The sequence below is a fragment of the Salvelinus fontinalis genome, chromosome 18 (assembly GCF_029448725.1).
Source record: "Salvelinus fontinalis isolate EN_2023a chromosome 18, ASM2944872v1, whole genome shotgun sequence".
Lineage (NCBI taxonomy): Eukaryota > Metazoa > Chordata > Actinopteri > Salmoniformes > Salmonidae > Salvelinus > Salvelinus fontinalis.
In genome coordinates this window covers 59,242,644-59,677,643 of record NC_074682.1, presented here as the reverse complement: position 1 = coordinate 59,677,643, position 435,000 = coordinate 59,242,644, and the positions used below count along the sequence as shown (strand labels likewise).

Here is a 435,000-nt window from a genome sequence, read left to right as displayed (position 1 = left end):
GAGGCAGGGAGGGAGGGAGGCATGGGAACATGAGAGGGAAGAGGCAGGGAGGGAGGGAGGCAGGGAGGGAGGGAGGCAGGGAGGGAGAGAGGCAGGGAGTGAGGGAGGCAGGGAGGGAGGGAGAGAGGCAGGGAGGGAGGGAGGCAGGGAGGGAGGGAGGCAGGGAGAGAGGGAGGCAGGGAGGGAGAGAGGCAGGGAGGGAGGGAGAGAGGCAGGGAGGGAGGGAGGCAGGGAGGGAGACAGGGGAACATGAGAGGGAAGAGGCAGGGAGGGAGAGAGGCAGGGGGGGAGAGAGGCAGGGAGGGAGGGGAACAGAAGAGGGAAGAGGCATGGAGGGAGGCAGGGAGGGAGGGAGGGAGGGGAAGATGAGAGGGAAGAGGCATGGAGGGAGGAGGGAGGGAGGCAGGGAGGGAGGGAGGCAGGGAGGGAGGCAGGGAGGGAGGGAGGGAGGGAGGGAGGCAGGCAGGGAGGGAGGGAGGCAGGGAGGGAGGCAGGGAGGGAGGGAGGGAGGCAGGGAGGGAGGGAGGGAGGCAGGGAGGGAGGGAGGGGAACAGGACAGGGAAGAGGCATGGAGGGAGGGAGGGAGGGAGGGAGGGAGGGAGGGAGGGAGGGAGGGAGGGAGGGAGGGAGGGAGGGAGGGAGGGAGGGAGGGAGGGAGGGAGGGAGGGAGGGAGGGAGGGAGAGAGGCAGGGGAACAGGAGGGGAACAGGAGAGGCATGGAGCTAGCTATAGCACAATGGGAGATGGGTCAACAAGACTGATTGCGTCCAAAATGACATTATAGGCCTCTTCTCAAAAGTAGTGCACTAAATAGGGAATAGGATGCCATTTCAGATGCACCCACTGACTTTACTTCAGCCTATAATGAGTTACCAGATCTATACTTGAGCCTATAATGAGTTACCAGATCTATACTTCAGCCTATAATGAGTTACCAGATCTATACTTCAGCCTATAATGAGTTACCAGATCTATACTTCAGCCGATAATGAGTTACCAGATCTATACTTCAGCCTATAATGAGTTACCAGATCTATACTTCAGCCTATAATGAGTTACCAGATCTATACTTCAGCCTATAATGAGTTACCAGATCTATACTTCAGCCTATAATGAGTTACAAGATCTATACTTCAGCCTATAATGAGTTACCAGATCTATACTTCAGCCTATAATGAGTTACCAGATCTATACTTCAGCAGTAGGACAGAGCCACTGAAAACTAGTGGAAAACATAACACTCTATTAACAGAAACTTGACAAACCATGTCAATAATAGATTGGGCTTTTATAGAGAAAATTATAAGCACAGACACATTGAGGTAAATGCATGGACAGCAGGGTGTGTTCAGCCTAGATGTAGTATTGTACTCTGTATAGCTAGCTGTCTGATTTAAACATTACTAACAGTTACCCATTGAGACTATAGGTCACTGCCCCCCCCCCCCCCTCCCCCGTTAAAGTATTATTGCAGTAATGGATACTGATACGTGCAGGAAGGGAGGGGTGTGGAGTAGAGGGGGGAAGGAAGGGAGGGAGGGAGGGCTGGCTGGCTGTCTAAACTGGGGAGGGAGGGAGAGCTGGCTGTCTAAACTGGGGAGGGCTGTCTAAACTGAGGAGGGAGGGAGAGCTGGCTGTCTAAACTGAGGAGGGAGGGAGAGCTGGCTGTCTAAACTGGGGAGGGAGGGCTGGCTGTCTAAACTGAGGAGGGAGGGAGAGCCTGCTGTCTAAACTGAGGAGGGAGGGAGAGCTGGCTGTCTAAGCTGAGGAGGGAGGGAGAGCTAGCTGTCTAAACTGGGGAGGGAGGGAGAGCTGGCTGTCTAAACTGAGGAGGGACGGAGAGCTGGCTGTCTAAACTGAGGAGGGAGGGAGGGCTGGCTGTCTAAACTGGGGAGGGAGGGAGGGCTGGCTGTCTAAACTGAGGAGGGAGGGAGGGCTGGCTGTCTAAACTGAGGAGGGAGGGAGGGCTGTCTAAACTGGGGAGGGAGGGCTGGCTGTCTAAACTGGGGAGGGAGGGAGGGCTGTCTAAACTGGGGAGGAGGGCTGGTTGTCTAAACTGGGAAGGAGGGCTGGTTGTCTAAACTGGGAAGGAGGGCTGGCTGTCTAAACTGGGGAGGGAGGGAGGGCTGTCTAAACTGAGGAGGGAGGGAGGGCTGGCTAAACTGGGGAGGAGGGCTGTCTGAAGTCAGAAGGACTGAGTTGTCTGCAGGTCTGTATCTGTGGAAAAGTACAGCAATCGACAAGAAGAGGCGTTGACATTTTTTGTAGTTTAAAACAGACAGCTTGGTTCATTCAACATGTCAATACTTATTACAAAAACAAGGAGTGATGAAGTCCACTTTGAGCCATGAGAGATTGACGTACATATTATTAATTTTAACTCTCCGTGTACATTTAAGCACCAGACGTGCTGCCCTGTTCTGAGCCAAATGTAATTTTCCTAAGTCATTCTTTGTGGTACCTGACCACACGACTGAACAGTAGTCCAGGTGAGATAAAACTAGGTTCTGTAGGACCTGCCTTGTTGACAGTGTTGTTAAGAAGGTAGAAGCTAGGGCCTGTAGGACCTGCCTTGTTGATAGTGTTGTTAAGAAGGTAGAAACTAGGGCCTGTAGGACCTGCCTTGTTGATAGTGTTGTTAAGAAGGTAGAAACTAGGGTCTGTAGGACCTGCCTTGTTGATAGTGTTGTTAAGAAGGTAGAAACTAGGGCCTGTAGGACCTGCCCTGTTGATAGTGTTGTTAAGGAGGTAGAACCTGGGCCTGTAGGACCTGCCTTGTTGATAGTGTTGTTAAGAAGGTAGAAACTAGGGCCTGTAGGACCTGCCTTGTTGATAGTGTTGTTAAGAAGGTAGAAACTAGGGTCTGTAGGACCTGCCTTGTTGACAGTTTTGTTAAGAAGGTAGAAACTAGGGTCTGTAGGACCTGCCTTGTTGATAGTGTTGTTAAGAAGGTAGAAACTAGGGTCTGTAGGACCTGCCTTGTTGATAGTGTTGTTAAGAAGGTAGAAACTAGGGCCTGTAGGACCTGCCTTGTTGATAGTGTTGTTAAGAAGGTAGAAACTAGGGCCTGTAGGACCTGCCTTGTTGATAGTGTTGTTAGGGAGGTAGAAACTAGGGTCTGTAGGACCTGCCTTGTTGATAGTGTTGTTAAGAAGGTAGAAACTAGGGTCTGTAGGACCTGCCTTGTTGATAGTGTTGTTAAGGAGGTAGAAACTAGGGCCTGTAGGACCTGCCTTGTTGATAGTGTTGTTAAGAAGGTAGAAACTAGGGCCTGTAGGACCTGCCTTGTTGATAGTGCTGTTAAGAAGGTAGAAACTAGGGCCTGTACGACCTGCCTTGTTGATAGTGTTGTTAAGAAGGTAGAAACTAGGGCCTGTAGGACCTGCCTTGTTGATAGTGTTGTTAAGAAGGTAGAAACTAGGGCCTGTAGGACCTGCCTTGTTGATAGTGTTGTTAGGGAGGTAGAAACTAGGGTCTGTAGGACCTGCCTTGTTGATAGTGTTGTTAAGAAGGTAGAAACTAGGGTCTGTAGGACCTGCCTTGTTGATAGTGTTGTTAAGGAGGTAGAAACTAGGGCCTGTAGGACCTGCCTTGTTGATAGTGTTGTTAAGAAGGTAGAAACTAGGGCCTGTAGGACCTGCCTTGTTGATAGTGTTGTTAAGAAGGTAGAAACTAGGGCCTGTAGGACCTGCCTTGTTGATAGTGTTGTTAGGGAGGTAGAAACTAGGGTCTGTAGGACCTGCCTTGTTGATAGTGTTGTTACGAAGGTAGAAACTAGGGCCTGTAGGACCTGCCTTGTTGATAGTGTTGTTAAGAAGGTAGAAACTAGGGCCTGTAGGACCTGCCTTGTTGATAGTGTTGTTAAGAAGGTAGAAACTAGGGCCTGTACGACCTGCCTTGTTGATAGTGTTGTTAAGAAGGTAGAAACTAGGGCCTGTACGACCTGCCTTGTTGATAGTGTTGTTAAGAAGGTAGAGCAGCGCTTTATTATGGACAGACTTCTCCTCATCTTAGCTACTGTTGCATCAACATGTTTTGACCATGACAGTTTACAATCCAGGGTTACTCCACGCAGTTTAGTCACGTCAACTTGCTAAATTTCCACATGATTTATTACATAACACACACACACACACACACACACAGTCAAAGTATTATTGCAGTAATGGATACTGATACGTGCAGGAAAGGAGAAGTGTGGAGTAGAGGGGGGAAGGAAGGGAGGGAGGGCTGGCAGGCTGGCTGGCTAAACTGGGGAGGGAGGGAGGGAGGGCTGTCTAAACTGGGGAGGGAGGGAGGGCTGTCTAAACTGGGGAGGGAGGGCTGTCTAAACTGGGGAGGGAGGGCTGTCTAAACTGGGGAGGGAGGGCTGTCTAAACTGGGGAGGGAGGGAGGGCTGTCTAAACTGGGGAGGGAGGGAGGGCTGTCTAAACTGGGGAGGGAGGGAGGGCTGGCTAAACTGGGGAGGGAGGGCTGTCTAAACTGGGGAGGGAGGGCTGTCTAAACTGGGGAGGGAGGGCTGGCTGTCTAAACTGGGGAGGGAGGGAGGGATGTCTAAACTGGGGAGGGAGGGAGGGCTGGCTAAACTGGGGAGGGAGGGCTGTCTAAACTGGGGAGGGAGGGCTGTCTAAACTGGGGAGGGAGGGCTGTCTAAACTGGGGAGGGAGGGCTGTCTAAACTGGGGAGGGAGGGCTGTCTAAACTGGGGAGGGAGGGAGGGCTGTCTAAACTGGGGAGGGAGGGAGGGCTGGCTGTCTAAACTGAGGAGGGAGGGAGCGAGGGAGGGCTGTCTAAACTGGGGAGGGAGGGCTGTCTAAACTGGGGAGGGAGGGCTGTCTAAACTGGGGAGGGAGGGAGGGCTGGCTGTCTAAACTGAGGAGGGAGGGAGGGAGGGCTGTCTAAACTGGGGAGGGAGGGCTGTCTAAACTTGGGAGGGAGGGCTGTCTAAACTTGGGAGGGAGGGCTGTCTAAACTGGGGAGGGAGGGAGGGCTGTCTAAACTGGGGAGGGAGGGAGGGCTGGCTAAACTGGGGAGGGGGAGGGCTGTCTAAACTGGGGAGGGAGGGCTGTCTAAACTGGGGAGGGAGGGCTGTCTAAACTGGGGAGGGAGGGATGTCTAAACTCAGGAGGGAGGGAGGGCTGTCTAAACTGGGGAGGGAGGGAGGGCTGTCTAAACTGGGGAGGGAGGGAGGGCTGGCTGTCTAAACTGGGGAGGGAGGGAGGGAGGGCTGTCTAAACTGGGGAGGGAGGGCTGTCTAAACTGGGGAGGGAGGGAGGGCTGTCTAAACTGGGAAGGGAGGGAGGGCTGTCTAAACTGGGGAGGAAGGGAGGGAGGGCTGTCTAAACTGGGGAGGGAGGGAGGGCTGGCTGTCTAAACTGGGGAGGGAGGGCTGTCTAAACTGGGGAGGGAGGGAGGGCTGTCTAAACTGGGAAGGGAGGGAGGGCTGTCTAAACTGGGGAGGAAGGGAGGGAGGGCTGTCTAAACTGGGGAGGGAGGGAGGGCTGTCTAAACTGGGTGAGGGAGGGGGGGGCTGGCTGTCTAAACTGGGTGAGGGAGGGGGGGGCTGGCTGTCTAAACTGGGGAGGGAGGGAGGGATGGCTGTCTAAACTGGGAAGGGAGGGAGGGATGGCTGTCTAAATTGGGAAGGGAGGGAGGGATGGCTGTCTAAACTGGGAAGGGAGGGAGGGATGGCTGTCTAAACTGGGAAGGGAGGGAGGGCTGTCTAAACTGGGGAGGAAGGGAGAGAGGGCTGTGTAAACTGGGGAGGAAGGGAGGGATGGCTGTCTAAACTGGGAAGGGAGGGAGGGATGGCTGTCTAAGCTGGGAAGGGAGGGAGGGAGGGCTGTGTAAACTGGGGAGGAAGGGAGGGTTGTCTAAACTGGGGAGGGATGGCTGTCTAAACTGGGAAGGGAGGGAGGGATGGCTGTCTAAGCTGGGAAGGGAGGGAGGGAGGGCTGTGTAAACTGGGGAGGGAGGGAGGGCTGTCTAAACTGGGGAGGGGGGGGCTGGCTGTCTAAACTGGGGAGGAAGGGAGGGCTGGCTAAACTGGGGAGGGAGGGCTGTCTAAACTGGGGAGGGAGGGAAGGCTGTCTAAACTGGGGAGGGAGGGAGGGCTGTCTAAACTGGGGAGGGAGGGAAGGCTGTCTAAACTGGGGAGGGAGGGCTGTCTAAACTGGGGAGGGAGGGAGGGAAGGCTATCTAAACTGGGGAGGGAGGGAGGGATGGCTGTCTAAACTGGGGAGGGAGGGAGGGAGGCTATCTAAACTGGGGAGGGATGGCTGTCTAAACTGGGGAGGAGGGAGGGCTGTCTAAACTGGAAAGGGAGGGAGGGATGGCTGTCTAAACTGGGGAGGGAGGGACCTGCCTTGTTGATAGTGCTGTTAAGAAGGTAGAAACTAGGGCCTGTACGACCTGCCTTGTTGATAGTGTTGTTAAGAAGGCAGAGCAGCGCTTTATTATGGACAGACTTCTCCTCATCTTAGCTACTGTTGCATCAACATGTTTTGACCATGACAGTTTACAATTCTGGGTTACTCCACGCAGTTTAGTCACGTCAACGTGCTAAATTTCCACGTTATTTATTACATGATTTAGATGGTTTAGGGTTTAATTAATGATTTGTCCCAAATACAATGCTTTTACTTTTTAAAATATTTAGGACTAACTTATATCTTATAACTGTTACAGTCCATCCTGCCCTGCCTTTCTAAGGTCTTCGAAAGCCAAGTTAACAATCAGATCACCGACCATTTCGAATCCCACCGTACCTTCTCCGCTATGCAATCTGGTTTCAGAGCCGGTCATGGGTGCACCTCAGTCACGCTCAAGGTCCTAAACGATATCATAACCGCCATCGATAAGAGACAATACTGTGCAGCCGTATTCATTGACCTGGCCAATGCTTTCGACTGTCAATCACCGTATCCCTAACGGCAGACTCAACAGCCTTGGTTTCTCAAATGATTGCCTCGCCTGGTTCACCAACTATTTCTCAGACAGAGTTCAGTGTGTCAAATCGAAGGGCCTGTTGTCCGGACCTCTTGCAGTCTCTATGGGAGTGCCACAGGGTTCAATCCTCGGGCCGACTCTTTTCTCTGTATATATCAATGATGTCGCTCTTGCTTCTGGTGATTCTCTGATCCACCTCTACTCAGGCGACACCATTCTGTATACTTCTGGCCCTTCTTTGGACACTGTGTTAACTAACCTCCAGACGAGCTTCAATACCATACAACTCTCCTTCCGTGGCCTCCAACTGCTATTAAATGCAAGTTAAACTAAATGCATGCTCTTCAACCGATCGCTGCTCGCACCTGCCTGCCCGTCTAGCATCACTAACCTGGACGGTTCTGACTTAGAATATGTGGACAACTACAAATACCTAGGTGTCTGGTTAGACTGTAATCTCTCCTTCCAGACTCACATTAAGCATCTCCAATCCAAAATTAAATCTAGAATCAGCTTCCTATTTCGCAACAAAGCATCCTTCACTCATGCTGCCAAACATATCCTCGTAAAACTGACTATCCTGCCGATCCTTGACTTCGGTGATGTCTTTTAAAAAATAGCCTCCAACACTCTACTCAGCAAACTGGATGCAGTCTATCACAGTGCCATCCATTTTGTCACCAAAGCCCCATATACTATCCACCACTGCGACCTGTATGCTCTCGTTGGCTGGCCCTCACTTCATATTCGTTGCCAAACCCACTGGCTCCAGGTCATCTACAAGTCTTTGCTAGGTAAAGCCCCGCCTTATCTCAGCTCACTGGTCACCATAGCAGCACCCACCCATAGCACGTGCTCCAGTAGGTATATTTCACTGGTCACCCCCAAAGCCAATTCCTCGTTTGGCCACCTTTCCTTCCAGTTCTCTGCTGCCAATGACTGGAACGAATTGCAAAAAGCTCTGAAGCTGGAGACTTATATCTCCCTCACTAACTTTAAGCATCAGCTGTCAGAGCAGCTTACCGATCACTGCATCTGTAAATAGCCCATCTGTAAATAGCCCATCTGTAAATAGCCCATCCAACTACCTCATCCCCATATTGTTATTTATTATTATGTATTTTTTTTCTCCTTTGCACCCCAGTATCTCTACTTGCACATTCATCTTTTGCACATCTACCATTCCAGTGTTTAATTGCTAAATTGTAATTATTTTGCCACAATGGCCTATTTATTGCCTTACCTCCCTTATCTTACCTCATTTGCACACAGTGTAAATAGACTTTTTCTCTATTGTATTATTGACTGTATGTTTGTTTATTCCATGTGTAACTCTGTGTAACGGCTGTCTAATGCAGTAAGGGTCGGACCAAAATGCAACGTTGAATGTAGACATAATTAATTTATTTGACAAGACGAACACTGACACGAACTACACTTGATAATTAACAAAATAACAAACCAACGACGTAGACTGACCTGAACATAAGAACTTACATATAGACACGAAGAACGCACGAACAGGAAAGACTAGCCAAACGAATGAACAAACGAAACAGTCCTGTGTGGTGCAACGGTCTTTCCTGTTCGTGTCTATATGTAAGTTCTTATGTTCAGGTCAGTCTACGTCGTTGGTTTGTTATTTTGTTAATTATCAAGTGTAGTTCGTGTCAGTGTTCGTCTTCATTAAAGAAGATTTATTCATATCACGCTGCGCCTTGGTCCTCTCTTCAAAGTTACGACGATCGTGACACTGTGTTGTTGTTTGTGTCGCACTGCTTTGCTCTATCTTGGCCATGTCGCAGTTGTAAATGAGAACTTGTTCTCAACTAGCTTACCTGGTTAAATAAAGGTTAAATAAAATACATTAAAAAAAAATCTTGCCACCCATTCTGAAATTAACTGCAGCTCTTAAGTGTTGCAGTCATTTCAGTCGCTGTAGTAGCTGACGTGTAAAGTGTTGAGTTATTTCAGTCGCTGTAGTAGCTGACGTGTAAAGTGTTGAGTCATTTCAGTCGCTGTAGTAGCTGACGTGTAAAGTGTTGCAGTCATTTCAGTCGCTGTAGTAGTTGACGTGTATAGTGTTGAGTCATTTCAGTCGCTGTAGTAGCTGACGTGTATAGTGTTGCAGTCATTTCAGTCGCTGTAGTAGCTGACTTGTAAAGTGTTGCAGTCATTTCAGTCGCTGTAGTAGCTGACTTGTAAAGTGTTGCAGTCATTTCAGTCGATGTAGTAGCTGACGTGTAAAGTGTTGAGTCATTTCAGTCGATGTAGTAGCTGACGTGTAAAGTGTTGAGTCATCAGCATATAGTTCCAGTCCAACACCACACCTACTCATACCATGTTTTATTTATTATTTATTTCCAATTTTTATTTATTGTGACTATGTTCTACATTGTATAATAAATAGGTAAGACATCAACACTATGAAATAGCACGTATGGAATCATGTAGTAACCAAAAAAAGTGTTAAACAAATCAAAATATATTTTATATTTGAGATTCTTCAAAGTAGCCACCCTTTGCCTTGATGACAGCTTTGCACACTCTTGGCATTCTCTCAACCAGCTTCATGAGGTAGTCAACTGGAATGCATTTTAATTAACAGGTGTGCCTTGTTAAAAGTTAATTTGTGGAATTTCTTTCCTTCTTCCTGCGTTTGAGCTAATCAGTTGTGTTGTGACAAGGTAGGGGTGATTTACAGAAGATAGCCCTATTTGATAAAATATAAAAGTCCATATTATGGCAAGAACAGCTCAAATAAGCAAATAGAAACAACAGTCCATCATTACTTTAAGACATGATGGTCAGTCAATCCGGAAAATTTCAATAACTGCAGTCACAAAAACCATCAAGCGCTGTGATGAAACTGGCTCTCATGAGGACCGCCACAGGAAAGGAAGACCCAGAGTTCATTAGAGTTAACTGCACCTCAGATTGCAGCCCAGATAAATGGTTCACAGAGTTCAAGTAACAGACACATCTCAACATCAACTGTTCAGAGGAGACTGCGTGAGTCATGTCTTAATGGTTGAATTGCTGCAAAGAAACCACAACTAAAGGACACCAATAAGAAGAAGAGACTTGCTTGGGCCAAGAAATACGAACAATGGACATTAGACCGGTGGAAATCTGTCCTTTGGTCTGATGAGTCCAAATTTGAGATTTTTGGTTCCAACCGCCGTGTCTTTGTGAGATGCAGAGTAGGTGAATGGATGATCTCCGCAAGTGTGGTTCCCACCGTGAAGCATGGAGGAGGAGGTGTGATGGTGTGGGGGTGCTTTGCTGGTGACACTGTCTGTGATTTATTTAGAATTCAAGGGATACTTAATAAGCAGCATGGCTTCCACAGCATTCTTATACGCCATCCCGTCTGGTCTGTGCTTAGTGAGACTATCATTTGTTTTTCAACAGGACAATGACTCAAAACACACCTCCAGGCTGTGTCAGGGCTATTTGACCAAGGAGAGTGATGGAGTGCTGCATCAGATGACCTGGCCTCCACAATCATCTGACCTCAACCCAATTGAGATGGTTCGGGATGAGTTGGACCGCAGAGTGAAGGAAAAGCAGCCAACAAGTGCTCAGCATATGTAGGAACTCCTTCAAGACTGTTGGAAAAGCATTGCAGGTGGAGCTGGTTGAGAGAATGCCAATGGTGTGAAAAGCTGTCATCAATGCAGAAGAATTTTAAATCTATTTTGATTTGTTTAACACTTTTTTGATTACTACATGATTCCATGTGTTATTTCATAGTTTTGATGTCTTCACTACTATTCTACAATGTAGAAAATAGTAAAAAATAAAGAAAAACCCTTGAATGAGTAGGTGTGTCCAAACTTTTGACTGTTACTGTACACAGATATACTGGCTTTACTCAGAGCCAGTGTGTCACGTTCGCCATACGAATGAGACCAAGGTGCAGCGTTGCATGCGTACATTCTATATGTATTAAAAGAATGAACACTGAACAAACTAACAAAACAACAAAACGAACCGTGAAGCTAATACGAATAGTGCAGACAGGCAACTAAACATAGAACAAGAACCCACAAACACCAAAGGGGAAATGGCTACCTTAATATGATCCTCAATCAGAGACAACGATAAACAGCTGCCTCTGATTGGGAACCATATCAGGCCACCATAAACATACAAATACCTAGACCTACAAAAACCCCATGACATACAAAACCCCTAGACAATACAAAAACTAGCGTATCCACCTTAGTCACACCCTGACCTAACCAAAATATAAAGAAAACAGAGATATCTCAGGTCAGGGCATGTCATTAGTTAAAGACTGAAAAAAGTAAGGGGCCTAGACAGCTGCCCTGGGTAATTCCTTATTCTACCTGGATTATGTTGAAGAGGCTTCCATTAAAGAACACCCTCTGTGTTCTGTTAGACAGGTAACTCTTTATCCATAATATAGCAGGGGGTGTAAAGCCATAACACATTATAGCAGGGGGTGTAAAGCCATAACACATTATAACAGGGGGTGTAAAGCCATAACACATTATAGCAGGGGGTGTAAAGCCATAACACAATATAGCAGGGGGTGTAAAGCCATAACACATTATAGCAGGGGGTGTAAAGCCATAACACAATATAGCAGGGGGTGTAAAGCCATAACACAATATAGCAGGGGGTGTAAAGCCATAACACATTATAGCAGGGGGTGTAAAGCCATAACACAATATAGCAGGGGGTGTAAAGCCATAACACAATATAGCAGGGGGTGTAAAGCCATAACACATTATAGCAGGGGGTGTAAAGCCAGAACACCCTCTGTGTTCTGTTAGACAGGTAACTCTTTATGCACATCATAGCAGGGGGTGTAAAGCCATGACATATACATATTTCTAATCACAGACGATGATCGATAAGCCAATCAGCCAATCATCTGTCATTTGTGCTAGTGCCATGCACGTGAAAGGTCCTTCCTTATAAGCGTGCTGAAAGTCTGTTGACAATTTGTTTACTGTGGAATAGCATTGTATCTGGTCCCCCAAAAAATTCCCCTAAAAATTTACTAAGTGTTGGTAACAGGCTGATTGGTCAGCTATTTGAGCCAGTAAAGGGGGCTTTACTATTCTTAGGTAGCGGAATGACTTTTGCTTCCCTCCAGGCCTGAGGGGGCGCGCACTTTCTAGTAGGATGAAATTGACAATATGGCAAATAGGAGAGGCAATATTGTCCGCTATTATCCTCAGTAATTTTCCATCCAAGTGGTCAGACCCCGGTGGATTGTCATTGTTGATAGACAACAGAAATTCACCTCTTTCACACTACATTTTTGAAATTCAAAATGACAATGCTTGTCTTTAATAATTTGGTCAGATATACTTGGATGTGTAGTGTCAGCGTTTATTGCGGTCATGTCATGCCTAAATTTGTTAATCTTGCCAATGAAAAAATCATTAAAGTAGTTGGCAATATCAGTGGGTTTTGTGATGAATAAGCCGTCTGATTCAATGAATGATGGAGCTGAGTTTGCCTTTTTGCCCAAAATCTATTTTAAGGTGCTCCAAAGCTTTTTACTATAATTCTTTATATCATTTATCTTTGTTTCATAGTTTAGTTTCTTCTTTTTATTCAGTTTAGTCACATGATTTCTCAATTTGCAGTACGTTTTCCAATCGGTTGTGCAGTCAGACATATTTGCCATTCTTTTTTGCCTCATCCCCCTCAACGATACAATGTTTCAATTCCTCATCAATCCACGGATATTTAACTGGTTTTTACAGTCATTTTCTTAATGGGTTTATGCTTATTAGTAACTGGAATAAGCTATTTCATTAATGTGTTCAAGTGCAGCGAGCGTCTGGTTACTACTCATTACACACCACAGACCAGCAATTATTCTTTACATCATCAACATTCGGCCCACTGTATTACATATAGCTGCATAGAGACTAGCTAGCCCACTGTATTACATATAGCTGCATAGAGACTAGCAGGCCCACTGTATTACATATAGCTGCATAGAGACTAGCTAGCCCACAGTATTACATATAGCTGCATAGAGACTAGCTAGCCCACTGTATTACATATAGCTGCATAGAGACTAGCTAGCCCACTGTATTACATATAGCTGCATAGAGACTAGCTAGCCCACTGTATTACATATAGCTGCATAGAGACTAGCTAGCCCACAGTATTACATATAGCTGCATAGAGACTAGCTAGATAATTGGCACATTTAGTTTGAATGTTTGGCAGTGTTAGGAGAATGTAGGGTAGGATTCACAAATGAACAGATCCTTTTGATTAAATATAACAAATAAAGACGTTAGTTGGGAAATGTTTTAAGGCTTCCTCTGTCATTCCCCTACGGGGAAGCACTGGACATGTACTGAGTAACTAAGGTTCCCTTTCCTTAGAAGAAGGGGAAATGTTTTAAAATATATTGTAGTAATTTCTAATATACTTGTATGAAAGTGCTAATTATGTATAATTAATGTACTGATACTATTTAATGGTAGGAAGGCTTTCTGCGAGACGGGCCTTTAAAGCTTGTGGTGTGTGTGTCTATGTACAGGCTTGCTCACAGTGTCTGCACACAGTGCAGGCAGGCATTTCTGTGTCTGTATGTCAGAGAGGGGGATGGTTGTTATTCTGGTAGCAGTAGGCCAGCCCTCCCTCTGCTGTGTCACATGGTCTCTAGGATGCATCTGAAATGGCACCCTATTCCCTATATATAGTGCAAAGCCATTCAAAAGCAGTGCACTAAATAGGGAATAGGGTGCCATTCTAAAGTAGTGCACTATATAGGGAATAGGGTGCCATTCTAAAGTAGTGCACTATATAGGAATAGGGTGCCATTCTAAAGTAGTGCACTATATAAGGAATAGGGTGCCATTCAAAAGCAGTGAACTATATAGGAATAGGGTGCCATTCTATGTGGGACACCTCTCTGTTGGGAGAGGCCCAGTAAAGAACAAAAAGAACGATAGAAAGAGATAATTTCTCTCTCTCTCTCTCTGTCTGTCTCTTTTTAATCAATACAAACCTTGTTGTTTAAACTATACTAATAAAACCCAAGATGTGTCCCAAGTGACTACTTTTGGCCAGAGGCCTATGGGCCCCTATGAGAGGCACTACCTTCCCTATGGGCCCTGGTCAAAAGTAGTGCACTATACTGAATAGTGTATAGGATGCCTATTGTGATGAAACACCAGTGCAGGCAACAGTTGGGGAGGTGGTGCTCTACTCTCTGACGTTCTACCGGCCGTAGAGGACCGCGGGCTCTACTCTCTGACGTTCTACCAGCTGTAGAGGCCCGTGGACTCTACTCTCTGACGTTCTACCAGCCGTAGAGGACCGTGGAGGACCGTGGGCTCTACTCTCTGACGTTCTACCGGCTGTAGAGGACCGTGGGCTCTACTCTCTGATGTTCTACCAGCTGTAGAGGCCCGTGGGCTCTACTCTCTGACGTTCTACCGGCCGTAGAGGACCGTGGACTCTACTCTCTGACGTTCTACCGGCCGTAGAGGACCGTGGACTCTACTCTCTGACGTTCTACCGGCCGTAGAGGACCGCGGGCTCTACTCTCTGACGTTCTACCGGCCGTAGAGGACCGCGGGCTCTACTCTCTGACATTCTACCGGCCGTTGAGGACCGCGGGCTCTACTCTCTGACGTTCTACCGGCCGTAGAGGACCGCGGGCTCTACTCTCGGACGTTCTACCGGCCGTAGAGGACCGCGGGCTCTACTCTCTGACGTTCTACCGGCCGTAGAGGACCGCGGGCTCTACTCTCTGACGTTCTACCGGCCGTAGAGGACCGCGGGGTCTACTCTCTGACGTTCTACCGGCCGTAGAGGACCGCGGGCTCTACTCTCTGACGTTCTACCGGCCGTAGAGGCCCGTGGGCTCTACTCTCTGACGTTCTACCGGCCGTAGAGGCCCGCGGGCTCTACTCTCTGACGTTCTACCAGCCGTAGAGGCCCGTGGGCTCTACTCTCTGACGTTCTATCAGCCGTAGAGGACCGTGGGCTCTACTCTCTGACGTTCTATCAGCCGTAGAGGACCGTGGGCTCTACTCTCTGACGTTTTACCAGCCGTAGAGGCCCGTGGGCTCTACTCTCTGACGTTCTACCAGCTGTAGAGGCCCGTGGACTCTAATCTCTGACGTTCTACCAGCTGTAGAGGCCCGTGGACTCTACACTAAACAAGTTTATACGTTTACTCGTGCTATTTGGGTTAATACTCAAAAGAAAGACATGAAAATCGAATAGTCCTAATCTCTCCTAAAAAAATAAGTGTAACACACTTTAAAACACCTTGTGACAAATGTCAAATATAACATGTAAAATAATAACACAAGTGACTTGTTATTTCTTTAAACATGTAATAGTTTCTAACTGGTGCAACCTGTTATTACCACAATAAACATATTTATTTATTAAAGAACAGTGTCAGACTGAACAGATCCTGCAGAACTAAGCATATGCTCAACAGTTCTATAGCTGACCAGCACACAGCTTTATAACACTTGTATGACAGCTGGCATGAAAGTGTGTGTGTGTGTGTGTGAGTGTGTGTGTGTGTGCGTGTGTGAGCGTGCGCTTCATCTGCTCTTAGTGTCTTTCTCTCCGTGCGTTTACCCCAAATGGCACCCATTTATATAGTGCACTACTGTTGGTCACTACCCTGTCCAAAAGTAGTGCACTTTAATAACTAATAGGTGGCTATTTGTGACTCAACTTCAGTCTCCCTGTGAGGAGGACATGGCTGATGTAAAATGGCAGTTGGTTCTTTTGTGGTGTGTTTTTTTAATGGCATGTCATGGCTGCTGTGAGTTGTGCTGGCTGCTGTTTTGTCCCCACCCCTTCTTCTCCTCCATGCAGGCATCTGACGCAGTGATGTCACAAAGGAGGCGGGGCTGAAATAGGAAACCACAGCTTCCTGTTGACGAGACTGAGCCATGAAAGGGAAAGGCTGTGAACGCTTTAAATAGTGACTTTAAGCCCTGTTTAACTAAACGTAAAGCTGAGCTCCAGAATGACCTCAAGCCCTGTTTAACTAACGTCAAGCTGAGCTCCAGAATGACTTCAAGCCCTGTTTAACTAACGTAAAGCTGAGCTCCAGAATGACTTCAAGCCCTGTTTAACTAACGTAAAGCTGAGCTCCAGAATGACTTCAAGCCCTGTTTAACTAACGTAAAGCTGAGCTCCAGAATGACTTCAAGACCTGTTTAACTAACGTAAAGCTGAGCTCCAGGGTGACTTCAAGCCCTGTTTAACTAACGTAAAGCTGAGCTCCAGAATGACTTCAAGCCCTGTTTAACTAACGTAAAGCTGAGCTCCGATACAGCTCTGTATTCTCACTGTAACGCTCAACAGCTTCTTTACACTTTAGGAAGCGTTGAATATAGGCCAAATTATTTCAAAGACAGGATGTCATTGGTAATAATCTGAGTTTTGTATTCAATGTTAAGTTAAACAAATGAAATAGTTATTTAGCAAATTTGATAAATTCCCTATATTTCTACCTTGTACTTGAACCTGGCTAGTGGTAAAGACTTAAAATAAGCGTTACCTAACAAAGTAGACGTCAGAACCCTCAAACCATTTATAAAGTAGACATTAACTTTGATGATTTATCAAGTAAACATCATAACCCTAGTTACAAACTATAGTTTTGGCAAGTTGGTTAGGACATCTACTTTGTGCATGACACAAGTAATTTTCCCAACAATTGTTCACAGATTATTTCACTTATAATTCACTGTATCACAATTCCAGTGGGTCAGAAGTTTATATACACTAAGTTGACTGTGCCTTTTAAACAGCTTGGAAAATTCCAGAAAATTGTGTCATAGCTTTAGAAGCTTCTGACAGGCTAATTGACATAATTTGAGTCAATTGGAGGTCTACCTGTGGATGTATTTCAAGATCTCCCTTCAAACTCAGTGCCACTTTGCTTGACATCATGGGAAAATCAAAAGATATCAGTCAAAACCTTAGAAAAAAAATCTATATCCAAAGTAAAACGAGTCCTATATCGACGTAACCTGAAAGGCCGCTCATCCCAAACGTGAAGCACGGGGGTGGCAGCATCATGTTGTGGGGGTGCTTTGCTGCAGGAGGGACTGGTGGACTTCACAAAATAAATGGCATCATGAGGCAGGAAAATTGTGTGGATATATTGAAGCAACATCTCAAGACATCAGTCAGGGAGTTAAAGCTTGTTCGCAAATGGGTCTTCCAAAATGGACAATGATCCCAAGCATACTTCCAAAGTTGTGGCAAAATGGCTTAAGGACAACAAAGTCAAGGTATTGGAGTGGATTTCACAAAGCCCTGACCTCAATCCTATAGAAAAGTTGTGGGTAGAACTGAAAAAGCATGTGCGAGCAAGGAGGCCTACAAACCTGACTCAGTTACACCAGCTCTGTCAGGAGGAATGGGCCACAATTCCCCCAACTTATTGTGGGAAGATTGTGGAAGGCTACCCGAAACATTTGACCCAAGTTAAACAATTTAAAGGCAATGCTACCAAGTACTAATTGAGTGTATGTAAACTTCTGACCCACTGGGAATATGATGAAAGAAATAAAAGCTGAAATAAATCATTCTCTCTACTATTATTCTGACATTTCACATTCTTAAAATAAAGTGGTGATCCTAACTGACCTAAGACAGGACATTTTTACTAGGATTAAACGTCAGGAATTGTAAAACTGAGTTTAAATGTATTTGGCTAAGGTGTATGTAAACTTCCGACTTCAACTGTTGGTGTTCCTGAAGGCTGTGTCTGTAGTCAGATAACTGTTCCTGAAGGCTGTGTCTGTAGTCAGATAACTGTTCCTGAAGGCTGTGTCTGTAGTCAGATAACTGTTTCTGGAGGCTGTGTCTGTAGTCAGATAACTGTTCCTGAAGGCTGTGTCTGTAGTCAGATAACTGTTCCTGAAGGCTGTGTCTGTAGTCAGATAACTGTTCCTGGAGGCTGTGTCTGTAGTCAGATAACTGTTCCTGGAGGCTGTGTCTGTAGTCAGATAACGGTTCCTGAAGGCTGTGTCTGTAGTCAGATAACTGTTCCTGGAGGCTGTGTCTGTAGTCAGATAACTGTTCCTGAAGGCTGTGTCTGTAGTCAGATAACTGTTCCTGAAGGCTGTGTGTGATGTTAAGTAACACAGAAGACTGATAAAGCTCTGAGACACGTTGACAGCAAACGGTACAGGTGGAATAACATACAGTTAACTGCAAAAATACCAAAAACACCAACAAAGTGTCTTACAATCGGATGTTGGGCCACCATGTTGGGGCGGCAGCGTGGCCTAGTGGTTAGAGCGTTGGACTAGTAACCGAAAGGTTGCAAGATCGAATCCCCTGACCAGGTACAAAGGTACAAAGCTGACAAGGTACAAATCTGTCGTTCTGCCCCTGAACAAGGCAGTTAACCCACTGTTCCTAGGCCGTCATTGAAAATAAGAATTTGTTCTTAGTTGCCTAGTTTAAATAAAGGTAAAATACATAAAAGTCACAAGCTGCCAGAACATCTTCAGTGCAACTTGGCATCGATTCTACAAGTGTCTGGCACTCTATTGGAGTGGCTATTGGAGTGACACCATTCTTCCACGAGAAGAATGGTGTTTTTGTTGATGGTGGTGGAAAACACGGATCTCATTCTCTGCTTCAGAATCTCCCATAACTGTTCAATAGGGTTGAGATCTGGTGACTGAGACAACCAGATCTACATGCTCATCACACCATTCAGTGATCACTGGTGCCGCCAATAAAGGTGTAATTTAGATATAGCCACAGACTCCAATAAAGGTGTAATTTAGATATAGCCATTGAGACTCCAATAAAGGTGTAATTTAGATATAGCCATTGAGACTCCAATAAAGGTGTAATTTAGATATAGCCACTGAGACGCCAATAAAGGTGTAATTTAGATATAGCCACTGAGACGCCAATAAAGGTGTAATTTAGATATAGCCATTGAGACGCCAATAAAGGTGTAATTTAGATATAGCCACTGAGACGCCAATAAAGGTGTAATTTAGATATAGCCACTGAGACGCCAATAAAGGTGTAATTTAGATATAGCCACTGAGTGTCCAAAATATTAAGGACTGTACTCTGTAGTCACTGTACACTGTTCACGTATTAGTAAAGATAATTGGGAAAAACACACAACCCATTAAAATTGTCCGCTGAAATCTCAAAATAACACAAAGTCCTTTCTCCACCCAGTGATCCAAATGGCTCAAATAATAAAATCACAATTGAAAGATATTCTGGGTTTTAATTCTCCATAGAAAAGAGCCATAAATCAATTACAACCATGCAATTCTGTAGCACAGATCAGATTCACATCATTATGTATTGTAAACGGAGTTAGATCTAGATGTGGACAGCAGTATCTCCCTCACTCCAGGGTGAAGTTTCCCCCTAGGTACAGATCTAGGATCAGCTTCCCATTCCCCAATCCTAATGTCAAACAATTAGCGGGGGGGGGGAAATGCAAAACTGACCCGAGACCAGCGTCTATAGGGGCAACTTCAGTCTCCCTCACCACCTCAAGGAAGTCAACAACACCATCGGAGTTAAAACGACACTGTCCTGCCCCCTGGTGGCGGAAAATGGAGCTGGTTTTATTGGTAAAACGGCCATGTTTCTTTACGATAAAAAAAAAAACTATGCTGGTAACACGATTGAAGTTGTAGGTTAGAACTTTTAACATAATAAAAAGTAACATCCCTCAAGTCAAAAAACATTAATTTTGAAATGATCCGAGGAGAAGTCTTGACTACCATGGATCGTTTGTCATAACTCGGTCGGGTAAGACAAGATGTCCTCTCAACGACTTGTGGATGTTGCGCGTCAGTTTCTCTGGGAGGTTCTCAGCTTCCTTCTGGCATCTTTGTGTTTTTTACGGTACTCCTGGGGGGGGGGGGGGACATCAGAAAAACATTGGTCAATTATCGTATAAGTACTTTTTTTTTGTTGCTTTACTGACAATCCTTATTTTACAAAAGGAATCATTTTAGTTATATTGAAAATCTTATTTCATGTAAATTTGACAGAGTACTATAAGCAACCATTTTCTAAAAAAGTAAGTGTAGAATAGTTTTAAGTCCATTAAAGTGTCAGAGAGACAGGGCCTGACCTCTATGAGCCCGGTCCTCTTCTCCTCCCACTCCTCTCTTTGGTCCTCCAGCTTGGATGACCTGCAGAACGCTTTAGGCCCCTCTGATTGGACAAAACAAAAAAGTGTGTCATGTTGATATTGTGTTTATATGTTTTATACTTTGAATTGTTTTATTTTTTTAATTATGTTGAAACGTAACACAGTTCCCTTAGCAGAGCGTGTTGTGACTGCTAAACAAGGCCTAACGTTACCTTTTAACCGTTCATCGTCGAACTGGAAAAAGAAGAAGGCCTTTTTTGATGCCAGCGGCGCTCTAATGAACAGAAACAAACAGTTTACAAAATCAATACACTGATAGCAACCCATCTAATGCCATCATAATCAATATCCAGAAGTTCCCAGGTTGAATAAATAACGATATTATTTTCTATCAATGACCATGATGTATTTACCTTATTACTGTACCGATACAGGTAAACAGGGACCTAACTGTATCGATACAGGTAAACAGGGACCTAACAGGTAAACAGGGACCTAACAGGTAAACAGGGACCTAACAGGTAAACAGGGACCTAACAGGTAAACAGGGACCTAACAGTATCGATACAGGTAAACAGGGACCTAACAGTATCGATACAGGTAAACAGGGACCTAACAGGTAAACAGGGACCTAACAGTATCGATACAGGTAAACAGGGACCTAACAGGTAAACAGGGACCTAACAGTATCGATACAGGTAAACAGGGACCTAACAGGTAAACAGGGACCTAACAGTATCGATACAGGTAAACAGGGACCTAACAGGTAAACGGGGACCTAACAGGTAAACGGGGACCTAACAGGTAAACGGGGACCTAACAGGTAAACGGGGACCTAACAGGTAAACAGGGACCTAACAGGTAAACAGGGACCTAACTGTATCGATACAGGTAAACAGGGACCTAACAGGTAAACGGGGACCTAACAGTATCGATACAGGTAAACAGGGACCTAACAGTATCGATACAGGTAAACAGGGACCTAACAGGTAAACAGGGACCTAACAGTATCGATACAGGTAAACAGGGACCTAACAGGTAAACAGGGACCTAACAGGTAAACAGGGACCTAACAGTATCGATACAGGTAAACAGGGACCTAACAGGTAAACAGGGACCTAACAGTATCGATACAGGTAAACAGGGACCTAACAGGTAAACGGGGACCTAACAGGTAAACGGGGACCTAACAGGTAAACGGGGACCTAACAGGTAAACAGGGACCTAACAGGTAAACAGGGACCTAACAGGTAAACGGGGACCTAACAGTATCGATACAGGTAAACAGGGACCTAACAGTATCGATACAGGTAAACAGGGACCTAACAGGTAAACAGGGACCTAACAGGTAAACAGGGACCTAACAGGTAAACAGGGACCTAACAGGTAAACAGGGACCTAACAGGTAAACAGGGACCTAACAGTATCGATACAGGTAAACAGGGACCTAACAGGTAAACAGGGACCTAACAGTATCGATACAGGTAAACAGGGACCTAACAGGTAAACAGGGACCTAACAGGTAAACAGGGACCTAACAGGTAAACAGGGACCTAACTGTATCGATACAGGTAAACGGGGACCTAACAGGTAAACAGGGACCTAACAGGTAAACAGGGACCTAACTGTATCGATACAGGTAAACAGGGACCTAACAGGTAAACGGGGACCTAACAGGTAAACGGGGACCTAACAGGTAAACAGGGACCTAACAGTATCGATACTGGTAAACGGGGACCTAACAGGTAAACGGGGACCTAACAGGTAAACGGGGACCTAACAGGTAAACGGGGACCTAACAGGTAAACGGGGACCTAACAGGTAAACAGGAACTTATTACTCGATAATTGATGTTACTCTGAAGCTGTAAGTAGTTAATAAAAAGACAAGTGGCTATAAGGTATTACTCTGTGGGTGTAATGGTGTCAGTATGTTCCTTGGCCTCCTCTTCTTCCTCCTCCTCCTCATCACTGCTGTCCTGGAAACGAGGGTCCACCTGCCATGACACCTTGGCCCCCTTGAGCGTCTCGATACGGTACTCCTCTGGAGAGGGACAACCAGAGACAGATATAGACACTAAACTTGACGTCAAACATCGCGCCACTGCTGTGGGTACTGACAACTGGCAGGTGTGGGGCTAGGAGGGTCAGACCAGAGGGAAACCCAGTAATGGGCCATCACATGGTCATAAAAACGACTGGTCCTGTCTAATGAGATTGAACAGGGGAAGATGCCGTTTACAGAACGCCAAGACTTGACCGGCAAGAGCAAAGACAGCTGGTTACATTAAAAGAAAACGTAAACACACAACGCAAGTACAGTCCATTACCTTTTTCAGTGTTGGTTTCGGCTGCCGTGTCACCCCCAAAGAATGAGAACTTGAAGCCTGACGATGCCTCTTCCTCATTGGTTAATAGGTGAGATGACACCATCACTGGATCTACTGCCATAGGCTGACTGGTCTCTTCCTCTTCTTTATCCCAGGCCACATTCTTCTCCTCCTCCTCGGTTTTCTCCTCCTTGGAGATTCCAAACACCTCCTTCATATCCATGGACACATCGTAATACATCTCCCCGGAGACCTCTGGCAGCTTCTCAGCCTCCTTCCGCTTCTTCTTCTTTGCCAGTTTACTGTGATTAACACACGGGACAAGAACAACTTAGTAAAACATGTACCTCACCTTCCTACCGTACCTCACCCTTCCTACCGTACCTCACCCTTCCTACCGTACCTCACCCTTCCTACCGTACCTCACCCTTCCTACCGTACCTCACCCTTCCTACCGTACCTCACCCTTCCTACCGTACCTCACCCTTCCTACCGCACCGCACCTCACCTTCCTACCGCACCTCACCTTTCTACCGTACCTCACCTTCCTACCGCACTGCTGCACCATACCTCACCTTCCTACCGCACCTCACCTTTCTACCGTACCTCACCTTCCTACCGCACCGCTGCACCATACCTCACCTTCCTACCGCACCTCACCTTTCTACCGTACCTCACCTTCCTACCGCACCGCTGCACCATACCTCACCTTCCTACCATACCTCACCTTCCTACCGTACCTCACCTTCCTACCGCACCGCTGCACCATACCTCACCTTCCTACCATACCTCACCCTTCCTACCGCACCTCACCTTCCTACCGCACCGCTGCACCATACCTCACCTTCCTACCATACCTCACCCTTCCTACCGCACCTCACCTTCCTACCGTACCTCACCTTCCTACCGCACCGCTGCACCATACCTCACCTTCCTACCGCACCTCACCTTTCTACCGTACCTCACCTTCCTACCGCACCGCTGCACCATACCTCACCTTCCTACCATACCTCACCTTCCTACCGTACCTCACCTTCCTACCGCACCGCTGCACCATACCTCACCTTCCTACCATACCTCACCCTTCCTACCGCACCGCTGCACCATACCTCACCTTCCTACCATACCTCACCCTTCCTACCGCACCTCACCTTCCTACCGCACCGCTGCACCATACCTCACCTTCCTACCATACCTCCCCCTTCCTACCGCACCTCACCTTCCTACCGCACCTCACCTTCCTACCGCACCGCTGCACCATACCTCCCCCTTCCTACCATACCTCCCCCTTCCTACCGCACCTCACCTTCCTACCGCACCTCACCTTCCTACCGCACCGCTGCACCATACCTCACCTTCCTACCATACCTCACCCTTCCTACCGCACCTCACCTTCCTACCGCACCGCTGCACCATACCTCATCTTCCTACCATACCTCCCCCTTCCTACCGCACCTCACCTTCCTACCCCACCTCACCTTCCTACCGCACCGCTGCACCATACCTCACCTTCCTACCATACCTCACCCTTCCTACCGCACCTCACCTTCCTACCGCACCTCACCTTCCTACCGCACCGCTGCACCATACCTCACCTTCCTACCATACCTCACCCTTCCTACCGCACCTCACCTTCCTACCGCACCGCTGCACCATACCTCACCTTCCTACCATACCTCCCCCTTCCTACCGCACCTCACCTTCCTACCGCACCTCACCTTCCTACCGCACCGCTGCACCATACCTCACCTTCCTACCATACCTCACCCTTCCTACCGCACCTCACCTTCCTACCGCACCGCTGCACCATACCTCACCTTCCTACCATACCTCACCCTTCCTACCGCACCTCACCTTCCTACCGCACCTCACCCTTCCTACCGCACCTCACCCTTCCTACCGCACCTCACCTTCCTACCATACCTCACCCTTCCTACCGCACCTCACCTTTCTACCGCACCTCACCCTTCCTACCGCACCTCACCCTTCCTACCGCACCTCACCCTCCTACCGCACCTCACCCTCCTACCGCACCTCACCCTTCCTACCGCACCTCACCCTTCCTACCGCACCTCACCCTTCCTACCGTACCTCACCCTTCCTACCGTACCTCACCTTCCTACCGTACCTCACCGCTGCACCTACTCTATGTTTTTATGATATCCAAATAGGTAGTTACAGTCTTGTCTCATCGCTGCAACTCTCGAACGGACTCGGGAGAGGCGAAGGTCGAGAGCCGTGAGTCCTCCGAAATACAACCCAACCAAGCCGCACTGCTTCTGACGCACTGTGCTCGCTTAACCCCGGGAAGCCAGCTGAACCAATGTCTCGGAGGAAACACAGTACACCTGGCGACCGTGTCAGCGTGCACTGCGTCCGGCCCCGCCACAGGAGTCGCTGTTGCGCGATGGGACAAGAACATCCCGTCCGGCCAAACCCTCCCCTAACCCGGGCGATGCTAGGACAATTGCGTACCGCCTCATGGGTCTCCAAGTTGCGGCTGGCTGCGACACAGACTAGTATCGAAACCGGGTCTGTAGTGACGCCTCTAGCACTGCAGTGCAGTGTCTTAGACCGCTGCGCCACTCAGGAGGCCCCATGTACCTTACATTATTTAGTTTGTACAAGGATGACGTTAAAAGGCAGGCTAATGTGTGCGTTGTAGTCTGGCTAATGTGTGCGTAGTAGTCTGGCTAATGTGTGCGTAGTAGTCTGGCTAATGTGTGCGTTGTAGTCTGGCTAATGTGTGCGTAGTAGTCTGGCTAATGTGTGCGTAGTAGTCTGGCTAATGTGTGCGTAGTAGTCTGGCTAATGTGTGCGTAGTAGTCTGGCTAATGTGTGCGTAGTAGTCTGGCTAATTTGTGCGTAGTAGTCTGGCTAATGTGTGCGTAGTAGTCTGGCTAATGTGTGCGTAGTAGTCTGGCTAATGTGTGCGTAGTAGTCTGGCTAATGTGTGCGTAGTAGTCTGGCTAATTTGTGCGTAGTAGTCTGGCCAATTTGTGCGTAGTAGTCTGGCTAATTTGTGCGTAGTAGTCTGGCGAATTTGTGCAAGGAATCACTGTTTGTACATACAGGAAACTTTTGCCATGAAAACATTTGACTTCATCTAAAAGAAAATGCATAAAGGGCTTTTTGGTCCAGCTCTACAAATCACATTTCCTGATTTTCCTTTTGTTACTACGACAACGGGCTCTTCGTTCTGATGAAGCGGCTACCTGTCTTTCTTGGGCTTGTCATTCTTAGTTTCAAAAGCAACGTGCTCCTCGTTGGTTGGGTCATACTGCAACGCTGAGATATCTCTGCAACAACAGAAAAAAGCATTACAACATTAAACAAGCTGTGAAAATCCAAAAACATCAGAAATGAGGAACAAGAACATTTGACGTGCATCAGAAACCAGGGCCCCCATAGTGCACTACTGTTGACCGGGGGCCCCCATAGTGCACTACTGTTGACCGGGGGCCCCCTAGTGCACTACTGTTGACCGGGGGCCCCCATAGTGCACTACTGTTGACCGGGGGCCCCCATAGTGCACTACTGTTGACCGGGGGCCCCCTAGTGCACTACTGTTGACCGGGGGGCCCCCTAGTGCACTACTGTTGACCGGGGGGCCCCCATAGTGCACTACTGTTGACCGGGGGGCCCCCATAGTGCACTACTGTTGACCGGGGGGCCCCCATAGTGCACTACTGTTGACCGGGGGGCCCCCATAGTGCACTACTGTTGACCGGGGGGCCCCCATAGTGCACTACTGTTGACCGGGGGGCCCCCATAGTGCACTACTGTTGACCGGGGGGCCCCCATAGTGCACTACTGTTGACCGGGGGGCCCCCATAGTGCACTACTGTTGACCGGGGGGCCCCCATAGTGCACTACTGTTGACCGGGGGGCCCCCATAGTGCACTACTGTTGACCGGGGGGCCCCCATAGTGCACTACTGTTGACCGGGGGGCCCCCATAGTGCACTACTGTTGACCGGGGGGCCCCCATAGTGCACTACTGTTGACCGGGGGGCCCCCATAGTGCACTACTGTTGACCGGGGGGCCCCCATAGTGCACTACTGTTGACCGGGGGGCCCCCATAGTGCACTACTGTTGACCGGGGGCCCCCATAGTGCACTACTGTTGACCGGGGGCCCCCATAGTGCACTACTGTTGACCGGGGGCCCCCATAGTGCACTACTGTTGACCGGGGGCCCCCATAGTGCACTACTGTTGACCGGGGGCCCCCATAGTGCACTACTGTTGACCGGGGGCCCCCATAGTGCACTACTGTTGACCGGGGGCCCCCATAGTGCACTACTGTTGACCGGGGGCCCCCATAGTGCACTACTGTTGACCGGGGGCCCCCATAGTGCACTACTGTTGACCGGGGGCCCCCATAGTGCACTACTGTTGACCGGGGGCCCCCATAGTGCACTACTGTTGACCGGGGGCCCCCATAGTGCACTACTGTTGACCGGGGGCCCCCATAGTGCACTACTGTTGACCGGGGGCCCCCATAGTGCACTACTGTTGACCGGGGGCCCCCATAGTGCACTACTGTTGACCGGGGGCCCCCATAGTGCACTACTGTTGACCGGGGGCCCCCATAGTGCACTACTGTTGACCGGGGGCCCCCATAGTGCACTACTGTTGACCGGGGGCCCCCATAGTGCACTACTGTTGACCGGGGGCCCCCATAGTGCACTACTGTTGACCGGGGGCCCCCATAGTGCACTACTGTTGACCGGGGGCCCCCATAGTGCACTACTGTTGACCGGGGGCCCCCTAGTGCACTACTGTTGACCGGGGGCCCCCTAGTGCACTACTGTTGACCGGGGGCCCCCATAGTGCACTACTGTTGACCGGGGGCCCCCTAGTGCACTACTGTTGACCGGGGGGCCCCCATAGTGCACTACTGTTGACCGGGGGGCCCCCATAGTGCACTACTGTTGACCGGGGGCCCCCTAGTGCACTACTGTTGACCGGGGGCCCCCTAGTGCACTACTGTTGACCGGGGGGCCCCCTAGTGCACTACTGTTGACCGGGGGGCCCCCATAGTGCACTACTGTTGACCGGGGGGCCCCATAGTGCACTACTGTTGACCGGGGGTCCCCCATAGTGCACTACTGTTGACCGGGGGGCCCCATAGTGCACTACTGTTGACCGGGGGTCCCCCATAGTGCACTACTGTTGACCGGGGGCCCCCATAGTGCACTACTGTTGACCGGGGGCCCCCTAGTGCACTACTGTTGACCGGGGGCCCCCTAGTGCACTACTGTTGACCGGGGGGCCCCTAGTGCACTACTGTTGACCGGGGGGCCCCTAGTGCACTACTGTTGACCAGGGGGCCCCATAGTGCACTACTGTTGACAAGGGGGCCCCATAGTGCACTACTGTTGACCAGGGGGCCCCATAGTGCACTACTGTTGACCAGGGGGCCCCATAGTGCACTACTGTTGACCGGGGGTCCCCCATAGTGCACTACTGTTGACCAGGGGCCCCCCTAGTGCACTACTGTTGACCAGGGGCCCCCTATATAGGGCACAGGGTACCATTTCAGACACCGTTCTAACATAGTGACATGAACTCCAGTGAATTCTGACTGACCTGAACGTCTTGCCCTTGGCTGTAGGTTTATTAGGGTCAGATGGTTTTACGTTGATGTTCAGGAGACTATTTAAGATGTCTAGACTTTTCTTCTTCTCCTCCACCAGCTCGCACTCTTTCTCCGGCTGAGACAACTCTATCTCTGTCGAGGAAAATATAAAAAAAAAAGGAGTAAACAAATCAAAAGGTACTGAGAAAAAAAATAAAATAAAAAGGCAGTGTCTGGAGAGGGTTTAGGAATGGGGCCTAAAGAGAACGAACGCGCCAATAGGAGAGTTGATCAGCCTCACCTGGTTCCTCGTCATCGCTGTCAATAAACCTGTGATCCATCTGGAATCGCTCATCCGTTCCAAACCTCGACTGCAGCTTCATGAGCTACAAACAATTTAATTCATAAAACAGTTAGTAAGTTAAGATGATAATAAGGTGGTAAATAACACATATACGTGACTGAATATGCTGTTTGCTAACAAGTTCTTGTTAAGTTGTTTTTGATCAAAGTGTCTGTTAAATGACCATTTTCTCATTATTACGTCGGCTATTTATATTGTTACAGATCAGACGCCCTTATCCAGAGAGACTTACAGTTGTCAACAATAGAACGTCAACAGTTAGCCAGACGCCGCCCCCCCCCCCCCCCCCCCCCCCCCCAAAAAAATACAACAAGTAAAAATAATGTAAATCTCTCTGGATAAGAGCATCTGCTAAATGACAAAAATGTAAATGACAAAAAATGTAAATAACCCGAGAATAGGGTGTCATTCCAGACGTAGGCACTGACTGATGTCACCAGCCTGAAACGTGTCTAATGTCAGGCTAATGTCAGTCTAATGTCAGGCTAATGTCAACAGCCTGAAACGTGTCTAATGCCAGTCTAATGTCAGTCTAATGTCAGACTAATGTCAGTCTAATGTCACCAGCCTGAAACGTGTCTAATGTCAGTCTAATGTCAGGCTAATGTCAACAGCCTGAAACGTGTCTAATGTCAGTCTAATGTCCGTCTAATGTCACCAGCCTGAAACGTGTCTAATGTCAGGCTAATGTCAGTCTAATGTCAGTCTAATGTCAGTCTAATGTCAGTCTAATGTCAGTCTAATGTCAACAGCCTGAAACGTGTCTAATGTCAGGCTAATGTCAGTCTAATGTCAGGCTAATGTCAGGCTAATGTCAGGCTAATGTCAGGCTAATGTCAGGCTAATGTCAGGCTAATGTCAGGCTAATGTCAACAGCCTGAAATGTGTCTAATGTCAGGCTAATGTCAGGCTAATGTCAGGCTAATGTCAACAGCCTGAAATGTGTCTAATGTCAGGCTAATGTCAGTCTAATGTCAGGCTAATGTCAGTCTAATGTCAGGCTAATGTCAGGCTAATGTCAACAGCCTGAAATGTGTCTAATGTCAGGCTAATGTCAGGCTAATGTCAGGCTAATGTCAACAGCCTGAAATGTGTCTAATGTCAGGCTAATGTCAGTCTAATGTCAACAGCCTGAAACGTGTCTAATGCCAGTCTAATGCCAGTCTAATGTCAGACTAATGTCAGTCTAATGTCAGTCTAATGTCAGTCTAATGTCAGTCTAATGTCAGTCTAATGTCAGGCTAATGTCAACAGCCTGAAACGTGTCTAAAATGTCAGGCTAATGTCAGGCTAATGTCAACAGCCTGAAATGTGTCTAATGTCAGGCTACTGTCAGGCTAATGTCAACAGCCTGAAATGTGTCTGATGTCAGTCTATTGTCAGTCTATTGTCAGTCTATTGTCAGGCTAATGTCAGGCTAATGTCAGGCTAATGTCAGGCTAATGTCAACAGCCTGAAACGTGTCTATTGTCAGGCTATTGTCAGGCTATTGTCAGGCTAATGTCAGGCTAATGTCAGGCTAATGTCAGGCTAATGTCAGGCTAATGTCAGGCTATTGTCAGGCTATTGTCAGGCTATTGTCAGGCTAATGTCAGGCTAATGTCAGGCTAATGTCAGGCTAATGTCAACAGCCTGAAACGTGTCTAAAATGTCAGGCTAATGTCAACAGCCTGAAACGTGTCTAATGTCAGGCTAATGTCAGGCTAATGTCAACAGCCTGAAATGTGTCTAATGTCAGGCTAATGTCAGTCTAATGTCAACAGCCTGAAACGTGTCTAATGCCAGTCTAATGTCAGTCTAATGCCAGTCTAATGCCAGTCTAATGTCAGTCTAATGTCAGTCTAATGTCAGTCTAATGTCAGTCTAATGTCAGTCTAATGTCAGTCTAATGTCAACAGCCTGAAACGTGTCTAATGTCAGGCTAATGTCAATCTAATGTCAGGCTAATGTCAGGCTAATGTCAACAGCCTGAAACGTGTCTAAAATGTCAGGCTAATGTCAGGCTAATGTCAACAGCCTGAAATGTGTCTGATGTCAGTCTATTGTCAGTCTATTGTCAGACTAATGTCAGGCTAATGTCAGGCTAATGTCAGGCTAATGTCAGGCTAATGTCAGGCTAATGTCAGGCTAATGTCAGGCTAATGTCAGTCTAATGTCAATAGTCAGCGAGACAACTGTTGTAATACCAGCTCACCTTCGCTCCAGCTTTCCCTTCAAACTGAGGTTTAATCTTGAACCTGTCCCCATCTCTCTTCTCCTCATCATCATCTTCATCGTCGTCGTCGTCAAACAGGTTGCTGCCCGCCAGCTTCTCAGATTTCTGGAACAGGTAACAGCTAAATGAACGTGTGAAACAACCAACGAGCCTGATCTCAGATTACCAGCCTGGGTACAAGTCTGTTTGTGCCATCCTGCCACTCTTTGTGACACCAAACAGGGCAGTGATGGCACAATAAGACCGGTACCCAGGCTAGTCAAACAACAGATATGAGACCATGCTACCAATCATGTGTTTAGTATTGTAAATAAGACGTAACTGTTCAATAAAAACATTTCTTCGCAGGGTCGTAGGTTACGGATGTTATTTTGCCGTGGTTCAATGACTTTCATACTAGTTTATAGTTATAACCTTCGTCAAAAACCAAGTACCTTGTCTTTAAGGCCTGGTTTTCCATCACGAGAGTCTTCCTCATCAGACTGGCTGTTCTGGAACAGTTTCTTCTTGGGGTTGGGAGGTTCGGGGGAAGTCTGTTCTTCCTCATCTTCCTCATCAGAGCTGAACTTGATGTGGTGTTTCCCATTAGCAGCTGAATCCTGCTCAAAACACCATGACATGGGTGAGGAAAGTCTGACTAAATCATTTTTCTTATTTTGTTGAAATATTAGGTACAATTTTGTTTCTGGTGTCCTTTGACAGCTCTTTGGTCCTGGCCATAGTGGAGTTTGGAGTGTGACTGTTTGAGGTTGTGGACAGGTGTCTTTTATACCGATAGCAAGTTCAAACAGGTGCCATTAATACAGGTAACGAGTGGAGGACAGTGGAGCCTCTTAAAGAAGAAGTTACAGGTCTGTGAGAGCCAGAAATCTTGCTTGTTTGTAGGTGACCAAATACTTATTTTCCACCATAATTTGCAAATAAATAAATAAAAAATCCTACAATGCGATTTTCTGGATTCCCCCCCCCCCATTTTGTCTGTCATAGTTGAAGTGTACCTATGATGAAAATTACAGGCCTCTCATCTTTTTAAGTGGGAGAACTTGCACAATTGGTAGTTGACTAAATACTTTTTTGCCCCACTGTATATATACACTCTCTATGTCCCTGGTATATATATACCCCCCGGACTATAGAGTACTATGTGTAAGATGTGTTGATATCATGACAGTGATCAACAAGCCAATAGCCACCCCCAGATAACAACGTAAGCAGCAATCACACTCCTTACTGGTGGCTCTGACCAGGAGAAGGGCCTTGTACTGTGTTGTTGACACTCGTATATGTGTATGTGACAGAGTGACATGCTACCAGTGACTTACCAGTTTAGCCAGAGCCTCCTGGATGAGCTTCTTCTGCAGTTCAACCTCCTTCTGTCTCTGTTCCTGAGCGGCTAGACGTTTCTGATTGTCCTGCTGCTGAGCATCTACCACCGCACTCTGGGGCTTCTTAGACACCTGCAACAAGTAATACATCATATACATCTACACTTTATTTAAAGTGCACTTATTTATTTAGCCTTTTATTTACCCAGGTAGGTTTGGCTACTGACATTAGAGATTAAAAACAAATACAAGTCAATAAAAGAACAGAGATACGCGAACAGAGAGAGCGCGAACAGAAAGAGAGAGAGAGAGAAGAGAGAGAACGCACACAGAGAGAGAAAACGAACACACAGAGGGAGAAAGAGCGAGCCCTGGTAGTAAACCCCAAAAATACTAAAATAATGATTTTCCAGAGAAGATCCAGATCTCAGGGAATTAGACCAAAGTTCTCAATTGGTACAAAATATATAGAGTACTGCACACACTACAATTACTTAGGTTTAAGTATATAGAGTACTGCACACACTACAATTACTTAGGTTTAAAAATAAGCTCAACTGGACCCCTTAATAAGCCAATGAATGAACTGAGAGAGAAAGCACACACTGGAGCCTCAGTCCCCTCATCCAGCTGGTCCTGAGTTCACTAACCTGTTCTACTAACACACTGGAGCCTCAGTCCCCTCATCCAGCTGGTCCTGGGGCTGAGTTCACTAACCTGTTCTACTAACACACTGAAGCCTCAGTCCCCCTCATCCAGCTGGTCCTGAGTTCACTAACCTGTTCTACTAACACACTGAAGTCTCAGTCACCTCATCCAGCTGGTCCCGAGTTCACTAACCTGTTCTACTAACACACTGAAGTCTCAGTCCCCTCATCCAGCTGGTCCTGAGTTCACTAACCTGTTCTACTAACACACTGAAGTCTCAGTCCCCTCATCCAGCTGGTCCTGAGTTCACTAACCTGTTCTACTAACACACTGAAGTCTCAGTCCCCTCATCCAGCTGGTCCTGGGGCTGAGTTCACAAACCTGTTTTACTAACACACTGAAGCCTCAGTCCCCTCATCCAGCTGGTCCTGGGGCTGAGTTCACTAACCTGTTCTACTAACACACTGAAGCCTCAGTCCCCCTCATCCAGCTGGTCCTGAGTTCACTAACCTGTTCTACTAACACACTGAAGCCTCAGTCCCCCTCATCCAGCTGGTCCTGAGTTCACTAACCTGTTCTACTAACACACTGAAGCCTCAGTCCCCCTCATCCAGCTGGTCCTGAGTTCACTAACCTGTTCTACTAACACACTGGAGCCTCAGTCCCCTCATCCAGCTGGTCCCGAGTTCACTAACCTGTTCTACTAACACACTGAAGCCTCAGTCCCCTCATCCAGCTGGTCCTGGGGCTGAGTTCACTAATCTGTTCTACTAACACACTGAAGCCTCAGTCCCCTCATTCAGCTGGTCCTGGTGCTGAGTTCACTAACCTGTTCTACTAACACACTGAAGCCTCAGTCCCCTCATCCAGCTGGTCCTGAGTTCACTAACCTGTTCTACTAACACACTGAAGCCTCAGTCCCCTCATCCAGCTGGTCCTGGGGCTGAGTTCACTAATCTGTTCTACTAACACACTGAAGCCTCAGTCCCCTCATCCAGCTGGTCCTGGTGCTGAGTTCACTAACCTGTTCTACTAACACACTGAAGCCTCAGTCCCCTCATCCAGCTGGTCCTGAGTTCACTAACCTGTTCTACTAACACACTGAAGCCTCAGTCCCCTCATCCAGCTGGTCCTGAGTTCACAAACCTGTTCTACTAACACACTGAAGCCTCAGGACCAGAACATCCAATCAATCAGAATAAAACAAATTACAACAGTCAAAACAAAACTACATTGCTTATTGGGAAACACAAGCACAAAGCAAAATTCAGTGCTATCTGTCCCTAAATCGACAGTACACCGTGGCTAACTATTTGACTATGGTTACTGATCAAAACCTTAGAAAAACCTTGACAAAGTACAGGCTCAGTGAGCACAGCCTTGCCATTGAGAAGGGTAGACACAGGAAAACCTGGCTCCCTGTAGAGGAAAGGCTGTGCAACCACTGCACAACAGCAGAACCTGAGACGGAGCTGCATTTCCTGACAAAATGTCAAAAATATAAACAATCAGTGTCATTTCCCCAAATTTGAAACCCTTAAAAGGTTTCAAAGACCTCTCTGATGAGAATAGGCTACCCGTCCTGTTGGGGGAGGACGCAGAGAGCTGTGGGTTGGCAGCGCACTACATTGCTACCTGCCATAAGTTGAGGGACAGTGTCTGACAGACCAATCAACCTGCAATGTATGGTTATTTTGACCCTAGGTTATTGTTGTTACTGTTGTCCCGTTGACAATTTTGATTCTAATTTTTTTCCCATATTGTAAATATCCAAAGAAAGCTTTGGCAATTTGTACATTGTTAGTCATGCCAATAAAGCAAATTGAATTGAGAGAGCACAGAGAGAGCGAGAGAGAGTACAGAGAGCAAGAGAGCACAGAGAGAGCGAGAGAGTACAGAGAGCAAGAGAGCACAGAGAGCAAGAGAGAGAGAGCACAGAGAGCGAGAGCACAGAGAGCGAGAGAGAGAGCACAGAGAGCAAGAGAGAGCACAGAGAGCAAGAGAGAGCACAGAGAGCAAGAGAGAGCACAGAGAGCACAGAGAGAGCACAGAGAGAGCACAGAGAGAGCACAGAGAGAGCAAGAGAGAGCACAGAGAGCAAGAGAGAGCACAGAGAGCAAGAGAGAGCACAGAGAGCAAGAGAGAGCACAGAGAGCAAGAGAGAGCACAGAGAGCGAGAGAGAGCACAGAGAGCGAGAGAGAGCACAGAGAGCGAGAGAGAGCACAGAGAGCGAGAGAGAGCACAGAGAGCGAGAGAGAGCACAGAGAGCGAGAGAGAGAGCACAGAGAGCGAGAGAGAGAGCACAGAGAGCGAGAGAGAGAGCACAGAGAGCGAGAGAGAGAGCACAGAGAGCGAGAGAGAGAGAGCACGGAGAGCGAGAGAGAGAGAGCAAGAGAGAGAGAGCACAGAGAGCAAGAGAGAGAGAGCACAGAGAGCAAGAGAGAGAGAGCACAGAGAGCAAGAGAGAGAGAGCACAGAGAGCGAGAGAGAGAGAGCACAGAGAGCGAGAGAGAGCACAGAGAGCGAGAGAGAGCACAGAGAGCGAGAGAGAGCGAGAGAGAGCACAGAGAGCGAGAGAGAGCACAGAGAACAAGAGAGAGCACAGAGAACAAGAGAGAGCACAGAGAGCAAGAGAGAGCACAGAGAGGGAGAGCACAGAGCGAGCGAGAGAGAGAGCACAGAGAGCGCGAGAGAGAGAGCACAGAGAGCGCGAGAGAGAGAGCGCGAGAGAGAGAGCACAGAGAGCAAGAGAGAGAGAGCACAGAGAGCAAGAGAGAGAGAGCACAGAGAGCAAGAGAGAGAGAGCACAGAGAGCAAGAGAGAGAGAGCACAGAGAGCAAGAGAGAGAGAGCACAGAGAGCAAGAGAGAGAGAGCACAGAGAGCGAGAGAGAGAGAGCACAGAGAGCGAGAGAGAGCACAGAGAGCGAGAGAGAGCACAGAGAGCGAGAGAGAGCACAGAGAGCGAGAGAGAGCGAGAGAGAGCACAGAGAGCGAGAGAGAGCACAGAGAACAAGAGAGAGCACAGAGAACAAGAGAGAGCACAGAGAGCAAGAGAGAGCACAGAGAGGGAGAGCACAGAGCGAGCGAGAGAGAGAGCACAGAGAGCGCGAGAGAGAGCACAGAGAGCGCGAGAGAGAGAGAGCACAGAGAGCGCGAGAGAGAGAGCGCGAGAGAGAGAGCACAGAGAGCAAGAGAGAGAGAGCACAGAGAGCAAGAGAGAGAGAGCACAGAGAGCAAGAGAGAGAGAGCACAGAGAGCAAGAGAGAGAGCACAGAGAGCAAGAGAGAGAGCACAGAGAGCAAGAGAGAGAGCACAGAGAGCAAGAGAGAGAGAGGAGGGAGCACAGAGAGCAAGAGAGGGAGAGAGCACAGAGAGCAAGAGAGGGAGAGAGAGGAGGGAGCACAGAGAGAGAGAGAGCACAGAGAGCAAGAGAGAGCACAGAGAGCAAGAGAGAGCACAGAGAGCACAGAGAGGGAGAGCACAGAGCGGGAGAGCACAGAGAGAGAGAGCACAGAGAGAGAGAGCACAGAGAGCGAGAGCACAGAGAGCGAGAGCACAGAGAGCGAGAGCACAGAGAGCGAGAGCACAGAGAGCGAGAGCACAGAGAGCGAGAGCACAGAGAGCGAGAGCACAGAGAGCGAGAGCACAGAGAGCGAGAGCACAGAGAGCGAGAGCACAGAGAGCGAGAGCACAGAGAGCGAGAGCACATACCTCAGCCTTCTGAGTCTTTTCAGCGGGTACACTCCTAGAGGCGCTAGGCTCCGACTCCAGACTGGAGGAACCACTGCTGCTGCTGGATGTAGAGCTAGCCTCTGGGACACGCTTCTTCTCTGCCTTGGCTTTAGAAGTAGTTTTCAGTTTGAGGGCTGGTGCCTCGGTTGTATCTTCACTATCCGAGCTGCGGGGAGGACGAGTTGTACCTTTAGTTTCTGAGGGTTTTGTCACAGTCTTGACTAATCTGTCTTGTTTCTGTTTCTTTGTGGACGTCTCCGTTTTACCGTCCTCCTCAACTTGTCTTTTTAGACTGCGTTGTCCGGCACTTTGTGATGACGTGGCTAAGAGAACCTTGGTGCCCTGGAAAGCAGGAAGAGATGACGCATTCGTTTTCTTCTTCCCCTTCTTCTTCTTCTTCTCACTCACCTCGTCACTGTCGTCCTCTTCAAAGATGGCCGCCAGAATCTCCTCTGGTGTGTTTCCATTTCCTGTCTTAGCCAGCGGTACCGGAGCCTTAGAGGCAGTAACCCGGGGTTCTATTCCTAGCACCTCAGACACACGATTTGGTCCAGGTTGTTGTGAATCAGATCCCGGACCGTCGTCGTCGCTGTCCTTGTCCAAGCCTTTTAAAAATGATTCTCTAACCAGCTGCTGCAGATCGTCCAGTGAAAACTCTAACCTCTGACAGTTAGTAAACATGGCTTCGTATTCAGAATCGGCGCTAGCCTCAGATGTATCTTCATATGATTCGCTATCGTCAGATGATGATTCTGAAGGAGGGGTCTTCTTTTTAGAGGCAAACTTCTTGCCGGGCTTTTGGGCTTTTGAAGAGTGAGATTCACTCTCTTCTTCCGAATCATCATCAGATTCTGAAGGGCTGGTGGATTTCTCAATAGCCTTTTTCTTAGGGAGGACGTTATAAGTCTTTTTGGCTTTTGAAGAGTTGGATTTCTCACTCTCTTCTTCCGAGTCATCATCCTCACTATCACTCTCTGACGAAGGGGCCTTCTTTACAGGGAAGACTTTCTTTACAGCCTTTTTGGGGAGGACTTTGTTAGCCTTTTTCTCTTTAGTTCTGTCTGTTTCCAGGTTGTTGGTTTGCTTATTCACCTCAGCTTTCTCCTGTGTTTTCCTGACCTCAGGCAGTTGGTCCTGCTTGGTACCGCTGGGTGTTTTCCTGGAGTTGAGGATCTCATCCGTATCAGCGGAGTCATAATCCTCCTCGTTCTTCCCAGAAGACTCACCTGGAAGCTGGCAGACATCTTTAATCCTGTGCTGCGTAAAGAATGTTCTGGGTATGTAGTTATCGCCTACCACCACCAAGTCATCTTCATCCTCGTCTACTACTGGGCCGTCCGCCGGTGCACTCCGCTGTGCCAACATCCTAATGTCACCGTCTGAGTCATCGCCACTGTCAAAAACACACACAGAGGTTTGTGTGTGGAATTTCTTAGAGACCGGTGTCTGTTTAGGTTTATTTGGAGGTCTGGTTTCTCCCTTAGACTTCAGAACCGTTGAACCTTTCTCCGAGGTACCACAGGACTTCACACTGTCGGACTGTCCGTTCGCAACGACTTGGTTCGTCGTTCCAACTTTCTTCTTTTTAGCGGGTGGTGTTTTTTTCTGTGGTGGGAACTCTCCTCTTCTCTTCTTGCTGATGTCGTCGTCTCCGCCTGACATTTCCCACGTTAGTTGGGACACGGGCGTCGGGTCTAGGACCTCAGCTGAACTCTCTAGTCTCTTGATGTTGTGGCTGTGTTTCGACGGATCATACTTGATGAAGTGATACCGGAGTCAAGGGGAACTAACATTCTGTTTTTGTGACAATTCAAATAAATAAATATTTGTCACATGCGCCGAATACAACAGGTGTAGGTAGACCTTTACCGTGAAATGCTTACTAACAAGACCTTAACCAACAATGCAGACTATTTTTTACAAAGAAATACTTCCTAAGAAAAGTTATAATTAAAAGAAAAACTATAACAAAGCTATATACAGGGGGTACCGGTACTGAGTCAATGTGGAGGCTATATACAGGGGGGTACCGGTACTGAGTCAATGTGGAGGTTATATACAGGGGGCACCGGTACCGAGTCAATGTGGAGGCTATATACAGGGGGTACCGGTACCGAGTCAGTGTGGAGGTTATATACAGGGGGTACCGGTATCGAGTCAGTGTGGAGGCTATATACAGGGGGTACCGGTACCGAGTCAATGTGGAGGCTATATACAGGGGGTACCGGTACAGAGTCAGTGTGGAGGTTATATACAGGGGGTACCGGTATCGAGTCAGTGTGGAGGCTATATACAGGGGGTACCGGTACCGAGTCAGTGTGGAGGTTATATACAGGGGGTACCGGTACTGAGTCAGAGTGGAGGTTATATACAGGGGGTACCGGTACTGAGTCAGTGTGGAGGTTATATACAGGGGGTACCGGTACTGAGTCAGAGTGGAGGTTATATACAGGGGGTACCGGTACCGAGTCAATGTGGAGGTTATATACAGGGGGTACCGGTACTGAGTCAGAGTGGAGGTTATATACAGGGGGTACCGGTACCGAGTCAGTGTGGAGGTTATATACAGGGGGTACCGGTACTGAGTCAATGTGGAGGTTATATACAGGGGGTACCGGTACTGAGTCAGTGTGGAGGTTATATACAGGGGGTACCGGTACAGAGTCAGTGTGGAGGTTATATACAGGGGGTACCGGTACAGAGTCAGTGTGGAGGTTATATACAGGGGGTACCGGTACTGAGTCAGTGTGGAGGTTATATACAGGGGGTACCGGTACTGAGTCAGTGTGGAGGTTATATACAGGGGGTACCGGTACAGAGTCAGTGTGGAGGTTATATACAGGGGGTACCGGTACAGAGTCAGTGTGGAGGTTATATACAGGGGGTACCGGTACAGAGTCAGTGTGGAGGTTATATACAGGGGGTACCGGTACTGAGTCAGTGTGGAGGTTATATACAGGGGGTACCGGTACTGAGTCAGTGTGGAGGTTATATACAGGGGGTACCGGTACAGAGTCAGTGTGGAGGTTATATACAGGGGGTACCGGTACAGAGTCAGTGTGGAGGTTATATACAGGGTGTTACGGTACAGAGTCAGTGTGGAGGTTATATACAGGGGGTACCGGTACCGAGTCAGCTCTTTTGTCTCGATCACATTGAGGCAGAGGTTGTTGTCCTGGCACCACGCGGCCAGGTCTCTGACCTCCTCCACGTAGGCCGTCTCATCGTTGTCTGTGATCAGGCCTAACACCTTCGGAAAATTTAATGGTGTTGGAGTCGTGCACTACCAAGCAGTAGTGGGTGAACAGGGAATACAGGAGGGGACTAAGCACGCCCCCCTGAGGGCCTCCTGTGTTGAGGATCAGCGTGGTGGATGTGTTGTTACCTACCTTCACCACCTGAGAGGTGGCCCCGTCAGGAAGTCCAGGATCCAGTTGCAGAGGGAGGTGTTTAGTCTCAGGGTCTTAACTTAGTGATTAGCTTTGTGGGCACTATGGTGTTGAACGCTGAGCTGTAATCAACGAACAGCTTTCTCACGGGTTTAAAACTATATTGACAACCATATCGAGAAGATAAGAATCTGTAAAAAAACAAACAAGCACCATCACTAAACGATGACCAGGCAACGAGACAAGATTTCTACTTTAACTACGGTTTTTTCCTCTCTCTACAGATTGGACCATAAAAAGGAAACTTGGGCGATTTTAAAAGGATATTTTGTTCCTTCCTTGGCACTTGAGATTAAGAACTGGGAGGACTCGTCCAAATTTACTCACAACCCAATCCTAGAAAAAAAAGAACAATAATTGAGAAATAACACAAAAAACATGGATGTTGAAAAAATACGACAGAACAGCCATTCAGTGCTGTGTGTATTCTCACTATTCTCTGGTACAGCACAATAATAACCTGGGTCTCAGAATGCTTTGCTTTGTATGACCATTGTCGCACCACATGACAATGACCATAGGAGTTGTCACAGTCAGTACAATTAGATCTGGCACCAGTCTAGTACAATAATAAAATACAGGCAAATATATCCACACACACACACACCCACACACACACCCCCACACACACACCGCCCCACACACACACACACACACACACACACACACACACACACACACACACACACACACACACACCTTGTGCCCAGGTATCTCTGTCCCAGGAACAGCTGCCTTCATATGGAAGTTCTCCACTCCCGCTTCCTTCATAGACTCCACTAGTTTCACTTTGTGGTTGACGATTGGTGACTTGATCTTCTCTGCTGCTTCATGACGCTCCTGAGATAATCTAGCAGTAGAAAACAACATACACATCAAATCAATCATACTGTGTACACAAAAGTTGGCCAACCCTCCTCTTGAGGACGGACACTTCCTGTAGGACTTAGGTCCAGATCTTATCTCTGTTCCCCTTCAGGATTTTGATTCGCTGAATGAAGTGTTTAATGAACAGGGCTGGAGCAAAAGCCTGCACACGTAGTAGCGCTCCAGAAGGCCGGTTGGCAACTTCTGATGTAGATACATCACGACGACACTTGTTCAGAAGATACCCAGGCCTACATTACGTTTGTAGTGAAACACAAATAGGAATATCCGTACTTCTGTAAGAAGGTTTCTCTGGCCTGCTCAATTTGTATTGTTCCACCTTTCCATTTGGTCTTGTTCAGCACAGTCATACCTAACAGGGACACAAAGACAGTTAGAAACATATCTGATTATCAGACGTATCAGAATGTGTATAACAGATTATGTTTGAGAGAGAATTTAATAAAAAGACACCTACATTTCTTAAAATCAGCATCAGTAATTTCTAAATTGATATATCCAAAGGTTTTATAAGGAACTCCTGTGGAAGAAGAACAGACAACACATCATTACAAATGACAGTAAAACTGCTGTGGAAATACAATCAAAGTCAGCACGGGGATTACCCCTACGAAGCTCCCCGTCATGTCAGCCCTACGAAGCTCCCCGTCATGTCAGCCCTACGAAGCTCCCCGTCATGTCAGCCCTACGAAGCTCCCCGTCATGTCAGCCCTACGAAGCTCCCCGTCATGTCTGCCCTACGAAGCTCCCCGTCATGTCTGCCCTACGAAGCTCCCCGTCATGTCAGCCCTACGAAGCTCCCCGTCATGTCAGCCCTACGAAGCTCCCCGTCATGTCAGCCCTACGAAGCTCCCCGTCATGTCAGCCCTACGAAGCTCCCCGTCATGTCAGCCCTACGAAGCTCCCCGTCATGTCAGCCCTACGAAGCTCCCCGTCATGTCAGCCCTACGAAGCTCCCCGTCATGTCAGCCCTACGAAGCTCCCCGTCATGTCAGCCCTACGAAGCTCCCCGTCATGTCAGCCCTACGAAGCTCCCCGTCATGTCAGCCCTACGAAGCTCCCCGTCATGTCAGCCCTACGAAGCTCCCCGTCATGTCAGCCCTACGAAGCTCACCGTCATGTCAGCCCTACGAAGCTCACCGTCATGTCAGCCCTACGAAGCTCCCCGTCATGTCAGCCCTACGAAGCTCCCCGTCATGTCAGCCCTACGAAGCTCCCCGTCATGTCAGCCCTACGAAGCTCACCGTCATGTCAGCCCTACGAAGCTCACCGTCATGTCAGCCCTACGAAGCTCACCGTCATGTCAGCCCTACGAAGCTCACCGTCATGTCAGCCCTACGAAGCTCACCGTCATGTCAGCCCTACGAAGCTCACCGTCATGTCAGCCCTACGAAGCTCACCGTCATGTCAGCCCTACGAAGCTCCCCGTCATGTCAGCCCTACGAAGCTCCCCGTCATGTCAGCCCTACGAAGCTCACTGTCATGTCAGCCCTACGAAGCTCACCGTCATGTCAGCCCTACGAAGCTCACTGTCACGTACCAATGTCAGCACGGGGATTATCCCTACGAAGCTCACTTTCACGTACCAATGTCAGCACGGGGATTATCCCTACGAAGCTCACAGTCACGTATGCAGGTATGACAGTGCGTGCGGGTATTTAAACAGTAATGTTCCGTTTCAGGGTATTACATAGAAGTGGGTGAGATTGGTACTCGGCCAGTGACTGTACCCATTTCAGCAGCTCGTTTTCCCGCGTTGGAATCCTCAATCGGAAGATGGTTCTGATGAAAAGGGCATTGTTTGCATTGCAGCGACCAATAAAGTATTACATCTAATTATTTGATGCTACCGCCCCCTTCTACGTTCAAACGAAACACTGATTCCATGTTGTGTCTCTCTTATCACATACACCTATCTGGTGTTTCACACCTGTTTGTCTAGCTAATCAGTCTGGCATTTGGGCAACATGCTGCAGTAGATGGGAAGTAGAAGGAAGCCTGAGCACCATGTATGATTTGGAGGGGGGCGGTAACATCAAACAATTAGATATAAATAATTTATTGGGCAACGCTCGGAGGTGAAAGTGACCTTTCCATCAGAACAGTCTACCTTCAGGATACCTTCCACCGCGGGCTACGTGCTGCTAAAAGAGGCACTGCTACGGGTCGGGGCATAACCGCAAAGTTGTTATTATAGAATTGCCCTTAGACTAATTTAATTAATGAAATACCTTCATCATCTCTCCTGGTCCTGAGTTCCACATCCTGGACATCACCAAATTTACCAAATCTGTCTTTCAGATCCTTTTGAGTGATGGTGTGGCTCAGGCCACCGATATATAGACGTTTCATGGTGACTAACTCCTCACGTTGACAGATCTGTCAAAGAGAACAAGGTAAAACGTATCAGCTAGCTAACTAAGTACAGTCCTGCATGGCTAAAGCTAGGTGCGAGACCGATTTCACTATCAACTCTAGCGGACTAAACCTCACTATCTTAAAAGTTGGTAAAGTTCATCATAAACTAACGGCGTGGAGCCGAGACCAGACTTTGTGGACTGTAGATCCGACTACATTAATTTGCCCAAGGTCAACACGTAAAATAAAAATGATGAAAGTCCCACATATGTTTGTCCTCTGTAGCTGCGTGCTTGTTTTTGTTTGCTGAAATCCATACTTTCGCAATAAAAGTTTATTAAAATAGAACCAACGACTGTTTGCATCATTACTTTTCAGCGCAAATGCCCGTGTTACAATTGAATCTCAACAAGGAAACAGTCGGTGGTCGTATTTGATTAACAAGCAACTACAAGAAGACAAACAGTTACAAGGTGGGCATTTAATACGTTTGTTTGTTTAAGTATTGACTTTGGGCGAACCGATGTAATCGGAGCTAGATTCCACAAAGCATGGCATCGGCTCCACGCCGTTAGTGAATTTCAGAAACTTCCTTTACCGTGGAGTTTAATCCGTTTATATCAACACCAAAAACAACAGTACGCGTTGACATAAGTACCTTGCTAACTGGACAAGTTCAACAAATTGAGGCAGAAATCCAAATGTGTAAAGTAACAGATTAAATGTGTTAATCGATCCGAAACGAATATATATATTCACAAACTGTTTACCTCAGTGTTGGAAATTCACACGCATCCAGATGGTGGTACACGAGTGGTACACGAGAAGATTCCGGCTACATTTGTGAACACATGTGTTTGATTCCGGAGTTTCATGGTTCCGCATTGTGTCGTCGGGACTCTGGGGTTGTATGTCGGGGACGTTGGCTTCTAAAAAAATCAAAAATCCTTATCACACAAGTATCATATCATTTAACTTCGCTATCTTGGTATTACCAATGTTTGTTGAGTTGACAAAACGTTATGCTCTTCTGAGATGTAATGTACCTCCGTTAATTTGAGTGTACGCAGATCCGTCCCACAAAATTATTCCGGAAGACAGAAATCGCGCGAAAGGTCTGTTTTGAACACAAGAGTATTTCAGAGGAGTCTGGGAGGTAAATTAGATCCACTTTGTCTTAAATCTGAGAAATATAGATGAGCTAGCTGTGTTCACTTAGCGAGTTCATCATGCTGAGTAACTAGTTCGCGTATCATTGATTAGATAAGTGTGATAGCTAGCTATATGACGGGATATTTATGAGAATAGCAAGCTATCTCTCTTCTTTGCCTTGCAAGAAGGTGCCACTCAAGCCCTTTGATTTCTTTGCAGAATGAAGAAGAATTTGGAAAATGTTTACGAGGCTCAAATCAAAGCACTCCAAGAAGAGATTGCAGCACTGCAAGGCCAACAGGACAAGAATGAGCGAGAGATTGCTATGAATCTTGGAGGAGGACGCATGCAAGATGCTCTGTGAGTTGATATTAGGACAGAATTCCTCAAACTCGGTCCGGGGCAGTGGTGGAAAAAGTACCCAATTGGTATACCTGAGTAAAAGTAAAGATACCTTAATAGAAAATGACTCAGGTAAAAGTGAAAGTCACCCAGTAAAATACAACTTCAGTAAAAGTCTAAAAGTATTTGGGTTTTAAATATACTTAAGTATCAAAAGTAAATGTAATTGCTAAAATATTCTTATAGTAAGTGTAAAAGTATAAGTCATTTAAAATTCCTTATTAAGCAAAGCAGATGGTACCATTTTCTTGTTTTAAAAATGTATGGATTGCCAGGGGCCACACTCCAACACTCAGACATAATTTACAGAAGATACCTTTTGTGTTTAGTGAGTCAGCCAGATCAGAGGCAGTAGGGATGACCGTGTGTTTTCTTGATTAAGCGTGTCAATTTTATAATTTTCCTGTCCTGCTAAGCATTCAAAATGTAATGAGTACTTTGGGTGTCAGGGAAAATGTATGGAGTAAAAAGTACATTACAAGTACAGTATTGAAGAAAAGTTGTCAAAAAAAAAAGAGTAAAGTACAGATACTCAAAAAAAAAGTAGTTAAGTTGTACTTTCAAGTATTTTTACTTAAGTACTTTACACCACTGATCCGGGGTCAAATTATTTGATTTATCAGAATCCCCATTAGCCGACGCAAATGGCGACAGCTTGTCTTACTGGGGTCCGACACATAACGAAAAATACATTGCAGACAAAATACTTTACCATTTACATACATTTAAAGACATGAACATGTAGTGTGTGTGTGCATCTATCAGTTCCACATACATGTCAGTACACACACACAACCAGCAGGTCACATGTCAGTACACACAACCAGTAGGTCACATGTCAGTACACACACACACAACCAGTAGGTCACATGTCAGTACACACACACACACAACCAGTAGGTCACATGTCAGTACACACACAGGCAACCAGCAGGTCACATGTCAGTACATACACATACAACCAGTAGGTCACATGTCAGTACACACAACCAGTAGGTCACATGTCAGTACATACACATACAACCAGTAGGTCACATGTCAGTACACACACATACAACCAGTAGGTCACATCTCAGTACACACACATACAACCAGTAGGTCACATGTCAGTACACACACATACAACCAGTAGGTCACATGTCAGTACACACAACCAGTAGGTCACATGTCAGTACACACAACCAGTAGGTCACATGTCAGTACATACAACCAGTAGGTCACATGTCAGTACATACACAGAACCAGTAGGTCACATGTCAGTAAATACACAGAACCAGTAGGTCACATGTCAATTCATACACAGAACCAGTAGGTCACATGTCAGTACATACACAGAACCAGTAGGTCACATGTCAGTACATACACAGAACCAGTAGGTCACATGTCAGTACACACACATACAACCAGTAGGTCACATGTCAGTACACACACATACAACCAGTAGGTCACATGTCAGTACACACAACCAGTAGGTCACATGTCAGTACATACAACCAGTAGGTCACATGTCAGTACATACACAGAACCAGTAGGTCACATGTCAGTACATACACAGAACCAGTAGGTCACATGTCAGTACATACACAGAACCAGTAGGTCACATGTCAGTACATACACAGAACCAGTAGGTCACATGTCAGTACATACACAGAACCAGTAGGTCACATGTCAGTACATACACAGAACCAGTAGGTCACATGTCAGTACATACACAGAACCAGTAGGTCACATGTCAGTACATACACAGAACCAGTAGGTCACATGTCAGTACATACACAGAACCAGTAGGTCACATGTCAGTACATACACAGAACCAGTAGGTCACATGTCAGTACATACACAGAACCAGTAGGTCACATGTCAGTACATACACAGAACCAGTAGGTCACATGTCAGTACATACACAGAACCAGTAGGTCACATGTCAGTACATACACAGAACCAGTAGGTCACATGTCAGTACATACACAGAACCAGTAGGTCACATGTCAGTACATACACAGAACCAGTAGGTCACATGTCAGTACATACACAGAACCAGTAGGTCACATGTCAGTACATACACAGAACCAGTAGGTCACATGTCAGTACATACACAGAACCAGTAGGTCACATGTCAGTACATACACAGAACCAGTAGGTCACATGTCAGTACATACACAGAACCAGTAGGTCACATGTCAGTACATACACAGAACCAGTAGGTCACATGTCAGTACATACACAGAACCAGTAGGTCACATGTCAGTACATACACAGAACCAGTAGGTCACATGTCAGTACATACACAGAACCAGTAGGTCACATGTCAGTACATACACAGAACCAGTAGGTCACATGTCAGTACATACACAGAACCAGTAGGTCACATGTCAGTACATACAACCAGTAGGTCACATGTCAGTACATACAACCAGTAGGTCACATGTCAGTACATACAACCAGTAGGTCACATGTCAGTACATACAACCAGTAGGTCACATGTCAGTACATACACACAACCAGTAGGTCACATGTCAGTACATACACAGAACCAGTAGGTCACATGTCAGTACACACACATACAACCAGTAGGTCACATGTCAGTACACACAACCAGTAGGTCACATGTCAGTACATACACAGAACCAGTAGGTCACATGTCAGTACATACACACAACCAGTAGGTCACATGTCAGTACATACACACAACCAGTAGGTCACATGTCAGTACACACACATACAACCAGTAGGTCACATGTCAGTACACACAACCAGTAGGTCACATGTCAGTACATACAACCAGTAGGTCACATGTCAGTACATACACAGAACCAGTAGGTCACATGTCAGTACACACACATACAACCAGTAGGTCACATGTCAGTACACACAACCAGTAGGTCACATGTCAGTACATACACAGAACCAGTAGGTCACATGTCAGTACATACACAGAACCAGTAGGTCACATGTCAGTACATACACACAACCAGTAGGTCACATGTCAGTACATACACAGAACCAGTAGGTCACATGTCAGTACATACACAGAACCAGTAGGTCACATGTCAGTACATACACAGAACCAGTAGGTCACATGTCAGTACATACACAGAACCAGTAGGTCACATGTCAGTACATACACAGAACCAGTAGGTCACATGTCAGTACATACACAGAACCAGTAGGTCACATGTCAGTACATACACAGAACCAGTAGGTCACATGTCAGTACATACACAGAACCAGTAGGTCACATGTCAGTACATACACAGAACCAGTAGGTCACATGTCAGTACATACACAGAACCAGTAGGTCACATGTCAGTACATACACAGAACCAGTAGGTCACATGTCAGTACATACACAGAACCAGTAGGTCACATGTCAGTACATACACAGAACCAGTAGGTCACATGTCAGTACATACACAGAACCAGTAGGTCACATGTCAGTACATACACAGAACCAGTAGGTCACATGTCAGTACATACACAGAACCAGTAGGTCACATGTCAGTACATACACAGAACCAGTAGGTCACATGTCAGTACATACACAGAACCAGTAGGTCACATGTCAGTACATACACAGAACCAGTAGGTCACATGTCAGTACATACACAGAACCAGTAGGTCACATGTCAGTACATACACAGAACCAGTAGGTCACATGTCAGTACATACACAGAACCAGTAGGTCACATGTCAGTACATACACAGAACCAGTAGGTCACATGTCAGTACATACACAGAACCAGTAGGTCACATGTCAGTACATACAACCAGTAGGTCACATGTCAGTACATACAACCAGTAGGTCACATGTCAGTACATACACACAACCAGTAGGTCACATGTCAGTACATACACAGAACCAGTAGGTCACATGTCAGTACACACACATACAACCAGTAGGTCACATGTCAGTACACACAACCAGTAGGTCACATGTCAGTACATACACAGAACCAGTAGGTCACATGTCAGTACATACACACAACCAGTAGGTCACATGTCAGTACATACACACAACCAGTAGGTCACATGTCAGTACACACACATACAACCAGTAGGTCACATGTCAGTACACACAACCAGTAGGTCACATGTCAGTACATACAACCAGTAGGTCACATGTCAGTACATACACAGAACCAGTAGGTCACATGTCAGTACACACACATACAACCAGTAGGTCACATGTCAGTACACACAACCAGTAGGTCACATGTCAGTACATACACAGAACCAGTAGGTCACATGTCAGTACATACACAGAACCAGTAGGTCACATGTCAGTACATACACACAACCAGTAGGTCACATGTCAGTACATACACAGAACCAGTAGGTCACATGTCAGTACATACACAGAACCAGTAGGTCACATGTCAGTACATACACAGAACCAGTAGGTCACATGTCAGTACATACACAGAACCAGTAGGTCACATGTCAGTACATACACAGAACCAGTAGGTCACATGTCAGTACATACACAGAACCAGTAGGTCACATGTCAATACATACACAGAACCAGTAGGTCACATGTCAGTACATACACAGAACCAGTAGGTCACATGTCAGTACATACACAGAACCAGTAGGTCACATGTTAGTACATACACAGAACCAGTAGGTCACATGTCAGTACATACACAGAACCAGTAGGTCACATGTCAGTACATACACAGAACCAGTAGGTCACATGTCAGTACATACACAGAACCAGTAGGTCACATGTCAGTACATACAACCAGTAGGTCACATGTCAGTACATACACAGAACCAGTAGGTCACATGTCAGTACATACAACCAGTAGGTCACATGTCAGTACATACACAGAACCAGTAGGTCACATGTCAGTACATACACAGAACCAGTAGGTCACATGTCAGTACATACACACAACCAGCAGGTCACATGTCAGTACATACACAGAACCAGTAGGTCACATGTCAGTACATACAACCAGTAGGTCACATGTCAGTACAGACAACCAGTAGGTCACATGTCAGTACAGACAACCAGTAGGTCACATGTCAGTACAGACAACCAGTAGGTCACATGTCAGTACATACAACCAGTAGGTCACATGTCAGTACACATACACACAACCAGTAGGTCACATGTCAGTACAAACAACCAGTAGGTCACATGTCAGTGTGACCCCACAATGCTGGCATTGCAAGCGCCATGCTCTCCCAACTGAGCCACACAGGACCAGTTAATTCATCTATGGTGGTGACGATGATGATGTTTCCCTAACACACAGGTTGGTCATGACAGGACAGAAGGAGACAGGGAAGAGAGACATCACAGCTCACCTGAAGGCTGAGATAATGGAGATGGAGGAAGAGCTCATCAGACAGACCAAGATGAATGGAATCGTTCTTCTCAACTGCTGTGTGAAGACTATGGAGAAAAGTAACTGTCATTCTTTAGAACTACTCCTTTGACTAGGGGTAGGACTAGGGGTAGGACTAGGGGTAGGACTAGGTCTACGACTCGGGGTAGGACTAGGAGTAGGACTAGGGGTAGGACTAGGGGTAGGACTACGACTCGGGGTAGGACTAGGGGTAGGACTAGGGGTAGGACTAGGGGTAGGACTAGGGGTAGGATTAGGGGTAGGGTTAGGGGTAGGACTAGGGGTAGGACTAGGGGTAGGACTAGGGGTAGGATTAGGGTTAGGGGTAGGGTTAGGGGTAGGACTAGGGGTAGGACTAGGGGTAGGACTAGGGGTAGGATTAGGGGTAGGGTTAGGGGTAGGACTAGGTCTACGACTGGGGGTAGGACTAGGTCTAGGGGTAGGATTAGGGGTAGGACTAGGTCTACGACTAGGGGTAGGATTAGGGGTAGGACTAGGTCTACGACTCGGGGTAGGACTAGGGGTAGAACTAGGGGTAGAACTAGGGGTAGGACTAGGGGTAGGACTAGGGGTAGGACTAGGGGTAGGATTAGGGGTAGGACTAGGGGTAGGATTAGGGGTAGGACTAGGGGTAGGACTAGGTCTACGACTAGGGGTAGGACTAGGTCTACGACTGGGGGTAGGTCTAGGGGTAGGTCTAGGGGTAGGACTAGGGGTAGGTCTAGGGGTAGGACTAGGTCTACGACTGGGGGTAGGACTAGGGGTAGGACTAGGTCTACGACTCGGGGTAGGACTAGGTCTACGACTCGGGGTAGGACTAGGTCTACGACTGGGGGTAGGACTAGGGGTAGGACTAGGTCTACGACTAGGGGTAGGACTAGGTCTACGACTAGGGGTAGGACTAGGTCTACGACTCGGGGTAGGACTAGGTCTACGTCTCGGGGTAGGACTAGGTCTATGACTAGGGGTAGGACTAGGGGTAGGACTAAGTCTACGACTAGGGGTAGGACTAGGTCTACAACTAGGGGAGGACTAGGGGTAGGACTAGGTCTACGACTAGGGGTAGAACTAGGTCTACGACTCGGGGTAGGACTAGGTCTACGACTCGGGGTAGGACTAGGTCTACGACTAGGGGTAGGACTAGGGGTAGGACTAAGTCTACGACTAGGGGTAGGACTAGGTCTACGACTAGGGGAGGACTAGGGGTAGGACTAGGTCTACGACTAGGGGTACGACTAGGTCTACGGGTAGGACTAGGTCTACGACTAGGGGTAGGATTTGGGGTAGGACTAGGGGTAGGACTAGGGGTAGGACTAGGTCTACGACTAGGGTAGGACTAGGTCTACGACTAGGGTAGGACTAGGGGTAGGACTAGGTCTACGACTAGGGGTAGGACTAGGGGTAGGACTAGGACTAGGGGTAAGACTAGGTCTACGACTAGGGGTAGGGGTAGAACTAGGTCTACGACTCGGGGTAGGACTAGGTCTACGACTCGGGGTAGGACTAGGTCTACGACTAGGGGTAGGACTAGGGGTAGGACTAAGTCTACGACTAGGGGTAGGACTAGGTCTACGACTAGGGGAGGACTAGGGGTAGGACTAGGTCTACGACTAGGGGTACGACTAGGTCTACGGGTAGGACTAGGTCTACGACTAGGGGTAGGATTAGGGGTAGGACTAGGGGTAGGACTAGGGTAGGACTAGGTCTACGACTAGGGTAGGACTAGGGGTAGGACTAGGGGTAGGACTAGGTCTACGACTAGGGGTAGGACTAGGTCTACGACTAGGGGTAGGACTAGGGGTAGGACTAGGACTAGGGGTAAGACTAGGTCTACGACTAGGGGTAGGGGTAGGTCTACGACTAGGGGTAGGACTAGGACTACGACTAGGGGTAGGACTAGGTCTACGACTAGGGTTAGGGGTAGGGTTAGGTCTACGACTCGGGGTAGGGTTAGGTCTACGACTAGGGGTAGGACTAGGTCTACAACTAGGGGTAGGACTAGGTCTACGACTAGGGGTAGGACTAGGTCTACAACTAGGGGTAGGACTAGGGGTAGGACTAGGTCTACGACTGGGGGTAGGACTAGGTCTAGGGGTAGGACTAGGGGTAGGACTAGGTCTACGACTAGGGGAGGACTAGGTCTACGACTAGGGGTAGGACTAGGTCTACGACTAGGTCTACGACTAGGGGTAGGACTAGGGGTAGGACTAGGTCTACGACTGGGGGGAGGACTAGGTCTAGGGGTAGGACTAGGTCTACGACTCGGGGTAGGACTAGGTCTACGACTAGGGGTAGGACTAGGTCTACGACTAGGGGAGGACTAGGTCTACGACTCAGGGTAGGACTAGGGGTAGGACTAGGTCTACGACTCGGGGTAGGACTAGGGGTAGGACTAGGTCTACGACTCGGGGTAGGACTAGGTCTACGACTCGGGGTAGGACTAGGTCTACAACTAGGGGTAGGACTAGGGGTAGGACTAGGACTACGAGTAGGGGTAGGGTTAGGTCTACGACTAAGGGTAGGACTAGGGGTAGGACTAGGGGTAGGGTTAGGTCTACGACTCGGGGTAGGACTAGGTCTACGACTCGGGGTAGGACTAGGTCTATGACTCGGGGTAGGGTTAGGTCTACGACTAAGGGTAGGACTAGGTCTACGACTAAGGGTAGGACTAGGTCTACGACTAAGGGTAGGACTAGGTCTACGACTAAGGGTAGGACTAGGTCTACGACTAAGGGTAGGACTAGGTCTACGACTAGGGGTAGGACTAGGTCTACGACTAGGGGTAGGTCTAGGGGTAGGACTAGGGGTAGGACTAGGTCTACGACTAGGGGTAGGACTAGGTCTAGGGGTAGGACTAGGGGTAGGACTAGGGTTTAAGATTAGGGGTAGAACTAGGTCTACAACTAGGGGTAGGACTAGGGGTAGGACTAGGTTTACGACTAGGGGTAGGACTAGGTCTAGGGGTAGGATTAGGGGTAGGACTAGGTCTACAACTAGGGGTAGGACTAGGTCTACGACTAGGGGTAGGACTAGGCAGTCCTGGTCCCAGAGTTAGTCGATCACTGAACTGGTCAGTCAGCTCAGTTGGTCAGATGTGGTGTCTGGTTGGAACAAAACCCTGCAGTATTGGCAGCACTCCAGGAACAGGGTTGTCTTCCCCCCTGGTCTATACAAAGATAAGGGCTCTATCTCAATGAATCTTTCCATGATTCCTCGTCTCCTTGCCGCCTCAACCTTATTGGAGGAGAAGGTTCAAAGCTCTCAGACTTTCTCTAATCTGTTTTGAGAAGGAGCCAAGGAGGTGAGGAGAGAGGATGCGAGGAATTGAAGAGACATGAATAGATTAAGAGCTAAAGTTTGGGGATATCTTTGTTATAATCTCATGTTTTTTCCCCTCTGCCCTCTTCTAAGGCAACAAGAAAATGGTGCAACAACACAGGTTGACGGGCCACTGCTCCTTCTTAGACTTCCAAGTGGAGTTTGAGCTCACTGATGTTCAGGTGAGAAGAATGTGTGGGAAGGCTATTCTGAACTATTGCCTCTGGGGGGGTGCTATTGAGCCAGAAGAGATCCCCTTAAAGGACCCCCCCCCCCCCCCCAGTCATTTTCTGTCCTAGAGAGGAAATGCACATTTAGGGGCAGGGTTCCGGTCTAAAATAACAGCTTCGACTGCTCCTACAGTTCTGCTTCGGAACTGCAGTTTAACTGACGATGGGTTCAGGTCAGGGCTTTGTGCAGGCCAGTCAAGTTGTTCCACATGGATCTCGACAAACTATTTCTGTGTGGACTTCGTTTTGTGCACTGAGGCATTGTCATGCTGAAACAGGAAAGGCCCTTCCCCAAAATGTTGCCACAAATTTGGAAGCACAGAATCGTCTAGAATGTCATTGTATGCTGTAGCGTTAAGATTTCCCTTCACTGGAACTAAGGGACCTGAACCCATGAAAAACATTATTCAATTATTCTTCTTCCACCAAACTTTACAGTTGGCACTATGCATTGGGGCAGGTAGCGTTCTCCTGGCATCCGCCAAACCCAGATTCGTCCGTCGGACTGCCAAATGGTGAAGCGTGATTCATCACTCCAGAGAACGTGTTTCCACTGCTCCAGAGTCCAATAGCGACGAGCTTTACACCCCTCCATCCAATGCTTGGCTTTGCGTATGATGATCATAGGTTTGTGTGTGTCTGCTCAGCCATGGAAACCCATTTCATGAAGCTGCCAACAATCAGTTATTGTGCTGACGTTGCTTCCAGAGACAGTTTGGAACTCGGTAGTTAGTGTTGCAACCGAGGACAGACAATTTTTACGCTTTACGCGCTTTAGCAGTCTAGTTTTGTAACTTTGTGGTGCCTACCATTTCGCTGCTGAGCTGTTGTTGTTCCTAGACATTTCCACTTCACAATAACAGCACTTACAGTTGACCGGGGGCAGCTCCAGCCAGGCAGAAATTTAACGAACCAGCTTGTTGAAAAGGTGACATCCTATGACGATGCCACGTTGAAAGTCACTGAGCTCTTCATTAAGGCCATTCTACTGCCAATGTTTGTTTATGGAGATTGCATGGCTGTGTGCTCAATTTTATACACCTGTCAGCAACGGGTGTGGCTGAAATAGCCAAATCCACTAATTTGAAGGGGTGTCCACATACTTTTGTATATTTTGTGGAGCTTTGTTATCTCCAATGTTTTGTCATCTTCCCTAAATAGCGGCCGTGAATCCGCCATAGAAATAGTAAGAAAGAATAAGATGAATCTCTAGTAATATGGATAACTATTGAAAGATGACTAATATGCATTTTTCTTACATTGAAATGGACACGGTGCAACCTTTGGTAGGTAGGCTGCTGGCAGACACGGTGCAACTTTGGTAGGTAGGCTGCTGGCAGACACGGTGCAACCTTTGGTAGGTAGGCTGCTGGCAGACACGGTGCAACCTTTGGTAGGTAGGCTGCTGGCAGACACGGAGCAACCTTTGGTAGGTAGGCTGCTGGCAGACACGGTGCAACCTTTGGTAGGTAAGCAGCTGGCAGACCCGGTGCAACCTTTGGTAGGTAGGCTGCTGGCAGACACGGTGCAACCTTTGGTAGGTAGGCTGCTGGCAGACCCGGTGCAACCTTTGGTAGGTAGGCTGCTGGCAGACCTGGTGCAACCTTTGGTAGGTAGGCTGCTGGCAGACCCGGTGCAACCTTTGGTAGGTAGGCGGCTGGCAGACACGGTGCAACCTTTGGTAGGTAGGCGGCTGGCAGACACGGTGCAACCTTTGGTAGGTAGGCTGCTGGCAGGTCTTGGCTGCGGTACAGCTGAACCAAGTCAGCCCGTGGTCATGGTTCTCACAAGGGGAAGTGAAATTATAGGCTACAATGACTTTGCTCGTGATCATGCACGCTGCAAATTACATATAACTAAGTTCCTTGAATTTTCTTTAGCGAGCTGCCTTTTCCTTATCTGGATACTTGTGGTTTCTAGCGAACCTTTCACAAATCAAAGCAGTGAAGCAAAACTTCCTGTGGTCAAAACCATTCATCTTGGGGTGACTGGGGGAGTGGGTTTGCAAAAATGCTATCGTATCGCACAATTATATCATTTTATAAAATGCCTTCAGAAAGTATTCAGACCCCTTGACTTTTTCCACATTTTGTTACGTTACAGCCTTATTCTAAAATTGATTCATCAATATATACACAATACCCCATAATGACATCACAATACCCCATAATGACATCACAATACCCCATAATGACATCACAATACCCCATAATGACATTACAATACCCCATAATGACATTACAATACCCCATAAGGACATCACAATACCCCATAAGGACATCACAATACCCCATAATGACATTACAATATCCCATAATGACAAAGCGAAGACAGGTTTTTAGAAAGTTTAGCAAAAATAAAAAATAAATAAATAAAAAAACATACCTTATTTACATAAGTATTCAGACCCTTTGCGATGAGACTCAAAATTGAGCTCAGGTGCATCCTGTTTCCATTGATCATCCTTGAGATGTTTCTACAACTTGATTGGAGTCCACCTGTGGTAAATTCAATTGATTGGACATGATTTGGAAAGGCACACACCTGTCTATATAAGGTCCCACAGTTGACAGTGCATGTCAGAGCAAAAACCAAGCCATGAGGTCGAAGGAATTATCCGTAGAGCTCCGAGACAGGATTGTGTCGAGGCACAGATCTGGGGAAGGGTACCAAAACATTTCTGCAGCATTGAAGGTCCCCAAGAACACAGAGGCCTCCATCATTCTTAAATGGAAGAAGTTTGGAACCACCAAGACTCTTCCTAGAGCTGACTGCCCGGCCAAACTGAGCAATTAGGGCAGAAGGGCCTTGGTCAGGGAAGTGACCAAGAACCCGATGGTCACTGACAGAGCTCCAGAGTTCCTCTATGGAGATGGGAGAACCTTCCAGAAGGACAACCTTCTCTGCAGCACTCCACCAATCAGGCCTTTATGGTTGAATGTCCAGGTGGAAGCCAATCCTCAGTAAAAGGCACGTGACAGCCCGCTTGGAGATTGCCAAAAGGCAGCTAAAGGACTCTCAGACCATGAGAAACAAGATTCTCTGGTCTGATGAAACCAAGACTGAACTCTTTGGCCTGAAAGCCAAGCGTCACGTCTGGAGGAACCCTGACACCATCGATACAGTGAAGCATGGCGGTGGCAGCATCATGCTGTGGGGATATTTTTCAGTGGCAGGGACTGGGAGACTAGTCAGGATCGAGGGGAAAGATGAACTGAGCAAAGTACAGCGAGATCCTTGATGAAAACCTGCACCAGAGTGCTCAGGACCTCAGACTGTTAAACCAGTTTGTAAAGTTACCCTGTATTGGAGTTCGATCCCAGGCTCAGGAGGCCAAGTAGACACAAGACTGTTTGGCTCATCTCAAGACAACCCTGTTCCTGGAGTGCTGCCAATACTGCAGGGTTTTGTTCAAACCAGGCACCACATCTGACCAACTGAGCTAACTGATCAGTTCAGTGATAGACTAAATTTAAACACACCTGGTCTTCCATGTTGGTTAACTCCAGGACCAGGACTGCCTAGTCCTACCCCTAGTCCTTTGCAAGCTGTTTCTGATTAATTAACAATGCCATGCTGGTTGGATGGTAACGTTCAAATACCCAGCCAGCCCTGAAACGAAATGTAGGTCGATAACAATTTCTACATCATATCATCGGGAAAGACACTTCAGTCACACAGATTTTTACAAAAGTGGGCAGTTCGATTTTGTCACGTCAAGCCCAAATATATCATACTTTGACTAAAACGATGATCTATTGCCTTAAATCATTGTGCTAAGTCATGGAAAACCTCTGGCCATCGTCTGTGAGCTCGAAAGGGTGGATATTTGCTGGTTTGGCCATTTTTTTAATTGACAGAAATAATGTCCAGAAGAAATAGCCTGTAGTAAGTAGACCTATATATCTTCCAAGGGTTGAATGGATGAACCTGTTATCTGCGGTCTTCAACACAAGGGGGCAGTGTAGATCTATATTTATGGCAGACTGAAGCAAGGGCATGGTGTCAACACAGGAAACAGACACATCACCCCTCAGTTCAGGGATTCTATGGCAGACTGAAGCAAGGGCATGGTGTCAACACAAGTTATGGCTATGGATGCTTTTAGACCAAACCAATGGATAACTGTCTAATACTGCTGGTTATGGATGCTTTTAGACCAAACCAATGGATAACTGTCTAATACTGCTGGTTATGGATGCTTTTAGACCAAACCAATGGATAACTGTCTAATACTGCTGGCTATGGATGCTTTTAGACCAAACCAATGGATAACTGTCTAATACTGCTGGTTATGGATGCTTTTAGACCAAACCAATGGATAACTGTCTAATACTGCTGGTTATGGATGCTTTTAGACCAAACCAATGGATAACTGTCTAATACTGCTGGTTATGGATGCTTTTAGACCAAACCAATGGATAACTGTCTAATACTGCTGGTTATGGATGCTTTTAGACCAAACCAATGGATAACTGTCTAATACTGCTGGTTGTGGATGCTTTTAGACCAAACCAATGGATAACTGTCTAATACTACTGGTTGTGGATGCTTTTAGACCAAACCAATGGATAACTGTCTAATACTGCTGGTTATGGATGCTTTTTGACAAAAGTCTGCTTTTGTTGAAAAAGTATCAGTTTAGTGTATCATATCATTTTATTATGATTGGCTGTAATTGATACCGTTTAAAGCTAACTGACGTCTTTGGCCTTCTCGTAGGAGGATACTACCCTGGTGAGGACGATCACTGACCTCAACATCGTCATGGACAGCACTGAGTTTAAGGACTTCAGTAAATTTGTGTCTGGGTAAGGCCATAATTTTGAAAAAATGTATTCCAACACGTCCCCGTTTTATTTTGTTTGACAGTTTTATTACTGTTGTAACACTCGCACTCGATCAATAGCGATCAATATCTTTACTGTCAGGGTATGAAGACACACTGTAGGCCGAACTACTTACCGGTGCAAGTCATTTGTAAATGGAAAATGTGAAACCCAGTAACGAGTTGTGATTGTTTAGCTCATCTTAGGACTCTACTAAACGCGTGTTTGCTTAGGACTCTACTAAACTCATGTTTGTTTAGGACTCTACTAAATGTGTGTTTGCTTAGGACTCTACTAAACGTGTGTTTGTTTAGGACTCTACTAAACGCGTGTTTGCTTAGGACTCTACTAAACGCGTGTTTGCTTAGGACTCTACTAAACGCGCGTTTGCTTAGGACTCTACTAAACGTGTGTTTGCTTAGGACTCTACTAAACGCGCGTTTGCTTAGGACTCTACTAAACGCGCGTTTGCTTAGGACTCTACTAAATGTGTGTTTGCTTAGGACTCTACTAAATGCGTGTTTGCTTAGGACTCTACTAAACGTGTGTTTGCTTAGGACTCTACTAAACGCGCGTTTGCTTAGGACTCTACTAAACGCGCGTTTGCTTAGGACTCTACTAAATGTGTGTTTGCTTAGGACTCTACTAAACGCGCGTTTGCTTAGGACTCTACTAAACGTGTGTTTGCTTAGGACTCTACTAAACGCGCGTTTGCTTAGGACTCTACTAAACGCGCGTTTGCTTAGAACTCTACTAAATGTGTGTTTGCTTAGGACTCTACTAAACGCGTGTTTGCTTAGGACTCTACTAAACGCGTGTTTGCTTAGGACTCTACTAAACGCGTGTTTGCTTAGGACTCTACTAAACGTGTGTTTGCTTAGGACTCTACTAAACGCACATTTGTTTAGGACTCTACTAAACGCGTGTTTGCTTAGGACTCTACTAAATGTGTGTTTGCTTAGGACTCTACTAAACAAGTGTTTGCTTAGGACTCTACTAAATGCGCGTTTGCTTAGGACTCTACTAAACGCGTGTTTGTTTAGGACTCTACTAAATGCGCGTTTGCTTAGGACTCTACTAAACGCGCATTTGCTTAGGACTCTACTAAATCTGTGTTTGCTTAGGACTCTACTAAACGCGTGTTTGCTTAGGACTCTACTAAACGTGCGTTTGCTTAGGACTCTACTAAACGTGCGTTTGCTTAGGACTCTACTAAACGTGTGTTTGCTTAGGACTCTACTAAACGCGCGTTTGCTTAGGACTCTACTAAACGCGCGTTTGCTTAGGACTCTACTAAACGCGCGTTTGCTTAGGACTCTACTAAACGAGCGTTTGCTTAGGACTCTACTAAACGCGCGTTTGAACATAACATTGAAACCGGGTCAGAGGGTTTGGTTCTGGCTAGTAGTCCCACTGCCCAGAAGGGTATACTACAAATAAGGATACATTTAGTTAGCCTGCTAACTTTGATTATCTACCAGAAATAACTGTGTTTTTTTGTTTTATTTAGAAAGCTTAGATATGTATTTTTGGTTGTTGAGTCAATGCCCATTTCAGGCTTATGTTTAAAAAAAAAAAGAAAAGAAAGTTAATTCAGAATATTTAGGTAAGTTAGCTGGTCAACTCATTGATCCTGTTTTGTAGTACCTTTACTCTGGTTGTAGACAGCTACAGGCTGTTTGAAGATCTAAAGACCAATCTGGTGTTCCCTAATGCCATTGTCATGCTATAGCTAGGTCTCTGTCATGCTATAGCTAGGTCTATGTCATGCTATAGCTAGGTCTATGTCATGCTATAGCTAGGTCTCTGTCATGCTATAGCTAGGTCTCTGTCATGCTATAGCTAGGTCTCTGTCATGCTATAGCTAGGTCTATGTCATGCTATAGCTAGGTCTCTGTCATGCTATAGTTAGGTCTCTGTCATGCTATAGCTAGGTCTCTGTCATGCTATAGCTAGGTCTCTGTCATGCTATAGCTAGGTCTATGTCATGCTATAGCTAGGTCTATGTCATGCTATAGCTAGGTCTCTGTCATGCTATAGCTAGGTCTCTGTCATGCTATAGCTAGGTCTCTGTCATGCTATAGCTAGGACTCTGTCATGCTATAGCTAGGTCTATGTCATGCTATAGCTAGGTCTATGTCATGCTATAGCTAGGTCTCTGTCATGCTATAGCTAGGTCTCTGTCATGCTATAGCTAGGTCTCTGTCATGCTGTAGCTAGGTCTCTGTCATGCTGTAGCTAGGTCTCTGTCATGCTATAGCTAGGTCTCTGTCATGCTATAGCTAGGTCTCTGTCATGCTATAGCTAGGACTCTGTCATGCTATAGCTAGGTCTATGTCATGCTATAGCTAGGTCTCTGTCATGCTATAGCTAGGTCTCTGTCATGCTATAGCTAGGTCTATGTCATGCTATAGCTAGGTCTCTGTCATGCTATAGCTAGGTCTCTGTCATGCTATAGCTAGGTCTCTGTCATGCTATAGCTAGGTCTCTGTCATGCTATAGCTAGGTCTCTGTCATGCTATAGCTAGGTCTCTGTCATGCTATAGCTAGGTCTCTGTCATGCTGTAGCTAGGTCTCTGTCATGCTGTAGCTAGGTCTCTGTCATGCTATAGCTAGGTCTCTGTCATGCTGTAGCTAGGTCTCTGTCATGCTGTAGCTAGGTCTCTGTCATGCTGTAGCTAGGTCTCTGTCATGCTGTAGCTAGGTCTCTGTCATGCTGTAGCTAGGTCTCTGTCATGCTATAGCTAGGTCTCTGTCATGCTATAGCTAGGTCTCTGTCATGCTATAGCTAGGTCTCTGTCATGCTATAGCTAGGTCTATGTCATGCTATAGCTAGGTCTATGTCATGCTATAGCTAGGTCTATGTCATGCTATAGCTAGGTCTATGTCATGCTATAGCTAGGTCTCTGTCATGCTATAGCTAGGTCTCTGTCATGCTATAGCTAGGTCTCTGTCATGCTATAGCTAGGTCTCTGTCATGCTATAGCTAGGTCTCTGTCATGCTATAGCTAGGTCTATGTCATGCTATAGCTAGGTCTCTGTCATGCTATAGCTAGGTGTCTGTCATGCTATAGCTAGGTCTCTGTCATGCTGTAGCTAGGTCTCTGTCATGCTGTAGCTAGGTCTCTGTCATGCTGTAGCTAGGTCTATGTCATGCTGTAGCTAGATCTCTGTCATGCTGTAGCTAGGTCTCTGTCATGCTATAGCTAGGTCTATGTCATGCTATAGCTAGGTCTATGTCATGCTATAGCTAGGTCTCTGTCATGCTATAGCTAGGTCTATGTCATGCTATAGCTAGGTCTATGTCATGCTATAGCTAGGTCTCTGTCATGCTGTAGCTAGGTCTCTGTCATGCTGTAGCTAGGTCTCTGTCATGCTATAGCTAGGTCTATGTCATGCTATAGCTAGGTCTATGTCATGCTATAGCTAGGTTTCTGTCATGCTATAGTTAGGTCTCTGTCATGCTATAGCTAGGTCTCTGTCATGCTATAGCTAGGTCTATGTCATGCTATAGCTAGGTCTCTGTCATGCTATAGCTAGGTCTCTGTCATGCTGTAGCTAGGTCTCTGTCATGCTGTAGCTAGGTCTCTGTCATGCTATAGCTAGGTCTCTGTCATGCTATAGCTAGGTCTCTGTCATGCTATAGCTAGGTCTCTGTCATGCTATAGCTAGGTCTCTGTCATGCTATAGCTAGGTCTCTGTCATGCTATAGCTAGGTCCATGTCATGCTATAGCTAGGTCCATGTCATGCTATAGCTAGGTCTGTAGCTAGGTCTCTGTCATGCTGTAGCTAGGTCTATGTCATGCTGTAGCTAGGTCTATGTCATGCTGTAGCTAGGTCTATGTCATGCTGTAGCTAGGTCTCTGTCATGCTATAGCTAGGTCTGTAGCTAGGTCTCTGTCATGCTATAGCTAGGTCTGTAGCTAGATCTATGTCATGCTGTAGCTAGGTCTCTGTCATGCTATAGCTAGGTCTATGTCATGACGTGCAGTATTAGTGTTTACCTGGTTTTTTATTTATTTTAATAGGGTACTTTACTGAAGCTCAGAGCAGTCTCCTGCTCCACTTAGTAAAACACATGAAAGTGGATTTGAGTGTCAGTCATTCTAGTTCCAATATCTAGTTCTGGATGGACTGCAGGAGGATAAAGTGTCAGTCATTTGGTATTTTATTAGGATCTCCATTAGCTGTTGCAAAAGCAGCAGCTGCTCTTCCTGGGGTTTATTATGGATCCCCATTAGCTGTTGCAAAAGCAGCAGCTACTCATCCTGGGGTTTATTATGGATCCCCATTAGCTGTTGCAAAAGCAGCAGCTACTCTTCCTGGGGTTCCACACACAACATGAAACATAATACAGAACATCAATAGATAAGAACAGCTCAAGGACAGAACTACATACATTTTTAAAAGGCACACGTAGCCGACATATCAATGCATACACACAAACTATCTAGGTCAAATAGGGGAGAGGCGTTGTGCCGTGAGGTGTTGCTTTATCTGTTGTTTGAAACCAGGTTTGCTGTTTATTTGAGCAATCTGAGATGGAAGGAAGTTCCGTACAATAAGGGTTCTATATAATAGCGTACATTTCCTTGAATTTGTTCTGGATTTGGGGACTATGAAAAGACCCCTGGTGGCATGTCTGGTGGGGTAAGTGTGTGTGTCAGAGCTGTGTGTAAGTTGACTATGCAAACAATTTTAGTCTCCTCAACTTGTTCAACAGCCACCCCATTCATTACCAGATTCAGCTGAGGTCTAGAACTTAGGGAATTATTTGTACCAAATACAATGCTCTTAGTTTTAGAGATGTTCAGGACCAGTTTATTACTGGCCACACATTCCAAAACAGACTGCAACTCTTTGTTAAGGGTTTCAGTGACTTCATTAGCTGTGGTTACTGACACGTATATGGTTGAATCATCAGCATACATGGACACACAAGGCTTTGTTTAATGTCTGTGGCAGGTCATTGGTAAAAATAGAAAAGAGTAGAGGGCCTAGAGAGCTGCCCTGTGGTACACCACACTTTACATGTTTGACATTAGAGAAGCTTCCATTAAAGAAAACCCTTTGAGTTCTATTAGATAAATAGCTCTGAATCCACAATATGGCAGAGGTTGAAAAGCCATAGCACTTAAGTTTTTTCAACAACAGGTTATGGTCAATAATATCAAAGGCTGCACTGAAATCTAACAGTACAGCTCCCACAATCTTCTTATTATCAATTTATTTCAACCAATCATCAGTCATTTGTGTCAGTGCAGTACATGTTGAGTGCCCTTCTCTAAAAGTGTTCTGAAAGTCTGTTGTTATTTGTTTACAGAGACAAATAGCATTGTATTTGGTCAAACACAATTTTTTCCAACAGTTTGCTAAGAGCTGGCAGCAAGCTGATAGGTCTGCTGTTAGAACCAGTAAAGGCCGCTTTACCACTCTTGGGTAGCGGAATGACTTTGGCTTCCCTCCAGGCCTGAGGACAAAGACTTTCCTCTAGGCTCAGATTAAAGATATGACAGTTAGGCGTGGCTATAGAGTCAGCTCCCATCCTCAGTAGCTTTCCATCTAAGTTGTCAATGCCAGGAGGTTTGTCATTATTGATCGTTAACAATACATTTTCCCACCTCTCCCACATTAACTTTACAAAATTCATTCTAGTTCTAGTCGCTAGTGTTGGATGGACTGCAGGAGGATATAAGTGTCAGTCATTTTAGTCGCTAGTGCTGGATGGACTGCAGGAGGATTTAAGTGTCAGTCATTCTAGTCACTAGTGCTGGATGGACTGCAGGAGGATTTAAGTGTCAGTCATTCTAGTTTTAGTCGCTAGTGCTGGATGGACTGCAGGAGGATTTAAGTGTAAGTCATTCTAGTTCTACTCGCTAGTGTTGGATGGACTGCAGGAGGATATAAGTGTCAGTCATTCTAGTTTTAGTCGCTAGTGCTGGATGGACTGCAGGAGGATTTAAGTGTCAGTCATTCTAGTTTTAGTCGCTAGTGCTGGATGGACTGCAGGAGGATTTAAGTGTCAGTCATTCTAGTTTTAGTCGCTAGTGCTGGATGGACTGCAGGAGGATATAAGTGTCAGTCATTCTAGTTTTAGTCGCTAGTGTTGGATGGACTGCAGGAGGATTTAAGTGTAAGTCATTCTAGTTCTAGTCGCTAGTGCTGGATGGACTGCAGGAGGATTTAAGTGTCAGTCATTTTAGTCGCTAGTGTTGGATGGACTGCAGGAGGATTTAAGTGTCAGTCATTCTAGTTGCTAGTGTTGGATGGACTGCAGGAGGATTTAAGTGTCAGTCATTCTAGTTTTAGTCGCTAGTGCTGGATGGACTGCAGGAGGATTTAAGTGTCAGTCATTCTAGTCGCTAGTGTTGGATGGACTGCAGGAGGATTTAAGTGTCAGTTATTCTAGTCGCTAGTGTTGGATGGACTGCAGGACGATTTAAGTGTCAGTCATTCTAGTTCTAATCGCTAGTGCTGGATGGACTGCAGGAGGATTTAAGTGTCAGTCATTCTAGTTCTGATCGCTAGTGCTGGATGGACTGCAGGAGGATTTAAGTGTCAGTCATTCTAGTTCTAATCGCTAGTGCTGGATGGACTGCAGGAGGATTTAAGTGTCAGTCATTCTAGTCGCTAGTGTTGGATGGACTGCAGGAGGATTTAAGTGTCAGTTATTCTAGTCGCTAGTGTTGGATGGACTGCAGGACGATTTAAGTGTCAGTCATTCTAGTTCTAATCGCTAGTGCTGGATGGACTGCAGGAGGATTTAAGTGTCAGTCATTCTAGTTCTGATCGCTAGTGCTGGATGGACTGCAGGAGGATTTAAGTGTCAGTCATTCTAGTTCTAATCGCTAGTGCTGGATGGACTGCAGGAGGATTTAAGTGTCAGTCATTCTAGTTCTAATCGCTAGTGTTGGATGGACTGCAGGAGGATATAAGTGTCAGTCATTCTAATCGCTAGTGCTGGATGGACTGCAGGAGGATTTAAGTTTCAGTCATTCTAGTCGCTAGTGCTGGATGGACTGCAGGAGGATAAAAGTGTCACTCGTTCTAGTCGCTAGTGTTGGATGGACTGCAGGAGGTTGAAAGCAATGCAAATTCAATCCAGTCAGTAGTGGGAGTGCTGACCTGCTGAACAATAACATTTTCCTGGTTCTATTGTAATAATTGTGTGTTTTTGTTGCTGCATAAGCTCAAATGTCTGTCTTGAGTCTTCAATGCTTTAACTGGAGACATGAGGAAGGACGTTGCATAAATAACGGATTTCTCTGGATTGATTAGTGTGGAGGGACTTTGTTCTCTCTTTTTTACAGCAGAAGCAACAGGTCCTCTTAGCCTATACGCCCGGATCATATTGTCTGGTCTGACAGAGGATCGGTGCTGGCACACGGGACGTGGAAAACTACTGGAGACGATGATTCTCACACAAGTCTGTGGTCGGCGTCCTAAATTGCACTCCATTCCTTATGTAGAGTCCTACGGGGCCCTGGTCAAAAATGTAGTGCACTCCATAGGGGATAAGGGTACCGTTTGGAATGTAGCCGAAGTAGTCTGTATATTTTTCTCTGTCTGGAGCAGAGGGCCTTTTTTTTGTTAATCATTACTCAGAGAAAACCCTGTTGGTGACATCTCATGTAAACTGCTGACTGGTCTAGCAGAGAGAGGTTCCTAGATGCCATGCCAATACAGGCACTGATTGCTGACACCTGGTTGGATTGGAGCTTTTGGAGAGATAAAAAAAACAAAAAAAAAACATGATTTGTTACGTATAAGACGCATTAAGTTGTAGGCTGGGTTTCTGTACAGCACTTTTGAGATATCAGCTGATGTAAGAAGGGCTTTATAAATGCATTTGATTTGATCAAGATGCATATAAGAGCCTGAAACGGTATGATAAAGGCCCAGTCGTACTGTACCACCGGATATACTGTACAGGGACTTCAGAAAGTATTTATACACCTCGACCTGTTGCACATTTTGTTGTGTTACAGCCTGAGTACAAAATGGATTCCATTTTCTATTATTTTCTCACCAATTTACACAAATTATATTAATAATTATAATGACATTAAAAACCATGTTTTTAGAACGTTTTGCTAATTTATTTAAAATGAAATACAGAAATCAAATTTACATAAATAGTATTTTTAAGATTGATTGAAAATGAAAAACAGATCTAATTTACATAAATAGTATTTTTAAGATGTATTGAAAATGAAAAACAGATCTCATTTACATAAATAGTATTTTTATGATTCTTTATTTATTCAGGGGGAAAACCCACTGAGGTCTCCTTTCCAAAGGTGCCCTGATTACAACAACCAATATACTGTAGAACAAAACAACAATCAATACAAAACACACACCAGTTACAGTCCTCGGCTACCAGGTCCTCAATCAACAGCCTGAACTGCCCCGACCGACACCACAACATCTAACTGTAATCAGTTCTGATAATTATTCAAACTCATTTAAACGAAAAGAGGATTTACCTAATTCGGTGGAGACCCGCGGAACCTTTTTTAAGAGTTAACCAACCATGTGAACGGGTTTGGTAACTCATTAAAAAATATATATATTTCAACAACGAAGTTAAGAAAGTCGGAAGCTTGTGTACTAGAGCTTTGTAATTTTTTAAATTTTTTATATTGAATTGATCTACGGTACTTTTAATGAGGATCGTCCAACCTTTTTGATACAGGATGCAGTGATGAGTATTAAAACTGTCACCTGTGATAAAAAGAATGGTGCTATAATAGATGGAATCCAAAGGTTTAAGAGTAGTGGCTGCTGCATTCTGGTAAATAGTGTCACCATAGTCAAGAACTGTCAGGAAAGTTGACTAATCAATCTGCTTCCTGCTGTTTGAGGGAGAGGCAAGATCATTTTCAGCCCAATTTAATAATAGCCCAATTTAATAATAAAAAAAAAAAAAAGCTTTTGAACTAGCTCATCAGTATGTAAAAAGAAAAAAAAGAAAAAAAAGTGAAATCCTTGTCAATCCAAAAGCCCAGATATTTATTGGCGGGAAATCATTGCCAAAAAATCCCATTGGCTGAGCCAATCACCTTTTGGCGGCGATTACAGCTTTGAGTCGTCTTGGGTACGTCTGAATCAGCTTTGAGTCGTCTTGGGTATGTCTGTATCAGCTTTGAGTCGTCTTGGGTATGTCTGTATCAGCTTTGAGTCGTCTTGGGTATGTCTGTATCAGCTTTGAGTCGTCTTGGGTATGTCTGTATCAGCTTTGAGTCGTCTTGGGTATGTCTGTATCAGCTTTGAGTCGTCTTGGGTATGTCTGTATCAGCTTTGAGTCAACTTGGGTATGTCTGAATCAGCTTTGAGTCGTCTTGGGTATGTCTGTATCAGCTTTGAGTCGTCTTGGGTATGTCTTTATCAGCTTTGCACAAATGGATTTGGGGATTTTCTTCCTTGTCGATTTTCTCAAGCTCTGTTAAGTTAGATGGGGAGTGGCGGGGAACAGCAATCTTCAAGTCTTTCCACAGATTTTCAATGGGATTCAAGTCTGAGCTTTGGCTGGGGCACTCAAGGACTTTCACATTCTTGTTCTGAAGCCATTCCAGCATTGCTTTGGCTGTCTGCTTGGGGTCAAAGTCCTGTTGGGATGTAAATCTCTGCTCCCAGGCTGTCTGCTTGGGGTCAAAGTCCTGTTGGAATGTAAATCTCTGCCCCCAGGCTGTCTGCTTGGGTTCAATGTCCTGTTGGAATGTAAATCTCTGCTCCCAGGCTGTCTGCTTGGGGTCAATGTCCTGTTGGAATGTAAATCTCTGCCCCCAGGCTGTCTGCTTGGGTTCAATGTCCTGTTGGAATGTAAATCTCTGCTCCCAGGCTGTCTGCTTGGGGTCAATGTCCTGTTGGAATGTAAATCTCTGCCCCCAGGCTATCTGCTTGGGGTCAATGTCCTGTTGGAATGTAAATCTCTGCCCCCAGGCTATCTGCTTGGGGTCATTGTCCTGTTGGAATGTAAATCTCTGCCCCCAGGCTATCTGCTTGGGGTCATTGTCCTGTTGGAATGTAAATCTCTGCCCCCAGGCTATCTGCTTGGGGTCAATGTCCTGTTGGAATGTAAAATCTCTGCCCCCAGGCTAAGTTCATTTGCTCTCTGAAGCAGGTTCTCAGTAAGGGTTTGCTCCATTCTTTGTTCCCTCTATCCGTACCCGGTGTCCCAGTCCAATGCCGCTGAAAAGCATCTCCATAGCATGACGCTGCCACCACCATGCTTCACGGTAGGGATGGTGTTAGACGGGTGATGAGCTGTGCCTGGTTTTCTCCAGACATACCGCTTTGCGTTCAGACCAAAGAGTTATATTTTTGTCTCATCAGACCACAGAATCATTTGGTTTATGCCCCTGAATCTTTCAGGTGCCTTTTTGCAAATGAACTCCAGGTGTGCTGTCATGTGCCTTTTTTTTCTCAGGAGTGGCTTCCGTTTGGCCACTCTCCCATAAAGCCCCAGATTGGTGAAGCGCTGTAGAGACTGTTGTCCTTCTGGCAGGTTCTTCCATCTCAGCCAAGGAAGCCTAGTTCTGTTATTGGTCGTTGGGTTGTTGGTCACCTCCCTGACCAAGGTCCTTCTTGCTCGGTACCTCAGTTTGATTGGACGGCCAGTTCTAGTCAGAGTGTAGTTACGTTTTTTTTTCTGCTTTCAATTTCCCGATGATGGAGACCTCTGTGCTCTTGGAAACTTTCAACACTAGACATTTTAGATTTTTTTATACCCTTCCTCATCACTATTTAATCTTGGAGATCTACGGACAGTTCCTTGAACTTAATGGAATAGTTTCTGCTCTGATATGCACTGTCAACTGTAGGGGAATTATATAGACAGGTGTGTTTCTTTCTAAATTCTGTCCAAACAAGGGAATTGGCCACAGGTGGACTCCAATCATATCTCAAGGATGATCAAATGAAATCGGATGCACCTGAGCTCAATTTGGAGTGTTATAGCAAAACGGGTGTGAATACTTATGTAATTGAGATATTTCTGTAAAAATTAAAACATGTTATCGCTTTCTCATTATGGGCTAATATGTGTAGATGGGTAATCCGGTTTGAATTCGGGCTGTAACACAAAGTGGAATAAGTCAAGGGGTATGAATACTCTTTGAAAGCACTGTATACCACCCAGATACACTGTAGACAGGATGTTGTGTGTGTATACCACCCAGATACACTGTAGACAGGATGCTGTGTGTGTATATACCACCCAGACACACTGTAGACAGGATGCTGTGTGTGTATATACCACCCAGACACACTGTAGACAGGATGCTGTGTGTGTATATACCACCCAGACACACTGTAGACAGGATGCTGTGTGTGTATATACCACCCAGATACGCTGTAGACAGGATGCTGTGTGTGTATATACCACCCAGACACACTGTAGACAGGATGCTGTGTGTGTATATACCGCCCAGATACACTGTAGACAGGATGCTGTGTGTGTATATACCACCCAGATACACTGTAGACAGGATGTTGTGTGTGTATATACCACCCAGATACACTGTAGACAGGATGCTGTGTGTGTATATACCACCCAGATACACTGTAGACAGGATGCTGTGTGTGTATATACCACCCAGATACACTGTAGACAGGATACTGTGTGTATATACCACACAGATACACTGTAGACATTACGCTGCTTAGTTTGTCTCCTCAGCGCTGTTTGAGCGGGTTCAATTATTTGTCACGTTCTTGCCATGTTTCCATCACACCTTTTTTTTGTTGCATTTCTTCCCCTGATTGGAGCTGAGCAGAGTTTGGGCTCCGTAGCAGTGGAAACTTCTTCCCGATGTCTCTCAGACTGTGGGGCCCTGGCTGACAACATCTGTGGAAAGTTTCTAGAAATGTCAGAGGAGCCTTATCCGACAAGGGGCTGCTGAGGAGGGATTGTACTTTAAATATGGGGCGGAGTTACTCTTTTGTTATGTAGCTTGCATATTCCTGCTAGCATCTCACCTGTAGTTTTTCAATTTCCAGCAACTCAATGTTGTTTTTGTGATGTGATAATGTGGTGCTGTAAGTAACAGCGTAAATGCAGTTTTAAATATTGCCATGACAGTATGTTTCTTTGAGATTTGAAATGTCTCGAGTCAATAAGTAAAAATAATAATCTTGTGTCAGTAAGTATTCAACCCTTTTGTTATGATAAACCTAAATAAGTTAAAAAATGTGCTTACTGTGCTTTGTCACATAATAAGTCGCATGGACTCTGTGTGCAATAACAATGTTTAACATGATTTTTGAATGACTACCTCAGCTCTGTCCCCCACACATACAATTATCTGTAAGGTCCCTCAAGTCAATTTCAAGCACAGATTCAACCACAAAGACCAATACCTCGCAGACAAGGTAGATATTGAATATCCCTTTGAGCATGGTGAAGTTATTCATTACACTTTGGATGGTGTATCAATACACCCAGTCACTACAAAGATACAGGCGTCCTTCCTAACTCAGTTGCCGGAGAGTAAGGAAATTGCTCAGGGATTTCACCAGAAGGCCAATGGGGACTTTAAAACAGAGTTTAATGGCTGTGAAAGGAGAAAACTGAGGATGGATCAACAACATTGTAGTTACTCCACAAAACTAATTTAAATGACAGAGTGAAAAGAAGGAAACTTGTACAGAATAAAAAATATCCCAAAACATGCATCAATCAATCAATCAATTTTATTTTATATAGCCCTTCGTACATCAGATAATATCTCGAAGTGCTGTACAGAAACCCAGCCTAAAACCCCAAACAGCTAGAATGCAGGTGTAGAAGCACGGTGGCTAGGAAAAACTCCCTAGAAAGGCCAAAACCTAGGAAGAAACCTAGAGAGGAACCAGGCTATGAGGGGTGGCCAGTCCTCTTCTGGCTGTGCCGGGTGGAGATTATAACAGAACTATGCCAAGATGTTCAAAAATGTTCATAAGTGACAAGCATGGTCAAATAATAATCATGAATAATTTTCAGTTGGCTTTTCATAGCTGATCATTAAGAGTTGAAAAACAACAGGTCTGGGACAGGTGGCGGTTCCATAACCGCAGGCAGAACAGCTGAAACTGGAATAGCAGCAAGGCCAGGCGGACTGGGGACAGCAAGGAGTCACCACGGGCGGCAGTCCCGACGCATGGTCCTAGGGCCCAGGTCCTCCGAGAGAAAGAAAGAGAGAAGGAGAAAATTAGAGAGAGCCAAGATTTTCAAAATGTTCATAAATGACAAGCATGGTCAAATAATAATCAGGAATAAATCTCAGTTGGCTTTTCATAGCCGATCATTAAGAGTTGAAAACAGCAGGTCTGGGACAGGTAGGGGTTTCGTAACCGCAGGTAGAAACAGTTGAAACTGGAATAGCAGCAAGGCCGGGCGGACTGGGGACAGCAAGGTGTCAGCATGCCCGGTAGTCCTGACGTATGGTCCTAGGGCTCAGGTTCTCAGAGAGAAAGAGAGAACGAGAGAATTAGAGAGAGCATACTTAAATTCACACAGGACACTGGATAAGACAGGAGAAGTACTCCAGGTATAACCAACTGACCCTAGCCCCCCGACACATAAACTACTGCAGCATAAATACTGGAGGCTGAGACAGGAGCGGTCAGGAGACACTGTGGCCCCATCCGAAGAAACCCCTGGACAGGGCCAAACAGGAAGGATATAACCCCACCCACTCTGCCAAAGCACAGCCCCCACACCACTGGAGGGATATCCTCAACCACCAACTGCATCCTGTTTACAACAAGGCATTAAAGTAAAACTGCAAAATATGGGGCAAATCCAACACATCACTGAGTACCACTCTTCATATTTTCAAGCATGGTGTTGGCTACATCATGTTATGAGTATGCTTTATCATCGACAAGGACTAGGGAGTTTTTTTTTATAGGATAAACAGAAACGGAATAGAGCTAAATCCTAGAGGAAAACCTCGGTCAGTCTTCTTTCCACCAGACACTGGGAGATGAATTCACCTTTTCAACAGGACAATAACCTAAAACACAAGGCCAAATAAACACTGCAGTTGCTTACCGAGACGACATTGAATGTTCCTGAGTGGCCGAGTTACAGTTTTATTAAATTGGCTTGAAAGTCTATGACAAGACCTGAAAAATGTCAATGATCAACAACCAATTTAAAAAAAATTATGTGCAAATATTTTACAATCCAGATGTGCAAAAAAAAAACTCTTAGAGACTTACCCGTAAAGACTGATGGGTGAGAATACCCGCCAATTTAATCCATTTTGAATTCAGGCTGTAACACAACACCATTTTGAATAAGTCGCTGTATATTATAACCAGTCAGAGATACATCATCATTCGGCATAGGCTTCTTTAAACAACATTTTTAGTAATAATCAGAATGCCCCACCGTGTTGGTTTGAGAAGCAAAAGTTACAATGAAATCAAACTTCTGGCATTTTAAATGAATCAGTCCAAGGCCGCAGCTAATTTTCACATCAGACGGAGTCTCTAAAAACATCCGTGCTATCTATGTTCAGTCGGTAACCCTCTGTTTCAAACCAGCCCTACGGTATCTTTTCATTGGTATAGTTGCACGATTTCCCAGTGACTGTACCATTTTAGGTCTTGATTGAGGATGTGTTAAAAAAAAAAAAAACAGAAGTCAATGAGGGTTATCTGTTACGTGGCCAGGATTGAAATCCCATCATTTGTTTTAGGGATTTCATATTGATTTCAAATTGCAGAGCAGAGAACAAGTAGGACCTGTTGTTGGTGTTCAGTGATAATGTATGCTAATGCACTGTGTAAATGTGTGATAATGACAGGGCTAATGTATGCTAATGCACTGTGTAAATGTGTGATAATGACAGTGATAATGTATGCTAATGCACTGTGTAAATGTGTGATAATGACATGGATAATGTATGATAATGCACTGTGTAAATGTGTGATAATGACAGGGATAATGTATGCTAATGCACTGTGTAAATGTGTGATAATGACAGGGATAATGTATGATAATGCACTGTGTAAATGTGCGATAATGACAGGGATAATGTGTGCTAATGCACTGTGTAAATGTGTGATAATGACAGGGATAATGTATGATAATGCACTGTGTAAATGTGCGATAATGACAGGGATAATGTATGCTAATGCACTGTGTAAATGTGCGATAATGACAGGGATAATGTATGCTAATGCACTGTGTAAATGTGCGATAATGACAGGGATAATGTATGCTAATGCACTGTGTAAATGTGCGATAATGACAGGGATAATGTGTGCTAATGCACTGTGTAAATGTGTGATAATGACAGGGATAATGTATGATAATGCACTGTGTAAATGTGCGATAATGACAGGGATAATGTATGCTAATGCACTGTGTAAATGTGCGATAATGACAGTGATAATGTATGCTAATGCACTGTGTAAATGTGTGATAATGACAGGGACAATGTAGTGCGGTGACCTGACTAACAGTGTTTTATGTTTTCTTGCAGAGTGGAGGACAAGAGACATCTGCTGCTGTTTTTCAGGACCGTCAGGAGGTTCTCTGACAGATGTGAAGACCGACGCAGAACATTCCAGCACTTCCAGGTAGGACTTTACTTTAGTCCTTTTTACGGCTCGTTTCGGCCCATTGCCAACAGGGGAAGCTCTCTCTTCATGCGTGACCCCATGTCTTACACACCTGCTTCAAGGTATCGTCTTCCAGTCCAGGTACGACTGCCGTTAAACACTCCCCTAGTTGCTGTCACAATGGCAGGTCCGTCTGGTGTAACCCTGCACGGACATGTTCAAGGTTGCAGCAGAATCCCACTCAACAATTTAGTCAGACTAGAAATGCATATCCGTGAATGCTGAAGCCAGGCACTCGAATTTTAAAACGAAGATGATAGAGAATGTGTTGAAGGCGACACCTTCACCTTTTTGAATAAGCTCAACCAGTATCTGAACAGTTCTATCCCGGTGAGTCCCGGGGAATATCTGACAAGGATATTTGGAAGTTTAGAAGTGTAGAAAATCTAGGAATGTTAACGTTAAGTGTTGCAGGGCTGCCTGACCCTGCCTGGTAGTTACAGAGCCTGTTCCGACAAAGAAGGAGGGTTTAGACTGGTTTAGACTGGTTGTACACCTGCATTTACACCTGCATTGCTTGCTGTTGGGGGTTTTAGGCTGGGTTTCTGTACAGCACTTTGAGATATCAGCTGAGGTACAAAGGGCTATATAAATAAATTTGATTTGTAGACTGGTTTTAGACTGGTTTACGCATCCGTCTTTCTATCGTCAACATTTGAACTTATTTAACCTTTTAACCTCCCAATACACATAAAGACAGGAAATTGACTGAACAGTCGTTTCCACCATCGTTCGTCCACCGTATGACTTCCACAGAGAAACAGTAGACTTGTGTATTTCTGTCTGAACACTTCTTGTGTGGGCAGTGAGATGGTTGCGTTCTGCTGATATCACTATAACTTGACGTTATCTGATCAATGATTTACTGTGAGAGTGTTGAAAAAAATGGTTCACAGCTGGATTGTCAAACCTTAGCCAACCTGTCAAGCTGACAGATGAGCAGTAGTCTCACAGTGCTTGACTTCACGCCGTACTCTACTCCTGACTTCACGTCGTACTCTCCTCCTGACTTCACGCCGTGCTCTCCTCCTGACTTCACGCCGTGCTCTCCTCCTGACTTCACGCCGTGCTCTCCTCCTGACTTCACGCCGTGCTCTCCTCCTGACTTCACGCCGTGCTCTCCTCCTGACTTCACGCCGTGCTCTCCTCCTGACTTCACGCCGTGCTCTCCTCCTGACTTCACGCCGTGCTCTCCTCCTGACTTCACGCCGTGCTCTCCTCCTGACTTCACGCCGTGCTCTCCTCCTGACTTCACGCCGTGCTCTCCTCCTGACTTCACGCCGTACTCTCCTCCTGACTTCACGCCGTACTCTCCTCCTGACTTCACGCCGTGCTCTCCTCCTGACTTCACGCCGTGCTCTCCTCCTGACTTCACGCCGTGCTCTCCTCCTGACTTCACGCCGTGCTCTCCTCCTGACTTCACGCCGTGCTCTCCTCCTGACTTCACGCCGTGCTCTCCTCCTGACTTCACGCCGTACTCTCCTCCTGACTTCACGCCGTACTCTCCTCCTGACTTCACGCCGTACTCTCCTCCCGACTTCACGCCGTACTCTCCTCCTGACTTCACGCCGTACTCTCCTCCTGACATCACGCCGTACTCTCCTCCCGACTTCACGCCGTACTCTCCTCCTGACTTCACGCCGTACTCTCCTCCTGACTTCACGCCGTGCTCTCCTCCTGACTTCTCGCCGTGCTCTCCTCCTGACTTCACGCCGTACTCTCCTCCTGACTTCACGCCGTACTCTCCTCCTGACTTCACGCCGTACTCTCCTCCTGACTTCACGCCGTACTCTCCTCCTGACTTCACGCCGTACTCTCCTCCTGACTTCACGCCGTACTCTCCTCCTGACTTCACGCCGTACTCTCCTCCTGACTTCACGCCGTACTCTCCTCCTGACTTCACGCCGTACTCTCCTCCTGACTTCACGCCGTACTCTCCTCCTGACTTCACGCCGTACTCTCCTCCTGACTTCACGCCGTACTGTCTTTTGAGAATCAGGCTTGACTGGAGAAAAGTAGGGGTCCAGGTTAGATGAGCAGTAATGCCTGTTTGGGTGCCTGTAATGCCTGTTTGGATGCCTGTAATGCCTGTTTGGATGCCTGTGATGCCTGTTTGTCAGTAAGCAATTCACCTGTTGTATTCAGCGCATGAGACTAATACAATTTGATTTGAGGGACAATAAGCTGTTGATGAGAGTAACGGGCTCTGTGGCGATTATTACTGTGATCAATAATCTGTTGATGAGAGTAACGGGCTCTGTGGCGATTACTACTGTGATCAATAATCTGTTGATGAGAGTAACGGGCTCTGTGGCGATTATTACTATGATCAATAATCTGTTGATGAGAGTAACGGGCTCTGTGGCGATTACTACTGTGATCAATAATCTGTTGATGAGAGTAACGGGCTCTGTGGCGATTATTACTGTGATCAATAATCTGTTGATGAGAGTAACGGGCTCTGTGGCGATTACTACTGTGATCAATAATCTGTTGATGAGAGTAACGGGCTCTGTGGCGATTATTACTGTGATCAATAATCTGTTGATGAGAGTAACGGGCTCTGTGGCGATTACTACTGTGATCAATAATCTGTTGATGAGAGTAACGGGCTCTGTGGCGATTATTACTGTGATCAATAATCTGTTGATGAGAGTAACGGGCTCTGTGGCGATTACTACTGTGATCAATAATCTGTTGATGAGAGTAACGGGCTCTGTGGCGATTATTACTGTGATCAATAATCTGTTGATGAGAGTAACGGGCTCTGTGGCGATTATTACTGTGATCAATAATCTGTTGATGAGAGTAACGGGCTCTGTGGCGATTATTACTGTGATCAATAATCTGTTGAGGAGAGTAACGGGCTCTGTGGCGATTATTACTGTGATCAATAATCTGTTGATGAGAGTAACGGGCTCTGTGGCGATTATTACTGTGATCAATAATCTGTTGATGAGAGTAACGGGCTCTGTGGCGATTATTACTGTGATCAATAATCTGTTGATGAGAGTAACGGGCTCTGTGGCGATTATTACTGTGATCAATAATCTGTTGATGAGAGTAACGGGCTCTGTGGCGATTATTACTGTGATCAATAATCTGTTGAGGAGAGTAACGGGCTCTGTGGCGATTATTACTGTGATCAATAATCTGTTGATGAGAGTAACGGGCTCTGTGGCGATTATTACTGTGATCAATAATCTGTTGAGGAGAGTAACGGGCTCTGTGGCGATTATTACTGTGATCAATAATCTGTTGAGGAGAGTAACGGGCTCTGTGGCGATTATTACTGTGATCAATAATCTGTTGAGGAGAGTAACAGGCTCTGTGGTGATTATTACTGTGATCAATAATCTGTTGAGGAGAGTAACGGGCTCTGTGGCGATTATTACTGTGATCAATAATCTGTTGATGAGAGTAACGGGCTCTGTGGCGATTATTACTGTGATCAATAATGTGATCGATAAAGTTGTGAACATGATCCAATCAACAGGTTCTGTTCCCCTCTGGCTGTTCAATACGTCAGTACAGATGCATTTGCAATACTGCTGAATAACCCAACTGTTATAAACTGAACAAAAATTATAAATGCAACATGTAACAATTTGAACTATTTTACTGAGTTACAGGAAATCGGTCAAATGAAATAAGTTCATTAGGTCACTAATCTATAGGTTTCACATGACTGGGTAGGGGTGCAGCCATTGGTGGGCCTGGGAGGACATAGTCCCACCCACTGGGGAGCCAAGCCCAGCCAATCAGAATGAGTTTCCCCCCAACAAAAGGGCTTCATTATAGACAGAAATAGTCGTCAGTTTCATCAGCTGTCCGGGTGGCTGTTACACGTGGTCTGCGGTTGTGAGGCAGGTTGGACGTACTGCCAAATTCTCTAAAAAAAGACTGCACATTTTAAAGTGGCCTTTTCTTATCCCCAGCACAAGGTGCACCTGTGTAATGATCATGCTGTTTAATCAGCTTCTTGATATGCCACACCTGTCAGGTGGATGGATTATCTTGGCAAGGGAGAAATGCTCACTAACAGGGATGTAAACAAATTTAGTGAAAAATTTCAGAGAAATAAGGTTTTTGTGAGTATGAAAATTTTTGTTCAGTGTATAAAGACAATGGTGTCCTATAAGAAAAACACTAATATCTGATGATATACACTAATGACTGATGATTGGATGATAGAAATTGATGATAACAGTATTGTGGGGGCCGTTTTGTTAGACTTCAGTGCAGCTTTTGACAGACATTATCGATCATAGTCTGTTGCTAGAAAAACGTGTTGTGGCTTTGCACCCCCTGCTATAATGTGGATAAAGAGTTGCCTGTCTAACAGAACACAGAGGGTGTTGTGGCTTTGCACCCCCTGCTATAATGTGGATAAAGAGTTACCTGTCTAACAGAACACAGAGGGTGTTCTGGCTTTACACCCCCTGCTATAATGTGGATAAAGAGTTACCTGTCTAACAGAACACAGAGGGTGTTCTGGCTTTACACCCCCTGCTATAATGTGGATAAAGAGTTACCTGTCTAACAGAACACAGAGGGTGTTATGGCTTTACACCCCCTGCGATAATGTGGATAAAGAGTTACCTGTCTAACAGAACACAGAGGGTGTTATGGCTTTACACCCCCTGCTATAATGTGGATAAAGAGTTACCTGTCTAACAGAACACAGAGGGTGTTATGGCTTTACACCCCCTGCTATATTATGGATAAAGAGTTACCTGTCTAACAGAACACAGAGGGTGTTATGGCTTTACACCCCCTGCTATAATGTGTTCTGGCTTTACACCCCCTGCTATAATGTGGATAAAGAGTTACCTGTCTAACAGAACACAGAGGGTGTTATGGCTTTACACCCCCTGCTATAATGTGTTATGGCTTTACACCCCCTGCTATAATGTGGATAAAGAGTTACCTGTCTAACAGAACACAGAGAGTGTTATGGCTTTACACCCCCTGCTATAATGTGTTATGGCTTTACACCCCCTGCTATAATGTGGATAAAGAGTTACCTGTCTAACAGAACACAGAGGGTGTTATGGCTTTACACCCCCTGCTATAATGTGGATAAAGAGTTACCTGTCAAACAGAACACAGAGGGTGTTCTGGCTTTACACCCCCTGCTATAATGTGGATAAAGAGTTGCCTGTCTCACAGAGGGTTTTCTTTAATGGAAGCCTCTCAAACATAATCCAGGTAGAATCAGCAATTCCCCAGGGTAGACACTAGACACACACATACACATGGATTTAGTACTGTAGATATGTGGTAGTGGTGGAGTAGGGGCCTGAGGGCACACAGTGTGCTGTGAATGTATTGTAATGTTTTTTAAATTTGTATAAAAAGCCTTAATTTTGCTGGACCCCAGGAAGAGTAGCTGCTGCCTTGGCAGGAACTAACGGAGATCCATAATACATCAATAAGGGATCATATCTTTCAGCTGGTCAGTCTGTTATGGAAAGAGCAGGTGTTCTTAATGTTTTGTCCATTCAGTGTCTAGTAACTATTATATCACGTGAAATAGTCTGATCCTAATCCTACACAGTAGGATCCGGTCATTTGCCTTCAGCTTCTGGCTGGTAGGTCATTTATGAGTGTTCCCATATTGGCAGATTTTAGATAATTTATGATTGATTGTTCCCATATTGGCTGGTAGATAATGAATGATTTTGAAGTGTGTGTGTGTGTGTGTGTGTGTGTGAGAGATCTGCAAGCATGTTTTATATCAAGAAGGACTCTAATGAAAGATTGGAAATCCAAACGGCGGGGCCATATGGAAACCATTCTCCTACTTGGAGGGTGTAGCGGTCGTGTCTCTGCCAAGTTGGCTGGTCTGAAGGAATAACATAAACTCCGTTTTTCCATATTTACATGTGTGCTGAAACCGTAGATATTTGCTTCTCTTGCAGTTATTTATTTGTTGTTTTGTTAATGACACTGGAAAACAAAACGTTTTTTTTGTTGTTGTTTGGGTTGACTTTCATGCATGGACGTGTCAAAGCAGAGTTTTTAATTTAATTTGTAATTAAAACATTTAAAAACCCAGCCGAAGATGCTTAAAAATAAAATAAAAAAAGTGTACATCATATTTGTTTATTCACATAGGTAATAATTTTCTAAAATGAGTAATTATGATTGAAGAAAAATGACTTAATTAAGAATATAATACCTCCTCTCATTTTACAATTTTTAATATCAAAGCTTACGATATTGTGAGCACAGTCACATGAGGTTCACATCACTATATATACGTATTTCAAAGATATATATTTTCTCATCAACTTCTACTTGAGTTGTTAAGTTAGGAACCAGTTTACATGAAAGTAATTCACAGAATTCGGAGGAAAGCCAAAAGCTTGACTCAACGTTTTAAAGAAGTCAAACACTATCCAAAAGAAAACATTCATAGAAAAAGATGTATTTACAAAATCTTCCCGCTGATTTGGTCTTGGAACATAACTTGAACAAATCCAAATGTAAAATAACCTTTTTATAATCAGGAAACGGGCGATCCGTTCAAAGCCTTGTAGTCAACGTAGACTAGCTTGCTAATGTGAGATTACCAACATTTCAGTCCCAGCCGCTAGTCATTCTGAAAGAGACTGAGAAAGACCTGGGCACAATTTTTACAGAATAACATTCAGACATGAATGGAATGTATGGTGTAGATTGGTCTCGTCTTTGTCAAGTAGAATAAGGAATCGTGTTGGATCTATTCATTACATGGCTGTCTATCCGCAACGTTTATAATAAAATGTTTACCTGACTGTATACGCCCCTGTAGAAGTTCTACTGAACCTTTTTATTTAACCAGGAAGTCACAATGACGTCAGAACAGAAGACCTTTTTTCCCCCCCCCCAAGGGAGTTTAGCGGTACTGTCCGACGGGGAGAGACTTGAGGCAGGTGAAGCTGTCGGGGTACTTGGACAGCAGCACTGGGTTCCCATCTAACCTCACCTCCATCAGGTTGGGTCTGACGTAGTACGTGTTGTTGCCCTTGCAGAACGTCTCCAAGCTGATATTCGTGATGTTGTTGTTCTGTACGGTAGAGAGAAGATGGAAAGACCAAAGTTAGAATCACGATTACTCTTAAGGACCCTCCGATGGTGCCAGCAAAAACTATTTTGGTCAAGCAGTCGGGGGATTAGAGTCGCGGTCGGGGGATTAGAGTCGCGGTCGGGGGATTAGAGTCGCGGTCGGGGGATTAGAGTCGCGGTCGGGGGATTAGAGTCGCGGTCGGGGGATTAGAGTCGCGGTCGGGGGATTAGAGTCGCGGTCGGGGGATTAGAGTCGCGGTCGGGGGATTAGAGTCGCGGTCGGGGGATTAGAGTCGCGCACAATTCTGGGAACTTTCCCAAAGTTCTCATGTTTTCCAAAAAATCCATTTTTGAAGGATTCCCGTCGTAAGTAGAGAGGGAATCCTCCAACTGAGTAGCCTCTAACCAGAAGTCAAAACCGTATGTGTTACTGACCTGCAGGTGGACAATACGGACGCTCTCCGGGATCACCGGTACAGCCTCCAGTGCATTGTCTCCCAGAAACAGGTTGATCAGCTTCTCCATTCTCTGCACGGTGGAAACAGTGAGACCAAAATAAACAGCAATACAGTGCCTTGCAAAAGTAGTCATGGATTTCTTCACGTTATTGTGTTACAAAGTGGGATTAAAATGGATTTATTTGTAACTATCTACACAAAATATTCTGTAACGTCAAAGTGAGAGAAGTGGATGTGGATTTTTCCTAAGATAAATAAAAAATGGATAATTAAATATAGTAAGTATTCAAACCTTTTTTCCAGACAAAAGTATTTTTTCCAGACAATCCTAAATTAGTTCAGGAGTCAAATTTGACTTAACAAATCACATAATAATACATTTACATGAACTCACTGTGTTAAATAATAGGGGTTGACATGATTTATTTGAATGACTAACCCTTCCTCTGTCCCTCATACATACAACATCTATAAGGGGCCTCAGTCAAGTAGTGAATTTCAAGCACAGATTCAACGACAAAAGACCAGGAAGCTTTTCGAAAGCCTCCTAAAGAAGGGCAGTGATTGGTAGATGGTTGAAACAATAACAAATCAGACATATTGAGTATCTATTTAAGCACGGTCAAGTTAATAATTATGCTGTGGATGATTTGTTAAACCACCTAGAAACATCAAAGATACCGTCGACCTTCTGAATTTAGCTTCAGGACAGGAATGTAACTCCTCAGGGATTTAACTGCTCAGGAATTTAACTCCTCAGGGATTTAACTGCTCAGGAATTTAACTGCTCAGGGATGTAACTGCTCAGGGATGTAACTGCTCAGGGATGTAACTGCTCAGGGATGTAACTGCTCAGGGATGTAACTGCTCAGGGATGTAACTGCTCAGGGATGTAACTGCTCAGGGATGTAACTGCTCAGGGATGTAACTGCTCAGGGATGTAACTGCTCAGGGATGTAACTGCTCAGGGATGTAACTGCTCAGGGATGTAACTGCTCAGGGATGTAACTGCTCAGGGATGTAACTGCTCAGGGATGTAACTGCTCAGGGATGTAACTGCTCAGGGATGTAACTGCTCAGGGATGTAACTGCTCAGGGATGTAACTGCTCAGGGATGTAACCCTGGGCGCGAACCCAGAGTCTCTGGTGGCACAGCTAGCGCTGCGATGCAGTGCCCTAGACCACTGCGCCACCCGGGTGGCCAATCCACAGAATTTGAACCCCACTTTGTAGTAATGTGAATTATTGAATTTTTCCAAGGGGTTAGGCGGGGCGTTGTCCAGGCAAAGCTCAAATCAGCCACCTAATGTGCCTCAGTCAAGCACCTAAGGTACATAGACATTATCACGCAATGTTTTGAACAATGTCAAGCCTGACGAAGACCTTTCGGGGGTGAAACAATGCACTCAATAAAAGCAGCCAGGAATCGATCTGTATTTCATGTCCTTTCACTGTACCTTGAAGGCGTTGGCCTTGACCCCTTTGGTTTTGAGCCGGTTGTGGTTGGCGTTGAAGGTGGTGAGCTTGCCGGGTAGCATGGGTAGCTTGACCAGTTGGTTCTCAGCCAAATTGAGTTCCTCCAGCAGGGTCAGCTTCGAGAACGCTCCTTCCTCAATCTCTGAGATCAGGTTCCCCGTTAGGTCGATTCTCTTCAGAGTCACTGAGGAAGAAAAGCCCCCGCCCCAAAAAAAACTAGAATTATAATATAAGTTAGATTTTTGATTTTTACTTAGATTGAGAATATAGATTGAGAATAAACCCACTTCGGGTCGATTCTCTTCAGAGTCATTGACGTAGAATGAATTAGAACCTAATTGTCCATTTTGGAGGTTGCAAACTGCACCAGTGTTGTTTTATTGAACACAACACTACTAAGCTATAGGCCTCTCATAGATCAAGTGAGTTACGCAATATTTAGGTTTGGTCTGCCCACATGGTACAGGCCAGACACATGGATGATTTGAGCAGCTTCCTGTTTGACAGTTAGGCCTTTTTAAACCTTTTTGACAGTTAGGCCTTTTTAAACCTTTTTGACAGTTAGGCCTTTTTAAACCTTTTTGACAGTTAGGCCTTTTTAAACTTCTGCGTTCTAAATGACAGTTAGGCCTTTTTAAACCTTCTGCGTTCTAAATGACAGTTAGGCCTTTTAAACCTGCTGCGTTCTAAATGACAGTTAGGCCTTTTTAAACCTTTTGACAGTTAGGCCTTTTTAAACCTTTTTGACAGTTAGGCCTTTTTAAACTTCTGTGTTCTAAATGACAGTTAGGCCTTTTAAACCTTCTGCGTTCTAAATGACAGTTAGGCCTTTTTAAACCTTTTTGACAGTTAGGCCTTTTAAACCTTTTTGACAGTTAGGCCTTTTTAAACTTCTGCGTTCTAAATGACAGTTAGGCCTTTTAAACCTTCTGCGTTCTAAATGACAGTTAGGCCTTTTAAACCTTTTTTGACAGTTAGGCCTTTTTAAACTTCTGTGTTCTAAATGACAGTTAGGCCTTTTAAACCTTCTGCGCTCTAAATGACAGTTAGGCCTTTTTAAACCTTTTTGACAGTTAGGCCTTTTTAAACCTTTTTGACAGTTAGGCCTTTTTAAACTTCTGTGTTCTAAATGACAGTTAGGCCTTTTAAACCTTCTGCGTTCTAAATGACAGTTAGGCCTTTTTAAACCTTTTTGACAGTTAGGCCTTTTTTAACCTTTTTGACAGTTAGGCCTTTTAAACCTTCTGCGTTCTAAATGACAGTTAGGCCTTTTTAAACCTTTTTGACAGTTAGGCCTTTTTAAACCTTTTTGACAGTTAGGCCTTTTTAAACTTCTGTGTTCTAAATGACAGTTAGGCCTTTTAAACCTTCTGCGCTCTAAATGACAGTTAGGCCTTTTTAAACCTTTTTGACAGTTAGGCCTTTTTAAACTTCTGTGTTCTAAATGACAGTTAGGCCTTTTAAACCTTCTGCGTTCTAAATGACAGTTAGGCCTTTTTAAACCTTCTGCGTTCTAAATGACAGTTAGGCCTTTTTAAACCTTTTGATAGTTAGGCCTTTTTAAACCTTTTTGACAGTTAGGCCTTTTAAACCTTCTGCGTTCTAAATGACAGTTAGGCCTTTTAAACCTTCTGCGTTCTAAATGACAGTTAGGCCTTTTTAAACCTTTTGATAGTTAGGCCTTTTTAAACCTTTTTGACAGTTAGGCCTTTTAAACCTTCTGCGTTCTAAATGACAGTTAGGCCTTTTAAACCTTCTGCGTTCTAAATGACAGTTAGGCCTTTTTAAACCTTTTGATAGTTAGGCCTTTTTAAACCTTTTTGACAGTTAGGCCTTTTTAAACTTCTGTGTTCTAAATGACAGTTAGGCCTTTTAAACCTTCTGCGTTCTAAATGACAGTTAGGCCTTTTTAAACCTTTTTGATAGTTAGGCCTTTTTAAACCTTTTTGACAGTTAGGCCTTTTTAAACTTCTGTGTTCTAAATGACAGTTAGGCCTTTTAAACCTTCTGCGTTCTAAATGACAGTTAGGCCTTTTAAACCTTTTTGACAGTTAGGCCTTTTTAAACTTCTGCGTTCTAAATGACAGTTAGGCCTTTTAAACCTTCTGCGTTCTAAATGACAGTTAGGCCTTTTAAACCTTTTTTGACAGTTAGGCCTTTTTAAACTTCTGTGTTCTAAATGACAGTTAGGCCTTTTAAACCTTCTGCGTTCTAAATGACAGTTAGGCCTTTTTAAACCTTCTGAGTTCTAAATGACAGTTAGGCCTTTTTAAACCTTTTTGACAGTTAGGCCTTTTAAACCTTCTGCGTTCTAAATGACAGTTAGGCCTTTTAAACCTTTTGCGTTCTAAATGACAGTTAGGCCTTTTTAAACCTTCTGCGTTCTAAATGACAGTTAGGCCTTTTAAACCTTCTGCGTTCTAAATGACAGTTAGGCCTTTTTAAACCTTCTGCGTTCTAAATGACAGTTAGGCCTTTTTAAACCTTCTGCGTTCTAAATGACAGTTAGGCCTTTTAAACCTTCTGCGTTCTAAATGACAGTTAGGCCTTTTAAACCTTTTGCGTTCTAAATGACAGTTAGGCCTTTTAAACCTTCTGCGTTCTAAATGACAGTTAGGCCTTTTGAACCTTCTGCGTTCTAAATGACAGTTAGGCCTTTTGAACCTTCTGCGTTCTAAATGACAGTTAGGCCTTTTGAACCTTCTGCGTTCTAAATGACAGTTAGGCCTTTTAAACCTTCTGCGTTCTAAATGACAGTTAGGCCTTTTAAATCTTCTGCGTTCTAAATGACAGTTAGGCCTTTTAAACCTTCTGCGTTCTAAATGTAAAGACAAGATGGAGACCTGAAAGAGTTTGCCCAAAAATTACATCTCGTCAGCTTTTAAATCTAGCTGTGTTTTTACTTTTATCAGTGGAGGGCCGGGCCTGATGGGGGGCCTGGAGGGCCGGGCCTGGAGGGAGGCCTGGAGAGGGGCATGGAGGGAGGCCTGGGGGGGCTTGGAGGGCCGGGACTGATGGGGGGCCTGGAGGGAGGCCTGGGGGGGCTTGGAGGGCCGGGACTGATGGGGGGCCTGGAGGGAGGCCTGGAGGGGAGGCCTGGAGGGGAGGCCTGGAGGGGAGGCCTGGAGGGGAGGCCTGGAGGGGGGCCTGGAGGGAGGCCTGGAGGGGGGCCTGGAGGGAGGCCTGGAGAGGGACCTGGAGGGAGGCCTGGAGAGGGACCTGGAGGGGAGGCCTGGAGGGGGGCCTGGAGGGAGGCCTGGAGGGGGGCCTGGAGGGAGGCCTGGAGGGAGGCCTGGAGGGGGGCCTGGAGGGAGGCCTGGAGGGGGGCCTGGAGGGGGGCCTGGAGGGGAGGCCTGGAGGGGAGGCCTGGAGGGGAGGCCTGGAGGGGAGGCCTGGAGGGGAGGCCTGGAGGGGGGCCTGGAGGGGGGCCTGGAGGGAGGCCTGGAGAGGGGCCTGGAGAGGGGCCTGGAGGGAGGCCATAACATCCACAAATATATCCAACTAAAGGAAGCATTTATATATCCACCCTATGAAAATGTCCATCTTATCTTTATTTCTTAATTTCCTGAATAAATTTTCCTCAAAGTGGTTGTAATCCAGCTAGTGAATTAGGGAGACTGTGTGAAGAATGTTTGAGAAGACTGCAAGCCAAAGGAAACCTGAAAGACAGAATCACCGAGCAAAGTACTGTACATTTTCCCAAAGAGTGATATCTGGATTCTCAAGATAATAAGCAGGCAGGAAATTCTCCAACTAGGAATCATTCAACCCGGGATATCTGGAGAACCCCCCCCCCCAGAAACCCCCCCCAGGAATTCAGAGCTGTGGGGGAAGTTTCCCTGAATGTTTCAACCCCCCCCTCCCCTACCGATATCTGCAAAGTCTTTATTGGTGATCTTCTTGATCTTGTTATAACGGGCGTAGAGGTAGGCGGTCTCCTTGGGCAGGGTGGGCACAGCAGTCATCTCTGGGACGACCTCCTCACAGTACACAGAGCCGGTCAGACACACACACAGCAGGCACGTGGGCAGCTCTGGAGACACAGAATGAATTTAATTGTTTATTTTATTTAGATGTCCAGCCTACGGCATATATGTAAGGCACCGTATTACTCTTTTTATAGAATACTTCTGAAATTATTTTTTCATTTACAATAGCACTGGCTATGTTTGTCTAATCTGTCCACATGTTGGGTGTGTTAGTTTAACAACGTGGTCAATGCTCCTCTAGAAGCCAAGTCCTAGTAGCCCAGATATCATGGCTCTAGAAGCCAAGTCCTGGTAGCCCAGATATCATGGCTCTAGAAGCCAAGTCCTGGTAGCCCAGATATCATGGCTCTAGAAGCCAAGTCCTGGTAGCCCAGATATCATGGCTCTAGAAGCCAAGTCCTGGTAGCCCAGATATCATGGCTCTAGAAGCCAAGTCCTGGTAGCCCAGATATCATGGCTCTAGAAGCCAAGTCCTGGTAACCCAGATATCATGGCTCTAGAAGCCAAGTCCTGGTAGCCCAGATATCATGGCTCTAGAAGCCAAGTCCTGGTAGCCCAGATATCATGGCTCTAGAAGCCAAGTCCTGGTAGCCCAGATATCATGGCTCTAGAAGCCAAGTCCTAGTAGCCCAGATATCATGGCTCTAGAAGCCAAGTCCTGGTAACCCTGATATCATGGCTCTAGAAGCCAAGTCCTGGTAACCCATATATCATGGCTCTAGAAGCCAAGTCCTGGTAACCCAGATATCATGGCTCTAGAAGCCAAGTCCTAGTAGCCCAGATATCATGGCTCTAGAAGCCAAGTCCTGGTAACCCAGATATCATGGCTCTAGAAGCCAAGTCCTGGTAACCCAGATATCATGGCTCTAGAAGCCAAGTCCTGGTAGCCCAGATATCATGGCTCTAGAAGCCAAGTTCTGGTAACCCAGATATCATGGCTCTAGAAGCCAAGTCCTGGTAGCCCAGATATCATGGCTCTAGAAGCCAAGTCCTAGTAGCCCAGATATCATGGCTCTAGAAGCCAAGTCCTGGTAGCCCAGATATCATGGCTCTAGAAGCCAAGTCCTGGTAACCCAGATATCATGGCTCTAGAAGCCAATTCCTGGTAGCCCAGATATCATGGCTCTAGAAGCCAAGTCCTGGTAGCCCAGATATCATGGCTCTAGAAGCCAAGTCCTGGTAGCCCAGATATCATGGCTCTAGAAGCCAAGTCCTGGTAGCCCAGATATCATGGCTCTAGAAGCCAAGTCCTGGTAGCCCAGATATCATGGCTCTAGAAACCAAGTCCTGGTTGCCCAGATATCATGGCTCTAGAAGCCAAGTCCTAGTAGCCCAGATATCATGGCTCTAGAAGCCAAGTCCTGGTAACCACAGATATCATAGGTGCCTCTGTTACTATAATGGAGGATATAGCCAAGTAGTGAGGTTTCTCTCCTCTATGTAATGCTGCTGTATAGAGTAGATAGGTTTCTCTCCTCTAGGTAATGCTGCTGTATAGAGTAGACAGGTTTCTCTCCTCTAGGTAATGCTGCTGTATAGAGTAGACAGGTTTCTCTCCTCTAGGTAATGCTGCTGTATAGAGTAGACAGGTTTCTCTCCTCTAGGTAATGCTGCTGTATAGAGTAGACAGGTTTCTCTCCTCTAGGTAATGCTGCTGTATAGAGTAGACAGGTTTCTCTCCTCTAGGTAATGCTGCTGTATAGAGTAGACAGGTTTCTCTCCTCTAGGTAATGCTGCTGTATAGAGTAGACAGGTTTCTCTCCTCTAGGTAATGCTGCTGTATAGAGTAGACAGGTTTCTCTCCTCTAGGTAATGCTGCTGTATAGAGTAGACAGGTTTCTCTCCTCTAGGTAATGCTGCTGTATAGAGTAGACAGGTTTCTCTCCTCTAGGTAATGCTGCTGTATAGAGTAGACAGGTTTCTCTCCTCTAGGTAATGCTGCTGTATAGAGTAGACAGGTTTCTCTCCTCTAGGTAATGCTGCTGTATAGAGTAGACAGGTTTCTCTCCTCTAGGTAATGCTGCTGTATAGAGTAGACAGGTTTCTCTCCTCTAGGTAATGCTGCTGTATAGAGTAGACAGGTTTCTCTCCTCTAGGTAATGCTGCTGTATAGAGTAGACAGGTTTCTCTCCTCTAGGTAATGCTGCTGTATAGAGTAGACAGGTTTCTCTCCTCTAGGTAATGCTGCTGTATAGAGTAGACAGGTTTCTCTCCTCTAGGTAATGCTGCTGTATAGAGTAGACAGGTTTCTCTCCTCTAGGTAATGCTGCTGTATAGAGTAGACAGGTTTCTCTCCTCTAGGTAATGCTGCTGTATAGAGTAGACAACATGTTCCTGAGCAGATCTGGGTTCAAATACTAGGACACTGGAGAGGAGGTAGGGAGGGAAGGAGGGAAGGAGGAGAGGAGGCAGGGAGAAGTAGGGTAGGAGAGGAGGCAGGGAGAGGTAGGAGAGGAGGTAGGGATGGAGGGTAGGAGAGGAGGTAGGGATGGAGGGTAGGAGAGGAGGCAGGGGGAGGTAGGGAAGGAGGGTAGGAGAGGGGGGAGGTAGGGTAGGAGAGGAAGGAGGGTAGGAGAGGAGGTAGGGAGGGAGGGAAGGAGGAGAGGAGGCAGGGAGAAGTAGGGTAGGAGAGGAGGCAGGGAGAGGTAGGAGAGGAGGTAGTGAAGGAGGGTAGGAGAGGAGGCAGGGGGAGGTAGGGAAGGAGGGTAGGAGAGGAGGCAGGGGGAGGTAGGGGAGGAGGGTAGGAGAGGAGGGAGGGAAGGAGGGTAGGAGAGGAGGTAGGCAGGGATGGATGGAGAAGAGGTCCGGGTGAAGTAGGGTCGGAGAGGAGGCAGGGAGAAGTAGGGTAGGAGAGGAGAGGTGGCAGGGAGAAGTAGGAGAGGAGAGGTGGCAGGGAGAAGTAGGAGAGGAGAGGTGGCAGGGAGAAGTAGGAGAGGAGAGATGGCAGGGAGAAGTAGGGTAGGAGAGGAGGCAGGGAGAAGGAGGGTAGGAGAGGAGGCAGGGAGAAGTAGGAGAGGAGGCAGGGAAGGAGGGTAGGAGAGAGGCAGGGAGAGGTAGGAGAGGAGGTAGGGAAGGAGGGTAGGAGAGGAGGCAGTGAGGGGTAGGGAAGGAGGGTAGGAGAGGAGGCAGTGAGGGGTACGGATGCAGTGAGAGGTGGGGATGTAGGGAAGGAGGGTAGGAGAGGAGGCAGTGAGGGGTACGGATGCAGTGAGAGGTGGGGATGTAGGGTAGGAGAGGTGGCAGGGAGGGAAGGAAGGTAGGAGAGGAGGCAGGGAAGAAGGGTAGGAAGGGAAGGAGGGTAGGATAGGAGGCAGGGAGAGAGGGAAGGAGGGTAGGAGGCAGGGAGGGAGGGAAGGAGAGGAGGGAGGGAGGGAAGGAGGAGAGGCAGAGAGCGGAAGGGAGGGAGGGTAGAGGAGGTAGTAGTGAGAGGGAGGGTAGGAGTGGAGGCAGAGAGGGAGGGAGGGTAGGAGAGGAGGCAAGGAGAGGCAGGGAGGGAGGGTAGGAGAGGGGGAAGGGAGGAGAGGAGGCAGGGAGGGAAGGTAGGTAGAGGGAGGCAGTGAGAGACATGGAAGAAGAGGCAGGTAGAACTGTTGTCTCACCCGAGGCATCACCCCCCTCAGCTGGGGCATCATCTGGTTCATCAGCAGGCAGAAAGACCATGCTGGAGTCATAGTCCTCTCCCAGCCACAACGCTGCTGCCTCTCTCTAGTGGAGGAGAGTCACACTGTTAGGATTAACACTGTAGACTGACACTGTTAGGATTAACACTGTAGAGTAACACTGTTAGGATAAACACTGTAGAGTCACACTGTTAGGATTAACACTGTTAGGATTAACACTGTAGACTGACACTGTTAGGATTAACACTGTAGACTGACACTGTTAGGATTAACACTGTAGAGTCACACTGTTAGGATTAACACTGTAGACTGACACTGTTAGGATTAACACTGTAGAGTAACACTGTTAGGATTAACACTGTAGAGTGACACTGTTAGGATTAACACTGTAGACTGACACTGTTAGGATTAACACTGTAGAGTCACACTGTTAGGATTAACACTGTAGACTGACACTGTTAGGATTAACACTGTAGAGTAACACTGTTAGGATTAACACTGTAGAGTGACACTGTTAGGATTAACACTGCAGAGTCACACTGTTAGGATTAACACTGTAGAGTCACACTGTTAGGATTAACACTGTTAGGATTAACACTGTAGAGTAACACTGTTAGGATTAACACTGTTAGGATTAACACTGTAGAGTGACACTGTTAGGATTAACACTGTTAGGATTAACACTGTTAGGATTAACACTGTTAGGATTAACACTGTTAGGATTAACACTGTAGAGTGACACTGTTAGGATTAATACTGTAGACTGACACTGTTAGGATTAACACTGTTAGGATTAACACTGTAGAGTAACACTGTTAGGGTTAAAACTGTAGAGTCACACTGTTAGGATTAACACTGTAGAGTCACACTGTTAGGATTAACACTGTAGAGTCACACTGTTAGGATTAACACTGTTAGGATTAACACTGTAGAGTCACACTGTTAGGATTAACACTGTAGAGTCACACTGTTAGGATTAACACTGTAGAGTGACACTGTTAGGATTAACACTGTAGACTGACACTGTTAGGATTAACACTGTAGAGTCACACTGTTAGGATTAACACTGTAGACTGACACTGTTAGGATTAACACTGTAGAGTAACACTGTTAGGATTAACACTGTAGAGTCATACTGTTAGGATTAACACTGTAGAGTGACACTGTTAGGATTAATACTGTAGACTGACACAGTTAGGATTAACACTGTTAGGATTAACACTGTAGAGTAACACTGTTAGGGTTAACGCTGTAGAGTCACACTGTTAGGATTAACACTGTAGAGTGACACTGTTAGGATTAACACTGTAGAGTCACACTGTTAGGATTAACACTGTTAGGATTAACACTGTTAGGATTAACACTGTAGAGTCACACTGTTAGGATTAACACTGTAGAGTCACACTGTTAGGATTAACACTGTAGAGTAACACTGTTAGGATTAACACTGTAGAGTAACACTGTTAGGATTAACACTGTAGTCTGACACTTAGGATTAATACTGTAGAGTCACACTGTTAGGATTAACACTGTTAGGATTAACACTCTAGACTGACACTGTTAGGATTAACACTGTAGAGTAACACTGTTAGGATTTACACTGTAGAGTCACACTGTTAGGATTAACACTGTAGAGTCACACTGTTAGGATTAACACTGTAGAGTAACACTGTTAGGATTAACACTGTAGAGTAACACTGTTAGGATTAACACTGTTAGGATTAACACTGTAGAGTAACACTTTGGATTAATACTGTAGAGTCACACTGTTAGGATTAACACTGTAGACTGACACTGTTAGGATTAACACTGTAGAGTAACACTGTTAGGATTAACACTGTAGAGTCACACTGTTAGGATTAACACTGTAAAGTAACACTGTTAGGATTAACACTGTAGACTGACACTGTTAGGATTAACACTGTAAAGTAACACTGTTAGGATTAACACTGTAGACTGACACTGTTAGGATTAACACTGTTAGGATTAACACTGTAGAGTAACACTGTTAGGATTAACACTGTAGAGTAACACTGTTAGGATTAACACTGTAGAGTAACACTGTTAGGATTAACACTGTAGAGTCACACTGTTAGGATTAACACTGTAGAGTAACACTGTTAGGATTAACACTGTAGAGTAACACTTAGGATTAATAATGTAGAGTAACACTGTTAGGATTAACACTGTAGAATAACACTGTTAGGGTTAACACTGTAGAGTCACACTGTTAGGATTAACACTGTTAGGATTAACACTGTAGAGTAACACTGTTAGGATTAACACTGTAACACTGTAGAGTCACACTGTTAGGATTAACACTGTTAGGATTAACACTGTAGAGTAACACTGTTAGGATTAACACTGTTAGGATTAACACTGTAGAATAACACTGTTAGGGGTAACACTGTAGAGTCACACTGTTAGGATTAACACTGCAGAATAACACTGTTAGGATTAACACTGTAGAGTCACACTGTTAGGATTAACACTGTAGAGTCACACTGTTAGGAGTCACACTGTTAGGATTAACACTGTAGAGTGACGCACACTGTCAGGGATTCAGGACCTGGTTTCCGATAGCGACAGAGGCTTACAAGTGTTTTAACGATGCGTCTTTCCTACAACGGCCCGAAGATGTAAGATGCGTATCCCAGAAACCCCACCGGAAGAGAGAACGGCCACTAAGTGCCTAGTTTATTCAAATGCTTACCCAATATATCCCAGATTTGGCCCATCGGTGCGCACATGTTAGGCTACACACCATGACATACGTTAGGAATAGACCTATAGCTTTACTGTTGACCTTCTAATGTAGTCATCTCGGTTTTAATATGAAGCATCTTTTTATACGTTGCTTGTTCGTATCAATCGCGTAGACATTGGCGACTTTTGTATTTGAAGTCAATTGAAGTCAAGTCAAGTGTTCACCGTCACAGAGAGACGAGTGGTCTGAGGCTCGTAATCTAACGATGCACTTAGCTGTTCTACAAGTGGTCTGAGGCTCGTAATCTAACGAAAACATATATATTTTTTTTAAAGTTTACGCCGTCACAGACGGATAAACCATGTGATTCTCGGTTTAGCAGAGATCTTCTTTGTATAAAGTGACGCGGGAGGTAAAAAAAATAAAATTTAAAAAAGGCATCTAACGATGCACTTAGCTGTTCTGCGAGTGGTCTGAGGCTCGTAATCTAACGATGCACTTAGCTGTTCTACGAGTGGTCTGAGGCTCGTAATCTAACGATGCACTTAGCTGTTCTACGAGTGGTCTGAGGCTCGTAATCTAACGATGCACTTAGCTGTTCTACGAGTGGTCTGAGGCTCGTAATCTAACGATGCACTTAGCTGTTCTACGAGTGGTCTGAGGCTCGTAATCTAACGATGCACTTAGCTGTTCTACGAGTGGTCTGAGGCTCGTAATCTAACGATGCACTTAGCTGTTCTACAAGTGGTCTGAGGCTCGTAATCTAACGATGCACTTAGCTGTTCTACGAGTGGTCTGAGGCTCGTAATCTAACGAGCCTCAGACCGTTTGCGACTGATTACGAGTGTTTTCAAGTGCAAAGTTAATAAAAAAATGTTTTTAGGAAACAGCTTGGAGATTTTTAACGGTGCTCCTACGAATGTTCTAAGGGAAGAACTTAGTCTTAAGTTTTGAGAAACCAGGCCGTGGACAGGAAACACGCGCAACGCAACGCAATTTTTCAGTTCATACGGTACATTTTGCAGCAAGTAGACAGACCCGTGAAGACAAGCCAGTTACTCACACTGTTTGTCTCATCGCTTGTTTTGTATTTGGGAGAGCACCGTCATTCAAAATCTCCATCTTCTCCAGGTATCTGGCAGCTTTTGTTTGCATGGTTATTACCCGTGTAAGAATGTTTAAATATGTCGGGCACCCTAAAGAGAAATTGCGTATTTTGAACCCTGTTCTCCAGGTGTCTGCCCATTGCCTCGTAGAATAACGACTCTTTCCCCCATGTCCTAGAGATCTGTTTAACCCCTGAACTAGTATAGCCACTGGTTGTTCCACTGGATATCATAAGGTGAACGCACCAATTTGTAAGTCGCTCTGGATAAGAGCGTCTGCTAAATGACTTAAATGTAAATGGTTGTCAACTGGTGTTTGAGCCCAGCAGAGTGTTTCAGGCAGCAGTCAGACCTTTCCAGGTGTTCAACTGCCTACTGAAATAATGAACTCCCCCACTTTTTCCAGGCTCTGAGCCCTGACCCCATGACCCCTTGGCAGCTGTAGCAGGTCTGCTGTTTGGATAGGAGTTCTTCAGACTGGAACCGACCTCCATTCTGCTGATGCTTTGGAAATGTGACCTAACCATTGTAGGAATATTCAAAGGAATGGTGTGTTTGCTTGGTGGTCCCTGAGCTTTAACCCTCATTGGCTTCAGAACCAGGGCTGCTGTTTGGATGGGAGCTCTTCAGACTGGAATAAACCTCAGTTTGATTCTGTTCTGCTGGAGCCTTGGAATGTAAGCGTACATGATGTTCACAGAACATTCAAGACCTGAGCTTTTGGTCCCTTGGCAAGAGGAGAAGGATGGCCCCTTGGCAAGAGGAGAAGGATGGCCCCTTGGCAAGAGGAGAAGGATGGCCCCTTGGCAAGAGGAGAAGGATGGCCCCTTGGCAAGAGGAGAAGGATGGCCCCTTGGCAAGAGGAGAAGGATGGCCCCTTGGCAAGAGGAGAAGGATGGCCCCTTGGCAAGAGGAGAAGGATGGCCCCTTGGCAAGAGGAGAAGGATGGTCCCTTGGCAAGAGGAGAAGGATGGCCCCTTGGCAAGAGGAGAAGGATGGCCCCTTGGCAAGAGGAGAAGGATGGCCCCTTGGCAAGAGGAGAAGGATGGCCCCTTGGCAAGAGGAGAAGGATGGTCCCTTGGCAAGAGGAGAAGGATGGCCCCTTGGCAAGAGGAGAAGGATGGCCCCTTGGCAAGAGGAGAAGGATGGTCCCTTGGCAAGAGGAGAAGGATGGTCCCTTGGCAAGAGGAGAAGGATGGCCCCTTGGCAAGAGGAGAAGGATGGTCCCTTGGCAAGAGGAGAAGGATGGTCCCTTGGCAGACAAACCGGGGGAGCTGTTTGTCTGGGAGTTCTCTGGACTGGACCGTCAGTTCTGCTCCGTTGGGACTCCGTTGGAACTGCGTTGGAACGTTACCTAACATTGTAGGAACGTTTTGGAATTTATTCAAGGATTATAAGTAGGAGACTGCTCCAGTTGGAGACAACATTACATACATTTACAAATGATTGAGGCTAAAACCAAAATAATACAAAAAAGGTTTATTTCCGTCGTGGTCCTCTTTTGGAAAAAATATGTCAGGTTGGCAAGATTGACACGGTCCACTCAGATTGACACGGTCCACTCAGATTGACACGGTCCACTCAGATTGACACGGTCCACTCAGATTGACACGGTCCACTCAGATTGACACGGTCCACTCAGATTGACACGGTTCACTCAGATTGACACGGTCCACTCAGATTGACACGGTCCACTCAGATTGACACGGTCCACTCAGATTGACACGGTCCACTCAGATTGACACGGTCCACTCAGATTGACACGGTTCCCTCAGATTGACACGGTTCACTCAGATTGACACGGTCCACTCAGATTGACACGGTTCCCTCAGATTGACACGGTCCACTCAGATTGACACGGTTCACTCAGATTGACACGGTCCACTCAGATTGACACGGTTCCCTCAGATTGACACGGTCCACTCAGATTGACACGGTCCACTCAGATTGACACGGTTCCCTCAGATTAACACGGTTCCCTCAGATTAACACGGTTCCCTCAGATTGACACGGTTCCCTCAGATTGACACGGTTCCCTCAGATTGACACGGTCCACTCAGATTGACACGGTTCACTCAGATTGACACGGTCCACTCAGATTGACACGGTTCCCTCAGATTGACACGGTCCACTCAGATTGACACGGTCCACTCAGATTGACACGGTTCCCTCAGATTAACACGGTTCCCTCAGATTGACACGGTTCCCTCAGATTGACACGGTCCACTCAGATTGACACGGTCCACTCAGATTGACACGGTTCCCTCAGATTGACACGGTTCAATAGGAGTTATCTAGACTGGAACCTTCGTTGTCCTCTATTAGAACGTTCCCTTCGTAGCTTCAACCTCGCAGCACACACACCAACTGATTATTGGGACTGCTGAATAATGTCCGGTTTTTCTCCTCTTGCTTTGTTTGCTCTTTTCCATATTATGTCTATTATGTCCATATTATCTTTGATCAGCTACACAGGAAAGGGCTGAAAATAGACCATATTAACATATGTAGCCTTAGAAATAAGGTTCATGAAATCAATAACTTGCTAACATCAGATAACATTCATATATTAGCCATTTCTGAGAATCACTTAGATCATTAACATGATGATACATCAGTAGCAATACAAGGATATAACATCTGTAGAAGAGACAGGAATGTTTATGGGGGAGGTGTTACTGTATATATTCAGAGCCATATCCCTGTAATGCTTATGGGGGAGGTGTTACTGTATATATTCAGAGCCATATCCCTGTAATGCTTATGGGGGAGGTGTTGCTGTATATATTCAGAGCCATATCCCTGTAATGCTTATGGGGGAGGTGTTGCTGTATATATTCAGAGCCATATCCCTGTAATGCTTATGGGGGAGGTGTTGCTGTATATATTCAGAGCCATATCCCTGTAATGCTTATGGGGGGGGTGTTACTGTATATATTCAGAGCCATATCCCTGTAATGCTTATGGGGGAGGTGTTGCTGTATATATTCAGAGCCATATCCCTGTAATGCTTATGGGGGAGGTGTTGCTGTATATATTCAGAGCCATATCCCTGTAATGCTTATGGGGGAGGTGTTGCTGTATATATTCAGAGCCATATCCCTGTAATGCTTATGGGGGAGGTGTTGCTGTATATATTCAGAGCCATATCCCTGTAATGCTTATGGGGGAGGTGTTGCTGTATATATTCAGAGCCATATCCCTGTAATGCTTAGAGAAGATCTTATGTCCAGTGTTATTGAAGTGTTGTGGTTGCAGGTTCACTTGGCCTCATCTAAAGCCTTTTCTTTTGGGGCGTTGCTATAGGCCACCAAGTGCTAACAGTCAGCATCTGGAGATAATATGTGTGAAATGCTTGATAGAGAGGTCTACTATCTTGGGGACCTGAATATTAACAGGTTTTCATCAAGCTGTCCGCTCAATAGGAAGCTTCTCACTGTAACCAGTGCCTGTAATCTGGTTCAGGTTAATTAATCAACCTACCAGGGTGTTTACAAACACTACAGGAACAAATATTGATCACATTTTTACAAATACTGTAGAGCTTTATTCTGAAGCTGTATCCGTACCCATTGGATGCAGTATTCACAATATAGTGGCTATGAACCAGGAAAGCCAAAGTTCCAACAGCTGGGCCTAAAATAGTGTATAAGAGATCATACTAAAGGCTTTGCTGTGACTCTTATGTGGATGATGTCGAAAATATTTGTTGGTCTGATGTGATTAATGAGGAGCATCCAGACGCTGCACTTGATGCATTTATGAAATTGCTTCTTCCAATTATTGATTAACATATGCACCTGTTAAGAAACTGACAGAACTTGCATGGCTCCATGGATTAATGAGAAGTTAAATAACTGTATGGTTGAAAGAGATGGGGGCAAAAGGACTGGCTAATAAGTCTCGCTGCACATCTGACTGGCTTGACTTACTGCAAACTGAGAAATGATGTGACTAAACTCAACAAAAAGAAGAAGAAACTGTATTATGAAGCCAAGATCAATGATATAAAGAATGATGGAAAAAAACTTAAAAGTACTTTAAATGAAATTTTGGGCAGAAAGACAAATTCAACTCCATCTTTCATCGAATCAGACGGCTTATTCATCACAAAACCATTTGATGTTGCCAATTATCTTTAGGATTACTTCATTGGTAGAGGAAATGCCAAGAACAAACAGTGTGGGAGAGCTGGGAAAATTATTGTTATCGATCAATAATGACAAACCTCCTGGCATTGACAACTTAGATGGAAAGCTACTGAGGATGGGAGCTGACTCTATAGCCACTCCTATCTGTCATATCTTTAATCTGAGCCTAGAGGAAAGTCTTTGTCCTCAGGCTTGGAGGGAAGCCAAAGTCATTCCACTACCCAAGAGTGGTAAAGCGGCCTTTACTGGTTCTAACAGCAGACCTATCAGCTTGCTGCCAGCTCTTAGCAAACTGTTGGAAAAAATTGTGTTTGACCAAATACAAAGCTATTTGTCTCTAAACAAATTAACAACAGACTTTCAGCATGCTTATAGAGAAGGGCACTCACCTTGTACTGCACTGACACAAATGACTGGTTGAAATAAATTGATAATAAGAAGATAGTGGGAGCTGTACTGTTAGATTTCAGTGCAGCCTCTGATATTATTGACCATAACCTGTTGTTGAAAAAACTTAAGTGCTATGGCTTTTCAACCTCTGCCATATCGTGGATTCAGAGCTATTTATCTAATAGATCTCAAAGGGTTTTCTTTAATGGAAGCTTCTCTAATGTCAAACATGTAAAGTGTGGTGTACCACAGGGCAGCTCTCTAGGCCCTCTACTCTTTTCTATTTTTACCAATGACCTGCCACTGTCATTTAACAAAGCCTGTGTGTCCATGTATGCTGATGATTCAACCATATACGCATCAGCAACCACAGCTAATGAAGTCACTGAAACCCTTAACAAAGAGTTGCAGTCTGTTTTGGAATGGGTGACCAGTAATAAACTGGTCCTGAACATCTCTAAAACTAAGAGCATTGTATTTGGTACAAATCATTCCCTAAGTTCTAGACCTCAGCTGAATCTGGTAATGAATGATGTGACTGTTGAACAAGTTGCGGAGACTAAATTACTTGGTGTTACCTTAGATTGTAAACTGTCATGGTCAAAACATATTAATTCAAAGGTTATAATGATATTTATTTTTTATTTATTTAACTTTTATGATGGGGGAGAGGTCTGTCCGTAATAAAGAGATGCTCTGATTTTTTGACTCCACACTCCAAAAAGCTAGTTCTGCAGGCTCTAGTTTAGTCTTATCTTGATTATTGTCCAGTCATATTTCATGCTGCAAAGAAAGACCTAGTTAATCTGCAGCTGGCCCAGAACAGAGTGGCATGTTTTGTTCATAATTGTTATCAGATGGCTAATATGCATGCCAGTCTCTCTCTTGTTTCTATAACAACCATTTTGTTGGAAGTTCCCGAAATAGTTTGCACAGTCAACTTACACTGACCCCCACTAGGGGTCTTTTCACTGTCTCCAGGTCGAGAAGGAAGTGTACGGTATTTTGCAGAGCCATGAGTGCATGGAACTCACCTCCTAATCATATATTTATTGAACCTTTTATTTAACTAGGCAAGTCAGTTAAGAACACATTGTTATTTACAACGCTCAGGGGGCAGACTGACTGATTTTTACCTTGTCATCTCGGGGATTGGATCCAGCAACCTTTCGGGTTACTGGCCCAACGCTCTAACCACTAGGCTACCTGTCGATTTGTTTATATAGCGCAAGTGAACAGCAAATCTGGTTTCAAAACAACAAATAAAGCAACACCTCACGGCACGTGTTTTTAAATGTATTTAAATTTAAATGTAAATTGTAAACTATTTTGTCTGTCTTTTTCATTATTTGTCAGACCCCGTTAAGACTAGCTGTAGCCATTTGCGTTGGCTAATGGGGATCAAAATAAGGTATTTTATTTGAAGTTGTAGGAACATTCCAGGAACGTTAACTGTTTTCTGGGTGAGCCCTAAGCTTTGGCTCCTTGGCAACAGGAGCAGCAGGGCCCCTTGGCAACGAGAGCAGCGGGGCCCCTTGGCAACAGGAGCAGCAGGGCCCCTTGGCAACAGGAGAAGCGTGGCCCCTTGGCAACAGGGGCAGCGGGGCCCCTTGGCAGGAGGAGCAGCGGGGCCCCTTGGCAACAGGAGCAGCGGGGCCCCTTGGCAACGAGAGCAGCAGGGCCCCTTGGCAACAGGAACAGCAGGGCCCCTTGGCAGCGGGGCCCCTTGGCAGGAGGAGCAGCGGGGCCCCTTGGCAACAGGAGCAGCGTGGCCCCTTGGCAACAGGAGCAGCGTGGCCCCTTGGCAACAGGAACAGCGGGGCCCCTTGGCAACAGGAGCAGCGGGGCCCCTTGGCAACAGGAGCAGCGGGGCCCCTTGGCAACAGGAGGAGCAGCGGGGCCCCTTGGCAACAGGAGGAGCAGCGGGGCCCCTTGGCAACAGGAGGAGCAGCGGGGCCCCTTGGCAACAGGAGGAGCAGCGGGGCCCCTTGGCAACAGGAGGAGCAGCGGGGCCCCTTGGCAACAGGAGGAGCAGCGGGGCCCCTTGGCAACAGGAGGAGCAGCGGGGCCCCTTGGCAACAGGAGGAGCAGCGGGGCCCCTTGGCAACAGGAGGAGCGGGGCCCCTTGGCAACAGGAGCAGCGGGGCCCCTTGGCAGCCAGACCGGGGCTGCTGTTTGGATGAGAGTTCTTCAGACTGGAACCTCCGTTGTACTAGAGCAGTGGAGCCTCCTGTAGCAGCAGCCCCGCCCCTACTGTGCTGACTAATCATAATCACTGTGAGTCTTGACTCATTTTGTCTAGAGCTCTGGGCATACCGACAGCCCAGCTGTTAGACTTAGTAGACTGGGGGAGAGAGGAATTAGACTGGGCCAATACGTCTGGCTCCTTCCAAATGGGACTGCTTCCAATGAAAATGGGACAGAGTCCAATGGCTATGGTTTGATTTCTCAAATTAAGGGGAAGAAAAGGTATTACTGGGATTTAAAAAGTATTATTGCTGTAAGAATATGAATCAAAAGGTGGAACAATGAAATGCTACTGACAAACTAATGTAATGTACTCAAGTCTTGGTGTAGATCAGGTGTTATTGCTTACTAGTGTATGAATAAAACAATGTTTGCATTAAAAAAAAAGCTGGGTGTTCAAAAGGAAAGATGGTTGTTTATTAGTAGTCAAAGTATAAATCACAAATGTTTAAGGAAATTGGTTTTGTAAATTATTTGCCTCCTAGTTACATAGATAAAGATACATTGAATATAACATTTATCCATTCAATTGTATCATTAGAAAATAATAAGAATGACATCTTATTAAATAATAAAATTATTAAATCATTCCCAGCTACAACTTTGCAAGATGTTTGAAATTACTTGATTTAATCAAACTACGAGAAGGTATATTGGAGTGTATAAGAGTTATAACTTATTATTAACCTATTAGTATTACTAATATAGTTAGTCACTAATCAATACTAGAAAATAAAATGTGGATCAAGTCAGTTTGTAGCCTACCTTAGACCTCTTTGCTTCCAGATGATCTTCTCTGTTGATGTGTACATCCTGTTGTTCCAGTCTGAGGGTTGAATCCTGGTTAAAGTGTTTCCCAGTCGAGCAGAGCACCCACGGTGACGATATAAAAGACAAGAGTATTAACACTCTCAGAGTTCCCATCGTGTCCCTGTATGTGTTTGGTGTGTTCAGTAGCTGCTGGGGCTAGTAGTAGTAGTAGTAGTGGTGGTGGTAGTAGTAGTAGTAGTAGTGGGCTATTTTCTCAGTGGCAGGTTGTGTGTAAAATGTGATCTGTCAAATCAGTATTTAAAGCCTGCACAAGTAGCTTCCAGGCGATTCTTGAAGCACGGGAGAGTTTATGGAACAGACTTTAACTCTTTGTTTGCCAATTCAGAGAAACCTCTTCTCCACACTGCTGCTGCTAGTCTGGTGGTGCTCTCTGCTGCTGCTAGTCTGGTGGTGCTCTCTGCTGCTAGTCTGGTGGTGCTCTCTGCTGCTAGTCTGGTGGTGCTCTCTCTGCTGCTGCTAGTCTGGTGGTGCTCTCTGCTGCTAGTCTGGTGGTGCTCTCTGCTGCTGCTAGTCTGGTGGTGCTCTCTGCTGCTGCTAGTCTGGTGGTGCTCTCTGCTGCTGCTAGTCTGGTGGTGCTCTCTGCTGCTGCTAGTCTGGTGGTGCTCTCTGCTGCTGCTAGTCTAGTGGTGCTCTCTGCTGCTGCTAGTCTGGTGGTGCTCTCTGCTGCTGCTAGTCTAGTGGTGCTCTCTTCTGCTGCTAGTCTGGTGGTGCTCTCTGCTGCTGCTAGTCTGGTGGTGCTCTCTGCTGCTGCTAGTCTGGTGGTGCTCTCTGCTGCTGCTAGTCTGGTGGTGCTCTCTGCTGCTGCTAGTCTGGTGGTGCTCTCTGCTGCTAGTCTGGTGGTGCTCTCTGCTGCTAGTCTGGTGGTGCTCTCTGCTGCTGCTAGTCTGGTGGTGCTCTCTGCTGCTGCTAGTCTGGTGGTGCTCTCTGCTGCTGCTAGTCTGGTGGTGCTCTCTGCTGCTGCTAGTCTGGTGGTGCTCTCTGCTGCTGCTAGTCTGGTGGTGCTCTCTGCTGCTGCTAGTCTGGTGGTGCTCTCTGCTGCTAGTCTGGTGGTGCTCTCTGCTGCTGCTAGTCTGGTGGTGCTCTCTGCTGCTAGTCTGGTGGTGCTCTCTCTGCTGCTGCTAGTCTGGTGGTGCTCTCTCTGCTGCTGCTAGTCTGGTGGTGCTCTCTGCTGCTGCTAGTCTGGTGGTGCTCTCTGCTGCTGCTGCTAGTCTGGTGGTGCTCTCTGCTGCTGCTGCTAGTCTGGTGGTGCTCTCTGCTGCTGCTGCTAGTCTGGTGGTGCTCTCTGCTGCTGCTGCTAGTCTGGTGGTGCTCTCTGCTGCTGCTGCTAGTCTGGTGGTGCTCTCTGCTGCTGCTGCTAGTCTGGTGGTGCTCTCTGCTGCTGCTGCTAGTCTGGTGGTGCTCTCTGCTGCTGCTGCTAGTCTGGTGGTGCTCTCTGCTGCTGCTGCTGCTAGTCTGGTGGTGCTCTCTGCTGCTGCTGCTAGTCTGGTGGTGCTCTCTGCTGCTAGTCTGGTGGTGCTCTGCTGCTGCTAGTCTGGTGGTGCTCTCTGCTGCTGCTAGTCTGGTGGTGCTCTCTGCTGCTGCTAGTCTGGTGGTGCTCTCTGCTGCTGCTAGTCTGGTGGTGCTCTCTGCTGCTGCTAGTCTGGTGGTGCTCTCTGCTGCTGCTAGTCTGGTGGTGCTCTGCTGCTGCTAGTCTGGTGGTGCTCTGCTGCTGCTAGTCTGGTGGTGCTCTCTGCTGCTGCTAGTCTGGTGGTGCTCTCTGCTGCTGCTAGTCTGGTGGTGCTCTCTGCTGCTAGTCTGGTGGTGCTCTCTCTGCTGCTGCTAGTCTGGTGGTGCTCTCTCTGCTGCTGCTAGTCTGGTGGTGCTCTCTCTGCTGCTGCTAGTCTGGTGGTGCTCTCTGCTGCTGCTGCTAGTCTGGTGGTGCTCTCTGCTGCTGCTGCTAGTCTGGTGGTGCTCTCTGCTGCTGCTGCTAGTCTGGTGGTGCTCTCTGCTGCTGCTAGTCTGGTGGTGCTCTCTGCTGTTGCTAGTCTGGTGGTGCTCTCTGCTGCTGCTGCTAGTCTGGTGGTGCTCTCTGCTGCTGCTGCTAGTCTGGTGGTGCTCTCTGCTGCTGCTAGTCTGGTGGTGCTCTCTGCTGCTGCTAGTCTGGTGGTGCTCTCTGCTGCTGCTAGTCTGGTGGTGCTCTCTGCTGCTGCTAGTCTCGTGGTGCTCTCTGCTGCTGCTGCTAGTCTGGTGGTGCTCTCTGCTGCTGCTGCTAGTCTGGTGGTGCTCTGCTGCTGCTAGTCTGGTGGGGCTCTCTGCTGCTGCTAGTCTGGTGGTGCTCTCTGCTGCTGCTAGTCTGGTGGTGCTCTCTGCTGTTGCTAGTCTGGTGGTGCTCTCTTCTGCTGCTGCTAGTCTGGTGGTGCTCTCTGCTGCTGCTAGTCTGGTGGTGCTTCTGCTGCTGCTAGTCTGGTGGTGCTCTGCTGCTGCTAGTCTGGTGGTGCTCTCTGCTGTTGCTAGTCTGGTGGTGCTCTCTGCTGTTGCTAGTCTGGTGGTGCTCTCTGCTGCTGCTAGTCTGGTGGTGCTCTCTGCTGCTGCTAGTCTGGTGGTGCTTCTGCTGCTGCTAGTCTGGTGGTGCTCTGCTGCTGCTAGTCTGGTGGTGCTCTCTGCTGTTGCTAGTCTGGTGGTGCTCTCTGGTGCTGCTAGTCTGGTGGTGCTCTCTGCTGTTGCTAGTCTGGTGGTGCTCTCTGCTGCTGCTAGTCTGGTGGTGCTCTCTTCTGCTGCTGCTAGTCTAGTGGTGCTCTCTGCTGCTGCTAGTCTGGTGGTGCTCTCTGCTGTTGCTAGTCTGGTGGTGCTCTCTTCTGCTGCTGCTAGTCTAGTGGTGCTCTCTGCTGCTGCTAGTCTGGTGGTGCTCTCTGCTGTTGCTAGTCTGGTGGTGCTCTCTGGTGCTGCTAGTCTGGTGGTGCTCTCTGCTGTTGCTAGTCTGGTGGTGCTCTCTGGTGCTGCTAGTCTGGTGGTGCTCTCTGCTGCTAGTCTGGTGGTGCTCTCTGCTGCTAGTCTGGTGGTGCTCTCTCTGCTGCTGCTAGTCTGGTGGTGCTCTCTCTGCTGCTGCTAGTCTGGTGGTGCTCTCTGCTGCTAGTCTGGTGGTGCTCTCTGCTGCTAGTCTGGTGGTGCTCTCTTCTGCTGCTAGTCTGGTGGTGCTCTCTGCTGCTGCTAGTCTGGTGGTGCTCTCTGCTGCTAGTCTGGTGGTGCTCTCTTCTGCTGCTAGTCTGGTGGTGCTCTCTGCTGCTGCTAGTCTGGTGGTGCTCCTGCACATTTTGGGCTAGTGGTCCGAAACACAGGAAAATGTGCAGTATTACAATGCTCAAAAAGCTTAATGACTTTTACTGTGAAACTCTGGAGTTCTGGCTGACAGCCACCAGTATTTAGTTGAGTGGAATGTGACTCTGTGGTGGTCTTGGTAATATGCGTGTGTGTGTGTGTGTGTGTGTGTGTGTGTGTGTGTGTGTGTGTGTGTGTGTGTGTGTGTGTGTGTGTGTGTGTGTGTGTGTGTGTGTGTGTGGTATGAATGGCTGTGGTACCTTTTTTAGTAATAGCTCCCAGCAATAACTGATTTATTTAGTATTCACTTTTACAAGCTGTTTTTTTTTCAGCAGCGGTTGTCTTTTTCAAGTCTGGTCGTTTCCCAGCTCTGGTCTGAGTAATGGGACATTTATTTTATTATAACCGGCACGTAGTTATCCTAACAAAATGGATTTATGAGATTAGAATTGGAACGATCTCACAGTTTAGAAAGTGACGATGCCAGTATTTTTTTCTCCTTAGACCGCGGCTAATGAATTATTCTGAGGCGTCGCTGTGTTGTGGCGTCACCTACAGCTTGGCGTTTCCAGCTGGCTTCCGGGTTAAGCGGGCGTCTGTTAAGAAGCGCGGGTTTTGGTGGGTCATGTTTCGGGGGGGGGGGGGGGGGGGGGGGGGCGTTAGTTTCTTCTCTGCAATGAGTCTGGATCTGAGTGGGCAGCGAATTCCCCGTGCAGCGAATGGGAGGGCAGCGAGGGTATTGTCAGGCAGCGAATGGGAGGGCAGCGAGGGTATTGTCAGGCAGCGAATGGGAAGGCAGCGAGGGTATTGTCAGGCAGCGAATGGGAGGGCAGCGAGGGTATTGTCAGGCAGCGAATGGGAGGGCAGCGAGGGTATTGTCAGGCAGCGAATGGGAGGGCAGCGAGGGTATTGTCAGGCAGCGAATGGGAGGGCAGCGAGGGTATTGTCAGGCAGCGAATGGGAGGACAGCGAGGGTATTGTCAGGCAGCGAATGGGAGGGCAGCGAGGGTATTGTCAGGCAGCGAATGGGAGGGCAGCGAGGGTATTGTCAGGCAGCGAATGGGAGGGCAGCGAGGGTATTGTCAGGCAGCGAATGGGAGGGCAGCGAGGGTATTGTCAGGCAGCGAATGGGAGGACAGCGAGGGTATTGTCAGGCAGCGAATGGGAGGGCAGCGAGGGTATTGTCAGGCAGCGAATGGGAGGGCAGCGAGGGTATTGTCAGGCAGCGAATGGGAGGGCAGCGAGGGTATTGTCAGGCAGGTCACTTCCATAACAGGAAATTTGCAGTAGAGAGGAGGAAACAAAATACCAATGACTACATTAAACACCGGCTCAAGTCTCCTTAAGTTTTACAGTGTGTGTCTCCACAGAGTAGAGGAGTTTTAACAGAGTCCCCTCCTAGGAGCCCTCTATGATCCTATGAAGCCCTATAGTCTCACTGCTGAGCTGTATCCAGCTGCTGGAACCTGGAAGGTAGATGCATGTACTAGGACTGCTTCCCCAGAGCTTTATCTGGCAAGGTATACAGTATCCTCTCTGGATCTGTTCTGTGAATCCTGTACATTGTTATTGGCACCAGACAGGTTTAAATAAAAAGACAAAAGACAGACCACCCCCCCCCCCCCTTATAAACATAACCACTTTGTCGCAGTGAAGTTTTAAGGTTTAAAGCAAAAATAAATGAAATGGAAAACATGTGAAACGCAGACACACACCTCCTCTCTGCACCTCAAGACGAGAAGGAAAGAGGGCCCCAGAAATAAACATTCAAGGGATGGAAACAAGGGGAGTGAAACTGATGAAGTACTGTTAGAAGTGTGGTAGCACTTACGAAGGATCTGTAAACATTCACGATGCTGGAAAGTGTGCCAATAAAGTGGAAAATACCATATATATATATATAAAAAATTTTTTTTTTACTGTTGCTCATTTTCTGTCATACCTTTTCTCTATCAGGGTGGTATTTCACTGCGTGACAGGAGAAGGGGAGATATGGAGCACCTTAAAGCAGACCAGACCTAGGTTCAAGTACTATTTTGAATTCTGCCCGGAGTGTCAGATGGGCAGGGTTTGCAGTTTTGGGACCATTCTATTTTGCCCCGAACTGACAGGCAAGCTCAATCGAGCAAATCAAATCCATTTTTATTTGTCACGTACGCCGAATACAACACATGTTGATGTGAGCCATGACCAGCCTTTCAATTCACTTCATGGCTACAGACGTGTCGGTAGTCATTTAGGCAGGTTACCTTCGTGTTCTCGGGCACAGGGACTATAGTGGTCTGCTTGAAACAACATGTTTGTATTACAGACTCGGTCAGGGAGAGGTTGAAAATGTCAGTGAAGACACTTGCCAGTTGGTCAGCGCATGCACATGCTTTGAGTACACGTCCTGGTAATCCATCTGGCCCTGCAGCCTTGTGAATGTTGACCTATTTAAAGGTCTTACTCAAATCACACAGTCTTCCAGAACAGCTGGTGCTCTCATGCATGCTTCAGTGTTGCTTGCATCAAAGCAAGCATAGAAGTAATTTAGCTCGTCTGGTAGGCTCATGTCATTGGGAAGCTCGCGGCTGTGCTTCCCTTTGTAGTCTGTAATAGTTTGCAAGCCCTGCCACATACGACGAGCGTCGGACGAGCGTGGGAGCCGGTGTAGTACGATTCAATCTTAGTCCTGTATTGATGCTTTGCCTGATTGATGATTCGTGGGAGGGCATAGCCGGATTTCTTATAAGCGTCCGGGTTAGAGTCCCGCTCCTTGAAAACGGCAGCTCTACCCTTTAGCTCAGTGCGGATGTTGCCAGTAATCCATGGCTTCTGGTTGGGGTATGTACGTACGGTCACAGTGGGGACGACGTCATCGATGCACTTATTGATGAAGCCAGTGACTGACGTTGTATACTCCTCAATGCCATCTGAAAAACCCCGGAACATATTCCAGTCTGTGATAGCAAAACAGTCCTGTGGCTTAGCATCTGCTTCATCTGACCACTTCTTTATTGACCAAGTCAATGGTGCTTAACTTTACCTAGAATTATGGTCAGATTTGCCAAATGGAGGGCGAGGGAGAGCTTTGTACGTGTCTCAGTGTGTGAAGTTAAGGTGGTCTAGAGTTTTTTTCCCCCTCTAGTTGCACATTTAACATGCTGGTAGAAATTAGGTTAAACTGATTTCAGTTTCCCTGCATTAAAGTCCCCGGCCACTAGGAGCGCCGCCTCTGGATGAGCGTTTTCCTGTTTGCTTGTGGCCTTTCACGGGCGGCAGGTGGCCTAGTGGGTAGAGCGTTGGACTAGTAACCGAAAGGTTGCAAGATCAAATCCCAGAGCTGACAAGGTAAAAATCTGTCGTTCTGTCCACTGTTCCTAGGTCGTCATTGAAAATAATAATTTGTTCTTAACTGACTTGCCTAGTTAAATAAAGGAGAAAAAAATGAATTGAGTGCAGTGGTAAATAGACAGCTACGACAAATATAGATGAAAACTCTCTTGGTAAATAGTGTGGTCTACAGCTTATCATGAGATACTCTACCTCAGGCGGGCAAAACCTTGAGACTGCCTTAATATTAGATTTCGTGCACCAGCTGTTTACAAATATACACAGACCGCCACCCTTTTTCTTACCGAAGGCAGCTGTTCTATCTTGCCGACGCAGTGTAAACCCCGCCAGCTGTATTTTATCCTTGTCGTCGCTCAGCCACAACTCGGTGAAACATAAGATATTACCGTATTTAAAATAGTATTTGAACCCAGCTCTGAAGCAGACCAGGCATCCCAGATTAAGAAACACTGCGAATAGTGGTTCAGTATTATTGGTATGAGTGGTTTGTCAGATGAACAGAGCAAAGTACAGAGAGGTCCTTGATGAAAACCTGTTCCAGAGTGCTCAGGACCTCAGACTGGGGCGAAGGTTCACCTTCCAACAGGACAATGACCCTAAGCACACAGCCAAGACAACGCAGGAGTGCCTTCGGGACAAGTCTCTGAATGTCCTCGAGTGGCCCAGCCAGAGCCCGGACTTGAACCCTATTGAACATCTCTGGAGAGACCTGAAATTAGCTGTGCAGCAACGCTCCCCATCCAACCTGACAGAACTTGAGAGGATCTGCAGAGAAGAATGGGAGAAACTCCCCAAATACAGGTATGCCAAGCTTGTAGCGTCATACCCAAGAAGTCTGGAGGCTGTAATCACTGCCAAAGGTGCTTCAACATAGTACTGAGTAAAGGGTCTGAATACCTTTGTAAATGTGATATTAAACTTTTTTTTTTTTTAAACAAATTTGCTAAATAATTTCTAAAAAACTGTTTTTTGCTTTGTGATTATAGTGTATTGTGTGTAGATTGAGGGGGAAAAACAATTTAATCAATTATAGAATAAGTCTGTAACGTAACAAAATGTGGATCAAGTCAAGGGTCTGAATACTTTCCGATTGCGCTGTATATTTTCGTTTTATGGCTTTATAGATTATTTATTTTGATGTGTTAGGCTTCAGAGTCAAGTGTTATTTGTCCAGGCCTCAATTTGATTCATGTCTAGCACCATACATTCTCTCTGTTGATATATTCTAATGTTATAACGTCTAATATTAACTGGCGAATTGGGAGAGCCTGAGGTGATTCCCATTTGTGACCAACTGGCTCGATCCGGTCTTACGTAGCAACATTTGAAACTGTGTTTTTTTACATTAGATAAAAGTAGAGACTCAGAGCTAGAAAATGGTATATCATACACTATAGTTGAAGAACAATGGGAAAGTAATTGTGCTTTGAAAGTTGATAAACTAGTAACCCCACTTTTGAGAAAATGGCCCTTGAATGTTTTGGTACACCTACTGGAGAGCGCTTCTTTGTCTACACCCATTCAGCATCGTTCACACCCTCTTGAGCCTTAGCCCCACCCATCTCTTTAAGGATTCACATGTGAGGCCATGTGCTAAACAGAGGGAGTAGTGTAATAAACTACCAATCATTTCAAGACTACATCCGTCAACATGTCTGTAGGCAGTTGTCGCAGTGACATCATCATATTGTCGTCCGACATCAAACTTGTCGTTGTTGTTATGAAAAAGTATAAACACAAAAATTACAGGCTGCACGACATCAGCAGCCTGGTGGTCCAAATTAGCATAACAGGTGTATTTTAACACCAATAAACCTATCTGTTTTAAAAATGAATTTAGTATACGTCAATTTAGCAAACCAGGCAACTAAAAGCGACTTTCTAAACAATGTTTTGGTTCGTTTCTAGCTTGTTAACGTTAAGTTAGCCGGCTAGCCAGTTCAAATAACGACCATATCATATCGCTGACAATGTCTTAACTTCAGCCAATCTCTAGTCATTGTTACAGGAAATAAACTCTCAACTAGATCATTATTTACAAGTTAATGGCTAATTACAGAAAATTGTATATGGTTGTGAGTGTGACGAAATAAAAGTAGGTCATTCTACAGAATAATTGTATAACTTGGACACTGTCTCGTTGGCCTAACGTTACGTCCTAATTTGACTTTGGTGCATGTCCTGTTGTTCTTCTCATTACTGTCTCTGGTAAAGTATTGGTGTTTACCAATACTGGTAAACACACACTATATCAAATCTATGTTTATTTGTCTCAGACACAGGGGATACAAAAGGTTTAAACGGTACAGTGAAATGGTTACTTACATAGTGGAGTCTTTTCTTTAGACATGTAGCTAGCTAGCTAGCTAAACAATGAACCATAATCACAACTCATAATGTTACTACACTGCATGAATCTACAGGTAGCTAAAGCTAACCAACTAGGTTCAATGTTAGCTAGCTAGCTAACATTAGGCTATAACTAGCAATGCAAATGGCTCTGAGATCAGAATAATATTACTATGAATAAGCCTATACACGTAACGTTAGCTAACTTGCAATGAAAATGACTTTCTGACAAAATTTGATACGTATAATATCTGAAAATGTAGCTTGCTAAATTCTCTTACCCGTATACATGAATGAACGCTTCTCCCTCTCGGTCACGGATGCCGTGGTTGCCCTTTAGTTTGAAGATGTAATCTGTTGACAGGTGTTTTATACAGCCTTTGTGTGTTCTGTTTCTGACTCCGTCTGCATATATTTGCAATCAAACGCCTGAATTTCTCCATCTCCTTAGCTATAATAGTCTGCTTCCACCGGGCATTCTACTGATTTCAGATATCGGTCCTCCAGAAAGCATTAGCATTAGCAATATTATCTCAGTTATTCGTGATATCTTTTCAAAAAAGAAGCGTTAGAAAGGATTACCTGGACATACTGACCAGCTCATGTTATAGACAGAACCGTGCTACATGGCAGACCAATACGAACTCAACTCTCGTCATGCCCTGCCCATCCATTATCTCAGCCAATCATGGCTAGCGGTAAGTTTCCTGTCTTTATCCCGTGGCTAAACCAATTAGGCTTTTTAATTTAACAGTTTTATTCATATTTACAGATGGCATACAAGTTTATTATTAAGGCACATGAAAGTTCACATGTTCCAGAAGGCTTTTCTTCTTCTTATTATTTTTTTTGTGGTACTTTTATCCCTCTTTTCTCCCCAATTTTGTGATATCCAATTGGTAGTTACAGTCTTGTCCCATCGCTTCAGCTCCCCTACGGGAAGCATGTAAGATATGTAATAGACAGAGGTTATCATAATAATTTTTTAACAAACCCGCTTTGGTCTGGATGTACCGATTTGGGTAAGTAAGTTTTTGAGATTGGACAACCGTTTTACAAAATGGTTTAATATCTGTGTTTATGAAAGATAAGGGGTGATAGTGAGAACACCCGGTGGTGTCCTTACCTTTTAAAAAAATAAATAAAAGTGAAATTAGTTTGGTATTTATATCCCTGGGAACGAGGGCGGGTAATGGGGAACGAGGGCGGGTAATGGGGAACGAGGGCGGGTAATGGGGAACGAGGGCGGGTAATGGGGAACAAGGGCGGGTAATGGGGAACAAGGGCGGGTAATGGGGAACGAGGGCGGGTAATGGGGAACGAGGGCGGGTAATGGGGAACAAGGGCGGGTAATGGGGAACAAGGGCGGGTAATGGGGAACAAGGGCGGGTAATGGGGAACAAGGGCGGGTAATGGGGAACAAGGGCGGGTAATGGGGAACCAAGGGCGGGTAATAAAAGCAAAAAAGAAAGAAAATGAAAACCAAAAGAAGTAATGACAGATATGCCTAAACAGGCAGATAGCTGTAGAACCAATGCGGTTTCTGTCTGAGTGTTACGAGAGCGCCACTTTCCCTCCATAGCCGTTGCTAAGTGATAATGGATGCTTCCACGTTGTGTTGTTTACTTCTGATTATTTTTTAAACCTATGAAGATGCCCGGTGAAAGCAAATATGCAAATTATTAGAGATAGAGAGCTGTCAGAGATGTTAAACTCTCTGCTCGGTTTTGCTTGTTTATAGCAGGTCATTTCATAGAGAACTGTCAGAGATGTTAAACTCTCTGCTCGGTTTTGCTTGTTTACAGCAGGTCATTTCATAGAGAACTGTCAGAGATGTTAAACTCTCTGCTCTGTTTTGCTTGTTTACAGCAGGTCATTTCATAGAGAACTGTCAGAGATGTTAAACTCTCTGCTCTGTTTTGCTTGTTTAAAAAGCAGGTCATTTCATAGAGAGCTGTCAGAGATGTTAAACTCTCTGCTCGGTTTTGCTTGTTACATCACCAACATTTGTAGAATGAAAGCGCTAACATGGCGTCCGTTTCAAAACCTGACCAAACTGGTCTTAATACGTGGCTCTGGTCGTAGTTGGTGACCGTTTAGGTAGAGGCGTTCGATCAAGGTAGAGGTTTGAAGCCTGTTTAATAAGAGACCGACTACTCCTCTCCTAGTTGAGTTGGGGAGTGTAGGGGAGGGGGGAGATGGAGACAGCTGCTCCACAGATGCCGTTCCAGTACATCCTGCTACAGATGCATCCCAGGAGGGATCTGTTTGTTGACTCTTCATGCTACACAGGATGAAATTCAGGATATTGTCTCTAAATAGGAAATATGTAAAGACCAGAATATCAATGTTGAACGGGATGCTTGAAATATTAAAGTAAATGTAGTATGTAAAACCTAAAAAAAAAATGTAGAATTTAAGTCTTAAGCCTAGATTGTTATGGTAAATATACCCTAATTGTAGAATGTAATGCCTAGGAATGTATCCTAAATGTGTAGACGGTAAAGCCTATAGAATAAACATGTACAGTTGAAGCCAGAAGTTTACATACACTTTAGCCAAATACATTTAAACTCAGTTTTTCACAATTCCTGACATTTAATCCTCGTAAAAAATTCCCTATTTTAGGTCAGTTAGGATCACCACTTTATTTTAAGAATGTGAAATGTCAGAATAATAGTAGAAAGAATTATTTATTTCAGCTTTAATTTCTTTCATCACATTCCCAGTGGGTCAGAAGTTTACATACACTCAATTAGTATTTGGTAGCATTGCCTTTAAATTGTTTAACTTGGGTCAAACGTTTCGGAAGCCTTCCTTCAAGCTTCCCACAATAAGTTGGGTGAATTTTGGCCCATTACTCCTGACAGAGCTGGTGTAACTGAGTCAGGTTTGTAGGCCTCCTTGCTCACACACATTTCTTCAGTTCTACCTACTATTTTTCTATGGGATTTAGGTCAGGGCTTTGTGATGGCCACTCCAAAACCTTGACTTTGTTGTCCTTAAGCCATTTTGCCACAACTTTGGAAGTATGCTTGGAGTCATTGTCCATTTGGAAGACCCAATTGCGACCAAGCTTTAACTTCCTGACTGATGTCTTGAGATGTTGCTTCAATATATCCACATAATTGCCCTCCCTCATGATGCCATCTATTTTGTGAGGTGCACCAGTCCCTCCTGCAGCAAAGCACCCCCACAACAGGATGCTGCCACCCCCGTGCTTCACGGTTGGGATGGTGTTCTTCGGCTTGCAAACTTACCCCTTTTTCCTCCAAACGTAACGATGGTCATTATGGCCAAACAGTTCTATTTTTGTTTCATCAGACCAGAGGACATTTCTCCAAAAAGTACGATCTTTGTCCCCATGTGCATTTGCAAACAATAGTCTGGGTTTTTATGGCGGTTTTGAAGCAGTGGCTTCTTCCTTGCTGAGCGGGCTCTAAGGTTATGTCGATATAGGACTCATTTTACTGTGGATATAGATACTTTTGTACCTGTTTCCTCCAGCATCTTCACAAGGTCCTTTGCTGTTGTTCTGGGATTGATTTGCACTTTTTGCACCAAAGTACTTCAATCTCTAGGAGACAGAACACGTCTCCTTCCTGAGCGGTATGACGGCTGCGTGGTCCCATGGTGTTTATACTTGCGTACTGTTGTTTGTACAGATGAACGTGGTACCTTCAGGCTTTTGGAAATTGCTACCAAGGATGAACCAGACTTGTGGAGGTCTACAATGTTTTTTCTGAGGTCTTGGCTGATTTCTTTTGATTTTCCCATAATGTCAAGCAAAGAGACACTCAGTTTAGGTAGGCCTTGAAATAAATCCACAGGTACACCTCCAATTGACTCAAATTATGTCAATTAGCCTATCAGAAGCTTCTAAATCCATGAAATCCTTTTCTGGAATTTTCCAAGCTGTTTAAAGGTACAGTCAACTTAGTGTATGTAAACTTCTGACCCACTGGAATTGTGATACAGTGAATTATAAGTGAAATAATCTGTCTGTAAACAATTGTTGGAAAAACTACTTGTGTCATGCACAAAGTAGGTGTCCTAACCGACTTGCCAAAACTATAGTGTGATAACAAGAAATGTGTGGAGTGGTTGAAAAACAAGTTTTAATGATTCTAACCTAGGTGTATGTAAACTTCCGACTTCAACATGTAAATGTAGAATGTTAACAATAAATGTATCCTAAATGTAAACTGTAAAGCCACTTCCTAGGCCTGGGGATATTATCCCAGCACAGGTTTTTACTACGGCAGTTAACCTTTAAGGCCTCAAAAAAACACTTCAGATATATGATGTTACATGTTAAAGGAAACAATCCTAAGGTTATTTACACTAAAAGCTTTGTGGGGTAAACATATAGCAGTCATTACAGTACACCTGAGTGTTATGGGTAGTTTATTACACTGATTATTTCAAGATTTATCAACTACATTAACTTATTTCCTGAAGTTATTTTTTTTTATCACAGCAGAGTTAGTGTCCTACTAGTATACTGTCTTTATGTCTTTGATGCCATTGAAACATGTTTCAATTACATGCATTTTATAAAGCCCCCCCCCCCCCCCCCTTTTTTTTTTTTTTACATCAGCAGTTGTCACAAAGTGCTTTACAGATACCCCAGCCTAAAACCCCAAAGAGCTTTACAGATACCCCAGCCTAAAACCCCGAAGTGCTTTACAGATACCCCAGCCTAAAACCTCAAAGAGCTTTACAGATACCCCAGCCTAAAACCCCAAGAGATTCACAGATACCCCAGCCTAAAACCCCAAAGAGCTTTACAGATACCCCAGCCTAAAACCCCAAAGAGTTTTACAGATACCCCAGCCTAAAACCCCAAAGAGCTTTACAGATACCCCAGCCTAAAACCCCAAAGAGCTTTACAGATACCCAGCCTAAAACCCCAAGAGATTCACAGATACCCCAGCCTAAAACCCCAAAGAGCTTTACAGATACCCAGCCTAAAACCCCCAAAGAGCTTTACAGATACCCCAGCCTAAAACCCCCAAAGAGCTTTACAGATACCCCAGCCTAAAACCCCAAAGAGCTTTACAGATACCCCAGCCTAAAACCCCCAAAGAGCTTTACAGATACCCCAGCCTAAAACCCCCAAAGAGCTTTACAGATACCCCAGCCTAAAACCCCCAAAGAGCTTTACAGATACCCCAGCCTAAAACCCCCAAAGAGCTTTACAGATACCCCAGCCTAAAACCCCAAAGAGCTTTACAGATACTCCAGCCTAAAACCCCAAAGAGCTTTACAGATACCCCAGCCTAAAACCCCGAAGTGCAAGCAATGCAGAGTGGTGATTGTGGAGGCTAGATTCCTTTCCTGTTGGATTGAGACGTTGTGGTGACAGCCTAGGTATGGATAGTATTACGGCTTAAATATATGCCACAGCTTCGTGGAGGGCTATTCCAAAAGCTGCTTTATATATTGGCTGCTGACTGTATTTTCCCCATCGTCTTGGCATACCACTACCTCTGGGCTCAGCATAGCAGTGAAATGAGATCCAAACTAGGGGTATTGCAACAAACTTTAACAAGGAATCTTTTGACCTTTTATTATATTGAGACTTCAGTTTGATCGTCATATTTTTCATTGTATTCGTGTAATCACTTAGTGGAGATGCAGACTGTGTACGTTTTGGACATTTGTTGTGGTTATTAGTAATGCTAAAGGACAGGATATTGTAAACTAAACACCATTACTGTCTGCTGGTATGTAGCTAAATCAACACCAGATTTGCTTACTCTGTATGTCTCTGTGATTCAAGAGAGTGGTGAGGAGGGAGGAGTCTACTGTGTCCAGAAGCGACTTTACCATAAATGTTCTAGATTCAGGTTCACTCAAACATCGCTTTAAAGATTTTGTTTTACTCTTGACAGTTACAGCTGAATTTTGGGATTGTATATATCGAGACGCTCTCTTTAAAATATTTGCCATCTGTGGGTATTCGGCTTGTCTCTGAATTGTTTAATCATACTGATTTTCCTGCCAGCTCCTGACGTCAGGGCATGAAAACGACGTGTGTCCTGAATTAGCCTCGTGTACGTGTGTGTTCCGCTATAGCCTGTTGTGAGTTGTTTTTCCCCCCCTAACTAAACTAGCTGGCTAGCTGAACTATGCTAGTTTTCGTCCTCATGACCAAACGTCATAAATACTGAACCCTCAACTTCAAAACTCCTTTGCTAGTTATGCCCATCATCGGCCTGCACGGAGCTTTACCTATGAAACGGACTACAAAGGCAGAATCCTGGTTAATCAGCCTCTGAGGATTCTATTGAATCTGATCAGCCTGTCAGGAATGGAGCTTCAACCCCCTCTGTAAATGTAAATATTATCCATAAAACAAGGAGTGTCCGTTACAAATTATACACATATCATTTATGCAAGCTAACAACCAGCGTAGATAACAAGCTAGCTAAGTTCGCTGCGTTGTCGCTAGCAATGCGATTGGCTGTGATCTTGGGGGCGTCACACATCCTGGGAGACAGGGCTGTCTGTCAGGCATTGTTCAGGGCTTAAATGCCCCACGAGGGCTTAGATGCCCCCAAGAGCTCTTGGCTCAAGGTAAGGGACATTTAGCTTGCTAACATTCTAACTTATAAACTGATAATGAGCTCCCAACACAAATTAATGAATGATGTTAGCATGACATGTACCATCCCTTAAGTGTAGTAACTCTTTGGTTTTCTTCATGGAGTTCAAGCTTAGAATCCTCTTTGGTGTTCTTCATGGAGTTCAAGCTTAGAATCCTCGTTGGTGTTCTTCATGGAGTTCAAGCTTAGAATCCTCGTTGGTGTTCTTCATGGAGTTCAAGCTTAGAATCCTCGTTGGTGTTCTTCATGGAGTTCAAGCTTAGAATCCTCGTTGGTGTTCTTCATGGAGTTCAAGCTTAGAATCCTCGTTGGTGTTCTTCATGGAGTTCAAGCTTAGAATCCTCGTTGGTGTTCTTCATGGAGTTCAAGCTTAGAATCCTCGTTGGTGTTCTTCATGGAGTTCAAGCTTAGAATCCTCGTTGGTGTTCTTCATGGAGTTCACTATGGCTTTAACTTCACATGTTAGAATATTAAAACGCGGTGGGTTCCAGGAAGCTGTCAGGTTCCGTACGTTCATAGACGTCACTGGATTCTCCAGGTCTGTTTCACATCTCTTCCCCATCTTCATCCCCTCCCCGCTTTCCCTCTTTCCTTACCTCCTCACATCTCTCTTTCCCTCTTTCCTTACCTCCTCACATCTCTTTCCCTCTTTCCTTACCTCCTCACATCTCTCTTCCCTCACTCCATGTCTAATCTTTCCATCCATTTATTCCTGCCTTCTTCGCCCTCCTTTAGTAGACTACAGGTGAGGCCTCCTTCGCCCTCCTTTAGTAGGCTACAGGTGAGGCCTCCTTCGCCCTCCTTTAGTAGGCTACAGGTGAGGCCTCATTTAGTAGGCTACAGATGAGGCCTCCTTCGCCCTCCTTTAGTAGGCTACAGGTGAGGCCTCCTTCGCCCTCCTTTAGTAGGCTACAGGTGAGGTAGGCTACTTTAGTAGGCTACAGGTGAGGCCTCCTTCGCCCTCCTTTAGTAGACTACAGGTGAGGCCTCCTTCGCCCTCCTTTAGTAGGCTACAGGTGAGGCCTCCTTCGCCCCCCTTTAGTAGGCTACAGGTGAGGTTGGCTCCTTTAGTAGGCTACAGGTGAGGCCTCCTTTAGTAGGCTACAGGTGAGGCCTCCTTTAGTAGGCTACAGGTGAGGTAGGCTACTTTAGTAGGCTACAGGTGAGGCCTCCTTCGCCCTCCTTTAGTAGACTACAGGTGAGGCCTCCTTCGCCCTCCTTTAGTAGACTACAGGTGAGGCCTCCTTCGCCCTCCTTTAGTAGGCTACAGGTGAGGCCTCATTTAGTAGGCTACAGATGAGGCCTCCTTCGCCCTCCTTTAGTAGGCTACAGGTGAGGCCTCCTTCGCCCTCCTTTAGTAGGCTACAGGTGAGGTAGGCTACTTTAGTAGGCTACAGGTGAGGCCTCCTTCGCCCTCCTTTAGTAGACTACAGGTGAGGCCTCCTTCGCCCTCCTTTAGTAGGCTACAGGTGAGGCCTCCTTCGCCCCCCTTTAGTAGGCTACAGGTGAGGTTGGCTCCTTTAGTAGGCTACAGGTGAGGCCTCCTTTAGTAGGCTACAGGTGAGGCCTCCTTTAGTAGGCTACAGGTGAGGTAGGCTACTTTAGTAGGCTACAGGTGAGGCCTCCTTCGCCCTCCTTTAGTAGGCTACAGGTGAGGCCTCCTTCGCCCTCCTTTAGTAGGCTACAGGTGAGGCCTCCTTCGCCCCCCTTTAGTAGGCTACAGGTGAGGCCTCCTTCGCCCCCATTTAGTAGGCTACAGGTGAGGCCTCCTTCGCCCTCCTTTAGTAGGCTACAGATGAGGCCTCCTTCGCCCTCCTTTAGTAGGCTACAGGTGAGGCCTCCTTTAGTAGGCTACAGGTGAGGCCTCCTTCGCCCTCCTTTAGTAGGCTACAGGTGAGGCCTCCTTTAGTAGGCTACAGGTGAGGCCTCCTTTAGTAGGCTACAGGTGAGGTAGGCTACTTTAGTACAGGTGAGGCTACAGGTGAGGCCTCCTTCGCCCTCCTTTAGTAGGCTACAGGTGAGGCCTCCTTCGCCCTCCTTTAGTAGGCTACAGGTGAGGTAGGCTCCTTTAGTAGGCTACAGGTGAGGTTGGCTCCTTTAGTAGGCTACAGATGAGGCCTCCTTCGCCCTCCTTTAGTAGGCTACAGATGAGGCCTCCTTCGCCCTCCTTTAGTAGGCTACAGGTGAGGCCTCCTTCGCCCTCCTTTAGTAGGCTACAGGTGAGGCCTCCTTCGCCCTCCTTTAGTAGGCTACAGGTGAGGCCTCCTTCGCCCTCCTTTAGTAGGCTACAGGTGAGGCCTCCTTCGCCCTCCTTTAGTAGGCTACAGATGAGGCCTCCTTCGCCCTCCTTTAGTAGGCTACAGGTGAGGCCTCCTTCGCCCTCCTTTAGTAGGCTACAGGTGAGGCCTCATTTAGTAGGCTACAGATGAGGCCTCCTTCGCCCTCCTTTAGTAGGCTACAGGTGAGGCCTCCTTCGCCCTCCTTTAGTAGGCTACAGGTGAGGCCTCCTTCGCCCCCCTTTAGTAGGCTACAGGTGAGGCCTCCTTCGCCCCCATTTAGTAGGCTACAGGTGAGGCCTCCTTCGCCCTCCTTTAGTAGGCTACAGATGAGGCCTCCTTCGCCCTCCTTTAGTAGGCTACAGGTGAGGCCTCCTTTAGTAGGCTACAGGTGAGGCCTCCTTCGCCCTCCTTTAGTAGGCTACAGGTGAGGCCTCCTTTAGTAGGCTACAGGTGAGGCCTCCTTTAGTAGGCTACAGGTGAGGTAGGCTACTTTAGTACAGGTGAGGCTACAGGTGAGGCCTCCTTCGCCCTCCTTTAGTAGGCTACAGGTGAGGCCTCCTTCGCCCTCCTTTAGTAGGCTACAGGTGAGGTAGGCTCCTTTAGTAGGCTACAGGTGAGGTTGGCTCCTTTAGTAGGCTACAGATGAGGCCTCCTTCGCCCTCCTTTAGTAGGCTACAGATGAGGCCTCCTTCGCCCTCCTTTAGTAGGCTACAGGTGAGGCCTCCTTCGCCCTCCTTTAGTAGGCTACAGGTGAGGCCTCCTTCGCCCTCCTTTAGTAGGCTACAGGTGAGGCCTCCTTCGCCCTCCTTTAGTAGGCTACAGGTGAGGCCTCCTTCGCCCTCCTTTAGTAGGCTACAGATGAGGCCTCCTTCGCCCTCCTTTAGTAGGCTACAGGTGAGGCCTCCTTCGCCCTCCTTTAGTAGGCTACAGGTGAGGCCTCATTTAGTAGGCTACAGATGAGGCCTCCTTCGCCCTCCTTTAGTAGGCTACAGGTGAGGCCTCCTTCGCCCTCCTTTAGTAGGCTACAGGTGAGGCCTCCTTCGCCCTCCTTTAGTAGGCTACAGGTGAGGCCTCCTTCGCCCTCCTTTAGTAGGCTACAGATGAGGCCTCCTTCGCCCTCCTTTAGTAGGCTACAGGTGAGGTAGGCTACTTTAGTAGGCTACAGGTGAGGCCTCCTTCGCCCTCCTTTAGTAGGCTACAGGTGAGGCCTCCTTCGCCCTCCTTTAGTAGGCTACAGGTGAGGTAGGCTACTTTAGTAGGCTACAGGTGAGGCCTCCTTCGCCCTCCTTTAGTAGGCTACAGGTGAGGCCTCCTTCGCCCTCCTTTAGTAGGCTACAGGTGAGGCCTCCTTTGCCCTCCTTTAGTAGGCTACAGGTGAGGTAGGCTACTTTAGTAGGCTACAGGTGAGGCCTCCTTCACCCTCCTTTAGTAGGCTACAGGTGAGGTAGGCTACTTTAGTAGGCTACAGGTGAGGCCTCCTTTAGTAGGCTACAGGTGAGGCCTCCTTTAGTAGGCTACAGGTGAGGCCTCCTTTAGTAGGCTACAGGTGAGGCCTCCTTTAGTAGGCTACAGGTGAGGCCTCCTTTAGTAGGCTACAGGTGAGGCCTCCTTTAGTAGGCTACAGGTGAGGTAGGCTACTTTAGTAGGCTACAGGTGAGGCCTCCTTCGCCCTCCTTTAGTAGGCTACAGGTGAGGCCTCCTTTAGTAGGCTACAGGTGAGGTAGGCTACTTTAGTAGGCTACAGGTTTGACGCCTCTTTCGCCCTCCTTTTGTAGGCTACAGGTGAGGCCTCCTTCGCCCTCCTTTTGTAGGCTACAGGTGAGGCCTCCTTCGCCCTCCTTTTGTAGGCTACAGGTGAGGCCTCCTTCGCCCTCCTTTAGTAGGCTACAGGTGAGGCCTCCTTTAGTAGGCTACAGGTGAGGTAGGCTACTTTAGTAGGCTACAGGTGAGGCCTCCTTTAGTAGGCTACAGGTGAGGTAGGCTACTTTAGTAGGCTACAGGTGAGGTAGGCTACTTTAGTAGGCTACAGGTGAGGTAGACTCCTTTAGTAGGCTACAGGTGAGGTAGGCTCCTTTAGTAGGCTACAGGTGAGGTTGGCTCCTTTAGTAGGCTACAGGTGAGGCCTCCTTCGCCCTCCTTTAGTAGGCTACAGGTGAGGCCTCCTTCGCCCTCCTTTAGTAGGCTACAGATGAGGTAGGCTACTTTAGTAGGCTACAGGTGAGGCCTCCTTTAGTAGGCTACAGGTGAGGCCTCCTTCGCCCTCCTTTAGTAGGCTACAGGTGAGGTAGGCTACTTTAGTAGGCTACAGGTGAGGTAGGCTACTTTAGTAGGCTACAGGTGAGGCCTCCTTTAGTAGGCTACAGGTGAGGCCTCCTTTAGTAGGCTACAGGTGAGGCCTCCTTTAGTAGGCTACAGGTGAGGCCTCCTTTAGTAGGCTACAGGTGAGGCCTCCTTTAGTAGGCTACAGGTGAGGCCTCCTTTAGTAGGCTACAGGTGAGGCCTCCTTTAGTAGGCTACAGGTGAGGCCTCCTTTAGTAGGCTACAGGTGAGGCCTCCTTTAGTAGGCTACAGGTGAGGCCTCCTTTAGTAGGCTACAGGTGAGGCCTCCTTTAGTAGGCTACAGGTGAGGCCTCCTTTAGTAGGCTACAGGTGAGGCCTCTTTTAGTAGGCTACAGGTGAGGCCTCCTTTAGTAGGCTACAGGTGAGGCCTCCTTTAGTAGGCTACAGGTGAGGTAGGCTACTTTAGTACAGGTGAGGCTACAGGTGAGGCCTCCTTCGCCCTCCTTTAGTAGGCTACAGGTGAGGCCTCCTTCGCCCTACTTTAGTAGGCTACAGGTGAGGTAGGCTACTTTAGTAGGCTACAGGTGAGGCTGTGTCTCTGAAGGCGACTCAATACGGATTCCATCTACTCCTCGACGTTAAAACACTCCAATATGTGTTTTATGATCTGTACTTTGTCAGACAGGCTCGCAGGACGCACCGATACATAACAGTTTAATAACGGCCTGTAGGAAAATAATGCGCTCAAACTGTCCGACAGCTAGATCCAGGAATTCTTACACGGTTCAATGTCTAATTTAACTGATTAATGCTTAATATATGTTATAATGACAACTTACACTGCTATAAATGCAAGGACAGAAAATCAATGTTTTATATCACACGATTTTGGACAAATCTGTGAAGACACTAAACATGATAAAGGGTTTTATTGAATATTGCTATGATTCCCCCCCCGTCCTTATATCTTAATGTAATGGCATGATTTTGTTGTTGTTGGTGTTGTTATCGATGACTTATTAACAGCTGTAACAAGTGGTTCAGTGTAGGACATCCTCGCTTGGTACCCTAGCTTATAGAAAGACCCATTAGCGGTTGGTTCAGTGTAGGACATCCTCGCTTGGTACCCTAGCTTATAGAAAGACCCATTAGTGGTTGGTTCAGTGTAGGAAATCCTCACTTGGTACCCTAGCTTATAGAAAGACCCATTAGCGGTTGGTTCAGTGTAGGAAATCCTCACTTGGTACCCTAGCTTATAGAAAGACCCATTAGCGGTTGGGAAACCAGGGCTTTGAAGCAACCATGAGAACCTTCTCTTGTCTGCACGTGAGTTTGTTCTAATGATCTTACCATGCAGGGAGGAGAAGGAGACAATCTGCCCTCGTTTATAACTGCTCTCAGGGCCTCTGTTCAACAAGGCTGTCTCTGACTCAGATCCACACTGGAAACCTCAAGAGATACAGGTTGGCAGGCAGTCAGACAGATATATTTCTCCGTTGTATTTTATAATTATACAAGTAGCCTCTCGTCACAGCTTCGGTTGCCAAGATCACGAGACGAGACGAGTTCAGTTTAACCGAGGACTTGGTCTAAGGTGATGGTTTTAGGCACACCAGTTATGTTCTGAGGCTCATTCCAAATAGATCACGTCTTCAGTCACGTTTTGGCGGCATCCTTACGGCAGATCAACGTGTGATCTTTGTTTTTTAAATAATATCTTTGTTTTTTTTGAGAGAGAGGTTTGGGTCGTGTTGAGAGTTGAGGTCCCATATGGTTTAAATTAGAAAGGGTTTGGAATGCATGGAATGTGTTTTTTCACGGAACCCCCCCCCCCCCCCCCCACAAAATAACTCACCGTTGAGCGAAACCATTTATTCTGTCAACATTGACAGTCAGCTCACCTGAGGGACGGACTGTGGAACACACATACACTTCACTGGGCTTCAAGTGTCCACAGTCGTGGCCGTGCTATTTTATTAAGATATTATTTAATAATATTTATTATTATTATTATTTATTATTATGCTATTTGCAATCGATGAAGTTGTAATGTCCACTACTGAATGGTGGAGTGTGACTGGATAATCAATCTAAGGAGCAGTAATGTATATCAAATGGGATTTCCTCCACCACAGACCTCTCCTCTCAAAATGTCACCCCAAACGACACCCTCGTTCCCTACATAGTGCACTACTTTTGACCAGAGCCCTATGGCTCTATAGTGCACTATATAGGGAATAGGGTGCCATTTGGGGACGCGGATATCGTTGTACCCCCTCAAACCATCCCGGGGATTCCTTCTCGTTCCACCATAGGCTGAAAATCTCCAGGGATCATTATAATACAAACACAACTGGTTTTCCAGATGGACTTCTAGGAAGTACCACAGGACGGTTAACCATTTCACAGTATTGAGACGGCAGCTTCCAGGAAGAGCTGACAGAATAGGTCTAGTGTGGAGACTTTATTCCTGACTGGCGTGGGGAAACTGCCCCCCCCCTCCTTACATTCAGGCTATGCTCAAACCCTATTCCCTAACTCAAACACTCTGTTTTGGTACCACTGGTCTCTTGGCCCTCCCTCCCATATGGAAGGGTAGCTCCTGCTCAGCCCAGTCCAAGCTCTTCTCTGTCCTGGCACCCCCCCCCCCCCCCCCCCCCCCCCAAATGGTGGAACCATCTTCCCCCTGGGACAGCAGAGTCCCTGTCCATCTTCTCTCTGAAGCTAGGACAGCAGAGTCCCTGTCCATCTTCTCTCTGAAGCTAGGACAGCAGAGTCCCTGTCCATCTTCTCTCTGAAGCTAGGACAGCAGAGTCCCTGTCCATCTTCTCTCTGAAGCTAGGACAGCAGAGTCCCTGTCCATCTTCCCCCTGAAGCTAGGACAGCAGAGTCCCTGTCCATCTTCCCCCTGAAGCTAGGACAGCAGAGTCCCTGTCCATCTTCCCCCTGAAGCTAGGACAGCAGAGTCCCTGCTCCATCTTCCCCCTGAAGCTAGGACAGCAGAGTCCCTGTCCATCTTCCCCCTGAAGCTAGGACAGCAGAGTCCCTGCCCAGCTTCCCCCTGAAGCTAGGACAGCAGAGTCCCTGCCCATCTTCCCCCTGAAGCTAGGACAGCAGAGTCCCTGCCCATCTTCCCCCTGAAGCTAGGACAGCAGAGTCCCTGTCATCTTCCCCCTGAAGCTAGGACAGCAGAGTCCCTGTCCATCTTCCCCCTGAAGCTAGGACAGCAGAGTCCCTGTCCATCTTCTCCCTGAAGCTAGGACAGCAGAGTCCCTGTCCATCTTCTCCCTGAAGCTAGGACAGCAGAGTCCCTGCCCATCTTCCCCCCTGAAGCTAGGACAGCAGAGTCCCTGCCCATCTTCCCCTGAAGCTAGGACAGCAGAGTCCCTGCCCATCTTCCCCCTGAAGCTAGGACAGCAGAGTCCCTGCCCATCTTCCCCCTGAAGCTAGGACAGCAGAGTCCCTGTCCATCTTCCCCCTGAAGCTAGGACAGCAGAGTCCCTGTCCATCTTCCCCCTGAAGCTAGGACAGCAGAGTCCCTGTCCATCTTCCCCCTGAAGCTAGGACAGCAGAGTCCCTGTCCATCTTCCCCCTGAAGCTAGGACAGCAGAGTCCCTGCCCATCTTCCCCCTGAAGCTAGGACAGCAGAGTCCCTGCTCCATCTTCCCCCTGAAGCTAGGACAGCAGAGTCCCTGCCCATCTTCCCCCTGAAGCTAGGACAGCAGAGTCCCTGCCATCTTCCCCCTGAAGCTAGGACAGCAGAGTCCCTGCCCATCTTCCCCCTGAAGCTAGGACAGCAGAGTCCCTGCCCCGTCTTCCCCCTGAAGCTAGGACAGCAGAGTCCCTGTCCATCTTCCCCCTGAAGCTAGGACAGCAGAGTCCCTGTCCATCTTCCCCCTGAAGCTAGGACAGCAGAGTCCCTGCCCATCTTCCCCCTGAAGCTAGGACAGCAGAGTCCCTGTCCATCTTCCCCCTGAAGCTAGGACAGCAGAGTCCCTGTCCATCTTCCCCCTGAAGCTAGGACAGCAGAGTCCCTGTCCATCTTCCCCCTGAAGCTAGGACAGCAGAGTCCCTGCTCCATCTTCCCCCTGAAGCTAGGACAGCAGAGTCCCTGCTCCATCTTCCCCCTGAAGCTAGGACAGCAGAGTCCCTGTCCATCTTCTCCCTGAAGCTAGGACAGCAGAGTCCCTGCCATCTTCCCCCTGAAGCTAGGACAGCAGAGTCCCTGTCCATCTTCTCTCTGAAGCTAGGACAGCAGAGTCTCTGTCCATCTTCTCTCTGAAGCTAGGACAGCAGAGTCCCTGTCCAGCTTCCCCCTGAAGCTAGGACAGCAGAGTCCCTGCCCATCTTCCCCCTGAAGCTAGGACAGCAGAGTCCCTGGCAATCCTCCACCTGAAACTAGGACAGCAGAGTCCCTGTCCATCTTCCCCCTGAAGCTAGGACAGCAGAGTCCCTGTTCATCTTCCCCCTGAAGCTAGGACAGCAGAGTCCCTGTCCATCTTCCCCCTGAAGCTAGGACAGCAGAGTCCCTCTCCATCTTCCCCTGAAGCTAGGACAGCAGAGTCCCTGTCCATCTTCCCCCTGAAGCTAGGACAGCAGAGTCCCTGCCCATCTTACCCCTGATGCTAGGACAGCAGAGTCCCTGTCCATCTTCCCTCTGAAGCTAGGACAGCAGAGTCCCTGTCCATCTTCCCTCTGAAGCTAGGACAGCAGAGTCCCTGCCCATCTTCCCCCTGAAGCTAGGACAGCAGAGTCCCTGTCCATCTTCCCCCTGAAGCTAGGACAGCAGAGTCCCTGTCCATCTTCCCCCTGAAGCTAGGACAGCAGAGTCCCTGTCCATCTTCCCCCTGAAGCTAGGACAGCAGAGTCCCTGCCCATCTTCCCCCTGAAGCTAGGACAGCAGAGTCTCTGTCCATCTTCCCCCTGAAGCTAGGACAGCAGTCTCTGCCCATCTTCCACCTGATGCTAGGACAGCAGAGTCCCTGTCCATCTTCCCAAAAACACCTGGAACCCCACCTCTTCAAAGAGTATCTTCAATAATCCACCTCCTCACCTTGGCCCCCTGTTCCGGAACCAACACTTTCCTTGACCCCTTTCTAGCTCCGACTTTGCTGCTGGTTGCTACTTTATTGAGGAAACGTGTACTTACTATGACTGTGATATGTGGTTGTCCCACCTAGCTATCTGAAGATGAATGTACTGACTATGACTGTGATATGTGGTTGTCCCACCTAGCTATCTGTAGATGAATGTACTGACTATGACTGTGATATGTGGTTGTCCCACCTAGCTATCTGTAGATGAATGTACTTACTATGACTGTGATATGTGGTTGTCTCACCTAGCTATCTGTAGATGAATGTACTGACTATGACTGTGATATGTGGTTGTCCCACCTAGCTATCTGTAGATGAGTCTCTCTGGATAAGTCTCTGCTAAATGATTTAAATATAAATGTGTTAAAGCTCTTCAGTTAGTTTTACCAGGAGGTTTTACTAGGTTGTTTTACCGGGTTGTTGTACCGGGTTGTTGTACCGGGTTGTTGTACCGGGTTGTTGTACCGGGTTGTTGTACCGGGTTGTTGTACCGGGTTGTTGTACCGGGTTGTTGTACCGGGTTGTTGTACCGGGTTGTTGTACCGGGTTGTTCTACCGGGTTGTTGTACCGGGTTGTTTTACCGGGTTGTTCTACCGGGTTGTTCTACCGGGTTGTTTTACCAGGAGGTTGGTGGAGGTGGAGGGCCTGGTCTATTCCCCATTCCCCATGGCTGTACAGAGAGAGACAAGGTTGGGTCCCAGGCATGCTGGCCGTAGGCTAGAGGGGTAGGCTGGTCCACTCCCCAGGTGTCTGGCTAAGTTAGGCTGGTCCACTCCCCAGGTGTCTGGCTAAGTTAGGCTGGTCCACTCCCCAGGTGTCTGGCTAAGTTAGGCTGGTCCACTCCCCAGGTGTCTGGCTAAGTTAGGCTGGGCCACTCCCCAGGTGTCTGGCTAAGTTAGGCTGGTCCACTCCCCAGGTGTCTGGCTAAGTTAGGCTGGTCCACTCCCCAGGTGTCTGGCTAAGTTAGGCTGGTCCACTCCCCAGGTGTCTGGCTAAGTTAGGCTGGGCCACTCCCCAGGTGTCTGGCTAAGTTAGGCTGGTCCACTCCCCAGGTGTCTGGCTAAGTTAGGCTGGTCCACTCCCCAGGTGTCTGGCTAAGTTAGGCTGGTCCACTCCCCAGGTGTCTGGCTAAGTTAGGCTGGTCCACTCCCCAGGTGTCTGGCTAAGTTAGGCTGGTCCACTCCCCAGGTGTCTGGCTAAGTTAGGCTGGTCCACTCCCCAGGTGTCTGGCTAGGTTAGGCTGGTCCACTCCCCAGGTGTCTGGCTAAGTTAGGCTGGTCCACTCCCCAGGTGTCTGGCTAAGTTAGGCTGGTCCACTCCCCAGGTGTCTGGCTAAGTTAGGCTGGGCCACTCCCCAGGTGTCTGGCTAAGTTAGGCTGGGCCACTCCCCAGGTGTCTGGCTAAGTTAGGCTGGGCCAGGACCAAACCTGCAGTGAGTTGCCATAACGGTCTGAGCAGCCTTAGGCTGTGGTACGGAGAGTCTCTGAGCGGTATGTGAGACGTGGCAGAGCTGTGGAGGCCTGGCCAAAACGGTAGATCTGTTCCATATGTTTCCTGAGCGCCACTCGCTGCAGAGCAGACAGAGACTGTGTCCCATATGGCAACCTGTTCCCTAAGTAGTGCACTACTTTTAACCACAGCCTTATGGGCCCTGGATAAGGCCCTGGTCAAAAGTAGTGCACCGTATAGGGAATAGGGTGCCATTGGGATGCAGACTGGTTTGCCTCCTTTTCCTTGGCTTCACACAGCATGTCCAAGTCCCCGTGATTAACAAAAGAAAACAGACGGATTGCAACTTTTTATTTTTTGAGGGGTGGGGGGGGGGGGGCGAACGGCATTCGCATGCTATAATAGAGGAACAATGGATTTTTAGTCATGCTGATGATCTTGATGAACTCTCCTCCTTTCATTCAAATGCAGATTTCAGGTGAATTGGGGCCATTTCAGACATTCAGTCATCTAACCTCAACATTGCAATGTATAGGGTGGGTCTTTTGTTGTGGACTATGTTACAGCTGGGGAGGGTTGTTGGGTCTTTTGTTGAGGACTATGTTACAGCTGAGGAGGGTTGTTGGGTCCTTTGTTGAGGACTATGTTACAGCTGAGGAGGGTTGTTGGGTCTTTTGTTGAGGACTATGTTACAGCTGAGGAGGTTGTTGGGTCTTTTGTTGTGGACTATGTTACAGCTGGGGAGGGTTGTTGGGTCTTTTGTTGTGGACTATGTTACAGCTGGGGAGGGTTGTTGGATCTTTTGTTGTGGACTATGTTACAGCTGAGGAGGTTGTTGGGTCCGTTGTTGTGGACTATGTTACAGCTGGGGAGGGTTGTTGGGTCTTTTGTTGTGGACTATGTTACAGCTGAGGAGGTTGTTGGGTCCGTTGTTGTGGACTATGTTACAGCTGAGCAGGTTGTTGGGTCCTTTGTTGTGGACTATGTTACAGCTGAGGAGGTTGTTGGGTCCGTTGTTGTGGACTATGTTACAGCTGGGGAGGTTGTTGGGTCCGTTGTTGTGGACTATGTTACAGCTGAGCAGGTTGTTGGGTCCTTTGTTGAGGACTATGTTACAGCTGAGGAGGGTTGTTGGGTCCTTTGTTGAGGACTATGTTACAGCTGAGGAGGTTGTTGGGTCTTTTGTTGTGGACTATGTTACAGCTGAGGAGGGTTGTTGTTTTTTTTGTTGAGGACTATGTTACAGCTGAGGAGGATGTTGGGTCTTTTGTTGTGGACTATGTTACAGCTGAGGAGGGTTGTTGGGTCCTTGTTGAGGACTATGTTACAGCTGAGGAGGTTGTTGGGTCCTTTGTTGAGGACTATGTTACAGCTGAGGAGGTTGTTGGGTCTTTTGTTGTGGACTATGTTACAGCTGAGGAGGGTTGTTGGGTTTTTTGTTGAGGACTATGTTACAGCTGAGGAGGATGTTGGGTCTTTTGTTGTGGACTATGTTACAGCTGGGGAGGGTTGTTGGGTCTTTTGTTGTGGACTATGTTACAGCTGGGGAGGGTTGTTGGGTCCTTTGTTGTGGACTATGTTACAGCTGGGGAGGGTTGTTGGGTCTTTTGTTGTGGACTATGTTACAGCTGGGGAGGGTTGTTGGGTCCTTTGTTGAGGATGCCCTAGGAGGTGTATGTGACCAGGGTCATATTCTAGCCACGCCCCCCACGTGCTGCCCCACACGGAGTGAGTGTGGTCAGGGTATCCTAAACAGACTTGAAGAGTGGTGCTGGTGGATGGGGACCAAAGAAACTTAGAGGATCAAAAACACTTTAAAATCTGTCACTGACTAAATAGACCCAGTGGGCCTGTGATGCATTGAGACAGCAGTCATGACGGATTCAGGCATTTCAAAATCATTGATGTCAGTCAGTTTTGGCAAAAAGAAACGACTACGTTATGGAAGCTGAGCGGATTTAAACCTACTGTCTGCATTTATCCAATATGTACAGCATTCAAATCGTGGCCAGCGAGGTCCAGAGTTCTGCTGCTTTGGCTTCGAATTTGAATTTGAGGAACATACAGTATTGTCATATTCTGTGTACTGTACCTCTGTCTGACAGTATTGTCATATTCTGTGTACTGTACCTCTGACAGACAGACAGTATTGTCATAATCTGTGTACTGTACCTCTGCCTGACAGACAGTATTGTCATATTCTGTGTACTGTACCTCTGACTGACATACAGTATTGTCATATTCTGTGTACTGTACCTCTGTCTGACAGTATTGTCATATTCTGTGTACTGTACCTCTGACTGACGGACAGTATTGTCATATTCTGTGTACTGTACCTCTGACTGACAGACAGTATTGTCATATTCTGTGTACTGTACCTCTGACTGACAGACAGTATTGTCATATTCTGTGTACTGTACCTCTGTCTGACAGTATTGTCATATTCTGTGTACTGTACCTCTGACTGATAGACAGTATTGTCATATTCTGTGTACTGTACCTCTGACAGACAGTATTGTCATATTCTGTGTACTGTACCTCTGACAGACAGTATTGTCATATTCTGTGTACTGTACCTCTGACAGACAGTATTGTCATATTCTGTGTACTGTACCTCTGACAGACAGTATTGTCATATTCTGTGTACTGTACCTCTGTCTGACAGTATTGTCATATTCTGTGTACTGTACCTCTGACTGACAGACAGTATTGTCATATTCTGTGTACTGTACCTCTGACTGACAGTATTGTCATATTCTGTGTACTGTACCTCTGACTGACAGTATTGTCATATTCTGTGTACTGTACCTCTGACTGACAGTATTGTCATATTCTGTGTACTGCGACTCTGACTGCTTTTGAATCATATTTCTAGACCTGGTTCAGTGGCGTCTTCTACTGGTGATGTGAGAGAAGGGTTGGTGTTTCAGTGTCCTATCTTTCTACTGTTGCTATCACACATCCAATAAATACGGAAGACATTGACGATAACATAATGTTGAATTTAACAGTGGTCGATGCTAACACTGCCCAGTTGAAGTTCTGAGTCACCTGTTGGACTCGTGGCGAGGCAACGCTGTTTTACGACGTCAGGTGCAATCCATGAATATGCAGGTTTGTTACTTACGGAAAAACAAATACATTTTTTTTCTTAAAGGTGAAATAAAAGTTGAATATTTCCTTTTCTGTAATTTATATGTCAAGTTTATTTAATTAGAACAGTTACATACATGTATGCTACAATAGATAATCATGTTCAAATGAAGGCATGTAAAATGTTGACAAGTTTCTTTAATTATGTTTAGCACCATGTAGACATGTAATGTAACGTTGACTAGTATTTTCTGTCAATTTATGTTTATCACCATCTAGACATATAACGTTGACTAGAGTCCGTAATTATATAAGTTTAGCACCATGAAAATCAGTCTTATTTAGGCTACATCTAGCAGATTATAAAAGTAAGGCATGCAGTGTAACTAAGGAATACAAAGAGAACATATCCAACAGTTGATACAAATTCATAAACAGAGAAGAAACAAAGATATCGACTAAAACACTGAAGTACAAACAGGGGGTGGAAGCGTTTGTTGACTCGTTGAGGAGGATCGAAGAGTTGGTCTTTACAAAAAAAAAAATCCCGTGTGTTGAAGAGGTGGGTATTACTGAAGTCTACCAGAAGGAGGCGCTATAGGATGGCTTGTGATCGTGACAGACACCCAATTTCCCTAGATAGGTAGGCACTTGGAGATCTGTAACTACATAGGATAGATATGACCACATGGTTACAACTTCACCTTGCTATTGTGTGTGTCACTTCCTCCGGTTGTTGCCCAGATGAATCCTCGTGTGTGTGTGTATGTGTGTATGTGTGTGTGTGTTTATATGTTACTTCCTCCGGTTGTTGCCCAGATGAACCCCCCTGTGTGTGTGTGTGTGTGTGTATGTTACTTCCTCCGGTTGTTGCCCAGCTGAATCCCCATGTGTGTGTGTGTTACTTCCTCCGGTTGTTGCCCAGATGAACCCCTCTGTGTCCAGACACACAGCGGAAAGTGGCAGGCTGGACGTCCCAGTACTTAACAGGGTTAGAGAACAGACTGATGCCCGTATACAAGGTCTTCTTAACACTGGAGCGTACAGGGCAGAACTCATTCACCCCCACACTGCTGATGCTGTTAGCATGGAGGTACACCACCTGAGGGGAATAGGGACCGATTTAATCAATCAATTAGTCAATTACACCAGCCGGCGGTCTCCAGTTTGGGTTTATGTAGCGTGCTGAGGTCAATAGAGGGTCAGTTCTGTCCCATTGCTACTCGGATACTCTGGCTATTTGTGAATGTCTTAAAGATTCACACATAGCTAGTATCATAGAAGCAATCAATACTTGAATATATTTAGGAATTTGTAGCCTGTATTATCGTAGCACAGGAGTGTCAAACTATATCAACTACATCTATATCAACTACATCTATATCAACTACATCTATATCAACTACATCTATATCAACTACATCTATATCAACTACATCTATATCAACTACATCTATATCAACTACATCTATATCTACTACATCTATATCTACTACATCTATATCAACTACATCTATATCTACTACATCTATATCTACTACATCTATATCAACTACATCTATATATCAACTACATCTATATCAACTACATCTATATATATATATATATATATTTATTTCACCTTTATTTAACCAGGTAGGCAAATTGAGAACACGTTCTCATTTACAATTGCGACCTGGCCAAGATAAAGCAAAGCAGTTTGACACATATCAACTACATCTATATCAACTACATCTATATCAATTATATCTATATCAACTACTAAATATATATATTTCTTTTGTCTTTTCCTTTCAATTAAGACCTAGACAACCAGGTGAGGGGAGTTCTTTACTAATTAGTGACTTTAATTAATCAATCAAGTACAAAGGAGGAGCGAAAACCCGTCAGACCCTCGGCCCTCCGTGGAATGAGTTTTGACACGTGTTGTAGCAGAATGATATGACAGTAGAACAACATTATAATGTTGAGCACACAAATAAGGAGTTAAAAAAAAAAAAAAAAAACTGTTTCAAGTTATCGTTGGAATGCCCAACAGGTGACCAACCATATCTTACCTGTAGATACCGCAGTGAGTTTAGACCAGGCGGAACCTTCTTTAGTTTGTTGTTATCGAGGTGGATTTCACGGACGTTAGGTATGCTGGCCAAGCTTCCGTTCTCAACAAACTTGATTTGGTTGAAGCTCAGTCCTAATCTGTAAATATCAAATCAACGTTTATTTGTCACGTGCGCCGAATACGACAGGTGTAGGTAGACCTTAACAGTGAAATGCTTACTTACAGGCTCTAACCAATAGTGCAAAAAAGGTATTAGGTGAAAAGTAGGTAGGTAAAGAAATAAAACAACAGTAAAAAGACAGGCTATATACAGTAGCGAGGCTATAAAAGTAGCGAGGCTACATACAGACACCGGTTAGTCAGGCTGATTGAGGTAGTATGTACATGTAAATATGGTTAAAGTGACTATGCATATATGATGAACAGAGAGTAGCAGTAGCGTAAAAGAGGGGTTGGCGGGAGGTGGGACACAATGCAGAGAGCCCGGTTAGCCAATGTGCGGGAGCACTGGTTGGTCGGGCCAGTTGAGGTAGTATGTACATGAATATATAGTTAAAGTGACTATGCATATATGATAAACAGAGAGTAGCAGCAGCGTATAGTAAGCTTTCAGATATACAGAATCTGACAAGTGTTTTTTGTGTTTTTACACATTACATCTCAGTAGAGTTTTTACCTTTGTATTTTTTTATATCTGAAAAAGTCCTCAATTTCTACTTTGGTGATCTTGTTATAATCCAAGTGAAGCTCTGTGAGTGAAGATGGGAGGTCTGAAAAACAGGAAGTCACTGTCAGGTTACGATGCACAGTACACCTAAAGATTTTTTGGGGGCGGAATAAAACTCCTGTAATTTCTACCTGTTCAGGTGGGATGGGGGGGAAATACAACTCCTGTAATTTCTACCTGTTCAGGTGGGATGGGGGGAAATACAACTCCTGTAATTTCTACCTGTTCAGGTGGGATGGGGGGAAATAAAACTCCTGTAATTTCTACCTGTTCAGGTGGGATGGGGGGAAATACAACTCCTGTAATTTCTACCTGTTCAGGTGGGATGGGGGGAAATACAACTCCTGTAATTTCTACCTGTTCAGGTGGGATGGGGGGAAATAAAACTCCTGTAATTTCTACCTGTTCAGGTGGGATGGGGGGAAATAAAACTCCTGTAATTTCTACCTGTTCAGGTGGGATGGGGGGGAAATAAAACTCCTGTAATTTCTACCTGTTCAGGTGGGATGGGGGGGAAATGAAACTCCTGTAATTTCTACCTGTTCAGGTGGGATGGGGGGAAATAAAACTCCTGTAATTTCTACCTGTTCAGGTGGGATGGGGGGGAAATGAAACTCCTGTAATTTCTACCTGTTCAGGTGTGATGGGAGGGAAATAAAACTCCTGTAATTTCTACCTGTTCAGGTGGGATGGGGGGAAATAAAACTCCTGTAATTTCTACCTGTTCAGGTGGGATGGGGGGGGGGGGTAAAACTCCTGTAATTTCTACCTGTTCAGGTGGGATGGGGGGGGGGGGGGGGGGGGGGATAAAACTCCTGTAACTTCTACCTGTTCAGGTGGGATGGGGGAAATAAAACTCCTGTAACTTCTACCTGTTCAGGTGGGATGGGGGGAAATAAAACTCCTGTAATTTCTACCTGTTCAGGTGGGATGGGGGGGGAAATAAAACTCCTGTAATTTCTACCTGTTCAGATGGGGGGGGGAATAAAACTCCTGTAATTTCTACCTGTTCAGGTGGGATGGGGGGGGGAATAAAACTCCTGTAATTTTTACCTGTTCAGGTGGGATGGGGGGGGAATAAAACTCCTGTAATTTCTACCTGTTCAGGTGGGATGGGGGGGGGAAATAAAACTCCTGTAATTTCTACCTGTTCAGGTGGGATGGGGGGGGAATAAAACTCCTGTAATTTCTACCTGTTCAGGTGGGATGGGGGGGGGGGAATAAAACTCCTGTAATTTCTACCTGTTCAGGTGGGATGGGGGGGGGAAATAAAACTCCTGTAATTTCTACCTGTTCAGGTGGGATGGGGGGGGAATAAAACTCCTGTAATTTCTACCTGTTCAGGTGGGATGGGGGGGGGGGGATAAAACTCCTGTAACTTCTACCTGTTCAGGTGGGATGGGGGAAATAAAACTCCTGTAACTTCTACCTGTTCAGGTGGGATGGGGGGAAATAAAACTCCTGTAATTTCTACCTGTTCAGGTGGGATGGGGGGGGGAATAAAACTCCTGTAATTTCTACCTGTTCAGATGGGGGGGGGGAATAAAACTCCTGTAATTTCTACCTGTTCAGGTGGGATGGGGGGGGGAATAAAACTCCTGTAATTTTTACCTGTTCAGGTGGGATGGGGGGGGAATAAAACTCCTGTAATTTCTACCTGTTCAGGTGGGATGGGGGGGGGAAATAAAACTCCTGTAATTTCTACCTGTTCAGGTGGGATGGGGGGGGAATAAAACTCCTGTAATTTCTACCTGTTCAGGTGGGATGGGGGGGGGGAAATAAAACTCCTGTAATTTCTACCTGTTCAGGTGGGATGGGGGGGGGAATAAAACTACTGGAATTTCTACCTGTTCAGGTGGGATGGGGGGGGGGGGAGGAATAAAACTCCTGTAATTTCTACCTGTTCAGGTGGGATGGGGGGGGGGGGGCAATAAAACTCCTGTAATTTCTACCTGTTCAGGTGCAATGGGGGGTAAATAAAACTCCTGTAATTTCTACCTGTTCAGGTGCAATGGGGGGGAAATAAAACTACTGTAATTTCTACCTGTTCAGGTGCAATGGGGGGGAAATAAAACTACTGTAATTTCTACCTGTTCAGGTGGGATGGGGGGGGGAAATAAAACTCCTGTAATTTCTACCTGTTCAGGTGGGATGGGGGGGAAATAAAACTCCTGTAATTTCTACCTGTTCAGGTGGGATGGGGGGGGGGGGGGGGGGGGGAATAAAACTCCTGTAATTTCTACCTGTTCAGGTGGGATGGGGGGGGGGAAATAAAACTCCTGTAATTTCTACCTGTTCAGGTGCAATGGGGGGGAAATAAAACTCCTGTAATTTCTACCTGTTCAGGTGGGATGGGGGGGGGGAAATAAAACTCCTGTAATTTCTACCTGTTCAGGTGGGATGGGGGGGGGGGGAATAAAACTCCTGTAATTTCTACCTGTTCAGGTGGGATGGAGTTTTTGGCCCAGAGCATGACATCACAATCTGATCTGATTATTTAGACCAATGACCAATCATCTTTTATTTGCATATGTATCCTCCTACTTTGACGGGGAAAGCTCTAGAGGAGGCCTGGGCAACTCCAGTCCTCAAATTGCCTGATTAGTGTCACAATTTTGCCCCCGGCCCAGCTAACACATATGACTTCCAATAATCAACTAATCATGTTAGTTCAGTTAAAAGTGCAGTTAGTTTAAATCAGGTGTGTTTGCTAGGGATGGATTGGGGACACACACACACACACACACACACACACACACACACACACACACACAAATCAGGCCCCTTGAGGACTGGACACAGATCTGTTCTAGAGTCAAGATAATCCTATCCAGCAATCAGGGCTGTGTATGTAAATATATTTAGATTTGTATCAAATGTATTTTATCAACACACCCACACGATCAGACTGGAGGCTCAGGGGAAATAAATTATACAAAATTTAGGATTTATTTTCATAAAATTAACACGCACAGTAATTAATTAGACATACAGTGGCGATTAAAATATTATAATACTGCATGTAAACATTAAGTACCACGAACTCTCATGAGAAATTCAATGAAGCGGTCTTAAATATGCACATGGAATAAAGTCACCCGGAAATGTCAGATTTAATTAAATGTGGACAGTATTGAATGTGTTCATGTTCATTTTTGAACATCTTGGCATAGTTCTGTTATAATCTCCACCCGGCACAGCCAGAAGAGGACTGGCCACCCCTCATAGCCTGGTTCCTCTCTAGGTTTCTTCCTAGGTTTTGGCCTTTCTAGGGAGTTTTTCCTAGCCACCGTGCTTCTACACCTGCATTCTAGCTGTTTGGGGTTTTAGGCTGGGTTTCTGTACAGCACTTTGAGATATTATCTGATGTACGAAAGGCTATATAAAATAAAATTGATTGATTGATTGATTGTTCAGTATTCAAGATGTACAGCATGTATCGTGTACTAGTAGTTTTACCTTTAGGTACAGCTGTGAGCTTGGCTTGTTACTGGTCGTTTTACCTTTAGGTACAGCTGTGAGCTTGGCTTGTTACTGGTCGTTTTACCTTTAGGTACAGCTGTGAGCTTGGCTTGTTACTGGTCGTTTTACCTTTAGGTACAGCTGTGAGCTTGGCTTGTTACTGGTCGTTTTACCTTTAGGTACAGCTGTGAGCTTGGCTTGTTACTGGTCGTTTTACCTTTAGGTACAGCTGTGAGCTTGACCTGTTACTGGTCGTTTTACCTTTAGGTACAGCTGTGAGCTTGGCTTGTTAGGTACAGCTGTGGGCTTGGCTTATTACTGGTAGTTTACCTTTAGGTACAGCTGTGAGCTTGGCTTGTTAGGTACAGCTGTGAGCTTGGCTTGTTACTAGTAGTTTTACCTTTAGGTACAGCTGTGAGCTTGGCTTGTTAGGTACAGCTGTGAGCTTGGCTTGTTACTGGTAGTTTTACCTTTAGACACAGCTGTGAGCTTGGCTTGTTACTGGTAGTTTTACCTTTAGGTACAGCTGTGAGCTTGGCTTGTTACTGGTCGTTTTACCTTTAGGTACAGCTGTGAGCTTGGCTTGTTACTGGTCGTTTTACCTTTAGGTACAGCTGTGAGCTTGGCTTGTTACTGGTAGTTTTACCTTTAGGTACAGCTGTGAGCTTGGCTTGTTACTGGTCGTTTTACCTTTAGGTACAGCTGTGAGCTTGGCTTGTTAGGTACAGCTGTGAGCTTGGCTTGTTACTGGTCGTTTTACCTTTAGGTACAGCTGTGAGCTTGGCCTCTGCGATCCTGATGTACAGGGTCTCCATGCCGTCGAATGCTCCCAGTGCTATCCCGTTGTTAGCTAACGGGTTAGCACTCATCTCTGGTCAGGAAAAACGTACAGGGAGGTTAGACTTGTGTTATGTTTGTTACGACACATCTTTCTTGAACTCGTATAGAGGGCGATCATTAATAAACACTAGATGCATTCTGCCTCAATTGACAGCCTTTTTTAATCTTCACATTGGTGCACTACAGTTGACCAGAGTCACATTGGGCTGCCACATAAGGAATAGTGTATCACGTTGGTCTCAGCCAACAGTTGCCAGGCAACCATTGTAAATAAGACTTTTGTTTCCTAACTGACATACCCAGAACATGCACAGACTTGAGTCCTTTGAAGGCCTCCTTCTGGATGTTGCTGATCTTGTTGTCGTGGATACGCAGCTCCAGGATGTTCCGGGGCAGGTTGGCAGGTATCTGCGTCAACTGGTTGTAGGACAGGTACAACAGCTGTAGCCGATCCATGTTACGGAAAGCTTTGGGATGGATCTTAGAGATCTTGTTGTTAACCAGGAACAGGGCCTGGGAAGAGAAGATATGTGAAATATACAAGCATCTCTTGGAGTTTAGACAATGGAGGTTGACTTGGACAATAATATTGGACCCCAGGAAGTAACAGCTAATGGGGATTCAAATAAACAGATAATAAATACTTTGACCGATTTATTAAATGCATTTAGGCCAGTCTTAAAACCACTGCGTTTAGGCCAGTCTTAAAACCACTGCGTTTAGGCCAGTCTTAAAACCAATGCGTTTAGGCCAGTCTTAAAACCAATGCGTTTAGGCCAGTCTTAAAACCAATGCGTTTAGGCCAGTCTTAAAACCAATGCGTTTAGGCCAGTCTTAAAACCAATGCGTTTAGGCCAGTCTTAAAACCAATGCGTTTCGGCCAGTCTTTCAAATCAAATCAAACTTTATTTGTCACATGCGCCGAATACAATAAGTGTAGACCTTACCATGAAATGTTTACTTACAAGCCCTTAACCAACAGTGCAGTTCAAGAAGAGTTTAAGAAAATATTTACCAAATAAAATTATGTAATTAAAAAAAAAAAAAAGTAACACAATAAAACAACAATAACGAGGTTATATACAGAGGGTACCGGTACCGAGTCAGTGTGCGGGGGGCACAGGTTAGTAATGAGGTTATATACAGAGGGTACCGGTACCGAGTCAGTGTGTGGGGGTACAGGTTAGTAATGAGGTTAAATACAGAGGGTACCGGTACCGAGTCAGTGTGTGGGGGTACAGGTTAGTAATGAGGTTAAATACAGAGGGTACCGGTACCGAGTCAGTGTGCGGGGGGCACAGGTTAGTAATGAGGTTATATACAGAGGGTACCGGTACCGAGTCAGTGTGTGGGGGTACAGGTTAGTAATGAGGTTAAATACAGAGGGTACCGGTACCGAGTCAGTGTGTGGGGGTACAGGTTAGTAATGAGGCTATATACAGAGGGTACCGGTACCGAGTCAGTGTGTGGGGGTACAGGTTAGTAATGAGGTTATATACAGAGGGTACCGGTACCGAGTCAGTGTGCGGGGGCACAGGTTAGTAATGAGGCTATATACAGAGGGTACCGGTACCGAGTCAGTGTGCGGGGGCACAGGTTAGTCGAGGTAATTTGTACATGTATGTGGGGGTTTGAAGTGACTATGCATAGATAATAAACGTAAGGGTGTCGATGTAATAATCCGATGGCTTAAATAGTTTAGTTTCCAGGGCAGGGTAACAAACTGTAGCCTACATCTGTCTGTCTGTACAGCACAGGTGTCAAACTCATTCCACGGGGGGCCGAGTGTCTGCGGGTTTTTGCTCCTCCCTTATACTTGATTGATGAATTAACATCACTAATTAGTTAGGAACTCCCCACACCTGGTTGTCTAGGGCTTTATTGAAAGGAAAAACCAAAAACCTGCAGACACTAGGCCCTCCGTGGAATGAGTTTGACACCCCTGCTGTACAGGCTCTGTGAAATACCCTGTAGAATCATGTCACGTTTCCCCTTATTGTATAGGTAAGCTCTCTCGTCCCCCACACCTGAAATAACATGGCTTCTATTTTCAATTGAGCGTTTCGGTGCTAGAGGATCTGGATGTTGCTTTTGGGGGCCTTTGTACCCCCACCTGGAAAATCATCTATCTAGTTACACAGAGCCTGTACAGACAGATGTAGGCTACATATTAGATAATAGGATCTCTATGGGTTACAGTATATGTAGAGGTAGAGGCTGGTTCAGATGGGTTCTGTCTGAGGTAGAGGCTGGTTCAGATGGGTTCTGTCTGATGGAGACACTGGTTCAGATGGGTTCTGTCTGAGGTAGAGGCTGGTTCAGATGGGCTCTGTCTGAGGTAGAGGCTGGTTCAGATGGGTTCTGTCTGAGGTAGAGGCTGGTTCAGATGGGTTCTGTCTGATGGAGACACTGGTTCAGATGGGTTCTGTCTGAGGTAGACCCTGGTTCAGATGGGTTCTGTCTGAGGTAGACACTGGTTCAGATGGGTTCTGTCTGAGGTAGAGGCTGGTTCAGATGGGTTCTGTCTGATGGAGACACTGGTTCAGATGGGTTCTGTCTGAGGTAGACCCTGGTTCAGATGGGTTCTGTCTGAGGTAGAGGCTGGTTCAGATGGGTTCTGTCTGATGGAGACACTGGTTCAGATGGGTTCTGTCTGAGGTAGACCCTGGTTCAGATGGGTTCTGTCTGATGGAGACGCTGGTTCCGATAGGTTCTGTCTGATGGAGACGCTGGTTCCGATGGGTTCTGTCTGAGGTAGAGGCTGGTTCAGATGGGCTCTGTCTGAGGTAGAGGCTGGTTCAGATGGGTTCTGTCTGAGGTAGAGGCTGGTTCAGATGGGTTCTGTCTGAGGTAGAGGCTGGTTCAGATGGGTTCTGTCTGAGGTAGAGGCTGGTTCAGATGGGTTCTGTCTGATGGAGACACTGGTTCAGATGGGTTCTGTCTGAGGTAGAGGCTGGTTCAGATGGGTTCTGTCTGAGGTAGAGGCTGGTTCAGATGGGTTCTGTCTGATGGAGACACTGGTTCAGATGGGTTCTGTCTGATGGAGACACTGGTTCAGATGGGTTCTGTCTGAGGTAGAGGCTGGTTCAGATGGGTTCTGTCTGGGGTAGAGGCTGGTTCAGATGGGTTCTGTCTGATGGAGACACTGGTTCAGATGGGTTCTGTCTGAGGTAGAGGCTGGTTCAGATGGGTTCTGTCTGGGGTAGAGGCTGGTTCAGATGGGTTCTGTCTGATGGAGACACGGGTTCAGATGGGTTCTGTCTGAGGTAGACACTGGTTCAGATGGGTTCTGTCTGAGGTAGACACTGGTTCAGATGGGCTCTGTCCGATGGGGACTGATATAAAGAGCTTGGATTTATCGCCAGCTGTGATCGCGAGCACAATCAAAGGCCTCGATCTAAACAACAATGTTAGCACCATGACACACAACTTCCATGAATGTGTGATTCTGTCCTAATATGTGTTGTATAAAGGCTAGGCCTAGGGGGGGAATGGGTGTCTGAATGTGATTCGGACTCAAGTGGGAAAAGTCCCTCCGCTCTTAAGTGATAGGAAACAGTGATTGAATGTTGCAGTGATGATAAGAGTAGGAGAGATGTTTAATCGTGTGCTTCTTACGTAGATCTTGTTAATGCCTTTGAAGTCGTCCTCCTTGACCTCGGTGATGTCGTTGTTCTGGAGGTCGATCATTAGCGTGTCGGCGGGAATGTTCTCGGGCACAGAGAGCAACCCTGTGGAGACAGGATATCAATCAATCGGGAAATCGGCTGTGTGTTGTCCACGTAGCCGTAAAGCTAACATCACAGAGAAGTAATGAATGAAAACAGTAGTGGTCCTAGAGTAGAGCCTTGAGGAACTCCAAAAATGTCACTGAGCATGATTGCATCCAGTCCTACAGTATCTTAACAAATGAGACTTTCATACAAGTGATTAATCAATGCTGTAATTGAATGTCCTCTCCCCCCCAGACTGTACCAGGAGTAGTGAGTGGGTAATATAATGTTAGGAGTCCCTAGTCCTCCCTCTCCCCCAGACTGCACCAGGAGTAGTGAGTGGGTAATATAATGTTAGGAGGCCCTAGTCCTCCCTCTCCCCCAGACTGCACCAGGAGTAGTGAGTGTGTAATATAATGTTAGGAGTCCCTAGTCCTCCCTCTCCCCCAGACTGCACCAGGAGTAGTGAGTGTGTAATATAATGTTAGGAGTCCCTAGTCCTCCCTCTCCCCCAGACTGCACCAGGAGTAGTGAGTCCCCTAGTCCTCCCTCTCCCCCAGACTGCACCAGGAGTAGTGAGTGGGTAATATAATGTTAGGAGTCCCTAGTCCTCCCTCTCCCCCAGACTGCACCAGGAGTAGTGAGTGGGTAATATAATGTTAGGAGTCCCTAGTCCTCCCTCTCCCCCAGACTGCACCAGGAGTAGTGAGTGGGTAATATAATGTTAGGAGGCCCTAGTCCTCCCTCTCCCCCAGACTGCACCAGGAGTAGTGAGTCCCCTAGTCCTCCCTCTCCCCCAGACTGCACCAGGAGTAGTGAGTGGGTAATATAATGTTAGGAGTCCCTAGTCCTCCCTCTCCCCCAGACTGCACCAGGAGTAGTGAGTCCCCTAGTCCTCCCTCTCCCCCAGACTGCACCAGGAGTAGTGAGTGGGTAATATAATGTTAGGAGTCCCTAGTCCTCCCTCTCCCCCAGACTGCACCAGGAGTAGTGAGTGGGTAATATAATGTTAGGAGGCCCTAGTCCTCCCTCTCCCCCAGACTGCACCAGGAGTAGTGAGTCCCCTAGTCCTCCCTCTCCCCCAGACTGCACCAGGAGTAGTGAGTGGGTAATATAATGTTAGGAGCCTCTAGTCCTCCCTCTCCCCCAGACTGCACCAGGAGTAGTGAGTCCCTAGTCCTCCCTCTCCCCCAGACTGCACCAGGAGTAGTGAGTGGGTAATATAATGTTAGGAGTCCCTAGTCCTCCCTCTCCCCCAGACTGCACCAGGAGTAGTGAGTGGGTAATATAATGTTAGGAGTCCCTAGTCCTCCCTCTCCCCCAGACTGCACCAGGAGTAGTGAGTGTGTAATATAATGTTAGGAGCCTCTAGTCCTCCCTCTCCCCCAGACTGCACCAGGAGTAGTGAGTGGATAATATAATGTTACCTAGATCAGAGCACTGTACCACCCGTAGGGAGCACTGGCAGCCGAAGGGGCAGTCCGTAAGGGAGTTGTCGTCATCGTCATCGGCGTCATCATCGGCGTCTTGCATCATGATTTCATGGTCCCTCATGAAGTCCAAGACGTTAATTGGCTGGTAGGGCTTGGCATGGCCCAGTGCCAGCAGACACAGCAGCAGGAAGCCTCTCATGGGGAAGACTAGTGGGTCTATAAAACAAGATGTCACATAATAAAGACTACAAAACAAGATGTCACATAATAAAGACTACAAAACAAGATGTCACATAATAAAGACTAGTGGGTCTATAAAACAAGATGTCTTACACACTAGACACAAGCTTTGAAAAATACCCAAGATGTCTTACACACTAGACACAAGCGTTGAGAAATGCCCAAGTGTTGAAACACATCAGTGATCTGATAATCTGTATCAGGTTTCTGACTATAATTATCATTGTGTTACTGTGCTATCTTTCTTTTGATAGGACTAAGAAACAACCTAATGTACAGTACCAGTCAAAATTTTTGACACACCTACTCATTCCAGGGTTGTTCTTTAATTTTTTACTATTTTCTAAATTGTAGAATAATAGAGAAGACATCAAAACTAGGAAATAACAAAAAGTGTTAAAGAAATCAAACTATATTTGAGATTCTTCAAAGTAGCCACCCTTTGCCTTGATGACTGATTTGCACACTCTTGGCATTCTCTCAACCAGCTTCATGAGGTAGTCACCTGGAATGCTTTTCAATTAACAGGTGTGCCTTGTTAAAAGTTAATTTGTAGAATTTCTTAACTTCTTAATGCGTTTGAGCCAATCAGTTGTGTTGTGACAAGGTAGGGGTGGTATACAGAAGATAGCCCTATTTGTTAAAATACCAAGTCCATATTATGGCAAGAACAGCTCCAATAAGCAAAGAGAAACAACAGTCCATCATTACTTTAAGACATGAAGGTCAATTTCAAGAACTTTGAAAGTTTCTTCAAGTGCAGTCGCAAAAACCATCAAGCGCTATGATGAAACTGTCTCTCATGAGGACCGCCACAGGAAAGGAAGACCCAGAGTTACCTCTGCTGCAGAGGATACGTTCATTAGAGTTACCAGCCTCAGAAATTGCAGCCCAAATAAATGCTTCACAAAGTTCAAGTAACAGACACATCTCAACATCAACTGTTCAGAGGAGACTCCATGAATCAGGCCTTCATGGTCGAATTGCTGCAAAGAAACCACTACTAAAGGACACCAGTAAGAAGAAGAGACTTGCTTGGGCCAAGAAACCCAAGCAATGGACATTAGACCGGTGGAAATCTGTCCTTTGGTCTGACAAAGTCCAAATTTTGGTTCCAACTGCCGGGTCTTTGTGAGGTGCAGAGTAGGTGAACGGATGATCTCCGCATGTGTGGTTCCCACCGTGAAGCATGGAGGAGGAGGTGTTATGGTGTGGGGGTGCTTTGCTGGTGACACTGTCAGTGATTTATTTAGAATTCAAGGCACACTTAACCAGCATGGCTACCACAGCATTCTGCAGTGATATACCATCCCATCTGGTTTGCGCTTAGTGAGACTATCATTTGTTCTTCAACAGGACAATGACCCAACACACCTCCAGGCTGTGTAAGGGCTTTATGACCAAGGAGGAGAGTGATGGAGTGCTGCATCAGATGAGCTGGCCTCCACAATCACCCAACCTCAACCCAATTGAGATGGTTTGGGTTGAGTTGGACCGCAGAGTGAAGGAAAAGCAGCCAACAAGTACTCAGCATATGTCGGATACTCCTTCAAGAGTTCCTACATATGGGATCTCTTGGAAAAGCATTCCAGGTGAAGCTGGTTGAGAGAATGCCAAGAGTGTGCAAAGCTGAATCAAGGCAAAGTGTGGCTACTTTAAATAATCTCAAATTTAAAAAAAGATTATGATTTATTTAACACTTTTTGTGTTCCTACATGATTCCATATGTATTATTCCATAGTTGTGATGTCTTCACTATTATTCTACTTTGTAGAAAATAGTAAAAAAAAACAATTTAAAAAAAACCCATGTGGGTACTGTTCATGATTCTGAGGGTTTTAGACCCTGCAGCTCCTGAAGTCTAAACAGACAAACAGAACTGATGACGTTAGGATATTGCTTGACGTTGCTGCCAAGTCTTTGCCAAAATGATGTCCTGGCCTGCTCTGTAAGTATGTTGATACGTGTTGTTATGGTGTTTAGACATGGCTGCCAAGTCTTTGCCAAAATTATGTCCTGGCCTGCTCTGTAAGTATGTTGATACGTGTTGTTATGGTTTTTAGACATGGCTGCCAAGTCTTTGCCAAAATGATGTCCTGGCCTGCAGTGTAAGGATGTTGAAACATGGAATAATTGATGATGATTTAGTCTTAAACGGAAAGTTCATATTTAAAATTACATTTCTACTTGTTCTGATTCTGATGGTTTATACTTTAAAGTAGTTTATTATTTGTCACAACTTTGACAAAATTTTGAACTCAATTTATTTGTGGATGGAAGGCATGTCTAGATGAGTATCACACATGCAGTAGTCTTGTCAAGATCCTCCCTTTAAGTTCAATCCAAACACTAAGTGCTTAGGTGTTCTTGGTGTTTCGTAAGGTTTTTTGGGAGAAAGCTAAAACCTCCACCAGTTACTTTTTGAGTCTGTAATCAAGGTTTCCATTAACCATTGTGCAGGAATCGAGACATTTAAGAGTCGACGCAAATGTCGTTTTGCCTCTTGCTCAATATAACACCATCTATGGCGTTTTTACACGTAAGGTTTATACAGAACTAGCGATGCAGCTATCCATTTCTCACACGTTCTCAGATTACACAAGGTCAACAGAAGGGAACAAGTTACCTTCTCACCGTTTCTGAAGGCCGGCTGAGGGAAATGGAACTGCGGGTTTGGGTTTGGGTTTGGGTTTGGTTGTGACTCTGTTCAACATGGCTCCATTCTGCAACCCAGTGCTGTTTCTACCCACAAGTATTTTTTGTGGTGGTTCAGAGGATTTCGATAATACTTAACAGCACACAGACATGTAGTTTGAGACTAAATAACATTATACAGTGAATTCGGGAAAGTATTTCAGATCTCTTGACTTTTTCCACATTTTGTTATAATACAGACTTATTTTAAAATATATATTTTTTTTTAAGTAAAAAAAAATCTTAGCAATCTACACACAATACCAAAGCGTATAAACGGGTTTTTAGAATGTTTTTGCAAATGTATTAAAATAATAAACAGATACCTTATTTACATAAGTATTCAGACCCTTTTGCTATGAGACTCTAAATTGCGCTCAGGTGCATCCTGTTTCCATTGATCATCCTTGAGATGTTTCTACAACTTGATTGGAGTCCGAGACAGGATTGTAGCGAGGCACAGATCTGGTGAAAGGTACCAAAACATTTCTGCAGCATTTAAGGTCCCCAAGAACACATTGACCTCCATCATTCTTAAATGGAAGAGGTATGGAACCACCAAGACTCTTCCTAGAGCTGGCTGCCTGGCCAAACTGAGCAATCGGGGGAGAAGGGCCTTGGTCAGGGATGTGACGCTGACTGAGCTCCAGAGTTCCTCTGTGGAGATGGGAGAACCTTCCAGAAGGACAACCATCTCTGCAGCACTCCAGCAATCAGGCCAGTCAGGCCTTGAGTGGCCGGACGAAAATCACTCCTCAGTAAAAGGCACATGACAGCCCACTTGGAGTTTGCCAAAAGACACCTAAAGGACTCTCAGACCATGCGAAACAAGATTCTCTGGTCTGACGAAACCAAGATTGAACTCTTTGGCCTGCTATGGTTAAGCATGGTGGTGGCAGCATAGTCAGGATCGAGGGAAAGATGAACAGAGCAAAGAACAGAGAGATACGTGATGAAAACCTGCTCCAGAGCCCTCAGGACCTCAGACTGGGGCAAAGGTTCATCTTCCAACAGGACAATGACCCTAACCACACAGCCAAGACAACGCAGGAGTGGCTTCAGGACAAGTCTCTGAATATCCTTGAGTGGCCCATCTAGAGCTGGACTTGAACCCAATCAAACATCTCTAGAGAGACCTGATAATAGCTGTGCAGCGACGCTCCCCATCCAACCGCACAGAGCTTGAGAGGATCTGCAGAGAAGAATGGGAGAAACTCCCCAAATACAGGTATGCCAAGCTTGTAGCGTCATACCCAAGACGACTCGAGGCTCTAATCGCTGCCAAAGGTGCTTCAACAAAGTACTGAGTAAAGGGTCTAAATACTTATTTAAATGTGATATTTCCGGGGGGGGGGGTTTTGTGGTGAAAATGTTTAATTAAACCTGTTTTTGCTTTGTGATTATGGAATATTGTGTGTAGGGGGAAAAAACATTTAATCAGTTTTAGAATAAGGTTGTAACGTAACAAAATGTGGATCAAGTCAAGGCGTCTGAATACTTTCCGAATGCACTGTGTACTCAAATACTGCACTACTCTAGAATCAGAAGTACTATGTTTTTGAATACCCAGTTTACTGTTTGGTTACAAATAAGCGGATTTTCTACAATTTCTCTCGCATCTTTTATGCATGCAGCCATTTTAATACGGATCATAATTTCCCCCCCCCCAGTTTCCTCTTGTGCATGTCAGCGCTGAACCATCGGGAAGTAAAGATTCTTCCCGTTCTGAACGTAATGTTGTTTTTTTGTGCATCTCTGAGCGATGTTTTACGATCGATTCCCCCTGGGTAAATTCATGTTTTCATGTGTATCTGAGGTATTGAATTGTTCTCCAAAACGCCTTTCATACCTGTCAGATTACAATAGTGGCCGATACCATAATGCCGGAGGTTGCCTTCTTTCCAATGAACCATTGATCATATTTTTTGGGGCGTTATTCCTACCTCGAGAAATGTGTAATTTAACACATATCTCCCTGCCTCTTCCAGGGGACATTGCATGGTGCCGTTGCGAAAGTGTCAGACTCCGCATCGATCTGAACATGGGAGTCTACAACGGTTAGATTGTAGACTCCTAAATTGATAGTGCAGTTTGTTTAGCCGATTTTACAGCTAATTAGCTACTTCACATGCTGATATTGACTTTAGTATTATTGTGTGTAGCTACGTTTGCTCGATAGCTAGCTAGCCAGCCAGCCCATATAGAGCATTGCATTGTGGGTTTTGTAGTCGACTTGAGCTGCAACAGATTTTCACAACAATTTCCACGTGCTGCTACCAATCTTATTATAGCGACAAAATTAAACATTTGTTCACAAAAAAAATACCGTTCTCGCATATTAGCGTTATGTGACACAAAAAATTGAGGAATGAGTGAATTTGGGTGGATTTTTCCTTTAAGCCTGCAACATCAATTGAGACAAAATCGCAATCTATTCAAACGTTTCTGAGATCAAATTCATAAGCTCAGATAATGTATCCATTATTGATGTTTAGCAATAACATTGTGGTAGCACACCTCAGAGGACAGTTACCCCCCCCCCCCACACACAGTTTAATTCTATATAACTTTATTGATCCACTCAGGGTGAACTAAGTGAGCCATTGTCAAATCACAACTAATAACATCCTCTACATATCATACAACTAATAACGTCACATTGCCCCTAATGTATATTTTGTTTAACTCACCTCAGCAATCACTTAGTGTGTTGTATCGTTGTTTAACTCCAGTCAGATAGCCTCCAGGGTGAACATGAACCAAAGAGAGTTACTCTATCCACAAAGGGAGCAGTAGTGTGCAGGAACTCGTCAGTCACAGTAGAAGTGGAGGAAGGTGCATCAGACAGGAACACTAACTCTCTGAATGAAAAATAAACCTCTGCTGCTGCTGGTGTTGCCGCTAGCATGGAGAGCTTGGTTTGAATAAAGACCTATCACTCTCTCTCTCTCTCTCTCACACACAGATACAGAGATCACCCACCACCACCACATCTCTGTATAGCTGGCTAGTCCTGAAAACGCATTGTTACCGGCCGGTCATGTGGTTCTCATCAGTATTTGAACCAGGGCCAGAATTGCACGTTTTAACTTCTCAATGCTTTAGTCTTTATGTGGAACTAATGTATCATCCTACCGGTAGGTCCCAGTCCCCCATGCTCCCCAACCCTCCTTCCCTATAAATACCGTCTATAGGTGGCCTGGTGCCATGTTAGATATTATACATTTTTATTCTGCTGAACAGCCATCAAGAAGACTGGTGGTGGTTGTTACATAATGAAATTAATGTTTTTTTTAATTCTCAATGGACCTGAAGAAGCTGAGAATGAATGGAGGGGGGGGGGTCTGTCCTGCAAGTGTCTCTGAGACGCTCAGCGTGACTTAGAGGAGGAGGACTTGTTTCTGGGACGCCCAGAGTGACTTAGAGGAGGAGCATGTGTCTCTGAGACACCCAGCGTGACTTAGAGGAGGAGCAAGTGTCTCTGAGACGCCCAGAGTGACTTAGAGGAGGATCAAGTGTCTCTGAGACGCCCAGAGTGACTTAGAGGAGGAGCAAGTGTCTCTGAGACGCCCAGAGTGACTTAGAGGAGGAGCAAGTGTCTCTGAGACGCCCAGAGTGACTTAGAGGAGGAGCAAGTGTCTCTGAGACGCTCAGCGTGACTTAGAGGAGGAGCAAGTGTCTCTGAGACGCTCAGCGTGACTTAGAGGAGGAGCAAGTGCCTCTGAGACGCCCAGCGTGACTTAGCAAATTAGCAAATTCTCTAAAACGACATTGGAGGCGGCTTATGGTAGAGAAACATTAAATTCTCTGGGAACAGCTCTGGTGGACATTCCTACAGTCAGCATGCCAATTACACGCTCCCTCAAAACTTGAGACATCTGTGGCATTTTGTTGTTTGACAAAACGGAACATTTTATAGTGGCCTTTTATTGTCGCCAGCACAAGGTGCACCTGTGTAATAATCATGCTGTTTAATCAGCTTCTTGATATGCCACACCTGTCAGGTAGATAAATTATCTTGGCAAATGAGAACCGCTCACTAAAAAGGATGTAAACAAATTTGTGCACAAAATTTGAGAGAACTGCTTTTTGTGCGTATGGAACATTTCTGGGGTCATTTATTTCAGTTCAGGAAACACGGGACCAACACTTTCACATTTTGTGTTTTTTTTTTGTTCAGTATAAATCCAAAATAGTTATTTTTCTTTTTATATCAATAAGTGGTCAAACTGAGCATCAAACCAATTAGGCTACTATACAGTTGGTAGTGCCATTGGGGAAGTCTGTTTTAGGCACTGTGCTGTGTAGCTAAAATGACCCCACTGCTAAGCTAGTTAATGTGTAGCGACAATGACCCTACTGCTAAGATAGTTAATGTGTAGCGACAATGACCCCACGGCTAAGCTAGTTAATGTGTAGCTAAGATGACCCCACTGCTAAGCTAGTTAATGTGTAGCTACGATGACCCCACTGCTAAGCTAGTTAATGTGTAGCTACGATGACCCCACTGCTAAGCTAGTTAATGTGTAGCTACGATGACCCCACGGCTAAGCTAGTTAATGTGTCGCTACAATGACCCCACTGGTAAGCTTGTTAATGTGTAGCGACAATGACCCCACGGCTAAGCTAGTTAATGTGTCGCTACAATGACCCCACTGCTAAGCTAGTTAATGTGTAGATACCATGACCCCACTGCTAAGCTAGTTAATGTGTCGCTACAATGACCCCACTGCTAAGCTAGTTAATGTGTCGCTACCATGACCCCACTGCTAAGCTAGTTAATGTGTCGCTACAATGACCCCACGGCTAAGCTAGTTAATGTGTCGCTACAATGACCCCACGGCTAAGCTAGTTAATGTGTAGCTACAGTGACCCCACTGCTAAGCTAGTTAATGTGTAGAGGCAATGACCCCACTGCTAAGCTAGTTAATGTGTCTGTACAATGACCCCACTGGTAAGATAGTTAATGTGTAGCGACAATGACCCCACGGCTAAGCTAGTTAATGTGTCGCTACAATGACCCCACTGCTAAGCTAGTTAATGTGTCTGTACAATAACCCCACTGCTAAGCTAGTTAATGTGTCTGTACAATGACCCCACTGCTAAGCTAGTTAATGTGTCGCTACAATGACCCCACGGCTAAGCTAGTTAATGTGTAGCTACGATGACCCCACTGCTAAGCTAGTTAATGTGTCTTACAATGACCCCACGGCTAAGCTAGTTAATGTGTAGCTACAATGACCCCACGGCTAAGCTAGTTAATGTGTAGCTACAGTGACCCCACTGCTAAGCTAGTTAATGTGTCTGTACAATGACCCCACTGCTAAGCTAGTTAATGTGTCGCTACAATGACCCCACGGCTAAGCTTGTTAATGTGTAGCTACGATGACCCCACTGCTAAGCTAGTTAATGTATCTTACAATGACCCCACGGCTAAGCTAGTTAATGTGTCGCTACAGTGACCCCACTGCTAAGCTAGTTAATGTGTCTGTACAGTGACCCCACGGCTAAGCTAGTTAATGTGTCTTACAAATATTCCCACGGCTAAGCTAGTTAATGTGTCTTACAATGACCCCACGGCTAAGCTAGTTAATGTGTCGCTACGATGACCCCACTGCTAAGCTAGTTAATGTGTCTTACAATGACCCCACGGCTAAGCTAGTTAATGTGTAGCTACGATGACCCCACGGCTAAGCTAGTTAATGTGTCGCTACAATGACCCCACTGCTAAGCTAGTTAATGTGTAGCTACGATGACCCCATGGCTAAGCTAGTTAATGTGTAGCGACAATGACCACACTGCTAAGCTAGTTAATGTGTCTTACAATGACCCCACTGGTAAGATAGTTAATGTGTAGCGACAATGACCCCACGGCTAAGCTAGTTAATGTGTCGCTACAATGACCCCACTGCTAAGCTAGTTAATGTGTCTGTACAATAACCCCACTGCTAAGCTAGTTAATGTGTCTGTACAATGACCCCACTGCTAAGCTAGTTAATGTGTCGCTACAATGACCCCACGGCTAAGCTAGTTAATGTGTAGCTACGATGACCCCACTGCTAAGCTAGTTAATGTGTCTTACAATGACCCCACGGCTAAGCTAGTTAATGTGTAGCTACAATGACCCCACGGCTAAGCTAGTTAATGTGTAGCTACAGTGACCCCACTGCTAAGCTAGTTATTGTGTCTGTACAATGACCCCACTGCTAAGCTAGTTAATGTGTCGCTACAATGACCCCACGGCTAAGCTAGTTAATGTGTAGCTACGATGACCCCACTGCTAAGCTAGTTAATGTATCTTACAATGACCCCACGGCTAAGCTAGTTAATGTGTCGCTACAGTGACCCCACTGCTAAGCTAGTTAATGTGTCTGTACAGTGACCCCACGGCTAAGCTAGTTAATGTGTCTTACAATGACCCCACGGCTAAGCTAGTTAATGTGTCTTACAATGACCCCACGGCTAAGCTAGTTAATGTGTCGCTACGATGACCCCACTGCTAAGCTAGTTAATGTGTCTGTACAATGACCCCACGGCTAAGCTAGTTAATGTGTCGCTACAATGACCCCACGGCTGAGCTAGTTAATGTGTAGCTACGATGACCCCACTGCTAAGCTAGTTAATGTGTCGCTACAATGACCCCACTGCTAAGCTAGTTAATGTGTCTGTACAATGACCCCACTGCTAAGTTAGTTAATGTGTCTGTACAATGACCCCACTGCTAAGCTAGTTAATGTGTCGCTACAATGACCCCACGGCTAAGCTAGTTAATGTGTCGCTACGATGACCCCACTGCTAAGCTAGTTAATGTGTCGCTACAATGACCCCACTGCTAAGCTAGTTAATGTGTCTGCACAATGACCCCACTGCTAAGCTAGTTAATGTGTCTGTACAATGACCCCACTGCTAAGCTAGTTAATGTGTCGCTACAATGACCCCACGGCTAAGCTAGTTAATGTGTAGCTACGATGACCCCACTGCTAAGCTAGTTAATGTGTCTTACAATGACCCCACGGCTAAGCTAGTTAATGTGTAGCTACAATGACCCCACTGCTAAGCTAGTCAATGTGTAGCTACAGTGACCCCACGGCTAAGCTAGTTATTGTGTCTGTACAATGACCCCACTGCTAAGCTAGTTAATGTGTCGCTACAATGACCCCACGGCTAAGATAGTTAATGTGTCGCTACGATGACCCCACTGCTAAGCTAGTTAACGTGTAGCTACGATGACCCCACTGCTAAGCTAGTTAATGTGTCGCTACAGTGACCCCACTGCTAAGCTAGTTAATGTGTCTGTACAATGACCCCACGGCTAAGCTAGTTAATGTGTAGCGACAATGACCCCACGGCTCAGCTAGTTAATGTGTCGCTACAATGACCCCACTGCTAAGCTAGTTAATGTTTCTGTACAATGACCCCACGGCTAAACTAGTTAAAGTGTCTCCCATTCACACTCTGTAGCAGCAGCTGGGATTGCATTCTCAATTCCCATTTTCACTTCGGTTCTGTTTTAGGAATGGACTCCGGGCCAACATAACCATTTGAACTAGGTTGGAATTACCATAAATGTCCCAAACTCATACCCAACCAAAGCACAAAATAATGTTAAATGCATGTTGCCGTCAGTGCTAAGTATTACACAATTCTTTTTTCCACCATCTTTCCATGTGGCATTGATATCTGCTTGCCACAGCAGTAACTGCAGTCTGAAGAGGTAGTTATGGGGGGAACACAGAGGGTCCAACTATGTTTAGGTTTGGCTGAGACACACAGCTACAGGATAATGGAAAGGCCCGAAAATGGGTGTTTTATTTATGTGTCAGTACACTATTATCTCTCTCCCATTGAGTCAGAAATGTAATATCAGTCAGATCTGGTTCTAATATTACTGTCTAGCCCGACAATAGACTCTAGACTAGAGCCTGCTTTAAGTTAATCTCGCATTCTGCATGTTAAAGGGGTAATCTGCGATCGGTAATCGTTTTTTTGTTGTTTTTTAAAAAACTTTTAAATTAATTATATATTATACCCTTTGATTCTTAAAAAATATAACCTATAAATGCCTCATGGGGGTAAGTTCAACTGTTATATACCATAACTTATCAGAGCCCAAAAATAGAAGCTTGTTTTACTCCATTGTTTGTAAACAATGTAATTGTAAGAAAACACTGTAACCTCTAAACCTGGTTAAAACAATATTGTTGATATCATGGATGGCCAAGTCCTTGCATCCACAGCTCTATCTACGAATTTGCAGTCTGAAAAGGGGGTACTTATGGGGAACTCAGAAGGTCCAACTATGTCAGGGGTTTGGCTGAGACTCCCAGCTATAATGGAAAGAAGTCTTTTATTCATGGTTTCACTTACAGTATCATCGTTCTCCCATTTTTTGAGTTTGTGTAATATTTTCCTACGGAAGATCGGTCAGTTTTCCTGAGAGCTGGTACTAACATCAGTGTCTACAATAGAGATGACTCCAGTCATTTTTTAGATTCAAATGTATCATCTCTCCCACGACACGTCTCGCAATTCCATGCCTGTTGAATTATTGAAACAATCGAGTATTTTGAAATAGTCAATATTATCTAGGCCTACATATACCATACAGTGCCTTCTGAAAATAGTCACACCCCTTGACCTTTTTCCACATTTTGTTGTGTTTACAAAGTGGGATTAAAATTGATTTAATTGTCCTTTTTATTTTGTCAACGATCTACACGAAAAGCGCTGTCAAACTGTATTTAAAAAAATAAATGTGAAAAAAAGATATGAAGAAAAAAAATATGAAAAAGAAATTCAAGCAGATTTAAATCAAAACTGCCACTCAGGAACATTCACCGTCTTCTTGGTAAGCAACTCAGTGTAGATTTGGTCTTGTGTTTTAGGTTATTGTCCTGCTGAAAGGTGAATTCATCTCCCAGTGTCTGATGAAAAGCAGACTGAACCAGATTTTCCTGTAGGATTTTGCCTGTGCTTAGCTCCATCCCGTACATTTTTTTATACATAAAAATTCCCCAGTCCTTAACGATTACAAGTATACCCATAACATGATGCAACCCCACTATATTTGGAAATATGGAGAGTGGTTACTCAGTAATGGGTTGTATTGGATTTGCCCCAAACATACATAGCACTTTGTGTTCATGGCAAAAAGTGAATTGCTTTGTCACATTTTTTTTGCAGTATTACTTTAGTGCCTTGTTGCAAACAGGGTGCACATTTTGGGATATTTTTTATTCTGTACAGGCTTCCTTCTTTTCCTCTGTCATTTAGGTTAGTATTGTGGAGTAACTACAATGTTGTTGATCCATCCTCAGTTTTCTCCTATCAGAACCATTAAACTCTGTAACTGTTTTAAAGTCACCATTGGCCTCATGGTGAAATCCCTGAGCAGTTTCCTTCCTCTCCGGCAACTGAGTTAGGAAGGACGCCTGTATCTTTGTAGTGACCGGGTGTATTGATACACCATCCAAAGTGTAATTAATAACTTCACCATGCTCAAAGGAATATTCAATGTCTGCTTTTTTTTAACCAATAGGAGCCCTTCTTTTCTTTGTGGTTGAATATGTGTTTGAAGTTCACTGCTAGATTGAGGGGCCTTACAATTATATGTGTGGAGTACAGAGATGAGGTATTCATTCAAAATCATGTTAATAACCTCTTTTATTGCACACAGAGTGAGTCCGTCCATGCAAATTGTTACTCCTGAACTTATTTTGTCTTGCCATAACAAAGGGGTTGTGACTCACGACATTTCAGCTTTTTTTTACATTAATTTGTCAAAATATAAACAATTTCACTTTGACATTATGGGGTGTTGTGTGTGTGTAAGCTGTGTACATGTTTTTTAATTATAACACAACAAAATGTGGAAAGAGTCAAGAGGTATGAATACTTTCTGACGTAATTCCAGAAGGTCGATTTTAAAAATCCAAGAAACAGTACTATCTATGTACAGTTAATGTCGGAAGTTTACGTGCACTTTAGCCAAATACATTTAAACTCAGTTTATTCACAATTTCTGACATTTAATCCTAGTAACAATTCCCTGTTTTAGGTCAGTTAGGATCACCACTTTATTTTAAGAATGTGAAATGTCAGAATAAGAGTAAAGAGAGAATGATTTATTTCAGCTTTTATTTCTTTCATCACATTCCCAGTGGGTCATAAGTTTACATACACTCAATTTAGTATTTGGTAGCATTGCCTTTAAATTGTTTAACTTGGGTCAAACGTTTCGGGGTGCCTTCCACAAGCTTCCCACAATAAATTGGGTGAATTTTGGCCCATTCCTCCTGACAGAGCTGGTCAGGAGAGAGTTGAGTCAGGTTTGTTGGCCTCCTTGCTCACACACGCTTTTTCAGTTCTGCCCACAAATCCTCTACAGGGTTGAGGTCAGGGCTTTGTGATGGCCACTCCAATACCTTTACTTTGTTGTCCTTAAGCCATTTTGTAACAACTTTGGAAGTATGCTTGGGGTCATTGTCCATTTTTTTGTTTCATCAGACCAGAATACATTTCTCCAAAAGGTATTATCTTTGTCCCCATGTGCAGTTGCAAGCCGTAGTCTGGCTTTTTTATGGCGGTTTTGGAGCAGTGGCTTCTTCCTTGCTGAGCGGCCATTCAGGTTATGTCGATATAGGACTCGTTTTACTGTGGATATAGATACTTTTGTTTCCTCCAGCATCTTCACAAGGTCCTTTGCTGTTGTTCTGGGATTGATTTGCACTTTTCGCCCTGAAGTACGCTCATCCTGAGCGGTATGACGGCTGCGTGGTCCCATGGTGTTTATACTTGCGTACTATTGTTTGTACAGATGAATGTGGTACCTTCAGGTGTTTGGAAATTGCTCCCAAGGATGAACCAGACTTGTGGAGGTCTACAATTTGTTTTCGGAGGTCTTGGCTGATTTCTTTTGATTTCCCCATGATGTCAAGCAAAGAGACACTGAGTTTGAAGGTAGGCCTTGAAATACATCCACAGGTACACCTCCAATTGACTCAAATTATGTCAGTTAGCCTATCAGAAGCTTCTAAAGCCATGACATCATTTTCTTGAATTTTCTAAGCTGTTTAAAGGCACAGTCAACTTAGTGTATGTAAACTTCTGACCCACTGGAATTGTGATACAGTGAATTATAAGTGAAATAATCTGTCTGTAAACAATTGTTGGAAAAATTACTTGTCATGCACAAAGTAGATGTCCTAACTGACTTGCCAAAACTATAGTTTATTAACAAGAAATTTGTGGAGTTGTTGAAAAACAAGTTTTAATAACTCCATTGTAAGTGTACGTAAACTTCTGACTTCAACTGTATTTAACACCAGCAGGTCATGTCTATTAGTTGTCTGTGTTCATTATTATTTAGATAGCAGACTTATTCACAACCTGTTCAGTTCATCGGGGGTCAACGTAGAAACCCTGTTCATCGGGGGTCAACGTAGAAACCCTGTTCATCAGGGGTCAACATAGAAACCCTGTTCATCAGGGGTCAACATAGAAACCCTGTTCATCGGGGGTCAACGTAGAAACCCTGTTCATCAGGGGTCAACATAGAAACCCTGTTCATCAGGGGTCAACATAGAAACCCTGTTCATCGGGGGTCAACATAGAAACCCTGTTTATCGGGGGTCAACATAGACACCCTGTTCATCGGGGGTCAACATAGAAACCCTGTTCATCGGGGGTCAACAGATACTCTGTTCATCGGGGGTCAACATAGACACCCTGTTCATCGGGGGTCAACATAGAAACCCTGTTCATCGGGGGTCGACATAGAAACCCTGTTCATCAAGGGGTCAACATAGACACCCTGTTCATCGGGGGTCAACATAGAAACCCTGTTCATCGGGGGTCAACATAGAAACCCTGTTCATCGGGGGTCAACGTAGAAACCCTGTTCATCGGGGGTCAACATAGAAACCCTATTCATTGGGGGTCAACATAGACACCCTGTTCATCGGGGGTCAACATAGACACCCTGTTCATCGGGGGTCAACATAGAAACCCTGTTCATCGGGGGTCAACATAGAAACCCTGTTCATCGGGGGTCAACGTAGAAACCCTGTTCATCGGGGGTCAACATAGAAACCCTATTCATTGGGGGTCAACATAGAAACCCTGTTCATCGGGGGTCAACAGATACTCTGTTCATCGGGGGTCAACATAGACACCCTGTTCATCGGGGGTCAACATAGAAACCCTGTTCATCGGGGGTCGACATAGAAACCCTGTTCATCAAGGGGTCAACATAGACACCCTGTTCATCGGGGGTCAACATAGAAACCCTGTTCATCGGGGGTCAACATAGAAACCCTGTTCATCGGGGGTCAACGTAGAAACCCTATTCATCGGGGGTCAACATAGACACCCTGTTCATCGGGGGTCAACATAGACACCCTGTTCATCGGGGGTCAACATAGAAACCCTGTTCATCGGGGGTCAACATAGAAACCCTGTTCATCGGGGGTCAACGTAGAAACCCTGTTCATCGGGGGTCAACATAGAAACCCTATTCATCGGGGGTCAACATAGACACCCTGTTCATCGGGGGTCAACGTAGAAACCCTGTTCATCGGGGGTCAACAGATACTCTGTTCATCAGGGGTCAACATAGAAACCCTGTTCATCGGGGGTCAACATAGAAACCCTGTTCATCGGGGGTCAACGTAGAAACCCTGTTCATCGGGGGTCAACATAGACACCCTGTTCATCAGGGGTCAACATAGAAACCCTGTTCATCGGGGGTCAACATAGAAACCCTGTTCATCGGGGGTCAACATAGAAACCCTGTTCATCGGGGGTCAACGTAGAAACCCTGTTCATCGGGGGTCAACGTAGAAACCCTGTTCATCGGGGGTCAACATAGAAACCCTGTTCATCGGGGGTCAACATAGAAACCCTGTTCATCGGGGGTCAACGTAGAAACCCTATTCATCGGGGGTCAACATAGAAACCCTGTTCATCGGGGGTCAACGTAGAAACCCTATTCATCGGGGGTCAACATAGAAACCCTGTTCATCGGGGGTCAACGTAGAAACCCTGTTCATCGGGGGTCAACGTAGAAACCCTGTTCATCGGGGGTCAACATAGAAACCCTGTTCATCGGGGGTCAACAGATACTCTGTTCATCAGGGGTCAACATAGAAACCCTGTTCATCGGGGGTCAACATAGAAACCCTGTTCATCGGGGGTCAACGTAGAAACCCTGTTCATCGGGGGTCAACGTAGAAACCCTGTTCATCGGGGGTCAACATAGAAACCCTGTTCATCAAGGGGTCAACATAGAAACCCTGTTCATCGGAGGTCAACGTAGAAACCCTGTTCATCGGGGGTCAACGTAGAAACCCTGTTCATCGGGGGTCAATGTAGAAACCCTGTTCATCGGGGGTTTAATGAAACAATCCAAGACTTTTCAGGGAATCAATACTGTCAGATGTAATGTTGTTTATGTATTTAACCTCAGAAGGTCGTTATGCTGATTATTCTTCAGGGTTCAGGGTTATTAGCCTTGAGACTTATTTACGCGTTAACACAGGTATCACTGTCATTCAGGACAGAGTATGTCTGATTAGGTTAACACCAGACACAGACTGACAGTTGAGAGTTGTTTCCATGGATACCAACCAACCACTGTGTGTGTTTTGACTGTGTGTGTGTGTGTGTGTGTGTGTGTGTGTGTGTGTGTGTGTGTGTGTGTGTGTGTGTGTGTGTGTGTGTGTGTGTGTGTGTGTGTGTGTTTTGACTCTGTGTGTCACTGAAATGAGAGGAAAATATGACTGACTGATCTGAACCCAGCAGGTAAACGGTAAACTTTCATTTCTATACCTACTGTCTGCGTCCTTAAAAAAACAGAGGTCATGTGACAGGAAGAGAAGTGATCAGTGGCTTGCATCCTAAATGGCACCCTAGTTCCCTATATAGTGCACTGACGTTACCCTATTGGCCATGGTCACAAAGCAGTGCACAAAGCAGGGTGAATTTCAGACGCAGTTAGTGGTTCATGGCTGATGAGCTGCTATGCTAGTCTCTCTCTCTCTCTTCATTCAGAAAGCAGATGTTTATAATAGTTTCTCAGAAGAAGTAGACTTTCAGTCACAGCATTGTAAAACCTTTTGAGCATTAGTTCAGCGTGACCTTAGCCTGGTCCCAGATCTGTTTGTGTTGTCTTTGTCAATGACCATAGAAGTTGGCAAGACAACAAACAGATCTGGGAACCAGGCTAATGTGACCCTGATATCCAACAGGGTATTTGTTATCCACTCTGGTATTTTTTCCAGCTACTGGAAAGTGTTCCTGAGGTATTTTAAAGAAAATGTGCTTATAGTTCAGCAGTTTGTATTATGGTACGTGTTTTTGAGAAATTCAACAGGTTCTCGAAGGACATTCTCTCACATAGTAGCTATTCTTTCATTCTTAATGACCTCGACGTGACCTGACATTTATATACGCTAGGTAACGCCCTGCACTGCTAATCTGACAACTCTGGGATGAATCCCAAGTGGCACACTATTCCCTACATAATAGCACTACTTTTGTCCTTACCACTGTGGGTCCTGGTGTAAAGTAGTGCACTATGTAGGGGATAGGTTGCCGTTTGGGACGTGCCCTTGTCACGGGGTCTGGAGAGCATCGGGTTGCGTCCCCTGGCTCGTCAGTTTGTAATAAATGGTTCATCGAAGCGGGAAAGGTATTTGAATCAAAACATAGGCTTCTTTATTTGAGTCGTAGTAAACATCGTGTGTTTTGTACAGGTATGAAGAACAAAAAATAAAAACTTGCACTTTGTATGAACTTGTCGATAGTGCAATTCTCAAATGTAGCTTTAAAAAAAAAAAAAAATTCATATCCCCACTTTTAAATCTTAGCCAGCCACGTACACGTGGTGTTGCAGACATATTTCAAACACTGAAAACTATTGTAAAAAGTTTCCATTCCACAGTATGGTTTGATTATACAGTATGGTTTCTTTATAGAATGATTGATGACACGTGAATTAAGTCTGTTGAGGGGAAAGCAATAACATATAAAACGTACTGAATATTATTATCCCAATATACATATCCCTATATACATCAGAGGTATATCTCCCTATTGTAGATCCTGACCCGCTGCTTGACATAGAAATATAATCTATAGAACGGCGCTTGGAACCTCTAACCCTGGCAATTTGACTGGTGAAGATTGTTCTATTTCTATTTCTGTGCTACTTTGAGGACGTGTGGGGTTTAGGCGATCCGTCTCTCTTCTCCCAGTCGAACGTCAACGAACGAAATCTGAAGCAACGTCTCAAACTGGGAACCAACAACAAATCACAGAGTAGGACTGAAAAGGGCATCTCTAGACATGTTACATTCTCATTTTGTACCCCTCTATCACCAAATGCTACCCCTTTTTTCTTATCGGCCCTGGCCAAAAGTAGTGCACTATATAGGGAATAGCTTGCAATTTGGGATGCAGACCAGATCATGCTGAGGTTAACTCTACTAGGAGATCTTATTCAAACACTTCAATCTTTTAAATGAAAGGTTTTAGGAACAAGTCCAAGAAGCTGTTCCTCACTTCCCTAGAATGTTTCCATCCGTGGGAGTTTTAGAAGATGGAAAACCAGGCGTGGAAGGTGTATTTTCCTAACGGTCTCTCTCTCTCCTATAGTCGTTGATATGAATTGTGTTGCACGACTCGAACAATGAGATACAGTAGGAGTTTGGCAGTGGTGATTTTACGGACATTTACCTTGTTTAAAAAAATGTTTTTGATAAAATAACAGCGGCTGAATTCCAGGCTCTGTTGATCTGAGAGGATAAGGATAATTGCTTCCTCTTGCCTTGTGATTGGCTGTGTGGAAATGTCGCCATATCGTTTCCACCTATCACAGCCTTTCAGATCTACAGGAGTGCCTAGGAAGAAAGGGGATCTGTTTTTTTGGCAATTCTGCCACACAGTTTTTTTTGCAAATCCTGTTACTTGGTCCGCTGAGGTTTCAAGACGACGCTGGAGTAAGAGCGTACGCAGGAGAAAGCGGTAGGGGAGATCTTCCTGGGGTCGATGAGGTTGTTCTCCAGACGCAGCATCACGATGTGGGAGTCCTCGATGTTCTCCGGGTCACAGATAGCGTCCTCAGCAAAGGCCCTGTAGGAGATGGAGAAACCATTGGTTTTATACATCATGAATCATACGTCATTCTATTCAGGATTTTATTTTCCTACCTTTGACATTTTTTAAACGCTGCATTTCGCGGTATGGTTTACATCTGCCAATAACACACACACACACTTACACACACACACACTTACACACACACACTTACACACTTACACACACACACACACACTTACACACACACACACACACACTTACACACACCTGATCTACCTGGTACCCCTTCACATTGACTCTGTACTGGTACTCCTTGTATATAGCCTCATTACTACCTGGTACCCCTGCACATTGACTCAGTACCGGTACATAGCCTCATTACTACCTGGTACCCCTGCACATTGACTCAGTACTGGTACTCCTTGTATATAGCCTCATTACTACCTGGTACCCCTGCACATTGACTCAGTACTGGTACTCCTTGTATATAGCCTCATTACTACCTGGTACCCATGCACATTGACTCAGTACTGGTACTCCTTGTATATAGCCTCATTACTACCTGGTCCCCCTGCACATTGACTCAGTACCGGGTACTCCTTGTATATAGTCTCATTACTACCTGGTACCCCTGCACATTGACTCAGTACTGGTACTCCTTGTATATAGCCTCATTACTACCTGGTACCCCTGCACATTGACTCAGTACTGGTACTCCTTGTATATAGCCCCATTACTACCTGGTACCCCTGCACATTGACTCAGTACTGGTACTCCTTGTATATAGCCCCATTACTACCTCGTACCCCTGCACATCGACTCAGTACCGGTACATAGCCTCATTACTACCTGGTATCCCTGCACATTGACTCAATACCGGTACTCCTTGTATATAGCCTCATTACTACCTCGTACCCCTGCACATTGACTCAGTACTGGTACTCCTGCACATTGACTCAATACCGGTACTCCTTGTATATAACCTCATTACTACCTGGTACCCCTGCATATTGACTCAGTACTGGTACCCCTGCACATTGACTCAGTACTGGTACTCCTTGTATATAGCCTCATTACTACCTCGTACCCCTGCACATTGACTCAGTACTGGTACCCCTGCACATTGACTCAGTACTGGTACTCCTTGTATATAACCTCATTACTACCTGGTACCCCTGCACATTGACTCAATACCGGTACTCCTTGTATATAACCTCATTACTACCTGGTACCCCTGCATATTGACTCAGTACTGGTACTCCTTGTATATAGCCTCATTACTACCTGGTCCCCCTGCACATTGACTCAGTACTGGTACTCCTGCACATTGACTCAGTACTGGTACTCCTTGTATATAGCCTCATTACTACCTCGTACCCCTGCACATTGACTCAGTACTGGTACCCCTGCACATTGACTCAGTACTGGTACTCCTTGTATATAGCCTCATTACTACCTGGTATCCCTGCACATTGACTCAGTACCGGCACTCCTTGTATATAGCCTCATTACTACCTGGTACCCCTGCACATTGACTCAGTACCGGTTCTCCTTGTATATAGCCTCATTACTACCTGGTACCCCTGCACATTGACTCAGTACTGGTACTCATTGTATATTGTTATTTTATTTTATTGTGTTACTATTTACTTGTTTATTAGCAAATATGCCTTGTTGTTTACCTCTGCATTGTTGGGAAAGGGCTCGTCAGTAAGCATTTCACTGTAAAGTCTACACCTGTTGTATTCAGAGCATACAACAAATACATTTTGATTTGATTTGCATGTGGCAAACTTTGATTTGAAGGGATTACGTATATAGTCTATACTCTGGACTGCCAAGAAGTCAATACTCTTGAACTGAATAAGCTTGTCATGTGTTTTTTGTGTTTTCAAAGCGTGGTAGAGTATGGTAGAGTATGGTAGAGTATGGTAGAGTATGGTAGAGCACGGTAGAGTATGGTAGAGCACGATAGAGTATGGTAGAGCACGGTAGAGCATGGCAGAGTAAGGTAGAGTATTGTAGAGCTCGGGAGAGTATGGTAGAGTACGGTAGAGCATGGCAGAGTATGGTAGAGTATGGTAGAGCACGGTAGAGCATGGTAGAGCACGGTAGAGCGTGGTAGAGCACGGTAGAGTGTGGTAGAGTACAATAGAGTGTGGTAGAGTATGGTAGAGCACGGTAGAGTACGGTAGAGCACGGTAGAGCACGGTAGAGTGTGGTAGAGCGTGGTAGAGCACGGTAGAGTATGGTAGAGCATGGTAGAGTACGGTAGAGCACGGTAGAGTGTGGTAGAGCATGGTAGAGCACGGTAGAGTATGGTAGAGCGTGGTAGAGTATGGTAGAGCGTGGTAGAGCACGGTAGAGTGTGGTAGAGCGTGGTAGAGTGTGGTAGAGCGTGGTAGAGTGTGGTAGAGCGTGGTAGAGCACGGTAGAGTGTGGTAGAGCATGGTGGAGCATGGTAGAGTATGGTAGAGCGTGGTAGAGCATGGTAGAGCGTGGTAGAGCATGGTAGAGCGTGGTAGAGTATGGTAGAGCATGGTAGAGCGTGGTAGAGTGTGGTAGAGCATGGTAGAGCGCGGTAGAGCATGGTAGAGCGTGGTAGAGCGTGGTAGAGCGTGGTAGAGCGTGGTAGAGCATGGTGGAGCGTGGTAGAGTGTGGTAGAGCGTGGTAGAGCGTGGTAGAGCGTGGTAGAATGTGGTAGAGCATGGTAGAGTATGGTAGAGCGTGGCAGAGCATGGTAGAGCACGGTAGAGTATGGTAGAGTATGGTGGAGTATAGTTAGCCTAATGAGTCAACGGTTACATCTCTGGTCTAAAGTAGTGCACTATATAGGGAATAGGGTCCTGGTCTAAAGTAGTGCACTATATATAGAGAATAGGGCCCTGGTCTAAAGTAGTGCACTATATAGAGAATAGGGCCCTGGTCTAAAGTAGTGCACTATATAGGGAATAGGGCTCTGGTCTAATGTAGTGTACTATATAGGGAATAGGGCTCTGGTCTAAAGTAGTGCACTATTAGGGAATAGGGCCCTGGTCTAAAGTAGTGCACTATATAGGGAATAGGGCTCTGGTCTAAAGTAGTGCACTATTAGGGAATAGGGCTCCATTTGGGACGTAGAGTGAGTCTACGGTACCTGATTTTGTTGTTATTGAGATGGAGGAAGTGCAGCGTGCTCATCTGGTTGATACCAGGCGGAACCGTAACCAGCTGGTTATGGTCTAAACACAGCTCCGTCATGGAGGTATAGGTGCCCAAGAAGGACTCTGGCTCTACTCCCTCCCCATCCAGCTTGTTATGGGACAGGTACAGGTACTCTATCCCCGGGACCATGTGGGCAAACACAAACCCTGAATTGAAATGAAATGAATTGTATTAAAAATATACAGCAAGATGTACATTGTATTCCCAGAAGATAAGCACTTAAAAGAATGACAATTTTTCCACACTTTCCAAAGTGGTCCTGGATGGTAAATACCTGGGATTCTTTCGATCTGGTTCCCTACTAAGACCAGGTGAACCAGAGCTCTGGGCAGGTAGGAAGGGACCAGGTACAGACGGTTGTAGGATAGGTCGATGGACTCCAGGTTCCTGAAGGAGGAAGAGGGAGAAAGTGGGTGGACAAAACATTAAGTACACCTGCTCTTTCTATGACAGACTGACCCAGGTGAATCCAAGTGAAAAGCTATGATCCCTTATTGATGTCACTTGTTAACTCCACTTTAATCAGTGTAGATGAAGGGGAGGAGACAGGTTGAAGAAGGACTGTTAAGACAACTGAGACATGGATCGTATGTGTGTACCATTCAGAGGGTGAATGGGCAAGACATACTATTTAAGTGCTTTTGAACGGGGTATGGTTGGGTTGTAGATGCCAGGGGCACTGGTTTGTGTCAAGAACTGCAACGCTGCTGGGTTTTTCACGCTCAACAGTTTTCCGTGTGTATCGAGAATGGTCCACCACCCAAAGCACATCCAGCCAACTGTGGGAAGCACTGGAGTCAACATGGACCAACATCCCTGTGGAACGCTTTCAACACTTTGTAGAGTCCATGTCCTGGCGAATTGAGTCTGTTCTGAGGGCAAAGGGTGGGGTGCAACTCATATATATCTTGACTATAGTTTCTTTGTAATATATGCATTGAAAAGAAGACTTGTGAAATCCTCTAGTTTTCTTACTTGTGGTTGATCCACGCTAGAGGTGCTATCATGGACTCCTCCAGTCTGTTGTGTCTCAGTGAGATCACGTTCAGGTTAGTGGTTTGGTTGAAGACGCAGTCGGATATCTCTTCTATCAGGTTGTTCTCAAGATAAACCTCCTGAAAACAGATCAAATGAAGAGTTATTTATACTGCGTTATATATACACAATGGAGATGCCCTTTGCTCCTCTAATAGACAGCAACACCAATGTAGCTCGCTGTAATTGGATGTTGTACTGGATGTTACTTAATGACAGGCTGTCCTGGATGTTATGTGATGACAGGCTGTACTGGATGTGATGACAGGCTGTAGTGGATGTTATGTGATGACAGGCTGTACTGGATGTGATGACAGGCTGTAGTGGATGTGATGACAGGCTGTACTGGATGTTATGTTATGACAGGCTGTACTGGATGTGATGACAGGCTGTAGTGGATGTTATGTGATGACAGGCTGTACTGGATGTGATGACAGGCTGTAGTGGATGTTATGTGATGACAGGCTGTACTGGATGTTATGTGATGACAGGCTGTACTGGATGTGATGACAGGCTGTAGTGGATGTTATGACAGGCTGTACTGGATGTGATGACAGGCTGTACTGGATGTTATGTTATGACAGGCTGTAGTGGATGTTATGTGATGACAGGCTGTAGTGGATGTTATGTTATGACAGGCTGTAGTGGATGTGATGACAGGCTGTACTGGATGTTATGTTATGACAGGCTGTAGTGGATGTTATGTGATGACAGGCTGTACTGGATGTGATGACAGGCTGTAGTGGATGTGATGACAGGCTGTACTGGATGTGATGACAGGCTGTACTGGATGTGATGACAGGCTGTAGTGGATGTTATGTGATGACAGGCTGTACTGGATGTGATGACAGGCTGTACTGGATGTGATGACAGGCTGTAGTGGATGTGATGACAGGCTGTACTGGATGTGATGACAGGCTGTACTGGATGTTATGTGATGACAGGCTGTCCTGGATGTTATGTGATGACAGGCTGTACTGGATGTTATGTGATGACAGGCTGTCCTGGATGTTATGTGATGACAGGCTGTCCTGGATGTTATGTGATGACAGGCTGTACTGGATGTTATGTGATGACAGGCTGTCCTGGATGTTATGTGATGACAGGCTGTCCTGGATGTTATGTGATGACAGGCTGTACTGGATGTTATGTGATGACAGGCTGTAGTGGATGTTATGTGATGACAGGCTGTCCTGGATGTACCATGTCTTTAACCATGAGAGTGGTGGATAAGACAGGCTGTACTGGATGTGATGACAGGCTGTACTGGATGTGATGTGAAGCAGAGCTGAGGTCTTTAACCATGAGAGTGAGTGGTGGATAAGGCTTATCAAGAAAAAGTCTCTAGTTGCTTCACTGTGTTTCGTTGAAATGTACAGATGTTTATTGTCCACTTATCAGTAAAAATATACACTGTGTTTATGACACATGTATTCTTATAAAGATTAATAAATGCATTTCTATAGCTTATACAATATTTAATGTATTTATTATTTATATATTATTATTTATTATTATTATTATATTATATATTTATTATATTATTTATATATATATATATAAACTCAGGGGGAAAAAGAAACGTCCTCTCACTGTCAACTGCGTTTATTTTCAGCAAACTTAACATGTGTAAATATTTGTTTGAACGTAACAAGATTCAACAACTGAGACATAAACTGAACAAGTTCCACAGACATGTGACTAACAGAAATGGAATAATGTGTCCCTGAACAAAGGGGGGGGGGTTAAAAATCAAAAGTAACAGTCAGTATCTGGTGTGGCCACCAGCTGCATTAAGTACTGCAGTGCATCTCCTCCTCATGGACTGCACCAGATTTGCCAGTTCTTGCTGTGAGATGTTACCCCACTCTTCCACCAAGGCACCTGCAAGTTCCCGGACATTTCTGGGGGGAATGGCCTTAGCCCTCACCCTCCGGTCCAACAGGTCCTAGATGTGCTCAATGGGATTGAGATCCGGTCTCTTCGCTGGCCATGGCAGAACACTGACATTCCTGTGTTGCAGGAAATCACGCACAGAACGAGCAGTATGGCTGGTGGCATTGTCATGCTGGAGGGTCATGTCAGGATGAGCCTGCAGGAAGGGTACCACATGAGGGAGGAGGAAGTCTTCCCTGTAACGCACAGCGATGAGATTGCCTGCAATGACAAGCTCAGTCCGATGATGCTGTGAAACACCGCCCCAGACCATGATGGACCCTCCACCTCCAAATCAATCCCGCTCCAAAGTACAGGCCTCGGTGTAACGCTCATTCCTTCGACGATAAACGTGAATCAGACCATCACCCCCGGTGAGACAAAACCGCGACTCATCAGTGAAGAGCACTTTTTGCAAGTCCTGTCTGGTCCAGCGACGGTGGATTTGTGCCCATAGGCGACGTTGTTGCCGGTGATGTCTGGTGAGGACCTGCCTTACAACAGGCCAACAAGCCCTCAGTCCAGCCTCTCTCAGCCTATTGCGGACAGTCTGAGCACTGATGGAGGGATTGGGCAGTTGTTGTTGCCATCCTGTACCTGTCCGCAGGTGTGATGTTAGGATGTACCGATCCTGTGCAGGTGTTGTTACACGCGGTCTGCCACTGCGAGGACGATCAGCTGTCCGTCCTGTCTCCCTGTAGCGCTGTCTTAGGCATCTCACAGTACGGACATTGCAATTTATTGCCCTGGCCACATCTGCAGTCCTCATGCCTCCTTGCAGCATGCCTAAGGCACGTACACGCAGATGAGCAGGGACCCTGGGCATCTTTCTTTTTTTCTCTTTTTTTTCGGAGTCAGTAGAAAGGCCTCTTTAGTGTCCTAAGTTTTCATAACTGTGACCTTAATTGCCTACTGTTTGTAAGCGTCTTAACGACCGTTCCACAGGTGCATGTTCATTAATTGTTGATGGTTCAATGAACAAGCATGGGAAACAGTGTTTAAACCCTTTACAATGAAGATCTGTGAAGTCATTTGGATTTTTACGAATTATCTTTGAAAGACAATGTCCTGAAAAAGAGATGTTTCTTTTTTTGCTGAGTTTATATATGAATATGTTTTTAAACATTTTCCTTATAAAGTATAATTTGTTGTTATTGTCCCCCACTACAACAAACAGATCCTTGAATACATGTAATTTTGTCCTTGAAACATTTAATTGAAATACTTTAGAATTCCATTCATTCCTATGGAGGATTGCTCCTACTGGGGAGGGCCAATATGGCCGACCGGTGGCTTCAAAGCCTCTCCATGGCCAATACATAGCGTCAGTCATCCAGGGTTTATATACATATTTGGATAAAACGGATAAATCTCACCAGTAGAGATGGAGGCAGGCCCTGCGGGATGGTCCTGAAGTGGTTTCTGCCCAGACGGAGGTAGGAGAGCTGGGAGAGGGGACTGAAAGCTTGATGATCCACGCTCCCTTCGTTCAGGACATTTCCCTCCAACTCCAAGATCAACAGGCTACTCAGACCTTTCAGAAATTACGCAGCAGTGAAAACATGTTCCTATAAAAGTCTCCCTGTGCTGGTTATGGTTTCAGCCACTTCCACTAACAAATATTTACGTTTGTGCAGTTGAAACAGTTTTTTTTTTTGATTGAAGCATTTCAGTTTTACAAATATTATTTCCTGAAATGGCCCAAAAAGTACTTTGAAAATGTTTGTCCCGTAACTAGTAACATGTAGATTTGTTATTTTGTTTGGTTACCTTGGAAGCTATTCTCCTCGATGCCTTTGAGGTGGTTCTCGTTGATCTTGAGTTCCTGTAGTGTTGATGGGAGATCTGTTGGAACCATCTCTAGGAGGTTGTTGTCCAGGAACAGACGGCTCAGGAACTTCAGGCCCTGAACAACAATCATTAACAACATTAAACAACGTGTGTCTTTGGGCTATTTAACAATTCTAACCAATGGAAAATAAAGTACTTTATAGATCTAGATAGATGTTCTATCGTTGCCATGTTATAGTGATGGAAAATAATCTGTCATTTTGTGGAACGGGAAACCATTAAAGAAATGTAAATATTGTATATGTCACAGTCACAGTATCAGACCTGGTTTGAAATATTTATTGGGACTATTCCATTGGTTCCATGAAAGAAGGCAAACTAAGTCAAGCGTACCTAAAGTATTGGAAAAGAAAAACGATCGATGTTGGCACTCTGTCACAATATTTTTGTTTACGAAATCAAGGGTTCTTGCTGTAGAAATGTCCTGATTGTCTCACCTCTTTCTGGTGATATAGTACCTCGGTGGATCTAGCTGGCTGGAAATAGGTTTCTCTATCCCTGTTCTATCCCTGTTCCCCTGATGTTTCTCTATCCCTGTTCCCCTGAGGTTTCTCTATCCCTGTTCTATCCCTGTTCCCCTGAGGTTTCTCTATCCCTGTTCCCGTGAGGTTTCTCTATCCCTGTTCCCCTGAGGTTTCTCTATCCCTGTTCCCCTGAGGTTTCTCTATCCCTGTTCCCCTGAAGTTTCTCTATCCCTGTTCCCCTGAGGTTTCTCTATCCCTGTTCCCCTGAGGTTTCTCTATCCCTGTTCCCCTGAGGTTTCTCTATCCCTGTTCCCCTGAGGTTTCTCTCTCCCTGTTCCCCTGAGGTTTCTCTATCCCTGTTCCCGTGAGGTTTCTCTATCCCTGTTCCCCTGAGGTTTCTCTATCCCTGTTCCCCTGAGGTTTCTCTATCCCTGTTCCCCTGAAGTTTCTCTATCCCTGTTCCCCTGAGGTTTCTCTATCCCTGTTCCCCTGAGGTTTCTCTATCCCTGTTCCCCTGAGGTTTCTCTATCCCTGTTCCCCTGAGGTTTCTCTCTCCCTGTTCCCCTGAGGTTTCTCTATCCCTGTTCCCCTGAGGTTTCTCTCTCCCTGTTCCCCTGAGGTTTCTCTATCCCTGTTCCCCTGAGGTTTCTCTATCCCTGTTCCCCTGATGGTTCTCTATCCCTGTTCCCCTGAGGGTTCTCTATCCCTGTTCCCCTGAGGTTTCTCTCTCCCTGTTCCCCTGAGGTTTCTCTCTCCCTGTTCCCCTGAGGTTTCTCTCTCCCTGTTCCCCTGAGGTTTCTCTATCCCTGTTCCCCTGAGGTTTCTCTCTCCCTGTTCCCCTGAGGTTTCTCTATCCCTGTTCCCCTGAGGTTTCTCTCTCCCTGTTCCCATGAGGTTTCTCTCTCCCTGTTCTATCCCTGTTCCCCTGTGGGTTCTCTCTCCCTGTTCTATCCCTGTTCCCCTGAGGTTTCTCTCTCCCTGTTCTATCCCTGTTCCCCTGAGGTTTCTCTCCCTGTTCCCCTGAGGTTTCTCTATCCCTGTTCCCCTGTGGTTTCTCTCTCCCTGTTCCCCTGAGGTTTCTCTCTCCCTGTTCCCCTGAGGTTTCTCTATCCCTGTTCCCCTGAGGTTTCTCTATCCCTGTTGCCCTGAGGTTTCTCTATCCCTGTTCCCCTGAGGTTTCTCTATCCCTGTTCCCCTGTGGTTTCTCTCTCCCTGTTCCCCTGAGGTTTCTCTATCCCTGTTCCCCTGATGTTTCTCTATCCCTGTTCCCGTGAGGTTTCTCTATCCCTGTTCCCCTGAGGGTTCTCTATCCCTGTTCCCGTGAGGTTTCTCTATCCCTGTTCCCCTGAAGTTTCTCTATCCCTGTTCCCCTGAGGTTTCTCTATCCCTGTTCCCCTGAGGTTTCTCTATCCCTGTTCCCCTGAGGTTTATCTATCCCTGTTCCCCTGATGGTTCTCTATCCCTGTTCCCCTGAGGGTTCTCTATCCCTGTTCCCCTGAGGTTTCTCTCTCCCTGTTCCCCTGAGGTTTCTCTCTCCCTGTTCCCCTGAGGTTTCTCTCTCCCTGTTCCCCTGAGGTTTCTCTCTCCCTGTTCCCCTGAGGTTTCTCTCTCCCTGTTCCCCTGAGGTTTCTCTATCCCTGTTCCCCTGAGGTTTATCTCTCCCTGTTCCCATGAGGTTTCTCTATCCCTGTTCCCCTGTGGGTTCTCTCTCCCTGTTCTATCCCTGTTCCCCTGAGGTTTCTCTCTCCCTGTTCTATCCCTGTTCCCCTGTGGTTTCTCTCTCCCTGTTCCCCTGAGGTTCCCCTCCCCTGTTCCCGTGAGGTTTCTCTCTTCCTGTTCCCCTGAGGTTTCTCTCTCCCTGTTCCCCTGTGGTTTCTCTCTCCCTGTTCCCCTGAGGTTTCTCTATCCCTGTTCCCCTGATGTTTCTCTCTCCCGGTTCCCCTGTGGTTTCTCTCTTCCTGTTCCCCTGTGGGTTCTCTCTCCCTGTTCCCCTGAGGTTTCTCTCTCCCTGTTCCCCTGAGGTTTCTCTATCCCTGTTCCCCTGAGGTTTCTCTCTCCCTGTTCCCCTGTGGTTTCTCTCTCCCTGTTCCCCTGAGGTTTCTCTCTCCCTGTTCCCCTGAGGTTTCTCTATCCCTGTTCCCCTGAGGTTTCTCTATCCCTGTTCCCCTGAGGTTTCTCTATCCCTGTTCCCTGTGGTTTCTCTCTCCCTGTTCCCCTGAGGTTTCTCTATCCCTGTTCCCCTGAGGTTTCTCTATCCCTGTTCCCCTGAGGTTTCTCTCTCCCTGTTCCCCTGAGGTTTCTCTCTCCCTGTTCCCCTGTGGTTTCTCTCTCCCTGTTCCCCTGAGGTTTCTCTCTCCCTGTTCCCCTGAGGTTTCTCTCTCCCTGTTCCCCTGATGTTTCTCTATCCCTGTTCCCCTGATGTTTCTCTATCCCTGTTCCCCTGAGGTTTCTCTATCCCTGTTCCCCTGAGGTTTCTCTCTCCCTGTTCCCCTGAGGGTTCTCTATCCCTGTTCCCCTGAGGGTTCTCTATCCCTGTTCCCCTGAGGTTTCTCTATCCCTGTTCTCTCCCTGTTCCCCTGTGGTTTCTCTCTCCCTGTTCCCCTGAGGGTTCTATATCCCTGTTCCCCTGAGGTTTCTCTATCCCTGTTCCCCTGAGGGTTCTCTATCCCTGTTCCCCTGAGGTTTCTATATCCCTGTTCCCCTGAGGTTTTTCTATCCCTGTTCTATCCCTGTTCCCCTGAGGTTTCTCCATCCCTGTTCCCCTGAGGTTTCTCTATCCCTGTTCCCCTGAGGTTTCTCTATCCCTGTTCCCCTGTGGTTTCTCTCTCCCTGTTCCCCTGAGGTTTCTCTATCCCTGTTCCCCTGAGGTTTCTCTCTCCCTGTTCCCCTGAGGGTTCTCTCTCCCTGTTCCCCTGAGGTTTCTCCATCCCTGTTCCCCTGAGGTTTCTCCATCCCTGTTCCCCTGTGGTTTCTCTCTCCCTGTTCCCCTGAGGTTCCCCTCCCCTGTTCCCGTGAGGTTTCTCTCTTCCTGTTCCCCTGTGGTTTCTCTCTCCCTGTTCCCCTGAGGTTTCTCTCTCCCTGTTCCCCTGAGGTTTCTCTCTCCCTGTTCCCCTGAGGTTTCTCCATCCCTGTTCCCCTGAGGGTTCTCTATCCCTGTTCCCCTGAGGTTTCTCTATCCCTGTTCCCCTGAGGTTTCTCTATCCCTGTTCCCCTGAGGGTTCTCTATCCCTGTTCCCCTGTGGTTTCTCCATCCCTGTTCCCCTGAGGTTTCTCTCTCCCTGTTCCCCTGAGGTTTCTCCATCCCTGTTCCCCTGAGGTTTCTCTATCCCTGTTCCCCTGAGGTTTCTCTATCCCTGTTCCCCTGTGGTTTCTCCATCCCTGTTCCCCTGAGGTTTCTCTATCCCTGTTCCCCTGAGGTTTCTCCATCCCTGTTCCCCTGAGGTTTCTCTATCCCTGTTCCCCTGAGGTTTCTCTATCCCTGTTCCCCTGTGGTTTCTCCATCCCTGTTCCCCTGAGGTTTCTCTATCCCTGTTCCCCTGAGGTTTCTCTCTCCCTGTTCCCCTGAGGTTTCTCTATCCCTGTTCCCCTGAGGTTTCTCTATCCCTGTTCCCCTGTGGTTTCTCTCTCCCTGTTCCCCTGAGGTTTCTCTCTCCCTGTTCCCCTGAGGTTTCTCTCTCCCTGTTCCCCTGAGGTTTCTCTCTCCCTGTTCCCCTGAGGTTTCTCCATCCCTGTTCCCCTGAGGTTTCTCTTGACTAAGGACCATGGAATGTTGTTTTTAAAGGCCTGTGCAGGTTTGTGGCAGAGCAGGGTGAATGGGGGTGATGCTAGCTCAACAGGCCTCCTTCCTTTAAAGCCTGCATGGCTTAAGAGTTTAGACTGTGTTTCATTGTGCAAACTAATTGGCAGACTGGCTCCAAGAGTCATGCTACAGTTTAAATTAGCTCATGTTGGTTTAAAACGGGTAGAAGTGAGATTTTGGCGTCTGTTGTGCCTCGCAAAGTTAAAATCATATATCTATACTGCTGATGTCCATCGAAGTGTTTTGAGATTCAAGAGTGAATGTAATGTGATTGTGGATATTCTCCAATATTCCAAGAGCGAATGTAATGTGATTGTGGATATTCTCCAATATTCCAAGAGCGAATGTAATGTGATTGTGGATATTCTCCAATATTCCAAGAGTGAATGTAATGTAATTGTGGATATTCTCCAATATTCCAAGAGTGAATATAATGTGATTGTGGATATTCTCCAATATTCCAAGAGCGAATGTAATGTAATTGTGGATATTCTCCAATATTCCAAGAGTGAATGTAATGTGATTGTGGATATTCTCCAATATTCCAAGAGTGAATGTAATGTGATTGTGGATATTCTCCAATATTCCAAGAGCGAATGTAATGTAATTGTGGATATTCTCCAATATTCCAAGAGTGAATGTAATGTGATTGTGGATATTCTCCAATATTCCAAGAGTGAATGTAATGTGATTGTGGATATTCTCCAATATTCCAAGAGTGAATGTAATGTGATTGTGGATATTCTCCAATATTCTAAAAGTGAATGTAATGTAATTGTGGATATTCTCCAATATTCCAAGAGTGAATGTAATGTGATTGTGGATATTCTCCAAAGTGTAATTGCAGTAATTAACGGAGGATGGTTGAAGTGGCCATCACTAAAGAGATGGTTTCTCTATAGACAAATGTGTCATGGACTCCAGACCCAACTAACCAGGCTCTAATTTTCACTTATCAAACAATATCTGCTATCTAACCTGTGTTCTCTCATCACTGTAGTATTGTGTTCGGGCCTAGTCAGGACTCTAGCATGATAGACCGCTGTTTGTTCTGGGAAATGTACAAGATTGATTTAAATATTGACTGTTTAAAACCTAGACTTTATTTTGACCAGAGAGAGTGAGTCAAATGTCCCCCTTCTCGTCCCCCACCATGTTGACCTGCTTCTGTTTGTTCACATATTCATCAGTTTATATCTGCTTAGACTGTTCCCACACGGTTCATATTTCATTGGTTGGACAGGCTCATTGGAAACAGACTCCTTATTTTGAAAGCGTGTGGGGCAATGGCCGCAGAGAAACAGACTCCTTATTTTGAAAGCGTGTGGGGCAATGGCCGCAGAGAAACAGACTCTTATTTCAAAGGAGAGACTCTTACTTTGAAGGCACGTGGGGCAATACCAGAAGTCACCAACTTGTTCTTGCTCAGGTTAATCCACTCCAGGTTGGGGATGCCATTGAACGCCCCCATTGGGATGGTTGTGATGGCGTTACCTGCCGGGAAGTTAAGAGACATATTAATCTGAGGAATAACATGAATATCGTCCGTGCTGGGGATAGTATTTTCACCTCGATCATTAAGCCTGGACTCCATAGCCTGGTGTTATCGTGTTGTTAAATACTAGTGTTCAGAATGACTGGACTCCATAGCCTGGTGTTATCGTGTTGTTAAATACTAGTGTTCAGAATGACTGGACTCCATAGCCTGGTGTTATCGTGTTGTTAAATACTAGTGTTCAGAATGACTGGACTCCATAGCCTGGTGTTATCGTGTTGTTAAATACTAGTGTTCAGAATGACTGGACTCCATAGCCTGGTGTTATCGTGTTGTTAAATACTAGTGTTCAGAATGACTGGACTCCATAGCCTGGTGTTATCGTGTTGTTAAATACTAGTGTTCAGAATGACTAGACTCTATAGCCTGGTGTTATCGTGTTGTTAAATACTAGTGTTCAGAATGACTAGACTCTATAGCCTGGTGTTATCGTGTTGTTAAATACTAGTGTTCAGAATGACTAGACTCTATAGCCTGGTGTTATAGTGTTGTTAAATACTAGTGTTCAGAATGACTAGACTCCATAGCCTGGTGTTATAGTGTTGTTAAATACTAGTGTTCAGAATGACTGGACTCCATAGCCTGGTGTTATCGTGTTGTTAAATACTAGTGTTCAGAATGACTGGACTCCATAGCCTGGTGTTATCGTGTTGTTAAATACTAGTGTTCAGAATGACTGGACTCCATAGCCTGGTGTTATCGTGTTGTTAAATACTAGTGTTCAGAATGACTAGACTACATAGCCTGGTGTTATCGTGTTGTTAAATACTAGTGTTCAGAATGACTGGACTCCATAGCCTGGTGTTATAGTGTTGTTAAATACTAGTGTTCAGAATGACTAGACTACATAGCCTGGTGTTATCGTGTTGTTAAATACTAGTGTTCAGAATGACTAGACTCTATAGCCTGGTGTTATAGTGTTGTTAAATACTAGTGTTCAGAATGACTGGACTCCATAGCCTGGTGTTATAGTGTTGTTAAATACTAATGTTCAGAATGACTGGACTCCATAGCCTGGTGTTATCGTGTTGTTAAATACTAGTGTTCAGAATGACTAGACTCCATAGCCTGGTGTTATCGTGTTGTTAAATACTAGTGTTCAGAATGACTAGACTACATAGCCTGGTGTTATCGTGTTGTTAAATACTAGTGTTCAGAATGACTAGACTCCATAGCCTGGTGTTATCGTGTTGTTAAATACTAGTGTTCAGAATGACTGGACTCCATAGCCTGGTGTTATCGTGTTGTTAAATACTAGTGTTCAGAATGACTGGACTCCATAGCCTGGTGTTATCGTGTTGTTAAATACTAGTGTTCAGAATGACTAGACTCCATAGCCTGGTGTTATCGTGTTGTTAAATACTAGTGTTCAGAATGACTGGACTCCATAGCCTGGTGTTATAGTGTTGTTAAATACTAGTGTTCAGAATGACTAGACTACATAGCCTGGTGTTATCGTGTTGTTAAATACTAGTGTTCAGAATGACTAGACTCTATAGCCTGGTGTTATAGTGTTGTTAAATACTAGTGTTCAGAATGACTGGACTCCATAGCCTGGTGTTATAGTGTTGTTAAATACTAATGTTCAGAATGACTGGACTCCATAGCCTGGTGTTATCGTGTTGTTAAATACTAGTGTTCAGAATGACTAGACTCCATAGCCTGGTGTTATCGTGTTGTTAAATACTAGTGTTCAGAATGACTAGACTACATAGCCTGGTGTTATCGTGTTGTTAAATACTAGTGTTCAGAATGACTAGACTCCATAGCCTAGTGTTATCGTGTTGTTAAATACTAGTGTTCAGAATGACTGGACTCCATAGCCTAGTGTTATCGTGTTGTTAAATACTAGTGTTCAGAATGACTGGACTCCATAGCCTGGTGTTATCGTGTTGTTAAATACTAGTGTTCAGAATGACTAGACTCCATAGCCTGGTGTTATCGTGTTGTTAAATACTAGTGTTCAGAATGACTGGACTCCATAGCCTAGTGTTGTTAAGTACTAGTGTTCAGAATGGCTCTGTTGTACTTTCCATGACGACGTGTCCTGCAAGTCAAGACATGGTCCAAAAGCTCTCAAGCTCTCATAGTACGTACCATAATTATGCCAAGCCTCCATAATTGCAGTATATAAACCAACAAGCATGGGAAACTAATAAATCTATTCTCCAGTATTTATTTATTTTCTTCTTTAGTTTCTACTCCTATTAACTTTAGTCTCTGTGACCACATTAGGAATTACCATCACAACGACTAAACAAAAACACTACTCACTTCTCAGTTGAAGTCTCTGCATAGGGATTGGTTTTTGTGTTTTGGGTGATTTGTGAGTGAAATTTTTTGGTTTAGTGTCTTAACACGTTATATGATGGTGTGTTGTCTACCTTATGCAGCACACACGCAAGCACACACACAGCTGCCTTAAAGGAAAATTCCAACCAAATAACTATCGTTTGGTATTTGTTTAATTAGTAAATTGTTGATTTAGTCCCAAGATGTTTTACATGTCAGCAATCATATTTTCAAGATGTGTAACTTTCAAAGTACAGAAATACAGCCGGTAAAACGCAGCATCACATGATGCCGGCTGTATTTCTGTACTTTGAAAGTTACATATCTTGAAAACATATTGGAACTATATCAACAATTTACTAATTAAACATATACCAAATGATTGTTTTTTTTGGTTGGAGTTTTCCTTAAACTTCCTTAACTTCCTTAAACATCCTTAAACTTCCTTAACTTCCTTAAACATCCTTAAACTTCCTTGACTTCCTTAAGCTTCCTTAAACTTACCCTCCAGGCTCAGAGACTTGAGTTCAGGGATGTTCAGGGGGGGGAAGTTGGTCAGCTGGGCGTTCTCACACGTCACGATGACATCAGAGATATCACAACCCAACGGGAGTGTGTTCCCAGGTCTGCGTACCACCCCTCCCCACTCCTCTCCTCCATCCTCCTCTTGTTCCTCAGTGGGCTCGGCTAGGGGAGGTGTAAGGAGGTCCTCGTCGGTCTGCTCCCCTGGAAAAATCTGGAAAACATCTCCTCTCAACAGCCACTCCACGTCTTCCTCCTCCTGCTCCCTCTCCTCTTCTTCTTCCTCCTCTAGCTCCCTGAGTTTCTCCTTCAGGTCATCCTCGTGTCTCCTCCTCTCCTCCTCCAGCTTCCTTTCCTGCTCCTTCATGGCCACCTCTGCCTCCTCCTGCCTCTTCTCTGCCTCCTCCTTCTCCATCTGCAGCCGCTCTTCCTCGCGCCTCCTCTCTTCCTCGTGCCTCCTCTCCTCCTGCAGACTCCTCTCCTCCTGCAGACTCCTCTGTCTCTCAGCCTCCTCCTTCTTCTGTTTCTTCCTCCTCTTTTTCTCGGCGTCCTTCTTGAGAAGACGTGCCTCCTCCTCCCTGTGCTCCTCCTCCTCTCTCTTCAAGAGGAGTTCCATCTCGGCCTGGGAGCGGGGCACGGCGGGTTCAAGGTCAGGGTTCACATGGTCGCTGGGGTCGTTGGGAACTGGGGAATTGCCAGAGAAGTCAGGGACGTCACCACGGGCTGCTGGCCCAGCCAACCAGAACCGCAGAGTGTAAAGAGGAAAAGAGGAGAGAGATGGGATGGGATGGAGGGAAAGAGAATGGGATGGAGGGAGAGAGAGAGGGGCGAGGGATAGAGGGAAAGAGGGTGGGATGGAGGGAGAGAGGCGAGGGATGGAGGGAGAGAGGATGGGATGGAGGGAGAGAGGATGGGATGGAGGGAGAGAGGATGGGATGGAGGGAGAGAGGATGGGATGGAGGGAGAGAGGCGAGGGATGGAGGGAGAGAGGATGGGATGGAGGGAGAGAGGATGGGATGGAGGGAGAGAGGATGGGATGGAGGGAGAGAGGATGGGATGGAGGGAGAGAGGATGGGATGGAGGGAGAGAGGATGGGATGGAGGGAGAGAGGCGAGGGATGGAGGGAGAGAGGATGGGATGGAGGGAGAGAGGATGGGATGAAGGGAGAGAGGATGGGATGGAGGGAGAGAGGATGGGATGGAGGGAGAGAGGATGGGATGAAGGGAGAGAGGATGGGATGAAGGGAGAGAGGCAAGGGATGGAGGGAGAGACGAGGGATGGAATGGAGAGAGAGAGGCGAGGGATGGAGGGATAGATCCAGGAGAGAGGGATAGAATGGTGGAGGCATATTCATGTTACTACGGTAGTTAAGATTAGTACTACGGTAGTTAAGATTAGTACTACGGTAGTTAAGATAGTACTACGGTAGTTAAGATAGTACTACGGTAGTTAAGATTGGTACTACGGTCGTTAAGATAGTACTACGGTCGTTAAGATAGTACTACGGTAGTTAAGATAGTACTACGGTAGTTAAGATTAGTACTACGGTAGTTAAGATTAGTACTACGGTAGTTAAGATTAGTACTACGGTAGTTAAGATTAGTACTACGGTAGTTAAGATAGTACTACGGTAGTTAAGATAGTACTACGGTAGTTAAGATTGGTACTACGGTCGTTAAGATAGTACTACGGTCGTTAAGATAGTACTACGGTAGTTAAGATAGTACTACGGTAGTTAAGATTAGTACTACGGTAGTTAAGATTAGTACTACGGTAGTTAAGATTAGTACTACGGTAGTTAAGATTAGTACTACGGTAGTTAAGATTAGTACTACGGTAGTTAAGATTAGTACTACGGTAGTTAAGATTAGTACTACGGTAGTTAAGATTAGTACTACGGTAGTTAAGATTAGTACTACGGTAGTTAAGATTAGTACTACGGTAGTTAAGATTAGTACTACGGTAGTTAAGATTAGTACTACGGTAGTTAAGATTAGTACTACGGTAGTTAAGATTAGTACTACGGTAGTTAAGATTAGTACTACGGTAGTTAAGATTAGTACTACGGTAGTTAAGATTAGTACTACGGTAGTTAAGATTAGTACTACGGTAGTTAAGATTAGTACTACGGTAGTTAAGATTAGTACTACGGTAGTTAAGATTAGTACTACGGTAGTTAAGATTAGTACTACGGTAGTTAAGATTAGTACTACGGTAGTTAAGATTAGTACTACGGTAGTTAAGATTAGTACTACGGTAGTTAAGATAGTACTACGGTAGTTAAGATTAGTTAAGATAGTACTACGGTAGTTAAGATTAGTACTACGATAGTTAAGATTAGTACTACGGTAGTTAAGATTAGTACTACGGTAGTTAGATTAGTACTACGGTAGTTAGATTAGTACTACGGTAGTTAGATTAGTACTACGGTAGTTAAGATCAGTGAAGATGGCCAGTGAAACACCACAATAACAATATTAACAACAACTCCTACCTGTATCCATGCAGACAGGACAGCACTCCCCAGTGGGAGTGTAGGAGTAGTGACATCGTAGGTGGGGACAAATGATCTCGTCACAGACCACCTCCCCTCCACTACACAGACAGGTAACACACTGCTTGGGGGACCAGACGGCTTTCTCAAACATGGTGATGCCCTGGTACACACACTGGCCCTTTTTACCTGGACGGAGAGACGAGGGCAGAGGGGTTGATATCGTAGAGACAATCGTACATTCTGCGATCAGATATCAAATGATTGTGGCTGGAGTTTTTCCTAGTTGCAGCCTGACCTGGTCTAGGAGTCAGACCTCATTGACTTGTACTGTGATCCAATACAACAGGGTTTCTCAACTGGCTGTGATTTTGTTATTTATTTCCAGACAGAAAAACAAAATGTAAGAAATATATACTGAACAAAAATATAAATGCAAAATGCAACAATTTCTATAAGGAGCATTGGTGGCAAATCTGATGGCCGAATGGTAAAGAACATCTAGCCACTCGAGAGCACCCCTTACCTGCTGATCTATATATTATGTCTCTGTAATGTAGCATGGGTAGGATGGCCATCTGAATCAGGGTTAGTTTGGCAGCTGGGGTGAAAGAGGAGCGATTACGATAGAGGAAACCATGTCTAGATTTAACTTTAGCCTGCAGCTTTGATATGTGCTGAGAGAAGGACAGTGTACCGTCTAGCCATACTCCCAAGTACTTGTATGAGGTGACTACCTCAAGCTCTAAACCCTCAGAGGTAGTAATCACACCTGTGGGGAGAGGGGCATTCTTCTTACCAAACCACATGACCTTTGTTTTGGAGGTGTTCAGAACAAGATTAAGGGCAGGGAAAGTTTGTTGGACACTAAGAAAGCTTTGTTTTGGAGGTGTTCAGAACAAGGTTAAGGGTAGAGAAAGTTTGTTGGGCACTAAGAAAGCTTTGTTTTGGAGGTGTTCAGAACAAGGTTAAGGGTAGAGAAAGTTTGTTGGGCACTAAGAAAGCTTTGTTGTCGAGCGTTTAACACAACATCCGGGGAGGGGCCAGCTGAGTATAAGACTGTATCATCTGCATATAAATGGATGAGGGAGCTTCCTCCTGCCTGAGAAGAACGTGGGGCATTCCCTACTAAGCTCGTACAGTACATTGTTCCCTTTTGTTGAAGACATCTGCTGCCTGATTCAGTTCAGTAACTGTACAAATACACCAACCGTAATCAAACTGCTTAATTCATTGTTTGATTATATAGAAAATAAAAGGACTGAGCATAAGTCTAACATCTGGTACAGCAGAGAGGGGGGAGACAGAAATGGAGGGAGAGAGAGAGAGGGATTGAGAGAGAGAGAGGCGTAGTGGTGGACTAACCTGGGATAACATTGTAGTTAGACTGTCTCTCGTCAACACTCTTGTACGACTCAATGAATATAGACCCTCTGTCTCCTCCTGCGTTGGGTGGAAGACTCTCCAGCCTCGACCCTCTGTCTCCTCCTGCGTTGGGTGGAAGACTCTCCAGCCTCGACCCTCCGTCTCCTCCTGCGTTGGGAGGAAGACTCTCCAGCCACGACCCTTTGTCTCCTCCTGCGTTGGGAGGAAGACTCCCCAGCCTCGACCCTCCGTATCCTCCTGCGTTGGGAGGAAGACTCAACAGCCTCGACCCTCCGTATCCTCCTGCGTTGGGAGGAAGACTCCCCAGCCTCGTCAGACCCAGGGGGGGTTTCGACCTCTGATTGTCCCTGTTCCCCTTGCCTCTCCCTTTCCCGGGCCCTCCTGCCTTCCTCCTCTTTCCCCGTCCTAGTCCTACTCCCTGGGGCTGGTTGTGCTCTGCGCCCCCTGGCCCTCTCCTCCCGTTGCCCTGGCCTGCCAGCCCTCTTTGTTCCTGGGCCCCAGCTCCAGCCACCTCCAGATACAGGAAGACCAGGAGAGACAGAGAGAGGAGAACCCAGCGCTCCATAGCAGAACAGGAGTCTGTGTGTTACACTGGAACAAGACAAAGAGGGGTTTTAGATACTAGTAAAGCCCTTGATATAGAGAGCTGTGAGACACTACGTCCAAAATGGGACCCTATATAGTGCACTACTTTTTTTTTTACCTGGGTCTCTATATAACATGTAGCATGTCAAAGGTAGTGCACTATATTGGGAAAAGGGTGCTATGTAGGATACGGACATAATATGTAGTTTCTACATGCTCTAGCGTAGTAATAACAAGCCTCTGGTCTATAGTCCGAGTCAGACAGTAGACGGATTAGGCCAGGCACAAACCTCTCTCTGTCACCAGGGCTGTAATTCTGTAATGCTTACCTTTCACAGCTTTGTGAAGAGACTCCTTTAAATATGTGATGCAGCACATTTAGGATTTAGACTGAATAATGTTAAGTGTGTTGATTGACAAAGACGATGGCATGTTCACCCAGACAACAGCTGTTAATACAGGATTTACATCCATTCTGTCACCTAGACAACAGCTGTTAATACAGGATTTACATCCATCCTGTCACCTAGACAACAGCTGTTAATACAGGATTTACATCCATCCTGTCACCTAGACAACAGCTGTTAATACAGGATCTACATCCATCCTGTCACCTAGACAACAGCTGTTAATACAGGATCTACATCCATCCTGTCACCTAGACAACAGCTGTTAATACAGGATCTACATCCATCCTGTCACCTAGACAACAGCTGTTAATACAGGATCTACATCCATCCTGTCACCTAGACAACAGCTGTTAATACAGGATCTACATCCATCCCGTCACCTAGACAACAGCTGTTAATACAGGATCTACATCCATCCCGTCACCTAGACAACAGCTGTTAATACAGGATCTACATCCATCCCGTCACCTAGACAACAGCTGTTAATACAGGATCTACATCCATCCTGTCACCTAGACAACAGCTGTTAATACAGGATCTACATCCATCCTGTCACCTAGACAACAGCTGTTAATACAGGATTTACATCCATTCTGTCACCTAGACAACAGCTGTTAATACAGGATCTAGATCCATCCTGTCACCTAGACAACAGCTGTTAATACAGGATCTAGATCCATCCTGTCACCTAGACAACAGCTGTTAATACAGGATCTACATCCATCCTGTCACCTAGACAACAGCTGTTAATACAGGATCTAGATCCATCCTGTCACCTAGACAACAGCTGTTAATACAGGATCTAGATCCATCCTGTCACCTAGACAACAGCTGTTAATACAGGATCTACATCCATCCTGTCACCTAGACAACAGCTGTTAATACAGGATTTACATCCATTCTGTCACCTAGACAACAGCTGTTAATACAGGATCTAGATCCATCCTGTCACCTAGACAACAGCTGTTAATACAGGATCTACATCCATCCTGTCACCTAGACAACAGCTGTTAATACAGGATCTACATCCATCCTGTCACCTAGACAACAGCTGTTAATACAGGATCTACATCCATCCCGTCACCTAGACAACAGCTGTTAATACAGGATCTACATCCATCCCGTCACCTAGACAACAGCTGTTAATACAGGATCTACATCCATCCCGTCACCTAGACAACAGCTGTTAATACAGGATCTACATCCATCCTGTCACCTAGACAACAGCTGTTAATACAGGATCTACATCCATCCTGTCACCTAGACAACAGCTGTTAATACAGGATTTACATCCATTCTGTCACCTAGACAACAGCTGTTAATACAGGATCTAGATCCATCCTGTCACCTAGACAACAGCTGTTAATACAGGATCTACATCCATCCTGTCACCTAGACAACAGCTGTTAATACAGGATCTACATCCATCCTGTCACCTAGACAACAGCTGTTAATACAGGATCTAGATCCATCCTGTCACCTAGACAACAGCTGTTAATACAGGATCTACATCCATCCTGTCACCTAGACAACAGCTGTTAATACAGGATCTACATCCATCCTGTCACCTAGACAACAGCTGTTAATACAGGATTTACATCCATTCTGTCACCTAGACAACAGCTGTTAATACAGGATCTAGATCCATCCTGTCACCTAGACAACAGCTGTTAATACAGGATCTACATCCATCCTGTCACCTAGACAACAGCTGTTAATACAGGATTTACATCCATTCTGTCACCTAGACAACAGCTGTTAATACAGGATCTACATCCATCCTGTCACCTAGACAACAGCTGTTAATACAGGATCTACATCCATCCTGTCACCTAGACAACAGCTGTTAATACAGGATCTACATCCATCCTGTCACCTAGACAACAGCTGTTAATACAGGATTTACATCCATTCTGTCACCTAGACAACAGCTGTTAATACAGGATCTACATCCATCCTGTCACCTAGACAACGGCTGTTAATACAGGATCTACATCCATCCCGTCACCTAGACAACAGCTGTTAATACAGGATCTACATCCATTCTGTCACCTAGACAACGGCTGTTAATACAGGATCTACATCCATCCTGTCACCTAGACAACAGCTGTTAATACAGGATCTACATCCATCCTGTCACCTAGACAACAGCTGTTAATACAGGATCTACATCCATCCTGTCACCTAGACAACAGCTGTTAATACAGGATCTACATCCATCCCGTCACCTAGACAACAGCTGTTAATACAGGATCTACATCCATCCTGTCACCTAGACAACAGCTGTTAATACAGGATCTACATCCATCCTGTCACCTAGACAACAGCTGTTAATACAGAATCTACATCCATCCCGTCACCTAGACAACAGCTGTTAATACAGGATCTACATCCATCCCGTCACCTAGACAACAGCTGTTAATACAGGATCTACATCCATCCTGTCACCTAGACAACAGCTGTTAATACAGGATCTACATCCATCCCGTCACCTAGACAACAGCTGTTAATACAGGATCTACATCCATCCCGTCACCTAGACAACAGCTGTTAATACAGGATCTACATCCATCCTGTCACCTAGACAACAGCTGTTAATACAGGATCTACATCCATCCTGTCACCTAGACAACAGCTGTTAATACAGGATCTACATCCATCCTGTCACCTAGACAACAGCTGTTAATACAGGATCTACATCCATCCTGTCACCTAGACAACAGCTGTTAATACAGGATCTACATCCATCCTGTCACCTAGACAACAGCTGTTAATACAGGATCTACATCCATCCTGTCACCTAGACAACAGCTGTTATACAGGAGAATCAGACTTGTTTAGGATTGGTCTTTAGGCAGAGGAGAATCAGACTTGTTAAGGATTGGTCTTCATTTCCTCCAGACTACATGTAGGAAACTAGTTTATATTGTAAACAGATTCTGTAATATCTCAACTCTGTCCTCAACCGTCTTCTAGGTCTAGGACCATCCTGCAGATTGGTGGTGTGTGTATGTGTGTGAACATGCAGAAGGATGTCTTCACTCTTATCCCGAGAGAGAGAGAGACAGAGAGACAGAGAGAGAATGTCTGTACTGAGCCTCAGGCAGCCAGTCACTTTTATCCCAACAGACAGAGAGAGAGAGCATGTCTGTACTAGTGCACTACTTTTGACCAGGGCACTATTTATATTTTTATATTTTGTATTTATTATTGATCTCCATTAGTTCCTGCCAAGGCAGCAGCTACTCTTCCTGGAGTTTATTATGGATCCCCATTAGTTCCTGCCAAGGCAGCAGCTACTCTTCCTGGGGTTTATTATGGATCCCCATTAGTTCCTGCCAAGGCAGCAGTTACTCTTCCTGGGGTTTATTATGGATCCCCATTAGTTCCTGCCAAGGCAGCAGCTACTCTTCCTGGGGTTTATTATTGATCTCCATTAGTTCCTGCCAAGGCAGCAGCTACTCTTCCTGGGGTTTATTATGGATCCCCATTAGTTCCTGCCAAGGCAGCAGCTACTCTTCCTGGGGTTTATTATGGATCCCCATTAGTTCCTGCCAAGGCAGCAGCTACTCTTCCTGGGGTTTATTATTGATCTCCATTAGTTCCTGCCAAGGCAGCAGCTACTCTTCCTGGGGTTTATTATGGATCCCCATTAGTTCCTGCCAAGGCAGCAGCTACTCTTCCTGGGGTTTATTATGGATCCCCATTAGTTCCTGCCAAGGCAGCAGCTACTCTTCCTGGGGTTTACATAGAGTTAAAACATAACAATTCCCAACACATTACTACAATATTGCGCGTGTGTGTTTGTGTTCACAGTCGATGTTGTTCTGTAAGATGTAATTTTCAGTTTTTTAAATACCTACTTATCTGCCTGCGTTACTTGAATAATGTTCCATGTGGTCGCGGCTCTAGGTTCCATGTAGTCATGGCTCTAGGTTCCATGTAGTCATGGCTCTAGGTTCCATGTGGTCGCGGCTCTAGGTTCCATGTGGTCGCGGCTCTAGGTTCCATGTAGTCGCGGCTCTAGGTTCCATTTGGTCGCGGCTCTAGGTTCCATGTGGTCGCGGCTCTAGATTCCATGTGGTCGTGGCTCTAGGTTCCATGTAGTCACGGCTCTAGGTTCCATGTAGTCACGGCTCTAGGTTCCATGTAGTCGTGGCTCTAGGTTCCATGTAGTCATGGCTCTAGGTTCCATGTAGTCGTGGCTCTAGGTTCCATGTGGTCGTGGCTCTAGGTTCCATGTGGTCATGGCTCTAGGTTCCATGTGGTCATGGCTCTAGGTTCCATGTGGTCACGGCTCTAGGTTCCATGTGGTCACGGCTCTAGGTTCCATGTGGTCGCGGCTCTAGGTTCCATGTAGTCGCGGCTCTAGGTTCCATGTAGTCGCGGCTCTAGGTTCCATGTAGTCGTGGCTCTAGGTTCCATGTAGTCGTGGCTCTAGGTTCCATGTGGTCGTGGCTCTAGGTTCCATGTAGTCACGGCTCTAGGTTCCATGTAGTCACGGCTCTAGGTTCCATGTGGTCACGGCTCTAGGTTCCATGTAGTCGTGGCTCTAGGTTCCATGTAGTCGTGGCTCTAGGTTCCATGTGGTCGCGGCTCTAGGTTCCATGTGGTCACGGCTCTAGGTTCCATGTAGTCGTGGCTCTAGGTTCCATGTCACGGCTCTAGGTTCCATGTGGTCACGGCTCTAGGTTCCATGTAGTCGCGGCTCTAGGTTCCATGTAGTCATGGCTCTAGGTTCCATTTGGTCGCGGCTCTAGATTCCATGTAGTCGTGGCTCTAGATTCCATGTAGTCGTGGCTCTAGGTTCCATGTAGTCGTGGCTCTAGGTTCCATGTAGTCACGGCTCTAGGTTCCATGTAGTCACGGCTCTAGGTTCCATGTGGTCGTGGCTCTAGGTTCCATGTGGTCGTGGCTCTAGGTTCCATGTAGTCACGGCTCCAGGTTCCATGTAGTCGCGGCTCTAGGTTCCATGTGGTCGCGGCTCTAGGTTCCATGTAGTCGTGGCTCTAGGTTCCATGTAGTCATTGCTCTAGGTTCCATGTGGTCACGGCTCTAGGTTCCATGTAGTCGCGGCTCTAGGTTCCATGTAGTCATGGCTCTAGGTTCCATTTGGTCGCGGCTCTAGATTCCATGTAGTCGTGGCTCTAGGTTCCATGTAGTCGTGGCTCTAGGTTCCATGTAGTCACGGCTCTAGGTTCCATGTAGTCACGGCTCTAGGTTCCATGTAGTCACGGCTCTAGGTTCCATGTGGTCGTGGCTCTAGGTTCCATGTAGTCGCGGCTCCAGGTTCCATGTAGTCGCGGCTCTAGGTTCCATGTGGTCGCGGCTCTAGGTTCCATGTAGTCACGGCTCTAGGTTCCATGTGGTCACGGCTCTAGGTTCCATGTGGTCATTGCTCTAGGTTCCATGTGGTCGTGGCTCTAGGTTCCATGTGGTCGTGGCTCTAGGTTCCATGTAGTCGTGGCTCTAGGTTCCATGTAGTCGTGGCTCTAGGTTCCATGTAGTCGTGGCTCTAGGTTCCATGTAGTCGTGGCTCTAGGTTCCATGTAGTCGTGGCTCTAGGTTCCATGTAGTCACGGCTCTAGGTTCCATGTAGTCATGGCTCTAGGTTCCATGTAGTCATTGCTCTAGGTTCCATGTAGTCGTGGCTCTAGGTTCCATGTAGTCGTGGCTCTAGGTTCCATGTGGTCACGGCTCTAGGTTCCATGTAGTCACGGCTCGAGGTTCCATATAGTCGTGGCTCTATGTAGTACTGGCCTTAGGGTGCACTATAAATCAAGTCAAATTGTATTGCTCACATACACAGATGTTACTGTGGGTGTAGCAAAATGCTTGTGAAGGGAATAGGTTGCACTATAAAGGGAATATAGTGCACTATAAAGGGAATATAGTGCACTATAAAGGGAATAAGGGGATAGGGTGCCATTTGGGAAGCAGCCTCAGCAGTCAGTCATAAACCGGCCCTGGAACTGAAGCATTAAACCCTCCTTCCACTCAGAGGAGAAGAAAAGGAGAGGGGAGAGAGAATGAGAGGGGAGAGAGAATGAGAGGGGAGAAGGAGAGGGGAGGAGAAGGAGAGGGGAGGAGAAGGAGAGGGGAGAGGAGAAGGAGAGGGGAGAGGAGAGGAGAGGAGAAGGAGAGGGGAGAGAGAAGGGGAGAGGAGAAGGGGAGGGGAGAGAGAAGGGAGGAGAAGGGAGGGGAGAGGAGAAGGAGAGGAGAGAAAGAGAAGGGAGAGGAGAGGGGAGGGGAAAGGGAGAGAAGGAGGGGGGGGAAGAGAGAAGGGGAAAGAAAAGAGTGGAAAACATTGTGATTAACGTGACCCTCTGGATGACTAGGCTCACATGGAGAAACTCTATACAAACAGAAGAGAAGAGGGAGGGACAGAGAGAGGAAGGAGGGAGGGAGGGAGGGAGGGAAAGGGTGGGGAGGGAGGGAAAGGGTGGGGGGGGAGGGAAAGGGTGGGGGGGAAGAGGGAGGGAGTTTACTGAACTAAAAATAATCTACAGGAGAGGATGAGACTGAATGAAACCATTTTTATACTAATAATGATGTCGCCACAGTTTGGCTGTGGAGTTTTCAGTCTCTTTCCAAGCTGTCAGGTAACCATCTTAACCAAAGCTTTTAATAGTGGGGTGTTTTCACGTCTTACTGAACAGTTGGATAGGATTTAATGCTGACAGTTAGGACTAGGAATGCATTTGTTGATATAGAAAGGGGGTAGAGGAAATGAAGATCCCAGATGAACGATTAGCTTCTAACAAAAATAAACAACAAGGGAACACTTTCAAACCTGTTTTACTAACATGGCAGGAAAAAGTTGATACTCTGACTGGACATGAATGCAGTCCAGGAATCATCAGTCTACCCCCCCGCCCTTCACCCCCCCAAACACAGAACACCTCCCTCACTGAGGTGCTCAAACACAGAACACCTCCCTCACTGAGGTGCTCAAACACAGAACACCTCCCTCACTGAGGTACTCAAACACAGAACACCTCCCTCACTGACCTACTCAAACACAGAACACCTCCCTCACTGACCTACTCAAACACAGAACACCTCCCTCGCTGACCTACTCAAACACAGAACACCTCCCTCACTGACCTACTCAAACACAGAACACCTCCCTCACTGACCTACTCAAACACAGAACACCTCCCTCACTGACCTACTCAAACACAGAACACCTCCCTCACTGACCTACTCAAACACAGAACACCTCCCTCACTGACCTACTCAAACACAGAACACCTCCCTCACTGACCTACTCAAACACAGAACACCTCCCTCACTGAGGTACTCAAACACAGAACACCTCCCTCACTGACCTACTCAAACACAGAACACCTCCCTCACTGACCTACTCAAACACAGAGCACCTCCCTCGCTGACCTACTCAAACACAGAACACCTCCCTCACTGACCTACTCAAACACAGAGCACCTCCCTCGCTGACCTACTCAAACACAGAACACCTCCCTCACTGACCTACTCAAACACAGAACACCTCCCTCACTGACCTACTCAAACACAGAGCACCTCCCTCGCTGACCTACTCAAACACAGAACACCTCCCTCACTGACCTACTCAAACACAGAACACATTGAACTTAATGACTAGCTATAGTTAAAGCGGAACAAGTAGTGAGACAACTCAGTATACATTACCAACGTGTTGCAGAATGTCTGTCTGTTGCAACGCCAAGTTATTTCCTCCCTCTTCCAAACCAGCTGTCGGACAGTGTCCTCTCCTCTCTGCAGGCTCTGAGCTGCCGAGGAGATAAATGTTTTAAACAGACAGAGAGGAAGCCTGTTATGCTCCGCTCACAGAAGCCCGGGGATGCCAAGCCTTGCCTAACAGAAGACATGTTTTAGAAGTCTGTAAAGCTGTAGCATCAGAGAGAGAGCAGGTCACTTAAAAGACTAGAAAATACACGAAGACAGTGTTGAGAGAGGTCATTTTCTCTTGTAATTACTAGGCGAGCTGACACAGTGGTGGTGTTTGGTACACTACTCTGCAACAGAGGTGTAGCTTTACCCCTATAGCTTGTCATTATCCAGTCTGCAGACTGCACCGCCACTAACCAGTCTGCAGACTGCACCGCCTCTAACAAGTCCGCAGACTGCACTGCCACTAACCAGTCTGCAGACTGCACCGCCTCTAACCAGACTGCAGACTGCACCGCCACTATCCAGTCTGCAGACTGCACCGCCTCTAACCAGACTGCAGACTGCACCGCCACTAACCAGTCTGCAGACTGCACCGCCTCTAACCAGTCTGCAGACTGAACCGCCTCTAACCAGACTGCACCGCCACTAACCAGTCTGCAGACTGCACCGCCACTAACCAGTCTGCAGACTGCACCGCCTCTATCCAGTCTGCACCGTCTCTAACCAGTCTGCAGACTGCACCGCCACTAACCAGTCTGCACCGTCTCTAACCAGTCTGCAGACTGCACCGCCACTAACCAGTCTGCAGACTGCACCGCCACTAACCAGTCTGCAGTCTGCACCGTCTCTAACCAGTCTGCACCGCCTCTAATCATTCTGCAGACTGCACCGCCACTAACCAGTCTGCAGACTGCACCGCCACTAACCAGTCTGCAGACTGCACCGCCTCTAACCAGTCTGCAGACTGCACCGCCACTAACCAGTCTACAGACTGCACCGCCTCTAACCAGTCTGCAGTCTGCACCGCCTCTAACCAGTCTGCAGACTGCACCGCCTCTAACCAGTCTGCAGACTGAACCGCCTCTAACCAGACTGCACCGCCACTAACCAGTCTGCAGACTGCACCGCCACTAACCAGTCTGCAGACTGCACCGCCACTAACCAGTCTGCACCGCCTCTAACCAGTCTGCACCGCCTCTAACCAGTCTGCAGATTGCACCGCCACCTGTCACCAGAATATAGGACAGAAATGTACACGTCTTGGGGGGGGGGGGGGGTTCCCCCAAATGGCACCTTATTCCCTATATAGGGCCCTGATGAAAAGTAGTGCACTATATAGGGAATAGGGCCCTGATGAAAAGTAGTGCACTATATAGGGAATAGGGCACTGATGTAAAGTAGTGCACTATATAGGGAATAGGGCCCTGATGAAAAGTAGTGCACTATATAGGGAATAGGGCCCTGATGTAAAGTAGTGCACTATATAGGGAATAGGGCCCTGATGAAAAGTAGTGCACTATATAGGGAATGTGGTGCCCTTTCAGACGCAGGGTTCAACATCCTTAGTGGCTGATGTGTCATGGAGAGATGGGAAAGACAGTCTACTCTGTCCTGGTCTGGGACCCAGGCATGTTTTCTGCAGTTTTAGTGGCTAGTTTAGTGGTAGGAAGATATTTGTTACCCAATGAGAGTGATGTCCAGCCCCTTTTCCTCTCATCCCTAGTGGGAGGATACCGTGGACTAGTAATGTATTGGAGGTTTGTCTTTCTGCCAGGAGAGATGTCATCTTCTGGCAGAGTTGGCGGAAAACATCCAAATATCTGGTGTATATATACAAAAGTATGTGGACACCCCTTCAAAGCAATGGATTTGGCTATTTCAGCCTCAACCGTTGCTGACGGGTGTATAAAATCAAGCACACAGTCATGCGATCTCCATAGACAAACATTGTCAGTAAAATGGCCCCTTACTGAAGCGCTCAGTGACTTTCAATGTGGCCTCGTCATAGGATGCCAAGTCAGTTTGCTAAATATTTGCACCTGCTAGAGCTGTGATTGTGAAGTGGAAATGTCTGGGAGCAACAACGGCTCAGCCGCGAAGTGATAGGCAACACAAGCTCACAGAACGGGACCGCCGAGAGCTGAAGAGCATAAAAATCCTCTGTCCTCGGTTGCAACACTCACTACTGAGTTCCAAACTGCCTCTGGAAGCAACGTCAGCACAAGAACTGTTCGTCGGGAGCTTCATGAAATGGGTTTCCATGGTCGAGCAGCCTCACACAAGCCTAAGATCACCATGAGCAATGCCAAGCGTCGGCTGGAGTGGTGTAAAGCTCGCCACCATTGGACTCTGAAGCAGTGGAAACGCGTTCTCTGGAGTGATTAATCACGCTTCACCATCTGGCAGTCCGACAGATGAATCTGGGTTTGGAGGATGCCAGGGGAACGCTACCTGCCCCAATGCATAGTGCCAACTGTAAAGTTTGGTGGAGGAGGAATAATGGTCTGGGGCTGTTTTTCATGGCGCAGGCCCCTTAGTTCCAGTGAAGGGAAATCTTAACGCTACAGCGTACAATGACATTCTAGACAATTCTGTGCTTCCAACTTTGTGGCAACAGTTTGGGGAAGGCCCTTTCCTGTTCCAGCATGACAATGCCCACGTGCACAAAGCGAGGTCCATACAGAAATGGTGAGATCGATGTGGAAGAACTTCACTGGCCTGCACAGAGCCCTGACCTCAACCCCCATCAAACACCTTTTGAGCCCTGACCTGGTCAGTCCCCCCCAGACCTGGTCAGTCCCCCCCCAGACCTGGTCAGTCCCCCCCAGACCTAGTCAGTCCCCCCCCAGACCTGGTCAGTCCCCCCCCTAGACCTGGTCAGTCCCCCCCCCAGACTTGGTCAGTCCCCCCCCCCCCAGACCTGGTCAGTCCTCCAGACCTGGTCAGTCCCCCCCAGACCTGGTCAGTCCCCCCCCCAGACCTGGTCAGTCCCCCCCCCAGACCTGGTCAGTCCCCCCCCCAGACCTGGTCAGTCCCCCCCCCAGACCTGGTCAGTCCTCCCCCCAGACCTGGTCAGTCCTCCCCCCAGACCTGGTCAGTCCCCAGACCTGGTCAGTCCTCCCCCCAGACCTGGTCAGTCCCCAGACCTGGTCAGTCCCCCAGACCTGGTCAGTCCCCCAGACCTGGTCAGTCCCCCAGATCTCTACCGTATAGAGCATAATGGGATGAGATGGAACGGGCTGTTGGCAGCATGAATGTACCACCATCTGCAGCAACTGTGTGATGTCATCATGACCAACATCCCTGTGGAACGTTTCCAACACCTTGTAGAATAATTCAGGCATTTTTTTAACTGTTATTTAACTAGGCTAGTCAGTTAAGAACAAATTATTGGCAAAGGGGTGTCCAACCCGGTACTATATTGTTGTACCTAATAAACTGTCCACTGAGTGTGTATGTTTCAGGTGATTTTGCCATGTGATTCATTTCTACCGAGGATCTTCAGAACAGTGGAGAACAGAAACGTAACAGAATGACTGGAGCATAGAGCTAACCGGTGCTATGGAAGGCTAGGGTACTCAGAGCTAACCGGTGCTATGGAAGGCTAGGGTACTCAGAGCTAACCGGTGCTAATGAAGGCTAGGGTACTCAGAGCTAACCGGTGCTATGGAAGGCTAGGGTACTCAGAGCTAACCGGTGCTATGGAAGGCTAGGGTACTCAGAGCTAACCGGTGCTATGGAAGGCTAGGGTACTCAGAGCTAACCGGTGCTATGGAAGGCTAGGGTACTCAGAGCTAACCGGTGCTATGGAAGGCTAGGGTACTCAGAGCTAACCGGTGCTATGGAAGGCTAGGGTACTCAGAGCTAACCGGTGCTATGGAAGGCCAGGGTTGGGTACTCAGTGACTGGAGCATAGAGCTAACCGGTGCTATGGAAGGCTAGGGTTGGGTACTCAGTGACTGGAGCATAGAGCTAACCAGTGCTATGGAAGGCTAGGGTTGGGTACTCAGTGACTGGAGCATAGAGCTAACCGGTGCTATGGAAGGGTTGGGTACTCAGTGACTGGAGCATAGAGCTAACCAGTGCTATGGAAGGCTAGGGTTGGGTACTCAGTGACTGGAGCATAGAGCTAACCGGTGCTATGGAAGGGTTGGGTACTCAGTGACTGGAGCATAGAGCTAACCGGTGCTATGGAAGGCTAGGGTTGGGTACTCAGTGACTGGAGCATAGAGCTAACCGGTGCTATGGAAGGGTTGGGTACTCAGTGACTGGAGCATAGAGCTAACCGGTGCTATGGAAGGCTAGGGTTGGGTACTCAGTGACTGGAGCATAGAGCTAACCGGTGCGTTGGAAGGCCAGGGTTGGGTACTCAGTGACTGGAGCATAGAGCTAACCGGTGCAATGGAAGGCTAGGGTACTCAGTGACTGGAGCATAGAGCTAACCAGTGCTATGGAAGGCCAGGGTTGGGTACTCAGTGACTGGAGCATAGAGCTAACCAGTGCTATGGAAGGCCAGGGTTGGGTACTCAGTGACTGGAGCATAGAGCTAACCGGTGCTATGGAAGGGTTGGGTACTCAGTGACTGGAGCATAGAGCTAACCGGTGCTATGGAAGGCTAGGGTTGGGTACTCAGTGACTGGAGCATAGAGCTAACCGGTGCTATGGAAGGGTTGGGTACTCAGTGACTGGAGCATAGAGCTAACCGGTGCTATGGAAGGCTAGGGTTGGGTACTCAGTGACTGGAGCATAGAGCTAACCGGTGCGTTGGAAGGCCAGGGTTGGGTACTCAGTGACTGGAGCATAGAGCTAACCGGTGCAATGGAAGGCTAGGGTACTCAGTGACTGGAGCATAGAGCTAACCAGTGCTATGGAAGGCCAGGGTTGGGTACTCAGTGACTGGAGCATAGAGCTAACCAGTGCTATGGAAGGCCAGGGTTGGGTACTCAGTGACTGGAGCATAGAGCTAACCAGTGCTATGGAAGGCCAGGGTTGGGTACTCAGTGACTGGAACATAGAGCTAACCAGTGCTATGGAAGGCCAGGGTTGGGTACTCAGTGACTGGAGCATAGAGCTAACCAATGCTATGGAAGGCCAGGGTTGGGTACTCAGTGACTGGAGCATAGAGCTAACCGGTGCTATGGAAGGTTAGGGTTGGGCACTCAGTGACTGGAGCATAGAGCTAAGCAGTGCTATGGAAGGGTTGGGTACTCAGATGCTAGAGGTGTGTTAGTGGCTACGTTGCATCGACACTGTGTGTGTGTGTGAGCTTAGACTGGCTTCTGCAATGTTACTACTACTGCTGCTACTACTAATACTGCATCTGCTACAGCTACTACTACTTCTGCTACTATTGCTACTACTACTACTATTGCTACTGCTACTACTACAGCTGCTACTACTACTACTACTAGTACTGCTGCTACTCTACTACTACTACTACAGCTACTACTACTACTGCTACTACTACTACTACAGCTACTACTACTACTACTACTACTACTACAACTATTACTGCTGCTACTCTACTACTACTACTACTACTACAGCTACTACTACAACTATTACTACTACAGCTACTACTACTACTGCAGCTACTACTACTACTACTACTACTACTGCTACAGCTACTACTACTACTACTGCTACTACAGCTACTACTACTTCTGCTACTACTATTACTGCTGCTACTACTTTTACTGCTGCTACTACTGCTACTACCAGTACTGCTACTACTACTACTACTACTGCTGCTACTCTACTACTACTCTACTACTACTACTACTGCTGCTACTCTACTACTACGAGGAGCTCCAGCCTTTCTCTTTGCAAATTACTGAGCCGACTGTGCCCTCTCCTTCCCCAAGAAAAGAACACATGCAAATCGTAGTTTGTCCAAATAACCATTGATGAAAAGCCGGAACTACTGTTGCTCATTATTCCACACATCCTATTCCTTCCCGATTCTACGGTACCAGTTATGTTTACACAGATCAGTCCATAACAGATCACCTGGAGTTTATTCACTTCTGGATGCTGATTGGCTGAAAGCAGTTGGTATATCAGACATTATAAACTGGGTGGTTCGAGCCCTGAATTCTGATTGGCTGACAGCCGTGGTATATCAGACAGTATACCACGGGTATGACATAACATGTATTTTTACTGCTCTAATCACGAGGGCATCAGTTTATAATAGACTTGTTTACTGGTGTAATTATGATGCTAATCAGTTTAATAGACTTGTTTACTGGTGTAATTATGATGCTAATCAGTTTAATAGACTTGTTTACTGGTGTAATTATGATGCTAATCAGTTTAATAGACTTGTTTACTGGTGTAATTATGAAGCTAATCAGTTTAATAGACTTGTTTACTGGTGTAATTATGAAGCTAATCAGTTTAATAGACTTGTTTACTGGTGTAATTATGATGCTAATCAGTTTAATAGACTTGTTTACTGGTGTAATTATGAAGCTAATCAGTTTAATAGACTTGTTTACTGGTGTAATTATGATGCTAATCAGTTTAATAGACTTGTTTACTGGTGTAATTATGATGCTAATCAGTTTAATAGACTTGTTTACTGGTGTAATTATGATGCTAATCAGTTTAATAGACTTGTTTACTGGTGTAATTATGATGCTAATCAGTTTAATAGACTTGTTTACTGGTGTAATTATGATGCTAATCAGTTTATAATAGACTTGTTTACTGGTGTAATTACGTTAGTAATCAGTTTAATAGACTTGTTTACTGGTGTAATTATGATGCTAATCAGTTTATAATAGACTTGTTTACTGGTGTAATTATGATGCTAATCAGTTTAATAGACTTGTTTACAGGTGTAAATACGTTAGTAATCAGTTTTTAATAGCAATAAGGCACCTCAGGGGCTTGTGGTATATGGTGAATATACCACGGCTAAGGGCTGCACTCTGCATTGCGTCGTTCATTAGAACAGCCTTTAACCGTAGTATATTCACCATATACCACAAGCCCCTGAGATGTCGTGTTGCTCAATTATACGGTCTGGTATCTGACCTTGACGATATGGAACATCTGAAATCTTAACATTTACCATCACAGCCTGAGGATGGACCTCCTTACCGAATGAGATGGAACTTAATTAGTATTTGAACATTGATCTCAAACGGTTTCTCTCTCTCTCTCTTCCAGGAGAAGTATCCACGTGTGGTCAGTTTACCCGGAGGCTGCAGGGCCGAGACCATGCAGATCAAGTCACCTAAACTAGCCGGGTAATCTGTCACTCTTTATCTATAGCTCAAGATAACGGTAGCCACTCTGTAACGTCTTTGATTGGCTGATACGAGAGATCCACAGTGGCGCTAACAGAGTTGTGATTGGATCCAGGTGTGCTCTGACTGTCTACTGGAGCATTGAGGTGACCAATGAGGGGGATGTCACACCCAAGATAGACCTCCTTACCAAGATGCCTGAGAAGGGTGAGACAATGTTGAAATAACTCCCGTCACAATAATCTCTTACCTTTTCGAACGGATCAGAAAGTGAAATCAAACAACTGTGCTTTTCAAATCATAATGAGACCAACCGGTATTACTACAACATATTTCTAGCAAGCACCTGATATCACAACTATAAAGATTGTTTTTGTTTTTCAGTGCTCGAGATGGACAGCAGGAAGGTGATCGAGAATGCCCCCGACTCCTTCCAGAGTCTTCTGAGGATCCTCGGAGCGGAGGCTTCTATTGACACTGTAATACAGTCCGTGGCCGTTTAACACGCCTGTAACTGGGTCACATTCCGTTGGCAAAACATTATTCATGCCATTTCTATCTGCAATGTTCAGAGTAGAAAGAAATGAGTCCCTTACTCTACCTGTCAGAGATATGTTTGTTCTATATTTCTATCTGAACATGGCCCTGGGTTGTGTTCAGTAGACACCGAACAGAAGAAAACATTCAATACTTGTCCAATAACAACTGCTTATTTTCCATTGCTGCTTTGTACCCTGATACACACAGCCTTGCTATAAAAGTCAGGACAATCCATGTCTGAAAGGGTCACTTAATTTGTATAGTTTGAAAATACTGATTGTTGCATTATTTGAGCTTAAAATATTACATATTGGTTATTGGAATTGTTAAAACAAATATATATTTTCAATATGTCTCTTCCATTTCTGTTTGGAAATGCCCTTGAATCAAACCAAAACATGTCGTTTCTTTGACTTTAAAGAATATTTCTCTCAAAACTAAAAAAAAAATTGTCTGGAGACTTGGTCAAGAATCCCCCAGAACCCACATTCTCTGTCATCAGTTTATTAAATATAAACAATTCTTTACTCTCAAACATTTATAAATATCTGTTAATGCCATCTGTATGTATACATGTCAATATAGCATTAGTTGAAGATCTAGAAAAATAAAAAGAATTTAAATACAAAATGCTAAATAGCAATGTCATTTTTTTTATACTGTACACACAAGTGTTATCGCTTTGGTCTCACAGTGTTCTCTCTTAGGTCTCTCAGTGCGTGTGATTTAGTTTTAAAGTGTTCCCTACATAAAAAGCCTCTACTTTTCATCAGAGTCCTATTTCATTTAACCAGGTAAGTCAGTTAAGAACAAATTCTTATTTTACAATGACGGCCTACCTCAGATGACGCTGGGGGGGGGGGCTCTAGTCAAAAGTAGTGCGCTATATAGGGCTCTAGTCAAAAGTAGTGCGCTATATAGGGCTCTAGTCAAAAGTAGTGCACTATATAGGGCTCTAGTCAAAAGTAGTGCGCTATATAGGGCGCCATTTGCGATAAATCCGTGTTGGTTAATCCAGTCATAAATTGTTATTCAGATCAGTGGTTTGCTTCTCTATGTTACTGGGTCTGCACCCTGTGGCCTATGGATCCTGGTGAAAAATAGTGCACTAGATAGGGAATAGAGTGCCATTTGAGACACAAACCCTGGGAGATATGCCCACCGTCTGCTCCTACAGCAGGGGGGGGGGGGTTCAACCTCTCCTCAGGGACCCCCCCCTGCCGTTCCATGTGTTTGATATATTGCAGAGCTTGCACACCCCAGTCAACCCTGATGAGAGGTTTGAAAAGCACAACTTGATTAAGTGGAAGACCCATTTCATGTAACAGGGCAAGTATTTCTCTCTGAAACCTTATAAAAGCATCTTCATTTCTCCGGGCAAGTCCCAACACGACAGATATTCAAGTCAGACATTTTAGGTTTAGGCCCCTCTCTCTGGAGGAGACACCCTTTAGATACTACCCCCCCCCCCCTCTCACTGGATGAGACACCCTTTAGATACTACCCCCCCCCCCCTCTCACTGGAGGAGTCACCCTTTAGATACTACCCCCCCCCCCCCCCCTCACTGGAGGAGACACCCTTTAGATACTACCCCCCCCCTCTCACTGGAGGAGACACCCTTTAGATACTACCCCCCCCCCCTCACTGGAGGAGACACCCTTTAGATACTACCCCCCCCCCCCCCCCCTCTCACTGGAGGAGACACCCTTTAGATACTACCCCCCCCTCTCTGGAGGAGACACCCTTTAGATACTACCCCCCCCTCTCACTGGAGGAGACACCCTTTAGATACTACACCCCCCCCCCTCTCACTGGATGAGACACCCTTTAGATACTACCCCCCCCCCCTCTCACTGGAGGAGACACCCTTTAGATACTACACCCCCCCCCCTCTCACTGGATGAGACACCCTTTAGATACTACCCCCCCCCCCCCCTCTCACTGGAGGAGACACCCTTTAGATACTACTACTACCCCCCCCCCTCTCACTGGAGGAGACACCCTTTAGATACTACCCCCCCTCACTGGAGGAGACACCCTTTAGATACTACCCCCCCCCCCCCCCCCTCTCACTGGAGGAGACACCCTTTAGATACTACCCCCCCCTCTCTGGAGGAGACACCCTTTAGATACTACCCCCCCCCTCTCACTGGAGGAGACACCCTTTAGATACTACACCCCCCCCCCTCTCACTGGATGAGACACCCTTTAGATACTACCCCCCCCCCCCTCTCACTGGAGGAGACACCCTTTAGATACTACACCCCCCCCCTCTCACTGGATGAGACACCCTTTAGATACTACCCCCCCCCCCCCCTCTCACTGGAGGAGACACCCTTTAGATACTACTACTACCCCCCCCCCCTCTCACTGGAGGAGACACCCTTTAGATACTACCCCCCCTCACTGGAGGAGACACCCTTTAGATACTACCCCCCCCCCCTCTCACTGGAGGAGACACCCTTTAGATACTACCCCCCCCCCTCTCACTGGAGGAGACACCCTTTAGATACTACCCCCACCCCCCCCCCCTCTCTGGAGGAGACACCCTTTAGATACTACTACTACCCCCCCCCCCCTCTCACTGGAGGAGACACCCTTTAGATACTACCCCCCCCTGGAGGAGTCACCCTTTAGATACTACCCCCCCCCCCCCCTCTCACTGGAGGAGACACCCTTTAGATACTACCCCCCCCCTGGAGGAGTCACCCTTTAGATACTACCCCCACCCCCCCCCCCCTCTCACTGGAGGAGACACCCTTTAGATACTACCCCCCCTCTCTGGAGGAGACACCCTTTAGATACTACCCCCCCCCCCCCTCTCTGGAGGCGACACCCTTTAGATACTACCCCCCCTCACTGGAGGAGACACCCTTTAGATACTAGTAGTAGGGGTAGTATCACACACACACACATCACTTCTGAAAAGCTGGGCAATGTGCTAAAAACACACCACAAGCACCTTTTAGCATGTGAATGAAAACACGACCAGCGCTGGTTCTGTTAGCGCTGCGTAGCGTCAACACTTTAGTCCCAACGGGCTCCGTTGTACCTCTGGGGTGCATGAAGTCTTTCCTCATTGTCCTGCTTCCTTCTCAACGTTTTCAGAGGGCCATGAGGAGGAGAGCATTGGGGAAGAGGTTCCAAGGAAGTTAGATCTACTGAAATGCTCTCGTCCTCCCTTCCCTCTGATGTGTTGAGATGGAGGCTGGGCGAGACGAGATGGAGGCTGGGCGAGACGAGATGGAGGCTGGGCGAGACGAGATGGAGGCTGGGCGAGACGAGATGGAGGCTGGGCGAGACGAGATGGAGGCTGGGCGAGACGAGATGGAGGCTGGGCGAGACGAGATGGAGGCTGGGCGAGACGAGATGGAGGCTGGGCGAGACGAGATGGAGGCTGGGCGAGACGAGATGGAGGCTGGGCGAGACGAGATGGAGGCTGGGCGAGAGTAGCCTAGGAATCAGGGGATCCAAGGAAAGACTTGATGTATCCCTGGTCTCTCAGAGCCTCGCACCATGAGATGTCACTTCCTGGTATGAGCTTCAGAAGACCCCGGGGTCATATGTGCCACCATAGTCTGCTTCCCAAATGGCACCCTGCTCCCTACATAGTGCACTACCTTTGACCAAGGCCCCTAGGGAATAAGGTGCCATTTGGTACACAACCATAATCAATGCCTCCAAAACACCCTTCTTCATCCCAGCCCACCGTTTCCTAAACTCAGGTTATATAATATGGCAAATCTTTAGTTTTAAAGGATGTTTCCCAGTTCAGTTCATTCAATCTTTGCTCTATCAGTTCCACAGCAGCGTTCAGTCTGGGGTTAGGGTACGGGGGAGGGAGGGGTTAGGGGAGGGAGGGGTTAGGGTACAGGGGTTAGGGTACGGGGGAAGGGAGGGGTTAGGGTACAGGGGTTAGGGTACAGGGGTTAGGGTCTAGGGGTTAGGGTACAGGGGAAGGGAGGGGGTTAGGGGAGGGAGGGGTTAGGGTACGGGGAAGGGAGGGGTTAGGGTACAGGGGTTAGGGTACAGGGGTTAGGGTACAGGGGAGGGAGGGGTTAGGGTACAGGGGAAGGGAGGGGTTAGGGGAGGGAGGGGTTAGGGTACAGGGGAAGGGAGGGGTTAGGGGGGGGAGGGGTTAGGGTACAGGGGAGGGAGGGGTTAGGGGAGGGAGGGGTTAGGGTACAGGGGTTAGGGTACGGGGGAGGGAGGGGTTAGGGTACAGGGGAAGGGAGGGGTTAGGGGGAGGGAGGGGTTAGGGGAGGGAGGGGTTAGGGTACAGGGGAAGGGAGGGGTTAGGGGAGGGAGGGGTTAAGGTACAGGGGAGGGAGGGGTTAGGGTACGGGGGAGGGAGGGGTTAGGGGAGGGAGGGGTTAGGGGAGGGAGGGGTTAGGGGAGGGAGGGGTTAGGGGAGGGAGGGGTTAGGGTACGGGGAAGGGAGGGGTTAGGGAGGGGTTAGGGTACAGGGGAGGGAGGGGTTAGGGTACAGGGGAGGGAGGGGTTAGGGTACAGGGGAGGGAGGGGTTAGGGGAGGGAGGGGTTAGGGGAGGGAGGGGTTAGGGTACAGGGGTTAGGGTACGGGGGAGGGAGGGGTTAGGGTACAGGGGAAGGGAGGGGTTAGGGGAGGGAGGGGTTAGGGTACAGGGGAAGGGAGGGGTTAGGGTACAGGGGAGGGAGGGGTTAGGGTACGGGGGAGGGAGGGGTTAGGGGAGGGAGGGGTTAGGGTACAGGGGAAGGGAGGGGTTAGGGTACAGGGGAGGGAGGGGTTAGGGTACAGGGGAGGGAGGGGTTAGGGGAGGGAGGGGTTAGGGTACAGGGAATGGAGGGGTTAGGGTACAGGGGTTAGGGTACGGGGGAGGGAGGGGTTAGGGTACAGGGGAGGGAGGGGTTAGGGAGGGGTTAGGGTACAGGGGTTAGGGTACGGGGGAGGGAGGGGTTAGGGTACAGGGGTTAGGGTACAGGGGAGGGAGGGGTTAGGGAGGGGTTAGGGTACAGGGGAGGGAGGGGTTAGGGTACGGGGAGAGGGAGGGGTTAGGGTACAGGAGAGGGAGGGGTTAGGGTACAGGGGAGGGAGGGGTTAGGGGAGGAAGGGGTTAGGGTACAGGGGAGGGAGGGGTTAGGGTACAGGGGAGGGAGGGGTTAGGGTACAGGGGAGGGAGGGGTTAGGGTACAGGGGAGGGAGGGGTTAGGGTACAGGGGAGGGAGTGTGTTGATAACACCAAGCGGGAGGCCAGACAGCAGAGGGAGTGGTTAAACAGGATGGAACACCAGAGTACAGTCCTCTCCTTCTCTGTCCCAGCCCAGGAAGACACTCTGATTGGCTAGTTCCTGGTTGTTGGGCAGGGTGCTTCTCAGGTAGTGGTTGACTATCTTGGAGTCCAGTCTGCTCTGGTGAGGAATGCTCTCGTAGGGTTTAGGGTCCAGGTCTAGGATGGACACGGAGTAGGTGAAGCGAGGCTTCGAAGGCTGGATCTCCAGGCTCTGGTCCAACCTGTAGGCAGTACACAGGGGGAGAAGAATGAGGGTCTGGTCCACGTTGGCAGTACACAGGGGGAGAAGAATGAGGGTCTGCTCCACATTGGCAGTATATAGTAGTGACTGGTTACCCTGGGAACCAGTCTGTTTGTGCTAACAGTACAAGGAGTGGACTGTAGCCCTAAAGAGGCACACGGTAGGTAAGAAAAGGACAACTAGATAGAATTTAACTAGGTCCTCACCCGTCCTCCTCCCCACAGGTTGCTATGGTGATCATGATAGAGCAGTCCTTGGCTGTCATGGCAACTCTGTACTGGTGGACCTGATGAGAAGCAGCCATATTAGACAAATAAGCTTTAAAAAATATATATATTTAAAATCCACTTTATTAGACAAAACTACATCCATTTCAAAATGCGAAACAACAAGCACTAAGCAATAGAATGTATATTTATGAGGCCTTGTGTAAATAATGCCGTTTTTTGTTTTTTACCATCCACTTCAATACTGTAGGTTTTCCAGAGTCGCGTGGTAAGAAAGAGGATTCTCACCTTCCCGACCGCGTACTCGACTGAGCCGTCGTCTTCAGTTGGACACGTCTGGATCTTCTCCAGGAAGCTCTGGCTGTACGGACCGTCTATCTGAAGGCTACTTCTACAGGAAAAGAAAAACTACTCTTTTGGTATTTCTTTCATTAGTCCCCAAAATGTTTTAAGATATATGTAACTTTAGACGTACAGCCGGCATTTATATCCAAACTGAAAAGAAACCAAACGGGGGGGGGGGGGAACCATTCGGATGCTACAGACGTTTGTGAGAAGACACGTTTTTTTTTTTGATGTCTCATGGTCTGACATGGACACCCCTTCAAATTAGTGGATTCGGCTATTTCAGCTGACAGGCGTATGCAATCTCCATAGACAAACATTGGCAGTAGAACAGCCTTACTGAGGAGCTCAGTGACAGTCAACGTGGCACCGTCATAGGATGTCAAATTTCTGCCCTGCTAGAGCTGCACCCGGTCAACTGCCCAGGTCAACTGTAAGTGCTGTTATTGTGAAGTGGAAACGTCTCGGAGCAACAACGGCTCAGCCGCGAAGTGGCAGGCCACACAAGCTCACAGAACGGGACCGCCGAGTGCTGAAGCGTGTGGCGCGTAAAAATCGTCAGTCCTTGGTTGCAACACTCACTACTGAGTTCCAAACTGCCTCTGGAAGCAACGTCAGCACAATAACTGTTCGTCGGGAGCTTCATGAAATGGGTTTCCATGGCCGAGCAGCCGCACACAAGGCTAACACCATGCGCAATGCCAAGCGTCGGCTGGAGTGGTGTAACGCTCGCCGCTATTGGACTTTGGATTAGTGTAAATTAGTTCTCTGGAGTGATTAATCACGCTTCACCATCTGGCAGTCCAACAGACGAATCTGGGTTTGGTGGATGCCAGGACAACGCTACCTGCCCCAATGCATAGTGCCAACTGTAAAGTTTGGTGGAGGAGTAATTTTTTTATTTCACCTTTATTTAACCAGGTAGGCAAATTGAGAACACGTTCTCATTTACAATTGTGACCTGGCCAAGATAAAGCAAAGCAGTTCGGCACATACAACACATAATCATGGTCTGGGGCTGTTTTTCATGGTTTGGGATAGGCTCCTTAGTTCCAGTGAAGGGAAATCTTAACTCTACAGCATACAATTACATTCTAGTGGTATACCTAGGTAATTACACGCCATCTAGTGGTATACCTAGGTGATTACACGCCATCTAGTGGTATACCTAGGTAATTACACGCCATCTAGTGGTATACCTAGGTAATTACACGCCATCTAGTGGTATACCTAGGTAATTACACGCCATCTGGTGGTATACCTAGGTAATTACACGCCATCTGGTGGTATACCTAGGTAATTACACGCCATCTAGTGGTATACCTAGGTAATTACACGCCATCTAGTGGTATACCTAGGTAATTACACGCCATCTGGTGGTATACCTAGGTAATTACACGCCATCTGGTGGTATACCTAGGTAATTACACGCCATCTAGTGGTATACCTAGGTAATTACACGCCATCTAGTGGTATACCTAGGTAATTACACGCCATCTGGTGGTATACCTAGGTAATTACACGCCATCTGGTGGTATACCTAGGTAATTACACGCCATCTAGTGGTATACCTAGGTTATTACACGCCATCTGGTGGTATACCTAGGTTATTACACGCCATCTGGTGGTATACCTAGGTTATTACACGCCATCTAGTGGTATACCTAGGTAATTACACGCCATCTAGTGGTATACCTAGGTAATTACACGCCATCTAGTGGTATACCTAGGTAATTACACGCCATCTGGTGGTATACCTAGGTGATTACACGCCATCTAGTGGTATACCTAGGATATTACACGCCATCTAGTGATATACCTAGGAAATTACACGCCAAATGTGTTGACATTAGTTATTCAGAACTGAAACCACTGAATAACAGTAGTGTGGTTCTCACCTCTCTTTAGGAAAGTCCTGTAGATGCTGCTCCACTCGTTTAAACAGGGGGTTTAACCCCTCAATGTCTAAACTATCCAGCATCTGAGTCCCCAGGATTTTGTCCAGGACACAATCTTTTGGTAGGCAGTGGTTAGCTGGAAGAAAAAAAAATACAAATATATAAATATATAAAATGTACATTCTTTAAGGTTTGTTTGTTGGTTTTAGTTATTCTTATGAAAACATCAAACTACACTGAACAAAAAATATAAAATGTAACATATAAAGTGTTGGTTCCATGTTTCATTTACTAAAATAAAAATATCCCTGAAATGTTCCATACGCACAAAAAGCTTATTTCTCTCAAATTTGTTTACATCCCTGTTAGTGAGCATTTCTCCTTTGCCAAGATAATTCAGCCACCTGACACAGGTGTGGCATATCAAGAAGCATGATCATTACAAAGGTACACCTTGTGCTGGGGACAATAAAAGGCCACTAAAATGTGCAGTTTTGTCACACAACACAACACCACAGATGTCTTAAGATTAGAGGGAGTGTGCCATTGGCATTCTGACTGTAGGAATGTTCACCAGAGCTGTTTCCAGATAATTGAATGTTAATTTCTCTATAATAATTCTCCTCCAACGTAGTTTTAGAGAATTTGGCAGTACGTCCAACCGACCTCACAACCACCGACCACGTGTATGGCGTCGTGTGGGCGAGCGGTTTGCTGATGTCAACAGAGTGCCCCATGGTCACGGTCTGGTTTATGGTACATAAAGCTACGGACACTTTCAGGGTATCTGTGACCAACAGATGTATATCTGTATTCCCAGTCATGTGAAATCGATATATTAGGGCCTTAATGAATTTCTTTAAATTGACTGATTTCCTTATATGAACTGTAACTCAGTAAAATTTTGGAAATTGTTGCATATTGGGTTTATATTTTGGTAACACATTCAGTATAATTAAGCAATAAGGCACGAGGGGGTGTGGTATATGGCCAATATACCACGGCTAAGGGCTGTTCTTCTGCACGACGCAACTTGCCTTATTGCCATCATAAACTGGTTACCAGCGTAATTACAGCAATACAAATGTTGTGGTATACGGTTTGATATACCACGGCTGTCAGCCAATCAGCATTCAGGGCTCGAACCACCTGGTTTTATAATGCTTTATAAAACTTGTTAGTTAAAAGCATGCATGAGCCTTTTTAAAATTCTCCCCGTCTCTCACTGTTGCGTAGCAGGTCCCGGTGCAGGAGGCTGGCCTCACATCTCGCTCTGCCCTCAGACAGGTGAGTCTTCCTGGAGTCCCAGGAACTCAACAGGGCACTCACGATCACCTGGATCAACTCATTCAGAACCACCTGGGGGGGTTTAAACAGAGAGTTACAGGAAAAGGAGGACAGAATATTAAGACTGTGTCACAAATGGCATGCTATTCTCTATGTAGTGCACTACTTTTGACCAGGGCCCAGAGGGAATAGGGTACCATTTGACCAGGGCCCATAGGGAATAGGGTACCATTTGACCAGGGCCCATAGGGAATAGGGTACCATTTGACCAGGGCCCATAGGGAATAGGGTACCATTTAACCAGGGCCCATAGGGAATAGGGTACCATTTGACCAGGGCCCAGAGGGAATAGGGTACCATTTGACCAGGGCCCATAGGGAATAGGGTACCATTTGACCAGGGCCCATAGGGAATAGGGTACCATTTGACCAGGGCCCATAGTGAATAGGGTACCATTTGACCAAGGCCGATAGGGTACCATTTGACCAGAGCCCAGAGGGAATAGGGTACCATTTGACTAGAGCCCAGAGGGAATAGGGTACCATTTGACCCGGGCCCATAGTGAATAGGGTACCATTTGACCAGGGCCCAGAGGGAATAGGGTGCCATTTGACCAGGGCCCATAGGGAATAGGGTACCATTTGACCAGGGCCCAGAGAACTTTACAGTAACCCGGCCCCAGAGAGCTTTACAGTAACCCGGCCCCAGAGAGCTTTACAGTAACCCGGCCCCAGAGAGCTTTACAGTAACCCGGCCCCAGAGAGCTTTACAGTAGCCCGGCCTGTCTGGAACAATGAATGCGCACAAAATGGCGAGAGAGGAAGTGCATTTTTAGCACACTCCCATTGTTGGACCGTGGCATCCCTGCAGGCCCATTCAATGGATTAGTCCACTGAGACCGGGGCATCCCTGCAGACCCATTCAATGGATTAGTCCACTGAGACCGGGGCATCCCTGCAGACCCATTCAGTGGATTACACCCCTACCTTTATTTTTAATGGTATCTGTGACCAACATATGAATATCTTTATTCCCAGTCATGTGAAATACAGAGTTTAGGGCCTAATGAATTCATTACAATTGACTGATTTTCTTATATGAACTGTAACTCAGTCAAATTGTTACGTTTCTCTTTTTGTCCGGTATAGAAGTTACTTATAGATTTGTATCATTTAGGATGTAGATTGAATTTAAGATAAAAACATGACAATGACTGAGATAAACTATTTTATAAATTAAAATGAAACTGTTCCACCAAAACGTACAAAATGAAGACCAGAACTGGCATGCAAGTCGGTAGAAAATGGTAAGATAAATTGTCACTCCAAATGGAAAAGGTTGTCGACCCCCCTGGTGTAAACTATTGTCTGCAACTTTGAGAGCGTAACGGCAGAGGCAGGCCAGCAGCGAGGGGGAGGGGGTCAGAAACAGGTTGATTTATTTTGGTTCGGCTAATCTTGATCTCTGGCTCCCTCGAGTCTTGTGTGTTTGTCTTAATTATTTAACCAAACAACGTGCTTAAAGCATCAGACAAGCTCGTTACAGAAAGTTGATTTGATTAAAAACACACAGGGTGTGAACATATATGAAAAAATACACGTTTAAACATTTCGAACCAACGAAGAAAAGACAAGATGATTTTCTGTCGGGGACAACCCTAACCAAATTGCACCCTATTCCCCATGTCAGGGGTATTCAACTTTGACCTTACGAGGGACAGAGCCTGCTGGTTTTCTGTTCTACATGATCGTTAAATTGGACCCACCTGGTGTCCCCAGGTCTAAATCAGTCCCCGATTAGAGGGGAACCTGGTGTCCCCAGGTCTAAATCAGTCCCCGATTAGAGGGGAACCTGGTGTCCCCAGGTCTAAATCAGTCCCCGATTAGAGGGGAACCTGGTGTCCCCAGGTCTAAATCAGTCCCCGATTAGAGGGGAACCTGGTGTCCCCAGGTCTAAATCAGTCCCCGATTAGAGGGGAACCTGGTGTCCCCAGGTCTAAATCAGTCCCCGATTAGAGGGGAACCTGGTGTCCCCAGGTCTAAATCAGTCCCCGATTAGAGGGGAACCTGGTGTCCCCAGGTCTAAATCAGTCCCCGATTAGAGGGGAACCTGGTGTCCCCAGGTCTAAATCAGTCCCCGATTAGAGGGGAACCTGGTGTCCCCAGGTCTAAATCAGTCCCCGATTAGAGGGGAACCTGGTGTCCCCAGGTCTAAATCAGTCCCCGAATAGAGGGGGGCCTGGTGTCCCCGGGTCTAAAATCAGTCCCTGATTAGAGGGGAACAATGAAGAAAAAAACCCGCAGCGGAACAAGCTGAGGTCCAGAGTTGAGTTTGAGAACCCTCTGGGCTTTGGTCAATAGTAGTACACTATACAAGGTGTCATTTAGGACGCAGGATACCAACCTTACTGGACTGGTGTCCGTTCATAAGGCTGCCATTGGGGAGGAAGTATGGCCGTAGATGCTGAGCCAATTCATCTAGGTCCTGTAACACGTCTGCATCGTCCTTACAGCTGTAGATACACTCTCCACCCTGGATAGAGACAGACAGGTTTAATAACCCTGACAGCTATAGATCCAGTCTGGATAGAGAGACAGGTTTAATAACCCTGACAGCTATAGATCCAGTCTGGATAGAGAGGCAGGTTTAATAACCCTGACAGCTATAGATCCAGTCTGTATAGAGAGACAGGTTTAATAACCCTGACAGCTATAGATCCACCCTGGATAGAGACAGACAGGTTTAATAACCCTGACAGCTATAGATCCAGTCTGGATAGAGAGGCAGGTTTAATAACCCTGACAGCTATAGATCCAGTCTGGATAGAGAGGCAGGTTTAATAACCCTGACAGCTATAGATCCAGTCTGGATAGAGAGGCAGGTTTAATAACCCTGACAGCTATAGATCCAGTCTGTATAGAGAGACAGGTTTAATAACCCTGACAGCTATAGATCCAGTCTGGATAGAGACAGGTTTAATAACCCTGACAGCTATAGATCCAGTCTGGATAGAGACAGGTTTAATAACCCTGACAGTTATAGATCCAGTCTGGATAGAGAGACAGGTTTAATAACCCTGACAGCTATAGATCCAGTCTGGATAGAGAGGCAGGTTTAATAACCCTGACACCTATAGATCCAGTCTGGATAGAGAGGCAGGTTTAATAACCCTGACAGCTATAGATCCAGTCTGGATAGAGAGACAGGTTTAATAACCCTGACAACTATAGATCCAGTCTGGATAGAGACAGACAGGTTTAATAACCCTGACAGCTATAGATCCAGTCTGGATAGAGAGACAGGTTTAATAACCCTGACAGCTACAGATCCAGTCTGGATAGAGAGACAGGTTTAATAACCCTGACAACTATAGATCCAGTCTGGATAGAGACAGGTTTAATAACCCTGACAGCTATAGATCCAGTCTGGATAGAGACAGACAGGTTTAATAACCCTGACAACTATAGATCCAGTCTGGATAGAGAGACAGGGTTTATAACCCTGACAGCTATAGATCCAGTCTGGATAGAGAGCCAGGTTTAATAACCCTGACAGCTATAGATCCAGTCTGGATAGAGAGACAGGATTAATAACACTGACAGCTATAGATCCAGTCTGGATAGAGAGACAGGTTTAATAACCCTGACAGCTATAGATCCAGTCTGGATAGAGAGAGACAGGTTTAATAACCCTGACAACTATAGATCCAGTCTGGATAGAGAGAGACAGGTTTAATAACCCTGACAGCTATATATCCAGTCTGGATAGAGACAGGTTTAATAACCCCGACAACTATAGATCCAGTCTGGATAGAGAGAGACAGGTTTAATAACCCTGACAGCTATAGATCCAGTCTGGATAGAGACAGGTTTAATAACCCTGACAACTATAGATCCAGTCTGGATAGAGACAGACAGGTTAAATAACCCTGACAGCTATAGATCCAGTCTGGATAGAGAGACAGGTTTAATAACCCTGACAGCTATAGATCCAGTCTGGATAGAGAGACAGGTTTAATAACACTGACAGCTATAGATCCAGTCTGGATAGAGAGACAGGTTTAATAACACTGACAGCTATAGATCCAGTCTGGATAGAGAGACAGGTTTAATAACCCTGACAGCTATAGATCCAGTCTGGATAGAGAGACAGGTTTAATAACCCTGACAGCTATAGATCCAGTCTGGATAGAGAGACAGGTTTAATAACCCTGACAACTATAGATCCAGTCTGGATAGAGAGACAGGTTTAATAACCCTGACAACTATAGATCCAGTCTGGATAGAGACAGACAGGTTTAATAACCCTGCCAGCTATAGATCCAGTCTGGATAGAGACAGGTTTAATAACCCTGACAGCTATAGATCCAGTCTGGATAGAGAGACAGGTTTAATAACCCTGACAGCTATAGATCCAGTCTGGATAGAGAGACAGGTTTAATAACCCTGACAACTATAGATCCAGTCTGGATAGAGAGACAGGTTTAATAACCCTGACAACTATAGATCCAGTCTGGCTAGAGAGGCAGGTTTAATAACCCTGACAGCTATAGATCCAGTCTGGATAGAGAGACAGGTTTAATAACCCTGACAGCTATAGATCCAGTCTGGATAGAGAGACAGGTTTAATAACCCTGGCAGCTATAGATCCAGTCTGGATAGAGAGACAGGTTTAATAACCCTGACAACTATAGATCCAGTCTGGATAGAGAGACAGGTTTAATAACCCTGACAGCTATAGATCCAGTCTGGATAGAGAGACAGGTTTAATAACCCTGACAACTATAGATCCAGTCTGGATAGAGAGACAGGTTTAATAACCCTGACAACTATAGATCCAGTCTGGATAGAGAGACAGGTTTAATAACCCTGACAACTATAGATCCAGTCTGGATAGAGACAGACAGGTTTAATAACCCTGACAGCTATAGATCCAGTCTGGATAGAGAGACAGGTTTAATAACCCTGCCAGCTATAGATCCAGTCTGGATAGAGAGAGAGGATTAATAACACTGACAGCTATAGATCCAGTCTGGATAGAGAGACAGGTTTAATAACCCTGACAGCTATAGGTCCAGTCTGGATAGAGAGACAGGTTTAATAACCCTGACAACTATAGATCCAGTCTGGATAGAGAGAGACAGGTTTAATAACCCTGACAACTATAGATCCAGTCTGGATAGAGACAGGTTTAATAACCCTGACAACTATAGATCCAGTCTGGATAGAGAGAGACAGGTTTAATAACCCTGACAGCTATAGATCCAGTCTGGATAGAGACAGGTTTAATAACCCTGACAACTATAGATCCAGTCTGGATAGAGAGAGACAGGTTTAATAACCCTGACAGCTATAGATCCAGTCTGGATAGAGACAGGTTTAATAACCCTGACAACTATAGATCCAGTCTGGATAGAGAGAGACAGGTTTAATAACCCTGACAGCTATATATCCAGTCTGGATAGAGACAGGTTTAATAACCCTGACAACTATAGATCCAGTCTGGATAGAGAGAGACAGGTTTAATAACCCTGACAGCTATAGATCCAGTCTGGATAGAGACAGGTTTAATAACCCTGACAACTATAGATCCAGTCTGGATAGAGACAGACAGGTTAAATAACCCTGACAGCTATAGATCCAGTCTGGATAGAGAGACAGGTTTAATAACCCTGACAGCTATAGATCCAGTCTGGATAGAGAGACAGGTTAAATAACCCTGACAGCTATAGATCCAGTCTGGATAGAGAGACAGGTTTAATAACCCTGACACCTATAGATCCAGTCTGGATAGAGAGACAGGTTTAATAACCCTGACAGCTATAGATCCAGTCTGGATAGAGAGACAGGTTTAATAACCCTGACAACTATAGATCCAGTCTGGATAGAGAGACAGGTTTAATAACCCTGACAACTATAGATCCAGTCTGGATAGAGACAGACAGGTTTAATAACCCTGACAGCTATAGATCCAGTCTGGATAGAGAGACAGGTTTAATAACCCTGCCAGCTATAGATCCAGTCTGGATAGAGACAGGTTTAATAACCCTGACAGCTATAGATCCGGTCTGGATAGAGAGACAGGTTTAATAACCCTGACAGCTATAGATCCAGTCTGGATAGAGACAGGTTTAATAACCCTGACAGCTATAGATCCAGTCTGGATAGAGAGACAGGTTTAATAACCCTGACAACTATAGATCCAGTCTGGATAGAGAGACAGGTTTAATAACCCTGACAACTATTGATCCAATCTGGCTAGAGAGGCAGGTTTAATAACCCTGAGCTATAGATCCAGTCTGGATAGAGAGACAGGTTTAATAACCCTGACAACTATAGATCCAGTCTGGATAGAGCGACAGGTTTAATAACCCTGACAGCTATAGATCCAGTCTGGATAGAGACAGGTTTAATAACCCTGACAGCTATAGATCCAGTCTGGATAGAGAGACAGGTTTAATAACCCTGACAGCTATAGATCCAGTCTGGATAGAGAGACAGGTTTAATAACCCTGGCAGCTATAGATCCAGTCTGGATAGAGACAGGTTTAATAACCCTGACAACTATAGATCCAGTCTGGATAGAGAGACAGGTTTAATAACCCTGACAACTATAGATCCAGTCTGGATAGAGAGACAGGTTTAATAACCCTGACACCTATAGATCCAGTCTGGATAGAGAGACAGGTTTAATAACCCTGACAGCTATAGATCCAGTCTGGATAGAGACAGGTTTAATAACCCTGACAGCTATAGATCCAGTCTGGATAGAGAGACAGGTTTAATAACCCTGACAGCTATAGATCCAGTCTGGATAGAGAGACAGGTTTAATAACCCTGACAGCTATAGATCCAGTCTGGATAGAGAGACAGGTTTAATAACCCTGACAACTATAGATCCAGTCTGGATAGAGAGACAGGTTTAATAACCCTGACAGCTATAGATCCAGTCTGGATAGAGAGACAGGTTTAATAACCCTGACAGCTATAGATCCAGTCTGGATAGAGAGACAGGTTTAATAACCCTGACAGCTATAGATCCAGTCTGGATAGAGAGACAGGTTTAATAACCCTGACAGCTATAGATCCAGTCTGGATAGAGAGACAGGTTTAATAACCCTGACAGCTATAGATCCAGTCTGGATAGAGAGGCAGGTTTAATAACCCTGACAGCTATAGATCCAGTCTGTATAGAGAGACAGGTTTAATAACCCTGACAGCTATAGATCCAGTCTGGATAGAGACAGGTTTAATAACCCTGACAGCTATAGATCCAGTCTGGATAGAGACAGGTTTAATAACCCTGACAGTTATAGATCCAGTCTGGATAGAGAGACAGGTTTAATAACCCTGACAGCTATAGATCCAGTCTGGATAGAGAGGCAGGTTTAATAACCCTGACACCTATAGATCCAGTCTGGATAGAGAGGCAGGTTTAATAACCCTGACAGCTATAGATCCAGTCTGGATAGAGAGACAGGTTTAATAACCCTGACAACTATAGATCCAGTCTGGATAGAGACAGACAGGTTTAATAACCCTGACAGCTATAGATCCAGTCTGGATAGAGAGACAGGTTTAATAACCCTGACAGCTATAGATCCAGTCTGGATAGAGAGACAGGTTTAATAACCCTGACAACTATAGATCCAGTCTGGATAGAGACAGGTTTAATAACCCTGACAGCTATATATCCAGTCTGGATAGAGACAGGTTTAATAACCCCGACAACTATAGATCCAGTCTGGATAGAGAGAGACAGGTTTAATAACCCTGACAGCTATAGATCCAGTCTGGATAGAGACAGGTTTAATAACCCTGACAACTATAGATCCAGTCTGGATAGAGACAGACAGGTTAAATAACCCTGACAGCTATAGATCCAGTCTGGATAGAGACAGGTTTAATAACCCTGACAACTATAGATCCAGTCTGGATAGAGAGACAGGTTTAATAACCCTGACAGCTATAGATCCAGTCTGGATAGAGAGACAGGTTTAATAACCCTGACAACTATAGATCCAGTCTGGATAGAGACAGGTTTAATAACCCTGACAGCTATAGATCCAGTCTGGATAGAGACAGACAGGTTTAATAACCCTGACAACTATAGATCCAGTCTGGATAGAGAGACAGGGTTTATAACCCTGACAGCTATAGATCCAGTCTGGATAGAGAGCCAGGTTTAATAACCCTGACAGCTATAGATCCAGTCTGGATAGAGAGACAGGATTAATAACACTGACAGCTATAGATCCAGTCTGGATAGAGAGACAGGTTTAATAACCCTGACAGCTATAGATCCAGTCTGGATAGAGAGAGACAGGTTTAATAACCCTGACAACTATAGATCCAGTCTGGATAGAGAGAGACAGGTTTAATAACCCTGACAGCTATATATCCAGTCTGGATAGAGACAGGTTTAATAACCCCGACAACTATAGATCCAGTCTGGATAGAGAGAGACAGGTTTAATAACCCTGACAGCTATAGATCCAGTCTGGATAGAGACAGGTTTAATAACCCTGACAACTATAGATCCAGTCTGGATAGAGACAGACAGGTTAAATAACCCTGACAGCTATAGATCCAGTCTGGATAGAGAGACAGGTTTAATAACCCTGACAGCTATAGATCCAGTCTGGATAGAGAGACAGGTTTAATAACCCTGACAACTATAGATCCAGTCTGGCTAGAGAGGCAGGTTTAATAACCCTGACAGCTATAGATCCAGTCTGGATAGAGAGACAGGTTTAATAACCCTGACAGCTATAGATCCAGTCTGGATAGAGAGACAGGTTTAATAACCCTGGCAGCTATAGATCCAGTCTGGATAGAGAGACAGGTTTAATAACCCTGACAACTATAGATCCAGTCTGGATAGAGAGACAGGTTTAATAACCCTGACAGCTATAGATCCAGTCTGGATAGAGAGACAGGTTTAATAACCCTGACAACTATAGATCCAGTCTGGATAGAGAGACAGGTTTAATAACCCTGACAACTATAGATCCAGTCTGGATAGAGAGACAGGTTTAATAACCCTGACAACTATAGATCCAGTCTGGATAGAGACAGACAGGTTTAATAACCCTGACAGCTATAGATCCAGTCTGGATAGAGAGACAGGTTTAATAACCCTGCCAGCTATAGATCCAGTCTGGATAGAGAGAGAGGATTAATAACACTGACAGCTATAGATCCAGTCTGGATAGAGAGACAGGTTTAATAACCCTGACAGCTATAGGTCCAGTCTGGATAGAGAGACAGGTTTAATAACCCTGACAACTATAGATCCAGTCTGGATAGAGAGAGACAGGTTTAATAACCCTGACAACTATAGATCCAGTCTGGATAGAGACAGGTTTAATAACCCTGACAACTATAGATCCAGTCTGGATAGAGAGAGACAGGTTTAATAACCCTGACAGCTATAGATCCAGTCTGGATAGAGACAGGTTTAATAACCCTGACAACTATAGATCCAGTCTGGATAGAGAGAGACAGGTTTAATAACCCTGACAGCTATAGATCCAGTCTGGATAGAGACAGGTTTAATAACCCTGACAACTATAGATCCAGTCTGGATAGAGAGAGACAGGTTTAATAACCCTGACAGCTATATATCCAGTCTGGATAGAGACAGGTTTAATAACCCTGACAACTATAGATCCAGTCTGGATAGAGAGAGACAGGTTTAATAACCCTGACAGCTATAGATCCAGTCTGGATAGAGACAGGTTTAATAACCCTGACAACTATAGATCCAGTCTGGATAGAGACAGACAGGTTAAATAACCCTGACAGCTATAGATCCAGTCTGGATAGAGAGACAGGTTTAATAACCCTGACAGCTATAGATCCAGTCTGGATAGAGAGACAGGTTAAATAACCCTGACAGCTATAGATCCAGTCTGGATAGAGAGACAGGTTTAATAACCCTGACACCTATAGATCCAGTCTGGATAGAGAGACAGGTTTAATAACCCTGACAGCTATAGATCCAGTCTGGATAGAGAGACAGGTTTAATAACCCTGACAACTATAGATCCAGTCTGGATAGAGAGACAGGTTTAATAACCCTGACAACTATAGATCCAGTCTGGATAGAGACAGACAGGTTTAATAACCCTGACAGCTATAGATCCAGTCTGGATAGAGAGACAGGTTTAATAACCCTGCCAGCTATAGATCCAGTCTGGATAGAGACAGGTTTAATAACCCTGACAGCTATAGATCCGGTCTGGATAGAGAGACAGGTTTAATAACCCTGACAGCTATAGATCCAGTCTGGATAGAGACAGGTTTAATAACCCTGACAGCTATAGATCCAGTCTGGATAGAGAGACAGGTTTAATAACCCTGACAACTATAGATCCAGTCTGGATAGAGAGACAGGTTTAATAACCCTGACAACTATTGATCCAATCTGGCTAGAGAGGCAGGTTTAATAACCCTGAGCTATAGATCCAGTCTGGATAGAGAGACAGGTTTAATAACCCTGACAACTATAGATCCAGTCTGGATAGAGCGACAGGTTTAATAACCCTGACAGCTATAGATCCAGTCTGGATAGAGACAGGTTTAATAACCCTGACAGCTATAGATCCAGTCTGGATAGAGAGACAGGTTTAATAACCCTGACAGCTATAGATCCAGTCTGGATAGAGAGACAGGTTTAATAACCCTGGCAGCTATAGATCCAGTCTGGATAGAGACAGGTTTAATAACCCTGACAACTATAGATCCAGTCTGGATAGAGAGACAGGTTTAATAACCCTGACAACTATAGATCCAGTCTGGATAGAGAGACAGGTTTAATAACCCTGACACCTATAGATCCAGTCTGGATAGAGAGACAGGTTTAATAACCCTGACAGCTATAGATCCAGTCTGGATAGAGACAGGTTTAATAACCCTGACAGCTATAGATCCAGTCTGGATAGAGAGACAGGTTTAATAACCCTGACAGCTATAGATCCAGTCTGGATAGAGAGACAGGTTTAATAACCCTGACAGCTATAGATCCAGTCTGGATAGAGAGACAGGTTTAATAACCCTGACAACTATAGATCCAGTCTGGATAGAGAGACAGGTTTAATAACCCTGACAGCTATAGATCCAGTCTGGATAGAGAGACAGGTTTAATAACCCTGACAGCTATAGATCCAGTCTGGATAGAGAGACAGGTTTAATAACCCTGACAGCTATAGATCCAGTCTGGATAGAGAGACAGGTTTAATAACCCTGACAGCTATAGATCCAGTCTGGATAGAGAGACAGGTTTAATAACCCTGACAGCTATAGATCCAGTCTGGATAGAGAGGCAGGTTTAATAACCCTGACAGCTATAGATCCAGTCTGTATAGAGAGACAGGTTTAATAACCCTGACAGCTATAGATCCAGTCTGGATAGAGACAGGTTTAATAACCCTGACAGCTATAGATCCAGTCTGGATAGAGACAGGTTTAATAACCCTGACAGTTATAGATCCAGTCTGGATAGAGAGACAGGTTTAATAACCCTGACAGCTATAGATCCAGTCTGGATAGAGAGGCAGGTTTAATAACCCTGACACCTATAGATCCAGTCTGGATAGAGAGGCAGGTTTAATAACCCTGACAGCTATAGATCCAGTCTGGATAGAGAGACAGGTTTAATAACCCTGACAACTATAGATCCAGTCTGGATAGAGACAGACAGGTTTAATAACCCTGACAGCTATAGATCCAGTCTGGATAGAGAGACAGGTTTAATAACCCTGACAGCTATAGATCCAGTCTGGATAGAGAGACAGGTTTAATAACCCTGACAACTATAGATCCAGTCTGGATAGAGACAGGTTTAATAACCCTGACAGCTATAGATCCAGTCTGGATAGAGACAGACAGGTTTAATAACCCTGACAACTATAGATCCAGTCTGGATAGAGAGACAGGGTTTATAACCCTGACAGCTATAGATCCAGTCTGGATAGAGAGCCAGGTTTAATAACCCTGACAGCTATAGATCCAGTCTGGATAGAGAGACAGGATTAATAACACTGACAGCTATAGATCCAGTCTGGATAGAGAGACAGGTTTAATAACCCTGACAGCTATAGATCCAGTCTGGATAGAGAGAGACAGGTTTAATAACCCTGACAACTATAGATCCAGTCTGGATAGAGAGAGACAGGTTTAATAACCCTGACAGCTATATATCCAGTCTGGATAGAGACAGGTTTAATAACCCCGACAACTATAGATCCAGTCTGGATAGAGAGAGACAGGTTTAATAACCCTGACAGCTATAGATCCAGTCTGGATAGAGACAGGTTTAATAACCCTGACAACTATAGATCCAGTCTGGATAGAGACAGACAGGTTAAATAACCCTGACAGCTATAGATCCAGTCTGGATAGAGACAGGTTTAATAACCCTGACAACTATAGATCCAGTCTGGATAGAGAGACAGGTTTAATAACCCTGACAGCTATAGATCCAGTCTGGATAGAGAGACAGGTTTAATAACCCTGACAACTATAGATCCAGTCTGGATAGAGACAGGTTTAATAACCCTGACAGCTATAGATCCAGTCTGGATAGAGACAGACAGGTTTAATAACCCTGACAACTATAGATCCAGTCTGGATAGAGAGACAGGGTTTATAACCCTGACAGCTATAGATCCAGTCTGGATAGAGAGCCAGGTTTAATAACCCTGACAGCTATAGATCCAGTCTGGATAGAGAGACAGGATTAATAACACTGACAGCTATAGATCCAGTCTGGATAGAGAGACAGGTTTAATAACCCTGACAGCTATAGATCCAGTCTGGATAGAGAGAGACAGGTTTAATAACCCTGACAACTATAGATCCAGTCTGGATAGAGAGAGACAGGTTTAATAACCCTGACAGCTATATATCCAGTCTGGATAGAGACAGGTTTAATAACCCCGACAACTATAGATCCAGTCTGGATAGAGAGAGACAGGTTTAATAACCCTGACAGCTATAGATCCAGTCTGGATAGAGACAGGTTTAATAACCCTGACAACTATAGATCCAGTCTGGATAGAGACAGACAGGTTAAATAACCCTGACAGCTATAGATCCAGTCTGGATAGAGAGACAGGTTTAATAACCCTGACAGCTATAGATCCAGTCTGGATAGAGAGACAGGTTTAATAACCCTGACAGCTATAGATCCAGTCTGGATAGAGAGACAGGTTTAATAACCCTGACACCTATAGATCCAGTCTGGATAGAGAGACAGGTTTAATAACCCTGACAGCTATAGATCCAGTCTGGATAGAGAGACAGGTTTAATAACCCTGACAACTATAGATCCAGTCTGGATAGAGAGACAGGTTTAATAACCCTGACAACTATAGATCCAGTCTGGATAGAGACAGACAGGTTTAATAACCCTGCCAGCTATAGATCCAGTCTGGATAGAGACAGGTTTAATAACCCTGACAGCTATAGATCCAGTCTGGATAGAGAGACAGGTTTAATAACCCTGACAACTATAGATCCAGTCTGGCTAGAGAGGCAGGTTTAATAACCCTGACAGCTATAGATCCAGTCTGGATAGAGAGACAGGTTTAATAACCCTGACAGCTATAGATCCAGTCTGGATAGAGAGACAGGTTTAATAACCCTGGCAGCTATAGATCCAGTCTGGATAGAGAGACAGGTTTAATAACCCTGACAACTATAGATCCAGTCTGGATAGAGAGACAGGTTTAATAACCCTGACAGCTATAGATCCAGTCTGGATAGAGAGACAGGTTTAATAACCCTGACAACTATAGATCCAGTCTGGATAGAGAGACAGGTTTAATAACCCTGACAACTATAGATCCAGTCTGGATAGAGACAGACAGGTTTAATAACCCTGACAGCTATAGATCCAGTCTGGATAGAGAGACAGGTTTAATAACCCTGCCAGCTATAGATCCAGTCTGGATAGAGAGAGAGGATTAATAACACTGACAGCTATAGATCCAGTTTGGATAGAGAGACAGGTTTAATAACCCTGACAGCTATAGATCCAGTCTGGATAGAGAGACAGGTTTAATAACCCTGACAACTATAGATCCAGTCTGGATAGAGAGAGACAGGTTTAATAACCCTGACAGCTATATATCCAGTCTGGATAGAGACAGGTTTAATAACCCTGACAACTATAGATCCAGTCTGGATAGAGACAGACAGGTTAAATAACCCTGACAGCTATAGATCCAGTCTGGATAGAGAGACAGGTTTAATAACCCTGACAGCTATAGATCCAGTCTGGATAGAGAGACAGGTTTAATAACCCTGACAGCTATAGATCCAGTCTGGATAGAGAGACAGGTTTAATAACCCTGACACCTATAGATCCAGTCTGGATAGAGAGACAGGTTTAATAACCCTGACAGCTATAGATCCAGTCTGGATAGAGAGACAGGTTTAATAACCCTGACAACTATAGATCCAGTCTGGATAGAGAGACAGGTTTAATAACCCTGACAACTATAGATCCAGTCTGGATAGAGAGACAGGTTTAATAACCCTGACAACTATAGATCCAGTCTGGATAGAGACAGACAGGTTTAATAACCCTGACAGCTATAGATCCAGTCTGGATAGAGAGACAGGTTTAATAACCCTGCCAGCTATAGATCCAGTCTGGATAGAGACAGGTTTAATAACCCTGACAGCTATAGATCCAGTCTGGATAGAGACAGGTTTAATAACCCTGACAACTATAGATCCAGTCTGGATAGAGACAGACAGGTTAAATAACCCTGACAGCTATAGATCCGGTCTGGATAGAGAGACAGGTTTAATAACCCTGACAGCTATAGATCCAGTCTGGATAGAGACAGGTTTAATAACCCTGACAGCTATAGATCCAGTCTGGATAGAGAGACAGGTTTAATAACCCTGACAACTATAGATCCAGTCTGGATAGAGAGACAGGTTTAATAACCCTGACAACTATTGATCCAGTCTGGCTAGAGAGGCAGGTTTAATAACCCTGACAGCTATAGATCCAGTCTGGATAGAGAGACAGGTTTAATAACCCTGACAACTATAGATCCAGTCTGGATAGAGCGACAGGTTTAATAACCCTGACAGCTATAGATCCAGTCTGGATAGAGACAGGTTTAATAACCCTGACAGCTATAGATCCAGTCTGGATAGAGAGACAGGTTTAATAACCCTGACAGCTATAGATCCAGTCTGGATAGAGAGACAGGTTTAATAACCCTGGCAGCTATAGATCCAGTCTGGATAGAGACAGGTTTAATAACCCTGACAACTATAGATCCAGTCTGGATAGAGAGACAGGTTTAATAACCCTGACACCTATAGATCCAGTCTGGATAGAGAGACAGGTTTAATAACCCTGACAGCTATAGATCCAGTCTGGATAGAGACAGGTTTAATAACCCTGACAACTATAGATCCAGTCTGGATAGAGAGAGACAGGTTTAATAACCCTGACAGCTATATATCCAGTCTGGATAGAGACAGGTTTAATAACCCTGACAACTATAGATCCAGTCTGGATAGAGAGAGACAGGTTTAATAACCCTGACAGCTATAGATCCAGTCTGGATAGAGACAGGTTTAATAACCCTGACAACTATAGATCCAGTCTGGATAGAGACAGACAGGTTAAATAACCCTGACAGCTATAGATCCAGTCTGGATAGAGAGACAGGTTTAATAACCCTGACAGCTATAGATCCAGTCTGGATAGAGAGACAGGTTTAATAACCCTGACAGCTATAGATCCAGTCTGGATAGAGAGACAGGTTTAATAACCCTGACACCTATAGATCCAGTCTGGATAGAGAGACAGGTTTAATAACCCTGACAGCTATAGATCCAGTCTGGATAGAGAGACAGGTTTAATAACCCTGACAACTATAGATCCAGTCTGGATAGAGAGACAGGTTTAATAACCCTGACAACTATAGATACAGTCTGGATAGAGACAGACAGGTTTAATAACCCTGACAGCTATAGATCCAGTCTGGATAGAGAGACAGGTTTAATAACCCTGCCAGCTATAGATCCAGTCTGGATAGAGACAGGTTTAATAACCCTGACAGCTATAGATCCAGTCTGGATAGAGACAGGTTTAATAACCCTGACAACTATAGATCCAGTCTGGATAGAGACAGACAGGTTAAATAACCCTGACAGCTATAGATCCGGTCTGGATAGAGAGACAGGTTTAATAACCCTGACAGCTATAGATCCAGTCTGGATAGAGACAGGTTTAATAACCCTGACAGCTATAGATCCAGTCTGGATAGAGAGACAGGTTTAATAACCCTGACAACTATAGATCCAGTCTGGATAGAGAGACAGGTTTAATAACCCTGACAACTATTGATCCAGTCTGGCTAGAGAGGCAGGTTTAATAACCCTGACAGCTATAGATCCAGTCTGGATAGAGAGACAGGTTTAATAACCCTGACAACTATAGATCCAGTCTGGATAGAGCGACAGGTTTAATAACCCTGACAGCTATAGATCCAGTCTGGATAGAGACAGGTTTAATAACCCTGACAGCTATAGATCCAGTCTGGATAGAGAGACAGGTTTAATAACCCTGACAGCTATAGATCCAGTCTGGATAGAGAGACAGGTTTAATAACCCTGGCAGCTATAGATCCAGTCTGGATAGAGACAGGTTTAATAACCCTGACAACTATAGATCCAGTCTGGATAGAGAGACAGGTTTAATAACCATGACAACTATAGATCCAGTCTGGATAGAGAGACAGTTTTAATAACCCTGACACCTATAGATCCAGTCTGGATAGAGAGACAGGTTTAATAACCCTGACAGCTATAGATCCAGTCTGGATAGAGACAGGTTTAATAACCCTGACAGCTATAGATCCAGTCTGGATAGAGAGACAGGTTTAATAACCCTGACAGCTATAGATCCAGTCTGGATAGAGAGACAGGTTTAATAACCCTGACAGCTATAGATCCAGTCTGGATAGAGAGACAGGTTTAAAAACCCTGACAACTATAGATCCAGTCTGGATAGAGAGACAGGTTTAATAACCCTGACAGCTATAGATCCAGTCTGGATAGAGAGACAGGTTTAATAACCCTGACAGCTATAGATCCAGTCTGGATAGAGAGACAGGTTTAATAACCCTGACAGCTATAGATCCAGTCTGGATAGAGAGGCAGGTTTAATAACCCTGACAGCTATAGATCCAGTCTGTATAGAGAGACAGGTTTAATAACCCTGACAGCTATAGATCCAGTCTGGATAGAGACAGGTTTAATAACCCTGACAGCTATAGATCCAGTCTGGATAGAGACAGGTTTAATAACCCTGACAGTTATAGATCCAGTCTGGATAGAGAGACAGGTTTAATAACCCTGACAGCTATAGATCCAATCTGGATAGAGAGGCAGGTTTAATAACCCTGACACCTATAGATCCAGTCTGGATAGAGAGACAGGTTTAATAACCCTGACAACTATAGATCCAGTCTGGATAGAGACAGACAGGTTTAATAACCCTGACAGCTATAGATCCAGTCTGGATAGAGACAGACAGGTTTAATAACCCTGACAGCTATAGATCCAGTCTGGATAGAGAGACAGGTTTAATAACCCTGACAGCTATAGATCCTGTCTGGATAGAGAGACAGGTTTAATAACCCTGACAGCTATAGATCCAGTCTGGATAGAGACAGACAGGTTTAATAACCCTGACAGCTATAGATCCAGTCTGGATAGAGACAGACAGGTTTAATAACCCTGACAACTATAGATCCAGTCTGGATAGAGAGACAGGGTTTATAACCCTGACAGCTATAGATCCAGTCTGGATAGAGAGCCAGGTTTAATAACCCTGACAGCTATAGATCCAGTCTGGATAGAGAGACAGGTTTAATAACACTGACAGCTATAGATCCAGTCTGGATAGAGAGACAGGTTTAATAACCCTGACAGCTATAGATCCAGTCTGGATAGAGAGAGACAGGTTTAATAACCCTGACAACTATAGATCCAGTCTGGATAGAGAGAGACAGGTTTAATAACCCTGACAGCTATAGATCCAGTCTGGATAGAGACAGGTTTAATAACCCCGACAACTATAGATCCAGTCTGGATAGAGAGAGACAGGTTTAATAACCCTGACAGCTATAGATCCAGTCTGGATAGAGACAGGTTTAATAACCCTGACAACTATAGATCCAGTCTGGATAGAGACAGACAGGTTAAATAACCCTGACAGCTATAGATCCAGTCTGGATAGAGAGACAGGTTTAATAACCCTGACAGCTATAGATCCAGTCTGGATAGAGAGACAGGTTTAATAACCCTGACAGCTATAGATCCAGTCTGGATAGAGAGACAGGTTTAATAACCCTGACACCTATAGATCCAGTCTGGATAGAGAGACAGGTTTAATAACCCTGACAGCTATAGATCCAGTCTGGATAGAGAGACAGGTTTAATAACCCTGACAACTATAGATCCAGTCTGGATAGAGAGACAGGTTTAATAACCCTGACAACTATAGATCCAGTCTGGATAGAGACAGACAGGTTTAATAACCCTGCCAGCTATAGATCCAGTCTGGATAGAGACAGGTTTAATAACCCTGACAGCTATAGATCCAGTCTGGATAGAGAGACAGGTTTAATAACCCTGACAACTATAGATCCAGTCTGGCTAGAGAGGCAGGTTTAATAACCCTGACAGCTATAGATCCAGTCTGGATAGAGAGACAGGTTTAATAACCCTGACAGCTATAGATCCAGTCTGGATAGAGAGACAGGTTTAATAACCCTGGCAGCTATAGATCCAGTCTGGATAGAGAGACAGGTTTAATAACCCTGACAACTATAGATCCAGTCTGGATAGAGAGACAGGTTTAATAACCCTGACAACTATAGATCCAGTCTGGATAGAGAGACAGGTTTAATAACCCTGACAACTATAGATCCAGTCTGGATAGAGAGACAGGTTTAATAACCCTGACAGCTATAGATCCAGTCTGGATAGAGAGACAGGTTTAATAACCCTGACAACTATAGATCCAGTCTGGATAGAGAGACAGGTTTAATAACCCTGACAACTATAGATCCAGTCTGGATAGAGACAGACAGGTTTAATAACCCTGACAGCTATAGATCCAGTCTGGATAGAGAGACAGGTTTAATAACCCTGCCAGCTATAGATCCAGTCTGGATAGAGAGAGAGGATTAATAACACTGACAGCTATAGATCCAGTCTGGATAGAGAGAGACAGGTTTAATAACCCTGACAGCTATATATCCAGTCTGGATAGAGACAGGTTTAATAACCCTGACAGCTATAGATCCAGTCTGGATAGAGAGAGACAGGTTTAATAACCCTGACAGCTATATATCCAGTCTGGATAGAGACAGGTTTAATAACCCTGACAACTATAGATCCAGTCTGGATAGAGAGAGACAGGTTTAATAACCCTGACAGCTATAGATCCAGTCTGGATAGAGACAGGTTTAATAACCCTGACAACTATAGATCCAGTCTGGATAGAGAGAGACAGGTTTAATAACCCTGACAGCTATAGATCCAGTCTGGATAGAGACAGGTTTAATAACCCTGACAACTATAGATCCAGTCTGGATAGAGAGAGATAGGTTTAATAACCCTGACAGCTATAGATCCAGTCTGGATAGAGACAGGTTTAATAACCCTGACAACTATAGATCCAGTCTGGATAGAGAGAGACAGGTTTAATAACCCTGACAGCTATAGATCCAGTCTGGATAGAGACAGGTTTAATAACCCTGACAACTATAGATCCAGTCTGGATAGAGACAGACAGGTTAAATAACCCTGACAGCTATAGATCCAGTCTGGATAGAGAGACAGGTTTAATAACCCTGACAGCTATAGATCCAGTCTGGATAGAGAGACAGGTTTAATAACCCTGACAGCTATAGATCCAGTCTGGATAGAGAGACAGGTTTAATAACCCTGACACCTATAGATCCAGTCTGGATAGAGAGACAGGTTTAATAACCCTGACAGCTATAGATCCAGTCTGGATAGAGAGACAGGTTTAATAACCCTGACAACTATAGATCCAGTCTGGATAGAGAGACAGGTTTAATAACCCTGACAACTATAGATACAGTCTGGATAGAGACAGACAGGTTTAATAACACTGACACCTATAGATCCAGTCTGGATAGAGAGACAGGTTTAATAACCCTGCCAGCTATAGATCCAGTCTGGATAGAGACAGGTTTAATAACCCTGACAGCTATAGATCCAGTCTGGATAGAGACAGGTTTAATAACCCTGACAACTATAGATCCAGTCTGGATAGAGACAGACAGGTTAAATAACCCTGACAGCTATAGATCCGGTCTGGATAGAGAGACAGGTTTAATAACCCTGACAGCTATAGATCCAGTCTGGATAGAGACAGGTTTAATAACCCTGACAGCTATAGATCCAGTCTGGATAGAGAGACAGGTTTAATAACCCTGACAACTATAGATCCAGTCTGGATAGAGAGACAGGTTTAATAACCCTGACAACTATTGATCCAGTCTGGCTAGAGAGGCAGGTTTAATAACCCTGACAGCTATAGATCCAGTTTGGATAGAGACAGGTTTAATAACCCTGACAACTATAGATCCAGTCTGGATAGAGAGAGACAGGTTTAATAACCCTGACAGCTATAGATCCAGTCTGGATAGAGACAGGTTTAATAACCCTGACAACTATAGATCCAGTCTGGATAGAGAGAGACAGGTTTAATAACCCTGACAGCTATAGATCCAGTCTGGATAGAGACAGGTTTAATAACCCTGACAACTATAGATCCAGTCTGGATAGAGAGAGACAGGTTTAATAACCCTGACAGCTATAGATCCAGTCTGGATAGAGACAGGTTTAATAACCCTGACAACTATAGATCCAGTCTGGATAGAGAGAGACAGGTTTAATAACCCTGACAGCTATAGATCCAGTCTGGATAGAGACAGGTTTAATAACCCTGACAACTATAGATCCAGTCTGGATAGAGACAGACAGGTTAAATAACCCTGACAGCTATAGATCCAGTCTGGATAGAGAGACAGGTTTAATAACCCTGACAGCTATAGATCCAGTCTGGATAGAGAGACAGGTTTAATAACCCTGCCAGCTATAGATCCAGTCTGGATAGAGACAGGTTTAATAACCCTGACAGCTATAGATCCAGTCTGGATAGAGACAGGTTTAATAACCCTGACAACTATAGATCCAGTCTGGATAGAGACAGACAGGTTAAATAACCCTGACAGCTATAGATCCGGTCTGGATAGAGAGACAGGTTTAATAACCCTGACAGCTATAGATCCAGTCTGGATAGAGACAGGTTTAATAACCCTGACAGCTATAGATCCAGTCTGGATAGAGAGACAGGTTTAATAACCCTGACAACTATAGATCCAGTCTGGATAGAGAGACAGGTTTAATAACCCTGACAACTATTGATCCAGTCTGGCTAGAGAGGCAGGTTTAATAACCCTGACAGCTATAGATCCAGTCTGGATAGAGAGACAGGTTTAATAACCCTGACAACTATAGATCCAGTCTGGATAGAGCGACAGGTTTAATAACCCTGACAGCTATAGATCCAGTCTGGATAGAGACAGGTTTAATAACCCTGACAGCTATAGATCCAGTCTGGATAGAGAGACAGGTTTAATAACCCTGACAGCTATAGATCCAGTCTGGATAGAGAGACAGGTTTAATAACCCTGGCAGCTATAGATCCAGTCTGGATAGAGACAGGTTTAATAACCCTGACAACTATAGATCCAGTCTGGATAGAGAGACAGGTTTAATAACCCTGACACCTATAGATCCAGTCTGGATAGAGAGACAGGTTTAATAACCCTGACAGCTATAGATCCAGTCTGGATAGAGACAGGTTTAATAACCCTGACAGCTATAGATCCAGTCTGGATAGAGAGACAGGTTTAATAACCCTGACAGCTATAGATCCAGTCTGGATAGAGAGACAGGTTTAATAACCCTGACAGCTATAGATCCAGTCTGGATAGAGAGACAGGTTTAATAACCCTGACAACTATAGATCCAGTCTGGATAGAGAGACAGGTTTAATAACCCTGACAACTATAGATCCAGTCTGGATAGAGAGACAGGTTTAATAACCCTGACAGCTATAGATCCAGTCTGGATAGAGAGACAGGTTTAATAACCCTGACAGCTATAGATCCAGTCTGGATAGAGAGACAGGTTTAATAACCCTGACAGCTATAGATCCAGTCTGGATAGAGAGACAGGTTTAATAACCCTGACAGCTATAGATCCAGTCTGGATAGAGAGACAGGTTTAATAACCCTGACAGCTATAGATCCAGTCTGGATAGAGAGACAGGTTTAATAACCCTGACAGCTATAGATCCAGTCTGGATAGAGAGACAGGTTTAATAACCCTGACAGCTATAGATCCAGTCTGGATAGAGACAGGTTTAATAACCCTGACAGCTATAGATCCAGTCTGGATAGAGAGACAGGTTTAATAACCCTGACAGCTATAGATCCAGTCTGGATAGAGAGACAGGTTTAATAACCCTGGCAGCTATAGATCCAGTCTGGATAGAGACAGGTTTAATAACCCTGACAACTATAGATCCAGTCTGGATAGAGAGACAGGTTTAATAACCCTGACAGCTATAGATCCAGTCTGGATAGAGAGGCAGGTTTAATAACCCTGACAGCTATAGATCCAGTCTGTATAGAGAGACAGGTTTAATAACCCTGACAGCTATAGATCCAGTCTGGATAGAGACAGGTTTAATAACCCTGACAGCTATAGATCCAGTCTGGATAGAGACAGGTTTAATAACCCTGACAGTTATAGATCCAGTCTGGATAGAGAGACAGGTTTAATAACCCTGACAGCTATAGATCCAGTCTGGATAGAGAGGCAGGTTTAATAACCCTGACACCTATAGATCCAGTCTGGATAGAGAGACAGGTTTAATAACCCTGACAACTATAGATCCAGTCTGGATAGAGACAGACAGGTTTAATAACCCTGACAGCTATAGATCCAGTCTGGATAGAGACAGACAGGTTTAATAACCCTGACAGCTATAGATCCAGTCTGGATAGAGAGACAGGTTTAATAACCCTGACAGCTATAGATCCAGTCTGGATAGAGAGACAGGTTTAATAACCCTGACAGCTATAGATCCAGTCTGGATAGAGACAGACAGGTTTAATAACCCTGACAGCTATAGATCCAGTCTGGATAGAGACAGACAGGTTTAATAACCCTGACAACTATAGATCCAGTCTGGATAGAGAGACAGGGTTTATAACCCTGACAGCTATAGATCCAGTCTGGATAGAGAGCCAGGTTTAATAACCCTGACAGCTATAGATCCAGTCTGGATAGAGAGACAGGATTAATAACACTGACAGCTATAGATCCAGTCTGGATAGAGAGACAGGTTTAATAACCCTGACAGCTATAGATCCAGTCTGGATAGAGAGAGACAGGTTTAATAACCCTGACAACTATAGATCCAGTCTGGATAAAGAGAGACAGGTTTAATAACCCTGACAGCTATATATCCAGTCTGGATAGAGACAGGTTTAATAACCCCGACAACTATAGATCCAGTCTGGATAGAGAGAGACAGGTTTAATAACCCTGACAGCTATAGATCCAGTCTGGATAGAGACAGGTTTAATAACCCTGACAACTATAGATCCAGTCTGGATAGAGACAGACAGGTTAAATAACCCTGACAGCTATAGATCCAGTCTGGATAGAGAGACAGGTTTAATAACCCTGACAGCTATAGATCCAGTCTGGATAGAGAGACAGGTTTAATAACCCTGACAGCTATAGATCCAGTCTGGATAGAGAGACAGGTTTAATAACCCTGACACCTATAGATCCAGTCTGGATAGAGAGACAGGTTTAATAACCCTGACAGCTATAGATCCAGTCTGGATAGAGAGACAGGTTTAATAACCCTGACAACTATAGATCCAGTCTGGATAGAGAGACAGGTTTAATAACCCTGACAACTATAGATCCAGTCTGGATAGAGACAGACAGGTTTAATAACCCTGCCAGCTATAGATCCAGTCTGGATAGAGACAGGTTTAATAACCCTGACAGCTATAGATCCAGTCTGGATAGAGAGACAGGTTTAATAACCCTGACAACTATAGATCCAGTCTGGCTAGAGAGGCAGGTTTAATAACCCTGACAGCTATAGATCCAGTCTGGATAGAGAGACAGGTTTAATAACCCTGACAGCTATAGATCCAGTCTGGATAGAGAGACAGGTTTAATAACCCTGGCAGCTATAGATCCAGTCTGGATAGAGAGACAGGTTTAATAACCCTGACAACTATAGATCCAGTCTGGATAGAGAGACAGGTTTAATAACCCTGACAACTATAGATCCAGTCTGGATAGAGAGACAGGTTTAATAACCCTGACAACTATAGATCCAGTCTGGATAGAGAGACAGGTTTAATAACCCTGACAGCTATAGATCCAGTCTGGATAGAGAGACAGGTTTAATAACCCTGACAACTATAGATCCAGTCTGGATAGAGAGACAGGTTTAATAACCCTGACAACTATAGATCCAGTCTGGATAGAGACAGACAAGTTTAATAACCCTGACAGCTATAGATCCAGTCTGGATAGAGAGACAGGTTTAATAACCCTGCCAGCTATAGATCCAGTCTGGATAGAGAGAGAGGATTAATAACACTGACAGCTATAGATCCAGTCTGGATAGAGAGACAGGTTTAATAACCCTGACAGCTATAGATCCAGTCTGGATAGAGAGACAGGTTTAATAACCCTGACAACTATAGATCCAGTCTGGATAGAGAGAGACAGGTTTAATAACCCTGACAGCTATATATCCAGTCTGGATAGAGACAGGTTTAATAACCCTGACAACTATAGATCCAGTCTGGATAGAGAGAGACAGGTTTAATAACCCTGACAGCTATAGATCCAGTCTGGATAGAGACAGGTTTAATAACCCTGACAACTATAGATCCAGTCTGGATAGAGAGAGACAGGTTTAATAACCCTGACAGCTATAGATCCAGTCTGGATAGAGACAGGTTTAATAACCCTGACAACTATAGATCCAGTCTGGATAGAGAGAGACAGGTTTAATAACCCTGACAGCTATAGATCCAGTCTGGATAGAGACAGGTTTAATAACCCTGACAGTTATAGATCCAGTCTGGATAGAGAGACAGGTTTAATAACCCTGACAGCTATAGATCCAGTCTGGATAGAGAGGCAGGTTTAATAACCCTGACACCTATAGATCCAGTCTGGATAGAGAGACAGGTTTAATAACCCTGACAACTATAGATCCAGTCTGGATAGAGACAGACAGGTTTAATAACCCTGACAGCTATAGATCCAGTCTGGATAGAGACAGACAGGTTTAATAACCCTGACAGCTATAGATCCAGTCTGGATAGAGAGACAGGTTTAATAACCCTGACAGCTATAGATCCAGTCTGGATAGAGAGACAGGTTTAATAACCCTGACAGCTATAGATCCAGTCTGGATAGAGACAGACAGGTTTAATAACCCTGACAGCTATAGATCCAGTCTGGATAGAGACAGACAGGTTTAATAACCCTGACAACTATAGATCCAGTCTGGATAGAGAGACAGGGTTTATAACCCTGACAGCTATAGATCCAGTCTGGATAGAGAGCCAGGTTTAATAACCCTGACAGCTATAGATCCAGTCTGGATAGAGAGACAGGATTAATAACACTGACAGCTATAGATCCAGTCTGGATAGAGAGACAGGTTTAATAACCCTGACAGCTATAGATCCAGTCTGGATAGAGAGAGACAGGTTTAATAACCCTGACAACTATAGATCCAGTCTGGATAAAGAGAGACAGGTTTAATAACCCTGACAGCTATATATCCAGTCTGGATAGAGACAGGTTTAATAACCCCGACAACTATAGATCCAGTCTGGATAGAGAGAGACAGGTTTAATAACCCTGACAGCTATAGATCCAGTCTGGATAGAGACAGGTTTAATAACCCTGACAACTATAGATCCAGTCTGGATAGAGACAGACAGGTTAAATAACCCTGACAGCTATAGATCCAGTCTGGATAGAGAGACAGGTTTAATAACCCTGACAGCTATAGATCCAGTCTGGATAGAGAGACAGGTTTAATAACCCTGACAGCTATAGATCCAGTCTGGATAGAGAGACAGGTTTAATAACCCTGACACCTATAGATCCAGTCTGGATAGAGAGACAGGTTTAATAACCCTGACAGCTATAGATCCAGTCTGGATAGAGAGACAGGTTTAATAACCCTGACAACTATAGATCCAGTCTGGATAGAGAGACAGGTTTAATAACCCTGACAACTATAGATCCAGTCTGGATAGAGACAGACAGGTTTAATAACCCTGCCAGCTATAGATCCAGTCTGGATAGAGACAGGTTTAATAACCCTGACAGCTATAGATCCAGTCTGGATAGAGAGACAGGTTTAATAACCCTGACAACTATAGATCCAGTCTGGCTAGAGAGGCAGGTTTAATAACCCTGACAGCTATAGATCCAGTCTGGATAGAGAGACAGGTTTAATAACCCTGACAGCTATAGATCCAGTCTGGATAGAGAGACAGGTTTAATAACCCTGGCAGCTATAGATCCAGTCTGGATAGAGAGACAGGTTTAATAACCCTGACAACTATAGATCCAGTCTGGATAGAGAGACAGGTTTAATAACCCTGACAACTATAGATCCAGTCTGGATAGAGAGACAGGTTTAATAACCCTGACAACTATAGATCCAGTCTGGATAGAGAGACAGGTTTAATAACCCTGACAGCTATAGATCCAGTCTGGATAGAGAGACAGGTTTAATAACCCTGACAACTATAGATCCAGTCTGGATAGAGAGACAGGTTTAATAACCCTGACAACTATAGATCCAGTCTGGATAGAGACAGACAAGTTTAATAACCCTGACAGCTATAGATCCAGTCTGGATAGAGAGACAGGTTTAATAACCCTGCCAGCTATAGATCCAGTCTGGATAGAGAGAGAGGATTAATAACACTGACAGCTATAGATCCAGTCTGGATAGAGAGACAGGTTTAATAACCCTGACAGCTATAGATCCAGTCTGGATAGAGAGACAGGTTTAATAACCCTGACAACTATAGATCCAGTCTGGATAGAGAGAGACAGGTTTAATAACCCTGACAGCTATATATCCAGTCTGGATAGAGACAGGTTTAATAACCCTGACAACTATAGATCCAGTCTGGATAGAGAGAGACAGGTTTAATAACCCTGACAGCTATAGATCCAGTCTGGATAGAGACAGGTTTAATAACCCTGACAACTATAGATCCAGTCTGGATAGAGAGAGACAGGTTTAATAACCCTGACAGCTATAGATCCAGTCTGGATAGAGACAGGTTTAATAACCCTGACAACTATAGATCCAGTCTGGATAGAGAGAGACAGGTTTAATAACCCTGACAGCTATAGATCCAGTCTGGATAGAGACAGGTTTAATAACCCTGACAACTATAGATCCAGTCTGGATAGAGAGAGACAGGTTTAATAACCCTGACAGCTATAGATCCAGTCTGGATAGAGACAGGTTTAATAACCCTGACAACTATAGATCCAGTCTGGATAGAGACAGACAGGTTAAATAACCCTGACAGCTATAGATCCAGTCTGGATAGAGAGACAGGTTTAATAACCCTGACAGCTATAGATCCAGTCTGGATAGAGAGACAGGTTTAATAACTCTGACAGCTATAGATCCAGTCTGGATAGAGAGACAGGTTTAATAACCCTGACACCTATAGATCCAGTCTGGATAGAGAGACAGGTTTAATAACCCTGACAGCTATAGATCCAGTCTGGATAGAGAGACAGGTTTAATAACCCTGACAACTATAGATCCAGTCTGGATAGAGAGACAGGTTTAATAACCCTGACAACTATAGATCCAGTCTGGATAGAGACAGACAGGTTTAATAACCCTGACAGCTATAGATCCAGTCTGGATAGAGAGACAGGTTTAATAACCCTGCCAGCTATAGATCCAGTCTGGATAGAGACAGGTTTAATAACCCTGACAGCTATAGATCCAGTCTGGATAGAGACAGGTTTAATAACCCTGACAACTATAGATCCAGTCTGGATAGAGACAGACAGGTTAAATAACCCTGACAGCTATAGATCCGGTCTGGATAGAGAGACAGGTTTAATAACCCTGACAGCTATAGATCCAGTCTGGATAGAGACAGGTTTAATAACCCTGACAGCTATAGATCCAGTCTGGATAGAGAGACAGGTTTAATAACCCTGACAACTATAGATCCAGTCTGGATAGAGAGACAGGTTTAATAACCCTGACAACTATTGATCCAGTCTGGCTAGAGAGGCAGGTTTAATAACCCTGACAGCTATAGATCCAGTCTGGATAGAGACAGGTTTAATAACCCTGACAACTATAGATCCAGTCTGGATAGAGAGAGACAGGTTTAATAACCCTGACAGCTATAGATCCAGTCTGGATAGAGACAGGTTTAATAACCCTGACAACTATAGATCCAGTCTGGATAGAGAGAGACAGGTTTAATAACCCTGACAGCTATAGATCCAGTCTGGATAGAGACAGGTTTAATAACCCTGACAACTATAGATCCAGTCTGGATAGAGAGAGACAGGTTTAATAACCCTGACAGCTATAGATCCAGTCTGGATAGAGACAGGTTTAATAACCCTGACAACTATAGATCCAGTCTGGATAGAGAGAGACAGGTTTAATAACCCTGACAGCTATAGATCCAGTCTGGATAGAGACAGGTTTAATAACCCTGACAACTATAGATCCAGTCTGGATAGAGACAGACAGGTTAAATAACCCTGACAGCTATAGATCCAGTCTGGATAGAGAGACAGGTTTAATAACCCTGACAGCTATAGATCCAGTCTGGATAGAGAGACAGGTTTAATAACCCTGACAGCTATAGATCCAGTCTGGATAGAGAGACAGGTTTAATAACCCTGACACCTATAGATCCAGTCTGGATAGAGAGACAGGTTTAATAACCCTGACAGCTATAGATCCAGTCTGGATAGAGAGACAGGTTTAATAACCCTGACAACTATAGATCCAGTCTGGATAGAGAGACAGGTTTAATAACCCTGACAACTATAGATCCAGTCTGGATAGAGACAGACAGGTTTAATAACCCTGACAGCTATAGATCCAGTCTGGATAGAGAGACAGGTTTAATAACCCTGCCAGCTATAGATCCAGTCTGGATAGAGACAGGTTTAATAACCCTGACAGCTATAGATCCAGTCTGGATAGAGACAGGTTTAATAACCCTGACAACTATAGATCCAGTCTGGATAGAGACAGACAGGTTAAATAACCCTGACAGCTATAGATCCGGTCTGGATAGAGAGACAGGTTTAATAACCCTGACAGCTATAGATCCAGTCTGGATAGAGACAGGTTTAATAACCCTGACAGCTATAGATCCAGTCTGGATAGAGAGACAGGTTTAATAACCCTGACAACTATAGATCCAGTCTGGATAGAGAGACAGGTTTAATAACCCTGACAACTATTGATCCAGTCTGGCTAGAGAGGCAGGTTTAATAACCCTGACAGCTATAGATCCAGTCTGGATAGAGAGACAGGTTTAATAACCCTGACAACTATAGATCCAGTCTGGATAGAGAGACAGGTTTAATAACCCTGACAGCTATAGATCCAGTCTGGATAGAGAGACAGGTTTAATAACCCTGACAGCTATAGATCCAGTCTGGATAGAGAGACAGGTTTAATAACCCTGACAGCTATAGATCCAGTCTGGATAGAGAGACAGGTTTAATAACCCTGACAGCTATAGATCCAGTCTGGATAGAGAGACAGGTTTAATAACCCTGACAGCTATAGATCCAGTCTGGATAGAGAGACAGGTTTAATAACCCTGACAGCTATAGATCCAGTCTGGATAGAGAGACAGGTTTAATAACCCTGACAGCTATAGATCCAGTCTGGATAGAGACAGGTTTAATAACCCTGACAGCTATAGATCCAGTCTGGATAGAGAGACAGGTTTAATAACCCTGACAGCTATAGATCCAGTCTGGATAGAGAGACAGGTTTAATAACCCTGGCAGCTATAGATCCAGTCTGGATAGAGACAGGTTTAATAACCCTGACAACTATAGATCCAGTCTGGATAGAGAGACAGGTTTAATAACCCTGACAGCTATAGATCCAGTCTGGATAGAGAGGCAGGTTTAATAACCCTGACAGCTATAGATCCAGTCTGTATAGAGAGACAGGTTTAATAACCCTGACAGCTATAGATCCAGTCTGGATAGAGACAGGTTTAATAACCCTGACAGCTATAGATCCAGTCTGGATAGAGACAGGTTTAATAACCCTGACAGTTATAGATCCAGTCTGGATAGAGAGACAGGTTTAATAACCCTGACAGCTATAGATCCAGTCTGGATAGAGAGGCAGGTTTAATAACCCTGACACCTATAGATCCAGTCTGGATAGAGAGACAGGTTTAATAACCCTGACAACTATAGATCCAGTCTGGATAGAGACAGACAGGTTTAATAACCCTGACAGCTATAGATCCAGTCTGGATAGAGACAGACAGGTTTAATAACCCTGACAGCTATAGATCCAGTCTGGATAGAGAGACAGGTTTAATAACCCTGACAGCTATAGATCCAGTCTGGATAGAGAGACAGGTTTAATAACCCTGACAGCTATAGATCCAGTCTGGATAGAGACAGACAGGTTTAATAACCCTGACAGCTATAGATCCAGTCTGGATAGAGACATACAGGTTTAATAACCCTGACAACTATAGATCCAGTCTGGATAGAGAGACAGGGTTTATAACCCTGACAGCTATAGATCCAGTCTGGATAGAGAGCCAGGTTTAATAACCCTGACAGCTATAGATCCAGTCTGGATAGAGAGACAGGATTAATAACACTGACAGCTATAGATCCAGTCTGGATAGAGAGACAGGTTTAATAACCCTGACAGCTATAGATCCAGTCTGGATAGAGAGAGACAGGTTTAATAACCCTGACAACTATAGATCCAGTCTGGATAAAGAGAGACAGGTTTAATAACCCTGACAGCTATATATCCAGTCTGGATAGAGACAGGTTTAATAACCCCGACAACTATAGATCCAGTCTGGATAGAGAGAGACAGGTTTAATAACCCTGACAGCTATAGATCCAGTCTGGATAGAGACAGGTTTAATAACCCTGACAACTATAGATCCAGTCTGGATAGAGACAGACAGGTTAAATAACCCTGACAGCTATAGATCCAGTCTGGATAGAGAGACAGGTTTAATAACCCTGACAGCTATAGATCCAGTCTGGATAGAGAGACAGGTTTAATAACCCTGACAGCTATAGATCCAGTCTGGATAGAGAGACAGGTTTAATAACCCTGACACCTATAGATCCAGTCTGGATAGAGAGACAGGTTTAATAACCCTGACAGCTATAGATCCAGTCTGGATAGAGAGACAGGTTTAATAACCCTGACAACTATAGATCCAGTCTGGATAGAGAGACAGGTTTAATAACCCTGACAACTATAGATCCAGTCTGGATAGAGACAGACAGGTTTAATAACCCTGCCAGCTATAGATCCAGTCTGGATAGAGACAGGTTTAATAACCCTGACAGCTATAGATCCAGTCTGGATAGAGAGACAGGTTTAATAACCCTGACAACTATAGATCCAGTCTGGCTAGAGAGGCAGGTTTAATAACCCTGACAGCTATAGATCCAGTCTGGATAGAGAGACAGGTTTAATAACCCTGACAGCTATAGATCCAGTCTGGATAGAGAGACAGGTTTAATAACCCTGGCAGCTATAGATCCAGTCTGGATAGAGAGACAGGTTTAATAACCCTGACAACTATAGATCCAGTCTGGATAGAGAGACAGGTTTAATAACCCTGACAACTATAGATCCAGTCTGGATAGAGAGACAGGTTTAATAACCCTGACAACTATAGATCCAGTCTGGATAGAGAGACAGGTTTAATAACCCTGACAGCTATAGATCCAGTCTGGATAGAGAGACAGGTTTAATAACCCTGACAACTATAGATCCAGTCTGGATAGAGAGACAGGTTTAATAACCCTGACAACTATAGATCCAGTCTGGATAGAGACAGACAAGTTTAATAACCCTGACAGCTATAGATCCAGTCTGGATAGAGAGACAGGTTTAATAACCCTGCCAGCTATAGATCCAGTCTGGATAGAGAGAGAGGATTAATAACACTGACAGCTATAGATCCAGTCTGGATAGAGAGACAGGTTTAATAACCCTGACAGCTATAGATCCAGTCTGGATAGAGAGACAGGTTTAATAACCCTGACAACTATAGATCCAGTCTGGATAGAGAGAGACAGGTTTAATAACCCTGACAGCTATATATCCAGTCTGGATAGAGACAGGTTTAATAACCCTGACAACTATAGATCCAGTCTGGATAGAGAGAGACAGGTTTAATAACCCTGACAGCTATAGATCCAGTCTGGATAGAGACAGGTTTAATAACCCTGACAACTATAGATCCAGTCTGGATAGAGAGAGACAGGTTTAATAACCCTGACAGCTATAGATCCAGTCTGGATAGAGACAGGTTTAATAACCCTGACAACTATAGATCCAGTCTGGATAGAGAGAGACAGGTTTAATAACCCTGACAGCTATAGATCCAGTCTGGATAGAGACAGGTTTAATAACCCTGACAACTATAGATCCAGTCTGGATAGAGAGAGACAGGTTTAATAACCCTGACAGCTATAGATCCAGTCTGGATAGAGACAGGTTTAATAACCCTGACAGCTATAGATCCAGTCTGGATAGAGAGACAGGTTTAATAACTCTGACAGCTATAGATCCAGTCTGGATAGAGAGACAGGTTTAATAACCCTGACACCTATAGATCCAGTCTGGATAGAGAGACAGGTTTAATAACCCTGACAGCTATAGATCCAGTCTGGATAGAGAGACAGGTTTAATAACCCTGACAACTATAGATCCAGTCTGGATAGAGAGACAGGTTTAATAACCCTGACAACTATAGATCCAGTCTGGATAGAGACAGACAGGTTTAATAACCCTGACAGCTATAGATCCAGTCTGGATAGAGAGACAGGTTTAATAACCCTGCCAGCTATAGATCCAGTCTGGATAGAGACAGGTTTAATAACCCTGACAGCTATAGATCCAGTCTGGATAGAGACAGGTTTAATAACCCTGACAACTATAGATCCAGTCTGGATAGAGACAGACAGGTTAAATAACCCTGACAGCTATAGATCCGGTCTGGATAGAGAGACAGGTTTAATAACCCTGACAGCTATAGATCCAGTCTGGATAGAGACAGGTTTAATAACCCTGACAGCTATAGATCCAGTCTGGATAGAGAGACAGGTTTAATAACCCTGACAACTATAGATCCAGTCTGGATAGAGAGACAGGTTTAATAACCCTGACAACTATTGATCCAGTCTGGCTAGAGAGGCAGGTTTAATAACCCTGACAGCTATAGATCCAGTCTGGATAGAGACAGGTTTAATAACCCTGACAACTATAGATCCAGTCTGGATAGAGAGAGACAGGTTTAATAACCCTGACAGCTATAGATCCAGTCTGGATAGAGACAGGTTTAATAACCCTGACAACTATAGATCCAGTCTGGATAGAGAGAGACAGGTTTAATAACCCTGACAGCTATAGATCCAGTCTGGATAGAGACAGGTTTAATAACCCTGACAACTATAGATCCAGTCTGGATAGAGAGAGACAGGTTTAATAACCCTGACAGCTATAGATCCAGTCTGGATAGAGACAGGTTTAATAACCCTGACAACTATAGATCCAGTCTGGATAGAGAGAGACAGGTTTAATAACCCTGACAGCTATAGATCCAGTCTGGATAGAGACAGGTTTAATAACCCTGACAACTATAGATCCAGTCTGGATAGAGACAGACAGGTTAAATAACCCTGACAGCTATAGATCCAGTCTGGATAGAGAGACAGGTTTAATAACCCTGACAGCTATAGATCCAGTCTGGATAGAGAGACAGGTTTAATAACCCTGACAGCTATAGATCCAGTCTGGATAGAGAGACAGGTTTAATAACCCTGACACCTATAGATCCAGTCTGGATAGAGAGACAGGTTTAATAACCCTGACAGCTATAGATCCAGTCTGGATAGAGAGACAGGTTTAATAACCCTGACAACTATAGATCCAGTCTGGATAGAGAGACAGGTTTAATAACCCTGACAACTATAGATCCAGTCTGGATAGAGACAGACAGGTTTAATAACCCTGACAGCTATAGATCCAGTCTGGATAGAGAGACAGGTTTAATAACCCTGCCAGCTATAGATCCAGTCTGGATAGAGACAGGTTTAATAACCCTGACAGCTATAGATCCAGTCTGGATAGAGACAGGTTTAATAACCCTGACAACTATAGATCCAGTCTGGATAGAGACAGACAGGTTAAATAACCCTGACAGCTATAGATCCGGTCTGGATAGAGAGACAGGTTTAATAACCCTGACAGCTATAGATCCAGTCTGGATAGAGACAGGTTTAATAACCCTGACAGCTATAGATCCAGTCTGGATAGAGAGACAGGTTTAATAACCCTGACAACTATAGATCCAGTCTGGATAGAGAGACAGGTTTAATAACCCTGACAACTATTGATCCAGTCTGGCTAGAGAGGCAGGTTTAATAACCCTGACAGCTATAGATCCAGTCTGGATAGAGAGACAGGTTTAATAACCCTGACAACTATAGATCCAGTCTGGATAGAGCGACAGGTTTAATAACCCTGACAGCTATAGATCCAGTCTGGATAGAGACAGGTTTAATAACCCTGACAGCTATAGATCCAGTCTGGATAGAGAGACAGGTTTAATAACCCTGACAGCTATAGATCCAGTCTGGATAGAGAGACAGGTTTAATAACCCTGGCAGCTATAGATCCAGTCTGGATAGAGACAGGTTTAATAACCCTGACAACTATAGATCCAGTCTGGATAGAGAGACAGGTTTAATAACCCTGACACCTATAGATCCAGTCTGGATAGAGAGACAGGTTTAATAACCCTGACAGCTATAGATCCAGTCTGGATAGAGACAGGTTTAATAACCCTGACAGCTATAGATCCAGTCTGGATAGAGAGACAGGTTTAATAACCCTGACAGCTATAGATCCAGTCTGGATAGAGAGACAGGTTTAATAACCCTGACAGCTATAGATCCAGTCTGGATAGAGAGACAGGTTTAATAACCCTGACAACTATAGATCCAGTCTGGATAGAGAGACAGGTTTAATAACCCTGACAGCTATAGATCCAGTCTGGATAGAGAGACAGGTTTAATAACCCTGACAGCTATAGATCCAGTCTGGATAGAGAGACAGGTTTAATAACCCTGACAGCTATAGATCCAGTCTGGATAGAGAGACAGGTTTAATAACCCTGACAGCTATAGATCCAGTCTGGATAGAGAGACAGGTTTAATAACCCTGACAGCTATAGATCCAGTCTGGATAGAGAGACAGGTTTAATAACCCTGACAGCTATAGATCCAGTCTGGATAGAGAGACAGGTTTAATAACCCTGACAGCTATAGATCCAGTCTGGATAGAGACAGGTTTAATAACCCTGACAGCTATAGATCCAGTCTGGATAGAGAGACAGGTTTAATAACCCTGACAGCTATAGATCCAGTCTGGATAGAGAGACAGGTTTAATAACCCTGGCAGCTATAGATCCAGTCTGGATAGAGACAGGTTTAATAACCCTGACAACTATAGATCCAGTCTGGATAGAGAGACAGGTTTAATAACCCTGACACCTATAGATCCAGTCTGGATAGAGAGACAGGTTTAATAACCCTGACACCTATAGATCCAGTCTGGATAGAGACAGGTTTAATAACCCTGACAGCTATAGATCCAGTCTGGATAGAGAGACAGGTTTAATAACCCTGACAGCTATAGATCCAGTCTGGATAGAGAGACAGGTTTAATAACCCTGACAGCTATAGATCCAGTCTGGATAGAGAGGCAGGTTTAATAACCCTGACAACTATAGATCCAGTCTGGATAGAGAGACAGGTTTAATAACCCTGACAGCTATAGATCCAGTCTGGATAGAGAGACAGGTTTAATAACCCTGACAGCTATAGATCCAGTCTGGATAGAGAGACAGGTTTAATAACCCTGACAGCTATAGATCCAGTCTGGATAGAGAGACAGGTTTAATAACCCTGACAGCTATAGATCCAGTCTGGATAGAGAGACAGGTTTAATAACCCTGACAGCTATAGATCCAGTCTGGATAGAGAGACAGGTTTAATAACCCTGACAGCTATAGATCCAGTCTGGATAGAGAGACAGGTTTAATAACCCTGACAACTATAGATCCAGTCTGGATAGAGACAGGTTTAATAGCCCTGACAGCTATAGATCCAGTCTGGATAGAGAGACAGGTTTAATAACCCTGACAACTATAGATCCAGTCTGGATAGAGAGACAGGTTTAATAACCCTGACAACTATAGATCCAGTCTGGATAGAGACAGGTTTAATAACCCTGACAACTATAGATCCAGTCTGGATAGAGACAGGTTTAATAACCCTGACAACTATAGATCCAGTCTGGATAGAGAGACAGGTTTAATAACCCTGACAACTATAGATCCAGTCTGGATAGAGAGACAGGTTTAATAACCCTGACAACTATAGATCCAGTCTGGATAGAGAGACAGGTTTAATAACCCTAAAAACTATAGATCCAGTCTGGATAGAGAGACAGGTTTAATAACCCTGGCAGCTATAGATCCAGTCTGGATAGAGAGACAGGTTTAATAACCCTGACAGCTATAGATCCAGTCTGGATAGAGACAGGTTTAATAACCCTGACAGCTATAGATCCAGTCTGGATAGAGACAGGTTTAATAACCCTGGCAGCTATAGATCCAGTCTGGATAGAGACAGGTTTAATAACCCTGACAGCTATAGATCCAGTCTGGATAGAGACAGGTTTAATAACCCTGACAGCTATAGATCCAGTCTGGATAGAGACAGGTTTAATAACCCTGACAGCTATAGATCCAGTCTGGATAGAGACAGGTTTAATAACCCTGACAGCTATAGATCCAGTCTGGATAGAGACAGGTTTAATAACCCTGACAGCTATAGATCCAGTCTGGATAGAGAGACAGGTTTAATAACCCTGACAACTATAGATCCAGTCTGGATAGAGACAGGTTTAATAACCCTGACAACTATAGATCCAGTCTGGATAGAGAGACAGGTTTAATAACCCTGACAGCTATAGATCCAGTCTGGATAGAGACAGGTTTAATAACCCTGACAGCTATAGATCCAGTCTGGATAGAGAGACAGGTTTAATAACCCTGACAGCTATAGATCCAGTCTGGATAGAGAGACAGGTTTAATAACCCTGACAGCTATAGATCCAGTCTGGATTGAGAGACAGGTTTAATAACCCTGACACCTATAGATCCAGTCTGGATAGAGAGACAGGTTTAATAACCCTGACAGCTATAGATCCAGTCTGGATAGAGAGACAGGTTTAATAACCCTGACAGCTATAGATCCAGTCTGGATAGAGAGACAGGTTTAATAACCCTGACAACTATAGATCCAGTCTAGATAGAGACAGACAGGTGAGAGTGAAGTAATACATTGTGTAATACAGCGAGAGGACTTCTGTTGCAGAATGGGTAGAACGGGTGTACCGCAGAGATACATACCTTGAAGATTTTAAAGTTGTTTTGAGGTTCCTCTATCAAGTGCTTGATGGCTAAGGACATTCTCTGTTTGTTCCTAAAGCAGAGATAGATTCAGGCTGAGTATATACATGGCTCTTTAGTCACGTGCTGTGGAATCATATACAAAACTAGAGCACCGAGGTCTGAACATGGTCAGGTCGATGGTTGTAGATATACCACGAGACGGTGACAATCACAGCAGCAGGATGTGTGACCTGTTGCCACGAGAAAAGTGCAACCAGTGAAGAACAAACACCATTTTAAATACAACCCATATTTATTTTATTTTCCCTTTTGTACTTTAACTATTTGCACATCGTTACAACACCAATATATAGACATATGATGTGAAAGGTCTTTAATTATTTTGGAACTTTTGTGAGTGTCATTTTTTTATTGTTAATGATCCATTTCACTTGCTTTGGAAATGTAAACATATGTTTCCCATGCCAATAAAGCCCCTTGAATTGATCACTGGGGCAGGTGAAGTGTACCGTTCCTTACCCTGAGAACAGGTCCAAGGGACAGTAGCGGCTCAGCCGTTTCCACTTTCCATGGGCCAACTGTTGAGTTAGAGAGTAGAGCACAAGAGTCACTGTCTCCACCGGGTGCAGTTCTCCAGTCTCACCACCAGGGGGCAGACACCGATCATAACACTCAACTTTCACAATAACAAAATTCCTGGCTCCTAGTAGATGTCCTAAACCCCTGTCTATTCTCTGGTGCCTGGCTCCTAGTAGATGTGTCCTAAACCCCTGTCTATTCTCTGGTGCCTGGCTCCTAGTAGATGTGTCCTAAACCCCTGTCTATTCTCTGGTGCCTGGCTCCTAGTAGATGTGTCCTAAACCCCTGTCTATTCTCTGGTGCCTGGCTCCTAGTAGATGTGTCCTAAACCCCTGTCTATTCTCTGGTGCCTGGCACCTAGTAGATGTGTCCTAAACCCCTGTCTATTCTCTGGTGCCTGGCACCTAGTAGATGTGTCCTAAACCCCTGTCTATTCTCTGGTGCCTGGCACCTAGTAGATGTGTCCTAAACCCCTGTCTATTCTCTGGTGCCTGGCTCCTAGTAGATGTGTCCTAAACCCCTGTCTATTCTCTGGTGCCTGGCACCTAGTAGATGTGTCCTAAACCCCTGTCTATTCTCTGGTGCCTGGCTCCTAGTAGATGTGTCCTAAACCCCTGTCTATTCTCTGGTGCCTGGCTCCTAGTAGATGTGTCCTAAACCCCTGTCTATTCTCTGGTGCCTGGCTCCTAGTAGATGTGTCCTAAACCCCTGTCTATCTCTGGTGCCTGGCACCTAGTAGATGTGTCCTAAACCCCTGTCTATTCTCTGGTGCCTGGCTCCTAGTAGATGTGTCCTAAACCCCTGTCTATTCTCTGGTGCCTGGCTCCTAGTATATGTGTCCTAAACCCCTGTATATTCTCTGGTGCCTGGCCCCTAGTAGATGTGTCCTAAACCCCTGTCTATTCTCTGGTGCCTGGCTCCTAGTAGATGTGTCCTAAACCCCTGTCTATTCGCTGGTGCCTGGCTCCTAGTAGATGTGTCCCAAACCCTGTCTATTCTCTGGTGCCTGGCACCTAGTAGATGTCCTAAACCCCTGTCTATTCTCTGGTGCCTGGCTCCTAGTAGATGTGTCCTAAACCCCTGTCTATTCTCTGGTGCCTGGCACCTAGTAGATGTGTCCTAAACCCCTGTATATTCTCTGGTGCCTGGCACCTAGTAGATGTCCTAAACCCCTGTCTATTCTCTGGTGCCTGGCACCTAGTAGATGTGTCCTAAACCCCTGTCTATTCTCTGGTGCCTGGCACCTAGTAGATGTGTCCTAAACCCCTGTATATTCTCTGGTGCCTGGCACCTAGTAGATGTGTCCTAAACCCCTGTCTATTCTCTGGTGCCTGGCACCTAGTAGATGTGTCCTAAACCCCTGTATATTCTCTGGTGCCTGGCACCTAGTAGATGTGTCCTAAACCCCTGTCTATTCTCTGGTGCCTGGCACCTAGTAGATGTGTCCTAAACCCCTGTCTATTCTCTGGTGCCTGGCACCTAGTAGATGTGTCCTAAACCGCTGTCTATTCTCTGGTATAGTCAAAAAGGACCAGTCAAATGAAGCGGATGTTGTGCTCTGTTCTATTTGTTTAGGTAATGTACACGTCATTTCTCATTGAAGAAACCCTCAAGGTCATCTAACCAATGTAGTATAACAGGTTTACCTCCGGTATCATTCCCAAAACAATATGAACTCACCTTAAAATGTTGATGCATACAGAAGCGGCACACCTTGTTTTTGATGTCCTTCGTAACGTGTCTAGAGGATGGCAGAAACCCACATTTGGGCTGTAAAACACAAGACCAGAAGTGAGTCACTGTGGCTCCGAGTTGATTAACTGATTACAACGAAACAGCTTTTTATTTCAAGCTAAAAAAACACACTTATCCCTTCATCCCTTGACTTGTAAAACCCATGACTTCTGACTCATCCTTCCATTAATCCTGTATTCAGTAACCCAGGTCCTAACCTTTTTCTTATAAAATAGGAGTATCATCACATGTCTTTTCACAGTCTGTGTATATTTAAATACTCTGTCAAGTTTATATAATCTGTTTATTTAATCATTGTTTAACCAGGAATGTAAATTGGTTTTCAAAACCAGTTCTACTGTGTTCTTCACTGAGCAATAACTTCCTACTCTTCTACACCTATACCTCCATCCTTAAATTTATAAAAAAAGGGGAGATGACTGAGGCTGTCCCAAACGGTCGGTCTCTCTCCCTCTCAAAAGTTTGGGGTTACTTAGAAATGTCCTTGTGTTTGAAAGAAAAAACACTTTTTTTTTGGTCCATTAAAATAACGTCAAATTGATCATAAATACAGTGTAGACATTGTTAATGTTGTAAATGACTATTGTAGCAGGAAAAGGCAGATTTTTAATGGAATATCTACATAGGCGAACAGAGGCCCATTATCAGCAACCATCACTCCTGTGTTCCAATGGCACGTTGTGTTAGCTAATCCAAGTTTATCATTTTAAAAGGCTAATTGATCATTAGAAAACCCTTTAGCAATTATGTTAGCACAGCTGAAAACTGTTGTCTTGATTAAAGAAGCAATAAGCCTTTTAAAATGATAAACTTGGATTAGCTAACACAACGTGCCATTGGAACACAGGAGTGATGGTTTCTGATAATGGGCCTCTGTACGCCTATGTAGATATTCCATTAAAAATCAGCCGTTTCCAGCTACAATAGTCATTTACAACATTATCAATGTCTACACTGTATTTCTGATTAATTTGATGTTATTTTAATGGACAAAAAAAAATGCTTTTTTTTCTTCTTCAAAAACAAGGACATTTCTAAGTGACCCCAAACTTTTGAACGGTAGTGTGTGTGCTACTTTTTACCAGGGCCCATAGACTGTACCTTAATCTCTATAGAGAGAGGACTGAGACTGTACCTTAATCTCTATAGAGAGAGGACTGAGACTGTACCTTAATCTCTATAGAGAGAGGACTGAGACTGTACCTTAATCTCTATAGAGAGAGGACTGAGACTGTACCTTAATCTCTATAGAGAGAGGACTGAGACTGTACCTTAATCTCTATACAGAGAGGAGGTCTGTGTTCTCTGCTGCAGCAGCAGGAGAGCTGGGTGAGGTTCGGCAGACACAAGGCACATCCACTAAATGTATCCATCACTTTGTCACAGCGAGACTCTGCCATGACATGGAACACACAGACAGATGGGTTGTTATAACACATTAACGACAACTTAAGTCACAGACATTTGGTGCCCGTTTTCCCAGACACATTAAGCCTAGTTCTGAACTAAAACAGAGAATCTCCTTTGACACTGATTTTTAATCCCTGACTAGGATCACCTGTGTCTGGGAACTGGGCCTTGATGTGTAGGTTTTAACTGTAGGTATAAAGAAGGCAATCCTCATAATGATTCAATAAATCCAAAGCACTTAAGAGTTCCACTTAGGTTCTCACCAGACACTCAGACTGTAGATTCCATTACCTATAGATAGCATTCTGTCACCACTAACTTCACACACATGACAAGTCCCCCTCCCCCAACGGAAAGTCCACACGCACAAGTCCAAACACACACACGCACAAGTCCGTACACACACACGCACACGTCCGTACACACACACGTCCGTACACGCACACGCACACGTCCGTACATGCACAGGTCCGCACAGACACAGGTCCACACAGACACGCCCCACAGCTTAGTCTGCTGATATATTCCACAACAACACAAGGAAATGTGATGTGTCATATTTCATGACAACCTGAAGATGCCAAACCCTGACAACTAAAAGACAACACGTACCTGGCCTTTCCTGCTGAACCTTCAATGACAGCTGTCGGACAAAGTCCAGCGGGAGCTTCACAGCCTCCTACACAAACAATAATGTATTGATTGAAATGTATCTATAGCATATACTATCACACAAAAATGTATTGATTGAAATGTATCACACAATAATGTATTGATTGAAATGTATCACACAATAATGTATAGATTGAAATGTACCTATAGCATATACTATCACACAATAATGTATAGATTGAAATGTACCTATAGCATATACTATCACACAATAATGTATAGATTGAAATGTATCTATAGCATATACTATCACACAATAATGTATTGATTGAAATGTACCTATAGCATATACTATCACACAATAATGTATAGATTGAAATGTACCTATAGCATATAATATCACACAATAATGTATAGATTGAAATGTACCTATAGCATATACTATCACACAATAATGTATAGATTGAAATGTACCTATAGCATATACTATCACACAATAATGTATAGATTGAAATGTACCTATAGCATATACTATCACACAATAATGTATAGATTGAAATGTACCTATAGCATATACTATCACACAATAATGTATTGATTGAAATGTACCTATAGCATATACTATCACACAATAATGTATTGATTGAAATGTATCTATAGCATATACTATCACACAATAATGTATTGATTGAAATGTACCTATAGCATATACTATCACACAATAATGTATAGATTGAAATGTACCTATAGCATATAATATCACACAATAATGTATAGATTGAAATGTACCTATAGCATATACTATCACACAATAATGTATAGATTGAAATGTACCTATAGCATATACTATCACACAATAATGTATAGATTGAAATGTACCTATAGCATATACTATCACACAATAATGTATAGATTGAAATGTACCTATAGCATATACTATCACACAATAATGTATTGATTGAAATGTACCTATAGCATATACTATCACACAATAATGTATTGATTGAAATGTATCTATAGCATATACTATCACACAATAATGTATTGATTGAAATGTGTGATAGTATATGCTATAGATACATTTCAATCAATACATTATTGTGTGATAGTATATGCTATAGATACATTTCAATCAATAAATTATTGTGTATCTATAGCATATACTATCACACAATAATGTATTGATTAAAATGTACCTATAGCATATACTATCACACAATAATGTAATGATTTAAATGCATCTATAGCATATATCAGCTGTATCAGGGAACAGAACTAAACATGACCTTTCAACTGCATTTGATAACATGTGGCAAAGAACTGTCTTTTAACCAAACAGTTCAATCTCATAACATATTGGGGAAAAGGCACCATGCAATCTACAACAATATGGTTAGCACAGAAGAAGTATATATATATATATCTTACTCCGTTGTGGACATACTTCTCCCCCAGTAGTGGCTTCATGACATTTTGACTATAGTCAACTATGTTCTGTATGTGGCGGAAAGCTTGTTCTGTTGTCTGGAAGAGAAGAAACAGATCGTCAAGAGAAATTAGGTTTTCCGTGACAATCCTGGAGTTTTTCAGAGCGCTGTGTAAATGCAATGCTTGTGTTTGTGCCTTCACTTGCTTGGTTGACACAAGCGGTCAATGAAAGCCATTTAACCCTAAACTGGACCTTTTGAGGGCCTTACACAAGTAACGTACAGATCTGGGATCAGCTAACCCCTCCCACAATCCTAACCTTTAGTGGGGAGAAAAAATACGAAACTGACCAAAGATGAGAATATGGTGGCAACGTCACCTTACTCCGCCTTGCCTGGCTCCCACAAATGTTGATTTCCAAAACCGAAATGTCCCCCCCACAAATTCCTTTTAAATTATCACATGAAACCCAACCAATACAGGGAGTTGGATTGAGTTGTTGATTAACCATAATAAGACACTAAACGGTTCACAGAATAAACCAATCTGACAGGTTATGGTTGTAATTGTTATGAAAAAAAGAAGTCAACTGATGGGACACAGAAAATATTTTCTAACCTTATGCGAGTTTTCGGCATCTTCTGTAGAATACTTCAGGAGCCGAAGGACTCTGGCGTGCTGGATAGGAGGAGTGTTGAAAAATATCAGCATTGGAAATCATTTTAAAAAGAAGGTACCTAAATATAAATAAGTTGGAGTGAGAGTCATTTGCTGTAACCCATGTGATAACTCAGCAAGGTTAAAGTTAGCTAGCTAGCTTGCTACCGTAAATACATTACTAGATTGATTTCCAAGGCACTAAATGTGGCTAACGTTAGCTACGACGCTAGCTTGATGTTTGGTAGCTAGCAGCTGTTGTGGGAAAAAATACCACGATAATCAGATGACTCCTAGGCAAACAATCTAGTGACAAGTAAAATAAACAATATTCTACTTTCCACTGTTCCGCTTTTACAGATCTGGACTGCGCCAGACAACCTGACCAGCTAGCTAATATATTAGCTAGTTAGTAGCATACGCTAACTACCAAGATTTTAGCTACTGACCTAACATTAGCTAGCTCACCTGGACATTAGAAACCACTAGGCTTTTGTTGCCCTCTCCGTGGTATTTCCATTCGTTCTCGTCCATTTTGTCCAGTTCCATAACAGAACTGTACGTCGTAGGCAACTTAATCTATATAGCCTATTAACTCCAGCAACGTTGCCAGGCCAACACACAAGTTCTGAAGCTAAAACAATAATTTTAAGCTACTGACACCAAAGGACTATTACTTTCTGGAGGATGTCCCGCCCACTCTCATCATATTGGCCAGATGTTTTTAGATGCAATTTTCATTGGATACTTCAGCCAGACGTAACGGAACTCGCTTGAGGATATTTTCGGCAGCCAATCCAAAGAGGATGGAAAACTGTTGCCAATCGCACGTGTTATTCTAATGACAGTGCCCCAAGAGAATGTGTCTGCGATCTAAAATACGATACATGACTAAAAGTATGTGGACAACTATGTGGACAACTGCAAGTCGAAAATCTCATTCCAAAAATCATGGGCGTTAATATGGAGTTGTCCCCCCTTTGCTGCTATAACAGCCTCCACACTTCTGTGAAGGCTTTCCACTAGACGTTAAAACATTGCTGCGACCACAAGAGCATTAGTGAGGTCGGGTACTGATGTTATGCGATTAGGCCCGGCAGTCGGCATTACAATTAATCCCAAAGGTGTTCAATGGAGTTGTGGTCAGGGCTTGGTGCAGACTAGTCAAGTTCTTCCACACCGATCGCGACAAACCATTGGACATCGCTTTGTGTACGGGGGCATTGTGCTGAAATAGGAAAGGCCCTTCCCCAAACGGTTTCCACACAATTGGAAGCTGTGACGACCCTCCCAATCCGTCTGCCGAATTCTTACTCTTTGCTCTTGTTTTCCTCAATAGGATGTCGGTGGGCGGAGCCCGGAGTGTCGTCAGCAAAATGGGACACACCTAGGCTTGTTTGTTTTGGCACCTCTCAACACCCCTCATTATCACCACCTATGCACGCAAACACTCACTCACACAAATCAAATCAAATTTTATTTGTCACATATACATGGTTAGCAGATGTTAATGCGGGTGTAGCGAAATGCTTGTGCTTCTAGTTCCGACAATGCAGTAATAACCAACAAGTAATCTAACCTAACAATTCCACAACTACTACCTTATACACACAAGTGTAAAGGGATAAAGAATATGTACATAAAGATATATGAATGAGTGATGGTACAGAACGGCATAGGCAAGATGCAGTAGATGGTATAGAGTACAGTATATACATATGAGATGAGTAATGTAGGGTATGTAAACATAAAGTGGCATAGTTTAAAGTGGCTAATGATACATGTATTACATAAAGATGGCAAGATGCAGTAGATGATATAGAGTACAGTATATACATATACATATGAGATGAGTAATGTAGGGTATGTAAACATTATATTAAGTGGCATTGTTTAAAGTGGCTAGTGATACATTTTTACATAATTTCCATCAATTCCCATTATTAAAGTGGCTGGAGTTGAGTCAGTATGTTGGCAGCGGCCACTAAATGTTAGTGGTGGCTGTTTAACAGTCTGATGGCCTTGAGATAGAAGCTGTTTTTCAGTCTCTCGGTCCCTGCTTTGATGCACCTGTACTGACCTCGCCTTCTGGATGATAGCGGGGTGAACAGGCAGTGGCTCAGGTGGTTTTTGTCCTTGATGATCTTTATGGCCTTCCTGTGACATCGGGTGGTGTAGGTGTCCTGGAGGGCAGGTAGTTTGCCCCCGGTGATGCGTTGTGCAGACCTCACTAACCTCTGGAGAGCCTTACGGTTGTGGGCGGAGCAGTTGCCGTACCAGGCGGTGATACAGCCCGACAGGATGCTCTCAATTGCGCATCTGTAGAAGTTTGTGAGTGCTTTTGGTGACAAGCCAAATTTCTTCAGCCTCCTGAGGTTGAAGAGGCGCTGCTGCGTCTTCTTCACAACGCTGTCTGTGTGGGTGGACCAATTCAGTTTGTCCGTGATGTGTACACCGAGGAACTTAAAACTTTCCACCTTCTCCACTACTGTCCCGTCGATGTGGATAGGGGGGTGCTCCCTCTGCTGTTTCCTGAAATCCCCAATCATCTCCTTTGTTTTGTTGACGTTGAGTGTGAGGTTATTTTCCTGACACCACACTCCGAGGGCCCTCACCTCCTCCCCGTAGGCCGTCTCGTCGTTGTTGGTAATCAAGCCTACCACTGTAGTGTCGTCACACAGACACCATTGACAATTGTATATAGTGTACTTCAGTTAATAAATATATTTTTGTTATTACTTGATCTCTGTGTTTTTGTTACAGGCTACGAGCCGGTTTGTGACAAGTGGGGGCTCGTCCGGGATAATAATGATGTTTCTAGACATTTTGTTGCATTATGATGGGTTGACGCTAATTGGGATGTGCTTTTGGTTGGTATTCACTGCATAGTCTTATAAGTGTTTGGTATTGTGCGGTAGAGACGGATCGGTGATTTTGGTTAAAGTAGCCTAATACTTGTTACGTTAACTGATGAGTGTAATTTGTTTGGGAGAACTCTGGGTGCTTTGTTTGCGTCTTTTGTTTGTTGCTGTTGAAGATCGCTGATCACCACCATGTTGAAATTAGTGGTACAAGTCAAAAAAAAATTATGTTAGGTTGATATTGAAGGCCAATCTGATGGAGAGAGGTATACTTAAAGTTACCACTGGGGCAGCCTTTGGCTCAGCCGTCTCCCGGTTTCGTTACAACGGTCTGTTAGCCTTAGTAGTCTTTCTTTTGAACAACAGAAATAACTGCTTCTGTTACAGCTAGAGCATGATTTTTTTCAATTGTATTTGTTTTTTTTCACCTTTTTTTTTAACCAGGTAGGCCAGTTGAGAACAAGTTCTCATTTACAACTGCGACCTGGCCAAGATAAAGCAAAGCAGTGCGACACAAACAACAGAGTTACACATGGGATAAACAAGCGTACAGTCAATAACACAATAGAAAAATATGTGTACAGTGTGTGCAAATGAAGTAAGGAGGGAAGGCAATAAATAGGCCAATAGTGGTGAAGAAATGACAATTTAGAAATTTACACTGGAGTGATATGTGTGCAGATGAGGATGTGCAGGTAGAGATATTGGTGTGCAAAAGAGCAGAAAAACAAATATGGGGATGAGGTAGGTAGTTGATTGGATGGGCTGTGTACAGCTGCAGCGATCGGTTAGCTGCTCTGACAGCTGATGCTTAAAGTTAGTGAGGGAGATATGAGTCTCCAGCTTCAGTGATTTTTTTACAATTCGTTCCAGTCATTGGCAGCAGAGAACTGGAAGGAAAGGCAGCCAAAGGAGGTGTTGGCTTTGGGGATGACCAGTGAAATATACCTGCTGGAGCGTGTGCTACAGGTGGATGCTGCTATGGAGACCAGTGAGCTGAGATAAGGCAGAGCTATACCTAGCAAAGACTTATAGACGACCTGGAGCCAGTGGGTTTGACGACGAATATGTAGCGAGGACCAGCCAACAAGAGCATACAGGTTGCAGTGGTGGGTAGTATATGGGGCTTTGGTGACAAAACAGATGGCACTGTGATAGACTACATCCAATTTGCTGAGTAGAGTGTTGGAGGCTGATTTGTAAATGACATCGCCGAAGTCAAGGATCGGTAGGATAGTCAGTTTTACGAGGGTACGTTTGGCGGCATGAGTGAAGGAAGCATTGTTGCGAAATAGGAAGCCAATTGTAGATTTCACTTTGGATTGGCGATGCTTAATTGATTGAGATGCTTAATTGATGATTGTGTTACAGCTGGAGCATGATTGTGTTAAGTATGAAAAGGAATTGGAATTTAAACAGGATTTGGCGGTGCTTAAATCAAGCTGCAACAAGAGTTCCTAGAATTGGTTTGGGAAGGAATGCTCTTGGGTGGGGTTGCTCTGGGAAGGTGACTCTGATTTGCCTAGGGGTCGCTCCTCTCGGTCGTGCCCCGGACACATTGGATGGCTGTTGACAAAATTGAATGAGAAGGACCCTGAGACATTCTTTTCGTTGTTTGAGCGTGTTTGCTGACGCTAGGAGTTGGCCTGATTCTGACGTTGCACTTTAATGTTGCAGTGTGTTGACTGAATGCGCAGGAAGCATATTCAGCTCAATGTCAGCTATGATAAGGTTAAAATGGCTGTGTTATAGATTTATAAATTGGTTCCTGAGGCTTACCGCCAACGATTTAGATCTTTAAAAAGGGCTGATAAACAGACTCATGTTGAGTTAGCGCAAGAGTTATCTTCACATGTTACACGATGTTACAAAGAAATCTGTCACTACTTTTCCTGTGATCCGTTACGGGTTGACCCCACGTTAGAAGAGTTGCGTGACCAAATTGTGCCTGTGCAACAGTTGGAAGATGTCGCCCATGGCTATTTTCTCCAGGATGTATGTCCTGAAAAGGAAGCGGGTGCCTCGTAGTAGTTGTTTTGTAGGGGGAGGCTATTAGTCAGGTTGTGGTACCAGTTACGTTTTGTGAGTTGGCGTTACAAACTTCCCACAACGATGTTGCTGGACATCTGGGCGTGAAGAGAACCTACAGTCGCATATTGAAACATTTATTTTGGCCTCAGTTAAAGACGGATGTTTGTGCGTTCATCAACCTGTCACAACTGTCAATTAACAGGGTAAACCTAATCACGTTATTAAGCCAGTACCGCTGTTTCCTAGTCCCGTACTCAGCCAACGTTTTGAGTATCTGATTATTGACTGTGTTGGCCCTCTGCCTCGCTCTAAGAATGGTAGTAGTTACCTGTTCACTGTGATGTGTCAGAACACTAGGTTTCCTGCTGCCTATCCTCTCCGGTCTATTACGACTAAGTCTGTGCTAAACTGTGTCAAAGCTTTTATCTGGCTGTTTGGAATCCCTTAAGGTTATTCAGAGTGACCAAGGTTCTGATTTCACCACTAATCTGTTTGGTCAGATTCTCCAACAGCTCCATATTAAACACGATTTGTCTAGCGCCTATCACGCGTAGAGTCAAGGAGCGTTGGAGCGTTTCCATCAAACAATTAAGTCTTTGTTGAGAGCTTATTGTACGGCGATGGATCAGGATTAGGAGTGTGAGTTGCCGTGTTTACTGTTAGCCACCAGCGAGGTTTCACAGGAGAGCACAGGTTTCAGTCCAAATGACGTAGTGTTCGGACATAGTGTGCGTGGGCTTCTAGCGGTGCTCCAGGATGTCTGGAAGTCTCCCAAGCCACCTCAGTCCCTGTTATCTTCTGTGTGTGATTTCTGGCGACGCCTGTACGTCGCTGGTGAGATGGCTAAAGAGAAGCTTTCATCTTCCCAGGGGAGGTTGAAAATAATATTTGATCGCCGAGCTGAGCCTCATCGCTTTAGTCCAGGTGACCAGGTTCTTGCTCGGCTGCAAATTGTTGGATCACCTTTTCAAGCCAAGTTTCAAGGTCCTTATACGGTTGTGCACGGAGCAAAACTATCTAGTTGCCACTCCGGAACGGAGGAAAGCGCACCAACTGTCCCATGTAAAATATGCCAAAATCCTATTATCCACGTTACCTTTGGGGCCCAAAGAGGATGGTAAACCTGTTCTTTTGGCCGGTACTGTTACATTGCTGGGTTCTTCTTGTCATGCTAGGTCCGTGCATAGTAAGGAGGAGACCCCTGGTCCAGAATATTGCGTACTACAGGGTAGATTGAAAAATTCAGAGAAACTGGATGTATAGCCCTTCTCGCTCATCTACCTGCTGATAGGAGAGATGAGTTGTTTGGTCTGATTCTGAGTTTTCCAGTTTTGCTTTCTGACACACCTACAAACTTAATAGAATATTGACGTTGGGAATGTTGATCCCGTCCGTCCGCGGGTCTATAGAGTTTCTTCAGAGAAACTGCGTTGTCTGGATGCTGAGATCAGGTATATGCTGGAGAGTGATATTGCAAAGCCTTTTCTTCTCCAGCTGGGCGTCTCCCTGTATCTTGGTCAGTAAACCGGATGGGACAAACAGATTTTGTACTGGACTACCGTAAAGTAAACAGTGTCACTAAGCCAGATTAGTCGGATGGAGGACTGCGTTGATCAGGTCTGAGCAGCTAAGTTTGTTAGCCGGGTCGTGACAAGTGGGGGTCTCGTAAAGTTTGACCTGTTAAAGGGCTATTGGCAGGTGCCACTGAAGAGTAGGGCACGTGAAATCTCTGGCTATATTACACCCTCTGGTCAGTACTTGTATTCGGTTATGAGTTTCGGCATGTGTAATGCACCTGCCACTTTTCATCGCCTTATGAACACGATCGTCTCCGGTCTGGTTGGGTGATCGTCTCCGGTCTGGTTGGGTGATCGTCTCCGGTCTGGTTGGGTGATCGTCTCCGGTCGTCTGGTTGGGTAATCGTCTCCGGTCTGGTTGGGTGATCGTCTCCGGTCTGGTTGGATGATCGTCTCCGGTCTGGTTGGGTGATCGTCTCCAGTCTGGTTGGGTGATCGTCTCCGGTCTGGTTGGGTGATCGTCTCCGGTCTGGTTGGGTGCGCTGTTTATCTGGACGATGTAGTGGTTTATGCAGATACTTGGGAGGAGCATCTGTCTCGTATTGAAGCCTTGTTTGAACGCCCGGCTGCAGGTTGCCTCACTATCAATCTGGCTAAGTGTGAGGTTTGCTCAGGCGACCGTTGCGTACCTTGGTAAGATGGATGGGCAGGGTGAAGTGCATCCTGTTCGGGCTAAAGTGGTAGCTATTTGATGCTTTTCCACCGCCTGTCATGTTTTGTCTTTGATCATCATGTCTTGTCCCTGTGCTTCCCTCTGCTGGTCTTATTAGGTTCTTTCCCTCTTTCTATCCCTCTCTCTCCTCCTCCCTCTCTCCCTCTCCCGCTCTCTCTCTCTATCGGTCCGTTCCTGCTCCCAGCTGTTTCTCATTCTCCTAACGACCTCATTTACTCTTTCACACCTGTCCCCTATTTTGCCCTCTGATTAGAGTCCCTATTTCTCCCTCTGTTTTCCGCTTCTGTCCTTGTCGGATTCTTGTTTGATGTTTGCTGTTCTGTGTCCTTGTTCCGCCCTGTCGTGTTTTTGCCTTCTTCAGATGCTGCGTGTGAGCAGGTGTCTATGTCAGCTACGGTCTGTGCCTTCCTGAAGCGACCTGCAGTCTGTGGTCGCGTCTCCAGTCGTTCCTCTCTACTGACGAGAGGATTTCAGTTTCCTGTTTTGGATTTACCTTTGATAATATCCAGGAGAATCATTGTTTGTTTAAGACTGGAATAAAGACTCTGTTTCTATTACGTCGCTTTTGGGTCCTCATTCACCAGCATAACACCGCCAACTACTAAAAAAGGAACTGATGCGTTTCTTGGGAATGATTGGTTATTACCGTAGTTTCTGTAGGAACTTCTCTACCGTAGTCGCTCCTCTGGCAGATTTTCTGAAAGCGGTTTATTTTTTATTTATTTCACATTTATTTAACCAGGTAGGCCAGTGGAGAACAAGTTCTCATTTACAACTGCGAAGCAGTGCGACAAAAACAATACCGAGTTACACATAGACAAACGTACAGTCAATAACACACTACAAAAATCCTATGTACAGTGTGTACAAATGTAGAGGTAAGGCAATAAATAGTCCATAGAGGTGAAATAATTACAATTTAGCATTAACACTGGAGTGATAGATGTGCAGATGATGATGTGAAAGTAGAGATACTGGGGTGTAAAAGAGCACGAGGATAAGTAACAATATGGGGATGAGGTAGTTGGGTGTGCTATTTACAGATTGGCTGTGTACAGGTACAGTGATCGGTAAGCTGGAAACACCTATCTCCCTGGAAACACCTGGGGGCAGGTGGATGGGAGTCACGTGGGGGCAGGTGGATGTGAGTCACGTGGGGGCAGGTGGATGCGAGTCACGTGGGGGCAGGTGTCTCCGGTGTTGAGACGCCTGTTAGTTTCTTCTCCAAGAAGTTGAACTATTATCAGTTGAACTTGGGGAAAAGAAGCGCAGGCACTCATATGGTACAACACTTCGGGTGTAGTACTGATTGTTGTCTACACCGACCATAACCCTCTTACCTTCTTGAGGTCTTTGATGTGTCCTAACCAGAGGATAATGAGATGGTGTTTGTTTTTGCAGGCACATCAGGGGGCCTGAATGTCGTTGCTGGACGCTCTCTCTCTCTCGTGCGCCCTGTTTCCCTAAACGTGTCTGGTCCTATTGATCGGTGGACACGCCTTTTCTCATACGTGTGTTCCCCCGAGGGTGTGCGTGTCGCCCACGTGACTGGCCACTGTTTATGTTGTCACTCCTGTTGTCTGTTACCTGATTTCCTTGTTTTTTGTCTTTTCTCTTAAAGGTTGCTGAGGGCTGGGGGAGGAAGAGGTTGGCTGGGGCAGTGGGGTAGCGTTAACAAGGGCAATAGTTGGTGTGGTGTTCCGGGGTCCTTGGTGGTCCCCGGTTTTGGGGGGGGGGGGGGGACGACTAGAGGTCGACCGATTAATCGGAATGGCCGATTTAATTATATAATATGAATAATTCCTATAATAACTACAACCTAAATCTTCTTACCTGGGAATATTGAAGACTCATGTTAAAAGGAACCACCAGCTTTCATATATTCTCATGTTCTGAACAAGGAACTTAAACGTTAGCTTTCTGACATGGCACATATTGCACTTTTACTTTCTTCTCCAACACTTTGTTTTTGCATTATTTAAACCAAATTGAACATGTTTCATTATTTATTTGAGGCTAAATTGATTTTATTTATGTATTATATTAAGTTAAAATGAGTGTTCATTCAGTATTGTTGTAATTGTCATTATTACAGATAAAAAATAAAAATCGTCCGATTAATCGGTATCGGCTTTTTTGGTCCTCCAATAATTGGTATAGGCGTTGAAAAATCATAATCGGTCGACCTCTAGTGACGATCCTCCCAATCTGTCTGACGAATTCTTACTTTTTGCTCTTGTTTTCCTTAATAGGATGTCAGTGGGCGGAGCCGGGAGTGTCGTCAGCAATGGGACACACCTAGGCGTGGGGGTGTGTCCTGGGGATAAATACACCTTCCCCCATGAGGAGACTCTCCACGCAAACACACTGTTTTTGGTTGTGGCATTTTGTGTCTTGTTTGTTTTGGCACCTCTCAACACACCTCATTATCACCATCTATGCACGCAACCACTCACTTACACTGCTGACTACACACACCATTGTCAAGTGTATATCGTTTACTTTAGTTAATAAATATATTTATTACTTGATCTCTGTCTCACTTTTTGTTATAGGCTATGAGCCGGTTTGTGACAGAAGCACAGAATCGTCTAGAATGTCATTGTATGCTGTAGCGCTAAGATTTCCCTTCACTGGCCTAGCACGAACCAGGAAAAACAGCCCCAGACAAAATTCCTCCACAAAACTTTACAGTTGTCACTATGCATTTGGGCAGGTAGCGTTCTCCTGGCATCCGCCAAACCCAGATTTGTCTGTCGGACTGCCAGATGGTGAAGCGTGATTCATCACTCCAGAGAATGTGTTTCCACTGCTCCAGAGACCAATGGTGGCGAGCTTTATACCCCTCCAGCCGACACTTGGTGATCTTAGGCTGGTGCTCGGTCATGGAAACCCATTTCTTGAAGCTCGCGACGAACAGTTATTGTGCTGACGTTGCTTCCGGAGGCAGTTTGGACCTCGGTAGGGAGTGTTGCAACCGAGGACAGATCATTTTTACCCTCTTCGTGCTTCAGCACTCGGCAGTCCCGTTCTGTGAGCTTGTGTTTAGCCTACCACTTTGCGGCTGAGCCATTGTTGCTCATAGACGTTTCCATTTCACAATAACAGCACTTAGAGTTGACCGAGCCAGCTCTAGCAGGGCAGAAATGTGATGAACTGACATGTTGGAAAGGTAGCATCCTATGACAGTGCCACGTTGAAAGTCACTGTTCTTCAGTAAGGCCATTCTACTGCAAAATGTTTGTCCATGGAGATCCCATGGCTGTGTGTTATTTAGATTTAACTTTATAGTGATTTACTTTATTTACTTATTCTAATTCTTAAGTTAGGCTGTGGAATAACAGTTTTTATAACTTTATTAAAATATATTTCAAAACAACCTTTTAGATGTTTTACCTCACTTAATAGTTCAACATATGTAAAATATCGTAACATGAGGCAGTAGGACTCAACCTTTTTCGATTACGGTTCCACCAACTGAAGTTCCCTGTTACGGTTCCACCAACTGAAGTTCCCTGTTACGGTTCCACCAACTGAAGTTCCCTGTTACGGTTCCCTGTTACGGTTCCCTGTTACGGTTCCACCAACTGAAGTTGGCTGTTACGGTTCCACCAACTGAAGTTGGCTGTTACGGTTCCACCAACTGAAGTTGGCTGTTACGGTTCCCTGTTACGGTTCCGTTACGGTTCCACCAACTGAAGTTGGCTGTTACGGTTCCACCAACTGAAGTTGGCTGTTACGGTTCCCTGTTACGGTTCCACCAACTGAAGTTGGCTGTTACGGTTCCACCAACTGAAGTTGGCTGTTACGGTTCCCTGTTACGGTTCCGTTACGGTTCCACCAACTGAAGTTGGCTGTTACGGTTCCACCAACTGAAGTTGGCTGTTACGGTTCCCTGTTACGGTTCCACCAACTGAAGTTGGCTGTTACGGTTCCACCAACTGAAGTTGGCTGTTACGGTTCCCTGTTACGGTTCCGTTACGGTTCCACCAACTGAAGTTGGCTGTTACGGTTCCACCAACTGAAGTTGGCTGTTACGGTTCCCTGTTACGGTTCCACCAACTGAAGTTGGCTGTTACGGTTCCACCAACTGAATGTTGCTCTGCCCGGAGTACCCCTGATGTACCCCCTCTTGTACATTTTACCAGTAACTATGGTCTGATGAGTCTTCTCAAGTACCCCCTGGATGGTCCTAGTACCCCTGGTTGGGAACCAATGACATAAGGCATTTACTGTGTCCTGTCTTACCAATGTATAAAACAATGTTTTTTGCATCTTTATGGTTGTGCAATATATTTTGAAATATTGCTTTCTGTGCCTCCCCAACCCTCATTTGGGATGCAGACATAATCAAATCATATGTTTTGATGAAATCATTAGCCTTATGACATTCCATTCAAATGCAGTGTGTTTTAATATACTGTATATAAATTAGCAACATCAAGAACATACATTAAAATTAATCTTCTGTCAATAATCTCAAAATAGACCCTATGTAGTATCCATAAAGGTGAACAAGTTGATATTCAGAGTACTAAACATATTTTAATATTAAAAAAAGAAAGAAATTAACAATTATTCTAATATGTGTGTCTGACCTATGTCCAAGTGTCCAGGTGGATGGGGCAGGTAAACATTTAGCTGCTGGAAATCCTTATCATGGTGAAGGACTTGGGCTTTTTGGACCTTCCCATCCCCACTCTCAGTTCACCTTTGCAGTTGCCTGAACTGGCTCTGTTGTTGCTGTCCCCTTGGCTCTGGTTAGAGGCTGTTTCAGGCTGTGTTGATGATGATGATGATGATGATGATGATGATGGCTCAGATTCATAAAGAACGCAGATGGAGCCGTCCTCTCCTATCCGGTATGACACCTCGTATGGGTCCACCCACATGGTAAGCTCACTGGGCAGAAGGGTGAAGAGCTGTTCTCTGGTCAGTCCGATGGTGCCGGCGGCTTCACCGATGACCGGGTCCATCTTGTGGTTCTCGTTGATTCTGATGCATCTGTAAGCTGAGCCTCGGCAGGGAGCGTTAGGGAACCAGTGGTGCTTGTAGTGCTCTGCAAAAAAAGAAATAACAAAGTCATGTCAGAATTGCCGTGTGATATAGAAAAGGATTGGTGCGGTCAAAACAGCCATTTTTGCTCTCTGTCCTTCATGTTTTGTTATTGTGCGGCATGTGAGAGAGACACTTCTGCTACTCTGACATCAATCATCATTGAAGATTTGAATAGCAAGAATATCAGCAGAAATTACAAAACAATACACACACAATGATTATTATGGCCTATCCTGGTGTCTATGTTGTCTGTCCTACAGGTAGCTAGCTAAATTGACAGCCTAATGTTCATTCATAGCCTGTAGCCCTAAACTTCTACTTGATCTGCTTAAAAAAAAAGAAAATGTTACTGACCGTGTGATGGAATGCATACTTGTCTGGCGATTTTTATAGGCTACCCTATGCATGAACAGTCATATTCCCCATTAATTTTACCTCCCAGAGATTTTTCGAGGGAATGGCTGAAATGCTGAAGTTGCTCCTCGGATAGCAGTCCAGTTGTTTTCAGTAATCTGGAGATGAAATTCGCTGCTGTGGATACCTCAGTTTTCATTTTATATCCGTCTCATCAACTATAGAGTAAACAAACGGAGAACATTAGTTCACAACCAACCTATAAAACTACATTTATACCAAGATTGCAACGAAAATAACAACCTATGTAATAACAATGTTATAACGACCGACACCATCTCTCTTTGTTGAAATTATTAACATAAACTACGAGATAAAAAAACGAAACAAACCTGGTCTACAATCAGGAAAAAAAAGTTACTGGATCCCTTCTTCTCCTTGCAAATATGACTGGGAGATTTTGAAAAGGGTAGAAAATGTAGATTACGTGTGGGTGGGTGGGGGGGTAGAAAAAACGTATTTCAGTGCAGTCTTTGGCGCTCACTACCCTGCTTCTTTTTCTGCTCAGCTGGTAAACATTCTGGAGTACCACAAAACCCCAGGCAACCAATCCTGTCACACATCGCCTGTGACGTCATAAAGATTTTACTCTCTCGTTTGGTTTTAAGCGGAGAGAATGTATTGAACTTTGTTCCCTAATGTTACACAGAATAATGCCGTAATGATATCACCGCAAATATTATTCATCCATATTCAAATTTTGGGCGAAGTATTGCAATGTCTTTCTTTTATGATCTGATATGTACTACTGACACAATGTGTCATCGATTTTAATTCATTCACTGAGATTAAATGTTGCGTAAACAATCTCTTGGGAATCAATTTTTTAAAAGTCTCTGTCCATTTTTTTGGTGTGCAGATTCGTGTCTGTCTGAGAGAGAAGGATAAGAGCGAGAGAAAAAGAGAGAAATGGCAAAACTCGGCGTTGTTATTTTTGTCCCTTTTGGCTATCCATACAGTTTTTATCACGTAGCGCTTTCTAGACCAATAGGATTGCTGTTTAAGTTGAGGTCGTGTATAAGCAGTGTTGTGATTAACTCATTCTGTAAAACATTTGAACCATGGTTTAATAGCTTGCAAACTGAGCTAGCCTGCAGTTATTTTTTGATAACTTTTTTTTAGGAATGCCTTTTGAATTGTGAGACAAATAACTAGCCAGACGCTTGCTTTAAACAGCCATACCAGAGATGTTCAGGTTGAGTTCCCTGACCCACATTGACTGGCGCTAGTTAGCTTGCCAAAGTTCGCTAACTAGCTAAAAAGTTGCTACTTGGCTATCCAAGCTACACGTTTTCTAGTAATTCTAAAGTAGGTATTCCAGGTATTCCAGCCCAGCCGCATCCCTGGACCCCTGGCCTGGTAACATGGCGTACCCACCCCGCAAGCGCCTCAAGGTGCTGAGCCCTGCTGCTCCATGTAACGACCCCTTCGGAGGTGACGATGACTTCACCCAGGATGATCTGGAAGAGATTGATATTATAGCATCTCAGGCCGTCAACGGGGATCTAGCAGGACCAGGGCCAAGCTCCATTGGTCCTCGACCAGGGGAGTCGAGGAAGCCGTATTCGGGAAGCAGACAGCAACCCTCTGGTCTGGCTAGGAGTAACTCCATGAGAGACAGAGAGATCCCTGAGTTTCCATGTAAAGACACTTTCGGTAAGACTTATGAAATAAATGTACTGTCTGTAGCACTTAACTATTCCTGACACAATATATATTGTCCTCTTGTTCTTCCATTCCTCACAGAATATATATTGGCCTCTTGTTCTTCCATTCCTCACAGAATATATATTGGCCTCTTGTTCTTCCATTCCTCACAGAATGTATATTGGCCTGTTGTTCTTCCATTCCTCACAGAATATATATTGGCCTCTAGTTCTTCCATTCCTCACAGAATATATATTGGCCTCTTGTTCTTCCATTCCTCACAGAATATATATTGGCCTCTTGTTCTTCCATTCCTCACAGAATATATATTGGCCTCTTGTTCTTCCATTCCTCACAGAATATATATTGGCCTCTTGTTCTTCCATTCCTCACAGAATATATATTGGCCTCTTGTTCTTCCATTCCTCACAGAATATATATTGGCCTCTAGTTCTTCCATTCCTGACAGAATACACACTACCGGTCAAAAGTTTTAGAGCACCTACACATTCAAGGCTTTTTCTTAATTTTTTACATTTTCTACGTTGTAGAATAATAGTGAAGACATCAAAACTATGAAATAACACATCATGGAATCATGTAGTAACCGAAATAGTGTTAAACAAATCAAAATATATTTTATATTTGAGACATTTAAAATAGCCACCCTTTGCCTTGATGACAGCTTTGCACACTCTTGGCATTCTCTCAACCAGCTTCATGATGTGCCTAGGGTTGCACATTTTGGGGAATATTCAAAGGTAGAAACTTTATGTGGGAATTACCGGGACTATATGGGAAATAATGTAAATTTATGCTAATTAATATTAATAAAATGTTAATGTCATGTTTTTTGCATTGGAATTATTTACCATATGGAGACAGAAACATAAACCTTTTACCTTATCATAAGTAGACAGAATTGCAAATGATTAAATCCTTCCAATAGAAATGTTTAAAACAATTTAGTTACGAATTGAACTTTTATTACCTGATTTGACTCTAAACATGGGATGATTTCACTGAACAACAAAAGAAAGGGATTTTTGAATGATCCCCAATGATCCATCTCATCTCCCAAAAATGTTTTCAACATTGGGAGACAGAAACTAAAGCTTTGGACGTCTTCCTCTCAGGCTTCCATGTCTTCTCCCTGAACCTACTCAATGTCCACGTCTTGAACATCAGACTCTGAGGCCTCATCTTCACTGTCACTTTCCAACCTTGTTGAGGATGGCTCGTTGTCAGGCTCAAAAAGCTTAACATTTGCCCGGCTGGCCACCAATTTTTCAACCCTTGTATTGGTCAGCCTGTTGCGTGCTTTGGTGTGTGTGTTCCCAAACAAAGACCAGTTGCGCTCAGAGGCAGCTGATGTTGGTGGGATTTGGACAATGATGGAGGCAACGGGAAGGCGCCTCAGATCCACAAAGTCCCTTCCACCAGGTGGCTGATGAGATACGTTAGCACGACTGCCATATTGCATCTCCATCCCAAAGCCCTTGCTTGGAAGTGTACTTCGCCAGACTGCCAAGATCCTTGCCCTCATCCAGGCCAAGGGGACGAGACACGGTAGTGATAGGCCTTGTTGATATCTGCACCAGACAGGATGCTCTTGCCAGCATACTTGGGGTCCAATATGTACGCTACGGCGTGTATGGGCTTCAGGCAGAAGTCTTCACGCTTTCTGATGTATTTCAGAACTGCAGTTTCCTCTGCTTGGAGCGACAGTGAAGTGGGCAGGGCAGTACGGATTTCTTCTCTTACGTCTGCAACCAGAGTCTGAACATCAGACAGGATGACATTGTCTCCCTCAGTCCGTGCAATGGCTACTGCTATAGGTTTCAGGCTGCTTACCACTCTCCCAAAACACTTCATCCAGGAGGATCCTCTTGATGGGGCTGTCCATATCGGCAGACTGTGATATGGCCATTTCTTGGAGAGACTCCATCCCCTCCAGGAGACTGTAAAACATGATGACAACACCACCCCAACGGGTGTTGCTGGGCAGCTTCAATGTGGTGCTCTTATTCTTCTCACTTTGCTTGGTGAGGTAGATTGCTGCTATAACATGATGACCCTTCACATACCTAACCATTTCCTTGGCTCTCTTGTAGAGTGTATCCATTGTTTTCAATGCCATGTTGTCCTTGAGGAGCAGATTCAATGCATGAGCACCACAGCCAATGGGTGTGATGTGAGGGTAGAACTCCTCCACTATAGACCAAGCAGCCTTCATGTTCACAGCATTGTCTGTCACCAGTGCAAATACCTTCTGTGGTCCAAGTTCATTGATGACTGCCTTCAGCTCATCTGCAATGTAGAGATCGGTGTGTCTGTTGTCCCTTGTGTCTGTGCTCTTGTAGAATACTGGTTGAGGGGTGGAGATGATATAGTTAATTATTCCTTGCCCGCGATCATTTAACCACCCATCAGAGATGATTGCAATACAGTCTGCTTTCTCTATGATTTGCTTGACCTTCACTTGAACTCTGTTGAACTCTGCATCCAGCAAATGAGTAGATGAAGCATGTCTGGTTGGAGGGGTGTATGCTGGGAGAAGAACATTCAGAAATCTCTTCCAACACACATTGCGCGCCTGTGAGCATCAGAGGTGAACCAGTTGCATACACAGCTCGAGCAAGACATTCATCAGCATTTCTCTGACTACGTTACTCCATTGAGTTAAAACAACTTCTGATTCCAGGAGGACCATGAGCTGTTGCTATCGATAAGGTGTCTGATTCATCATTTCCCCCTCAAATTGAAGTAGAGGGACTTTTGTCAGAGTTTGCTTGTTGTGAGCGCTGAGGGAACTTTATGCACTTGGCCAGATGATTCTGCGTCTTTGTTGCATTCTTCACATGATTTGGCACAGTATTTGCAAATGTACACAGCTTTTGCTTCTGCCTTAGCTGCAGTGAAATGTCTCCACACATCAGATAGTGCCTGTGGCATTTTCCTGTAAAGTTTAGAAAAAATGAGTAAAAACAAATACAATTCCATGTACAGATAAATAGTTAAGCAGTTAGATAAAACAACTACTTTGTAAGATAAATGTTTTAAAAAGAAACATGTATGGAAACAGGTGAATTAACACTCCTCAGTCAGCAGGCTCAAGAAAGCTAAAACCCACATGATAGCAAAAACGAACATTCAGGAATTGTCAACAAGTTCGAAATGATTTAAACACGCTTTGCTGTAGGCTACTATTTACTAGTTAACAACAAATCATGCAGTCATATAAAATATTTTCACCCCACCCAGTATTGTAATCAAAACTTACCAGAAAGCATCTAGTCCTTGGCTCAGACAGTGTAGTAGTGTGGGCTCAATAGCATCTCATTAGTGTGCAAGATCTTGAGAATCAGCTGTACATGTGATGGAAGAGTGCACTGTGCATGCAGAGGGTTTCAATTCTATTGAATTGGGGACAGTTTAACCAAAATATGCCACAAGACCTAGAATTGCCTAATGTGTATCCCACAAAAAAGGTTCACTGTTATAAGCAAACCTTTGTAATGAATTTAAGCAAAGTTCCCAGGCTTAACTTCCCATGGAAAATTTACGGAAAGTTTTCCGACCCTTTGCAACCCTAGGTGTGCCTTTTTAAAAGTTAGCTTGTCGAATTTCTTTCCTTCTTATTGTGTTTGAGCCAATCAGTTGTGTTGTGACAAGGTAGGGGGGTATACAGAAGATAGCTGTTCAGAGGAGACTGTGTGAATCAGGCCTTCATGGTTGAATTGCTGCGAAGAAACCCCTACTGAAGGACACCAATAAGAAGAAGAGACTTGTTTAGGCCAAGAAACACGAGCAATGGACATTAGTCCGGTGGAAATTTGTCCTATGGTCTGACAGAGTCCAAATTGGAGATTTTTGGTTCCAACCGCCGTGTCTTTGTGAAACACAGTGTGAGTGAACGGATGATTTCCGCATGTGTATTTCCCACCGTAAAGCATGGAGGAGGAGGTGTGATGGTGTGGGGGTGCTTTGCTGGTGACACTGTCTGTGATTTATTTAGAATTCAATGCACACTTTAGCAGCATGGCTTCCACAACATTCTGCAGCGATACGCCATCCCATCTTGTTGGAGCTTAGTGGGACTATGACCTAACACACCTCCAGGCAGTGTAAGGGCTATTTGACCAAGAAGGAGAGTGATGGAGTGCTGCATCAGATGACCTGGCCTCCACAATCACCCAACCTCAACCAAATTGAGATGGTTTGGGATGAGTCGGACCGCAACGAAAAGCAGCCAACAAGTGCTCAGCATATGTGGGAACTCCTTCAAGACTGTTGGAAATGCATTCCAGGTTAAGCTGGTTGAGAGAAAGCCAAGAGTGTTTTAAGCTGTCATCAAGGCAAAGGGTGGCTACTTTGAACAATCTAAAATAAATGTTTTTTTGATTACTACATGATTCCATATATGTTATTTCATAGTTTATTAAAAAATATATATAATCTTATTCCATTACTCAACAATATAAAAACAGATCTAATTAAATTGAATAATCTTCCCATAAATCTTGCAGGTAGAATAAACCTCTTTAGAATGGCATGGCTGCCAAAGTTTTTTTGTATTTTCGGTAATACCAATTACTTCACCGAAGACATTCTTTAAAAAAAAGTATACTAGGCTCTTTTATTTTTTTATTGAATATCCGAAACATACAATATACTTGCAGTGAAGCCGCTCAACAACTACACCACACCAGTCATCCAACAGACTCCCATTCAGAGCGACACACAGAAGCATCCAGGGTCAGTGCCCTGTTCAAGGGCACGTTGACAGATCTCCCACCAGGCCAAAAAACGTGAACCCGAACCCTCCAAGATCCCCCCCCCCCCACAGTTCCCCAATAGCTGTCCCTCAACCATCCAAGACCACTCCCATATTCCCCCCAAGAAGAAAATAAATAAATAAATATTTTTAAATACAATTAATTCCATTCCCCAAGAATCCCCCCCCCCTCTCCATACACCAAGAACAAAGAAAATTAACTAAAGAGAAAAATAAACACATAAGAAAAACCGCAAACCACAATGCAAAAATTACCCCCAAAAAACAACGGACAACTAAAATCATAACAGCAATGCTAAAGTGTATATATTTGAGTGTCTGGGACTATTACATGAGAGTACTTCCGAGTGTGTGTGTGTGTGTGTGTGTGTGTATATGCATGTGTACAAACACCTGCACGGCATCAGCCTCAGGCAAACCAGCATTAGTGGTAAAAACACTGCCCCTCAATGTCATTCAAACTTCATCAAAAGTATGTTTTATTTAGACTTTATTTTTGACTTTTTTCTTTGACCATCATTCTATCTGCAACTCCACTCCCACTTGTCTCCAATTCCACATCCCAACCCTCAGCTTCCCTCAGGCCATCCCACCTATCTCTGCTGGCCACCCTCAGCTTCCCTCAGGCCATCCCATCTATCTCTGCTGGACACCCTCGGCCCATCCCATCTATCTCTGCTGGCCACCCTCAGCTTCCCTCAGCCCATCCCATCTATCTCTGCTGGCCACCCTCAGCTTCCCTCAGCCCATCCCACCTATCTCTGCTGGCCACCCTCAGCTTCCCTCAGGCCATCCCATCTATCTCTGCTGGACACCCTCGGCCCATCCCATCTATCTCTGCTGGACACCCTCGGCCCATCCCATCTATCTCTGCTGGCCACCCTCTTCGGATTTCTACGCAACATATATCTTTCAACTATGCTGTGATGTTTAACATACAATTTGAATCTATCTAATCGAATAGAATCCACAGATTGCGAGTTGAAGATAAATACTTTTACTAAGAATATTAGTAATTGACTGACCTGGTCTCTCCAGATCTCCTAACAGTACTAGTTCTAGGGTAAATTTTAGATCAATGCTATGCATTTTCAGCCACTCCTGAACCTGAGACCAGAAATAGTCTACCTGAGGGCAATACCATAATAAATGGTCTATTGATTCTGTATCCTCACAACAAAATCTGCAGAGCTTTGATGATTTGATGCCCCAAATATTCAACATTCTGATGGTGGCAAGAATTCTATCTAATAATTTTAGCTGAAAAGCACGAAGTCTTGAATCTTGCGTTGTTTTATATATCAACTCATACACCCTGTACCATGGAATCGGTACATCAAAAATCTCTTCCCAACTATTTTACAATCTGTATGGCACAGTTGTCAACATCCTGGTCCTCAAGTGAAACTCTGATACTTTCCTATTTATGCTATTTTTATTCCTCTGCCAGTTTTGGTCCTTTATATTGGGCAGGCCGACCAGTTCCCTACCTCCTCCCGCTGCCACCTGCCTCCTCCATTTTTGGGGTAATGCTGTAATCAATTGGTTGTACTCTTGGATTGAGCAGACCTTCTCATACAATTCTGATAACTCCATGAAGGACATAACTACCATTCTAATTTACAATATAATTTAAGAACAAAATACCCTTTTCAAATATTTTTCCTGTAAATACAGGTATTTTATCAACCAGCACATTTGAGTTCAGCCATAATATTTGTTGTAATATTTGTTTTTAAGCCTTGGATGTCTTAACCTCTGTTATTGGATCTGATTTTAATAGCTAGCATTTCAGTGGCCATAACGAATAGGTATGGTGACAGCGGACACCCTTGTTTAACTCCTCTTGACAATTCACAACTCTCTGAGAAGTAGCCGTTATTTACTATTTTAAACCGGGGGTTGCTATACATTATTTTTACCCATTTTATAAGAGAATCACCAAAATTGAAAAAATCCTGGCATTTATAAATAAAATCCAGTCTTACTTTATCTCATGCCTTTTCAAAATCCGCTATAAACACCATTCCTGGCTTCTTATATGTTTCATGGTGTTCTATTATTTCTAGTAGTTGTCGTATATTATCTCCAATGTATTGTCCATGTAAAAAAAACCTGTCTGATCAGGATGAACAATACCTGGTTAAACCCTTTTTAATTCTGAGGTCTATGCATTTCGCTAGTATTTTTGCATCACAACACTGAAGTGTAAGAGGCCTCCAGTTTTTTAGATAGACTGGGTATTTATATTTGCTATCTGGGTCTTGTTTTAATAATAGTGAAATCAGACCTTCCGTATTTCATAGTTTTGATGTCTTCACTATTATTCTACGATGTAGAAAATAGTAAAAAATAAATAAATATTTTACACTTGTTTTTCTATTCCTGACAGAATATATATTGTCCTCTTGTTCTTCCATTCCTGACCAGAATATATTTTGTCCTCTTGTTGTTCCATTCCTGACAGAATATATATTGTCCTCTTGTTGTTCCATTCCTGACCAGAATATATTTTGTCCTTTTGTTTTTGCAGGGAACAGACATCAGTCGAAGACCGACGGGGAGCATTTAAAGCAACTGGAAGCCCAACAAGCGGACCTCCAGAAAAAGGTAGTAAACTGATATGCTGAGGTGTGAAACTCAAATCCTGGAAAGTCTCGTGACATATATTCACATTGCTAGTTTACTTTTAAGAAATCTCAGCAGCTCATGCTCAATATCATGTTTGGCTAGTCATAAACCAAATAATACAGTGTGGAATATGACAGTGTGATGTGGTTGTGTTCTCCAGCTAAAGGAGGTAGAGGAGGAGATCCTGATGAAGAACGGAGAGATCAGAGTGCTGCGTGACTCCCTCAGGGTCGCCCAGCAGGAGAAGGAGGCGCAAAGACAGGCTCAGCTCCTCCTGGAGAAGGAGAAGAGAGACGCTCAGAGCGAGAAGGAGAAGGAGCTCTCCAAGAAGGTAGACGTCCAAGTCTGTTTTTGATACTGTACGACTATCAAACCCCAATGTGTTACGAAACTACCTTTTACACACTACCCTGCCGAGTCCGAACGAGTGTTGCAAAATTCCAGTAATTTTCCCAAAATTCCCAGAAATCCTGGTTGTAATTTTTCAGGTATCAGGAGGGAATAAGCATATATATCCAGAATCCTCCAGCCTGGATTTCTGGAAAACCTGGTCCTTTTTTTGCATAGTTACAAGAACTTTGCAACGCTATGCCGATCCAAACCGTATGTGATGTAGTTAAGAACGTACCCTAAGCTCACTCCACAGTTAGCTTGAAATGTTGCGTATGAAGCCGTCCAAGAGGTACCTTTTCGGTGGCTCAACCCGTTGGTACGTTGTCAAGGAGGACGGTCACATGTGTTTGCGAGCAGAGGTTCGAGTCGGACAGTGGAGGACGCTAAACTGTTAGCATCACACTGACCCCCGTTACAGTGGAGGACGCTAAACTGTTAGCATCACACTGACCCCCGTTACAGTGGAGGAAGCTAAACTGTTAGCAACACACTGACCCCCCGTTACAGTGGAGGAAGCTAAACTGTTAGCAGCACACTGACCCCCGTTACAGTGGAGGAAGCTAAACTGTTAGCAGCACACTGACCCCCGTTACAGTGGAGGATGCTAAACCCCTAGCATCACACTGACCCCCGTTACAGTGGAGGACGCTAAACTGTTAGCATCACACTGTCCCTCGTTACAGTGGAGGACGCTAAACTGTTAGCAACACACTGACCACCGTTATAGTGGAGGAAGCTAAACTGTTAGCAGCACACTGACCACCGTTATAGTGGAGGAAGCTAAACTGTTAGCATCACACTGACCCCCGTTGCAGTGGAGGAAGCTAAACTGTTAGCATCACACTGACCCCCGTTACAGTGGAGGAGTATCTCATCCTTTACTTGAATGGTTATTTACATGTCTGACACAAGGTGATGAGACACTGCTTTATGGTTTACATGAAACCGTTCTCATCCATTCTGGCTGATATTGTATGCACCCCAAATGGGTTTTCTGATGACGATCTAACCCATTGGTTTGTCTGTCTGTATTTTAACGCTCCAACCTATCCAACCTCTGTATTCGTGTCTTACGGAGGGGTTGTAAAAAAAAAAAAAAAAGCAGCATACAAGTTTCCGTTGGACATCCGTGTACAATTGGACAATAAAGTCCATCTGTTTCCTTGTAATGTGTCCGCAGGTGCAGTCCCTGCTGTCTGAGCTGCACTTCAAAGAGGCTGAGATGAATGAGATGAAGACTAAACTACAGAACACAGAGAGAGGAAGGAAAGCAGTGGCTTCACCTGTCACCAGAAACAGGTACCCAAACACACACCTGTCACCAGAAACAGGTACCCAAACACACACCTGTCACCAGAAACAGGTACCCAAACATACACACCTGTCATCAGAAACAGGTACGCAAACACACACCTGTCACCAGAAACAGGTACCCAAACACACACCTGTCACCAGAAACAGGTACCCAAACACACACCTGTCACCAGAAACAGGTACCCAAACACACACACCTGTCATCAGAAACAGGTACCCAAACACACACCTGTCACCAGGAACAGGTACCCAAACACACACCTGTCACCAGAAACAGGTACCCAAACACACACCTGTCACCAGAAACAGGTACCCAAACACACACCTGTCATCAGAAACAGGTACCCAAACACACACCTGTCACCAGAAACAGGTACCCAAACACACACCTGTCATCAGAAACAGGTACCCAAACACACACCTGTCACCAGAAACAGGTACCCAAACACACACCTGTCACCAGAAACAGGTACCCAAACACACACCTGTCACAAGAAACAGGTACCCAAACACACACCTGTCACCAGAAACAGGTACCCAAACACACACCTGTCACCAGAAACAGGTACCCAAACACACACCTGTCACCAGAAACAGGTACCCAAACACACACCTGTCACCAGAAACAGGTACCCAAACACACACACCTGTCACCAGAAACAGGTACCCAAACACACACACCTGTCACCAGAAACAGGTACCCAAACACACACCTGTCACCAGAAACAGGTACCCAAACACACACCTGTCACCAGAAACAGGTACCCAAACACACACCTGTCACCAGAAACAGGTACCCAACCACACACCTGTCACCAGAAACAGGTACCCAAACACACACACCTGTCACCAGAAACAGGTACGCAAACACACACACCTGTCACCAGAAACAGGTACCCAAACACACACACCTGTCACCAGAAACAGGTACCCAAACACACACCTGTCACCAGAAACAGGTACCCAACCACACACCTGTCACCAGAAACAGGTACCCAAACACACACCTGTCACCAGAAACAGGTACCCAACCACACACCTGTCACCAGAAACAGGTACCCACACACACACCTGTCACCAGAAACAGGTTAACTGCTCTTCAGTCTGCCAGTCTTTCTGTTTATGATATGTAACGAGATGATAGGACCAGAGAGCACACAGGAAATGTATGCAGACCAATGATTTTCAGGCAGACGTTAGACCTTTTCCAACCTGGGAGGGTTAGCTATTGTCTTTATTTTGTTATGTTATTACTTTACAAACGTGGATCGGGGTTATCAACAAAAGAATGTAAGAGAGGTACTGCGTCACCTTGTAGACTGGCTGTGCCATTTTACTTTATTTGTTATTATTTAAGGCAATATTTTGCTTTCTATTGCTGGAAATGGATAGATTGCAGGATTTAACCATATTTGCACATTATTCTTGCACACAGCTCTGTCAAGTTGCTTGTTGATAGTTGCTAGACTGACATTTTCAGGTCTTGCCATAGATTTTCTAGACGATTATTTTAAGTCAAAACTGTAACTAGACCGCTCAGGAACATTCAATGTCGTCTTGGTAAGCGACTCCAGTGTAGATGAGGCCTTGTGTTTTAGGTTATTGTCCTGTTGAAAAGGTGACTTCATCTCCCAGTGTCTGGTGGAAAGAAGACTGAACCAGATTTTCCTTTAGGATTTTTCATGTGCTTAGCTCTATTCTGTTTATTTACATTTTTGGGGTTTCCTGGATCCTTTCACAGCATTATAAGGCTGTGTTGAGACATTTTACATTTACATTTAAGTCATTTAGCAGACGCTCTTATCCAGAGCGACTTACAAATTGGAAAGTTCATACATATTCATCCTGGTCCCCCCGTGGGAATTGAACCCTGGTCCCCCCGTGGGAATTGAACCCACAACCCTGGCGTTGCAAGCGCCATGCTCTACCAACTGAGCCACACGGGACATTGACGTATCAATGACCCAAGTCCAGCTCAGTTAATCCCTACCATTGTCTCACTGAGTCATGATAATGCTTCAGCAAATGTACTTTATCCCAGGGGGCGTTGGAAGACACAATGTAAGTAACCTAATTTATGTCCCTCTAACTGCCCTGAATGCCTCTGCTGATCCCACAGCTATTGTCTGCAGTAATCATGTGCCTATGAACCAGAGTTATACTGGTATCACTGAGGCGGTGTGTCCTAGGAGGAAGTCCCCTGTCAGCACTGAGGCAGTGTGTCCTAGGAGGAAGTCCACTGTTATCACTGAGGCGGTGTGTCCTAGGAGGAAGTCCACTGTTAACACTGAGGCAGTGTGTCCTAGGAGGAAGTCCACTGTTATCACTGAGGCGGTGTGTCCTAGGAGGAAGTCCACTGTGTGCAGCTCAGCCTGTTATCACTGAGGCAGTGTGTCCTAGGAGGAAGTCCACTGTTATCACTGAGGCGGTGTGTCCTAGGAGGAAGTCCACTGTGTGCAGCTCAGCCTGTTATCACTGAGGTGGTGTGCCCTAGGAGGAAGTCCACTGTGTGCAGCTCAGCCTGTTATCACTGAGGCGGTGTGCCCTAGGAGGAAGTCCACTGTTATCACTGAGGCGGTGTGTCCTAGGAGGAAGTCCACTGTTATCACTGAGACGGTGTGCCCTAGGAGGAAGTCCACTCTGTGCAGCTCACCCTGTTATCACTGAGGCAGTGTGTCCTAGGAGGAAGTCCACTGTGTGCAGCTCAGCCTGTTATCACTGAGGCAGTGTGTCCTAGGAGGAAGTCCACTGTGTGCAGCTCAGCCTGTTATCACTGAGGCGGTGTGTCCTAGGAGGAAGTCCACTGTTATCACTGAGGCGGTGTGTCCTAGGAGGAAGTCCACTGTTATCACTGAGGCAGTGTGCCCTAGGAGGAAGTCCACTGTGTGCAGCTCACCCTGTTATCACTGAGGTGGTGTGTCCTAGGAGGAAGTCCACTGTGTGTAGCTCAGCCTGTTATCACTGAGGCGGTGTGTCCTAGGAGGAAGTCCACTGTGTGCAGCTCACCCTGTTATCACTGAGGTGGTGTGTCCTAGGAGGAAGTCCACTGTGTGCAGCTCACCCTGTTATCACTGAGGTGGTGTGTCCTAGGAGGAAGTCCACTGTGTGCAGCTCAGCCTGTTATCACTGAGGCGGTGTGTCCTAGGAGGAAGTCCACTGTGTGCAGCTCAGCCTGTTATCACTGAGGCGGTGTGTCCTAGGAGGAAGTCCACTGTGTGCAGCTCAGCCTGTTATCACTGAGGCGGTGTGTCCTAGGAGGAAGTCCACTGTGTGCAGCTCAGCCTGTTATCACTGAGGCAGTGTGTCCTAGGAGGAAGTCCACTGTTATCACTGAGGCGGTGTGCCCTAGGAGGAAGTCCACTGTGACAGCTCAGCCTGTTATCACTGAGGCGGTGTGCCCTAGGAGGAAGTCCACTGTGACAGCTCAGCCTGTTATCACTGAGGCAGTGTGTCCTAGGAGGAAGTCCACTGTGTGCAGCTCAGCCTGTTATCACTGAGGCAGTGTGTCCTAGGAGGAAGTCCACTGTTATCACTGAGGCAGTGTGTCCTAGGAGGAAGTCCACTGTTATCACTGAGGCAGTGTGTCCTAGGAGGAAGTCCACTGTTATCACTGAGGCAGTGTGTCCTAGGAGGAAGTCCACTGTGTGCAGCTCAGCCTGTTATCACTGAGGCAGTGTGTCCTAGGAGGAAGTCCACTGTTATCACTGAGGCAGTGTGTCCTAGGAGGAAGTCCACTGTTATCACTGAGGCAGTGTGTCCTAGGAGGAAGTCCACTGTTATCACTGAGGCAGTGTGTCCTAGGAGGAAGTCCACTGTTATCACTGAGGCAGTGTGTCCTAGGAGGAAGTCCACTGTGTGCAGCTCAGCCTGTTATCACTGAGGCAGTGTGTCCTAGGAGGAAGTCCACTGTTATCACTGAGGCAGTGTGTCCTAGGAGGAAGTCCACTGTTATCACTGAGGCGGTGTGCCCTAGGAGGAAGTCCACTGTGTGCAACTCAGCCTGTTATCACTGAGGCAGTGTGTCCTAGGAGGAAGTCCACTGTGTGCAACTCAGCCTGTTATCACTGAGGCAGTGTGTCCTAGGAGGAAGTCCACTGTGTGCAGCTCAGCCTGTTATCACTGAGGCAGTGTGTCCTAGGAGGAAGTCCACTGTGTGCAACTCAGCCTGTTATCACTGAGGCAGTGTGTCCTAGGAGGAAGTCCACTGTGTGCAGCTCAGCCTGTTATCACTGAGGCGGTGTGTCCTAGGAGGAAGTCCACTGTGTGCAGCTCAGCCTGTTATCACTGAGGCGGTGTGCCCTAGGAGGAAGTCCACTGTGTGCAACTCAGCCTGTTATCACTGAGGCAGTGTGTCCTAGGAGGAAGTCCACTGTGTGCAACTCAGCATGTTATCACTGAGGCGGTGTGTCCTAGGAGGAAGTCCACTGTGTGCAACTCAGCCTGTTATCACTGAGGCGGTGTGTCCTAGGAGGAAGTCCACTGTGTGCAGCTCAGCCTGTTATCACTGAGGCAGTGTGTCCTAGGAGGAAGTCCAACTCAGCCTGTTATCACTGAGGCGGTGTGTCCTAGGAGGAAGTCCACTGTGTGCAACTCAGCCTGTTATCACTGAGGCAGTGTGTCCTAGGAGGAAGTCCACTGTGTGCAGCTCACCCTGTTATCACTGAGGCAGTGTGTCCTAGGAGGAAGTCCAACTGTGTGCAACTCACCCTGTTATCACTGAGGCGGTGTGCCCTAGGAGGAAGTCCACTGTGTGCAACTCACCCTGTTATCACTGAGGCAGTGTGTCCTAGGAGGAAGTCCACTGTGTGCAACTCACCCTGTTATCACTGAGGCGGTGTGTCCTAGGAGGAAGTCCAACTCAGCCTGTTATCACTGAGGCAGTGTGTCCTAGGAGGAAGTCCACTGTGTGCAGCTCAGCCTGTTATCACTGAGGCGGTGTGTCCTAGGAGGAAGTCCGCTGTGTGCAGCTCAGCCTGTTATCACTGAGGCGGTGTGTCCTAGGAGGAAGTCCACTGTTATCACTGAGGCGGTGTGTCCTAGGAGGAAGTCCACTGTGTCCAACTCAGCCTGTTATCACTGAGGCATTAACATAAACAACCTGAGCATGTCTACTTCTGATACGCTTCCCAGTAAAGCAATGAAAACAATCAAGCATCCCAGAAAAGTGTTAAAAACAGCCCACGTAAACATATGTAGCTTAATAAGAAACAAGGTTCATGAAGTCAATAATTTACTTGTAACAGATGACATTTATATTCTGACTGTCTCTGAAACTCAGATAATACCTTTGATGATACAGTGGCAGCAATACATGGTTATAACATGCTTATAACATCTACCAAAAAGACAGAAATGCCAATGGTGGAGGTGTTTCTGTTTATATTCAGAACCACATTCCTGTAAAGCTTAGAGAGGATCTCATGTTAAATACTGTTGAAGTAATATGGCTACAGGTTCATCTGCCTCACCTAAAGCCCATTCTGGTGGGAAGCTGCTATAGACCACCAAGTGCTAACAGTCAGTATCTGGATAACAGTGTGAAATGCTTGATAATATATGTGATATTAACAGAGGTATATTTTCTGCTTGATTTAAATATTGACTGGCTTTCATCAAGCTGCCCACTCAACAAAAAGCTTCAATCTGTAACCAGTGCCTGCAACCTGGTTCAGGTTATCAGTCAACCTACCAGGGTAGTTACAAACAGCACAGGAGTTATCAGTCAACCTACCAGGGTCGTTACAAACAGTACAGGAGTTATCAGTCAACCTACCAGGGTCGTTACAAACAGCACAGGAGTTATCAGTCAACCTACCAGGGTCGTTACAAACAGCACAGGAGTTATCAGTCAACCTACCAGGGTCGTTACAAACAGCACAGGAGTTATCAGTCAACCTACCAGGGTCGTTACAAACAGCACAGGAGTTATCAGTCAACCTACCAGGGTCGTTACAAACAGTACAGGAGTTATCAGTCAACCTACCAGGGTCGTTACAAACAGTACAGGAGTTATCAGTCAACCTACCAGGGTCGTTACAAACAGCACAGGAGTTATCAGTCAACCTACCAGGGTAGTTACAAACAGCACAGGAGTTATCAGTCAACCTACCAGGGTCGTTACAAACAGTACAGGAGTTATCAGTCAACCTACCAGGGTAGATAGAAACAGCACAGGAGTTATCAGTCAACCTACCAGGGTCGTTACAAACAGTACAGGAGTTATCAGTCAACCTACTAGGGTAGATAGAAACAGCACAGGAGTTATCAGTCAACCTACCAGGGTCGTTACAAACAGCACAGGAGTTATCAGTCAACCTACCAGGGTCGTTACAAACAGTACAGGAGTTATCAGTCAACCTACCAGGGTCGTTACAAACAGTACAGGAGTTATCAGTCAACCTACCAGGGTCGTTACAAACAGTACAGGAGTTATCAGTCAACCTACCAGGGTTGTTACAAACAGCACAGGAGTTATCAGTCAACCTACCAGGGTCGTTACAAACAGCACAGGAGTTATCAGTCAACCTACCAGGGTCGTTACAAACAGTACAGGAGTTATCAGTCAACCTACCAGGGTCGTTACAAACAGTACAGGAGTTATCAGTCAACCTACCAGGGTCGTTACAAACAGTACAGGAGTTATCAGTCAACCTACCAGGGTCGTTACAAACAGTACAGGAGTTATCAGTCAACCTACCAGGGTCGTTACAAACAGCACAGGAGTTATCAGTCAACCTACCAGGGTAGATAGAAACAGCACAGGAGTTATCAGTCAACCTACCAGGGTCGTTACAAACAGCACAGGAGTTATCAGTCAACCTACCAGGGTCGTTACAAACAGTACAGGAGTTATCAGTCAACCTACCAGGGTCGTTACAAACAGTACAGGAGTTATCAGTCAACCTACCAGGGTCGTTACAAACAGTACAGGAGTTATCAGTCAACCTACCAGGGTCGTTACAAACAGTACAGGAGTTATCAGTCAACCTACCAGGGTCGTTACAAACAGTACAGGAGTTATCAGTCAACCTACCAGGGTCGTTACAAACAGCACAGGAGTTATCAGTCAACCTACCAGGGTTGTTACAAACAGTACAGGAGTTATCAGTCAACCTACTAGGGTAGATAGAAACAGCACAGGAGTTATCAGTCAACCTACTAGGGTAGATAGAAACAGCACAGGAGTTATCAGTCAACCTACCAGGGTCGTTACAAACAGCACAGGAGTTATCAGTCAACCTACCAGGGTCGTTACAAACAGTACAGGAGTTATCAGTCAACCTACCAGGGTCGTTACAAACAGCACAGGAGTTATCAGTCAACCTACCAGGGTCGTTACAAACAGCACAGGAGTTATCAGTCAACCTACCAGGGTCGTTACAAACAGCACAGGAGTTATCAGTCAACCTACCAGGGTTGTTACAAACAGCACAGGAGTTATCAGTCAACCTACCAGGGTCGTTACAAACAGCACAGGAGTTATCAGTCAACCTACCAGGGTCGTTACAAACAGCACAGGAGTTATCAGTCAACCTACCAGGGTCGTTACAAACAGCACAGGAGTTATCAGTCAACCTACCAGGGTTGTTACAAACAGTACAGGAATGAAATCATCAACATGTATTGATCACATCTTTCCTAACGCTGCAGAAATGTGCTTTATTAAAGCACTATCCAAATCAATAGAATGTATTGATCACAATATAGTAGCCATATCTAAGAAAACCAAAGTTCCAAAGGCTGGGTCTAATATAGTGTATAAGAGGTCAGGCTGGGTCTAATATAGTGTATAAGAGGTCAGGCTGGGTCTAATATAGTGTATAAGAGGTCAGGCTGGGTCTAATATAGTGTATAAGAGGTCAGGCTGGGTCTAATATAGTGTATTAGAGGTCATACAATAAGTTTTGTAGTGATTCCTATGTTGTTGATGTAAATAATATTTGTTGATCCGTGGTGTGTAATGAGGAGCAAACAGACGCAGCACTTAATGAAATAGTTTATTCCAGTTACTAATAAGCATGTACTGATTAAGGAAATGACAAAAACTGTTAAATCCCAATGGATTGTTAAGGAATTGAAACATTGTATCGTTGAGAGGGATGAGGCGAAAGGAATGGCATAAGTCTGGCAACCCAACCGATTGGAAAACGTACTGCAAATTGAGAAATCATGTGACTAAACTGAATAAAAAGAAGAAGAAACTAAACTATGAAACAAAGATAAATGATATAAAGAATTATAGTAAAAAGCTTTGGAGCACCTTAAAATAGATTTTGGGCAAAAAGGCAAACTCAGCTCCTTCATTCATTGAATCAGACGGCTCATTCATTACAAAACCAACTGATATTGCCAACTACTTTAATTATTTTTTCATTGGCAAGATTAGCAAACTTAGGCATGACATGACCGCAATAAACGCTGACACTACACATCCAAGTATAACTTGGAAAAGTCATGAGCTTTGAGTACTTTCTGAAAGGTTTCTGTAAATCTTATGTCTTTTCCCATTCATCCTCCCTCCTCTCCAGTCCCAGTCTGTCTGGTCCTACTGCCCTGCTGCAGGGTGCCAGTGGTGCCAACAGCAGCCCTCACGGTGTAGCCATCCCTGGAGGAACAGCCTTCATCACCAAGGAGACGTTTGGTGCCCAGCTGCCCTCTAGGTCAACGCCAGGCAAGACCTCCGGACCAGGACACCTCAGAGACGGTACGGACGATTGGCTAATTGATTGACTATGGATAATCACATTCCTACCTGCTCCTTCCATGTAAAAAACATTGTGTTACGGAGAGATGGAACATAATTAAAGCTCCTAATTTGGTCTGATTAAGAAAATGTGTATTTAAGTCATGGCTTGTAGTCCCTCTCTATTACTATGACGACAAGCCATGTCTCAAGGATACATGTGTCATCTGTTACATTTAAATGTAGTCATTGGTTAGGCCCGTTCTGACTGGGCCAGTGTGAATGTTAGTTAGGCCCGTTCTGACTGGGCCAGTGTGAATGTTAGTTAGGCCCGTTCTGACTGGGCCAGTGTGAATGTTAGTTAGGCCCGTCTGACTGGGCCAGTGTGAATGTTAGTTAGGCCCGTTCTGACTGGGCCAGTGTGAATGTTAGTTAGGCCCGTCTGACCGGGCCAGTGTGAATGTTAGTTAGGCCCGTTCTGACTGGGCCAGTGTGAATGTTAGTTAGGCCCGTTCTGACTGGGCCAGTGTGAATGTTAGTTAGGCCCGTCTGACTGGGAATGTTGTTTTGTGTTCAGATGGAAAACAACAGTCCAGCGGCAGACAGGAAGTGACTCACTCAGACCCTTTTAACACATTTCAACCCTCTCATCATCAAGGTGAGTTACTAGTTACCTAACCCTCAGTCTCTTCTCTGTATATAGTTGTACTAGTTACCTAACCCTCAGTCTCTTCTCCGTATATACACTGCTCAAAAAAATAAAGGGAACACTTAAACAACACAATGTAACTCCAAGTCAATCACACTTCTGTGAAATCAAACTGTCCACTTAGGAAGCAACACCTGCAGAACCACTCCTTTATTGGGGGTGTCTTGCTAATTGCCTATAATTTCCACCTGTTGTCTATTCCATTTGCACAACAGCATGTGAAATGTATTGTCAATCAGTGTTGCTTCCTAAGTGGACAGTTTGATTTTACAGAAGTGTGATTGACTTGGAGTTACATTGTGTTGTTTAAGTGTTCCCTTTATTTTTTTGAGCAGTGTATGTTATAATTCAGTCTATGATTTGATAGAGCAGTCTGACTGAGCGATGGTAGGTAGCAGCAGGCTCGTATGCATTCATTCAAACAGCACTTTCGTGTGTTTTGCCAGCAGCTCGTCGCTGTCATTCAAGCATTGAGCTGTTTATGACTTCAAGCCTATCAACTCCCGAGATGAGGCTGGTGTAACCGGTGTGAAATGGCTAGCTAGTTAGCGGGGTGCGCGCTAATAGCGTTTCAAACGTCACTCGCTCTGAGACTTGGAGTAGTTGTTCCCCTTGCTCTGCATGGGTAACGCTGCTTCGAGGGTGGCTGTTGTCATTGTGTTCCTGGTTCGAGCCCAGGTAGCGACGAGGAGAGGGACGGAAGCTATACTGTTACACTGGCAATACTAAAGTGCCTATAAGAACATCCAATAGTCAAAGGTATATGAAATACAAATGGTATAGAGAGAGAGAGTCCTATAATTCCTATAATAAACTACAACCTAAAACTTCTTACCTGGGAATATTGAAGACTCATGTTAAAAGGAACCACCAGCTTTCATATGTTCTCATGTTCTGAGCAAGGAACTGAAACATTAGCTTTCTTACATGGCACATATTGGACTTTTACTTTCTTCTCCAACACTTTGTTTTTGCATTATTTAAGCCAAATTGAACATGTTTCATTATTTATTTGAGACTAAATAGATTTTATTTATGTATTATATTATGTTACAATAAAAGTGTTCGTTGTTCATTCAGTATTGTTGTAATTGTCATTATTACAAATATATGTATAAAAATTGTCTGATTAATCGGTATCGGCTTTTTTTTGGTCCTCCAATAATCTGTAACGGTATCGGCGTTGAAAAATCATAATCGGTCGACCTCTAATGTTAACTGTTGTCTGGTTCTCTCTGTAGGTGGGGACACCATGTTAACTGTTGTCTGGTTCTCTCTGTAGGTGGGGACACCATGTTAACTGTTGTCTGGTTCTCTGTGTAGGTGGGGACACCATGTTAACTGTTGTCTGGTTCTCTGTGTAGGTGGGGACACCATGTTAACTGTTGTCTGGTTCTCTCTGTAGGTTCAGTGCTGTTAAGTCTGCTGTTACAGCATCCTTTAGACCCCAGCAGTCTGAGTCTGGGTCACCTGCTCTGCATCAGCCCTGACGCACTACCTGGTCTCCTGACCAACACCTGTCTCAGCTCGTAAGACCCCCCACCCCATCATCCTCATTACGCTGTTTTATTTCACTGTGTTTTTTGGTTGACGCAGTCTTTTGAGTCATTTAACACTGTGTCCACCTTTACAGAGGGTCTTCAGTTGGCTCCAGTTCCTCCTCTACAGAACCCAGGCTTGTTCCCCACCACAACAACAACAAACCCCACAGTCAGCAGCCACGCTTCAAACACTACCAGAATCTGGCCCTGTCTGGCATCAACATGATGGCCCTACCCAGCCACCATACTGCCTTGCCTCCTGAGGACCTGCCCAACCCGAACCCTTCCCACTCTGCCCTTGCCCTGAAAAATACTACCTGGTCCTGTCCAGGTGCTGTCCACCTCCTCCCCCTCCTCGACTACCACATCGGCCTGTTCTGCCAGAGTCTGGAGGCTATCGCCCTGGACGGCTCAGGGACAGGGACTGGTAAGAGGACCCTGAGAGGGAGATCTCTGTCTGGGTCGTCAGATGGCAGCCTGGCGTCCAGCGTGGAGGATTCCCTAGGGAGTCAGGAGGAGTTTGCCCTGGCAGCCCTGAAGGCCCTGCATCACACTGTGGCCCAGAGCTCTGAGGTCGTGAACACCCTGCTGGCCTTGACGTCTGGAGCAGAGGGGGGCCCTCCACAGGGTAACACTAGACACGGGTATGTATGATTTGGTTTACGGTCAGCAGGCTGAACAACATAAGTTGTTACGGTCGGCAGCTACGGTCGGCAGGCTGAACAACAGATAAGCAGTGTATTGAGCTACGGTCGGCAGGCTGAACAACAGATAAGCAGTGTATTGAGCTGCGGTCGACAGGCTGAACAACAGATAAGCAGTGTATTGAGCTACGGTCGGCAGGCTGAACAACAGATAAGCCGTGTATTGAGCTACGGTCGGCAGGCTGAACAACAGATAAGCAGTGTATTGAGCTACGGTCGGCAGGCTGAACAACAGATAAGCAGTGTATTGAGCTGCGGTCGACAGGCTGAACAACAGATAAGCAGTGTATTGAGCTACGGTCGGCAGGCTGAACAACAGATAAGCCGTGTATTGAGCTACGGTCGGCAGGCTGAACAACAGATAAGCAGTGTATTGAGCTACGGTCGGCAGGCTGAACAACAGATAAGCAGTGTATTGAGCTACGGTCGGCAGGCTGAACAACAGATAAGCAGTGTATTGAGCTACGGTCGGCAGGCTGAACAACAGATAAGCAGTGTATTGAGCTACGGTCGGCAGGCTGAATGTGTGCAACGTGCTGTAATGCAATGTTCGCCCCCAGGCTCTGTCGCAGCCGGCCGCGACCGGGAGGTCCGTGGGGCGACGCACAATTGGGCTAGCGTCGTCCGGGTTAGGGAGTGTTTGGCCGGTAGGGATTTCCTTGTCTCATCGAGCTCCAGCGACTCCTGTGGCAGGCCGGGCGCAGTGCGCGCTAACCAAGGGGGACAGGTACACGGTGTTTCCTCCGACACATTGGTGCGGCTGGCTTCCGGGTTGGAGGCGCGCTGTGTTAAAGAAGCAGTGCGGCTTGGTTGGGTTGTGCTTCGGAGGACGCATGGCTTTCGACCTTCGTCTCTCCCGAGCCCGTACGGGAGTTGTAGCGATGAGACAAGATAGTAATTACTAGCGATTGGATACCACGAAAATTGGGGAGAAAAGGGGATAAAATAAAAAATAAAAAATAAAAAAAAAGGAGAGTGTCTATGTATTATAATGTTTTGTTGAGTCTATGGATCCCAGGACGCCCTGGAAAACAATGGCAGGTGTTACTGAGTGGACTATCCTGGCTAAATGAATTATTTTATTGACCAACAGACCCATCCTGGCCTCAGGCCTGGCCCCCCTGGTGCCTGACACCTCCATCCAGCCTGGGACTTCCAGAACCTCTGAGACCCCAGTAGATGGCACCAGAGAGGATGCGGGCCTCCACCCTCTCCTCAGGAAGCTCCTTCAGCTGTCAGACCCCACCTTCTCCATCAGGGCTGTTCAGACGGAGGCCCTGGTTCCCAGCAGTCTGAGGACTCTCAACATGCTGCTGGAGAGAGCACAGGAGAGGCAGTTGTCCAGGCAAGCCCTTAGATGGCACCCTATCCCCTATATAGTGCACTACTTTGGACCAGAGCCCTATGGCACCCTATCCCCTATATAGTGCACTACTTCGGACCAGAGCCCTATGGCACCCTATCCCCTATATATTGCACTACTTTGGACCAGAGCCCTGGTTCAAAGTAGTGCACTATGCAGGGAATAGGGTTCCATCTGGGATGTGTTCTCTTTAAATGCAGAAAAGAAAGGACATTGAGTGTCTAGTCTTAGTTAATCTTCTTATATAAGCAAGTAAGACAGCTCTTTTAGTTTTGAGAGTTTTGATCTATTTTTCAAATGACTGTTCAATCTTCAAATCATTGAAATGCTTCCAGGTCTGTGAGTTTTATTATATGGTATGAGGCAGAGTGAACGGGAGTTTCCTACACCTGATCTGATATGTGGTGGTCTCCTGGCTGCAGGTTCCTGTGTGTTGTCTAGTCAGGTCAGGCTCTGTCGCAGCCGGCCGCGACCGGAGACTCATGTGGCGGCGCACAATTGGCCCAGCGTTGTCCGGGTTAGGGGAGAGTTTGGCCGGCAGGGATGTACTTGTCGCGCACTAGCGACTCCTGTGGTGGAACCGGGCGCAGCGCACGCTGACACGGTCGCCAGGTGTACGATGTTTCCTCCGACACATTGGTGTGGCTGGCTTCCGGGTTAAGTGGCCATTGTGTCAAGAAGCAGTGCGGCTTGGTTGGGTTGTGTTTCGGAGGACACACGGCTCTCGACCTTCGTCTCTCCCGAGTCCGTACGGGAGTTGCAGCGATGAGACAAGACTGTAATTAGCAATTGGATACCATGAAATTGTTTTTTTTTTTCTTTTCAAAAAAAGTGGTTAAATGTATAGATATTGTGACACCCCCCCTAAACTCAAAATGCAGAATAATACCTGGCTGGATGAGGGGTGGGCCACAAACTTAAAACTCGTAAAACTGACTATCCTACCGATCCTTGACTTTGGCGATGTCATTTACAAAATAGCCTCCAACACTCTACTCAGCAAATGGGATGCAGTCTATCACAGTGCCATTCATTTTGTCACCAAAGCCCCATATACTACCCACCACTGCGACCTCTATGCTCTCGTTGGCTGGCCCTCGCTTCATATTCGTCGCCAAACCCACTGGCTCCAGGTCATCTATAAGTCTTTGCTAGGCATAGCTCTGCCTTATCTCAGCTCACTGGTCATCATAGCAGCACACACCTGTAGCACACGCTCCAGCAGGTATATTTCACTGGTCACCCCCAAAGCCAATTCCTCCTTTGGTCGTCTTTCCTTCCAGTTCTCTGCTGCCAATGACTGGAACGAACTACAAAAATTACTGAAGTTGGAGACTCATATCTCCCTCACTAGCTTTAAGCATCAGCTGTCAGAGCAGCTCACAGATCACTGCACCTGTACATCTGTAAATAGCCCATCCAGCTACCTCATCCCCATATTGGTTTTTTTCTCCTTTGCACCCCAGTATCTCTACTTGCACATTCATCTTCTGCACGTTTATCTCTCCAGTGTTTAATTGCTATATTGCAATTACTTCGCCACTACGGCCTATTTATTGCCTTACCTCCCTTATCTTTACCTCATTTGCACACACTGTACAGAGACTTTTCTATTGTATTATTGACTGTATGTTTGTTTATCCCATGTGTGTAACTCTGTGTTGTTGTTTGTGTCGCGCTGCTTTGCTTTAACAAATACAAAATCATGACAAAAACAAAGTGATTAACCAGTCATAACTAGCCAATGGCAATGCAGATTACACAGTAAGCAACCGATCGATTAAACACAGGTCGCGGTTGTAAATGAGAACTTGTTCTCAACTGGCCTACCTGGTTAAATAAAGGTGAAATAAATCAACCACAAAAAACAATATCGCAAGATCTGATATTGCTCAAATCGTAATAGAAGTAGTTGTCTGTTCTACACACAAAAAAAACCTCACGAGAATATCTTAAATGCATCTAGGTTACACAGCTAACAGTAGTGTTTGTAGTTCTGGAGCCTGACCAGGTTACACAGATAGCAGTAGTGTTTGTAGTTCTGGGGCCTGACCAGGTTACACAGCTAACATAGTGGTTGGGGCCTGACCAGGTTACACAGCTAACAGTAGTGTTTGTAGTTCTGGGGCCTGACCAGGTTACACAGATAACAGTAGTGTTTGTAGTTCTGGGGCCTGACCAGGTTACACAGATAACAGTAGTGTTTGTAGTTCTGGGGCCTGACCAGGTTACACAGCTAACAGTAGTGGTTGGGGCCTGACCAGGTTACACAGATAACAGTAGTGGTTGTAGTTCTGGGGCCTGACCAGGTTACACAGCTAACAGTAGTGGTTGTAGTAGGGAGGTAGGGAAATAAATAGTCCATAGAGGTGAAATAATTACAATTTAGCATTAACACTGGAGTGATAGATTGACTAAGTGGAATGTTATTTTAGTCTGAATGATGCTGGGGATACTCTAGTAGTGGAATGGTTGGTTGTGAAAGGGCTGTCACAAACATACCTACCTTTTTTAGTTTTTATGTTTGAAGGTGGCAAAAATGTCCTGCAGGTCAAGTCGGGGTAAGGTGATTATTTGGCAGATATTTACTTTTGGCAGTTAGTTGTGATTTACGGTCCGGGCAAGCCCAGCAGGAGATGGGGAGAGTGACAGAACTTGTTGAGTGTCTCCTGTATTATTTAAATTTTTAAATTTTAGTCATTTAGCAGACGCTCTTATCCAGAGCGACTTACAGTAGAGTGCATACATTTGACATATTACATATTACATACTGAGACAAGGATATCCCTACCGGCCAAACCCTCCCTAACCCGGACGACGCTATGCCAATTGTGCGTCGCCCCACGGACCTCCCGGTTGCGGCCGGCTGCGACAGAGCCTGGGCGCGAACCCAGCCCAGCCTGGGCGCGAACCCAGAGACTCTGGTGGCGCAGCTAGCACTGCGATGCAGTGCCCTAGACCACTGCGCCACCCGGGAGGTATTATACGATAAGCTCCTTCGTTGTGTTGACGTTGAGGGAGAAGTTATTTTCCTGGCACCACTCTGCCAGGGCTCTCACCTAACCCTGTAGGCTCTCTCGATGTTGTTGGTAATCAGGCTTAACCATTGTTGTCATCAGCAAACTTGATGATTAAGTTGGAGATGTGCGTGGCCACCCTCACGTGTGAACAGGGAGTAGAGGAGGGGGCTGAGTAGAGCAACCTTGTGGGGGCCCCCGTGTTGAGGATCAGCGTGGCGATGTGTTGTTGCCTACCTAAGTCCAGGACCCAGTTGCACAGGGCGGGGTTCAGACTAGGTCGACCGATTATGATTTTTCAACGCCAATACCGATTATTAACAGTAATATCATCAACCATGTGTAGTTGACTAGTGATTATGTTAAGATTTAATTTTTTTTTATAAGATAAGTTTAATGCTAGCTAGCAACTTACCTTTGGCTCCTTGCATCCACAAGGTCCTTATGGCGCTGCTGCACTCGCGTAACAGGTGATCAGCCTGCCACGCAGTTTCCTCGTGGATTGCAATGTAATCAGCCATAGGCGGCGTCCAAAAACGCAGATTACCGATTGTTATGATGCCGATGAATCGGTCGACCTCTAGTTCAGACCCAGGGCCCCGAGCTTAATGATGAGCTTGGCGTGTACTATGGCTGAGCTGTAGACAATGAACAGCATTCTTACATAGGTATTTATCTTGTCGAGATGGGATAGTGCAGTGTGTAATGCGATAGTGCAGTGTGTAATGTATTTATATAGCCCTTCTTACATCAGCTGATATCTCAAAGTGCTGTACAGAAACCCAACCTAAAACCCCCAAAACAGCAAGCAATGCAGGTGTAGAAGCACCCACATCAACCACGGAGAATGAGAGCACACAGTCCTCGTGAGCATTGGGGGCCCACGTCAGCGGCTCAATGTTTTCCTTGAAGCAGGCAAAGAAGGGTTTTAGCTTGTCTGGGAGCGAGGCGTCGGGGCGTCCGCGTCGAAGCGTAGTTTTCCCTTTATACTCCGTGATTGTCTGGAGTCCCTGCCACATGCGTGTCGTGTCTGAGCCCACTGAATTACGTTTTCTAATCAACATCCTCTGTGCACTTCCTGATGAACCCAGTCACTGAGTCGGTGTATACATCTACCCATATTCTCAGAGGTGACCCAAACATTTCCCAGGTCGCGTGATCAAAACATAGATTCCGATTGGTCAGAACAATGTTGGAACAGTCCTCGCCACGGGAGGAGCAGAATGGAGGTGTGATCTGATTTTCCGGAAGGGAGGGCGGGAGAGGGCCTTGCAGCCGTCCCAGAAGGGAGAGTAGCCAGTAGCCAGGGTCCGTGTTGCGCGTGTAGCACAGGAGATGTGTTGATAGAAATTTGGTAGTATTTTCCCGCTGTTGTGCCTTCTTCACCACACTGTCTGTGTGGGTGGACCATTGTCCGTGGCCCCTTAGTTAGTTCAGTGTTTACAGACATATTCAGTCTCTCCCTATCCAGTCTTAAAGCCGAGGAACTTTAAAACTTTCCACTCATGTTTTGAGTGTAGGGGACGGGGTGTGTCTCAATATCTATCAATTTACCCATTTTTGTAGTAAAACAAATGTCCACAACAATCCATGTATTAAACAGGAGACATTAGAGATGTGGAGAAACATGGTTTTGTTCTGCCTCGACTAGGGGGTAGCTCAAATACTAAAGCCCTTTTTTGAGGATTGTCCACGAGCCTACTATGTTTAGTTACGTCATGTATTGTATTACCTCCTTGCAGGTTCCAGTGTGTTGTGTCCAGTCCGGCTCTGTCTCGCTGCCTGTCTCTAGACTCGTCCTACCAGACCCTGTCTCTGTCTGTCTCCCTACTAGCTGGCCTGGCCCACAGCGACGAGCTAGCTTTTAGAATCTGCTGTCATGCAGGTAACTACGGGGCCTCCTCTGTAACTAAGGGGCGCGGCCTCTGCTGTGATACAGGTAACTAGGGGGCCTCCTCTGCTGTCATACAGGTAACTAGGGGGCCTCCTCTGCTGTCATACAGGTAACTAAGGGGGCCTCCTCTGCTGCCATACAGGTAACTAGGGGGCCTCCTCTGCTGTCATACAGGTAACTAGGGGGCCGCCTCTGCTGTCATACAGGTAACTAAGGGGCCTCATCTGCTGCCATACAGGTAACTAGGGGGCCGCCTCTGCTGTCATACAGGTAACTAAGGGGCCTCATCTGCTGCCATACAGGTAACTAGGGGGCCTCATCTGCTGCAATACAGGTAACTAGGGGGCTGCCTCTGCTGTCATACAGGTAACTAAGGGGCCTCATCTGCTGCCATACAGGTAACTAGGGGGCCTCTGCTGTCATACAGGTAACTAGGGGGCCTCATCTGCTGTCATACAGGTAACTATGGGGCCTCCTCTGCTGTCATACTGGTAACTAGGGGGCCTCCTCTGCTGTCATACTGGTAACTAGGGGGCCTCCTCTGCTGTCATACAGGTAACTAAGGGGCCTCCTCTGCTGTCATACAGGTAACTAAGGGGCCTCCTCTGCTGTCATACAGGTAACTAGGGGGCCTCATTTGCTGTCATACTGGTAACTAGAGGGCCTCCTCTGATGTCATACAGGTAACTAGGGGGCCTCATCTGCTGCCATACAGGTAACTAGGGGGCCGCCTCTGCTGTCATACAGGTAACTAGGGGGCCTCCTCTGCTGCCATACAGGTAACTAAGGGGCCTCCTCTGCTGTCATACAGGTAACTAGGGGGCCTCCTCTGCTGTCATACAGGTAACTAGGGGGCCTCTGCTGTCATACAGGTAACTAGGGGGCCTCTGCTGTCATACAGGTAACTAGGGGGCCTCTGCTGTCATACAGGTAACTAGGGGGCCTCTGCTGTCATACAGGTAACTAGGGGGCCTCCTCTGCTGTCATACAGGTAACTAAGGGGCCTCCTCTGCTGTCATACAGGTAACTAAGGGGCCTCCTCTGCTGTCATACAGGTAACTAAGGGGCCTCCTCTGCTGTCATACAGGTAACTAAGGGGCCTCCTCTGCTGCCATACAGGTAACTAGGGGGCCTCCTCTGCTGTCATACAGGTAACTAAGGGGCCTCCTCTGCTGCCATACAGGTAACTAAGGGGCCTCATCTGCTGTCATACAGGTAACTAAGGGGCCTCCTCTGCTGCCATACAGGTAACTAAGGGGCCTCCTCTGCTGTCATATATGTAACTAAGGGGCCTCATCTGCTGTCATATATGTAACTAAGGGGCCTCATCTGCTGTCATACAGGTAACTAGGGGGCCTCCTCTGCTGTCATACAAGTAGCTAGGGGGCCTCCTCAGCTGTCATACAGGTAACTAAGGGGCCTCCTCTGCTGTCATACAGGTAACTAGGGGGCCTCCTCTGCTGTTATACAGGTAACTAGGGGGCCTCCTCTGCTGTCATACAAGTAGCTAGGGGGCCTCCTCAGCTGTCATACAGGTAACTAGGGGGCCTCCTCTGCTGTCATACAGGTAACTAGGGGGCCTCCTCTGCTGTCATACAGGTAGCTAGGGGGCCTCCTCAGCTGTCATACAGGTAGCTAGGGGGCCTCTGCTGTCATACAGGTAACTAGGGGGCATCCTCTGCTGTCATACAGGTAACTAAGGGGCCTCCTCTGCTGCCATACAGGTAACTAAGGGGCCTCCTCTGCTGTCATACAGGTAACTAAGGGGCCTCATCTGCTGCCATACAGGTAACTAGGGGGCCGCCTCTGCTGTCATACAGGTAACTAGGGGGCCTCCTCTGCTGCCATACAGGTAACTAAGGGGCATCCTCTGCTGTCATACAGGTAACTAGGGGGCCTCCTCTGCTGTCATACAGGTAACTAGGGGGCCTCCTCTGCTGTCATACAGGTAACTAGGGGGCCTCCTCTGCTGTCATACAGGTAACTAGGGGGCCTCTGCTGTCATACAGGTAACTAGGGGGCCTCCTCTGCTGTCATACAGGTAACTAGGGGGCCTCCTCTGCTGTCATACAGGTAACTAAGGGGCCTCATCTGCTGCCATACAGGTAACTAGGGGGCCTCTGCTGTCATACAGGTAACTAGGGGGCCTCATCTGCTGTCATACAGGTAACTATGGGGCCTCCTCTGCTGTCATACTGGTAACTAGGGGGCCTCCTCTGCTGTCATACTGGTAACTAGGGGGCCTCCTCTGCTGTCATACAGGTAACTAAGGGGCCTCCTCTGCTGTCATACAGGTAACTAGGGGGCCTCATTTGCTGTCATACTGGTAACTAGAGGGCCTCCTCTGATGTCATACAGGTAACTAGGGGGCCTCATCTGCTGTCATACAGGTAACTAGGGGGCCTCCTCTGCTGTCATACAAGTAGCTAGGGGGCCTCCTCAGCTGTCATACAGGTAACTAAGGGGCCTCATCTGCTGTCATACAGGTAGCTAGGGGGCCTCATCTGCTGTTATACAGGTAACTAGGGGGCCTCCTCTGCTGTCATACAAGTAGCTAGGGGGCCTCCTCAGCTGTCATACAGGTAACTAGGGGGCCTCCTCTGCTGTCATACAGGTAACTAGGGGGCCTCCTCTGCTGTCATACAGGTAGCTAGGGGGCCTCCTCAGCTGTCATACAGGTAGCTAGGGGGCCTCCTCTGCTGTCATACAGGTAACTAAGGGGCCTCCTCTGCTGTCATACAGGTAACTAGGGGGCATCCTCTGCTGTCATACAGGTAACTAGGGGGCCTCCTCTGCTGTCATACAGGTAACTAGGGGGCCTCCTCTGCTGTCATACAGGTAACTAGGGGGCCTCCTCTGCTGTCATACAGGTAACTAAGGGGCCTCCTCTGATGTCATACAGGTAACTAAGGGGCCTCCTCTGCTGCCATACAGGTAACTAAGGGGCCTCCTCTGCTGTCATACAGGTAACTAGGGGGCCTCCTCTGCTGTCATACAGGTAACTAGGGGGCCTCCTCTGCTGTCATACAGGTAACTAGGGGCCTCCTCTGATGTCATACAGGTAACTAAGGGGCCTCCTCTGCTGTCATACAGGTAACTAGGGGGCCTCCTCTGCTGTCATACAGGTAACTAAGGGGTCTCCTCTGCTGTCATACTGGTAACTAGGGGGCCTCCTCTGCTGTCATACAGGTAACTAAGGGGGCCTCCTCTGCTGTCATACAGGTAACTAAGGGGGCCTCCTCTCTCATGACTGGGTCTCCTTCACATTCATTGATTAGATGACGTTATGTACTTGACCAATGGTTTTCAGAGCTGGAATAAGTGAACAATCAATGAAAGAGATGTAAAAGGCACGTTTTAATAAATGTGTATTTCTCTGTATATGGTGGTGCTGATATTGTGGTTCCTCCAGACTGGTGTCTGTTCCTAAAGGTGTTCCAGTACATCACCTCCAGACCTGACAAGACCGTCGCAGACTCTCACTGGTCTCAGCTGGAGGTGGAGGTAACGTTGCTTGATCTCAGAGTCACTGTTGTTGACAACAGAACAAAACCGCAACTACTGGGGGGGGGGGGGGGGGGGGGGGCTGCTGTCTGTCTGTTTATAGGGGGGAGAGGGGGGGACCTGCTGTCTGTCTGTTTATAGGGGGGGGGGGGGGGGGGACCTCCTGATATCTCTGATCTGATAGAAAACATGTTTCTGTTTATACAGGCTGTATGTCTGTCTGTTTATACAGGCTGTATGTCTGTCTGTTTATACAGGCTGTATGTCTATCTGTTTATACAGGCTGTATGTCTGTTTTTACAGGCTGTATGTCTGTCTGTTTATACAGGCTGTATGTCTGTCTGTTTTTACAGGCTGTATGTCTGTCTGTTTATACAGGCTGTATGTCTGTCTGTTTATACAGGCTGTATGTCTATCTGTTTATACAGGCTGTATGTCTGTCTGTTTATACAGGCTGTATGTCTGTCTGTTTATACAGGCTGTATGTCTGTTTTTACAGGCTGTATGTCTGTCTGTTTATACAGGCTGTATGTCTGTCTGTTTATACAGGCTGTATGTCTGTCTGTTTATACAGGCTGTATGTCTATCTGTTTATACAGGCTGTATGTCTGTTTTTACAGGCTGTATGTCTGTCTGTTTATACAGGCTGTATGTCTATCTGTTTATACAGGCTGTATGTCTGTCTGTTTATACAGGCTGTATGTCTGTTTATACAGGCTGTATGTCTGTTTATACATGCTGTCTGTCTGTTTATACAGGCTGTATGTCTGTTTATACAGGCTGTATGTCTGTTTATACAGGCTGTATGTCTGTTTATACAGGCTGTATGTCTGTTTATACAGGCTGTATGTCTGTTTATACAGGCTGTATGTATGTTTATACAGGCTGTATGTATGTTTATACAGGCTGTATGTATGTCTGTTTATACAGGCTGTATGTCTGTTTATACAGGCTGTATGTCTGTTTATACAGGCTGTATGTCTGTTTATACAGGCTGTATGTCTGTTTATACAGGCTGTATGTCTGTCTGTTTATACAGGCTGTATGTCTGTCTGTTTATACAGGCTGTATGTCTGTCTGTTTATACAGGCTGTATGTCTGTTTATACAGGCTGTATGTCTGTTTATACAGGCTGTATGTCTGTCTGTTTATACAGGCTGTATGTCTGTTTATACATGCTGTCTGTCTGTTTATACAGGCTGTATGTCTGTTTATACAGGCTGTATGTCTATCTGTTTATACAGGCTGTATGTCTGTCTGTTTATACAGGCTGTATGTCTGTCTGTTTATACAGGCTGTATGTCTGTCTGTTTATACAGGCTGTATGTCTGTTTATACAGGCTGTATGTCTGTTTATACAGGCTGTATGTCTGTTTATACAGGCTGTATGTCTGTTTATACAGGCTGTATGTCTGTCTGTTTATACAGGCTGTATGTCTGTCTGTTTATACAGGCTGTATGTCTATCTGTTTATACAGGCTGTATGTCTGTTTATACAGGCTGTATGTCTGTTTATACAGGCTGTATGTCTGTTTATACAGGCTGTATGTCTGTTTATACAGGCTGTATGTCTATCTGTTTATACAGGCTGTATGTCTGTCTGTTTATACAGGCTGTATGTCTGTCTGTTTATACAGGCTGTATGTATGTTTATACAGGCTGTATGTCTGTTTATACAGGCTGTATGTCTGTTTTTACAGGCTGTATGTCTATCTGTTTATACAGGCTGTATGTCTGTCTGTTTATACAGGCTGTATGTATGTTTATACAGGCTGTATGTCTGTTTATACAGGCTGTATGTCTGTCTGTTTATACAGGCTGTATGTCTGTTTATACAGGCTGTATGTCTGTTTATACAGGCTGTATGTCTGTTCATACAGGCTGTATGTCTGTTTATACAGGCTGTATGTCTGTTTATACAGGCTGTATGTCTATCTGTTTATACAGGCTGTATGTCTGTTTATACAGGCTGTATGTCTGTTTATACAGGCTGTATGTCTGTTTATACAGGCTGTATGTCTGTTTATACAGGCTGTATGTCTGTTTATACAGGCTGTATGTCTGTTTATACAGGCTGTATGTCTGTTTATACAGGCTGTATGTCTGTTTATACAGGCTGTCTGTCTGTTCTCTATTACCAGGTGGTGCGTTTTCTGGCCAGTCTGTTCAATAGGAAAGCGTCCACGTGGAGTGTGTTTGTTGAGTCTGCCTGTCAGTGCCACAGTGAGGTAAGAAGCAGAGCTGTTTGTCAATGGTATAGAAATAGAATGAATAGATTGGGGTATTGGAACCTCTCACCGTAATGACCTGAATGGGGGACGCCATTGGAACGTCTCACCATAATGACCTGAATGGGGACGCCATTAGAACCTCTCACCATAATGACCTGAATGGGGGACGCCGTTAGAACCTCTCACCATAATGACCTGAATGGGGACGCCATTAGAACCTCTCACCATAATGACCTGAATGGGGGACGCCATTAGAACCTCTCACCATAATGACCTGAATGGGGACGCCATTAGAACCTCTCACCATAATGACCTGAATGGGGACGCCATTAGAACCTCTCACCATAATGACCTAAATGGGGGACTCCATTAGAACCTCTCACCATAATGACCTGAATGGGGACGCCATTAGAACCTCTCACCATAATGACCTGAATGGGGACGCCATTAGAACCTCTCACCGTAATGACCTGAATGGGGACGCCATTAGAACCTCTCACCGTAATGACCTGAATGGGGGACGCCATTGGAACCTCTCACCGTAATGACCTGAATGGGGACACCGTTAGAACCTCTCACCGTAATGACCTGAATGGGGACGCCATTAGAACCTCTCACCATAATGACCTGAATGGGGGACTCCATTAGAACCTCTCACCATAATGACCTGAATGGGGGACGCCGTTGGAACCTCTCACCGTAATGACCTGAATGGGGGACTCCATTGGAACCTCTCACCGTAATGACCTGAATGGGGGACGCCGTTGGAACCTCTCACCGTAATGACCTGAATGGGGGACTCTATTGGAACCTCTCACCGTAATGACCTGAATGGGGGACGCCGTTGGAACCTCTCGCCATAATGACCTGAATGGGGACGCCATTAGAACCTCTCACCATAATGACCTGAATGGGGGACGCCATTAGAACCTCTCACCGTAATGACCTGAATGGGGGACGCCATTAGAACCTCTCACCGTAATGACCTGAATGGGGGACGCCATTGGAACGAACGTCTCACCATAATGACCTGAATGGGGGACGCCATTGGAACGTCTCACCATAATGACCTGAATGGGGGACGCCATTAGAACCTCTCACCGTAATGACCTGAATGGGGACGCCGTTAGAACCTCTCACCGTAATGACCTGAATGGGGACGCCGTTAGAACCTCTCACCATAATGACCTGAATGGGGACGCCATTAGAACCTCTCACCATAATGACCTGAATGGGGGACGCCATTAGAACCTCTCACCATAATGACCTGAATGGGGACGCCGTTAAAACCTCTCACCGTAATGACCTGAATGGGGACGCCGTTAGAACCTCTCACCATAATGACCTGAATGGGGACGCCGTTAGAACCTCTCACCGTAATGACCTGAATGGGGGACGCCATTAGAACCTCTCACCATAATGACCTGAATGGGGACGCCGTTAGAACCTCTCACCGTAATGACCTGAATGGGGACGCCATTAGAACCTCTCACCATAATCACCTGAATGGGGACGCCGTTAGAACCTCTCACCATAATTACCTGAATGGGGACGCCGTTAGAACCTCTCACCATAATGACCTGAATGGGGGACGCCATTAGAACCTCTCACCATAATGACCTGAATGGGGGACGCCATTGGAACGTCTCACCATAATGACCTGAATGGGGGACGCCATTAGAACCTCTCACCGTAATGACCTGAATGGGGACGCCGTTAGAACCTCTCACCGTAATGACCTGAATGGGGACGCCATTCTATTCATTCTAGTTCTATAGTCAGAGCTTTTGAGAGTTGGTCAACCAACGTGCCTTTTGGTGTCTGTCGTGGAAATTCTAATCTGTTGTCATGGAAATTCTTATCTGTTGACATGGGAATTCTTATCTGTTGTCATGGAAATTCTTATCTGTTGTCATGGAAATTCTTATCTGTTGACATGGGAATTCTTATCTGTTGTCATGGAAATTCTTATCTGTTGACATGGAAATTCTTATCTGTTGACATGGAAATTCTTATCTGTTGACATGGAAATTCTTATCTGTTGACATGGGAATTCTAATCTGTTGACATGGAAATTCTAATCTGTTGTCATGGAAATTCTTATCTGTTGACATGGAAATTCTTATCTGTTGACATGGGAATTCTAATCTGTTGACATGGAAATTCTAATCTGTTGTCATGGAAATTCTTATCTGTTGACATGGATTTTTTTGTTGTGTCTAAGAGTAGGAACCTTGGTTATTTCTAAACGTCTCCTGACCGTGGTTGTCTCTCTGTGAGCAGGTAGTGAAGACCACGGTGGTGCTCCTCCACAGGCAGTGGCTGGACCTCCGGGGCCGAGTGGAGGGGAGCCCTGGGGGCGAGGCGGCGATCCAAAGCCCAGCGTGGTGCTCCTCTCCTGGGGTTGATCTGCTAAGGGAGGCTCTGATGCTACTCCACTGGCTCTTCCTCAACAACAGTAGCTTCTCAGAGCACTGCCTCCCTGTCCTCCACATGTATGATCAGATGATTCCTGCCATGAGAGACACCTTCAGGAGGATTCCCCACCTCTCAGAGAGTGAAGGTAGGTAGTGGGAAAACTATGTCCCGCGGGCCACATCCGCCCCCCCCCCCCCACACACACACACACACACACAAATATTTTTTTATAGGTTTTGTAAAATAAAATATATACGCTGAACAAAAATATAAACGTAAAATGGAAAGTGTTGGTCCCATGTTTCATGAGATGAAGAAGAAAAAGATCCCAGGGGTTTTCCATACGCACAAAAATACTGTGCACAAATGTGTTTACATCCCTGTTAGTGAGCATTTCTCCTTTAGCCAAGATAATCCATCCACCTGACAGGTGTTGCATATCATGAAGCTGATTAAACAGCATGATCAAAGATGGCGCCGACAGACAGCTCTGATTCCAGCTCCTAAAGCAATTTCTTACATCAAATTATATCAAATTTCATTGGTCACATACACATGGTTAGTAGATGTTATTGGTCACATGGTTAGTAGATGTTATTGGTCACATACACATGGTTAGCAGATGTTATTGGTCACATGGTTAGCAGATGTTATTGGTCACGTGGTTAGCAGATGTTATTGGTCACATACACATGGTTAGCAGATGTTATTGGTCACATACACATGGTTAGCAGATGTTATTGGTCACGTGGTTAGCAGATGTTATTGGTCACATACACATGGTTAGCAGATGTTATTGGTCACATACACATGGTCAGCAGATGCTATTGGTCACATTGTTAGCAGATGTTATTGGTCACATGGTTAGCAGATGTTATTGGTCACATACACATGGTTAGCAGATGTTATTGGTCACATACACATGGTTAGTAGATGTTATTGGTCACATGGTTAGTAGATGTTATTGGTCACATACACATGGTTAGCAGATGTTATTGGTCACATACACACGGTTAGCAGATGTTATTGGTCACATGGTTAGCAGATGTTATTGGTCACATGGTTAGTAGATGTTATTGGTCACATGGTTAGCAGATGTTATTGGTCACATACACATGGTTAGCAGATGTTATTGGTCACATGGTTAGCAGATGTTATTGGTCACATGGTTAGTAGATGTTATTGGTCACATGGTTAGCAGATGTTATTGGTCACATACACATGGTTAGCAGATGTTATTGGTCACATACACACGGTTAGCAGATGTTATTGGTCACATGGTTAGTAGATGTTATTGGTCACATACACACGGTTAGCAGATGTTATTGGTCACATGGTTAGTAGATGTTATTGGTCACATGGTTAGCAGATGTTATTGGTCACATACACATGGTTAGCAGATGTTATTGGTCACATGGTTAGTAGATGTTATTGGTCACATGGTTAGCAGATGTTATTGGTCACATGGTTAGCAGATGTTATTGGTCACATGGTTAGTAGATGTTATTGGTCACATGGTTAGCAGATGTTATTGGTCACATGGTTAGTAGATGTTATTGGTCACATGGTTAGCAGATGTTATTGGTCACATACACATGGTTAGCAGATGTTATTGGTCACATACACACGGTTAGCAGATGTTATTGGTCACATGGTTAGTAGATGTTATTGGTCACATGGTTAGCAGATGTTATTGGTCACATGGTTAGTAGATGTTATTGGTCACATGGTTAGCAGATGTTATTGGTCACGTGGTTAGCAGATGTTATTGGACACATACACATGGTTAGCAGATGTTATTGGTCACATGGTTAGTAGATGTTATTGGTCACATGGTTAGCAGATGTTATTGGTCACATGGTTAGCAGATGTTATTGGACACATACACATGGTTAGCAGATGTTATTGGACACATACACATGGTTAGCAGATGTTATTGGTCACATGGTTAGTAGATGTTATTGGTCACATACACATGGTTAGCAGATGTTATTGGTCACATGGTTAGTAGATGTTATTGGTCACATGGTTAGCAGATGTTATTGGTCACATACACATGGTTAGCAGATGTTATTGGTCACATACACATGGTTAGCAGATGTTATTGGTCACATACACATGGTTAGCAGATGTTAACGCGAGTGTAGCTAAATGCTTGTGCTTCTAGTTCCGACAGTGCAGTAATATCTAACATGTAATCTAACAAATTCCTCAACAACTACCTAATACACACAAGTGTAAAGGGATAAAGAATATGTACATAAAGATACACACAATGTAAGGGGATGGAATGAGAATATATAAATATAAATATATGAATGAGCAAAGGCCGTGTGGCATAGGCAAGATGCAGTAAAATACAGTGTATACATATGAGATGAGTAATGAAGGGCATGTAAACATTATTAAAGTGGCGTTATTTAAAGTAACTAGTGATACCTTTTATTAAGTCCATTCATTTAAGGGGCCAGAGATTTGAGTCAGTATGTTGGCAGCAGCCTCTCTATGTTAGTGATGGCTGTTTAACAGTCTGATGGCCTCGAGATAGAAGCACCCCCCCCCCCCATCCACATCGACGGGACAGCAGTGGAGAAGGTGGGAAAGCTTCAAGTTCCTCGGCGTACACATCACCGACTAACTGAAACGGTCCACCCACACACAGTGTGGTGAAGGTGGCGCAACAGCGGCCTCTTCAACCTCAGGAAGGCTGAAGGATTTCGGCTTGGCACCTAAAACCCTCACAAACTTGTATAGATGCACAATTGAGAGCATCCTGTCGGGCTGTATCACCGCCTGGTTCGGCAACTGCTCCGCCCGCAACCGAAGGGCTCTCCAGAGGGTGGTGCGGTCTGCATAACACCTCACCGGAGGGAAAACTACCTGCCCTCCAGGACACCTACACCACCCGATGTCACAGGAAGGCCCCTAAAAATCATCAAGGACATTAACCACCCCGAACCAATGCCTGTTCACCCCGCAATCATCCAGAAGGCGAGGTCAGTACAGGTGCATCAAAGCTGGGACCGAGAGACTGGGAAAACAGCTTGTATCTCAAGGCCATCAGACAGCCATCACTAGCCGGCTACCTCCCGGTTACTCAACCCTACATAGACATGGAATCACTACTCAACTTTAATAATGTTTCCATACTGTTTTACTCATTTCATATGTATTTTACTGTATTTTAGCCACTCCGACCATGTTCATCCTAATATTTTTCTATTTGTTAATTACGTTTTAGTTTTAGATTTGTGTGTATTGTTGTGACTTGTTCGATACTACTGCACTGTTATAGTTAGGAACACAAGTCTTTGGCTACACCGTAATAACATCTGCTAAATATGTGTGTGTGACTAATAAAAATTTGATTTGACACAGGTGCACCTTGTGCTGGGGACAATAAAAGGCCACTTTAAAATGTGCAGTTTTGTCACACAACACAATGCCACAGATGTCTCAAGTTTTGAGGGAGTGTGCAATTGGCATGCTGACTGCAGGAATATCTACCAGAGCTGTTGCCAAATAATTAAATGTAAATCTTTCTACCATAAGCCGCACAAACACATGTATGGCGTTGTGTGGACGAGCGATTTGCTATTGCGAACAGAGTGCCCCATGGTTATGGTATGGGAAGGCATAAGCTACGGACAACGAACACAATTGCTTTTTATTGATGGCAATTTGAATGTGCAGAGATACGATCCTTCATCCGCCACCATCACCTCATGTTTCAGCATGATAATACACGGCTCCATATCGTAAGGATCTGGACACAATTCCTGGAAGCTGAAAATGTCACAGTTTTTCCATGGCCTGCCTATTCACCAGACATGTCACCCATTGAGCATGTTTGGGATGCTCTGGATCGACAGCGTGTTCGTTCCCGCCAATATCCAGCAACTTCGCCCAGCCATTAGAGGACTGGGACAACATTCCACACGCCACAATCAACAGCCTGATCAACTGTGCGTATAAGATGAGGCTGAATGGTGGTCACACCAGATACTGACTGGTTTTCTGATCCACACCCCCACCTTTATTTTTAATGGTATCTGTGACCAACAGATGCATATCTGTATTCCCAGTCATGTGAAATCCATAGATTAGGGCCTAATGAATTTATTTAAATTGACTGATTTCCGTTTATGAACTGTAACTTTATGAAATTGTTCCGTTTTATATTTTTGTTCAGTAATTATAATTTGTTTTAAACACTTTCTCCAAAAAAAGGTTTGACCTTACATGTACCTGGCCAGTTATACATTGAATGTCTCCTCTTTTCTTGCAATGATCCTTTTATGTGTCCAGTTTCCTGTGTAACTCGTGTATTCTGTTTTGTTAGAATTGGCTTTGGATGAGATTTGTCGTCCCGAGTCTGAGGATACTGAAGATATGGACGTAGATACTGGCTCCTGACCTGTTGTTCCTTCTCTGGTTCTGCATCGGAGTAGTGTTCAGTTGCCCATAGACGCTGATCTTGGATCAGTTTTTGCATCCCCCCCCCCCCCACTAATGGTTAAGGTTAGGAGGGGGAAGATAACTGAATTGACCCCAGCCCTGCTATGTACAGCGTACTAACTGGGACCAGCGTCCCAACATAGTGCACTACTTTTCACCAGAGCCCTGTGGGCTACAGTAGTGCCCCGAAAAGGGTCTTAATTGGGACGCAGGTAATATCTTGTTGGTTTTTTTTCCAAGGAAATGCCGACTGTTCTTCTTGCTATTGGAATGTGAAAATATTCTGTCATTTTACTGTATTGAGCTTTTATGTGAATCCATTAAATAACATCAGTGTTTAACAAACGACAATTGTCATTTGTACTCAGTGGGTCATTGTTATGCCATGTTTGGTTGTCTGTTCCGTATGCGCGTAGGTATCACAATGAGAATACTGGAGAGGAGCCGAGAGCACCAACAGATCTGGGACTAGGGATAAATAAGGATACAAGAGTTGGGAAAAGAAAAAAAAAATACATTTATTTGTCGTTGTAGCAAAATGGCATTTAATTCCTGATAACATTTTAAAACTACACGGCATGTCATTTACTCAGTCGAACAAGCAGCACGCTATAAAGCAGATATGGCTGACGAGGTGCTCACGACCTGAAGTCACACATGAACAACAGACGAAGGCTGGTTTTCCTGTCATAGCATGAGTCATAATACTCCCCATCTGAATATATATTGAGTCACACCAGGGTAAGTCTACACGAAACACAGCCCTTATTTTTTTGTGTTTCTAAAATCCCCGATGGGAAACACGAATGGAACCATTTCCCTGTTTGACAGCTAGGTTTTATGGGTATTATGACACATCCAATGTGGGGCTCTCAAACTCAACTCTGGACCTCAAAGCCAGTTCTACTGCATTTTCATTGTTCCCCTTCTAAAATCAGGGACTGATTTAGACTTGGGGACACCAGGTTCCCCTCTAATCAGGGACTGATTTAGACCTGGGGACACCAGGTTCCCCTCTAATCAGGGACTGATTTAGACTTGGGGACACCAGGTTCCCCTCTAATCAGGGACTGATTTAGACCTGAGGACACCAGGTTCCCCTCTAATCAGGGACTGATTTAGACCTGGGGACACCAGGTTCCCCTCTAATCAGGGACTGATTTAGACCTGGGACACCAGGTTCCCCTCTAATCAGGGACTGATTTAGACTTGGGGACACCAGGTTCCCCTCTAATCGGGGACTGATTTAGACCTGGGGACACCAGGTTCCCCTCTAATCGGGGACTGATTTAGACCTGGGGACACCAGGTTCCCCTCTAATCAGGGACTGATTTAGACCTGGGGACACCAGGTTCCCCTCTTCAGGGACTGATTTAGACCTGGGGACACCAGGTTCCCCTCTAATCGGGGACTGATTTAGACCCGGGGACACCAGGTTCCCCTCTAATCAGGGACTGATTTAGACCCGGGGACACCAGGTTCCCCTCTAATCAGGGACTGATTTAGACCTGGGGACACCAGGTTACCCTCTAATCAGGGACTGATTTAGACTTGGGGACACCAGGTTCCCCTCTAATCAGGGACTGATTTAGACCTGGGGACACCAGGTTCCCCTCTAATCAGGGACTGATTTAGACCTGGGGACACCAGGTTCCCCTCTAATCAGGGACTGATTTAGACCTGGGGACACCAGGTTCCCCTCTAATCGGGGACTGATTTAGACCTGGGGACACCAGGTTCCCCTCTAATCGGGGACTGATTTAGACCTGGGGACACCAGGTTCCCCTCTAATCGGGGACTGATTTAGACCTGGGGACACCAGGTTCCCCTCTAATCGGGGACTGATTTAGACCTGGGGACACCAGGTGGGTCCAATTTTTAACGATCAGGTAGAACAGAAAACCAGCAGGCTCCGTCCCCTTCGTAGGGTCAAAGTTGAATACCCCATGACATGGATCGAAACACGTGTGACGCAGATAAAACAACCCTGGGCAACAAGTTCTAACAAACGAGGGTCGTGTAAAAAAGGGGTGCAACAGCATACCCGAACGCAGACAGAAATACAACCAATAGCAGCCATGATCCTTTAGTCCCAACATGTCAGAAGCATGTATGTTCTACACTGCGTATTTCTACCTGACCTTTCCAGACCCTGACTTCACAGATACAGCGTAGGAAAACCAGGGGCTGGCTCCCAAAAAATAGTGCACTGCTTTTGACCAGGGCCCATAGGAACTCAAAAGTAGTGCACTTATATATAGGGAATAGGGGGCTATTTGGGATGCAGTTTAAGGAACATTTATCAACAGAGAAGAGGTCACTTGGATAAGTACAAAAAAAGTATGAATGTATGTACTTGTAAGTTGCTCTGGATAAGAGCGTCTGCTAAATGACTTAAATGTAAATAAAGACATTTTTTTTTAAAAGCATTACATTTCATTTGAAGGCTGGTAATGTTTCCATGCAGCTTGGTTCACCTACAAGGCTTGGTAGAAGAATGATTTTACATGATCTCACAGCATGAGTGGATAAACAAGGCATATTGTGGAAGTTTTAACATTCTTTAGAACGGTTTACGTCCAAAATGGCACCCTATTCCCTACATAGGGCACTACTTTTGAGTTCATTGGGCTCTGGTCAAAAGCAGTGCCCTACATGGGGACATAGACACGGCTTTAAAATGGTCTAAAAACCACCTTATCTGATGGTTTTATTTAAAAAATATATATATATATATATAATTTGGTTGGACCAAGAATTTATGGTATAAAAACAAAAAGGCACAACTGTTTCTTACATCTAGTTTCAGTACGAGACAGGATAACTTGACATTTTAACAGGACATACGTTTTACCACTAAACTAGATTTAGGTATATTTCATAATTTGTGTGAATGAGGATTCAGACATTTTGATTCTTGACTGTCTTCTACTCTACGTCATTCAACTACAGTGCAAAAAATGATTTAAATTATTTTAACCACAGTTTGGGTTGGTTGTACAATGAAGACAGAGGCACAGAAATACATGGAAGATTCCCTTTTTGCTGTTTTGTTTAGACTGTAATAATAATAATAAACCTGGGCCCTAACAAGGTATAGTATGCATTCCAAAGCATTCCAAACAGCACACTATTCCCTATGTAGTGCACTACTTTTGACCAGGATAGTGCACTACATAGAGAACGGGAGGGAGACCTGTGGTAGGGAACGGGAGGGAGGGAGACCTGTGGTGGGGAACGGGAGGGAGGGAGACCTGTGGTGGGAAACGGGAGGGAGGGAGACCTGTGGTGGGAAACGGGAGGGAGGGAGACCTGTGGTGGGAAACGGGAGGGAGGGAGACCTGTGGTGGGAAACGGGAGGGAGGGAGACCTGTGGTGGGAAACGGGAGGGAGGGAGACCTGTGGTGGGAAACCTGTGGTGGGGAACGGGAGGGAGGGAGACCTGTGGGGTGGTGGGCAACGGGAGGGAAACCTGTGGTGGGGAACGGGAGGGAGGGAGACCTGTGGGGTGGTGGGCAACGGGAGGGAAACCTGTGGTGGGGAACGGGAGGGAGGGAGACCTGTGGTGGGAAACGGGAGGGAGGGAGACCTGTGGTGGGAAACCTGTGGTGGGGAACGGGAGGGAGGGAGACCTGTGGGGTGGTGGGCAACGGGAGGGAAACCTGTGGTGGGGAACGGGAGGGAGGGAGACCTGTGGGGTGGTGGGGAACAGGAGGGAGGGAGACCTGTGGGGTGTTGGGGGAGACCTGTGGGGTGGTGGGGAACGGGAGGGAAACCTGTGGATAATGGAGAACTGCGTCAGACAGACAGTGATGGAGAATTGATTCAGTAGCCAGTTTTCGGAGGTTGGGAGTCGACGAAGGCAGGGTTATAGGCAGGCTGAGCAGAGAGGGAGTCAGGCTGGGCGGGAGGCGCGCCAGCCTGGGCTGGGTAGGCTGGTTGCTGGGCTGGATAGCCTGGTTGCTGGGCTGGGTAGCCGGGTTGCTGGGCTGGGTAGCCGGGCTGCTGGGCTGGGTAGCCAGGCTGACCTGGAGGCTGGATGGGGTAAGATGGCTGTCCTGGACTGAACCCAGCCTGACTATAAGGCACTGGGATAGCAGGAGGATAGGCTGAACCTGAAAGAGAGAGAGAGGACATTACCACACCAGACAGAGATGGTGTTTTTGGGCAAGTAGTCATAAGGTAGAACTAGAATGTTTCAACAGCAACCTGGAGAGAGACCCTCCTGGAGAGATACCCTCCTGTAGGAACAGGGTTGGAGTTAAAACCTACAGGAGGGTAGCTCTCCGGGAACAGGGTTGGAGTTAAAACCTACAGGAGGGTAGCTCTCCAGGAACAGGGTTGGAGTTAAAACCTACAGGAGGGTATCTCTCCAGGAACAGGGTTGGAGTTAAAACCTACAGGAGGGTATCTCTCCAGGAACAGGGTTGGAGTTAAAACCTACAGGAGGGTCTCTCTCCAGAAACAGGGTTGGAGTTAAAACCTACAGGAGGGTCTCTCTCCAGGAACAGGGTTGGAGTTAAAACCTACAGGAGGGTATCTCTCCAGGAACAGGGTTGGAGTTAAAACCTACAGGAGGGTATCTCTCCAGGAACAGGGTTGGAGTTAAAACCTAAAGGAGGGTATCTCTCCAGGAACAGGGTTGGAGTTAAAACCTACAGGAGGGTCTCTCCAGGAACAGGGTTGGAGTTAAAACCTACAGGAGGGTCTCTCTCCAGGAACAGGGTTGGAGTTAAAACCTACAGGAGGGTTTCTCTCCAGGAACAGGGTTGGAGTTAAAACCTACAGGAGGGTATCTCTCCAGGAACAGGGTTGGAGTTAAAACCTAAAGGAGGGTATCTCTCCAGGAACAGGGTTGGAGTTAAAACCTAAAGGAGGGTATCTCTCCAGGAACAGGGTTGTAGTTAAAACCTACAGGAGGGTATCTCTCCAGGAACAGGGTTGGAGTTAAAACCTAAAGGAGGGTATCTCTCCAGGAACAGGGTTGGAGTTAAAACCTACAGGAGGGTCTCTCTCCAGGAACAGGGTTGGAGTTAAAACCTACAGGAGGGTATCTCTCCAGGAACAGGGTTGGAGTTAAAACCTACAGGAGGGTATCTCTCCATGAACAGGGTTGGAGTTAAAACCTAAAGGAGGGTATCTCTCCAGGAACAGGGTTGTAGTTAAAACCTACAGGAGGGTATCTCTCCAGGAACAGGGTTGGAGTTAAAACCTACAGGAGGGTATCTCTCCATGAACAGGGTTGGAGTTAAAACCTACAGGAGGGTATCTCTCCAGGAACAGGGTTGGAGTTAAAACCTACAGGAGGGTATCTCTCCAGGAACAGGGTTGGAGTTAAAACCTACAGTGGGGTCTCTCTCCAGGAACAGAGGTCTGTTAAAAGGGTGCCATTACGTCATCACCTGTATGTCTATGACACTTACCAGTGTCTTGGTAGGGAGGGGGTGGTCCTGGCTGGAAGTGCTGTCCCTGGTTGCCCGGTGCTGTGGGCATGGGCTGCCCTCCTCCGTAGCCGGGTTGAGGCTGAGCCCCATACCCAGGCTGGACGGGTACGGGCTGGTAGGCTGGGTACTGAGGGCCACCCTGGTAGATATGGATGGGCTGCTGAGGTTGCTGGGTGAACTGGGTGTTCACCACTGTGGTGTGCGAGGTCGTGGCTATCACCGCTGTATGGAATGAGGCAGACAATAAATCAAGAGGTTAGTTCACACCGCTTTTTTATTAAAGCATTGTACAACTATTTGTTGAAACGGGCGTGGTGAAGGGAGAACCTAGTGAAGACGTTGTTGAAAAGCCCTAGTGTCTGTTTCTAATACCAACAGTGTAAACCACAGCCTAAAATATGTAGGTGGAAGAGCTGTGCAGACAGACATCCTGAGGGACAGGCCAGAAATGAAGCCTGATGAACAGGAAGCCCCATTCAGCTCAGTACAGAAGGTATCTAGGTTTCTTCCTAGGTTCTGGGCCTTTCTAGGGAGTTTTTCCCTAGCCACCGTGCTTCTACACCTGCATTGCTTGCTGTTTTGGGGGTTTTAGGCTGGGTTTCTGTACAGCACTTTGAGATATCAGCTGATGTACGAAGGGCTATATAAATACATTTGATTTGATATCTGCCACAAAGCTTCTGTCAGTCCATAACGTATTTGGGCACAGCAGTGTTCTACAATATTGGGACTGTTTGCTTTCATACTAAAATCTCAGCGCAGCTCAAGTAATTTCTCTGTCAAAAAACATTTAAATGAAGAGGAATGAGTCGTAATTGTGTTGGGAGGAGCACGCTGGGGGGGGGGTGCGTCCCACGCAGATGGGCTCAGAGCCACGTAGTTACGTCACGGGATACTGGGCTATCACATCTCAGTGTCTGTGGATTCTGATTAAGGCTTAAATGCCACTGGTTTAAACACACATCTACAAGAAGTGTTCATTTATTACAATTTATTACAACAAAGTCAAACAACCTGTTAAACATTGCCAGTTTCCAAATGTACTTTAAGCTAATCTTACACCATAGGTCTACGAATGTTGAATCCTACAGTTATTAGCAATGCTCAAAATGTATGAATTCTTGTTTCATGTTAAATTCCATGTTTCGAATTCCAAACAAGATGTTTCCCCACACTAAGTTTAGGTTACAAACACTAGATTACTTCTCCGTTGTAAAGAGGACACGGTTACATAATTGGGCGTTGTCTGAAATCAACCCTCGTGTCCCAGCTCAGTGTGCATTCCAAATGGCAAGCTATTCCTCTATATACACACTGCAGGTCAAAAGTAGGGAACTATATTAGGGAACTGTTTGGGATACACCATCTTTGTTTGTGGATTCCTCCCCACCGCCCGGCCTGTCAGGGTTCCAAGTGGGAGTGGTCTGACCACTTCCTGTATGACAAGGTGGCTCTGAAGGCTCCGCCCCCTGTGGTGTGTTACTACGGAAAGTATGAGTCAGACTCACTGGCTGGAAGTAACACACATTTTATTATTCTAACCACAGATTCAGCAGGCACGTGTTCAATAGACACCAAACAGGATAACACTTTTTTTTATTTTATTTTTATGAAATTCCAAGAAAACAAGAGTTTCTCATTCCAACAGCGCAGGACAGCCAGATGACACCTGGTTCCTGTTCGGTCGGCACCAAACGAGACAACTTTTCAAACACGGAAGGAACATCCAATAAGAAACGTGTTAGAGGAAGTAGAATACTACATGTTAGGGGAAGTAGAATACTCCCACGGCTTATCATCGTGTAAACCCTTTAGGTGTTTAAGTAAAGGAACTGGTAATATGGGAGCCAGAGGCTACGGACCAAATAGAACCCTATTCCCTATGTAGTGCACTACCCACAGGGCTCTGGTCTAAAGTAGTGCACTACCCATAGGGCTCTGGTCTAAAGTAGTGCACTACCCATAGGGCTCTGGTCTAAAGTAGTGCACTACCCACAGGGCTCTGGTCTAAAGTAGTGCACTACCCACAGGGCTCTGGTCTAAAGTAGTGCACTACCCACCGGGCTCTGGTCTAAAGTAGTGCCCTACCCCATAGGACTCTGGTCTAAAGTAGTGCCCTACCCCATAGGACTCTGGTCTAAAGTAGTGCACTACCCATTGGGCTCTGGTCTAAAGTAGTGCACTACCCACAGGGTTCTGGTCTAAAGTAGTGCACTACCCAGGTAATAGTGTACCATTTAGGATGTAGATATATTTCCCTACTTCACATTAAAACCAGTTGTGACTAGACTACCGGTATGTGGCTGTCTGCTCCATACGATTGGGCAGCATTTTACCACAAACAGAAACCTGAGGTGTGGTTCGAACAAGGAAAATAGTTTGAACTTTAGCTAACGCATTCCATTCGTTTGTTATGTTCTGGACGAACACAAAGTCTGAGAAGGTAGTGTTCGGACGGGCGTGTGTCTGTTTCAGGTCTAAACTGCCGCTACAAAATAATCATTTGGAAAATATGGTTTAATGTACTAAAAAATAGCAAAGTAATTTATAGTTTGAATATTGCCGCTAAAATACACAGTTATCCATGCAAAAAAAGTTGCTATTTGTGGCTTCACCGTAACATTCTAGAATGTTCATTCAAATCGTTCAACTGAAATTGTTACTAAGTAACATGTTTGCCGCTAACGGAAGCCTTGTTGAACTTAACTCTACTTAACACTGACCCCCAGACTACACAGAGATACTACAGTCAGAACTGACCCCCAGACTACACAGAGATACTACAGTCAGAACTGACCCCCAGACTACACAGAGATACTACAGTCAGAACGGACCCCCAGACTACAGTCAGAACTGAGCCCCCAGACTACAGTCAGAACGGACCCCCAGACTACAGTCAGAACTGACCCCCAGACTACAGTCAGAACTGACCCCCAGACTACACAGAGATACTACAGTCAGAACGGACCCCCAGACTACAGTCAGAACTGACCCCCAGACTACACAGAGATACTACAGTCAGAACGGACCCCCAGACTACAGTCAGAACGGACCCCCAGACTACACAGAGATACTAGTCAGAACTGACCCCCAGACTACAGTCAGAACTGAACCCCAGACTACACAGAGATACTACAGTCAGAACTGACCCCCAGACTACACAGAGATACTACAGTCAGAACGGACCCCCAGACTACACAGAGATACTACAGTCAGAACGGACCCCCAGACTACAGTCAGAACTGACCCCCAGACTACACAGAGATACTACAGTCAGAACTGCCCCCCAGAATACACAGAGATAATACAGTCAGAACTGACCCCCAGACTACAGTCAGAACTGACCCCCAGACTACACAGAGATACTACAGTCAGAACGGACCCCCCCAGACTACACAGAGATACTACAGTCAGAACTGATCCCCAGACTACACAGAGATACTACAGTCAGAACTGACCCCCAGACTACAGTCAGAACTGACCCCCAGACTCCACAGAGATACTACAGTCAGAACGGACCCCCAGACTACAGTCAGAACGGACCCCCCCAGACTACACAGAGATACTACAGTCAGAACTGACCCCCAGACTACACAGAGATACTACAGTCAGAACTGACCCCCAGACTACACAGAGATACTACAGTCAGAACTGACCCCCAGACTACAGTCAGAACTGACCCCCAGACTACACAGAGATACTACAGTCAGAACTGCCCCCCAGAATACACAGAGATAATACAGTCAGAACTGACCCCCAGACTACAGTCAGAACTGACCCCCAGACTACACAGAGATACTACAGTCAGAACTGACCCCCAGACTCCACAGAGATACTACAGTCAGAACGGACCCCCAGACTACAGTCAGAACGGACCCCCCCAGACTACACAGAGATACTACAGTCAGAACTGACCCCCAGACTACAGTCATAACGGACCCCCAGACTACAGAGATACTACAGTCAGAATTGACCCCCCAGACTACATAGAGATACTACAGTCAGAACGGACCCCCAGACTACACAGAGATACTACAGTCAGAACGGACCCCCAGACTACAGTCAGAACTGACCCCCCAGACTACAGTCAGAACTGACCCCCAGACTACAGTCAGAACGGACCCCCAGACTACAGTCAGAACGGACCCCCAGACTACAGTCAGAACGGACCCCCAGACTACACAGAGATACTACAGTCAGAACGGATGTCCCCAGACTACAGTCAGAATGGACCCCCAGACTACACAGAGATACTACAGTCAGAACTGACCCCCAGACTACACAGAGATACTACAGTCAGAACGGACCCCCAGACTACAGTCAGAACGGACCCCCAGACTACAGTCAGAACTGACCCCCAGACTACACAGAGGTACTACAGTCAGAACGGACCCCCAGACTACAGTCAGAACTGAGCCCCCAGACTACAGTTAGAACGGACCCCCAGACTACAGTCAGAACGGACCCCCAGACTACACAGAGACACTACAGTCAGAACGGACCCCCAGACTACAGTCAGAACGGACCCCCAGACTACACAGAGATACTACAGTCAGAACTGATCCCCAGACTACACAGAGATAATACAGTCAGAACGGACCCCCAGACTACAGTCAGAACTGACCCCCAGACTACACAGAGATACTACAGTCAGAACGGACCCCCCCAGACTACACAGAGATACTACAGTCAGAACTGACCCCCAGACTACACAGAGATACTACAGTCAGAACGGACCCCCCCAGACTACACAGAGATACTACAGTCAGAACTGATCCCCAGACTACACAGAGATACTACAGTCAGAACTGACCCCCAGACTACAGTCAGAACTGACCCCCAGACTCCACAGAGATACTACAGTCAGAACGGACCCCCAGACTACAGTCAGAACGGACCCCCCCAGACTACACAGAGATACTACAGTCAGAACTGACCCCCAGACTACACAGAGATACTACAGTCAGAACTGACCCCCAGACTACACAGAGATACTACAGTCAGAACTGACCCCCAGACTACAGTCAGAACTGACCCCCAGACTACACAGAGATACTACAGTCAGAACTGCCCCCCAGAATACACAGAGATACTACAGTCAGAACTGACCCCCAGACTACACAGAGATACTACAGTCAGAACTGACCCCCAGACTACAGTCAGAACTGACCCCCAGACTACACAGAGATACTACAGTCAGAACTGACCCCCAGACTCCACAGAGATACTACAGTCAGAACGGACCCCCAGACTACAGTCAGAACGGACCCCCCCAGACTACACAGAGATACTACAGTCAGAACGGACCCACAGACTACACAGAGATACTACAGTCAGAACTGACCCCCAGACTACAGTCATAACGGACCCCCAGACTACAGAGATACTACAGTCAGAATTGACCCCCCAGACTACATAGAGATACTACAGTCAGAACGGACCCCCAGACTACACAGAGGTACTACAGTCAGAACGGACCCCCAGACTACAGTCAGAACTGACCCCCCAGACTACAGTCAGAACTGACCCCCAGACTACAGTCAGAACGGACCCCCAGACTACAGTCAGAACGGACCCCCAGACTACAGTCAGAACGGACCCCCAGACTACACAGAGATACTACAGTCAGAACGGATGTCCCCAGACTACAGTCAGAATGGACCCCCAGACTACACAGAGATACTACAGTCAGAACTGACCCCCAGACTACACAGAGATACTACAGTCAGAACGGACCCCCAGACTACAGTCAGAACGGACCCCCAGACTACAGTCAGAACTGACCCCCAGACTACACAGAGGTACTACAGTCAGAACGGACCCCCAGACTACAGTCAGAACTGAGCCCCCAGACTACAGTTAGAACGGACCCCCAGACTACAGTCAGAACGGACCCCCAGACTACACAGAGACACTACAGTCAGAACGGACCCCCAGACTACAGTCAGAACGGACCCCCAGACTACACAGAGATACTACAGTCAGAACTGATCCCCAGACTACACAGAGATAATACAGTCAGAACGGACCCCCAGACTACAGTCAGAACTGACCCCCAGACTACACAGAGATACTACAGTCAGAACGGACCCCCCCAGACTACACAGAGATACTACAGTCAGAACGGACCCCCAGACTACACAGAGATACTACAGTCAGAACGGACCCCCCCAGACTACACAGAGATACTACAGTCAGAACGGACCCCCAGACTACACAGAGATACTACAGTCAGAACTGACCCCCAGACTACACAGAGATACTACAGTCAGAACTGACCCCCAGACTACACAGAGATACTACAGTCAGAACGGACCCCCAGACTACAGTCAGAACTGACCCCCCCAGACTACACAGAGATACTACAGTCAGAACGGACCCCCAGACTACAGTCAGAACGGACCCCCAGACTACACAGAGGTCATTGAGAATATAAACAAATAGTTCATATAATTGTTTTAAATCTAAAATCAACCAGCATATTTGTATTGTATTTTAGCGTAAACATGTTTGTTATCGTGTTGTGAACAAAGGAGACATAGTGACTTGCGGAAGTATTCACCCCCCTTGGCATGTTTCCTATTTTGTTGCCTTACAACCTGGAATTAAAATTGATTTTTTGGGGGGGGTTAGTATCATTTGATTTACACAACATGCCGACCACTTTGAAGATGAAAAATATTTTTGTTATTTTGAAACAAACAAGAAATAAGACCAAAACAACTTGAGCGTGCATAACTATTCACCCCCTCAAAGGCAATACTTTGCACAGCCACTTTTTGCAGCAATTACAGCTCCAAGTCTCTTGGTGTGTGTCTCTGTAAGCTTGGCACATCTAGCCACTGGGATTTTGCCCATTCTTCAAGGCTAAACTGCTCCAGCTCCTTCAAGTTGGATGGGTTCCGCTGGTATACAGCAATCTTTAAGTCATACCACATATTCTCAATTGGATTGAGGTCTGGCCTTTGACTAGGTCATTCTAATAGATGTAAATGTTTCCCCTTAAACCACTAGAGTGTTGCTTTAGCAATATGCTTCGGGTCATTGTCCTGCTGGAAGGTGAACCTCTGTCCCAGTCTCAAATCTCTGGAAGACTGAAACAGGTTTCCCTGAAGAATTTCCCTGTATTTAGCACCATCCATCATTCCTTCAATTCTGACCAGAGTACCTTCTTCCATATGTTTGGGGAGTCTCCCACATACCTTTTGGCGAACACCAAACGTGTTTGCTTATTTTTTTCTGGCCACTCTTCTGTAAAGCCCAGCTCTGTGGAGTGTACGGCAAAGTGGTCCCATGGACAGATACTCCAATCTCCACTGTGGAGCTTTGCAGCTCCTTCAGGGTTATTTCTTTGGTCTCTTTTGTTGCCTCTCTGATTAATGCCCCTCCTTGCCTGGTCCGTGAGTTTTGGTGAGCGGCTCTCTCTTGGCAGGTTTGTTGTGGTGCCATATTCTTTCCATTTTTTAAAAATAATGGATTTGATGGTGCTCCGTGGGATGTTGTTCTGTTGTTATAACCCTGATCTGTACTTCTCCACAACTTTGGTTGCACCGGATCTTATTTAGGGGCTTCATAGCAAAGGAGGTGAATACATATGCACGCACCACTTTTCAGTTATTCATTAAAGTTGTATTTTTCCATTTCACTCCACAAATTTGGACTATTTTGTGTATGTCCATTACATGAAATTTAAAATTACAGGTTGTAATGCAACAAAATAGTAAAAACACCTAATGAATACTTTTGCAAGGCACTGTACATCTGGGCTTCAGCATATTAGAGTAAACATCCTGTGATCAAAGGAGACTTACGTCTGGGCTTCCGGCACATGTTGTACAAGCAGCAGCAGGGACACAAGCAGCAAGAGATTAAAATAATCAGAAAGATGACAGGTATCGTTATGAACGGCCAGATGGTGAACGTGCTGCTGCTGCTGCTGCTGCTACTGGAATGGAGAAACACAACAATCAGTCAGAGATATCATTATTTCTGAACTAATAAAGCCAGATCATTAAAAAAAAAAAATACTTCTGTATTGTACTGTCGCATAAAGCATTGCATGTTAGCCCTGTGCAGCCAAAGATACACAGAAGGGAAGGTGAACCTCTGTCCCAGTCTCAAATCTCTGGAAGATTGAAACAGGTTTCCCTGAAGAATTATAACTACAAAGCAGGATCAAGGAGTTGGCAAAGCTAACTTTTCTAAATAATCTGAAATAGCGATGATTTTTTTTTAGAAAGATGAAACTTTAAATGGGTTTAATTGATTCCACCAAAAACATGTTTAGCTTTCTAAATCAGACAAAACAAACTGTTATTTCTGCTTGTTTATCAAAGTAAAACTGGCTAATTCAGTGATCTTGTTTTATATCCCGCTAAGTTGTGTTGATTGTGGGGGGGGTCTACTCTGCTCCTGTTCTGATGGGGTGGTGACAGAACCTGTTCACGTATTACAAGGACGGATGTTTGTGCAAAGTTTCATTTCACTGATCTGAAAAGAGCTTTTGTTTGAAAGAGGAAGTGAGGGGTTGTGGTTGACATCTTCGTGACAGAATGTGTTTTCACAATCGTGTTGGTGGCTCGGCTGAGTGTTTCAGCAATAAAGAGATGTTCTTCAATGTTCTTCAGGTCTCAGGTCAGGTTTGCAACAAGCACAGTTCCCTGAACCACGTGGTCAGTGGTTTCATCTTTGAGTCGGTGTCAAATGGCTACCTATTCCTATCGTAAAGTATTCAGACCCCTTGACTTTTTCCACAATTTGTTACGTTACAACCTTATTTCTAAAATGGATTAAAATTTAAAAAATCCTAATTAATCTACACACAATACCCCATAATGACAAAGCGAAAACAGGTTTTTATAAAAATAGAAATACCTTATTCACATAAGTATTCAGACCCTTTTGCTATGAGATTCAAAATGGAGCTCAGGTGCATCCTGTTTCCATTGATCATCCTTCATGTTTCTACAACTTGATTGCAGTCCACCTGTGGTAAATTCAATTGATTGGACATGATTTGGAAAGGCACACATCTGTCTATATAAGGTCCCACAGTTGACAGTGCATGTCAGAGTAAAAACCAAGGCTTGAGGTCGAAGGAATTGTCCGTAGAGCTCCATGACAGGATTGTGTGAGGCACAGATCTGGGGAAGGGTACCAAAAACTGTCTGCAGCATTGAAGGTCCCCAAGAACACAGTGTCCTCCATCAATCTAAAATGGAAGAAGTTTGGAACCACCAAGACTTCCTAGAGCTGGCCGCCCGGCCAAACTGAGCAATCAGGGGAGAAGGGCCTCGGTCAGGGAGGTGACCAAGAACTCGATGGTCACTCTGACAGAGCTCCAGAGTTCCTCTGTGGAGATGGGAGAACCTTCCAGAAGGACAACCATCTCTGCAGCACTCCACCAATCAGGCCTTTATGGTAGAGTGGCCAGACAGAAGCCACTCCTCAGTAAAAAGGCACATGACAGCCCGCTTAAAGGTTGCTAAAAGGCACCTAAAAGGACTCTGACCATGATAAACAAGATTCTCTGGTCTGATGAAACCAAGATTGAACTCTTTGGCCTGAATGCCAAGCGTCACGTCTGGAGGAACCCTGGTACCATCCCTACAGTGACTTGCCTAGTTAAATAAAATAAATACGGTAAAGCATGGTGGTTGCAGCATCATGTTGTGGGGATGTTTTTTAGTGGCAGGGACTTTGAGACTAGTCAGGATCAAGGGAAAGATGAACAGAGCAAAGTACAGAGAGATCCTTGATGAAAACCTGCTCCAGAGTGGTCAGAACCTCAGACTGGGGCGAAGGTTCACCTTCCAACAGGACAACATGAGTGGCTTCGGGACAAGTCTCTGAATGTCCTTGAGTGACCCAGCCAGAGCCCGGACTTGAACCCGATCGAACATCTCTGAGAGACCTGAAAATAGCTGTGCAGCGACGCTCCCCATCCAACCTGACAGAGCTTGAGAGGATCTGCAGAGAAGAATGGGAGAAACTCACCAAATACAGGTGTGCCAAGCTTGTAGCGTCATACCCAAGAAGACTCGAAGTGGTAATCGCTGCCAAGTACTGAGTAAAGGGTCTGAATTAGAGGTCGACCGAATATGATTTTTCAACGCTGATAACGATTATTGGAGGACAAAAAAAAGCCACTACCGATTTAATTGGCACATTTGTGGCCTGCTGGAGGTCATTTTGCAGGGCTCTGGCAGTGCTCCTCCTTGCACAAAAGCGGAGGTAGCGGTCCTGCTGCTGGGTTGTTGCCCTCCTACGGCCTCCTCCACGTCTCCTGATGTACTGGCCTGTCTCCTGGTAGCGCCTCCATGCTCTGGACACTACGCTGACAGACACAGCAAACCTTCTTGCCACAGCTCGCATTGATGTGCCATCCTGGATGAACTGCACTACCTGAGCCACTTGTGTGGGTTGTAGACTCATGCTACCACTAGAGTGAAAGCACCGCCAGCATTCAAAAGTGACCAAAACATCAGCCAGGAAGCATAGGAACTGAGAAGTGGTCTGTGGTCACCACCTGCAGAACCACTCCTTTATTGGGGGTGTCTTGCTAATTGCCTATAATTTCCACCTTTTGTCTATTCCATTTGCACAACAGCATGTGAAATTTATTGTCAATCAGTGTTGCTTCCTAAGTGGACAGTTTGATTTCACAGAAGTGTGATTGACTTGGAGTTACATTGTGTTGTTTAAGTGTTCCCTTTATTTTTTTGAGCAGTGTATATAAAAATCATGACAATTACAACAAAACTGAATTAACCTGTTTGGGCTGCAAGCTGAATATTGAAAAAACTGGAAAATGTGTGCACATTTTCAAACGGCCTCCTAAGAAACTTTTTATTTTCCAATATGCATATATTTACTACTGTTGGATAGATAACAGTCTATAGTTTCTAAAAAGGTTTGAATTGTTTCTCTAAGTCGAACAGAAATATTTTTACAGCCATTTTCCCAGCCGAATTGAGATTTCCAAAATGCGATGTGTCTCTTTAAGACCTTCTCTATAAAAGGCCCTTTGACTTGGGACCATAGAAACACGTCACACGCCTTCGTCAGGCTGTAATGCGGAAGTGAGAATTGAAAGGAGTCGAATATCTCGTCCATGGACTGAATAACACACCTTCTTGTGAGACCTGCGCAGTTAAAAAAAAATTCCGGGCGCGAAGCAGAATTTGGTCTCGGCTTCTGGAACAAGGTAGATAACGGTGAATATGATCTCTGACTACGATATTATTTGATACATGTCACAAAATCATCCTAAAGTATGTTTTTTTAATATACTTTAATTATATTATTGCAATTTATTCTGGACTTTAGATGTGATACGACGGAAGAATTTTTTGAAGAAACGCTGAGTAGCGCCGCAATGCTATTGTGCTTGCTAACCAAAGAGGGAAATAATTCGTTCTGGAACCCAACTAAAGACTCTACTGGACATTGGACCCCGTTACAACATTCTGATGGAATATCAACAAAGATAAGACCCAATTTGGGATGCTTTTTCATATATCTGTTGAGCTGTGCTGTGCTAACTGGGCTAACTGTGCTAGGCTAGCGCTTGACCAATGCTAGTGCTGACTTATGCTAGCTTATGTTGTTAGCTAATATAACGATATATTGTGTTTTCGCTGTAAAACACTTCAAAAATCGGAAATGTTGGCTTTATTCACACGATATCTGTCTTTCATTAGCTATCCACCATATGTTTTTCTGAAATGTTTTATGAGGTGTAATTAGTAGTCGACGTTGGTGTATGTATTTTCTCTGGCTACTCCCGTCTGGATTCAGACTCTAGCTATGTGTTAGCATTTTTGGGTAGCATCAATGTAAAACTGATTTATAGCTAAAATATGCACTTTTTATGAACAAAACATAGATTTATTGTGTAACATGTTATATGACTGTCATCTGAGGTAGTTTTTTCTGGGCTCTTTAGGTTGGTTTTAGTTTATTTCGGTTGGCTTGTGCATGCTACTTGAATCATAATTCATACTTCATAATCATATCCATACGTGTCTGTCCACTTTTGTATTTGGTGGTGAGCTAACATAAATATATGTGGTGTTTTCTCTGTAAAACATTTAAAAAATCGGACATGTTGGCTGGATTGACAAGATGTTTATCTTTCAAATGCTGTATTGGACTTGTTAATGTGTAAAAGTTAAATATTTAAAAAAAATAGATTTTGAATTTCGCGCCCTGCAGCTGTTGTCATTTTCGTCCGATTTCGGGCTTGCACCCCAAACAGGTTAACACTTATTTTAACTTAATATAATACATAAATAAATAATTAAACATGTTCAATTTGGTTTAAATAATGCAAAAACACATTGTTGGAGAAGAAAGTAAAAGTGCAATATGTGCTATGTAAAAAAGCTAACGTTTAAGTTCCTTGTTCAGAACATGAGAATATATGAAAGCTTGTGGTTCCTTTTAACATGAGTCTTCAATATTCCCAGGTAAGAAGTTTTAGGTTGTAGTTATTTTAGGAATTATAGGACAATTTCTCTCGCAAACGGAGGAAAGTGCTGTTTGATTGAATACTGCTGCCTACCACTGCTCGGTCAGACTACTCTATCAAAAATCTAATCATAGACTTAATTATAATACAATAAACACGCAGAAATATGAGCCTTAGGTCTGGTCAAATCTGGAGACTATCATTTAGAAAAAACAAAATGTTAATTCTTTCACTGAAATACAGAACCGTTCCGTATTTTATCGAATGGGTGGCATCCATCAGTCTAAATATTGCTGTTACATTGCACAACGTTCAATGTTATAATTATGTCAAAATCTGGCAAATTAATTACAGTCTTTGTTAGGAAGAAATGGTCATCACACAGTTCGCAACGAGCCAGGCGGCCCAAACTGCTGCATATACCCTGACTCTGCTTGCACTGAACGCAAGAGAAATGACACCATTTCCCGAGTTAATATTGCCTGCTAACATGAATTTCTTTTAAACTAAATATGCAGGTTTAAAAATATATATTTGCATATTCATTTTAAGAAAGGCATTGATGTTTATGTTTAGGTACATTTGTGCAACGAATGTGCTTTTTTCGCGAATGCGCTTTTGTTAAATCATCACCCGTTTGGCGAAGTTGAAGTAGGCTGTGATTCAATGATAAATTAACAGGCACCGCATTGATTATATGTAACGCAGGACAAGCTAGATAAACTAGTAATATCATCAACCATGTGTAGTTAACTAGTGATGATGTTAAGATTGATTGTTTTTTTTATAAGATAAGTTTAACGCTAGCTAGCAATTTACGCGAGTGCAGCAAGGAGCCAAGGTAACAGGTAGTCACCATGCCACGCAGTCTCCTAGTGGATTGCAAAGTAATCGGCCATAATCGGCGTCCAAAAATGACGATTGTCGTGAAAACTTGAAATCGGCCCTATCGGTCGACCTCTAGTCTGAATACTTATGTATATGTGATTTCATTTTTAAATTTTAATACATTTGCAAAAATGTCTAAAAACCTGTTTTTGCTTTGTCATTATGGGGTATTGTGATGTCATTATGGGGTATTGTGATGTCATTATGGGGTATTGTGATGTCATTATGGGGTACTGTGATGTCATTATGGGGTATTGTGATGTCATTATGGGGTATTGTGATGTCATTATGGGGTATTGTGTGTAGATTGAGGGGGAAAAACAATTCAATACATTTTAGAATAAAACATAACAAAATGTCAAGGGGTCTGAATACTTTCCAAATGCACTACTTTAGACCAGGGCCCTATTCCCTATATAGTGCACAACTTTAGACTAGGGCCCCATGGGGCATAGGGTACCATTTGATTTAGGACATAGCCATAGTTTTTGTCCTCCTACCTGAAAAAGCAGCTGTTCTGTTCAGACTTCCCCATCTGTCCGTAGCCATTGCTGCAGCAGTATCTATTCTCACACGTTCCACAGCATTCCTGGAAGACACCGCAGTACTGCTTGGAATGGATTCGGCTGCTGGCATCGATGTAGCCCTCACAGTCATCACCAGCTGGGTAGAAAGGAGAAAGACATCATAGGTTTGAGTTGGACAAAGCTTGGGAGAAAATACATGGTATAGTCTAACTTGGAAAGACAACAGCAATAACATTGACAAGTAATACAACAAACAGAACAGAGTTAATGAGGGAGTTTGATTAAGCTGACCCACAGTGCACCGGGCTATGGCCCACGACATGAACAGGCAAAAGCAGTGAAGGAGGAGCGCTCTCTTCAAAATCAACAGTTATCTGCCCCCTGCTCGGTCATCAACAAGGTAGCATGGAGCATACATCTATTTTCATAAAATATGTGTTTTTATCCAAAGCAATACCTTTAGCATGTGAAAACACAGAATCCTACTCAATACTCCATGTGCTTAACCTACATAAAAGAAAATTGGAGGTGCAGAGGTGCAGAGCTGTCTCATGCCCAGTTCCAAAATGAATTCAATCACTTTTCACATGGTGCAACCCTGACAGATAATCAAACCCCCTCAGTGTTTTTTAAAGCCTTATTCTACCAGGTAAGTTGACTGAACACATTCTCATTTACAGCAACGACCTAGGGAATAGTTACAGAGGAGATGAGATGAATGAGCGGATTGGAAGCTGAGGATGATTTAGTGGCAGTGATGGTATGAGGTACAGATTGTGAATTTAGCCAGGACACCGGGGTTAACACCCCTACGATAAGTGGCATGGGATCTTTAGTGACCACAGAGAGTCAGGACACCCGTTTAACATCCACTCCGAAAGACAGTACCCCTACACAGGGCAATGTCCCCAATCACTGCCCTGGGGCATTGGGATCTTTTTTAGACCAGAGGAAAGAGTGCCTCCTATTGGCCCTCCAACACCACTTCAAGCAGCAGCTGGTCTCCCATCCAGGGACTGACCAGGACCAACCCTGCTTAGCTTCAGAAGCAAGCCAGCAGTGGGATGCAGGGTGGTATGCTGCTGGGGTGGGTGTTGACCACATGGGGCTACAGAGTTCCCCAATGTCTTAAAAGCACCATAATGTTGTGATCAAATCAACTGGGAACTAGGACATTTCTGACTTCTGAGCATTCAAGACAACTGGGAACCTGTGGGATGCGGGGAAATTAGCTCCGACTGGTAAAATCGTTTTCTCTTTTTTTTCCCCCCTTCTCCCCGAGTTCACAGTTGACACGAAAGCACCACAATTCCACCTCTGAGTTTAACCTGGCCAAAACAACTGCTATGCAGATGTGGACTAAAGCCAATCTGATTGATTTGGCCACTTAATCTCCAAACTGTCTATCTGAAGCCTAAAACGAGGTGGATGTCCATGCAGTTAGCAGAGGGTAACGTAAAGTCATGAGGTGGCAGGCCCGCCAGACAGACATCCTTGATTGCTTCCTCGAGATCTGGTTTATCGAATTAGAGTAGCTCGGATGTGAATGACCTCTCACAATCAGGCGCAGAGCAAATGATTAATGTATCTCTCTCTGGCTAAAATGCCCTCAAAATACTGTATATTTCAAATTTCGACATTTACAATCCAAGATGGAGTGAAACACTAGTCATGTCCCAGTCTCACCCATGTAATTTACGAGTTCGTTCCCTGTGACATCATGGAAGCAGACACTTTTTAAAAAATTACTTTAGCTAGTTACAACTAAATGAACAACAAACAGTTCAACTCCACGAGTCACACAACACATATTGCATGTTTATAACGTCAATCCACTCAGAAATACACACGTCTAGTTCGTAACTCAGTAACGTTAACAGCGGAGGAAGTGGATATTGCGAAATTAGAACGATATAGTAAGTTAGTTAGATAATACTATCCACAGGATCCACATGTGTGCCATCACAGCAGCAGGATGTGTGACCTGTTGCCACAAGAAAAGGGCAACCAGTGAAGAACAAACACCATTGTAAATACAACCCATATTTATGCTTACTTATTTTCCCTTGTGTACTTTAACCATTTGTTACATTGTTACAACACTGTATACATTATGACATTTGTAATGTCTTTATTCTTTTGAAACTTCTGTATGTGTAATGTTTACTGTTCACTTTTATTGTTTATTTCACTTTTGTATATTATCTATTTCACTTCCCATGCCAATAAAGCCCCTTGAATTAAATTAATACTGCATAACGACGTTACGTCCATGTTTGACAGTGAGATAACATAACCCTTCTCTAGACCAATAATGTACTTAAACCCTCTTAAGAGTTAAGGAAAAGTCATACGAAACAGTCATACATATGTAGTTACCAAACAGACAGTAAGTGGCTTTAGCAGCATGGTTGCCAGACTCGCCCCACCTCATCCGAAAATGAAAGATGTACCTTCACATGTACTTTCACTTTTAGACATCTAACGTTAGCTAGCTTTGAGGAGAGGGGAAAAAACATCAACAAACTCTTAGCTACAATGTCACAGACTGATACTGAACAATGTTTGTTAATGACTGATTTCCAATTGACAAACTCACCGGTCACGAAGGGGATCAGAGTCCCACACAAAAGGAGCACAACAACGCACAGACTCTCCGCCATGGCTTTGTCTATTCAGATGCTACTAACGAGCACAACGGCAATAGCTTTGTCTATTCAGATGCTACTAACAAGCACAACCGCAAGTCCCAGCCCGGAATGCTATAGTTTCTTCTTCCATGGTATTATGGCGGTCCGCAAACAACGTTAGAGGTGCATGCCGCCACCTACTGGATGGGGGGGGGGGGGGGGGACTGACAAACCAAAATAATAAGGATTAGGTCAATGTAAAAAAAAAAAAAACACACACTTCTAATATTCAAAAGTACATAAAACAAAAACTACAACTGTACTCTTTCAGTCGGATTTAAATGTCTATTCAGATCCCTCGACAGGCTCTGGAACCTGGGAGGGGGGAACCTCTTAACTCTGTATTATTCCCTGTAACATTTCGGCTGTAAAGTCCTGGAGATCCAGAAATACTTTTTTTGCCACCTTCACAATGATGTCTAGATTCTTTAAACTTTTTATTAGTTTGACTAGTGTAATTCAATCACTTTGCTTATAAACGCAACAAAGTTCACCTGCTTCACAGTTAGTGTGTCGGGATCCTTCTCCTGCATGGGATTCACTGCAGGCTGTGGGACATCCACTACCATTCAGTGGCGTTTTATTCATGGATGCCAAGGGAAGCCAGGCTTCCCCAAAACATTTTTTTTAAGAAAAAAACAAATAACCAAATCTTTTCTTTCCTCTCTGTCTTTCATCAAGTTCCTTCAATTTGCAAGAGGCTTAATGTATCTCACCGGAGAAAGCATCCGAGCGAGGGAAACAGCGCCCCCTCTGTCTCAGTATGCCTAGTGTATCTATCTGATGTTATCTGGTCAGAAAGAGTATGTGTCACGATCGTGTGGCGGATTAACGGACCAAAATGCAGCTTTTGGAAAATAAGCCATCTTCTTTTATTATAACACGAAGATGAACACGACACAAAAACACTTTAACAAAACAACAAAACAACAAAACGACCGTGAAGCTACAAACGTTGTGCACAAACATACAGGCTACAAACGTTCTACATAGACAATTACCCACAACCAATGAGAGCCTATGGCTACCCTAAATAAGGCTCCCAATCAGAGACAACCGAAATCAGCTGTCTCTAATTGGGAACTCATTCAGGTAACCATAGACTCTCCTAGATAACTAACCAACATAGACAACGCTAGACATATACACTCAACACAAAACCATCTACTACACCCCATAACCCCTTTACCAAATAAACACCCAAATCCAACAAAACATAAACATTACCCATGTCACACCCTGACCTAACTAAAATAATAAAGAAAACAAAGAATAATAAGGCCAGGGCGTGACATAACCCCCCCCTTGAGGCGCGAACTCCGGGCGCACCATACACAGTCTAGGGGAGGGTCTGGGTGGGCTCCCCTCCACGGTGGCGGCTCCGGCTCTGGTCGTAGTCCCCACGTCACCACAGTACCTAACCACCTCCTAGGCTTCCTCCAAACGACCCCCCTCCACATTAACCCCATTGCATTAAGGGGGAGTTCCGGACTAAGGGACAGCTCCGGACTAAGGACCAGTACCAGGGTAAGGGGCAGTACCAGGGTCAGGGGCAGTACCAGGATAAGGGGCAGCACCAGGGTAAGGGGCAGCACCAGGGTAAGGGGCAGCACCAGGGTAAGGGGCAGCACCAGGGTAAGGGGCAGCTCCGGACTGAGGAATGGCAGCTCCGGACTGAGGGACTGCAGCTCCGGACTGAGGGACTGCAGCTCCGGACTGAGGGACGGCCCATGGCTGGCTGACAGATCTGGCTGCTCATGGCTGGCTAACGGATCTGGCTGCTCATGGCTGGCTAACTGATCTGGCTGCTCATGGCTGGCTGACGGATCTGGCTGCTCATGGCTGGCTGACGGATCTGGCTGCTCATGGCTGGCTGACGGATCTGGCTGCTCATGGCTGGCTGACGGATCTGGCTGCTCATGGCTAGCTGACGGATCTGGCTGCTCATGGCTAGCTGACGGATCTGGCTGCTCATGGCTAGCTGACGGATCTGGCTGCTCATGGCTAGCTGACGGATCTGGCTGCTCATGGCTAGCTGACGGATCTGGCTGCTCATGGCTAGCTGACGGATCTGGCTGCTCATGGCTGGCTGACTGATCTGGCTGCTCCTGTCTGGTTGGCGGCTCTGGCAGATCCTGTCTGGTTGGCGGCTCTGGCAGATCCTGTCTGGTTGGCGGCTCTGGCAGATCCTGTCTGACGGACGGCTCTAGCGGCTCCTGTCTGGCTGGCGGCTCTAGCGGCTCCTGTCTGGCGGACGGCTCAGTGGGCTCATGGCAGACGGGCGGCTTTGCAGGCTCATGGCAGACGGGCGGCTTTGCAGGCTCATTGCAGACGGATGGCTCAGATGGCGCTGGGGAGACGGATGGCTCAGATGGCGCTGGGGAGACGGATGGCTCAGATGGCGCTGGGGAGACGAGCAGTTCAGTCAACGCTGTGCAGACGGCAGACTCCTGCCGGCTGAGGCGCACTGTAGGCCTGGTGCGTGGTGCCGGGACTGGTGGCACCGGGCTGGGGACACGCATCTCAGGGCTAGTGCGGGGAGCAGCAACAGGACGCACAGGACTCTGGGGACACACAGGAGGCTTGGTGCGTGGTTTAGACACTGGTAGTAAAGGGCTGGAGACACGCACCATATAGCTAGTGCGTGGAGGAGGCACTGGTGGTACTGGATTGGGGCGGGGAGGTGGCGCCGGAAATACCGGACCGTGCAGGCGTACTGGCTCCCTTGAACGCCGAGCCTGCCCAACCTTACCTGGTTCTATGCTCCCCGTCGCCTGACCAGTGCGGGGAGGTGGAATAACCCGCACCGGCCTATGTAGGCGAACCGGGGACACCATGCGTAAGGCTGGTGCCATGTACGCCGGCCCGAGGAGACGCACTGGTGACCAGATGCGTTGGGCCGGCTTCATGACATACGGCTCAACGCTCAGTCTAGCCCGGCCGATACGTGGAGCTGAAATGTACCGAACCGGGCTATGCACGCGTACAGGAGACACCGTGCGCTCTACTGCGTAACACGGTGTCTGCCCGTACTCCCGCTCTCCACGGTAAGTACAGGGAGTAGGCGCAGGTTTCCTACCTGACTTCGCCACACTCCCTTTAAGGCCCCCCCCAATAAATTTTTGGGGTGTACTCACGGGTTTCCAGCCTTGTCTCCGTGCTGCCTCCTCATATCGCCTCCTCTCGGCTTTCGCTGCCTCCAGCTCTTCACGAGGGAGGCGATATTCTCCAGGTTGATCCCAAGGTCCATCTCTTTCCAATTCGTCCTCCCAACTCCAGAGATCCTGTGTAGGTAGGTCCTGTTGCCGCCTTCCATGCCGCTTGGTCCTATGGTGGGTAATTCTGTCACGATCGTGTGGCGGATTAACGGACCAAAATGCAGCTTTTGGAAAATAAGCCATCTTCTTTTATTATAACACGAAGATGAACACGACACAAAAACACTTTAACAAAACAACAAAACAACAAAACGACCGTGAAGCTACAAACGTTGTGCACAAACATACAGGCTACAAACGTTCTACATAGACAATTACCCACAACCAATGAGAGCCTATGGCTACCCTAAATAAGGCTCCCAATCAGAGACAACCGAAATCAGCTGTCTCTAATTGGGAACTCATTCAGGTAACCATAGACTCTCCTAGATAACTAACCAACATAGACAACGCTAGACATATACACTCAACACAAAACCATCTACTACACCCCATAACCCCTTTACCAAATAAACACCCAAATCCAACAAAACATAAACATTACCCATGTCACACCCTGACCTAACTAAAATAATAAAGAAAACAAAGAATAATAAGGCCAGGGCGTGACAGTATGACATTGTTGCCGCCTGTAGCATTGAATGCAAGGGAAGCCAACGAGCATTTTGCCTCCATTTAATTTTTTTACAAATTAAATAATAGCCAATCAGCGTTGAGCTAAACTGTGTGAGCTCAGCTGTGAATGGTCCAGGCGCACCAACAAAAAAAGTGTCAAGGGAAGCCAGTTTGGATTTGGCTTCAGACCAATCACATCACAAGCCAAACATCATTATTGACAGGAAAAACTTGAATTGTTACATCTCATTGTGTTGTTGTCCTCCAGTGGCTAGCTAGCTAACTAAAATTGGGCCTTTCCTAAATTAGCCATCGATGGAGATAGGGATTTGGACTTGTGGTTTTACTTAATTCTCCGTACTGGCCAATGATTATAAAGGGGATTCTGATCCAACCATATTTTCAAACTTTGTTCCCCTGGCCTATGTACAAAAGGCTGTAAAGTATTTGTTGTTAATCATTTCAGTAATGTTAGTTCCTCATATCAAAGCTGTAGTTCCGCCCACCGGTGAAGTGGAGCAGAGCATGCTGGGCGATCTCCAGCTCAGAAAATAAGATAAGCTGGAGAGAAGTCAAGCGAGAGAAAGTTCCAGACGTCCTTGTGTTTTCTCCAATTAGCTTTTATTGTGTTAGCCGAGGCCAGTGTGCATCCTTGTTGATACAACACACACACACACACACACACACACACACACACACACACACACACACACACACACACACACACACACACACACACACACACACACACACACAAACAGACACACACACACACAAACACACACACACACACACACACACACACACACACACACACACACACACACACACACACACACACACACACAAACAGACACACACACACACACACACACACACATTTTATTGGCTCTTAACCAACCGTGCTATTTTACTATCATGTGTGTTTTTTCGCGTTGTTCGTAACTTGTTTTGTACATGATGTTGCTGCTACCGTCTCTTATGACTGAAAAGAGCTTCTGGACATCAGAACAGCGATTACTCACCTCAAAATGGACAAAGAGTTCTTCTTCAATGAGTCGGACGGGAGGGATATAGTACTACAGACACCCGACCAGGCCCAGATCCCTGTGATTCGCTGGAAAAGGAAACAGAGGTTTCGCGGAAAGATATCAGGATAACTTGTGAGGATCAGGCGACGGCTAATCTGCCCTTCCGTCCTGCTAGCTAACGTTCAGTCGCTGGAAAATAAATGGGACCAACTGAAAGCACGTATATCCTACCAACAGGACATTAAAAATAATAATATCATTATAATGTGTAATATCTGCATTGTGTCAAGAATCAGTGCGGCTTGGTTGGGTTGTGTTTCGGAGGACGCATGGCTCTCGACCTTCGCCTCTCCCGAGTCCGTATGGGAGTTGCAGCGATGAGACAAGACTGTAACTACTACCAATTGGATACCACGAAATTGAGGAGAAAAATGGTTAAAAAAAACAAACAAAAACTGTAATATCTTTTAAGTTTCACCGAGTCGTGGCTGAAAAACGACATTAAGAACATACAACTGGCGGGTTTTACACTGTATCGACAGGACAGAACAGCAGCCTCTGGTAAGGCATGGGGTGGGGGACTATGCATATTTGTAAACAACAGCTGGTGCACGATATCTAAGAAAGTCTCAAGGTTTTGCCCGCCTGAGGTAGAGTATCTCATGATAAGCTGTAGACCACCCTATCTACCTAGAGAGTTTTCATCTGTATTTCTCGTAGCTGTCTACATACCACCACAGACCGAGGCTGGCACTAAAACCGCACTCAATGATCTGTATTCCGTCATAAGCAAACAGGAAAACGCTCATCCAGAGGCGGCACTCCTAGTGGCCGGGGACTTTAATGCAGGGAAACTTAAATCAGTTTTACCTCATTTCTATCAGCATGTTAAATGTGCAACTAGAGGGAAAACAAATTCTAGACAACCTGTACTTCACACACAGAGATGCGTACAAAGCTTTCCCTCGCCCTCCATTTGGCAAATCTGACCATAACTCTATCCTCCTGATTCCTGCTTACAAGCTAAAATTAAAACCGGAAGCACCAGTGACTCGGTCTATAAAAAAGTGGTCTGATAAAGCAGATGCTAAGCTACAGGACTGTTTTGCTAGCAAAGACTATGGAATATGTTCCGGGATTCTTCCGATGGCACTGAGGAGTACACCGCATCAGTCACTGGCTTTATCAATAAGTGCAACGAGGACGTCGTCCCCACAGTGACTGTACGTACATACCCCAACCAGAAGCCATGGATTACAGGCAACATTCGCATTGAGATCAAGGGTAGAGCTGCCGCTTTCAAGGAGCGGGATTCTAACCCGGAAGCTTATAAAAAATGCCGCTATGCTCTCCGACGAACCATCAAACAGGCAAAGCGTCAATACAGGCATAAGATCGAATCATACTACAACAGCTCCGACGCTCGTCGGATGTGGCAGGGCTTGCAAACTAGTACAGACTACAAAGGGAAGCACAGCCGAGAGCTGCCCAGTGACACGAGCCTACCAGACAAGCTAAATAACTTCCATGCTCACTTTGAGGAAAGTAAAACTGAAACATGCATGAGAGCATCAGCTGTTCCGGACGACAGTGTGATCACGCTCTCTGCAGCCGATGTGAGTAAGACCTTTAAACGGGTCAACATTCACAATACATATATATATATATATATATATATACAGTATATATCACGGTGTCAAGGCAAATTAATTAACATGTTATAGAGCCAAACAACACAATTATCACAATGAATAGGTTGTATTATGGCTTTTTCCCCCCTGGATTGGCTTCCCCGGTGATTTTACCCATGCACCACTACTGCTACCATCTCCACTCACTCCTTCAGCTATTTTCACTGCCTCCACATAGGAAACCTGCTGGATGGCCCTGATCCTAGCTACTGCGACATCCTTCATCCGTACAGGGTACTCCTGTAACTCGGGAACATGATTCCCATCACAATTACAATAACCTGCTTCATCTGACTCTTCAACTGCTACATATTTATTCCTTCAACAAACACTTGCCACCTGTCCAAACGTTTTACAGTTGTAACACTGCAGCGGCTTCTGTACAATACGGTCTCACCTGATATCTCACATACCCAAGTTTACCTGAGTCAGGAGAATCACTTCCTCGAACCACAGTAAAACGATAGGCTATCCACCTTCTTTCCATCTATCATTCGGGTCAAGCGACATGCGTCTACCACTACTGGCATGTTATCCTTAAACCACACAGCCTCTATGTCTAACGAGACGCCAGAGATAACATCTTTAACCACACAACCTCTATGTCCAACGAGACGCCAGAGATAACATCTTTAACCACACAACCTCTATGTCCAACGAGACGCCAGAGATAACATCTTGAACCACACAGCCTCTATGTCCAACGAGATGCCAGAGATAACATCTTTAACCACACAGCCTCTATGTCTAACGAGACGCCAGAGATAACATCTTTAACCACACAACCTCTATGTCCAACGAGACGCCAGAGATAACATCTTTAACCACACAGCCTCTATGTCCAACGAGACGCCAGAGATGACACCTTAAACCACACAGCCTCTATGTCTAACGAGACGCCAGAGATAACACCTTTAACCGGTGCCCGACTCTAAACATCCTAGCCAACAATGAGCCAGATATTTCACCAGATGTATAAATGTGTAGCGTCCGCTTGGCGTTTCTTCTCACTACCAAATATGGTATTTTAACTAGGTAACCTAGGACAACAACCAGGTAACTACCAAATATGGTAGTGAGAGGAAGCCCAGTGGCCGGCAGTGGGAGAAGATGGAATGAGATGGATTTTTGGTCGACATTCTTGTAGAGCCACAGAGCTTACGCCTTTTGCGCTTTTGACACACACGAAATCAACATCATACCGCTCTTGGTCATTCTGACCGGTTCCACTTTTCCCAATTCGTCCTTCAGCATCTTTGAGACCTTAAAACGGGTCACCCAATAAAAACATTCTTGCTGGTGAATCGCACTCCATCTAAAAACTGGTGTTCATTTCCAACTTTGGCCCTTCTTACTCCACTCTTCACCAACTTAAGCCCTTCTTACTCTACTCTTCTTCATCAACTTTAGCCCTTCTTACTCCACTCTTCTTCACCAACTTTAGCCCTTCTTACTCCACTCTTCTTCATCAACTTTAGCCCTTCTTACTCCACTCTTCTTCATCAACTTTAGCCCTTCTTACTCCACTCTTCTTCACCAACTTTAGCCCTTCTTACTCCACTCTTCTTCATCAACTTTAGCCCTTCTTACTCCACTCTTCTTCATCAACTTTAGCCCTTCTTACTCCACTCTTCTTCACCAACTTTAGCCCTTCTTACTCCACTCTTCATCAACTTTAGCCCTTCTTACTCCACTCTTCTTCATCAACTTTAGCCCTTCTTACTCCACTCTTCTTCACCAACTTTAGCCCTTCTTACTCCACTCTTCTTCATCAACTTTAGCCCTTCTTACTCCACTCTTCTTCACCAACTTTAGCCCTTCTTACTCCACTCTTCTTCATCAACTTTAGCCCTTCTTACTCCACTCTTCTTCATCAACTTTGGCCCTTCTTACTCCACTCTTCTTCATCAACTTAAGCCCTTCTTACTCCACTCTTCTTCATCAACTTAAGCCCTTCTTACTCCACTCTTCTTCATCAACTTAAGCCCTTCTTACTCTACTCTTCTTCATCAACTTAAGCCCTTCTTACTCCACTCTTCTTCACCAACTTTAGCCCTTCTTACTCCACTCTTCTTCACCAACTTTAGCCCTTCTTACTCCACTCTTCTTCACCAACTTTAGCCCTTCTTACTCCACTCTTCTTCACCAACTTTAGCCCTTCTCACTCCACTCTTCTTCACCAACTTTATTCGCACCAAGAAAATCGCACAACGCTTCCGCCATTGCTTCCAAACTCTCGGGGTGCCCAACCACAGGCGAAGTGCTAGTTGCATCCCAATATGGCGCCAGGAGAATTGGTTGTATTGTGGGTGTGTCGAAAGGAAAGTGGTGCCACAGATACCGGTTCACTATATTGGGCTGCAGGTACTCATACCGGTTCACTATATTGGGCTGCAGGTACCCATACCGGTTCACTATATTGGGCTGCAGGTACTCATACTGAACTCTCACCCTGTCATCTCGTTGCAGCTCTGTGAGATCCTCAGCAGAGGTGTCATTGTACTCTACCTGCCTCTGCTGTCTTTCTTTGATCTTCTCCTGCTGACAGTTTTGTCATCACCGGTCTCAGCAGATTTTCACTCATTAGCAGTAGTGTCTTTGTACGTCTTCCCATGAGCTGCTGTCTGCACCTTGCGACGGGGTATTTCTGTGATCCAGCATGGCCAGGTATGGGTCAGCACCTGCTCTCTTTTGCTTTTGCCATTGGTCTTTTGGCTGTTTTCACTGCCGATTCCACTTTCCCATTACTTTGCGGCTATCTTGGAGATTTAGTTTTGTGTTTAAAGTCCCAGGCATTGCTGAAACTTCGGAACTCGTCTGAAGAGTACTGGGGGGGGGGGGGGACCATTGTCTGAGTACAGGATGTCAGGTATATGCAAAGTTTCTTTTTAGTTTTCGTATCACTGTTTTCATGTGTGTGTTCTCCAAAATGGTCCACTTCTCAGAAGTTTGAGAGGTAATCAACTAGGACTATGTAGTCTCTGTTGTTGAACTGGAACAGGTCAGTCCCTATTCCCCCCCCCCCCCCCCCCCCGGGATGCTTTGGTGCTTCGTGTGGCCTCAGAGTCTGTTTCTACTGCTTCTCACCCCCATACAGTGCAGGTGCATACTGTTCCATGTATGTTCTCAGCCGTCCAGTAGACTTCTCAGACATCAGCACAAAAACATCCTGTGGCGTTCTGCGTTAGCATCGAATAGCCCCCGCGATATGCAAGTTTTTGGGAAATTAGGAACCAATAATACACAGGTAGTTAGGAAAGCTAAGGCTAGCTTGTTCAAACAGAAATTTGCATCCTGTAGTACAAACTCAAAAAAGTTCTGGGCCACTGTAAAGTCCATGGAGAATAAGAGCACCTCCTCCCAGCTGCCCACTGCACTGAGGCTAGGAAACACTGTCACTACCGATAAATCCACAATAATTGAGAATTTCAAGAAACATTTTTCTACGAATGGCCATGCTTTCCACCTGGCTACCCCTACCCCGGTCAACAGCCCTGCGCTCCCCACAGCAACTCTCCCAAACCTCCCCCATTTTTCCTTCACCCAAATCCAGACAGCTGATGTTCTGAAAGAGTTGTAAAATCTGGACTCCTACAAATCAGCTGGGCTAGACAATCTGGACCCTCTCTTTCCAACATTATCTGCCGAAATTATTGCAACCCCTATTACTAGCCTGTTCAACCTCTCTTTCATATCGTCTGAGATTCCCAAAAATTGGAAAGCTGCCGCGGTCATCCCCCTCTTCAAAGGGGAGACACTTTAGACCCAAACTGTTATAGACATATATCCATCCTGCTCTGCCTTTCTAAACTCTTCGAAAGCCAAGTTAACAAACAGATTACCGACCATTTCGAATCCCACCGTACCTTCTCCGCTATGCAATCTGGTTTCAGAGCTGGTCATGGGTGCACCTCAGCTACGCTCACGGACCTAAACGATATCATAACCACCATCGATAAGAGACATTACTGTGCAGCCGTATTCATCGACCTGGCTCAGGCTTTCGACTTTGTCAATCACCACATTCTTATTGGCAGACTCAACAGCCTTGGTTACTCAAATGACTGCCTCGATTGGTTCACCAACTACTTTTCCGTTAGAGTTCAGTGTGTCAAATCGGAGGGCCTGTTGTCCGGACCTCTGGCAGTCTCTGTGGGGGTGCCACAGGGTTCAATTCTCGGGCCAACTCTCGTCTCTGTATACATCAATGATGTCGCTCTCGCTGCTGGTGATTCTTTGATCCACCTCTACGCAGACGACACCATTCTGTATACTTCTGGCCCTTCTTTGGACACTGTGTTAACAAACCTCCAGACAAGCTTCAATGCCGTACAACTCTCCTTCCGTGCCATACAACTCAATGCCATACTTCTTCAATCTCATACAACTCTCCTTCCATGTCCTCCAACTGCTCTTAAACGCTAGTCAAACTAAATGCATGCTCTTCAACCGATCGCTGCCCGCACCTGCCCGCCCGTCCAGAGTGGACGGTTCTGACTTAGAATATGTGGACAACTACAAATACCTAGGTGTCTGGTTAGACTGTAAACTCTCTTTCTAGACTTTCCAGACTCACATTAAACATCTCCAATCCAAAATTAAATCTGGAATCGGCTTCCTATTTCGCAACAAAGCATCCTTCACTCATGCTGCCAAACATACCCTCGTAAAACTGACTATCCTACCGATCCTCGACTTCAGCGATGTCATTTACAAAATAGCCTCCAACACTCTACTCAGCAAACTGGATGCAGTTTATCACAGTGCCATCCGTTTTGTCACCAAAGCCCCATATACTACCCACCACTGTGATCTGTATGCTCTCGTTGGCTGGCCCTAGCTTCATACTCGTCGCCAAACCCACTGACTCCAGGTCATCTACAAGTCTCTGCTAGGTAAAGCCCCGCCTTATCTCAGCTCACTGGTCACCATAGCAGCACCCACCCGTAGCACGCGCTCCAGCAGGTATATCTCACTGGTCACCATAGCAGCACCAACTCGTAGCACATCCCCATACTGTATTTATTTATTTATTTTGCTCCTTCGCACCCCAGTATCTCAACTTGCACATTCATCTTTTGCACATCCTACCATTCCAGTGTTTAATTGCTATATTGTAATTACTTCGTCACCATGGCCTAATTATTGCCTTAACTCTCTTATCCTACCTCATTTGCACATGCTGTATATAGATTTTTCTACTGTATTATTATATGTTTGTTTTATTCCATGTGTAACTCTGTGTTGTTGTATGTGTCGACCTGCTTTGCTTTATCTTGGCCAGGTCGCAGTTGCAAATTAGAACTTGTTCTCAACTAGCCTACCTGGTTAAATAAAAGTGGAATTAAAATTTAAAAAATCACTTGGTTTTTATGTGTGAGGAATGGATTCTCTTTATCGCTGACCCGAGGGCAGCTGACACAACGACTCGCTCACCTCTGAAGATAACTCCTTTTGCACACGCAGCTCATCTCTGTAGTGAAAATACATGGCTACATTCAAGGATTGTTTTAACACTTCAGGCCACAGGATCTCTCTGGATGGCCTTTAGACTCTCGCGTGACACAGGGAGGTAGTGTATCATATTGATTGATTCCACTTGGGGTGTCGGCCAGCATCACATGTTTTCCAGGAACGTATCGGAGACTGACCTTGTAGTTTTGGAGTCTCATGATCGTTGTAGTCTTTTTGGTGCCCTGAGGAGAGGCTTTGTCATGATGCTCTCTAGAGGCATGTGATCTGATTGATCTTCCACAGTTCATCTATACAGTGCATTCAGAAGTATTCAGACACCTTGACTTTTCCCCCCATTTTGTTACATTACAGCTTTATCCTAAAATTGTGTTTTTTCCTCATAATGACAAAGCAAAAAACTGTTTTTTTAGACATTTTTGCAAATGTATTACTAATAAAGAACTGAAAACTTGGGGTTTGCAAAAAGGCACTTAAAGGACTCCCAGACCATGAGAAACAAGATTCTGTGATCTGATGAAAACAAGATTTAATCAATCAATCAAATGTATTTATAAAGCCCTTCTTACATCAGCTGATGTCACAAAGTGCTGTACAGAAACCCAGCCTAAAACCCCCAAACAGCAAGCAATGCAGGTGTAGAAGCACGGTGGCTAGGAAAAACTCCCTAGAAAGGCCAGAACCTAGGAAGAAAACCTATAGAGGAACCAGGCTATGAGGGGTGGCCAGTCCTCTTCCGGCTGTGCCAGGTGGAGATTATAACAGAACATGGCCAAGATGTTCAAATGTTCATAGATGACCAACAGGGTCAAATAATAATAATCACAGTGGTTGTTGAGGGTGCAACAGGTCAGCGCCTCAGGAGTAAATGTCAGTTGGCTTTTCATAGCCAATCATTGAGAGTATCTCTACCGCTCCTGCTGTCTCTAGAGAGTTGAAAACAGCAGGTCTGGGACAGGTAGCACGTCCGGTGAACAGGTCAGGGTTCCATAGCCGCAGGCAGAACAGTTGAAACTGGAGCAGCATCACGGCCAGGTGGACTGGGGACAGCAAGGAGCCATCAGGCCAGGTAGTACAGGAGTGGGCCTGTGGAAAGGAGTGGGCCCGGGTGTCGAAAGGAGTGGGCCCGTGGAAAGGAGTGGGCCCGTGGAAAGGAGTGGGCCCGTGGAAAGGAGTGGGCCCGTGGAAAGGAGTGGGCCCGTGGAAAGGAGTGGGCCCGTGGAAAGGAGTGGGCCCGTGGAAAGGAGTGGGCCTGTGGAAAGGAGTGGGCCTGTGGAAAGTAGTGGGCCCGTGGAAAGGAGTGGGGGTGTGGAAAGGAGTGGGCCCGTGGAAAGGAGTGGGCCCGTGGAAAGGAGTGGGCCCGTGGAAAGGAGTGGGCCTGTGGAAAGGAGTGGGCCAGTGGAAAGGAGTGGGCCCGTGGAAAGGATTTGGCCTGTGGAAAGGAGTGGGCCTGTGGAAAGGAGTGGGCCTGTGGAAAGGAGTGGGCCTGTGGAAAGGAGTGGGGGTGTCGAAAGGAGTGGGCCTGTGGAAAGGAGTGGGGGTGTGGAAAGGAGTGGGCCTGTGGAAAGGAGTGGGCCGTGGAAAGGAGTGGGCCTGTGGAAAGGAGTGGGCCTGTAAAAAGGAGTGAGGGTGTCGAAAGGAGTGGGGGTGTGGAAAGGAGTGGGGCTGTGGAAAGGAGTGGGGGTGTCAAAAGTAGTGGGCCCGTGGAAAGGAGTGGGGGTGTCGAAAGGAGTGGGCCTGTGGAAAGGAGTGGGCCTGTGGAAAGGAGTGGGCCTGTGGAAAGGAGTGGGCCTGTGGAAAGGAGTGGGCCTGTGGAAAGGAGTGGGGGTGTCAAAAGTAGTGGGCCCGTGGAAAGGAGTGGGGGTGTCGAAAGGAGTGGGCCTGTGGAAAGGAGTGGGCCTGTGGAAAGGAGTGGGCCCGTGGAAAGGAGTGGGCCCGTGGAAAGGAGTGGGCCTGTGGAAAGGAGTGGGGGTGTCGAAAGTAGTGGGCCTTTGGAAAGGAGTGGGCCTGTGGAAAGGAGTGGGGGTGTCGAAAGTAGTGGGCCTTTGGAAAGGAGTGGGCCTGTGGAAAGGAGTGGGCCCGTGGAAAGGAGTGGGCCCGTGGAAAGGAGTGGGCCCGTGGAAAGGAGTGGGCCCGTGGAAAGGAGTGGGCCCGTGGAAAGGAGTGGGCCTGTGGAAAGGAGTGGGGGTGTTGAAAGTAGTGGGCCTGTGGAAAGGAGTGGTGGGTGTGGAAAGGAGTGGGGGTGTGGAAAGGAGTGGGCCTGTGGAAAGGAGTGGGCCCGTGGAAAGGAGTGGGCCCATGGAAAGGAGTGGGCCTGTGGAAAGGAGTGGGGGTGTCGAAAGGAGTGGGCCCGTGGAAAAGAGTGGGGGTGTGGAAAGGAGTGGGGGTGTCGAAAGGAGTGGGCCGTGGAAAGGAGTGGGCCCGTGGAAAGGAGTGGGCCTGTGGAAAGGAGTGGGCCTGTGGAAAGGAGTGGGCCCGTGGAAAGGAGTGGGGGTGTGGAAAGGAGTGGGGGTGTCGAAAGGAGTGGGCCTGTGGAAAGGAGTGGGCCTGTGGAAAGGAGTGGGCCTGTGGAAAGGAGTGGAGGTGTGGAAAGGAGTGGGGGTGTCGAAAGGAGTGGGCCTGTGGAAAGGAGTGGGGGTGTGGAAAGGAGTGGAGGTGTCGAAAGGAGTGGGGGTGTCGAAAGTAGTGGGGTGTGGAAAGGAGTGGGGGTGTGGAAAGGAGTGGGGGTGTGGAAAGGAGTGGGGGTGTCGAAAGGAGTGGGCCTGTGGAAAGGAGTGGGGGTGTGGAAAGGAGTGGGGGTGTGGAAAATAGTGGGGGTGTGGAAAGGAGTGGGGGTGTCGAAAGTAGTGGGGGTGTGGAAAGGAGTGGCACGTGGAAAGGAGTGGGCCCGTGGAAAGGAGTGGGCCTGTGGAAAGGAGTGGGCCTGTGGAAAGGAGTGGGGGTGTCGAAAGTAGTGGGCCCGTGGAAAGGAGTGGGGGTGTCGAAAGGAGTGGGCCCGTGGAAAGGAGTGGGCCTGTGGAAAGGAGTGGGCCTGTGGAAAGGAGTGGTTCTGTGGAAAGGAGTGGGGGTGTCGAAAGGAGTGGGCCCGTGGAAAGGAGTGGGGGTGTCGAAAGTAGTGGGCCTGTGGAAAGGAGTGGGCCCGTGGAAAGGAGTGGGCCCGTGGAAAGGAGTGGGCCCGTGGAAAGGAGTGGGCCTGTGGAAAGGAGTGGGCCTGTGGAAAGGAGTGGGCCTGTGGAAAGGAGTGGGGGTGTGGAAAGGAGTGGGGGTGTGGAAAGGAGTGGGGGTGTGGAAAGGAGTGGGGGTGTGGAAAGGAGTGGGGGTGTCGAAAGTAGTGGGGGTGTGGAAAGGAGTGGACCTGTGGAAAGGAGTGGGCCTGTGGAAAGGAGTGGGGGTGTGGAAAGGAGTGGGGGTGTGGAAAGGAGTGGGGGTGTGGAAAGGAGTGGGGGTGTCGAAAGGAGTGGGGGTGTCGAAAGTAGTGGGGGTGTGGAAAGGAGTGGGCCTGTGGAAAGGAGTGGGGGTGTCGAAAGTAGTGGGCCCGTGGAAAGGAGTGGTGGTGTCGAAAGGAGTGGGCCTGTGGGAAGGAGTGGGGGTGTCGAAAGGAGTGGGCCTGTGGAAAGGAGTGGGCCCGTGGAAAGGAGTGGGCCTGTGGAAAGGAGTGGGGGTGTTGAAAGTAGTGGGCCTGTGGAAAGGAGTGGTGGGTGTGGAAAGGAGTGGGGGTGTGGAAAGGAGTGGGCCTGTGGAAAGGAGTGGGCCCGTGGAAAGGAGTGGGCCCATGGAAAGGAGTGGGCCTGTGGAAAGGAGTGGGGGTGTCGAAAGGAGTGGGCCCGTGGAAAGGAGTGGGGGTGTGGAAAGGAGTGGGGGTGTCGAAAGGAGTGGGCCGTGGAAAGGAGTGGGCCCGTGGAAAGGAGTGGGCCTGTGGAAAGGAGTGGGCCTGTGGAAAGGAGTGGGCCCGTGGAAAGGAGTGGGGGTGTGGAAAGGAGTGGGGGTGTCGAAAGGAGTGGGCCTGTGGAAAGGAGTGGGCCTGTGGAAAGGAGTGGGCCTGTGGAAAGGAGTGGAGGTGTGGAAAGGAGTGGGGGTGTCGAAAGGAGTGGGCCTGTGGAAAGGAGTGGGGGTGTGGAAAGGAGTGGAGGTGTCGAAAGGAGTGGGGGTGTCGAAAGTAGTGGGGTGTGGAAAGGAGTGGGGGTGTGGAAAGGAGTGGGGGTGTGGAAAGGAGTGGGGGTGTCGAAAGGAGTGGGCCTGTGGAAAGGAGTGGGGGTGTGGAAAGGAGTGGGGGTGTGGAAAATAGTGGGGGTGTGGAAAGGAGTGGGGGTGTCGAAAGTAGTGGGGGTGTGGAAAGGAGTGGCACGTGGAAAGGAGTGGGCCCGTGGAAAGGAGTGGGCCTGTGGAAAGGAGTGGGCCTGTGGAAAGGAGTGGGGGTGTCGAAAGTAGTGGGCCCGTGGAAAGGAGTGGGGGTGTCGAAAGGAGTGGGCCCGTGGAAAGGAGTGGGCCTGTGGAAAGGAGTGGGCCTGTGGAAAGGAGTGGTTCTGTGGAAAGGAGTGGGGGTGTCGAAAGGAGTGGGCCCGTGGAAAGGAGTGGGGGTGTCGAAAGTAGTGGGCCTGTGGAAAGGAGTGGGCCCGTGGAAAGGAGTGGGCCCGTGGAAAGGAGTGGGCCCGTGGAAAGGAGTGGGCCTGTGGAAAGGAGTGGGCCTGTGGAAAGGAGTGGGCCTGTGGAAAGGAGTGGGGGTGTGGAAAGGAGTGGGGGTGTGGAAAGGAGTGGGGGTGTGGAAAGGAGTGGGGGTGTGGAAAGGAGTGGGGGTGTCGAAAGTAGTGGGGGTGTGGAAAGGAGTGGACCTGTGGAAAGGAGTGGGCCTGTGGAAAGGAGTGGGGGTGTGGAAAGGAGTGGGGGTGTGGAAAGGAGTGGGGGTGTGGAAAGGAGTGGGGGTGTCGAAAGGAGTGGGGGTGTCGAAAGTAGTGGGGGTGTGGAAAGGAGTGGGCCTGTGGAAAGGAGTGGGGGTGTCGAAAGTAGTGGGCCCGTGGAAAGGAGTGGTGGTGTCGAAAGGAGTGGGCCTGTGGGAAGGAGTGGGGGTGTCGAAAGGAGTGGGCCTGTGGAAAGGAGTGGGCCTGTGGAAAGGAGTGGGCCCGTGGAAAGGAGTGGGCCCGTGGAAAGGAGTGGGCCTGTGGAAAGGAGTGGGGGTGTCGAAATTAGTGGGCCTTTGGAAAGGAGTGGGCCTGTGGAAAGGAGTGGGCCTGTGGAAAGGAGTGGGCCTGTGGAAAGGAGTGGGCCCGTGGAAAGCAGTGGGCCCATGGAAAGGAGTGAGCCTGTGGAAAGGAGTGGGGGTGTCGAAAGGAGTGGGCCCGTGGAAAGGAGTGGGGGTGTGGAAAGGAGTGGGGGTGTCGAAAGGAGTGGGGGTGTGGAAAGGAGTGGGGGTGTGGAAAGGAGTGGGGGTGTGGAAAGGAGTGGGGGTGTGGAAAGGAGTGGGGGTGTCGAAAGGAGTGGGCCTGTGGAAAGGAGTGGGGGTGTGGAAAGGAGTGGGGGTGTGGAAAATAGTGGGGGTGTGGAAAGGAGTGGGGGTGTCGAAAGTAGTGGGGGTGTGGAAAGGAGTGGGCCGTGGAAAGGAGTGGGCCTGTGGAAAGGAGTGGGCCTGTGGAAAGGAGTGGAGGTGTCGAAAGTAGTGGGCCCGTGGAAAGGAGTGGGCCTGTGGAAAGGAGTGGGGGTGTGTTACGTTCCCCAGTTTCTATGTTCTGTTTTGTATTTGAGTGTGTGTTTCAGGAGGTGGCTTCCTGAAGTACTCCCCAACCAGCTGATTGGTCAACACCAGGCTAATTGGTGATTGGAGCTGACCCCGCCCCCTCGTCAAGAAGCAGCTGACACTAATCACCATTGCCACCTGAAGATAAAAGCCAGTGTTCTGCCCAAGAGAGAGGAGAGAGATGAGATAAGGAGTAGAGATTTGGAGATTGAGAGAGAAAAATTAGATTGTGATATAGTGTTGGTTGTGTATCAGAAAGTTTGGTATGTACTGTTGTTGTTGGTAGCAGTTTTGCTATGTCCGGTGTTTGTGAGTGTTTGTGAAATCGTAATTATTACTCTGTTTCGTTTGTTCCCAGGGGGGAAGGAGAAGGCACTTTGGGAGTGCTTAGGCAAGAGGCCCGAGGGCATACATATACCCGTAGTATATTTACTGTCTAGGCACACTAGGTAAGACCTGGGCGGACCACCCCCTGTATTTTGGTTAGGGCACCAGACGGTGCTAAGTTAGGTAAGTTAAGTGGGTAGGCAGGTTAGATAGGAGAGGGGGAACTTTGATATTTACTTTCTTTGCTTTGGTTCCGTCCAGCCCCTTTTCCCCATATTACTGTGTAAGAAAATAAATCCAAGTAAACGGTAAAATCTGCTTTTGTGTCATCCTTACTCGCACCTACAGTCCATACCTCTTGCACTTCAGAGAGTTGAGTTGTAGCAGGGAGTTGCGTTCCCTCTTCTCAGAGGCGTGCGTAACAGGGTGTCGAAAGTAGTGGGCCCGTGGAAAGGAGTGGGGGTGTTGAAAGGAGTGGGCCCGTGGAAAGGAGTGGGGGTGTCGAAAGGAGTGGGCCCGTGGAAAGGAGTGGGCCTGTGGAAAGGAGTGGGCCTGTGGAAAGGAGTGGTTCTGTGGAAAGGAGTGAGCCTGTGGAAAGGAGTGGGGGTGTCGAAAGGAGTGGGCCCGTGGAAAGGAGTGGGGGTGTCGAAAGTAGTGGGCCTGTGGAAAGGAGTGGGCCCGTGGAAAGGAGTGGGCCCGTGGAAAGGAGTGGGCCCGTGGAAAGGAGTGGGCCTGTGGAAAGGAGTGGGCCTGTGGAAAGGAGTTGGGGTGTGGAAAGGAGTGGGGGTGTGGAAAGGACTGGGGGTGTCGAAAGTAGTGGGGGTGTGGAAAGGAGTGGGGGTGTGGAAAGGAGTGGGCCTGTGGAAAGGAGTGGGGGTGTCGAAATTAGTGGGCCCGTGGAAAGGAGTGGGCCTGTGGAAAGGAGGGGGGATGTCGAAAGTAGTGGGCCCGTGGAAAGGAGTGGGGGTGTCGAAAGGAGTGGGCCCGTGGAAAGGAGTGGGCCGTGGAAAGGAGATGGGCCCATGGAAAGGAGTGAGCCTGTGGAAAGGAGTGGGGGTGTCGAAAGGAGTGGGCCCGTGGAAAGGAGTGGGGGTGTGGAAAGGAGTGGGGGTGTCGAAAGGAGTGGGGGTGTGGAAAGGAGTGGGGGTGTCGAAAGTAGTGGGGTGTGGAAAGGAGTGGGGGTGTGGAAAGGAGTGGGGGTGTGGAAAGGAGTGGGGGTGTGGAAAGGAGTGGGCCTGTGGAAAGGAGTGGGCCCGTGGAAAGGAGTGGGCCTGTAAAAAGGAGTGAGGGTGTCGAAAGGAGTGGGGGTGTGGAAAGGAGTGGGGCTGTGGAAAGGAGTGGGCGTGTCAAAAGTAGTGGGCCCGTGGAAAGGAGTGGGGGTGTCGAAAGGAGTGGGCCTGTGGAAAGGAGTGGGCCTGTGGAAAGGAGTGGGCCTGTGGAAAGGAGTGGGCCCGTGGAAAGGATTTGGCCTGTGGAAAGGAGTGGGCCTGTGGAAAGGAGTGGGCCCGTGGAAAGGAGTGGGCCCGTGGAAAGGAGTGGGCCCGTGGAAAGGAGTGGGCCCGTGGAAAGGAGTGGGCCCGTGGAAAGGAGTGGGCCCGTGGAAAGGAGTGGGCCCGTGGAAAGGAGTGGGCCCGTGGAAAGGAGTGGGCCCGTGGAAAGGAGTGGGCCTGTGGAAAGTAGTGGGACCGTGGAAAGGAGTGGGGGTGTGGAAAGGAGTGGGCCCGTGGAAAGGAGTGGGCCCGTGGAAAGGAGTGGGCCCGTGGAAAGGAGTGGGCCTGTGGAAAGGAGTGGGCCAGTGGAAAGGAGTGGGCCCGTGGAAAGGATTTGGCCTGTGGAAAGGAGTGGGCCTGTGGAAAGGAGTGGGCCTGTGGAAAGGAGTGGGGGTGTCGAAAGGAGTGGGCCTGTGGAAAGGAGTGGGGGTGTGGAAAGGAGTGGGCCTGTGGAAAGGAGTGGGCCGTGGAAAGGAGTGGGCCTGTGGAAAGGAGTGGGCCTGTAAAAAGGAGTGAGGGTGTCGAAAGGAGTGGGGGTGTGGAAAGGAGTGGGGCTGTGGAAAGGAGTGGGGGTGTCAAAAGTAGTGGGCCCGTGGAAAGGAGTGGGGGTGTCGAAAGGAGTGGGCCTGTGGAAAGGAGTGGGCCTGTGGAAAGGAGTGGGCCTGTGGAAAGGAGTGGGCCTGTGGAAAGGAGTGGGCCTGTGGAAAGGAGTGGGGGTGTCAAAAGTAGTGGGCCCGTGGAAAGGAGTGGGGGTGTCGAAAGGAGTGGGCCTGTGGAAAGGAGTGGGCCTGTGGAAAGGAGTGGGCCCGTGGAAAGGAGTGGGCCTGTGGAAAGGAGTGGGCCTGTGGAAAGGAGTGGGGGTGTCGAAAGTAGTGGGCCCGTGGAAAGGAGTGGGCCTGTGGAAAGGAGTGGGGGTGTCGAAAGTAGTGGGCCTTTGGAAAGGAGTGGGCCTGTGGAAAGGAGTGGGCCCGTGGAAAGGAGTGGGCCCGTGGAAAGGAGTGGGCCCGTGGAAAGGAGTGGGCCCGTGGAAAGGAGTGGGCCCGTGGAAAGGAGTGGGCCTGTGGAAAGGAGTGGGGGTGTTGAAAGTAGTGGGCCTGTGGAAAGGAGTGGTGGGTGTGGAAAGGAGTGGGGGTGTGGAAAGGAGTGGGCCTGTGGAAAGGAGTGGGCCCGTGGAAAGGAGTGGGCCTGTGGAAAGGAGTGGGGGTGTCGAAAGGAGTGGGCCCGTGGAAAGGAGTGGGGGTGTGGAAAGGAGTGGGGGTGTCGAAAGGAGTGGGCCGTGGAAAGGAGTGGGCCCGTGGAAAGGAGTGGGCCTGTGGAAAGGAGTGGGCCTGTGGAAAGGAGTGGGCCCGTGGAAAGGAGTGGGGGTGTGGAAAGGAGTGGGGGTGTCGAAAGGAGTGGGCCTGTGGAAAGGAGTGGGCCTGTGGAAAGGAGTGGGCCTGTGGAAAGGAGTGGAGGTGTGGAAAGGAGTGGGGGTGTCGAAAGGAGTGGGCCTGTGGAAAGGAGTGGGGGTGTGGAAAGGAGTGGAGGTGTCGAAAGGAGTGGGGGTGTCGAAAGTAGTGGGGTGTGGAAAGGAGTGGGGGTGTGGAAAGGAGTGGGGGTGTGGAAAGGAGTGGGGGTGTCGAAAGGAGTGGGCCTGTGGAAAGGAGTGGGGGTGTGGAAAGGAGTGGGGGTGTGGAAAATAGTGGGGGTGTGGAAAGGAGTGGGGGTGTCGAAAGTAGTGGGGGTGTGGAAAGGAGTGGCACGTGGAAAGGAGTGGGCCCGTGGAAAGGAGTGGGCCTGTGGAAAGGAGTGGGCCTGTGGAAAGGAGTGGGGGTGTCGAAAGTAGTGGGCCCGTGGAAAGGAGTGGGGGTGTCGAAAGGAGTGGGCCCGTGGAAAGGAGTGGGCCTGTGGAAAGGAGTGGGCCTGTGGAAAGGAGTGGTTCTGTGGAAAGGAGTGGGGGTGTCGAAAGGAGTGGGCCCGTGGAAAGGAGTGGGGGTGTCGAAAGTAGTGGGCCTGTGGAAAGGAGTGGGCCCGTGGAAAGGAGTGGGCCCGTGGAAAGGAGTGGGCCCGTGGAAAGGAGTGGGCCTGTGGAAAGGAGTGGGCCTGTGGAAAGGAGTGGGCCTGTGGAAAGGAGTGGGGGTGTGGAAAGGAGTGGGGGTGTGGAAAGGAGTGGGGGTGTGGAAAGGAGTGGGGGTGTGGAAAGGAGTGGGGGTGTCGAAAGTAGTGGGGGTGTGGAAAGGAGTGGGCCTGTGGAAAGGAGTGGGCCTGTGGAAAGGAGTGGGGGTGTGGAAAGGAGTGGGGGTGTGGAAAGGAGTGGGGGTGTGGAAAGGAGTGGGGGTGTCGAAAGGAGTGGGGGTGTCGAAAGTAGTGGGGGTGTGGAAAGGAGTGGGCCTGTGGAAAGGAGTGGGGATGTCGAAAGTAGTGGGCCCGTGGAAAGGAGTGGTGGTGTCGAAAGGAGTGGGCCTGTGGGAAGGAGTGGGGGTGTCGAAAGGAGTGGGCCTGTGGAAAGGAGTGGGCCTGTGGAAAGGAGTGGGCCCGTGGAAAGGAGTGGGCCCGTGGAAAGGAGTGGGCCTGTGGAAAGGAGTGGGGGTGTCGAAAGTAGTGGGCCTTTGGAAAGGAGTGGGCCTGTGGAAAGGAGTGGGCCTGTGGAAAGGAGTGGGCCTGTGGAAAGGAGTGGGCCCGTGGAAAGCAGTGGGCCCATGGAAAGGAGTGAGCCTGTGGAAAGGAGTGGGGGTGTCGAAAGGAGTGGGCCCGTGGAAAGGAGTGGGGGTGTGGAAAGGAGTGGGGGTGTCGAAAGGAGTGGGGGTGTGGAAAGGAGTGGGGGTGTGGAAAGGAGTGGGGGTGTGGAAAGGAGTGGGGGTGTGGAAAGGAGTGGGGGTGTCGAAAGGAGTGGGCCTGTGGAAAGGAGTGGGGGTGTGGAAAGGAGTGGGGGTGTGGAAAATAGTGGGGGTGTGGAAAGGAGTGGGGGTGTCGAAAGTAGTGGGGGTGTGGAAAGGAGTGGGCCGTGGAAAGGAGTGGGCCTGTGGAAAGGAGTGGGCCTGTGGAAAGGAGTGGAGGTGTCGAAAGTAGTGGGCCCGTGGAAAGCAGTGGGCCTGTGGAAAGGAGTGGGGGTGTGTTACGTTCCCCAGTTTCTATGTTCTGTTTTGTATTTGAGTGTGTGTTTCAGGAGGTGGCTTCCTGAAGTACTCCCCAACCAGCTGATTGGTCAACACCAGGCTAATTGGTGATTGGAGCTGACCCCGCCCCCTCGTCAAGAAGCAGCTGACACTAATCACCATTGCCACCTGAAGATAAAAGCCAGTGTTCTGCCCAAGAGAGAGGAGAGAGATGAGATAAGGAGTAGAGATTTGGAGATTGAGAGAGAAAAATTAGATTGTGATATAGTGTTGGTTGTGTATCAGAAAGTTTGGTATGTACTGTTGTTGTTGGTAGCAGTTTTGCTATGTCCGGTGTTTGTGAGTGTTTGTGAAATCGTAATTATTACTCTGTTTCGTTTGTTCCCAGGGGGGAAGGAGAAGGCACTTTGGGAGTGCTTAGGCAAGAGGCCCGAGGGCATACATATACCCGTAGTATATTTACTGTCTAGGCACACTAGGTAAGACCTGGGCGGACCACCCCCTGTATTTTGGTTAGGGCACCAGACGGTGCTAAGTTAGGTAAGTTAAGTGGGTAGGCAGGTTAGATAGGAGAGGGGGAACTTTGATATTTACTTTCTTTGCTTTGGTTCCGTCCAGCCCCTTTTCCCCATATTACTGTGTAAGAAAATAAATCCAAGTAAACGGTAAAATCTGCTTTTGTGTCATCCTTACTCGCACCTACAGTCCATACCTCTTGCACTTCAGAGAGTTGAGTTGTAGCAGGGAGTTGCGTTCCCTCTTCTCAGAGGCGTGCGTAACAGGGTGTCGAAAGTAGTGGGCCCGTGGAAAGGAGTGGGGGTGTTGAAAGGAGTGGGCCCGTGGAAAGGAGTGGGGGTGTCGAAAGGAGTGGGCCCGTGGAAAGGAGTGGGCCTGTGGAAAGGAGTGGGCCTGTGGAAAGGAGTGGTTCTGTGGAAAGGAGTGAGCCTGTGGAAAGGAGTGGGGGTGTCGAAAGGAGTGGGCCCGTGGAAAGGAGTGGGGGTGTCGAAAGTAGTGGGCCTGTGGAAAGGAGTGGGCCCGTGGAAAGGAGTGGGCCCGTGGAAAGGAGTGGGCCCGTGGAAAGGAGTGGGCCTGTGGAAAGGAGTGGGCCTGTGGAAAGGAGTGGGCCTGTGGAAAGGAGTGGGCCTGTGGAAAGGAGTGGGGGTGTGGAAAGGACTGGGGGTGTCGAAAGTAGTGGGGGTGTGGAAAGGAGTGGGGGTGTGGAAAGGAGTGGGCCTGTGGAAAGGAGTGGGGGTGTCGAAATTAGTGGGCCCGTGGAAAGGAGTGGGCCTGTGGAAAGGAGGGGGGATGTCGAAAGTAGTGGGCCCGTGGAAAGGAGTGGGGGTGTCGAAAGGAGTGGGCCCGTGGAAAGGAGTGGGCCGTGGAAAGGAGATGGGCCCATGGAAAGGAGTGAGCCTGTGGAAAGGAGTGGGGGTGTCGAAAGGAGTGGGCCCGTGGAAAGGAGTGGGGGTGTGGAAAGGAGTGGGGGTGTCGAAAGGAGTGGGGGTGTGGAAAGGAGTGGGGGTGTCGAAAGTAGTGGGGTGTGGAAAGGAGTGGGGGTGTGGAAAGGAGTGGGGGTGTGGAAAGGAGTGGGGGTGTGGAAAGGAGTGGGCCTGTGGAAAGGAGTGGGCCCGTGGAAAGGAGTGGGCCTGTAAAAAGGAGTGAGGGTGTCGAAAGGAGTGGGGGTGTGGAAAGGAGTGGGGCTGTGGAAAGGAGTGGGCGTGTCAAAAGTAGTGGGCCCGTGGAAAGGAGTGGGGGTGTCGAAAGGAGTGGGCCTGTGGAAAGGAGTGGGCCTGTGGAAAGGAGTGGGCCTGTGGAAAGGAGTGGGCCTGTGGAAAGGAGTGGGGGTGTCGAAAGGAGTGGGCCCGTGGAAAGGAGTGGGCCCGTGGAAAGGAGTGGGCCCGTGGAAAGGAGTGGGCCCGTGGAAAGGAGTGGGCCCGTGGAAAGGAGTGGGCCCGTGGAAAGGAGTGGGCCTGTGGAAAGGAGTGGGGGTGTCGAAAGTAGTGGGGGTGTCGAAAGTAGTGGGCCTTTGGAAAGGAGTGGGCCTGTGGAAAGGAGTGGGCCTGTGGAAAGGAGTGGGGTTGTGGAAAGGATTGGGCCCGTGGAAAGGAGTGGGCCTGTGGAAAGGAGTGGGCCCGTGGAAAGGAGTGGGCCCGTGGAAAGGAGTGGGCCCGTGGAAAGGAGTGGGCCTGTGGAAAGGAGTGGGGGTGTTGAAAGTAGTGGGCCTGTGGAAAGGAGTGGGGGTGTGGAAAGGAGTGGGGGTGTGGAAAGGAGTGGGCCTGTGGAAAGGAGTGGGCCCGTGGAAAGGAGTGGGCCCGTGGAAAGGAGTGAGCCTGTGGAAAGGAGTGGGGGTGTCGAAAGGAGTGGGCCCGTGGAAAGGAGTGGGGGTGTGGAAAGGAGTGGGGGTGTCGAAAGGAGTGGGCCTGTGGAAAGGAGTGGGGGTGTGGAAAGGAGTGGGGGTGTCGAAAGTAGTGGGGGTGTGGAAAGGAGTGGGGGTGTGGAAAGGAGTGGGGGTGTCGAAAGGAGTGGGGGTTTCGAAAGGAGTGGGCCTGTGGAAAGGAGTGGGGGTGTCGAAAGGAGTGGGGGTGTGGAAAGGAGTGGGCCGTGGAAAGGAGTGGGCCTGTGGAAAGGAGTGGGCCTGTGGAAAGGAGTGGGGGTGTCGAAAGTAGTGGGCCCGTGGAAAGGAGTGGGCCTGTGGAAAGGAGTGGGCCTGTGGAAAGGAGTGGGGGTGTCGAAAGTAGTGGGCCCGTGGAAAGGAGTGGTGGTGTCGAAAGGAGTGGGCCTGTGGGAAGGAGTGGGGGTGTCGAAAGGAGTGGGCCTGTGGAAAGGAGTGGGCCTGTGGAAAGGAGTGGGCCCGTGGAAAGGAGTGGGCCCGTGGAAAGGAGTGGGCCTGTGGAAAGGAGTGGGGGTGTCGAAAGTAGTGGGCCTTTGGAAAGGAGTGGGCCTGTGGAAAGGAGTGGGCCTGTGGAAAGGAGTGGGCCTGTGGAAAGGAGTGGGCCTGTGGAAAGGAGTGGGCCCGTGGAAAGGAGTGGGCCCGTGGAAAGGAGTGGGCCCGTGGAAAGGAGTGGGCCCGTGGAAAGGAGTGGGCCTGTGGAAAGGAGTGGGGGTGTTGAAAGTAGTGGGCCTGTGGAAAGGAGTGGGGGTGTGGAAAGGAGTGGGGGTGTGGAAAGGAGTGGGCCTGTGGAAAGGAGTGGGCCCGTGGAAAGGAGTGGGCCCGTGGAAAGGAGTGGGCCCGTGGAAAGGAGTGAGCCTGTGGAAAGGAGTGGGGGTGTCGAAAGGAGTGGGCCCGTGGAAAGGAGTGGGGGTGTGGAAAGGAGTGGGGGTGTCGAAAGGAGTGGGGGTGTGGAAAGGAGTGGGGGTGTCGAAACTAGTGGGGTGTGGAAAGGAGTGGGGGTGTGGAAAGGAGTGGGGGTGTGGAAAGGAGTGGGGGTGTCGAAAGGAGTGGGCCTGTGGAAAGGAGTGGGGGTGTGGAAAGGAGTGGGGGTGTGGAAAGGAGTGGGCCTGTGGAAAGGAGTGGGCCTGTGGAAAGGAGTGGGGGTGTCGAAAGTAGTGGGCCCGTGGAAAGGAGTGGGCCTGTGGAAAGGAGTGGGGGTGTCGAAAGTAGTGGGCCCGTGGAAAGGAGTGGGGGTGTCGAAAGGAGTGGGCCCGTGGAAAGGAGTGGGGGTGTCGAAAGGAGTGGGCCCGTGGAAAGGAGTGGGCCTGTGGAAAGGATTGGGCCTGTGGAAAGGAGTGGTTCTGTGGAAAGGAGTGAGCCTGTGGAAAGGAGTGGGGGTGTCGAAAGGAGTGGGCCCGTGGAAAGGAGTGGTGGTGTCGAAAGTAGTGGGCCTGTGGAAAGGAGTGGGCCCGTGGAAAGGAGTGGGCCCGTGGAAAGGAGTGGGCCTGTGGAAAGGAGTGGGCCTGTGGAAAGGAGTGGGCCTGTGGAAAGGAGTTGGGGTGTGGAAAAGAGTGGGGGTGTGGAAAGGACTGGGGGTGTCGAAAGTAGTGGGGGTGTGGAAAGGAGTGGGGGTGTGGAAAGGAGTGGGCCTGTGGAAAGGAGTGGGGGTGTCGAAAGTAGTGGGCCCGTGGAAAGGAGTGGGCCTGTGGAAAGGAGGGGGGATGTCGAAAGTAGTGGGCCCGTGGAAAGGAGTGGGGGTGTCGAAAGGAGTGGGCCCGTGGAAAGGAGTGGGCCGTGGAAAGGAGTGGGCCCGTGGAAAGGAGTGGGCCTGTGGAAAGGAGTGGGCCCGTGGAAAGGAGTGGGCCTGTGGAAAGGAGTGGGCCTGTGGAAAGGAGTGGGCCCGTGGAAAGGAGTGGGGGTGTCGAAAGTAGTGGTTCTGTGGACAGGAGTGGGCCTGTGGAAAGGAGTGGGCCCGTGGAAAGGAGTGGGGGTGTCGAAAGGAGTGGGCCCGTGGAAAGGAGTGGGCCTGTGGAAAGGAGTGGGCCTGTGGAAAGGAGTGGGCCCGAGGAAAGGAGTGGGCCTGTGGAAAGGAGTGGGGGTGTCGAAAGTAGTGGGCCTGTGGAAAGGAGTGGGCCTGTGGAAAGGAGTGGGCCTGTGGAAAGGAGTGGGCCCGTGGAAAGGAGTGGGGGTGTCGAAAGTAGTGGTTCTGTGGAAAGGAGTGGGCCTGTGGAAAGTAGTGGGCCCGTGGAAAGGAGTGAGCCTGTGGAAAGCGCTCTGCTAGACAGTTAGACGGTTTTGATTGAGCTGTAAATTTTTTCTTACATTTCTTACCATGCTACTACATTGAGCCGTACTGCGAGAGGATGAGTCTGAATCGTATTTCATTGTTAGTTTTAAACAAATAACCTTTACCGAAAAAAATTATCTCTGGCAAACAGTTGTGGCAAACCTTTGGCCAATTCTCTGCAAATTTACGGCAAGCTCATATTCAAATCAAATTTCACCTTACCGTGAAATGCTTACTTACAAGCCCTTAACCCACAATGCAGTTCAAGAAATAGAGTTGATCAAACATGTACTACAACAACTAAAGTAGTGGTGGGGGGGTCAATGTAAATAGTCCAGGTGGACATTTGATTACCTGTCTTATGGCTTGGGGGTAGAAGCTGTTAAGGAGCCTTTTGGATCTAGTTACAGAGGGATGCAACCGGTTCGGCCCTCCTTTTCCTGTAGTCCACGATCCTCTCCTTTTGTCTTGCTCACGTTGAGGGAGAGGTTGTTGTCCTGGCACCACACGGCCATGTCTTTGACCTCCTCCTATAGGCCGTCTCGTCGTTGTCGGTGATCAGGCCTACCACTGTTGTGTCGTCAGCAAACTTAATGATAGTGTTGGAGTCGTGCTTGGCCACGCAGTCATGGGTGAACAGGGAGTACAGGAGGGGACTAAGCACGCACCCCTGAGGGGCCCCAGTGTTGAGGATCAGCGTGACAGATGTTTTGTTGCCTATTCTTACCACTTGGAGGCGGCCCGTCAGGAAGTTCAGGATCCAGTTGCAGAGGGGGGTGTTTAGTCCCAGGATCCTTAGCTTAGTGATGAGCTTTGAGGACACTATGGTGTTGAATGCTGAGCTGTAGCCAATGAATAGAATTCTCACATATGTGTTCCTTTTGTCCAGGTGGGAAAGGGCAGTGTGGAGTGCAATTGAGATTGCGTCATCTGTTGATCTGTTTGGGCGATATGCAAATTGGAGAGGGTCCAGTTTCCGGGATGATGGTGTTGATGTGAGTCATGACCAGCCTTTCAAAGCTCTTCATGGCTACCGACATGAGTGCTACGGGGCGGTAGTCATTTAGGCAGGTTACCTTCGCTTTCTCGGGCACAGGGACTTTGGTGGTCTGCTTGAAACATGTTGGTATTACAGACTTTGTCAGGGAGAGGTTGAAAATGTCAGTGAAGACACTTGCCAGCTGATCCGTGCATGCTCGGAGTACATGTCCTGGTAATCTGTCTGGCCCAGCGGCCTTGTGAATGTTGACCTGTTTAAAGGACTTATTCACATCGGCTGCGGAGAGCGTGATCACACAGTCGTCCGGAATAGCTGGCGCTCTCATGCATGCTTCAGTGTTGCTTGCCTCGAAGCGAGCATAAAAGGCATTTAGCTCTTCTGGTAGGCTCGTGTCACTGGGCAGCTCATGGCTGGGTTTTCCTCTATGGGAAAAGCAAATTTACAAATTAGTTTTGTGGCAAACTGTTGCGGGAAACTTGCGGCAACTTGTGAACTTCTGGCAAACAATTTTGGGAAACTTGTGACGAATATTCTGTTTGCTGCAAACTCAACATTGAAATGGAAATGTATCTACATAATCCAAATCACATAACTTTAAATGAACTTACTTCACAGAGAAAAAAAACTAAACATACTAAATGTAGTAAATATACTAAACAACCAATGTCTTTTAACAGATACAAATAAATCCAATGCAACTTGAAATCATCAGCATGGTAATGAAGAAAATAGCAAAAATTGGAATTAATGGTTTAATCTTTTTTTTATGTAGCTACAACATTTACATGAGAGAAATGTAAATACTATGGGGATGATGACCTTATGATGTTTACAGAGTTATTTACATGAGCCAAATGATAACTTAGTAATAGATTAACCAATTAAGGTTTAAACGATAATTAACAAAATTGTAATAATTAAAACAACAAAAACTAAATAAAACCCAGTTCAGGACTATGGAGATGGCGGGCGGCCCTGTGGAAGTCCTTCATCCAAAGCTTGTTGAAACAATCAGTAAACAAAACAAAATTAGCGTACTTGTAACGGCTGTCTAATTCCTCCTCCTCCTCAGACGAGGAGAAGGAGTAAGGGTCGGACCAAAACGCAGCGTTGTATGCAGACATAACGAAAATTTATTTAAACAAGACGAAACATGAAGAACACTTGAAATGATTACAAAATAACAAAACGACGTAGACAGACCTGAACTTGAGAATTTACAATATAACACGAAGAACAGGAACAGACTAACCAACCGAACGAACACGAAACAGTCCCGTGTGGTGCGACAGACACAGACACGGAAGACAATCACCCACAAACAAACAGTGAGAACAGCCTACCTTAATATGGTTCTCAATCAGAGGAAACGTCAAACACCTGCCTCTAATTGAGAACCATATCAGGCAACACATTAAACCCAACATAGAAACACATAACATAGAATGCCCACCCCAACTCACGCCCTGACCAACTAAACACATACAAAAACAATGGAAAACAGGTCAGGAACGTGACAGTACTGAAAACAATTAATATTTTGGCATCTTTAAAAAGGTAGAAATTGAGTTATGCCTAAAATGGCAAGTCATATAATTTTTCCAAAATTAATTATTGTCACTCTAAAAAAGGCTTGGTTAAAAATAACCCAATTCAGACCACCCGTGCCTTGGGTTGAGCGCTTGACCCAGCTGCTGGGTAAATTATACTTTAGTGTTGGGGTAAAACAACCCAGTGTGATGGGCTGTGACATAAACCCAACACATTGGGATGAGGGATTGACCCAGCAGTTGGGTCATTTTTTAAAATGTAATCCTTGGGTTATTTTCAGTGTCATCCTAATTTGTCTTCTCTACCATTCCACACACAAGATAGAATACAATACACATTATTCATTTCTATTGCCTGTATTTTCAGAACATACAGTACACCGTGTCAGAGAATGTACAAGAATATATGCATTTTTAAATAGCACATTGAAACAAAGCCATATTGTGTAAATATGTATTATTTCACAAAATAAGATTTCATAAAATAGGGTTGATTTGTTTGAATATATTTAATGAACCCAAAATCAGACTAAAGCTTCGATTGAACTTGATGTGCACACTGTCTTAAGTGGTATTAACAGAGATCTGTCTATCAATGCTCATCAATAGATATTCACTGACACACACTTAAGTGACAGTACAAACACATCATGCTGTTTTGCCATACAATAATGGTCTACATTTGGGATGAGTCAAAACATTGTTACACAGAGAAGAAGTGTAGAATATTACATTTGAAGGTCACTCTACTTTTAAGGACATGAACGAATGACTCATTACTTAATAATTGTATTTCATTCATAAAGAATTTTTCACAATCCCCAAAAATGTCAAATTTGTATTTAAAATAAATTGTTGTGATAGAATGAAAGCGTACAAGGATGTGCTTCAGTAGTTGCTGATAATGAGCCTCTGTACGCCTATGTAGATTTCCATGAAAAATCTGCCGTTTCCAGCTACAATAGTCATTTACAACATTAACAATGTCTACACTGTACTTCTGGTAAATTGTATGTTATTTTAATGGACAAAAAATTAGCTTTTCTTTCAAAAACAAGGACATTTCTAAGTAATCCCAACCTTTTGAACGGTAGTTTAAGTACCGAATTTCATGACTTTAGGTCAAAATGGCTGAGTGGAGTGACCTTTCAACGTCAGCATTTTCAATCGCTTATTATAGCGCCACCATCTGGCCAATCAGTGTAATTTTGTAAATATCGGATTTCTATGGCAGTGGTGTTTCCAAGGCAACTGGGAACTCAGAAAAAAAACGAGGTCTAACCATGATCTTCAGCTCTAAAGTCAGAGTTCTAGAAAGATGCCAGAGTTTCCCACTTGGAATTCCGAGTTGGGTAACCATTCAAAACTATTAATTTAAAACTATTTCCCCGGTTGGAGCACTGAAGTCTAGAAGGGATCCAGCTTTTGTCAAATTAACGTCAAAAGTACATTTTTAGGGCCTAAACCTTTTCCTAACCTTAACCTAATTACCCTAACCTACTACGTTAATATTCCTAACCTGCTGCGTAAATTATCCCAACCTGCAACGAAAAATAACATCTGACGTTGATTTGACAAAAGCTTGATCCCTTCTAGCCATGACCGAGTTCCCAGTTGTTTTAACGCAGCATACGATTTCGCGTGTGACGTACGTACGTACGCACCTACGTCTGTGTCTTGAATAGTCCTGTACGGGGTTTTTCTTATTAAAGAATCATAATTCCTATTAGTGAAGCTCTCTCTCAGGTTGGTACTTGTTTCATGGGCACTTCAACGTGCTTAAACCTCAACACACATGTTCTCCTGCAAGCTACCGTTCACAGAGAATATTTGCAAAAAAGTGTGTTGAGTGATACCGGAAGATGATCCAGAATATCATTCTCCTAAATGTTATTTGGTCAAGGACACTTCAATGCAGCGTTGCTGTGTTGCTTTATTTCAGAACTAACACTAGAGGGAGCACTATCACAACCTATCTCATAGTCCATCCTTTGGTTCAGCACTTCACAATCTACATTCAGTAACACATTTGACCGGTCAATGCATTCGGGCCATGATGAAAGGTCAAACTGTGTGTAGTGAAGTTAAAACAATATCATTGTACTACAAATACAACATATGACCATTCTCTTTAAATATTTCCCCCCCCAATTCAACAATTACACAAACAACTATTTGTATTTATTTTTTAACGCTGCATCGTTGTGAAGGGCTCGTAAAGGAATCATTTCCCGGTAAAGTCTACACCCGTTGTATATGACGCATGTGACGCATACAATTTGATTCGAACACATATTATACCACACACTCTAAATGCAGACTAACTTGTTGCGTGTGACATTTACAGTGCGTACTGGTAGACTACATTTTGGGAGATTTGGGAACTGAAAGTACATATATTTAGCTTTTCAAATTGTGAAATGATTCAGTATTCAAATACCAGTGGATACGCCTCTGATCATACATTGTTTAATGTAGAATTTACATGTAAATGTTGACATATCAAAATTGTCTTTACCTGTCCCAAAAATATTTGACATGTTTAACTACAGCGTAGACTAATTGTATATTGCAACTGACTTGCCTAGTTAAATAAAGGTTAAATAAAATAAAAAATGAATGAGGATGTGAGTCACACGTTGCTTTTGACATAATGGAACATTCTCTGGGGCAATAGGGGACTGTCTGGAGTGCTGTGACGTACACACTTATCCTCTCGCGAGATTTTGCATTAGTATTCGTTCTTATAAACCCGATTGCCTATCCTTGTCCTTACGTTCGTCCTCAGTGCAGGATAACGAAACGTAATTTATAAACAGTAGCTGTATGAACTATTAAGAGTGTTATATTTACACTAAAACCGCACTGAGATCTTTCCAAGACAATCTAGCTTTTTTACTTAGTTGTGAGAGTGTGATCCGAAGCATATCGAGGTAAGCAAACGAGATCGCCTCCTTTCGTTCTTAGTTCCTCGGTCAGCCAGCTACTGTAGCCCGCCGTGCTAGTGGGTCTAACCGGGGCATATTCTAGCCGTTTGGCTAAATGAAGATTTAGCTAGTGTTATTCATTGGGTAGCGATGACATTGAAATGTAAGTAGTTATTAAACCGGTAAATCGGTATAGCTATGAAACTTAGTATCCATATGGAGTGGATACGTCTTATTGATTTTAAACAAATTATGACTGTTGTTGAATTATTGACGCACTATTGACTGTATTTGCGGTTTGCGTGACTTGTCTTCTCAGATTACACAGGAATGTAGGCTAGTTTGTAAAATAGTTGTATCAGGGCTGCCAACATTATGAAGAAAACTTGGAGTGAGATTTGCTATATGAATTTCATTGCCCTCTGGAACAACCCAAGACTAGGGACTGGGGGTCCTACGGCTCTAGACGATTTTACTGTTTTAAGGCAAATTTCCTGCAAATTCTATGTATTTTGACATGGTTTAGGTCTATGTCCAGGGTGTACTCAAGTGCATTCAGGATAGCTCTGAACACTCAATTCGACGACTTTGTTATTTTGAGATTTTTGGAGTATGAAATGTAAAGTATGCAAATATTTAAATACTAATTTTTGTTGTTGTTGGTTTGACACTTTTTTTTATTCAGTGACTAATGAAATGAGAGAGGGAGACAGGCAAATGTTAGACACGGTTGGAAGCAGGGATTGATCCCTGTTCTCAGGTGGGAAGTTGTTTGCAACACATGCTATGTGTTACCACTACTCCAAGGCTCTGCACAGGAAATGTTTATTTGGTTATTAGCATTTCCTGTGTAAACTAATCATAGATTGCAGTCTGCTTATCCATAGACTGCTTTCAAGGCAAGGACTCAAACATGTTCTATTTTGTCATTTGGGTTAACTATTTCTTTAAACTGGGGATGGAAGAAAATCCCGCTTGCTCTCCAGGAGTGTTGGCCACCCCAGAGATATTATGTTTCCCAGGTGATGGGTGTTTGAAACATTTTTCTTGTTATAACAATTTAATGTGTCAAGATCAACCAACCTTCAAGGAAAGATGTAATGAATATCAATATCCTGGTGGTTTAGGTCTACTAGCTATAGATCAATACCCAGGTGGTTTAGGTCTACTAGCTATAGATCAATATCCAGGTGGTTTAGGTCTACTAGCTATAGATCAATACCCAGGTGGTTTAGGTCTACTAGCTATAGATCAATATCCAGGTGGTTTAGGTCTACTAGCTATAGATCAATATCCAGGTGGTTTAGGTCTACTAGCTATAGATCAATATCCAGGTGGTTTAGGTCTACTAGCTATAGATCAATACCCAGGTGGTTTATGTCTACTAGCTATAGATCAATACCCAGGTGGTTTATGTCTACTAGCTATAGATCAATATCCAGGTGGTTTATGTCTACAAGCTATAGATCAATATCCAGGTGGTTTAGGTCTACTAGCTATAGATCAATACCCAGGTGGTTTAGGTCTACTAGTTATAGATCAATATCCAGGTGGTTTAGGTCTACTAGTTATAGATCAATATCCAGGTGGTTTAGGTCTACTAGTTATAGATCAATATCCAGGTGGTTTAGGTCTACTAGCAGAAGAGCCTTGCCATCGTCTTACACATAGACAGTATGTGTTATTCCCATGCCCTCTCTGCCTAGCATGTACACAATACTAAAATGTCCAATTTTGATTCCTGGGACATTTCAAATTCCAATGTTTATTTGTATGACTTATTCCAAACTGTTCAATGAACGGCTGCAACAAAAAATAAAAAATGCATAGCCTCATATCATTCATTTTCAAAGAAACAAGTAGGCATTTCAGATATGTGATTACTCTGAATTGGGAATACGTGGAACAGTAAAATAAGTGTGTGGAATAGCAGTATTGTTCTTGTTGACAGTTAATTAACCTGTATTTTAGCCCATTGTTAAGAATGAGAATTGTTCCAGTGATCAGACTAAATAAAGTAAAGGGGTAATAAAATCTCCTGAAGAAAATATGATGTAACTCTGCCCAAACTATTTTATATGTTTTGCCCCCCCCCCCCTCTCTAGAATCAAACGTACACTTCTGGGTTCACAATCTGTTAAACAAAATTATTTTCAGTTCCAAATCAGGTCACCTTACCAAACCTCCCTGCTAAAACATACTGTAGAGCTGTCACCTTTTCGTTGTCACAGCCTAAATCCCCATCACCAAACGAGAGGACTAACAAGTGTGGATTAAATCAAATTTACTACATGCTGTCAAAAGACTGCATTCTTTAATAGGGAGGGGAGTAACAGCAACTTCATTTTGTTGACAACATTGTACATATAACTAGTGTTAGCGTTCTGCTCTTTTTACGGTTTTTAATAAACTCAGCGGAGAATGAACTCTCTCTCTCTGCTCAACTATAATCTTGAGGGGCGATTTTTTTTTTTTAAACGCGCATCCAATTCACTTGATCCTTCACATGACTAGACCAGTCGTGTGCTTCAATGTTCCGCAGGTTCAGTGCTGTGGCAAGACGGGTCGATGGATAGAGATTCCGCGCACCAGTAGCACAGTTGAAAATGTAAATGCATTGACTATACAATGTACTATTAAAAGCAGTACTTTCTAATGTGTGAGATACAAGAGGTGTGCCGTGAGAAGGGTGAAATGCGGGTCTCATGCCCAACGAGTTAGTAGCTCTGTTGTGTGATTTATTTTCAATGTCAAATAGATTTTTGGCATGCTTTAAAAAATATATATATATAATATTCCAGGAATAAGACATTTTTTATTTGAAACACATTCCAGTGTCATCATTGGAAGTAAAAAAAGTTTTGGAAACTGAAAAGTGTTTCCAAGAAAAATGTCTTATTCCTGGAATGAGGAAGTCTGTCTAGGAAACGTATCCTCCATTCAGTAGCCAGGCACATAGCAGGAGAAATCGTTTGGAAACTGAAGAGTTTTTTTCTGTTTGTTGCCTTTTTTCAATACGTTTTCTCCCGTTTGTTCCTACTGAACGCTACCCTACTGCTTTCAGGAGTGGAATACTATGACCTAATATACTTAGCTCGTGATGGACTTCAGTCTGTCAGCTTTGATGCATTGTTTAACTGTTTCACACTGCCTGCTGGTAGAATAATGTATGTACTGATCAATCATTGTGAATATCTCATTGTTGTGTGAAGTGTTGTATTTATCATGTAAAGAGCAGCATGTGATTGTGTTTCATTAGTTTTACTATTGTCACTGGCATATTCCTATCCCACAGACTGCACTGTTTTGACAAAGGCCCTATGACCTACGTGCTTCAGATAAGAAATGTGAATGCATAGCCGTCCATAACACATTACGATGTTCAACATTCTCACTCAGAGCAAAGAATCGTATAGCTTTATTGATTACAACTTGGGGAAATTGTTTTAAAGGACAAGACTTGTATCAATGAAAAACATATGATAGAAAAACCCATTGAAGGCGCCTTATCACCCATGAAATGTCTGGTTTACAGGATATCCTGATCTTATCTCTTTTCCCTCAGGCTTGGACAATCGTTAGAAGGATGGACACTATAATTCGACGCTGCCCGTTCCTGTCCCGTGTTCCCCAGGCCTTCTTCCAGCAGGCCCGGAAATCGCTGGTGGTCTATGCCCAGAAATGTCCTGTGATGATGGACCTGGCTTCCAAGCCTCTGGCCCGCTCCCTCTGTTCCTCCTCGGCTAGCTTCCAGAAGGCTGATGACACCGTGACTTCCACCCAGACATCAGCCGAGAAGGGTAGGTGATCTTGTGACACCGTGACTTCAGCCTATACATCAGCCGAGAAGGGTAGGTGATCTTGTGACACTGTGACTTCAGCCTAGACATCAGCAGAGAAGGGTAGGTGATCTTGTGACTTCAGCCTAGACATCAGCAGAGAAGGGTAGGTGATCTTGTGACTTCAGCCCAGACATCAGCCGAGAAGGGTAGGTGATCTTGTGACTTCAGCCTAGACATCAGCCGAGAAGGGTAGGTGATCTTGTGACACCGTGACTTCAGCCTAGACATCAGCAGAGAAGGGTAGGTGATCTTGTGACACTGTGACTTCAGCCTAGACATCAGCCGAGAAGGGTAGGTGATCTTGTGACACTGTGACTTCAGCCTAGACATTAGCAGAGAAGGGTAGGTGATCTTGTGACTTCAGCCTAGACATCAGCAGAGAAGGGTAGGTGATCTTGTGACTTCAGCCTAGACATCAGCAGAGAAGGGTAGGTGATCTTGTGACACTGTGACTTCAGCCTAGACATCAGCCGAGAAGGGTAGGTGATCTTGTGACTTCAGCCTAGACATCAGCAGAGAAGGGTAGGTGATCTTGTGACTTCAGCCTAGACATCAGCCGAGAAGGGTAGGTGATCTTGTGACACCGTGACTTCAGCCTAGACATTAGCCGAGAAGGGATCTGGTCATAAACTGTAACATCATGATGTGGTGTTAGGGTTAATATATGAAAAATGGCCCCAATGTTTCCTCAGTTGGAAAGATCTCTAGGGCTATGTTTTTCCAACCTGCTCACATCATTAGGACAAACCACTCGTAGTATTGTGTACGTTTTTAAAAGGTCTGTATCTGTGTGTGGCTCTTAGTCTCCTAACCCTAGTATCTTCTGCGCTTTAGTAGCCGATGGAGGCACCACCAACAAGCTGCCTCAGAGCCACCCCTATCCCATGCCCCCCTCTGGCCAGGCCTCGGTGGCCTCCAAGTGCCCCTTCCTGGCAGCTGAGATGGGCCAGAACAGCAGTGTGGTGCGCCAGGCCAGCATCCAGCTGCAGGAGGATGTGCAGGAGGTCCGCACCGTCCAGAAAGGTAAACAATGGGTTAAACTCCCTAGGGCTTTGTTCCTTTATTGCAGGGGTCGGTACTTCAGGGGGTCCGCACTGTCCAGAAAGGTAAACAATGGGATAAACTCCCTGGAGCTTTGTTCCTTTGTTGCAGGGGTCAGTACTTCAGGGGGTTCGCGGACAGATGTAAACATTCAATATTTTTTTTAAAATTAACATTACTAACAGATTTTAAATACATTTTGGACAAGGGATCTGTGGAATCGGTTTAGAGCAGGGGTGTCAAACTCATTCCACGGAGGGCCTAGTGTCTGCAGGTTTTTGGTTTTTCCTTTCAATAAAGCCCTAGACAACCAGGTGTGGGGAGTTCCTAACTAATTAGTGATGTTAATTCATCAATCAAGTACAAGGGAGGAGCGAAAACCCGCAGACACTCGGCCCTCCGTGGAATGAGTTTGACACCTGTGGTTTAGAGGGTGTAGTACAATGTCAAACTATTCATCCACAGTATTCTGTTCTTAACCCTGGGCAACATGGGCCTGGGAGGCTCACAGGGATATTAGTATCCACTGCAGTACTCTACAAATTTTTATTATTTTTTAAAAACTCAATACTGATATATATATATATTTTTTAACTTAAAACTTTTCAGTTTTAAAGCTTAAATTACAGTGCATTTCTCTCTGCCTCATGGCAAAATGTGTAGAATTGCAGGAATTTAGCTTAAACTGCTATATCTTCTCTCCAATTCAAAGAGGCTAGCTTTTAAAATGTTGCTTCCCAGGGCCTAAGACTTGGTTCGTCCAGCCATGCACTGCCAAAGTCGTAGTAAAACCCCTTGTATGCATTTTTTTAATCTTAAAAAAAAAATCTTACTCGAGTTCTGATTTAAGTGGTGTCCCTGATCAAATTGATATCACAAAAGGGTTCCCTGGCCCCAAACATTTGGAGAACCCCTGCTTTATTGATACAGATGGAGTATATTTTTTGGGGCTCCCGAGTAGCGCAGCGGTCTAAGGCACTGCATCTCAGTGCTAGAGGCGTCACTACAGACCCTGGTGAACGTCTGTCAGGAGCTCTACCGGGGCAGTCCCGTTAGTTCTCTTATATACTGCAGACAAGTTATATTTGCATAATTTAACGTTTGCTTCATTCATGTGACGACCAATACTGGTTCATAACATGTGACAGACCAACACCTCACGAGGCATCTTCTCTCTAAGCTGAGACCGTGAAACAGAGATCCCTTTCTCTAAACAAGGTTCTGTGTGTACTGAGAGATCATTCAATCTGCCACTTGCATGAACACAAAAATTAGTTATTAACAAAGAACAAACAAACATTTCCATCACAGGATGTATTTTCTCATTTCCTTCTTGTCACGAGAATTTTCGATCCCAATGATAACTAACAATCAATTAAGCTTTGACCAATCCCGAGGTTTGTAAGACCATGGGTTTAATAATAATTAGGACTCAGCTTATGCAAAAGGTCCGTACAGTTTATTCAGAGAACGTTCTGAAATCAAAAATGCAAACACAGTCTTTATAAAACACACACAAACAAGTTAAAATCTTAAACTACGCCTTGCTCAGACAGTCTGTGTTTTTCCACTATACAGATACAGTGTTTCTTTTAATCTGCAACATGTTTCATAATTTTCTGCGAGCCTAACAGTTTCTCCCCTCCACGGGTGGAGACAGAATGTCCTGTAAGGGACACAGTAGTCCAGCTTGTCTGTCGATAGCTCCTCTTATCAACCTCTCTGTCTCCTCAGACGTGACCCCAGCCCAGGCTCTGGCCAGTAGTTCCTCCTCAAAGTCCGGAGGTCTTACCCGAACCGATCTGATGAAGAAGCTGCTGAATCAACGTCCAACCAGGGTGTCCCATTTACTGCAGGAGAACATGCCCAGCTGTGAGTCACATGACCAGACTATTCAAATCAAACTTTATTGTTCTTGCCGTAGAGACGCATTTAAACGAATGAGTTCTATTTAAATGTTTTAAAAAACGTTGTCATTGTGCAGCCGTGAACATATAAGGTACAATAGAGTATATACAGTCAGTTGACAAAACATTAGGAACACCTCATATTTGAGTGTCACATAGGGTTGTTGCCTATTGTAACCGTTGAGTCGCGGTTATCTCCTCTTTTGCTCTCTGGACATGTTCGTAGTACCCAACTCACTCATGATCGTCAGGTCCTAATGGCCTGCTACTCGGGTATTGTCCCTTTTTAACCTCTCTGACATCAATGCAAATGAAATGGAAAATCACATCAAACACTTACCAACACAGGAGGGCGATTTGTACCTTTTTTAAAAACACACCTCACTGTGATGATCCATTTGTAAAGAAAGATGTTCAACAGCAGGTTTGAAACTGAGTGTAAAAACATGGTCCTAGTGGATGTTGTTTCCAATTTACAGTTTCCAATTGGCTCATTCATCCCCCTCCTCTCCCCTGTAACTATTCCCCAGGTCGTTGCTGCAAATGAGAACGTGTTCTCAGTCAACTTACCTGGTAAAATAAATAAAAATAAAAGTTTCAAAGCTTAACACAATGAAATGGACACCGCTTTCTAAGGTGACGATCTATTCCAAAACACCCAGATGCATATTAGAGATTACGTATAGGCCTTATGCCGCCAAAATACCTGAATTAAAATAACGATGGTGCCTTTTATATACAATACATACCTCGACCGCATATTACACATAGCAGAAAAACATTACAAAAAAAAAGTGATTTGATGTCTTTACTACGTGTTTGGTCTAGCCTATACTGAAATGAAACCTAGCTATTTATATAATTAAGGCTGACGCATTACATTTAGCCACAGAATATAACGCCACTGTACATTTCCATGTTCTCCTCCTCCCTCTGTCCTTCAATACTTCCTCCAGCACACAGAAAGAGGGGCTGGCAACAGTTTAATGAAACATATGTTTCGTTGTGAAAACAACATGTTCCCAAAACACTTCAATTGGTTTCACAAATGAAGCAGTGGGTAGCTGCAGGAACAGGGTAGGAGAGCCCATGGCATACAGAGTACTGGGTAGCTGCAGGAACAGGGTTGGAGAGACCATGGCATACAGAGTACTGGGTAGCTGCAGGGTTGGAGAGACCATGGCATACAGAGTACTGGGTAGCTGCAGGAACAGGGTTGGAGAGACCATGGCATACAGAGTACTGGGTAGGAACAGGATTGGAGAGACCATGGCATACAGAGTACTGGGTAGGAACAGGGTAGGAGAGACCATGGCATACAGAGTACTGGGTAGGAACAGGGTTGGAGAGACCATGGCATACAGAGTACTGGGTAGGAACAGGGTTGGAGAGACCATGGCATACAGAGTACTGGGTAGGAACAGGGTTGGAGAGACCATGGCATACAGAGTACTGGGTAGCTGCAGGAACAGGGTAGGAGAGACCATGGCATACAGAGTACTGGGTAGGAACAGGGTTGGAGAGACCATGGCATACAGAGTACTGGGTAGGAACAGGGTTGGAGAGACCATGGCATACAGAGTACTGGGTAGCTGCAGGAACAGGGTTGGAGAGCCCATGGCATACAGAGTACTGGGTAGGAACAGGGTAGGAGAGACCATGGCATACAGAGTACTGGGTAGCTGTAGGAACAGGGTTGGAGTGTCCATGGCATACAGAGTACTGGGTAGCTGCAGGAACAGGGTAGGAGAGATCATGGCATACAGAGTACTGGGTAGGAACAGGGTTGGAGAGCCCATGGCATACAGAGTACTGGGTAGCTGCAGGAACAGGGTTGGAGAGACCATGGCATACAGAGTACTGGGTAGCTGCAGGAACAGGGTTGGAGAGACCATGGCATACAGAGTACTGGGTAGGAACAGGGTTGGAGAGACCATGGCATACAGAGTACTGGGTAGGAACAGGGTAGGAGAGACCATGGCATACAGAGTACTGGGTAGGAACAGGGTTGGAGACACCATGACATACAGAGTACTGGGTAGCTGCAGGAACAGGGTTGGAGAGGCCATGGCATACAGAGTACTGGGTAGGAGAGACCACGGCATACAGAGTACTGGGTAGCTGCAGGAACAGGGTTGGAGAGCCCGTGGCATACAGAGTACTGGGTAGGAACAGGGTTGGAGACACCATGACATACAGAGTACTGGGTAGGAACAGGGTTGGAGAGACCATGGCATACAGAGTACTGGGTAGGAACAGGGTTGGAGACACCATGACATACAGAGTACTGGGTAGGAACAGGGTTGGAGAGCCCATGGCATACAGAGTACTGGGTAGGAACAGGGTAGGAGAGACCATGGCATACAGAGTACTGGGTAGCTGCAGGAACAAGGTTGGAGAGACCATGGCATACAGAGTACTGGGTAGCTGCAGGAACAGGGTTGGAGAGACCATGGCATACAGAGTACTGGGTAGCTGCAGGAACAGGGTTGGAGAGACCATGGCATACAGAGTACTGGGTAGGAACAGGGTTGGAGAGACCATGGCATACAGAGTACTGGGTAGGAACAGGGTAGGAGAGACCATGGCATACAGAGTACTGGGTAGCTGCAGGAACAGGGTTGGAGAGACCATGGCATACAGAGTACTGGGCAGGAACAGGGTTGGAGAGACCATGGCATACAGAGTACTGGGTAGCTGCAGGAACAGGGTTGGAGAGACCATGGCATACAGAGTACTGGGTAGGAACAGGGCTGGAGAGACCATGGCATACAGAGTACTGGGTAGCTGCAGGAACAGGGTAGGAGAGACCATGGCATACATAGAATGGCCTCCATTCTCTATTGGAATGGATATGGATGACAGCTTATTTCCCCCTCCACATTTTGATAATGGGCCGTTCCAAATCTAAACACAGTTTCCATATTAGTAAAGATGAGAATTAATTGATCTGTGAAATTGTTATGTTCCCCAGCAAGAAGGGGGAACTAACAGAGTCACTGACAGCAACCAACATGAAACAGGTGGGGATTTAGGAGGGGTTCTGAAAGACACTCATGGGGGATTCCACTGAAAGTTGACTAGTAACAACAACTGGAACCTAAAAGACACCCATCATGATCGCCCACTAAGAAGCAAACACTAGAGAAACCCACACCAAACTTAGAGACAGGAAGCAAACACTAGAGAAACCCACACCAAACTTAGAGACAGGAAGCAAACCAAAACATTTAGCAAAATGAAAACAGGGAAGATCAGATAGGGAGAGACACCTAAAGATGTTAACCTCCACATCTTGTTAGTCAGTAACATACTGGCTAATGAGGCGACCAACCAGCACAGGAGTAACACATACTGGCTAATGAGGCGACCAACCAGCACAGGAGTAACACGTACTGGCTAATGAGGCGACCAACCAGCACAGGAGTAACACGTACTGGCTAATGAGGCGACCAACCAGCACAGGAGTAACACGTACTGGCTAATGAGGCGACCAACCAGCACAGGAGTAACACGTACTGGCTAATGAGGCGACCAACCAGCACAGGAGTAACACGTACTGGCTAATGAGGCGACCAACCAGCACAGGAGTAACACGTACTGGCTAATGAGGCGACCAACCAGCACAGGAGTAACACGTACTGGCTAATGAGGCGACCAACCAGCACAGGAGTAACACGTACTGGCTAATGAGGCGACCAACCAGCACAGGAGTAACACATACTGGCTAATGAGGCGACCAACCAGCACAGGAGTAACACATACTGGCTAATGAGGCGACCAACCAGCACAGGAGTAACACATACTGGCTAATGAGGCGACCAACCAGCACAGGAGTAACACATACTGGCTAATGAGGCGACCAACCAGCACAGGAGTAACACGTACTGGCTAATGAGGCGACCAACCAGCACAGGAGTAACACGTACTGGCTAATGAGGCGACCAACCAGCACAGGAGTAACACGTACTGGCTAATGAGGCGACCAACCAGCACAGGAGTAACACATACTGGCTAATGAGGCGACCAACCAGCACAGGAGTAACACATACTGGCTAATGAGGCGACCAACCAGCACAGGAGTAACACATACTGGCTAATGAGGCGACCAACCAGCACAGGAGTAACACGTACTGGCTAATGAGGCGACCAACCAGCACAGGAGTAACACGTACTAACGAGGTGACCAACCAGCACAGGAGTAACACATACTGACTAACGAGGTGACCAACCAGCACAGGAGTAACACATACCGACTAACGAGGTGACCAACCAGCACAGGAGTAACACATACCGACTAATGAGGTGACCAACCAGCACAGGAGTAACGCATATCGACTAGCGAGGTGACCAACCAGCACAGGAGTAACACATACCGACTAACGAGGTGAAAAATCAAAGCCTGTAACAGATGGGTGAAAATACTGTATGATCACTTGATGAGAGCATCTGTGCAGCCTGAGGACAAGCCTTTTTTGCGACTTTCTCAAATCATCAATAGTCTTTAGTCGCATCGTGCAGCCCACACAGTACATTCAGACCCCTTGACTTTTTCCACATTTTGTTACATTACAGCTTTATTCTATAATTGATTCAATTATTATTTCTCATCGATCTACACACAATACCCCATAATGACATCATAATACCCCATAATGACATCACAATACCCCATAATGACATCACAATACCCCATAATGACTTCACAATACCCCATAATGACATCACAATACCCCATCATGACAAAGTGAAAACCGTTTTTTTAATGTATTAAATAAACATACCTAATTTACATAGGTATTCAGACCCTTTTCTAGGAGACTCGAAATTGAACTCACGTGTATCCTGTTTCCATTGATCATCCTTGATGTTTTGACAACTTGATTGGTTTACCTGTGGTAATTTCAATTGATTGGACATGATTTGGAAAGGCACACACCTGTCTCTGTAAGGTCCCACAGTTGACCATGCATGACAGAGTAAAAACTTAGCCATGAGATCTCAAGGCTTAAAAATCCCTCTTTAACATGTCTCCTTCCCTCCATCTACACCGATTTGAAGTGGATTAAACACATGACATCAATAAGGGATCATAGCTATAACCTGGATTCACCTGGTCAGTCTGTCACGGAAAGAACAGTAGTCACACACACACTCAAACACACACACACACACACACCAAGTATCTCCTAGCTCTGTTATCAATAAAACCCAGGGTGCATTCATACACTTCTCCTACTACTTCCCAGTTTAGGTTACACACACACACACACACACACACACACACACACACACACACACACACACACACACACACACACACACACACACACACACACACACACACACAACTATGAAACATAGAATACAACCGAAAGAGAGCACCCGTTCAAAGTGTTCTGAAAGAGGATAGAAGATAGAAGCATGTTCTCTCTGGTCTTTTACTAAAACGGGACACCTCGACGTGATCTTTACCGTCTCGAAAACGGGACACCTCGACGTGATCTTTACCGTCTCGAAAACGGGACACCTCGACGTGATCTTTACCGTCTCTAAAACGGGACACCTCGATGTGATCTTTACCGTCTCTAAAACGGGACACCTCGACGTGATCTTTACCGTCTCGAAAACGGGACACCTCGATGTGATCTTTACCGTCTCGAAAACGGGACACCTCGACGTGATCTTTACCGTCTCTAAAACGGGACACCTCGACGTGATCTTTACCGTCTCTAAAACGGGACACCTCGATGTGATCTTTACCGTCTCGAAAACGGGACACCTCGACGTGATCTTTACCGTCTCGAAAACGGGACACCTCGATGTGATCTTTACCGTCTCGAAAACGGGACACCTCGACGTGATCTTTACCGTCTCTAAAACGGGACACCTCGACGTGATCTTTACCGTCTCTAAAACGGGACACCTCGACGTGATCTTTACCGTCTCTAAAACGGGACACCTCGACGTGATCTTTACCGTCTCTAAAACGGGACACCTCGACGTGATCTTTACCGTCTCTAAAACGGGACACCTCGATGCGATCTTTACCGTCTCTAAAACGGGACACGTCGACGTGATCTTTACCGTCTCTAAAACGGGACACCTCGACGCGAACTTTACCGTCTCTAAAACGGGACACCTCGACGCGATCTTTACCGTCTCTAAAACGGGACACCTCGACGTGATCTTTACCGTCTCTAAAACGGGACACCTCGGCGTGATCTTTACCGTCTCTAAAACGGGACACCTCGACGTGATCTTTACCGTCTCGCGCCTAATCACGTTTGCTTCCTTTTTGTCTCCCTGCAGTCTCTAACTTCCGCTACGACGAGTTCTTTGAGAGAAAGATTGAGGAGAAGAAGAGTGATCACACGTACCGTGTCTTTAAGACGGTAAACCGGCGGGCCACGGACTTCCCCATGGGTGACGACTACACCGATTCCCTTAGCGACAGGAGAGACGTGTCTGTGTGGTGCTCCAATGACTACCTGGGCATGAGCAGGCACCCACGGGTCGTCAACTCCATCACGTAAGTAGCCGGACAACTGGTGACGAGTTGGTAGTTGGATGGATAGATTAATGAAGACAGGTGGTGCTCAGAGCTGTTTTGATTTCCCATTGAAACTGAGAATTAGCATTTTTCCGCAGATAGCAGATACCTCCCAGTTTTAACTCTTTCAAAACATTTGTTTTTGTTAACCTACTGAACACAACCATGGATAGATCAATGGGCTATATTTCTCCCCGAGGAGACGGGACAAAACTGTTAGTTTCACTAAGAACCAATTACCTATTCATTAGCCTCTGTAGATGCTGTTAATGACCCAGGGAAGGTGTATACGTGGTAATTGGCCAGTTTTACTATTGTTTCCTGTTTGTCTGGTGTTCTTGACAGAGGAGACGTTGGGTGTAATCATGGTTCCCGAGGATGTTGTTTACCGTTGTTGTTGTTGACTGTTGTTTCCAGGGAGACGTTGGGTGTAATCATGGTTCCCGAGGATGTTGTTTACCGTTGTTGTTGTTGTTGTTGACTGTTGTTTCCAGGGAGACGTTGCGTGTAATCATGGTTCCCGAGGATGTTGTTTACCGTTGTTGTTGTTGACCGTTGTTTCCAGGGAGACGTTGGGTGTAATCATGGTTCCCGAGGATGTTGTTTACCGTTGTTGTTGTTGTTGACTGTTGTTTCCAGGGAGACGTTGAGTGTAATCATGGTTCCCGAGGATGTTGTTTACCGTTGTTGTTGACTGTTGTTTCCAGGGAGACGTTGGGTGTAATCATGGTTCCCGAGGATGTTGTTTACCGTTGTTGTTGTTGTTGACTGTTGTTTCCAGGGAGACGTTGCGTAAGCACGGCAGTGGTGCTGGAGGAACCAGGAACATCTCTGGGACCAGTAAGTTCCACGTGGAACTGGAGCAGGAACTAGCAGATCTCCACAGGAAGGACGCTGCACTACTCTTCACTTCCTGCTTCGTAGCCAATGACTCCACTCTGTTCACCCTGGCCAAGATGATACCAGGTAAGCATATCACCTTATCTGTACTGAACTAACACAATGTACTTACAAGGCCAGTTAAATAATAATAATCACCTGAACGAACAGACATTGTAGCCTGCCTCTCGGACCAGGTAATCCCCTCACCTGACCTGAACTAACAGACCTTGTAGGCTGCCTCTCGGACCAGGTAATTCCCTCACCTGACCTGAACTAACAGACATTGTAGCCTGCCTCTCGGACCAGGTAATTCCCTCACCTGACCTGAACTAACAGACGTTGTAGCCTGCCTCTCGGACCAGGTAATCCCCTCACCTGACCTGAACTAACAGACGCTGTAGGCTGCCTCTCGGACCAGGTAATCCCCTCACCTGACCTGAACTAACAGACGCTGTAGGCTGCCTCTCGGACCAGGTAATCCCCTCACCTGACCTGAACTAACAGACGTTGTAGTGACAAAATAAATAGCATCCTGTGCTCAACAGTCCCTCATGGCCAAGTGCCGGTTGAGCGGTTCCCTCATGGCCAAGTGCCGGTTGAGCGGTTCCCTCTAGGCCAGGGCCTCGTTGAGGAGGGCTGCGTTGAGGGCCTCGTTGAGGGGGGCTGCGTTGAGGGGGGCTTTACTGCAATGACTTCGATATGTTTAAAAAAATATATATTTTTGTTAGTGCATTCAACTGTACGTCGCTTTGGATTAGTACGTCTGCTAAATGACGAACGTGAAATGGTACTAAACGGGTGTTTTATTCCCCTCTCTCCCTAGGCTGTGAAATCTATTCTGATGCAGGGAATCATGCTTCAATGATCCAGGGCATTAGGAACAGCGGAGCCAAGAAATTTGTATTCCGTCACAATGACCACAACCACTTGAGAGAGCTGCTGTTGAAGTCAGACCCGTCCACTCCAAAGATCGTGGCCTTCGAGACAGTCCACTCCATGGATGGTGAGTGGATTAGAGATGTGTCACAAATGGCAGCCTGTTCCCAATGTGAAGAGCCTTAACGTGACCTGTGATGTGTAACTAAAACATCCTGTTGACGTCAGTGCTGTGATTTTATATAACGTTACAAGTTTGACTTGCCTGAGTAGTTCTAATCTGAATTTTGGGAGTTGACTCAGTGAACGCTGAATAGCAGGATATAAGTCTCTTATTAAAATGTCTTATTACTGGTTATATGATATTTACTGTTGGTTCCTGTTGAAGAAATGTGTAAATTAGGGCACCCGGGGACGATGTCACTACCGCCGTACTCATTAGTATCGTGGAAACGGGAAACAAATCACGAAGCTTTATTTAACTTCTTTAGGAAAACAGCCGTAAAGCTGGAAACAAACCCCATTATGTTTTCATCCAGTCACATTTATTTATTTTCCAAGCTACATACGTCACATTATTGTTATATAATGTATAATATATTATTATATTTGATATACATCAGGTTTTTAAAGGACCAAACAGTTTGGTCTGCTTCGTGTTGACATTTTTTGACATGGAAAAAATATTTGCGATCCTGATATCGTTCTGGCTATAGTGTAAATCCCTCCTGCTAAATTAGTTATATGATATTAACCCTTTTGTTGTTTTTAAAGGTATGGTGTGTCCCACTTTAACCCTGCTTTAAAATGCATCATTAAAAATGTTTTATTTTTTTCCCCTCTTAAAGGTGCGGTGTGTCCTCTGGATGAGTTGTGTGATGTGGCCCATGAGTTTGGCGCCATCACGTTTGTAGACGAGGTGCACGCGGTGGGGCTGTACGGCGCTAGGGGAGGAGGTATCGGGGACCGCGACGGCATCATGCACAAGATGGACATCATCTCTGGAACACTGGGTCAGTGTTAAAACTTAACACGCTTCAAAATGGCACCAATGACTACTAGTTAACAGCGTTTACCCCCCCACCCCAAACAGCACAAAGTTTTAAAGCTTTTCTAACCCCCCCCCCCCCCCCCCCCCCCCCCCCTCAGATTGTCTGAATCCCTGAAGCGAACAAGATTTCCCGGTCTCTAATAATGGACTTTTCAGATTATCACCTAATGGGACACTGGAGAAACAGGAACTAGAATCAAATTCCTGTTGCTAGGAGACCACAGCCCTGGGCAAGCTGAGAGACCAATCAGCGCACACACACACACTACAGCAGGCCAGTCATCTGTTGAGTTGCTTTGTCTTGATAGAATAGAAGCATGTCAAGATGACCAGAATAAAACCACACACACACACACACACACACACACCCGCTTCACAACAACAAGACCTGTTGAATACCAAGTGGTCTAGAGGTAGAAAGAAAGAGTCCTATTTTCATCTCCAACAACCAGTGATGCTCTATTTGTTGTGAACCGGAAATATATCTCTCCGCTAAATGTTAATTTCCCTGCTCTAGAGGAGGAGCCTCAGGCGACCTGTTTTTAAATGTAAAACGACGTGTTTAACGTTATCTTTGTTCTTCCAGGCAAGGCGTTCGGCTGCGTTGGAGGCTACATCGCCAGCACCGATGCCCTGGTGGACACGGTCCGTAGCTACGCTGCAGGCTTCATATTCACCACGTCTCTACCTCCCATGCTGCTGGCGGGCGCCCGCGAGTCCATCCAGATCCTTAAAGGGGAGGAGGGCCGCGCCCTCCGGAGGAAACACCAGCGTAACGTTAAGCTGCTGAGACAGATGCTCATGGACTCTGGACTGCCCGTCGTCCACTGTCCCTCTCACATCATCCCCGTCAGGGTGAGAATCACTACAACTTTATTGTCCCCATGTGAATCTGGAAACGTGTGAGGACCTCACTTCTCACTTTAGTTTCTCGTTCAACATACTTGCTGCTACGTCACTCAATCCTAATTTTTTTTTTTTTTTTTAAGTCTCCCTTCCTTAACTGTTTTACGTTTCCCTGAGACCAACCAGAAATGTTTCCACGGTCAGATATTCCCAGGCGTTCGTAAAACAATCACACGTGTCGTCGTCTCGTTTTTGGGGATCACCAAATTTTGCGTGAATCAAACATGTATTCATGTAGGCTACACTGTCCTGCAAAAATCAACCCGTTGTTCCACATTTCGGGTCATTTTTTAACAATGTGGTCACATGAGCGGCTGGAATCGGTACACATAACATGATTATCGTAGCGTCCTTAGGGCCCTGAGTTATCCCTAACCAGATACAACTCCTGGGTCATGTCTATCAACTTGACACCTTCGAGATGTCATGGTGTAACTGTTGACTTTTTTATTTTTATTGTTAGTATGGATTGGCATAATATTGATTAGCCTCAACATTATTGATTTTGCCTGGCCTCCCGGGTGGCGCAGTGGTCTAGGGCACTGCATCGCAGTGCTAGCTGCGCCACCAGAGTCTCTGGGTTCGCGCCCAGGCTCTGTCGCAGCCGGCCGCAACCGGGAGGTCCGTGGGGCGACGCACAATTGGCATAGCGTCGTCCGGGTTAGGTGAGGGTTTGGCCGGTAGGGATATCCTTGTCTCAGTATGTAAAATGTAATAAAATGTATGCACTCTACTGTAAGTCGCTCTGGATAAGAGCTTCTGCTAAATGACTAAAATGTAAAAAATGATTTGACACGGTTAATATTGACTAAATGACATCCTCACCATTTATTAGTATTGATTGACATTCTCAATATGATTCTTCCATTGATTTGATTTTGTTGGATGTTGCCTGCGCAGGTGTCTGACGCGGAGAAGAACACGGAGGTCTGTGACGTCATGATGAGCCGTTACAACATCTACGTCCAGGCCATCAACTATCCCACGGTCGCCCGGGGGGAGGAGCTTCTACGCATCGCCCCCACGCCGCACCACACCCCCCAGATGATGACGCACTTTGTCGGTAAGAGAGCAGGGCTTTGGTCAAGCAAGTAAACGGGAAATGACTGCGGTGAATGTTTTATATTGATGCGGGTTGTGTTCAGTACTACCCACAAAACGTCAGAAAACCTTCTTAAACTAAAAGTAATGGCTGTACCCAAACCCTTGTTTTGTTTCCCCCCCCCCCCAAAGTGTTTCTGTTAGCAACGGTTTAGCTCTATTGAACACGACCCAGAATGACTTCTAGAGACGGGCACTATGTCACTCACACAAATTAATGTCGAGATTTAGATCTTCTATGACTTGGGGGTCTTCAACATTTTTTTCTAGCATGAGAGCTCTTTTTTTTAAATTGTATTTTTATTTATTTATTCTAGCTTTCAAATAGACACATTCTTCTCCTCTACCCTGCCACTGTTCCCTGGGTCCTTAATGTACAAGAGATGTGTTTTTGGTCAATATACCTGGTAATATAGTGGGCAGTAAACAACTCTTAAAGGGGCCCATCTTCTGTATTTTCCAGAATTCATTTTTTCCCTTTTTTTTCCCCTTTCTGTTCTTAGATTTTTTTATAGTTTTTTTTTAACACTCCAATATTACGATTATTCATAGAACATTTTCATTGTTTGAGTCCATGTCAACGCTTAAATCACATCAGAAGACCAATTTTGAGCCCCCACCTCCCCCCTAAAAAAAGAACAGATTTAGATTTGAGTGTAATTGCTCTTAAGCAAGAGGGGAATGTTGTATTAGCAATGTTTCGGCTGTTAGGCCTACTGCTGAAGCAAACGACTTGGCCACACAATTGATACAGATAATCCTGATATCTTTCTGTCAGGTAAGTCTACTCAATTAAAAAAATGTTAAGAAGGTTTTTGGGCAAAGTCTTTGTCTACACACAATATTTTTTTATCATTAGCATGGCTAACTGGCTACATACAGAGTGATATATAGACATCACTGACTGGCTACATACAGAGTGATATATAGACATCACTGACTGGCTACATACGGAGTGATATATAGACATCACTGACTGGCTACATACGGAGTGATATATAGACATCACTGACTGGCTACATACGGAGTGATATAGACATCACTGACTGGCTACATACGGAGTGATATAGACATCACTGACTGGCTACATACGGAGTGATATATAGACATCACTGACTGGCTACATACAGAGTGATATAGACATCACTGACTGGCTACATACAGAGTGATATAGACATCACTGACTGGCTACATACAGAGTGATATAGACATCACTGACTGGCTACATACAGAGTGATATAGACATCACTGACTGGCTACATACGGAGTGATATAGACATCACTGACTGGCTACATACGGAGTGATATATAGACATCACTGACTGGCTACAGACGGAGTGATATATAGACATCACTGACTGGCTACATACGGAGTGATATAGACATCACTGACTGGCTACATACAGAGTGATATAGACATCACTGACTGGCTACATACAGAGTGATATAGACATCACTGACTGGCTACATACAGAGTGATATAGACATCACTGACTGGCTACATACAGAGTGATATAGACATCACTGACTGGCTACATACGGAGTGATATAGACATCACTGACTGGCTACATACGGAGTGATATAGACATCACTGACTGGCTACATACGGAGTGATATAGACATCACTGACTGGCTACATACGGAGTGATATATAGACATCACTGACTGGCTACATACGGAGTGATATATAGACATCACTGACTGGCTACATACGGAGTGATATATAGACATCACTGACTGGCTACATACGGAGTGATATAGACATCACTGACTGGCTACATACGGAGTGATATATAGACATCACTGACTGGCTACATACGGAGTGATATATAGACATCACTGACTGGCTACATACGGAGTGATATATAGACATCACTGACTGGCTACATACAGAGTGATATATAGACATCACTGACTGGCTACATACAGAGTGATATATAGACATCACTGACTGGCTACATACAGAGTGATATAGACATCACTGACTGGCTACATACAGAGTGATATAGACATCACTGACTGGCTACATACAGAGTGATAATACAGGGCAACATACAGGGCAATATTCCTGGAAATTAATATAGTTACGTTTTTGCTTTAAATCAGTGTCCCCCCTGTGGGCCGGTTGAGGTAATGTGCGCTAATGCGATTAGCATGAGGTTGTAAGTAACAAGAACATTTCCCAGGATATAGACATATCTGATGTGGGCAGAAAGCTTAAATTCTTGTTAATCTAACTGCACTGTCCAATTTACAGTAGCTATTACAGTGAAATAATACCATGCTATTGTTTGAGGAGAGTGCACAGTTATGAACTTGAAAATCTATTAATTAACCAATTAGGCACATTTTGGCAGACTTGATAAAACATTTTGAACAGACATGCAATGGTTCTTTGGATCAGTCGAACACTTTATCTTTTACCAGATCTAATGTGTTCTCCAACATTAATTTCAAATTTCCACAAACTTCAAAGTGTTTTCTTTTAAATGGTATCAATAATATGCATATCCTTGCTTCAGGCCCTGAGCTACAGGCAGTTAGATTTGGGTATGTAATTTTAGGTGGAAATTGGGGGGAAAGGGTGCGGTCCTTGAGGTTTTAAGCCAATAGTGGCTAACCAGGGGTAGAATAATGTCAATGTAGCTTTGATTGGATAATAGCTGGTAGCTTTTATGTTTGACAGTTATCGATGGAACACATGTAAAAATATATATTTTTTAAAATAATAATAATTTGACAAACTACTCATAGATGGGCTGCAAGCTACTAGTAGCTTGTGATCTACCTGTTGAAGACCCCCTTTAAAAAAAAAAAAACAATATTTCCCCTCTACAGAGAAGCTGGTTCAGACGTGGAAGGAGTCCGGTCTACCTCTGAAGCCCCATTCTTCTGGAGAGTGTAACTTCTGCCAGCAGCCGCTGCACTTTGAGCTGATGACGGAGAGAGAACAGTCTTACTTCAGAGGCCTGAGTCACGCCATATCAGCTCACGCGTGATGACACCTACAGAATACACTCAACCCTCATTCCTCTTGTCTTGGTCCCAAATCACACCCTCCCCCACTTCCCTCAGCCCTACATGTTTAGCTTTCACTTGCACCTCCGCCATATGCACGGCTGTCCCAAAGCTGAGGGATTAAATCTTTATCGAGGGTTTTAAGGAGATAATTAGACACTCTGATAGCCACTTCGACCAAGCCTGTGTTTGGAGTTTACGCAATTTCATACAAAAGAATTGAAAGGCGTGCCTAATTATCTATAATGTGCATTTGTTTGTCTAATTTTCAAAGCTTGATTCATGTAACAAATGGAATACCTCCCAAATTAAATATTTAACTGTTATCTTGTAAAACGACACAGCGAATTTGTTTTCATTTTGAATTTCATGTTTTGTTTTATTTGAATGTGTAACATGAATTGCATCATCAGTTTACAATTGGCTCATTCATCCCCCTCCTCTCCCCTGTAACTATTCCCCAGGTCGTTGCTGCAAATGAGAACGTGTTCTCAGTCAACTTACCTGGTAAAATAACGGTAAAATAAATAAATAAATAAATAAAATTCAAGTCAGAAGTGTGTGCTGTAGGTGATGGGTTTATTGATCCCCTCGCCACGCGCTGGAAGTCATATTGATCCCCTCGCCACGCGCTGGAAGTCATATTGATCCCCTCGCCACGCGCTGGAAGTCATATTGATCCCCTCGCCACGCGCTGGAAGTCATATTGATCCCCTCGCCACGCGCTGGAAGTCATATTGATCCCCTCGCCACGCGCTGGAAGTCATATTGATCCCCTCGCCACGCGCTGGAAGTCATATTGATCCCCTCGCCACGCGCTGGAAGTCATATTGATCCCCTCGCCACGCGCTGGAAGTCATATTGATCCCCTCGCCACGCGCTGGAAGTCATATTGATCCCCTCGCCACGCGCTGGAAGTCATATTGATCCCCTCGCCACGCTCTGGAAGTCATATTGATCCCCTCGCCACGCGCTGGAAGTCATATTGATCCCCTCGCCACGCGCTGGAAGTCATATTGATCCGCTCGCCACGCGCTGGAAGTCATATTGATCCCCTCGCCACGCGCTGGAAGTCATATTGATCCCCTCGCCACGCGCTGGAAGTCATATTGATCCCCTCGCCACGCGCTGGAAGTCATATTGATCCCCTCGCCACGCGCTGGAAGTCATTTTGATCCCCTCGCCACGCGCTGGAAGTCATATTGATCCCCTCGCCACGCGCTGGAAGTCATATTGATCCCCTCGCCACGCGCTGGAAGTCATATTGATCCCCTCGCCACGCGCTGGAAGTCATATTGATCCCCTCGCCACGCGCTGGAAGTCATATTGATCCCCTCGCCACGCGCTGGAAGTCATATTGATCCCCTCGCCACGCGCTGGAAGTCATATTGATCCCCTCGCCACGCGCTGGAAGTCATATTGATCCCCTCGCCACGCGCTGGAAGTCATATTGATCCCCTCGCCACGCGCTGGAAGTCATATTGATCCCCTCGCCACGCGCTGGAAGTCATATTGATCCCCTCGCCACGCGCTGGAAGTCATATTGATCCCCTCGCCACGCGCTGGAAGTCATATTGATCCCCTCGCCACGCGCTGGAAGTCACCCTCTGAGTTTCGTCAGCAACACGGCGTACACACACCACTGTAGACCAGGGACCACTACCGTAGACCAGGGACCACTACCGTAGACCAGGGACCACTACCGTAGACCAGGGACCACTACCGTAGACCAGGGACCACTACCGTAGACCAGGGACCACTACCGTAGACCAGGGACCACTACCGTAGACCAGGGACCACTACCGTAGACCAGGGACCACTACCGTAGACCAGGGACCACTACCGTAGACCAGGGACCACTACCGTAGACCAGGGACCACTACCGTAGACCAGGGACCACTACCGTAGACCAGGGACCCCTACCGTAGACCAGGGACCCCTACCGTAGACCAGGGACCCCTACCGTAGACCAGGGCCCACTACCGTAGACCAGGGACCCCTACCGTAGACCAGGGACCCCTACCGTAGACCAGGGACCACTACCGTAGACCAGGGACCACTACCGTAGACTAGGGCCCATCGTGTTCTGGTTAAAAGTAGTGTACTGAATAGATCGTCTATATTCCTCAAACTCAACTCAGGACCAAGAAACCAGTTCCACTGCATTTTTCCCTCTCCATTGTTCCCCTCCTATTCAGGGACTGATTTAGACCAGGGACACCAGGTGGGTGCAATTTAATTATCAGGTAGAACAGAAAACCAGCAGGCTCCGTCCCTCGTAGGGTCAGAGTTGAATACCGCTGGTCTATATGGTTTAAATACATTTGAGTAAAATAAGTTGAATGTTTGTGTATTTGGTCACGTGTCACAGTTGAGCAAAAATTAAAGTAAAACTAATCTCTCTATTTTAATCAATTTTCCACATCGCAACTCTGATCAATGGAAGCGTTTATTTTCCTAGTTAAATCAAGACACTGTTTATTAGCTGGCAACACACACGAGATTTGTTTATGAGGATGAGTGACTATAAAGCCTTTTGTTTAGCCTGGCTCTTGACACAAATCAGTCCAATGATGATATCGTGTGTGACTAACGTACGAACGGAGACATATCCACAGTCCCCGATTTCATCGTCGGGGGGGACAACTAAAATCAGATCTCCCCAAGTCGGTGGAGATCGAAGCCGTCCCTAAGCCAGGGTCTGGTAGCCCATAGGTTAAAGGTCACTGAAAAGACGTTGCCACAAGCAGCGCCGAAGATTACGGGTGTGTTCGAGCGGATTGCTTTTGTCAAATCGGTGACTTTCAAAGTTTGATGCATTATGGGAATAAAAAAATGGTCAGATTTGCGCCTACGTGTAGACTGGACGTAAATCACGTGATCGTGGGTCGGGAAGTTTTGACTGCCATCGACTGGAAGTTTCTGCAGTTGCTCTTCACTAACTTCCTGCAGCCATCGTCTGCGCTGTGGGAGGATCTATTGTCAACCAATCATTAGGGTGTTTTTTGTTTTGACCTACGCGAACGTGACCAAATGTGATATTTGAGTCTCTCTCTCAATTCAATTCAAAGGGCTTTATTGGCATGGGAAACATGTGTTAACATTGCCAAAGCAAGTGAAGTAGATAATAAACAAAAGTGAAATAAAAAATGAATAGTAAACATTACTCACAAAAGTTCCAAAGGAATAGAGACATTTCAAATGACAAATGACATATCTCTTTCTCTCTTTCTTTCTCTATCGATTTAAAATAAATATATATATTTTTTAAGTTTACCTTTATTTAACCAGGTAGGCCAGTTGAGAACAAGTTCTCATTTACAACTGCGACCTGGCCAAGATAAAGCAAAGCAGTTCGACACAAACAACAACACAGAGTTACACATGGAATAAACAAACATACAGACAATAAGACAATAGAAAAATCTATATACTGTGTGCGCAAATGGCATGAGGTGGTAAGGCAATAAATAAGCCAAAGTAGCGAAGTAATTACAATTTAGCAAATTAACACTGGAGTGATTGATGTGCAGATGATGATGGGCAAGTAGAGATACTGGTGTGCAAAAAAAGTTACTAAAAACAATATGGGAATGAGGTAGGTAGATTGGGTGAGCTATTTTCAGATGGACTATGTACAGCTGCAGCGATTGGTTAGCTGCTCAGATAGCTGATGTTTAAAGTTAGTGAGGGAGATATAAGTCTCCAACTTCAGCGATTTTTGCAATACGTTCCAGTCATTGGCAGCAGAGAACTGGAAGGGAAAGGCGGCCAAAGTAAGTGTTGGCTTTGGGGATGACCAGTGAGATATACCTGCTGGAACGCGTGATATGGGTAGGTGTTGTTATCGTGACCAGTGAGCTGAGATAAGGCGGAACTTTACCTAGCAAAGACTTATAGATGACCTGGAGCCAGTGGGTCTGGCAAAGAATATGTAGCGAGGGCCAGCCGCCGAGAGCATACAGGTCGCAGTGGTGGGTAGTATATGGGGCTTTGGTGACAAAACGGATGGCACTGTGATAGACTGCATCCAGTTTACTGAGTAGAGTGTTGGAGGCTATTTTGTTAATTACATGGCCAAGGTCGAGGATCGGTAGGATAGTCAGTTTTACGAGGGTATGTTTGGCAGCATGAGTGAAGGATGCTTTGTTGCGATATAGGAAGCCGATTCTAGATTTAATTTTGGATTGGAGATGTTTAATATGAGTCTGGAAGGAGAGTTTACAGTCTAGCCAGACACCTAGGTATTTGTAGTTGTCCACATATTCTAAGTCAGAAGAGTAGTGATGCTAGTCGGGTGGGCGGGTGCGGGCAGCGATCGGTTGAAAAGCATGCATTTAGTTTTACTAACATTTAATAGTGTTGTATGGCATTGAATCTCGTTTGGAGGTTTGTTAACACAGTGTCCAAAGAAGGGCCAGATGTATACAGAATGGTGTCGTCCTTGTGGAGGTGGATCAAGGAATCACCAACAGCAAGAGTGACATCGTTGATATATACAGAGAAGAGAGTCGGCCCGAGTATTGAACTGTGTGGTACCCCCATAGAGACTGCCAGAGGTCCGGACAACAGGCCCTCCGATTTGACACACTGAACTCTATCTGAGAAGTAGTTGGTGAACCAGGCGAGGCAGTCATTTGAGAAACCAAGGCTGTTGAGTCTGCCGATAAGAACACGGTGATTGACAGAGTTGAAAGCCTTGGCTAGGTCGAAGAAGACGGCTGCACAGTACTGTCTTTTATCGATGGCGGTTATGATATTGTTTAGTACCTTGAGCGTGGCTGTGGTGCACCCGTGACGAGCTTGGAAACCGGAGTGCACAGCAGAGAAGGTACGGTGGGATTCGAAATGGTCAGTTATCTGTTTGTTGACTTGGCTTTCGAAGACTTTAGAAAGGCAAGGCAGGATGGATATAGGTCTGTAACAGTTTGGGTGTAGAGCAGGGGTGTCAAACATACGGCCCGCGGGCCGGAGCCGGCCCCCAAGGAGGTTCGATCAGGCCCGCAGGATAATTTGAAAGTGGAAAAAATGCATAAAAGACATGGAATTAATATTTTTAATTCGCTGCAATTCATGGATTATCCGCTAAGGGGCGCACTCTTTCCATCAGAGTAGAAGACAAGCCGCATCACTGAGACAGACTGAAAACAGCAGACGGTATCAATGCGCCATCTGCTGCTTGTTACGACGTTGTTAATACCTTGGTCTCTACCTCTCCGCTACACCCTCATTAGCCAAAATGTCGTTATCCAAACGGAGAAAAGTAGATAAGGAGTGTAGAATTTTCAAAGAAAAATGGACCACGTCCTATTTATTTACAGAGATGCACGGAAAACCTTCGTGCTTGGTGTGTTTGCAACAAGTTTCGGTATTGAAGGAATATAATATTCGACGCCACTACGAGACTCATCACAGCGAAAAATATGACGGCTTGCAAGGACAACTGAGAAGAGATAAGATTAACGAATTGCTGGCGGGTCTGAGGAAACAGCAGTCAACTTTCATCCAGAGCCGAGAAGTCAGTGAAGCAGCGGTAAAAGCCAGCTACCTAATTGCTAGCGAAATAGCATTAGCATCGAAGCCGTATTCCGACGGTGACTTTGTTAAACGATGCATGATGAAGGCGGCTGAACTTGTATGTCCCGAGAAGCGACAAGCTTTTGCCAATATTAGCCTGACGAGGAATACTATAGCAGAGAGGATTTCGGAACTATCGGCAGATTTAGACAGTCAATTGAAACAGAGAGTCAAGTCATTTATTGCATTTTCCGTGGCAATTGACGAGAGCACTGACATCACAGACGTGGCCCAACTGGCCATATTTATTCGAGGAGTTGATGAGACATTGACTGTTACTGAAGAAAAATTTTGTGCATGTTTGGGACAACCTACCTTTGTGAACAAATTTTCTCAGTGATGAATATCAATAAAACAAAAATGCGTTCAAGGCTCACAAACAAGCACTTAAATGACATTCTGAAAGTGACAGCTAGTCAGGACATGACACCTGGTGTTGATGCACTTGTACAGGCCAAAAGATGCCAAGTTTCAGGAACAAATACAAGTCCAGACTAGACTAACACCTTTAAAATGCTGCCTTAGATACTGTTTGCATTGAAAGAATACAGCTCTGTGAAGATGAATCCTTACTGTGGTGATTTAAAAAATGTGCACTTTAATGTTAGTCAGCAGCTTCAAAACAAAAGTTGTGTGATGGAATTCTACTGTTCATACAACTCCATAAATTTTCAGTATGTATTGTATGTGTATGTATGTTTCATGTATGAAGTTTACAGATTTACAGGACAGGCGAACACTTTCTTCATTACACATTTAAAATCACTCTCCTTAGTTTGTAAGGTGTACGCAGGGATTACATTTAGATTTTATATGCGTATGTGTAAGTGGTTTAAAAATTCCTTTCTTTAAAAGTCTCATTTAATCTTCAAGTGCATTACTATATTTTTCAGTACCAATTAAAGTTTTGTGCCTTTGTACAATCAGTGGGATCAGTTGCAATGCATATTTGTGAATGATAAAAGTAAATTGCACATTTGTCTAAGGAAATATGAGGTGTTTCATGAAATGTTTTGTAAAAGGATAGTTCATTAAATTTCAATATTTTCCTAATGTTCTTGTGCTTCTTTACACCAAAACAAAGGAAAGACATGATATTTTGGTTATTTATAGCAGAGTATGGTATAATTTTAATGGTCCGGCCCACTTGACATCTCCCTAGGCCGTATGTGGCCCACGATGCGAAATGAGTTTGACACCCCTGGTGTAGAGTGTCTCCCCTTTGAAGAGGGGGATGACCGCGGCAGCTTTCCAATCTTTAGGTATCTCGGACGATACGAAAGAGGTTGAACAGACTGGTGGTGGATCATTTTTAGAAAGAGGGTCCAGATTGTCTAGCCCAGCTGATTTGTACAGATCCAGGTTTTGCAGTTCTTTCAGAACATCTGCTATCTGGATTTGGGTGAAGGAGAAGCTGGGGAGGCTTGGGCAAGTAGCTGCGGGGGGTGCGGAGCTGTTGGCCAGGGTTGGTGTAGCCAGGAGGAAAACATGGCCAGCCGTAGAGAAATGCTTATTGATATTCTCGATTATAGTGGATCTATCAGTGGTGACAGTGTTTCCTAGCCTCAGTGCAGTGGGCAGCTGGGAGGAGGTGCTCTTATTCTCCATGGACTTTCCAGCCTCCCAAAACGTTTTGGAGTTAGAGCTACAGGATGCAAATATCTGTTTGAAAAGCTAGCCTTTGCTTTCCTAACTGACTGCGTATATTGGTTCCTGACTTCCCTTAAAAAGATGCATATCGCTGGGACTATTCGATGCTAGTGCAGAACGCCACAGGATGTTTTTGTGCTGGTCGAGGGCAGTCGGGTCTGGAGTGAACCAAGGGCTATATCTGTTCTTAGTTCTACATTTTTTGAAAGGGGCATGCTTATTTAAGATGGTGAGGAAATTACTTTTAAAGAACAACCAGGCATCCTCTACTGGCGAGATGAGGTCAGTATCCTTCCAGAATACCCGGGCCAGGTCGATTAGGAAGGCCTGCTTGAGGGCCTCCCGGTTGGCGCAGTGGTCTAGGGCACTGCATCGCAGCGCTAGCTGCGCCACCAGAGACTCTAGGTTCGCGCCCAGGCTCTGTCGCAGCCGGCCGCGACCGGGAGGTCCGTGGGGCAACGCACAATTGGCCTAGCGTCGTCCGGGTTAGGGTGGGTTTGGCCGGTAGGGATATCCTTGTCTCATCGCGTACCAGCAACTCCTGTGGCGGACCGGGTGCAGTGCGCGCCAACCAAGGGGGGCCAGGTGCACGGTGTTTCCTCCGACACATTGGTGCGGCTGGCTTCCGGGTTGGAGGCGCGCTGTGTTAAAGAAGCAGTGCGGCTTGGTTGGGTTGTGCTTCGGAGGACGCATGGCTTTCGACCTTCGTTTCTCCCGAGCCCGTACGGGAGTTGTAGCGATGAGTCAAAATAGTAATTACTAGCGATTGGATACCACGAAATTGGGGAGAAAAGGGGGTAAAAAAAAGAAAAAAAAAGAAAGCCCTGCTTGCAGAAGTGTTTTAGGGAGCGTTTGACAGTGATGAGGGGTCGTCGTTTGACCGCGGACCCATAGTGGATGCAGGCAATGAGGCAGTGATCCCTGAGGTCCTGATTGAAAACAGCAGAGGTGTATTTGGAGGGCAAGTTAGTCAGGATAATATCTATGAGGGTGCCCGTGTTTACGGATTTAGGGTTGTACCTGGTGGGTTCCTATAATAATACACACACATGTGATTTCAGTTTGAGAGTGTGTGATATGAGGGTTGGACTTTCTGCTGTTGCAGATGCACATCCCACTGACTTTACTCCTCAACTTTCATCTACAGCTTTAGCCACTCAAACTAGTCCATTGAGATGCAAGACTTCCCTCTAAACATTATGGCCAAACAGTTCTATTTTTCTTTCATCAGACCAGAGGACATTTCTCCAAAAAGTACTATCTTTGTCCCCATGTGCAGTTGCAAACCGTATTCTGGCTTTTTATGGCGGTTTTTGAGCAGTGACGTCTTCCTTGCTGAGCGGCCTTTCAGGTTATGTCGATATAGGTCTCGTTTTACTGTGGATATAGATACTTTTGTACCTGTTTCCTCCAGCATCTTCACGAGGTCCTTTGCTGTTGTTCTGGGATTGATATTCACTTTTTGCACCGAAGTACATTCATCTCTAGGGGCCAGAATGCGTCTCCTTCCTGAGCGGTATGACGGCTGCGTGGTCCCATTGTGTTTATACTTGTGTACTATTGTTTGTACAGATGAACGTGGTACCTTCAGGTGTTTGGAAATTGCTCCCAAGGATGAACCAGACCAGACAGATTTTTTTTCTGATGTCTTGGCTGATTTCTTTTGATTTTCCAATAATGTCAAGCAAAGAGACACTGAGTGTGAAGGTAGGCCTTGAAATACATCCACAGGTACACCTCCAATTGACTCAAATTATGTCAATTAGCCTATCAAAAGCTCTAAAGCCATGACATAATTTTCAGGACTTTTCCAAGCCGTTTAACGGCACAGTCAACTTAGTGTATGTAAACTTCTGACCCACTGGAATTGTGATACAGTGAATTATAATAATCTGAAATAATCTGTCTGTAAACAATTGTTGGGAAAATTACTTGTGTCATGCACAAAGTAGATGTCGTAACCGACTTGCCAAAACTATAGTTTGTTAACAAGAAGTTTGTGGAGTGGTTGAAAAACTAGTTTTAATGACTCCAACCTAAGTGTATGTAAACTTCCGACTTAAACTGTATATTTATATTTATTTTACTTATCTATTTTTTACTTAACACTTATTTTTCTTGAAACTGCATTGTTGGTTAAGGGGTTGTAAGTAAGCATTTCACTGTAAGGTTGTTACAAAGACCTGCTGTATGTCAGGTGGTCTGAGATGATCTGCCTGACTAGTTAATACACACTGGGGTGGTTGGAGTCGATCTGCCTGACTAGTTAATACACACTGGGGTGGTTGGAGACGATCTGCCTGACTAGTTAATACACACTGGGGTGGTTGGAGACGATCTGCCTGACTAGTTAATACACACTGGGGTGGTTGGAGACGATCTGCCTGACTAGTTAATACACACTGGGGTGGTTGGAGACGACCTACCTGACTAGTTAATACACACTGGGGTGGTTGGAGACGATCTGCCTGACTAGTTAATACACACTGGGGTGGTTGGAGACGATCTGCCTGACTAGTTAATACACACTGGGGTGGTTGGACACGATCTGCCTGACTAGTTAATACACACTGGGGTGGTTGGAGACGATCTGCCTGACTAGTTAATACACACTGGGGTGGTTGGAGACGATCTGCCTGACTAGTTAATACACACTGGGGTGGTTGGAGACGATCTGCCTGACTAGTTAATACACACTGGGGTGGTTGGACACGATCTGCCTGACTAGTTAATACACACTGGGGTGGTTGGAGACGACCTACCTGACTAGTTAATACACACTGGGGTGGTTGGAGACGATCTGCCTACACAACAACCTTGACTGATATAGGCTCCACCTCCACAACTGATTCCTGTCGTAGTTTGCTTTGGTTTGGTCAACGTTAAACACACACACACACACACACACATACACACACACACACACACACACACACACACACACACACACACACACACACATTCTTTCTCTCTCTCTCTCTCTCTCTCGCTCTCTCTCTCTCTGTGGGATGATAAAGATGAAACAGACATTTTACAGGGTTATCTCTCTCCTCATCTTCTGTCTTTGTTTCTCCCTTTCTGTTTCCTCCTTTTTATCTCTTTCTTTCTCTCTCGTTCTCATTCTCTCTCTCTCTCTCTCTCTCTCTCTCTCTCTCTCTCTCTCTCTCTCTCTCTCTCTCTCTCTCTCTCTCTCTCGTTCTCATTCTCTCTCTCTCTTCACCTCTCTCTGTCAAGCACAGAATTCATTCCTAACAGATCAGTGAGATCAATGAACTGTAGCCAACAGGCAAATGCGGCCCCATGCTAATCTTATTGTAAAGGTCATTCATTTACAGGTGGAGCCAACAGGGCAGGCTAGTCAAAGAGCCCTGGGTTAGGACATGTGTGGAGGCTGGTGAAGGGAGCAATAGGAGGATAGGCTCATTGTAATATCTGGAACGGAATAATCGGAATGGTATCAAACGCATCAAACATATGGAAACCACATTTGACTCCATTCCATCGATTCCATTCCAGCCATTACAATGAGCACAATAGCTCCTCCCACCAGCCGCCACTGATGTGGACCAGGAACATGTGCCAAACAGAGAGAGAGACAGAGAGCGACAAAGAGACAGAGAGATAAGAGGAGAGAGAGAGAGACAGTGGGAGAAAGAGAGAGACTACCTACCTACACAACAACCTTGACTGATATAGGCTCCACCTCCACAACTGATGCCTGTCAGGGTTTGCTTTAGTTTGGTCAACGTTAAACACACACACACATTCAATCATGAGTCATCAAAGCCAAAGGAAATGAGTAATATTAAGAAATGCTATAGATGGAAGGAATGTAGTGTGGGACCTACCAAAAAACAACAAATCCAATCCCTTTTAGACAACTTCCTGGACAAAACGTTCCACTGTAATAGTGAAGGTGTAACTTGGCAGTAGAAAATCTTAACAGTATATTTGATCTCTCAGCTTCCCTATCAAATCTAAAAATCTCAAATAGAAAACCGAAGAAAATGAACAACAATGACAAATGCTTTGATGAAGAATGCAAAAATCTAAGAAAGAAATTGAGAAACCTGTCCAACCAAAAACATAGAGACCCGGAAAACCAGAGTCTACGCCTTCACTACAGTGAATCACTAAAACAATACAGAAATGCACTATGGAAAAAGAAGGAACAGCACGTCAGAAATCAGCTCAATATAATTGAAGAATCCATAGACTCTAACCACTTCTGGGAAAATTGGAAAACCCTAAACAAACAACAACACGAAGAATTATCTATCCAAAATGGAGATGTATGGGTAAACCACTTCTCCAATCTTGTTGGCTCTATAACAAATAACAAACAGCAAAAACATATACATGATCAAATACAAATCTTAGAATCAACTATTAAAAAGACTACCAAAATCCACTGGATTCTCCAATTACCTTGAATGAACTACAGGACAAAATAAAAACCCTCCAACCCAAAAAAAGGCCTGTGGTGTTGATGGTATCCTCAATGAAATGATCAAATATACAGACCACAAATTCCAATTGGCTATACTAAAACTCTTTACCATCATCCTTAGCTCTGGCATCTTCCCCAATATTTAAAACCAAGGACTGATCACCCCAATCCACAAAAGTGGAGACAAATTTGACACCAAAATCTACCGTGGGATATGCGTCAACAGCAACCTTGGGAAAATCCTCTGCATTATCATTAATAGCAGACTCGTACATTTCCTCAGCGAAAACAATGTTCTGAGCAAATGTCAAATTGGCTTTTTATCAAATTACCGTACGACAGACCACGTATTCATCCTGCACAACCTAATTGACAAACAAACAAACCAAAACAGAGGCAAAGTCTTCTCATGCTTTGCTGATTTCAAAAAAGCCTTTGACTCAATTTGGCATGAGGGTGTGCTATACAAATTGATGGAAAGTGGTGTTGGGGGATAAACATACGACATTATAAAATCCATGTAAACAAACAACAAGTGTGCGGTTAAAATTGGCAAACAATACAAATTTCTTCCCACAGGGCCGTGGGGTGAGACAGGGATGCAGCTTAAGCCCCACCCTCTTCAACATATATATTGACGAATTGGCGCGGGCACTAGAACAGTCTGCAGCACCCGGTCTCACCCTACTAGAATCTGAAGTCGAATGTCTACTGTTTGCTGATGATCTGGTGCTTCTGTCACCAACCAAGGAGGTCCTACAGCAGCACCTAGATCTTCTGCACAGATTCTGCCAGACCTGGGCCCTGACAGTAAATCTCAGTAAGACCAAAATAATGGTGTTCCAAAAAAGGTCCAGTCGCCAGGACCACCAACACCACAAATATAAATTCCATCTAGACACCGTTGCCCTAGAGCACACAAAAAACTATACATACCTTGGCCTAAACATCAGCGCCACAGGTAACTTCCGCAAAGCTGTGAACGAGCTGAGAGACAAGGCAAGAAGGGCATTCTATGCCATCAAAGGGAACATAAATTCAACATACCAATTAGGATCTGGCTAAAAAATACTTGAATCAGTTATAGAACCCATTGCCCTTTATGGTTGTGAGGTCTGGGGTCCGCTCACCAAACAAGAATTCAACGAAATGGAAAATAAACCAAGTTGATAGACTGCATGCAGAATTCTGCAAAAATATCTTCTGTGTACAACGTAGAACACCAAATAATGCATGCAGAGCAGAATTAGGCCGATACCCACTAATTATCAAAATCCAGAAAAGAGCCGTTAAATTCTACAACCACCTAAAAGGAAGCAATTCCCAAACCTTCCATAACAAAGCCATCAACTACAGAGAGATGAACCTGGAGAAGAGCCCCCTGAGCAAGCTGGTCCTGGGGCTCTGTTCACAAACACAAACACACCCCACAGAGCCCCAGGACAGCAACACAATTAGACCCAACCAAATCATGAGAAAACAAAAAGAGAATTACTTGACACATTGGAAAGAATTAACAAAAAAACGGAGCAAACTAGAATGCTATTTGGCCATAAACAGAAAGTACAGTGGCAGAATACCTGACCACTGTGACTGACGCAAACGTAAGGAAAGCTTTGACTATGTACAGACTCAGTGAGCATAGCCTTGCTATTGAGAAAGGCCGCCGTAGGCAGACCTGGCTCTCAAGAGAAGACAGGCTATGTGCACACTGCCCACAAAATAAGATGGAAACTGAGCTGCACTTCCTAACCTCCTGCCCAATGTATGACCATATTAGAGAGACATATTTCCCTCAGATTACACAGATCCACAAAGAATTCAAAATATCTATTGGGTGAGATACTACAGTGTGCCATCACAGCAGCAAGATTTGTGACCTGTTGCCACAAGAAAAGGGCAACCAGTGAAGAACAAACACCATTGTAAATACAACCCATATTTATGCTTATTTATTTTCCCTTTTGTATTTTAACCATTTGCACATTGTTACAACACTGTATATATACATAATATGACATTTGTAATGTCTTTATTCTTTTGGAACTTCTGTGAGTGTAATGTTTACTGTTTATTTTTATTTGTTTATTTCACTTTTGTATATTATCTACCTCACTTGCTTTGGCAATGTTAACATATGTTTCCCATGCCAATAAAGCTCCTCGATTTGAATTGAGAGAGAAGGGGGGTGGTAAGAGGGAGAGAGAGAGAGACCGAGAGAGAGACAGAGCGAGAGAGAGAGACAGAGCGAGAGAGAGAGACAGAGAGAGAGACAGAGAGAGAGAGAGAGAGAGAGAGAGAGAGAGAGAGAGAGAGAGAGAAAAAAGGAGGAAACAGACAGAGAGAGAAGATGAGAAGAGAGGAGAGAGATAACCCTGTAAAATGTCTGTTTCATCTTTATCTTCCCACATTATTATTCTGATGATATAGTTCCAGAGCCGTGCTGTCCTCCTGAGTGTAGGGTACGATGGTCTTCATTACCCTCCAGAAGAGTGCTGTCCACCTGAGTGTAGGGTACGATGGTCTTCATTACCCTCCAGAGCCGTGCTGTCCACCTGAGTGTAGGGTACGATGGTCTTCATTACCCTCCAGAGCCGTGCTGTCCTCCTGAGTGTAGGGTACGATGGTCTTCATTACCCTCCAGAGCCGTGCTGTCCACCTGAGTGTAGGGTACGATGGTCTTCATTACCCTCCAGAGCCGTGCTGTCCACCTGAGTGTAGGGTACGATGGTCTTCATTACCCTCCAGAGCCGTGCTGTCCTCCTGAGTGTAGGGTACGATGGTCTTCATTACCCTCCAGAAGAGTGCTGTCCACCTGAGTGTAGGGTACGATGGTCTTCATTACCCTCCAGAGCCGTGCTGTCCACCTGAGTGTAGGGTACGATGGTCTTCATTACCCTCCAGAAGAGTGCTGTCCACCTGAGTGTAGGGTACGATGGTCTTCATTACCCTCCAGAGCCGTGCTGTCCACCTGAGTGTAGGGTACGATGGTCTTCATTACCCTCCAGAGCCGTGCTGTCCACCTGAGTGTAGGGTACGATGGTCTTCATTACCCTCCAGAGCCGTGCTGTCCACCTGAGTGTAGGGTACGATGGTCTTCATTACCCTCCAGAGCCGTGCTGTCCACCTGAGTGTAGGGTACGATGGTCTTCATTACCCTCCAGAGCCGTGCTGTCCATCTGAGTGTAGGGTACGATGGTCTTCATTACCCTCCAGAGCCGTGCTGTCCATCTGAGTGTAGGGTACGATGGTCTTCATTACCCTCCAGAGCCGTGCTGTCCACCTGAGTGTAGGGTACGGTGGTCTTCATTACCCTCCAGAGCCGTGCTGTCCACCTGAGTGTAGGGTACGATGGTCTTCATTACCCTCCAGAGCCGTGCTGTCCACCTGAGTGTAGGGTACGATGGTCTTCATTACCCTCCAGAAGAGTGCTGTCCACCTGAGTGTAGGGTACGATGGTCTTCATTACCCTCCAGAGCCGTACTGTTCACCTGAGTGTAGGGTACGATGGTCTTCATTACCCTCCAGAGCCGTGCTGTCCACCTGAGTGTAGGGTACGATGGTCTTCATTACCCTCCAGAAGAGTGCTGTCCACCTGAGTGTAGGGTACGGATGGTCTTCATTACCCTCCAGAAGAGTGCTGTCCACCTGAGTGTAGGGTACGATGGTCTTCATTACCCTCCAGAGCCGTGCTGTCCACCTGAGTGTAGGGTACGATGGTCTTCATTACCCTCCAGAAGAGTGCTGTCCTCCTGAGTGTAGGGCACGATGGTCTTCATTACCCTCCAGAGCCGTGCTGTCCACCTGAGTGTAGGGTACGATGGTCTTCATTACCCTCCAGAAGAGTGCTGTCCACCTGAGTGTAGGGTACGATGGTCTTCATTACCCTCCAGAGCCGTGCTGTCCACCTGAGTGTAGGGCACGATGGTCTTCATTACCCTCCAGAAGAGTGCTTAGTCACTGATACTGAAACCTTACCTCTCTACTGAAATGATCTGTCATAATAACTCAATATGGTGTGTGTACTAACTGACTGTAACAGTGAACTAATTTATATCTGACTGTAACAGTGAGTTCACTTTGGGGCGGCAGGGTAGCCTAGTGGTTAGAGCGTTGGGACAGTAACCAAAAGGTTGCTGGATCAAATCCCCGAGCTGAGAAGGTAAAATCTGTCATTCTGCCCCCTGAACAAGGCACGAGGATATACTTTTACAGTTTCAAGGTGAGAGAGGGGAGAGTCACGTGATCATTCCTTCTACTGCCCTGAACTTCAAGGACTAATAGATAACAGGACCTTGATGAGAATCCTAACCTTTGATTTTTCAACGTTTATTTAACTAGGCAAGTCAGTTAAGAACACATTCTTATTTACAGTGACAGAGTACTACAGCCCCGGTAGGCCGTCATTGTAAATAAGAATGTGTTCTTAACTGACTTGCCTAGTTAAATAAACGTTGAAAAATCAAAGGTTAGGATTCTCATCAAGGTCCTGTTATCTATTAGTCCTTGAAGTTCAGGGCCCTAGGAGGAATGATCACGTGACTCTCCCCTCTCTCACCACCTCTATCTCTTTCTCTGTCCTCTGTCCCAGGGTCAGCCAGCCTGTAAACGCAACACAGAGGTAGTGGCGTGTGTGTGTGTGTGTGTGTGTAAAGGTCAGAGGTCAGAGGTGGTGTTGAAACTGTAAAAGTATATCCTCGTGTTTCTTCTAGAAGCATTATAACAATAGTAATGTGGTGATTTTACATTTTCCAACAAAACTTCTCACAGAAAAGGAAACCCATAGTCAAATGCTGAGACGAGAGAAACGGACCTTTAGTAGGATTCAAATGATCCGATTGGCTATTACAGTTTGCTGAACAGCGTTATGGCAAAGAACATTGACCCCGGTCTTGACAAACAAACTTTTTTTGTTGTTGTTGTGATTGCAAGATCTATGAAACCGTTCCATTATTACAAGGCAGACAGACAATACAAAAACGTTCCTGTATTCAACCAGGAAACACAAGAATTTCACACAATTTGTCACCACCATTAGTGTTTCAGAGTAACGGGGTGTATCTTCGGTCTGTGACACGTGAAGTTTTAAAAAATATATATTTTTTAAACTATTTTACTTCTTTCAGTCTTTGACGTCGTTGATCAGTTTGTACTTTCTTGAAGCTGTCTTCTTTTGTTCATCCAGTGTCACGCTCTGACCTGAGATATCTGTTTTCTTTATTATTTCGGTCAGGTCAGGATGTGACGAGGGTGGCTATGCTAGTTTTTGTATTGTCTAGGGTTTTTGTATGTCTAGGGGTTTTGTAGGTCTAGGTATTTATATGTTTATGGTGGCCTGATATGGTTCCCAATCAGAGGCAGCTGTTTATCGTTGTCTCTGATTGGGGATCATATTTAGGTAGCCATTTCCCCTTTGGTGTTTGTGGGTTCTTGTCTATGTGTAGTTGCCTGTTCAGCACTCGTTTGTATAGCTTCACGGTTCGTTTTGTTATTTTTGGTTAGTTTGTTCAGTGTTCATTCTTAATATAATAAAGAATGTACGTATACCACGCTGCGCCTTGGTCCGATTCATACGACGAACGTGACATCCAGGTATTTATGGAAACATATTTATGGAAACATGAGGCTGAGGCCTGCTGAACTATAATGAGGCTGTGAGGCCTGCTGAACTATAATGAGGCTGTAAGGCCTGCTGAACTATAATGAGGCTGTGAGGCCTGCTGAACTATAATGAGGCTGTAAGGCCTGCTGAACTATAATGAGGCTGTAAGGCCTGCTGAACTATAATGAGGCTGTAAGGCCTGCTGAACTATAATGAGGCTGAGGCCTGCTGAACTATAATGAGGCTGTAAGGCCTGCTGAACTATAATGAGGCTGAGGCCTGCTGAACTATAATGAGGATGAGGCCTGCTGAACTATAATGAGGCTGTAAGGCCTGCTGAACTATAATGAGGCTGAGGCATGCTGAACTATAATGAGGCTGTAAGACCTGCTGAACTATAATGAGGCTGAGGCCTGCTGAACTATAATGAGGCTGAGACCTGCTGAACTATAATGAGGCTGTGAGGCCTGCGGAACTATAATGAGGCTGTGAGGCCTGCTGAACTATAATGAGGCTGTAAGACCTGCTGAACTATAATGAGGCTGTAAGGCCTCCTGAACTATAATGAGGCTGTGAGGCCTGCTGAACTATAATGAGGCTGTAAGGCCTGCTGAACTATAATGAGGCTGAGGCCTGCTGAACTATAATGAGGCTGTGAGGCCTGCTGAACTATAATGAGGCTGTGAGGCCTGCTGAACTATAATGAGGCTGTAAGACCTGCTGAACTATAATGAGGCTGTGAGACCTGCTGAACTATAATGAGGCTGTGAGGCCTGCTGAACTATAATGAGGCTGTAAGACCTGCTGAACTATAATGAGGCTGTAAGACCTGCTGAACTATAATGAGGCTGTGAGGCCTGCTGAACTATAATGAGGCTGTGAGGCCTGCTGAACTATAATGAGGCTGTGAGGCCTGCTGAACTATAATGAGGCTGTAAGACCTGCTGAACTATAATGAGGCTGTAAGGCCTGCTGAACTATAATGAGGCTGTGAGGCCTGCTGAACTATAATGAGGCTGTAAGGCCTGCTGAACTATAATGAGGCTGAGGCCTGCTGAACTATAATGAGGCTGTAAGGCCTGCTGAACTATAATGAGGCTGTAAGACCTGCTGAACTATAATGAGGCTGTAAGGCCTGCTGAACTATAATGAGGCTGTGAGGCCTGCTGAACTATAATGAGGCTGTAAGGCCTGCTGAACTATAATGAGGCTGTAAGGCCTGCTGAACTATAATGAGGCTGAGACCTGCTGAACTATAATGAGGCTGTGAGGCCTGCGGAACTATAATGAGGCTGTGAGGCCTGCTGAACTATAATGAGGCTGTAAGACCTGCTGAACTATAATGAGGCTGTAAGGCCTCCTGAACTATAATGAGGCTGTGAGGCCTGCTGAACTATAATGAGGCTGAGGCCTGCTGAACTATAATGAGGCTGTAAGGCCTGCTGAACTATAATGAGGCTGAGGCCTGCTGAACTATAATGAGGCTGTGAGGCCTGCTGAACTATAATGAGGCTGTGAGGCCTGCTGAACTATAATGAGGCTGTAAGACCTGCTGAACTATAATGAGGCTGTGAGGCCTGCTGAACTATAATGAGGCTGTGAGGCCTGCTGAACTATAATGAGGCTGTAAGACCTGCTGAACTATAATGAGGCTGTAAGGCCTGCTGAACTATAATGAGGCTGTAAGGCCTGCTGAACTATAATGAGGCTGTAAGACCTGCTGAACTATAGTGGCACATTAGTAAAGTGGAACAGGTTGTTGAATACAAATGCCGTATCTTCATTTGACCCGGTTTCTCACAGCAACAGGAAATGCGAATTATTATTACTTTGATTCCTTTTTTTTAGCAGGTTGATACCTTCTTCATTAGATCAAATCGAGTCTGGAATTTTTACGTGGAAATTACAAACTTTAGAAGCCTTTTTTGGTAACACTTTACTTGACACCCAGCATCATAAGTCTTTATGACACGATCATAGTCATGTCATACTGTGTCATAGCAGCTGACATAACGTGTGATAACACTTTCGTGACCGATATATTACAACAGGAACAAAGGACTTCAGAAACAAACTTTAAAACGGAAGGGAACTTCTTGGCGGGAAAAAAACCCTAATTTGAATAAATGTGGGTTTTTCACACTCTTATGTAGGTGTCATAACCAGCCATAACATAACACACTATATGTCACAACAGGTCTAAATGTACGATATGTTTCATGACAGTGTTATGACATATTATGACATGGTTATGACGTTTTATGACGCTGGAAGTCAAGTAAAATGTTACCACCTTGATAAACCTTGAATACACTCCTAATTCCTACTACAACAGGATGATCAAACTAAGATGTGGCTGGGATATGGCTGAGATATGGCTGGGATAGGGCTGAGATAGGGCTGGGATAGGGCTGGGATATAGCTGAGATAGGGCTGGGATAGGGCTGAGATAGGGCTGGGATAGGGCTGAGATAGGGCTGAGATTGGGGCGGCAGGGTAGCCTAGTGGTTAGAGCGTTGGACTAGTAACCGGAAGGTTGCAAGTTCAAATCCCCGAGCTGACAAGGTACAAATCTGTCGTTCTGCCCCTGAACAGGCAGTTAACCCACTGTTCCTAGGCCGTCATTGAAAATAAGAATTTGTTCTTAACTGACTTGCCTAGTTAAATAAAGGTTAAAAAATAAAAATAAAAAAAAATAAAATAAAAATAGGGCTGGGATAGGGCTGAGATAGGCCTGGGATAGGGCAGAGATAGGGCTGGGATAGGGCTGAGATAGGCCTGGGATAGGGCAGAGATAGGGCTGGGATAGGGCAGAGATAGGGCTGGGATAGGGCTGAGCTAGGGCTGGGATAGGGCCGGGATAGGGCCGGGATAGGGCCGAGATAGAGCTGGGATAGGGCCGGGATAGGGCCGAGATAGGGCCGGGATAGGGCCGGGATAGGGCTAAGATAGGGCTGGGATAGGGCTGAAGACGCATGCACACACATTTACATTTACGAGTCATTTAGGAGACGATGTTATCCAGAGCATACGTGTTCATACTGGTCCCCTGTGGGAAATGACCCCGCAACCCTGGTGTTGCAAGCACTATGCTCTACCAACTGAGTCACACGGGACACACACACACACACGTATTCTCCTGACAGAGACACAGGGCCCTCCACGCCCCCTGAGGCCCTGACTTCCCTGACATAGTATTCAGTCCAGAACAACCAGCTGGACATTCCTTAAGCGGCTCCCTTGGCCGACCCCCTCTCAGACAAGGCTGCATGTGGCCGCACGCACACGCACGCACACACACACACACACACACACACGCGCACACGCACGCACAGACACACATATTCAAGGATGACCTTGAAAGGAACATTTTGAATGTTTTAGCAGAATAAACTATCATAAACAGGACATTCCACTGCAGACGTTTTTGCAACTCGTTTATGTATATTTTTCTGTAGATACTCTTACTGATTAATTACCAGTAATATGTGATGCCTTTGATCCAGTGAAGTTATTTCTAACCCTCTACCAGTCAACATAATAACCCTCTACCAGTCAACATAATAACCCTTTACCAGTCAACATAATAACCCTCTACCAGTCAACATAATAACCCTCTACCAGTCAACATAATAACCCTCTACCAGTCAACATAATAACCCTCTACCAGTCAACATAATAACCCTCTACCAGTCAACATAATAACCCTCTACCAGTCAACATAATAACCCTCTACCAGTCAACATAATAACCCTCTACCAGTCAACATAATAACCCTCTACCAGTCAACATAATAACCCTCTACCAGTCAACATAATAACCCTCTACCAGTCAACATAATAACCCTCTACCAGTCAACATAATAACCCTCTACCAGTCAACATAATAACCCTCTACCAGTCAACATAATAACCCTCTACCAGTCAACATAATAACCCTCTACCAGTCAACATAATAACCCTCTACCAGTCAACATAATAACCCTCTACCAGCCAACATCATAACCCTGTTGCAGTAACATAATAACCCTGTAGCAGTAACATAATAACCCTGTAGCAGTAACATAATAACCCTGTAGCGGTAACATAATAACCCTGTAGCAGTAACATAATAACCCTAACCCTGTAGCAGTAACATAATAACCCTGTTGCAGTAACATAATAACCCTGTAGCAGTAACATAATAACCCTGTAGCGGTAACATAATAACCCTGTAGCAGTAACATAATAACCCTGTAGCAGTAACATAATAACCCTGTAGCAGTAACATAATAACCCTGTAGCAGTAACATAATAACCCTGTAGCAGTAACACCCTAACCCTGTAGCAGTAACATAATAACCCTGTAGCAGTAACATAATAACCCTGTAGCAGTAACATAATAACCCTGTAGCAGTAACATAATAACCCTGTAGCAGTAACATAATAACCCTGTAGCAGTAACATAATAACCCTGTAGCAGTAACATAATAACCCTGTAGCAGTAACATAATAACCCTGTAGCAGTAACATAATAACCCTGTAGCAGTAACATAATAACCCTGCAGCAGTAACATAATAACCCTGTAGCAGTAACATAATAACCCTATAGCGGTAACATCATAACCCTGTAGCGGTAACATAATAACCCTGTAGCAGTAACATAATAACCCTGTAGCAGTAACATAATAACCCTGTAGCAGTAACATAATAACCCTGTAGCTGTAACATAATAACCCTGTAGCAGTAACATAATAACCCTGTAGCTGTAACATAATAACCCTGTAGCAGTAACATAATAACCCTGTAGCAGTAACATAATAACCCTGTAGCAGTAACATAATAACCCTGTAGCAGTAACATAATAACCCTGTAGCAGTAACATAATAACCCTGTAGCTGTAACATAATAACCCTGTAGCAGTAACATAATAACCCTGTAGCAGTAACATAATAACCCTGTAGCTGTAACATAATAACCCTGTAGCAGTAACATAATAACCCTGTAGCAGTAACATAATAGTAGCAGTAACAGAATAACCCTGTAGCGGTAACATAATAACCCTGTGGCAGTAACATAATATTAGCAGTAACATAATAACCCTGTAGCAGTAACATAATAACCCTGTAGCAGTAACATAATAGTACCAGTAACATAATAACCCTGTAGCAGTAACATAATAACCCTGTAGCAGTAACATAATAACCCTGTAGCAGTAACATAATAACCCTGTAGCGGTAACATAATAAGCCTGTAGCAGTAACATAATACCCCTAACCCTGTAGCAGTAACATAATAACCCTGTAGCAGTAACATAATAACCCTGTAGCGGTAACATAATAACCCTGTAGCAGTAACATAATAACCCTAACCCTGTAGCAGTAACATAATAACCCTGTAGCAGTAACATAATAACCCTGTAGCAGTAACATAATAACCCTGTAGCGGTAACATAATAACCCTGTAGCAGTAACATAATAACCCTGTAGCAGTAACATAGTAACCCTGTAGCAGTAACATAATAACCCTGTAGCAGTAACATAATAACCCTGTAGCGGTAACATAATAACCCTGTAGCAGTAACATAATAACCCTGTAGCAGTAACATAATAACCCTGTAGCGGTAACATAATAACCCTGTAGCAGTAACATAATAACCCTGTAGCAGTAACATAATAACCCTGTAGCAGTAACATAATAACCCTGTAGCAGTAACACCCTAACCCTGTAGCAGTAACATAATAACCCTGTAGCAGTAACATAATAACACTGTAGCAGTAAGACCCTAACCCTGTAGCAGTAACATAATAACCCTGTAGCAGTAACATAATAACCCTGTAGCAGTAGCATAATAACCCTGTAGCAGTAACATAATAACCCTGTAGCAGTAACATAATAACCCTGTAGCGGTAACATAATAACCCTGTAGCAGTAACATAATAACTCTGTAGCAGTAACATAATAACCCTGTAGCAGTAACATAATAACCCTGTAGCAGTAACATAATAACCCTGTAGCAGTAACACCCTAACCCTGTAGCAGTAACATAATATCCCTGTAGCAGTAACATAATAACCCTGCAGCAGTAACATAATAACCCTGTAGCAGTAACATAATAACCCTGTAGCAGTAACATAATAACCCTGTAGCAGTAACATAATAACCCTGTAGCTGTAACATAATAACCCTGTAGCAGTAACATAATAACCCTGTAGCAGTAACATAATAGTAGCAGTAACAGAATAACCCTGTAGCGGTAACATAATAACCCTGTGGCAGTAACATAATAACCCTGTAGCAGTAACATAATAGTACCAGTAACATAATAACCCTGTAGCAGTAACATAATAACCCTGTAGCAGTAACATAATAACCCTGTAGCAGTAACATAATAACCCTGTAGCGGTAACATAATAACCCTGTAGCAGTAACATAATAACCCTAACCCTGTAGCAGTAACATAATAACCCTGTAGCAGTAACATAATAACCCTGTAGCAGTAACATAATAACCCTGTAGCAGTAACATAATAACCCTGTAGCAGTAACATAATAACCCTGTAGCAGTAACATAATAACCCTGTAGCAGTAACATTATAACCCTGTAGCAGTAACATAATAACCCTGTAGCAGTAACATAATAACCCTGTAGCAGTAACATAATAACCCTGTAGCGGTAACATAATAACCCTGTAGCAGTAACATAATAACCCTGTAGCAGTAACATAATAACCCTGTAGCAGTAACATAATAACCTTGTAGCAGTAACATAATAACCCTGTTGCAGTAACATAATAACCCTGTAGCAGTAACATAATAACCCTGTAGCAGTAACATAATAACCCTAACCCTGTAGCAGTAACATAATAACCCTAACCCTGTAGCAGTAACATAATAACCCTGTAGCAGTAACATAATAACCCTGTAGCGGTAACATAATAACCCTGTAGCAGTAACATAATAACCCTGTAGCAGTAACATAGTAACCCTGTAGCAGTAACATAATAACCCTGTAGCAGTAACATAATAACCCTGTAGCGGTAACATAATAACCCTGTAGCAGTAACATAATAACCCTGTAGCAGTAACATAATAACCCTGTAGCGGTAACATAATAACCCTGTAGCAGTAACATAATAACCCTGTAGCAGTAACATAATAACCCTGTAGCAGTAACATAATAACCCTGTAGCAGTAACACCCTAACCCTGTAGCAGTAACATAATAACCCTGTAGCAGTAACATAATAACACTGTAGCAGTAAGACCCTAACCCTGTAGCAGTAACATAATAACCCTGTAGCAGTAACATAATAACCCTGTAGCAGTAGCATAATAACCCTGTAGCAGTAACATAATAACCCTGTAGCAGTAACATAATAACCCTGCAGCAGTAACATAATAAACCTGTAGCAGTAACATAATAACCCTGTAGCAGTAACATAATAACCCTGTAGCGGTAACATAATAACCCTGTAGCAGTAACATAATAACCCTGTAGCAGTAACATAATAACCCTGTAGCAGTAACATAATAACCCTGTAGCAGTAACATAATAACCCTGTAGCAGTAACATAATAACCCTGTAGCAGTAACATAATAACCCTAACCCTGTAGCAGTAACATAATAACCCTGTAGCAGTAACATAATAACCCTATAGCGGTAACATCATAACCCTGTAGCAGTAACATAATAACCCTGTAGCAGTAACATAATAACCCTGTAGCAGTAACATAATAACCCTGTAGCAGTAACATAATAACCCTAACCCTGTAGCAGTAACATAATAACCCTAACCCTGTAGCAGTAACATAATAACCCTAACCCTGTAGCAGTAACATAATAACCCTGTAGCAGTAACATAATAACTCTGTAGCAGTAACATAATAACCCTGTAGCAGTAACATAATAACCCTGTAGCAGTAACATAATAACTCTGTAGCAGTAACATAATAACCCTGTAGCAGTAACATAATAACCCTGTAGCAGTAACATAATAACCCTGTAGCAGTAACATAATAACCCTAACCCTGTAGCAGTAACATAATAACCCTGTAGCAGTAACATAATAACTCTGTAGCAGTAACATAATAACTCTGTAGCAGTAACATAATAACCCTGTAGCAGTAACATAATAACCCTAACCCTGTAGCAGTAACATAATAACCCTAACCCTGTAGCAGTAACATAATAACCCTGTAGCAGTAACATAATAACCCTGCAGCAGTAACATAATAACCCTGTAGCAGTAAACATGAATTCAAAAGTGGAGTAGTGCATACAGGTTGATGCAGTCATTTGAAGGTGTGTGTGTGTGTTTGCGTGTGCTGCCTTTGTCCCAGTGATGTCTGACAGGCCTCTCCCATTGGTTAGTTCAAAGCCAGGAACAAGGACGTACAAAGGTAACACAGCTACCTGTCTTTACACGAGAAAAGCAGCGACACTTCGTTACCAACACAATACAGCTGTTGTCACACCTGTTCTACAAAAAAACTTTTTTACTTCACTGTTTCCTTCTTGGATACTAATCTGTTTCCTTATAGGTTCCTGCGTCACCACAAACGTCCAGCCTCACTCTCTGTAACTCGACACTGCCAAGTTCTGATGGAGTTTTTTTTTTATAGAGGCCGGAAAGACTGATAAAATCACGGCTCTGTCAACAAAATGTGGTGTCACGCAAGCAGCTCCAGCCATGTCAAGACAGACAGAACTGTAACCCTTAATTTTACCAGAGTAAACTCACTTTGACATAATGTCTCTCTGTTGCTGTATCGTTATATATGTAGTACAGACAGAGTTTTAAACTATGTGTGTGAATTCTGTTTCCCCTAAACAGAGAATTCACACACATTAGTTTAAAACTATGTCTCTGTCATCAATGTATGTGATGTCTGGAGATAGAGATTAGAGGTTAAGGGTTGGAGGTCACCAGAGGTGGTTCTGGTTAAGTGCTACTTTCCATACGCACAAAAAGCTTATTTCTCTCAAATTTTGTGCACAAATGTGTTTACATCCCTCTTAGTGAGCATTTCTCCTTTGCCAAGATAATCCATCCACCTGACAGGTGTGGCATATCAAGAAGCTGATTAAACAGCATCATCATTACACAGGTGCACCTTGTGCTGGGGACAATAAAAGGCCACTCTAAAATGTGCAGTTTTGTCACAGAACACAATGCCACAGATGTCTCAAGTTTTGAGGCAGCGTGCAATTGGCATGCTGACTGCAGGAATGTCCACCAGAGCTGTTGCCAGAGAATTGAATGTAAATTTCTCTACCATAAGCCGCCTCCATTATCATTTCAGAGAATTTGGCAGTACGTCCAACCAGCCTCACAACCGCAGACCACGTGTAACCTGGACCTCTATATCCGGCTTCTTCACCTGCGGGATCGTCTGAGACCAGCCACCCTGGACAGCTGATGAAACTGTAAGTTTGCACAACCGAAGAATTTCTTAACTAACTGTCGGAAACCGTCTCAGGGAAGCTCATCTGCGTGCTCGTCGTCCTCACCAGAGTCTTGACCTGACTGCAGTTCTGCGATGAAACCGACTTCAGTGGGCAAATGCTTACCTTCGATGGCCACTGGCATGCAGGATAAGTGTGATGAATCACGGATGAATCCCAGTTCAACTGTATCAAACAGATGGCGGACAGCGTGTATGGCGTTGTGTGGGCGAGCAGTTTGCCGATGTGAATGTTGTGAACAGAATGCCCCATGGTGGCGGTGGGTTATGGTATGGGCCGGCTTAAGCTACGGATAATTGCATTTTATCGCTGGTAATTTCAATGCACAAAGATACCGTGACGAGATCCTGAGGCCAATTGTCGCACCATTCATCCGCCACCAACACCTTATGTTTCAGCATGATAATGTCAGGACCCGGTGCGAGAAACAGTCACTAATAATCGTCAGAACCCAGAAGATGAGGCAGACACAGCAGTACTAGAGATGGTGGTTTAATTAAAGAACAAAATCTTCAGGCAAAGAAACTAAATCCACAATGTCCAAAAATAAAGCCAAGAGGCACAAAGTGGAAATCCTCCAAAATACAAAAGAAACTCCACAAAGTGGTAAAAAACAGCAGGGAAAAACAAACCTCAAAAGACTACTCAAATAATACACAAGAACTAAACCAGAGAACCTCTGGAAAATCCAACAAGAGAAATATCTATATAAAACAAGGCTTGGGCTGGGGCTGGGTGCTAACTTACAAACACTGAGCAAGGAACTGAGGAACACACAGGGTTTAAATACTAACAAGGGAATGACCTACAGGTGCAAACAATAATTAGAGCAAGAAAAACAAAAGGTACAAAAAAGGTGCAATGGGGACATCTAGTGACCAAAACCCGAACAGTCTTTGCCAAAACCTGACAGAATCCCCCTCCTAGGAACGGCTCCTGACGTTCCTACCAGCCTTCTCAGGGTGGAGGGTCCTGAACTGACGAATGAGGTCAGGGTCCAGTATGTCCTTGGCAGGAACCCAGGAGCGCTCCTCGGGACCGTAGCCTTCCCAGTCCACCAGATACTGCCAGGACCGCTGCACCCGGCGGGAATCCAGTATCCGGTGGACGGTATAAGCCGACTGGCCACCGATGACACGGGGCGGAGGTCTGCCTGCCGGGATAAGGGGAGAAAAAACAACAGGTTTTAATAAAGAAATGTGAAATGTTGGATTGATCTTAAGGGATCTGGGTAAGTGCAGGCGAAAAGTAACGGGATTGACTCTCCTGGCAATCTTAAAGGGACCGATGAATCTCTGGGACAGCTTGCGAGACTCCACCCGTAGCGGTAAGTTCTTTGTTGAGAGCCATACTCTCTGGCCGGGGTACAGGGTAGGACCGGGACGGCGACGTCTGTTGGCTTGTCATTGGTACTGCTGTGAGGAACGCAGAAGATTAAGACGTGCCTTCTTCCACGTAAGCCGACAGCGTCTGAGGAACCTCGAGGCTGAAGGCACTCTGACTTCTGCCTCCTGGTCCGGGAACAATAGAGGCGCATAGCCAAACTGACACTCATGCGGGGATATACCAGTGGAGGAGGAGCACAAGGTGTTGTGCGCGTACTCAGCCCAAACAATGAAGGATGACCATGTGGACGGGTTGTTGGAAACCATGCATCTGAGGGTGGTTTCCAGCTCCTGATTCATCCTCTCAGTTTGGCCATTGGACTCCGGATGGTACCCTCAAGATAAACTGGCCGTGGCCCCTATGAGTTGGCAGAAGGCCTTCCAAAACCTTGAGGCGAACTGGGGACCTCTGTCGGAAACCATATCTTGCGGAATCCCAAAGACTCGGAACACATGGTTAATCACCAACTCAGCTGTTTCCTTGGCAGAAGGTAATTTGGTCAAGGGAACAAACCTGGCCGCCTTAGAAAACCTGTCGATGATGACTAGGATCGTAGTATTACCATGGGACGGAGGAAGGCCAGTAATAAAGTCCAACGAGATATGGGACCAGGGTCGGTGGGGAATAGATAGAGGGTGAAGGAGTCCTTGAGGGCGGAGGTGAGAAGATTTGCCCTGGCAGCACACGGAACAGGCCTTGACGAAAGTGGCAACGTCTTCTTTTATGGTGGGCCACCAGAACTTACGCTGGATGAACTCCAAGGTGCGACCTACGCCCGGGTGACAGGTGAGGCGAGAGGAGTGCCCCCACAGAAGGACTTGGGACCTTGCTGCCTTGGGAACAAACAACCGATTGGCAGGACCTCCTCCAGGGCCCGGTTCGATGGCTTGAGCTTGTTTCACGGTATCCTCCACTTGCCACGAGATCGGAGCCACGATCTTAGCGGCAGGAAGGACAGTCATGTCAGTATCTTCTCGAATGGCAGGAGAGTAGATTCGTGACAAGGCGTCCGGTTTGAGATTCTTCGACCCGGGTCTATAGGTGAGGATAAACTGAAATCGGCTGAAGAAAAGAGACCATCGAGCTTGTCTGGAGTTCAACCGCTTCGCCTGCTGGATATACTCCAGATTTTTGTGGTCCGTAAGCACTTGAAACGGTTGAGAAGCCCCCTCGAGCCAGTGTCTCCATTCCTTCAATGCCATCTTAACCGCTAGGAGTTCACGATCCCCCACATCGTAATTCCTCTCGGCCGGGGTAAGCCGGTGAGAGAAGAAGGCGCAAGGATGAAGCTTCTTGTCTTCACCCCTCTGAGACAGGACAGCTCCAACCCCAACCTCTGATGCGTCTACCTCCACCACAAAAGGTTAATCCGCCGTTGGTAGTGTCAGGATGGGAGCAGAGAGGATGCGCTGCTTGAGTCCTTGGAAGGCCATCTCAGCTTCTCTTCCCCACAGAAACCTTGTGTTGCCACCCTTGGTTACAGCTGAGAGAGGGGCTGCCACCGAGCTGAAGTTCTTGATGAACTTGCGGTAAAAGTTGGTGAAGCCCAGGAAACGCTGAACTTCCTTAACGGACTTGGGGGTGGGCCAATCCGCTACCGCCTCTACCTTCTTGGGGTCCATCTGGACTCGTCCGGGTTCCACTATAAATCCCAGGAATTGTACTCGAGAGGAATGGAATTCACACTTTTCCGGCTTAACGTACAAATGGCTGTCTAGGAGGCGTTTGAGCACTTGTCTGACATGCTTAGTGTGTTCTTGAAGGGAGCTCGAAAAGATGAGGATGTCATCCAAGTAAACAAACACAAAGATGTTAAGCATATCCCTAAGCACATCATTTATGAGCGCTTGGAACACAGCCGGAGCGTTGGTCAGGCCGAAGGGCATCACCGAGTATTCGTAGTGACCAGTAGGCGTGTTGAAAGCGGTCTTCCACTCGTCCCCGGGTTTGATCCGCACAAGATGGTATGCGTTCCGCAGGTCAAGCTTAGTGAAGACAACTGCTTCCTGGAGCAGCTCAAAGGCTGTGGCCATAAGGGGTAGCGGGTAGCGGTTACGGACTGTTATGGCATTGAGTCCCCGGTAGTCGATGCAAGGTCGTAATCCACCGTCTTTCTTGGCCACAAAGAAAAACCCTGCTCCCGCCGGCGAGGTCGATGGACGCATGAGGCCTGCTGCCAGAGCGTCCTTGATGTAGGTATCCATAGCAGCTCGTTCGGGAGGAGAAAGGGAAAAGATCCGACCCCTGGGAGGGCAGGTCCCCGGCAACAGGTCGATGGTGCAATCGTAAGGTCTATGGGGTGGTAGTTTGGTGGCCCTCTGTTTGCTAAATACCAGTTTGAGGTCATGGTAACACTCGGGAACTCGGGACAGGTCGATGGATTCTAGAGACTCGGAAGGGGAACTCTGGGAACTCGGGAAGATACAAGTGGCTTGGCACGTAGGACCCCACTGCTTGATAGTGCCCACAGACCAGTCGATGTGAGGGTTATGGCTGTGAAGCCAGGGATAACCAAGGACGAGAGGGAACTCGGAACAGGAGATCAGATGAAAGTTCATCACTTCCTGGTGTTGGGAAACTGAAAGTCGCAAGGGGGTAGTGGCACGAGTGACAAGTCCAGATCCCAAAGGGCTTCTATCCAACGTAGTAACCCTTATGGGGTCACTTAGAGGTTCAGAAGGAACGCCATTCTCCTTCGCCCAGACCCCATCCATGAAGTTACCTGCGGCTCCAGAGTCTACCAAGGCTTGAAGAGAAAACTCGTGGTCGTCCCAGGAAAGGGTAACTGGAATGAGCAGGCGGGAGTTGGATGGATGGGAGGAGGTTATGTTTCCCGTTACAGTCCTCCCAGGCCTGCACGGGAGAGTGCGTTTCCCTGGAGCCCGGGACACGTGGAGCGGAAATGGCCCGGTTTGCCGCAATATAGACAGCACCGCTCCCTCATCCGGCGGTCTCTCTCAGCCTGGGAGATGCGTCCAACCTGCATGGGTTCTGGTGGAGCCAGCGAGGATAAAGGTGGAGACTCGGAGCTGGAACCGATAGGAGCTAGGGTGAGCGGTCTATGGTTTTGTTCTCTCTCTCTCAGACGCTGGTCTATGCGTGAAGCCAACTTGATAAGGGACTCGAGGTTGTCCGGTGGTTCCCGAGTGGCCAGTTCATCTTGGATGGTGTCAGAAAGACCCTTCAAAAAACACACTGTGAGCGCCTCGTCGTTCCAGCCACTTGCTGCTGCCACAGTGCGGAACTGGATGGCATAGTCCGTCACGCTGCGCCGACCTTGGCGGAGAGTCAGGAGCTGTTTGGCTGAGTCAGGGCCGTTGGTAGGACCTTGAAACACTCGCTTGAATTCTTCAGCAAAGGTAGAGTAGCTGGCACAGCAGGGACTTTGGGCATCCCACACAGCAGTAGCCCAGGCTAGGGCTTTTTCCGACAGCAGGGTGATGATATATGCTATCTTGGACCGGTCGGTGGGAAACGACGATGGTTGCAGCTCAAAGGAGAGAGAACATTGGGTGAAAAACCCCTTACAAACACTCGGATCCCCTGAGAACCGTTGGGGAGGCGGCAGACGAGGTTCAGCCAGGGGATTAACTGCCAGGGGCACTTGAATCGGATGAACTGGAGCAGAAGCGGTTGCCGGGGAAAGTCGATCCGAAATCTGCTTTATGGAAGTCAGCATCTCTGACAGAAGTTGAGAATGTCTAGCCATTAAGGCCTCTTGCTGAACCAGAGCAGCTTCGTGGCGTTGGACAGTCCCCTCGTGGTGGGACAGCATGGAAAAAAGATCCTGGGTACTGGCTGCCTCTGGGTTCATTATAATGGCTCAGTGTTTCTGTCAGGACCCGGTGCGAGAAACAGTCACTAATAATCGTCAGAACCCAGAAGATGAGGCAGACACAGCAGTACTAGAGATGGTGGTTTAATTAAAGAACAAAATCTTCAGGCAAAGAAACTAAATCCACAATGTCCAAAAATAAAGCCAAGAGGCACAAAGTGGAAATCCTCCAAAATACAAAAGAAACTCCACAAAGTGGTAAAAAACAGCAGGGAAAAACAAACCTCAAAAGACTACTCAAATAATACACAAGAACTAAACCAGAGAACCTCTGGAAAATCCAACAAGAGAAATATCTATATAAAACAAGACTTGGGCTGGGGCTGGGTGCTAACTTACAAACACTGAGCAAGGAACTGAGGAACACACAGGGTTTAAATACTAACAAGGGAATGACCTACAGGTGCAAACAATAATTAGAGCAAGAAAAACAAAAGGTACAAAAAAGGTGCAATGGGGACATCTAGTGACCAAAACCCGAACAGTCTTTGCCAAAACCTGACAGATAATGCACGGCTCCATGTCACAAGGATCTGTACACAATTCCTGGAAGCTGAAAATGTCCCAGTTCTTCCATGGCCTGCATTCTCACCAGACATGTCACTCATTGAGCATGTTTGGGATGCTCTGGATCGACGTGTACAACAGTGTGTTCCAGTTCCCGCCAACATCCATCAACTTGGCACAGTCATTGAAGAGGAGTGGGACAACATTCCACAGACCACAATCAACAGCCTGATCAACTCTATGCGAAGGAGATGTGTTGTGCTGCATGAGGCTGAATGGTGGTCACACCAGATACTGACTGGTTTTCTGATCCACACCCCTACTTTTTTTTTTAGGTCAGACACATATCTGTATTCCCAGTCATGTGAAATTCATAGATTAGAACCTAATGAATCTATTTCAATTGACTGATTTCCTTATATTTAAAAAGATGTATATTTTATTTCACCTTTATTATTATTATTATTATTATTATTTTTTTTTTTTTAATTTTATCCCCTTTTCTCCCCAATTTTCGTGGTATCCAATCGCTAGTAATTACTATCTTGTCTCATCACTACAACTCCCGTACGGGCTCGGGAGAGACGAAGGTCGAAAGCCATGCGTCCTCCGAAGCACAACCCAACCAAGCCGCACTGCTTCTTTAACACAGCGCGCCTCCAACCCGGAAGCCAGCCGCACCAATGTGTCGGAGGAAACACCGTGCACCTGGCCCCCTTGGTTAGCGCGCACTGCGCCCGGCCCGCCACAGGAGTCGCTGGAGCTCGATGAGACAAGGATATCCCTACCGGCCAAACACTCCCTAACCCGGACGACGCTAGCCCAATTGTGCGTCGCCCACGGACCTCCCGGTCGCGGCCGGCTGCGACAGAGCCTGGGCGTGAACCCAGAGACTCTGGTGGCGCAGTTAGCACTGCGATGCAGTGCCCTAGACCACTGCGCCACCCGGGAGGCCTCTATTTCACCTTTATTTAACCTTAATTTAATATGTAGCGAGGGCCAGCCGCCGAGAGCATACAGGTCGCAGTGGTGGGTAGTATATGGGGCTTTGGTGACAAATAGATGGGACTGTGATAGACTACATCCAGTTTGCTTAGTAGAGTGTTGGAGGCTGATTTGTAAATAACATCGCCGAAGTCAAGGATCGGTAGGATAGTCAGTTTTACGAGGGTATGTTTGGCAGCGTGAGTGAAGGAGGCTTTGTTGCGAAATAGGAAGCCAATTCTAGATTTAATTTTGGATTGGAGATGCTTAATGTGAGTCTGGAAGGAGAGTTTACAGTCTAGACAGACACCTAGGTATTTGTAGTTGCCCACATATTCTAAGTCAGAACCGTCCAGAGTAGTGATGCTGGACAGGCAGGCAGGTGCGGGCAGCGAACGGTTGAAAAGCATGTATTTGGTTTCACTAGCGTTTAAGAGCAGTTGGAGGCCACGGAAGGAGTGTTGTATGGCATTGAAACTCGTTTGGAGGTTTGTTAACACAGTGTCCAAAGAAGGGCCAGATGTATACAGAATGGTGTCGTCTGCGTAGAGGTGGATCAGGGAATCACCCGCAGCAAGAGCGACATTGTTGATATATACAGAGAAAAGAGTCGGCCCGAGAATTGAACCCTGTGGTACCTCCATAGAGACTGCCAGAGGTCCAGACAACAGGCCCTCCGATTTGACACACTGAACTCTGTCTGAGAAGTAGTTGGTGAACCAGGCGAGGCAGTCATTTGAGACGCCAAGGCTATTGAGTCCGCCGATAAGAATACGGTGATTGACAGAGTCGAAATCCTTGGCCAGGTCGATGAAGACGGCTGCACAGTACTGTCTTTTATCGATGGCGGTTATGATATCGTTTAGTACCTTGAGCGTGGCTGAGGGCGTGACCAGCGCGAAAACCAGATTGCATAGCGGAGAAGGTACGGTGGGATTCGAAATGGTCAGTGATCTGTTTATTAACTTGGCTTTCGAAGACTTTAGAAAGGCAGGGCAGGATGGATATATGAACTGTAACTCAGTAAAATCTTTGAAATTGTTGCATGTTGCGTTTATATTTTTGTTCAGTGTAGATTTTTTTGTTGCATTTTAGCTAACCCTAACCCTTTTCCTAACCTTAACCTTATTCTCCTAACCTGCTGCGTAAGTTCTCCTATCCTGCTACGAAAAGTAAATTCTGACATAAACTGTATACTGTCTAGTCAAAACCGCTCTCCAGCCACTTCCTCACGGGACAAAGACTGGTCAACCACTACCCTTAAACTTTTTCCCCATTTCATCACAAGACAGCTGGACTTTCAACAATGTAGAAATGGTCTGCAGTCGTGTCGAGTTGACAAACATTCTTAAGAACTGGTCAGATATAAATTGCTCAGTTCAGCTTTAAGAAACAATGACTAGACAAACATTAGACAAACATAGAAGGAGACAACAGATCTGGGACCAGGCTATAGAAGAAGACAACAGATCTGGGACCAGGCTATAGAAGGAGACAACAGATCTGGGACCAGGCTATAGAATGAGACAACAGATCTGGGACCAGGCTACAGAAGGAGACAACAGATCTGGGACCAGGCTATAGAAGGAGACAACAGATCTGGGACCAGGCTATAGAAGGAGACAACAGATCTGGGACCAGGCTACAGAAGGAGACAACAGATCTGGGAACAGAAGGAGACAACAGATCTGGGACCAGGCTATAGAAGGAGACAACAGATCTGGGACGAGGCTATATAAGGAGACAACAGATCGGGGACCAGGCTACAGAAGGAGACAACAGATATGGGACCAGGCTATAGAAGGAGACAACAGATATGGGACCAGGCTACAGAAGGAGACAACAGATCTGGGACCAGGCTAACTGTGTGAAGGCAACTGGGAAATACCAAACAGGAAATGTATCTAGTTACAGTTAATAAAGGTTTGTGGTGTCTGGTTGGGGGAAACCAGTATGATTTGTCATCCTAGACTGTTAATGATTAACAGTCAGAATGAGGTATTTCCTGGTCTATAAATCGTACATACATGGGCTCCTGAGTGGCGCGGTGGTCTAAGACACCGCGGCACTCAGTGCAAAGAAGTGTCACTACAGTCCCTGGTTTGAATCCAGGCTGTATCACATCCGGCTGTGATTGGGAGTCTCGTAGGGCGGTGCGCAATTGGCCCGGCGTCGTTTGGCTGGGGTGGGTCGTCATTGTAAATAAGAATTTGTTCATTACTGACTTGCCCAGTTAGATAAAAGGTCAAATTAAAAACACGACATGTAATATCAATGTCTGGGTGATGAGTTGTTGATTTGGTGTCTGTAAATCTACGAGCCTGTGGAACGTCCTTCTCTGATGAGGAATAAATCAATCTATTGTATCTATCCCCCTGTGTGTCTATCAGCAGCAGGAGAGAGAGAGAGAGGGGAAACTCCCACACACAATCAGTTCATTATGCTTCATTGGCATCACTTGTTAAATTAACAGTATTTATTTTTTATTTCCTGCATTGAAGCAAATGACAAGTCATAGAACTGTGGATGAATTGACGCATATTGAGTCATAATCACACGGTTGGGAGTTGTTCACATTGTTTTTCTCTAGTAACTGTTCAGTAGTTGAATCCCGGGTGAGAAGCTTGACAGAATTGAACAAGAATGGAACATAACCTCTGAAATCCCCCGTTGAGGCTGTCAAGGCTATTATGGGCTATAATTAGCTGCAGGGGTGAGACTTGATAAAAAAAACGTTCACAAGAAGGAAACTCTTTGTTAGTTTCATTTGGAATGCGGTACGTGCCGTGCTCAAGCAACACAGCGATTACATGAAACTCAATAGGAGCCAAATAAGAAAGGCTGGATGGTGCTTCCCAGACGGTGACCTAATCCCTAATATTCCCTAGGGCACATAGAGCTCTGGTTAAAGGTAATGTTCCCTAGGGCACATAGAGCTCTGGTTAAAGGTAATGTTCCCTAGGGCACATAGAGCTCTGGTTAAAGGTAGTGTTCCCTAGGACCCATAGAGCTCTGGTTAAAGGTAGTGTTCCCTAGGACCCATAGAGCTCTGGTTAAAGGTAGTGTTCCCTAGGACCCATAGAGCTCTGGTTAAAGGTAGTGTTCCCTAGGGCACATAGAGCTCTGGTTAAAGGTAGTGTTCCCTAGGACCCATAGAACTCTGGTTAAAGGTAGTGTTCCCTAGGGCACATAGAGCTCTGGTTAAAGGTAGTGTTCCCTAGGACCCATAGAGCTCTGGTTAAAGGTAGTGTTCCCTAGGACCCATAGAGCTCTGGTTAAAGGTAGTGTTCCCTAGGACCCATAGAGCTCTGGTTAAAGGTAGTGTTCCCTAGGACCCATAGAACTCTGGTTAAAGGTAGTGTTCCCTAGGACCCATAGAGCTCTGGTTAAAGGAAGTGTTCCCTAGGACCCATAGAGCTCTGGTTAAAGGTAGTGTTCCCTAGGACCCATAGAGCTCTGGTTAAAGGTAGTGTTCCCTAGGACCCATAGAACTCTGGTTAAAGGTAGTGTTCCCTAGGACCCATAGAGCTCTGGTTAAAGGTAGTGTTCCCTAGGACCCATAGAGCTCTGGTTAAAGGTAGTGTTCCCTAGGACCTATAGAGCTCTGGTTAAAGGTAGTGTTCCCTAGGACCTATAGAGCTCTGGTTAAAGGTAGTGTTCCCTAGGACCCATAGAACTCTGGTTAAAGGTAGTGTTCCCTAGGACCCATAGAGCTCTGGTTAAAGGTAGTGTTCCCTAGGGCACATAGAACTCTGGTTAAAGGTAGTGTTCCCTAGGACCCATAGAGCTCTGGTTAAAGGTAGTGTTCCCTAGGATCCATAGAACTCTGGTTAAAGGTAGTGTTCCCTAGGGCACATAGAGCTCTGGTTAAAGGTAGTGTTCCCTAGGACCCATAGAGCTCTGGTTAAAGGTAGTGTTCCCTAGGACCCATAGAGCTCTGGTTAAAGGTAGTGTTCCCTAGGACCCATAGAGCTCTGGTTAAAGGTAGTGTTCCCTAGGACCCATAGAACTCTGGTTAAAGGTAGTGTTCCCTAGGGCACATAGAGCTCTGGTTAAAGGTAGTGTTCCCTAGGACCCATAGAACTCTGGTTAAAGGTAGTGTTCCCTAGGGCACATAGAGCTCTGGTTAAAGGTAGTGTTCCCTAGGACCCATAGAGCTCTGGTTAAAGGTAGTGTTCCCTAGGACCCATAGAGCTCTGGTTAAAGGAAGTGTTCCCTAGGACCCATAGAACTCTGGTTAAAGGTATTGTTCCCTAGGACCCATAGAGCTCTGGTTAAAGGTAGTGTTCCCTAGGACCCATAGAGCTCTGGTTAAAGGTAGTGTTCCCTAGGACCCATAGAGCTCTGGTTAAAGGTAGTGTTCCCTAGGGCACATAGAGCTCTGGTTAAAGGTAGTGTTCCCTAGGGCACATAGAGCTCTGGTTAAAGGTAGTGTTCCCTAGGACCCATAGAGCTCTGGTTAAAGGTAGTGTTCCCTAGGACCCACAGAGCTCTGGTTAAAGGTAGTGTTCCCTAGGACCCATAGAGTTCTGGTCAAAGGTAGTGTTCCCTAGGACCCATAGAGCTCTGGTTAAAGGTAGTGTTCCCTAGGGCTCATAGAGCTCTGGTTAAAGGTAGTGTTCCCTAGGACCCATAGAGCTCTGGTTAAAGGTAGTGTTCCCTAGGACCCATAGAACTCTGGTTAAAGGTAGTGTTCCCTAGGACCTATAGAGCTCTTGTTAAAGGTAGTGTTCCCTAGGACCCATAGAGCTCTGGTTAAAGGTAGTGTTCCCTAGGACCCATAGAACTCTGGTTAAAGGTAGTGTTCCCTAGGACCCATAGAGCTCTGGTTAAAGGTAGTGTTCCCTAGGACCCATAGAGCTCTGGTTAAAGGTAGTGTTCCCTAGGACCCATAGAGCTCTGGTTAAAGGTAGTGTTCCCTAGGACCCATAGAGCTCTGGTTAAAGGTAGTGTTCCCTAGGACCCACAGAGCTCTGGTTAAAGGTAGTGTTCCCTAGGACCCATAGAGCTCTGGTTAAAGGTAGTGTTCTCTAGGGCCCATAGAGCTCTGGTTAAAGGTAGTGTTCCCTAGGACCCATAGAGCTCTGGTTAAAGGTAGTGTTCCCTAGGACCCATAGAGCTCTGGTTAAAGGTAGTGTTCCCTAGGGCCCATAGAGCTCTGGTTAAAGGTAGTGTTCCCTAGGGCCCATAGAGCTCTGGTTAAAGGTAGTGTTCCCTAGGACCCATAGAACTCTGGTTAAAGGTAGTGTTCCCTAGGACCTATAGAGCTCTTGTTAAAGGTAGTGTTCCCTAGGACCCATAGAGCTCTGGTTAAAGGTAGTGTTCCCTAGGACCCATAGAACTCTGGTTAAAGGTAGTGTTCCCTAGGACCCATAGAGCTCTGGTTAAAGGTAGTGTTCCCTAGGACCCATAGAGCTCTGGTTAAAGGTAGTGTTCCCTAGGACCCATAGAGCTCTGGTTAAAGGTAGTGTTCCCTAGGACCCATAGAGCTCTGGTTAAAGGTAGTGTTCCCTAGGACCCACAGAGCTCTGGTTAAAGGTAGTGTTCCCTAGGACCCATAGAACTCTGGTTAAAGGTAGTGTTCCCTAGGACCTATAGAGCTCTTGTTAAAGGTAGTGTTCCCTAGGACCCATAGAGCTCTGGTTAAAGGTAGTGTTCCCTAGGACCCATAGAACTCTGGTTAAAGGTAGTGTTCCCTAGGACCCATAGAGCTCTGGTTAAAGGTAGTGTTCCCTAGGACCCATAGAGCTCTGGTTAAAGGTAGTGTTCCCTAGGACCCATAGAGCTCTGGTTAAAGGTAGTGTTCCCTAGGACCCATAGAGCTCTGGTTAAAGGTAGTGTTCCCTAGGACCCACAGAGCTCTGGTTAAAGGTAGTGTTCCCTAGGACCCATAGAGCTCTGGTTAAAGGTAGTGTTCTCTAGGGCCCATAGAGCTCTGGTTAAAGGTAGTGTTCCCTAGGACCCATAGAGCTCTGGTTAAAGGTAGTGTTCCCTAGGACCCATAGAACTCTGGTTAAAGGTAGTGTTCCCTAGGACCCATAGAGCTCTGGTTAAAGGTAGTGTTCCCTAGGACCCATAGAGCTCTGGTTAAAGGTAGTGTTCCCTAGGACCCATAGAGCTCTGGTTAAAGGTAGTGTTCCCTAGGACCCATAGAGCTCTGGTTAAAGGTAGTGTTCCCTAGGACCCACAGAGCTCTGGTTAAAGGTAGTGTTCCCTAGGACCCATAGAGCTCTGGTTAAAGGTAGTGTTCTCTAGGGCCCATAGAGCTCTGGTTAAAGGTAGTGTTCCCTAGGACCCATAGAGCTCTGGTTAAAGGTAGTGTTCCCTAGGACCCATAGAGCTCTGGTTAAAGGTAGTGTTCCCTAGGGCCCATAGAGCTCTGGTTAAAGGTAGTGTTCCCTAGGGCCCATAGAGCTCTGGTTAAAGGTAGTGTTCCCTAGGACCCATAGAGCTCTGGTTAAAGGTAGTGTTCCCTAGGACCCATAGAGCTCTGGTTAAAGGTAGTGTTCCCTAGGACCCATAGAGCTCTGGTTAAAGGTAGTGTTCCCTAGGACCCATAGAGCTCTGGTTAAAGGTAGTGTTCCCTAGGACCCATAGAGCTCTGGTTAAAGGTAGTGTTCCCTAGGACCCATAGAGCTCTGGTTAAAGGTAGTGTTCCCTAGGACCCATAGAGCTCTGGTTAAAGGTAGTGTTCCCTAGGACCCATAGAGCTCTGGTCAAAGGTAGTGTTCCCTAGGACCCATAGAGCTCTGGTTAAAGGTAGTGTTCCCTAGGACCCATAGAGCTCTGGTTAAAGGTAGTGTTCCCTAGGACCCATAGAGCTCTGGTTAAAGGTAGTGTTCCCTAGGACCCATAGAGCTCTGGTTAAAGGTAGTGTTCCCTAGGACCCATAGAGCTCTGGTTAAAGGTAGTGTTCCCTAGGACCCATAGAGCTCTGGTTAAAGGTAGTGTTCCCTAGGACCCATAGAGCTCTGGTTAAAGGTAGTGTTCCCTAGGACCCATAGAGCTCTGGTTAAAGGTAGTGTTCCCTAGGACCCATAGAGCTCTGGTTAAAGGTAGTGTTCCCTAGGACCCATAGAGCTCTGGTTAAAGGTAGTGTTCCCTAGGACCCATAGAGCTCTGGTCAAAGGTAGTGTTCCCTAGGACCCATAGAACTCTGGTCAAAGGTAGTGTTCCCTAGGACCCATAGAGCTCTGGTTAAATGTAGTGTTCCCTAGGACCCATAGAACTCTGGTTAAAGGTAGTGTTCCCTAGGACCCATAGAGCTCTGGTTAAAGGTAGTGTTCCCTATGACCCATAGAGCTCTGGTTAAAGGTAGTGTTCCCTAGGACCCATAGAGCTCTGGTTAAAGGTAGTGTTCCCTAGGACCCATAGAGCTCTGGTTAAAGGTAGTGTTCCCTAGGACCCATAGAACTCTGGTTAAAGGTAGTGTTCCCTAGGACCCATAGAACTCTGGTTAAAGGTAGTGTTCCCTAGGACCCATAGAACTCTGGTTAAAGGTAGTGTTCCCTAGGACCCATAGAGCTCTGGTTAAAGGTAGTGTTCCCTAGGACCCATAGAGCTCTGGTTAAAGGTAGTGTTCCCTAGGACCCATAGAGCTCTGGTTAAAGGTAGTGTTCCCTAGGACCCATAGAGCTCTGGTTAAAGGTAGTGTTCCCTAGGACCCATAGAGCTCTGGTTAAAGGTAGTGTTCCCTAGGACCCATAGAGCTCTGGTTAAAGGTAGTGTTCCCTAGGACCCATAGAGCTCTGGTTAAAGGTAGTGTTCCCTAGGACCCATAGAGCTCTGGTTAAAGGTAGTGTTCCATGTGGAGAACAGGATTCCATTTGAGACACATTCTGCATGGTATCATTGATTCAAAATCAATTAAAATGCTTTAGCTGTGCTTGATTAAGCCCGTCTCTAAACCCCCGCCCACCTGTCTGACCCCGCCCACTTGGTACCGCCCAACGCCCGCCCACCTGGTACTTCAGGCAGGATATGTACACTATTTGAAAGATGTCAAATAGTTTTTGAAACCAGATCTGGCCTGCTGTTTTGTAGTGATGTTTTCTCTGGAAACACATTTGTTACGGAGTGCCAAGTGTTTGCTTTGCAGTGACGGCCCAACGGTTTAGGTCCTGTGACCCTTTAAAAGATATCCATGTCACTGTTGTAAATGAACTAATGTCAACTGCTATCGACTCCTCAATCGGTGGGAGATCTGTAGAAATGAATAACGGGTCTATATGGTTCTGTTCTATTGTGTGTTCTCTTAACCATCTGACTCTACATCTAGAACCATATCTCTGTGGTTCTGTCTCTTAACCATCTGACTCTACATCTAGAACCATATCTCTGTGGTTCTGTCTCTTAACAAATCTCACTCTACATCTAGAACCATATCTCTGTGGTTCTGTCTCTTAACCATCTGACTCTACATCTAGAACCATATCTCTGTGGTTCTGTCTCTTAGCCATCTGACTCTACATCTAGAACCATATCTCTGTGGTTCTGTCTCTTAAACCATCTGACTCTACATCTAGAACCATATCTCTGTGGTTCTGTCTCTTAACCATCTGACTCTACATCTAGAACCATATCTCTGTGGTTCTGTCTCTTAACCATCTGACTCTACATCTAGAACCATATCTCTGTGGTTCTGTCTCTTAGCCATCTGACTCTACATCTAGAACCATATCTCTGTGGTTCTGTCTCTTAGCCATCTGACTCTACATCTAGAACCATATCTCTGTGGTTCTGTCTCTTAACCATCTGACTCTACATCTAGAACCAAATCTCTGTGGTTCTGTCTCTTAACCATCTGACTCTACATCTAGAAACATATCTCTGTGGTTCTGTCTCTTAACCATCTGACTCTACATCTAGAACCATATCTCTGTGGTTCTGTCTCTTAACCATCTGACTCTACATCTAGAACCATATCTCTGTGGTTCTGTCTCTTAAACCATCTGACTCTACATCTAGAATCATATCTCTGTGGTTCTGTCTCTTAACCATCTGACTCTACATCTAGAACCATATCTCTGTGGTTCTGTCTCTTAACCATCCGACTCTACATCTAGAACCATATCTCTGTGGTTATGTCTCTTAACAAATCTCACTCTACATCTAGAACCATATCTCTGTGGTTCTGTCTCTTAACCATCTGACTCTACATCTAGAACCATATCTCTGTGGTTCTGTCTCTTAACCATCTGACTCTACATCTAGAACCATATCTCTGTGGTTCTGTCTCTTAACAAATCTCACTCTACATCTAGAACCATATCTCTGTGGTTCTGTCTCTTAACAAATCTCACTCTACATCTAGAACCATATCTCTGTGGTTCTGTCTCTTAACAAATCTCACTCTACATCTAGAACAATATCTCTGTGGTTCTGTCTCTTAACTATCTGACTTTACATCTAGAACCATATCTCTGTGGTTCTGTCTCTTAACCATCTGACTCTACATCTAGAACCATATCTCTGTGGTTCTGTCTCTTAACCATCTGACTCTACATCTAGAACCACATCTCTGTGGTTCTGTCTCTTAACCATCTGACTCTACATCTATAACCATATCTCTGTGGTTCTGTCTCTTAACCATCTGACTCTACATCTAGAACCATATCTCTGTGGTTCTGTCTCTTAACAAATCTCACTCTACATCTAGAACCATATCTCTGTGGTTTTGTCTCTTAACCATGTGACTCTACATCTAGAACCACATCTCTGTGGTTCTGTCTCTTAACCATCTGACTCTACATCTATAACCATATATATGTGGTTCTGTCTCTTAACAAATCTCACTCTACATCTAGATAAATACACAACTCAGTTAGTTATATCGACAGTATATTTATCCTATTTCAGTCGTTCACTTGTTCCTTCAACCCGGTTTCATTACAGTGAGTAGGGCGTTGACCGGCGTTGTCACAACAACAGCAAAAGGGTGATTTACACACATGTGACTGACGAGGTTGTCCCCGACTACCCAAGCTGATAAAGCAGACGGTCTTTAGTACTGAGAAAGTATCATCGGACAGAGTAGGAGGTGAAAGTTCACCCTGAAAGCTCTTACACCCATAATGAGATTAGATTAGGGGTCTGCTAAGGATTAAACTAGCCAAATATAATATTTTCTAATGAGATTAGATTAGGGGTCTGCTAAGGATTAAACTAGTCAAATATAATATTTTCTAATGAGATTAGATTAGAGGTCTGCTAAGGATTATGATCAAAATGTATATTAGCTATTTATGTAGAAGAGCTATATGTGACCTGCCTTTCACCTACACATACGGGACTAATCAGACAGATATATATATATATATATATATATATATATATATAGTACTGTAATACTTGAAGTACTGGAATTCTTGGTATTCAGTAAAATAATTCTTAGAGCAGGCTCAACTTGCCCGACTGCCATAAATTCCACATGTTGTCTTTCACTTATAGTTTTTCTCAATAGCTTTGGCTCATGTTTTTTTTAAACAGTCTTAACATTCTCTAAACTGTAAGTGCAATTGTCACAACTGCTTAATTGGACATCACAACTCTATTGTATGTCTGCACAAATGTAATAACTCACCCAAAACATTTCATTCATGCTTCAAAACCAAGTTATTGTGTCAGTAATTTGGCCCAATGACACCAAAATGAAAACTACTTTTTTGTTGTCATCGTGTGAGTCGTACAGGACAAAAATGTTTGGATGTTTTTTCCACCCTGGCAATGTTTGTTATATACAAATGTCAGTTTTGTTCTACTTTTTTTGTTGACACTTACTGCTTTACTGTGCTATTACCAGAATGTCAGTTGTGTCTAGCTGAATGCTGTTGTGTATCACACAGAGCTTTTTAGATACCGATTTCAACAGTAGGTGAAAAGTTTACTGGGGAAAGCCAATACTGTACAATACTGTAGTACAAAAAGGATATGCACATTTGTATGTATACAGTCAATTTATTTTTTGTAGCAACACCACAAGTTTCCATCTTCTTGGTGGACGTTCTGGTCTGGCCGGAGATTTTCGTCAACATCCCATCTGATGTTTTCCCTTTGGGGGGAAATCTCCTAGTGTGGTGCAACCATCTCCTGCAATGATCGCCGGTGATCTCCTCACAATCAGCATTCATGACAGCTAACAGAGACATCTGATCTCATGCCCGATAGTCATGTACTTTCCACCTCCATGCTGAACAAACCTCTTCTATCGGTTTCAAGAATGAGGAATAAAGTGGAAGGAACTTCATTGTTATCCGTTCATGGGCAGCAAACCATTCCCTAACGATGTTGGTTACGGTGGAAGCTGACATTATCCCACAAAATTACATAATTTGGCAAATCCGGTCGAACTAAACCTCTTTGGTGATCTGGTATTATGTCTCTGTAAAGTGTATTTAGGAAGGCCAGGAGAAGTTGGGTGTTATAGGGGCCCAATGTGTAATTGGCACACCATTCTCAGAAATGGCAGCACGCGTTGTAATATTGCCCCCAGGTTGGCCTGGTGTGTCAATTATGGCTCGGTGTCCAATGAGATTGCGGCCACGTCTCCTGCCTTGGGCCAGATTGAACCCAGCCTCGTCCACAGAAACAAGAATGTGGGTAATTTCATGTCCTTCCAACTCCATTATTCTCTATATAGTAACACAGAAACAAAATATACAGTTCGTTTTACATAGCCTATTCTAGAATCAGACAGTTTAGTAAAGTAGAAATGTTTTCTGTTCTTATGGGTATCTACAACTTCAAGAAGTATATCCAGGCCTCATTGAAGTACAGTAGAACTCACTGTACATGTCACGTTCCTGACCTGTTTTCCTTTGTTTTGTATTCATTTTAGTTGGTCAGGGCGTGAGTTGGGTGGGTTTGTCTATGTTTTGTATTTCTATGTGGGGTTTTGTGTTCGGCCTGGTATGATTCTCAATTAGAGACAGGTGTGTATTGTTTGTCTCTAATTGAGAGTCATACAAAGGCAGCCAGGGTTTCACTGGTGTTTTGTGGGTGTTTGTTCCTGTGTCCTCACAGGACAGTTGAAGGTTAGTCACGTTTGTTGTTTTGTAGTTTGTAGTGTCTTGTTTGCTGTGTGTTCATTAAAAGATGGCTTATTTCCCTCAATCCGCATCTTGGTCCTATCCATGCTCCTCCTCGTTAAAGGGGGAGAACAACATTGACTGCCTTTACAGAAACACCCACCACAACAGGACCAAGCGGATTGAGGAGAGAGAACAAGAACTAAAGCAATGGAGAGAAGAGGAATGGAGTTGGGAGCAAATTTTCAATGGAGAAGGACCCTGGGCTAAGGTTGGTGTGAATCGCCGCTCTCGGGAGGAGAGGAAGGCAGCCACAGCCCAGGAGCGCAGGTATGAGGGTACGCGGCTAGCACGGAAGCCCGAGAGGCTCACCCAAAAATTTCTTGGGGGGGGGCTAAAGGGGAGTGTGGCGAAGCCGGGTTGGATACCTGAGCCAACTCCCCGGGCTTGCCGTGGAGTAAGAGGGCGTCGTACTGGTCAGACACCGTGTTATGCGGTGAAGCGCACGGTGTCCCCAGTACGCGTGCTTAGCCCAGTGCGGGCTATTCCACCTTGCCGCACTGGGAGGGCTAGGTTGGGCATCGAGCCGAATGCCATGAAGCCGGCCCAACGTATCTGGCCTCCAGTACGTCTCCTCGGGCCGGCGTACATGGCACCAGCCTTACAGGTGGTGTCCCCGGTTCGCCTGCATAGCCCAGTGCGGGCTATTCCACCTCGCCGCACTGGCAGGGCTACGGGGTTCATTCAACCTGGTAAGGTTGGGGAGGCTCGGTGCTCAAGAGCACGTGTCCTCCTTCACGGTCCGGTATATCCGGCGCCACCTTCCCACCCCAGCTCAGTACCACCAGTGCCTACACCACGCACCAGGCTTCCAGTGCATCTCCAGAGCCCTGTTCCTCTTCCACGTACTCTCCCTATGGTGCGTGTCTCCAGCCCGGTGCCTCCAGTTCCGGCACCACGCACCAAGCCTCCTGTGCGTCTCCAGAGCCCTGGACGCACTGTTCCTTCTCCCCGCACTCGCCCTGAGGTGCGTGCCCTCAGCCCGGTACCTCCAGTTCCGGTACCACGCACCAGGCCTAGAGTGCGCCACGAGAGTCCAGTGTGCCCTGTTCCTTCTCCCCGCACTCGCCCTGAGGTGCGTGCCCTCAGCCCGGTACCTCCAGTTCCGGTACCACGCACCAGGCCTAGAGTGCGCCACGAGAGTCCAGTGTGCCCTGTTCCTGTTCCCCGCACTCGCCCTGAGGTGCGTGCCCTCAGCCCGGTACCTCCAGTTCCGGTACCACGCACCAGGCCTATAGTGCGTCTCAGCCGGCCAGAGTCTGCCGTCTGCCCAGCGGTGCCTGAACGGCCCGTCTGCCCAGCTCCGTCTGAGCCATCTGTCTGCCCAGCGCCGTCTGAGCCATCTGTCTGCCCAGCGCCGTCTGAGCCATCTGTCTGCCCAGCGCCGTCTGAGCCATCTGTCTGCCCAGCGCCGTCTGAGCCATCTGTCTGCCCAGCGCCGTCTGAGCTATCTGTCTGCCCAGCGCCATCTGAGTCATCCGTCTGCCACGAGCCATTAGAGCCGCCCGTCTGTCCCGAGCCAGTAGAGCCGTCCGTCAGTCAGGAGCCGCTAGAGCCGTCCGTCAGTCAGGAGCTGCCAGAGACGCCCGCCAGTCAGGAGCTGCCAGAGACGCCCGCCAGTCAGGAGCTGCCAGAGACGCCCGCCAGTCAGGAGCTGCCAGAGACGTCCGACAGTCCGGAGCTGCCGTACAGTCCGGAGCTGCCCTACAGTCCGGAGCTGCCCTACAGTCCGGAGCTGCCCTACAGTCCGGAGCTGCCCTACAGTCCGGAGCTGCCACTCAGCCCGGACCTGCCGGAGTCCCTCAGCCAGGACCTGCTGGAGTCCCTCAGCCAGGACCTGCTGCCCCTTATCCCGGTGTTGCCCCTTATCCCGGTGCTGCCCCTTGTCCCGGTGCTGCCCCTTGTCCCGGTGCTGCCCCTTGTCCCGGTGCTGCCCCTTGTCCCGGTGCTGCCCCTTGTCCCGGTGCTGCCCCTTGTCCCGGTGCTGCCCCTTGTCCCGGTGCTGCCCCTTGTCCCGGTGCTGCCCCTTGTCCCGGTGCTGCCCCTTGTCCCGGTGCTGCCCCTTATCCCGGTGCTGCCCCTTATCCCGGTGCTGCCCCTTCATTTAGGTGGGGTTAGTGGGAGGGTGGTCATTGGGAGGGGGATAAAGAAGCGGGGATTGATTATGGTGGGGTGGGGACCTCGTCCACCGCCAGAGCCGCCACCGTGGACAGACGCCCACCCAGACCCTCCCCTAGACTTTGTGCTGGTGCGCCCGGAGTTCGCACCTTAAGGGGGGGGTTCTGTCACGTTCCTGACCTGTTTTCCTTTGTTTTGTATTCATTTTAGTTGGTCAGGGCGTGAGTTGGGTGGGTTTGTCTATGTTTTGTATTTCTATGTGGGGTTTTGTGTTCGGCCTGGTATGATTCTCAATTAGAGACAGGTGTGTATTGTTTGTCTCTAATTGAGAGTCATACAAAGGCAGCCAGGGTTTCACTGGTGTTTTGTGGGTGTTTGTTCCTGTGTCCTCACAGGACAGTTGAAGGTTAGTCACGTTTGTTGTTTTGTAGTTTGTAGTGTCTTGTTTGCTGTGTGTTCATTAAAAGATGGCTTATTTCCCTCAATCCGCATCTTGGTCCTATCCATGCTCCTCCTCGTTAAAGGGGGAGAACAACATTGACTGCCTTTACAGTACAACATACAGTTGAAGTCAGAAGTTTACATAACCCTTAGCCAAATACATTTAAACTCAGTTTTTCACAATTCCTGACATTTAATCCTAGTAAAAATTCCCTGTTTTAGGTCAGTTAGGATCACCACTTTATTTTAAGAATGTGAAATGTTAGAATAATAGTAGAGAGAATGATTTATTTCAGCTTTTATTTCTTTCATCACATTTCCAGTGGGTCAGAAGTTTGCATACACTCAATTAGTATTTGGTAGCATTGCCTTTAAATGTAAATAAGACCAAATTTTCTTGAATTTTCAAAGCTGTTTAAAGGTACAGTCAACTTAGTGTATGTAAACTTCTGACCCACTGGAATTGTGATACAGTGAATTCTAAGTGAAATAATCTGTCTGTAAACAATCGTTAGAAAAATTACTTATGTCATACACAAAGTAGATGTCCTAACCGACTTGCCGAAACTATAGTTTGTTAATAAGAAATTTGTGGAGTGGTTGAAAAACGCGTTTTAATGACTCCAAGCTAAGTGTACGTAAACTTCCGATTTCAACTGTACCATGTGTACGCCAATGGTTTACCTAGACATACTGGTGCCACTGCTCCTTCACTCTCACTATTCCTCTCAAATGGCACCTTGTACAGTTGTTTCAAAACTCTGTCTATAGTGGAAATGCTGACAGAATTGTGATTTGCGAAAATATTGTTGTCGTTTGTGATTGCACTTTGGATCTCTCTTAACCTGATGGAATTGTTGGCTGTGACCATGTTGTTGTCTATGACCATGTTGTTGGCTGGCTATGACCATGTTGTTGGCTGTGACCATGTTGTTGTCTATGACCATGTTGTTGGCTGGCTATGACCATGTTGTTGGCTATGACCATGTTGTTGGCTGTGACCATGTTGTTGGCTATGACCCTGTTGTTGGCTGTGACCATGTTGTTGGCTATGACCATGTTGTTGGCTATGACCATGTTGTTGGCTGGCTGTGACCATGTTGTTGTTGGCTGTGACCACGTTGTTGGCTATGACCATGTTGTTGTCTATGACCATGTTGTTGTTGGCTGTGACCATGTTGTTGGCTATGACCATGTTGTTGGCTATGACCACGTTGTTGGCTATGACCACGTTGTTGGCTATGACCATGTTGTTGGCTATGACCATGTTGTTGTTGGCTATGACCACGTTGTTGGCTATGACCATGTTGTTGGCTATGACCATGTTGTTGTTGGCTGTGACCATGTTGTTGGCTATAACCATGTTGTTGTCTATGACCATGTTGTTGGCTATGACCATGTTGTTGGCTATGACCATGTTGTTGGCTATGACCACGTTGTTGGCTATGACCATGTTGTTGGCTATGACCATGTTTTTGGCTATGACCATGTTGTTGGCTGGCTATAACCATGTTGTTGTCTATGACCATGTTGTTGGCTGTGACCATGTTGTTGGCTATGACCATGTTGTTGTCTATGACCATAGTGTTGGCTGTGACCATGTTGTTGTCTATGACCAAGTTGTTGTTGGCTATGACCATGTTGTTGTCTATGACCATGTTGTTGGCTGTGACCATGTTGTTGGCTATGACCATGTTGTTGTCTATGACCATAGTGTTGGCTGTGACCATGTTGTTGTCTATGACCATGTTGTTGTTGGCTATGACCATGTTGTTGGCTGGCTATGACCATGTTGTTGTTGGCTGTGACCATGTTGTTGGCTATGACCATGTTGTTGTCTATGACCATGTTGTTGTCTATAACCATGTTGTTGGCTATGACCATGTTGTTGGCTGTGACCATGTTGTTGGCTATAACCATGTTGTTGTCTATGACCATGTTGTTGGCTATGACCATGTTGTTGGCTATGACCATGTTGTTGGCTATGACCACGTTGTTGGCTATGACCATGTTGTTGGCTATGACCATGTTTTTGGCTATGACCATGTTGTTGGCTGGCTATAACCATGTTGTTGTCTATGACCATGTTGTTGGCTGTGACCATGTTGTTGGCTATGACCATGTTGTTGTCTATGACCATAGTGTTGGCTGTGACCATGTTGTTGTCTATGACCAAGTTGTTGTTGGCTATGACCATGTTGTTGTCTATGACCATGTTGTTGGCTGTGACCATGTTGTTGGCTATGACCATGTTGTTGGCTATGACCATGTTGTTGGCTGTGACCATGTTGTTGGCTATAACCATGTTGTTGTCTATGACCATGTTGTTGGCTATGACCATGTTGTTGGCTATGACCATGTTGTTGGCTATGACCACGTTGTTGGCTATGACCATGTTGTTGGCTATGACCATGTTTTTGGCTATGACCATGTTGTTGGCTGGCTATAACCATGTTGTTGTCTATGACCATGTTGTTGGCTGTGACCATGTTGTTGTCTATGACCATGTTGTTGGCTGTGACCATGTTGTTGGCTATGACCATGTTGTTGTCTATGACCATAGTGTTGGCTGTGACCATGTTGTTGTCTATGACCAAGTTGTTGTTGGCTATGACCATGTTGTTGTCTATGACCATGTTGTTGGCTGTGACCATGTTGTTGGCTATGACCATGTTGTTGGCTATGACCACGTTGTTGGCTATGACCATGTTGTTGGCTATGACCATGTTTTTGGCTATGACCATGTTGTTGGCTGGCTATAACCATGTTGTTGTCTATGACCATGTTGTTGGCTGTGACCATGTTGTTGGCTATGACCATGTTGTTGGCTGTGACCATGTTGTTGGCTATAACCATGTTGTTGTCTATGACCATGTTGTTGTCTATGACCATGTTGTTGTCTATGACCATGTTGTTGTCTATGACCATGTTGTTGGCTATGACCATGTTGTTGTCTATTACCACGTTGAAAATGTCTTGTTCTTGCGGATGACTGAATTCTGCTGCTCTGCCACCAGCATGAGGTCGCTGTGCAGTCCTATATATGACATGTAGAATTCACAACTAGATCCCGGTACAGAGAGTATATTGTATTCAAATGTGCTGTACTACTGTATATTCCTCATACATATCTCACGGTACATTGTGATTTTAGGACTTCCATTTACCTTTTACAATAGTTGCTGTATTGGTGTGAATAAAATGCTGTAACAAAAGTAAAGACCGACTACATATTGACCTGTTTTCCCTTAAAGAAATGTTTGCACAATTGATGACACTGTGGACCTGTTAAAACAGGCTGTAGTCTCCGACCGGCGTCTTCCATTGTCAGACCCTGGTTTATGACACTGTGGACCTGTTAAAA

General features: G+C 45.8%; 10 protein-coding genes across 20 annotated transcripts; 3 read left to right on the top strand and 7 right to left on the bottom strand.

Moving 5' to 3' along the window:
- Positions 1-19,186: 19,186 nt before the first annotated feature.
- On the bottom strand, positions 19,187-43,851 carry nol8 (nucleolar protein 8). The gene is made up of 18 exons (XM_055869943.1): positions 43,753-43,851; positions 42,856-43,003; positions 41,082-41,144; positions 40,898-40,976; positions 40,436-40,586; positions 40,004-40,072; positions 36,267-38,051; positions 31,903-32,037; positions 31,015-31,179; positions 30,560-30,685; positions 28,303-28,387; positions 28,013-28,154; positions 25,636-25,719; positions 22,421-22,722; positions 21,999-22,134; positions 20,304-20,365; positions 20,071-20,153; positions 19,187-19,844 (listed from the first exon to the last, which is right to left on the bottom strand). Exons 2-18 carry the CDS (start codon positions 42,974-42,976, stop codon positions 19,785-19,787), a joined length of 3,648 nt encoding a protein of 1,215 aa, XP_055725918.1. The 5' UTR covers positions 42,977-43,003; positions 43,753-43,851; the 3' UTR covers positions 19,187-19,784.
- Positions 43,852-44,029: 178 nt separating this feature from the next.
- Positions 44,030-200,759, top strand: cenpp (centromere protein P). 2 transcript variants are annotated; one of them, XM_055869947.1, is made up of 9 exons: positions 44,030-44,138; positions 44,354-44,494; positions 49,798-49,949; positions 53,302-53,390; positions 58,161-58,249; positions 73,748-73,844; positions 199,352-199,431; positions 199,547-199,638; positions 199,816-200,759. In XM_055869947.1, exons 2-9 carry the CDS (start codon positions 44,355-44,357, stop codon positions 199,932-199,934), a joined length of 858 nt encoding a protein of 285 aa, XP_055725922.1. In that variant the 5' UTR covers positions 44,030-44,138; position 44,354; the 3' UTR covers positions 199,935-200,759. The 2 variants fall into 2 exon arrangements, with proteins under 2 accessions (XP_055725922.1, XP_055725923.1); XM_055869948.1 differs by lacking the exon at positions 44,030-44,138 and having other exon boundaries at positions 44,145-44,494.
- Positions 80,075-102,188, bottom strand: ogna (osteoglycin, paralog a). Its single transcript, XM_055869946.1, has 6 exons — positions 101,849-102,188; positions 90,462-90,567; positions 86,742-86,906; positions 82,855-83,057; positions 81,375-81,467; positions 80,075-80,940 (listed from the first exon to the last, which is right to left on the bottom strand). The coding sequence occupies exons 1-6, from the start codon at positions 102,005-102,007 to the stop codon at positions 80,770-80,772; spliced, it is 897 nt and encodes a 298-aa protein (XP_055725921.1). The 5' UTR covers positions 102,008-102,188; the 3' UTR covers positions 80,075-80,769.
- On the bottom strand, positions 131,797-149,869 carry aspn (asporin (LRR class 1)). The gene is made up of 8 exons (XM_055869945.1): positions 149,561-149,869; positions 143,931-144,152; positions 142,409-142,521; positions 139,090-139,303; positions 138,711-138,821; positions 134,438-134,531; positions 133,760-133,898; positions 131,797-132,804 (listed from the first exon to the last, which is right to left on the bottom strand). The coding sequence occupies exons 2-8, from the start codon at positions 144,133-144,135 to the stop codon at positions 132,604-132,606; spliced, it is 1,077 nt and encodes a 358-aa protein (XP_055725920.1). The 5' UTR covers positions 144,136-144,152; positions 149,561-149,869; the 3' UTR covers positions 131,797-132,603.
- On the bottom strand, positions 161,561-192,447 carry ecm2 (extracellular matrix protein 2, female organ and adipocyte specific). Its single transcript, XM_055869944.1, has 11 exons — positions 192,173-192,447; positions 183,486-184,097; positions 182,121-182,309; positions 179,609-180,310; positions 176,636-176,751; positions 170,914-171,049; positions 170,520-170,677; positions 167,149-167,288; positions 166,448-166,560; positions 166,106-166,319; positions 161,561-163,001 (listed from the first exon to the last, which is right to left on the bottom strand). The coding sequence occupies exons 2-11, from the start codon at positions 184,069-184,071 to the stop codon at positions 162,833-162,835; spliced, it is 2,523 nt and encodes an 840-aa protein (XP_055725919.1). The 5' UTR covers positions 184,072-184,097; positions 192,173-192,447; the 3' UTR covers positions 161,561-162,832.
- Positions 200,760-205,101: 4,342 nt separating the features above from the next.
- On the bottom strand, positions 205,102-254,385 carry ippk (inositol 1,3,4,5,6-pentakisphosphate 2-kinase). The gene is made up of 14 exons (XM_055869942.1): positions 254,104-254,385; positions 253,597-253,656; positions 252,979-253,074; positions 251,551-251,617; positions 250,800-250,921; positions 249,454-249,543; positions 247,714-247,772; positions 247,192-247,264; positions 211,644-211,772; positions 209,180-209,312; positions 207,954-208,089; positions 205,999-206,101; positions 205,690-205,769; positions 205,102-205,463 (listed from the first exon to the last, which is right to left on the bottom strand). Exons 1-14 carry the CDS (start codon positions 254,182-254,184, stop codon positions 205,223-205,225), a joined length of 1,470 nt encoding a protein of 489 aa, XP_055725917.1. The 5' UTR covers positions 254,185-254,385; the 3' UTR covers positions 205,102-205,222.
- Positions 254,386-265,172: 10,787 nt separating this feature from the next.
- si:dkey-42i9.4 (uncharacterized protein LOC492503 homolog) lies at positions 265,173-266,772 on the bottom strand. Its single transcript, XM_055869941.1, has 3 exons — positions 266,582-266,772; positions 266,271-266,407; positions 265,173-265,836 (listed from the first exon to the last, which is right to left on the bottom strand). Exons 2-3 carry the CDS (start codon positions 266,386-266,388, stop codon positions 265,415-265,417), a joined length of 540 nt encoding a protein of 179 aa, XP_055725916.1. The 5' UTR covers positions 266,389-266,407; positions 266,582-266,772; the 3' UTR covers positions 265,173-265,414.
- Positions 266,773-267,252: 480 nt separating this feature from the next.
- On the top strand, positions 267,253-307,905 carry atrip (ATR interacting protein). Its single transcript, XM_055869936.1, has 14 exons — positions 267,253-267,905; positions 275,228-275,304; positions 275,486-275,656; positions 276,899-277,017; positions 285,561-285,736; positions 286,293-286,373; positions 287,830-287,953; positions 288,058-288,609; positions 289,763-290,014; positions 294,792-294,934; positions 298,356-298,447; positions 300,589-300,675; positions 302,962-303,241; positions 307,439-307,905. Exons 1-14 carry the CDS (start codon positions 267,614-267,616, stop codon positions 307,510-307,512), a joined length of 2,520 nt encoding a protein of 839 aa, XP_055725911.1. The 5' UTR covers positions 267,253-267,613; the 3' UTR covers positions 307,513-307,905.
- A 142-nt stretch (positions 307,906-308,047) lies between these two features.
- On the bottom strand, positions 308,048-329,654 carry shisa10.1 (shisa family member 10, tandem duplicate 1). 3 transcript variants are annotated; one of them, XM_055869939.1, is made up of 7 exons: positions 329,485-329,654; positions 326,859-327,021; positions 320,810-320,943; positions 312,978-313,220; positions 311,129-311,669; positions 308,764-310,967; positions 308,048-308,721 (listed from the first exon to the last, which is right to left on the bottom strand). In XM_055869939.1, exons 1-5 carry the CDS (start codon positions 329,546-329,548, stop codon positions 311,380-311,382), a joined length of 894 nt encoding a protein of 297 aa, XP_055725914.1. In that variant the 5' UTR covers positions 329,549-329,654; the 3' UTR covers positions 308,048-308,721; positions 308,764-310,967; positions 311,129-311,379. The 3 variants fall into 3 exon arrangements, with proteins under 3 accessions (XP_055725914.1, XP_055725912.1, XP_055725915.1); XM_055869937.1 differs by having other exon boundaries at positions 308,048-310,967; XM_055869940.1 differs by having other exon boundaries at positions 308,048-310,967; positions 320,810-320,940.
- A 32,537-nt stretch (positions 329,655-362,191) lies between these two features.
- On the top strand, positions 362,192-383,894 carry LOC129815800 (5-aminolevulinate synthase, non-specific, mitochondrial-like). 8 transcript variants are annotated; one of them, XM_055869931.1, is made up of 12 exons: positions 362,192-362,383; positions 365,943-366,154; positions 366,206-366,228; positions 367,057-367,242; positions 368,995-369,132; positions 375,480-375,699; positions 376,502-376,686; positions 377,426-377,605; positions 378,327-378,491; positions 379,116-379,384; positions 380,336-380,498; positions 383,376-383,894. In XM_055869931.1, the coding sequence occupies exons 2-12, from the start codon at positions 365,964-365,966 to the stop codon at positions 383,534-383,536; spliced, it is 1,881 nt and encodes a 626-aa protein (XP_055725906.1). In that variant the 5' UTR covers positions 362,192-362,383; positions 365,943-365,963; the 3' UTR covers positions 383,537-383,894. The 8 variants fall into 8 exon arrangements, with proteins under 8 accessions (XP_055725906.1, XP_055725904.1, XP_055725905.1 ...); XM_055869929.1 differs by having other exon boundaries at positions 367,054-367,242; XM_055869930.1 differs by lacking the exon at positions 366,206-366,228 and having other exon boundaries at positions 365,943-366,177.
- The last annotated feature ends 51,106 nt before the right edge of the window (positions 383,895-435,000 follow it).

Coding starts and splice junctions, on each gene's coding strand:
- nol8 (XM_055869943.1), bottom strand. CDS start 42,976: ATGAAACGTCTATATATCGGTGGCCTGAGCCACACCATCACTCAAAAG. Junction 28,388..30,559: donor AAGGGAAAGCTGGAGCGAAG/GTGAGCTGGTAT, acceptor AATTGTTTGTAG/CTCATGAAGCTGCAGTCGAG. Junction 22,135..22,420: donor CGAAACCAACACTGAAAAAG/GTAATGGACTGT, acceptor GTCCCTCTCCAG/AGGAGTACCGTATCGAGACG.
- cenpp (XM_055869947.1), top strand. CDS start 44,355: ATGAAGAAGAATTTGGAAAATGTTTACGAGGCTCAAATCAAAGCACTC. Junction 58,250..73,747: donor TTCAGTAAATTTGTGTCTGG/GTAAGGCCATAA, acceptor GTTTTCTTGCAG/AGTGGAGGACAAGAGACATC. Junction 199,639..199,815: donor TACCAAGATGCCTGAGAAGG/GTGAGACAATGT, acceptor TTTGTTTTTCAG/TGCTCGAGATGGACAGCAGG.
- ogna (XM_055869946.1), bottom strand. CDS start 102,007: ATGGGAACTCTGAGAGTGTTAATACTCTTGTCTTTTATATCGTCACCG. Junction 83,058..86,741: donor TAAAGACTTTGCAGATATCG/GTAGGGGAGGGG, acceptor TTTCTTCCTCAG/TGACTCTGAAGAGAATCGAC. Junction 81,468..82,854: donor TCAAGGCCAACGCCTTCAAG/GTACAGTGAAAG, acceptor TCCACCGTGCAG/AGAATGGAGAAGCTGATCAA.
- aspn (XM_055869945.1), bottom strand. CDS start 144,135: ATGAGAGGCTTCCTGCTGCTGTGTCTGCTGGCACTGGGCCATGCCAAG. Junction 142,522..143,930: donor GGTACAGTGCTCTGATCTAG/GTAACATTATAT, acceptor CTGTCTCCACAG/GGTTGCTCTCTGTGCCCGAG. Junction 134,532..138,710: donor GCTCACAGCTGTACCTAAAG/GTAAAACGACCA, acceptor CCTGTTTTTCAG/ACCTCCCATCTTCACTCACA.
- ecm2 (XM_055869944.1), bottom strand. CDS start 184,071: ATGGAGCGCTGGGTTCTCCTCTCTCTGTCTCTCCTGGTCTTCCTGTAT. Junction 171,050..176,635: donor TTGCCCCACGTGCCTTCAAA/GTAAGAGTCTCT, acceptor ATTGTTGTTCAG/GGCCTGAAGTTCCTGAGCCG. Junction 167,289..170,519: donor GCCTGCCTCCATCTCTACTG/GTGAGATTTATC, acceptor ATCTGTTTTCAG/GAGGTTTATCTTGAGAACAA.
- ippk (XM_055869942.1), bottom strand. CDS start 254,184: ATGGAACTGGACAAAATGGACGAGAACGAATGGAAATACCACGGAGAG. Junction 251,618..252,978: donor AGAAGTATGTCCACAACGGA/GTAAGATATATA, acceptor TTGTTTGTGTAG/GAGGCTGTGAAGCTCCCGCT. Junction 209,313..211,643: donor ACGGACACCAGTCCAGTAAG/GTTGGTATCCTG, acceptor AAACCCCCCCAG/GTGGTTCTGAATGAGTTGAT.
- si:dkey-42i9.4 (XM_055869941.1), bottom strand. CDS start 266,388: ATGAAAACTGAGGTATCCACAGCAGCGAATTTCATCTCCAGATTACTG. Junction 265,837..266,270: donor CCTCGAAAAATCTCTGGGAG/GTAAAATTAATG, acceptor CTTTTTTTGCAG/AGCACTACAAGCACCACTGG.
- atrip (XM_055869936.1), top strand. CDS start 267,614: ATGGCGTACCCACCCCGCAAGCGCCTCAAGGTGCTGAGCCCTGCTGCT. Junction 267,906..275,227: donor TCCATGTAAAGACACTTTCG/GTAAGACTTATG, acceptor TTGTTTTTGCAG/GGAACAGACATCAGTCGAAG. Junction 298,448..300,588: donor GGTCTCAGCTGGAGGTGGAG/GTAACGTTGCTT, acceptor CTCTATTACCAG/GTGGTGCGTTTTCTGGCCAG.
- shisa10.1 (XM_055869937.1), bottom strand. CDS start 329,548: ATGGCGGAGAGTCTGTGCGTTGTTGTGCTCCTTTTGTGTGGGACTCTG. Junction 327,022..329,484: donor TCTGATCCCCTTCGTGACCG/GTGAGTTTGTCA, acceptor CTTTCTACCCAG/CTGGTGATGACTGTGAGGGC. Junction 313,221..320,809: donor CATGTGCCGGAAGCCCAGAC/GTAAGTCTCCTT, acceptor CATTCCATACAG/CGGTGATAGCCACGACCTCG.
- LOC129815800 (XM_055869929.1), top strand. CDS start 365,964: ATGGACACTATAATTCGACGCTGCCCGTTCCTGTCCCGTGTTCCCCAG. Junction 366,155..366,205: donor GCTGATGACACCGTGACTTC/CACCCAGACATC, acceptor CACCGTGACTTC/AGCCTATACATCAGCCGAGA. Junction 380,499..383,375: donor GATGATGACGCACTTTGTCG/GTAAGAGAGCAG, acceptor TCCCCTCTACAG/AGAAGCTGGTTCAGACGTGG.